A 570,451-nucleotide genomic window follows, 5' to 3' on the forward strand; every position below is an offset into this window, starting at 1 on the left:
ACAAACAAGCAGAGTCTATATACAAATCAAATAGTTACATTATACTTTAGATCCAGGCTTGTGTTTTATTGTAACTACACTGTGCAAATAGTGCATGGTAATGATTAGAACTATGGAATAAATTCTCTTTATTGTAGTACAATAAATTAAATATACATGATACATATATGCATGCTTTTTGCCTTACTGCAAGATTTTAAAAAAAGAAAAAGAAATTACAAACTCAATGATGTGTGCATCCAGTGCATGCTGTATCTGTTACACTGTAATGAACACTATATTGTTTTGATATTGGACATTTGGGTTATTTTACTGAAAATGTATTGGGATATCAAATGGCTCGTTTTACTGTTCATGAGTGTGAAGACGCGAAAGAAACTTCTGGTTTCTGTTTGTTCTGACTCACAGTGCTCTTGCCTAAAAGAAGGGAAAGACTGACATAAATTAAGGATGTGAAGTGTGAAGTCCACAAGTCCTGTAGGAGGGGTACATCAGCCCCAATGATCTTTGAAGTCCTGACTGTCTGTTCCAACCTCTTTTTGTCCAGCTTTATGCCGGATCCAAACCAGACTTAAATGAATGTGCAGAGACTCAAGGATTGTCATGATAAGCTTGATTGTTTGCCACCCTGGAAAATGTGTCATACACACATACATATATTTGATCTTATTGACCACTATCAAATTGAGAATCATTTATGCCTACATATGACAACGTCTTTTCAGTTTATTTACTGTGACACACAAAATACCACAGAAACCCCCCTCTCACTCCAATATGTCTTTCCATTCCTATTCTAATGGCTATTGGCTAACGGAAACCTACAAATAAATGTCATTACTTTTGTCATCAGTCAGCTGAATACAAGCCATTCCCAAAGATCCCCAATTCACTTTTTCTTGTTTTTTTTTGTGTTTCCGGTTTAACTTTAAATTTTATGATAACAAAATACAGTAAATGAGACAAAATGCTAAATTAGTTTGAAATTTTTTGACCAGAACAAAAAACAATGAAAGATACAAACTAGTAAAATATTTAAGTTCATGAATAATATGAGAGTAGCAAATGCTTGCAGATTTGTGTCTGTGTAACAGATTATATGTGTGATAGTATTAACTTTCTGTTTAAGGGATGTGTTAGGTTTTTATTTGAAACTGGGTGGCTGTTATGCCACCGCAGCTACCACATCCTGAACGCTCAATCTAGCATGTTTGTGTGTTAGTCTATGTTTGTGGTGCTCTAATTCAGCAGACCACTATTAGTGTTACTGTTTCCTCTGTTCTAAGAAAATTTGACTTGATGGAACACAATTTTTCAGCAGCTATGCAGCACTGAACAAATACCATAGGTCAGTCACTGTGGGTGATCACATACGAAAGAACAACTCATCAATAATCCAGTGATTTATAAGAATTCTTAAAGTTGCACTAATCAATATTTTTATAATAACAATAGAAAAATGACTATAATGTGAAAGGTGCTGCTTGTACATTAGTGGTGTTCTCCACTGCTCAATGGAGCATTTTAGTGCCTGTCAGCTCACTGTTTTGGTCTTATGGCCCATGACTTTACTGTTTTGGTTCAATCTCACCAGTCCAGTCTACTCTATTTCCAGCTGCATTAAGCAGCTGTTCAGCTAAACAGCTCTGATAAACCTACCTGTGTGTGTGCGTGTGTGTGTGTGTGTGTGTGCATGTGTGTATACATGTGTACATGTACATGAGTATGCACTGGAGAGGTGTTTTGTGGTTAAACCATCGGGAGGAAAGCGCAATCTCATACGGCTTCTGTTGGCGCCACGCATCAGCAAGGAAAGATATTTATTGTCATCTTCCTACCACTTCTACACACACACACACACACACCTAGGCTAGGTGTGAACGATGTACGACATGTAAAGCACTTGAAAATGGCAGTAACACAGCTCCAGGCAGAGCTGAAGAGGACTCATAGTCGTTTACAAACACTGCTAGTTACAAATAGAATAGATGTCAAAACTGACATAACATTAGAGATATTTGTCCTAATCTTATACTATGCTGATATACTGCTGTATAATTTGATGGCATAAATATGTATATATATGTATATATATACATATATGTGTGTTTGTGTGTATCACACATTAATTCTTATTTTTGATCAAAGCTTCAAGCTCTAAAATATAAATTAAAGCTGTAATTTATCTTTGCATTCATGCGTTCAACAGTCATACAAGTAACAATGGTGGGCCATTACTTTAGCCAAGGGGTGGGGAAAACCCATTGCACTGTGGTACAAGCGAATGTTGCATCGATCTCAAACACTCTCCACTCTCAGCTGCTCAAACTTCCCCCAGAGCTGTACTTTCTCTCTGGGCCCACGTGTAGTAAACAGTTTGTTACCCAACAGCACCACTTTTGTCACACATCATTCAGTTAACAGTTAGCAATGGAAAAACGTTGACTGGAAGCCCCTAAAGCCTCCACCTGGTCAGCCTGAAGCCCACCATGTCTCACTGTCACACTTACCACAATGAGGGGAGGGGGAACATGGCGGCCGCCAGAAGAGGTGAAAATTATTCAAATGAGTACATTACATATGAGTCACCCGTGGTCTAGAGAACAAGCTTAGAGTAGACTTTTGTTGAAAGCAAAGTTTGTGTTGCATCAGGGTAGCATTTTATTTCTTGGGTTTAACTATGTTTCACCATAATAACATTAAAAGGTTGACATTAAAAGAGAACAGCTTTGAGAATGTCACAGATTTGACCTACCAGCTGGTGAGACTATCATATAACATCTATTCTTATCAAATATGCCTTTAAATATCCAACATAAATCACTATACACTGTACATCATTTTTATGCACTGGGATGGACAAAATCACATAAACATCTTGCAAACTCTGTAAACTATGGCCTTTAACATTTAAATACAGTTGAATACACTCTCTCTGATAGTCTCAATACAAATTCTCAGTACAAATTCAACATTTTCAAGCTTTACAAAGAAAATGCTTCATATTTTTTATTTAATAAATATTTAATATTTAAGAGCTATGTAATGAGTTTACAGTATTTCACATGTGTGCTGCAGATATTTTGTCCACGCCTTTGTATTACTGTATGTTGATCAGTTTTTATGTAATGTTGGATAAAATATATAATTACACAATCAGAATTTCTTTCTGGAAATCTCACTTCTTTCCTGTAGAACAGGGTGTGGTGGACTGTGTTTATAATCACATGATATTATGAGACAAAGAAAGACTGATCTACTGAACCACTGGTTCTGAACCGTTTTGTGCAACCCCTCATCACACTTTAGGTTGCATATATCTGAACTGTGAGATTCACAGGTTGTTTCATTTGAGTCACTTCTGGAGTTGTGAAGAGGAATGACTATTGAGTATTTGCTCAATAGTTTGAGAGAAAAAAATTACAGAAAAGTCTAAAAAATTATCCATCCAATTAATCATCTTATGACCCCTCAGATTTATCTTGTGACCCCTTGGACAAGTCCTGACCCACTGTACTACAACTACAACACACAGTGCTCCTTTTTCTGTTAATATGACCATAACTAAAAGTCCTGACCCTGAATTTTTTGGACCCTCTCTCACTCAAGAATCTCCATCTTTCACTTTGCTGAGAGTGAAAGTGCTCATACGTTATCATGGTTAATCTCTGTGTTTTGTGGTCTTTCATAGAAACGAAAGATCAGATAAGGAGATGAGCAGACAGACAAGCTTCTAGATGCAGACATACAGAATGTAGCAATTTTCACAGTTAACACATTTAGATTGTACTCGACCCTGCAATTCACAATCACCAAAACTTAGCCATTATATTTTGACCATTTTTTATTGTTTTTCATTATCATTGTACAATGAAAGTAAGAAGTAATGTACATATTTACATTCAGACACACAAGTATCAAATAAACATCATATAATTAACAGCTTCACTAGCAGGAGGTAAGGAAATAAAACATTCAAAAGTCATTGATAGTCAAACTTCTAATTTTAGTTCAGGTGTTCTGTCTTTTTGTGTGCAGGTGGATATCATGTCAGCGGTGGTGTAAGCTGTGTTGGAGATGCCAGTTCTTTCCATCTAGGAAGGCCATGCTGGTCTTTGTCCACATCTTGCTGGGGTCAGAGCAGATTCTCTTGCCTTTCAGCGTGGTGAATCTATAAAAAACCACATAATAGAAAACATGCTCAGTAACATGTGGCATTATTTTTGAAGAGAAAACAGTTGATCAAAACTTTAAAATTCTGAAATAGCAATGATCGTAGATAATTCATTGTATCATGTGAATGTACTGCAGATTATGACTTACACCACTGCATGTAGATGGCATGGTGATTCATGTTGTACATAGTAACTCTTCAGCAGCTCTCGGTGGATTTGAGTGTTTGAGATTTTATGACAACAACTCGCTATCCCACCTATGAGTAAAAACACAAGACTCCATTAGTATCATCATCATCATTATCACAATCTAACATGAAATAATACATCACATCATATATGAAGTAAATGAACAAAATGCACATTTGTAAAAACTTTCACGTTGCTCTTACCTTGAGCCGAAGCTGTGGATGCCAAGATAGTTATAAGGAAAAGCGAGACAAAAGTGAGACCTGTCATTGTGTGTCTCTGGCTAAAACAAGTATGTGGTGTGTGTCTGAACTGCAAGCTCTTTTAAGGCCACCACTACCACACTCAACACATTCATTTATGCTATTTGCAAGTTGAGCATGCAGCACCCACAGATACGCACACGGCTGGAAAGTAGAGTACATACAGTATTTCCTCCCACCGCAGTTCCCCTCTGCTGTCATAGCCCCTCCACTCACTCATTACTGGTGGTCTGAGGGTGTCAATACTTTTTCCACTGAAGGAGCATGTGGTCTTTTAAAAAAAAATTTTTTTAAATTATATTCACAATTCAAATGACTATATGGAAAAGACTTGATATTGATCATTATGGTCAATGAAAATGATGATATCACTGAATTAAACACTTTGTCTGCTGCACTCAATCTAAAGGGATCAATTCTCATTTATTGGTGCTTTGCTTTCTAACATCAGTGTCTCAGCTATCTTTGTTATTATGTCATGATGCCATCATGTTGATGGCAAAACAGACAATAAAATTTGCTTTTCATAGTATAAACTGATCCGGTTCTTTGTTTTTTAACGCTTGGTACAAATAAAAATAGATCCACCGCTTACTTGTTGGACTCAGTAGAACCTTGATGAATCTTAAACAAGATTCACATGTAAAAGGGAAAATCTTTCATGTAGTTGCAAAGGTTAGGTTAATTCCTACAGTAGAAGAATATAATCAGTCTCGCTTTCTAACACTGAAGCTTACTACTGGTTTTTGAGGTGAGTGTTTCTGTGTGCTACTGGTGCTCATGTACTCATTTCTGCAACCACAGTGCATGAAGGGAGAGAAAATGTTTACCCCTAAAGTAGTATGACATTTTATACTACACACACAAACAAAGATGCACATAGAAACACACAGCACATAAACAGATATACCAAACTATGTTGCTCTGTTCCACGGAAACCCACATGGGTATGTGGTCACCTGTTCTTACATGCATGAAAAGAAAAGCATTGCAGTAGGTCTCTACTGCAATGCTTTTCAATGCTCTTTCAATGCTTCCTTCTGCTGAACGTTAAAGACAGCTGCTAGATGTTAGATAAGAGTTATTTTAACACACATGCTTAGGTGGTAAATACAGTTAATGCTAAACACAGCTAGGTCACAAAACCCACCACTGTAACTACCCCTGATTAAGAATTTCACCTACATGTATGTAACCCCCATATATGTTACAACAAATATGCTTATATAAAGTGTCAGGGTTGATATTGCATAAAGGTTTGTATAACAGATATAAAATGTACAAATAAATATGTAAGGAAAGAACTTCAAAGACATAATAATTTATTCACCCAAAGGAAATTTTTCTTTTGGAATTCACAGTTAGATAATTAACCTGACATGCCAGATGGTTTGTTACACAGAAACAGAAGTCATCCTTGGAAACAGTTTGGAAAACCATCTATCTATCATCGTATATCACTGTCTATCACTGTCTTACCTTGTGAGGTAGCTGGACTCGCAAGATCACGTGATCACAATATCACATGAGAATCCTCATAGGACACTGATTGGTCTGAACCACTAGTAGTTCAGACAAAAAAGTGCTTAACTTGAAGCCTGACAAGATGGATTCTAATGTGATAACATTTACCCATGTAACACAAGCATTTCCAAATTTACTGACATAGAGGATAAGTGCACCTGTTGTGACCTTGAGTGAGGGACAGCCATGCACTTGTTCTTTTGTTGCCCCTCTTCATCCGCATTTTGCAAAGACACAGAGAAGTTTATCTTTAATAAAACTGGGCATTCTACACGATTGTGACTAGGAATAATGTTACTACAATTTAATGTAATAATAAACTTTTGTGTTACATAATCAATCTTATACTTGTAATTCATAAAGTCCACATACATAAGGCAAAATTCTTTCCCTAACATAAATGTTTTTTCTGGTTGAATTTAATTTCCACATGGATACTTTAAGACTTATGACAAACAAGAAAAGTGCACATACATTAATGTATTATGAGGAATTATTTTCTGTGTCCCCTGATTAACTTTATATTGTCATCATTGTTATTATTGTTTACTTATTGTTTTTGGAAATTAGTTGTTCATGTTGTAAGGATCTACTAAGTGTTAAATATTACTTTATGTATCATTTTTTAAATTGATTTTTACATTTCTTTTACTTTTTATGTTTTCTTAGTGGTTCTCTTTAAACATCCATGTGATAGACAGATGGTTCATCCAATCACCTGCCAAGTATTTTTTGAAAGTGAAGGTGTCTTCTCAGATGGCTCCGTGTCACAAACCATCTTACATGTCAGGTTAGTTTCATGACTACAATGTGGGGAAAAACCTGAGAGACGTTATGTGTGACGTTATGTGTAACAAAAACTTTGCACCGTAGTAGTCACTTTTTATGAGACTGAAATGTGAACCATGTTTTCTGGTGGACTTTCTGCATTTCAGTTGGAAATATGAGATTGTAAAATGTTGTAAGTTTAGTAAAAATGGAGAATGACTGTACTTGTATTATGCAGGCTGTGTTGTGTGGGTGCCTGAGAGACACCTTGGAAAGCAGGAGGCCAGCTGACTACCACAACATGAGGGACTATCTCAGGAACTGGACTTGGACTCTTGGGATTGTTCTCTTGGTTTTCAGGTAAGCCTTAAAAACTGTAAGTGGTTCCAAAAATAAGCAGTTAACTAAGGTAAAAGCTTCTGATTTCACTTAACTGAATTAAAACAACAGAAAGCTAACAGTTACCCAGGTAGTGGTAGTAAGAGGTGGACAGTTTATTTACTTCTGCTTTGGTATTTGAAATTTAAATGAAGTGGATGCTGACCAAATGGAAAGTTTCATTTCATTTAAAGGATTATATGTGTTATTTTGAAAAAAATACTGAATCTGGGGTGACTGCAGCTACAGTTTTTGAGACTGCCTTCACTGTAAAAACTTTTGTCTTTTGTTTAAATGCCTATAAAAAAGACATATGTTCATGTTTTCCTGACAAATACTGTCTCCCATGGCAATGTGAATTATGACTCTTGTCTACCAGGAACAAAGGCAGAAGTAGTATGATGTCGTTACAGCAGACAAAGGAGGAGGGCAGGGTCAATGGATGGGTGCCTAAACCTAAACAAGCCTTTAACATAGCAGTGCCAGATCAGAAAACAGTCATTTTAATTATTGTTTGTAATGGACAAACAGAACTGTAAAATGTCCTGCATCTGATCAGGAAAGGCTCATATATGTGATTTTGGAAAGCAATGACTTAAAATATATTTTGTCGTTTGGATCAGAGTTGTTCACTTTAAGACGAGGGAAGAAGTCATGTGACCTTTGTTGTTATTTTCATGAAGTGGTAGTTTGTATTTCACCTACATCTTTATATAAGATGTCTTACAGTTTCAGTGGTATTCAACACAATACATCATGTGTACAAATACACGTGGCTGATGACTCAAAGCTGTTGAAATTTAAAATTAGACTATTTTACATCTTAACATAGAGCAGAAAGCAGATTATCACTCATGAGAACAAATTCTGGAGCAAAATTAGGTTGTACTCACAAAGTGAGAAAAGTAAACACAAAACTGAAACAAAATCAGGAATTCAGCTCTCTTGCAGCTGCCATGTCTCTTTAGTTATCTTACAGTCAGTAAGCACTGATGGAGCAGTTGTTATGCTTTTAAAATGACAATGTAAGTGGAACTTTTTTAGATGGGTCCATTATGTTTAATTGACTCTATCCTGTCTCTCTTTCATGACAGTCTTATTATGACTCAGGAATAATCTGATATAGCCCTTAGTTGTGCTGCAGAGTGCTGAGGTCTTATTGTATATTAGTATATTAGTCTATAACTTGGCAGCAAGTTGTGGCCCATAAAGATAGTGATATGAGAGAAGTCATCATGGCACAGTATCTGCCAGGATTGTTGAATTTCAAATATCCTCACACAATCACAATTATAGTCATGAAATAGTGAAGACAATAACTTAGTCTGTTAGATTAACATCCTAGATTGAAGACAAAACCTGTGAATGAGTTGACAAAAAAGGAGAACTTTCTTCTTTCAATCCAAAATTCGGAAAGTGTATACCATGTTTCGCAATTTTAATGAAGCCGATCACACTGTTCATGCTTCCTTCCTTATTTTGAGTAATCATTTCTGCTTTCCATCAACCAGGATGTCTTATTTAGAATCATGTCTGTGTTGTTCAAAATCAGCTGACACTGCTGGTCTACTGTATATACTGTATTTATACATTTTTATTCATTTTTACAGATTACTCAAGATGCAGCTTTTCATATTGTTAGAACATATAAATGTTAAGTCACTGATAATTTTAACATTGAACATCGTAGGTCTCTCTGTTACCAGGTGAACTATAACACCAGTCTGCATGTCTGTGACACCAATCTGTGCATGTCACATGAACATCACGCAGCAATTTTCCTTTATGATTATTATTATTATTATTAGTAGTGGTATTTTGTTATCAGCCGATCCTGCAAATCTGATCATTTGTCACAGTGGACAAATGATCTGGCAGGTTTCTGCAAAATTAAGCAAAAATACTGTTGTTTCTTTCTCAGAAGGTAATAGGACATGTATGTACATTTTTCAGAGAAATTCAGCTCTCGGGATCCTAAAACCATACCGACCTCAGAAGTTCTGCTTTTTTGAAGACCTATTTTTGAATTTATCACCAAAAGACATGAAATCAAAACACAGAAACAAACTCCCCAGGTTGTAAGCATTTTGGTTCCCCATTACTGTGAATTAACTCAGTTCTTTTGGACATGCAGTTAGTTTACAGAAAAATAGTCAACAGAAAAATATAATGGAAAACTTCATCACAACCTTATTACACATTTCACTGAAAACACTATGAAATGATCATCGGTGGTCCTGATCTGTCCAATTCTGTAGGCTACATACCATTATAGTCTTACACTTCTGCTTAACGCTTTCATTTGAGTCCAGTACAGAGGTGTGTGTAGGTTTAGATGAGTTCCAGTAATGAATTGCAATTCCTGCTGGTTATGAATAGAGGTGTTTAAAGGGTACAGATGACTCACTGCCCCCTTTAAGAGAAATAACTTTTAATAGTATAAAATACTGATATATAATATATAACATTCAAAATATATTATGAATATTTGAAGCAAAAAAAGTCAGACAAAAGCAAATTAATTTGTTAGATCTTTTTTTTTTTTTTTTTTTTAAATAATTCTTGTCTCGGGTCAATGAATAACTGATAACTTTGTTTTACTGGCAGAAACAAGCTGATTCTTTCTCTTTTAGGCAGTTATTTTGATGTATCAAACTTTCTAAATTGTCTGAATTGTAAAGGCCCCTCAAACAAGTTCCACAAGCACAACTAAAATGAAGGAGCAAGCCAGAACAAATGACCAAATTTGGGTGGAGGATGCTCGGAAATGTGTGGTTTGCGGTGAAAAGTCTGAGGATCTCCTTCCTTCCCCTTTCCTTTCCGCTGTTACTGACCATGCCCGTCAGCACCAGAGAAAAAGGAGTGATAGATGACACATTAAGAAGAGTGACAGGCACATGATGTTGCCTGTACATTATTGCTGAAATCAGCGGGATTTTTACCTAATTTCTTAACACATTCACCATTAGATGGAGATTGTGGTTAACTGGGTTAATAAAGAATCTGTCTATCTGTCTTGTTCTTCCAGTATATCTATCCATTTTCATTCTCTCTACTCTGTTCAGGGTCATTGTGGAATGTAGTATATCCCAGTATGCATTGTGTGAGAGGCTGGGTAACACGTACAGACAAATAGACACATTTACATGCACCTTCCCACTTACATGCAATTAAATGTCCAAATTCACCTAAACTTGCATGTTTTTGGTCTGTAGGAAGAAACCAACACCCAGAGGAAACCCACAAAAACATGGTACAAATACATATATGATAATATTATACCATATTATATCATTAATATGAATGTAAGAACATTAAACATAGGCTTCCAAGTGGTCTGTTGTAATCTACTACCTGTACAGTATATTAGTAGCTTACAGCAGGTTTGTTCCTTTATTATTTGTACATTTATGTATTCAGTTTCATTATCAGTTACCTGTTACTATCACTGATAAACCTTATAGGACAAGAAATTAAAGTGAGTCCTTAATAACACCATGTAACACATTTTTACTTGTTTTTGTTCCTGGATAGTAAGTGTTATTTCCTAATTGCTTATGCCTAAAAAGTATAGAAAATGGCTATTGTTCCCTTCAAACTTTGCTTTTGTGACCAGGACAGTGATATTTTGAAATTTATCTATTTCCAATGGGAAAACGGGTGAATTTGCACATTTTCATTGCACAAAAAAATAACATGAGTCACCAGATATGCTGATGGGAGACTATATTTTGGGCCCGATTCATTAAAGTGATTTATAGTATGATTGGAAATCTCAAAAAACTACTCACTTCTAAATCTTTTGTGGTCACTTTTAGTATAAACTTTAGCACAATTGCATGTTAATTTTGAATCATATGTGTTTTTTTCTGACTTTAATGACAATGTGCAAATTCACCAATTTTCCCACTGGAAATAGGTAAATTTCAAAATATCATTGTCCAGGTCACAAAAGCAAAGTTTGAAGGGAATGACAGCCATTTTCTATACTTTTTAGGCATAAGCAATTTGGAAATAACACAACAAAAATGTGCTACATAGTGTAGTGGATGCACTTAAGCCCTGTGTAAATCTCTTAGTCAGCTCTGTCAATGTCATGATGAAATCACAAAAAAGGAAATGGTGAACTACAGTGTCATCCAAGCACATCCGTGCCCCCACCCTGATAAACACACACACACTAAAGAGAGCCCTAGGAGATGATGCATCCTGTCAGTTTGCCCTGGTTCCTCTTTTTATGGTATAAAACCTGGAGGTCTGGTCAGAGGAGATCAGTTGTCTCCATCTGCCAGATCAAACGTTCAGCTTCTTCCAAGAACCTCTGGAACATCTCACGCAGTAATCATGCAGCTGTGCATCAGAAGACTGGCATGCCTGGCTCTCTTTGTGGGGGTTCTGGCAATGGCAACAACGGCTGGTAAGTCGCCTGTGAAAGATCCTGCACTATATTACACTGTTAGAAATTGTACAGTGTCATGTGCACTTAAAATGGTTGAATTCTGATGAAAATGTAGGCCAACTCTGTGTATTTATTCTGATTTTATGCTGCAAATGAAAGAGACAATGCTCATAATAGCAAATCCTTTTTTGTTTCCCTTTTAGCGGAAATAAAGGTAACCAAGTGCTGCACTGAGATCGGCGTGCAGACCATCACAGCTCCCATCATCGGCTATAGGATCCAGAGGAAGGCCCCGCCATGTGTCCGTGCTGTCATGTAAGAACCAACCTCCTTATTTTATTAAACAGAGAGTGATGATCAAAAATGTTATATAATTGAAAATGAAAGTTCTTTAATAAAGAATGAGTCCGAAATTGTGACTGAACTTTTCTTTTTTTTTTCCACCCAGATTTGAGACCACCGAGGGGGAAATCTGCAGCCACTGGAAACAGGAGTGGGTCTTTGACAAGATCAAGGAACTAGAGTGAGTAAGCGTTTGTCATCGCAGTCAATGTCTAGTATTGACTGTTGACATATCACATTAACACACATTTTGATGTATTACTCAGGAAAAGCACAAACAATTATTTTAACCTTCGTCTCTTTTGTGTGTTCTACAGGCAGGCACGCAAATCAAAGAAAAACACTACGCTTGCCCCTACAACCTCCAGCCAATAGAAAGCACTCCTCACCATCATGAAGATATACAGACAATGATCTTGAATTTATTTAAGATATTTAAAATGTTCTCCAATGTCATTCTGTAATATTTATTATTTATTAGTTGCTGTATTTATTTGTCTGTCATGTAATTTTCTTAAATTCTTAAAAATACACTTGTCCATGATTGGCAGTACAGAGTGATACAGCTGAGTATGTTCGGTTGTTTGCTATAAACAAAATAAATATTCTTGTTCTCTATCATCACTTCTTCTTGTTATTGTTTAAAATTGGGAATTAAAGGTAGCAGTGCTTACAAAATGACCATCAAGATCTCAGGATGTGTCTGACTAAGGTACAGATCTTACAGATCAATTCTGCCATCTAGTGGGGAGTTCAAGTTACTGCAGCAAGTGTGTCATTAAGGGAGTCACCTTGTTTGACGGGCTGCTGATCCGAAATAGCACAAAAGACGGCCTCCCTGTCAGTGATGTCATGCATCTGTATGAGCTAGAGGGGCAGGACGGCTCATAAAAAAATGTTTTTAGACACCTTTTAACACATGTGATGGCAGCATCCCCCGCTTTAAAAAAATAAACAAATAAATACAGCAGGTACACTCACGCCACTGTAAATATATACACCATGTGGAGCAACAGTCACTTACTCAATCACTCAGTTTGCACAAGTTGTAGGCCTACCATCATCCAGTGTTTGGAAAATACACCTTATACACCTTATAATTACGATTTTACTTGAGTCAGATCATTACATGTGCAAGAACAGATTGAAAATAGAGGTGCAACTAATGATTGTTTTCATTAATCTGCCAATTATTATGTCAATTAATCATTTTGTCAATAAAATGTCAGAAAATAGTGAAAAATACCATTACAATTTCCCAGAGTTGAAAGTGATGTCTTCAAATGTCTTTTTTTGTCCAACCAACAGTCCAAAACCCAAAAATATTCAGTTTACTATCATAAATAACAAAGAAAAACATGCCATCATCACATTTGAGAAGCTGAAACTAACAGAATTTTGACATATTTGCTTAAAAAATGACTGAAACAATTATTCTATTATCAAAATAGTTATAATATAATACTTATAGCAGATTAATTTTTTGTCAATCGATTAATCAATTAATTCTAATTGTTTCAGTTCTAGTTGAGAGCACTAATTACTCTCTAATCACGGCTGAATGCTAGCCTTGGCCGCATTACAAGTTGCATGAGACTTTTCAGTAAGACAGAGTTTTGTAGTTTGATTAAATAATTGTGGACAACAACGTAGGAGTACTTTGAAGCATGTTTATTTATTTCTGAGAATTGCTATTGGTTCATTAATATGGTTAAGCAGCAGATTCACAGTATGGAAGGAAACAGCACAGTCATAAAAACCTGATTTAACAAACAAACACTCACTAAAACATGGTGAAAAGGCTGAGCGCATAATCTACATTTGTCTCAAAACGGTTCTTTCCAGGTTCCCCTTAAGTCATGATAATATAGTATTAGGACTGACACCGCATACCTTTAAGCAATAAAAGTAAGTAGCAAGTAATAAATCCCCAATATCATTGGATGTCAGTCATTCCAATATGCAATTTGATTCAAACACTACAACTCCCTACATCCACGCTAATAGAAACTTTCCGTGCTGTTTGGGAAGATTTTGGTGGTATTGAGGAAGGTTTTGGTGGTATTAAGGAAGGTTTCGGTGGTACTGAGGACGGATCCACTCCCATCGTTAATGGAAGGGTTTCCATGTCTTTTCATCAGAGCTTCTCCTGCAGCTGTGTCAGTCTTGGACATCTTCTTCAGTTTTAAACTATAAAATAAATTTTTTTTACTCATGATGTCACAAAAACAAAACAAGATCCTGTTCACACACAAAGCTTGACCTTATTTTAAGGTCCATGTCTAAACTTAAACTAGAAGGTACTTCAAAGTGAGTGTCATACCTGAGTAATTCCAGAGTTTTCCTCACCCACTCATCCTTCCGAGTCGCACATATCTCCCTCTTCATGACTGTGTAGAAACTGCAATAGTGAGTCATATCATCAGACACACATAGAGAGTACGACATTGTGTATTAGTGTATAGCATAATTATTATTTTTTTGGATAATGGTGCCTATTTGGTACCTGAGTTTCAGCATGGATATTAAAAAAACAATGTTTTATTTTTTGTTAACACAATGCAGCCTTACAGGAACTTTAAATAAAAGTATAAAATTATATGATTTCAATCATGTGTCATCAAAAAATAAGTAAGCAAGCCTAAGAATGAGGTATTTTAGGTAATTAGGTAAGAATTAAGTATCCAGTGCCAGCTTGCGGGACTTGACACTTTTTAATACTTGGTGACATGGACACATTTAGGTCAGTATTCAAAATGTATTAAGGTTCAATACCCAGCCTTAGTTGTTGAAATGTGTGTTTGAATTTTGTCAATCTTTAAGAGTAGAAAGCTTGAGAACAAATCACTTATAAACATAATTTATGGTGATATGGAGCAGACCAAACAGCTGTATGTTTGACATTAGGAAATGCACATGGTTTTGACAACAAAATGTTATGGTTGACTAGTTTGAATTCCTTTTTTACGGTAAGAATTTCTGCAGGCACAACATTAGTACTGCTTTGCAGTGTCTTTTGAATATTTTGGACTAAACCCAATTAGTGCAAGTTTGGCTTCATCAGCCCCTTCCAAAAGGTTTCACATGACATGACTGTGATATTCAAATATTAAAGGACAGGCAGGTTGGCGTCGTGATGGCTTGGTAGGAGAGAGTCTTACATGATCGCCTCAATGCGGCAGTTTTCAGTGGCAGGTTGTTCTCTGTAGCCCTTTATGCGCTTGAAAGGCACTGGCATACTGGTGTATCTTGTACAACAAGCTCTGCTTGAACGGGAACCCACTGTACACAATCACAGTAGCACATAACACATTACCAATTGGTCAGTTCAGCTTTTTCTTCTTCTTCACATGTGTCATAGGTCAATACTCACCCATCCAAAGTGCTCTCATTTGCTGTCACCTTCACAGTTAATATTATTCTGAATGACAAGCAGGTAAATGTGATGAAATAAACTTACGGGCAGCTGGAGCTGGACTGAGCGGGCCCAGAATGAGGCAGAGGAGAACGGTTGTCACAGTGATCATACCCTTGGGAACCATGTTGACAATGAGAAGAACCAGACGAGAATTTACTGAATGCATAACCTCTGCGCATTTATACTTATTCCACCACTTGTGTTTTTTGTAACCTGTGGCTCCTAAATTGAGGACAGGAAGCCCACTATTGTGGCATCCTATTGTAGCAGCCAAAGTTGCAGACATTGCACTTTGCACTTTGATTACAAATTAAGTCTAACTGTGCTCTTATGCAACACTGAGATATAGTTGTGTGGGCTTGTGGGCCTATGAGAGTATCACTGTGGAACTGGTGCACTGATGCACAAGGTTCACATAATCTCCTAAGGCTATCATCTATATTTATGCTTTCTGGGTTAATAATCATGCTGTGAAGTTTTTTAATATACAGCACAGCAGATTTTAATCGTCACACATTCTTCTCTTCATTTGGATTTCTCCAAAGATACAGTATGTTACTGCATATTTATATCTCAGTGCATAAGCATGCATAATTACACTTAAATAGAATTTGTTACACAAAATATCGCCCTTACTTGCTTTATATATTTTCTAGTTTTGACAGGAATGACTGTAATGTCTATTGTCATAATTTGACATTTTAGCTTAAAGCTGTAGTCAGGGTGTTTTACATAACCAGCAATCTTGAGATTGTTTTCTGGTGAGAATTGATGGACTATGATAAGCTTGTCAAAACCCCCCTCCTCGTTACTATGACCTATTTAGATTGCAGAAAGCTGACAACTCCAAATCTAGCTCAGCTGACCCAGATACAGAAGGCACAACATCTTCAAGTTTTAAACGCTCTATAGTGTACAGTACGTCTCAAAAAATGACACGTTTAATATGTAAATTACTGGTTGTAAAAATCAACACCTTCTGCTCTGTGAAATACTGCGGAAGCTTTTGAATTCATGAATGAATTCATAAATGTTGTACAGTCATCATGGTGTTTCTGTTACGAGACTTACACTACATGTGTGATTTCATCTAGATATCTTGACAGGTGATACATAAACACTTAAACTAAACTGTGAAAAATTATTTTCTTTGTACGCTATTGAGAGTGATGCTCAACTGATCCCTGAAGGAGAAATCTATTTTTTGTTTGCCCTTATCTACAAAGAAATTAAGAGTGTGAAGGCCATCAACAGATTAAGGCCATTTTAGCTGATAGGGACTTGCTCAAGGACACTTCAGATGGACAGATGCTTGCTGTCATAGCGTGAGAGACAGTGCTGATAACTGAATCAGTCTCCAAAGCCTCACGACATGAACTGTAATTTCGTACTTGTAGTATTTTGTTGTTGTCCCCTAAAATGAAGGCATCTTTGAATAAACAAGGGCCCAACCTAATTAGACAGGAAATAAATGAGATTTTAAAAATTCTCGGCAATACCTTTGAACAGTTTGAGATTATGTTGTTGTGTATATAAAATTGATAATGTGGGAATAATTCTCATAAGGAAAACACAATCTGGTAGTTTTAGCATTTTTTCTGTGCTGATAGATTTGAACATTTATGTTGAGTCTACATTGATATTAATCTGATATAGTTAAAACATCTGTATTGTTTGTGTTTGTTACAGCCTATACTTCACCTTGTCTGCTCTAGTAAACCTAAATTAGTTTTGACTGTTCTGCGCTTTGTCATTTCCTGACAGTTTCAGCAATCATGATTCATTATGTTCTCATTATGACTTGCCCAACTTGTGCTCCTTTGAAGCCTCCACTGTCCTACCACTCTAAAGTCAGGCCCACACATCTCAATTTAGCACATCACACAAACTCATGCCTCATTTGATGCTGTCATGAGCAGAGGTTGTTACCTTCTCCACCATAGGGGGGCAGTGTTGGTATGGGCAAGTCCACTTATGGATGTCAAGCAAAAGAATAAAGGGACGTAAAGTGAATGTCTCACATCAACTTGAATATCTGTCATAACAATGACAGGGATTGATAATTATATGTAAAATGCAAATCAGGCTTCTTATTCCTCAAAATGATAGAACAAGAGCATGTTTTCAGCACTGTTATGCACCAAAGTAATTCAGCAACAGAGAAGCAGCAAATTTAACAGTACAAAAACATTTAGGAGTCACCTAAACTTAATCCCACACAACAAATACTCAAGCACAAATGTGAGAAACACAGTGTGGAACAATGTTCTCCCAAGATCAGGGACAGCTGTTAATATCCTGGCTTCACTTTCATCCTCTCTCTCTCTCTCTCTCTCTCTCTCTCTCTCTCTGGGTATTTGTGCATATGTGTGTGTGTGACCTATTGTGTCTACAGATAAAGGCAAAGGTAACATGATAAACTGGACAATCATTTGGTTTGACGCCTAATCCCTGCTAATCCTCCGTAAAACACAGACTCTTATCGTCGTCCTGTCTTCCTCAGTGAAAGACACACAAACACACAGAGACATGCACACCTTCCTGTGAGGTTACGGCTGTATACTTCAAATGATTACTTTCATTTTGATCAATTTACTGTTTGTTTTTGGTCACAGAATTGATCATTTTGGAGCTGAAGTAATTATTTTAATTATTGAAGTTACAGAATAATTCTGAAAATGAATTGGATAACAAATTAATAATCAGTTAATCCTTTGAGTCATTTCTAAAGCAATTATGCCTGAAATTTGCTGGTTCCAGCTTCTCAAATGTGAAAATTTGCTGCTTTTCTGTTTTATATTAGTGAAAATTGAATATCTTTGGTTTGTGTACTGTTTGGTGGACAGCTGCCTGTGCTATAACTGGGAATGAGGTTGATGATAGTAGTGTTGACTGAACCAAAACAAAATAGTTACAGGAAGTAACACGAAAACAATGAACGGAAAGACACTATAACTCTTCATAGAGCTGACGGAAACTGCAGAGTTTGTCACTATGAGCGACTGATTCTCACATTACACATAGTCACGTTAAGCTTTAACAGCTTGTGTCCATCATCAAAATAGTCAGTGATTGATCTCCTATTTACTGATTAATCCATTAATTGACCAATTGTTTCACCACTTCTTCACAAGAACCTTCTCTCATGGTTTGTTTCTCACAAATATGGAGAGTATTACTTGATTACATGATTAAAAGATGAAAATGTGTTCTAATAACATTTTCTTACTTTGCTGTTATACTTAGATTGCAAAATTGTGGCCAGTGTGTTTGCTGAAGGGTGGGTGTGAAACAGACTTTTTCATCTCCAGGGCCCCTCTCCTTCTTTTTGGACTCATGCTGGTGGATGGAGGGCAAGAAAAGAGGGAAGAGGAGGGGAGAGAAGGGAGGGTGAGGCTAAAGAGAGGGGGTCACCATTGAGTTGTCCACCCACACAAGGCCCTCTCTGGTCAGTTGCGTGGGTTGGGGCCAAAAGAAAGGCGAGGATGCATACACACACATGGACGCACACACAAAAAAAGAACAAAAACGACAGCTTTCTAACCCCAAATGTCAAATGTGGCAAAGGAGCCCTGGAATAAAAATGTTTTAAATTAGCAAGAAACTTCCTCAAAACTACAGAAAGGGGCATTGTCAGTATCCTTAAGAGCACTTCACAACAGAGGAGAGTCTCAGCAGCAAGGGAGGCAGCGGAGATGAAAAAGCTCTCAAAGCACTTGGCTGTGGCATCATTTTCAAAAAAATGCCTAGTTTATCATAATTAGCATTGTTCCAGACTGTCAAACCCGTGAGGCAAGGAAAACAATGCACTCTTCAATATTTTATTGAGGAGTTATGGTAAATTATTTGATGTATAATTATGTGAGCCCGGCAGATTCTGTCCTCACCGTCTCCTCCTACATCCCATCTGCCCTGTGTGTCCAGAGTGTGGGTGACTGAAGTAGCTGCGGGGGGGATGAGGAATTATTGTGGAAAATCATAAGAAAACTTGTGATATAACAGTGTGAGTTGCACTTCTGCTGTTCAAGCTGACACTATAACATCTACGGCCTCCAACAGAATGAGTTGTGGAAGACGAAAAGAGGGGAAAATATAGAATTAAAAGACCTTTGTGACACAAGGAAGCGCCCAGAGGTATTTTAGTCTGGCAGAGCAAACTCATGGCCGGGGAGACTCCGGAGGATACAGTGAGCCAGAAGAGGTGAGGAGAACAGAGGGGAAGAGCTGAGTGGTAGAAAGAGGAGTATTTTTAGGGTGGTCTGTTATCTGTGGAGACGAGGGCGTGCGGTATCACAGCCGGGTCACATCGCTGAGGGGGGAAACAGCACGGGCTCTCCATCGAGACAGTAGATAAGGAGGAATGGAACAATGAAATCTCTCTCTGTCTTTAAAAAGCACACACACACACACACACACACACACACTCGTATGTCTACAAAGGCACACATACACCCAGAAACTCAGTAACCACATCCACAGGAAGACACACTGCAGCTTCACTCTCACACATCCTCTCACAGATACCGAAAACCCCTCAGACATGTTAAAAGATCATGTCAGAATGGAGCCTCAGAGCTCCACAGGTGACCTGAGAGTGTGTTATTGCTCTGGTGACTGACAGACGAAACCAGCGTTATCGTACAATCTCTTCGCACAACTGTTTATCTCTCTCTCTCTCTCTCTCCTCCAGTGTAGCACTCCGAAGATGTAAATGCCAGCAGAACAGATGGATGGAGAGAACATCTCATCACTGACACCATGTTTATGTAATCACACACACACATACGCATGCAAACACACCACGCAAACACACTCCACATGCACGCACATACACGTACACACATATACGCTCTGAAGCAAGATGCTGATGGTGATTTCTTCACTCATCAAAGTGAGCACATGATGCGTGGCACACACACACACACACTTTTGGTGTTTTGGTGTTTTTGATGAGACCTTCTGTTCGCTTCTTCCTTTGTTTATACTGAACACAACACACACATAAACACAGAAGCACATCCACACGCATACACACACACACACACATGCATGTGTGCTTGAGTAATTCGCCAGACTAGCAGCTGTTATGGAGAGAACTGGGTACTAATGTAATGCTTCTGACATGCTAATGATGCTTTGTCGCCCTGTGTGGAGTTCAAGCGCATACACTCACACCGTACAGATTTAGAAAACCTGACTGTTATCTGTCATATAACCCAGAGAATATCAGTTCAGTAGTATGAATATTGAATGGTTTAAGCTCCCAGTACGATGTAAGCATTCTGTGTAGGACTGCGAGCCAAATGAAACCCTAACTCGCTCCAGGAATATCTTAGCGAGGCTTTGAGGGAAGATCCTTTTTCAACACCCAACACACCCCCCCCCCCCTCCCCAACCACACCACCACCACCCACCCACCCAATCAAATCCTCACTGGCAATGCGCTGCTCCTCATCTCTCTTCCCTGCTTCTTTTGTTCATCTCTCTCAGCCGCCCACACACCTACCGTCCCTCGGGCTTTTCTCTTTACACTCTCACACACATGCACGCATTTACATTTGGCTACTTCGTATGTATTTCATTTCATTTCTTCCTGTTCTTTCTGTTTCCTTCATCACTATTAGACACTTGGAGATACTTTATGTGTATGAATGCAGGTTAACATGTGCACATTTAGAGACAATAACATGCAGGGCCTATATTTAGTGCTTCACAATACAGATGTGTGGGCAGCAGCCATCTGGGGCCCCCAAATGGAACAAAAAGTAAGTGTGTGTGTGTGTAGATGTGTGTTCGTACGGCGAAGGCTGGGGGCCAAACTTAAAGTAGGTGTTCAAGGCCGGGGGCCCGTTGTGGAAACCCCCTCCAGAGATCTGGGAATCTCAGGGGAGAGTAGGAAAAACATCCCGACGGTCATCAATCAAAACTTCGGTGACACAAATGACCAGAAACAACGGGCCTCTCTCCATCCATGTCACTGTGTCACCTCCGCCCCACATCCATGTCCCACCCACCTGTGCCGCTGCCCCATAGGCTCTCGCCTTGCACCTCTCGATGTGATTGGCCCTCTGGTCCCCGAGCAAAATCGTGATCCCCTCTAGACTAATTGGGCTTTTGTGATTGCGCAGTCTGTCGTGGCGCTCGAGGAGAATGAAACGTGAAAACGGTATTATGGTGGATGGGGGAAGAGTGGCAGGTCGAAGCGAGGAGATCGTATTTGGCGTCTCAAAGCGCCAGATGCTCTTCCTGGGTCCATTATGATGCCTTACAGGGGATCGAGATGGTTTCGGCGTAGCAACTGCGAAGACACAAAGCGAGATGGAGACTGGCCCGAGAATCACACAAGCACATACATGCAAATGCAGACACACACTCACTTACACATGCAGTCTGCTGCTTAAAACACTCCTTGAAATCAGCTTCAAAACCGGCCAAACACACAGTCCAACAGCAGTTATAAAAAAGCTTACCTTTGTACATGTTACACAAAGAAGAAACAAAGTGGAGCACATCTCTGTTTCTGTTACAATACACAACAGATAGGGGGAAAAGACACTGGATCAATGTAAATGAAAGTATTACTTCTTCAAGCTGTGCCTCCACTGAGAGTGATTGTTCTCTAGAGTCTTTGAGTAAGGGAGAGTGTAGGAGGACAGGTCATGAGCCTGCTCTTTGTTTGCTCCACCATGCTTCTACACAAGGCCGTAGTCTTGTGCCGTTTTGTTTACAACTGCCGTATTATTAAAGGATGAATCTGCTCCTATTCCTTCATTATGTCCATAATGGGTTTACAGATAAAAATAATAAAAAAAAACTGTTGTTGACAGATGGTGGGGGAAGGATGATTGAAGCTCCTTATCCTCATCATGAAAGATCTCTGATCATTCATTGGATTTTTCCTCCCTCCCCCTACAGTCATCAACAGGTGGCGCTGTAGTCACACTCTTCAGTGTTGTGCTCCTCGAAAGAGACAAAGAGCCTCCAACAGCAGCAGTTGCTATGAAATCAACCAAATTCAGCCAGTCCAACCTTTCATCGGCCAGTTGTGACACATTCATGTTTTGAAATTCCTGTGACAGACTGTGTGTTTTTTTTTAGTTTTTTTTTTAAACGTGATACTGTGACGTTAATGAGCCCATGCCTGCTGGCATCCTTCGTGGTTATCACTGCTAAATGTCACTTCTGATTCGCAATACGGACTAATTAAATAAGTAACTGTAAACTGCATCCTCCAATATTTACTTTGGATCCGTGGATCCAAAATGATGCCCTATATGTGGTCCTACCTGGGGGTTTCAGGGGATGTTATTTATTTGTTTATCAATTTAAAGTCATTACAGCCAGTTAATATGCATAAAAGTGTGTTTCAATCCCTACAAATATGCCTAGAAAATTATAACCACTATTTGCAAAATCTATATCCACGTGGGTCTTCTTCACTTGGATTTTTAGATAGAGATAATACAAATATGACTGTAGAGATGTTATATTAACGCTGATATGGACCGCAATACTGTATGTCATTCGGCTCATGTCATTTGAATTACCATTAAGGGAAGTGTGAGAGACCGCCCCACTATCCGCTGCATCCAACTCGCTTTCACACTTGGGTTCATTCACACACACTTTTCCCACCGGGATGGAGCCGCTTCAGCCAGTACGCAGAGCCAGCGGGGAACACACACGCTTCCACACGGCACACATGGCTGCAAATGTATGGCGAACATCCTCCGCGTTCATCTGGATAATTACACTAGTTTCAAGTTCGAGGACAAGGATTTATCCACCCAATGAAGGTAAAGTGGGAATATAGATTGTGACTGCGCTGCATGTGACACGGTCTAATTTTCCGTTCCTGCACGCAGAGAAGCGCCTCTGCGTGTGCTCCGTGCGCGTCCGGAGATGGTGAAGAGCGGAGCGATTTTGCATGAAACTTCCAACAGTCAGAAAGTTGGAAGAATAGGAAAAAAAAATTGAAGTTATCATTTTTCCTGGTTTGTCGCAGAGTTGTTCTCCTAAGGAGTTCAGTTGCATGTTCTCTCTTTTCCATGGCTTTCACGAAAATCACTTGTTTCTTGTATATTTCTACATGATATGGCCACTGAAGCTCATATTGTTGTATACGGTTTACTGTATAAGACTTATCTTTTATTCATGAACAGTTAAACCTCTGAACTCACATGTTTGGGTTGTTTCTTTATGCACAAATAGGGTTTGACACCCTTAAATCTGTCCTAGAATTTGAACATTTCAAATAATCTAGACTAACACTAATTAGACTAACTAATCTGATGTAATGTAATAGAAATCCAATTAATATTAAAACTAATTACAGACTATAGCAAATACAGTGGGCTATACTTTCTACTAATTCTATATTTGTCCCAAGCTTAGTGATCATTTGTGATTTTGTGGAGTGATTCATGGATCCTAATGCAAAAATGTCTTAAATCTGCCTGCTAAATAATTTGATTTGTGTATTTTTACTGAAGCACTGTTGGCTGTTTGCCCTTAAACCACCTGCGTATGTGTGCATTTTAGTGACCCTGCTGGATACCAGGACAGTGCCAGGAGAGCTGAAATGGGCAGCCAGTCCCTCAGAGGGAGGGGTGAGTGGGAGCTTTTTTTTTTTTTTTCTTACAGATACACTGTTTACAACCTGTTCTCTCTTTGGAAAATACACTTTCTCACTCACACAGACACACACATACACGCTTGCACACACTTGATCTGGAAACAGTAAATAATCATCCCACAGATTTTGAAATGAGCTGTTGTTCACCAAGCCTAAGTGCTAATAGCCTATGAGATTGCTGGCGTTGTGTTTGGCACACGAAAAGGCATAAACCAGCTTGGTGGTGGGTGTCGTTTTTTAGGAATTTTTACTACCATGCAGTTGCCAGAATGAATCCTGGAAATGTGATATTACACCCTCCCATCTTTTTTCTACTTTTATCATGTTGTCATTGGTGTACATTGTGATCAGCCATCTATATGTTCCCCTTCTTTCTCTCTCACTCTCTGTTTTGCTCAGTGTCTCTTTCACCTCTTTGTTTTAAGAGTTATTGGTGAACTTGACTCTTATTTCTTCAGTCACCATGCTCTCATTCTCTCACATGCCACTTGATTGACAGGGTCCTGGTCTGCACGCACTGAGCTTTTGATTACAGCCACCCCCCACCTTCCACATCCCCAGCTATACACACACAACACCATCTCTGTATGGTTAGGGCAAGTGCAATGCTTTTTTTTTTCCTCTGACAGCTGTGATTTCTTTCTGCTGACAAAGACTCCAAAAGAGACTAGACAAGGAGTCATCATACCCCATGACGGCTTTTTTTTTTTACAGCTCTCTTCCTCAATACACACATACCCCACCATGACACACATAAAGACATACACAAACATACACAAAGACGGGACCATGTGTTCATGCACACACTCTCTTATATACTGTACATAAAGGAGCACAGTTATACACTAAAGAGCCAGACCGATGCTGTATTTTTTGGGGCCGATATCGATGTTGATATTGGTGAGTGATTAAATTCTATGATGATATGTCAGCCAATATTTAAGCATTAAACTGTATTGTGAAAGATAAGAGTAAAACGGCATGTTTTGAGGAATAATCCCCACTTAAAGTAGCAATTAAGGTAGCTGTGATAGCCCAATACGGGCTAATAAGATCAGCCCTGATGACATATTGATCAGGCTTCATTGCACACACAATCACATACAGATCCCCCCTCCAATACACACACACACACACACACACACACACATTCTGTCATTCTCTTACTCTCCCTCTCTTTTTCTCTCTTTCGACACGCCGCATTTAGTGTGTATACATCTCTCACTAGCAGGGAGAGGGCAGATTATTATTCAGTGACAATAAAAAGCCAATTTGGATTTGGGAGGCTCAGCGGTCATTTGAAGGGTCACAGTACAAGGCAAATAGTCTGCTCTATTGAGATGAATGGTGCAATGAAGGCTGAGCCTGCTTCACGAGTATTGAAATGTGTCTGTAAAAACCTTGGAGTCGCAAGAAATCTGAACCACTGTCCACTGAAGGATATTGATGCAAGAATGAATATTAGTCTCATGAAGTTTCAAATGACAGCAGTGAAATAGAGGATGTGCCCCAGCATCTGAACTGTGTGGGGGTTTATTTTTGTATTTCTGTATTTATGAGGGAAAAAGATGTCCTTAAGTGGATAGAAAAACAACATAAGTTCTCAGCAGTGAACTTTTTTTGCTGGCCAAGGCTTCTGAAAGAATTTCTGTGTAAAGTCTTCAGTTTACTGGAACTAAAGTCTAGACTTTTAGACTTTTGCTTTCTGTTCATGCAGTGAAAGTGAAAGATGAGAATCAACTGTCAGGGACTTTAACCTTGCTGTAGTCTGTCACAGTGAACATTTAGTCACCTTTGTTTTTCAAAATTACTTTATCATGTGAAACTGCCAGTGGGGACTGTACTGTAAACTCTTCGTTGGTGCATTCAAGAGCTTTTGGAAAACTCATCTCATCTTAAATTTGAAAGTCAGATGCAAAACAGGAGTCATTTAAATACAAGACTTTTTCATGTTCACATGTTCATTTTCACCACATCTTTGGGTGTATTGTTTGTTTCCCAGGTTTCTTTTTCTGACAACATAATTTAAAAGCATTACTACTTGGCAGCTGACTTCTTAAATTTTAGATGTCAGAGTTTGTTGGTTAAGGAATAGTTTTAAAAACCTGCTTTCAGCTGCTTTACCACATGAGAATTTCATCACTTGAAATATCTACAAGTTGATTTTCCTACTGTTGGCATGAACTGAAAAAGCAGGAATTCAATTGTTTATGGTACATATTGTAAAGTGGTGGCCTGTAATGTTAAGTATACACAGTTTAGGAGCTGAAAGATAAGTGTAAAAAGATAAGTGGATGCCCTTACAGGTGTGATAATACAAATGTGTCAATGTTCTTTTGCAGTGGGAAGAGGTGAGTATCATGGATGAGAAGAACATCCCCATCAGAACATACCAAGTGTGTAACGTCTTAGAACCCAATCAAAACAACTGGCTGAGAACTGACTGGATCCCTCGGTCTGGTGCTCAGCGGGTCTACGTTGAAGTCAAGTTCACCCTGAGAGACTGTAACAGCCTGCCAGGGGTCACTGGCACCTGCAAGGTATGAAGCTTGACAGGGAATAATAGTCTTTGTATGAGTTGGATTTCCCATATAGGCTTGAATTCTTTAACATGTTAACATTTATGCTAATCAGTTAGTGGACATGCTGTTGCTAATGGAGCTTTATTATATATTACTGCTGCTGTTTATTCAAGCACAAACCCCCCTTTGACTCATTATCATATTAAGAGGAAAGATGAGCGCTGATAATGATAAATAGGCGCTTCAGTCTCTCTTTTTTTCAAAATCCCTTTTGTCTTGCAGGAGACATTCAATCTGTACTACCACGAGTCAAACGAAGACAGAGAGAGCTACATCAAAGAGAGCAGCTTCATTAAGGTGGACACTGTGGCAGCAGACGAGAGTTTCACCCAGGTAACACTAAACAACTGAGTCAGACTTTGTGTTCTTTATCCTCGCTCCCCCACTCACTTTAATTTGCTCTTATCTGGAAAATAAAACCCCCGCGGCACTTAGCTGTAATTTTTTTATTTGTTTTAAGAGCACTTTTATCTTGGATGACCATTTCGCCATCCCAGGAATGTTGCCAAGGTGTTTTTTTCTTAGTCCTTACTAAAATTACTTCTGATTTTAGTGATGTAAGCATTAAAGCCTTTTTTTTACCTTTCCAATCAATGGAAGTCAATATGGATGAGAGCCAATTGCTGAAAATGTGAAGATCAGCTATGGTTCAGTTGCAACTCTTTAGGTTGAACAAGCAAATTGAGTTAATAAGGGCAGTGTTTACCGCACATTTCATTATTGTAACTCCATTCTCTGTCCATCCAGGTGGACGTCGGAGACCGCATCATGAAACTGAACACTGAGGTGCGTGACGTAAAGGTCACGACCCGGAAGGGCTTCTACCTGGCCTTTCAGGATGTTGGTGCCTGCATTGCTTTGGTTTCCGTCAGGGTTTTCTACAAAACCTGCCCGCTCACCATCCGTAACCTGGCAACCTTTCCCGACACAGTTACCGGGGCTGACACTTCATCGTTAGTGGAGGTTAGGGGGTCTTGTGTGAACCAATCAGAAGAGAGAGAGGAGCCTAAAATGTACTGCGGTGCTGATGGAGAGTGGTTGGTTCCTATTGGTGGATGTCTTTGTAACCCAGGATATGAAGAGAAGGCCGGTGCATGTAAAGGTAAGCGACACCAGGTGCAAAAGCGCTACTGTACCATTATTTGAGATTGTTTGGTTTTGTGATGGTCTGACTCATCCGTTTTGGAAGCTCTCCTCTCCCCTTGTGTTGCCATGTCTCTATGAATAACAATTATTAGCACTTGAGTTAACAAGCTACTCACTAATGATGGAAAACAGTGAAAGAGATTTGGTGTTTGTAGCAATTAACACCTGTGGATTGTTTTAATTGTATAAGATTATATTTAGAAATGTTACTATCTTAAAGGGACACTTTAATCAGTGCAGACTATGTTACACATTTTAATTCTTTACAGTAGCAGTAAAGATTACACTTTTAAATGTATTTATTGAATAGTCAAACCTATTTGAAGGATATCACTATTTGATGGCATATATGATTTTTTCAACAATAGCACAGACTCAGACATCTTAAAAGAACAGCTGGACATTTGAGGAAATATGCTCATACAAATTTTTTGCTGAGAATTAGATGAGAACATGATACAGCTCTCATATCTGTCTGTTGAATATGATCCTGGCTCATTAATTAACACGTTACATCTTATGGAGTCTCCGCTGGTTCCCTGTTAACCTCACAGTGAAAGGACTCTAGGAAGTAACAAATTAAACAGGCTCACTGATTCCACCTGTTTACAGTCTTTGTGCTAAGCTAAGCTACCAGCTGCTGGCTGTAGCTTCATATCTAGCAAACATCCAACTCTCTGCAGGAGAGAGAATAACTATATTTCCTAAAATGTCAAACTATTTTTTTAAATTCTAATCTTTACGGGCTCTAGGAGCTAACAATAACTTAATTTTGTTTAGGTTTTTGTATAAAAAGTAGCCCTCAAAAAGCTGACAGTAATCACAGTATATCACTGTGATTGTATATATCATCATGTTATGTATCCCCTAAATATTCAGTATCATTCATCTATTCCATTTATGTGTTATATTTCAATATCTCCAGGCTGTAAACAGCGTTTTAAGTCCTGCACTGATTCACTCTTTTTAGTATCAGTGGAAGTTCTCAGGTCTCAGTGTGAGGTGTGCTGACATAACAACAGCCATCTGGACAAAAATGTCTTTCTATCACTTACAAATCTGGTCTGAACTTTATGGTAACAAATATGCAAGCTGTTCACACCTCTCACCAACATACATGTGGCGTGGATGACGTGTAGCATTTGCAAGTAGTTGTTGTGATAGTGAAGACTACTAAATGTGCGTGTTTATGTGAAAAGGGGAAAGTGGGGTGAACGGGGGACAACAGACTTTGTGGAGACACTTTTACAACATGGCGTCACTCCCCCTATTCAGGCACATACACAACATGTTCGCACACGCACACACACACACACACACACACACACACACACAGAAACACACACACGCAGATGGACAGAGACCAATAGAGAGACAAGGGAGAGCGACTCACTGATCTGCTCCCTCAGTTTTATTTATGAAGCCTATCCCAGCAGGCTAATTGTATAACAAACAGACCCATAATTCAAAGAGAAAAGCAGAGACACTGAGAGAAAGAGAGGGACAGAGAGATGGACATAAAGGAGAGATGCAGTTGGTGCCAGTTGGCGATAAAGAGAGAAAAAGCTGGAGCAACCCGGTAGCAGAATCGTTACTGCATATGCCACATAACGGCAACGTCCCTGGTTCGATTCCAGCCAAGGACCCTTGTTGCATGTCATACCCATCTCTCTCTCCCTTTGTGTCCCGTCTGCCTCTTCACTGCCCAGTGTCCAATAAAAAAAGGCAAAAATGCCAAGAGGGAAAAAATCTTGACTTTTTTTCTTTGCAATAACATGAGCAGTAGCCAAATTTCTTTCTTTGTGACAAACGTACTCTAAAACCTTCACCCCACTCGCCCTCGTTTGTTCCCTCTGAAAAGAGGAGGAGGTTTGCGGGGTGGTCCCTGAAGCCTGAAAGATGTTCCTCCTCAGCTAGATTTAGGAGAGACCCTTGACTCTGTTGAACCTCCAGCAGATGTGAAGTGCCATCTATCTATCCGCTGCTCTCTTCTCTGTCTCCGTACTCACACTGCCTGTCAGGTTGTTGGCCGGGCTCAGCTGCCTCAGTGGAAATCCATCAAAGTCTGGATGAATACCGAATGCTGCAGAAAACTCTGACCCTGCAGTATTGGATAGACACTTTAATGCTTCTCCCATTTTAAGTTTGAAATTCACTGAGAGAAGAGGGGGGAGGGGTTAGAGCAGGATGGAACGAAAAGATAGATATATTTGAGAGGAGATTTAGATGATCTATCTCTCTTTCCTTTACTAAGGTCAATAGGTTTCTCGATCTTCTCGACTCACATGCCCTCACTCAGGTAGTATATGAAACAGACAGACAGAAGCTTAGCCAGACACACTTGCAATTACTGGATATGTTCAGGCTAGCTGTTTCCCTGTTTCCAGTCTTTATGCTAAGCTAAGCTAACCATCTCCTGGCTCCAGCTTCATATTCACTGTATAGAAGGAAGCCAGCAAGCATATTTTCCAAAACGTCAAACTATTCTTTTAATTTCATCCCAAATACCTCAGAATATAACTACCACTCAAACACAAGTACAGACTTTAATGGTCAAACACCAAAACTATGTAATAGAAACTAAAATAATAGAAATTGTTCATTCAGGCTTGTTTGTTGTGCAAAATTGTTTCACATTCTTGGATCTTACATTATATGTGCCACTGGTAGATCTCCTTAGTTAGATAGATTGTTGTTTACAGCAAATTGTGGCATGTTTTAATTGAAAGGTTTTTCATTTTTCTTAAAGCAACAACCACAGTTTGCTTCGGTGGAAGTATTTTTTCCATATGCCCTATGCAAGCTTATGTGTTGTTAATGCATTTTAGCACCCCAAAAACTCCTGTTGAACTGAACCGATTTGAACTGAAACAAGAGTAGACTTAGCTAAAGCGGCGAAATGTGAAAAGTTCATTTTCAGTGTTGACACAGAGTAATGAGGATGGAGGGGATGAGAGGAGAAGCTCTGGAGAGGAAGAAGGGATTAGATGTTGAATGGGGCGAGAGGGGGATTGAAAGAGGGCCACTGACAGCAAGGCATCAATACAGAGCTGCCCCTCCCCCGCTGGGGGTTCGTCATCGGGTGCAAAGGGGACGAGTAGAGAAACACAAGAGAGAGGGAACTCCCCCTCTTTTCTAAACCCCTGGTTAAGACCTAGGTCATGACTGAGCCTGATGAAGACGTCAAAAACTCTGACTGACAGCCACACACACACACACACACTCACACACATATAGAGAGTTTAGCTGCAGAGTGCAGGGTCATGACCGAGGTAGATGAAGACGTCAAAAGTTTGACAGCTGCGATCCGTCTGGGAGGATCGGAAACGAGGGAGGAGAGACAAGAGGCGAGTGGAGGAGAAACAACAGAGAGAATTTGAAATGTGAACGGCTGGAGAGGCAGAATGAAAGAGGAGCCTCCTGCTTTTTGTTTCACTGTCTCTCTCCGCTGGCCTCTTTTTTCTGTCGTCTGATTTCTGCTCAATTCTGCTCACTGCCTTGGGAGGGTTGGAATGTTTCTCTGTGTGCATGTGTGTGCCTTTGTGTCCAGAGAGATTTCATGGTTGTGCTTCTTTCCAACGCACCTGCAGTGTCTCGTCAACAGCAGAAAGCGTTTGGACGAGAGGGATGAAAAGAGAGGGAAAGAGAGGCAGAGGGAAATACAGGCGCGCTGAAAGAGAGATGACAGAAAGAAAGAGTGAGCGGATGATAGAAAGAGTGTGTAATCGCTGTATTCAGTGCCTCTAATTATTGCATCGCGTTTTTGGCCTCTGGACAGTGTTGGATTGCTGATTTAGTGTGTCTGTGCACGAGTGTATATGTGTGTGTACTGTATCTCTGATTTTCTGTCTAACAAAGCCCTCCCTCCCATACACTCACAGTTTGGAGGACTGCCCAGGAATGCCTAGAGAAGAGTGTGGTGGGGCAAACAGCGGAAGGAGAGTGTGTTTTGGTGTGCGTGTGTGTGCGTGTATTGCAGGTGACAAAGCAGGGAAAGACACTGGAATGGCACAAGTAATTGTCAGAAGCAAGCCAAACCCAGGTGGGGGGGGAATGGTTTGCATTCCGCCATCACAATTAAAGTGGGTGTGTGTTTTCAAGTGTGTGTGTGCTATTGTCTCCCTCTCCCAGGTTGTTCTTAATGTAGAGGTTTGCCAGCTCCACCAGTCCGTCTGTAGCTCTCTGGCATCGGAACAAGCTCGGCTCTCCCTCTCCCTGTCTCTCTGTCTTGCTCTCATTATCCCTCCTTTCTCTTCTCAAACTCTTCTCCCTGATCCACGGTCAGGGGTGGGTGGGGGTGCTGCTGATGGCGGGGGGCGATCTGTGTGTGACGGGGAGGAGGGCTGGAGGGGGGCTTATTGTTGTAGAGCCCCTTTCACATGCTAATGTTCGCACTGTTGGCTCTGGGCAGGCACACACACATACACATACACATTTCTCTTCAAACCACCAGTTTTGTGAGTATTTAAATTTAGACAAGTTAAAGCTGCGGCTTCTACTGAGTGCATTCCTAGGGTTTTAAATGCAAACTTAATCTGAAAAACTAGTGCCCACATGAGATATGACATGAATTTGATACTAAGCTCTGTAGAAATTTCAGTTTGCAGACATTCATTCAATGAAGACATACAGTAGGGAAGAGATAAGAATCATGTCTTATCTCCAGCATTCTGTGGGTTTTAATTAACAGGGCATGACCCCTGTGATTAATAGTGTCCCTCCTTCTCGAGTGACAGTCTATCAATCTGTCCATCCATCCGTCAATCTGTCCCTCCCTCCATCCATCACACAGACAGGTGTCAGACTAGAACGGTCAGGGGTACTTCCTCCATCTACACCCCTCTTCTGGGAAGGAACAAGGGATGATGACAGATAACATGGGGTCAAGGAGAATACACACACACGTGCACGCATACAGTGTGCCGATGAAGCTCTTAGTTGGATTTGCAATGAGCTGCATTTGCATTTTAGGTAGCAGAAGAATGCATATGCAAATGCCGACAGTGCTGATAGTAATCAAAGGGCACCTTCCCCTCCCCGTCTTCATCTCCACCTCCTCCTCGCTCCTTCTTTTTCTCTTCACCTATTTATCTCTCGCTCCTCTTCATTCTTTTTCTCTCGCTGTCTCTCCCAGTCAACCTTCTTCATCCTTTATACTTGTCACTCTCTCTCACTTGTCTCAAGCAGCCAAACAGCTGATTATAGTGTATGTACTCTGCTACTAACAGGCACACACACATATGAGGATCATTTCTCACCTTATCTTATCAGTGTGTCCTCCCAGTTAAGCAGGGAGCTGGTCGAGCTCAGGCTCTGCACGGCCCTTGGTGGCGTAGGGTTAATGTCGGGTTAATGACACCCTCATGAGCTCTTATTCCAGGTCAGCACTCACCCCCCTCCCAGCGCTTGAAACTAGTGCTAAAGACATAAAAGGCTACAGACAACAGAGAGAATAGGGACATGAGAGTGCGCTGAAGGAAGTTTATGGCTTCAAATAATTGTTCCTCTCTTTCTCTTCCTCCTCCATTCTGACCTCAGTGTTGGAGAAAAGGATAGATGATGGGGTGGGACAGAGACAAAGGTAGTGTGCAACCAACACCCCCCCCACCCACCCCCCCTACTACCAAGCAGAGTCTTGTTTAGCTCTATAATCGACCCTTAAATCCGCAGGTCAAATACCTTTCTCTGTCTTTCTCTGTTCAATTCCCTCTCTTTCATATCCGTGGCTTACTTACCTACTTTGATGATTAAAAACAAAGGAATGTGTACAACAGCAGGAGAATGATAATTTTATGTAGGATTTGATGATATCACCATCATGTGTCCACCACCATCATGTTGAGTCATCCACCAAATGAAGGCCACCCTTATCAGCTGTAAATGTGTTAATGAATTTACAGGTTTCGACTGCACAGCTGTAAGCCGGATGTCTTTATGTGCGGCCACATTTGAATTAGTATCAATATCAGGCTATAAATGCTGCTAGCTGGCTTCAAGGCTTTCTTGTTGTTTGACACTTGGAGGGGTATACGGAGATACAGCAAGAGTGAGAGAGTTATCAGAGACACAAAGACAGATAAGTAGAGGTCGAGGAGGAAGTGCACAGTGAGCAAATGAAGGAGGTTGTGAAAAATGTGAAAGGGAGGGCAAATGAGTGTGTGAAACAGCAAATCTATGGAGGCTCACGCAGATGGGGCAGGATGGTCGGTGTGAGTAGATTACAGAGAAGACTTCCTCCCTCTCATCTACTGGTGAGAGTGTCATAAAGCATACTGACACACTCGAACACACACACACACACACACACACATCATTCCCGCATTCCTATCCACTCCCACTGGGATGTCTTTATCTCCCTTGGAAATGTGAAAGGGTCGGAGAAAAAAAAGGAGAGAACCGGGAACGATGGTAGGATTGAGGAAGGAGAATGAATAGGATGTGATGATGAAAAAGAAGGTGTTGAAAAAATGATTGCGCTGGAAAGAAATGAAGGATTTTTCCATCTGAAATTAAAGATGGAAAAAATGGCTCTAACCAGCCACACTTTGCCATCTCTTTTGCTTCACCAGTGGATGTCAAGCAGTATAATTATGCACTCATTTATTGTATTGTTGCTCTGTCAGTGTATGAACTCCTTGGTATACAGAGAGAAGATTTTTCGCCCTCCACCCCCCTCCTTCTCTCTCCCTCTCTCTTTCTCTGTTTCTCCTCTTTCATATATTTAAATGTCAATTATATTTGTGTGGGCTGCCGGCACTGTGGAGTTTTGATGTATTCAGTTCTAGTGTTTCTGGTTTGTGCATGTGTGTGTGTGGGAGCTGATCAGTAATTGTTCTTTTAGGTGTTTCTTTCTTTGCTCATCAAAATCAAAGATAAAAGAAGTCAAAATGCGCCTCCCTCTTATGCTATATCCATTTCTCTCTCTAGATTTTTCTTTACAGTTGTTTACCTTTAGATTCAAATGCAGTCCAAAGACAAGATTTTACCATGTGTTGATTAACTTGTTGTCTGGGTTCTCTGAGCAGTCAATATGGAAGACAACAAAGACTGTATCAAGGGTCAGGGGTCTCTTGACCTGGAATCAATGTTGACTGCACTGCTTGCAGCTCACATCAGGGTGGTCTTTAATTCCTACAGGTGACTAATAACGTGGACAGATGATTTATTAAAGATAATCTGTAGGTACAAACAAGACATTTACATTTATCCCCAAAATGCATTGTATGTTTCCATCTTACAGTTGTGTTTAATTAATTTTCTTCCTCATAAACTATTTACAGAGAATATTGAATGTTTTGAAACCTGCAATGTGTACAAATATGTTTGCTAGCTAGCAGTCCTCCTCTTTGCCAGCTTTAGCTGCTGTCATGCTGTGTTTCTTTGTGTGGTATCAGCTCCACTGATGATCAGTTGAGTTAAATTAAATCGCCGGCACAAAAGCATTTTTGTGTCACCAGTGCATTTGTGCTACTAGAGCTCGACATACAAACAAAGCGGGGACTTGCTGATCAAAATCTAATCATCACTAGTGGTTAAAAACTCCACAGAGTACCTTTAAACAAATACTTTGTTCTGTTCAAGGCAATGTGTTTATTTTAAAAGTCATTTGTAGTGTCTTTTTATATAGTTAATGTCAATATGTTCAACATTTGTTGTTGCAAGTGTGCATGGCTAAGCATTGTTGTTAAAGTGAAATATTTAAATCTGTCCTTCTCTTTGTCTCTGTCTCTCTGCAGCCTGTGCTCCAGGTTTCTACAAGGCCAAGTCTTCAGATGCGGGATGTTTTAAGTGTCCTCCACATAGCCACTCACTCAGAGACGGGGCGACTGCCTGTGACTGCCACTCTGGGTACTTCCGCGCTGACACAGACCCTCCATCCATGGCTTGTACCCGTAAGAACACACACACACACACACACACACACATACACACACAGGGCAGGGACACATACTAGTAAGACAATACCTAAGTGAAAACACAGACAATATGTGTGTGCATTTCTTGCAAATAAAAGCAAATGGCACGCTCATTGTATCCTTACCTCTCTATCTCTACCAAACAGAGGGAGACAGAAACTTGTCTGAATGCCACCCCTGTTTCATGATCCCATTACTTATGACTAAGCCACCATCTACATCCTGTCTGACAGCGATAACTAAAGACATTGAGAAGTGAATAAATGTCCTCTCTCTCACTCTTGCTCTCTCACTCTCATTCTCTCTCTCTCTCTCTCTCTCTCTAAGTCTCTGAGTAAGTCCTGTGTGACAGACTTGGAGACCTCGGTCTGTGTGTCGTAAACTTAATTATGCCTATATACAGCACATGGTTTCCTTGGCCTGGGAAAAATGAAAACACACAAACGCTGTCTCTCAGACACACACAAAAAAGAAATACCACAGAAGAAAACATGAGCCCATCAAAAACATCTCTGAACAGTATGGTTTTCGGTTTGATGCCAGATGTCTACATTTCAACCAGTGCCAACAACTTGCAGCACCCCCCTTACTCCTCATCTACTTCCACTTCCTTTATGTGCCGTACAGAATGCAAACTTGGTTGGTTTTGTTCATGCTCAAGCTTCTCCCTGTCTCTTCCCCAGAGCCGCCATCAGCACCACAGCAGCTGATCTCAGTGGTGAATGAGACCTCTGTGGTCCTGGAGTGGAGCCCCCCTCGCCGGCTAGGAGGACGAACCGACACCAGCTACGGCCTGGAGTGTCTCATTTGTCCAACTGGGAGTCAAACAGGCAGCCACAGTCAAAATGGTGGTAAAGCCCCCCCCAGGAATCACAGTGTCTCCCAGGCTGAGGCTCAGCACAGTGGCCTGGGGATGCAGTCGGACCAGGGCATTGTGGGATCTGAGGTCCAGTCAGAGAGAGGTGTCTTTCAGAGAGATTACTCCAGACTCGGCTCAGGCTCCGTCTCCGGTTCTCAGCTCTGCCTGCCCTGCGGCTCAGATGTGCTCTTCTCTCCCAGCCAGACGGGCCTGAGGACCACTAGGGTGGTGGTGAGCGAGCTCAAGGCCCACACTCACTACACCTTCATCGTCCACGCACTCAATGGGGTCTCCCAGGCCAGCGGTACAGGGGCATCCCAGAGTGTGTCTGTCACCGTCACCACCAACCAAGCTGGTGAGAAGAAGAAGTGTCTGAGTGTGTTTGTTCGATTTTTGACTGTTGCAGTAACACAGAAACTGTGTATATACGCTGCACAGAAGTGGGTCAGCACAATACAAACTGCTGCTCACTGCATGTGGGCCCACAGGGAAGCGAGGCCCCGTGAGTAATGTTCAAAACTGTGGAAGCATGATATGAACAAGCTCTGTATGTAGCTACATTCTTGCATACTAAAGGAAGCATCCAAACAAATCAGTGCTGAAAGAAACAGCTATTGATAAAGTATTTTTGCATTCAAAAAATAATAAGGAAACTTATCTGAAGTACACCATTCAGTTAATATAAGTCTTACGTTTCTTTCTGATTTCTAATCTAGAGAGACTTGTAATTTAAAGGTGCAGTGTTTAGGATTTAGTGGCATCTAGAAGTGAGGTTGCAGATTGTAATCAACTGAATACTCCTCCCCCTCCCCCTCAGCTCCGAAACATGTAGGAGAACCTATGGTGGCTGCAAAACTTGTGAAAAACATGAAAGGTCCTCTCTAAAGCCTGTGTTTGGTTTGTCCAATGCGGGCTACTGTAGAAACAAGGTGGTGCAACATGGCAGCCTCCATGGAAGAGGACCCACTCTCCATGTAGATATAAAGGGCTCATTGTAAGTTAATGAAAACACAACAATTCTTAGTTTCAGGTGATTATACACTAATTAAAACATACTTGTGAATATTATATTCCATTTCTGCCAAGCCCGTTCTACTAGATGCCACTAAATTCTACACACTGCACCTTTAAAGAAATAGAACTGACAAGGTTTTTCATGTTTTAAATACATTTCATGAAAAAGAAATTAGATTTGAAAAGCAGTTCTGTATTAAATATTCTATAAATTAAGTTCTGCTATACATTTGAGACCATAATCATATAAAATATCTTGCAAAGCTACAATAAATTTTAATAGAAGAAAACTAATACTGTTGTTCAGTATTAGCAGAAATACAAGTTTCTCCACAACAACATCAATAATCTTTAACAATTTTTTAGCTATCTCTCAGCTGGAAACTCTTGCTCTTACTATCACTGTCATAGTTGCCATAGTTATTACTCTGTCCTCCCACACCTAACAACAGCTGAATTAATTATAGGGGTGTTCTCAAGAGGATGTCAGAAAGCATTCTGGGAAATGTAAATCACTGACTTAAATACAAATAGACAGAGTTGGTTAAGGGGAAATTAGATACATCAAAAAGTAAAATCCAACACTTACATACAATGAAATAACTGAACAGCACAAATGTACAGTATAGAAGTGTGGGGTTTTCCTTGTGTCAGTCCATGACCACGGAAGTGTGTAAAAAAAATCACCCACATTTTATGGCGTGTTTCATTTTAGTTGAAGGTGTCAGCTGGTGTGTGGCGTCCCTCACACATGCTCTCCATTAGTTTTCGGCTTGTGCTTTTTTTGCATGCTGTTACATCTTAACTGTCATTACTTTAAGTCCTTACAGTGGCATTTAGAAACGGCACACCTGCTCAGTTCCAGGTGCCCTCGGGGAAATAACTTAGCTGTGTGTGCACAGCATGAGAGTGTGTCTGGTATGTGTCAAGTCCAACCTGCACCACCATATGGCCCAATATCATATGAACAGCCACAAAATAGGACAACCAGCGAAAAAAAGGATAGAACATAGAGGGATGTAAGAGGAGAGAGAGAGGAGAATAAAGGTTGTCCCCCTGGATAGGAAGGAATGAGATTTAGGTCAGTTCTCAGGCGCACTGGGTCACTGGGATTGTTGACAAACTGGTACCATACATACCTTTTGAGCTGTGAGCAGAGCTGTGAAACTATTATTGATGTTATCATAGACTGTATGTTATTCTATGGAGTTACACCATTGTCATTTACATATCGTCTCTCTCCATCTCTCTCCCTCTTTCTCTCTCTCAGCTCCCTCTCCAGTGTCGTCCATCCAAGCCACCGATGTAACCAGGCATAGTTTGTCGTTGTCGTGGCAACAGCCAGATCGACCTAACGGGGTCATCCTGGAATACGAGGTCAAGTTCTATGAAAAGGTGAGCCGCCCACAGGTTAATGCAGCTCAGACAGCTGTCTGGAATGTCAATATGTTGGCACGCTTTTTGTATGTCACTGATGGTGGAGATGGATTTGCAGTCAGGCATTGAAAAGAGACCCCTCTTTTTGTCTGTTCTAATCAGGATCAGAGAGAGAGGTCCTACCGCATAATGAGGACTTTCTCTCGGAGTGTCGATGTCACGGGTCTCAACCCCCTTACTGTGTACGTGTTCCATGTGCGTGCTCGCACGGCTGCTGGATACGGAGAGTTCAGCACCCCGTTTGAATTCTCCACCAATTCAGGTATTCAAACTATAATACTCAGTCGTTTTGTGGGATGCATTTAAGTTTATTATCATGATGAAGATGTAACTTTCTGGCTGATGACTTGTGTGTCTCTCTCTGTTAGATCCCTTCCCTCTGATTGGAGAAGGAGTTAACTCAGCCTTCCTGCTGCTGTCTTTAAGCGGGGTTGGAATATTACTGCTGATATCTGCAGCTGTCTTCATCATTAGCCGCAGGTATACACACACACACACACACACACACACACACGCACACACACACACACACACACACACACACACACACACACACATCTACACAGGCAGTCACACCTATAGGCTTGTTAGGTTTGCTAGAAGTTTCCCATCAGTGCATCTCAGCACATCGTTGACGTCAATATGTTTGCTGCTACTGCCTTTGACCAAACTGCCACAATGCACACAGACAACACACACATTTCTCCTGCTATTGTGTGGCTAAATAATGTGTGTGTGTGTGTTACCTGAAGCTTTTAAAGGGGATTAGAGTGGAGACAGTGATAATCCCTTTGTCCCTGACTTGTCATTACTGTCTCTTCAGCAGCACAGCTTGTGTGTCAGCTTCCGCCTGCGCGCACACTCACACTCTCAAATACACATTCACACACACACGCACCTGCTCAGCCACAAAGGTGTTTTTGACAGTTTCTTTGTTTAATGGAAAACACCTTTTATCTTGCGTTACCTGAGGCATCGCCCCTCCTCCCTCTCTCCCTTAAATGCTTTCATCTGCTCGCTCTGTCTTTCCTGCAGCCCGTTGCTCTCTGTTCTCATTGTCATCGCTTTCCATTGCGGCAAATCCCAAAAAAACCCAATGAACGCTCAGCGCTACTGGAAGGAAAACACACAAAGTTAAAAACAATCTGACACGAATGCCCTTTTGTGAGTTCACTTAACTGTAAAAATCACAACAAAAAGATATGAGACATGAGAAGAAATGGTTACAGAAACACTCTGATAGACTTTTCCATGTATGTGTGTTAAATGTCCGTTCTTTCTCATGTCTAATCAGGAGGAGCAAGTACAGTAAAACAAAGCAGGACTCAGAAGAGGAGAAACATCTTAACCCAGGTAGACCAAACACACACACACACACACACACACGCGCACACACACACACACACACACTGTAACATAAAGAGATGGATGGATGCTCTTTTTCCTTCTCTTCTCACCAATCCACCTGCACACATCCTATAGACATTCTGCCAAATACATTTACATAACATATGCAGCAGTTATACAACTCATATTTCTCACCCTCCTCTGCATCCCTTCTTCTCCTCCCTCGTTTCCTCTCCTCTTCCACCTCTCCTCCATGGCAGGAGTTAAAATCTACGTGGACCCATTCACCTATGAAGATCCTGATCAGGCCATCCACGAGTTTGCCAAAGAGATTGATGTTAGCAGTATTCACATCGAGAGAGTTATTGGCATGGGTGAGCTTGGCAGTAGTGCTCCTCACATACACACATACACACACACACATGCTTACTTGGCGCTGACATTGCTGTTTGCTGTGTGTGTAGGAGAGTTTGGGGAGGTGTGCAGTGGTCGGCTGCATATGCAGGGAAAGAGGGAGATCTATGTGGCCATCAAGAGTCTGAAGGCAGGATACTCTGACAAACAGAGGAGGGACTTCCTGTCTGAGGCCTCCATCATGGGACAGTTTGATCATCCAAACATCATCAGGCTGGAAGGTGTTGTGACAAGATGTGAGTTGTTGACATAACCTGCGACCCGTTTGTAGCAGTAATAGTATTTGAGTTATAACCTAATATGCAGACTGAAAATTCAGCCTAATAATTCTAACTCTCTACCTGTTTAGGTAAGCCATTGATGATCATCACAGAATACATGGAAAATGGATCTCTGGATGCTTTTCTTCGGGTACATGCACTTTATTTTGATGTCTTGTTTGTTTCATACCAAATGTAAATGTACTTTTGAGCAACATTTTTCCAGTGTACTGAATTGTGGGAATCCATGTCTTTTTTCTTCTTAATTTCAATGTTTCAGAAACATGATGGCCAGTTCACAGTGATCCAGCTGGTTGGCATGCTGCGCGGCATTGCCTCAGGTATGAAGTACCTGTCAGATATGAACTACGTTCACCGAGACTTGGCAGCTCGAAACATCCTGGTCAACAGCAACCTGGTGTGTAAGGTGTCTGACTTTGGCCTGAGTCGGGTTCTGGAGGACGACCCAGAGGCTGCCTACACTACAAGGGTAAGACGCATACAGAAGTATACAAGACAGTCTGCTGTTATTGTTATAAACCTCCCGATGGGAAAAATGTATTATTTGTCATTTTAAATGGAACATTAACATGCTATTTATATGCTATCACATCTCCAGTTCACACATTTTTTGTTAAATCCTGCCATAGATCTCTGACTCATTACAACACATGTTTATGAATCTGACAAATACATAGACATCCATCAAGGAATAAAGCTTTAAGCAAAAATGTTTTTGGAAATGTAAAAAATAAAACATATCTGATAAATGAATGAATCCATCAATTAATTAAATAAATAAATTCAATTATTCACTGAAACAGTGTGACTTTAATTGCTGTTTTAGGAGGCCATTGGGACTTACCTTTCCCCTGGAGGGAAGATCCCCATCAGATGGACGGCTCCAGAGGCCATAGCCTACAGGAAGTTCACCACGGCCAGTGATGTGTGGGGTTACGGTATTGTCATGTGGGAGGTGGTTTCATATGGAGAGAGACCCTACTGGGACATGAACAACCAGGACGTGAGTAATATTTTTATCTTGTCACCTACACAGTCAAGAGAGTGAAGGAAAAGGAAAGGAAAATTCTGTTTTTTGTGTTTGTGTTTTTTTTTTACATCCTGGGTCTTATATTTTTGGCCAGCATTTCTTTTGGTAATGGAATATTTTACTCATCAGTTTCATTGATCTGATGAAGCAGCGACATTTGTATTATATTGTTAGACTAACAAGTTTCGGCTTGCAGCCATCTTCAGGGTCACGAGCAGGTTAATCTTATTTTATTTCAAATTTTAAGGCTTTACATGAGCCATCTTGCTCTCGAGGGCGTCCTTAAACCATATTATCTAAAACAGTTATTTAGAAGTGAAAACAACAGCGACTGCACCCATAATGTCCTTTATAATTATCCACTCCATTGGAAAACTGTATGTGCACACAGGTAGGGTACGATAAGTACTACAGGTCAAAGTTGAACCAGAAAGTAGCTCTCCAAGATCTGATGATTGTTTACAGTTTGAGTAATAACTTGAAAATTCACCCTCATTTTCAAATAAGTGTTTTATGGTCAAAAGTGGGGATTTGCTTAAAAGCCATCTGCGTGATTGCTTGTGTCAGATTAGATCTCAGCCTTTTGTTGTTGAGCAACATGAAATCATAAGTGAAAGAAAAGGATGGACAATAAATGGTAAAATCAGACTCAGGGGTTTTTTTAAAATCACAATTTACCTGTCAAGTTTCCTGCCATAACAACTGTTAATAGCACACTCTCTGAACTCACTGACAACCACCAACACAGACATCAATTACAATTTTCCTTAAACACAATTTGTGTGCTGTGACTTTCTGTTCAAGTCAAATTAAATTTATGCTTCTGTAGAGTCATGAATAACCCCATTTAAACAGAGGAATACATGAAACAGGCGCCACTTCTCAAGGATGTTTAAAGAAAAGACCTCTGGCGGAAAATAAACCAGTATGCACTTGCAAAGAGTTGTCCTCTGTGTGACATACTGCATTCTTCCAGTGTATTTGACCTCTGCATCATTTAAGAAATTACAAACTTTTCTTTTAAATCACCCACAGGAAGGGCAGCGCGCCAAGATTTTGTTCACCAGTCAAAGGACATTTTATTGAAGATAAATGCTGAGACATATCCTTCAGCCAAGTACATACATACTATGTGAATTTTAGGGGTGATTTAGTTGTTTTGAACAATTTCTGAGATCTGAGACAAAAATCCTATTTCAGAGCAAATTTGCAATCACTTTGGTATCACAGCTTGTTAAGTTTGAGTGGGTCAAAGAGCCAGTCTTGTATATGGAAATTTTCAAACATGATTGATTTCATCTGCAGCACTCTTGTAGTCTAAGAAAACTTTTATGATGAGCTATTCTCTAAAAACTCTATCGAGCTTATTTACTTTCTTTTGCAGAGCAAATTAGTACACGCTGAGAGATGCTCCTCTTATTTGAGCTTATTTGTTTTAGTGAAACACTTGGGTGTAGACTTCACTCACAACTGAATACAAGAAAAGCATCTTTAAACCCCATTTGTTAATGGAACTTCTTAGCTGTGACCCAATTACATACGACATACCGAGGCAGGCTTTGAGTAGGTATTCATATGTAAGAAAACTAAGTTTACTCAAAATGTCAGTATGTTTTTCAGTGTGCTGTTGCTTCACAATATAGTCCCACAATGCAATGCACACAGGAAATAGAGGAACTGCTAACAACTACAAAAATAGAATAAATTGCAGTTGATGGGGAGACAGTTTTGGAAAGATTTTGGAAAACAACAAAAAAAAGTAATAAATCTTTTGAAAAGATTTTGCTTTCTCCTTGTGAAGTTTAAATGAGACTGGCGTGTCAAAGTTGCAGTTTGATTGACGTCATTTGGCACAAGTCATTCATTGTTTCCTGTGCAAAACCATAACTTACAATGATCATGTATACTAACTCCAAACAGAGTATACCATGACAATTTGTATATAGTATACTATAAGTACATGGTACGATGTGGGACAAAACCTGCCATCTCAGCCAAACAGTAACTACAAGAGAAAGGATTGTTTGTGAGCCACGAAGATTTCTGTTTTCTCTTGCTTCATATTGTTTAAGTCTAGAATTAGTGAAACCCACAGACCCAGATTTTAAAAACTCTTACCATTGGATCCAGTCTTTTGAAAATATAAAACCTCCACTTCCCTCTTTCCTGTAGGTGATTAAAGCGATAGAGGAGGGCTACCGCCTGCCTGCTCCCATGGACTGTCCTGTGGTTCTGCATCAGCTCATGTTGGATTGCTGGGAGAGAGAGCGAGCAGACAGACCCACCTTCAGCCAGATACTCAACATGTTGGACAAGCTCATCCGTAACCCCGGGACTCTGCGCCGGACAGGAGGGGACAGGTATGCACTGTACCGGTAAATACAGACATAAGCCCTTATAGATATATACAGAGACATATAGATACAAATACATATTCACCTAATACAGCCAAACACCTACACCTACACTCTTTCACCCACATTGGTAGGAATGCATTCAAATATGATTTCACACTCATATTTCAGTACTTTGCCAAAACCAACCTGCTTTCTCTACCTCTCTGTGTGTTTACAGACCCACAGCCACTATGTTGGAGTCAGGAGTGGGTCCAGAGCTGTGTGTGTCAGTCGTACCGGAGGTGTGTGTGCCCGAGTGGTCTGTGTGTGAGTGGCTGCAGTCCATCGGGTTGGAGAGGTACAGAGATACTCTGGCAGCAGCAGGATACACCAGCCTTGACAGCTTACTGGCTCTCACACACCAGTAAGTGTAACCTTCATGCACAAATATATGCTTTTATTCGACAACCATTAAGTCAAAAGGGACGAAAATTCTCTAATGTAGTTACAGTCAGAACGAGGACCGCCTTAATTCAGATCAAAGTCTGACACAGCAAGGAAGAAATCTGACTTATTTTCACCTCATAATAACATGAATAGTGACTTTATTTTGTACAAAGGTAAAAGGGTACACGACAAACTGTGCATTTTGCATGATTGTGATCATTCAGTTTTGCAATAGTTCCTCAAGAGAACTCCATTCACACTGTTTTCCAAGTTTGAGGAGTGGAAAGTAATAAACTACACTTGCTGTGTTTATGGTAATGAAAGTATATGTCATTGAAATACAACAGTTACGACTCTTTTATGTAGTTTTAATAGCTTTTGGATAACAATGACCTTCTATGGCATAATGGCATAAACTATAACAGGCTTCGGCCACACACATGATACTTGTTAGTAGGAGAGATTTACTATTGTTTTAATGAGATCAATAATAGTAAAAGATCAAATCATACCAGCTTTATCCTTTTTTATTGGCTTTTTATTTGATTTATTTATGTATCTACAAAATAAATTGAATCCAGATGGAGGCGTGTTAAAATGAGAACACTGATTTCCAACATGGTTGCAACTTGTTGTGTGTTTTAAAGTATATCTTTGTCTCTGCACCCACAGGGAGATGGACAGACTTGGAATAATCACACCATCACACCAGGACATACTAATTGCTAGTGTGCAGCAAGAAATGTTGTCTCAAATGCAGCACATGCAACACACAATGGTTCCAGTCTGAGGCGGAGAATGGATACAAACCTGTTTTGAGAAGAATTTCATTTACCTCATCCATGCACTTTAGAGGGACTTTTCACCAGTGGAAATAAAAGGAGCGGAGTAAAATAAATAAGTATCAAGTGAGAAGAAGAGAGAGAAAGCAGCACTTTTGTGAACTTCCATACCGTGGAGTTTTCTAAAAACCGTGATCTGGACGTGGCCACAGATAGCATTAAGCTACTGAGAGCTTAGACTGAAGCCTCATCCTCTTATCTCGTTCGATTTTTCATGATTTTATTATCTGTTTCGTGAAGGCTGACATGTAAGGCTGTGCATAAGCAGAATGGCTTCCAACCTTTTTCTTTTCGCTGCTTTGGGCTTGACTTGAATAAAAATGTGTTTTCTGTTTGCTCGTATATCTGCGTGTATGTGTGTGCGTGTGTGTGTGTGTGTGTGAGTGTGTGTGTGTGGTGTGCATAGCGTGAATGCACACAACATGGAATCTCCCTTGTCAAGGCGTCAGCTACATCTTTGGCTATTCTGAATATGCAAAGTTGAATAGAGAGTGGGAGGAGCCGCACAGAATGTATCATTTCGAGCTCTTACTAGTTTCATACTAACAGACTGTATGATTTGTTTTTATTGTTATGTTTTTTATTTTTCATTGTATGAATTATTGTTTCTTTTGAATTAGACATTTAGATTAGAATGTTGTCCATCTCTGTCGATTGTATATGTCTTTCATTTGATGCTAAGAGTTAGCTTTGTGAAGCATTTTGTTTATTTATGGTCTTTTTTTATCTAGTTTGTACATTGTAAAATAGAAACACTGAGGAGAAATTGTAATGATTGCCATATTGCATTGCAATAAATGCCAAAACCCATCCATGTATGTAGGTTTTAATTGTGTTTGAATGGAAATTTTGCATTGTAATGTATTTAATGTATGGTATAGATAGCACTGTAGACAGGATATCAAATGAAGCCTCAAATGCTTTATGTTTATCATTTCTGAGTTTGGCAGAAGGATGTGTCCTCTATTAACGTTGAGATTTAGTCAGGAGGTGCCTGTAACAAGGAAAACAACTCCAGAAGATCACCCAGCTGAAATGCTGCTGGTGTAATCACACACACACTGCTGGCTTTGTGTGTGTGAAAGACACAGGGAGGCAGAGAGAGAGAAGAAAGAATAGGAGAGAAAACTGAGAAGAGAAAGAGCTTGAATTAAAAGGAGAGAAAATTAAAAGTGGGCTGTCACTATGAGCGTCTGTGTGGCATCATGTTTTTGGTTGACTAAATTGGGCTGAGTTTGCAGTGCAAACTTGTCGAATCAGCAAACATCTGTCTCCTACTACACTACCACACACACATACACACACACATATATATATATATATATTTACACACACATATACATGCACACACACCAGGGAGTTGATTGGCGGAAGCTTTTGATACATAAAGGAAGAGAAGATATGATCTGAATTCTGGCAAAAATGTCAATGTTTTTCCAGCCTAATGAGAGTGTCTGCACACACACACACACACACACACACACACACACACACACACACACACACACACACACACACACACACACACTCACACACACATACACATACCACCCCCTGCCTCACTCCCAATACATCCAAATCACACACAGCAAACAAAATGCTGATGGTGGTTAATGAGGCAGATGCCTCTGAGTAAGAGACAGAAAGAGGAAGAGGAACAGAGGAAAGAAGTCGGTTTGGCTGGGGGCAATGAAACAGGCAGCTTCTGCCAAATAATGAGACACTGACACCATATTTAGCAGGTAGCCTTTTGTGATGATGCATCACACACTGAACTCTACTTGAAAAGTGATAGAAAGGCATCTGTTCTTGTAGAAAATAACAATGTGTAGTTAAACTCAGCATCGACTGTAGCAGACTTAACCATGTGTTTTTTTATGAAATGACACACTGTATGAGTATTGTATTATATGAGGAGTGTTTTGCAAAGATATGTCATAGTCCTCTATGATTGATTCTGTAATGGCAGGGCGCTCCTTCTCTCTGATCTCTTCATTTTTACAATCCTCTAAACACTTGGAGACTTGTGTTATATGCCTCGACCTAGTGTCACAAATGGAAAAGCATTTGCATTTACTGCCATAGAGCGCAGTCTGTAGGTGTTCCAAATTGTGATAAAAGGGATCGATCAGAGGGATAAAAAGAACACAGTTTAGGCCTGAATCCACAATAACCGATGGTAGACTGAGCAGTAGTAATTTTAACCCCAAAAGACACTCTTGTTATATTGAGGAGGGCAGATCAAATTGAATCTTTCTGTCTCCGTGTCTCAGTGGGAGGCGATTGTGGGTTTTTGTCCCCAGATTAGGGTGGGTATAGAGCTGGCTAATCCTGCCTGCTCTTCCATGTGGGAGTGGCGGTGGGGTGTCTTTGCTGCGCGGCCAGCCGTAATCTAATGGGTGTGAGATTGGGTTTTACACACGGGCACGCTCACCCACACACAGCCGGAGACACACAACACAAAGTCTAAATTTGTTTCAGGATTAAAGGCATCACCTCAATGACTGACATAATGCCACAGGCATTCCCACGGTAACCCTGATGAGGTCGTCTCTAAGTGTGTACATGTGTGTCTGAGAATGTGTGCATAGTTGTATTTCTAGATGCTGCTAGAAGTACATGGAGAGAAGAAGCAGAGAGAGTACAGGAAAACAAGAAGAAATAAATCGTGTGTGCGCACACACACATATACACACATACCACTCAGTCCCACTAGAGAAGCAGCTGCCCAAATTGGCAGGCCATGTCCCTCTCATTATGCTGGCCAGTCACTCATGTCCTGGCTCTCTCTCCCCTGCTGCTGCTGCTGCTGGGCAGGTAGCATCTGACACACATTAGCCTGCTATTAATGACTTCTTCTGCAGCCATTACCACACACTTAGGGAGAAACATCCCCTGGGCGCCATTTTTTTGCAGTGACAAGCATTATATATCCAAAATCATCTTATTTTCTTCAAATCTCTGCAAACAAAGAAATGTGTTTGTAAAACAAGACTTTTCAAGGTTCAAGGTTTTTGGTGAAAGCTCTTCAGGGTTGTACTCCTGCAATTTAATTAATCTTGTATTTCTTTCCTCATCCTGATGGTACCTCAGTTAAGTTCAGGATATGAGATGCTCTCAGAGGTGACTCTTCAGGAATGTGGGGTGTGACCAGTGGACCTCCCACATCAGATTTATTGTTTACCCGTGATCCCAAAGGGAATACTACTGTGATTAACATTAATCCTACAAGTCTGTGTGCAAACAACACAAATACCGTCTCAGGATCTCCGACATCAACAGCAGGTGTTCCAAAACGTGGACTGCTCTCTACTCTACTCTGTCCTACCATGCTGAGTTATGACTGAGAGTAAACCTTTACTGTTTTGCTGCCCTGATGATGCTGATCAGTCCTTTGTGATATCCCCATGAAATCACCATAACTCCACAGGTGATAAATCTTCTTTCTTTCTCTTAAGTACTCTTTTTCTTGTTTCTATCATCAATTTGTTAGGATGGTAAAGCATACCTTTGAGTTGCTGGGTCTTATAACTGACGTTTGATTCTAAAAAAAACTTTGTATCTACTGAGGCATGCTGTTAAACCAATCTGGCCATGTGATTTTTTTTTTTTTTTTTTTTTGCTGTAAACCATAATGTAAGGCGTCATGACGCAGTGATCTGTCATAAAGTCTGTGCTGTGAATGTTTGTGACAGATGATATCCTTGGTTAAATTAGTCTCATTCAGAAGGCCTATTTGATGGGTAGTGAATGATTGTGGAAACGTGTGTATATGTATATATATATGTATGTATGTATGTATGTATGTATGTATGTATGTATGTATGTGTGTGTGTGTGTGTGTGTGTGTGTGTGTGTGTGTGTGTGTGTGTGTGTGTGTGTGTGTACATATACATACATACATACATACATACATACATACATATACATGTATATACATGTGTGTATGTGTGTGTATATAAATATATATAGGCCTATGGTTGATCATGATCTTTGAATGTTGAATATTAGTTGTGACACAATATATTATTCCCAATTATTCAGTCTAATTTAAATGTATCAATGTAATCACACTATCCCCTGCTAAACTTGCAGACTGAGCTGTGTGTGTGTGTGCTGGTCTCTTGCTATCTACCCTTACCCTCTGCCCCTCTTTTGTTATTATCCTATAGCCGGGACATAATATGTTGATGTACTTATGTGAATATTTTGTTTGATTATTGCTATCTCTGCATAATTAACACTGCTAAACGCCTACATGTTATTCATCTGAATATTAGGAGCTTCTAAAATTGATCTCTTAAGAGCCTGGCTGGTTTATAATAAATCTAGTGTAATTACACTTTCTGAGACATGGATGAATAGTAATACCTCTGATAATGAAAGTAAACTTGAAAACTATGTTTTGTACAGAGCTGATAGGGGTGCTTGAGGGGAGGAGTGGCTACATGTGTTTCTTCAATTTTGTCTTCAGAGCTTTTTATGCCAAAAGAGAACACTACGTACTTGAATATCTCTGTTAAAATAAGTTTACATGAAAACAAACAACTGACCACTGACTAGGAAATATTTACAAACCTCCAAATACTCCTTCAGAATCCACAAAGTGTATTTTGTCTACCATTAACTCTTTAGATCGTCCAAATGAAATGATTATTTTGGCTGACTTTAACAGAAATTGGCGAGATTGTTCATCTATCAATTATTGAAACCTATTTGGCAGTATAATTCTAACTCAACTGGTAAGTGAGTTGATTACAGGTCTAATTCCTTCTTAGATTGGATTCTTGTCATCCATCCTGATAGAATTATAAAATCAGGGGTATTATCTGACTGTTTCAGTGACCATTCCATTATTTTTTGTGTTTGGAAGATTAAAGTACCTCATCTTCCACCAAGATGCATCAAAGTACAGGTGGTAGGAACTTTTTATTCAAGACTTAACTGCCATAAATTGGGACAGGTTTCAGTTAACAATTTCGTTGAAAAAGCATGGAACATATTTTACACTGAGTTCATTTATGTTATAGACAAACATACACCCTGGACAACAATTAAGGTTAAAGGTAGACATTTACCTTGGATTAATGACAATTTTGTAAGTCTCTAAACAGGGGGATAAGGCCTGGGAAAAATAACAGTCAAGAAAGGATTCAGCTGAGTGGTATTCATATAAACATTTAAGGAATATATGTAAAACCAAAATAAGAAATGCTAAATCTAATTATTATAAATACTGTTTGGCTAATGATTTATGTAACCCTAAACAGTTTTGGAACAGAATCAACAGTATATCCAATAAATCCACTAAAAGCCCTACTACTCATACTAGAGTAGTAAGTGTTAATAATCCCTCTATAATTGCTAATGCCTTTGGCCAGCATTTCTCCTCTGTCTGCAGATCACAATTTTCTGATTTTCCCTACTCTGATATTTCATTAACTCTATATGTGGTAGCTCCTTCTCCTTTGGAAGAATCAGTCCAATTTATATTCAGCAGGTTATTTGTGATCTAAGTTCAGGCAGTGGTGCTGGTCCAGATGGTTTGGAGATTAAGTTCATTAAACTTGTCTCTCATGTTCTGGCATATCCTCTGCCTGATTAATTCAATTTATCTTTATCTACATGTGAAATTCCATTAATTTGGAAATGTGCCAGAAAACTGGTGATCCTCTCGATCTCAATAACTATAGACCTATTTACATTATTAACAGTATAGCAAAAGTGTTTGAAAAGTTATATTTTAATCATCTATCAGATCTAACTTCTCTACAACCACTGCTCTTTTAAAATTCATCAATGATGTATCCTCTTCATTGGACAACAACATGCTTACAGGTGCAATATTTATAGATCTTACTAAGGCTGTTTGATCATTATCTGCTGCTTGACAAACTTTGTGCTATTGGTCTTTCAACATTCTCTGCTTTGATTCAATTCATATCCTTACCACAGATGTCAGTGTGTCTCTTATCAGGGCAGTCAGTCAGATTTTATGATTATGGAAAAAGGTGTACCTCAAAATTAATCTCTAGGACTGTTGCTGTTCTCCATTTTTATTAATGATCTCCCACAAATCCGTTCTGATAGTCATATTCAATTATATGCAGATGATACTGTATATTACCTTCTGATTTTGATGCCACTCAAAAATGGTCTTCTTTTAACAAACTTCTACTGAATAAGAAGAAGTCTTATAGTATGTTGTTTGGCAGTAGACCCAATTCTTTGCATTTGACCAATAATTGGTGAATTCATTTCTTAAATGGGACACCACTTGAGAAAATGGAGGAATTTAAATATTTGGGTCTCTGGCTTGATTCTCAACTTTCTTTTAAGCCTCATATTAACTCAGTGATTAAGAGAAGAAATTGTAGCCTGAGATTTTTATATCATTCTATCAACTGTTTCACCCTACAGGTCAGAAAAAGAATTATTTCACAGTTGATATTACCAATACTAGATTATGCAGATAATCAGAATACCTTCAAATCTTCGTCCCCTCAATGTGGTTTATAATAGTTTCTGTAGATTTGTTTTGAGGTGTCCTTATAGAACCCATCACTGTTTTATGTATGAGTCGCTAAACTGGTTAACACCTAAATCCAGAAGACATTTTCACTAGTTACAATTTATTTTTAAATGCATTTTCTTAAACTACCCTTCTTACTTAAAACAAGTCTTAATTCCATATAGGTCATCGTATAGTTTAAGGAATACTGAGTATACTTTTTTATCCATTCCTAGAATTTTTAAAGAAATGGGGTGATGTGCCTTTAAATTTAAAGCTCCATCTGATTGGAACAACTTGCCAGTTCACTTAGATCTATTACCTTCTTTATTTCTTTAAGGCATCTCTTTTTACTTATCTTCAAACAACCTGCTCTTGCCTCTGATTAAATTTTAGATATGGAAATATTTTATCTCTAATGTGTACGTGCATGTAAATGTATGTATATAGCTTTGTATGGGTATGTGTACATTTACTGTATGTATTTTGGGGGAGATCAGTGGGAGTGGGAGTGGCTAGGCCTGGGAGATCTTTTGTCTGTGTATGTGTGAGTGTATTTGCTTTATGTACTGTATTTTCTGTATATTTATGTTAAGGACCCCCTTGAAAATGAGATGGTTCATCTCAAGGGGTTTATCTTTCTAATAAATGTATGAACCTTTCTCTGCTCCTCGCAGTCTAATTCAGTGTTTGACACTGTGTCTGTCCAGGTTTAGGGTTGAGTAAGTCCATAGAATAATTCCTCTCACAAATTCCCCCTCAAATGGCTCAATCAAATGAATTATAGCTCCTTTCAAATCATGCTGTGGTCACAGTGTCAGGAAAACAGAGGATTACAAAGGGTCAAGCATTCATTTTTTCAGTGCCATGAGAATTTGTTACTGCAGTGGAATCTCTTACTGTATTTCATGTCATAACAGAAATGAGTCGGAGAGGAACTCTTGTTATTTTACATAATTCTAGTTATTTGTCCTTACCAGACAGATATCAGGCACTGACATACATTATGAAGATTACAGCTAGAATTTGGTCTTCCGTCTTAAAAAAATTAAAGTGAGAATTCAAATTAGATTGTTTTCTTCACTAATTTGCCCTTGAGCTTTAAGTAAAAGTGGTTTAAAAAACTGCAGAGACTCGGATCCCTGTGCCAGCAAGTGTGTGCTGTCAAGGTGTCCTTGATCAAGACATTGAATGCCAAACTTCTAATTAATTGCCAGAAAGTTAACTTTTTGGTGAATGTGACAGTATGGAGTACAAATTACATATATAATAAAATAAGAACAAAATTAACTTAAAGCAGCAATAATCAATATTTTCATAATAATAATGTATCAAAGGACAATGCCTAATGTGAGAGACCTTGCTCAAAGTGAGGAACCCAGATAGAATTATCAGTGACTCTGCTGCTCCCCTTGGCTTTACACTTTATAGCGAGTTTCAGCTCATTCTTTAACTGTCTGGCTGCAACTTTATTGGTTCATTCTCACCACTGTTGTTTTCAGCCAGAGCAGGCAGTTATTTTCTGATAAAAAGCTCTAAAAACCCACTGCACACTACCTTCTCAGCAGCAAACAGACAAAGTTAGCAAATAGCTGATGAACATAGAGAAGCATTTAGAAGCTAAAGAGCCAGATATTTCTGTCAAGAGTTGAAAGTGACAAAAAGTAGAGCCAAAATAATTTATACATTCATCAGGTGGACAGAAACATGACTCCAAATAAATGATAATGTTGCTTTGTAACTGCTGGATGTGTAAATAAAAAACTGTTTGCGAATAAATTCACCATATTAACTTAAAAGGTGATTTTTTGACAGTGTTGTGTTTACAGCTAGTTTCCACTGCCCCCAAGTGATTTATTTTTAGCCACCTATGGGAAGTGGAACAAGCTATAAACGCACCATTGACATATTATCACCTTATAAAGTTATGAACGTGTTAGCAAGCACGTCATGTTCCTGGCAATGTAAATGTATTAACTCTCCTTTTAGCACTATTTTGATCTCCACCAACGTCTGAGGGAATTATCTGGCCCTGGCTGTAGAAAACGAGGTTGGTGAGAACTGTAAAACTGGACCAAAACAAGTCAAGCTGTGAGCTGTAAAACCAAAACAATGAGCTGAGGGGAACTGCAGTGTTAGGTGAGAATTGACTATGGGTTCAAAATACCTGAAATACCTTTCAGGTATTTTAGTAATAATAAGAAAATGATACTTGCAGCTTTAAAAATAGATTAATATTTTTAAGAGCACATTAGCAAGTATATTTTCCAATTTTTGCTATGCTTGCATTTTTCCACTTGAAAAAAAGTACTCATCTCCCAGACAGTTTTTATTAACATACTCTTTTTCCATGCCTTTCTATCCTCCCGTTAATTTGGGATCTTGGTGTTGATAACTCTAAAATAATATATAGAATATCAATAATATTTCCATTTTCATGCAATACATTTCCCTGCCAGTAATTTAAACAGAAATCTAAAACTGGACATGAAGATCACTTACATTTGTGGTCACTGATCTGTCAACATCTGCTCAATGGTTTGTTTAAACCAAATGATGTCGTCATACTTTTGTGATTGAAAGATAAGACAGACAACAGTCATGTAGCATCTGCTTTACCTGTAAAATCCACCACATATGTATCTACATACTGTATATACTTCAAAAAAATACATATTAAGCCAACAATAGACACAATTAGAGCAATGACTGACAAAAGCTCTAAAAGTGATAGCGTTGACTTAAAATGAGCATCAACCAACTCCGCTGTGACATAGACCAGTGAGAACAGACACAAAGGTTATGTGCAAGTACCAGCTAGAAGGAATTGTCTTACTGCACAGCTTCAATAATATTTGTTTTAAGATCAGGTGGATGAGATCATGATTCATAGATTGTCCATAAGCAGAGCAGAAGTGAAATGTGTTATTATCAGAGACATGATACCACACAGGCAGGCATATCATGACTGGTGTTTGGACTGAAATTCAATCCACTCTTGCTGTGTATGCATGCATGTGCTTCTGTATGTTTAGTGCATCCATCCGTGTCATCCACTTTAAATATTTAGGCAAACCTCCACAGCTCTGCAAGCCTCCATGTTTGATAAACCTCTACAAAAGTGCCAGGCAGCATTTATTTTCCATTCCACTACAAAGAATGTCAATTTAATGAAAGCCCCGAGAGCGAGAGACAGATTGGAAAGAGATGGGTAGAGGAAAAGACGGCAGCACACTGGCACGGAAAGTTTTGTCCTTCATCAGCCCTCCATCCCTCTATCCCTCCATCTCATTAAGGATGGATAGATGATCAATAGGAGAGAAGCAGTAGAAGGGGATTAGGATTAGAAATCGATGGCTTTGTTTTCTTCAGCCTGCCAAAGATAAACACTGCCTTAAGACACTCACAACGCAACACAGAGACTTTCACGGCTTCTCATCTGTGTGTGAGGGGGCATGACATCCTCTCTGTGTGGACGGACAGACATCTGTTTGCATCTTCTCACGCTGAGTTTAAAAGAGACGCTTCGATCCCTCCATGAGATTGGGAACGGGGGGGGATGGGCTCTGATCCAATTGACTAGTAATCTTCTATAGTGAGATGAAAACCAACACTGATATGTTGTAGACTGTTTGCTCAGTACTCTGTGCTGCCAGTTGTCTATGATTAAAACGCACATATTGAACTGTATGTGGGAGATGCAGGTTATGTGTCACAAATCAGAGATTGACTGCAGGTTCACATCAAGTCACTGTTTCCAGACTCTCTGAGAATAGCTGGAGATGACTGATGAAGAGGCAGTATCATAATCTGCTCACTGCAAAGAGAAGTGATGCTCCTAAAAACCTGAGTGGGCTGTAAGGAGTAAGGCAAGGCATTCTGGGTAGGTGAGGCTTCACCTCCCACACAGAGATTCAAAAACATACCCCCTGCTTTGATCTCTCTCTGCTCTCTGTCTCGCTCCTCTTCCCTCTCTCTTCTTTTCACACACACACACACACACACACACGCACACACACACACACACACACACACACACACACACACACACACACAACATTGCACACTCTCCCTGTTTGTTGAGGCTTTCGCCCCTTTTTCCTTTGAAAGAACAAAGGCATTTGTTATGTTTCCTGCAGATGAAAGCTTGGCATTGTGACGGCCCATTTCACCCCAGGTAGCCTACAGATGCCGCTGCTCCATCATTTCTCTTTAAGTTCATGAAATCTTTTTTAAAAAGAGAATTTTAGAGCTCTGTGACCATGGTCACTACTAGATATTTTACATTAAGCTTATGATAATCATGATTGTATTGTTCCTATTCAAAGTCACAGGTGTGCTGACGACTATCCCAGCATGCACTGGGCAGAAAGCAGGAGGAGGAACAGCAGAAGCAGACAGACAGAGAAAGACTTTCATATCTTCAATCCAGCTGACATGCATGACTTTGGACTGTGGGAGGTAACAAGATGAGCCTAAGTGGACTCCACCCAGAAACCATGCAGGGCACTGCAAGACTCGTATTTTCCATCAGTGCTTAAAGTCCCCCTCCACTCAAAAATGTGTTTTTCTTGTTACTTTAGTTTGATGTTTGAGCTTCACTGTGCAGAATGATGAATGTGCAGAGTTTGACAGTAGAAGGCTGTTTTCACATTCATCTGCTGAAGAAGGAAAATTTCTCTGTGTTCATTGAAAATCTGAGTTTAAGGGGTGTGCCTAATGAGCAGGATTTGTGACATCACAACTAGTTTGGAGCTAATTTGTGATGTGGAAACTTGAAGCCTCCAGTGCACAAACACTGAGAATGGACTTTTCAGAGAAGTAGGAGACAGCGTGTATCCAACAATATAACTTTTGATATTTGCATATACATATTTTCTGTAATTTTTAATGAGGGAGAAGGGGTAGATGTAATTTTAAGGATGTTGAACTTTTTTTTTTTTTTAACATATTAGACACAAATTATTATTAAAAGTGGAGTGTTTTATATACATCTTAAAACATGTCTGGAGGGGATCTTTAACAATTTATTTTAGGGGTACTCCAGAAATGTAGTATTGCATTCCATAAGACTGGCAGCTCAAAACTGAAGCATAGGCTGAGGTGAGTCGATCTTCAAAACCCTGGATCATACAATTCCCATAATGCAACTCAGTACTTAATTTCAAACTGAACACCCTCTGTCTATGATGCAGAGTCCATCCCAGGTATTTTCTCAGATATTAGAATACCTCACCAGAACCACAGAGGACATCATACAGCTGTTTTTACAGGCTGAGTAGAACTCTCCATGACGAGTAATGGGACCTTTATATGTAAAATCGGTGGATTGCTCCTTTTTAATCAGTTGCACCACTGGACTGGTGCAGTATACCCGTCTGACTAAAAGTCAATAATAAACCCTTTATTTAATCAGGTAAGTCACATTGAGGTTAGGGGGTGGTATATCTGTGTGTGTGTGTGTGTGTGTGTAGAGGTAGAAGGACAAAACATGGGGGAAAAAGCGAGGATAGGGACAATTTCATTCTAGGACAATTGGGCAGGTGGCTGCTGATCCTTGTCCATCACACATTCCATCATGAGCCGACATGGCTGACTTGTCACCCTGAGTGACATTCGTTACTCCATCTCACACATTTTGCCAGAGCACATGCACATGTGTACCTACCACACACAAACACACACACACATGTGCACTCACTGCAGTGTCTTCCTGTGCTTGTTTTCTCTCACTTGTACTTAATTCCACTATTTTTTTCTGTTCTCTCTCCCCTGTGTGTGTGTGTGTGTGTGTGTGTGTGTGTGTATACAGAAAAAGAAAGAATACGTGTTACTGCATATAGCCAACTAAGGTCCCAATAGGCTGATTTGTTTGAATCCATATTGATCTCCTGGTCTGTTTTATTCCAGTTTATTTTTAGCAGCAAAGCCTGCACAGAAAAACAATCACCAGTCCCAGTGAAGCAATAGATTTCACATCATTATGTTAGTGTGCATTAAAATACCAGTGTGATGTGGAGGGGTGTGTTATGCCTATGAAGACTTTTAATATGTGGTCCACCAGGAAACACTAGAAAATGAATTATGGTCAACAGGCAGCTCATATGCTTGCATACATCTTTGTTCAATTTAATTTTACAGTGCAACAAAGAGTCTTAAATTTTCTGGTAAACCAAAATACTGGATGAGATTCCAGTCAGGATGTGGCAGGACTGAGAAATGCCCTTTCTGAGACATTCTGGTGCCATCTAGTGGGCTAATTATGCAAATTACCTTTTACAACCGAGAACCTGAAAGATTTTTTTTTTCTTTGCTGCTCATTGGTGAACCAGAATGTTTTAGAAAAAAAATACTAAAATCCACCAAAGTATTTTTTTTTACACAATATAATCTTTATTTTCTTTTACACAGTGATCAGCTACAAACACTGTTGCTTACAAACAGGCAGGTTAACTTCAGCAGACTCAAATAATACGGTAATATGTTACAGCAGGGCTTATCGACACAGTCAAGAAGTCTAATTATGGTCTGTCCTGCTGTAACAAGTATCACTAGGTATGGAAGAAGAAAGGTACTGTCTGCAGCAACTGTAGATTTATTTTCCTATTAGCCTGCGATACACAGGTCCTGTATAGTAAGTTATTTCAATTTAATTCAATATATCTGGGACATTTAATTTCTCTCACACAGCCAACATGCTTTCAGCTGGTGGCAGACTTGCATGGTCAATAACAAATGGAAGTTACACCTTTGACAATGTGACAAATAAGCAGGACAAAAAAAAAAAAAAAAATTACGTCTCCCAATCACACATAGAGACATAAGGGCACACACAGTTTATCTACAATTTACAAAAGATAACTGAAGTCATTTTTCCTTCATTTCTTTGTTCTAAATCCTGAAAAAGTGTAAATGCATGGCTGCTAAATTTTTTTACTCTGCTTCAAAGATTTGGTATTTACTCACAATAAAATATACTGTATGTAAATGTATATTTTTTTTAAATGTTTTTTTTTTTTTTCAATGAAGTGACCGAAATATTCAAAACAGTTATGAAAATGAGTTAGTCAGTAAGGCATTTTGAACACAACCATTCACTGTCAGATTAAAGTTTCATAAGTGGACCACCACACGCCACAACAGAACACTGTGCATACACAGCACACAAAACAATAACTGTTGTGTGTTTTCAAACTATAATTGATGACAAAAATATTAAAAAATGTACAATTTTCAAAAGACCTCAGCCACATGTACATTGATAAGGTGCTAAAAATAAAATTATATACAGTCTCAACGTGCCCCTAGCAAAAAAAATAAATGTGTTACATGTATGTCCATATTGCATAGCCAGAGCTGGCACAGTGCAGCTGACTCATGAACACTAAAAACCCAGCATGGCTGCAACCATACGTGACTTTTTTTTTTTTTTGCTAAACAACCAAATTCATTCACAGCGCCATTCAGCTGATTGTACCATGTTTTAGTTTATTTTCAGCTTGAGGCCATTCAGATGTATGCTTTATGATTTTTTGTTTGCATAATATTTCTGTGCATGTATGTGCCTGTATGCATGTGTGTATTTTTTGTATATTTGAACACTCTTAAGTTAATTCCTCTGTGGGTGTTTTTCTGTTTCTATGTTACAGTTGGCAAAGCAAGCTTCCACATGCAGCTTGAGCGACCAGCATCAAACAGTATCATTAAATCTTCATAGTATCCTGGTGGCTTTAAAGAACCTCACAGCTTCTGTATGTGCAGACAGCCTCTGTCTCCACCCATCACTGCTGTCTCCACTGTGAGTTACTGAAAGAGAGAGAGCAGAGAGAGAAAAAAGGAGGGAGAGACATAGAGGATGAGTAGGATGAACACTAATATATACACTAATCTCTGCTTTGTAATTTAATGACAAATACACTTACTGTCTCACTCTCCCCAGAGCCCCTTCTGGACTCCGAGCCAGAGTGCAGAGGAGAGTACACCCAGCCCCGATCCTCCTGATTCTGCTGATACCAAATCCATCCAGGAGTTGGGAAAGATAACACATAGCCAGATCATTTCTAAAGACATTCTCAAGACATTGATTAGTTTAAAGCTGCACTGTGCAGTTTTGTATGGTGGGGGCTCCAAACAGCCGCCAAACAAATTTCTTAACACTTAAAGTGCTCACTGTTAGTCTGTGATTGCTTCCTCCTGGTTGGAGAAACATTTGCTTTTTGACTGTTATCACCTCCTCCATGTGAATCGATGTCTAGTTGTCTACAATTTAATTTAGAGAAAAAAGGCAAATCTACAGGGTCTCTGTTAGAAAGGATGATATGATATTCTGGCTAAGATAGGTGTAATTTCATTTTAAATTCCCTGAAAACAGAATTTCTCGATAAGTTTCTTACCATAAGCGAATGTATCTCAAAACAACACATAATTTTCTGCCAAAGATTTCTGTATTTGTGTTTTTGTCCTTTCTTTTCTAACTGGCTTGAAGTGGGTGGGACTCGGTTAGAAATAGGTGATGTCACATACTTCCATGCATCGATCAGAGTTAGCAAGATTTGAATCAAAATGAGTTTTTGACTCTTAATAAATATTTTCTCTTCCAAAATATTACTTCATTGTGGTGTATTGTCATGAATATTTACTTTTATAGACAAATACTTAGTATTTGAAATCGACATTTCAGGGGCTTTAAAAAAAATGCACCAAGTGCAGCTTTAATAAACAGATGATTTTCGAGATTTCATTCTAGCAAAGCATAGACACTAATGAGCTTCGTCAGCTCCTCGGTACTACCTGAGTGCTACCGGGCAGAAGCTTGTGACATTACTAAAAGCACAAAGCCAATACAAGCTACAGTTAACTAACTGCAAATCCAATATTCTCAAACATTTAAATTACTGTTTACTAGAAACATAAAGATGCATGCTCCATTTAAATGCACAAGATGGCCCTTCAGAAGCTGTAGTTTTCACTCCTGCCTTTTTCAGGCTTTAACACTAATCAGGTCACATTAAAAAGACGTGTCTTAATTACTTCTGAAGATCCATAAGCTGCTGTGTTTGTGACAGCCCCAACAGAACAGCTACCAGCAATGTGATGATACATGGAAACATCTCCTAGCATGACAAATGACTCTAACTACCTCGGTGGTGACTTACATTGTAACTTGAGCTAGAGTTTAGCTTACGACGGCCAAGAACTGGAGAGTACACCCAATATCTGCCATCTGCATACTGATGGATGGACACACACACACACACACACAACACACAAACAAATGCTTATGATGTGTACACAGGAAAATAAAGGGAATTGAATTAATCATCACAGAACGGAAGAGAGAGACGAGTGAAGATGTGAGACGATAGAAGCTGTTTTATAACAGAGGAGAGAAAGGAAGGAAAGTGGAAAACGAATGCAATAATGTCATAAAAAACACACACACACACACACAAAAGAGAGAATTATGGAGAGCTGTACATGACATTGATGGGGCACATGAATGCAGATTGACAGATATAAATACATCATGCTGTGCGGGAAAGAAAACCCCGGTGTTTTTGCTGATACATTCAAAAGCATGAACTACGACTGGTGGCAGCCTCGTGCTCCAGAAAAAAAGCGTTTCGGACAGTGAGAGCAACTCCCAGAAGTACGTGCACACTGCAACACACACCCTCACCCCTCACCATCATAACTCTACAACGCTGTCCTGACTGGGCCACTGCAGGAGACCCAGCAAATCAAAGACAAACAGAAGAAAGATGATTTTTACCCTCTGGAAGAGCACTATCGTGTTATGGTTTGTTTCACTGCTTTGAAAGTAGCTTATTATGACACTGAATGATAATGACAATAGGGACTTACAAAATAGATGTCGGAAACCTGCACCTCCCCTTCCAATGAGTTGTGGCTGCTGGACACAGAGAGCTGATTGCACGACGTACGCAGCGCCTGCTGGGGCACCTGAGGGCTTGGAGGGTGGGAGGAGGGAGGGGTCGAGGGGAGATGGTGAAAGGAGCTCTGGGTGGAGGACTGAGGGAAGGCGGGGCAGATGGGGGTAAATGCTGAAGCACTAGCGAGGGTGGTGGCGTTACGAGCTGACGAGGCTGTCGAAGTGGAAAGTGTGGATTTTGCGGATGAGTGAGAGATTGTAGAAGAAAGGGTGGAAGATTGAGCGGCTGTGGGAGAGGTGAGGGGTTTGGTGGAAGGACGGATGGATGAAGCAAGTGTGGAGGATGACTGGCAAGCTGACTGAGCTGTGGAGGAGGAAGATACAAAGGAAGGAGGAAGGGTGGAGGAGGAATGTGCTGAGGATTGACTAATAGAGGGACGGGAGGATGAAGAAATGACACGCGGCGGACGCTGAGGGGACAGGTGGCTGGGAGAGATCTTTTCTGTCATCTGTGTGAGCTCCGTGCTCTTTGGGATTTTACTGTATGAAGCAATACAAAGAACAGAGTCAAAATATTGTTACATAGACATTATACTAGTATGCTATCCCTGTATGTGTGTGTACCTGAGTTCCACCTCCACTGTTATGGTCTCCTGCTTTTTCTCATGAACCTCAACTACTTCTTTTTGAGACCTGGAAGTACACAGGACAATACAGGGTGTGGTATCAGTGGGGGAGAGTGGAGAGTGGATATTGACAGAATATTGTCAATATAGATTAGATATGTCATTAATTCACAGTTATTCTCACCTGGCCACATTTGGGGAGTGCATCTGTCTCCTGTAGCGTGGGTGCTCTGGTGTATCGAAGGGGGTGGTGGGTAGGGAGTTGTTAGAGGAGAGCGTGGTAGCGATAGATGCTGTGGTAGCATCTTCAAAGGAAGGAGGAGTGCAGGGTGGCTCTCTCCCTGATTGGCATCATTAACAAATATATATATAAAGAGATCATTAAGGCACGAGCAAGAGAGGTGAAAATACACTAAGAAAATAATTAACAGCTTAATTGCTTTAACAAAATCCTGTATGTTGCAATTAAATATATTCTTTTTATTTTTTATTATATTCTTAAAAAGTATGACGTTATGCATATCTATTCTTGATTGTTTAAAGTTTTACTGCCGCTTAGATTTTGTTGGCATCTGCTGCTGTTCTGCTATTTCTCCAAAGACATTAATAAAAGGTTCATTTTATCTCATTTAAACAGAAAATGGAATACTCAACTGAGAAAATTGAAGCTATTTATGTACCAAGGTCTGAAAGACATAATTTATCAAGAGAAAACCATTGACTCTTCTTTTTTTTTTTTTTTACAATTTTATTCAAGCATCATGTTGCATAGTATGGCTGCAACTAGCAATTATCAATCTGCTGATTATTTTCTTGATTAATCAATTAACCGTTTTGTCTACGAAATGTCAGAAAATAGAGAAAAATACCAGTTATAGGTTCTTCTTCTTTTGTCTTATCAGCCGTCCAAAATTCTAACAGATCAGATCAATTTTCTGTCGATCGACTAATTGTTGCAGCACTGTTGCATAGACATTTCTAAACACTTATATATACATTTATAAACACTGACGATGGCTAGTGCCAACTTCTTGCACTAATGGGTTCATGTGTTTGATATTAAACATCCCATTTTTACATGGAATTAAATAAGACAAAGCTTTAATGACCCCCGTGGGCAACATATTGTCATGGCTGTATATCACTGGGAAGTAATAAGAGTTTACAAGAAGACCTACCATTGTCCTCCAACATGGCAAAGCTGTGAGCTCCTCGTAGGTTCTCCAAGTTGTCCAGGTTTTCCTGCCTCTCGTCTGTCAGTGAGGGACGCTGCCCAGCTGAACCCGCTCCACCAGCACTGGACTTGGATGAGAGAGCTCCTCGCCCCCTCTTAGATGGAGACGATCGCAATGCTGTGAAAGTAGTTGATGGTTACTTGGACTTTCATTCCAAAAAGGAAGATATCCCAAAATTTTTGCAGAAGAAAATCTAGTATTCCCCTTATTGGAATTGTTATCATCAAATATAAAACACAATCAAAGTATATGTCTCATGCACATTTATAAACTCACAGCAGCTCTTCTTGAAGACAATGGTGCTACAGAATTTGTAAAACCTTTCAGCATAGAAACCAGGTCTGTGAACTGACACTGTGTCCTGTGAGAGTAGAGGTGGGCGTAGTTAAAGAAAAAGAGATTGAGGCATTTTTCATACACAGTGACAAATCCATGTTTTTGTGTGCATTACATACAATATATAGAAAAGAAATAAATCAAAAAGATCAAATTTGACATGATTTAGTAAGGTTTATTTGCTTGGATACAGACTGTCACATAATCGTTATGAAAGCTACTCACCCCATCATGGATGAGGGACTTCCAACTGTGCTCCAGTTTCTTTATCATTCTGTCAGACAAGGCAATTAAATAATTTAGTTCAACTTATTCAATGATTTACTGTGCTTACCTGGCAACTCAGGACTGAATCAGTGGCTAGAATCCTACTTACAATGTTGATGTGCATTTTAAGATCGGTGTATGTCCACACACCTGTCCTGACAATAGCTGTTATGCGTGTCCTCCATTTGTTCTTATATAGAGGACAGTGTGACATGTCTGGGATTATTTTTACTTCATGATTTCTTTCCATTATTTACAGTAATATTCCTAACAGCCACATTTTGTCTGGATTAATGTCAGTCTGAGCCTAATGCCTTCCTGACTTTGAAGCCAGGGAAAAATCCAATTTTTTTCCTGTCCTGAGGTGTCCGATGAAAGACAGACTGATATGACAAATGTAACATTAAACAGTGCACCTGATTGAAGGTAGTAGAGATTAAAGGTGATATGTCCAGCATTTATAACACCAATATTAATCATTATCAAATTCATTGTGATAACTTGATCAGGTCAATTGATAGAAAAGGAACGCTGCAGTACCTCCCAGAAAATATGACCTAATGGCACATTCTCTAAAATGCAACGCAGAGGCTGATAATACTCTTCCAGTTGGTTTTGAGTCATAAATGTTAGACAAATGCCTCAAAGTTAATGTTTTGAATTATCAGCATTACATGACACACATTTACAGCACCTTTAAATACTGGAGTTTTCGATCCCTACCTGTAGGACTGCAGAATGTCAATGATTCCAATGAACAGCAGGAGGCGCTCTCCTTTACTTCCCACAGCTGGAATACCACCCATACTGCAGACAGAGAAGAAGTTACATTGTGTGGATTCAATGAAGAAGGCTCTAGCTGCAGTCTTGCAGAGTCACCCTAACCCTACATGACACACCCTAGTTACTACACAACACACCGCCCTGATGTTGTCACTCGACATGTTACACGACACGCCCTTCCGACCCCTAACCATCTCCCTCCTCATGCCTAAACCTAACCAAGTGGGTGTGTCATGTAGTAAAGTTAGTGTGTCGTGTAGATACTGCTGCAGCTTCAACTGGATATGGTTGATTCAATGTAACGGTTAGGGCAACCATTATGAAATTGTGACTTACGTGTCATCATGATCCATAGTGTCCCTGCATGTGGAGCCTCCCTGTATAGACTCCATTGCGGTGGAATACAAGGCTCTCTGAGCTGCGGGCTTCTTTTCATCCCCACCGCCTGCAGGTGAGCCCTGGGACTGATGTTCTCTCTCAGCTTGTGTCTTGTTGTGGATCCCAAGCAGCAAACTGTAGTCCATGATCTTAAAACTCTCCAGCACCTGACATGAAACACACATATAATACAGGAAAATGTATGGAATATAGATTTTTTATCTAGTATCTTTTATCTATTCTTTCTTTCATCTTATCCCTCCTCTCTCTCTCACCAGACAGTCTCTTTGCAGGGTTTTGACCAGAGCGCTGTATGTGTCCTGGTCCAGAGTGAGGCCCTCGGGAATATCACTCAGAAAGTCCAGGTCTTTAAAAGTGGGTTTGGACTTCTCCCGCTCCTTCTTGGATGCTCGCCTCTTGTAAGTGGAGCCTTTCAAGTCAAACTTTAGGTGCATGCGTACAGAACGCGGTAAAATATTGTTCATCACAACAACTCGGATGTTTTTGCCCCCACACTGGACGCAGTAGAGGCCAAAGAACTTTGGCAGCAAAGTTCGAGGGTTCTGGTTCAAGTTCTGGAGAAGGGTAGATGCAGGTAGCAGATGCAGGGAAGGAAACAGGAAGGAGAGGGAGAAATAAAGGAGAAAATACATTTTATTATTGGCGATAAGGCATGTAGTCTATGTGTTTCAGCCTCAGTACCATGCACCTGTCAGACAGCGTGACATATCCATGGGTCTCAGCCCATACTTGTGTGTCTCTACTGTTTAGCCTGTTAAGGAGTACTTAGCCCAGGTCTCAGTCAGGTACAACCTCTCTGCTCTTATCTATTACAAAGCCACTGGTTGGCGTCACTGCTGACCGGGGCCAACACCGGGGGGTAGGATAAAGAGGATAAAGATGACTAGAAGCTGCTGCATTACTCTTAAGCATGCGCTCCTGCACACAAACACCCACCTCCACAAACCCAAATCTCTGAATACACAGACTATTACAAACCAAGTGGCTTTAGTTTCCCACTTCCTCTCAGGTACAGTATGGTAATTCAGAAGAAAATTAAACATTTGCTGCAGATAAAAATTAACCTTCTTAATTACTAATTTTCCACACTTGTTGGCTGTGTTTTAACTCTTTATACTCAATATTAATAGTGTGAAACTAGGGGGCTTTGGTTTGACTTACCATATAGTATCCAGGAAGCAGTTTCTGCAGAAACTCTGCCTCCTTATGCATGACAGTTTTGATGATGAACTCATCATCTCGGGTTACGTAGAATATGGAGCCACTAGCTCCCGGATTCGTCAGTTCAATCAGTGGCTCATTACATAGAGAATACTAGACAGGGACACAGAGGAACAAACATAGATCAAAATTTACACTGGGGTCTTGCTTTAAGTCTGACAATCTGATCCAAAAGCTCTGAAAATAGTGTTTTAACATACAACAGCCACATGAACAGAATTAATGTTTTTCAGCTTATTCTTCCTATGTTAAAGGAATAGTCTGAACTTCTGGCAAAGAAGGTAAATGTTTCATCCAAATTTGTACTTTGTAGTTCATCTGTTGATCTCACTGTTAATGCTGGATCCAAGCAAGGCATCGGATGAATTCATATACCCACTCAGATGGCATTGCTCATCCACAGCAAGTGCAAGTGTGTATACATTACTTTGTGCGTGTGGGTGAGAAGGATTACACATCTACTACTAGCAGTGTAAACTGTGCATTATGACATTTACACCTTTTAGTGTTAGTAACTCCAGTGATGATACTTTCGCCTACTTCATGCTGGTGTCCAACACCATGTGCACTAGCAGCATTTGAAACATAACTCATAACACATCATCTTATAAGCATCAGTCATATCTATCAATTTGAATGATGAATTGAGCTGTTAGATTTTGCTATGTTCCCATATGATGATGAGTGAGAGAAACGCACTTTTTGTGGTTTAATTTGTCTAATATTGTGATAAAAATCTCTATGGTTTAGTCAACATCCCAAAATACCACAAACAAACACAAGCTGACACAAACACAATCTACTCTCTGATTGTCTGCTACCACTACTTGGAGTTTAAAAAAGAAAGCTTTAGTCTGCTAATCTCCCTCTGGCACAGGCAGAATGTGAGCTTCAACGTGCTGTATGTCACTGCATGTCACTGCATGTGTGTGTGTGTGTGTGTGCACCCTCAGATGTGAACTTTGCAAAGGCATGTGCAACAGCGTGTGCATGGTTTTGTGTTTAATGTTCATCCTAACATCAGCAGGGGTCTGATGTGGCAGAGAGCATGTATTCTTTGATAACTCCCCTGATCATCAGTCAAAAGCTATCAGAGGGAACTTCACACAAATCTATATTTAGCCCATGTTAGGTATCCTACAGTGTGATTTATTACACTGCTATCAAATGAAAGCTAATAAGCAGGTGGAAGAAAAATAATAGATTTTTAAGATTTTTATTCTGAATAAATGTATAAAACTTTCCAAAAACCTGTTTTTGCTTTGTCATTGTGAAGTACTGTGTGTAGACTGAGGAGAAAAAAAAATCATTCCATTTTAAGATGAGTCTGAAACATCAACAAAATATAGAAAACTTGAACGGGTCTGAAAACCTTCCATATACACTGTAAATGGGTATTGCTGTTTGTAGAAACAATTATTATTGATGTTTTTTTTGTTACTTTGTCTTTTCTACATTTAATAGATCACACAGTGTTTTTTGATCCAGTATACATAGAAAATGTGATGCTTTTATTACTTTTATATACTTTCTATTACTAGATCTTTCTTTCTGCTGATCATAGGGAAGGAAATTGTAATGAAATATTATTACCTGTTGATAATAACTGTTTAAAATTTGCCTCAATTTGCCTTCTAGTACAACTGCATGTTTAATATTTCAGACTGACATTACTTGGCAGGTGTTGAACAGTTCCATATAATAAAAACAAACTAATATGTTTGCAGCAGTTAGTTAACCATTACATCTCCTGAAGCAAATAATGGACAGTTACGTTTACCTATGGAATTATGATTCTGTACATAAAGGCAAACATTTTAGTTTTAGCTGCACAAAACTCCAACACTCCATGCACCATGGCTCATTAGAGAAAATCATGTAAATATCTCACCAAGTAGTCATCTGGTCGGATCCCGAACAGCTCCCGGAAGTAACGAAAGGCCACAGGGGCGTAAGTTTTAAACCTGAAGTCTGGAAAGTGGTGGGCCGGAGTGAGGTTACTGCCCTCACTGTTTGGAGCAAGGCGGGACCAGCAGGAAGAAGAGGATGAAAATAATTGTTTTAGATACTTCCCACACACATATGCACATGCAGTACACATACACGTCCACTCATAGAAAAACCCACTTGGGAAAGAAGATGCTTTCGACCACATAGAAGTCCTGCATCAGCACATCTCTCTCGGGCTTGGAGCTGAGGTTACCAACAGTATACCCAATACCCAGCTGGATGGCTCCTTTTAAGGCAGAGGAGGTGGTCTGGAGGCGGTGGAGAAAAGAACAACAGGGTGAGGTGTGGGTGGAAAGTAGTTGATGAAATCGTCAGGCCAAGCAAATGTACAAACAGTACTTGAGATACACAGTATACACTGGCTTCACACAGTGAGAAAAGGAGGAAAGTGACAACAACCAGAGAGCAAGAGAGTATGAAGATAGCATAAAGAGAAAGAGAAATAGAGAAAAGTAGAAGTATGTGAAGAGGAAAAGCCAACCTTCTTGTATGTTGTCTCTCCTGAGGCATCTACTCTCCTGTGGCCAATCTTCTTCTCATGAGCTGCACCCGCTCCAAATGGGGACGGCATCTGTCAGGACAGAAAGAGGAAATGTAAATTTACTGTATATGTTATATACTGTAGATATGTACTGTACATTGTCCCATCAGAGGTCACATGAAACTGAACCATACAGCAAACCAAAACACAAACACGGAAAGTGAGAAGGATGAAATAAAAGGTAAGACAAGAAGAAAACAACTGAGACAGGTGAGACAGACAGGTGTATAGTGTATAGTATCCTCTCACCTCTGTTATCTGACCCCTCTTGGCTGGATCTGTAGACAGAGACAGACAGAGAAGGCACAGGAGAAACAGGTTAGGAGGCGTATACATTGGTACATTATTTAGTGTGATTTACTGATTAATGATTTAGCAAGGAATGCCAACTTTGCCATCAGACTCACAACGGGGTTGGGGATCATTACCTATACACTGTAGATTCAAGCCTTTATAGGGAGTTATTAAACATGTCTGACTGACTGTCTGACTGTCTAATTATCCCCAAAGCAGACTGAAACCACAGGTAACACAAACCAGTACCTTCAGTGGCAAATAAGATGCCTGAGTTGTTCTGCAGGTGCCCTGCTTTCTATTTCATCAGCCAAATGTTTCTGGTTGAAAGTTTCATATAGTTGATACAAAGAGGGTACATAGATTAGTTCTTTGCTATAAGTGCTACATGACTGGATACCAAACACAGGTGGTTTCCACTGTGCATGCAGAAATTCAAGCCGTAGTTAGGGCATTCATTATCTTAAGTAGTATTTTTATAGGTCTGCTGAGGAAGATCTTGATATTGAAAGCTCTTGAGAGGCTACTGAATGGGCTTTGTGGGAAGATTTTTTGTAACCTTGTGGTGAGATTATTTTGTCATTTTCATAATTTACTTAGTAGGACTATTCAACTGTGTTTATAATGAGTATTAGTAAATGTATTAGCTATAATGTACAGTCATCCAGATGGAATTTATCGCTCAAATCAGCAAAAAGCCTTTCTCTCTGCAAAGGGTATTGATATACCATCATCTGTATATATAACTTATCAACTTCATTCCACATAAATGATTGGTTAACTCACCAGAAGAAGAGTTCAGTGTCTACAGGTTACCGATTGTTTGATAATCCCGAAACAGAAAAGACATGCAGCAAAAATCCCCAGCTAAACCAAAATATGACATTAAGCAGTCAGTGTGCAGTCAGGGTTTTCTATTCCTGGATCAGTCAGATTTGTACCAAGAAGGTAAAAACTCTATTGGATTGACTTCCTCCCTAATCTGAGTGCTGTCATTGGCTGAGGTCTCCAGATCACATCGCCAACCAATCACACATAAGGATTAGGAAGAATCTTTCCAACCAACACAAAGGACGCAATTGGACTATGCTTGTATGTGTATGTGTAGAATAGAGGATGAAGGAGCAGTAAAGAAGGAAGTGAACGGGAAATGAGACAGTTCACAGTATTTCACAGTACTACAAACTACTCAGTTTGCATCATTATGCTAAAGTTTAGGTCGTATGAGGGTGAAAGAAGGAAGTGCTTACTGACAAAGTAGGGATAATGAATCTTTAAGCCATGTTAAAGCACACAGCATACTCTGTGGCAGATGTTTCTATCATTAAGGCATGACATAATACAACAATAGTTCATGTACAGTATAATATATACAATGACTTCTCAATGGTGGGTCAGCAGAGGCAAACAAAATCCAAGAATCATACAATTTGAATTGTCAAAAATTCAAACTAACATGCAACATATTTGATTTCAAATCCTGACAACAGTAAGGTAGTATTGTCTTCTGGAGCCAAGTACAAGTGTTCCTCTACTCACACTCTTTAATTGCTTTACAAGGGCAACTGCTACACTAAACATTTTAGTTTAGCGTGTTAGTATGCTAACATTTGCTCATTAGTACCAAACACAAAGTGCAGTTGAGGCAGATGGAGTCATTAGTTTTGCAAGTATTTGGTCATACACCAAAGTACTGGACAAATTAAAATTTTGACCTGATGATGACATTAGATCACTGAAAGTGAAGGCATGACCAAAGTTATTACATTTAACTCAGACATTAATGTCTGCACCAAACTTCATGGCAACCCATTCAGGGGTTATTGAGACATTTCAGTCAGCGGATCACCAAAGTCAGTAGGATTGATCCTCTGGGGACCATGAATGTCTGTACAAAATTTAATAGTGATCCATCCAATAGTTGTTGAGATATTTCAGTGTGAGAAGAGGTAGCCAGACAAACTGTGCATCAAGTACATCTAAATTCAACATGCAAATCTACCAACAAAAATGAGCAGCTTCTCATATTTTTTTGTTGTTGCTATTTCTTGTTTGTCCTTTCATGCAGTGACAGGATACACACACGACTGACCACACCTGTAACCTACAGATTAACACTGCATCAAAGCCTGTCAAGCAGAACAATGAGAAGGAGTATCCTGGAGCAGGCACATACACAAAGAGTCTCTGTGGGATTAGGGTCAGACCAGAATAATGTGCCACTGAGCTGCAAGCAACACACAGGACAAACTCACTGTAGCATTTTGTTTACTATGCAAAAAAACAAGCTACCAGTAAGATGGTTTGTTTAAAACATAGAAGTAACTGTGTCAGAGTTAAAACAATTGGGAAATGGACATTTGCTGTAAATGTAAGTGAAATAATTGTGACAATGTTAAGAGAAGTGTGCCTTAAGGCCTGTGTGTGTGTCATAGTAAAGAGGATTAGAGCTCTCCCTTATCAGCTGAGAAAATGGCGGTCTGTTTCTGTGACATTAATGTGACACTAAACACAGAAGTAGAGTTTGATGCTCTGAGGCTCTCCGCACACAAGTATAATCTGGTGGACTTCATGATAATCATGTGTACACAACATGCATATGTATGAACATGCAGATGCAAAGAAAATGTATTGCCCCTCTAAAACTGATTTGCAACATCTGCTTTGCTTCTGTAACATTAGCACATAAATATCATAAACCTGTCATGCATGTAATATTTGTAGCCATCACATCCACAGTGATTCTTGGAATTGATACCACCAGAGGATTAGTGTGTGGTTTACGTTATAATTCCATATCAGATTACATAAGGCACTCTTCAGATTTAGCAGGGAAGAGAAAGAGGGAGACAGAACTATGAAGACTGATAGAGGTTGAGGAGAGGAGCAAAAGGACACCTGACCATGATAAGTGTTTACTACAGTGGCTGATGAACAGCCCATATTGTGCAGGTGTCATACTGTACAAAAGGTACAGCTCCTGCTTATACTGTACATGCAAAAGACTGTGTGTGTGTGTGCCCCGCGAGCAAATAGCTGCACACAGGTTAGAAGTAATTATTTGGATGAACATCCCACAGCAGCTGTCTTTACCAGGTCTTTTGGGAATGTGTGTACGCATCCCTGATGTGCACCTTGTATTGGTGCCAGTCTGCAGTGAGACACTGACACTGTGGGTGGGCCATTTACAACAGAGCAGCAGTGACTTGAATCTTGACACTGTTATCTAACAAAGCTCAGTTCAACAGCTCAAATTCCTTTTAACTACGGCTTTTGAGTATCTGCCTTGGCGGAAAACAGCTATATTTTTTTCTGTAGTCTTTTTAGTTAAATTATATTTGCTACATTCACATATGACTGGATGAGCTGCTACTTATATCCAACTTCACATCCCCTGTGCACCTGCTGTCACAGGCAGCTCTGCGCGCCCAAGATGATGAGACTGTATAGCAATTTGTCACTGACCGACAAAAACATATATATTCTAACTGAAAGACATACGCACCGGTGTCCCCCAGGTCAAGCTGTAGACAGAGGCCGGCGGCCGCTTCTTCCCTCGGTATCCCGTCATCCCCGGTTTCCGCAGTCCTCCAGTCCATCTCCCGGACCGCACAGTCGTGTCCTTCCTCAGTGAGAACCAGATGCTGCGGTAGGCGCTTGGGTACAATATAGATATCCTGTCATTTCACCTCCTTCAATATTTACTGGTAAAATCACAGACTACACAACTCAACGAGCGCATATTTGTCGTTGTTGCCAAACGCAGCGAGCCAAGTCACGTTCAGAGCCAGCGGTGCTGATCATCTCTGCGTCATTTCACACGCAACGGCGGGTGAGCGTGCCGGTAGTTACACTATCATCCCACTACAGTAACCGTCGAACCGTTACAACATTATTTCAGGTAATTACAATCATGCACAGTCTACATCCATTATACCTGTAGGAGGGAGCAGTCATTTTCACACTTTCACACAAAGCTCATTTACATAAATACATTTGCAACAAGCCAAACCTGCTCTCCTTTTCTCAGCATTTAATGAGAGGAACCATCGGTATAGGAAGGAAGCCCATCGCCCCAAAAAAGAATTTTTTTTTAAAAGTTCTTGATGAAAATAAAAAAGGTCTTAATAAAAATAAAATAGGCTGTTCTTGGTAAGTCAAAAAATTGACTTTATATGAGTAAAATATTTCACTTGCAAAGTCTAAATTATGAGATACTACATTAGAATTATAGCCTAATGACAATTATATGTTGATATATTGACAATTATGGCCTAAGTGACAAAATAAGTCAAAAATGTTCATCTTTTTATTTTGACTGACATATATATTTGCTTAGTAAGTTATCATGAGTGTTATTGTTGTTCCATCTACCTTTTCTTTTCTTACCAGTAGGATAAAGTAATTTACAACCTACACATTTTATGGGTCCATGTTTTCCTGTTCAATTGGTAAACTTTCAATTAATTAAAGTCAATTACTTGCTAACATAACCTAGTCTTTTAGCAGTTCAGTTTAACATGAAAAAATGTGAAATTTGTCTGTCTATAGGTAAGCAAACAACCCTAACCCAGTATATGAATATAGTTTTAACAAATAAATAATTTATTTACATATAATTTGGTTTAAATGTACCAATTAAGGGAAGTACTATTTTCCCTACAATTACTACAGTACATAGTTCTTTAAGAAACTTCCTGAGAAACAGTTGGCAAATTATGAAATTACAGATCCACAAAATAAAGCTTCTACAAATGCTTTTAGATAATACAAGATGTAATGAGGTAGGTTTACTGATACCTGGAGTAATATTGAAACTTAATGTGTAATTTAGACTGTTAAGTGTTCCATTACATATTAAAAGGTAATAACTAAAGCATTTACTTACCAGCGCTAATTATAGTATGTATCACAATTTGTAAACATTCAAACTTGCATTTTAATTTTAAGATATCCAAACAAAAAGGCTATTGCAATAAACAATTTTCATAACATTGAAATAACCAAGCCATGATGTAAGCTGAGCTTTACTGTTGCTCAGATTCCATTATTTTTATAAGTATCTACAATGACAGATTAATGTCCAAGACAGCATTTATTTTCCAATGTCATCACATAAGTCATCAGGCCTACTTTTAAATACAATTGACATGTTAAATGCAAATACTATAAATCAGTAGTTTTACAGAAGTCTGTGAAATACTATGACTGAGAAAACTGACATTGACACATGAACAAACTTGTCACTTAACATTCAGAGAGGGCTGGCGTTTGTATCAGTCAAAGGAATGGCTGATTTGTGTTTACAATAAGATGTGAAGGCTCTTTACTTTGGATCACTAGTGAATATCCACTCATATGGTCTTAAAGGGTTTGGTGTGGGTGGGCTCTGGAGGTTAGTTGCACGCAGGGGTCATCAGGCCAGTCCTTCCCAATGTTGGGTTTACAGAAAGGCCGTCACTGGTCCAGATGCACACACACACACACCAATAACCTCAAGTCCATAGGAGAGTTCAGGAGTGGAACAAAGACATGGAGATAGTAGGATTACAGGTATGTGGGCAGGTCCTTCTCCACCACCTGCAAAGAGAAATAAATAGAAATTAAATTTTTATAAAGTATCCTTTTTAGATAGTTTTCTTTCATTCTGTATTAAACAAACTATGAAACATAATGCAACAAATTTCAGAATAAACTCAACAGATCAAAAAATGGCAATGTGGAAAATAGAAACAGCTTGATGGTTTCCATAATGAAAACAAGGATAAGCTTTTGGCAAGTTGGACCCAGGATGGATGCAGCTACCTGCTTACAAACTCAATGACATGTTACCAGTAAACTGTCCTAATATGGTGGTGTATTGGTATTCCTAATATTTTGCCCTCCTCATGTATGTTAATGGAGTGGACAAAATATTAGGAACACCATTCAATATAATGCACTCCAGTACACAACCACCACCAACAACGACCTTAATAATAAACATAAATTGAGAATTATCAACTTTCTGACGATGTCAACAAAAACTGAAAATGTATAAGCTTCATAAAAGTAGAATTAATGGCAGATACAAATGTATTCTTATTACACAAAAATATAAATGATCTGCAAAATAATCTAAACTAGGAACTGGGTAAGGTAGATATATAGTTTAAATGCAATAAATTATCCTTAAATATAAGCAAAACAAACCTCATTGTTTTGCACTCCAGAAATCAAAATAATGTTGAACATGTTTGTTTAAAAATAAACAGTCAGGTTATGAAGAGAGTGAAGTCCAACAAATTCATCAGTTCATATTGATGATTTTTTAAACTTTAAAAGGCCATATTAATGAAAAAAAAATTGTCCAAATGTGTTGGGTTTTTTTCCAAGTTGAGGCTTTTTCTTCCACTTGGAGCAATTTTAACCTTATATCAGTCTTTATATGACCCCAATATAAATTACTATAACGTTATATGGTGCAATATTTTTCCTAGTTATCTTGAGACATACAGATTTTACAGAAGAAAGTTATACATGCATATCATGGTCCAAGATAGGTGCTCACACTGATCCTCTTTTCCACAGCTACACTCTCCTGAAGCTTACTGAATGTAATATCTTTCACAATGCCTGTGTAATGTATAATGTTGTAGATATGCTCAACGACAGACTTTGTGACCTTATTCCGACTTACCTTCCCCCATACATATAAGACTAGAAAAAAAAGCATCCTATAAAAAGGGTAAGAAACATAAACTTAAATGTACAAGCTTTAATGTGGTTTGCAGAGGTCCACAGGTGTGGAATGAGCTCGAAAACACTATAAAAAAATGTCACTGTCTGTGTCTGTTTTCAAAAATTAGGTAGCAGTTGCTACTAAAATATGTTGAAGCTTGAAAGCTTGAATACTATCTGCTCAGTGTCTGGGCCCCTATTCTCAAGCTTCAGATGGCTAATCAGGGTGTCCAATTTCACATATCTCTTTATGTCTTATACGTTTATACTTGTATTTTAACTGATTTGTGAATAAACTGAAACTGAACGTTTTAAGTAAATAACTAGCAGGATACTATTGTATCTGCCAACATAATCTGAAAAGTGCTGCATTTCACAACAATGAGAAATATTCCCAAAAGCACAGTGAAAGCCACTTACGCTAGGATCATCTGTTGGGCCGTATCTCTTCACCACCTGTCCTTCTCTATTTATAAGGAACTGTTGAGGAATAAGATGTGAAAATATTGGCACATGTATTCTTCATGCAGTTGTGGCAATATAATTATTAAAAGGAAAACTGACTGACAATGCTTCTTAAAAAGGAATAGTGCCAATTATATTAGCAAATTACCTTTGTGAAGTTCCATTTGATGTTACTGTGAAGAGAGAGAGAGGGAAAAAAATTACAACACAATCTGTAGTATGATACTGATATAGTAGCATTTAGTACTTACACAACTTTAATTGTCCTTTTAACACAGGCTCACTGTTAACTGTTTTACACTGGTTCTATGTTGTGGAACGGCCTTCTGCTAATACAGACAGCTGTTAAAAATGTGTTGATGTGTTTTTAGATTACAGGATTTTATTGTTTGGTTTAGGATGTTGGAAAAAAAGTGTTTTCACTAGTGGTGTAACGGAACATAGTTGAGCCGTGATCTCTATGGATCGCCACCCAAAGTAAACAAACTGCTGTAAGTACAAGTCATGGACAACAGTGTGTCACTGGGATTTTGAAAAGCAACAACCAAATCAGCATCCAATGGGTCCAAAGTGACATCTGCAAGTATGTTTACATGCCGGTTCATGTGCTGCAGCTGAGCAGCTAATTAGCTATCAAGCTGCTAACTGACATTCATGGTGCACTTTTCCCAGGTGAATGTTTGTTTGGTGGTCGTTCATCAAGCTGAGCTGCAGAACAAGACGTGTGTTCATGTTTGTAAGTTATCATCAAGTTTTGATGACATGGCCTCAGGCTATTGTTTCATTCACTACCACATTTAAAGGAAGACGGTACCATGTTGCTAATTAATTAATTTAACAATTGAGTATTGAATATTTTATATGTTTTAAGATTTTTTTTAAACATTGGACATCTTGTATGTTGTTTTCATTTAACACCATGGGCAAAAGTTCCTTGTTTTAAGTGTTTTACAGAATAAATGGAAAGTAAAGTTACATTTTCCCCCCTACCCCCTCTTTTTTTTCTGCCTGATCCAAAAAATGATCCAATCTGTGACTCAAATTCATAATACGCTCCCAACCGTGTGTTCTGTGATCAGTTGCACCCCTAGTTTTCACTTTAACATGTTATCCCTTGGATTTTGTTTTTGCATCTGTAATCCATAAATAAATAAGATCATCAGTGACCATGATAGCATGGTCAATGCTGTGGGAAAAAAAAGATTGTTTTGAAACCACAGCCAAAGCAAAGTAGAAACAAAAAGGAAGAAAGTGAAGTGACAAACGAAGTAACAGAAACTAAACAGGATGTGTGTTACACACAATGCAACCTTCCCATTCCAGGATTCACCCAATTACATGTATGGTCAGAACAGCCTTGTACCCCATCAGGACAACACAATGTGAAAAATGTACCTTCATTCTTCCTGAATTCTAAACAAAAGAGGTATTTTAAATAGTTCTAAATAAGATAAAGTATAATAAAAACTTATTTATACTTAGCATCTTCTTGGCATTACAGTTTTGAAATGTAACCACCTGCTACTGCTTTCTGTTTTTTTCCCAAATCTGGTATCCTGTTTTTGTAGTTTTGGCCACCATTCCCATCAGTTATGGTTACATTTTAGTCACTAACTTTAATGCTGAGATATAAAAAGGACATGGCGACTCTCAGCTTCACAAGACTTGACAAAACATTCAAAGTCAGAATATACTAAAATGAAATTTGTAATTAAATTTTCTACAGAACATGCCACATAAGAAGTAGGACCTAATATATTCTATGAATTTCTAACCAATGATTGACTACTCAACTCAAAGGAAAAACACCTGACTGTTTCATTCATGTTCCACTCAGGGCTCTCACTCATTTTTTTGTGTACAATGTCATGAACTTTTTCGTTTAATTGGTGGGATAAATACACAATAACTTACTTTCCCAGAAGTCCCTTGCCTTTAGGCTGAGCCTTCATCCACTTCCACAGAGGGTGAGCATTGTCTCCATTCACCTCAATCTTACTGAAGAGGTCAAACTCTGCATTGTAACCCTTTGCAAACTCTTTAATCTCTGCGTCAGTCCCCGGCTCCTGGATCACACACAAAAAAAAATTCAAGTTAGAAAACTGGAAATATAGGTATTGCTACTTACCTGATAACTGGCACCACTGTAATTAACATACAAGTTGTGCTAAAGCTGAGAATATATAGTGTTTATATACTATGTGTTGCATGGGGTTATGTTACCAAAATCTTGGGAGTTATGAGTACAACAACTATCCAGGAATATATCTAAAATATGCCACAATCCAACTTGCATGCTTGTGTGCAAAAAATGAATTATTTTAACAATTGCCTTCCCTTTATTTAAAATTAAGAACAGTGAGATGGAGGGAAGGTTTAGAATGTACTTGTTGTACAGCAGTAATGGAAACAACACACTTGTGATACTGCACAAAAACAAACACAGCTGTTATCATCAGGTTATTTTAAGTTACCTGTCCTCCAAATTGGTTGCATGGGAAGCCCATGATGCGTAAACCTTTCTCAGCGTAGGAGGCGTGCATTCCCGCTAGCTGAGTGTAGTTTACCTTGGTCTTTCCTCATTTAGAGGCTACATTTACGATGATGCAGACATACCCTCTGGCAGAGAAAATCAGAATGAAACAGACATCAGACAGAAAAAAAAAAAAAAAAAATCTACAAAATACTTCTTCCAAATTTGTGTGTAATTTTAATTTGAGAGGATACATATATATTTACTTGTATTTCTCAAGAGACACCTCGTTGCCATCAATATCCTTGGCAGAGAACTCATAGATTGACTTGGCACTCTGCCAATCAGTCACCTGTGCACACTGCATAGAGGTAAAGAACAGAAATTGCAGGTGAATGTTTGATGGATTAAGATTGCTGAAGATAGAGGGCTAAGGTCCATGAAAACAAACCAAAGAGCAAAAGTATGCTCCACCCCAAAGAAAGAAAAAAAAAGATGAATCAGATAAACTGGGGGAAAAAACAAGGAAGTTAACCGTTGCTCTTACTACTCAGTGCACTTTGTCATGATTCATGCCCACACCCTAAACCCCACATGAAGGACAGGTTTAGGATGGAAAAAACACACAAAAAGTGATATGCAGCAGATTAAAAGTAATCAATTTAGTGGATCTGATAGTTCATGTTAAGCGAATGGTGACTTGCTGCACCTTACTTATTGGCTAAAAAAAAAAAAAGGAAATGAAAGGCTAATACATAATCTGTTTTAACATTACGTAACATAGCAGATTTTTAACGTGAGAGATAAAGTGTAAAATAAAAAAAAAATAATTTAATAAAAGTAAAAGGAAAATAATCAAAATTAAATAACAGACACATAAGAATCAGAAATATACAACCAAAACAAGGAAACAGATAGTAAAGATTGAAGAAGTTGTTTGTGAGGAAAGCATGTGTTGTTAACAGTAATTTAAAAAATTAAAAACCAAACATTAACATTAAAGCGCCAGTACAACTGTGTTAATTGTAGATTGGTTTTGTAGATTATTATCAGCAACTTTAGCGGGACCTTTATCCATTATACTAACGCTAACGTTACCGCACAGCCAGCTATCAACAGTCACATTGACGGAGCAGAAAAAGCCCAGAAATTTAACTTGAGTTTGCTCACTCTAACTTGAAGCCTGAAGCGTTATTAAAATACCACCGTAAAACGTTTGACGCCCATAATGGTGGCCATTATGCCTCAGTCTTTGGCGCATTTCAAGCTAACGTTATTTGAAAGAAGACGAGCTGCATCGACATCGGACCCATTTCTGCGTTGCACCTCATTTAAAAATAGAAATCTCAGAGCTGACCTACATGTTGTTCAGCGAGTAGACAGCAGTAGACAGATGAATGGTTTTAATGACAGCACACGTGAACAGGTAGAAATGTATAATCGTATTTTATGTACGTACCATGGCTCTCAGGTATCCTCTGCTCCCCACCAGTCCCAACAGCACTGCGCTTGGTCTCAAGAGCCACATGCTGGTCACGCTGACGTCACTTTCACGTGACCAGTAAGCCTCGCCCACTAGCGGGAAGCTCAGCACTGCTTACGTGCACCTGCAATCGCCTCTTTAATTATATCAATCACATTTTCCTTTCAAATCATTAACAGTGATTTGGTATTGAACAACCTGATACTCCTGGCGAAAACCCCCTTTTTTCCTGATTTTAGAAGGGACTTTGTGGACAATCATCTCAGTGCTTTGAGACTAAGAAAACATGCAAAGTCTCTCCTCACAGCTTATGAAGAACTGAAAATATATAATAGAGCAACTATGGAAGAGTGCAGGCTTATTATTATTATTTTTTTAAATAATTTGTTTTAAATATATATTTATTTTCTATTATTATATTATTGCACTCGTCCTCATTGGAAAAAAATCAGAATCTATGAATGCAAATGTTTGTATGTAAACGTCCATAAAGATAAATCAATAAACAAGACATTCCTTATTTCAATGAAAGATTCATTCTGGGTTTATGTGCACTGAGAGTTTCAAGTTTTCTATGAAGCAGATGAAGGTGAAAACAGCCTGTAGCATCAAACACACATACATGCGTCATTCTGCACAGTGAAGGTCAAACATCCAAGTGAAGTACAAATCTTAATTTATTCATTTTTAATTTATTTATTCATTTGTTATATATATTTTTTGAGCATAGCGGCAACTTGGCAACTTAAAGATCCCTTCCAGACATGTTTTAAGATGTATGTAAAATACACTACTTTGAATAATAATTTGTGTCTGATATGGTTTTTCCGGAAAAAAAAGTTATCTTATTAAAATTCTTAAAATGACATCTGTTCCTTCTCCTTCACTAAAACCTCCAGAATCTAGAAATATGCAAATATATTTGATCTCAAAAGTGCTGGACACAAGATGTCTCCTACTTCACTGTAAAGTCATTTCTCAGTGTTTGTGCACTGGAGGCATCAAGTTTCCACATCACACTGGTGTAAGTTTTTTATTGGACCAGAATTGACTTCCAAACTATTTGTGATGTCATAAATCCTATTTGCAGGCCCACCCCTTAAAACAAAGTTGAAAGCAGATGAATGTGAAAACAAACTCTGCGCATACATCATTATGCACAGTGAAGCTTAAACATTCAACATTCAACAAGAGGCAAACACATTTTTGAGTGGAGGGAGACTTTAAAACTTTGCTGTTTTCCATTTCAGAAATTTAAAAATTTCTTCTTATTTTTAATTAGACATTTCACAATATCCATTTGTCATTTCAATGTCAAATTTTCTTTTTTCTTTCCTTTTACTTTTAACGCTTAACTATGATGAAGTTCAGTTTATTAATACTTAAGTTACCTTTTTTCTTTTCCATTTGTTTTTTAACTTTAACTCGGTAAAATTATCCTCCATACTTGGGGGCTGCACAACAAGTTTTGAACACAACATTTATCAATTCTTGACATATCTTATAAAGTTGATTTGTCATATGTGTTTGTCGTTGCAAACTGTTTCACACTCAGCAGACACAGTTAGTAGTTTGGAATGTAAGTCCAGTAGTCGGCCTACCCTATAGTGAGTTACTTCATTAATTACTGTCACTCATAAGTATAACAGTTGCAGATCATAAGTCAGTCAAGTATGTCTGGCAGTCAAAACTAAAACAATCACATAACAGACCTATTGATCACTGATCATGCCTACTTCTCAGTACCATCATTAGTCACATGCTGGCTGTAGCATTGCAGTAACACTTTGATATGTTCAGTATGAGATTTTCCTGACATTTTTCCCTTTATTTATTAGCTGCCCTAGGAAATATAGTGAGAGAGACAGGGGGGGATGGCACTCAACAAAGGTCCCCAGCCTTCAGGTAAAATATCTGAACACAACAATTAACTGCTGCGTAAGTTATTATTAACACATTACCTTTTGTCCCCTTTAGCTTAGATTTTTCAGTGTTTGATATAGTGTATGTAAATTCCCATCTACTTTTTGTGAATGTAAACACAAATGCATTCAATTTCACTGTTTGCTAATTAAAAGAAAATGTGAAGTTAATGAAATAATTAGATTTCTATCACACTTTTCTTCTGCGGATCTGTAGAAACAACCACATAAGATGTGTAGACAAAAGACTATTTAAAATAAAATTATCATAACATTGAACACAGTATGTATTGAATGCAATCAAAAGGAGATTGAGCTGATGTACAGCATATCTATCTCATTAATTGCCTTACATCTGCTGATCTGCCTGAAGTAATTTCACTTTTTAAATCAAACATGGTAACTGGTCTTTGTATTCCTCAAAATAAAACAGCCAGCACCAAAAGTCTGAAACTATGACTAAGCATCAAAAGTGGAGAAAAGTAGTATTGATCCTAATAAAAGGCATATGACAGTGACAGACTTTCCTCTCTCTCATAGCAGCGTGAGGTTTGTGATCACACAGGGGAGCAACATGTGATATTACTTAAGGACATTTGACTTCTTGTCTAAACATGTTTGTGCAACTGGAAAGAGTCAGCTGCCATGGAAACATCGGAGAACAACAGAGGGCAGGTGTACACACCCATACATATTTAACGAAAGGCAAATGATGCACACTTATCTGCCCTGTACATTTGACTCCATGATAAATACTGGCACTCTCGATTCAAAGTGTGTAACAAAGAGGGGAGACAAACCAGGTTTAACTGATATTGAATGTTTTATTTTAAATAAACATTTACAAAAAGATAAGCATGTGATGAGAGTATCAGCTGCATCAGTAGTGTAAGGATATGTGAGAAATGCGTGCGTGAGAGTGTAGAATGCAGCAAAACTGTCAAACAAACCAGAACATGGAGATGTGGCGCCCACAGAGCAGGATGAATAAGCCTGGTAGAGGCCAGACAGCTGCCACCACTTCAGGCTAACACCCCTCAGCTGCAGACTCCTGAAGGACATCATACTGTAGGTGAAAATCCTGCAGACAGAGAGTGAGGGACATAACACTGTACTGAAGTGTTACATTTACACTGGCAATATTCTAACATTTGCTCACCTTTGTGGGTCAATACATTTCATCTTAACTTATACATACACTACTGTACATAAACACATTCAAATACAGTAAGCAGGGGTATTTTTTTAAAAGTATGTTTTAATATTTATTGTCTAAGTGAACATCTCATGGACCACTGGATATCTTCAGACTTCTGCAGCAGGTATATGCACATGCAAGACTGAGGACACCTGACTTTTATAAAGCAGCTTTTATAAAGCAACAAGCAGCACTTTTGTTATTGTATATTTATTGTAGCTTTTTGCATGCTCCAAATTATGCCACAACATCACTTTTGCTGTGGTGTCTGCATTAAGATTAAAAACTGGTACACGAACCTCAAAACCTAACTGCATTAAAGTGGCCAGCTCACTACCTGTAGTTTCATTGTTCTTCCAATAGAGGGCACTATCTAACAGTAGGAGAGATTGCTACATAGATATAGTAATGTTCATGTCTCCAGATTTATTTGAGAAAGAAGGATGAGACTGAGACTTCTAGATAGATGCATTTGGAATTCTGTGAAGACTGAAGGCAGTTTTATAGGATACCATGTCAGATATACAGTATACTGCACAAGATCATAGAATAGATTACAATCTAAAGTATGTATATTCTCAGTGATAAACTTAATGCATTGTGTATGGATCAGATTTACTAGGTTCTGTGTTATAGTTCAGTTTTTGTGTAGAGGTGATTTTTGTACCAAAGTTTGGCTTGCTCATGGCTGTGCAAAGTTACTCCAGTTTGAGAATTACAGGTGTGTGTAATATGAGATTTTGGACATGCTTTCCTCTTACATGGGTTTATTCATAACCAATTTTTTCTTTTCACCATATTAAAATTAGGCCAAGGACTTACTCTCACATCCTTGTTCTGGGGCAGTGCTTTGAAATAGACTTGGGTGCTCTGATGTCAGAATGGTGGCACAATTAAAGTCCCCATCAGCATCTTCCTTCTTTAATTGGATGAATTCCCTGTTGAAATGGATATTGGAGTGGGACATAACACACAAAGGAATCACTTAAAGGTGTAAACCAACAGGTTATCAGTTGAAGGGAAAGGAGAATGGTTCATTTATCGGTTGTAATCTTTACTTTTGCATTACTAGTATATTTTGTATTAAGGCATGTTGAAGTGTTAGTGTACCATTAAGCACAATCAATTGTTCAGAGGAGATAAATAAGAGAAGAAAAGTCACATGTAATTTCATGGAAACCTTAATTTCACCATTATAAACTAAATATTTAATATATTTATTTAATATAATTCCAGGTGTGAATGTGATCAGGGTGTTCCTGAAAAGTAAAAAAAAATAAATAAATAAAAAAAATATTTCCACACTGATTACAGCTAATGAAAGGTTGCATTTTTTTGGTATGACTCACATGACTTTGGTCAGTACAGTTTAAATGCCATAAGACCCCATCTTCACTGTGGTTTTTAAAAACTAAATGATTTGACCAAACTGACATGCCACACTGTTCTGCAATGTTTGGAATATGAGGGCAAATGACTTCCTGGGATAATTAAAGGGATGCTTCATGTGGACCTCTCCCTGTTAGTGGAGGCAGTGGGCCATTTGCCCTCTAACATACACATGCATACTGGCATGCACAGCATGTGTGTTTGGGTGATGTGGAGGTCATGTCTGCTGAGGAAGAGGCTTTTAATTAGGGTATGACAAAACACAGAATCCACCACAGGTTTGCACCCGAAACATCAAGTTCAAAGCCCCTAATTAAACACCTCACATATAGCCAATTAAAAATCAAAGCAAAGGGTTTCTAGACATCTGCACAATCAATGCAAGTGTGTATGTGTGTGGATGTATGTATGTGGGGAACAGTAGGGGGTAGACGCTGTAATTAGTTGCTGCTGTGCCTGCATTGTCAGAGTGTATGTGTATGAAATAATACAGTAGATTTTTGTGGGTCTTTTACTCCCAGCTGTACCAATAAGAAGAATTCTTTAATTACCTCACATGAACTATACAGAACAACTCTTAAATCTATGACATTACGTTGTGAAATTGAGAAAATGTATTGTGCAATGCATCATGTTTGACATAGGTATATCATCCTGATAACTATATAACAGACTAGATGTCACTTGAAAACTCAAAGAAGTAAATTTTATTTTTTTGTTTCTTTACTTTATCTCTGCTCTATGGTTATAATGTAATGACCTGCTCCCATCTGAAGCAGCTGTTATCGGTCAAATAATCAAAGATTATGTCATACAGGTTGCAGGCACATGGAGGGAAAAGACAGACGTTACTAAACAAAATAAGGACATGATGAAACTAAATAATTATTGCGCATTCTGCAGCATAATATCATTTTAAGATAAAAAAAAAGGGACAAAAAAACATCTCTATGTTAACAAAATAAGCAAACAACAAATACAAGCATGTGAAATTTAGGGTTGAGAGTATGCATATTTTCATTCCAATCAAACACAGCCGGTACAGAATATGGTTGCATACAGGACATGGTTTCCTCTGATCTACATATCTGAGAAATAGCTGCACATACATCATGCTGTAATGAATGTCGGGACCTTTTCCAAGCCGCACATTGCTGTTGTTGCCATTTTTTCATCAAAGTTACTAGGTCATACACCAGAGAGCCAGTTAACCCTGCCTAAATGATGAGAAAACGCATTTGTGAAAAAGCAGACCATAATGAATAGGAAGAGATGGAAAACACAGAAAAACAAACAAGTTTCATATTAAAAAAAACAAAAAACAACTGTTGCCTAGAAACAACCTCTGCTAAACCTGACTCCCCCAACCACCCCACCCCCCACGACACACACACACACACACACACACACACACACACACACACACACACACACACACACACACACACACACAAGCACACAGCTACGCGCACCATGGGAGATAAGATCAGATGCTTCAAGAAAAGTTAGGGTTATTTCTCACTGTTCCTAAGCAACAAGTTTTCTGTTTTCTTGCCTTCGCCATATCTCTTTCGACTCAAGATTAATAGTCAGAGACAGAAATTAAGTTTTAAGTTGACCACAAAACTTCACAGTTTCTCGGAAATGTGCTTTATATTTGAAGGCAGAGTTAAATTGACCACTGACCACTGGGAACTAAAGACTTTTGGGATGATTTTCTTTTCATTTCAGGATAACTATGCTTTGTGACATACTTTACATTCTGCTGATTATATTGCGGTAACACATCATTTGCACATAAATTGCAGCAATGGCAATAAAACATGAGAAGGAGTGCACATATGTTCGCTATCATGCAATGCCTTGGGAGGCATATGGTCTTGTAATTGCCATCCAGGTATGCATATTCCTCTCACATCAAGAAAGAACCAATCTAAACACTTACGTCACCATGCCACATCCTTGCATGTTTTCAATATGTAACAAAAGGAGTGTAATGAAAACAGATGGTAACCTATATTTGCATTGGCAGAGAATCTTTTACATTTAACCCTCATACTCTGAGGGGCTTGGTTGGCAAGGCAACAGATTCTGCAGTCTGTTTCCCATGACTGCTTCTCAATAGTCCAGATCAGCTCCTTATCCCTCCATCTTCCTTGAGAGAACACATGTAAGACCAGGCAGACATACCATGTGTTCAAACCTTCAATGTTATGCTGACAGGCAATTGGCAGTCAACTGACTGCATCCTACACCCATATCTCTCAAATCCATCCCCAAGATCAATTTAATACCTACAATTTTATCTGCCACGGCCTAACCTGCGTGTAACTGTTTGAGCCTTAAATAAATCAAATATTATATTTGAGCTTAGTCCGATTACAAATCTCAACTTGCCTTCAAAGTATTATGTTCCTATACTATATATTATTTCCAAATATGCTGTCTCTTAAACTCTAATTTGAAATCCAATTAAATGTGCAGTTACATATTGATTTAGTGATTTTGAATTTTTCAAATAAATTGAAGTAAGTAATTCTTTATAGGTTGAGAAACTCCCCATAATTCTGTCAGCTACGTAAACCATGTAAAAACCCTAGATTATCTAAAAAACAAAACAAAAAAAAAAACACAAAAAAATGCCACAAAGCTGAAAGCAGGACTGCTTTTCTCAGCACATAAAATATTTTGGTGATACAAGATTTTCAGCAGACAGGGACCGCAAATTCAACCCAAACTTTAGAAATGTTGTGGAAATCAGAATACATATTCAATGTACAGTATTTATTGCATTACACACAATGTATTTCTATCATGTGAATAGATAACAAATGCCAGATACAAACAGGGAGTGTTGAATAAGACCAATGCACACTTCAAGCATCTGGCAACAGGTGTTTTTTTTCCCCCATTGTGTATACTCTATTTACCCGCTACAGATATAGTTGTACACAACTAATTAACCAGCTTCTTTTTAAAATGACACACACTGAACTCCCAGTCAGGATGTAAATGGAAACAAAAATATGAAACCGTCAGGAGTCTTCTTGGGGTCATCGATAAACACGAGAGATTAAAAAGCTAAGAACCTTTCCACAGAATTAATTTGCTGTAATGGCAGATCTTTCTGTCAGAACCACAGTCTGTACAGAATTTCATAAATCTGTGCTAAATAGCAGAACGGCAATAGAAAAAGACACAACCCAGTGACAGCATGCTGGGATTTTGGAGTCAGCATCAGACAAAAAAATCTGTGGTCTGATGTAACAAGAACAAAACTCTTCTGCTGTAGGCTAATTGAAAGTGCTATGTCTAGAAGAAAGCAGGCACAGCTCATTAACCATTTAACATGATCCCTGCTGTGAAGCAATGAGGTGACAGCATCTTTCTAGGAAGGAGTTGGTGTTGAGTGGCAGGGACTGGAGCACTGGAATAAGAGATAAAAAATAAATGCAACTACCTATGAGAATCTGGGATTGGGATGACATTTTGTTGTCCAACAGGACTTGATCTTTATCCAACTCAACACAGAAATGGTTTCGGAACAAGTCTTTTTTAGTTCCTTAACAACAAACACTTTATAGACTTATATTATTTATATGTTTTAGATTCTTTAAGTCAGTGCATTTGCATTTTGTGTCCCTATGGTATGAAAATCACTAAGAATAGTCATGAAACCTGCTTGAGAGGTGTAATCCATCACAGTGAACATCAAGCATTAATGTGTTTCAAAGTGCCACTGTCACCATATGATAATGCAGCCTTGCTGTTTGATAGAAGTCTGCGCTGTTACTTCATGACCATAATGTAACTTTGACAAAGGTTAATGTGGACTAGATGTTCTTGATATTGTTATTCTAAAAATGATAATTCAGTGGTAATTGGTCCCTTAAGGAGCCCTCATCGTTTGCCCTGCTCACAACTGGCATTAACATTCGTCTTGGGTAATCTGATCACAAGTGGACAGCTCTAAGTAAAGGTGTGAATGCACCCAAGATGTACTGAGGACGCATTAAGATCCAATCGCTTAGACCTCATTCAGAGGTGGTCTGGGCTGCATATGGGCACATTCTTTTAACAGTGTGAGCACGTATGTGTCCTGGGCCACATTGAGGGACAGCCTACTCAACTGACGTCCGGCAGACTAGGCACAAGAAGGGCATTGCTGCCTCCTGGTCAGTGTGCCCTCCGCCCAAAGCTGTGTTCAACTTGTCTGATAACAGGATAAAAAATATACAATGCATTACTTTGCTTTTCTGTTTTTTGCGTGAATTTTAAAAAAAAAAACGGAAATCCACGTGTTTTTCCCGTTTTCGTCTTCTAATCAGCAATTGGAATACAGATTAAACGAAAACCAGAAAACAACTTGTTTTTCACTTGTCTGACTAATTTATTATTATTTATTTCAGAGGCTAAAAGTTGATTTCTGTTTCCCCTAGAGAGTTTCCTCTGTCCTGTCAAATGTATAACTACAGTATTTAGTTTTGCTGCTTAAATGTTCCACGATATTTGCTGCAGTGACATTACTGCGCTCATGGAAACATTTACAATAACTGAAAGCAGCCTCTCTAATCTTTAAAGTAAATCATTAAAGAAAACACTCATACATCAATACATCACGCAATGAAGAAATCACCTGGAAAGCTTGCGCTGCTCCACACAATGGAGCTCAGGATTTCTCGGAAGGACAGGTGCTTTACTTCAAAAAATTTCACTGTATGAAGCTGGACTGTGTGTGTGACCTTTTGGTTGTGTAGAACACAGAACATTAATTAACATTAGATCCTGACTGATCCTGTCAGTGTGTCGGGAGATTTAATGAATCAGTGAGAACGCTGCTGTCCCTCGTGTGTAGATGCGCATAGTGTCTCTCTTAAAGGACCAGTGTGTAAGATTTAGTGGCATCTAGCGGTGAAGTTGCAGATTGTAACCAACTGAATATCCCTACACTCGCCCTCCCCTTCCAAGTGTGTAGGAGAACCTAAATTCACCGCGAATCTCGCGAAAAACGCAAAAGGCCCTCTCTAGAGCCAGTGTATGGTTTTTCCATTCTGGGCTACTGTAGAAACATGGCGCTGCATATTAACGTTGCCAATTGTGTTGACTGCAATGTTTAATGTATGTTTTTAAATGTGGACTCCAGGAAGACTAGCTGTGCTTTAGGGCACAGCTAATGGGGATCCTAACAAATAAACAATAAACTGTAAGCAGGAGGAAACAGCTAGCTTGGTTCTCTCCAAAGTTAAAATATACATCTACCAGCGCTGCTAAAACTCATTATTTAACATGTCTTTTTTATCTATACACAAACCGAAACATAAAAATGACAAGTTGTGATTTTATTATGTGCCGTAATTATTTTTTGGTAACTAGCAGCCGGGGGAAGCACCAAGCCAGTGAATAGTTCTAGATGTGTGTACTGATAGCCACGGTGGTGAATGGAATTCTACAATGTGTTACCTGACGTGCATACTTTTAGTTAATCCTTTGTCGCTTGCTTCTTCTGTCTTCGTGTCATCTCATCTAACTCCCAGCAAGAAAGTGAATTTCTCAAAAATGTCAAACTATTCCTTAAAATATAACATAAGGTTATAATATGGAATTTAAGTGAAACTGCAGTATTGATTATGAGCAGCAGCAATAGGTTTTGTTTAAAGTGTTTTGGGGATAAGCATGACTAAAGGATGAAAAAAAAAAACATAAATGTGACAAGCTGATATGTATTTGCGAAAACTCAAAGAAATAATGATGTGATATTGGTCTATTTTGTTATCAGTTTATTTGCAAATATTTCTGAATAGATTATTTTTTTCACCATGGGGTATGTTGTGTATTATGTTGACAAAAATATTGAGTGATCTATTTTAACTTCAGGAAAGGACCATGACATGAGACTGAAGTATTCTGGAAGCACTCTACTTGTACTTGAGTGTCAGGTATGGCATTTCTAGAGGCCATTGTGAAGCAATTCACAATATTCATAGCCACATTTTAACTGAGACACCATTTTACAGGACAGTAATGTCAAAGTCATTCATGCATTTTTAATATTTTACCAAAGTGTTTTGCTTTCTGCATATTTTCTGTATTAACATAAAATGTTCTGCTTCAACTGAGTGTAAAAACTTTTTTGTGATACTGAGGAGTTTTTAGACAAGATTTCAAGCAGCCAACAACTGGATTGATATGAAACAAGACAAATGAGCTGGTTCTGATTCTCATTATTACCTCCGGCAAAGGTGAAGGCAGGCTTGACACAAATTTCGGATTGCAGCTGATTGGCACATCCGTCTAAAGGCTTCACTACTCACTTTCACAAAATGACACCAATGTGGTTGGAACAAGCTGCAGCAGAAGCTCTGCAACAGCTTATAGAAAATTGACTTCACGGTATAGAGGCTGTATATATGTCCTAAAAGTCAATGACTAGACTGAATATGGCAACGGTTTTGTAATCTAAAGAGATACAACATTACTGGTTCAAAAAGGGAAAGAGGACATGAGTCATGCAAGATAAACAATGGTGAAAGTGCCTCAGTTGGAAATGTACTTGTTAGGATTCATGTAATTTTAGACTATTAAGGCGCATGTTGTGCTGCTGGCTATCGCAGCACCACACGTTGGCTCTGGATGTGCTATCAAAAGGGGCATGAGTGTATCAGCAATATCACAAAGGGGAGAGTAAGAGACCTATATTCACCTGCTGCCTCACAGCAAGACTGACCTCTGCAGCTGCCTTTAAAAGAGATCTTTCTCTTCTTCTCTTCTTATTTTTTCTCTATTTGCTTCCCTTATTATTGTCCCTTGTCTTTTTACCTATTTCTCTCCATCTATCCTTTCCTCTGGCACCCTCACACTCTCCATACCCCTTCCCACTTTCTCTCTTTGTGGTCCACACCCTGCTGTGTTTCCTGTCTGTCCCTCAAGCAAATTAGTTGATTCGTCCCTGTAATGGTTCCTCCTCACCTGCACACAAAGCCGCATGCACAAGTGCAAAACACATGCACATCGACCAGCTTAATTAGCCTTTGTGCAAGGAACTGCCGCCACATCTCTGATTTGATTGATGTGTAACCAATGTGTGTGTGTTTCATCAGCTTTATATCACTCTCTTAGAATGTGATATAACACAATGATTTCCTAAAACTTGCGCAGTCTACAAGACATTTATCTATTGCAGAGCTTCTGTTTTTGTCTGTTTGCTTGAACAGAGCCTGCCGATACATGTGACAAAGCAGAAATATGATGAATGCTATAATTACAGAGGGATTCTAACTTTCCCTTTGATCTTGATATGGAGTGCCTCCCCTGCAAAGACTTAGCAGACACCGATGCATTAAGGTTGTGGGGGAAAAAGAAATCTCAGTAATCCACCTCTATTCATCCTCTTTGCAATTTGCAAGACCTTTTGAGTTATTCTACAGGAATTCACTTGGTAAATATCAAAAAGACCCATGGGGCCTTTTCAGCATATAACTGCCTGTGACTTTTTACAATTTTGTTGTTTAGAGGTCTTTGTTAGGTCTTTCTTATGTGGAAAAAAATTCTGGGAAGGTGTAAACAGTAAAAAGCAAGAAACAGTAACTGTATAAACACATATTGTAATTTTGCTATGTACAAAAAATATTTGCTGTAAATGAGCAGAATTGCACAGTGACTTACATTTGAATTTTACATCCTTCTTCTTTCTGTAACTGTCTGAAGTTGACATTTTATAAAAGACTAGTGTGGACTGATTGAGCTCTTTGACAGGTGGAGATGTCAGGTCTGAACAGATATGGTAGATGTAGAGAAAGGAAATGTGATCTTTCCCTCTTTTTCCCTCAGTTTCAGCTCAGTAGGCTGTATATGGGTATGACATTTCCTTGTTGCTTTAGCAACAGAGAAAAAAGGGTCTCCCACCCTTCCTGTCAGGGTTAAATATCCTTATATTTCCCTTTTTGTTTATGCTCTATATGTGTATGAAGGCATGTGTGAAAAACAGCATGTACTATATTTATATGTCAACATGTGTGTTTAATTAAGTATCTTTTTGTGATTAGTACTGAAGGAGCTATGTGGGTGGTTGTCACCAATTAAGTCCATCCTTTATTGGCTCATAATACTGATCATTTGCATAACAGTAAAAATGGCACAGTAACAGGTCCTTTGAATCTCACTCTTTAATTTCCAAGCTTTCTTAAAAGCTTTGAAATTGCACAAAAAATATCCTAATATATTTTTCATTCATCTTTAAGAACCTGTAGAAAGGTGCAGGTTTTTTAACTAATAACTGGTACTGACTGAGTTCAAACATAATCCGCAGTCACCCCATGGAAATCATAACAATGGCTTTCTGATCCAAGTTTGCTGGCACCTGAATCCAGGCTGATAAGTCTCCAACTGTAGTTTGTGGGAGTGTTAACAATATAAATAAGCACAGGCTCTGTGGTGCTAAGTGTGTCCTGTTATTGTCTCAGCACCTCAGGTCCTCCTCCATTTCAAACACCCTCATCACTCTAGGCAGCCATTGTGGGCACCTTTGGGTGGGCCAAGAAATTAAGACAACAGCAAGGACATTGAACTTTTATATGGAAGACTGTTAGCAGGATAGCATGGTCACTTTTTACCACAAGTGTGTAGGCTTGTTTTTAAGTCGCAAATAATGTCTCTGTGATGGTGATTCATGTACAGCTGCGAAAAAAATTTGAATGTGAATGAGTCAGTTCATATAACAAGCCAGCAAGCCAGAAATACAATCTAACAATCAAAACCAGACAGTTAGTTAGGATTTGTCAAGTAGATTTTTCTTCATATTATTGTTCTCCAAAGCCTTTCACCTCTGTTGACTCTTTAAGTGTATCTTATAATATGACAGGTGTCACATTTCTCACAGTTACATCACATACACTGTAAAATGCTTTTCCACATCTGACAAAACTGTAACTTTCGGCACAACGTCTCCCAATGGTAAGAGGTAATGATGTCCAACTCCAGCACTTGAAAAAGCTGGTGAAGAGTCAAAATGCTGGGCTTTTGCTTAATTAATTGATTGATTTAATGCAGAGAAGTACAAACATGATGTGATAAGAGTTATGTCTAAGTGGATGGCTGTAACTTTATTGGCAATCAGGACTGGTGTGACCGTTTGCTAAGCTACTATTCCTGTCAAGCTTTCCATTCTTGCATGGCGCAAATATGCAGTTTACAATGATTTCGTAGTAATTTTTGAAACAATAATGAGTCTGTGATTTCAAATAGAGGCAGACAAAAGCAGGCTGATGATTTGGCAACTGTCCATTTTGCCAGCTGAGAAGACACTGTCACTGACAGATTTTTTTTAAGCATAATTATTGGAGCAAACATTACATCCATTAATTGGTTGAAAACTCAGTTTCCTGTAGACATTTTAATGTTTCCATCTGACTAATTATATATGTGAGAATATGCATTTTTAGGCTGTATGTACAGTACATGAAGTGTTGCAAGTGGTAAAATTCTGAGGCTAAAGCTACAGGTAAGAAGTTGATGATTCTTGTACTGCAGTGTTAATATATATAATTTAATAGTATATGTGTGATTCATTCTAACTCTGTTTGCCTGCTTAGCTCACATATGCTACTTTTTATATTTAAAAACAGTATGTTTTCACTTCCAATGTCACAAGAGAAATTGCTTCTAGGATTAACACTAACCAGTGTGCTTGGTAAGTGTAACACTATGTTGGCTTTGGTTGCTAGATTGTCAACTTCCCCAAAACCAATAAAGAGCAGGACAGAGCTTTTAACTTTACCCTAAACCCCAGTTGCATCCAAAATCTGGCCTAAACACAGTGGGAAAATACTTAACACATCTACATAATTAAACAACCACAGAGGTTGATTGTACCTGCACTCCAGAACAACCCCTGGGAGCATAATATGCCGCTTTCCAAAATAGGAGCGTAATATGTCGCTTTCTAAAACCGTTACAAATCACTGTTAAAAAATAATGATGTTTTATGATATGACAACGCTGTGGTTAAGGTTAGGTTTAGGCACAAAAATCACTTGGTTAGGGTTAGGGAAAGATCATGGTTTGAGTTAAAATGATCAATGGAAATGTGGTTTCTACTTCCTAAAAGTTATGCAACCTTTGTCATCATGGCAACAGTGAACACCATGACAATCGTTACGGTTTTTAAAAAAATGTCCTGACTCATTGGAAAACATTACATTTGCAGTTGGAAATGGGAAGCAAATAGCAGTCTCCTGCAGCCAAGGCCACTTTTTGCCATCTAACTATCTAGTATGGATGTATTATACGAGTTGGATACCTGCGTTGTGCAGCCCACTGAATATGCACAGTGGTTCTTCCCCCAGCTGGCCCCACCTGCGAGTTCCTGCTCGGCCCATAGGCTTTACATTGTGATGATGTCACAGATTTTAAAATCGCTTTTCTCGGCTTAAGGAAAGTTTTACAAATAAAAAAACCTCCATGGATCAAAAATTCATAATAGAAAGAGTCATAAATAACATTATTTGATGTCCGAGGTGCCCTGTCAGCAGTTTTACAGACATCTCTTTTACAATGGTGGTCTATGGGCAAAATGCTTTTTGGGCCGCAGGGGGATTTTTTGCTGCAATACCGCAATTGACCACCGGGAAAATGGGCTGCAAGGCTGAGTGGCGGAGCCCTATCTAGCTCTTATAATACATCTATGCTATCTAGCCATCCACCCAACTCGCCTCCTCCTAATAAGGCAAATTGTCACCTTATACTTGACGTCATCTGAACTCTTTCATGGGCCATACTTACTATGGCCGCTAGATGGTGTGAACATAACTATAGGTCATTTTTACCTATACTGTCTATACTGCTAGTTGTGAACAGGCCATTTTTTTTAACATAACCTGTAACTCCACAAACTGTAGGCCTAATTAGTTATTGATGTGCTACTTATGGCTTTGTTTAGTAACACTTTAGATGCAGTTACTACTGCATGTAAGCAAGCAAGATAGCCGGAAATGTTCGCAGCTTACATTAGGGCAGATAGACACACTGTTTAATCTATTTCTTACACTTTTGCTCTCACTAAAGCCCCATGCACACAACATGTGGAGAAATGCAAAGTTTTTCATGCCTATTTACAGTCATAAAACACTTGCTGTTCACCATTAGCAAATGGTCAGTTAGCATTTCTCAACAACAGCATTCACAACCTCAGTAAATGTATCAGTTTTTTGTAATAAAAAAAATTGCCATACAGATGGATAGCCTACATGAATGATATTTTCTATTAACTAAATAAATAAAATTACTGCGACCAGCTTCAAATCTGACAAATAATGAACTTTTAAAACTCAGAACCCAAAGAGAAGCACAGCACTAATTATCTTTTATACAGCAACAAGAAAAATGATTCACCTCATTAGACTATCTTTTCAAAGATTTAGGGTCAGTGTTCTGTTTCTTTTTGTCTTCAGATCATATTCTGTATTTTTTCATTGAAGCCACTGTGAATGGTGTGTGCAGGTGATCACAACGTGTGTATATGAAAAAGTAACACATTGAAAATATGAGATGCTTGAAATTAGAACTCAGAATATGAATGACAGTCATCATAAGCAAACAGCATTGTGGTCATGACTCTTTTCTGTAACTACCAATTATATATTCTATGCGTTCTGTGTGAGAGCAGCCCTGCTGCCTTTTACCTTTCAACACTTCTGCACCATACAATAAATACCAGCAATCATCCACATTCACATGGTGAAGCAGGGCAATGAGTCATTCTCATGTTGCCCTTATAAAAGGCTGGTGAAAGCATTGTCTAAGATGTACAGAGTCAAGGGAGTCTATATAAAGGAGCCTTAAGGGTCCTTGTTTCATATTATTCTTTCTATTAGCCGAATACTTCACTCCTACCATTTCCTTCTTCTCCCCTTAGGCTTTGTGTTGACTCTGAGAAACCAATTCAAAGACAGCAGGATGTTTTTTTTCTGCTGCAGAGAGAGAATTAAAAATAGGCTATATGCATAAGAAAATATTTTCCCATGAAAAACAGTGGTGAGGAAACTGTACAATGTTGAAAATTAAATTAACTGTTTCTCTTTGTTACTTAAAAGACATTATATGACTCCACGGGTGAAAGAATAGAGTGGACATCGTTCAGTAGTTTCAAGAAATATTGACATCTGTTGATTGTGGAACTAATCAAGCGTCTCTTGTCCCTGATCCAATCAGCATCTGTCATGATTCATTCATCGATTTATTTGTATTGGTGATGAACCCAGGCTGTTCAGGCTGTTTATCTTCTTGTCAAAAATATACAGTGTACCATTTGGTCGTCCCTTTTTTTTTCTCTGTCTGTTTGAGAGACACTGTTCACTGCCAGCATATTGTGTAAGGATTCATCATTCTGCTGTTGTTGACAGATTTGACTGTCACACACTTGTCAAAATGCCAAGCAGTCACAAGGGATGGAAAAAACACACTCACTAACACACACACACAGATGCAAGGGGAGGAGATCCAAAGTAACCAAATAACTGGAGGATTTCATCTTGTCTGTAAAACAGAACTTCTTGATGGAAAGCAGCACAAATCAACTGAAAATCATTTGACATTTAAAATCTTATAGGATAACAAAGTAACACTGTAGTACTTTATTTAAAATAAACTTTTTCTGGCATAATAGATGGTTGATTAGTTGTAAGAACAACTCAAATTGCATCAGAACCACAAATGTAATAAATTGTTACAATGAGGCTTCTCAAATTGTTATGTTGATGTTACTGGTAATTTGATAGACTTATATGAATTTATTTTACTCTATCCTATGCATTTTGTTTTGTTTGTCAGAGACAGCACCAGCAACCTTATAATAAAGGGCACAACTCTTTTTTTCCCCTAGCACTACACACTATGACACAGGTTGTTTCAGACGTTAGCGCTGTTAGCCACAAGAGACATTCCACCTGGGTTGGAGGGGATGTTCCCATTTCCTCCAGGTGAGGTGAATAAGGGGAAGGCGGTGTATGAGGCCTGCTTTTCCTCAGTCTCCACATCATGAGCAGGGCCCCCACACTTCACATCAGTGGCTAATAGGTTATTCATGTCCCACTGGTCAGTTAAGTGCCGCTGCTCTGCACTGCACACTACCTGGGCTGGGCGGGCTCATATGGCGGTTACTGCAAACAATGCCATCCCAATCCACAGTGGCGGGCTGGTGTTGTTGCAGAAGCATAGTGCCCACTCTCTGGTTCCTCCCCATGTCACCCTGGTGAGTAAGCAGTTCAATTAGCACTGTTAGCACTGCTAGCCACTGCCATTTCAGCTTGACCATTTCTGCGTGATGGTTATGTGATGTCGGAGGTGAGGCGGTGTCAGATCCCCATCTCTGTCAGATCCCCTTCTCTGCCCAGGATGGTGGTATCCATCCCGACCTGGGCAGATCACCATAGTCGGACGGACGTAGTCGCACAGATCTGGCAACGGTTTGGACGACTGGTGGCTGACCTGTTCATGTGCAAAGAGAACACACAGTGTCGTTTCTGGTTCTCCCTGAGGACAACCGACACCCCCTTGTTAGAGGTGGACGTGTTAGCTCACCTGGTTTGGCCTGCCCAGCCTGCTGCATGGGGAACAACGGTCACAAAGATCACCTTTGTGACCTTTGTCCCCCAGCGGGTCTGAGGGTGCACTCCACCAGGGCCCTCATATCCTCTATGGTGCTTTTCAGGGGTGTCTCAGTGGAAGAGATCTGTTTGCCCCCTTCCTGGACTCCCACTTCAACCTTTGTGTAGTCATATCTCAGGGATATGACTGCAGGTTCAGTGTCTCATTCAGTGCTTGGTGCACTGTCTGGGGGAACCTCATCTGGAACAGACTAAGGTGTTTTTTGATAACTTCCAGCTCTTGCTGGCGTTTTTGCAGTCCAATGAAAGACCCTCAGGCAGGTGGTGCTCAACCACTGTGCTATCTGCTGCAGTTGTAGAGGAGAGTTTTGTGTGAGCAGTTTTAACTCTGCTGTGACTGAATGATGGTGATAAGAATTCTTATCAAGTGCACTCACTGTAAATGTGTTTGTGTTCATAAACTTTAACATGGGAGTGCTACTTTAGTGAAAGGGAAACAGTTTTTGCATGGCATGTGACTATGACTGTTTACTGTGCATGGTAAGGACTGTGGATGAGTGGAAAAAGGGAAACTATGTATGAAGTTGTGTAATTTGCATATTGGACCATGATTGGCTTCCAAACTAGTTGTGATGTCACAAATCATGCTTGTGGGTTCATGCCTTTAATTCAGATTGACGGTGAGCACAGACAAACTTTCCCTCCTCAACAGATGAATGTGAAAACAGACTCTGAACAAACTCTGCGCATACATCATTCTGCACAGTGCAGCTCAAACATCCAACTGAAAGAATAAGAAGAAAAACACATTTTTGAGTAGAGGGGCGCTTAAGCTTTTGCTGGAAGCAGTGCCTTGAGAGGATTTTAATGATTTTAAACAGAGATGCTTTTGTCCTCATTGCTGCATTGAGAACTGAGAACATCTGCTTAATGTGTTGACTGTGTTTGGAGTGTTCAAAGCGAGACATAAAATTAAAGAACTTACTCCTTTTCATGTTTTTGGTGTTTTTGTGCTTATTTCCTTCTTTTGTAGGCTACGTCTCCCAACTGTTTTACAGATGGTAAAGGTCCACTCTTCATTTTTACATACTCCATCTTGTACCATCTTCACCCCCTCTCCATCTGTCTCCTCTTTTTTCTGTTTGTCGTGTTTACTTGTTCTATGTACACTCATGGATTCTGGTCTGTTGGTCTGTATATGTGCTAATCCTCATACAAATTTACCAACGCAACTCTGTAGACCAATGCTGAGCCACACAGAATCTACTCCCTCTTTAGCTATGTGCACTCGATGTTTGTTTACCTCAGTGCCCAGTGACCCCGGTTGTCTCAGAGCCATAAAGAGGATATCAGTACAGCAGCAGAAAGAGCCTTGTGCCAACCAACACGCTGTTATCCAACAGTATGTAGTCTTTGCTCTGAGATAGTATCTTACAAACAGGTTTACAAGCAAGATCTCTCACATGTGCAGCACAAATAGTAGTGAAATTCATTTTATAGTTAAATAAACACATATAGCTAAAAAAGTTACATTTTTACATCGATATATGAGGACTTTTATATATAGTTGTCATCATCATCTATCATATTATATATATATTCTGTAAGTATGAGTCACAGTGCATAAACATACACTTAAAACAGCTCATACTTTAATCATAGTTCATTTCCTGTGAGCCGTGAAGTCTGGATATATTTAGTGTAAAGTAATATCCATCAGGATATTCTTCATTTCAACAAATGTGTTGAATATTGTAGCCCACCGCAGTAATGGGAAGTGCTTGGATTCATTCCAAACTCAATCTGATTCTCCTGTAGCAACATGATTCAACTCACTACCATCCTCTCATCTCAGCCTTCTTGTTCTAGTGGAGGCCATGACTCACAAAGAAGTCTTTTGACTTTATTATGGACTATTGTCTTATGTCGTACTGTTATATATAACATATTCCACATTGTAGATCACAATTACTGTTATTAATTAATAAAACATTACAGAGCATCCATCCAGTCGAGGAAAATCAGTGTTGTGGAATTTGGTTTTTAGAGGTATCAGCAACACAGATTCACTATTTAAACAAATTGATAATTTCTTAATATAAGAATTAGACAAGATTGGTGAAAGAATTTATAATAACTCAGCAGATTAAAGTTTGAGAAAAACAAGGCACTCCTATATTAACATGAACATGTACTTATTAGATACATACAGTACACAGCATACATCTATATAGATCACATTAAAGTATACTAAATATCTAAATATTATATTTTATTTTAAACAGATTCAAACTTGGAGGGAAACAGATAAAATCAACAATCAGAATCATTGACCCCAGTAAATCTTTTTAGTCTCTTTATCATTTTAGTAGAGTCAGTGTGAGTTGTTCTGGGTCAGATGTAAAGGATCCCCTCCAAACATGTTTTAAGACATATATACAAATATACATAAAATATACAAAAATAATTTGTCTGACATGTTTTTTTCCACCAAAAATGCACATGCACATATTTTTCCTTTCATCAGTCCATTCTCACTGTATGTGCACTGAAGGTTTTCAAGTTTAGCTTGATGTGAACTTGGACTTGGACTATGATTGGCCTCCAAACTAAAACACAAATCCAGCTCGTACACAAGTTAAAAAGATTTAAAGTGAGCACTAAGAAATATTGACCCTTCAGCAGATGACTGTGAAGACAACCAGTGTCAAACTCTGCACATACTTCATATTGAGTGGTGGGGAAAGGGACTTCAAATATGAAAAGTGTATTTATTCGGCTCATAAATATCTGGAATGGGAATGTTTTAAAATACCTGACAGGATCATAGTAATGTATTGGCAATAATCCCTATGGCATTTCATTTGACATTTACTTTAAGTTTTCAGTACTGTTTCTAGGAGAAGAATCCAACCACCAACATTGACTTTGCAAGTAATGAGTACTGAAATCAATAGGTTTCTTTGCTCCCATGATACTTCTGACATATACTGTACAAAAAAAGCTAAAATGAACAGGCCGAGCTGCTATTTTCATTTTGCCTGTAAGAACATCCAGTGGTGAATATATATATATATATATTGTGCCCTGTGTCCTGCTTATACCTTTATTCTAATATGACATAACCAAGAAAATAGCAGCTGACTTTATAGATCACACGGTGGATGAGGATGACAAGGATGGCGGGTACAGAAGTCATTCCAGGTGAGCATATTGAAATTTAAAAATACTGAATGGCAATGTCACTTAAATGCAGTCACAGTGCTGTTTATTGAGACAATGAGCATTTTTAGATGTAGGACAGATCAGGGATCACAGCAACACTGTCAACCACTGACGGAGTGTCTGTAAGTCAGATATAAAATAACAAAAATGTGAAGACAGGTTAAATTTAAATCTCTCACATGCTGGAAATGAGACATTACAAGACACGGTGACTACATTAAACAAATTTAGTTGGGTGGTTATTGACCATACCTGATAGCAGTACTTAATCTAATCTAATTTAATTATAAAAGAAGGAATCTCTGTATGTATGTGTGTCCTTCACATATCTTGACAACCATTTTTCTGATCGACTTCACACATGGCGGGTGTATTGTTGAGCACCCAAGGAAGTGCAGTGTCAAGTGTGAAGTTGTTTGGATGAGGGGTTCTCAAGAAATGTATAAAAAAAATACCACATAAACAATGTTGCTTCTGCTTTTTCTTCTGCCTGTGGAGTCAACAAATGGAAATGCGAACAGTGCCACTGCGCCATTGCAGCCTACATTGTGGTCCGAGGTGGGATTACATCCGTAGTAATAAGAACTACCATAGAGAATGGATTGAAAAATTTCAAAGGGTGAAGCTCTACTATTCCTATGTCTACTGATAGTCTGCATGAGAGGCATTTAAGGATTGGGCACTGTTCTCTCTAGGTATTGAGAGATCGTTAAGAACAGGCACGTCTTGAATGGGTACTGCACTAGTATTCATAATGTCAATATCAAGTACCTGGGTAAGGTAATTGATATTCTTCATTCTTAAAGAAGGAACACATCCACTTCTTCATGGTATGACAGAGGAGAAAAAAATACCTCACATCCTACATTTCAGTTGCCTGCATCATGGCTGACACTTTGACTCTTGACCCTTATTTATTTATGTGGTACAGAAACTTCAAACAGTAGGCTTAAAACCCCTTTACATGCTGTTTTTCTCTTTTGCTTCTTCTTAAGTAGCTTTAAAGAAGCTATGATCAATATTTTTTATAATTACAATGTATCAAATGACAATGTGTAATGTCAGCGGCGTGGCTCGTAGTGATGAACCTACAGAGAATTATCACCTGACTCTGCAGCTCCCCTTGATTTTATAGAGCTTTATAGCGAGTTTTGGCTCATTAAGTTTAGCTCTCTCACTGCTCTCATAATGTCCTTTTCTGTCGCAGCAGGCAGCTCTAAAAATCCAATATACACTACCTGCTCAGCACCAAACGGCAAACAGACAAAGTTAGCGATGAGCTGGTGAAGATATTGGAGAATTTAGCAGCTAGCGAGCCGGATATTTTCCTCAACAGTTGGTAGAGACCAAAAACAGAGCTAAAAGGAGAGTGAATGGTGGACTTACATTCACTAGGTGGACAAACACAAGAATCACCATATTCCACGTTATCTAACATATTATCTGTATCTGTATAGATAGTTCTGGTTCTTCATTGAAGCTTTTATGTTTACTGAAATATAATATGTTTACTTTTATGTTTACTGAAATATTCAAAAATGTTTTCTGTGGCTGCACCATTCCATCAAATGTCATCAAATCTTCTGGATGTCTTTAGCATAATTTGATACACATTTCCTATAAAAGTCAGCCTGACATACTTGGTAGCTTTAAAAACTTTGGCATTTCCACTGGAATTTAAAATAAAACTCTGTGGATTTATAAATAAAGTTGGGCTGCAAATCATTCGTTTGTACTGACTGACCTTCCGTCAAACTGCTGCTTATTGAGGTGTTAAAAACTAACTTAAGAAGATTTCTTATCTAGATCAGTGCCATCAGTATGCATAAAATACCACAGGTAAAGCAGCATAAAACCAGTTAATAAAACATTTGGCTGGTCGGAACTGTAGAGAAGAATGACACATTTGCAGCAGAAATAACCTCCATTTTTTCAATTATCAAACATGACAGGTGACTATTTGGATCAGCTGATGGTAAGCTGAAGTGACGTGCATGGTTATGTCCATATAGGTAGTTACTGTAGGTACTGCAGATAACCTACTGCAGAGACTTAATTGGAGCGAGTGAGCTGTGTTCGATCCTGTAGGTCGGGTTGAAGAGGGTGTGGGAAGAATCAGATAAATGTGGAATTTCAGTCAGAGGCCTCATTATAAACAGAAACACACTAGCCTTGGTCCAATTAAAACTGACACAGTCACATTACCATGCTTGCTTGAGTGTGTGAGTGTGTGTCTGCATACACACAATTTGTCGGTTTATTATGTTAATGTGTGCGAGAAATGATTTAGAGAATGGTACATGAAAAAATTCTGATGATATCATAAAAATGTATAATCATTATTAATATAATCAGAAACTGGAATCATCACATTTATACATTTACACTATTACAGAAGAAGGTGAGATTCATTCACTGTGAGGCACATATTTTTGCTTTCTATATATATATTGATGTGCAAACTATGAATAAATTATAAATAAATGATAATCTCTGGTTACTTCAATGTTGTTTTTTTCCTTGTTTTTTTCATTGGTTTGATTTTTTCTCAGTGAAAAGCCACCATAAAGAGAATTCATATTGTCAGTATTGTCAGCACACATGTATGGTAACACTATTGCCAGAACTTTGAGTGAGAATCCAAGGTTTTTTGTTCAATATCAAATGACATTGAAGTGAGGTAGCTTAATCATTTTACTCTTTAACTGTAGTACAGTACTGTGTGGGTAAAGCCTTCAGTCTTCACCTGTGGATGCAAAGCAGTTAGGTCTGGATTTAGCATATGACACATTTTAGTTCTTTTAACAAAACCAGATTAGGTACATTGATTTTTTTATTGATATTTGATATATTGATATTTCTGACACATTTTTTATAGTTATTTTAATGTTTTCATGGTTTAATAGTTTACATGTACATAGTAAATGTATGCATGCATACTTACCTGGGGATATTGTGAAGTTGTAATGATTATTTTTAAAAGATTCATTCCTGTGCCTTTTCTATCCACTCTGTAATGATTTGGGAATTAGTTTTCACATTCAGCTGGACAGTTTTTTCCTCCACTACCCCCTAATTTTGCAGGTTTGAAATGAAAATAATAGTGCCAACTGAGCCAGTTGAGGCTGTTGCGCCTCTGTAGACCTGAGTCTGATAAGTTGATTCTGAGATGAGATGTATTTTACTTCTGTGTAATAAGCATTGCAGTTTCACAGAGCTGCTGACTGAAGACTTTTAGTCTTGTTACAGTAACATTACGAGGTCAGTTTAAGGGCAAAATAAGCATTTCACCATGGAATTGGAAAATAGCTGACTGGTCAAATCTCTAAATGGATGGCTAGACCAGTGGATGAATCAAACCCCTGATGTACTTATCTAATGGTTCTTCACTAATATTTAATGGACTACACTCTATTTTCAGAAAAATGGCATGAATGTATCTTGTAAGTGTTGCATAAGTGTTTTGAACCTTTATTCGGTTCTTTCTAGAACCCCCTTTAGGCAGCAATTACAGCTAGAATTATTTTTGAGTATTTACTGGATATAAGACACTCAAACTCAATTACTGTAGGTTGGCTGTGGCATCAGTGTACGGCTATTTTCAGGTTTCTCTGATATTAATATATATTTTTGTCACTATTTTCTTAGGTTGTATAGCAAATAGAAAAGAACCATGAACAATGAATATACAGTATATATCATATACAACCAGGGCTTCTCACTAATAACATATTGATGTTAATTTATGTGAGCCATCCCTAATAAATGAAGAAAGAAAGAAAAAGAAATTAAGATGGTCTACTGCTCCTTATTATTTTGTGGTACGGTATCTTTTCAGTATTTTGAATATATGTTAGTTATATTTGTTGAACTAAGAAGCAAATGACCAGCTGGTAATCTTTCAACAAGGAATGATATTATTTATTTATATTATTATTATTGCCCTTCATGAATTAACAGCATCAGACTGTGGTTGTACTAGGTATCTTTGGTCAGATGTCTTGTCGCTGTACAGAAGATGGGGAAGACACTTTCAACCAAAGAAACATAAAATGGAAATAAATAAAAAGAGAGAACAATGCACATGTATTAATGATCCTATCATACATGCAAATAATGTATTTCTGCCTTTTCTTACATGACCTTTGGTATGTAATTATGTACAGAGTTAGTGAACATATAGATGTTGGGTAAAACAATACAAACAATAAATTATACAAATTTTAGTAATGTTCAGCAAGGTGTGGGGGTTGTCAGTGTGGAATATATCGTGAAGCAACAGTGTTTCCAGTCGGGTGTAACATGGTCTTGTAAAATGGCCTCATATTCTTTGGCCATTTTTGAAACCCTGCAGAATATTGACTGGTCCAAATGACTCCTACGAGATGGCTGCTCATACCATGACAGATCCACCTCCATGTTTAACACCTGGCAAAAGACATTGTGGGTTGAACACATTCTTTGGCTTTCTACAGACAGAAACTGGTCCAGATAGAAAACAAAGGCAATTCATCAGTCCATATTACTTTTACTTTGCTCAGGTTTTGTGTCCTTACACCACATTGTGCATTAACTTAACACAGAAATGAGCAGCAAGAATATTGTTTTTAAGAATGTGTCACAGACATGTTTCATATTTTTGGGTGTAATATCATGATTTTTTTTTTAGATATTACACATTATGTAATTTTTTTAGTTTTTGAGATCAGATCTGCAGGCATGGCATATTTGGGTTGCCTTATGTTATTTTGAAACCTCAAAAAAATAGTGACTGTCTACTTTATACACACACACACACACACACACACACACACATATAATATAATATGATATAATATAATATAATCTACCTACAGAGTCACAGGGAAATAGAAAGAGAGTTATAATAGAGCAGTAATAACATCTTAAAAAGTGAGTTTGCAGAAGGGGTTTGAATGCCGCATTTGATGTTGTTGTTGTCCTCAAATCAACAGGGAGACTGTTCCAGAGCTTGAGTCCAAAACTACAGAAGGCATCATCACCGCAGGTCTTTGTCTGAGTTTTGGGAACAGCAAGCAGCACAGAATCTGTGGATCTGAGGGGCTCTATGGGGCTCTATGGGGACATATCTGGCAGTAAATCAAAGTCAGTGGTGTGTCCATGCAAAGATTTACAGACAAACACAAGGATTCTGAAACTATCCAAAAACTCATTTGAAGCAAGTGCAGGGACTTCAGGACAGACATGATATGAGCTTATTTCTTTGTTCCAGTCTGTACAAGCTGTTATTGATTCAAAGCCTTGAAGAGCAATGCACTGCAGCATAGAAACGTTTTAAAACAGATGCACGGTAATGGTGATTCAACTTAATAGAACTCACTGCAGATTCCTTTGAGACTGATTTTTTGTCGTTTCTTTTTCATTGTTTGTTTATTCTATTTTGTCCACAGCTTGTGCAAACAAGACAAAAAGCTGTCTCTTTCATTATCATTGGTTAATGAGTTCAGATGGTGGATGTTAACACAACATATTGTCACTCTACATCATCATCAGTTTGCTACCAGGAAATCCAATTAAGGTGTCTGTGTGCACCATGTATTATAGGGAGAGATGCACTATCTGACAACAATACAGAGGATAATAGATCTCACGTGATGCCAGATGAAGCCACAGCGACGTTCTCTTAAAAAAAAAATCAATGAGGCGTTAGATAATTTGCGACACTTTGTGGGTGATAAAACAACCGCCACTGAATTAGTTTTGTTTTTCCCTGCGCGGGGTATAGTTTTATGGTAAAAATCATGGGAAGGTTACACAACCTCCTCATTGGCTCAGAAGTCAAGAGACCCCATCATATAAAGCGAGGGTGCCTCATCTAACAGCCTTTTCCCGCTGGCAAGCGTTTTGGATCACACTTTGACTTCAGCTGACTGGAAAATACCTTTTACGCACGGAGCGCTTGGAGAGGTCTCATACAAGCGCACGACGACGATCATTTTTTTCGACGGAAAAGAGTTTTACAGTCAACAGGTAGGTACATTTGTTAGATGTGCAACTCGACGGTAGTTAAAGTGATTTTGTTTATGTAAAAAAGTTATATTGACGCATCTTTGCTAATAACAAGGATTTTATTGAGCAATAAAAATTCCAATAAATGTGATTTCAAGGAGGAAAAAACGCAGATTGATGTGGTAAAAACGCCGAATTTGTTACGAGATGCACATCAAAGCGCTCGTGTATTATCGTTTAGAGGAGAATTAAAGGGTTTTTTTTTATCTCACTACGTTTGCACATTAAAGTTCCCTTTTGGAGAGGCTTAGTCACTGGTTCGATGTTTGAATTATGAAAGAATGTATGCTTCTTTGCAGCAACTTAAAGGTCTATACTTTTAATTCATTTTAGTTCTGATTGATTAGTTCTAGATGTGTTTTTCTTGTAAAAGGCACAAATTTAGTCAAAGGTTTCTGTCTTATGGGGAATAGTACTAAGTAAACCTAAAATATATACATAATTAGTCAGTTTTGTCTGTTATGGTTGCATGTGATGTCTCCTCTTCATGCATCACTTTTCTGTTAACAGAAATTGTGAGCTGAGGCATCTGAGTGGGCATGTGGCTACTGGAGAAGCTCCGTAGCTCTGTGGAGAGCAGTGGGACACAATCCCAGCCACAGACACAGGAGGCCATCCCTGTTTCTGTTTATGCCAATGTCCTCACTCCAGACAAAATCCCTGATTTCTTCATTCCCCCGAAACTTATTTGCTGCCCACCAGAAGAGTCTCTTACCCCAGAACCTCAGCACTGCTCCACCTTGCGACCCTCCTCCTCTGACCATGCCATCTGCAGCCAGAGCCCCAGAGCTCGGAGCAGCAAGAACCCCTGCAGCCCTCGCCTCTTTTCCCGCCTGGGAGGGGACACACGCAATCTCCAAAAGTCAGCAAACCGTCACATCATCCAAATAGAGAGTGCTGATGAGCCAAGTGTCGGATCTTCGGACAGGGCTGTTGCTGAAGTCAACACCAATGCAGACCCCCAGTCACAGACTGCAATGTCTCTACCGTATGTCCCCAAGGCCCAGACCTCCTATGGCTTTTCGACCCTAGTTGAGTCTCCCCATACTCGACGCAAGGAGAGCCTGTTCCACAGTGACCCCAGCAGCCCTCTTACCTCCCCTAACTCCCAGAGGCGCTCCCAAGGGGGAGCTCTCCTGGCCCCAGCTGACCCCAACCCCTACCGTTATTTCAGTGGTGGAGAGAGCGACACTTGCTCCTCAGCAGAGTCATCCCCCTTTAACTCCCCTCTCCTGTCCCGCTCTGCCTCTCTCCTGCGCTCCATCACCCAGGAGACACAAGCCAAGGCAAGGACTTCTGTTTCTATATGTCTCTCTCTCTCTCTCTCTACATATATATATATATATATATATATATATATACGGCTTGGCTGTTAGAAAGTTATTAATCAATGTGTGACTGTGACAAAAGTGTTTTCCTTGTTTGGTTAACCACAAGGCTTATTTCTGTATGTTCACCAGTTGCTTTTCCTCCCTCGCTCTAGGTATCTCGTGCCAAGCGTTCCCTGGCACGCCACAGTTCTCTCTCCACTGATGAATGCAGCTCAGCTGACAATAGCCCCAACATGCAGCGCCGCCGCATGCGCTGCCCTCCCTCTCCCGCCTTCCGTGGTTGTAAAAGCAGTGGCATGAAGGGTGCAGCGTCAGACCTCCTGCAGCGCGAGCACACCATCAATCTCCACAAGGGGGGGACACTGAGGCTGAGCACCCACTATGACCCAGAGGCAGCTCGGCTGAGGGTACGTGTGCTTGCAGCTGAGTCCCTTTATGAGAGGCAGACGGACCTTAAAAGCATCAACTGCTGCGTAGCGCTCTACCTAAATCCTGGCAAGCAGCAGAAACAGAGAAGCACCATCATCAAGAATAGCAGGAATCCCGTATTCAACGAGGACTTCTTTTTTGACGCACTACCTCAGGCACAAGTAAAGAGTCTGGCCATGAAGATAAAGGTAGTGAACAAAGGAACCAGTCTGAAGAGAGACGTGCTTCTAGGAGAGAGGGAGGTGCTGCTCAGTGAGCTGCTCGCAGGCCTCTAGGGAGCCCTTGTCAAGACTTTGGTGAAAACAAGCAGCTCCACATCTTGAGGGCCCTTTCTTCTTTCTCTTCCTATCCATCTCACTTCACAGATCTAATAAATACCGGACAGGTGAAAGCATGCTGATGACAAGGGAGTTGTATCTTGCACACTGTGTTATGTACATCAATAGGACAAAAAAAAAACAAGACAAAAAAAAAGACCTCTGTAGAATTAAAAGTCCCACTTCATAAAGTTGCCATTACTAGCTTTTCTCAGAGGTCAGTCCAGGTCACACAAATGGAAGCTGCCATTATTAACAAGCTTACCGGTGAATTAGCAATGTGAACAGTGGAACTGTGGTCCTTGTATGTGTATTTCTCTTTGAGTATTGAGTTAAAAAAGGTGTTGCCTTCTCTGATGAGCATTGTGCTGTGGCTCAATATCATATCAGCTGTGATGCAGTGAGTGATGATCTCGTTTAAGTGGGAGCTGTATTTTTTGTAATGATGCAGTAATATTACATGTGGGGTTCTTGCATGTTCCTGTGGTATTTGAAATTAACAATGGCTCTGTGTGCTTCACAGATTAGATTTTAATTGCTGGTGGATGTAATGTTCATATGACTGCTGTTATGTGACATGCTTTCGAACTTCTAAATAAAAACGCCAAACTCATACTGATTCTTTTTTTTTTTTTTTACCCTGCAGCTTTGTTTTAGTCATTTTGTCTTCTAATAATTCCTCAGGACAGGAAACGATTATAAAGCCTTCTTTGCTGCCCTAAGCTTTCCATTTTTCCAAACAAGTCTGAGGCTGGGTCCTGTGAGACAGGCACAGGCTGGGTGTCATTTGTGAGGCTCTTAATCCTGGTTCTCTGCATGCAATATTGTCTCTGTGTGCATTCAAACTCCCTCTTTAATTTTAAAAACACGTTTCCTGTTCGTGCTGCCCTCCAGTGAGTTTCAAATAGTTATTAAGGATAGCAGGAGGTGGAATTGCACTCCAGGAACAATTGTTGGCAAGCGTTCTCCTGCTCTAGATATAATTATCTGTACAGTGAGGTTATACCGTAGCTTGATTTATATGTTCCATACTTGGGTTGCTAAATGGAGATGCATGTGTGCTGAGGTAATAGGCTATGAGAAATACAAAACATACTCTACAGTAAACACTAATACATTTGTCAGGCACACGGGCATGGTCCCTCTGAGTAATAAAGAGCATTATGAAAGAGTAGATCTTATGCCTCCTCTACTGGTGAAATGACAGCATGACACTTCACCAAACCCCAAAACTATAATTAAAATTAAAGCATCAAAATGATTTTTGGCAACTTTTAATTGGCTGCTGACCTGCCCTGGGTGCCTCCTGCCCTCTGCTCTTATACAACAGAACAGGCAATTCTATGAACCTGAAAAGGAAAGAAAAATACATTAAATTTTAAAAAATGTAGGCACTCTGAGAACACTTTCAGACTTATACCCTGGAGTGATCTGCAGCCAGCTCCATTTACTTATAAAGCACTGCATTAAGTCATAACAAGCATCCATTTGGGACTCATTCATCTGTGGGCTTAAAGAAGATTAATTTCCAACAGACTTGAGAGCAAAGAGATAAAACTGGTCAAGAAAAATTAATCATTTTTGCTTCTATAGACTTGGTGAAGCTCAAATTATTGAAAAGTGTTTGTCTAATAATTTCTAAATTTAAGTACACCATAAAGCAAAACAGACTCAAATGCAGATAAAGGTGCAAAGGTTTATTTTATTTTATTTATTTATTTATGTATTTATTTTTTGCTTCCATTGATATTTAAAGGTCCTGCAAACTTATTTTTCTCAATCAGCGTCTTACAATTACCGATACCCAAAACAGAATAGTTTTGGTTACTTCATATGAGAGAATTCTGTCTGTGCTGTTTTCTCTGTACTCCTCTTATTGATTCGGAGTGGGCAGGGCTCAGTTTATGTGTTTTTGTCTATCTATCATTTACCCCTTCATCTGCACATACTCATAGTATTCACCAAACTGTATTAATAGTACTGTTTTTAATCTCGGAGTATGTACTTTGGTTTAGCCACCTTGTCATTCATTACCCTATTAATGTGACTGCAGAAGCCTTAACTACCTACTGATTCTGTTTGCAGTACATGATGGATGTTTGTCACAATGCAGGAGGCCTCAATGTGTCACATAAGCACATAAGTGAAATCCAAAACAATTGAGAAGACATAAACATTGAGACAGCTAAGACTGAGGTGACTGTCATTTCACTGCAGTGATTATTTTAGCTTTCCTTAGCATGTATAATTCAGACTGAAACTGATGATCTGAAATGATAGTTGGTAGGGTTTGTTGGTAGTTTTAAAAGTCAGACTTTATAATGCATTACAAATACAGACTTTTCTGGTAATTTGCAAATAAAGGCCATATTTAACTATGACCAAACATACAGTATAGCCCAAATGTCTGCTTTTATCATCAGGGGGGAAATATCATTTAAAAAACACCTTTGTTTTGCAGTTTTGGGACAATTAGACAAAGAAGAGGACTCCAGCATCTCATCTTCCCCTGCAACTATTTTTGTCTGTTTCCCCAGTTTGTCAAATAAAATAATAATTGATGTGTTCACTATAATTTTCAAAGGCTTTAATAGATACAATGTGATTTTAAAGGCCAATTTAAGGTAACAAAGCTCCACGTTCAGTAAATAGAACTGTTTTTTAATAAATACATATTTGTGTATTTATTTCTGATTAATCACACATTATTGTTGGACTGTATTCACATGCAGGAGCTTATTTATGTCTTCAGTGATGAGAATCAATTTACCTTTGAAATTGAGTTTTCTCTCAAAGGGTGTATTGGGTTTGTGAACCCACAGCTAGCAACCACTTTGTTCTCCACTGCGGACACAAACTGGCACCCTCTACCTAGCTGAGGCGGTGCGCCTTGTTGGTCTGAACAACTAAAACAAACGAACCCATCAGCTGTTAGGGCATTCAGCTCAAAAGCATCATGGGAAATGTTGTTCTTTGAAAAGTAAAAAGCGCCCATCTCCCGGGAATGGGAATTCCATCAAAACTACGCCACCCATAATGCCTCACTGAAATCGTAAACATAGACCTGTCAAACAACACAAACGCCATCTTGACGGCACCCTCAAAATGGCAGAAAGATGTAAGCTAGAAACCGAGTCCAAAGTAAGATTCCTGCTCTCTGCTATTTAAAACCAGACTCGCCAGTTTTACCATAAACGAGTGGTTATGGGGTTGGTGTCCAGCGCGGCAGCACACAGCCTGTAAAATGGATATAACGACGGCGGTTTTCAACGCGGCCAGAGATGGTAAGCTGAAACTTATCCAGAAGTTGCTGAGCAACAAAACTCCTGAGGAGCTGGAGGCTCTAGCCGAGGAGAAGACACAGGGAGGCACCCCTCTGTTGATAGCTTCTCGATACGGACATTTAGAGGTTGTAGATTACCTCCTTGAACATTGTAAAGCAAATGTTGAACTCGGAGGGTCTGTCAACTTTGACGGAGAGACCATCGAAGGGGCTCCGCCGCTGTGGGCGGCTTCGGCAGCCGGTCACCTCCCTGTGGTTAAAACGCTACTGAAACACGGTGCCTCAGTGAACAATGCAACACTAACTAACTCAACGCCGCTGCGAGCTGCCTGCTTCGACGGTCACCTGGAGATCGTCCGCTACCTGGTGGAGCACAGAGCTGACATGGAGGTGGCCAACAGACACGGCCACACCTGCCTCATGATCTCCTGTTACAAAGGCCACAAGGAGATAGCCAAGTTCCTCCTGGACCGTGGTGCCGATGTCAACCGCAAGAGTGTCAAAGGAAACACTGCTCTCCACGACTGTGCTGAGTCAGGTAGTCTGGACATCATGAAGATGCTGTTAAAGTGCAATGCTCGAATGGAGAGAGATGGATATGGCATGACCCCGCTTCTAGCTGCAAGTGTGACAGGGCACACCAACATTGTGGAATACCTTGCCCATCAGCCTCGCACCTCCAGAGAGGAACGCATCGATGCACTAGAACTCCTTGGGGCTACTTTTGTGGACAAAAAGCGGGATCTCCTGGGAGCGATGAGGTACTGGAGAAGGGCCATGGAGCTGAGGCAGCCAGGGGACAAAGCCGGTTCCCTGACTAAGCCTCCACCGGGGCCCCCTATCCCTGCCTATGGCTGTGCACAAGAGGTGAACACTGCAGAGGAACTGGAAGCTTTGATCACAGACCCTGATGAAATGAGGATGCAGGCTTTGTTGGTTCGCGAGCGCATCCTGGGACCATCCCACCCAGACACCTCCTATTACATCCGCTACAGGGGAGCTGTGTATGCAGACTCAGGCAATTTTGAACGATGCATCAGTCTGTGGAAATATGCTTTAGACATGCAGCAGAGCAATCTAGACCCTCTCAGTCCCATGACAGCCTCCAGCTTCTTGTCTTTTGCAGAGCTCTTCTCTTTTGTCCTTCAAGACCGGGCTAAAGGCACCCTGTCAACACGCATCACCTTCCACGATCTGATGACTGTGCTGGGGAAAAGCGTGAGGGAAGTAGAGCGAGCTGTGGCGCAGAAGGACAACCCCCCAGAAGCTCCTCAGTTCACCAAAGCCCTCTCCATCATCCTCCACCTCATCTTTCTCCTGGAGAAGCTGGAGTGCAACCCAGAGCAGGAGCATCAGAAGAAGCACACAGTATACCGCCTGCTAAAGCTTAATCCACGAGGCCGATGCGGCTTCACTCCTCTTCACATGGCTGTAGACAAGGAGACCACGTCTGTGGGCCGTTACCCCGTCGGCCGCTTCCCCTCCCAGGCGGTGGCATCGCTGCTCCTAGAGTGCGGCGCAGACGTCGATTCACGTGACTGTGAGAACAACACGCCACTCCACATCGCTGCTAGCAATGGTTGCCCAGAGATTATGGCACTACTTATGAAGGCCGGGGCTCACTTTGACGCTACAAATGCACAGAGGAAGACAGCCTACGAGCTGTTAGATGAGCAGAATAGCGGACACCCAGCCCTCTACCCGCTGAACTATGTCACCCTTCAGTGCCTGGCGGCGCGTGCAATTGAGAAGCACAGACTGCCCTACAGGGGACTCATCTCTGAGGAGATGGAGGCTTTCATTGAGCTGCACTGACTTCCACTACTGTTCCCTGATGAGGCACCCCTGCACTACTACTCTTCCTTTTGACCCCCCTTCCCTTACTCTGACCGGCCACCAACCTGTCTCCTTTTGACTTCTGCTTTAGTCCTGGCCCAACCATTGCCATCCCACCTTAATAATAAAAAGTAATGATACATTTAATTTGTACCGCACTTTTCATTCATAATGAAATTCAAAGTGCTACAGTATTAATAACATAGAACACACAACATAAAGAAAATAGTAATAAAAGTTAAGATGAAAAAGCCTGAATAGAAAGGAGAAGGGAAAGGTTTGGTTCTTGTGTCAGACCAACCCGTAGCAATAATCATCCAGCACCTGAGCTTAAATCTCTGGCTCAGATCTGGTCAGTTATCACTAAATTCTAATGTTACAGTAAGTGATGTAGACTTTTAAAATGACTATTGGTTTTTCTACTGCTATTTAAAGCAGGATGAAACTTCAACTTGACATAGGCTTTAATGCATTTTCCCCTTCACTGAAAAGGAGACTTACAATATGATGGTGCTTGTGTGTGTTTGGTGGTGGCTGGACTGTTTGAAAGATGGGTTTTTAGTATTACTGATAGAAAGCATCTGATCAAACTAGCCGGATAACATGCATGAAACTGAAGAGTGAGTTCACTTGTTGTTTAGCAAAATCATCCAGAAAAGATGTGTTTGAACAAACTCACCATCTTGCTTGCTGGCAAATTTTTGCCTGTTTCTACTTGTTCACATGTAACATCTGCTATTTTTCTTTGATATGGGAAGGTGTTGAAATTACTGTGCCAAAGTGTCAGCCAGGAGGCTGTTTTCTGTTACAGACTGTAAACTGGTGGCAAAATGAAAAGCAACTAACTTATCTTCCTAATTATAAGCAGAACTATTGACTTAAAGTGACAGCCTGCAGAGCCATCATTTGAAAGACTTTGAGACTGAGGCTGAGTCGTTTCCCTCTGGCAAAGTGAAAAGAGCAGACGAACACTCACCAGTCTGCACACAGACGTTTATAACCTATGCAGTTTGTGATATTCCAATCAGAGGCAAGGTTTTACAAGCAAAGATTCACTGCATAAACAGATTTGACATCTTCAATTTTAGATGCTCATTTTAACATGATAATTAGACTAAACTGGGGCTGCTTCATTGACAGTGAATCAGTATCTCCATCTGAATTTATGAGCTAAGAATGTTTTCTTAAAATTTTTGCCTATGTCCGAATGAACAGTTTCAAACTAGAACCTACAACGTGCCTACATCTCTACCCTCAGAAATGTCAACATCAACAAAGATATTCAATTTACTGTCAAAGAAGCAGTTTCAGAACTATGATGTTTGTGATGACAGAAACATCAGTCCAATTCTCTTGTTTGTAACCTTGGGAGAAGTCACAAATGAACTCCAAGATCATGTGTTAAATCTGTTTTTGAGTGAACTTTCCCTTTAACCTCAGATGCAGTTCACAGAAATGGAACAGATGGCTCTCCGGCCATTCCTGCATCTTAGTCTTATTTTTAATAGTCTCTCTTTTGTTTATCTTGTGTTATCATGAATGTTTTATTTGTCTGTCTGTGCTAAGCACCACCAAGTCGAATGCACACCGAGAGGCTCTAAATCCCAAATAGACAACTTACATTCAGGCTATGAACTGTCGCTGCCTTTCTCTTTCTCTACCGAATCGTTTAACTGATGATAACTCAAGAACAAAAGTGTGTTGGAGATATCTGAATAAAATTCAGTATCGCAACAGGATCTGTGTGATTGTGTGTGGGTGAACTCAATATTGGTTTTGTTTTTGATGTGCAAACTAGGCTTAAAAGTATCAGAAAAAAAGAAAATGTGTCTCTCTTTTTATGCTCTGATTTGTCACTAGTTCTTTCATTCTTTAATGCAGTTGCTTACAGTGGCGGCATTTGGATTAAGAGCCTCATTATACATATTTAGGTGGATTGAAATAGCTGCAGTAGTAGCACATAAAATCCCTACAACCACACCAACGCAGCCAAGTCCATAAAATTATCTTATTTCGAAAGTGCAATACACATGATTTAGGATGCATAAAAAGCGTTACATTGGTGGAATAATATTTTATAATAGTTGGTCTAGGGATTTATTAATTAGTGCCCACTTCATTCACCTCTTTATACCAAACATGGTCTTTCCACTCCTCTGCTCACATAAACTCAAGGACACTGAAATAAAGCATAACAGAAACTTGATCTTTCGGAGTCCTGCACTCTTAAAGTATAAATAGAGTGTAATTAACGTCACTGCTGCGGGGCAGTGGTAGAGACAGGGCTCTTACCCTGCTAATTTTAGGGTTCTTTTGCCCTAGCCTCAACTCTGAAAATGGGAATACTGTAATGCTATACAGTCAGGCAGGTCACAAGGTGACTGCTAGAGACAGTTTACAGACAACAGAGACGGCATTATTCCACCAGGAAACAGACACAATATAAACTCATTTATGTTAAAGGTGAAAATACTGGAACGTTAGGTTAACCTAAAATAATTAATGATATGCTGTTGTTACTGTTAAGGTAAACATGACAGGTGTCATGTTGACATGGTCAGGTGAGAAACACCAGCTGGTAAATGGGGGTCTAACATGCATCCAGTAATAAAACAACAATCTATTAATGATCTGACCTCTGACCTCTCTGTACAGGGTGCCAGGTGACATAGATAGTTAGACATAAACTAAAATGATGACATTGCAAACTGACTTATGTTAAGAGGTCAAAGGTAACTGTGCACTTCCAAGAAGTGCATCTCTTCACTTATAAAAAGAGTTTTTATCAAATCAAATCAAATCAACTTTATTTATATAGCACTTTACTCACAACACAGTTGATCCAAAGTGCTTCACAGCACACAGAGAGGAAGACAAAAACAAAACAACAGAAAAATAAATAAATAAATAAATAATAATACAAGTAAAGGCACATGGTCATACAGAGCCCATAGTGGCAACACAGACCTACAGAGACTTCAGGAGAAATATCTGAGCTGGATTAAGTGAGTAACAGTTAAAAGTTAATGAGTAGAAGTTTTTTTTTTTAGTTGACACTTGAAAATCTCAATAGTGGAGGAGAATCTCATAGTTTTGGGGCAGCAATGGAGAAAGCTCATGTCCCCATAACACTTTGTCCTGGATGTCGGGACAGTCAGAAGTCTTTGTCTGTCCCAACGTTTTATGGTGATTTTTAGTGGTGATTTTTACTTTTGGGATTGATAATATAAGAGGTTTACTATTGAAAAATACAGACCTACCTGATTCTGGATTTAGAGAGACATGAAGCTTTTGTATGAACGCTTCCACCCTGATGTAAATGCAGTAGCTCATACTAGCAGTTGCCCACTAGATGTCACTAGCAACAAAGAAAATCAATCAAGACTGGTCGCCTTTGTTCCTCTAAAACCATGTGATAGACTCAAAAATGGTAGCTGCCCATTACCATCAGAAGTGGTGGCAGTTGACTAATTTTCCTCTCTTTTTTTTCGACAGAAAGAGTGAGTTGCATAATTTTACAAAGCTACTGCGCAGGGTTTAATATGCATTTCTAATGTATGTGGATGAACAGTGATCCAGCTAGGGAGAGTTGCTGACGCCACTGCATATCTGTGTTTGCAGAGCGCTGTATGTATGGGGGTCAGCAAAGAGGTTAGAGTAAATCCTCCTTCATACAGTCCTGAAGCATCATGACAACCTTCAACACCTCAGAATTTGCCCTTGTGGTAGTTGGTTTTATGACCTAAATAAGAGCCAATCTTAAAAAAGAGAGAGGCCTGTTATAATCGATGTGGCATCTCTTAGGATTAAAAGCAAAATGGATCAGCTATAATTTTCATATTTTTTTCCCAATTTTATTTTTATTGATATTTTTAAGCAAAACTAGTGGGTTGACATGTCAATTTTCCCCAGTATTCCCTCGTATTTTACATATTTTTCATATTAGGTAAAGGTCAGATACTCCACAAATTTATTTCATTGTTGCAGTCCAGTCGTCCTTGGTTGAAGAGTTTTCCTGCAGTCATTTCCATGTGACTCTTGCTAGCAGCCAAAAGCATTTCAAAAATGTATGTACATCCTTTACCATATATTTATCTTGGATTTTGCCCAGGTATAATGTGACTTAAGAGCAAGTCCAAAGCATATTTTTTTTTTGTTTTTTTAAAAAAAACCATTTTCATCCACATTCCTGTAAAAAAAAAAAAAAAAAAGAGCTGCCTGAGATAAATATGCATTTGGGGAAAAACACTCAGTTTACCTGATTGATATGACAGATTTATATTAATGAGACTACCCTTATTGGTATAAATGAGGTGGTGGAAAAAAAAATCTTAGCATAAACTGAGCATTGTAACCTTCATGAAGGTAGGATTTATAACAGGTCTGCTTTATTAGACTGCATTAGTTTTAACAAGGTGTATCTAATAAACTGGCTACTGAGAGCTGGACTCCCATAGAACAAATGACAGAAAGGTTATAAACTCCTCTATAGATTTGCCCTCAACAAAAAGTATAGTGTTAACTTTTTATACATTCATTGTTTACCTCCTACAGAGTTATTAATATATTCCCATTATGTCCCACAGTGAGTTGTGTTTTCTCCACAATATTTTAGAATGTCCAGCTATAATTTAGTGAGGGAGTTCTGCTCTGTAGGAGCTGATATGGGGCCATGACTCTGTATTGCTGCCAACAGCTATAATTAGACACTGTATTATGGGAATCTACGAGGTTTCAAGGTGCTTATCTTCATTTTAGCCCCTGGGGACCACAGTGGAAAAATCAGCCACCAATACACAAGAGCAACCTACCTCAGCAGCCACTTCTTTTGCACCAGTCAGCGATCCAGTCAGAGCTGGAGGAGGTGAGGGAGATGTGGGAGTAGTAATGGGGGTAATAGGGGTGATGGGGGATACGGTTGCTATTGGAGATCTTGCCTGCATCACGTCATGTGTAGGGGGAGGGGGAGAGCTCCGGTGTGTGTGTGTGTGTGTGTGTGTGTGTATGTGAGAGAGAAAGAGAGAGAGAGAGAGAGGGGAGGGGGATTATAGGAGTGGGAGGGAAGGAGGAGGGCGTTAAGGAAGAAGGCAGGGAGTATCAATGACATCAACCAGCAGTATCTGAGGCCGTACGACCAGCAATGCTCTCCCGACAAAAAGGCTGAGGAGCAGCCGTGACCCGCTACGCTCCCGAGAGGTCGACAGGACGGTACGGTTTGGGGGAAACGCCGGCGATGTGTGCATGCATCCTCCTCCTCAAAGGCAGACCTTTCTGTGAGTGGAGCTCTGCTGCCACTGGATTACATTTATCCTTGCTGTTTCCGAGGAAGCTTCCAGCTGCAAATCCACCCACATGAATCTACCAGACAGTAAAGAAGACGGAGCACTTCCTACCAAGGTAACCAGCATCCTATACATTCATGTAGAGTTAGTGTTTGCAGCCGTTTGTACCCCACCCAGACGGCTTATTTGCACTTGTCGAATAGCCTTTCGGAAACTAATGAGGTAAGAGTGCATCCCAGCCGGGATGAAATTTCATCGTTTAGGTTTTCTGGTTGAAGTGGAGCTGGGAGTCTCCTTTGCGCCTTTCCCCCCTCTTGCATCCCAGCATCACTTGACTTGACTTTGTTCAAACGTTTGGGTGAAGAGCTGACCGCGGGGGTTTGTGCAGACCAGGCTGGTTGGCAACAGCACTGTGAGTGCGCGTCCCTCTTCACCCCCCCCCCTCCTTATTGTTGGCTGGGCAGCATGAGGGACCCGGGCAGACTGGCAGAGCCTTTGTTCCTCGGTCACTCTCATTTAAAGTGGCTTTTTGTCATGGCCCTTAAAGCACTCTCCAGGTATAACGAGCCCAATGTCTGATATTTTTGTCTCAAAAAAGAAAAGAAAAAATCAGGCAATAACATTGTTGAAGAAAAACCAAACCCTTATGATAAAAATAAATCCTATAGATTTGTTAAGAATATTTTAAAAGAGGATTCAGAGGAAGATCACAATGTTCCTTTCAAAGTCCTTTTGCCACTGTGCTGATATATTACAGTGATGGCAAAGCAAAGTAAAAATCCCATTAAGATAATGTCACTCTCAACACTTTTGAGGAGGCTATCACAGGCATATTATAAATCCATACCAGCTATTATACTGATATTACAATGATTTTTTGGTATGGAATGACACCAGGTGGCAAGGCGGATGGACTTATTTAGCAAGACTGTTTTCTAGACAATAGAGTGGCTGCTGCATCTGCTGCTCTCAAGCATTACTTAAAACAAGCCCATCTGCACATATAGGCAGTGTTTTGTGGTCCATAGACCTCTCATATGTCTATAATTATACGCAGTAGGATTTGCTGTTAATGTAGCCACTCACGCATACAGGCAGAGTGTAATTTAATGATACATCGATTCATCTTGACACATTTTCCGAGGGCTATTGCTTGTTTGGGATTTAATCATGTACACTCCAAATGCCTGTTTAGGTTTTCTGTATTTCCGCTGTGTGGCCTGTGTATACTGGAAAATCGCACTGTCGTGGCAAATCTGAGGGAAGTCTTCCTACTCACACACAGATGGGAAATTTTCCCTAGGGCACTGTGTGTTTGCTGGTTATTGTTCCAGACCATTTCCACATCCCTAATTATTTTAATCAGTCATTTTTACACATGAATTCACCTCTTTAGTAGATCCCCAATTTTTTTTTTCTTCTCTGGCTTATGATATTTCAGCTCCACTCCCTGCCAAACAGAAAAAAAAAACACATAAGCCACTCCACCTTAATGAAAGAGACAAGGATCTAGATATTTGCATTATTATGACAGGGATAAGTCATTATGTGGAAGCAGAATAATTAAACTTGCAAATGTTCTCAGTCTGTCTCTGTCGCTGGGAAGGAGATCAAATAATCTCCTCCAAAAGCCAAGAGATGCTCAGCCCCACAGGTATTCACCTAGGCGCTGTAAGGAGCAGTAGCTTATGAAATCAGTGATGTCATGTTCTCCCTCAAATAGCATTTCACAGGGTTCAACCATAGGCCTTAATGGTTTCCTGCTTCTTCCAAGCAGATACCACTGTAAGATCCATCCAGACTTGAATATGCCGGATGACGTGCGCTCCCACCGGAGCAGCTTTGGTTTCACGTCAAAGGCCTCATTGAAGTTTTATTCCCAGATTCGCACGGCAGCATCACCCGAACTGCTCCGCTCTCTACTTTCCTCCCTGGTCTTACATGTTCTGCCCATGCATGGGTTTTTATCAGAATCTCTGTGTATACACTCTCTGTTTACTTTGTTGCACCAGTCAGCTGGAAGGAAGGAGAACATCAAGGCACGCAACTTTGATGCTGGGAGCGTAGCCACCTGTATTACAAGCAGACAGAAACTTTGTTGTTGTCGAGGCATTGATATTAATTGACCTTTTCAAAGCCTTCCAAACAGTGAGCTTTTGTCTCCTCCGCTTCTCTTCTTGTTTATTCAGAGGCTGCTGGAAACAATGCACATTGCATGCAGAATGAACCACTTAGAGCTGCACAATATGGTGGAAATTGGTGTAACAACTTTAATAATAATAACTATATGTATATATATATATATATATATATATATATATATTATTGTATCTATATCTATCTATCTATCTATTTATTTATCTATATATATATATATATATATATATATATATATATATATATATATATATACGTGTGTGTGTGTGTAGAGAATTTAAAATTGAATGTTTCTGAGCAAATTTTCTTTAGAAATTTTACAAACTAGAAATTTTAGTTCTTGTTTAATATGTATGAAGATTTTTGTTGGGTATATCAGTGCAACACAGTACATCATATTCAGCAGCATTTTAGTCATTTTATGTGTGATTTTACATATTTTACCCATATCAAGATGCACATTGGTATGAAAACATAATGAAAACTTGATCATCACATCTAATGACAACAATTCCTCACATAACAATACCACAACACAAAACATCTAATATGCATTTTATTAGACAAACATTTGCACACATGTAACTTCAATGCCTAATTTAATTTTCATAGCAATACTTTCTGTTTGGAATAAATCATTTCGACAAACTTGCTCATAATGTGGTGCAATTCCATTGACAGTCAGTAAACAATAATGTTGAATTATCAGCTGAACCAGTTCCCATGTTTATTTAGTATGTTTGCCCATCTTTTAGCTTCATTTCAAGTTTTTTTTAACTATATTAAATTAAGATAACTAAATAGAATTAAATAGTTGTGCAGGGAGGTAATTTACATTCACGTAAACAAGTACTAGAAAGCAACGCAACTCCACTATTGTCTGGCTGTGCAAAGACCCACCTCAGTCTGTTGTTGATCACCTCTTTAGTGAGCCAGACTCATAATTATTCATTTTTAAACCAGAAGGTCATTTGCCATTATGTGTGTGTGTGTGTGTGTGTGTGTGTGTGTGTGTGTGTGTGTGTGTGTCTGTGTCTGTGTGTGTGTGTGTGCGCGCATACATGTGTCTCTGTTTCTGTGTGCCTGTGTGCATATGAGTGAAGGCTAAGAGATAGGTTGTGACTTGACTGATGCCCTTCTCCAGATGAATCAGAGATTCTGATGTGTCAGCGGGGATGAATAATGCACACTCCTCCACTACCTCTCTTCTCTTCCTCTCTTCCCCACCTCTTGTCTTCAGTCGTTCGTCTCTCTTTTCATCACAACTGCCACATCTGAAGACATCTTCACCTTCCTTTTCACCCCTCCCCCCTCTTCCTCTCCTCACTTATGCAAAAGAGGGCATTATTTTCCTGTCGCTGCTGCCTCCTTGTCCTCTGGTCAGCCTTCCTCTCTTCTTCAACATCTATCTCATCATTCTTGTCCTGAATGAGATTTTCCTGTCGTCTTTCTCAGTTGAAGTTTCAAGTCTCCTTTCATGCAATCTTCTGGACATTGCATGACTGGACACATGTTTTTTCGAGTATTTCATTCTGCTGACATTCGCACTGAAAATGGCTAAATGTGTTGATGTACAGGGGTCATTAGCCAATCATTGGTGGAGGAAGTGCAGCCATTGACTCGATTTGACAGTGACATCCCTGACTGACAGGAGTCATTAGGAGGGAAGGCCTGAGTGACAAGATGGCTGAAAAAGCAGAAGACAAACTGCCTAATCAGAACTTGGGGAAAGAGTAGGTACCGTCTACTTTGAAGTGTACAGTTAGCTGCCACTTAATGTTCAAACACCGGAATATTGTATGCACCCCGCTTCAAGCAGTTGACAAGTCCTCAAAAGTATTTTCACCTCTTGGAGTGGAAAACACCTCAGTGCGTGCTTAGAGGGTTGGATGAATTTATTTGGGCGAGGCGCCAAAATATTTTTGAGATTTGAAGCTATATGAATGCTAATGCAGACAGCAATCTGTGCCCATATAGAAAACCTTTTCTTACTCACTCTTATCAGTCTAGAGCCATTGAGATCACTGTGTTATACATTCTGTGGCAAAGTACAGCATATGATTAGGTTAGCTTAGCTTTCATAGTAAATATTGGACATCTTGACGGTTGTTTTCATTTAAGACCATGAGCAGAAGTTCCTTGCTTTAAGTGTTTTACAGAATAAATGAAAAGCAAAGTTATATTTGTCTCCCTTTTTTTTTTTTTTGTTTTTGCAGATCCGTAAAATGAGCCAAACTGTGACTCAAAAACATGATATGATCCCAACTGTGAGATTTGTGATCTGCTGAACCCCTAATAGTAATATAATAGTAATAATGTTGGTGATCACCTGACTTTTCCTTTAAAACCATCATCAGGTCAAAACTTTGGTTTATGACCAACCTGCAAAACATATGACATTCACTTCAGCTACAGGGTCAACTGTGTTTATTATCATGGCATCATACCTGCTAAACATCAGCATGTTTTATAGTCATTCTGCCTTTAACACTTGGCTCAAAACACTGCTATGCCTAAGTGCAGCCTCACAGAGCTATTAGTATAGCTGTAGACTCTTAAAATGTCTCAGTAATTCTACATTACAATACAATTACCAGTTTTGCATTTCCTTACATATAGACCAGATGCCTGTGTCATCTATCCAAACCAAGTGCTCCCTGTTGTAGTCAGTGCTACAGATCCAAGACAAGAAAAAAGGTTTTGGCATGCCTCCATAATGACAGTCAGTGAAAGAACATTTTCATTGCATTACTTTAAGACCTTTGCCATGCAGGATGGAAAAGGGACGACGTCCAGGAAACTTACAGCTCCATTCCATCATCACAACTATTCACAGATAGAAAACTTAAACGCTAGAAGATTGGACACCCTCTGGGGTGTGGGGTCATTCTGCAGTGTGTGATGTTTGTGTAGTTGCAGGTAGTGGTTCTAGTGGGGACTGGTTGACATGACTGTTTGAATATAGCCCCATCGTTTGTTTGTGGCATTTCATGATTACTCTGTCTCCACAGTGCTGAAGGATGCCAGGTTGGATGAAGTATTTGTTTGATGGTGGTGAGAGTAATGGCTAGTCATTGGTGGAAAGCATCCGTGCGCAAGTCTGTTACCGTTGACAAGCATTTCATCTCTCACTTACCGAGACACGCTCTCCATCTGATTTCAGCAATGAGAGGGAGGACAAATGCAGTTTTTCTACCCCATTACTCCGGTTTTCAATTCTATTCACAACTTTATCGTCCCTCAAGGAGAAATTCATTTGCCGTCACAAATCTCATCTCCATCAGGAAGTCATGCAATGGCTGGTTAGTGACAGAACTGTTAGGGCTGGCCGCCTGTGTAGCACGTAAATAGAATTTGTTCACCAGCATATGCAGCCTCAGAAATCAGAATCGGTAATGCTTTTAGCTATATTTTTTTGTGCTACTCGTGGAGCTTAACTAAACACCATAATAAAAAATGTGAAATGTATTTTAATGTTCTGTAGATGATTTCAGTGTTGTTGCAGAGCAGCGTTGCAGTTGTGAGATAATGAGCTCTCAGTGGACGACGTATCATGTGACCAAGCCAGTCAGGTGCTACCATGACAGCAAAAATACACAGGAGAGCGTTGGATTCTGGGCAAACACAACACTGTGTCTCCAGAAAATTAATAAGCATCTCCCAAAGGGATGGGAGATCTTTTACATAAACTAAGAATGAATAAAGGGTTGCTTCCAGATTGTAGCACACAAGTAGGTAAATATGGGACCACTGCTTGTAATTCTTTATTCTGTCAGCCCCGTGTGTATTGGTATTTCAAATGTTTGCGTACGTGCAAGGGAAAATATACATTTTAGAAACCAATAAAAGGATGAACCTATTTGAAGACCATCAACAGAGCATACATTAATGACATTCCCACTAGATAATTCTATACGATTGATCAGTCAATGTGAGGTTATTAAAGCAAAGCACTTCGCCTCTCAAGACTACTGTTATCACTCTCAAGACAAGCTTTTACCAACAAGCCCTCAGATCTGCTGTGCACAACCAGACTTTGTCTTGTGACTGATGTATAGGTTTTGCTAAACAGCTAAAACAGGGAGGGGAAAATGGCTGGTGTGTCTCATTAATGAAGCGCAACTGAAATATGATGATGGCCAGGATGATGACAATGACGTCCAGGAAGATGAAGGTGCTCTCTGTTGTCAGGGAGTCTTCGTCCTGCTCCGGGAGAAGCTCACTAATTGGCTACGGTGTGTGTCTTGGCTGGTGGTGTCTGTCCTTTGTGTGTGTGTGTGTGTGTGTGTGTGTGTGTGTGTGTGTGTGTGTGTGTGCGCGTGTGTGTGCATGTGCGCGCTCTGCTCGATAGACTTTTAATCATTAATTTTAGTGAGAAATGATGGTGAGCCTTTTGGGGATGACAGCCACACCTTAAGATAGATAGATAGATAGATAGATAGATAGATAGATAGATAGATAGATAGATAGATAGATGTGTGTATGTGAGATATATTATCACTGTACAAAATTTTGTTTTGCTTTAAAGAATAATGGGAAATAAGCTCCTCACACCTTTCTCATCCTTATATAAATGCAAACAGTTACAAAATTTAATCAGTGATAACTTATTCAAAATACATTTATTAAAGTGTTTTGGATTTATGTAAAAAAAAGCAACACTGTGGCTTACATTTGAATTACGAATTGGCCCAGTAATCGGATAATTAACACAATGCTTCTTCTCTCATATGTCAGAGCTGTTTAACAATTAGGAATGTACATGCAAGTGCATAACTACGTGGACATCAGTATGTATATACAGTTCTCTCTCCCACTAGGATAAGAGTCTGCGCCAGCCTTAGATATGCTAATTGGACAGTGAGTTGACAAGGAATCAACCATCAGCCTGCGTAATGAGCCGCTGCACAGAAGATCGGCTGCCTCTGAAGAGCAGGCAACAGAAAGAGACAGAGAGGTCTCTGAGAGAAATTACGGAATATGTTTGGGTGTTTGCAAGCTCTGTGTTTTCGTTTCAGCCGAGTGAACGTTGCGTAGGCGTCTCTGTGTGGTCATGCGTGCATCTTGTTCTTCAGCTGTTGTCAGGTGAAAGCCCTCACCTGTCAGGGGAAACGGTATCCGCAAAATGTCTGTTCATTTGGGGAAGAAAACAACAGCCATGTTTTAGCTCAATAACATCACATTTTTGGCATGACCCTAAAGGGTTTGAAAGAGGTTTATGAGCCTAAGGGGTTGAAAAATTGACTCAGCCCACGGCGGAGCAAGTAATCCATCAACTTATTTCAGAGCATGAAAATTGTCAAAATTTAAGCTACAAGGTGTTCACCAGACAGTGTGATACATTGCTCTCTTATTAAACCAAAATTGGGACATGTTAATGCAGATATATTGTCAGCACACTGACTCATAAATACTATAACGTTCTCACCTGTGTGAAAAAATATAAAGATTAACATTCGGTTGTCATTTGGCTCTGTCTTCAAAGCAATTTCTTAAAGATTTAAAACTATTTATAGCTTCATAATGCTTTTCCTATCCTATCCAGTCGTAAAAACAGTTCTTAAACCATATTTTACATTTCTATTAGTAGGAATAGAAATGCATTTATTTTTGTTAAAGTGAGCATCACAGGTGGTGGGTGAAAGTAACACCTCAGAAAACAGGTGGCACTACATTAGAGATTGATTAATGGACCATTAGTAGTTGAAATAAAGGTTAGGAAGGGAATAATGTACTGTAATTTCATGAAATGTTAACTAATATTACATTATCTTCTAATTAAGATATGGTTGTATTGAACTAATATGTGATATTGTAATTGACTGCTTATCTCATTTAAGTGTTAGATTTGCTGAAACTGATTCTTCATACTAGCAGCATCGAGACCAGAGCAGCTTCACTTAGCATACAAACACTTTAACAGTGTCCCCTCTGTTCTGATCCCCACTGATAATCTGCCCTATATGTACTTTTATGCCATTTGGTAATTTCCTGCTTAGCGGAAACCACTTCATCTGTTGCTGGGCTCATCTGAGGACTTTGCCTCCATTACGGGATGCCTCTTTCTAGCTGTGTTGGTCTGAGCCTCTTTAAGATGAGTGGGTGTACATTTGCCGCTCCATTGTTGGTACTGCAGCAGCTTTGCTACGTCCTAGACATGCAGAGATTGAGGTCATGCAGAGATCGAAAGGTGGAATCTTTAGTGCGTTATTTTAGCATGTTGCAGTTTGGGGAGGAGAAAGTTTCAGTCACGCTTCTCCCTCCTTTTGTTCCCCATCACGAATCCGTGTGTTGTCTTGGCTATGAAATGGAGTTGTGAACAAAAGTTGAAGCACATCCAGAATTTTTTCATGGGGAACAGCAATCTAACAGCTGAAACAGTTTGAAACAATAGCGATGCTGTGTGTTGTTTTATTGACGTGCTGATGTTGTGAGATATGAAAAGCTAATAACGTCTTTTCCTACTAGGAGTAGACAGACGCATTAAAGACCAAGGATGCTGCTGTAAATGTGGCTAACATGAAGGAAATTAAAGTGTAGAGTTGAAAAATTGGACACTTAAACATAAACAGGACTTGCTGCTTGTGTCTTTAAATCCATCTGTTCACATGACTTCTACCCACTTAGCTGCGGGTGATCAGTTAATTAGTTTTTGACCTCAAGCAAATCTCATGCTCCCTAGAAAGCCAGAGGATAGATAGATAGTTTTTTAAAATTTTGATTTTCTCATGATCCCAAGAAAGTTATCTAATGATCTGGACATAATTATTTAATGATAATAAGAAAAAAATCATGCTGGTTTTCTGAACTTCATATATTGAATGAGTATAAAAGGAAACCTTTAGCAAACACAAGATGATTATCTTTTGTGGGAGCCATTTTTTATTTCATTCTTCCACTGCAGACACATGGACTGTCAGGGAGATTTGACAGAGAACAATAAAATAATAAAATAACTGCATACATGCTCATCAAAAAGAGACAAAATGTGCAAATGTCTCTGTATTTTCAACAATATAGAGAAAAAAGGAAATATACTCTCCCTCTGGTATTCCAAACAAAGAATAATAAATAAAATATTATTATTTTGTGAACTTAGCAACAGGCCATTTCCTTACGATCACAAGATAACACACCTTGTTATTTCAAGTATGTTAGATAATTAGACCTTTAACTAACAATTATTTTCAATATTGATGAAGCTATTATTTTGGGGAAATTAATAATTTAGTTGGTAAAATAATAAATTAGCTCAGTGATTAATAATGTAATAATGAACAATGCAAATTAGCCCTGAATGATGACTTAAAATGACTTACTTTATTGTTGTCCAACCAACAATCAAATTATGCAATTTAAAGCGATAAAACAAAACAAACAAATAATCTAATTCTGTAATTGATTAAAAGATCATTTGAATAAATAATTGAATAATTGGCTATTTTCCATTTTCTGTTTACTTGAACAAGCGCTTGTTTCAGCACGATGCGTGATCATTAAAAATGAGAAAAACCTCACAGTTATATATGGGCTACCCTTCCATCAATACAGGTTTGGTGTGAGATTGCTGTTTCCATGAGTGTTATTTGTTTTCAGCTGTGTGATTTGAAATTCGTTCACAGCGCCACTGATGAAAATTGTTGCTGCTGGTTGGGAATGTCTCTTTTTGTCAATATTTCCCATGATAACCCTGTTTGGACATGTATGTACGGGGCATCCTAATTTCAGCATTCTGCAGGGTTAAGCAAGACTGAGGCGCCCAAATCTCCAGATTCATTTATATTCAGGGCAAAGTCTCGCAGTATTTGAGTGACAGGTGTGTTTTCTTGTTAGAGAGGAGCTTCAGATTTTTTTTATTTCCACTGCTAAAAATGTAACCAGGGCGGTGCAGCTCATGCCTGCAGTAAGCCGTGCTTCATCCTGTGCCTCTGATCCTCAATGTGTTTGTGTGTGTGTGTGCGCCTGTTCATGATCGTGTGTGTGTGTGGCTGCATATGTGTGTGTCTGTGGGCTGTGTGTTTAAGAGAGAAAGAGAAGGGAAGTGTGAGAGAGCGAGTGCCAATCTCCCCCATGATGCTTTGCCATCTGCCATGTTTATGCGTGTTTGCATGTGTTTGTGTGTTTGTGTGTTTTTGTGTGTGTACTTGTATTTATGAGTGTCGTTTGCCTACAGGGTCCAGGGTCATCGGAAACATGAGGTAATATTTGTCCCAGCCCCTCCCTGTATATGAGTAGTACATTGTTCCTACTCCAAACTTTTTAAAAAAAAAACTGGCACAGAAAGCCATGAATTAATTGAAGACAAGGTTATTCTTGTGCTGAAAAGTATAAATTTACACTATAAGATCACAATCAGTGTTAAAGAGGACAAATAAAAGTGGACGTAATTTTATTATTCAACCTTTAAAAGTTCTGTGGTGGAGGTGAGGTGGGTTTTTCCTCCCGTCACGATCACCTCAACATTTTCCGCTGGACTGTACCCTCCAAGCATCACGACACTCGTGCAAAGCCTGCACACAACACAGGATCCGAATTAAAGCTCTGAGAAATAAATAAAAAAAAAAGAACACAAGCTTCCTATCAGGTGTACTATCTCACAGCTAGCATGGTGCCACAGGAAGCAGATCTGGTCTTTCTATGAGCACTAGTAGCTCGTTGTCATGGAGACAGGCCTTCTGAGACCATCGCAACCCACTTGTGGTGAAATGCATCATGGGTAAGGGGAGGGGGAGGAGGGTGCAGGGTGGGGACGAGGTGAGAAAAACAAAACATGTCATCCTCCCCCAGCGGAGCAGGGGCAGGTTGGATGCCACCTAAACAATGTTATTTCATCAGCCTGATGGAGCACAATAACCGGTGTACATTTCACCACCTGAGCTATGGTGTCATTATCTGCTTCCAGCAATAAATAGCACATGCATCCCCATCAATCTATCTGTCTGGCTGACCATCTGTGTTGTCACGCTGAAAAGGTAATAAGACCACCCCCTGCTGTCTTCTCTCTTGTCTTTGCTGCAGATCCTGCTGGATGCTGAGCCAGATGATCAGGGAGAGGAGGTTGTTATAACTGTGAGGGGGCTTTAGAGTCCGTAGGTAGGCCTTAGTCATGAAAATATTCATGCTCACAATGCTCACACCTTTTCATTTTGATGCAAGCAAGAGCGCAAGGCCGTTCTCTATCTACACGTTTGGAGAGGAAGAGCGTTTTACGTGAGCATTAAATGTAAGATTTTATTGTTATCAATGCCATTATCGTTTCTGCTTATTGGTCTGATTCTTTATCGATTCCCTTATTGACCAGTTTTCTCTGTGGAAAAAAAAGTCGGCCTACACAGGTTTTCATTGTCAACGCAACTGAGTCTGAACATGCATGTGACTCAGGTGTATGTTTTCATTTAGGTTTTCTTAGTCAAAGAAAAAAATCTGCTAAGCCTGCCTGTGTGGCACTAATGTTATTATAACATAGGATATTTACCCTCAGTAACAGATGTGCTGCTCGGTTGGGAAGCAGCAGCACTTGCGTATGGAGTGTCAAAAACATGGCATTCCTGGAATTTAAGCCCATGTTGCGCAGAAAGATGTTTCAGTATATTCCTGATGTTTCCACCCTTACTTGAAATGATCATCTTACAGATATTACAACTAGCACTGTTGTCATCTTTCTTCGTGAAATGAAGCCCTGCTTTGGACCGCTCCTCCCTTCCCGCCATTGACTCCTTCTTGTTGCAAGTTTCTAGCAGCGTAGATGCATGAGTTTGACGTCATTGTTTTCCCTTTTGATAAAAGGAATTGATAAGCTTGCTGGATCAGTTCTCAACTGGAACCGGTTCTCTATTCCCATCCCTAGTTAGATGCTATTAACACAAGCACAGACTTGCCAAGGCTGGCCCAGTTGACTGCTGCGTCTGTGTATCTGTTTTGGCTCGCTCCCTCACATTCACAGCTGTAGGATGCTCTAAGCCCTTTTGTTTGAACTGTGTCAATGGACCAACAACAGCTGGAGCAGCCGGTGCAGGGCAGCTGGGGAGAGGAAGAGGATTTTGGATACAAGCAGGGGTTAGAGTGTGTATAGAAAGAGGGAGAGATGAATGATAGGGTGCCACGGTGGAGATGGCATCAAGGGAGGAGAGGTTAACAAGGGAGGCGAGGAGGAAAGCGGTGAGAATAGATGGGGAGGAGGGATGAAAGGCGATGGGAGAAGAGGAGATTTCAGGAATACGGCGTCTAATACAAGAGTAAGACGAGGGTAAGATTAAGGATTAGGTCGAGGGTGAGTGACTGTAGTGGAGGTAGAGCAGAGAGGGCTTTGTCAGCAGGTGAAAGACAACGGGGAGGGATGGATAAACTAAGAATGATAGATCGGGTTAGACTGAGGTCACAGAGATATAAAGGCCCCGGCAAATCCACCACACAGGACAGAGGAAGTAGACACTGCAACATCCGAGGAGTACCTAATGTGTCAGTGGCCGCGTGGCACCAAACAGAGCAGTATCCTTAGTTAGATTACCGGTGGCAAATTGAGTTTCCATAAGAGGAGAATTTACTTAACATGCTGCCAATGGTGCTTGAATGAGCTCTGATCTGATTTTTCTTATCGCATTGTTCAATTGAAAAGGGGACGCTGAAAGCTTTTCTATTCAACGTCTATTATGCAGCCTTAGATAAGACGAGGGCAGAGCACCGACAAAAAGAGCCTGTATCAGATAGACAGCCATGTTTTCAGATGAGCTATTTTTGGAGGAGGAACTGGCAGACAGTAATGTGTTTGAGCAGGTCATTAGCTCAATAAGTGGTTGGAGGAGTCTTTGAATATGTAACTCACCAGAAATGCCTCTTTCATTTAGTAAAGGCGGGTAAGGGTCGGCCATAATCTCTCTTACTCCATTTCTGCCTGTGTATCAGGGATGTCAGGGTGAAAGTGTATTTGTGCATATTTATGCGCTGATCACAATGCGCCCTGTCACCTGTGAATACATATTATGTCTCCCCTAGAGCATATATGTTATCCCGTACCGGTATTTGAAGGGAGATGCGTATGTGTGTGATATATGACAGGTTAACAAAGGCTCCTTTCTCATTTGGCCTCCCCACCTGCGTTCTGACACATCAGGGCGGAGGAGAGGGGGACGGGAGAGCTCGATAGGACTGAGGAGTTATTGACTCCCAGACAGGGAGCTTCTGCACAGCTTGTCTAAATCTCTGTAAGCAGACAGAGCTGAATTATGTTCAGACATCCAGATGCGTGAGACTGTGCGTGTTTATATCAGGAAAGAGAGCGAAATACTGACAGAGATCCCCCCCCCCCCCCCCCCCCAAGGCAGGGGATTAACAAGAGGGGGGACATCTATTAAAGCAGCAGTTTCTGATACATTTGCTGCTATTGAATTATGCCGCATTCCTACTGACCCCTCAATCCTCTTTGTTGAAGTGTTTTCCATTACTCTCGCTGTATTATTGCTTCAACACTTTTATGTGTCACCAGAACAGTAAAATACTGAACACTAAAAAGGAATTAGGCCACATCTTAAGTGAAATGAAATTATTAGGATGTCTGAGGAAAAAAACACTCTTAAAAATGTATCATTGCCGCTCATTTCACGGCTCACTAGAAAAGGAGACTTATTAATACAGAAGCAGTACGCCGAAAACTATTTCGGTCCGTTTCTTGTCTTAGTTGTTGAGCTCTATTGTTCTGGTATTAGTTCAGTCAGAGCTGGCCTGCTTGAGCTGTTAATCCCAGTCAGAAGTGCTCTGGCTAAATCAAAAGACCTAATCCTGCATTAGCTTGAATTTGTCTTTAATTTTCTTGAATGAGGATGTTTTCTCCACATCGGTATGAATTATTGTATGTTTTCCCTCTTCTCTCTCAGTGCACGGTGCCGCTCTGAAAGCAGAGTGATGAATCAGAGGTGGAAGAAATGTGCCTTTCATTCGTGTCAACTGACCTTCATGTTTTTTGTCTGCAGAGTGCCTACTCCTGTTGAGTGAAGCCCCATCCGTATCTCCGTCATCTCCAACCAACCTGCAGTTGGTACCATGGCTCTGCCCAGGACAGGTGGACCTAAGAGGCTGATCCATGGGCTCCGCCTTAGCCCCTCTCCCTTGTGTCTACTGCTGCCTTTGATTATCCTGCTAACTGATTTGAGCAGCGTGTGTGGAGCACTAGGTATGACGATCTACCTATCTATCTATCTATCTATCTATCTATCTATCTATCTATCTGTCATATCTCTCAGACATTGTGAAAAGAGCTGGGCAAAATTTGAGGAAAAAAAGTATTTATAGAACTGACGCAACTTTAATACAGAAACTGGAAAGTATAAAAGCCTAACTTGTGTAGGAGAATTTCTTAAGAATTGAAGTTCTCTGAAGAACACAGAGTGATGAATCTTTCTCTCTTTACACGTACATGCCAGCATAGAGAAGGGCACACAGCCGTTCTCTCGAACAATCAAACAGTCTCAGCATTTATACATTATGTCCTAGTAGGAATTTGACAGAGAAAGGATAATAAAGTAATAAAGTGATAAAGTAACAATGTCGTAAATAATAAAGCACATAGCCTAACCAATGAACACTGCTAAACTCTCGATGACCTCCTAACAAATTGGACACAGTCAATTCTACTACCAGGTCTCTCTAACAAGATTCATTGTACAGATGTCCTTCAGCAGTCCATAAAAGTTAAGACATACTTTGACACAATAAATCCCTTACACTTGTCTAAAGGGTTCCTTAAATGTGTTTTTTAAAAGTTTGATGGCATGAAGACAGATAAAGACAGATAAAGAAGCATGCAAGTTGATTCACAAGCTTTTGTGTTTTTACCTTTGCTATACAGGGTTTTTCAAATTTTCCAAGGACAGTTGTTATGTGCTTCTCTACATTTTTCTAAAATACAAATACACAAGCTAAGACTACCCTAAGGTTACCAAAAAACTCTCTCGTCACAAGCAACGTTTGCCCAAGTCTCAAACAACTTGGGCAATCACATGATCCTCTTCTTTCAGGTCGTCTTTAGAATCTCCTACCTTGCTCTCTGTCTCTTTCTGTCTGTGTCTCTTTCTCAGTTGAATGACAGCTGGTATATTATCAGGTGAAAATGCAATGCACAAAGGTGTGAATATATATGTGAAGGTGTATGTATTATGCATGCACATCCTTTTGTGCGTGTGAGTGTGTGTGTGTGTGTGTCAGGATTGAAACCAGGCCTGTCAGTACATCAGCTCTGGACTGTGGCGTTGTTAATGTGTTTTGATAAGCCAGGAGGTCCCATCAGCATGTTCCTCATCATCTCCTTGATTACAACATTTCCACAGATTTCCTGCCTCAGTGGTCCACACACATACACACATACTGTACACAGGCACACCGCCACACCACCACCCACACAAGCACATGCACAGACTCGGTCAGCTGTCACTGCTCTGAAAATATAACCAAATTTATTTTTTGAAAGCGGATGCAGGCAAAAGATGGAGATGGAGATAACACTGTTCGGAATTCAAAATGTATTTTTAATTTTTCATTTGTTTAACCAATTTCAGACCATGATACTCTGAGGAGACTGACGTCATATCTGAAATGTTTTTTATACTCAATGAAGAGGTAGAATTACACAACACCTGACTTTCAGTTGAAATGTTGTGTTACTGAACATCTCTGCCTTTGGACCACCTACAGTGTATCTCTGCAGAACAGATAGAGCTGTGAAAAAGCTTCCTCTCCTATGTCTTCCTAGCTTTCTCAATAAAAAAACAGACAAAAAAACAAAGAAACATTTAGGTTCAAATTGGTTTGTCCTGTTTTTCTTCTTTAAATTAGAGCAAAACATGATAAAATTGGAGAATTGCAAGATACATGGTTTACTGATTGATCCAATGGTGGTGCTATAACAAGGAACCTTATTCTTTGGATAATAACCCTCTGAATGTAATGCTTAAAATTCTCCTTGACTCAAGATTAATCCCTTGTTGTAATTTCTGCCATTAATAGTTTGCACCATTTAGATTTTTTTTTGAAAAACCTTCTTCACTGTTATCACAAGATAATTGTAATGTTTTTTGCACACAACATACTGTATGAACATCCTAGATTGCAGGTATGTTTCTATAAGTGTACATTGTTTGGCTATTGTGTACAGTTGACTGCAAAGTCACACGCAGAGAAACAGCATTTCTACATTTTTTGGGAGCAAAAGAACACTATAGGTCTACAGTTTATGTAAATATTCTCCATTATACTGTATTTGACTAATTCAACACTAAATTCTTAACGATTGAGCTTTACATCATGCCTTTATCACAGATTTTAGATATGTAGAACTTTGGCCTTGTACAGCAAATAAAGTTTACAGTGAAGATCCATCATTTCTATGATTAGTGCTTCACATTAGAGCAGTTTTTTGGTAAATAGATGTAAAGTGATTTTGGTGGCATTATAACAAACCACTTTGGTCTGAAATTGTGGGTCTAGATTTGTTTCCAGCAACTCCATGTCTCAGTGGATATTCAACACAAATCTTGTGCACCCTCTGAAAATGAATAAATTAATTTCAGCCTTGAGATTTTTTCCACCATTTTGAATTTTATGAAAAATATTTCTAACACTAGTAAGAGTACAAACACTAGCCAAATCATGCAAATGAGGTTAAGCATAATTCATTTAATTTCCAAGTTTTACATACATATATGTGAGATAAGCCGGAAAATAGTCATTGACAGTGCTACATACTATAGCTCCAACTTCAGCCTTATAGTAGTATTTTTTCATCCTGCAACCATATTTCATATACTCTAACTGCCTCCATCATCTTTGTATCACAGATTTTTTTATTACGCACATTTGGCTGTGAGATGAAAATAAATTTGACAGCAACGGCACACAAACAGGAAGGGATGCATTATTAAAAGTGACTTAAAGGCTTGTCACACCACAGCTGGTTGCACTTAATACCTTTGCCATAAGTCATGTTTCTTTAAAGAATTTCAGATGCAACATTTCACCAGTGGTTATACAAATTTCACCAAAATACCCGTTCCAAAATGACAAATTAAACCCTTTTTCTTATTTTTTTAAGTCATGCTGATTGTAGTCTGACCTGAAGGAAGAGTTCCAAATACGTTTTGTCACATCCGATGCTGAGTTCACTATTACACTGTTCCTGCTGGTCCCAGTTATATCTGAGCACAGCAGTAGTCAGTCAGTCAGTGAGATGATTACAGGTTACAAAGGTGTTTCATTAAAAACAGGCCAGTGGTAGAACAGTGGTACCTGCCTTGGCCCATGCAACAGAGTGAAACCTGCCATTAAAGAGACAGAGATCCTCATTAAGGCTTATTTATGGTAGCTCACTCGAAACTTTTGCTAACCGTCATTTGACAGAAATGAAGTATTTTTGACAGAAAAAAGTGTCGCTCAACACTTTCCTTTCATGTAGAATTTTGTTATGTCGCGGACAGCCATGACAGACGTTGCCATGGAGATTGTAGTTTTCACTGAACTTCCTTATTGATATTTTGGTCTGTAACTTTAGATAATTTGTAACATCCTCGTTTAACTAGTTTAGTTTAGCTAGCTCGTAACCTTTCGCCGAAGCATAAATTGAAAACATCCCGTAACTCTTTAATTTTTGTCGAGTGAAACTTATCAAAAGTGTCACGCAGCCTACCAGAAGGAAGCCTTTAGTGCTTCATTTTCCAGGCGGCTTTCTAGAGCCTTCCAATCATAACAAGTTTCTGTTCAGTGCAAATCCATCCAGAGCCAGCGCCGTGCAGGGCTTTTCCCTGGCTTTCAGAAGAGGCTTAAGTGGTAACATTGCCAGTGGGGTCGGTTTTGCACGAGGATTGGTGTTGAAGCGCATTTAAGAGAACACAGAAAATATTTTGGACTGAACATAAAGCCACTGAAACCCATGTTCAAGCCCTAAGAAGCATATGAAATTCATCCATAATCCCATAGCCAGGAGAAGACAGTTTTCAGCCATGACATTTTTTGGACTTTCAATAGTTAACATTTTTATATTTTTGGCAGTGGAAAAGGGTAATTTGTTCAAAACTCTGTGTGCCTTTCTAAGAGTTTAACAGGCAGGAAATATCCTGCTCTTGAGTTCTAAAATGGTGGGCATAATTTTTTTCTGATTGACTATACTGTGCCAACTCTAGCTTTTTGCTTCTTCCTGTTGAGGATTATGGCAAGCATAAAATGAAACCACTTTATTTCTGACATTCAGAGTGGGTTTTTTAGAGGCAAAACACAGTGCGGCAGGCACAGGAGTGCGCTCTTTTGACGTGGTATCATTTCACTTACTGTCAAGAAATTGAAGTGAAACTGCAAAGTGGTCTGTGTGTGGCTGTTATCCAGTAAAGTGAACAGAAGTGGGAAAATGTGCAAACAGGCTTTAGAATCTGTTAGTGATTATTTGATAGGCAGTTTTTTTTGTTCCTGTTCTGTCTTCAGAGCAGAAGTGAATCAACACAGCAGGACCTCACCCACCCAGACATAGGGGGAGTGGGAGGAGTGATCCAGGTTGCTATGGTAAGGGTCATCCTGACTTCACCCTGATGGATAGCAGTGATTCTGTAGCTGAGGAGGAGTTAAGCTGGCCACCATGGCAACAGGCTACAGACAGATAGCAAGGGGTGGGTGCATGAAGTTATTTGATTGATCTGACTCAGCCACTGTGAAAAATATAGGTTCAGTGCTGTTGGCTCAATATCGGACTTGGAAAATGCTGTTTTCCTACAGAGGCCAACTGCTGCACTCATATACCTCACATCAGAAGCATAATAGTCCAGATTGTTTGCTTCAAATCCCCTCCCCCCGGGGCAAAACTGGAAATTAGCACGACAAATGTTGGTATATTCATGAATTTGTTAACATCATCAGAATCTGCAAGTGCAAATCACCTATCGGTGTTAGAGTGTGCAGGCACAAAATGACACCTCTGATATTAATACATTTAAAGCAATTGTAAGCTGTAAATTTGCAGCCAACACTTCTCCTACCTGTGAAACACTCATGTGTCATGACAGCCTCTGCAGCATGCAGTACGAGGGTAGTCTGCCCTGAAGGAAGCAGAGAGAATATAAGAGAGAGAGAAAGACGGACAGAGAGAGAGAGAGATGTTCCTCTGAAGCCCAACCCCATCTTTTATTTATGACCCACAGGAAGTCCTTCAGCATGTCCTCTAGATGATACCCAGGAAGTAAGCACAACACGCAGCCAGCAAAACACAAGTCAGCCTGACCAGTCACTGACAGTGAAATGGGGTGTGGTCAGCAGGGGGTTGTTACTGGTTGTGGAGTCAGTTTGATGTCTTTTGGGTGTCAGTTTTCATGCATGTGTTTTCTTTTTTTTTTCTTTTCCCCCTTCCCTCTTTCTGTCTCTCAGCTCCTCCAAAATTCACCAAGATTCCCACAGACCAGATTGGAGTGTCAGGGGGTGTGGCATCATTTGTGTGCCAGGCCACTGGCAGTCCCAAGCCGGTAGTCTACTGGAACAAGAAGGGCAAGAAGGTCAACTCCCAGCGTATCGAGGTGGTTGTCACAGTGCACAATGGTCAAATTCTATGATAGCAGCATGATAGATACAAAAATGTATATCCAATTAATTCATTAAAGTATTAATATATGAATGTGTAAAAAGTAATTAGTATGTCTGGGTTATAATGTATGTTGTTAGATAGACAGCGCTTGCAATATTTAAACTGTCTAGATTAGATTTTAATATGCATTTTTAAATTCTGTTTGGTATTCAAGATATGCTACAACCTTGTTTCTTAAGGCAATAATTCAACATTTTGTGAAATACACTAATGCACTTTCTTAGATGAGAGAGTAAGAAGATTGATACCACTCCTAGACATGAGAGTGGTATCAATTTTCTCAGCTGACTCTTGTCAAAAAAGCAAACAAGGCTCTTTCTTTAAAATGTTCATTTGACAACAGCACCTCACTGTTGTGCATTTCAAGCATAGGTGGCAAGGTATAATTAAAGCATATAACGTAAGATTAAGATTGAGATTTCTTTATTATCATTTCTCAGTACTCACATATATTGAAATGGAATTGATCCTCTGCATATGACCCATCCTATACACACACAATAAGGGCAGCTGCAGTTCAGCGCCTGGAGACCAACTCCAATTCTTTTTGCCAGTGCTTTAGTCAGGGGCATTGACAGGAGTATGCAGTCACTGAAGATTAATAATTACAAAAGAATTTCACATCGTTTTTCAAAACTGACATAAGAAATGTAAAGCATTTAATAGATTACATTATATTTGATCAATTAATGTACATATCACTGTCCATAAGCTATTTGCTATCAGGCAGGCTATTCCAGAGAGCTGGATACTTACAGCTCATTCACATTAAAGGCCTGACTATATATCGACCTGGTAATGTAACCTAATACTTAAAGATACTGCATTTCAACCAGTGGACCCAGATTCAACCCCCATGTTGGTAAGTATCAACCCTGATGAAGTGTCTTTGCGCAAGACACTGAATCCCTCAAGGTACGCAACCTGTACCTGACCTCTGACCTCTCTGTGGAGGGGGGGCAAGTAAAGGCAATCAATTAAGTATTTAATTATCATCATATTATTACTGCAAAATCAAACTATGCTAAGGTATGGATGTGCAACATTTTTGCTGTTTTTTTTTTTACTGCTTGTACTATTCTAGTATTAATCTCTCTGTTTGCTCTGATGTCTTTTCCTGTGGTTCTGCGGCTGTTCAGACCATAGAGTTTGATGAAGGTGCAGGTGCTGTCTTGAGGATCCAACCACTCAGAGCACCCAGAGATGAGAACATTTACGAGTGTGTGGCACGCAACAGCGAAGGAGAGGTGTCCGTCACTGCAAAGCTAGCCATTATCAGAGGTGAGACACAAAAACACGCACACACACACCCTATCTCCATCCTTTTCCACTTGAGTGGTGCTTTCTTTTTACATGCACACACCTGACTTCAGCTGTAATGCCCCATTCCCTGGGCTGTCAGTTGTAGATGTGACAATGGAGCCCTGCCACACGCAGCCTCCACAGCAGGCTGCAGTGAACTGTTCTTTTTATAGTCCCTCTGAGTGCGACCAAGCGTGATCTGGCCATAGAGAGGGTTAGCTTGTGTGCTAGCTAGTGATGCTTCAGCATCCCAGCTTGCTGTAATCACTGTGCTTTTTCCATTCAGATGGTAATAATCTAATGTACACTGCTTCCTTGGAGGGAAACTTATCTAATGTGGTGCTCTAACATGCTATAAACTAAAGTTGCAGCGTGTGGCTGTGAGCCTGGGATCTGAGCATTGGCCATCCGCCCAGCACAGCAGTAAAGGACGAAGAAATAGAGGGATGGCTGCTCAGGCTGTTACTACATGAAGAAAAATCAGGGGATTAGGCCTCGGTTTGGCAGACAACCCATTTCTGCCAGGGGAAATTGAGGAAGTGAAGGAAAGAGGGAGGGGGAGGTCGAGGAGAGGTGAGACAGAGTTGATGGAGGGCGAGGTGATGAGGGGTGGGGTAAGTTGAGTAACACAACAGGATGGCGTGAAACAATAGAGATGAAATGGGATGTTGAAGGAGTGGTAGAGGGGGTGTAGAAAGTGCAGGAGATGGATGAGGATTGTAGAGTTGGCACGGCTGTGTGGTAAGCAGAAGGCTGGTAGCCCGGGGAATAGACTCCTGTCCATCTGTTACCCGGCCCATCATCTCTGCACACACAGCCCCAATCTAAAGCCCATTACCACATAAACTACACCTCAAGGGCGAGCCTCTCAGAGTGTGTGTGGCCGTGCATGCCTGTTCCTGTTTGTGTTAACTTTTCTCCTACTGAAATCTGTGTAGTGTGACATCCCCTCTGCAACAATAGAATAAGCTGTCTTTGATTCCTCCTAATCAGCTGATATACACTATGCAGCGGACAGAATACAGGACTGTGATGAATATCAACAATAGTTGACCCAAAGCACAAACCAGATTCAGAGCTGTTAATAGCCACAATAATCAAATTTTTCAAACACTAGATCAGAATGTAAAATCAAGTTGCAGACGGGTAGCAACAGAGGCACTGGATCCACAAGTATTTTTTCCCACTGTGTAGCAGTGTACTGAGGATATATACCATAAGGCTATATAAATTTGTCAAGTGTCTGAGATTTTGCCACATCATTTATACCATGGTAGCTATCCTTATAATATTTCTGGATGTATGAGGCCATTGCTGGCAATGCTGCAAATTAATGAGCTGGGCTGTGTTATTGCAATATATATTAATGTTTTAAATCAATGCAGAGAAGTACCGTGATTTACTGACTTTGCCAGATAATCATGTTTTTTCTATTGATTTGTTATGACGGATAGTTCTAAATACTACAATACTCATGAGCCTCAGTCACTCTTACCATGTAGACACGACATTGTTGGAATTCAGAACAATACACAGCGCCGTAGTTGCTGATTCCTCAAAAACTGACCTAATTGACTGATTGATTTAATAGATGTAAACTCCTAGATGTATTTTCAGGTTTCTACAAAGCACAAAAAAGTATTCTTGGTGATTGGATTGATTTCTTCTCTTGGTTCTCTATTTACATCAAGTCTTGTGCCTTGGACTTTTTTTTATCAAAGCCAAAACCAGATGTTTTCTAACCCAGCTGCTCATCATATGTACTGTTGATTCAACCAGGCCAGTTTCATGCCCATCCAAGCCTTGCCTAACACCTGACAATGTCTTTGCAGAAAGTGAATGGAGCTTTAAATACTTGAAAAGAATTTGTTTGTTCCACTGTTCAATGTCTAATGCTAGTTGTCATAGAGTAGCATCATAGGTGCTTAAGGAAAGGAGGGGAAGAGGAATCACCAAAGGAAATAGGATTCATCCTCTTGAATATCCAGAATTTCAAGGGAATTCGTTTAACAGCTGCTGAGATATTTCATTCTTGACCAAAGTGGTGGACTGATCAACTGACATTGCCATCCATAGAGCCTTGCCACTAGTGAGGCTAAAAAGTGACAAAAGAAGTTGTGTGAAGAATGAAAAAAGAGATTGAGAGAGTTCAAATTGTGCCTACTTTCTCTTTACCTCTATTGCTGCTTGCAGTGGGCATGACTGTGATTGTCCCCCAGTGCAGATGTCAGAGGTATGGCAAAGGGAGATATTTTTCAACCATCCAACAAGCACATCAGTTGAAGCATACTGACAACTTAATTTCCAGAACCCTAGACACTCGCTAAAGAATCTAGATGATCCACAATTCTGTTCCTGTGAAAATATAACTCAAAGCCCCTCACTATTTGACAATATGTTTCCAAAGCCATAAACCCCTGCAGTCTACTTAAGACTGTGTTATATATTGTAGAAGAGATCATGTCATTCAGGAATGCTGTTAAGTGCACAAAAATCTGCAAAAATTGTGTTTTGGTCAGTCTTTTGAAAACACGGTTCATCTGAGAAACCAGTCCACCAACCACTGAAGTAGAAAGAAGGCTTTCCATTACTGACCAAACCCCTCCACTTCCACTCAGTCTTTTCATCCCCTGATGTGTTCTATCTCATCATTTTGTATAATGGTTGACCAACACTAATAGCATCTGTGTATAGTGTGAGGGGCTTGTGGTTAGCCACAGGATATAGGCTACTGCTCTATAGGGTTGCTAATGGATGGAGATGTGATAGTTTATGAGATCTTTCTTTTCTGTGCCTTCACCATCATCGTCACACATTACCCTTCCTATTCCATTACCTATTCCTTTACCTCATTTCTCTTTTCCTCACTATATCTTTCTCTTCTTGACTCCAGCCTCCTCTGTGGCCCACAGCAATGTCCGTTTCTAATTTCTTCTCTTTTGTTTTATTAATTCTTTCATTTTCTCAGCCATCTATCCTGCCTTACCCTCATTGTCTATCCGAACTCTCTCTCTCTTCTCCTCCCTTTGCATTTTTACAGGCTCTCTACTGCTCCACCCCCCTCCAAACCTACTCCATGCCTTTCCACCCAAACTGCTCTTTCCTATGGACACTGCAGTTGTGTTGTTCCGCCTTCAGGAAATGCGAATATCTGCAGTTCTGCATGTTTGAAAACCTCTGGTGGGCGAGAGATTCTCATCATTGCAGCAGTGTATGTGTGTGTGCATGCTTATGTGTGCACGTGCATGCACGATTTTATGATTGTGCATGTGTGCAAATGCGTACACATGGATTTCTTTATTTATGAGTGTGTGTGTGCATGTCTGTGTGTGCGTATGACTGGTTTGTGAAGAGTAATCCTGATTATACTCACCTCCCAGTGTCCCATTTTAGGAGAAAGGGAGGTGAGGGATGGGGGAGGGAGGGGGTGAGAGAGAGAAAAGGGAGGAGAGATGTTCTGCCACAACGGCAAACACCCTTCATATGAATAACAGAGAGTCAGATCAGTGATTCCCCCCAGGCGTCTGCTGCATTGGCAGGCCGGCGGCTCAAGCAGCATTTTGGTCTGGAAACAACTGAGAGTATCAACTCAGCCTGCAAGAGGATTACACTCCTGGAGTGGAGAACCAGCTCTTTCATCACATATACCCACTCATCTTCAATGTTTTTATTTCCTCCTTCCTTTTTTTTTCTTTTTCTTACAGTCTGTTCTCCATGCATGCTTGCATTTAAGAGAGTGCCTCATGTGGTAGCATCATGTTGATGTTTGTGATTAGTCCGCAGCTTCTGGATCAGTGAGGAAAGCCAAAGCAGGGATCAGGATGGTGGGGACACATGTGGGTTTTTCGTGGGATTGATCTACAATGCTAAATCTGATTTTGCATTGTATTGTGATCTATTATCATGAAGGTCCATTAGCATTTAAAGTGCTCCCCTTCAGCCCTCCTGCAGCCTATAGGAGTCAAAGCATTACAGCCTCTGAGGACTGCTAGCGCGGGCAGATTAATCCTGAATCAGGCTCCCTGAGATCGGCTTTTATTCAGATTTCTTTCATGCACATGGCCATTCCCTACTGAAATGAACTGAAAGATGAATAGGCAACCTGTTTCTTAACCAGGACAAATGATGATTTTCTGTGGGGAAGCGAGTGCTTTTGTGTGTGTGAGTGTGTGTGTGGGAGAGAAACACAAAGAGAGAGAGAGGGAAAGAAAACCTGGATTCATGTTTGTTTGTTTGCATCATATGCATTATGTGTTTGACTCTGTGTGTGCGCGTGTGTGTGTTTTTCTGTGCTAGTATGTGTGTGCGCCCGCATGTATGAATTGCATATTTGCCCAGATCTGGTTGGCTACACTGCCTGGTTTTGGGCACCAGGCCTGATTGCCCTTCTGCAAACATAACCAGGCCAAAATGTACGCTCTCAACCTCTTGATACACACAAACACAAAGCTCCAGGGGAACAATGCTGGTCATTCCGTGCCAATGTTCCCCCAAACGCTGTTGACACACACTGTTGTTTATATACACACGGCACATTTTTCCATAGGCTGTCTTATCAATTTAACCAGGAGATGAAAAATAAGCAGGACTTTTGTGCAGCAGTGTTTGTGTTTGATAAATGATTCATTTGGTGAAAAGTGTGATCAAGGCCATGCCCGCAGTATCTATTTCAAGCAGTCGCTGACTCATCCAGGAGCCTGGCTGAATACCTGTAGCTCCCTATTCTCCTCCTCAGTGAACTGTACTTCAGCGTCCACTACAACTATCTGTCTGTTGGGTTATCTGTATCTGCAGGACAGAGTGTGCTGTGCTGTTGCTGCAGTCTATCTATCTATCTATCTATCTATCTATCTATCTATCTATCTAGCTATCCTTATCTCTTTCTTTCTTTCTTTCTACCTTATCTACCTTTTTCTCCTGCCTCTCTCTAATGATTCAACCCAAGGTCCACCTACACTCTATTTGCAGCATTGATAAAGACCTGACTGGAATACAGAGTCAGACCCCCTACAAACACACACACACACACAACAAACACACACGCATGCACATGCCCTGAGTCCGCTGCAGTGGTGTGCTCTAATTAACAGCCAGGGAGTCCATGTAGTGGTAGCCAGCGGGGTGATAAAAAGACCATCTGAACCCTCTCAGGAGAGGGGTGGGGTTGTGGGAGGGCAGGGGGAAGCAGATGTAGGCATAGCATATTCCTCGCCTCGGGGGAGCTGGCCTCCTGACCTGCCCATCGATCTCCCCCCTCTTCTTCCTGTCACTTTCTCCCTGTTTCGTCACTGGCCTCCATTCAGGTGAATCATTAGCATTGATCCGTCTGGGGATGTTGGAGGAGGGGACGCAGGTGGAGGCGGATGGTTAGGGTTGGCCCCTCCCTCATCTCGGCTTACGGGTTTCCTAGTCAACTGATGTCAGGAGGACAGTATGAGGCCTCATCGCCACCTGAGCTCGAAGCATAGCATTCAGACTAAACATCGTCACCAGGCTGTCTTCTGAGGTTTGATTCTGAGCTCCCCTCTTGTCTTTGGTGGCATTTCTCCTCTCCTTCCCCCTCTTAGCCATGCCATCAGCAGCAGCTTGACATTCCTATCTGATGGGGTCTCTTCAAAGCTGATGACTGTGGAAAGAGAAAAATGGAGTGATAGATCCTATCTCCACTCAGCCTCTCTTCCCCATCGCAGAGTGTGTGGAAACAGATGGTACACGTCTGTCATGTGGTTAGGTAGCAGGGGGCCCGGAGGAGGAGAGGAGCAGAGGAAAAACACACAGACAGTTGACGCGGCCACGGTCTGCGTCTCAGACTGTGTTTGGCCCCAGATTTGTCAGTGATGCCGGGCTCGAGCTAGCAAACTTTTAGCGCGTTTTGTTGTTCTTGACAATCAAGAAGCTCCCGTGGATTTGATTTATTAGCCAAGCAAATTGCCATCTCGGTAATTGCTTTGCTGCTGTAGGAAAGAGGAATATATAATTATAGTTCCAGGTATGGGGGAGGTGTCTGTGTGTGTGTGTGCGAGAGAGATAGAGTGGTTAAAAGGGTAAGGAGGGGAGGAAACAGGAGGGCTGATGGATGCTTGATTACGTGTCTGGCCATCTGGACTGTTGTCACAGAGATGCTTAATCCCATTCACCAGAGAAAGTGTTTATGTGTTAGTGTCTATGTGAAATAGAGAGCAACTGCCTTTCTGCGTGCACACCTTCATTTTCCTATGTGCCCGCATGTGTGTGTACATGTCACTGTACATTATTCCACACATCGCACAAATCAGCAAGGATGCAAATAAGAACATAGCTGTAGAAACAAATATGTACGCACACACGCACACACACACACGCGCAGACAACACACACACACTTATGCACTGCCCCCAACATAATCAGACATATCCAGACGCATGGAGACACATCCCAGATCGGCCTCTCTAATCGTTGGTACATTTTAACAATTACTGCTAACAAGTCCTTATTACCCCCAGTGCCCTGCCCCTCCTCTTGATCCCAGCTTCTAATTGCTGCTGCTGTTTCTGAGCAGCTCTCTGCATAGTTATTAGACAGGAATCATTACCAGCACATAACACAGAGCCACGCCATGGAAAACTCACAGTTCATTGCCACTGCCACTAAACACCTGTGTTTCTGGGCTAGGAATGTGCTATACTGTATGTCTGTGTGTGTGTGTCGGTACTTAAGTAACTCCTGCTGACTGGGCGGTATGTTTATACTCCTGTAGAAATGGCCTGTCACACACTCACTAAACCTAGCTGTGTTTCTACCCGCCTACTAGATCACATAATGACTAGCTAGCTGAAGGAACGAACACACGGCTTTGATGAGGAAGGATATAGTGGCTCCGCTGTCTTTGGTAGTATCTCCTCTTTCAAGGGCCTGCAGATGTTAAAGGGAACAGTGGCTCTCACATCACTGCGTGTGTGTTCAAGTCTTATGTCTTATGAAGGATTCATTGCATGATAGGGTCGACTCTGTTCACAAAGATAGATAAGTCATTTGTGTGAAGAAAAACTGCAAATCAAGTATTGAGTAAACACATTTGTTCATTATTGTCTCGATGGATTTGCTCCAAAATAGAGTATGATCCCCAACAAATCTCTCGATGTGTCTTTTTAGACACTTTATCACTTTCTCTTTTTAGTCACAAGGCCCTAGGGATGGCAATGATGATCTGCCGGTCAGCTGGTCCGTCGGTGATTCATCATTTTGGTCCAAACTGAATTTGAACTGAAGATTTTGTAGAGACATTCAAGTTTCCCAGATGATTTATCCTGGGACAGTTTCTAAAGTGCCACCATGAGGTTCACATTTGTGGTTTCATGTGATATGTCCTGACAGCTATTAGATAGATAGATAGATAGATAGATAGATAGATAGATAGATAGATAGATAGATAGATAGATAGATAGATAGATAGATAGAAAAGTTAGCATGCCAACATGCAAAACTAATATGTTGACCATGGTTAACATTATACGTACTACCATGAGCGCATCTTGTTTACTTTAAAAACGACCATTTTTGACTGCTTGCTATGAGTTTTGAGTTCTGCTGGCTTCTGTCGATTCTAAATATTCTTTCTCTGCTTGCTTCCAGAGGACCTGTTGCCATTTGGCTTCCCCAGTATAGACATGGGTCCCCAGCTGAAGGTGGTGGAGCGGACGAGGACGGCCACCATGCTGTGTGCTGCCAGCGGCATCCCCGACCCAGAGATCTCCTGGTTCAAAGACTTCCTGCCTGTTGACCCTAGCACCAGCCAGGGTCGCATCAAACAGCTCCGATCAGGTGAAATAGAGGAGGATTTTTTTTTTTTTTTTTTCTGATTATTCAATTTAACAATGAGTAAACAAACAGTGCATCTAAAGCTTAGCATCCCTATCAGGTAAAATCCCTGTTGCTCTAAATTAGGTTAGGATTATCTTGTTTTAATTATGATTGAGGGATTACATGCCCCTCTCGACATCCTTTGGGGATGTAAAACCTTTTCAAAGCCACTTTCATAAAAGCATAAATGCGTCGTCCTGAAGAAAAAAAATACTGTTTTTCTTAACATTTGGGAGGAAAGATTATGAAAAGATGACTTTAAAAGCACAAATCTATTTCCATTGTGGAACATGAATGTCAAAATATATGACAGCATGTAATTAAATAAGCCAGGTCTCATATACACTTAATTTCAAGTGTGTTTGAAATGTCCACACACAATTATAATACTTTGAAGTAAATACTAAACAAAATAATTCTTCTTGAAGGACTTTAAAATCAATACATATGGAGACAGGTGTATGTTCACATTAGGTATTTAACTGATGCCCCTCTTATCTGTTGGCCCTCCCAACCTGAAATTGTGTGAAGTCAGGGCAGTGTCTTAAAATCCAAATGTAAAATCACCTTGAAGGAGACAGTTAGATGAGACAGGGAAGTGTTTTTGCAGCTAGAGAGAGCGGAAAGTGTGACTGTACAGACAGACAGACAGATCGAGGGATAAATACAGAGAAATCACATCTTGCGCTTAAGACAGTTTGTTCAGCTTTGTTTATGCTCTTCTGTAAAGATGATACAGTGTCTCCTGGAGTAGGCAGACACATATTTTCTCAGCCATTCTCACTCAGCTGTCTTCGGGGGAATGAAAGTGATGGTGAGGCGAAACCATTTTGCTGTTGCTTCATCCATATTCTCTGTGCTCCTCCGTCCTGCCAGCTCTGATATCTCCCTGCTGTCAGCCAATATCCTTCACTGATCACTACTGCCCTTTGTCAACCTTGTGTCTGTGTCTCCATTTGCAGAGTTTGCCATTACACTGTTTAAACTAATTTAAGAGTCTCACACAGTCAGACTTGAAGATCTTGAAGAGCTGACCATTATCTGAAACCCATCTGCCTTGCTATGCCTGTCAAGCTTTCCATTTTTGCACAGCGTTTATGCAGTTTACAATAATTACTGACATATTTACCACTACACTCCTTGTAATTTTGGAAAATCATCATTTCTGGCTGGTGGAATTACAACTGTCGCAGATTTTAACAGCTATAGATAGCTATCTAATTAACTCTAACTCTGTGACTTGGTCAAAAACATTTTGACTCATTTTAAAACGAGAACCATATGAAAGAGTCTCAAACGCAATTGATGGCTACAGTAAATATGTAACAACATGATAAAAGACGGTAGCTAAAGCTGCATTTCTGGGGTAAAACATCTGATGATCCATCAGCGTTGTTTTTGATCGCAGGGTACAGCTAGTTAGCCCTTTTATTATAATGCAGTATAATAAGGAAAAATATATAAAATGTAACAATATTAACAAAAGGGCTTAGTTTATGTGCTCATAATTCTGCTTTTATAAGGGAAAAGGCTTTAGGATGAGGATTAACTGATAAGTTTGGCTAACGGAAATTGCTATAAGGAGTTTGGTTGGAGTTCAGCTCATGTATTAACTTACCCAGATAGAGAACAAAGCAGGAAAGAGCTGCTAACGTGACCTGGGCTCTGACACAGTAACATTCAGGACTGGCTCATAGAATACTAGTGGCTATTCCAGTTTGAATGGAGCTTTTTTATAATGTAACGTGCCTTGAAAATAACACTACGTTAGCCTGACTGGAGATATTAAGATATGTTAGCTGGACATTCTAATGTTTACAATTTACATTAGAGCAGCAGACAAATGTTTAATCCATTCCTTACACTTTTGCGCTTGTGTTTTTGATTTTGGAAAGGGGATTAAAAAGTACATTACCCTTCAAACTCTTTAAGAAAGAGACAGAAAAAGCTCCCTCCTTTTCTGTGCAGAGACCAGTTTTAGCCCCTAGTGTAATTTCCATTTCCTGAACTTCCCTCAAACCTCTCCATGCATCTCTCTCCATGAAACAGTTTTTTTTTTTTTCTCATTCATTGCAGCAATTTGAGTAGTAGGCATATTTACATTGGTATACATTTTAGTGAATATTTACTATATAGTTGTAAATTATTTAATAATCTATCGTCATATGTTTCATTAAGTCTGCTTTTATAGTTATCCTTTCCTTTATTGGGTGTCACACAGACATGATGCTGATTCACCGCTACAGTATGCCAGGTCACACATCGCATCAATGAAACAGTAGCAAGACAAATGGCTCAGTAAGATTCACAGGGTTTAATAGGATTTCAAATCACCAAAAGCATCACAGAGCAGAACAACAAAATGCACTGTATAATGAACCAAACACTGCAGTGAAATGACTTGGAGGAAATCAATTACACCTGATCTAGGCACAAAATAGCACCGAGATGTGTTATGGATGAAACACTCTTTTAAGAACTGTTTAATGGGGGCACCTTCCAAGCAATGCCTCTGATTTTGTGGACGGCTACCAGCTCTGGTTGGGTGGCAGCCAGGAATTTGTTTTGGGGCACAAACATAGTTTTCTCTCGCTCTTTCTTTTTCTTTACTCTGTGGAGTCTTGGAAATATTTTTATGGCTCATATGGGTCAGGATGAAAAATGATATTTTGAATGACTGCACTCAAATCCCACAAAAAGATGGCTTTTAGCCATTTCACAGCTCATAAGTATCCATCATCTGTGGTATCTTCCCACTGCAGGTAACTGTCCAAACATTGGCAGTTGACAGTCATGAACTCAATGTGTGAAGACCTACATAACACCTGCACATACACACCACATCCGTTTCCTGTGGGTAGAAACATATGGTGCCATATAGAGTTGAACTTTTTCTGACATCTTTATACCTCAACCATGGCATCCATCTTTTTTTCCATGCCATCTGCCGCACTGGTTTAGATGTGCGTGAGGAGAACCATGACATGCTATCTGTCAACCTGTGACATTTGGGACTGAGATCTGGAGAGTTTACCTAAGCACTTAACAGCCTTCATAGACCTACGTTCTAACAGATGGCATACAATATGGACCCTGAGGTTGACTGCTGGGTAATGAATGGACCTGTCTTGGCTAAGAATTGTGATCAAAGGTTGTGGTTACGGTAATGGTCACAGTTAGGCCACTTTTATTTAAAGCCAAAAGGAAATGTACAAAAACATGAAGTTAAAGCTTAACTTAAGTAATCAGTGTTACACCTGAGATATTTTGATTGATATTTGATAGCTTTCCCTGTACATGTGTCCTAGAAAACTAGTTATGACAGCATTTGTCACTTTACAGTCCCTGTTTTTTGTGAGGGCAGTTTCTCACATTCACGCTGACCCAAATGTTGCCCATGTGTCCTTAAATACCTCTAGCACAGAGATTATATTTTCAATCCCATTTGTTTGTTTGTCTGTCTGTTTGCTTGGATGATATTTGATATGATCTGATCTGAAGTGATTTGTTTTTGGATCCCAGAAAAGATCCAAATTCTCTTGAAATTTTGAGATAGACAAATCTTTTTTCATCTCCTTTTTTCATTCTCACTGAGAATGTGGAATTTATATTTATTTATATTTGCATATTTGTTCACATTCTTCGTTAGTTTTCATGTCAGTTTTGATGAACATTGAATAAATTGTGAAACAGATCAGTCTGCAAAGAATCAATAAAGGGCCACAACTAAGGATTATTTTCAGTATCGATTAATCTGCCCATTATATTTTCTCAATTGATCGATTAATAGTTGGGTCAGAAAACTGTGAAAAATGCTCATCACAATTTCTCACAGCACAAGGTGACGTTTTCAAATTACTGATTTTGTCCAACCAGCAGTCCAAAACTCAAATATATTTAATTTACCTTCTTAGGTGACTATGAAAACCAGCAAATACTCACATTTGAAATATCAGAATTGAATTTTTGTCATTTTTACTAAAACAAACTCTAAACTTGCTTCTTAATGTTTTTGTGTTGACATCCCAGGAAAATTACAAATCCATGGTTATTTTGTAACTAGTGAACAAATGAAACTGTTTCACCTTCAGAACTTCACAACAGTCTATTTTTAAAAAATATTTTTTAAGTAATGTGTTGCATTAAAAATAGCAACTGTCTATCTTGATTGTTGGTAACATCCAGCCTCAGTTAAAAGTTAATGTTTCACCTTGTGGGAGATTGGACTCCAGGTGATCTGTTTGACCTAGATGTTCTGTGAGAGCTACCAGGCAGTATCTGTTGTCATCTGATCGGCTCAGCCTCAGCCCAGCAGACATAATACACCATCCGCGATTTCACAGCAGCTCAATTTACTGAAGTCACATCTCATTCTGGGTCTGTCAGCAGCAGCTTCTAGACTCACTAACAAACTGCTCTCTTTCTCCTTCCTCTTCTCTCTTATCTTTCACTTTCCCTTCTTTTTGCAGCTTTTTTCCTGCTTTCCCACACTGACTTTCATTATGTTTTCCCATTGCTTGCCATCTCTCTACCATGTGTAATATGTGTGTGTTGACCTTTATATAAGCGTATATACCAAATGCCTTTTTTCCATGTATGGTAACGTTTTGCATAAAAGAAAGATTTCAATTGGCAAATTCAAATTTGTGCTGATGGTTAGCCATATGAGCTGCTTCCAGCTGTCAGATGAGTTCTTGTATGCAGAGCTCCACCTGTCCAGCTTCATCTCTCCTCCGCTCCGTCTTTCTCCCACTTCTCCTCCTGCCTCTACCTTTTTTCTGAAGAAGAGAAGCTCAGCTTGTGGAGCAGATAATTTATTCCTGTTTATCTCCCAACTCTGCCCTGTACTGCGGGGGAAATGAGAGATGGAAAAATAGAGAGAACGAGGAGGGCATGAGTTGTTTTCCTTTCATGTAACTGCAGAAGAAAACAGAAGCAAATGGGTGACAACTTCAGCTAGCAGGGCCTCAGCTCACTAAACACACTCGCACACACGAAAAACATATTTGCACCCTAGCTGAGTGTAATAAGTCAAACTTTGCCTCCTCTGAGCTTCCAAACATGTTGTTTAAACTTTTGCATATATTGATCAGCTGTGGGTGTAATTCAGAGAATCACACAAACTCTCAGTCTGTCTCTGTGGACTCGTTTATTGCTCATCTGATCAGGTTTCTACGATTTAATAAGTGAAAGCTTTTTCCCATTAGGATACCACACCATATTTATGTGTATGCAGTGGTGGAAAGTAACTAGTAAGTACATTAACTCAAGAATTAGGTTTAATTTTGACATATTTTTTCCTTGATTATTTCCATTTCATGCTACTTTATTGTCCTACTCTACTGAATACCACTACAGTACATTTCAAAGAGAAATATTTGTAACACTTTAAGTTAACAAGACCAACATTTAATCAATGGTTTATAACCCTGTTATGTAGTTATAAGCAAATACAAGGACATTATAAGTGTTTATTAATGTACAGTATTTGTCATCAATTATAGCTTCTCATATAAAGATATATTTTATATTATTACACCTGTCTTTTTTACTATATTGACATTTATTATCTGTTTAAACACCAGCATCCGCTTATTGTTACCCACCGGAGGAGTTACAGTTGTTGACAAATGCATGAATAAACACCTGCTTACTATTACATTATAGTGTGTTATAAACCATTTATTTAAAGTTTATATACTGCTCATAAATACTAAATAGGTGTAAGTATTATTGAAATATGCTAGTTTTTATTCTGTTACCACAAAGTAAGATTTTATATATAAATCATATGATAATTTTATTTTAAAAAAATGATGCATTGTCATAGATCAAAGTACCCATTAGTGTATGATGTAGAATGTGAAATTTAATTCTTGAGACTTTTGAGACAGTAGTTTGAGGAAAAGTAAATCTTAATTCAAGGTCCTCCTCTTTTTTTTCTTCTTTTTTTTCTGTTTCCTAAGGCTTCAGCCATCAAACTGACCTTGACTTAGGGGCTTTCTTTCTGTCAAAGTACTATATATACTATCAAGGGTCATTCGAACCCCTAAAAATCTCACTTTTCTCTAGTGCCATCTAGCCTATCTAGCAGATACATATATATATATATATATATACAGAATATATACAAGCCAGCTGCCTTTTATCAATCACAATGAAGATGTGATATAAAACATGGTGCTTTGTATCAGATTTAAACTAGCTCTGTGTATGCGTGTATGGCTTTCTTTCTACATGTCAGTGGTTCTCTTCCTCATCGTGTGTGTGTGTGTGTGTTGTGCAATTTGAGTTTGTTATGTGTCTTTTTCGTCTCTGTGCAATGCAGCAGAGTGTAATCCATGGTTTTGTGCTTCTTCCTCAGGCTTCATGTCAAAGTCAGTTTCGGATGAGATGAATGTGACAGAGCAGGCTGAAAGAAAAAAAAAACACTGCTGGTAATTCAAAAGCCTGTTAGCAAAAAAAAAAAAAAAATAACAGTGAGAATAGCACTCTTTGAAACAAAGGAAACAAAAGAATACCTGGCAAACGCTGCATATATTTATAGCACGTTTAGGGAGACACTGTTTATCACAGTGAGATGAGGGTAGGAGGATAAAAATTGAGGAAGTAAAAGAAACAAGTCGACGAGATGAAGAGCATCGTCAGGTTGTTGCTGTGTAAAGCTGTGTAGCTGCTGCCAGTTAACTGCCAAGATAGAAACAGGCTTTCTTCATGGCAGCATTGAGCCTGCAGTAGGAAAGGAATCACTAGTTGTATAAAGGTATACAACAAAAAGCCCTTTAAGTGTCATCTGAGTCTATAAAAAGTCATTTTGAGACTTCCAAACTTTATGAATTTTCTGAATTTTGAACATGTTCCCTTTTCTATTCACTTTTTTTAGGAGGAGGGGAGAGGAGGGGAAAAAGTGGAGCGTGTAAAGAAAAAATACACGGTTCTTCTTAAAAGATACAACTAGTAGTATACGAGAGTACGGTCCATTCAGAGGGTGTTTCACAAAAATAACAACAAAGCTGACTTTATTGGATGCTGAAGCAATAGAGGAGAGGATACCCCGGGGTCAAAACATAACAAAGAGAAAAAGACCAACAGACAAAGATGCAGGATGAAAAGAAAGAGGATGCAAAGGAAGCCAGACAGCAGCAGAAACATTTTCTACAAACTCAACTTTTTTATTCTTTTCTCTCTCTCTCTCTTTCTTTCTCTCTCTGCATCTCGTCTTCTCTTTCAGGAGCATTACAGATTGAGAACAGCGAGGAAACAGACCAAGGGAAGTATGAGTGTGTGGCCACCAACTCTCAAGGCGTGCGCTACTCCTCCCCTGCCAACCTATACGTGCGAGGTAGGACGTGAACACAGAACACACGTGAACACGTGCACACACACACACACGCACATACAAACACGCAGAAATCACCACTCTTAAGGTGCTGTTGGTATTAAAAAAAAAGAAGTTATTTCTTTTCCATTACTGTGCTCTTAAACAAGTATTACTAACCCATCCATTGTCTACAGTATATGTTGACCTTGTTGTTTGGTATTTTTCACAACCACCCTTAACAAATCTACCTTAAACCTCGGTGCGAGCTCCTATAATCAAATTGAACAAAGAGTCAGGAGCACACCTTGGTTTAACTGCATGGAAACATCACTGATCTGTTTACTAAAATGGTTTCTGTACTAGAGGCAGATTAAGAGGAGTCCAAAAATGTTGCACAAAAAAAAGAAGATTTGAATGAAATTGGAAGTTAAACAATCAGGATTACAATTCTTCTTCAATGTGTTTACATTAATGGCATCATTGTGCACCCACATGATCCCTGTTTAACTGATTTTAGCCTCTGGACTGTGGGTGTCACTGGCTTATGGATGAAAGACCACGACCAATGTTCAGATTTATAACTTCTAGTTTCTATGTGAAGTGGGATATCGGAGAAAAGTGTGTGCAATGTGTGGGTGTTGGTGTGAGTGTTGCAGGGGTGTGTGTGTGTGTGTGTGTGTGCGTGTGCGTGTGTGCGTGTGTGTGTGTGTGTGTGTGTGTGTGTGGTGGGGTGAGTGGCTTTGCGCTGGCCGTTTTTATTCTCTCTGTGTTTCCCCGTTCTCTCTCTCCCCCCTCACGTCATTGTGTTCTGCATCAACCCCCTTCCATCCCTCAGAGCTTCGAGAAGGTTGGTGTGCTCTTTCTTTTCTTTTGTTACTCCTTTGTTTCAGAAAGCTTCACTTATTGAAACAGAGAGAAACAAAAAAGAAAAAAAAAACAACCCTTTAAAGGACACCAGACTAGATTTGTGAAATGATTTAAAGCTGTCTCCAAAATGAAGAGAGTAGATTTCTCTAAAGCTGCTACGATGAAGTGGCCTGCCTACGCAGCAGAGTGCATTGACTGCATTGTGAGGCCTTGTGTGCAGAACCCTTGGTATTGCCTTCACTCCCCGATCAATGTTTTCTGCATGGTATGATCTTGTTGTCATGGAGACCCAAGAATTGGAAGATTAAAAAGAGGCGATGTTTGCATGGAAGGAGCGAGAGAGAGAAAGAGAAAGGAGCACCGCTTGCATGTCTGTTGACTGACACAAGAGCATGGCACAGTGTGTGTTCACGCCTATTGATATGCTCGAATTGTGATATTATTGAACTTGTTATCTTGTCGTGTCGTAATACTTTTTTTTTTTTTCCCCTTGCTTTTGTTTCATCAATTTTGTGTCCCAGCTCTCATGTCACCACATCTGCTCCAATTCTGCACTTGTTGCATCGAGTGGAAACCTTGCACTCCCAGTCACGCTTGTACATGCCATTCTGTTATGAAGTCGTATGGGCCGTGCAGGTTTGTAGGCGAAGCATCAGTGATTTGGCCGGATTCATGACATAAACTCAAGATGGCAAGAAAATAATCACATCGATATCAAGTACATTTACAAGTACTGAACAAATGTGAGTTACTTGTACTTAACTTGATTATAATATTTATACTCCAGAACAATTTAGAGGGAAATATTGTGCTTTTCACTTCACTGCATTTATTTGACATCAATAGTTCATCAATCAAAATTTTACAGAAACAGCACCTGATCTTCTTATAAAATATGGCTCATTGTCAAAAACAGTATATAAAATACTTAATTAGCTCCGATTTAACAGTAATATAATACTGGCCCAAATATAAAACACCCCCCCCTTTCAAACACCTGTTTTTGTAAAATTATTTTTTGAAGATATAGTGCACTCTTACACTTGTCCTGTTGGGAAAGTTTCCCTGAAATACTTCTTATCCAAGCAGAAGAGAGTCCTCATCGTTGACTTTTTTGTCATCTGGCAGAATGTACATCACATGTGTGTGGCTTGTCTATCAGTCACACACTCACACTATCTCCTGTCAGGCTGTTGGAAGTGTTGGAAAGTATTTTCACTTTTCAAATGTAATTTTTAGAATAACATACCATCTTATATTCGGACCAATACAGTATTCATCAATATAATATATGATGATATAACACTCACATGGGCACATTTTGCTAATAATACTTAAAGTCTGTGTAAAGCAATAATAAATATGTGTTTGTCACACCACAGAAAAATGTGTAATTAATCACTCAGCCAAAGTCTCCAAGTATATATACTTAGGTTTCAAAATTGTGGAAAAATAAGCAGTATTCTGCTCTGAAGCTCTGGGGGCATGTCCACTGAAGGAGACCCAACTGAACAGCCTCTGAGCGAACAACGCTCATACCAAGCTTCTGTATAAAAATAAACAATTTAAAATAGGCCTTGTTTGTAGTTGTAAGGCAAGTAACATGGATGATATTTTAAGAATGGCCACTGTTTAATTCGGCACATATTTTGTAGGTAAATGTGGACTTGTTTCAGTAAAAATGTAACTTAAATGACTAGTTAACAGGCGAACCATCACCAATCATCGTTATATTAAATCGTCCTTTTTTTCAATGGAGTTCGGTGCATTTAAAGTTAGTCACTTCTCTGCTGAAAAGTCCTTGGAAAGTCATTGTGGCTTCACCCTTGGAGCAATTGCCTCTCACGCCGTGCTTTTCAGTGAAGTGCTGCCCAGCAAATGAGCTCCCTCTGGTCGGGGACCTCCCAGCCGCACAGCTGGTGTTGAACTTGAAGCGGCAGGCGGCTCCACACGTTAACAGAGGTTTCTGCTTGGTTCAAAATAACTCACTCAGCGCTAACATTGACCAAAAATGGCCCCATTCACCAGTAACAGCGGTTCATCCGAAGTGAATCCCAGTTGTCTCAGATGAAAGTTTGTGAAACTACCCGGTGTAAAAATTGTAACTATGAGTACATGCACTCTAGTGTTTATAGATTCCATCATTTCAGGCCTGCCCTAACATTTATAACGTGTTTAAAAAGAAATCTCTGATTTTCCTTCACACAGACTTTAAGTACTTTTACTTAAGCAGCATTTTCAGTGCAGGAGTATTTTTACATTTCTATTTTTACTTAAAGAAGGGAACTGAATGTTTTTTCCACTGCACATCTCCAAGATTCATACTAACACTAAACTTATATAACTATGTAATATATTTACAGGTATAACAATATGCCTACTTTACTGTAATATAGTCTGTGCCATGTCTCACTTTTCCCCGCTGTTGCTATCTCCACCAAACACCCTGATATACCTTTATTGACTGACATTTGAAATTAATCATATCCATTCACATTTTTAGATATCGAGGGGGATATTAATGATTCCCTCTTATTACAGTGGTTAATGAAAGCCATGTCCTTGAGACAGACGGGATGGTTCTGCGTAAATGTCAGCTCGGTGACAGTCCTGAACGGGTATATAGCAGTGCTGAGATACAGGCAGTAATCCTTATGGCTGTGCCAAGGTCTCCCCAGCCTGTAGCCTCCAGACTCCCTGCAGAGAACAGGACTAATGATAGCTCCGCTAATAAAGACTGAAGCCCTTGGCTCTCACAAACTGTATAGAAAATGGAGGGGAATCAAGCGGCCCGACTCGATTAACTTTAAGCTAGAGGCTCTGTGAGCGTGTGAAGGATTATCCCTTGTTATGAGCTCACTTTATTGTAAAGTACTCTATCCTATGTCTCGACGGTGGATTCTTCAGTATTTTGTCTCTGCTCCTTATGACAGATTTAAAAAAATATATATATAAATACTCATTCTCATGTTTCAGATTACTTAATGATCATCTTGAGTCTTCACCATCACCCTGTTGTTACTCATGTTACCAAACTAATCCATGCACTTAATTAATTGTCTTTTGTTTAGTTTGTTTTTAAGTATTGATAGGTGTAAAATAACTGAATGAGTGATAGTGTTGTGTCATGCTGCATTGCACCTGCTGCGTTTGTCCTGTGCATGGAGCTGTCATGGATGCAGTCTGTCTGTCTCTCTGTCTCCAGCATGCTCAGATGAGGAGATGCCTGCCTAATCATGTCTGTTTCTAACAGATCTACCTGTTTTTTGTCTCTTTGTCTCTTTCTTGTCTTCAACTTCTGTATCCAATTCTGGGTATCTTTCGGCTCTTGTTTTTTTTTCTTACAAGTATTCCAAATGCTTTATCTGTCATTCATGAATTGATAGTGACATCACGGCAAGGTTTTTTTTTTGTTTTTTTTTTAATTTGTTGAAATCGAAATGCAAAAAATGTTAACTTTTATCCAATTGTCTCTAGATTCTTTGAGTAGAGGGGATGTGGCCCATGAAGATTCCAAGTAATTATGTTACTCATTAAAGAGTGGATGTTATGCAGCCAATTTACCAGTATTTATTTATTTATTTTATTTTATTTTTTATTTAATATATTATATATATTAGAACTCATTTAAGGAACACAACCTATTTTCACTAAATCCTACTATTGTTTTGCAACTGTAGATTTTTACAGTAACTTATTTTATTTGATCTATTTTCATTTTCTGTCTTTTTCAGTCTTCTACTTTTAGAACCTTTGTTGCTTTACACAGTCATGTTTTGTATGACACATGTGAGCTTCCTAGTTTAGTTTAGTTTTCAGACAATGTTTCTGCTCTCTGTCTGCCTTCCCTTTCATTCTCTCCTTTCATCCAGAGATGTTTGTCCGTTTGCTCTCTCTGTCTCTTTCTGTTTCCTGTGTTGTGACCCTGGGGTATCCTCTTCTTCTTCTTCTCCTCTGCTCCGTCAACATCCGATCTCTACTCGTCTTTTTTATTTATTTATTTTTATTTCTTACTTTTGAAGCACCGACTTTCTGAATGGGCCTGACTCTGGTATAGTCGTGTTTTTAAATAGATCCATGTGTTTTCTTCTTCCTCGCTCCTCTTTTCTTCCCCCTTTTCCTTCCTTCCCCCCAAAACCCTCTTCTAATCCTCTCTTTATCTCCACTCCCCTTCCTTTTCCCCTCCTTTCCCTTCCCCCTTTTTTTCTCTTCTTCTTCTGCATTCTGTCTGCACCCTGATGTGTAGGAGCGACAGACACATGTACATAAGTTTATTAACTTATAAACATGCACATACTACCTCACATATCTCTCTTTTGCTCGCACTCGTTCTTTCCCGTTCTGCCTCTTTCATGCTGTCTTGGTGTTCTTTACTTAATGTGTCCAATGATCACTCTGTAATTGCCACAACACCTTATTAGAACCCTTTACCCTTTCCTGTCCACATTTCCAATTCATTTGACTACACACACTGTATCAGTTATGAATCCTATGTATTGTACAGTACCTTGTTGTACAATGTGGCTGTCCTTTGCTACATTGCCTGTCATTGTCTGGAAGAGAAGCAGAGCTGCCTCTCTCTCTCTCGTTCTCTCGCTCTGTCTTTTCTCTCTCTGTCTTTCTTACTCTATCCCTCTATCTGTCTCTCCGGTGTCTTGCTTCTCTCTGTCTCCCTCTCAGTCTTCAGTTCTTCGTTCTCTTCTTTGTGTTTTTCCACCATTTTATCCCTCTTGAGTCGCCCAGGCATGCAAGTGACCTATGAGTTCAGTCTCTCGATGCATCTCTCCCTAATATATAGCCAACCAAGCCCCGGCAGATGCAGTATTGGATATAACTTGCCACTTAACTTGTTCTTCTCATGGGGACACAAATAGCAGGCAGGGCCTATTGATCGGCCCCTGTGATGCATACTCTCTCTAAAACGAGCCCATCTACTGCAAAAGCACCTGAAGGCACAGAAATCTCAATGAAGTAAAGTTTCTCACTAAAGTTTCTGCTAAAGTTTACTGTTATCAGTCATTGCTTAGAGCAAAAGGGAAATATAATTATAGTACATCTACAATCAAAAGCTTGCATCAAAAAGTCTTATTTTCCTGCTTAAATGGATGATAACCAATAAAAAAAGAAGAGAAACTGACTATAGGTGTCATGTCCTGGTTGAAATGATACTCAAGAGTTTGTCACTATATTATTTTGAGTAGGCAGCTCACTCTGATTGGTTGAGCTCAACACAAGATTTGTGTCTTTCTGTTGGAATCATCAGTACCATAAAGTAATTGGGACTAAACTTGAAATATCCCTCTGTAATTTTCTGTAAAAACCCTGAAGTTCATTCTCCCCCTTCCTGTTACCTCTCCTCTCCTCTCTCTTTTTTCTTTCTTTTTCTCTTTCTTGTCCTCGCTTTCTCTCTCAATCTCTACCTTGCTTTTTTCTGCCTCGCTCTTTCTCTCTGATTCTCTCTCCCTTACCCCACCCCCACCCCCTCCTTCTCTCTCTCTCCGCCTTTCTTCTCCTCACTCCCCTCCCCACTTTTTCTCCTCTCCCCACCTTCCCCTCAACCCCCACCCCTGTCCTTTCTACCCCAACTCTCCTCCTTTCCCAGTGCGCCGTGTGCCCCCTCGTTTCTCCATCTCCCCCTCCAACCACGAGATCATGCCGGGAGGGAGCGTCAACATCACCTGCGTGGCAGTGGGTTCGCCCATGCCTTACGTCAAGTGGATGCTGGGCAATGAGGACCTGACCCCTGAGGATGAAATGCCGATTGGCCGGAACGTGCTGGAGCTCAATGGTGTCAGGGAGTCTGCAAACTACACCTGTGTGGCTATGAGTAGCCTTGGTATCATCGAAGCCACCGCTCAGGTCTTAGTCAAGAGTAAGGGACACTGTGATACAGACATCATCTGATAAGATCCAGATGTTTAATCATTTTAAGCTTAGAGAAAGAAAAGGGGTTCAGTAGTTGTTTCATTGCAAGATAGATTGAGTCTGATTAGATTTCCTCTGCACTTCCAAATGTGTGCATGTCAGGAAAATTGGAGACTCTGAAGGATGCTGTTGTTACTTTTGGGTTCTGTCGAGCAAATCTGCAAAAAATTTACATAATAAGCATGATTCAGGCAACCCTCATTACTGTGATTTTATCGCAGATGCACGGCAGTGTGGAATATATTTTTTTCTTGTAATTTGATTTGGACAGAAACGTAAATCAGATAAGATTAGATTCAGCTTTTTTGTCATTGCATCAGTAAGTACCAGTACAAAAAAAATGCAGTTTATCATCTAACCAGTGCAAACACTAGCAAAAGTACATATACAGAATATAAAGATAAACAAATGTACAGAATCAACAATGGGGTAGTGATAGTACTGTAGGAGGGGATGTAATAGATATAAAATAAACAAAAAAATACACATTACAGTACAAATCAATGCAGCTATAGTATGTCATTGTGTAATTGCCATTGTAAACACAAGATGTACATTATGGACAGAGACCAGTAAGTATTATATAGTAAATATTACAATTTTTTCTTCTCTCTTATCTCAAGCTTTGCCAAAGCCTCCCGGCACACCCGTCGTCACAGAGACCACAGCTACCAGTGTGACCATCACCTGGGACTCCGGCAACCCCGACCCTGTCTCCTACTACATCATTCAGTACCGAGCCAAAGGCCCGGACAGCAAGTACGAGACAGTGGACAGCATCACTACCACCCGCTACAGCATCGGGGGACTGTACCCCAACACAGAGTATGAAATCAGAGTGTCGGCCTTCAACAGCATCGGCCAGGGCCCTCCCTCAATGCGTGTGGAGGCTCGTACTGGAGAGCAGGCACCAGCCAGCCCACCCCGAAACGTCCAGGCCCACATAATTTCTCAGAACACGGTGATGGTCCGCTGGGAGGAACCGGAGGAACCCAATGGGCAGGTGGGATGGCTGAAACAGCTATTTTTGATCAGTTGTCAGTAGTAGAAATAGTAAACTGACATTTTACATTTCTTTTATCTGTTTGTATTCTTGTCTTACTTTTAGCAGAATGTTCTAAATAGGCTGATGAACAGCAAATCACTGATACTCATTAGCCAAAGCTATAAAAACTTATTGCCATCTCGCAAATTAACCTGTGTCTTATCTTGTGTTTTATGTTTCACTGCTGCCCAACCAGTTGCTCTTAGAGGACAAATAAAGGCTTTGATTGATTAAAAATAAAATTCTAGCCTTTAAAATTTTAATTGCTGTGCTGTAATGTTAAACAGTCATAAACATATAATAAAACAGGAATAAGTAGATTTGACCACCAAGACAGAGAGGCTATAATCCCAACGTTTTAAATTACTTTTACCCCCGCTGACTACGAACTGACAACATTTCAAAATTGCACAAAGACCCCATGAGGTTAAAACATTAAAGCCCTAATAAAATTCACCATTGGGAGCTTTATTCCAATGTGCAGGTTCATGTCCTTTACAGGGACTGTCTCTTGCCAGAGATTTCCCTCCTGTAACTCCCTTGCTACTTTCCCACTCTCTAAAGAAAAAAAAGTAATTGGACTGTCCGCTCTAAGTTAAGAGCACTCCCTCTGGAGGCCCATTTCCTTTTCTAGCCTACCTAACTGTACAGTATGTTCATAAAAGTACAAGACTGAATCGAGCACATATGGGGATTATAGATATTAAAGAGTAATAACAGGATAGGTGGTAGAGGTTGGGGGTAAGGGCGGTGGCAGTGGCGTAGAGGTAGGATTACATTCTCTCTCGGATGCCCCAAAACAAATCCCATGGCAGGACGTATAGTGATTATATCTTAAGCGCTATGATCTGAGGACATCCACGGCTTGTGTTTGAGATGGTTTTGTCAGCCTTAAAGTGAGGGCAGTGTTTGTTTATCAGGGTCAAATGCACAACAGCCTCAGAGACGTGATGACATCACCTTGTGACAGTGACCTGTAACAAACAGTGAACCCACTAACCCACAGGACCTAGACTAAAATAAATCAATAATGATGACCTTAGCTGTGATCAATTCTACTTGGTTATGTGTTGAAAGAAGGTATTATGGATTACCATGCATGCAGGACCGTGGGATTAGGCGAAAGACCACTTAATACAGCCGGGTCACTGATGACCTTAAAGCTTTATCTGTCTCTCTCTGCTCCTCTGTTATAGGTGAAGGGCTATCGTGTATACTACACCATGGACCCGTCCCGGCCCATGAATGAGTGGCAGATCCATAACGTTCAGGACAGCGTGATCACCACCATTCAGAACCTGGTGACCTCAGAGACCTACACCATCCAGGTCCTAGCCTTCACCTCCGTAGGGGACGGACCCTTCTCGGACCCCGTCCATGTCAAAGTCATGCCAGGAGGTCAGTGTTGTGTTTGAATGTGTGACTGTGAAAGTGAGAAGGTAGAAGTACATGTAAGTGAGTGAATATATATATCTTGCTTGCTGATGCACCGTTAACAGCTAAGTAACGGTCTTGATTTATTCATGTGTGGGTGAGTAGTGTTTTTTTTCAGATGTGCATGTGCAACACAGCACAAATGAGTAATTATTGGTGTGTGTGCATGTATACAAACTGCTAAGTAGCTTATTCAGGTGACTTATGTCTGACTTAAGTCTGTGAAGCAATCCTCTGTGAAATGCTTTTGCAAATATGCTTGACCTGTTAGAAAATATGAGTTCTTCAAAATGAATGAATTCTACCTGCTGGGACAGAACTGTGGAGACTTATGAAAAGGAAACAGGGATTAACAGCCGAAAATGCCCCTTGTACCTCAGTGCTACTCATGCCGCTGTGACAGCTGCTGTGAAGTTGCAGGTTTTATTTGATGGGAGTTAGAAAAGAGATTATTACTCAACAATCTGTGATGGTATTACTGGTTTTAATTCCTATGTAGGCTGAGCTACTGTTACGCCATAAGATGTCCCTAAAAAGTCTGCCATTCTCCAGCACCTCAAAGAATGAGATTATGTAAATATACAAAAATACAGATAATACAAGGGTTTGGGGGAATTATGTTTTAGAAGGTGCACATTATGACATCAAGAATCAGTGAGATTCCTTCCTCTCTGACTTTAAAGGCATCTGAAAACTTGATTTAAAACCATAATTTTTTCTTTATGACATTTAATATTTGTGACTAAATAAGCAACAATCACCGCTTAAGTTAGAAAAAAAAATCCTATGGTTAGAAATAAATCCTCATTTATAAGTTCATAAGTAATAGTAGTTGAGAAAACAATCTTAGATCCATTTAGTAGCTGTTCTGCAGCTTTCAGTCACATCACATGATCTTCATCAGCAGGTGGAGTTTGCCCAGTAGTCATGGGATTGTAAATGTTCTAATTTAAATTTTTACTGAGCGTTTATGTTGGAGTGAAAGCTCCATCTGCTGATCATGATCATGTGATATGATCAAAAGCTCCAGAAAAGCCATTTAATTGACCTTGTGGTTAAGTAGCTGCTTTGTCAACTGCTATTTCCAAAGTCAAGAATGAATTGTAAACCTTAAAATTATATTAAAAAATAAAACAAAACTCTGCTTTATCGAGACTGAGTGACCAAAACAACCAACTGTCACCAGATTCTGATTTCCATTAATACATTTCTATATTCTGATTGGTGCATAAAAATAACTGACATCACCTACACGTGTTTAAGCATAATTATCAGTAGATATTTGTGCAACCCTGTAATAGAGGCAATGAGTTATTTTATCTTGCATGCTCGTGCATAGATAACACAGCTAAGTGGTGGTCTTCATTTATTCATGTATACGTGAGTAATGGTTGTTTTTCAGATGTGTGCGGACAACAGAGCACAAACGAATAATTATTTGTGTGTGTGTGTCTGTCTTTTTTTCTAGTACAGCCCTGTTCTCTTCAAATCATTCACAAGGGCACAGAAAAAACACAAATACAGCATCTTCTCGTGTGAAATAACCACTGTTGTTCTAACATTGGCAGCTAATAGTTTGCTCATATAGTAGAAAAGTTGATTAAGAAATTAGGTTTTCAGGACTTTTGAAACATAAATGTACAAGCCTGTAGAAGATTATAGATATATTTGAGTTATTGATAAGATTCAGTTCTGACTGGTTTTGTTTGATTCTGTCCCCTTCAGTCCCAGGCCAACCAGGGAAGTTTAAAGTGGGTAGAGTGACAGACACCAGTATTGAGCTGACCTGGGAGCCTGCTTACACCAAGGAGGGCATTGTCAACTATGAGCTCCTCTACAAGCCTGTCAAATATGGCAGTTTGGTAAGACCTCTTACACTCTTTTATGAATCTGTCTGCTGCGTGGATTTCTTAACAAGACAGAGGGATAAGAGGACAGAAAAAAGATTAGCCCTAGCATCCAGCACCACTTTTCCTTCTGGTGATAGTCTCATCTCTCTCTTTCTCCAGCTCTCCTTTAATGTATTCTTTTTCACTCTCTCATTCTGTTCTCTGCTTCTCTCTCGTAGGAGAAGCTGACCTTCGGGCCGAGGAATTCTTACACAGTGGAGGGTCTGAAAGCGAACACCGAGTACTCTTTCTCCCTGGCTGCCATCTCAAACAAAGGCATCGGTGCTTTCACCAATGAGCTGGTGCAGAGGACATCACAAGCCAGTACGTCTCAATTTGAATGGGTTCACATACTGTACCTGCAGTCACACATACACACAAATCCCACAAACTTCAGTTGTATTATGTTTCAGTCTTGTACACAAATCTCATGCAAACATTTTGTCCTACACACACACACACACACACACACACACACACACACACACACACACACACACACACACACACACACACATACACACACACACATACACGCACACACACAGAGCTCGCAGTACATTGTCCTCAGCCTCTGACCTGGTAAAACCTGGGAACCATCTTTGCATCTCTCCACCTATCTCGTTTATCAACCCATCTGTCCAAACCCCCGTCCCATTCATCCATCTATGTTTGACCGTGCCTGTCTTCCCTTGTTCAGCCTCTTGCTTTCTTACACAGCCAAAACATCATGACAGATGGAGATGGAGCACCGATTAATGTTTCACTCTTCCTTTTCCTCACCCTACCTTTCACTTTTTCCACTCTATCAGTGTCTAATGTCTTTGAAAGGGCGAAACTGTCTGCCACTTATTGGCTAGCAGCCAGTGGTGAGGAGCATTAAAGGATTGTGGGTGGCCTGCTATGTTGACAGGTAAGTGCCGGCTAGTCTGTATTTTATCCACGCTAAACTTGGATTCTCTCTCTTGTCTCCTTTTCTCTCTTTTCCTGCATGATCTCTGATAGCTGATAAGAGTCACATAAATTCCACTTTTTTTCTTTTTCTCTGACATATCAAGAAATTTTATATCTGATCTCAAGAATAAAAATAAGAAAATGCAGAGATAACAGAGAAAATGGTGCAAGGAAAAGAATTAATAGGGTAGCCGTGGTTGAGAAAAGAGTTCTGCAGTTCACGGGCGCTGTATCACATCAGTGGTAAGTTTTTGTCAATTATTTACAATAACTCAACAAACACAAGAATGCATCATGTGTTCTCACAATCAGATCGTTTTTTAGAGCTGGGTACAAAATGTGCTAAATTCTTTCAGCTGGTCTCCTTTCACTCTTTACCTTCATAAAAGAAAGGTAGACCAAGGTGGTACACCGGAGGAGGTGGCAAGGGGGTGCAGGAAAGGGAAGGTGCCAGATAAGCAGACTATTTCATGCAGCAGAATTCATTTCCCAGGGAGGTTATGTGCGCTTTGTTATCGCCAAGCTTTGGTGCACATCTAGATTGTCCCCCGAGGCCAACAGAACAGTTGGCTGTACGGCTGAGTGGATAGATACTTGAACCTGTCAGCTATGACTATTACACTCCCATACATACACACATGCTATACACTTGCAAGCTCACACACAAACCCGGACTCCTCAGCCATGCTCGCCATTGTGTTTGTTACTTAAGGAACATCATATAGGGTGAGTGATACCTACTGTTATGTTTAGAAATCTGTGGGGATGAAGGTGTGTGATTTCTGGTCTGTGTTTGCTTTCTATACACGTTTCTTACAGTAAATACCCCAGCCTAACTAGGACTACTTCTGATTCTATGCTTGTCTACAATTCATCATTCTAGTCTGACTTTCAATATCCGTCTGAGTGCCTTTCTCTCCCGGGCTACCTGTTTTTTCTTTTCTTTTTTTTTTACCAGCCTCCTTAATCCTTTCAGTGCTGTGTGAGTCTGTTTTAGTTTGTTTTTTCTTTCCTCTGTGAAGCCCAAGACCTTCCCCTAGTCAGCAGTGGAACGTCTCAGACCGCTCTATTATCCCGAGGACTCAAGGATTATGCCACCGTGGGGGCTAGTGTTGTGAAATGTATATATTTGTGTTTGCTCCTGTGCAGTGAGCTGTGCATCACTGCTTTAGAAAGAAAGACTTTATCTGTTTTTCATTCATAAATATGGATCCTTTTGTGCCACTAGCTATGGCCAAAGGATAAAATATAATCATTGGGTATCGGATGCACATTCTCCCCGGACATAATTAAGTTGTCCATTCAGGGTCGATACTCTTGTCTCTGGTTTATTTCATTAAGTTTTAAGCCTAACATTATGCTTTTACATTATGTGGTGGCTCCCCCCTTTTTGCCTCAGTCATGTTAGTCCTGGTGTTATGTCTTTCGGTTCAGTTTACCTCAGTTTCTTATTGTTTCCTTTTTTATCCTTATCTCCTATCCTTTTGCTGGTATTTTTCCCCTCTCTTGCTTTTCAACCCCATTCTCTCGGGTCCTTCCTAAACGTTTTGCCAATTACCCTCCTTGCCCCTTATCCAATCAGAGCCCTCAGCTGCTCCCGAGGGTGTGTCCTGCGAGAGTGCCAGCTCCACCTCGCTGAGAGTAAGTTGGAGGCCGCCTCCAATGGAGGGCCAGAATGGCGAGTTGGCAGGTTATGAGCTGAGATACCAGAGAGTTTCTGGGGCAGGAGGTGGAGGTCAGGGCCAGGAGGTCAAGGGGCTTCCTATCCCAGCCCGGCAGGGGCAGACAGTGGTAGAGGGGCTGGAGAAATGGAGCTGGTACAACATCACCATGGCAGCCTCCACTGCAAAGGGGATTGGACCCAACAGCCCAGCTGTGCTTTGCAGAACTGATGAGGATGGTAAGAGTGAGTGCCGTAGATCAGACCTAAACAGTATTGATTGTTCAGTTGATTATTTACTGGCTAGACAGTTGGTTACTTAATTAAATGTGCATTTGTGTATATGTGTGTGTGCTCAGTGCCTGGTGCAGCCCCTCGTCAGGTGGACGTCCAGCCGCTCAACTCCTCAGCACTGCGAGTCACCTGGCGCTCTGTGTTGCCAAGGTTACGGCAGGGCCAGATCCGTGGCTACCAGGTGCATTTCAGCCGTGCAGAGAGTGGCGAATCGCGAAACCTTCCACGGATCAAAGACCTCTTATTGGATGAGTCTCAGGTGACATCATAACTGAATAATTAAATGAATAAATGATGGTCATTTTTTATCGTTAAACACCCTCCTCGCCTTTCTCCTTTGGTCCTTACTCCTGGTAACTCATTCCTTGCCTCATCTGTCTCGGCTGCCTGCGGGGTGTGTCTCATCTGTGGGATAAGATGGAGGAGGATGACTCGACACAATATGTGAGTGCACACTACACATCCTCTTCTCATTATAAATGAACTCACTATTAATACATACAGAACAATGCACCCAATACATTATATGGAGACAGTTATGAAATCCTCATTAAGTTTGACCACCAGAGATTTAATTAGCCTCTCTTATGTAACAAGTTATATTTTTCTAGAATTTCTCACTGATGCACAACTGTAAAAAAAAAAAAAAAAAAAGAAAATGAAGAGATCTGTGTATTGTCTCAAATGAAAAGGAATGAGTGAGCTGTATTTGATGGTGCTGTTATGTGTTTTCTCCCAAAGGAGCTGATTTTGGGAGGTCTGAAAGCAGAGACTTTGTATTCTGTCTCAGTGGCAGCATACACCACCAAAGGGGATGGAGCGCACAGCAAAGCCAAGCTGGTGCAGACCCCAGGGATCGGTAAGCATATGCCAAGTGTACAGTTCAGTGTACTGGATTTAGTAACAAACATACTCAGGAATTGATCTTACAGTAAGTTGCACCAAGAAACCAGCAGTAAATAACAGCCATATCAATTTGAATTCTTCTACAAGATTTACATGACATGCGTTTTTATACATATATATATTAAAATTGATTTTCTGCTGCCTACACTGTTGTTTGCAGTGCCGGGGCCCCCCTCCCTTTGGGTTCGTCCAGGATTGGGTCCATCCGTGGTGGTGCGGTGGGCTCCTCCGCTGGAGTGCTCTGAGTCAGACTCTGATAGCCGGGGGCCTCCAGTGGCAATCCAGGGCTACCGCCTACAGTTTGGCCTGAAGAATACCTCTTTAGACACCACAGTGGATTTCACGAATCGGGAGAAGAACTTCACTGTCAGAAACCTCTCCCCAGGCTCCTCCTACGTCTTTGTCCTCTCAGCAAAGAGCCGAGCAGGCTATGGAGATTTAGTGCAGCAGGAAATAACAGTTCCCATGTTTCCACCCTTGGGATACCCCAAAATATCTGACTTTGTTAATGCCACTTGCTGCTCCCTCCAGTTCTCCTGGCTGCCCCTTGCCCCAGAGGAGTGCAACGGCGTCATCACAGAGTACACCATAGCTTACAAAGAGGCCGCAGGCCCCAAACCCTCCGCTGTCCCTGGCCCCTCTGTCTTACCAGCCCCTCCTGCTCCCCCACGCCTGGTCACAGTACCAGCAAGTGAGTCCAGCTACACCATCCTGGGCCTTAATCACAGCACAGCGTACGAAGTGCAACTCAGAGCCCACAACAAGGCAGGGCCAGGCCCCTTCAGCCCACTTCTGGTGTGCCAAACCCTGGCCTTTGAAACAGGTAGGGCAGGGGAACCCCCTTCACCTTCTAAGCACTGGTTCAGCTTCACATCTCTGCTCCCCTTACAGTGGATTTCACTCCAAAACACTAAAGTAAATGAAGTCTGGGCCAGTTCTTGTAGGTCGGCCCCCCACCTGTGCACCTCAGAGAGGCTAAGAACTGCAAAGTCCAGGGGAGCACAGCTACTCCCCCCAATCTCCTCCACTCACTCACTTACCTTCATCACCTACCCTTCACCACCAGTGGAAGCAGGCTGAATGTTAATGGATGCTTGCCTCAAGAGCACTGCTTATCACAAACCCTCAGGTAAAAGTCAATACAGGGCTTGGATATACAGTATGTAATACAGGAGGTAAGTGTCCAGTCTGAATTAAAGTGAAAACTGGCGCCTGGTGCTGTATCTACAGGTAAGCTTTTTTTATCTGATAAACCTCCACTGCCACCTTTTCCGAAGCCTTTGCTGACATGCTGAATTCTGAGCCTAACAAACACAACCGTACACTGAGAATGTGGCATGTCACATTCCTGCAGCCTGTCTGTCTTTTGTACTTACTACTCTTGCCATCCACTCTCCTCATCACCTGCCCATCCTCCTAACCATCATGTATTCTTCTCCCAGTAACAGATCCCCCAATAACAGATCTGACATGGCCTCCTTTTTTCCAGGTTTCCAGTGGGAAAGCAGAGGAGTTGGTGATTTGAATACAATGCTTCATTACCGGTGACTCTCTTTCTTTTTGTTGTTTGCTTCCCAGATGTGCCGAGGAATTTTTCAGTCAATCTGGCCACTAAGACCAGTGTTCTTATGACGTGGGAGTTTCCAGAGAGCAGCAACCCCTATCGCTTTACTGTACGTTCATCACCTGGTGCATGTACTATACATGTGTGGTGTCCTTATTTGACATTAAACATAACCTTAAGTTTCTGTATTTTTAGTGTGCATGGCCCCAACCTGAATTATACTGCCAACTGTCGAAGTGTTAACCTTTTACCATCCTCAGTTTCAAAAACCTTAAAAATGTGATGTCTCCCTACATTCAAAGTGGGGCAGAGTGGAAGTCCATCAGTGTAATAAACCCATGAAACCCAAATGCGAAAAGAGCACTCCAGTGATTTAGAATTGCACGTCCATAAAGTTGGGGGACTCACAAGAGAAAAATTTTAAAAAGAATTTTCAAAATCCAAGCAGCACAGGCCAAGATATCTATCTTGCTCTTTAGTCCCTAGTGTGGGTCAAGCTCCAAAAGTCCTGGGTCCTACATTTCCTAAAATGCAACCAATAGAATAATTTCATTTGACCATCCCTGCATGGTAAATGCCCACATCTTTAAAACTCCATGGCCCAGTTTGTAAAGCAAACTTTCTGTTTTAAATCTTTGGTCTTCAAGCTCAAGTCCTGTGTCTCTGGAGCTTTCCTAAGTCTGAAAAAATATCATTAAACATCAGGGTTATTTTTTAGACACATGACGAGTAAACTGTCCTTCATGTGTAAAATCGGTGTAGTGCTCCATTAATTCCCAAGGTCTAACAAAAAAAGAATATGTCGATTTGTCTAAATTTAGGCAGAACTTCCACAAAAGGGATGTTGGTGTTAAAAGGTTAAAGTGGAGTTGTATATCATCAGCATACAGTATATTAATAAGCTAATATTCTAACCTCACTAACCCTCCCCCACCCTTCAGGTGGAGTATAACCGCCAGAAGATGGAGGTGGATGCTCGACTGAGGAAGGCGGTCATCCCAAACCTTCAGCCTGACACCAGCTACGACTTCAAGATCACTGCTCCTGAGGGCAACATGGGAGGCCTTCGCCATCGCATCACTGCCAAGACCTCCCCACCAATCACCATCCGCCGCCCCGAGATTGACCACAGCCGTGACACGGAGACTACAGTCACCATAATCCTGCCATCGCTTGAGACTCGCACTCCTGTCAAGTAAGATTTAAAGAGGGAATTGTACAGAGATGTTTTTGAAAGTTCCTTTCACAGTAAGTGGGACTTGCTGTACTCAGGTCAGATGATTGCCATCTCTTAAGGTGTGTGGCATGACGATAATAATAACTGACTGACAAGATGTGTAAGATTCAGTTTTTAGTGCAATAAGTTGTCAAAGAAACACATGAAAGTAGTTCCAGTGGTTTCTGCTATTGCATGAGTGCAGATGGAGTTATATTGTTTGCCCTCTTTTGCTCTCACAGAAATGTTTATGTTGTGGTGGTTCCACTGAGGAGAGCCCGTGGCGTCATCAAACACCTCAAGAGCCCAGATGAAATGGACCTAGAAGAGGTGAGAACCACAACAATGACAGCACTCACTGATGTCTGTGCCTGGAAGGAGGAAAGGACCTGTAAACACTCATACACAATCCCATCACTTAGAACTCCTGGCAACACTTACCCCTTTAATCCAATATCAGTGTTTAAACATTAGTCATTGCTATTGAAATGTCTCATTTTTTTCTTTCTCTCATTTCTCTGTCTCTCAGCTGTTGAAAGACATCAGTCAAAGGCAGAGGGATTCTCGGCAGCAGAAGCAGGTGGACCTGCGCCGGGCTTACATCACAGCCCGTTTCACACCTGCCACCCTACCGGCCTTCTTCACCCTGGGGGACCAGCTGGACTACGGAGGCTTTGAGAATCGAGCTCTAGAGCCGGGGCAGGAGTATGTCTTCTTCATTCTGGCTGAGCTCAACTCCACAACCGGGGTACGAAAGCTGGCGTGTCACATCTCTTTTCTTTCCGTGTTTATAACCGCTCTCTCGTTCCCCCGCTCCCCGTGTCTCTCTCCTTCAGGCTGTCACTATACATTGTAATCAATATAGCCTTGCTGCTCAAACAATAAAATTCATGTCAGTCAAAGTGTTGTAAGCAAAAGGCAATAACCTTCACGCACTTCCATCACCACCGCTAATAAAGAGTGAGTGTACCTACTGTGGCAGTAGAAGAGATATTGCCCTGTTGTGCACTACCGGTATATGTGTGTATTTGAATGGAAATAGACAAATAAATATACAACTTGAATTAGGATAGATTTTACTTTTATATTAGATTTTTTTTTATTAGGGCCCATGGGATGCTCTTCAGAAGTCCTTCAGAACTAATAAAAATACATTTTATTCAATTATGATAACATTTTTGACACAAGCAAACTTAGTTACATACTGTATATCTTGTCTAAAACAGATCAAATATAATTTCATACACATGTATACACATAAAACCAGTCATGTGAATGAGCTTGGTCACAATTACAGGAGAGCCTGTTCAGTCTAATACAATTCTGTGCAGTGAATGCTGCCTTAGAAAGATACTGTATTTTATTGAGATTTATTGAGATGTTGGATTCCACTCTTAAAAGTCATTTTTGGGGGCCATGCAGTAGTCTGTGGAATTGTTGTATTGAATTGCAATTTAGCGTCAGGTGTTCATTTTATTTTGTTCACTGTGACAAAAAAATAATGAAAAATACAGAGAAACACACACTTTTTGATAATCTTCTTCTCTTGTCATACTACTAAAACTGTTAGGGTCTCTAAAATAGACACTCAAAAACAATGTCTTGTGCTCTTTTTCCTGACTTTTCCCTTGATGTTTGTTTACAGAAGATGTATGTGGCCAGCCCTTACACAGACCCAGTGATTGCCCCAGATTCAGACCCACAGCCCCTCGACGCAGGTGATGGTCTGATCTGGGTGGTGGGACCAGTCCTGGCGGTGGTCTTCATCATCTGTATCGTCATTGCTATCCTTCTTTACAAAAAGTGAGTGGGACAGATGAGCTCCATGACAGTTAGTTAGTCAGATGACGCAAATGGCAAAACTTGATTATGATGATTTGATTATGAATGATAAGGCTGGCATTATCCTATATTTTTCTTTTTTAGGGGGGGACTATTTTCAGCAGTGGATTAATATAAATTTGGTACTATAGTAAGTATTTACAGTAGCATGAAGGTGGATGTGGGATTGACTCATAGTTATAGTTCATCTGTACTGCGTACCATGCCCATGTTCATGGTAACGCAACATTGCAGCTCATTGATGTGGGTTTTTTATGTTTTTTGGAGGAGCTCTATGGCATAGAAGAATAAACAATAAATGGGGCTTTTGCTAATCAGACAATAGTTTTTAATTCTGTAGGATAAATTAATTGTTGGTTATGGTCTTGTGGAATTTGTCGACAATAAGAAAAATATAGAATGTTGCCAGCTTTATCCTTCAAGGCCACATGAAGTTTCTGTCTATCAAACTTACATTAACAGCTGCTGCATCTGATATTTCTCGGAGCAGGATTGTTTAATGTTCTGCTGTCGTCCCACAAATACTCAACTTTCAGTCTGATATTCATCAAATTTGTTCCAATTTAGAAGTTTGTTCTCCCCTCAGACAGCTATCAAACAGTCCAACCCTGCTGTAGGCCTGTGATATCTGCTGCAAACCATCAACCTTTTGAATACTAATGCAAAATATTGATTTTCCTCTCTAACAATCTGTCTATTTCCTTCCTTTTCTTCCTTTAATTATTCCTTCCGTTGCTCTTGTTTCACTGGAAGCAGCAAACCTGACAGGTAAGATTAAGCCAATGTCAAGCTCTTTGTTCATTTTAACCCACAGCAATTACACGATACCAAATGCTGTGTAGAAAACTCGTACAAAGCCGTAAAACGCCATATCTATTAATGCACTATTTACTCGAATTAAGTAGCTATGCTAATCATGTGTCAGTACTGAGTCTGGTTTTCTCTCCCTGGATGTTTGCATGTGCTAATTGCTCTTTTGACTCACTGGTGTCTGAGCAGCAAGCGCAAGGACTCTGAACCCGGAACTAAGAGCCTTTTGAGTAATGCAGAGATGATGGCCCATCACCCAACAGACCCTGTGGAGATGAGACGCATCAACTTCCAGACTCCCGGTACGAAGCGTGTACCCACACTGGCACCCAAACACACACTTTGTGATAAAGCATACTTCTGATTGCTCATCATTTGATAATGAAATATTCATGCGACTAATTTTAACCTTGGTAAGATTATGCAGACAAGATTGTGAAAGTACTCCTTCGCATCACAACCACCAACCAGCATGTACCTGGCAGCTTCCAGTCGTTTCTGAGATCAAAATGGCCATTGCCCAGGTAGTACATTCAGTGCTTAGTCACGGCTGAGTCATACCGGTGTGACAAAATCTAATCATCTCTGCTCGCCCACATTCCACATGCCAGGCTCCAGATAGGACATCAGAACAGACAGAAATGACAGGAATCTGTCTCATCAGTCTTGAATGTCACTGAGTTGGGTTTAATGGTCAAAGGGATTCATCAGAAGATGAGTTGCGGGTTAACTGTGATCATTTGTGAAGAAATTGACTCTGCTCTTGCCAGCATAACCATCTAAAACCCCACTGTGAAGTAACTACATGGATTTTGCCGCTCCTCACCCCCTACTGAGAGAGTTCTAACAACACAGCTGCTTTGGTCACGGCGCCAGGCTGACGATGCTTCCCTTTCACTTCTTCCGTTCAATTAAAAGCAGCCAAAAAACGGGAGGCTTAGAGGAATTTAATCAGTGTTCTTACTCTATTTTCATGGTAGCGATTTATAGAAGCCTCACAAGGTCTTTGTTGAAAAGGTAGCAAGATGTGTCACTGTGGGGAAAGGTTTAGTCTTTACCTGCCAGATATATAAAGTCAAATTATTCCGTTTTTTTTATCCATAGATGCAGGTCTTAAGCCTTTTTTTTTTTTACACATTCCTGGGAAGCAGAGTAAAACCCACAGACTAAAGCACGCCAGCTCTTCCCTTCTATCATAACACTTTTTACTCTCATGTGGCAGCAACCTTGAAGCTCCCTCCTCACCCACCAACCCTCCCCTGAGATTTGTGCTTTTTAGATGCTGTAGAAAGATGAAATTTGTTTCCAACAAAACGGGCTGATGCTATCTGGGGTCATTTTGGTCGTGACAGGAGTGTTTTGTCGTGATTACCTGTAGGTACTGCAGTGCTGGAGCCGTAGAAGAAAATAACTGACTATATGAGCTTGTATTTTATAGCTGTACTGAGATTCTATGGCGGCAGAAGTGCTCTTCATGGTGCATTGACACGCATTACAATTCAAGAAACATCAAGAATGCACTCTGGCTGTGATTGTGTTCATTTTAACAGTGTTACTTGGATTTATTGTTGTAGATTTTTGCCTTCTGAGTGGAGCATGGGTCGCTGTTCTTCCTCCAGCTGTGAAATGAAATGACTGTAGGAGGCATAGGTTGCTTCCTTTGTGTGTGTGTTTGTGTATGTGTATGCGCAACCATCCTAATTAGTGTTCTGTCTGTGTTTGTTTTCTCTGAGTCGTTGCTCCTCTGATCACAGATAAAGCAATTTATCAAAGAAAAACAATTTACAAACAAACAAGACTCGCCTCACTTTGTCCTCTCACATGGATCAAAATTGATTTTCTGCCTCAGCGTGTTCCTTAATGATATGTGATGTTCTCTGATTGTATAATTAGCTTCACATGTTTACATATGAGTGATGGTGACCTGCCGTAATTTAGGTTATTCCGCTGTAGTCTGCGTCACCTCTGACCCTTTGCTGTTACGCAGGAATGATGAGCCATCCTCCCATCCCTATCAGTGAGCTGGCTGAACACATAGAGCTGCTGAAAGCAAATGACAACCTGAGACTCTCACAGGAGTACGAGGTGAGAAATACATTATTATTCCATATCAATAAATAGATGACACCTTTATTGTCAGTAGATGTTAAGCCTGTTAAGCCTTTGCTTCATAAATCAAATGTTATTTAACATTTCTATCTCTGTGTGCACGATATGTTCATGATTTATTCAGTACTGCTATTTATTGCTGTATAACTTGTCTACATTGCAAAGCACTCAAGCTTTCCATTATCCTCAAATGCATAAGTAAATATGCTGCCACACTCTGTTAATGTGTGTGTTTTTATGCTTTTCCCCAGTCCATCGACCCGAGTCAGCAGTTTACCTGGGAGCATTCCAACCTGGAGGTCAACAAGCCCAAAAACCGCTACGCTAACGTCATAGCATACGACCACACCAGAGTCATCCTGGCTCCCATAGAAGGTGAGGGCTCGCTGGTGAAGTAGCAGCACAGAGTGAAGTTAAAGAAGATGTTTGGAGATTCTAATGGGAGAGTCTGAGTGTATTTGTGTTCAGGGGGTGAACACAAAGGGAGGTGGGGAAGAGAGAGAGAGAGAGAGAGAGAGGTGGGGGGGTAGAGCTGCATGATGGATGAAATCTGAAATTGCAAACAGTGCTCAGGACCGGCTGTGTGCAGTGGCATGAGACTGACAAACAGCACGGGTGCATTCAAGTGCAGCCAGCACTCCCCCAGAACAAGAAGGGGAGAATGGATTTGATCTGGAGCTCATGAATTTACACTGACAGAGTCTTGTTTGTTTGTTGTCGTCCGCTAGTCACCCAGCAGCCGTCAATTCAAGGCTGCGGCTGCAAGAGACAAACAGTTCGTTAGGCAGTTTGATGTCATACGTGTCATACAGGTTAATTCATTATGTCACTTGTGCAGACTGCACTTTAGCATGATCCTCACAAGTGTCCTCGTTTGCAGGTATCCTGGGGAGCGACTACATCAATGCCAACTATATCGATGGCTACAGGAAGCAGAATGCCTACATTGCTACCCAGGGGCCACTAGCAGAGACGTTCGGGGATTTCTGGAGGATGGTGTGGGAGCAGCGGGCAGCCTCCGTCGTCATGATGACGCGCCTGGAGGAGAAGTCGCGGGTAAGAAACCAGGCCCTCACCCTCTGACCCATGTCCACAATTTTCATTATCTGCTGGTCAAGGCACCAGAGAATTGTTACATAATGTACCAGTATATGTCCCAGTTAACCTGCAGTGTATATGGGCTGTTTAGATAGAAAACAATGATGACGACTTTCTCTCCACCATGCAGATAAAATGCGACCAGTATTGGCCGAGTCGAGGCACAGACACATATGGGACGATCCAGGTCACCCTGCTGGACACGATGGAGCTGGCTACTTTCTGTGTTCGCACCTTCTCCCTGCATAGGGTAAATTCTCACACTCTTTTTTTTTCTCTCACTTCAAGCCTCCTCTTCCTCCTGTATCTGCCTTAAACTCACCACTCTGCCCTTTTTTTCTATTAAACGTACCCACTGGAAACTGCTTTGATCTCTTGCGTTTAAAGTTCGAAACCAGGAGCAACTGGAGTAATCATGAATTTCTGCTGTCTGTGAATGAGCGCGCATGCGGACACGTGTGGAGGAGAATAGATTAGTCTGGGCTTCACGGAGCACTCAAACCAGGCCAGCCTCCGTGTGTCAGGCGCTGAGATTTGATCACTGTTGGAGGCAGAGCAGTTTCTCATAGCACAGGGCTAATCTAGGGCTGTCAGACTAGCATTTCTCTGTGGCCTACTTACAAACACAAAAACTAGGCCAACTATAGCTTCCAAGTGTATCACCGCTTCTCGAAATTTTTGTTGATGTGCTGTGAAACATCAAGTTAGGAGATATTTCATATAGTAGAAAATAATACACATGCAATATTCAGTGTTGCCATTATTATTCCTCTTTTCTGAGTATATAAAAGAAAATATGAAAATATAAAAATATTTGTTTTGTTTTTGTGATCTTGAATGATTCTTTTAATATAAACAGTATGTAGGAAATCAGTTTTTGGTTAAATAAATCCTTTAAACCTTCTTGGACAAATTGTGTTGTATGAAGGAAGTTAGTCATAACTTATTTGGCTGGTAGTAATAAGGATGGAGTACCTACTTGATAGTTTTTACGTTATAACATTGAAACTTATACATGTACAGACAATTATGACTTCAGCGCTTGTAAAGCCAATTTCTGCTTGTCTCTTATGTCAGGGTGGCAGCAGTGAACGGCGAGAGGTGCGTCAGTTCCAGTTCACAGCCTGGCCAGATCATGGTGTGCCAGAGTACCCAACCCCCTTCCTCAACTTCCTCCGCAGAGTCAAAGCCTGCAACCCTCCTGATGCCGGACCTATCATCGCTCACTGCAGGTACACAGGAAAACTCAAAAACATCAAAAATCTTACACTTCCTGTGGTTACCTATTCACCTACATTATCCTCTTCTTCTATCAGTGCCGGTGTTGGCCGCACCGGATGCTTTATTGTCATCGATGCCATGCTGGAGCGTATTCGACATGAGCGCACCGTGGACATCTACGGTCATGTGACACTGATGCGCTCGCAGAGGAACTACATGGTGCAGACGGAGGACCAGTACAGCTTCATCCACGAGGCCCTGCTGGAGGCCGTGGCCTGCGGGAACACTGAGGTGGCGGCCAGGAGTCTCTACTCCTACATGCAGAAGCTCTCCAAGGTGGAGAGTGGGGAGCACGTCACTGGCATGGAGCTGGAGTTTAAGGTAGCGTAGATGCCAGGGGGAACTTCATTTGGGTGAACAGGGTTATATGGTTGACAAATATGCATGCTGGTGTACAAAAATACATCCTGAGGTTTTGTCTGAAAAGTAGAGAAGTTTTTGGCTTGTGGCTCCTTAAAATGAAGCCATGTCTACTTAAGATCTTCATTTCCCCTTCTAAAATAGTTTAACTTGAATGATTTTTAGAGGCCAAAAATTAAAAAAATAAAATGAATTAAAACAGATTTTTCCCCTTTTTCATTATTTTTCTTTTTTACCACCCTGTTTCTATCTATTCTGCAACCCACAAGTTGGAAACCAGTGGAATAAAATACAGTATTATTGTACCAACCAGATAAATCAGCCTGCATTATCCTGCACTCCAGCATATAAAATCAGTTTTGATTTGTGAGATAATATAGCTAAAAGTCTCATGCACATTTTCTCTCTCCATCCAGCGACTGGCTAACACCAAAGCTCACACGTCCCGGTTTGTCACAGCCAACCTGCCTTGCAACAAATTCAAGAATCGCTTGGTCAACATCATGCCCTATGAAACCACACGCGTCTGTCTCCAGCCAATCAGAGGCCTGGAGGGATCTGACTACATAAACGCCAGTTACATAGATGGATACAGGTATGTTTTCCTCAAGAAAACGCTAATACGACCTGACCCCCTCGTCCTCTTATGATCGCTTGATGAGTGACTGGATCGGATAGGTTTTCACCACAGTGCTTCCGCCTGTCACGTCTTGTCAGATCTGTCGTTACTGTATACATGTTCCCACTATTTGTCTCGCTGCACGGCATTCGCCTCGGTCCCGCTGAAGTGACGGACGCTGAAGTGCTTCTGATGATTCAGGCATTCAGAGTGGTTGTACACACATGTTTTGACTGTTCCTCTTCTTGCCTGAAGCCTGACCCGCTTTTCAGTCTGATGCCTGACAGAGAGAGAAGAAGAAAATGAAGGGAGGAGATGGTTTCATACTGTGTGTTTGTGTGTGTGTGTTTAGGCAGCAGAGAGGCTACATTGCCACCCAGGGTCCACTGGCTGAGACCACGGAGGACTTCTGGAGGATGCTGTGGGAACACAACTCCACTATTGTGGTCATGCTCACTAAACTGAGAGAAATGGGACGGGTGTGAACACATTTTGTATACACGCATACACAAAACGCTACAAACAACAGCTCTTGTAACATTTCATCCCTCTACACAATTTCATCGATATGTTTTTCTGTGCTGCTCTCTCAGGAGAAGTGTCACCAGTACTGGCCCGCTGAGCGCTCAGCCAGGTATCAATACTTTGTGGTGGACCCAATGGCCGAGTACAACATGCCCCAGTACATCCTGCGGGAGTTCAAAGTTACGGATGCCAGGGTGGGTTCAGGCGTCTGTGTGTTTAAAGACATGTTCTCTTGTATTGTCTTGCTGTATTCAGACAGCAGTGTAACATCAGACTCCTTGACTTTTCTGCTCTATTCCCAATCCATCAGCACTGTTAAAAGGCAGTGGCGCAAAGCATGTCCTATCGACCTGTAGTGTGTGTTAGTTAGTGTGTGTTTTTCATGTCAGTGTGTGCACAACAGGTTAGTGCTATCGACAAGCCGCCCTAGATTACTTATTCAACCACACTGTCTCCAGATTACCTTGATAGTGTGTGTGTGTGTGTGTGTGTGTGTCTGACTGTGTGTGTACGTCCACTGGTGCACATATGTGCCAGTCATAGATAACTCCGGTTAAGCCTGTCAGGCGCAGACGCCACATTGACAGATGTTCTATTGATCTCCATTAAAGGGGAGTCAGAAAGGCTGAGCAGAAGAGAAAAGATGTAATTGCCTACTGAGTGGCTGACAATAGCAGACGTACTGACGTTACAGCTAGGAGTTAACTACAGCCACTGATCCAGGGTCAGATAACAGTAATCATTAGAAGTAAAAAAAAAAAAAAAAAAAATAGAATATTGCCTGGCAGAGTCTCACTCCTCAGACAATACAGCAAGAAGAGTCTCTTTTAATAGTCTTTTTGGAATAATTACCTCACATAAACAATAACTGCCGAACACATTTTGAAGGATAAACATCTTGATATGTGTTGAAAAGGAAACAAATACATTTCAAATGAACTCAGCTTGCAGGTTTTCAGAGGATATTTATGTGGCAGTGTTCTCATCATTTCCTCACTCCTTCAGGATGGCCAATCACGGACGGTTCGTCAGTTCCAGTTCACTGATTGGCCAGAGCAAGGCGTGCCCAAATCTGGGGAGGGCTTCATCGATTTCATCGGCCAAGTGCACAAAACCAAGGAGCAGTTTGGCCAGGATGGACCAATCAGCGTTCACTGCAGGTAAGCAGTTCATACCTGTTAACTAAAAATGACTTTTAATTGAACTCTTGTTTTCATATTTACTGCAGCAGGCTGGTCAGAATGTAGTTTATTGCTGTCGGAGATCTGACACTTTGTAAACCATTGTTAAAAGTTTATCTTTATGTCCATAGTGCTGGCGTGGGGCGGACAGGTGTCTTCATCACTCTGAGTATTGTGCTGGAGAGGATGCGTTACGAAGGGGCGGTGGACATCTTCCAGACTGTCAAGATGCTGCGCACGCAGAGACCAGCCATGGTGCAGACTGAGGTACATCAATATTTTTATCAATATTATTTTTACTGTTGACATTTTTTTATTTGATTTCCTTTAAGTGGGCATGTCTATAAAACCTTAACCCGTGTTACACTCTGATTTTCTTCTTAAACTGATGTAGAAAGTAGACCTCTTGTAGTAACAAACAAAATATTATTGGCCAATATTGGTGACAAAATATCTATCAATAACCCATAATGCATCATCCCTAATACACAACAAGAAGGAGGCATAAAAGGAAGCAACTAAAACTTCCAAAGCATGTAGTTTTAGGAATTGTCAGAGAAAGTTTTCAAGAAAGATTTCGGATTGTTAGACTGTAATTTTGTTCATCCATGTTTACTTTTATGTATTTGGCCATGCATATGGGGCTAAAATCATCTTATTACACACTGTGTGCATTTAAACACCCAACCCACTACATTTTCACAAATGTTGAGTCAAAACAACAAATAAAAAACATGTTTTGTGAGTGTTAAAGTCCATAAATATAAACTGACCTTTGCAAATATTAAATTGCAAATTTGCAAACCTGAAAACATTTGAAAATACTGCTTTATTTTCAAATACAAAACTCAGCATTTCTAACATAAAGCAAGGGTTTTAGTTAAGTGTTTGTTGCAATAACTTTGATTATCTGCTATGAAATGAGACTGCATAGACTCCAGCTGGATCAATATGTTCACGTCTGTTTGTAACAAGAGTTCATTTTTGTAACTATGTCTTTGGCCTGTGTGTCTCTCACCCAGGATGAGTACCAGTTCTGCTACCAGGCTGCTCTCGAGTACCTGGGTAGCTTCGACCACTATGCAACGTAAGTGAAGAGACATCCCATCCATCCATTTCTCTGGCTTGGAGGTCCACAAACAAACCAACAAGTGAAACAAGAGAAAGATAGCCTGAAATAACGTGTGAACATTGAACCTGTTTCCAAGAACGTGATTCAAAGACGAATTCTACACCAACAAGGACAAAAAAACAAAAACAGCGACAAGAATTCTGTGTCTAACAGCACCCACACTCGTCAGGAGTTCCCCCCCGAAGAGCTGGTGGGTGTACGCAGACTATCCATGTGTAATCCATATACTTACCTCAGTGTTCCAGTGTGAAGGACGTATAATACATGTGTGTTGTGGTCAGCTATCTCCAATATGAACCAGTGAATTACAAACGGCTTCTGAACAGGAATTATGATACTATATGTGTATAAAATACAAAAAGAAAAAAAAAACTAAAACACAAAGAGCCTGGATATCTGCTGCACCCTAAATGGGCTTTTTATCCTCAACTTTGTATCTATTGGTTTGGTGTACTAAGGGGTTACAAAGTGCAAAAGTGAACATTTCTATGTGTCCATGAGTCTATTTCAAAGGTGTCTACTGCTGCCACAGGTAGCTCTGATTATAGTTTATTGACGACTAGGCTATGCCTCAGCAGAAACCTACAGCTCGGACTCAACACCACTGAGGACTGTTGGAGAAGCGTGTGGAAGCTCATTTACCCGACGCACAGTGCCAAGAGAAAACCAAGCAGCGTGAACATGAACTTGTGGCCTATGAGGAGAGATGGCTCCCTCTGTCATCCAGCATAACATGAGTACCGAAATCAGACTAGAGGCTAGACTCTTAACACGCAGGCCAAGGATCAGTTCACACTCCCAAATCGTGTCCGCACTGAGTAACAGCTGGCCTCAGAACAGTGATTAGAGCCCATCGTATCCTCAACTGGGCTGAGATTTGTAGTCCAGTGCATTCTTCATTTCAACAAAGCTTGCTTGCTATTTGCTGTAGTCCTTGTTCACCCTCCAGCTCAGCTCCTCTTGATGTCAGTCCCATTGTGTCGGTTCAGCGGTGGCTTATTGAAAGAGATGCTAAAGAAAGAATTGAGCTACAATCCATTTCTATCTCTCAAATTTAAAACCGCTCTCTTCAGACATGGACATGATTAATCTGTTTATATTATGTCTTTGCCTTATGCTGACTTATTTCTTATGTTTCAACATGCTGCTTGAAAGCTCATGTGTTGTGTGCTAAACTTTTATTGTCATACAGTATCTTAAACTGAGGATGAAAGTTGTCCCTGATCATCTTCTTCCTCTGAAGCTTACCTACTTGAATTGCACCACTTTGCAGTTAAATCACTCGAGATAATAAGTCTTTCAGCAGTCCTCTCCCCTCACCCAACTGTCCCACCTCCTAGTAAACTGCATTCAAATTCTCTCTTCCTAAATCACTCTGTACAGAACATCCCAACTTAACCGATTGATGTTTCCCCTCTCCCGACGACTCCAGTCCAAACTGCACAAGCCCTCGATATCGATATATATCTTTCTTGATTTGACATATAATCATAATTGGTCCCACGTGGTGATTGAAGAGCACAGCGATGTTACAGCGTGTCAGACATCTCGACGAGATCTCACCGATTTTGTACATACAGTCTTATCATTGGAGTCCTATACAGTACAGTTACATACGTCTGAGCACAAGATATAACGTGGGATTGGATGTGATGTAGTTCTTATTGTCGCAAGAAAAGCCTTATTGTTATCGTTCACTTTGTCATATTTATTTCATATGATTTTTAAAATATATTTATTATTCTATTTTGTTACTTTTTACTTTTCTTTTTATTTATTTATTTGGAATATCTAGCAACTATAACCAATAAGATGTTTACTTGTTTCTTTGGCGAGCCAATGTTAAAGTATGATATTGTCACTGTTTGTTTTTTTAATTTTTAATGGTCAGTTTTGGTGCTTTTTTTATTTGCTTTGTAATTATAAAGTATGCCCTCTGTGTAGGGTACTATTTGATACTGATTACTGATGTCCAACTAGTTAGCTAGAGATGTATTAGCGGCAGACCTAGTTTAAGTTTACAGTGATGCCCTCCCTCCTATTCAACCTCCATAGCAACAGCAGTGGTGTGTGATCATAGCAACAGAGGTATGATCCACCCCCGCCATGATAGGTTCAAGGGCATCAGAGAAATTAGATGTATAGAGCAGTCTTGTTGGCGAAAACCTCTTACAAGCTGTTGATATTTAGTTTGCTATAGCACATGGTAGCAAGTGTATTTTTGAAAGAGAGTGGGCAAGAATTGCCCAGCTACACACTTTACTCACCCTCAAAGGTTATTGTTTAAATCTGAAATTATTCTGATATGAAATTTATGTGTGGTCCAGAAGTCTTGACAACGTGTGACATATATGAAAATATGTTATTCCTTCGATTTCTAATGATTATTGTGTCAAGAGAAATATTAAAGACACACACATGAAACATACTATGAAATGTGTTGAGGGCCAGCTCTGATGACGCCATTCCCCTCACTTATGTACCTGTTCTTTCCTTTCAAACCATGGATGTAGATATTGTATCTTGACTTTGTATTAAAAGCAGGATGATTGGATATACAGCACAATGAGCTGCTTGGTTCCTGTGGGTTTTTGTCCTTTTGCGTTATTCACTCCTCGTCCACTAGGTGGGACCAAAGTAACTGAATTGCACTCTTGTCGCCATACCTGGCTTTTACTAAAATGCACTGCATGCAAAATAACACCTAAAAATTGTTTTTGGAAGTTTGATTGAACTTACTTTTCTGAAAACATAGGGTAAGGGTTAGGGTTGTTTCATCTGGTTTGGAGCTACAGTGTTTTGTTATATTCAGTTCTGCTGGCTAACTGCATTAATGCTACACTGTAGCCTGAACACAGGACAGAAGCACATGACACATACAAGATGCATCATTATTAATATAATTCTTGACCTAAAAATAAAAACAATTGTAACTCAAGGTCCACTTATTGGAAAGTAAGTGAGTACATTTACTCCAATACTGTACTTAAAGTCTCCCTCCACTCAAAAATGTGTTTTGCTTATTGTTACTTGACTTGGATGTTTGACCTTTACTGTGCAGAGTTTGACACCAGAAGGCTGTTTCCACATTCATCTGCCAAAGGGGCAAAGTTTCATCTTAAATTTGAGTTTAAGACGTGTACCTGCGAGCATGGTTTGTGACATTACAACTTGTTTGGAACCAATCATGGTCCAGTATCCAACTTAGGTGAAACATGAAGCCTCCAGTGGATACACACTGACAATAGACTTGTGAAGTGAAGCAGTAGACATCTTGTGTCCAGTAGTAAAACATTTGAAACTTAAAATATTTGCATATTCAAAGAATATAAACTATTCAATATATATTAATTACTCAACTATTTTTATGTCTTAAAACATGTCTGGAGGGGATCCTAAAGTACAATTTCGAGGTACTTGTACTTTTTCTGAGTATTTTCATTTGATGCTACTTTATACCTCTATTTTGCTACATTTCAGAGGGAAGTATAATTTTTACTCCACTGCATTTATTTAACAACAAGAGTCACTTTACTTTTCATATTATGATTTTACATGCAAAATAGACAGCAGTTAGAATGATCAGTTAAAAGTATCACTTACATGTTAAGGCATCAGTGATAACATTAAAAACATAAAAGTGCCAGGGTGAATAATAAGCACTTTTACCTCTGATAGATGTACATTTCGTTGCCAAAACTTCTGTAGTATTATTTAAGTAAAACTGACTGAGGAACTTTAACTCGTAATAGAAAATGTACTGTATATTGTGTGGTATTGTTACTTTCACTTAAGTAAATGACCTGAATACTTCTTCCACCACTGCTTACAGCTTTTTCTAGGAACTTTTTTACTCAATGTAGTTGAAAGCTTCAGAAAAAGCTAATAAGTGGACTTTGTGTTAAGAACACTTTGTCCTCATATGAACAGTATTTTCTGTTTCTCTATCCTGTCTTTGCATCAGTGATATTCTTTAGAGAACTACACTCGTGATTTGGAGATGAAGACATCAGGAATGTTGCTCCCTTGCATCAGTGATAGTGTGTGTTTTCAGTACAGTGGTGAACACACCCATGCACAAGGCCTGGGGAAAGGTGATATAATCAGCTGTAATTCACTAATAATGAAACTCACACATCTTATCTCAGCGTAGCTCTACACTTGTTTTGACTTTTTAGTATCACATGCAAGATGCAGCCGAGTCTCTTATATGTGTAAAGTTCATATAGAGCAACACAATCCCCATTGTTTCCAGCTTTGATCTGTCTGCTGATAGGAACATGTTCTTCTGTTCTACAGTAACTACATGTTCCTTATCGCTAAGAACTGATTGTGACTGTCTATCCCTCGAACCTACCACTTCCTGGAAATCTCTCACACAGCCAATGTTTCATTTTTACAACATACTCTGCTTTCAAGTAATACGAGAAAAAAGAAAGGGAAGAAAAACAAGATATGAGGAACGTATTGTTCTGTCCGTCACAGGACAATTCATGCATGCTGCCATGACTCTAATGAACAAAAATCCTTGTTTAGATTTGTTGGGGCAGGCCCGGTAACTTTACACCTTGAACAGTCGTTTGTTATGAAATTAGCTGCTACTACTGCACCTATAGAAAGAAAGAAGATTTAATAGTGGTAGCTGTTTTCCCTCAGTAAAGTAATAGCCTCAAGATGTGACAATTCAGACCACACACAATGACAAGTCACAAAGGTGAATCTGACCCTGAACTGCTATTGCTCCAAACAAACACTCACTAAGCACAGTAGATCATGTTTATTTGAAAAATGCTGACATCAGTGTGGATATGCTACACAGTAGGTGCATCATATGAAGATGAATTGATCTATATTCATTTTTTTAAACAGCAACATAGGAGAATTGACAACAATTATGCCAAGTATTGAAATTATGAGCAGTCAAAAGTGTAAGGTTACAAGTTTACATCTTACAAACTCTTACAAACTGCTGACACTGAGCATCAAGTGTGAGAACCTTAAAAAAGGGAACCGAGAATTTTCTCACTTATCTTCTCTGATGTCTCTCATACACAAGCCTCAAACACACATTATGAATATAAAGTGATCAAATGTGAATAATAATAATAAGTTTTTAAACAGCACTGGTGCCTTTAAATGTAGATTATAAATAGCCTTATTATAGAAATGTTTATACATATTGTTCTGAATTGTTGAACTTCATAGCTAAAATTTCTGCTTTTCACTTAGATTGCAAATGTACTGTAAATCATATTTCAAACACAACGTATACTAGTGCCACACACCTGGCACGATATTTGAATTAAAACTATTATTATCGTGGAACGTACCAACATTCAAATTACTACTATTACTTATTCTCCAACAGACAACATTAATTATTCACACGTTCCTACATAAATTTATCAAATTAGAATAGATGAACAAAGGTTACCGCAGCGGTCAGAGCTGCATATGAGGTAGAGGTGAAGGAAAGGTGAGGGTGAGAGGAGACGAGCCAACAGCTGGAATGACACGGTGCACTCATGTGATCGCCTGTGGTTTGGCAGGAAGGACGACTAGACAAAAAAAAAACAACAAAAAACCGTGCCAACCAGAGAGGCTTTCATACTTCAAAACGAAAGCAATCTCTGAATAATCTCTGGTATTACGGAGCTTTTTTACTGTGTAATACTAGTCAACATATGCATGCAGTGACTGGACATTTGCAAGTGAACCATGGTTAATAGTAAATACAGTCAAATATCATATAAACTGGCCTTTTATTGGATTCAAAGAACAAAATTATGAGATTAGGTATTACTGACTTCTAATATATATTTCCTGTTGGCCTTTTTCACGGCAGACATTTTGACTTGTCAAAGCAGAAAAAGCACAGATGTAACTGATAATAATTAATGACAGTTGCATTCCATGCATGTGAGCCAGATTCAAGGTCCTACAACTGTGCCTGCTCACTCACTGACATGGCTCACTGGAATAAATAGAATGCAGCCATCACTCATTTTATAATTTACATCTGTGCGTCTTCTGCTTCTACAAGCCAAAATGTCTGCTGTGAAGAAGTGTGACGATGAGCCAGCACACACAATACCAGGATCCCGAGACCATAGCAGCGAAATGGAATTCGGTCATCATTAATTCAATTATTAACACCTGTGCTTTTCCTACTGTGACACATCAAAATCTGTTAAAAAGGCTTTTTGCTGTACTGTAGAATACAGTTTTACATATCTCTAAGACAACCTGATCAAGAGAAAATAACAATAGCTTGTGTCCAACCACCAAATCCAACAGTATTTGCTGAAATATCTGCTGCATTTTTCTATTGTATCACTACATGTACACCGCTGTGCACATACATGTGCAGTAAGTGTAAAAATGAAGCCAACCTATTTATCAGCAAAGCTATAAGTAACACTGCTTTCACTGATTGATGTGCCAAGGGTTCTTGGTTCAAGTGATGTCATGCATGAATATACTGCATTTTATGAATTTTTTAATGTCTTAAGCAAAAGAAATACTACATTTGTGATGTAATGTTTGTGGATTTTTGGAACTAGGTTCATTTTATGTCTGCTGTTTTTTTTTTTACTTAGGTAATGACATTGAAAGATTTGTGTATTTTTAAAAGTTGTCATGTCATGTATCTGTGCGGCAGGCCATCAGTCATTATCCGATGTCTATCTGTGCAGGCTTGGCAGGTTGCAAGGCAGGAGACATACTGTGACTGTCATAGCCCAAACACATGACTGCTGTCACTGCATACCTGTGGGACACTGTATGTGTGTGTGCATGAGCGTGTGCGTGTCAAAGGGTCAGGGTATGTATTGCCACCCATAGCAACTGTTGCCATGAGGATACGAAGCTGTGCTGTGGCCTATGGCTTTTACACCTGCCTTCACTGATTGGTTTAGTTTGAGTTAACACCCCCGCCTCTCATAGCCTATTGGCTGATTTAACAAGCCAGTCCTATAAGGAGGTAGTCCTCACCTTTGTTTCTTACCAGCCTCCTACTTCAGAGTTTTTCACTGGAAAGAAAACCAAAGAATCACGCACAAGCTGTTTCAATGAGTTTCCAAACTTGAGAGAACTAAAGAGAGTGTCTTGCACTCCATATATGTAGGTGTGTGCATGTGTTTAAGCTGGAAGTGTTTGTTTTCCATGATGAGTCTGAAGAACAGGAGATTCTCACTGGACAGCTCTGTGTGAGTACTTTTCTGTGTTTCCTCCTTCAGGATCCTTTGTCATATTTAGTTGAGATTAGACAGATATCAGTCTCACAAACTAGTGTAAACGAGTCATCTTAGCATCAGGTGTGCAGTATATTGTTGTTATGTCACCAGTGTTTGTGGCTGGTGGTTTACAAAAGTGAAACCGTCCTCCAGAGATCTGATGCTGTTGCCCAGAGACTGCAGACTAACCACAGGTCTAACAGGCTGACAGGTAGCCCAAACAAAAGGAGAGAGTCAATACAGTCGATATTCAGAGAGGTTTCTCAAGGACTCTGGAGCTAGTTAACATCTGCTTTCACATAAAGGAACTATTCAAACTGATAGATATTCGATTTCATGCACAAACAAATAGCAGTAGCATATTCACTCCTTTTTTACTTATTTACTCTTCAGTCAACAGTGCTGCTGACAGATAAAAAGATTGCCTTGTTGATGCTTTATGTAACAAATCCTGTGCGTCTGTGAATGGTCTACATTCATCTCTGTGAGAAATAAGATTTCACCCGATGAGAACAATGAAAATGAAGATAATGAAGTGTTTACCATCAGCAACCAGGAGATGTTTTGATCCACTCTCTGAACATTGAAATCTTGTTCCCACCGGGGAGAAAGTACATTAAGTATTTGTAAGATTTCTTTACTTAATATTGTTCTATTTCTGTCCCACCTGTGTGTGTTTTTTAAAAGCGGACTCATTAGTGTTGATCAGTCTGACATTTATCTCCTGCTCTCTCGGGACTCTCTCCTGCAGTCTGGAAGGAGCTGGAGTCCTCAGCACTCGCAGAAGCAGCAACATCAAGTTCAGTAAGAAATCTAATCTTGATGATGCCCGACTGGAGATCCAGGAGCTAAATCAAAGCATCAACACTAACATGTCCCTCAGGTAGACTCTGCTTTCAACAATTGAAAATTTAAACTCGTGCCCAGGCGTAGTCCTGATCAAATCCTTATCTTTGTTAGCATTTGACCTCTTTTTGTGTCTCCAGGGAGCAGACCATAGCAGAGGAAAACCTCGACCGAACAGATGGGCTCATTACAAGTAATGTAAGTCTGATTTGCATCATCCTGCTCCCTACTGTTCCCTGTGACATACAGCACATATTTTATCACATTTTCTTAGCTTTGCAGCACAGGTACAATCACAATCTTTTAATTCAGATGGCAAACACCAAACTTGCTTCTTGTGTATTCAAAAAAATCCAAGATACTATATGTCACACAGTTGTGTATCAAATCAAATAAACGTTTACATATTTTTGTCCCACAGAGCTTCCTGAAGTACAATAAAACTTTCCACAAACTGTTTCAAGAGATTCCTGAAGGGGAGAACCTGACACATAGTGAGTTGAGCTGAGTTTGAGAGTGTGTTACTTATTCGTTGATATTGATTATGGAGATCACGTCACACTGTGTCCTTTTTACCGTTTGCCACTAATGTTTTTGCTGGCCTCTGCTGTCTGATTAAGTGCTGCCTGCTACTTTGTTTGCCAAACGGTCCGCAGTGAATAAGGAGCTGAAACACTTTAGTAAATGATTCAGCAGGCATGCCACTGTTGTCTAGGTGACACTGAAGGGCTTTTTTTCTATAATACTTGCCACTTGTTACACTGTGTGTGTGTGTGTGTGTGTGTGCGTCTCCATTGTAGCTTTCACCTGTGCCTTGCAGAAGGAGGTGCTGTATCACGGAAAACTCTTTGTTTCAGAGAACTATGCATGTTTCTACTCATCTGTGCTGCTCAAAGACACCAAGGTAACACTGTCAGTTGCACTACACTGAAGCTTAATCTGCACTGGGGAAATAATTTAACACTGAAATGTCGCAACAGCAGTGTCACTTTGAATATTACAATCACAATTCAGGCTATTTAAATATGTTTTAAATTTCAGGTAACATTGATAAAACAGCTTTTTGCACTCACATGCCCCAAACGTTGTTAAGGTGTAGTCAATGTTAACATTACCTATCATGGGAATAAAAAAAATAGCACAAGCTTGTTCTTTACCTTAGTCATGTGTGTTTCAGGTCATATTGAAAAATATTGGACCACTTGCAATATGACTGTAATATGACTATAATGTGACTGTAATGTCCTCTTTAAAGCTGTGACAGTAACAAAAGTATTTTCTCAAAAACTGTAGGTGTTGATCCCCGTGTCCAGCGTCCAGGATGTGAAGAAACAAAACTCGGCCTTGTCCATGTTGTCAATACAAACTGTTGATGGAGAGAAGGTCAGACTACACACTTTCAAAATATATTTTAGTGCGTTAAACTTTTACCAAACACTCAATTTGTTGTCCTTTATTGTCTTTGTTCTGTAATTTTGCTTCCCTTTGTAGAGCACTTTTTGTCATATGTTGTACAAACCATAAAGCCCTCTGAGACAAATTTTATGATTTGACAGCTATGACAGGTAATACAGTATAATCATGCAATTAAAGGATTGCTGGATTGCGAAAAAAAAGTAAAATCTCATCATTGTCAAGTTCTCAAAAAAAGCTTTGATCATCTCACCGAATTAGCTATTTTTAAACGTATTTATGAATATCTGCATAATGCGGCTCCTGAGGTGCAAAGTGACATACTGAAACCTCTCAAGGGTTTGTGTCTCCGTAACATGACATATATCTATTGGGAATAGTAATCATAAAACCTCCTTTCAACAGATGTTTTTCTCTGTTGTTGAACTCCTTACCCACCGAACTCAAAATAGATCCTTATTGGCATCATTTTAAGCTCAGACTGAAATAGTTTTTAAAGAGGGATCAAATATGAATGATAATGTGCATTTATGATATTTTTCTTGTGTTACTATTGCTCTGTGTTGCTTTGTATATGTATTATTATAAGTAGTAGTCATAGAAATAGTAGAAGTAGTAAAGTATTTATAAGTTAAGAAATCAGTTAATAATAACAACCATTAATTCAGCCAAATCAATAACAGGAAAGAAGTGAAACTGACAACTGCCAAGATTTCAAATTAACTTCCTTGAAAACTGTTTCTTTTGTTCCAAGGATTAACCTTTTCTCCTTCTTCTTTCCTCCTTTTTCTCTCTCAGTACTCGTTTGTGTCTTTGAGGAACCGAGAGATGTGTTACAAAGTCCTCGAAAGTCTCCGCTCACACACACAGGTACAGCGTAGGTGCTCTGCTAATCTGTGAGCATGTGCAGTACAGACATCATTTCTTAAAGAATTTTTCAGTCATGTCCCTCTCTTACACAGGAGGAGAGTGCCAACAGCAGCCCTCGTGCCTCTTCTGGAGAGAATGAAGCTGATCACGATGTGGTAGGTTTGCTGTTCATCATCCTCAAACAAAGCAGGAATTGCAGCGTTCTTGTTATAGATGAGTGAACATGACGTGTATAATGCAATGAATGATGACAAAGAATTGAACCTTCAGCATCCCTGTCCTTGTGTAATCTACAGCTCTCCAGTTATTCCAGTTTGGAGGACAGTGGAGATCGAAATCCGAGCAGACAGAACAGCATTGAGCTTGACAACAATTTTCCACAGCTGTCCAGCGAAGGTGAGAGAAATTCCATAAAAACAGCATAAGAAAAGAAACATAGAAAAGTGCAATACTGAGATCTTTCTTGCTGAACTGAAATATCTTAGCAGTACCACCAAATGTAACAAAAACTGAATATATTTGCGTCTTTTCAGCTCCCACAAGATGCGATTCCACTCGTCTAAGCAGCTCTACAGATGAAGACAACAGTGGTATGTGTAAGGGCTCGCAATAAACAGACACGTACGCTTAATATCTACTTGAGTTAACCATAACACACAGGGGGAAGTGTCATTATAAAATAAAGGGCTTTTTCTCTCAATCAGGTGTATCATGGATTTGGGGGATACTTGAGGGGGTTGCACCGTTCTTCTCTCTCCAAGGAACGAGCAATCTCAGTGTCCTCTTCCACATCTACGTGATACTGTGAGTATTTCTCACAGCGAATGCTCCATCGGCAGTGGTTTGATGTAACTAAGTACATTTACTCAAGTACAATTTTGAGGTACTCAATGTAATATAAAGTCTCATTTTAAATGTAAAATTAACTACCGGGAATGCATCAGTAATAATAATGCAGTACTACCATATAAAGACTTGCAGGGGTCATTTTGGTGCAGAATGAGTAGTGTTACATTTGATACTTTAAGTATATTTAGCTGATACAACCTCTGTACTTTTATTTAAATAAGATTTTGGATTCAGGATTTCCTGTTTTTAGATTGTGGTATTGCTAATTAAGAATCTGAAAGCTTCTTCCACCACTATCTGTCTCTCTGCTGCTTGACACACAGCATTTTACCAATACTGTTTTGGAAATATGTTAACATAAAAAAGGTTCCAATAAGACCTTATAGGAATTTAGACGCATGTTAAAACAGACCATGAGGACTTTTTGGGAGTAATAATAGGCTGTAAAAACTGCTTTGTGGAGATTTTTTTGCACATCTCATGTAGGACATTTTGGTATGTTGACTTTCTGGATTGGCTTGGAGGAAAGGAAAATGATCTAATCCTCAAGATGTGCTTGAACTCGGTTATATAAATGTTATCACAATGTTCACTCAGGCTTCATGTTGATATAATTTACTGATATGTTATTGTTAGCACTGTACGGTATGTACCTACCCATTTTAGAGTGATTCTGAAACTTAATTCTTTCTAAACAATGCACTTTCACCTTGTGAGTGACAGTGTCAGATTATATGTATGATTGCATTAAGGACAATACTGTGTGTTTGTAGAATGGTGTTGCTCCTGTTGGTGTCTGGGTACATTGGGCTGAAGATCATCGCACTGGAGGAGCAGCTGAACTCTTTGGGAGCCCTGACTGAGATGTCCTTACAGCACAGAGAGTGAGTACACACATACACATAGAAAAAGAAAGCCTGTCAAGAGGAAAAACTATCAAGGCATAGAAGGAAGTCAATTGGGGACAGGCAGGAGAAAGGGTGAGATGGCTCAAACCGGTTTTGTAGACTTTTAAAACCATTACTTGCAGATGAGATAAGACATGAACAGAGTAGTTCTACTGGTTCACGACAGCAATGTGGACAAAAGATAACTGATCACATTCCACCAAAGTCACACCCACCAGGAAGTTTGATTATAATAATTCTGCATGTTCATGATTATGCTGGGCACCCATTTTTACAACAGTGCCACTTCTGTTCCAATTGCTCCAATTGTTATAGGTTAAACTACCCTGTAGTATATAAGTAGTTAACAGGTTCACAATTTCTCAAGTCTGTCTTAAAACAACAGTCAGGTGCCCTTATGAACACTGAAATAGGTTTTTGTCTCTGTAAACATCCCTCCTGTTCATACTGGACATAAACAGATCTCTTCCTTATATGCTTTCAATGTAAGTGAACTGTATAAGTTAGTCAAACCAAACCAAACCAAACAAACTTCCAGAGTATAAACTCCCTCTTTGTGTTTCCCTGGACAGTGTTTACCTGTTGAGCTGTGATGGAAATATAATAACAAAAAGGGGGAATTAGGCACTGAAACAACTAACTTTGAAAGATATCTACTTGATTTGACTCATTTGGATGGCTGAAGCTTCATATTAGCTCCAGATAAACTTTTAAATACATTTTTGCACAGAAGGAGGACTGTGGATTTTGTCCCTCATCACTTACATTGAAAGCATATAAGGAAAAGATCTGTTTATGTCCAGTATGAACAGGAGGAATGATTACAGCAAGAAAAAAACTATTTCATTGTTCATTTTGGCTCCGGGCTGAGAAATTGTGAACCTATCCTTTAACTCCACCTCAAATAACAATCTGACCTTGAGTCAGTCTACCTAATGAGTACTTTTACTTTTGACACTATAAGCACATTTTGTTGATATTACTTTTACTAAATATACTGCAATTTTGAATGCAGGACTTTTACTTGTATATTTTATAATTGTAACATTGCTTTTGGATCTGAGTACTTCCTCCACCACTGTGTTTAACTCATATTGTTTTTTCCTCTTTTGTAGTTATCAAGAAACGTAGCCGGTGGCGGAGACTGCGACAAACAAATCCTTCCAGGAACTCATGCAGTGTGCCTCTCAATTAAGATCCTGCTGCACTCTGATCCCCAGATCTAGACAGTCTCTCAAAAAGCATCTTAGCACTGAGACTCCATTTGACATATAGTGCAGTACATCTTTCAAGGAAAATTCCTATCCCCTCACAGTATAAATTATACTCCCGTGTTAGTGCCATGTTCTACAGGATGCAGGTCAGCAATAAGATGCTTTTGGGATGTTTGAACCTGGCCACACGTGGTGAACTACATGGATGACTGACTTTGTTGGCAGAGAGGCGCAAGGACAATATTTCTGTAAGTAGTCCACTAATTCTCTGCTGACAGATCAAAAACTGAAGGAAGGCTCCCCTGCACTGAGCCATATGGAGGCAGCCTGCTGGAGTCATGTGCATTTCCTGGCCAGTGAACAGCTGAGCTCAGCTAGCAGAGGTTGCTGGGAGTCTTGCGGCCATCGTTTTGTTGGATCAGACACAACCCGCAACAATGAAACACACTGGAGTCAATCTCAGCAAGAAGATAAAGGAAGCACTTTGTTATTTCCTGATTTTGAATAATTTGTGTGTTATGAATTTGAGAGTCCAAACTGTGGAAATGAACTGCTGGGATCTAGTAACGAGACTGTTAGTGACAGTAGTCAGCCAGCAGAGGGCAGTCACTCCCATTAAACTCCACTGATGAGGCACCAAGGCAGGACTTGGTTCACTTGCACTTCAATAAATTCAGGCACTAAACCTTCTTCAAAATACAAATAGTACTTAAATAAATATTGGGGAATTTGTTACATTCAGGATTCATTTTAAAAATTTGAACAAAGGATTTCCATAACTTTAAACCAATTTTCATGAAATGTCATCTGTGAATTCTGTGTACTGTATACCTAAAAAGCATGTATTATACAGTGTGTGGCATCAAAATACTTGACATGATACTTTACTGATCGTGTCTGTTCTACCACTGCATGGATTTAAAAAAATTACTGTAGGTCATGTTTAAAACTGATCTTCATCAATTCATTAAAATATCTGACACTATTTTCCGAGACTGTTCTGAAACCTTTTTTGTCTTGTATTATTTTTCTTTTTTTGGAAAATGACGTTTCCAAATTCCATGACTTCTCCAGGTTTTCCATGCCTGTATGAACCCTGAATATTAACTGCTTTGATTCCAGCCAATCTTGGAGGAGAGACTTTAAAGGATCTTTCATGTTATTATCATCCAAAACCCAATCTTAGAGACTCATGTTTCAACCAGATGCTAACTGTTTAATTTATGTACATAAAAACATATGTTTTTGTATCACTGACTACCAGATCTTGTGCACAATCTTATTAACTTATGCACCTTACAAAAATACAATGATTGTTTAAAAATCAATATTATCAGTTTCTTGTTTTTGTACATAAGTGATCTTTTATTATTTTGTTGTCCATAAAAAGGTCAAGATTCAGTCCCATGTATTAATTTCATTACATCATATTCTCAGTTCAAAAAAAGCAACATAAAATTACAAATCATAATACAAAGAATAGAATAGGTAAGTACAGTAACCATATAAACAGCCCACTAATATTGTGTAGCCCCCCACCCACCCACCCACTCAACACTGCCCCGCTCAAACTCTAGCACAAAACTCATAACAATACATCAGTTAGTATCAGCAATAAAAAAATTCAAATATACGTCCCGTTTTTTTTTTTGTTTTTTTTAAAAGCGCTTCAATGTTCCAATGCCATGACTTCAGCTTTACCCTCACATAGAATACATAATAGAGATAACGTCCCACCCCATCACTTGCTCTGCAAAACACAATAGACATGCATACAGTTTTCAATGTTCAATCCCCCCACCCCCATCGATAAACATTCAGGGCCAGAGGATACAATATACCATAGTGGTGCATCAATAAAACAGCAAGTTTACGCCCCGTTTCTTTAACCAAACCCCATGAGAGGTGGATCCAGTGGTTTCCCTGATAACACGACCTGTCCAGGAAAAAAAAAAACTGAGGCCTTCATCTGTTTTCAGAGAGAGGCGATAATTCTCTCTAATTCTTTTGACAGCTCAGATCCCTGGTTCAAGATGGTAACAAATTTCCATTATTTAAATATCCGAGACACAAAGCACAGGATGAGAATGGAGAGATTCCCTGTTTGAAACGATGACAGGAAGCGAGTGGTGTCGGGTAACATTCCCACCGCTTACTAAGACCCACTTGTACTCCCAAAAATGGAGTAATCAGACCAGTGCTAGTTCAGTACATGTTCCCTTTAACAAAACGCAGCTACTATCACTGAACCTGATGGGTCTCCTGTGCAGCAGACACTTTGTGTAGATCTGAATGAACTGGACGAGATCGCAAGGTGATGTGGTGCTAGCCTGCAACCATAAAACCAGTTTGTGTACTTTTTCCTAGGTCTACACACAGTTCCTCTTAGTACTGTTTCAGAACGGGATGCTAATATCCTTAATGCTGGCCTGTTGAAGACAGTCAATAATAATGAAGACACACAAACTTACATTTTATACCCTTATTACACTTTGGATGCTTTGTACAATAGTGCTGAACTTAAGACCTGCTTTTGTCATGCTTGATCTGATATATATAAATGTGTAAATATACTGTGTTCTACAGTACATGTGTTATGTGTGTATGTATGTGTATGTTGTGTTTCAAAGTGTGTGTGTGTGTGTGTATGTGTGTGATGATGTGCAAAAGGTGTGTGTGGTGGAACCTGCACCACACCAACAGTGAGAGGCTCAAATATGGCTTGTGTCAGACATAAAGCGTGCTGCCACCCATAAGAGAGCTCCCGTACATTAGGGCCACAGAGGTTAAACAGAGCTAGTAGGCATGATGTCCCGTCCTGGCACCCCGTCTAGATCACATTGTTAGTCATGGTTCTGAAACAAATGATCCATGGCCCTACACTACGACTAACACATTCTGACTAATTACATCGAGACATTTAAAAAAAAAAAAAAAAAAAAATGTGCTGAGGGTGAATATGAACAGGAGGCTGTCTAACCTGGGTGATGAGTGCTACTGGAACAAGACTTGGAAAACAAACTGTGCTACAAGACTAGAAGTTTATCAGCATTACAGAGAAAAGATTCTGATGAAGCACGATTATTCTGAACAAAATGGACATAATCCTCATCTGTTTGGTGAAACTGAGCCGCTCCCTTTTCTTTAAAAGACTCCAAATCCAACGAAAGCATCAAGCTCCCCATGGGTCTGTTCACCAGAAGAGACTACAACATATTCACAGATCTCAAACTGCACTTCACACTTAATCTGACTTATTCCTGCTGTTACCAGGCAAGTACAAGTCCAACCCTTTAACATTAAACAACAGCAAATACTTAAGAACTACCGCCTTCTGCTTAGAACCAAACAATCTGACATGAAAACGACTCAACAATCCTGCACTTCTGCAATTGATTAATGCCTAAAAATATCCACATAAACAGAGATATCCTCAGTGTGGCTCCCAAGAACCTGTTTCCATTTCAGCCACACTAAATGTTCCAGCCATCTCTGTTGGACTGAGTGGGGAAAAAAAACAATACAAGGAAATCAAAGTCATTCCTCGTAAGTTGCTGCTGCAATTCTGTGAACAGTAAAAAGGCAAAAAGTTACAGCACAGCCAGGGGGGGAAAAAAGTGGAAGCTGGCCATCCTGTGATCTTTTCAGATTCAAAAATGAGGGAAAGTGGGAGACACCCAACAGCCATATGAGCTACAACAGTATTCCAGACTAGTCTTCGCATATCCACTTTAACTGACACCAAAGGAAAGGAAATGGACCTCCAAACCACACAGAGGGTAGTTTAGTGTTAGCTGGACAACAACTTGGGAAATCCCCTGGCAGTCAGATGGATGTCCATTAACAGGTAAACAGGTAGTGGAGGGGGAGGGGGGGGGATCACAAGTTTGACCAGTGTTTGTCCACTGAAGAGAGTTGGTCAAACCGTGGAGGTATTCTTCATACATACACACGCAAAAAAAAACAAAAAAAACAAACAAAAAACCATCAATATTGATAAGTCTCTATAAGCCTCCTTAGTTTGCAGCTGTCCAAGTCATCAGGATGTCCTTCATTTCTTTCAGCACTGCCTCGCTCATACACTCACTCACTCACACACACACAAACAAACATGTGCACACGTTATTAAGGTGTCACAGGTCCATGGAGATATGAATATACACTCACCACTTTCATCCATAACCGCACACATTCATCAACAAGTCACACTTAGACATGACACCTGTGTGCCTTTTTTTTTTTGTTTGTTTGTTTTTTTTTTTTACACAAAGCACATTCTTGTTACTTTTTAATACACACGTACACACAAACCGCATCAGTGAAGTCGTTTCATGTCGGTTCTTGGTTGTAGCGTTTCACCACACTCCACCGTACAGATGGATATAGATAATGATATATTAAAAACTGTTCTCAGCTTTAAAACAGGACATTATTTGAAAAGTAACGTAAAAGGTGTGCTGTTCCAAAGACACACAGATGTGACATGTGACCTTTTTAGGTCTAGTTCTCACTCACACTTCACAAACATGCCAACACCCTCTTTCTCACACACACACATGCACACACGCGATCTCATTTGTACAAACACAGAGAGGCCGTTGTTTGTTTCTCAGGCATGCTGTGCAGCCAGGTCCTGGTTGATGAAGCGCCGTAGCCTCTCCAGGTACTGACTGTAAAGCTCAATATCGTTGTGACCAGCTCCCTCCACCCAGAGGGGCTCCACAGCCTTGGGACAGCGTTCGAACAGGGCGAGGCCATGAGAGAAGTCGATCACCTCGTCCTCTGTACCGTGGATGATCAGCACCGGAGACGGGATCTTTGACACCTTCTCTATGCTGGGAAACAAATGATGGAAGCAATTAGTGAACCAGGAAAGATTTGATAAAATTCAGTTCTCTCATTGGCTGCAGCTCTGGTTGTTACACAGCTGGCCAGTAAACACACAAGCAGATGTCAGGATTGAGCTATCGATCAGTATTGACCAATAATGACAAAATAATGACCATGTGTATTTTAATTACCATGTCTGAGATACATTCAAGTGATATTCCACCAAACATCTGTCTGTGAGTATCAAACACTGTAGGCTTGATAGGCAGCTGTAAACGATTTGTGGTTTCCTCAACTGGGAGACCATTTATAGATAAAAGAACCAGATGTGAAAGAATGTTTAAGCCAATCCAGTGAATTAAAAACCTGACGATTCAAGTTGCGTCATCACATTGCAGCAAAGATCCTGTAAACTGCTGTACTGTCGTAAAGTAGTCCTGCTCATTGATTTCCAATGTTGCTCACGGTGGTCTAACATAGCCTTTTTTTTTTAACCCTTTGAATCCATATGGTGTTTTTGCAGGTTTCTAACTTTGTGCATTTATAGACTTACAGCATAGTCACTAAATGTGTCATTCAAACAAGTCATATTTTGTTTTGGGGTTTTTTCTCAGGCTATTTACAGCTGCCATCACTTTGCATGTGAGTCCAAGTATACATGCTCTAGGGGACTTTTAATGGGGGACATTCTGAGCCTTGGTAATGTCAAAAAAATGTATCAATAATGCCAAAACAACAACACACCAATTTCATATCACTCATGTTTATCTGATTGTAATTATTCTATATCAGCCAGCAAGACATGAATACATTTTGTGACATAATTCTGATTGATATCATGTATTATTGTATTATTGATATCAATATGATGTTCTTGGAAAATAAGTCTTTTTTTGTTTACATTATGGCCAATCTGTTCCATGGAGTTACATGCTGGATTTGTTTCTCAACACTTCAGTTTACACCCACGCATGGATGCATCAGTAACAAGATAAACTGGGTTACTTAACTGGAGAAAATGTCATAAATTTGATGATCATGAATCTTTTTTATACGATTTCATTTCTTGCTTATCCTTAACAGATCACTGTCATCTTTTTAAAGAGTCGGTTCCTCTGATTTTTACAGTCTGTATGATGTTTGTGCAGTAAAGGTATAATAAATATTTCATATTAAAACGTTGACTTTGAGCGGAACATCACTTAAAACTTACAAAAAGTTCCATGTCTCAAGGAGAAAACTTACTTAGGGAAGGCATCAAAGCAGTATGTTTTCTTGGTGTCCGGGAAAGCCACTCTCATGCCAGAAGTGAGAGGAGAGTGCAGGACCACAGCAGCGCACTCAAACCGTGATGCCAAGTCCACTGTGGGGACTGTGCCGATGCTCTGTCCGTAAAGGATGATATTCTCGGGGCTGATGCCGTACCTGAGACACACACACACACACACACACATCAAGATTTTTAAAAAATGAACAGGAACCGCTTTAATTATGCAAGTGTGTGAAGTGCAAAAGGAACTTCACTTATGGCAGCATATGAGTGTGTAAATTTCCATATCCTGATTAACATGGTTCAGTTAGCTTGCCAGTCTATCACAAAGGAACAACTGCCCATGTTTCATAGTTAGTAATGCACACAGTTTGAAAGAGAAAGTGATAAGCAAATAGAGTATGATGGGCTAATATGATGATTGCCAAGAAATATCAAGTCAATAATAAATATTGTCAGCCATATTAATATATATTTTTGAAAGCAATACAGTAAATTACCCTTCCTATTTACTTTTCCAATTTTCCACTTTCAATACAGAATTAGCAACAGTGAGAGTTAACTAATCATTTTTGTTTTCAACCAGCAAACTCATAACATAATTGTTATGAATTTGCTGGTTGAAAACAAAAATGATTAGTTTAGAGTATTATGAGTATAAAAAGTGTAACTGGAAATCCACATAGAAAGCAAGACATGAGTAGCAAATAAGCGCGTTCTGTCTGTTCGATCCACACCGACTCCAATCTGCGTTTGGACGTCTCTGCCCACAGAGGCAGCTGTCTGTGAACAGCAGCTCTTGAGGAGCTGAGAGGACAGCAGCCAGACAAACTCTCTTCTCCAGGCTGAATAACAGCAGAAATTTATGGAACCATAATAGTTTTCATGTTGGCTCTACAAGAAAAAAAAAAATTGACAGTGTTTATATTTATTGATTCAATGATTTTATCTGCCTGTAGTGAAACAGGCAAGGTTATAGGCAGACTTGATCAATCAATCTGAATCACACATTCAGTGTGGATTGATACATTTGATAAAATGGAAGCGTATCTGTTCCGTGAGACATGCAAGTCACGGACTTCAAAAACGCTTCTAAAAACGCTTTCTATGTGGATTGGCCGTAAGACTAACAACAGGCTCATTAACTATACTGGCAGCAGACAAACAAGAGGAATAGTTCTCAGAATTTTAGATGGTACAGCTTCAGGGAGAGCACAGCATGTGACAGCCAATCAACAGCCTGTTTGATAAAGAGCCATTGTTTAGCTTTGATTTGACTGGCTAATGGTCAGAGAGAGTACTGTCGTCAGCAGGGATGTTTGTATAACACTGAGTCAACCAAATGTTATTTTCATAAAAAAAGTTATTGGCCAGTGATGTAAGTGACTCTTTCTGATTTAATATCTACCAAAGACACTTTTACTGGCATTTGGTGCTTGTTGGCTGTTAAATTCAGATCCTGCGTGGATGGGAATGGACAGTTTGTGCCTGCTTACCGAGAGCGCAAGGCATGCCAAGCAGCATCAATGTCAGCGTAAAGGTTCTTCTCAGACGGCTTGCCAGTGCTAACACCGTAGCCTGAGTAATCGTAAGAGAAGATGTTGCAGTTGATGCGTGTCCCTAAGCCGATGTAGAAGCTGCTCATCTGGCCCAGGTCTACTGCATTACCATGGGAAAACAACACTGTGAACCTGAGAGACAAAGGAGGAAGGAGGAAGAAAGAAGAAGGAAGTTAGGCTGCAGGCTGACGCTAAGCAGAGACACTGCTGAACTGGGAAGCCCCATGTGGATGGAAAAACATGAGATATAATTGTATGACTGAGAAAAATATGTTCGCTTCATAAATTTGCTTTGAAAAGTGTTGTAAACAAACTACTTCCCATTTGAAGAACAAGAACACAGACATACAAGGATGTGATCTATGTGTACAGGCACATGGATCACATGTGTACAGGCACATGGATCACACCCTGCGTCAAGGTGCTCAGTGGGTGGCGTGTGACTCACCTGGCATTGGGGGCACAGCGAATGTACATGCATCCAACCCTGTTCCCTCGGTTAGACCTTGTCAGGAAAACATCAGTCACATCCAGCTCTCTCTGCGAATACTGGAACTCTGCTCTCTCTGTGAGATGCAGCTTCCACCTGCCCTCGCTTACACTGCTGCTGCCACTGCTGCCGCCGCCGCCGCCGCCACCTCCTCCTCCACCACCGCCGCCACCGCCGCCTCCACCACCACCACCACCTCCGCCTCCGCCTCCTCTGTCACCTCCACTACCAGCACCCAGCCGGGAACGCAGTCCTGGAGCTCCAAGAGAAGGCAGGGCAGCCCCTGAGCCGGACCCAGATGCAGCTCCAGCTCCAGAACCTGGATCTGGGTCAGGGAGAAGGGCATAGGTGGGCTCTGGAGGGAGGAAAGCCAGTTTGGCTGCAATGCGGCTAGGGCAAGGGGGGCAGCAGAACAGGCAGCATAGCTCTCGTATGGACAGACCGTTCATCTTCTGGTAGAAAAAAACAAAACAAAAACAGATGGTATAATTAGATGGCAGAAAAACAGAATAAGAACAGCATGCAAGAAGCAAAGACTTTCATCTCACCTCTACAGTGCTTCCCTGGCTTGTTGGGCGACATTTCACAACCTCTTGACTTTGTACTGAAATTCTTTGAGAAATTTACAGTCTAGCACAAAGGTAAGAGGTTGTGATATGTAGCACAACAAGCTATCAAAGCCCTGTAAACAGAACCACGTTCCTACGCATGTGCAGTGGCATCTGCCATACAAGGAGACTCTCCTAAGACTGAAAATTTGATTGCTGTTATTATTCATTGGAAACGTTTTCAAACAAACTACCGTAACCGTAGCCTTCGTGGCGAGGCAATATATCACCCAGTGCAATGGCGTGGCTCATAATTTTTGGACAACAACAGAGGAATACGATATATCAGACTTTGGATACACACACAAATAGGATCAGTTTGTTGTTTGTTTGGCTCTGCACATGAGATTTGTTGACAATAAGAAAAATGTAGAAAAACAACAGCCTTATCCTTTAAGCTTCAGGGAAAACAAGCAGTGGTACTACATCACACAGCAAAGGCCACATATTTAATGAATGAGGCAGATGTTTAAACTGTCATCTTGTACCTGCATTGACAACAAGATGAGTCGCTACAAGCTTTGCGGGTTCAGCTCAGCAGGTGACTGATAGATTGATTCCATCTGAGATTTGCTTCGCAGTAATTAATCAGAGGAGTATGTTGTAAAGTCAGGAGTTTTTACAAGTTTGGAAAAGTAGAGATAAACAGCAATTTCCTGGGGGAAATCCTTCACAGATGTCCTGCTATGAATGTACCTGGATTCTGAAGTCCTTGGGTCCTCAAATGAACTGGCACACAATGGTGCCAAGGTCCTCTGGTCTAGTCACTGAGCCAGTTGGATCTTGATAAAGAAGAAATGTGATTTTAATGTGAACACACATTAAAATGACAGCATGAGGCAACATACTGTAAATGGCAACATACGGTCACAGAGGCATGAGCACCTGTTGGTCTGTTCTTTTAGTTCGGCTCTTTCTAAAACTGCTATGTACTGACATGAAGTGACAAATAATGAATATAAAAAAAGGGACCCAAGCTACCATTCAGTAAAAGTGGTATTTGGAGCTGTGCAAAATTACACTGACACTGGCAAAAAGATCAACAGAAACCTGACATCACAGTTATGAGGAAGAGATAATTTGATTCAAAGATAACACAACACGGTTTGATTTCAAGGGTTTGAAACATTATTTGTAATTGTCATAATTTTACAGCTCTTGTAACCAACATACATGTAATAAGACAAAAAGTTATATAGATTTAGACATATACAAAGGTTGCTAAAATATCACTCCTTTAATAAAGTGATAAAGATGCACTGACGTGATCAGAGACATTAGTGACTAATTCAATTAAAACACCCCCTCAGCACAGACAGCGACAGGAGAGACTGACATGCTAACAAGGCTTCATGGTTATCAACGATGCTAACCTCTACGTTAGCCAGTGTCGTTAAATAGCAGTTTTTACACATAGTATACCGAGTCAAAGAGATAAGCAACATATCACTTCTGTAAGTGAACACCAGTCGCTGTGCAGGTTGATCCCAGCAAACAGTATAAATATCATCACTTATCGTTAGCAAAGCAACCAGCTATCGGCTCGCTAGCTCGCTAGCCTCAAAGCTAGCTACTTACCGATTCACAGTATGTTGGCAGACAGGCTGGTGTGCCCCTATATGTACACAGAAGCAGCACAAGACTTCGAAAATCTTCTTTGTGTCTTGACATGGATGGTTTTCCTCAACTGTACTGACAGCTGTTGGTGGCTAGCAAGCTGAAATTTATGGCTACCAGATTTTTTTTCTACTACTGTCCGATTAAATCCGGAAGTGACGTAAGAACGTAGTCCTCTCTCAAAACTTTATTGCATTGTGCCAGGCTGTAATTTATGATCATCATTACATTTATATGATTACAAAGATAGTGGGGTTGTTTATCTATACACAGTTATAAACTGAGTTAAACAATTTAAGTGTTTGTGCCTCATAGGTTTTTTACTCCCTTGATGAAGTTCAGCCTCACAGGGATTTTTGTAACCATAAATAATAGTATCAGTAGCTAAAATAGGATTTTCTGGTAAATGTTTAATATATAAATTAATTTGCTTAGATTGGATTCATCCATGGACAGTACACATTATATTAACGTAGATCTCATAATCTTCTTGCACATCTGTGATTTTAGATCTAATTTGGCCAGTTACACTAATGCAACTTGCACTATTATTATGAATATTATTATTATTATTATTAATTGCACACTGCAGCTCTTCTCACTTAGAATATATTTTAAATATGTTTTATTATAAATTTCTTTTTCATATTATTAATTTTGTGTATATTTTCTCTGTTATGCACCACAACACCGAGGCAAATTCCTTGCATGTGCAAACCTACTTGGCAATAAACCTAATTCTTATTCTGTCATAAAAGAGTACACAAACAACACACTTGTCCAAATATTCACAACAGCAAGATTTAAAAAGAAAGAAAAAGAAAAGAAAAAAGGACAGATTCAATCCAACCTGGGACGTGGACACCCAAAGATAGAAGATAAATTAAACAAAACAACGAAGGGTTACACGTTTTATAATCATTTTGAGCATGTTTTTCAATAGGGCTAAATTCTATGTAAGATATAACTCTATAATATATCACAGGCCAAACTAAAGTAGCAATACAGCAATAAAAATAGTCCTTCTCAGAAAGATTATACTATTTGATTATTAATATTGATATATTACTATTATTACTGTGAAAACGACATTTTAATATAGCTGGTCCATTAGCCGGTTCATTTTTCAACTACTTTGTATACTGTTGAGTATAGGCTACTATACAATATGTGTCATAATTTTTAAACTGCTCATATGTTTAGTATGTAAAACCATATATGACTTTAACTGCGATATAGTGGAGTCAAAGGTAAGAACGTATAATATGTCCCTCTGAGATCTAGTGAAGTATGAAGTATTGCATAAAGTGGACATACACAAGTAAGGTGCATTTACTTCAAAACTGTACTGTATATGAGTGCAGTATATGAGTAAATGCATTTACTTCACACTAGCCTACTGTCCACAATGTTTTCATATTTAAACATGACACAAATGAGTAGGCTATATTTGCAAAGTATTTTAAAGTGACTCAATATTTTCAATATAACAAAGACAATATATAATAATTTTCCCAAATTAGGCCCATTCATTTATTTTTACTCTTCCTTATGTTCTGTTTTGAGACAATGAGATATTTTCTTAAGGCTATACTGTTTCATTAATAAAGTCTGATTAATCTTTTACAATATTTGTTACCATTAAATGCATCACTCTCCTATGTAGAATTATGGTTTTGTCTCTTTGATTTGGCTGCTTCATTTTTTGAAGTTTTACAAAAATGTCTTTCAGGACCCTGATTTACAATTTTACTGATCATTAAACATGTGATGACTTGACACACGTGTGTGTGTGTGTGTGTGTGTGTGTGTGTGAGAGAGAGAGAGAGAGAGAGAGAGAGAGAGAGAGAGAGAGAGAGAGAGAGAGAGAGAGGTCCTCCATTCATCATTGATCCACTGCAGGACTGTGTTTCAGGGGGTGTGAATTATGGGCCCCTGTTGTCACCGTGCCTGCTCTGCGTTAGACATTTCACCTCGCCACTGTAAATTTAAAAAAGGGGAATTACATTTTGCTGACTACTGATTTCAAAAGCGTAGCTTGACCAAGTGCAGACAACTGGCCGGTCCCCCTCACAGAAGACTTAATACAGTCCGACCGCAACTGCAGGATTTGGGATTTTGCAAGAGTCTGAACAAGGCTGCCGGGAAAGAAAACGTATTGTGGATCACAGAAAAATCCTAATAGCTTGCTGTTTGCACATTTAGACCACGGACTCTTTCTCTCAAGGGTGAAAAAAAACGCTTTGTAGTTGACTGGGCGTTTTGGACGCGCTCGGTATAAACGGTGATGCTACGGCGACGCGCAGGAGCCGTAGAGGCAAGAGACAGGTGAGGTGCGGCTGAGGAGCTGCTGTTATTTAAGAGAGGCGTTGGATACCGAGAGCCGTGGTATCCATCACCCTTTTCTCCACAGAGAGGAAGAAGAGCGGCCGCAGAGGGCGAGTTGGCACCTGCCACAGCCTCCCCTACCTGGCCATCTGGTGCGGTGAGTGTGCCAAATGGTGGGATTGAGAGATGGATATGTGTGAGGGAGACGGGGCGTGGATGGGATGAACAGGTATATACAGCATGTGCGTAATTTTATTAGCTGCTGCCACCAAACGCGATGCTGCATTATTACTCCTACGGGTGAGCCAATAGATGTCTGTTCTGGCATCGTCTGGACCTTTGTGGACATGAGCTGCTCTTTGTGTCTGCTGCAAGTTTTGTGTGTGTGTGTGTGTGTGTGTATTCATATCTTTGTTGCATATCGCTGCATATCATTGTTCCTTCACATGTTGCATATGATCTCTAGTTCTTTCAGGTAGGTTTGGTTTGAAGTGATGTCTCAGCAAAAAGAGCTGACAATACTTAGACATTATAACACTGCATTGCAAGGACGAGCACGAAGCTTGATTGAAATTCTTATTTAGATCACGACCCGGATCATAGGTCGTGATCTAAATGAGACTTATTGCTCAGAAATGTGATATGTAATCGTTCCCCTGAGTAAATTAATGACGTTTTCTTAATGTTTGCTTAAGGTTTCCTGTTAACCAGACTAAAGGTCAGATGTGATGATTTGGAAGCCATAAAGCCAATTGATTATGTCATTACTTCCTCGCAGCAGAGTGACAGGAGAGGCATGATACTCTTAAGTGCACAGAAAAAAAAATTCTTGTATGTAAAAATCTAAAAGTCCTGATAAAGAAAATTAATAGATATTTGATTAGTGATTTAGACATATCCATGACTTAACATTTTACTTAATATATTTGCTGCCAATAAAGATTCAGAAAATGGGTGAATGCTCAAGTGAATACTCCAAAATATATGATTTCTCTAGTGTCTGGTACACGTACAATAACTTGCCATCTCAATTTTCCCATAACCACACTGCACAGCCACAATCTCCACGGCCCAAGTTAAATGCTCACTCACTGCTGCCCCAGCTATTACTGAAGTGATTTAGTAGTTATATGTAATTTATTGTTTACAGCTTCATCCTTCACGCTAAAAGCCATCAAGTTCCACAGAAGGACGATAACAGCTCACAGCTGCTGCTGTTTATGTTTGTGTTTCTGTGTGAGTGGAAAGGCAGAAAGAGAAGAGACAAAAAAATAATAATAAGAGAAACAGAAACACAGACAGACAGATTGGTTGATAGCAATCTGCCACATAGGCTACAAACTGGATATAGGCAGAGCATGTAAAAGACAGGAAAAGAAATGATAGCAGAGAGCGCAGAGTGAATGAGCGTTGAGGGAGAGGGGCTGCAGACAGAGCGGGTGTGAATGGTCTCCCTGTTATCCCCGCTGCCCACACAGACAGCCATACAGCAGCCGTGTGAGCAGGTGCTAACCCCAGCACACAGCAACCGCAGGGAACAACAGGTGCAGCCACTGTTTCCTTCAGTCTTCCTTTGGAAGGCAGTCTAACACCCGCCCAGCCCAAACATACAGCAATATCAAGGCCTCCTATCACCAAAACACTCACAGCCCATGCCAGGTAATAAGTAGCAAGCAAGGGGAACCAAATGGATAGTTCAATCTACAGCCACCAATATAGCATGCTAAGGCCAGGCTTGAGTAATTCAATTATAAAATTAATTATGCCACAAACAAAGTTTGAACCACTTGAATCTGGCTGCAGGTAAAAGCAATCTAAGAGAGCCTCGGGGTGAGACAACTGCCCACAGGGACATTTAATGAGCTCTATTGATCACATAGGACCCTATTCAATCACACATGCTAAGCCGCAAACAAGGCATCTCAAGCACGGAGAAAAAAATTAGATTGGATTGCAGCATAATACAGCTACCCACAAAGAGACTAAATCAGCAGCAGATTAGTGTGTCGGGGTTGCTAAGGAGCACATTCCTTGAAATGTGTAGAATGACAGTCTGAGATCGTCTGTTTGCGTCTTTCTGTGTGTTAAATAGAGTGAGATGAAACAGACAGAAGATGTTGGAAGGAGAGAGATGTTACCTAACTGCTTCTCTGTTCCTACCGCCAAGAGAATACGTCAAGCAATCGGCGACAAATTGCCTCTCTTTACCTCTGGTACACAGAGAGGAACATTGACTGACTCAAACACTCACACTGGTTTTAACACTGCTGTGCTCTAAGGTACCATTCAATCTGTAGTTTCTTATTTCCACTTCAGACTAATTGTTTTCTTTTTACCAAACCTGGGCTGATTTTAAGCCCAGAACACATGCCAAGCTACCAAAACATTCTTTTTTAAAATAACAGTATGCTTCTTTTCATTTTTGTCACTCACTTCATCCTACACTCACTGCAGATTTCCTTTTTTTCACACAGTCTGGAGATATTTCCCACCCACAGCTGTGCTTATGAAGGATTGTCAGTGTACACTCTTATGTTTAGATGAACTTAAAGTAACTTTCAAAACTTGCTTTATCAACTCCCATCTGTCCTAAATGTAACCACCCTCTCAGCTTTACAAAGCAGACCGGATTATTCACTAATCTGATCATAAAATAAAGCAAAGCTGTGCATATGTATCCACAGATTGGAAGTAAGAAATGCTTATTTTCCTCAAAAGCAGCCAGATACAGTTTCTTTTAGGTTCCGGCTTCACACAGAGCGCAGTATTTATCTGGTGGCAGGGTTTGGTGGGATTCTTTAAAACACAATCAACACTTGAAAAGGGTGTTGAAGTCTGTAGACCTCAGGGCAGTAAGATCCGAAGGACCTAGCTTGGGCGGGCATCTGCTGGGCGACCTGTTCTAGTGGGGTCCTCAGTGTGAACCTCAGGGAGTCATTCTGCAGGATTAAAAGGGCAGAGGGTCAGGAGTCACGCAGGCATACTTTCTTTACTTGTCAGAAACTAGCTGTTATCCTCAGACAGGTATTTAAATTAAACTCCCTTATGCAAAATATTTTCTGGGATGATGTAAGAGGCTTTCAGATAAATCCTCCAGATGTTTGAAGAGGGAAAGGAGCAAGTTAATGGGTACCACACAAGCACAGGAGCTTTACATATATGGCAAACTTTGCTGTAAATCGTCCATGGTGCAATAAACTTCACACTGTGCATGATAAATTATGTTCAAGTGTACAAGTTGGTAGGACCATGTGGATGTGGTTACTGCATCGGCCACATATACTGTGTAAAAATGCCCTGCAGTTGTTTTCAATGTAGAAATCCCTCATACACTTTACAGTGACCATGTATCCTCACTTTTATGACTACCTGTCTTCACTGATTACCCCCCTGAGGTGCAGCCTCTTTTTTATGCATCCCTGTGCACATTATGTGGTCTCTGCACATGCTATAACGCGCTAACATGTGTGTTAAGTTTTCAGTGTATTATTCTGTCCTCTCTATCATCTTAACAACTCCCCCAATGCTCCCAATCATAATGGTCAGGTAGATAATAGCACATGTATGATCTGTTCAAGGGTGCAAGTTTAGGAGGCACCTATGCATATTTTCATGTGTGTGTTGTAGTGTACTGTATCTGTGTGTCTCTCAAAATGAACCATCTCTTTGCATGCAGCTGCTCATCCCGTTTAACTGCCTGGCAATTTGGTTGTGAGTGATATCACACCTGTTTCAACTTAGAAAGATAGAGGTAGTCTAATCTCTTACCTTCTGTGATCTCATTTACATCCCAAAATTGCAAAGTGTGAAAATGACAATCCACTTCACACTTCCACTGAAGCACTCACACGTACGCACATCTACAGGCCCACACGAACAAAATAAGCAAATAAGCAAGTAACCTTTTCTCAAATGCCACTGCCAAGGCACTTGACTTTTTACATCTTTGCACAAAATGAATGGAGGCATATATATATATTTCTTGGAAGCTTCGTCTATCTTCTCATATTTTGCTGCTTTTGTTGTCCAACAAATTCAGCGAGCACCTAAGCCAAAGGCAGGCTTTAGTTATGGCAGCTTAGCCAGAGGGATTTGGAAGACTTTTTTATTAGGAGATAAAGGCACATCCGAGTCTTTTGTCTCCCAGCTACTCAAGATGGTTTTGTAGCCTGATGAAGCTTTGTTGTGGCTAATCTTTCTCTCTCCTTCATCCTGTCCTCTCCCACACCCATCCCTTCTTCACACAAATACAACTTTTCTCTTTTAATTATGGCTTTTCATCTGGGGCCCAGTCACAACTGAGGGGAGAGGAGCAAAGCATAGCAGAAACACAATTATACCTGCGAGGAGGAGAGAAGGCTCCCAGGGGAGGCGTCGTCTCCGTGTATAGGTGTGTACGCTATAGGTGTAGTTTCTACGTGCGCAGGCATCCGTGTGTGTGTTCACATGTCAATCCACAAGCAGGTTCTGTGGCATTTTGATATCTGTTGTGTATGGACCACCTATTGTGAGCTGTGATCCTCTTAGCGGGCTTCTGCCAAAAGAGCTATATTTACCCTTACGGGTGATCACAGCACACAAAGAACAACATGTCGAGAATATGAGCTACCTCTCAGCCTGCGCCTCCTTTTACACTGGCATATGAGAAGCCACTAACAGAGTATGAGATATGTGGTAATGGCTGCCACGTTGAGACATTAGCACAGCCTATTTAGCATAGTCTTTGTTGAAGTAGAAAAAAAGAAAGGCAACGAGATGTTGGGCTGTGGTCAGTGAATCATATAAGACAAACAATATAAAAGAATAACTGATATTTTTGGTTGGGATCTCAATTTATTTTCCAATTTTAAAGCAAAAAGATGATTTCTCTTTGTGCTGAAAATCACAAAGGGTATAGCCTAAGACGTGGTTAAGCAAAAGAAATGATGTTTGTTCCCTAGAGACAGATGTCATGGACTACCTTGTACAGTACAAAGTGCACCATTAACACTGTGTGCGTGTGACAAAACAGAATAATAACAGCATGAAAACAAGTCCAAGTCGTTTTCAATTCAATTCATTCGACGCTGTTGTGTTATTAGGCTGCATCTTCATTGCCGTTGTACGTGGCTGGTGTGTGTTTGTGTGTGTGTGTGTGTGTGTGTGTGTGTATTCCACTCTGTGCTCATAGTGTGTGTTTGAGTGTGTGCACTGCATACTTATGTGCTCGCCTCTAGCTCAGAGCTGTGCAGTGAATGTATATGTGCTTACTGCAGTCAAACTCTGGTTAGTAACGTTTGCCCTTGCTGCAGCTTTGTACAGCGCTGTAAATGTACGTGCGTGTGTGTACGTGTGTGTGTGTGTGTGTGTGTGTGTGTGTGTGTGTGTGTGTGAGTGAGTGTGTGTGCGCATGTGTGTGTGTGTTATGTTTTCATGTGTGTTTCTCTCAGTGCAGAACCAGATGTATACACATTACCTGTTTTCACAGCTCAGATTTAGCTATTTGTGAGTGTTTGATTGCTTTGTCCCTACATTTATGAGCTGTGTGTTTATCACACATGTCCATTATCCATAAATTGATAACTCACTGCATCCAAAGACCACTGTGTGTCTGTCACTAGCAGCAATTTGGCTTTAGGCAAAAGGCCTGATTGGAGAAGAAGTCTAAGGGGAGATGGAGCTCTCTCTGGCTAGACTCCAGCTCTGTCCATCCTATTTTAATTACCTATGGCATCCACCCAGGGGAATATCTCTCTCCCTTTCTGCCTTGTATCTTCTCTCCTCTCTTTCCCTTCATATCTCCTCTCTCTCTCTCTCTCTCTCTCTCTCTTTCTGCTACCATCTTTTCTTTTCATCCCCCTCTTTCATTGCTCTTTTGCTATCAGTAGTTCTCTCATCTTTCTCTCTTCTTTTTTTTTTCCATTCATTCACGCACACACATAACCTAATAGCACATAGCTGCGTCAAAGGCGTATGCAGAGGTAACCTTTGCATTAGCATATAAATGACCCTGTAGATTGAATAGTATTTTAGGATATTTAACAGCAAAAGACAGATTCCCTTAACTCTGATTAGACCTGCTCTGAGGAGACAGGCAGCCACTTGAGGGAATATCGCCTCCACCTCGATAAGATAAAGACTTGACACAGTGATTCCACAGCTGAAGAGAGCGTGATTGTGTGTGTGTGTGTGTGTATGTGTGTGTGTGTGTGTTTGTGTGTGTGTGTGCACAGGCTCTCTTTTGTGTTTGTATATGAGTACATGTGAACAGGTTTGTGAATCTGAATAAATATCCATGTGTTCTTTTCTCTTCACTCCAACCTGTTCTACTGGTGTTGCCACCTGTTATGGGAGATATTTAATACCACAAATAATTATTCCCACAACAGCCATTTTGAACTTGCAGCAAATTCTGGCACCCCAGCTGGCAATACAGCTAATTCAGAAAATTGTAGTCAGAAAATTGTTGACTTGACCGATATTAACTGAACTAATCTTAAAAGTACTATGTATTAAATGAACAGGGTAGTTTGTAAGCCACCAGCAAATACTGATATAGCCTAGTGTCCCAACTATAACCCTCTTTAGATCCATGTGTTTGTCATACATTTTTGCAATTGAGTGGCCAACAGCCCAACTGAATGGTGAAACCATGTGACTGTGTGTTAATATGCTGTTCCTCTAAGGTTGTTAATTACTGGTTTCCAAAAGTTCTGACTTTATTGAAGTGAATGAAAAATTCCCAACTTCTATCTTGAATAAAAAGTCAGAATATTTTTTTTAATTACGTTTTAGTCTCAATTACTAATTGTGTTTTTTGTGTGCTTTTTTGTGTGTTGGGGTTATTTGTTTTGAGTTTTTTCACTTATTTTCTGATCTCTTGTTTTATTCATCAATGTGATTTAAAATTGTTGTTAGGTTAGTTGTAGCAACCACGTTATGGAAGCTAATGGGCAATAAAAATAAAGAATAAAGCAGCAATCCCAAATCCAAGCTTCCAAGCATCCCTATGAGTGACGTCAGAGATGTTTATTTTATGGAATCAGTGGAAAATAAGTGTGGAATCGGTGAAATGTGCGAAAATATTTTCAGCTATTTTGTGTAAAGTCCATCTTGACACATAAAAAGCTATAGCTGGATTGTACTGTTTTCGTCCCACAACCAGAGAGTGAAGTCTGGTATCCGCTAAGTAATCATACAATAAAGTCATAAAGAGTCATACAATACTTGTCTGAACTTTTACCACCATATTAGTTAAGATGGAATCACAAAAAATACTTTGCCGTGATCAGAAAGAACATTCCGGTTTCTCTCACAGTTACATTTTCCTGAATGTCCTTTCCATTTTCAATGAACACACGTTTTAAGTCTGTTAATGAAGCTATATTGCTTGTAGGGTGGATTACTGGAGTGTGAAGGTGACCCACTTCTCCCAGTTTAGCCCATGTGTGTGTTTCTACCCTCAGGCCACCTCGGTTTATTCAGGGCTTTAACCTGCATACTGTCCTCAAGGAGAAAAGAATCCTTCACACGCTCTCCTCATTTGTAAGACGCCTTGTCTTACAAATGAGGAGAGCGTGTGAAGGATTCTTTTTCAGCAGAGTGTTCATGTTGATAAATAACGTATATTTTAAATCTGACTCTAACTTTCTTGATCCATCTGAGTTTGTGTATGTTATTGTACATCAACTGGTCATAATAATCCCAGAGAGAGGAGGCCTCAGAACTTGTTCCTACCTTTGTTTGGTACGAGTGAAGCTTGTCCCAAATTGGGTTATTTTAACATGTTGTTATTTTTGTCCAAAATGAAGTTTGTGGTGTCACAGCTCACCTTGTGTCCATTCATGTTGTGCTCTTTAATGATTCAAAATGCTTTGACAGAAACACAGAACAAGAACAATGCAGCTAGCTCATTAAGGCTAATAGATTCAGCTGGAAATCCAATGAAAAAACAACATTTTCTAAGGGAATGTGGGCTAAATGCATTGTTTCCTGACTATTTTCCATTTTTGATCATTGATTTCAAATGAGCCATCTTGCCAATGTGTGGATAATGTGAAGATAAAATGCTTCCAACTCCCCCATCCCCCTCCTTGCTGAGAGAGTGGGTACCCCCACCTCCTTATATCTATGTACATACACACTCATATCAATGTACATGTATTTGGGTTACTACTTAAGTATATGCATCAGTGTATGTGTGTGTGCAGGCGTGTATGCTCGTACATATGTATGCATGTATGTGTTACAGGGCGAACCCACCTCCCCTTGCTTTTACATCTACTGCAACAGAACATCTCTGCCTTGCTTTGCTATTGGTTGCTACGGTAACAAAGGCACAGAGTGGAGTGGCTGCAGCAGCTAAACAGAGAGCGAGAGACGAAGGGAAAGACATAGAGAGAGAGAGAGAGAGAGAGGGGGAAAGATTTTGCCTGTATACCTAATCACAACCACAGATTCAACGCAACGCATCAGAAAACACAGTTCAGTGACAAATGAAATGTCAGCACCAACGGAGAGATGTGTTTAGACTTCACTCCTCCAGGTTCTGTCACACACACACACATCAGAGGTTTAATTAATGGTGGTAGTAGTGTAGTTGGGCGCAGCACAGGTCATGGCTCGAACGTCTTAACAACAGTGCTTGCAGCATCAGTGGGTAGGTGCCTTAAGAGGGAGTGCTGAGGCCTTTTGTATTTATGCCTCAGTATTTTCCTGTCAGTTAATGCTCCTTGGTATGTAAAGGAATGGTGCTCTTTATACTGTCTCTGTTTAGCAGGATGAAAGTATATTGATCTTGTTCAGCAGCTTTAATAGTTGAGATGCCTTGTGCAAATATGAGCATCCCCACTATACACTAAAGGCCAGGTATTAACTAGACAATCATTAAATATATATCATTCACATATTGTTGACACATCGCATTAGAAGTGAGGGCCTTATAGAAATTCCCAGCATGCTGCTTATCTCCTGTCATTCCGGTCAGATCAGTTATTGTAGGTAAACGAGCGCACACTGGAGAGAAAGACTTTATGAAATGGAGCTGAGTCCCAGCCGATGAGGACAAAACATATGGACAAACTGATACGAGGTGAAAGCAGGTGATTATGCTTCTTCAGGTGACCTGCTGATTGGTTAATGATGTGAGTGTTAGCAGGTGATTCGCTAATGGGTTGCCTGATGAGGCTAGATTACACTGTGTGGCTGTCGCCGTCATTACATGCATCCCATGATAACCGTGTCAGTGTCACACCATTTAATCCTATCACACCAACATGATCTGACACAAATAACATATCACCTTTTCTTCTTTCCACTTGAACGGCTCGCTTCCCTTGATTTTCAGATACTTATGCTGTCACCAGCGGTCTGTTTTTATAGCTTGATGAGCTGGAAGTCTATAGGGAGCAATATCTCTCTTCCTCTTTTTTTTTTGGCTTTTTCTCAGACCATCTCTGCCTTTTACCCTTCATCTCTCTCTTCTGTCTTCTCAGTGCATCATGGAAAAATTGGAACAGAATCAGAAAGCACTGCCCCAAAACCGTTTTTGTAGCCCTGAGCATTAAAAATACTGCCTTTGTCATGACGCTAGCCAGCAACTCTCTCTCTAGTATGCTGGTCTTGGCCCAGATCTGATGGTTTATCTTGTGGATCAATAACCTTGATCAATACACACTCTAATGAGGAGGCTTTATCAATGATTGGCCGCAGGGTTTTAGTATGTTGCATGTGCAGCCGCTGCTAGAAAGTGTGTGTGTGTGTGTGTAAGAGAGAGGAAGAGAGGGTGAGGAAGGAAACAGGGATGCCCAGCGTTAATGTGACAAAGCTAGTCCATAACATATGATGCCTAATCTCACTGGAACACACGCTTCATTTAATTCCATCTTAATTCCGACCCTCCATCCTTTCAATCCATTCAAGGCAACAGAATTTAATTTTGGGTTTAAGCATCAAATTTGGATCCCCCTCATGAAATAGCTGTAATGAAATGATGCTGACCCTAAACCACACTCTAGCCCAGGAAATCCCAATGGAGAGTCAGATGAAACACCCCACGCTCCCCCCCAGGCCTCCTCCAATGCATGAGGAGAAAGCTTAGAAAGCATTCTCGCATCAATTTGTTCTGACATGCAAACTGTGTAGCTCACCCACAGGCATAATGAGTAAATACATAGAAAAACTTCTATATTCAAACGTGTGTTTGATGGTGTGGTTGTCACAAATTATATCTGGTAGTAACTTATGTGCTGCAGTGTTATTCCACCGTCTAATGACATGATGTTGACCCTAAACCACACTCAGTCAGTTCTAGTCCAGGGAATCCCAACAGAGAGTCAGATGAAACACCCCCCCCCAACCCCCACCCCACACCTCCTCAGACCTCCTCCAATGCATGAGGAAAAGGCTTAGAGATGTCAAACCTGCAATCTCTGGGATAGAATTTTATTTGAAGAGGCCCCCAGAGTATAGTCAGCAGCCCACATCGCCTCACTGATGTCTTCAAACAGCTTGTCACTCAAACCCGTGCACAGTCTGAAGTGTTGGCAACACAGGTGAATGTACTTATGTATAAGAGAGTGTGTGTGTGTGTTTCATCTGAGTACATCTGTGTGTGTTTGTGTATGTGTGTGTGTATGTGTGTATGTGTGTGTGTGTGTGTGTGTGTGTGCGCTTCAAATAGCAGTTGTCATCATCACCTTAGCAACTAACACCTCACTACCTGGTGTTCTATCTCTGAAAACAGTCGTAGGGTTTTTATCTGGGAACAGACAAGCTGAGAGATAGAAAGGAGGAGAAATGAAGGGAGGGAGGGAGACGGAGGATGAAAGGAAATAAGAATTGAGGGGGGTTGAGGGGGGGAAACATGGAACATGGCATTCAGGTTGATTTGAAGAGAACAGCATTCACATCTTTTCTTCCATTTCTCACCTTTTCATTTGTGTTTCATCGAACTTAACAGTTTGAAAGATTTTAACAGCGCTCGCAGCAACCAGAGACAAAGGCCCAAGTACTCCGCCCTTTTTTGGCTCTCCCCATTTGTCTCATCTCTTCCCTTTCAAAGCATTCTCATATCAAAGACGGTTCATTCTGACACACAAGCTGTGTAGCTCACCCACAGGCATATTGAGTAAATGCATAGAAACGCTTCTATATTCAAACATGTGTTTGATGGTGCGGCTGTCACAATTTATGTGGTAGTAACTTCTGTGCAGCAGTGTTATGGTTTTATTGGTGGCTGATGTAGAGCAACGGGGGTTTCTTTTTGACTGTTTGACCCCTTTACGTGTGTACATGTACGTCCTAGCATGGCTGCAGGGATGGCGATGGTTTGGTTTATGACAAAATACTTGCAAAAGTGATGACTTTCCCATCATCCTCAGCTGTACTTTGTGCTTAGACATTATACCTGCTTAACATCAGCATGTTAGCAGATTTCTTTAATCAACTTCTTTCAAGCACTCTTTCTCATTGCATGTGTACTTGGCCTCACAGAGCCACTAGAGTAGCTGTGTTCATTTAGTCTTGTTGTGTATGTGTGTTTGTGTGTGCAGATGTATCCTAAACAGTATTGTGGCCTCTTAACTTTTTAAAGTCCAAAATCAGTGCCTCCCCTTTTCCTTTCCCATGATTTAAAGTGCTCTTGACATTTTAACCTTTAAAAGACATTGTCCAGCTTACCCCAGTCTTCCTTTTTATCTGTTCTTTTTCTGCTCTGATATATAAAGACCAGATCCTCTTTCGTGGCTAATTACCTATAATATAGCCACCATATGTCCCTATAGAAACACAATTAGTGAAAGGAACATTACCACCTAAAGTGGCTTTGTAAACCTGTGAATGTTTTGTCTCTTGGTGTGTTTTATGGCTGTGAGAGTCCCTTTCAGTTCAGACTGTTTGACAATGGAGTGACATTTCTGACAATAGATCCCCATTATGCCGCTAAGCAGACAATAGAAACACATTAGCTCCCTGCTGAAGCCAGGTTGGTGGCAGCATTCACCCTAGTGCACTTCTGACCCTGTTCTCACACACACATACACACACATTTGCAGACCTGTTGGTCAATTCCTGAGAATCTGTCAAAATGTCAACACACACACACACTTACACAAACATATATAGTACACAACAATGAAATTTTTCTCTCTTCTCTCTCTTTGTTAACAGTGCATGTGTTCTGCTGCCATGGCGACCATGGCTCCTCCTCTCACATTTCTTCTCCTGCTGCTTCAACTGGCTGATGGCTCATTCCCAGAGGAACCCAGTCCACTCAGCTACGTCCCCGTAGAGGGTATGTGTGTGTGTGTGTGTGTGTGTGTGTGTGTGTATGTGTGTGTGTGTGTGTGTGTGTGTGTGTGTGTGTGTGTGTGTGTGTGTGTGTGTGTGTGTGTGTGTGTGTGTGTGTGTGTGTATGTGCAGCATTGATGAATGGCTCCACGAAGGATGTGGAAATCAGTGGTCAAGGGTCAGAGCCTTGGTGTGGAGCTGCTTCAGAGCTACACAGATAAATAAAGAGACTTCACCCCGTCTCTCTATGGCAGCATAGCAGAAAGAAAAATGATCGTAAAGAAAGAAAGAGGGAAAGAGATGGAGAGAGAGAAAAAAGGAGAGAGACAGAAAGATAGAAAAACAATTGTCATAGATGTTGAGAGACATGGGAAGATGAAAAAGTATAAGACAATTGGGTTGGATGGGGCGATACAGATGACAAGAGAGGGGGCTGAGGGTGGAAGAGAGAAGAGGAGGGGATAGGTGGAGATGCATCATTCCGTCCTCTCTCCCTCCCCTGCAGTCAAGGACAATGAGACGTTTTCCCAATCTGTCTCCTGATGATGAGGGCTCCCCGTGGAGACTGTTGTTCTCCTCTTTGAAACTTTCTCACAGTCTCTTACTGTCACTTCCTTTCTGCACCTCATATGTTCTCTCTCATTTATCTGAAATGTAGGGAGGAGATGCCTTTTTCCGCACTAAAATAACAACAATGATCACAGACAGTTTTTCTCATTATAGAGCTGCATACATCAACAGCAGTGGAAGCACTAAGAGGATAAAACCATTTCTGTGTGCTGTACCTGCTAACAAATTTGTCTCCCGTCCATTATCTTTGTTTTCTGAAATAAAAGCATCAGGAATGAGTGAAGACACTATAAAAGTGAAGGTTAGGAAAGATGCTTTATGGCCTGCCTGAGTTCTCTGGATAAATATAGATGGGAAAAGTACTTTCTCTGTCCTCAACTGTCAAAGCCTCCTTGAGCAAGGCACTTCATTTCTTGCTTGTTTTAGTCAACATTTCACTCTCTCTCTCTCTCTCTGCGCCTGTTCGTGTGTGTGTGTGTGTGTGTGTGTGTGTGTGTGTGTGTGTGTGTGTGTGTGTGTGTGTTCATGTCAGTGGTGAGGAGGTATCCAGTGTTCTTGGGCAGAGCTCATCGTTCAGCTCAGAGACAGGAGCTGCACATCCAGACAGTCCTCCAAGTCAACCGCACACTCTACATAGGAGCCAGGTAACCAACGGCAACCGCCTCCAACTGTGTGTTACTGACGTGTTCACATTAATATCCTTTTGCTTTCATTTGATGCCACAGCTTCCATCTGCTGTCACTCTGTGGAGGACATTTGCAGTTTGTTCTAGTGAGGATGTATTAAATCTTGCTGTTAAATGTGAAGGGAAATCTGTTTCATATTAGTCGTATACATGATACAAAATAAGTGCTGCCTTACAAAAGTGGTAGGCAAATAAGCTAAAATATTTAGGTTTTCACTTTCAGAGTTTATATCAAAACATTTACATCATCTTTAATACATCTGCTGTATAAAACAATGTAAATACAAGGCTCATGTAAACCCCCAATAAAAATAAACTAGTAACATCTAATACTGCCCCCCCATGAGGAGAGAGGCAAGCAAACCCAGACGACTGTGCCTCGCCCTGCTGTGGGCAGTTTGAACAGCACATGGTGCTGAAATGAAGTCTAATAAACTTACCAAATGACTACCACAAATAAATAATATATTTCGCCTCATTTAAATGAAAAAATGTAACCTTTAAATTCACACAGTTTTAATTTGATGGCTTTGACCAGAACAGATTTGTGTCACAAAAACACAAACAGGTGGCAGTCTAACAGAAGTGGTGTGCCGATAACAATTTTTTCTCTAAGGCAACAACAATAACATTCAACCATTAATGAAGCAAGCGACTGTTTATCGTGTGTGGATAACCTACCAATTACATCTCTGGTCTCATAGTGCAACACAGAACATACATTCACATATATGTGTCATTTTTATGCCAAATGATTATTTTTCATTTTCACCAATTAACATGAGCACCCATTGAACAATGAAAAAGAAACCTGCCTTACACGTTGTTTATGTTGTTATTACATGGGACTGATTTTGTATGTGTTTGTGTGTTTTGTAGAGATGACTTGTACAGAGTGGAGCTGGATAACATGGCAGGTGATGAGATGTTCTACAGCAAGGTAGGACTCATCTTATTGCACACTTACAAAACCAAACACATAGTAATGATTGATAATGTACATGTACACACATAATACACATTTGGTCAGTTCTGACTGTGGTTCGTCCCTTTGACAGAAACGGACATGGGAATCCAACAAAAACGACATCCGAGTGTGCCGGATGAAGGGCAAACATGAGGTATTGTGTTTGTACACAACACACTGAGATCCACTCTTACATGCATCAACACCGTCTACACTATCACACGCATGGACAGACGCAACAGCTGCTAGAGAAACCTTATTTCCCCTTGGGTGCGCCTGCATGCTGTTTTTACACAAATTTGATCTTGTTGATGATACGGAATCAGCACATCACATAATCGTGCAAGCTCAGTGAAACATTACCCTCGCCAAAAGATGTCCATGGAGCTTGAAAGTCATCTTCTTGCACACCTGCATTGTGCCAATTTTCCTCATATATCTCATTCATAGCCCCTGGGAAAGACAAAAAAGTGGAACAACGATGCATGTATATAAAGTGATAGTTGACAGTGTTCTGAGATATGAGGGGAATGTGATCAAATATAGAAAAGACAAAGATTTGATGGGATGGTAGCCTGGTTGACAGGCTGTAACTTAAAATATAAGTTTATTGTATAAATGTAGCTGTGCCAGCGGCAAAATCCAATCTGGGCAGAACTTGTGGAAAAATAAAAAGAAGCAACGGGAAACATTATAGAGCAAACTGAGCAGAGAGAGTGACACAGCCTCAGGGAGGAAACAGTAATTGAAATCAGTTGAGGAAGGGAGGTATAGGTAGGGATGTGTGTAGGCGGAGGAGAACTGGGGAAGAAACACGTAACCAGGATAGGGGGGGACAACAAAAGGAAAAAAGATGTGTTCCCTCCAAGAACACTGATGAAAGAGGAAAAGATGTCAGAACAAAAAAAGGAATTAAAGCTTTGATAAAAGAGGAACAAAGACAGGACGTAGGGAATATGGAGCAATGATGAGAGAGTGAGAGGAAGAAGACAGGTGAACTGTGTTAGTAAAAGCCTGCTAACTCAGAAGAAGAGATCAAATTATGAATCTCAGGGTAACAGGCACTATTGATGCTGCTGTGAATCATCTGACATACAGTAGTACAGTTATTAGATGAGTTCTGATGCTGTACAGACCCACCGCATCTGTAAATAAGTGTGAAACATCAACCAACTGAGGTTACAGTACAACAGTACAAGAATAGACCTTTTTCATAGTTTGAAGTGTCATAACAGGAAAAGCACAGGTGGAACTAATAAGGATGAGCCTGTCCCAGTTATGTGTGCCAGACAGAAACTGGAAACTGAAAATGACCTGAAACACCTGAATGGAATGCAACATTTATTAAAGTTATTAAAGACATAGTTTGGCATTTTGGAAAATATAGTATTTACTTTCTTGGCGAGAGTTAGATGAGAAGATTGATACCACTCTCACATTTGTATGGTAAATATGTAACGACAGCCTGTAGTTGTTAGCTTAGCTTAGCACAAAGTCTGGAATCAAGGGGAAACCGCTAGCCTGGCTCTGTCCAAAGGTACAGTAACAACATCTGCATGCCAGCATTTCTAAACCTTACTAATTAACATGTTGCACCTGTTTAATCTGTACAGAAAATGAAGTGTAAAAACATCATTTCACAGTTTTACAGACGTTATACAGATGTTTTATGTGCCAGACTATTTCTTGGCTGGGAGCATTGACTTCCTTGAGTCTCTGCTAGTTGCCTGTGTCTCTGCTAGTTATCTGCTGTATAATGAAACAAACAAGATTTAATGTGTTAATTAGAGACTTTTAGAGGTGTGGGTAGGCAGATTTTGTGCTCACAGATATGAGAGAGGTATTAATCATCTCATCTAACTCTCTGCAAGAAAGCGAATAAGTGTATTTTCCAAAAATGTCAAACTAATCTTCTAACAAGTCAAACCATCGATAGTAATCACTATTACAATGTCACAATAAGAACATTATTCATCAATATATTATCAGAAAGAAAAATCCACAAACATTTTTTCCTTACTGATTATAATTTGAACTAACATTTTGCCAGAATCAATGCTAACACTAATTAGCCCCTGCAGTTCAAACATTGGAATACTATTAGTTGATTAGCACGATTCAATACCAAGTATGAGCACTGTTTTATTTGGCAAACAATAAAATGATGTGCAAATCAAAATTATACAAAGTACTTAGATGTCTCACTAATTTTGTCACACCTACAGTAAGCTAGTAACACTTGGCAAGCATCACTGAACATCAGCAAGAATCAACATTTGACAAACTGATCACCTGACTGACAGGAATTTAACTTCTGATGAACAAATCTTGAGCCATGTTTAAATCAAATTATTATACAGGTTTATTCCAGTCTAATCTTTCATTTTGTGCCACTGCATGCACGTCATGTCATCTGACAACGCTGTAAAATATTGTCACAATCACAACAAGACTGAAGGGCTAACCTGTGTCATCAAGTCTCAGATTCCCTGATAGCAGCTTTAAATTTCAGCTCAATCAGCACCCTCCACTTTGAAGATAGCTATAAAGTCCCCATCCTATTGTTCAACCAGATGGAGCGTGGTGGAGGGTGTTATTTCCTCTAAGGATTGTTTTAAGCTACATTCCTCATACTTCACACTGGCAGTCTTTTTGCTCTGACTGGTAGTTTTGAGATTAGCTTTGGTTCAAAACTCGTTTTTTTTATGTTGCTTCGTACCTTGTGATTTTCTCCTCCTCTCTTAATTGTTTACTTTTGTGTTTTTTTCTACAGGGAGAGTGCCGTAATTTCATCAAGGTTCTTCTCAGCCAGCATGGTGGCCTGTTTGTCTGTGGAACAAACGCCTTCAACCCACTGTGTGCCAATTACACTGTTAGTACCCATCTATCTGTCAGCTGGTCGTTCTGTGTGTATCTGCCAGTTTTCTTATCTATATATGTTCTTCCTGTTGCAGAGAGACACTCTAGAAATGGTGGGAGAGCCTGTCAGTGGGATGGCACGCTGCCCATATGATCCACGGCATGCCAATGTGGCTTTATTTGCAGGTAGCATCTCGAGTTTGCACACTAAAGCTGAAAAATTCAGAGTTTCTAGCAGACATCAAACTTAGTTTTCAGCTCCAGACATTGGCAAGTCTGTGCCCTTGTGTTTACCTTTACAAATGATTTATAGTCAGACCTGTAAGCTGCATTGCTTGTTTAGTTTTAATCTTCTTGACCTTGTGCTATCTCTGCATCTGTATCTTCCCCTTCTTCTTCTTCTTAATCTCCTCCTCTCTCGCTCTCAGATGGAAGTCTCTTTACCGGTACTGTGACAGACTTCCTGGCCATCGATGCGGTGATCTATCGTAGCCTTAGCGACAGCCCTGCCCTCCGCACAGTCAAACACGACTCCAAATGGTTCAGAGGTACTTTTAGAAACAGACCCTCGAGAGCCAGACACCATCAATAGACAATCAGGAAGCAAATAACAGAAACCATCACCATTATCTTCAATAGTTTACGAAAAGAAAATTAAGGTTGTTTTTTTCATGAGGTACTCATAGTTGAATAAGATGGTTTTCAGGGACTAAATGTAAGTTTTATTCTGGGAAAACCAGACATGATTAGACCCACATGTAATAGATTTACTAAAAGTGGAACGCGCCCAGACAGAGTGATGTATTGAGGTTAGTTGGACTCTACAGATTCAGGGTTTTAACAAGCCTTCGATTTAACAGTCGAGCCTGTTCTCCGTGGAGGAAAAACAAGCCCGAACAGCAGGTCAAAGCCAGAACAGAGCTGGATGAATAAATAATAAATAATGTGTATCCTCTTGTCCATGATGATAAATTAAACAGGACATGAATATTCAATGAGCGAGTCGGTGGACAGCAGCAGTCCATGTTGATGTGACTGTTATTACAGCGCCATGTCAGGGGCTGCGGAGCGTTACGTTTGGCCCCAGGCGCAGCGTTGCTGCTGTTCTGTAGTGTCATTGTGTGAATGTGTGTGTTTGTCTAACAGTGTTTTTCTCATATTATTTTCCAGAGCCCTACTTTGTGAGCGCCATGGAGTGGGGGCCTCATATTTATTTCTTCTTCAGAGAGATGGCCATGGAGTTTCATCATCTAGAGAAGGTTTTTTTCTTTTCTTTCTTTCATTCTTTTTGCTTCTTTTACTATACTATTTTTCTCTTTTATTATACTTTGCTCCTGTTATTCCAGGTGATGGTGTCCCGTGTGGCTCGTGTGTGTAAAGCAGACCTGGGTGGCTCTCAGCGCGTCCTTGAGAAACAGTGGACCACATTTCTGAAGGCTCGGCTCAACTGCTCCGTCCCTGGAGACTCACATTTCTATTTCAACCTCTTACACGCCACAAGCAACATCATCCACATGCAAGGACGAGACGTCATCCTGGGTCTCTTCTCCACACCGCCAAACAGGTTCAAAGACGTACACAATGTGCACACAAACAAGCTCAAACATATTTTTTTCCCCCCATCACTTTTTTTTCTTTCCTCTGTCTCTGGTAGCATCCCTGGCTCTGCGGTGTGTGTGTTTGACATGCAGCAGCTCGCTCATGTCTTCGAGGGCCGGTTTAAAGAGCAGAAATCCCCAGAGTCTATTTGGACTCCAGTCCCGGATGAAGCAGTGCCTAAACCGAGGTATTGTTATGCAAAGTGTATGTGAGCAGAACTTTGGCAGAATACTGCAGTGCTGCTGCCCTGAGCATCTGTCTCACATATACTGTACTCTACTTACTCCCTCGATATAAGCTCCAGCTGTCAATCACAAAGCAACTTCACTCCCATTCAGCAAATATTCTAATGCAGCATACAGCAGCCAAAAAAAGAACTCCTCTGGCTCTTTTCTTCTTCCTCTCTCTGGAATCCTATCTCTCCTTCTCATATCTATCCTCTATGCTTCCTTATTCTATCTATTCATCATGCCGTGTTTTCTCATTCTCTGTTTCTTCCTCGGCTTCTGTCTATAGACCAGGAGGATGTGCAGTCCAGGGATCCAGATTTAGCTCCTCTACCACGCTACCGGATGAGGTGCTGAACTTTGTGAAGACCCACCCGCTAATGGACGAGACAGTTCCACTACTGGGGCACAGACCCTGGGTGGTCAAAACTATGGGACGGTACGCAGATTTACATCTTGCATCAGCGTATAGGTCAGATAGGAAATATATTTTATTGATCTACTTTGAGTAAATGTGGTTTCATGTTCCATCTGTCTATGTAGGTACCAGTTGACATCCATGGTGGTGGACACAGAAGCTGGTCCTCATAAGAACCGCACAGTATTGTTCCTCGGCTCGACCCGAGGGACCATCCTCAAGTTCCTTATGGTTCCCAATGGAGATTCTGCCTCCCACAGCAGTGTGTTCCTGGAAGAGGTGGAGGGGTTCAACCCAGAGAAGTAAGAAGGATAAAAGCGATTTTTGTCCTTATCTCTAATAGATTATAACTCCTGGTCTTTGTCTTTCCTTATGCTTCCTTATTTTAAATAGTTAACATTTAAGTGCAGCTTATAAGCATATTCAGTTCTTTATTTGACCTTATGAATTATAGGTATACAGTTTTTGTATGATTAAAGAGCCTGACTTAATGATTAAGAAAAGTAGTGTTAGTGTTAGTTTTTAGTTTTTTTATTTGACTTCAGAAAGATCAGAGAAAACCACATTCCTATTTCCATCTATAGATCATCTGTTGAAATTGTTGATAGTTTTAGATTTCTTGGCATACACATCTCAGACACCCTCACATGGTCTCTCAACATCAATTGCATCAACCACAGAAAGCACAGCAGAGACTGTACTTCCTGAGGCATCTAAAGTGGTTTGGTATGAGCACCAAAACTCTTTTGAACTTTTATTGCTGTACAGTTGAGAGTGTCCTGACAGGCTGTGTCATAGTTTGGTTTGGCAGGCTTACTGCTTAGGACTGCAGACTGCTACAAAGACAGCAGAACTACCACAACTTAATAACATTTACACCACCAAAAGGAAAGCCCAAAACGTCATCATGGACACCAGCCACCTCGCCCATGTTCTGTTCTCGCTCCCTAAAAAATGTTACCAGAGCATCAAATCACACACCACCCTTCTCAGTAAGAGCTTCTTTCCACAGGAAGTCAGTTTCTGACACACCCATATGCACCTCACACTATTATTATCATCTACTGTACATTGTGTTTATAATGTATACATATGAATGTACTGTGTATTTAGTCTATGTAGGTCTGTAGTGGGTTTTTTTTGTTTGTTTGTTTTTTTTTGCTGTTTTGAGAATGATGTGTCCTTTGTGTTAAGACACAGAGAGCCAGAGCACAAGTATCTTGTTGTATTTTTATATACATGATGCTAAAGATGAACTTGAACTAGAACTTTCTGAATAATATATTGATGATTTAATGTGACCAAACCTTTCAGGGCACCAGAAAACACTATTAACTTAGATATAAGTATTGTCTTGTGTTAGTAGTCCATGTATTGCAGTAACCCTGACAACCAGTTTGGGATTCATGATTCCAATTCTGTGTTATGAGCCATTTGCTTTACATTTGGATCATTGATCGTGCCTTTAAATTTGCTGTTGGGAGTGTGTGCTTCATCTGCCAGACTGTGCTGTAGTGTCTATTGATACAAAGATTTCTTTAAGCAGATCAAGAGGGTGAAATCATTGTTTGTTTGTTATTTCTTTCTTTTTGTTGTTGTTGCTGAAAAAAGTTGAATGGCAAAAAGCTTAAACTTGACAATGATTTTGAGTTGTTTTTTTTCCATTGTCCATCCACTGACATTTAACTTAAAAATACTGATATTATTTATTCTTACTGCACAGCTCTGGCTCTGAACAGTGTCCATTGTGACTATTTGTATGATGGTTAAGGGCACAGGGCTGTCTGTCTTGAAGCACCAACACATTAGGCCTTTGACCCTGTCACAGATTTATTTGACGCCATCCCCCCGCTGGCTCCTTACCCTCTCTGTCTCACTGACTCCAGGTGTGGAGAGGATTCTCCTCAGGCTCGTCAGCTCTTGTCCTTGTCGTTGGACCGGGTCAGCCACACTTTGCTGCTGGCTTTCTCTTCCTGTCTGGTCCGCGTTCCCACATCTCGCTGCCACCTTCACTCCCGCTGCATGAAGTAAGTTTGTCTATGAGAGCATTTCTCTTTCCCTTATTGCTTCTTTGGCTGATAATTAGGTCACTTTAAATGTAGTAGTGGCTATTAGCCAGGGCACAACTTACTGGCAAACTTTTGGTTTGTCTCGCTTCCAACAGAATATCTTGCAATTCTGCTGTTGTGTCAATCAGCAGATAGATGGCAGTTGTGTTTGTTGAACTGCAGCTAGCTTATTTGCTTTAATATTTATTTTGGGAGTATTTGTTTTCCTGGGAAACTGACACAGACCTCACAATCATTTTGATCTGAGTTTATATTAAAAGAGATGATTCATCATGAATACCAAGAAGGCATTTGTTTATTACTGCACATATAGTGAAGATCTATTGAACCTGATTCCCAGCCATTTATCAGACTTGGATATGGGAAACTGCAACGACTCGATTAAAGTATGTATGACTGCTGTGTACCAATTTAAATGCCAGATGAGTATTTTAGAATTATATTAAAAGCACATTAATCTCCTTTCTGACCTATTAATCAATAGGGACACATTCTGCATTATAGGTAATAATGGCCCACTATACCTTACAAGGCACCTTGTGTAGCCAGGCAGCTAGACAGCAAGCTTCCCATGGAGAATTACAGTTATGAGGTCAATACTCAGCATTTCTTAACTTTTTTTTAAATTTTCATTGCTATGTGTGTGTGTGTGTGTGTGTGTGTGTGTGTGTGTGTGTGTGTGTGTGTGTGTGTGTGTGTGTGTGTGTGTGTCTGTGTGTGTCTGTGTGTGTCTGTGTGTGTGTACATGCAGGAGCTGTCTCGCCTCCAGGGACCCATACTGTGGCTGGACCAGAGGCAGCACCTGCTCCTTCCTGAGACCAGGCACACGGTAAGGAGAACGCACATACACACCAGCATGTGAACAGTTCACCTGCCAGTAAACTTAATTATGTAAGCATCCACCCTGTTGACGTATCCTGGCAGGAATGTTATAAAATGCAATTCTGCTTCATTTGTACTTAAACAGTGCACAATTGTGCCAATGATCAGACTCTGCTGAGGTTCCTGCAGCACAGGTTTCTCTCTCCATCTGTTGTTTGTAGCCATTTCAATTAGAAAGTAATGCTATAAAATAATTGCCTGCTTTTTTGTTCAGATCATTAAATAATCCCCATGAATATGTAAATGGTAATATTATGTTTATTTTATTGGTATATTTATTTCATTGTATTTATTTTAATTTTGTAAACTAATTAAGCCAATTTTGACATTTGGGTGTTCTGTATGATTTATGCTATTAACTGAAGGTTTTTACTAAATACTAACAATTAGAATAATTTCAAATTCTTATTTATAATTGTGTATCGCTATTAACAACAGAAGTCACATAACATACTTGAATTGGTGTCAAAGTTAAATATTGTACCGAGTATTACAATTTGTACTACCAGCTCCTGTCACCACCTGTATTGACTGACCTCTGACCTCTGACCTCCCTGAGGACAGGCACGGAAAAAAAAAAAATCAATGATGACATCAATAGTGTATCCCATTACACTGGATGACACACGAATATGCGCCATATCAATTCAATCGATTCCTTTCAGCAAATGTGCCCATTCATGTTCAATTTTCTATGCAAAAGTGAGCATGTTCATTTTTAAAAAAAACTTTATTTTTACATTGATCACTTATTTTCAGTCACACACAGTGTCATTTTTTTCCCCTAATTGTTATGTTAGACTGCAGATATTCATCCTTTACACACACCTACAGTATGAGAGATCTCATGACTGTATATAGTGAATTTGCGGCATTCTCACATGTCTCTATGGAAGAAATATGTGAAATATATATCATGTGTGATCTCTCTGTGCCTGCAGGCTCCCTTTTCAACAAGATGTGGAATATGGAAACACCACCTCCCATCTAGGAGACTGTGATGGTAGGTTGCAGCACTATGACATGGATGCTGTTGGCTGTGTGCTATGGACTGAGGGCAGTCTCCGCCTAGTGGCTCAATCCCTCATTACACCGATCTACTTGTCACTGAACATTGTGTTCTGAATAAAAACAGTAATACTATAAAGTGAGAGTATATTGATGACAATTTTTTTTAAATAATTTAGCATATTTTAATTATCTGAGGTGTAATGGGATTTCCTCACCAGCTCAGCAAGATCCATTCAACCTTGATATTAGCAACTGAGTGTTTTGGTATCTTTGTCAGAGCTGAATCAGGTGGGAGTAGAACTGAGATTTTTGTTTCAACCACACTTCCGACTGGTCAAAACGCTCCCAGTGTGAGACAGTTTAATTAGGGAGGATGTGAAAGAGGTGTAACTGCTGGAAGGCAATACAAGACTGCAGGTTGTAAAATGCAAAAAAATCCTCCTGCTTATGAGGCTTTGTTCTTTCAAAGCTGAAAATCTCTGAGGGGAGTGACCGAGGGTAGCCAGCAAGCAAGCTGGAAATAGCTCAGCATAAAATACTGATGTCACTTCTGTTGAAAGGCTCAGATGTCGCTACAGCGGCGCCCGAGAGGGCCTCTTTGAACCTTGCTCTGAAATTCTCAAACTCGGTGGAAACCAGAAAATGTCATCTCCATTTCAGGAAACTTTTTTTTTTTTTAAGTGTTTTTCCTGTTTTAGACCAGTTTCACAGTCGTTTGGTTAAATCTACATTTTCAAAAGACAACAGAAAAAAAGTGCACAGCTGGTTCCAAGTTCTCATCACACTCATTTGTTTTAAACTGATATATAGGCTTCTAGTTTTGATCCATCTCTCAGAAACTAATAGGACTAGAAGTTAGTGGTGCCAGGCTGCAGACCTGACAGACTCTAATCTGAGCACTGAAAGCACAGGAGAGGCCGAGCCAGAGACAGGCATGTGCTGCTGTGTCTGCAGATGGGAGTGATTAAAGCTGGGTGGAAACACTGAGGTAATGGTATGCTGCATGGAGAGACTCTCTGACCGGGCTGCAAAATGGAAAGTGTGAGGAGAGGAGAGGAGAGGAGAGGAAAAGAGAGGAGAGGAGAGGAGAAAAGGGGAGTCAGCTGCTGCGGTCTAAGCTGTGCTGATGACAAGTGCAGGCCTCTCTGAACCTGGAGCCTGTAGAGCCTCAAGGCCAGACTGGAGAGAAGCTCCTTTTAAACATAATCATAGCAGAAAACAATTTTATAATGCTGAATGTTATAATCACCAATTATCAGTGTTATTGTAGCTATTGATTTATTATGATACATTATGTGTTGTGAGGGGAGAAGCACTAAATAGAAGCAGCAGAATAGCACCATATGTAATGATAATAATTTTAAACTGCAACCCCTGTGGACAGACATTGAGAGATGATGTCCACTGTACTTTTCTACTAAATGTCATCTTCGTAATTGTATCTCTTAATCTTCAGGAATTCTGCAGCAGAGTCTGCTGATTGAACCGGAGAGTCTGGTCTCCCTCAACCTGCTGGTGGCGTCTGCAGTCTCGGCATTCACCATCGGGGCAGCGCTCTCTGGCCTTGCGGTCTGCTGGATCATGGCCCACAAGCCCGCCAACCGCCGGCATGGCAACACCCCCCAGTCCTCTATCCAGCGGCGTGAAAGGGGCCTGCTGAGTAACGGTGGCGGGATGGGAGGCTCGGTGCTCAGCGTGACACGGCAGGGAGGTGGAGAGCGCCCCTGTTCTCAGGGTGGGGAGACCCTGTTTGTCATGCCCAATGGCTGGGTGAAGTCAGGAGAGCTCGACCCCGGTTTCCTACCCACCCCGGAGCACACACCCCAGCAGAAACGCAGAGGCCTACGACTGTCAGACTCCAACTCCGGGGGATGGGACACAAGCCAGACCTACCTGGGGGGAGGCTCTGTGGGTCTGGGTTCACCCTGTCGTATGCCCCCCTCCGTCTACCTGACCACCAGACTGTTTCCACAGGGGGGAGGTGGGAGACACAGTGGCGAATGCCGGGGGAGTGACACACCACGCCAGCACTATGTCTGCTTGAGCAAGCAAGAAAAAGGAGGGAAGGGGACACCCAAAGTCCCACTCAGGAAATCTGCAGGAGAGTATGTATACCCCATGACCCCCCAGGACTCGCCTGAGCGTCGGAGGGTGGTCTCAGCTCCCAGCGCGCCCATGGAATATGGTGAGCCACTGCCTTTGCGCTGGCCAGCCCCGGAAGGATACATCCTCAGCAGCCATGGCATGGTCCCCGTCCCCCTGCCACCACCCTCCATGCCCGCTCCCAGTGGTCAGGCGTACGTGTCCCAGCAACACACCCCCGGGCTGACCAGGGCTCTGCTGAGAGGGGCCCTGGAGCGAGGGGAGCTGGGCGAGCTGGTGGATCTGAGCCAGCTGATGAGTAAGAAGAACTGCAGTGACAGGACTCAGACTGGCCAGTGACTGTTGAGGAAATGAAGGGGACGGGTGTCTTTCCATGTCCAGAGCTCTCTGTTTTATTTGCATAGATCTCTCTTCCCTCTTTCTTCCTTTCTCTGTCCATTCCCTCTCCTTAAGTCTTTATTTCATTGTCATTCAACCCCTCTGATCTTCTCTGTCTCTCAGGCAACCCCCACCCCCCACCCCACCCCCCACACCCCCTCACCCTATGGTGAGTCTCTCATTATGATTGGCTGCTGGGTCTGCCACTCATATCCTGGCTCACACTAATTGGTCAGATGGACTGAGGTTGTTGCTGTGTCTGCATTGCAGAGTTGCCTCTCTCTCCTGCTACTCCGCGACAGCAGGAAGAGGGAGGAGAGGGGATGGAGAGGAAAGAAAGAAAGAGAGGAAGCAGAACGGGGGAGCAGAGAGGATGTGGACAGAGACAAAGATGGACATGGCACTTAGAGGCTGCCTTCCCTGTGCAGATTAACTGAGGCTGCAGAGCCAGTCAAACACTACTATAGGAGCGGGATGCTTTTTTCCCTCATGGATAACATTAACAAGACTGCCACTCATCTGTTTTCCACTATATTACCTGTTGGTCTGATTGCCAACTAGGTACTTGAAGGGAAACTGCAAATTCTTAACATCATAAATGGAGACCTTCTTGAATATCTGAAGCTGCAGGTGACCCATCAAACAAAAACTAAAGTCATTCTGACTGTAAAGAGAAATCTAATGGAGGAGGTGACACCAAATCCTTCTCTGTTTCTTTTTCTCTCTCTTCCTCCTTGCTGCACACACACAGTAGACGCATACATGTAATTGTACAGGTGACAATGGGTATTTAGTATTCCCCCTGAATGGGAAGCACGACGTGCGTGCCAAATGCCTCTAACCTGTCTCATAGGGATATGGGACCATAACTCACATCTTTGGAGAGCAGAGTGCAGGACTGAAATGTCAGCACTATTTCTCCCAAGCTGCATGCTCTCTGCAGTGACGTTGCCGGCATCTCAGCCGTCCATCGCTTCTACTCCTGTGCCTCCATCGCTTCATCCCTTCCACTCCATGTACTCTTTAATGACCAATAATTCCACAAGGACATCTGGAGAGATTGCACCAGAACACTGGACTGACAGAAAAATCAGAGCAGGACAGGAAGACAGAAAGAAAGAGAGGTGCTTTAGGGAATATTAAGTACATGCACTGCAATATATGAACACCTTGTCCTTCACTGTTACCTTTTTCCACATGCACAGACACGTTCATTAATGCTGCATTATAGAACACAGTCCGGTTTTATTGGGTAAAATTCCCCTTAAGCCCACAGTGGGTCAAGGTCCCACAGACGTGATACAGAACAAAGTGACAGTTACAGTGGTGATGATTGAAACCTCTGGCTTAACTCGAAGCCAATAGGGGTAATGGAAATGTTCCCAGCAGGCAAATGGTACAATATATTCAGCCCATCAAAGTGTCTAGTGCCATGAAATGGTCGGCATTTAGATCAACACAACATGGCTCGAGTGTGTTAGCGAGATGGAAGTCATAAAAAGAGACAAGATAAAGAAGACAGACGCAAAAAGCAAGTAAAACTTGATGAAATGAGGTGTGTCAATGACACCTGCGGAAATTAATAAGAGTACGATTTGTTATAACTGACCAGATGACTTGATTTTCTCTCTCAGTCTCAGTCAGTAGTCGACAAATGAATGCTGGTTTGTGCTGACCCTGTAGTGAGCAGCAATATATGGTTTATCTGTACATAGTAAACTTTAATTTAGATAAATCTCCAAAAAAATGACCGGCATCAGCTTGCAAACAAACAAAAAAAACATATATCATGTCATTATAACTATTAATGTATGAAAATCTGTTTTCACATATGTTTCATATCAACCTGCTCCAAGATTGAAATGACCAAGACACAAGTACCAAGTATGCCAGTGTCTTTTTTTTTTTTACATCTGTGTGCCAAAATCTACTTGTGAATGTTTTACCAATGCCTGATTACTGAAGCAAAAAAAACTGAAAGAAACTTGTTTTAAAGTGCCATAAAGACCATTTCAGTCAGCAGTCCACCTATCTCATGTACTGTGGTGTTGACGAACTCAGTATCACTTATTGCAGTATACTTGTGATATGTATGCCTTTGACCTTACATGCTGAATGTCCTATTTTCGCGTTTAGATGTCGGCTTATACTGTTGAAATCATTTTATCAGCTCCCTCCTTCTGTACAGATTCTACTGACTTTACCAGCAGTGTTTGAGGGTCTGCTTATCAACTACTGTGACACATCATGCCATATGCTGTAAATATATAAGAATGAATACAGACACTTTGTCATGTTCTTTATGATTATACTGTAATGTATTCACATGATACCATGACATGAACTGTGTTTATTCCAGAGTAGTTGATATGTAATAATAATGATTTATAAGTAGTTCATAAGCAAACCTTCAATTGGACTGAAATGCTGTGAGGGAACACTGTGTATCTCATTTTGTGTCATATCTGACTTTGCATCTTGTTTTAAAGCCTAGTGATTGTCTGTCTGTCCGCCTGTCATTACCAACCAACTGCCATACTGGAGGATCTTGAAAATACTTGTCAGCATCCTGAGTGAACGAATGTACTCATTCTTTTTGTTTGTGGTCATTATACTGTGCAGTAATAAGGAAAAGCACAAGAATTTTTATTTTATTTTTGCATTTTGAAAAGGAGCTGTACCATTTGTGAATAGTGTAAATAATCATCCTGAAGGTATAGTGTATCAGTTTGATTTTTTTTTTTTTTTTTTTGGAGGGGGGGATCATTCATGCTCTCCTGAGACAGGACTGTGTTTGAAGTGTGAGGTTTTTTTTTTTTCCTTTTGTTCGGTGACGATGCTGTGAATAAGATGTATGTACAGTATTTACGTGACTTTGGCTGAATGCTGAGTTCAGCGGTTTCCTGTTAGAGTAGAAGTTGCAGGCCTGATCTCAGCCACAACTGAGCCTTCTCATTTGACTGATGCCTGCTCAGTTTTTGCAGTTGCTAAGATACTGCTGTTATAATAACCATCGATCTTTGGAGTACTGCTATTAAATGGCATTATATAATTGACTGCTAATGTTGTCGTGTGCTACTGAATGCACTCATTGAAATAAATGCACATCATTATGCATATGCCCACTCATACACACACAAATACACATATTTACAAGTGCAACTCTATTGCTTCACAGCAATCCCAGTTATGAGTATATCATTAGTTCAGTTTATTTTCCTTAAATGAGACTTATTTGTCATTATATTAGCAGAGGAAAGAGGAAGCAGAAATTCTTTCAAGCTGTTACTTTCCACACCACAAGAGGGAGCTGGACACTGGCCTTCATTCATCTAGCCTTTATGCAGCATTTACAAGCCATGAACTCCCATGGGTGCCTGTGAATTGACTGGACATCGTCTGTCTTTGCAGCCCTGAGCTAGACACAGACTGTTGTTTTTTGTTGAGGGATCTGGTGCAGAGATGAGAATACCATTTGTTCTGTCTCTGCTTTGATATAATGCTTTGAACATCACACAGACAGCAATAAGGTCAACGAAAGGTTGAGTGCGTTAGATAACAGGTATTTATATCTCAAAATACACACACAAGCACGTACGCGTGTGTATTCATGTACATAGGCAAAACATCTTTAAAAAAGATTAAGACTTTTACAGAGCAACTTGATGACTTCCACAAGGCAGATGTAAGTAATAAAGTTAAGTTCTGTTCTGACACTGATTAACAATGTCAGCCCATAACAAGACATAATAATAATAATACTTTCAAAATAAACACAATACCTATATTAACAAATTAACAATACAGACAAGCAATTTGGGAGCTGAAAAGTTCATTTTTACATTATCATTATACATAGCCTGCATTTCATAAGCATCATAAAAAAAGAGTTTTATAAAAAAAGTAAAAATCAGCAATCAGTAAGCTACCTACTTATAGTATGCTGCTAATTTAAAGGGGCACTCCAGCATTTTTTTATTGTACCACCATAAAGTTGGGGGACCCACAAGAGACACAGAAAAAAGAAAAATCAAAGTAGCAGATATTCTGACTTTTAGTCCCTAGAATGTTTCAGTCTCCAAAACGCTGGATCCTAAATGTCCCATAATACAACACAACAGCATCTTTCAAGGCAATTTCCATTTCTCCTGAATGCCTTCTTGTTTCAAACCGGACACCTCGTCTGTGTAACATTTTCAAACTTCAAACTTTGGGAAGCTGACTGCAGACACACAGTAAACTGACGAATAAACTAAATGCATGTCCAAAAATTGATGGAGTGCTCCTTTAAAAATATCAATCATTTTTATTTTGAGTCTACAAATAGCTCTCTAGCGTGACAGGGGTAATTCCTCTACTCCTGCAACTGATTTGTGAATAAAACCGTTTCAATAAAAAATAATAGCTGATGGAATCAAAACAGCAGTTTGTGGTAGCAATCCATTCAGATGCAAGTAAATATACGTGTTCAGGTATAGCTGTTAGAGGTCCTTTCATCCAGTCTGCAGGCGGGATCTTAAAGTAGTTCACAAGAAAGGCAACATGGATGGGTGTGAAGCAGACAATGAACACAATCATGTTTGCTGTTACTATGGCAACGACGCTTTTCGTTTCTGCTAACTTTTCATCCACCTTTAACAGAATACAGATGATCTGACTGGAACAGAACACAATGGTCACCAGTGGACCGAAGAAGCCCAGCAATAAAAGAACGACAAGAAATGATTCCTCAAGTGGTTCATTTTTACATCTTTCATAGCACGTCCAGAGTTTGTCACAGGTGATCGTGTCTGGTAATGAAAAATATGTTATCACCAGAAGTCCCCAAATGAGCAAACACACAACAAAAGCTATCTGTTTCTTCCTCCTCCACGATCTGGCCTGCAGTGGGAACCTTATAATCAGGTAGCGCTGGACACTGATGGCTGTCGTGGTCAGGATGCTGGCATACATGTTGATGAAATGAATAAACATGAGGAAAGAACACAATTCATTTCTCTCCAGGCAGTAGAAAGAATCATAGATCCTAAAGGGAAGGAAGAGGATGAGGGTAAAATCAGCTATATTGAGGTTCAACATGTAGATGTGGTTGTCTGTCCAGGAGGCCCGTTTGGCAATGAAGGCACGTAGAGCAGCAGCATTGACAAGGAAACCCACGAGAAACACAGAACTGTAAGCCACGCCCTCAAGGGTGTTCACTTCACAAGTATAGTTGATGGTGGTGTTGCACCTTTCTATCTGTAAAAAGTCGATATATGTCAAAATAAAAAATGATTAGTATGTTAGTAAAGGGAAAGGCCTAAATACTGATATATAACTCTACTAAAAAGTCCAAAAAACAGACAGGTTCCACATATTGTTAACAATTATTCAATAAAGCTAAGGATCTCAATTAGATTAAACAATAGGTTCACATTTTTCAGGTCTGTCTTAAAATGATTCTCACATTCCTTTATGTAGATTGAAACTGTTACTTGCCGTAATCATTCCTACTGTGTGGTCTGGCTGTGAACAAATCCCTCCCTAAAGGATAGGTTCACAATTTTCCAATCTGTCTATCTTAAAACAATAGTCAGGGGCCCATATGAACATTGAATTGGGTTTTGCTCGCTGTAATCACTCCTCCTGTTCATACTGACCATTAGAATTTCCCCTTCAAATGCACTTACAGTGTAAATGATGGGGGACAAAATCCACAACCTCATTTTGAGCAAAAATGTATTTAAAAGTTTATCTGAAGATAATATGAAGCTTCAGCCGTCTGAGTTAGCCAACTAAAGTGGATGTCTTCCACAGTTAACTTTAGTCTTTAGTAAAAATGTTCCTCTCTCGAAGGACAGTGTTTTCCTGTTCAGCTGCAGTGGAAGAATAGTAACAAAACGAAGGAATTTGGCACTAAAAAGACAGTAACTTTGAAAGATATTGACTGATTTAAATCATTTGGATGAATCATATTATCCTCAAATAAACTTCTAAAATGCATTTTTGCATGGAAGGAGGACTGTGGATTTTATCCCCATCACTTACATTGAAAGTGTATTTTGAAGGGATCTCTTAATGTCTAGTATAAACAGGACTACAGCGAGAAAAACATGGGTCAAGGTTAATTTTAGCACCTGATTATTGTTTTAGAACAGACTTGAAAAATTGTGAACATATTACACCTTTAATGTGATTCCAATATAAGAGATGGGGAACAAGGGGAGGGGGGTTGTCTATTCACAGTCAGTATGGACAAGAGTAATAATTACAGCAACCAAAAACTGTTTCAATCTACATATGGGCATGTGAGCGTTGTTTGAAGACAGACTTGACAAACTGTGAACCCATCCTTTAATTCATATGTCAGGTTCAAAGGTTCACTGTAGTTCTGTGAATTTATTACCACATGCAATACGATACTTCATCAGAATGTTATCATAGCAGAACTTAGTGCCTACTCATACAAGATAATTGCTTCCGTTTACTGAAACAAAAGTTATTTATTAAGAGCTAAAGAGCTGGATGACTGATACTTTAGTGTCTTGTGTTAATGTCTATACCAGGAAACTCCCTTTTCAACTCAATATTTCCAATTACGCAATACAAGTCTCTCAATCTCAAAGTTTCTTTATTGTCCCCAAGGGTGTAATTTGGTAACATATTGGTTAAAAACAACACTGAAAACAGAAACAGTCAAAGTGTAACAAGTCTCATGTCTTGATAAAACACATCCCTGCATGCTGCAGTTAAAATCAGTGGAACACAGAAATACTCAAATCAACTTTGTATTGCCACTCAAAAGATAACCATTGAAAACCAAGACTTACCAAACTCATTGTACCCGTGTGAATAAGCCTTTTCAAAGTGGTCTGAAAGCTGCTGCACCAGAATATGTAGATGGAGGTTGTGTGACCTTTTCCTGTTCCTCTCAACAAATGTTTAGGTATTTGTGGCTACATGAGGCCACGTAGGTCTGCAGAGGTTGTAGTCTACAGTTGCAGTTTCACAGAAATGTCAATCTGTTTCCCCTCTACATGTGGGAAAATTATAGATATAGATGTATGAGAAATGAATGCAGAAGTTTGTGAACGGCGTTGGTGGTTTTAAAGTAGCCTACTTGGCAAAATAGCAGATGCAGTGTGATATAATGAATACAGTAACATGCATACAGTGCTGCTTGACAGTTTGTGAACCCTTTTGAATTTCTGCATAAATATGACCTAAAACATGATCAGATCAGATCAGAAGTCCTAAAACGAAATAAAGGGAACCCAATTAAACAAATGAGACAAAAAAATAAACTTTTAAAATTATCCAATCTCGCATATTTTTGTGAGGCAAAAGTATGTTAACCCTTGCTTCCAGTGACTGGTGTGACCCCCTTTTGCAGCAATAACTTCAACCAAACGAATTTTAGCCCAATCCTCCTTACAGAACAGTCTCAACTCAGGGATGTTGGTGGGTTTCTTTGCATGAACTGTCCACTTCAAGTCCTTCCCTAGCATTTCTATAGGATTAAGGTCAGGACTTTGACTCAGCCACTCCAAAACATTATCTTTCTTCTGTTCTGACCATTCTTTGGTACAACAACCAAAGAATGTGTGTTTGTGTGTTTAGGGTTGTTGTCTTACTACATGACCCACTTTTTTGTTGAGCTTCTGTTCACAGATGGATACCATGACATTTTCCTGTAGAATTTGCTGGTACAACTCAGAGCTCATTGCTCCATCAATGATTGCAAGCTGTCCTGGTCCAGAGGCAGCAAAGCAGCCCAAACCATGATACTACCTCCACCATGATGGGTTAAGGTTCTTATGCTGGAATGCAGTGTTTGCTCATCACCAAACATAACGCTTCTCATTCAAGCCAAAAAGTTTGATTTTGGTGTCATCTGTCCACAGAACATTTTTCCAAACGCCTTCTGGTTTATCCACGTGGTCTTTAGCGAACCATAACCAGAAGCAATGTTCTTTTTGGAGAGAAGTGGCTTTTCTCCGTGTAACACTGCACACCATTGATGTTCAATGTTCTCCTGATGGTGGACTCATGAACATTGACTGTAGCCACTGCAAGAGAGGCCTTTAGTTTCCTAGATGTTACCCTGGGGTACCTTGTGACCTCCTGGACTATTACACGCCTACTCTTGGTGTGATTTTTGTTTTTCGACAACTCCTGGGGAGGGAAACAATGATGTTGGATGTCTTCAATTTGTACACAATCTGCCTGACAGTCAACTGTTGGAGTCCAAACTCTTTAAAAATGGTTCTGTAACCCTTTCCAGCTTGGTGAGCATCAACAACTCTTCTTCTAAGGTCCTCAGAAATATCCTTTGTTTGAGCCATGACACACTTCCTGTGTTCAAACCTGTGTTGTGAAACTCAGACTTTGATAGTGAAGACCCAGATTTCTCTTCTTTAAATAAGGCAGGGCCTCCCTGACTCACACTTGATTGTCATCCTGATTGAAACACCTGACTCTAATTTCCCTTTCAAATAAATTGATAATCCTAGAGGTTCACATACTTTTGCCACGCACAAATATGTAACATTGGATCATTTTCCTCAATAAATAAATAAACAAGTGTCAGGTTTTTGTCTCATTTTTTTAACTGATGTCTCTTTACCTAATTTCAGGACTTGAATGGACGTCTTATCATGTTTTAGGTCACATTTATGCAGAAATAGAGCAAATTCTAAAGGGTTCACAAACTTTAAAGCAGCACTGTATAACATCTTTGCAAATGATCTTTATACACTTATCTCCTCACATCTTGTTTCTTGTTTGCCATTTTTGATTAGTGCTGTTGTATGTACATGTCATAAGACAAAAATCTGCCTTCCAAAGTGACAATTTCCAGCAACGCGGCTCAGGAGGAGCTCTGAGATGGAGGTGAAAGCAGGAGGTCAAGAGCTGGACTGACAAAGCCAGGCTGGAAAAGGAAATTACAAAATAAATTTTGTCCTTGTACAAGAGGTGCAATTTAGAGCGCAACCTCTCTACTCTTCAACAGCTGGATTGTAAAGAGAAATGAGTAGGTGTTTTGTTCTGTTGGCTGAAAAGAGGAGACAACAAATTTCAGCAAAACCAACATGATTCCAGAAATTAGATGTGACCACCAACCTTGAAGGGTTATTGTGTGGAAAATGTGTGTCAGTGTGTCAGCCCCGATTGACAGACCATTTGTCTCTCTGTCTCACATATTATTTTCCATTTTCATACATCAATTGACAAGCAAATTAAGCCAGTAATTTCTCCTGAGCTCGTCAGTGACTGACAGTCAAAATAAAACAGCCACAGGCCCCTGGCTTAAACCTCTGTTTATGAAAGAACCTTTCTAAATATGTTCCTGGATTCAATAAATCCACAGATAATTGGAAGAAACTGAAACATCATCAAGACATCTGCAGGCCTTTCGGTACCTTCATCTGCATCTGCTCCACATTCGGGAGTTATTTTGTCAACATGTCCTCATCAAATGGTTTCCATCCAATCAGACAGACGGGGGGGAAGCTTGGACACAGGCCGGTCTCTGGCTTCCTCACACAAGCCAGACGCTGCACAATGATGGCCCGTTTAATGGGCATTTAATTAGAAACGGGGCCACACAGCACAGAATCTGTGTGTGTTTTTGTTTAACTGACATGCTCTGTGTGTGTGTGTGTGCGCATGTTGGTGTGTTTTGCTTTGTTTTTGCTTACAGTAACTACAGTAACTATGTGCTTGTTTGTCTTCTGGTGTCTGAATCACTTGTTTGTGGCAGAGGGCGTGTATTCACCACGGTGATTCATGACACAAAGCATGGACACTGATTGTGGATGTTGCCAATGTCAGGATGAGTCCATTCTAGGGCAGCTAACGATTGTTTTCATTATCAATAATCTGTTAATTATTTTCTCAATTAATCAATTAACTGTTTGGCCTATAAAATGTCAGAAAATAGTGAAAAATGTCAATCACTGTTTCCCAAAGCCCAAAGACCAACCTAAACCTGCAACCTAAAATGTCTTGTTTGGTTCTGACCAACAGACCATTCCTTAAAGATATTCAGTTTACTGTCACAGAAGACTAAAGAAACCAGAAAATATTCACATTTAGGAAGCTGGAACCAGAGAATCTGGGCATTTTTTCTACAAAAATGACACAAAACGATTAATCGATGATCAAAATAGTTGGTGATTCCTTTTCTGATTTTTGACTAATTGATTGGTCAACTAATCCTTGCAGCTGTAGTCCATTCTAATATTTTGTTAGTGTTAAATAGGCTACTGCACAGTTAATGAGTTTTTGTCATCCAACATTGAAATGAGTCATGAGCAAAACAAGTTGCTGTTGGAATAGAGTACAAAAATGATAATGATGAATTTTTTTTTTTTGATGTAATTTTCAACTGTAATCATTAACCTTGACCAGCTTTTATGAATCATGTTCTCTAATATAATCTTTTATAAAGTGTGGATTCACCGTGCTCATAATTGAGTACTAAATTACAGGCAATGAGGGGCAAAGGAGACACAGGCAAAACATGGGCCTTCAGCTCGGGTAGATGAGGTCATCGTTAAAAAAGAAAAAGCGAGAAAAAAAACAAACTAAAGTTGTTGTGAAAGTGAAAAGAACATTTAAATAGTATTACTGATTCTGGCTCCTGGCAACATTGCTAACAATGGTTGTCTCTGTACCATGGCCTTATATGTTTGGGACAGAGGGACAGCTTTGTTGGAGAGAGAATAAACAGATTGAAAGAGATTGAAGGACTGGTTTGGTCAGGACAAAGAAATACATTAAATGTTTACAGCTTTTCTTTGGTACATCACTGATAATGGTTAAAACCAGAACAAATGTGTCTAATTACAATAACATAAAGCATCAATTACTGTCCAAAGGGTTTCCAGGACTCCAACTACACCAGTCTATTGTTTTCAAGTAACGTTCACTCAAGAAGTCACTCAGATCTACTGAGCAAAGTGCAGAGATAAGAATAATATCAGCCACAGTTTTCAGAAGACGAGGACATCGGCATCATAATGCAGGCCTGGTAGTTCATTTAGCAAGAGAAGGAAAAGATTGGTGGAAAGAAACCAAGAGTGAACAACTGAGGGCCTTCAAATTCCTTTCCTTTTTCAAAAAAAAAAAAGGAATGGAAATCTGAAAACCTGATCTGGAAAAAAGTCTTGGACAAGTTAAACGGAACAGTTGAGAATACATGACACAAAAACAGATGACAGAGCAGAAGGATTTGGTGTATGAAGTTTGCCTTTTTTACTTGTTGTTTTACACAGTTAAAACTATTTTTAGTGGATACAGTTTGGTCTCAGGAAAGTTTTGGCGTGCCCGTTCAAGCAAGAAGTAAGCTGCTCCATTAGTCTGCAGCCAGAGGGGCAAACTGTCATCCTATTAGAGACTAAAGGTTAGGTACAAGCCGGGTATGAGCATCAGCAACTATTGTGGAAGTTGCCTGGTTCTGGAGGTGCAACAGCTTCTTAATTAAGTAAAATACATGCAATTAATGCAGTGTATTTACCGGTTAGTGTCACATCTTGCACTACAATGGCCGTGAAAATGAAAATTCAGATTTCTACAATAGAAGCCCTGAAAAGCACAGGAAATGTTAGATTAGATCCTGTTTATTAGCAATTACAGCTTGTATTTCTGCAGTTATTGCATTTCTTAGCTGATGTTCTGATTTTATTAAAAGCTGCTTTATGCTTCAAAGATGTTATTTTCCCCGAACGAAGGCAGAAATCTAATATTGCACAGGATATGAGCGGGTTCAATATTTCGGATGCAGTCTGTTGTTATCATTAATTTGTTTTAAATCCCTTTAGGCTTATCCTGTTTTCACAGAGATATTTCCCAGATCTACCCGGATCTGGTATATCATTGTGGATATATTTGTTTGCTAGGCCATCTAAATTCTCTCGACTCACGTCTGCCTGTCTGTTGGTTTGCCCCCTGCCTGTCTCTCTAGCTGCTTGGCTTCCTTGCTTTCCTGCCCCTCTGCATTCATTTGTGTCTGTCTGGTGCTGTTTCAAAGTGCCCTTTACACGTCAGGTGAGTGGATGGGGGACTGTGTGGGGGGGGGAGTGCCATCGCTCTAACTAGGTCAGTGAAGACACACCCCTCTCTCCCCTCCCTGTGCCCCTGATACCCCCCCCACCCCCCCACCCTCTCCTTCCTTTCTCTCCTTTTTCCTCTGCTCCCTGCTGTGACGCAATGCAGACTTTCTGCATAGTTCTTCTATTTCTCTCTTATTATCTCCTAAATCTGAAAAACACAACACCTACCACAGTCTGCCACTCCACTGATGACAGTGATGCATCCTCCAGATCAGCATCCAGCAAACACGCATCAGCTGCACAAAGACGACTTGCGCTTTTGTGGATGCCAGTCAAGTTAGATGAATCAGCTGCCATACGGATCCGTTAATCAGCCAAAGTTTCAATGATTTGGTCCAACTTCTTGTTGTGATGATGGATTACATAATTCTCTGGCGCTGCATAACGTTTGTGGGGGTTGTCAATCTGTGATCAGGCACTTGCATATTTGAAAGGGCAGCCAAGTGCAGACATCGGAAAGTGTGTCACTGATACTGTGAATTTGCATTGGGAACATACACTGGAAACTCCAGTGGTTTGCCAGTGTGTGTGTGTGTATGTGTGTGTGTGTGTGCGTACGTGTGTGTCAGAAATGAGAGAAAATAATGATTGCATTTATCTGCAGTCAAAAAAAACTTGTGACTTGTCATGTGTTTTTGCAGTCTTTTGATAATAGGGACTGAAAATCATGAAATATGCACACTAAAGAGCAAACTCCAGGTATTACATAAGCCCAGCATGTTATATCACAATCCCAACACTAGATGTCTCTGTTTCTGCTGCCTGCACTGCCATGAGTCATCTCTGGGGAGGTTATATATAAACTGAATTACCAAATCTCACCCATGACTGATCTTCTAATGTTTATCTTGATAAACATCTATCCGAGGTGAGATATGTGGGTATACTGTGTATTGTGTGTGTTGAACAGGTGGTCTTTGAGAGCAAAAGTCTGGGTGGTGAATATGATGAAGCTCTTCAGATCATAAACCAGACAAGAGCTACAAAACAAAAGACGCACACAAGATGAGTGATTTTTCTGTGAGTTTTAGTTGATGAATCATGAACTGATCATCACAAAAGAATCATTCTTCCCTGATTAGATAATGTGGGGCTGTTACAGGATTAAACAAATATACAAGCTCGGATCCTGGAAGAAAATGAAAGGGATCTGACGGATCGGAGGGTATATGGGAGGATAAAAGAAAATGGGAGGATAAAAGAGCAGCGAGATAAGGAGTGTATGGGTGTAGAGTAGTGCCCTGCGGATGGCACAGAGAGGCAACAACAACAGATGTAGGTCATCAGGCCAAACACGGAGGAAACAAGACGATGTAAGGAGGAAGTGAGAATAGTCACTGTTGAGGAAAATGTGCAGAATACCAGAATAAACGTTTTCCTCCTCACTGTGCTTGTGGGTCTTACTTAGATAGAGAGATCACAGTGTTGTTGATGTACATGTGTGATCTCATATGCATGTGGCGCGTATGTCTGCGTGTGCATGTGTGTGCATTCACACTCAGTTGGGTGTAAGTGGGTCAGGTTCACATGGCAAAGCACGTTGATTCACACTGGAGATAAACACAACCCAGTTGCCGTGGCAACCTCTTTTTACTCTTACCACATCTTTGCATGGCACGCATTTGTATTTGCGTCAGATTTTCTGTGTTAATGTACACACACAGACAAAAGCACCACAGTTTTTCCAAACATTTATTTCAAAATGGGAGGTTATCACTCACGATTATAAGCAGATAAACACTTTAATCGATCATGGGCATCTTTTGTTTTGATAATATGTTACCTAAATTAGGTTCAATACTATGAGTGTGTCAACACCACTAAGTCCTCCCTCTATTCAAGCGTTTATGGGTGTGGACGCTGAACCTGCTTAGTGAGGAACAAAGGAAGAGAGACGTGTAAGGGTGGGGAAAGGGAAAGGCAGACAGTGAATGACAGAGCGAGAGATATGCTGCTGACTGTGTTTGTCAAGACAAGTCTGGACATATTGGTCAAATAAAACATAAGTGTAACTCAGTGTGTGTGCATCTGCATGTCTCTTACATGCTCAAACAACCGTGTCAGAGCATTTAAATGAAGACTTTCAGTCTGAATTCAGGAAGGATAGATCCTGTTAAGAAGACGGATGCTAGGCTATGTGTTGTGGAGGTTTAGGGAAGTTGGCCTCTGATCAGAGGGTTTGAGTCACATGACGCTAATAAATTTTTACCAGGTAAATAGAGAAGAGACAATCTTCCTCTGTTTGGCACTCTCACCACAACAAGGCACTAAATGTTCAGGTGCATTAACAGTAAAATGTGAGGCGTCAGTGCCAGTAATTGTGTTTGTAAGGCAAGGTTAACAGGTAATATCAGACACATTATAATTAATTTGGGATAGTCTGTAAACATTTTCACTCAGTCAGAGTCCATGCAGTTAATATGGATCTGTTTATTCAGTCAAACTTGAACTTAAAGCCCCTGAAAACTTTCAAATCTTAAATATTTCTATTCAACATGACATATGTATGACTAATTATGCTAATTATATGTTTCAAACATATTTAAAAAACCTTTAGGTATTATTTAGGAAGGATTTAGCAATCCAGAACTCAGATAGATATTGATATTGATAAATTCTGATGAGTGCAAAACCAACTGAGCCCCGCCCACATCAAACTGGTGAAAAGAACACAAGAGAAAAAAAGAAATACAGAAATTTCTCATGTAAAATAACCAAAACAGTGTAGTTCATGAAGGACCCCATCACTTGAAGTAAGAAGCTGATTGAGAAAATAAGTTTTAAGGGTTTTTCATGTGGGGGTCTCAGGTTAAAAAAATATATGAAAAAGATTTTTATTAATATAGTATGATATTAAAATGATTTGCACTAGTCAGGTTTTAACTCTCAAATATCTCTTCCTCTAAAGGCCAAATGCAGGTTTTGCTTGAATGTGTGTGTTCAGTGCAGGCAGGTGTTGATAATATTGGACATTCATATGTTTGACAAATGGCTCAAGAACTGCTGCTGGTGACATAACAATAGTTCATTTTCAGCTGTGTAATTGAGTGTAAGGCAGGCCAAGGGCACTGCAAAATAAATGTTTGTGCTCCTCCCGTGATGCATGTGTGCTGGGGGAGTGTACAGTATGTTCCCAGTGAGATAATCTGTACCTAATGACCAATGATTGAACTCATACCCCTTCTATATTACACAGCCGGCCTATCAAAGTCTAAAGTCGTACAGTGTATGAAAAGTGAAGCTGATAAGGAGAAACTGAGTGCAAAAAAGAAACAGATGTGCCAGAGTGTAGAGTAGTAAGAGGAGCTGAAGAGATAAAACAAGAGGGGAATGAGAAATATGGAAGATGGACATGGGACAGAATGTAAAGTGGAGTTGAGTGGAGGATCATGACAGGAAGGTAACGGTGTTTGTACTCTATCTGACACACTGACCTAGTGACGCAGCAAAGCTCACAGCTCCAGATTACAGAGCCATGGCTGCAGGGAGGGGGAGGGAGGGATTATTGGTGCCTCCAGAGAGGAGAAAATAGGGAGATTAACTGAACGAGGGAGTGAGGGATTACAGCTCTGTGGATGGCGGGACCCTGAAATAATCTCCGCAAACTGAGTCCATGTGTATGTGCATGTGTGTGTGTGTGTTAGCATGTCCCTGCATGTTTTTGTGAGGGTGGAAATAAAGTACAAATCAGGAAATAAAGAACATGAAGTGGTTATCTAAAATAGATTCATGCATGCGAACGGTTTACAGTGTGCCGTGTGAGAAGTTAGACTGGAATGTGAGGAGCTGATGCTGCTAAAGCAGAGAGATTGGCCATGGGGCCCCACTGAAACCATGTGCAGCCAATCAGTTACAGTTGGTCCCTCATTCCTACAAAGATTCTTTGATGTGAGTGAGGCCTTTAAATTCAACCCTGGGGAGTCACAAGGCTGCACTGGCTTTGATCTGAGTCAGGAGAAACCTTATGCCATTCCCAACAACAAGACCTTCTGCACAACAACAAAATGCCTGCTTGCCTGCTAGTCAGCGACAAGCACGGATTCATGGGTGGGTGGGAAAATATGAAAATCAGCTTTCCAGTGCACTAAACACAAATGTACTGTATCGGGTTCTCTGCCTTTAAATTTGATTAACTGATGTCTGTGTGGCCTTGACCATGTCTGTACAAGGTAACAGCAACAAGTTACATCTTATCTTCTATCTGAGTTGCATTTGCTCCATCAGAGAAAGGTTATAAAAAGTGAAGATGCTATTTTGCTGTGTGTTTTATCTCAGACAGCCTAAAATAATCCTGGCATGTATGAACTGGAAAGATAACATAAAGTACAATGCTGCTCTGCAGAGAGATCCTTTCTGTCCATCACTGGCTCCGCAGGGATGCCACTTTCAATGCCTCTGTTGCTTTGGTAACGTTTTGTCTGTGCTTGAGAAGGCAAAACGGACATGGGGTTGCTTCATCATCTTATGTGCATGCTCCAGGTCTGCTTGTTGTCAGACCATCTATGATGTAAATATCCGTTTATTTATGTATTGTTTCTGCCAGCCTCCCCCATCTGCTCCCTCATCCTGTTATGCTGCTGCTGGCAACCTTCCAAAATCCTTTAGCTTCTCCAGCTCAAAGCTCTTTTTTCCCTCCTTGCCTCTTCTTTCACCTCTTTTTTTTTTATCGTCGGGCAACAAAATGTCTGCTATGTACGAGCCATGCTGAAACCCTCCTCCCACTCCCTCGCTCTCGCCTTCCTCTGCTGTCTAAGCGAGCCGCTCAGCGGTTACGTAAGAGCTAAGGTCAAAGTGTCACTGCCGTTGTCAAGGGAGACATAGAACAGAGGGGCTTTAGAGGAGATGTACATGGGGCGAGACAAAGGGAAAAACAGCAGACGCAAACGGTTGAGAGGAAAAACTGTGCAGAGAAAGCTTAAATTTCTTTTTTTATTCTACTTATTTTTATTTAGTATCATACTTTTTTTTTATCTATCTATCTATCCATCTTAAAAAGTCAGGATTTGAGTGAAAACATTAAGCACTTTCAAGCACTGTATATTCATCTGGACTAAGAAAAAGGAGACAAGGAAGTGTACAAACAAACAGATAACAAGTTACGTATGAAAAACAAGGACGAGGCAGAAGGAAAGGGTTTGGAGGGAGAAAAACAAAAGAATGCGAGTGCCTGTGCCTGAGCGCGTGCGTGTGAATGTGTGCGTGAGCGAAACAGAAAAAGAATCTGTGACTGTAGGTGCTCTGTGCTCGGCTGCTCCACTAACCTAGTTCGAGTAATCTCTGCCTTCATGCTTTTTCATAACACTGCTGCCAGAACATTGCATCATAAGGCCACCCGCTACAGCCCCCCCCCCTCCCCTTTACCACCACCACCACACCCCTTCGCACTCACCCACCTCCTCATCAGCACCCACAGTCACACACTGTCCCAAGTACACATTTACATCAGAATCATTTTTATTCATAGATTCAAGGAAGATGATTTACTTGGCTGATGGGAGATGATTCATAGGAGCAGAAAATAACACATTTGGTACATTTGTGGATGACATACAGTACTGCCATACAATTAAGTTTAATAACTAGGGTGGTAGATGTTACAATATTCCTGTAATATTTAAGTATAATATGTTCCTGCATGTCCAGAACAGAAAAGTGAACACGAAACAGGAACCAGACTGCTGTGAATCAAACTTTGCGAGGTCACCGGGTGTAATCTCTGGAGCTGCTCCACAGAGAATAAACTGAAAGATTGTGAGCAATCATTGGGAAAGCAGCCAGGCACATTTTGTAGCGTAGCCTTCCTATCGCATAGGAACACTGCTGAGGAACAAAGGTCATTTGTGTACAATAAAGCTCAAATTAATATTTTACAGGTCCACAAAATGAGTCTCTCAGTCATGGCAGCAACTCTTGGTTTTAAATCTGTTGCACATTCACATTTTAAAATCAAAATGTTCTCATTTCTTGCTGTTTGTGATCTTATATAACACATGGACTATTGCAGGTGGTAGATAAATATACAGTCTCAATGGAAAAATGGTGTCCAGTTAATGTTTTGAATGTTGAGGGAGGGGTGTGTTGCTTTCTACCACAGCTGCAACTAACAATTATGTTCTTTATTGTTTAATCTACCAATTACATTCTCAATTAATCGCTAAATCTTTTGTTCCATAAAATGTTGGAAAATAGTGACAAATCCTTTCTCAATCCAATTTCTCAATTCCGAGGTTGATATGTTTACTTCCTGTTTAGTCTGACCAACAGTAACAGTATTATTGAAGACTACAAAAAACAGCACTGGAGAGGCTGGAATCAGGGAATTTTGGATATTTTTGCTTAGAAAAAGCTGATTAATATATTATCAAACTAAGTGATTAATCGACTAATAGTTTCAGCTCTAGATTCTGCTACTGTTTAAAATTCCTGTGAGACAGTGAGACTTTTATGCTTTCAATTTTGGAAGTTCTTCAGGCCAAATGTTACATAAACCAGGTCAACTCAATATTCAGTAAACAAGGTGTCAGCTCTCTGGTAAACAAAGAACCTGTTTGATCTTGTTGCTTGTTTTTAATTTTAACAACACCTTATACTGGCACGAATCTTCGTGACATAGATTTCCTTGATGCATTGTGGTGTGAATTATATAAAATCAAGGAAGTGGGGGAAACAGCATACCTTAATGACTGTTTGAAAATAGAAATGGTTGTGGCTTTAATTACCTTCCCATCACCTCCTGACAGTAATAATCTTTACTTCATTACATCACTGAGTAACAACTGGGCTTCTCTACAATCAAGTCATTTTGCCCAGCCACCTTAAACTCGCTCCCGTCTGCGCGCCCCCGCGGGTGCTGAGAGAGGAGCTGTCGGCAGTGAGATCATGTGAGAGTCCACGCTTAGAGAAAGTAGGTTAGCAGGGTAGACTGAGAGGAAAGCAGGCGGAGAGTCACAGCGCGGAGTCTAAGCACCGCTGGACCACCGTGGGACTATTCTGTCAAAAAAAAGTTCTGCCAAAATCTTTTCGCCAGTGCGCCGAGACGGTTACGATGCAATCCAAAGCGACTTTCTCCACTCTTTTATTTTGCTCGGACTTGACCGAGCGTTAAAGGAGTTTCGGGTAGTTTTCTTCTCTGTTTTTTTTTTCCTGGTCGTGCTTTACGAGAGCTGTCTGCAGCCGGGACGAAGTTAATATTTACAGAGCCAGTGCACTCTGGATCCAGCGCTTTATTCTCCTTATCCTGGCAGCTACAGTAACCACATGTAGTCGAGTTTTCGTCGTCCAGCCCAGAAAAACAAAACATCAAAAATGAGAGGTAAGTCGATTTTTATGTCACAGTGAATCTGCGCGTGTTTAGTTGAACTTGGTAAAGATCGCAGTGTGTTTTTATCTGGGCTGGAATGGCCACATGTGTGCGCAAAAGGAACTCTTGAGTGCGCCTGTTTTCCTCCCAGTGCGCATTAATCCCTCATGACTGGATTATAGCTGCACAGAGCCCCGAGGAGGCACTGAAGTTCAGTGTGCAGTGATGAAGAGCTGTAGGCGTGTTGTTCAATCATGAGAATTAACCCAACTGGATTAATTCTGTTATTTACCCAGGATGAATGTCAGTGAAAGACTTCACTTGAACACATGCGTAATTTTGCTTTATTATTAATGGCCGTGACAAATCTGCCTTTAATTGAAGAAATGTAAAGTCGTATCTCACCTGGGGGTCCTTCTGTAAATTTGCCTGGGGATCCATGTTAGAGTTATGCAATAAGTAGAGGGAGGGGCATGAGAGGGGGTTGTTGTTAACCAAAACTAGAATTATGTAATCAAGATGTTATTCGATCTTATCAGATGAATTAAACACTTAAATAGTGAACGATTTACACCCATTCACTTAAAAGAATAATGAATTTAGCTGTTTTGTTCTGATATTCAGTGGTACACATTTATCTGATTAAAATCATTTGATGTTTTTTTTTTTTAAATCTAAATCATCCCTGAAGATGTTTGCAAACTTTTTGTTAGTGCCGATGAATTTGTAGGATGAATCTGAGCATCGTTGGTGCCGTTGAGATGTTGTTGTGATGTGATGGCTGTGCCAGCATGGCTGACTGTGTGAGTGTACAGAGGGAGAAAGGGGCCTGGCTGTTCCACTGACCTAGTTATGTCACCCAGCATTATACAGCATTGACAGTGGAGGGAGGGGGAGCGGCTCTGGGAAGCGCCGTGCCGCCGGACGTGCAGCGCCATGTGCGGTTACAGGCGAGCAGTGACTGTCGTCCTTCAACGTGTCGCTTCCTGACACAGGCTGAGCTTGAACTTGGGCAGTGGGGCAGCAGATACCTGTTATTTAACAAAAGAAGGGTGTTTTATACAGCCTGTGCAAAACACAGTTTGATATTTTTATCCATATCCAAAAGAAAAACATTAAAATAGACCCTAAATCATTTATTTCTTATACTGGAAAGACATTTTTGCTGTGCATGTATTACATCCACAACCTACTGTAAACTCTTAAAACTGAAACTCATCTTTATGCAGCAATTTTTGGATGCAAACAACAGATAACAATTTCAATCAGCCTTGTGTTAATGTTTATCAATCTGTGCACTTGTGTTGCATTTCTGAGTTCTTGCTCTGAGAGAGGACAGCTGCAGTGAGTTTTGTTTTTCTGGCCGAGGAGGAAAGAGATTAATTTTTGCACTGAAGGAGGGGAGAAGGGGGGGGCGGAGGGGGGCCCCTAGTGGAGGGAGGTTCCCTCTCTGGCAGGATATCCAAATGTAAACAAACCGCAGCCCTTTCTTAGCTCACTGCACCGAAAATGTAGGTTAGTCACTCAGCCGGCCGTTTCCTCACTAGAAAAGCATGTCAGCATTTTTATCCCGGTTTGAACATGCATTTATAATCCTTTTAGTCCAAATTGTCGAGTCATTTCAACATCTTTGGCATGCTGACAGACATTTTGAGGCTTGGTGTGTTGTCTGGACCTCTGACACTTTGTCTGGTTACCGCATTACGGAGTGCACTTCCACATAATGTTTGTATTTATGCACATAGACACAATGAAAGATCATAAGACTCGTGTCTCACACTGACACCCAGCAGGAGAGGCCTATGAAATTCTTAGTTCTTTTTTAAATCCCCCCCTTTGTGGGCCTCAGCTAGGCCTCCTCTGGTATTTGCATCTTTTAAAATAGAGCTCATTGATTTGAATGCTCAACCTGCTAGACAGCCAGATTATATACTGCATATATGCATTTTTTATGTGTTGAGTAAAGTTAACAGCATTGTACTGTTTAAACCAGTATCATCTGTAGAGAATATAGAATTAAAAAATTTTGTTAGAGCTGTACAACAGGGTATGAGGTTGAGTGCAACAAGGCATCAAGTGCAATGAGGAAGACATCTGCCTTCATAAATTCAACTAGGAGGTGTGAGGACAAACAGGGTGTTGTTTCATATCTAACAATAAAGCTTCTCTCTTAGGGTTCATCTCTGCAGGCCTTGAGGCTTAGCAAACCCTTATTTTACTGAAACAAAATCATTTGCGAAATATTCCCATACTGGCTATACCGCTAACGTGATTTCAAAAACGGGAAGAGGCAGCAAGGATAACCACAGTGGGCTCTTGTGATACAAGCCTGTGCTGCACTCTCAGCCTACAGTGAGGCATGACACAACAAGTGCTTCAGCATTGCTAAAATGTATAGAACTGAAGCACAAGGCCCCTCCACCCCCAACCTACTAATGAGTGTATCCTCTCATGTCTGTCAGGTGATAAAATAATTAAAAGAACACCAGCCCCCACAGAGCCCCCTGTCACTCTGTTGCTCAGGGGCATTTAACAGTCTGCATGTTATTGTGATTTGCATAACAAGCTAAAAACAACCTGTACTTGCATTAAATCAAGTTGTAAGATCGCAAAATGTAGAAGTGATCGGTGTGCGAAGCATGCGTGTGACCGTGCATGTATGACAGTGAACATGTGGAAGGTCAAAATTCATCCTTTCACTCCTTTGTTACGCTAGCGACACACTGACATACTGACTGTTTGACACACTGGCCGGGGGGCTCGTGTTGGAGAATTATCGGCTGTTTGTTCCACATTAGATACCAAGAAGTATAAAGCACAAAGTCAATGATTTTCTCCGCCCATCCCTTCTACCTACCCCACCCTTACAGAATTAGCCTTTTGTGGAGATAACAAGGTTACACATTTAGCTGGCTGATAAACACAGTGGGGCCTGCATGTTTGTAGTGGAACTGTTGAAGTGTCTGTTCGTTTTGTGAAAAAGGCTTGGGTGTGTCGCAAAAAGTAGCTGCTCAAACATACTGGCCATTAGTCAAACACCATTCTTTGTTTGCCGTGAGCACAATTTCACCTCAGTTAATGCAATTTACTCTTAAGATTTTGTAACTTAGGTTAATATGCAAGTGGGTGAGAAATGCAACCTGTATGCATAATGTTGGTAAAAAGCAGGATTTGTATTTATGTGCTTGCAATGCCAACTCTCAGATCCCTAAGACTAGTGTTTCGGTCTAGGTCAATGGTGATAGTCAGGGTTTAAGGTAAATGTTGCTTCCGTGTCTCCATCAACATTGTTAGACAGGTGAGCGTGTCTCTATTGGAATTATTTAAGAAATCCCTGTCAAGTTACTTTTTTTAACTGCAATTTTTCATTTACCAGCTCATTGACAAGACAATGCCATTAAAATAAGGGATGTTTTTTTTTTTTTCAGATAAATCTTTTACTGTCTCTGGGTTGTGCCTGTATATCTGTAGAAAGCTGGAGAAGAGGAGTAAGAAAACATGCATGTGTGGTTGTAGCAACAAGGGTGGGTGGCTGGGCATCTGTGTAATTCTGGCTCTCAGCACCGGACGAGAATAGAACGGGTTGAAGCAGAAGTTCAATGTCAAAGACCGAGGAGAGGGGTGGGAGCTGAATAGCTGACATTCATACTCTGTCTGCTTTGAATGGACTGTAGCCAGGTACAGTATGGCCCACCGCAGCCAGATCCAATGTGGTTTCTCAATAATAAAACAGCAGAGTGTTTGTTGGATTATTACATAGAAATTGGTCCACACATATAAAGACGGGAAATCAGTGAGGATGTGTGTTGGATCTGAACTGGTAATTGCAGTTTTTCTAGGCTTATTATCGTTGCCTCTCTTGGTTAATTTTACTGTTATGTAACATGGCCAATTTTCTGATGCAAGCAACGAGCCTTCAGGGAGATGTTTTCTGTCTGAGCATTGTTCAACTCCACCTTAAAACTGGTCTGCGGAGAGCCGGGATCGCGCTTTCCTCCCTCCTCCCTCTCCCCCTGCAGTGGGAAAGTGTGTCAGTAGGACAGAATGTCCACATGGGCTGACAGGCTACAGCGCCCGAGTGACGGATGACTCAGCCAATACCAAACAGGCTGAGAGCGCCGCTCAACCAGTGGGAACGAGAATGTCTGAGGAGGGCGGGGTGTCAGTGTTGCTAGAGTGAGCCTCACTGAATGAGTGTTGTGAGGAATGCTCACAGACGAGAGTTATATAATCGTGAGATGAGGGAGGGGTGGAGGGGAACCTGAGAGAAAGAGAGGAAGGGAGGGAGAGGAGGGAGATATTTTTCCATTGCATGCCTGCAGCTGCCCTGATCAGTTGGAGTATTTTAGTCAACAGTTTTAGAGCCGAGGCAGACGACGGTTTCATTAAAGGGGAAAAGAACTGGAAAGTTTTTTTTTCCAGTACGTATAAGAGCACAGCAATCCCCACCTCAATCACACACACTTAAGTGCTTTTCCTTACATTTTCCTCATAAATGGTACAAATAATGATTTTGTAAATCAGTCTAATGATTTTTTAAATCAATCTAAGATTGTACAGACAGCCAGTCTGAGCACAACAACTATCTTATGATATAGTTGTTGTTGTTGTTTTCTCCTCAGTCAAGAAAGAAGGAGTCTTTGTGAGTGTCATGTGATTCCCTATCTGCTTGTGTACTCTGTTCCCTCATGGGGGCCACATGCAGGGTGCAGAAAAACACTGTTCACAGCAAGTTATCTTCTCTCGTACTGTATGTATAAACTGTGGGACAGTTTGTTTTTGGGGATGTAACCTCCCCTCGCAACCTCCAAGAAGATGCTTCATTGTTACATCTTCTAGCTCACTTGCTGAACTCATTACAAGATATGTTTTTCTCTTGGATTAATTCGCTCTGGTGCAAAGTACAGGATTTGTTTCAAACATTGATCTGTCTAGGTTTCTTCAGTCAGTTAATCATTTGCCTAATAACAGTAATAAAACATTATTTACACAGTGCTTTGCAATTCATCATGTGTTTTATGAAGCAGCATTAAACATAGCAAAGTTCAGAGGTTATAAAACATCATAAAAGAGACAGGAAAGGAGGATAAAAACACACCCACTGATAAGAAGAAATAAGAGAAAAAGCTTTTGGTAAAGGAATGTAGGTGAATGTAAGTCCTGATTTTTGCTAGCAAAGACATGATCACCCCTGCTAATGATGCATGTTTTATTAAAGCTGGAAGGCCTAACCTGAGGATCTCAGACTGCACTCAGACTCAAAAGAGACTCGCATAAATAGTAACTAGGTGTCTAAAACTTTAAAGCTTAAACTATTGTCAGTAAAATCTTAAATTCAGATCTGAAACTCCCAGTGAAGGGAGGAAAGGTTAGGTGCAATATAATAACTCAATAAAACACAATTTGTTAAAAGCCTCACGGCTGTATTTTGTATCAGCTGGAAGTGGCAGATTGCCCTCTAATAGAGCTCCAAGTACACAGAGTAACAGCAGTCTAACTGTGACAAGATAAAAGCATGGACGACCTTTTCAAGGTCCGTGGAAGATACAAAGGACCTAATTTTGGCAAAGACCGCAGAAAAACATGATAGCACAACATAAATGAGAAGAAAAGAGGAATTAAAAGAGAGCCAAAAATCATGACTGAAATATGACTTGGCTTATATTATTGTGGTAGAGAACACCACTATACAAGCCAGACATACTGCCAAGATTTAATTGCAATGAGAAGATAGAACTTTAGAGGCCAAAATAAAAGAAAGAGGTTCTTTATTATCCAGCACTTAAAATCTGAGAGCGACACAGTGGAATTTGTCTGTGTTGTCTGGTTAAAGTAGGATGAACTGTGAAGCCGAGTGTTATCAGCATATCAATGGAAATATATATTGATTTTATGAACAACATGCCCTGAGGATGCAAAAAATAGAGTGTTAAGGGATGCAAACCTTACCCCCAGGGAATGACAGAGGGGATGCGTTAAAGTCAAAGTCCCAACGTAATGGAAAAAAATATTAACTAGTGCAGTAGGAGCTAAACTTAAGTCAAAAGTCCCCAATGCCAACCTAAATATAAATAAAAATAACATGATCGACTGTGTCAAAAGGAGGGCTCAGATCAAGGAGGATTAAAAGTAGTGGATCATTATATATTTTGATAAAACAGACCGACTTGAGTCTCTCAAAAATCAATCTTTTACAAAGTCTTGGATAAATCTTGGATTAAAACTGCTGCATATAACATATTGTAAAGCAGGGACTGTATGCTAAAATGGGCTCCAGTGTTTGTTATGTCTGAGTAAATGTGTCATCTTACTTAATGATATGTTGTTTTATATATAAACTGGTTTTGGCAACAATCCACAGTATGACTCAGTAGTGTAAAACAAGCCAAATATATACATATATATATATATATATATATATGTATATATTTAGTGAAGTGATGCAATAATATATATATATATATATATATATTATTGCATCACTTCACTAAATAGAGTATTGCTTTCTCTGTATTTTTTTGAGGGTTTTTTTTGAGGGTGTTGCAGTACATGAGGTAGGAGCTTTCTGACCTCTCTCATCACTGTTGTTTTTGGTCCTGCAGCTCAAATCGAGGTCATCCCCTGTAAGATCTGTGGGGACAAGTCCTCGGGAATCCACTATGGAGTCATCACCTGCGAAGGCTGCAAGGTAAGGAAGAAATGCAGAGTAAACCAGGCCACCAAACCAATCTTTAACCATCATGTTTCATCCTAAATGTACGTGTTATTTACAGTATTTGTATGTGTGTGTCCGTCTAGGGTTTTTTCCGTCGCAGCCAGCAGAACAATGCCATGTACTCTTGTTCCCGCCAGAGGAACTGCCTGATCGACCGAACTAACCGTAACCGCTGCCAGCACTGCCGCCTGCAGAAGTGTCTGGCTTTGGGCATGAGCAGAGATGGTAAACACAACCGAGAACACACTGTCCCTTCACATACTTCCTATAACCATCACAATCTGTGGTCTACTTAAAATTTACAACGGACTTTCATTTACACATAGGAAGTTTAGCAGATGTGTTTCTCCAGTTCAGTCTCAATGTGTGTGTGTTCCTTTAATTTAAAGCTGATACTGGGAGAATTTGAAGCCCTCAGAGTTAATGTTTCACATCAGCTGTCGTAAGAGCCACTTGTACCCTCTTCTCTAGGCTACAGAGAGAAAACAAATACAGTACATAGACTGAAGGGGTCATGAACCGTCATCAGGCAAACTGGATATAGGGACTAGAACATACAGTCCTTGTGGATAAGGTGGCAGAAGGAATCTATGTGAGCCAAAAATATCTTACAATTAGACTGAGGTAACAGCTTCAGAAAACAGATGTGACATTGAAGTTTAGTCACATTAAATTTTAGGTTTCTCTCTTTTAAGTAAGAAATATAAACAAAATATTTAATTTATTGTTATCAAGGTAAATGTGATATATCATAATATACATTTAGCATGAATGAATGCAGCTATTCCCTAAGTATTTACTTGTAAGATATATCGTAAATATTGTCTGTGTGTCCACTATAATGAAATTTATTTTTTCTTCACAGCGGTGAAGTTCGGCCGTATGTCCAAGAAGCAGCGTGACAGCCTGTACGCTGAGGTGCAAAAGCACCAGAAGTCCCAGGAGTGTGTGACCTCTGGGGGCGGGGGCTCCACTACTCTGTCTTTACCCAGGGAGGATGGTGTCTGCAGCGGTAGTGGCGAGGATGGTGAAGAGGGCCTGAGCCGGTCCTACAGCAGCGGGGGCTCCAGCTCCACCCTCAGCGACCTCGATGACATTGCAGCGCTGCCCGACCTGTTTGACCTGCCACTGACCCCCGAGGAGGCCAGCGAGTACTGCAGCCTGGAGCTGCTTGGCGGTGGGGCGAGCACCGGAAACACCTCCAACTCATCGTCCTCTTCTTCCTCTTCCTCATCCTTGTCCAATCAGAATTCGCCGCAGCAGACTATTCTGGATGGGGCAGACAGCAATGGAATCCAGCTCCTGCATACACACTCTCACACACATCCGCTGCTGGGACACACACATGCATTGCTGGACCATCTACCTGATGACTGCTCAATAACAGACCTCGGTGAGTATTGACAATGTATATATAATTTATGCTTTTATTTACGCATTACTTAAACAAACAGAGTGTCCTAGAATACCTTCTGTAGTGGTCTGGGTGTTTCATACATTACCCTCTCTTACGGTTATTTATAAGGTTCCCTGTTTTGTATATTGTCACATTTCAGCCTCTATGTTTACTGACATACTCCTGTTTTCAGGAAGTGTTGAGTTTCAATACCAGTAGTTCAACATCAAGATAAAATAGATTAAAGCAAAATAGATCACAATTAATACATCAATGACTGAGAACAGTATTTCTGGTTAAAAGATCAAAAGGCAACAAATTGGTGAATATGGCATGAAAATTTTGTACTATTGGATGCTATAGAAACCTAGTAGAGGTAGTATTAATTTAAAATTAGTTAAATAAATCAAAACAAAGATTCTACCAAGGTAAGCACGAGGACACATAAACAGGTTAGCAAAAGAATGGTACATACAGCTAAACAGAACAAGGACAAGATTAAACAGGCAAAACAAGCAGTATGAAAAAATCATCTCTGCAAAAACAGGGAGCTGATGTGGCCATATTTATATGGAGATTTTTTTCTCCAGAGACCTTGAGGCAGGATAGATTTGTATTTTATTTTACATCATTATGGTTGCTGGCAACAATAAACTGCAAGAAGGCTGTGAAAGAAGGCTCAGGGGACTTTTTAAAGGAAGTAATGAGTAAACATTGTGACTGGTGCATATTAAAAATGCAGGGGAGGCTAACAACTGGAAATCTAAGACAAGTAGATGAGCTATTAAGTAGATGAGCTCAGTCTTGTCAGGGGCGTCAGTGACAAACGTTAATAGCAGAGTGGTGCAAAGCATCTAGTAATTCAAGGTCACACTGCCATGATCTGTAAACAATACCACCATTACACTCTGCTACACCCCCCTCTGTATCTTCAAAGCCTGAATATGCAACCAACATAAATAACCTTAGTGAGGCGTCGCTGATCTATGTGTTTATATGCTTTTTTTTCACAGAGCACATCACTCAGAGTATTGTTAAATCTCACTTGGAGACGTGTCAGTACAGCGCTGAAGACATGAAGAGATTCACCTGGGTACAATACACACCCGAGGAAACACGCGCTTTTCAGAACAAGGTACATAATGCACATGTTAACTCCCATAGGTGTCAACTCTTCTGTCATCACACACAGAATAACAGCTCAGTATCAGCCTAAACTGGGCTGTCTGCTAAGAAAAAGCTAATTTAATTACCTAATGTTGCTGATACTTTTAGTAAGCAGGTGGAGGTTAAAGGACCAGTGTGTAGGATTTAGTGTCATCTAGCAGTGAGGTTGCAGATTCCAAACAAATGAATACTCCTCACCCTCTCCTTCCAAGTGTGTAGGAGAATCTACGGTGGCCACGAAACTCACAAAAAATGTGAAAGGCCCTCTCTAGAGTCAGTGTTTGGTTTGTCCATTCTGGGCTACTGTAGAAACATGGCAGGCTCTGTGGAAGGGGACCCGCTCCCCATGTAGATATAAAGGGCTCATTCTAAGCTAACGAAAACCCAACGGTTCTTATTTTAATGGGATTATACACTAATTAAAAATAATTATGACTATTATATACCATTTCTGCCAACTCCATTCTGCCAGATGCCACTAAATTCTATACATTGCACCTTTAAATTCCTGTTTAAATTCCATTCTTTCCTGTTTCCTGTAAAGAATGCTGGATTGATTGATGTCAATGGACTTGTGATTCTTACATCTCTTTTTTGTGTCTTATCAGTCAGCTGAGTGGATGTGGCAGCAGTGTGCACACCACATTACCAATGCCATCCAGTATGTGGTGGAGTTTGCCAAACGCATTGCTGGCTTTATGGACCTATGCCAGAATGATCAGATTATATTGCTGAAAGCAGGTCAGTGTCTTAAAAATGTTCAAATCTTGAGTACTTTCAATTAATAAAGTTCATTCTTCCAAAGTAAACAAGAGTGTAAAACTTGCTAACTTAGTTCCTTCTTGTTTTTTTGTCTCCAACCTTCTACCTCTGCCCTTTTACCATCTGTTTATTTGTTTGAATAAACAACACATACCTGGTTTGAACACTGGGGAAAAAAACATCATTTTGGAAACAAAATTTGCAATTACTTTCTTTATCTGTTCAACACATATATAAATATATATCTGTGACAACGCATATATTTGACAATGTGTTTACCTTCTGTAAATGTTTTGAACGTTAAAAAAAATCTTTGTGGATATCAATTGTTATCCTGTTGGTTTTTAAACGGTTCAAAAATGTCATATATGCTGTGCACCAATCTGGGTCAAAATTATTTAAATTTTGTTGTGTGTTTGTGTATGTTGGAGCATCTTGGACCTTCTCTGTCCCTCCCTCATCCTTCCTCCCCTTCCACCATCTCTCCATCTCTCCATATCTTTGCTTCTATCTATGGCAACCATTTCAGGCTGTCTGGAGGTCCTGCTGATACGTATGTGCCGAGCTTTTAACGTCAACAACAGCACCATTTTCTTCAATGGAAAATTTGCCTCAGCTCAGTTCTTCAAAGCACTTGGTGAGGATCAGATGGGAATGTGGTTGTGTAAGCTCTAAAACATTCAGATAATTGACAGGGCCACACATCAAAGCTTCTTATGTTTCTTGCGCTTTATGCCTTTTTCACACAAACTGTGCAATAATTACCATTGAGAAAATTGCGATGGCTACCACTTTTCTCAATCCATTATTGACAGCTTGGAGATACTTCTGCATTGACTAATTCGTTATTTTAACCGACCTGACTGTGGTAATCATTCTCAAGATGACTCTATAATGCAAGTCATTTAAGTTGAGGTCTTGTTAGCAGCCGTTCTATTCTGCCTTGAAGCTGGAGTGCGGGACTTTTGTCTCCCCCCTCGGCAGTGAGAGTGATTTAAAAAACATGTGCTTAGGCTCCGCCATAGCCTACTCCGTCATTGCTGTAAAGCGCTGAATAAATTGTTTTGAGCGTCACACAATCTCTGCAAAATGACTCACATCACTATCAGAATTTGATCCGTTCAGTCCGATAACATTTGGAAAGTCTAGATGAGCCACATGATTAAATTATTTTGTACCCCGTCAAGTTAGCAGAGAGCTAACCAGAAGTTAGCTAGCTCAGCCGGTGGAAGTCTGCATTCATGCATTCATCCAGCCAGCATGGCTGACACCAGAAATCAAATCAAATTCTTCACAACGTTATGTCCCACCTGTCTATCCTGTTTCACTCAGGAATACGTCAAGATGTTGAAGTTAGATAATCTCAAAATGCCGTTTCATCAGGACTTTAAAAACTCTGGTACTGCAGGTTTAACTGACTCTGAGGAGAAGTAGTTAAAAGTTTCCAGCTGCAAGTTGCCCTCCAGTTTCTGAAGCATTGTCCTGCCTCTTCAGTACCAAGAGCTATGTAACAATGCACCCTAATGAACAAAGTGAAAACAAAAGTCATTAAACACAGCAGCATGATAAACTAATTCTAGGAATAATTTAGCTGAGCTGTCTCATTTTAAATGATGGGTTAAGTCAGTCAATGCAGCAGTATCTCTCTCTGAGCTGTTCTGAGTTGATCTAAAAACACTGAAACCTGTGACTTCTGTGAGGTCAGGCAGACTAAAAAAGGCATTAAGAAAAAAAATGATATTATTTGATTATAGAATTTTCACACTAAGCAGAGCCAGAATTAAGGCTGACATCAGTGTCTCCCTGGGTCAGACATCTAATTAAGCAAGGCTGTTAAAATCTTCAAGCAATATTTTTTGACAAGTTATTAAATGATTTTCTGTGTTTATGCAGGTTGTGATGACCTGGTCAGCGCAGTGTTTGACCTGGGTAAAGGGCTGTGCCGTCTACAGCTGTCTGATGAAGAGATGGCTCTGTTCAGCGCAGCCGTTCTGCTATCCCCTGGTGATTATTTTTTTTCCTCTTTCTAATTTTCACACACACACACACGCACACATAAATAAATTCAAGCATGTTAAAGAAGAAGTGCTCATCATACTGCCAAACTACCATGTAAAGTAGTCTAACCACTGCAGTTCTGTATATTGTAAAGAACATACAAACACATTTACAACATAGACATTTGACACATTATATTTTTGATCTTAGATATTTCACACATGTAGTTTCTCAATTTATTATTACTGATTATTTAGCTAATTAGTAAAAAGGTTGCATTATAAAACTGGTCAGTTTACCGCATATGTCTACATATCAGCTACATTCCCATTTTTCAGTTTTAAAGTGGCAGGACATGACATCATCTCTTATAGTGAGATACTGTTAGATTTGAGAGAGGGAATAAGATATTGTCCCACATAGAAATGAAAATAAGTAATAATGCACTGACGCTCATTTTTTTTCGGTATATTATGAGTGTACAGCAACAGCCTTAGTTGGTTTGGTATGACCTGTAGCTTAAGGTGGCTAATGTTAGCTAACTAAATATTGTGGAAACATTACTAAGTCAGTTCGCTGACTTTATGACTCTTCTCCGCTTGTGCTACTATTAGCTTAGCATTTTACCTAAATGCTAAGGCCATTGGCCAGTGGACATTGTTCAGCAAAAGTTATATAATTTCCCTTTAAATAATGCTTAATATTGTATTTCCTGTAGATCGACCCTGGCTGACAGAAGGCCAGAAGGTTCAGAAGCTCCAGGAGAAAGTCTACCTGGCTCTGCAGCACAGTCTACATAAGAGCGGTGCTTCTGATGAGAAACTAGACAAGGTAAGGAAAGCAGCTATGATTGCCTCTTAAACACATACAAATGCATACATTTACATACAGAAATTTACCTTTGTATACCTTCTGTCCCCACAGATGGTGTCCAAGCTTCCTATAATGAAGTCAATCTGTAACCTCCACATTGACAAACTGGAGTTTTTCCGTTTGGTCCACCCAGAGACCGCCTACAGTTTCCCTCCACTCTACCGGGAAGTTTTTGGCAGCGAGATGTCTCTGCCCGACTCCACCGACAGCTAGACGGACAGATAAACAGACAGAGAGATGGAGAGAGTGTATTAAGAGGAAGGGAAGCAAAAGGAGAGACAGAGAAGGATAGAGATGTTGAAGCTCAACAACCAGCAGTTAAAGAGACAATCCAGGACTTTAAATACTCCGTCTCCCATGATTCCAAAGTAGTCCTCCACTTTCCCAGCAGGCAAAGCACCTTACACTACAGACCACACATGCTCATGGTCCTCTGCATATTGTAGCATTAATAACAAGCGGACGGGCATCGTAATAATAACACAGCAGCCCACCTAGCATGAGACAGCGCTAAGCTCTAACACCTGTCTAACATGTGATCCTGTGTGGATCACCCAGCCAGTTATGAATGTACCTCATCGATAAGCACCAGTGCACAAGCCAGAATCCAACAACAGTGAATGTACAACCCTGCTCTCTTGGACAGAGTTTTACACATAGTATTAGAATGAAGTTGTGTTGATCAGCAGGTCTCAATATTAATAGAGTTCTCAGTCAATATTGTATATCTCTCAATTGATGCATCTCAGTATGGTACGCATGCGTATTCATACATACAATATACGTGTACTGACCATCACTTAGGGACCAAGATCATGAGTCATTTTTTTTGACATAAACAGAAACACACAGATATAATATGACTCATGGCTTCAGCTGACCTCCTTTAATCAGCTGAGAACCAGTCTCACACGCATTTAGACAGTGTTCGGTGCTGCCTTATGAAGGCTCTTGTAATGCAATGAGAAACCTCAGTCCCACACACCCCTTTCCTTGTAAATGCCACTTAGAGACAGGACAAGATGAAATTATCTTTAATTTATATACACATTTATAAACAAATATTTTAAATAAGAATGTAAATAGATGACTATATAAGTATATGGAGAGAGAGAGTTAGAATGTGTGAGTTCAGTTCAGAGCGAAAGGGAGAGAAAAGTGGATAGTAAGATGTTGAGGGGGGGAGACAAAAAGGCGGATACGTCGGGAAAGCTGATATTTGGACTCAATCTTTTTCTGGACTATTTTCCTCTCTTGACAGTACTCTCAGGTTTCCATGGCAACAAACCCCTCTTGCCCTGACGGCAAACCCAGCGGGGTTTCGGGGTTGCGGTCATCATGCAAGCGATGGGGTGGACACTTGTTGCATATGCGACACAGCAGGGGAGGCAGTGTACCCAAACGAAGGTGAAAAAATGATTGCCTTTGTCTTGCATTTAAGCTGAGAGCTTTGATTCTGCGCTGTTGCTGACCCCATCCTCCCTGCCTAAAGAGACATGAGGACAAACAGGACACTAAGGAACAGAGAAAGCAAGGCAAAAGATGACTTCATGAACTGTATAATAAAAAGGGGATACACAGCGTCTCCCCACCTGTTTCTAACCAGCAGTCAGTACAGTAGGTGTAGTATATTTGTCAATCACTCATATTGTTTCAGTTGGTTAAAAGCCCTGACAACGATGGTCCATCATATGTATCATAAACCCTCCTTGCTGGTTGGAGCAGCTGTATTATTTTGTACATTTGCTGTTCCTCTTCCTTTAGTCCCAAACCCAACACTTGTTCGAATACCAAGCACTTATACTTTCCTCTTTTTCACTGGACACTAGTCAAAGGCCAGACAGAGCTATCAGCTGCCCCCCTGAGTAGGGCCTCAATGCCAGTAAGACTTAAAAGTTTTCAATTTGTTCTTATTATTTTTGTTTTTTATTCCACATCTGTCACACAAGGTCACTCATACCTGTTTACATTTTTAAATGTACATAAAAAAACACACTTTCTAAAGGGTGCTTAAGCATTGAGATGATAATGTCTTACATGGGGTGCTGTGAAGTTCTCCAGCAGAGTGTGAGGACCTGCTGCCTGCCACTCAGGGAGCTAGCTGTGATCTCTTGTCCCTTTATTACCAGTGTCGTCTTTTGGCCTTGTACTCCTCACACCTTTGCACCTAAGATGAGACCCATAACCATACAGTAATCACTGTGGACGTAAGTTATATTTTTGTGAATGTTACTCACAAAGTGTCAAAGCCCTTCCCGTTTGTCCTAATATTGTAACATTAAATTTACGAGACATAGGAATTTAAAAAAAAAGAAATCAGTTAAAGTTTAAGATGAATTTCATTATTGGGATTTAATGTTTCTTTTGCTGTGATTTTCATTTATTTGTCAGTCTTTTATCCACTTTTTTCTTTACATGTCTCCACTTTTGTCTTGTAAAGTCAGTAATCTATTTTTTTTTTTAATTGAAGAAAGATTAAGACAAGTACAAACAAAAAGAATAGTTTGTCTCCCTTCTCTTTTCCTGTATGACAAAATGTACAAGAGGTATATTACTAGTCCAAGAGTAACTGAGTCACACAGCTTGATATATATTGTTGTCCAATGGGATACATTATATGTGGTTTTAAGAATGTAATAAATGGTTTCTTTTTCTTTTGAAATGTTTCATTGTGTCTTATTTAACTTGAATTTGACTTTCATATTGATATGTAATGAATAATGTGTCTGCATATTGTTGACTAGTCAGAGTCTTAAAGGATAGGTTCACAATTTCCATGTCTGTTTTAAAACAACAGTCAGGTGAAAGAGATTTTCTTCGCTGTAATCATTCCTCCTGTTCATGCTGGCTATTAAAAGATCCCCTTCAAATGTGCTTTCAATTTAAGTGATAGAGGACAAAATCCACAAATCTGAGTCATTCTTTGATGCAAAAACACATTTAAAAGTTGATCTGAAGCTTATATGAGGCTCCAGCAGTCTGAGTTACTCATATCAATTGGATATCTGACACATTTCTTTTTAGCATAAAATTCTCTTTGTGTTTCCTCTGATAGTGTTTCCTTGTTGAGCTGTGGTGGAAGTATAGTAACAAAAAGAGGAACTTCATATTAGCTTCAGATAAACTTTTAAATACATTTTTACACAGAAGGAGGCTTGTGGATTTAATCGCCCATCACTTACATTGTAAGGGCATTACGAAGGAATCTTCTAATGGTCAGTATGAACAGGAGGAATGATTATGGCGAGAAAAACCTTTATTCAGTGTCTCTAAAATCACTGATCTGATATCAATTTAATGTTGATCAAAGACAAGCATTCATGTTCCGTGCATACTTTATTCCTTTTTGCATTAACTTTCAGCTGCAAAAGTAATTTACAGTCATTTAATAGATTAGTCAATTGACAGAAAATAAACAATTTCGATCAAGGAATCATTAATCAGTCATTTATCAATCAAAAACTCCAACCATTCTCCGGTTGCAGTGTCTCAAGTATGAGGATTTGCCTCTTTTCTCCATTTTGTATCATAAACCCCAGTCAAAAAGTCCCATAGGAGAGATCTGTTTTTTTCTATTGGATAAAATAAAATCCCTCAGACTTTTTATCCCCTTTATAAGAAAAAATGTTTGGTTCATGCAGGAAATTCACAGTCTTATTGGAAATCTGTTTTTTTTTTCCTATTGGATCTTACATGTTAAACATCTTAGAAGATTTTTATTCATTTTTTCAAGAAATGCCAATAGGACTCTTATTCCTTATTTAAAATCTTACTTTAATCAAATCCACCCTTGGGTGATCAGGATTAAAGATTTGAACGGACTATAAGTGTCTCCTTCATCTTTGATCGGATTAATTTAATATGTTTGGGCTTTGGACTGGTTGGGTCGAACAAAATAAGACATTTAAAGTTGAGCGAGAAAGTTTGTCTTTACCTCGGATAGTGTATAGTTTATATAGGCTAATGTTATGGGGTTAATGGATGTCTTTCTCTGCGTAAGTCAAAGTCAGCAATTTATTCATTGTGTCTGCAGAGAGAGTTTGCAGAGAAAGGATGTTTGGATGCATGATTTGTGTGTGTGTGCGTGTGTGTGTGTGCGCGCGCCTTGACCCACTTTATCCACCAGGATGGAGCCTCCCACATGAAACTGGTGCCAGGAAATTGTGGTTGCCTAGCAAGTTCCACATCCACGGTGCAAAGTTTGTAGACGTGTTGGTCGGCTGGTGTTTGTGCTAACCACAAACTCACAGCAACTAATTTTAAACACATATTTTTCGAGGTCCAGGTGGCAACAGAGACGGTGCAAGATGTCCGTCGCTGGATTTAAGAAGCAATTTTACAAAGCAAGTCAGGTAAACGCGCGACTTTTTTTTAAAAAAAAAAAAATACATTAGCCGATAGCTTGGCTAGCTAGCTGAAGTTAACACTATCGTTACGTGACGGATAACGACAAAACACATTTCCTGGATAAACACCGTATGAAACGCGTAAACTTGTTGAAAAGTACGACAAGTTGTTAAACTTTTGGTAACTGTCAATTGTGTTGTCGTTTACAGGTAACGTCGACGGTAACCCTTGACGTTAAATTAGCCTTTAACGCTAACGTTAATCCAGAGTTCACAAGCTGATAACATTAAACATGGCTGTTTACGGTTTGCATCCACAATAGTTTTTTGCCCTCACGTTATTTATTTAAGCACTTGCATTACCTGAATTAAGTTAGCTTAGTCAGTAGGTTACATATCGTGAGTTTGCAGTGCAGTTTGCAAGTGTTTATCCAACTAGCCTCCGTAGCTTGTATTCCTTAATATTCAATACATTTCGGTGACGCTAAAGTACAATATTAACGCCAAACCTGCAGATATTTCTGTTGCTGCTGACTCACACAAGTCAAATATCTAAATGTTGAGTTTCTGGTTTGATTGAGTTGGTGTACAGTATGTGATGATTGGTGTGTGGTTTCGTTGTGTATTGTTTTTATATTAAACAGAGCAGCAGTTAATGGTAGTGGCCACCAGTGTGCTGACGTGAAGTTGGATATTGGTCATCTCTAGCGTGGTGGATTTCACAATGTTTTCAAAACACTTGTCACAAATTGGCTAATATTTTGTGGTGACACCACAGTTTCAATCAGACAACACATGTTTGGCAATTCAGACGAATGTCGCAATCTTATCAGCCATGATTCTCTATGATGTTTTGAACTGAGCTGACCTATGAGGATCTTAATTTAGCTAGATATATGACATATAGTTTGTCATTGTCTTGTGTACTTGCATACATAAAAAACAAAACAAAATGCTGTTCCTCCCAGCCCACATAGCAGTGCAACAACAACAGAAAGGATAAAGATATATATGTATATAAAAATCCCCTTTAAAAAATGGTAAAACATATAATCCCAAGAGAAAAAACCCAAAACAAATGAACAGTTAGCATTACAGTGCATTTAGAGAGAAAGTGCATATTTCAGTTCAATGTTGACAGCTGGTGCATGTCAACAAGTGATGGCACTGATGGTGGTGTTATATAATCAGCTCAAATATTTAAGTAAATGGAAATTACCTAATGCCATGTCAGTCAAATGTCTGACTGCCATGTTGTTCACAGACATTCGCAGTAATCATAGTGCATGACCATCACAACTCTGCATTGGTTACTTTTGAAACTCTTGGATTTATTGAACCATGTCTTTCTTGTGCTTCCAAATTACTAGTAGCACATATCCCTCTCCGGAGAAAGATTTAACTGTTGGCTCTTGAGGTCGTTAGAAGTTAAACCCGCCACCACAAACATGAAGCTCAAAAATGTGGCTTGCAAAACTGGTGGCCTATGTTTTGATGACACCTGCTTTGCAGCAGGTCTTTGCTTTGGCCCAACAACATGTAACATGGCAGTGACAGGTCCTAGCTCAGTGGGTGTGTACCGCATTGTGGGTAATGGAATCCTAGTTATGTGAATACTCTGCCCAAACCAGTTTCCAGTTCAGAAATCCAGTAAGAATAGATTTGACATTGTTTTATGTTCTATATAAACCTTTGCAAAACTTAAGCTGCGCTAAAACAACAGTGCAGTGGGTCTGACCATTTCCATCTTCAAAAGGCTTCAACAAGTGTTGCATCTTGGCATTCAAGTTGTGAAAAGAAAGACACCAGGGTTCAGGAGGATAATCTGTCATTTAATTAGTTGCTTAACAAGGTCCACGTCATACGCTATAAAAATACTTGTTACAATTAATGATTGAACAGAATAATTGAAGTCTGCCAAGTTGTTAATCACACTTTTATAGCTGACACTATGCATATTAGGTTTATCACTGTGCACCTGCTGTTTTGTTTTTGTCAAAACCATGTTGTATATCTAATTTTATTCAATTCTCAATAAAATTAAACCCAGATGTTCTTCTTCTGGTCTTCTACAAAGGTGAGACCCTAATCTCAACCATCACAACAACTTCTTACCAAATCTGAATCCCATACCAAATCTGTTTATTAATCTGTTTTTTAAACTAATTCTCTATTTTACTCATTTAGATTTAGCGTTCAACAATTTTAAGTAACAAAAGCTAAAAAATAACATACAGCTAAATGTTATATTACAACTAAAACTCAAGTTCTTCCAGATAGATTACAAGTCCTAGTCTGACAGTGATGGGCAGGTTAATTAGTCATGGTGGACAAAAACTTGTGCTAGCAATTATGAAACCAGATGGGGTGCTGAATGTGTGCCTGTGTGTGGATTTCACACATCTAGATGGCACAACTTCATATCTGGTTCCGAGAGATTCATTAATTGCAATTAAAATGCTGTACACTGACTTCATAATTAGGGAATGTGTGGAGCTGAATTATATCCCATGAACCAACAGTTGGCAGTCTGTCCTTATAACATTTTCAGAGCAACTGAGGGCTCCACACAGAAGAACTTTTCCAAGCCTGTGTATTATATAAACTAGAGAGATTGGTTGACCCATCTGGTCATAGAGTCTTATGTGCAGTGTGTGATGCTGACAGCTGCACCGAGTTTAAGCAAATGAGAGCGCGCACAATGAGTGTCTGTTCGGCCTGCCTGCCAACTGGACAGGATTTCAGCGCTTGTTGCTCTGGATGAGAAATGAAGAATGTATGGGCCATGTGTGAGTGAGTGAGAGCAAGATGAAGTTAGCATGTGTGTTTAGTAAAAGTATCCATGGATGTGGTTGTAGTTAAGAAAACTGTAATGTGTGTGCTGACCTGATGGAAACGGGGGGAAAAAATTTGTATGGAACAAAGGCTCTCAGTAGAAAGTAAAGTCCTGTTTGCAGCACTCATTCCCTCACACAGACTTGAGGAGGTTCTTCCACTGATGGAAAACATGGACATGTATTAGAATAATAGAACTGTGTTTGCCTGGCCTGCAAAAAATGGTGGAAGATGTTATACATCCAGTAAAGTTTGGAAACAGACAACATGGTGGTTTTGAAATTCTGCATCAAGCCCCTTTGACAAACAGGTTCCTGCCCTGCTGAAGTGTTTTTGAGCAGTCCTCTGATCCCCCTATCAGCTCTAGCAGTTCTGTTCTTTTGTTCACCTCCCCCTGGAGGTGCATAACTGGAAAAGTGAAGAGGGTTGATAAAATATTCACAAATAATATCAATAAACATTTTCACAATATACAAAAAGCTATAAGTCTCCTTCCATGAGTTACCTTTGAATATGCTGAGTTCATTGCTCTGTTTGCTCTGTGTTCACAGCTGGTGAGTGAGAAGGTTGGAGGTGCTGAGGGAACCAAACTCGATGAAGACTTCAAGGACCTTGAGCGGGTACCTCACAAATTTTAAGATAATACCAATAGTTCATGTGTAGAGTAACGCAGTGTTCATATATTGTGCTGGGAAATTCTGTCCCCCAAGTTTTTTTCACTCACATGATCATTCTCAAAGGCATACAAGCTGTCTCTCTCTTAACTTGTGCCACCAGAGAGCAGATATCACCAGCAAAGCAGTGGTGGAAATCATCAACAAAACATCAGAGTACCTCCAGCCCAACCCAGCGACGAGAGCTAAGCTGACTATGCTCAACACAGTGTCCAAAATCCGTGGGCAGGTGAACAGTCCAGGCTACCCCCAGCCTGAGGGCCTCCTAGGGGAGTGCATGACTAAGTACGGACGGGACATGGGCGAGGACACTAACTTTGGTAAGAACAATGGACCTATGATTTTCTCAGACTGTGTACCTACTTGCATTTTTTTATTAAGCTGTTTTTAAACAGAGATCCCACAATACTGCTTTAAAGTACACCCCTCATTATGCTCGCTCTGCTCTTTTACACTGAACCAAACAGAGCAGGCATAATGCTTGCCCCAGTGTGTGATTTTTTAGATAACTTGACATGTAACTTAACAGCGTCAGTGTGTAGTGTGACGTATAACATACCCGTCGGGCAGCAGCGTTGCTTTCTAAACAATAATGGTGGGTGAACTGAGTGTTGAGATGCTTTTGCTAGCCGTGCACATTTATACCACTCTTCAAACACAAGTAGCGTTGCTGTGAATGGTAAACAACATCGGGTCACACACATAACACATCATCAAAACGTTACACCCCTGTCCCACCATGCCAGCTCTCTCTTCTACACAGAGGTCTTCTTCCTGTCGACTCGGCTCTGTGACTACCTCTGCTGCCGGCTTAACGGCGGAACAACAATGCCCCCCCATTGCATGTTTGTATGTTTTATACAGAACAGCGTAGCAGAATAACAGCACAACATTCCCACTTCAAACAGGCTATATAAAAGGGGCTATAAGTTCATCTTCATTATACAACAATGATTATGATTAAATGCTTTACTATGTCCAACACTCCCTAATGTTGTTATTTTGTGTTTGTGTCTGTGGACTGTAGGAGGGGCTCTAACAGACATAGGAGAGTCAATGAAGAGGATGGCCGAGGTCAAGGACTCTCTGGATATTGATGTGAAGCAGAACTTTATTGACCCACTGCAGGCAGTTGCTGACAAGGATATCAAAGACATTCAGGTAGGTCAGCTGCAATAGTATGATGAAAAAGTATTTGAAGTCTAGAGACAAAAAAAACTGAATAAAATGCAAATGTATGAATTAGACCAGCAGCAAATGACTATAGATAAGTGAAAATACTTTGATTTTCATCTTTCTAATCTCAACACTTTCATACTTCAGCACCACCTGAAGAAGCTGGAGGGCCGCCGTCTGGACTACGATTATAAAAAGAAACGTCAGGGTAAAATCCAAGATGAAGAGATCCGACAGGCCCTGGAGAAGTTCCACGAGTCCAAAGAGCTGTCCGAGAGCTCCATGCACAACCTCCTGGAAACAGATGTGAGTATCCAGTAGACTAAACTTGATTCAGTTTGATTGAGGAACTTCTGCCAAAATTATGTAAACATAAAAGTTGCATCTACAGTAGTGCTAGTGAGGCTGTCCTTCACTACAAAGTGAAAAAAAAAACAGACGGCAGCATACATATTGAACAATATTTTCAAAGAGACAAACCATACTGTTATTTCAGATTATCTTTGATTTCTCAGAATCCATCATTTCTGACTTCACTGCAAGCGAACAAATTCATGCAAATATCTTGGAGCAAACATTTGATGTTTTTTTTTAGAGGTTTAGAGGTAATGTCACCATTTTCAAAGTGTCGAATTGGACTTAAAATGTGTTATGTCTGATAAAATCATCTAAAATTGGCACAGACCAACTATTTATCCATTGAATTAAAATGTGCTCTATTGGGATAGGTATCGTTATCGGAATATGAGATGGCATACATCTGGATACGAGATTTTGGTCATATCACCCAGCCCTAGTTTATATTGCAAAAAGCAAACTGAAGATAAAGGTAAAAACACTGACACTAGATAAACAACATCATAGCAGTATGTGTATCTATAGTTTGGCTGGTATCTCTGACTACATGCTTTGCAAGTATATTCTGCTCTCAGCTTCTCAGCCAACAAGCCAAATGTCTGTGTCTTTAAGGACAGTATGTGACAGGTGATATGCTTTGTGTTTTTGTTTTCTTTTCCCACAGTGACTTGCTACATTATGAGCTTGTCAGACCTGTTTTGTTTAGTATATACTGTTCTCATAGCTGTCATAATGAGGTGTTTCTGGGCTTTTTGAGTGAAGCTATTACAATGAACAATGGTGTCGTAATGTTGAACAAATGGGGAATGATGAGAGACAGCACCATTAAGGAATGCAAACAGTCTGCTTGTAAAACGGCCCAATGCTGTTTCTGTGTTTTGTCTCATTCTAAAATAATTTTTTTTTGTGTGTAGGTGGAGCAGGTGAGTCAGTTGTCTTCTTTTGTGGAGTCTCTGCTGCAGTACCACAGACAGGCCTCGCAGATCCTGGAGGAGCTTTCTGACAAACTGAGAGAAAGGTCAGCAACGTGACTATTTGTGGAGCTTGGCATGCCTTTTGTATGTTGAGGCTGTGTCCTCTGGCTCATGACACAGGATGATTCAGCAGTACCATCTTTTACCCAGCTATTTATAAATAGTGAATGTAAAGTATCAGCTGATTCTGAGAATATATCACTTATTTTTAGTGAATACATATTAAGATCATTACCTGTGGTTTAGTAAACAGATCATTTTGATATAATTTGTTTTTCCTACATTAGAGAGATAAAATGTCAGTTTTATTTCAGAATATCATAACATAGATTTTCCTTGTGTTATGACAATTAGTTGTAGTAATCGTATGAAAGCACACAAGAAATTGATTTAATGTTTCTTTAACCTGCCCATATCTATATTGGTGCCTCCCTTACTTGTGAGTGCAGACAGGTGATGTTTTTTGTTCTGATTTCATGCAGGGTGAATGACGCTCAGTCCCAACCAAAGCGAGAATACACACCCAAACCCAGACCATCCTTTGACTTTGGAGACACACAGCACTCCAACGGGGCATACTCACCAGCTGCTTCAAGCCCTCCAGCTTACTCTGCTGGTAAACTTACTTTGTAAATTCTGTGATACTTGTGTGAATGAGCTTGAACGTCTGTGCGTGTTTACATGTGAAAGACCTACTCCAAAGAAGGCATGTGTACAAGTGAATCTCATTCTTACGACTGACGTGTCTTTCCTTCTGCGACATTAACCAGCCCCAGCACATTATCCAGGTCCATCCTTCCAAAGAACCTCGATCAGGAGCAGATCGCGTGAGTGAGACAGATGAAGACGTGTCACTTACACAGAACTAGACCAACTCACTGATTGCCCCCTCTCTCGATTTGTTGTACATTTGTGAGGCAGAGAGGTGTCTGCATGTATTGCAAGTATTTCACTAACATTGTTGGATGGTGTCGTTGGGTCCACTGTGTCCAGTCTGTCAGGCTCCCAGAACAAGACGGGGCTTGTCAGAGTGTGAATATTACTCTGTCTGACCAAGGCTGCAGAGACATAGAATCATCAGCAAACCACGCTCTATATTTGTTTTGACTGACTGTGTTATTTTAATCAAGTCTTGCTAGCAAAATGTTTTGCTGTCACAGTCAGAGAGAAGTCAATGTTTTGCTGAATCGTATGCATCTACAGCCTTTTTACTGACTGACTGAAACTTCTGAACCTCAAGAAAAATAACTACATCACACATGGTTTATTTCACAGATTTAGTCAGGGGTTGAATTGAAATTCTTAACCATCCCCCAGAGTCCTACCTTTTCCTAATCTCACTCCCTCTTCAATCAAACACAAGAGAAGGTAAATGAGAAAAGTCTTGGGTTTAAACTCATGGTTATTATGGAAGGAATAAAATATGTATGCTATGTAACATGGCGGTACATTGATCTTGAGCTTCAGAAGGATTCTCTCTCACCACACTGTTGACTAAACCTTTCTTGTTTTAATAACTTTTATGGCCTTTTCCAGAGTGCTGTAGTCCTACTGGAAAACATACTGGTGACAAACTGCCTTTAATAACCATTTTAAAGGAGAATGTACTAATCTTGTTAAAGGGAAATTGCAAATATTATTTTCACAAAATGACTATTTGTTCTTTCTCCCTCCTTGCATCTCTCTACTGTGTCTTTTTTTCTGCAGGTGAGCCATGCTGTAAAGCCCTGTATGACTTTGAGCCAGAGAATGATGGTGAGCTGGGCTTCCACGAGGGTGACATCATCACCTTGGTCAATCGAATCGATGAGAACTGGTTTGAGGGATCACTTCATGGCAAGTCGGGATACTTCCCCAACAACTACGTTGAAGTGGTTGTGCCACTGTCACACTGAAAACAACAAGAGGCAAAGAGGGGATCAGCAGGATGGAGAGGATGAAAAGGGGCAGGACAGAGGATTATCAGCCCTCAATAATCAAAATATATCTCTTCTTTATTGTAATTAAAAGGTTAACATCTCAAGACAGGGACATAATTTTTTGTATCACAGAGCTATTTGAGTAAAGAGGACAAGGTTGTTTTTTTAAAATTCTGTCAAGATTTAATGGATTTTAAAGAGAAAGGACAAAGAGATGTTTAGTCAGAAAAATCATGGCGTAATATTTGGGTGCATTTACCATAGTCTGGGTCTTTATATCATTCTCTATGCACCTGTGCACTTTGTACACTACACCTCCATTACCAGGACTGATGTAGAAAGAATGACATGTGTAATGACATCCAATCTGATCCACAAACACTAAGAAGTGCACTACTTTCTTATATTCATAACCTTTTTTTATATTCACAATATATTAACACATGATAACACATCCTTTCTATGTATTGTTCATATTGGTACTACAAACATGCATGCATACACATGCATTCTTCTAAGCACTGTGTTTCTACACTCCCAGTTGTCACCCAGTTGCCTTCAGGCTCTAGTACTGTTGTAATCATGGACTCGTTGGAGTCAACATGGAGGAGTGGCTGCTATTTGTTGCTGCTCGAGACTATCCTCCACTGCCATCTGGTGGTACTGGAGATCATCCGTAGTTGTTGGTTTAAATGACACTGTCGTGTACATTCTGTTATCGCTTACCAAATCTATGTTGGGTGGCTTGTCTTAAGTTATAGTTTCAATTTTTTTCAATTACATACATATATATACAGTACCAGACAAAAGTTTGGACACACTCTCTCATTCAAGGGATTGGGAAGGTGTGTCCAAACTTTTGATTGGTGCTGTATATATAAGCTGCAAAACTAACTGGAGCCAGTCAGCAGGTTACATTGAGTGACAGCTGCATTTAACTGTTCTTTCATTCACACATCAGTGTTGTTAAGTTGTCAATTATTTAATTTGCCTACAGCTTTTACAGTGTTTATTACTGCACTCCAGACTCTTGTCTCCATATAACTGATGCCAAAGAAAGGTTTGATAAATTCCTACATTGCATGAGGCTGCAGTTTGTCATTAAATGGCAACAATTCATGCAGCTTCCTACTCACAACCATGTAACATGATCTACCCCCACCACAAATATTTTACAGCATAACACCAAAGCCATAAGCACACATGCTTCAGCTCCTCTATTTTCTCAGGCTCTATTGATACTGCTGGCAGTGTCACAATGTTTTGTGGGCTTTTACCCAACTGTTTTTCAGTGAATTTTCAGTCTGTGATTTGTTTTCCTCCATAGTGCCGGGTAAGCTTGGCTTTAGTATTTTAACCTGTAATTAGGAGCATGGAAATTAATCTGATGTGTATTGGGTGTTTTTGTACCTGCCTCGGTTTTCAGGCTGAAACTGTGCACCAGACCTGACAGAAAACGCTATCCCACAACTATTGTGTACAGAATTTACTAATAATGAGGAAGGTCTGTACACAATGGCTGGTTTCAGTTTCAATTAAGCCTATTACAAGCAGACTATGAACTGTGAGGGTTTGCGCTGTTCACTTAAAATGCCAACTTTCTCCTCTTGTCATGATCCCCTTGTTAGACCGCCTCCCCGCCCCACTCAACTCTCCCATCTCTATTTAAACTGGGAGCGGAACAGACAGGTCTTTTCAGCAAGGAAGGGCGCACAGCAGTGGATTATGCCCTCCCCCACTAGTCTTTATTCACCACCTGCCCCAGTACCCCTACCCCCTTTCTCATTATCTGCCCCATCCCAATCCCATGGTGCCTCTGGAGCTCAGTCTCCTGCGCCATCCCTTGAATAATCTCCTCATTGTTATCATAGTATGTGCCTTTTTAATGTTATGTTTGCATGTCTCCTATGCTATTCATTTTATGTATAGGGCCAGGGGGTTCGGCTGTGTGGAGTAATAACTGCGTGGTTCAGGTGTGGGTTTACATGCCTCATTACACTAAATCAAAAGCCCAGAGTTAGAGAGGGGGGAGGAAGGTCGGGGGCTCAGGTTGAGCTATTATACAGCTTGTATAATATTGATGATGAATAATGTCGTGGAAAAAAGGGCAAAGATCAATTTTTGTGTGCTGCTAGTGTCACAGCTGAAATAGTTGTCTGAATTCTGCGGTTGACATTTATAGCAACACTAAATTCTGTGATGGCTGGTATTGCATAGATACCCTTAAGAGTGGCAACTTTGCAATATTGATGAAGTATTATCGGACCATAAAGCTTTATTTTATTATGTATACTCAATGTAATTTTCTGTGTTTAAAATGTAACTTCTTTGCATGTATCTTTATTGTAGCCTCTGTCTTATGCAATGCCTCATTTTTGTAACTGTGACTGTGGGGAGACTAAAAGTGGGATTATCCTGGATTATCTTTAGGATATATGGATTACCTCTTTACTAAGTGTAATCTTCTGTGTATTGTATATTTTTGTTACTGTAGGGGGAATGGATGCTCATTGTTCATTCGCTTCTTCAAATAAATATTAAATAATTTGACTCACAGTGTGTCTCTCATGGGGAATGACTTCTCAGCCTCTAGTGGTTTTAAATTGAAACAATTTAGTGGTAAAGTGTGTACAGAGGTGCAGAAGATATAATAGAGCCATAGGATTCTCTCTTTTTCCATCAGACTTACTGTAGCCTTCCTGAATCTTACTTAATTTCGTCTCTTGACATTTGCACAATTGCTCATTTTGCTCAATAAACATCTATATACCTTGGACATTTATCCCCCAGCCCTCCGATTTTTAATCTGCCCAACCACCCATCTGCATGACCCCCCAGACACAGCAGGATACACCAGCCAGCTGTTGGATTATTGCCACAGCACTATCTCATAGGGGAAGGCGTGTCACTCCCCGAATTACTAGGCGCCCCTTTGTCCTCGGTCGATGCCCAGCCAGCGACACTCATGGCTGCTGCACCCGTCAGGCAGCGCTCTGGGCCGGGGGGACCCCGAGCGCAGCTCCCGCCCTGCTATTACGAAGGCTACCTAGAGACGCGAGGACCGAAAGAAAAGGTAGGCTCGCCAGGTGCAGATGAAGTGCCATGTTGTTAGAATGAATGCTTTGGATAGTGTTGGGTCAGTATGCCGGCTGATCTCCCATTCCCAGAGAGCTGTCAACTTCCTCATTGTGTTAGAATGGGCGAGGCGAGACTGTAGGCTGGCGCTGCTGAGGGATTTTTCACATGGTGGATCTCAGATTTGTTATGCCCCTCAGTCTGGTTTTGCAAGAATATGACAGGAAAAGCATGCAACAATTTATGAACGAGTCGCGACGTATGAATGGTGGAGACCCTGCTGTCCTAACGTTACATGTCATTTAAATCACATGAACGATTTGTAGCTGTGTCCCTTATCTTAATAACTAGACATTTATGCCACATATAATATGTTTGCCAAACATTTTCACCACCCATCTTTTATATTTCAGAGAAATACTGATCGCTGACTTAGACATATCGACATATTTGATAGCCTGATCCTTGAAGTGCATTTTCCATATCTCAAATACAAAGTTAAACAAACTGAAATTGACAATATTGCCAAAGCATCCTTTTGCATGTTTTTACTTATATGTAACCTGATCAGAAAGGAGGGGAATCCCCTCCCCCAGGGCACCCTCTCCCATTAGGCTTATTTTATTGAAGTACAGACATGTAATCTGAGCCTGGCTCAGGTGCAGGGTATTGCAGTGATCCATGGTCACAGATTGACAGCATCTGCGGCTCACCCACTATCCATCTCTTGGGACAGGAAATGAGATAAAAAGGGAAAATATCCATTACACAGATGTGGAAAAGCAACACCGCTGTTGTCACAGCAGTGTATCTATTTTCTCATATGTATAGTTTTTTTGTTTCTGTGTGTGACAGGCATCCAAGCGTCTATGGACCTGTCTGTGTGGGAATGCTTTGTATTTTTTCAATAATGCCAAGGACACTCACGTAAGTTTCAGATCGTTTACGTCCTATTTTAGATGCATTGTTCTGTGTTGACACAGAAACACGAGAATTTGTGTGTGTGTGTGTGTCTGTGTGTGTTCCAGTATGTGGAAAAGTTGGACCTCAGTGGGTTTGTGTCCCTGAAGGATGACTGTAGCCGGGACAGAAACCTGGAGGCAGCCAGACTCATTCTGCGCATGAAGGATGGAGAGACCAAACTAACAGTAACGCCACTCAAAATGCACACGCATACATTAAATTTAACACTCTTTTTGCAAGGAGTTCAAGTGTGATCTTTTTTTCCAGGCACCCAACTTGGAATCAAGGGAGCTGTGGAAGGGTTTCCTCTACTCTGTCATAGATGTAAACATCCATCTTTTACACACCTACTATATTCCTGTACCAGCCTGTCTGTAATATGTTGTCTCATAACAAATTCTCTCTGTCCAATCATAGCTGAATGTACCATCTTGTCTCACGTTGCTGCCGGGTCAGCTACAGATGCTGAAAGAGGTGGTGGACAAAGAAAGGTCCAGGCGGAGAACTCGCACTCCCACACGAGCTCCTCCTTCACCTCTTTCCGTTCCTTTAGTTGGAGAAATCCCACCGTGAGTTCTCTGTGTTGAGAAGATGTGCCATAACTATACCATTTGGCATTTGACATTAATAATATCTGTGTGTCTGTGTGTGTGTGGCATGCAGGTGTTTTCGACCGGTGTCCCGAACAGAGGCTGAAGTCCTTTTAGAGAGACACCCAGACTGTGGCAACATGCTGCTCCGTCCAGGTAGAGATGGATGCTCACTGGCTGTCACCACCCGACAGGACCTCAACGGGTAAACACCTGCTGAACATCAGGACACCACAGCTGCAAAATATCACAGCCAGACACCACGGTTAATGTAAACATCACATGCTTCCTGTTCATATCTTTTTCATATCTTTGCTCCAGATCAGTTTTCAGACATTACCGTGTGACTCAGAGGGACCAAGGTGGTTATGTCATTGATGTAGAAAATCCAGTAAGTGTGTAATATACTTCCAGATAAACTTTTCATGTTTAACATTTCATAAGATGGAATCATTAAGTTCATTAAGTGTATAAATTATTTATACACAGCAACTGACTAATTCATGCAGTAGATTCACAGATCGTAATGCTATTTCATGATTGTGTTTTTTTATGGGGGAAAAAGCATTAAATATTAGAAAAAAGATAGAATAATATATAATAACAGATTTGTTAAATGGGAAGTCAAATATTTGATTCCGCAAATCTCACAACAGCTCTCTGTCTTGTCTGTTGTCAGATAACGCCGTTTCTCAAGTTTCACCTTGTCAGAAACAAATATAGCTGTCTTCGTACACTGATGTATTTTTTGAAGAGTTTTAGAGACAACATTAACTGAAAAAGAAATGCAGAACATTAAAATTACATGTGAGTAATGCTTTGCAATGAGACCAATCATCAGTGTCTCTGGCTATGTATAAACACCATTAAAGGATAAGGCTAGTAATTGTCTATATTTTTTTTATTGACAACAAATCTCATGTGCAGAGCCAAACCAACAATGAATTGATCCTATTTACTAGTATTGTGTGTGTATCCAAAGCCACACTGCACTAAAGAATGAGCCACACTGCTGCATTGCTTAAATGTTCCTTTACCTAAAACAGTTTGGGCACGGTAGTTTTTTCTGGAAATGGCTCCAAAGACTATTAACAGTGACAATGGTATCAGTCTCCGGAGAGTAGTTCTGTGTACCTAACCATCTGGCGCCTCAGGTTATAAAACTCCTCCTTTTATCTTATGAATGTCTAAGGACTGAAATGTTGTATCTCCAATAAAGTTTATTGCAAATAACAGGACAATGTGCAGGAATTCTCTCTTCTAGCACCTGGTACTACATATCATAATCTCTTGACTTTTTACTACATAGTAAATAACTTAAGTACAAAGTCAAGAGGTTATGATATGTAGGACCACAAGCTAGCAAAGGATCAATTCTAGGATCAGTTCATTGTTGGCTTGGCTCTTCTGTTGACAATAAGAAAAATATAGAAAATCACCAGCCTTATCCATTAACAAACCAACAACTTTGAGGCATTTAATACAATAGGTTTCTGTTTGCCACTGCAGATTCCCTGTGCTACACTTCATGAGGTCATCGATGCCCTGGTTGAGAAGACAGCAGGAACTCTGCAACCTTTCCTACTGGAGGAGCCTTATGAAGAGAATATCAGTGCGGCACTTTTGCAGCTCAAAAAATTCTGTCTCGAGTCTTAAGAGTAATTTAATTTAATTTTTGTAATTTTGTGTCATCAGCATATGTTTCTGCCAATGATGAAAATGGAGAGAGGATTCTCCACACTGCCCCTTCCAGCCCCCTGCCAAAGGCTCCTGCACTGCCCCCAAAACAAGGTTAGCCTCTTTCACGTAAAAGCAACTGTGGACAGACACAGACAGGCAGCAACAATGATCACTGCTTTTATTCTGGTGCAGATCGTTGGTGCAGTAGCCCCCTGTCCAGATCCCCCGCCCCAGACCGCCGTATCCTGACCTCACCAGTGCCGGCCTCGCCCACCAACCCAATGAGACGTCTCATTCTCTCCCCATCGCCTCTCGCACAGAGTGAGTGTCAACTTCCCCTGCCGTAGTCATTGCTGATTTATTCACAGTTCTGTTTCAACCCTCAGTTTCTTCTGTCCTTCCACAGCACTCAATGAGGAACTCAAAATGAAGCTGGAGAAGAGACGAGCCAGTCAGGAGTGAAGGATCAACCTCCTGTCGCAGCTCAGCCAATCTTCAGTGCCAAACCCCTTCTCACCGCAGCTATGTATTCATCCTGTGCCTTCTAGGTGGAACACAAGGGACTACAAATTACCGCCACCTTCTCATAGGGAGCTTCAGGATGTTCCGACTTTCATTAGTTTTGGTCTTGATGTGTATGTCCTTAAGAGCAAGACTGGTTGGTAAACACTGGATTAGATTCATATAACCTCACATGCTGCCTGCCTGCCTTGGTTGGGTAACAATCCACTAGTGCTTTGCAATATGACTGGCAGCTGAAAACCTGTCGAAGAAGCACCGACACATACCAGACCACCTACTGAGCCTGATGTTTTCCTTTCTGAGCCCGTGTCTGTGTGCCGCTGGTGTTACTGCTGCAACACCAGAGACCGAGAGCAAACAAACCACTGATTGCCAAGATCAACACCAGAGCGTCAAACTGTGACCTGACACCTGAACTGAAACTTGATCTACTCCAAAAGTAAATTAAGCCAAGCACAGTCAGGTTTCAGCTCAGACAATATCCTCATTCACCTCTTTACGTGTGACATGACGGAAAAATCATCTGAATACAGACCACAAACTGAAAATTGCACAATCTCCACCTGCTGCTCTGAGTGCTATTAGTGTTTGATAAGCAACCATTAATGTAATGTTGATTTAATGACACTGCTGTGACTCAGTTTAAATCATTACTGTGCTGTCAGTGCTTATTTTCAAGTGTTTCCTTATTCTCTGCTACTGTGTATGTGCTACTGTATGGTGCTATGGCTCACCAGTGGTCAGACCTGCCTAAAAACCCCAGGTGATGTCTGTTCCTCTTCAAGAAAATCAATCTACTGTATTTATATGCAAGGGTGCCCTCTAGTGGAATGGATGTCAACTAAATGGGATTGAGCATATTTGATGTGAAACTTTATCAGCACAGTCTGAGTATTAACACGCGAACAAAACACTTGAGATAAACCAAACCTTTACTGCTGCAGACTGAACCTGGCCTTGACTTTTGGCTGTATCACACCCTCTGCCCTACCTCTTCCTTTGATGACAAAAGTATTACAGATCTGACAGTGATTAAACAATGATAAGTATTTATTCTCATGGGCAACTAATTTATTTGAAGTGTCTGAGTACTAGTGGCAAGCTGTGATCAACTGACTTAAAGTGTCTTCTTACAATGAACGGTTCTTTGTATGTTTGTACAATAAGTGTTGTGACTACTTGATCACTATCAAAGAATAGTGTTTGTTAGATATTGAGGGCATTAAATTGTTTTGCATGGATGTCATTTGTCCTTGTGGTGAACTGATTGCCCATGCTTTCTCAAACGTCCTTCCCCATCCCCAAGTGACAGTCTCTTAGGTGCAAGTCATTGATTGAAACCTTGATTTCCTGTAACAGGAGAATGAGGAAATTAGATAATGTTGGAATAAATCAATATTATGAGTAGAATAAAAGAAGTGTGCAAAAGTTTACAAAAGTCCAAGCTATTCTTTTACAACCCAGCATAGAAGGAGCACTTTTTTTAGTTTTTGAATTCACTTTAGGGCATCTTCCATGATCTTACAGGATGAAGGAAATATTTACATTGGAAATCATCAGATTTACTCTCCTTTAAATTAAAATAATTTAAATAGAACAGTTATGCTCATTTAGTGATGAAACTGATTTTTAGGGGCCTTCCCTCAACAACTTTGTGGTTGATTTCAGATCTTAAAGCAGCAACAATTAGTTGACTAGTCTATTGACAGAAATTAATCTCCAAATGATCAATTAATCATTTTGAGTCATTTTTTTAAGAAAAAAAAAATACAAAAATTATCCTGTTCAAACTTCTTAAATGTGACTAGTATGGTTTCTTTAGTCTTCTATGAACATAAAGTGAATATCTTTGGGTTGTGGGCTGTTGCTCAGGACAAAACCAGACATTTATGGTTGCACCTTGGCCTTTGGGAAACAGCGATTGACATTTTTCACCATTTAATGACATTTTATAGACCAAACAACTAATCGATTAATTGAGAAAATAATCGATAGATTAATGAATAATGAAAATAATAGTTAGTTGCAGCCCATGTTGATTTAATTTTATGTTAAAAGTGTATGAGGTAATTTCTGTTGTATTTGATAAGATGTTTCACATATTTGTATGTATACATGTATGCTCTGTGCAGCTTGAGACGGCTTGTTGCAAATATACACTAGGTGAGTATTTTCAGTGGAGCGGATGGTGAGCCGCTTCTGGGACACCTCTGAAGCGCACTGCTGGGAGTCTGGTGGGATCATGAGCATTGACTAGTCCTTAAAAAAACTGCTTTTGTGGACAAAAAAACTGCTTTTGTGGACAAAATAATAGAAACACTCTTGGATTGCACATGTTGCAGCAGGTGGTTATATTGTAGGCTATCCACCACATATAACTGCTTTTTTCAGTTTAAAATATAATTTTCATATAGGCCTACCTCTGGTTATTACAACAGATTAAAAAATTCAAACGTCTACTCCAGTCATAAGACCTCATGCAGGACAGAAAACACCCACTATACACCATTAGGTAACTTAAGCCCATCAGTGTCTCACTGCTGTGCAAAAAAACCCTTATTTTTGGCATTCGAAAAATGGCCCAGTTTCCATTAAATAAGTAAATAAATAAATGTAATTTTTACTGCACTTTTCATTTGCAGATTCCATATTTTTCCCAAAATTTTTGATGACAGATTTGTAAAATATGATGCCCTTAAACATACAAACATAATAGCAAACTAAAATAAGATTGTAAGTGTTTAAATGCCCATGTTTTATTTTTCAGTGGAACTTTTTTCAGTGCTTATACTTGTTTCATTGCCAATACAACTTTTACCAATACAAGTGTTTCAGTGTCAATGTTTCCTTTTTCAGTTCAGTTTTTTTTCAATGCCAAAATTTATTTTCAATGCCAAATTTTTCACATTTTTGTTTACTTATTTATTCTTTTATTTATTCCTCTTCATATTTCCACATTTATTTTCTTATTCTTTTACAGATTTATTCTTTTTTACTGCATTCTCAAATGAAGAGACGGAGCTCAAAAAAACAAATGTGATCAATCTGTTCTGTTGGTCTTGTACGTGTGCACTGGGCAAAGGCTTCTCTTTTCCACCTGCACATTTTAAGGACTAGTCAATGCTCATGATCCCACCAGACTCCCAGCAGTGTCCCAGCAGCGGCTCACCATCCGCTCCACTGAAAATACTCACCTAGTGTATATTTGCAACAAGCCGTGTCAAGCTGCACAGAGCATACATGGATGTATAATAAATATGTGAAACATCTTATCAGAGCTGCATTCTCTGACATGCTGCAGCTCATCAGTAAAACACAGCACAGGTCTCTTGTGAAGAAGCAAGCACACACCCAATCAGCCGGTTGTGGTAATACTTGTGGATAAAAACACAAGAAACAGCAGATACTAGCAGATACAGTAACTGTTACAACAAGGCAATTAAAAGAGAAACAAGTTCAGCTATGTGCTACTCTGTGAGTGGAAATAGTCACACTTCGGTTAGTTTGTGGTTAGGATGAGACAAATCGACATGTTTCCTGTCACTGCTTATGCAACAGAATAGGTCAGAGAGCTCCTCTCTCATCTCCACCACGCACTCTGTAGGGGAGACCAGGGAGAGTTGTAAGACTTTTTGCGATTTTCCCAATAAATCAAAAACCATTGGAACTGGAACAGTCCATTTGTTATATTATAAACTGCAATGTGTCAACTACTGAAACAATGTATTTAAGTGGTTTTATGAAATATGTACAGGTTGCAAAATTGATTTACATACAGTCACTCCACTGTTACAACTGTGGTTGGATGGTTGTAACAAGGCGTTACAACCGTCCTGGTGATACCAGCCATGTTTTCACCTCATGTGAACTAGCTTGACTGCTAGTTTGATACATGTAAGCCATTTCTATTTTTAGCTTACAAAACAGTGATTCTAATAATACTTGTTTTGATACCTAGACATTTGATCACGGGACAGTATCCAAAAAATACATCTGATAGAAAAGTTAAATTTTTACCTCACTTTTGCTGGTTACTTTTTCTGGGAGTTTCAAATGTGGCTCCTTTTTTGTAAGCAAGAAGACAATCTAACTGAGCATGTGTAGAGTAAGTATAATCACTGTAGCTTGTTCCTGACTGGAAGAATTCAAGGTGTTACAACCGTCCCATGTTACAACTGTCTCCCCTAAATCTCTCATTGTGTGCTTATAATACATTCATGAGAGCAGATCATGGATGTATTATAAAAGCTCTTATTATGAATCCATGGAGCACATCTACATGGGCAGGAAGTCAGACACAGGAATGGTATAGAGCATCCAGTCTATTTTCAAAATAAAACACCTGTGCAGCCTGCCGATCGTATATCAATAAAAAACACGAGTAAAACAGACAAATAAAGAAATCATTTAACTACGTAGCCTACTTAACCAGGGTGGAAACACAAAAATCAATGAGCAAGAAGAGTTCAGTTGCGCTGCTATATTAATTACGGTAGCCTAAAATGCGTTGTTAAGCTTTGACTCCAGGCTGCCGTAATTACCGCAGTAGCAGTACAAATGAATTTAAAAGGCGGCTGGCTTGAACACGGTTTTGGAAACAGCGACTCACTTGACCGCGGTCAAAGCGCTCAGCTTCTGAAACGCTCTGATGGGGACGCCGTGCGTAGGAGGACTGAACAAAACCGCGTCGCAGCCGTTCCCAGCATCATAAAGGCGTAAAAAAAAAGTTGCAGCCGTCATTATACGTTCAGCCTTCAAGGAAAACGTAGGCTAGCGCGAAATCAGTTTGACATCTCACCCACGCGTTTGCAAACTAATCGTGCGGGTTTGATTTTTTTTTACACTTTTCATGTGTATATTAATATTATGAGTTAGTCCGACTACCCACCTGTTTGTGAATGAGGAGTTAGTTGTTTATAAATAACGTTTAAACAGGCGTTTGGACTATTTTTAAATGGAAGCTTCAGCGGTCTTGGGCGTGTCAGTGCGCAGGTAAGTGATTACCGTTGATAGCGATGTTTGTTGTCGGTAAACCTGCTTGAGCTAATGATTGACTGCCTTTTAAGCGGTTTTGGCTTAATTCGATTGCTCAAAATCACTTTAAATAACAAAATATACTCATAATAAATTAAAACAATGCACAAGCCTACTCTTAAATTGGTCTGAGCTGCATCTGTAACTCAAAAAACTGATTTCAGACGGACGCACTCTTGCAGGTCCGCTTTACTCTTGCTTGGGAGACATTTAACGCTTCAATGTGAATGCTAAGGTGGAGTGTGTGTGTATGTTTGTGCGCAAGTGGCTGTTGAGTGAAGCCGTCTTCGGCCCCAGGGCCAAATATGTGAAACATCTTATCAGAGCTGCATTCTCTGACATGCCGCAGCTCATCAGTAAAACACAGCACACATCTCTTGTGAAAGAAGCAGGCACACACCCAATCAGCAGGTTGTAGTAATACTAGTGGACAAAAACACAAGAAACAGCAGCTGTTACCTTTATAACAAGGTCATTAAAGGAGAAGCCAGTCCAGGCAATGTGTTCAGTTGGCTAACACCAAGGTTAGTTTGTGGTTAGGATGAGTCAAACATACATGTTTCCTGTCAGTGTGTTGAAACTGCACATGCAAGTGTGGTTTTAAGAGCTCCTCTCTCATCTTCACTAGACGTTGGCACTCTCTGTGAATCTCTCATTGTGTGCTTGTGTTTGGTGCTGCAGGAGAGCTGAGGTTGACATCCCTGCACCCTGCTGAATGCCTTTCATGGCCCTGCATTACCATCACTATGGCACTGACAGAATTACTGCCGTGCTGACTTTAGCTCACTCTGCCCTTTCTGGCCATTCTGCTACTTTTATGCTTTGTTTTTAAGCACTTCTTTAATGTTTCTCTTCACATCTCATCTCTTCCTTTGTTTGGTGTTTTGCCATACATATTTAAAGCTTTTGGTCCGTCAGGTCTCACGTCTGGTGAATTGATTGTGATATCCATACAACCTTGTCTCTTTCAGCCCTCCTTGGCTTTGTTTCCCCGGTCTGTGCCATCCATCTCACCATGGACAGCCTGCTGAGTGGGGCCAGTAAAGGGGCCAGTGCCCTTCAGTCAGTACAGACCTCATCGCGTCATAGATCCCACTCCCTGCCTTTACCCCTGTATGACTGAATGTTATGGAAACAATAAAGCTTAAATTCCTCTTAGCCTCAAACAAAGGAGCCATGCATCCGCTGCTGTTCCTCAGTGTCTTTTGGCTGCTGCCCCTGGCCTTGACGCTGGAAGAAGACTCACCATTGGACTCGGTCCCCCGCAGATCTGTGCTCTATCATAGTGAGTGTTGCTAGGTGTCTTTTGTAACTCTAGCTTGCAGTTTAACAACTGATTGTGGCTCTTATGTTTGAGTTTGGACAGACTCATTGCGAAACAGGGTTTAATCACTGATGATTACTGAATTAATCATGTATATACTGTCTCTAGGGGACAATGCTTACCTGTTTCATGAGGAGGGTGTGTTCAACTACTCCACCATGCTGCTCAGAGAAGACCTGGGTCTGCTTGTGCTGGGTGCCAGGGAGGCAGTGTATGCTCTGGACCTCAACAATATCTCCAAGAAAGTTGCTTCGGTAATAACACTGTTGTTAACAATGCAGTTAATTCTGACCGTGCCTTGGAGCAGTGCTAATGGACTTTCTTATCAAGGTTTTCTTGGCCCAGGGTCAAGAAATTTTAAATAACGCATCATTCCAGGTTCCCAGCCCTGTGTGATAAAACACTCCCTATGACTAATCAGACCCTTGTCTGTGTGTTAATAACACTATTAAGGTACTAGCTGACTGACAGCTTCACAAAAAGACAGTTTGGTCACTCTACTATCTAACAGTCACTCAGCATAAAAAACATCCAGCTTTATTGAAAGTTTTTAATTTTTTAAGTTTTTGACTGATGTGCCTCCACTTAAGTTACACGTGTGCAGTTTTTCCATTACATGGTACTGGCTTGACTCAACTCTCTCGCGTTGCATTTCTGGATTTTGTTTTCCATCACAGATCGTACCCCCTCAATGTAGGACGGGGTTTGCAGGGATGACCGTCTCTGATTGGTCAAACACACAGAGCGCAGCTGCTTCAACTTGCGTACTGCTTCATTCATACAACAAAGAAGTACTCTTATATCGATTTAGGACCAGTTTAGGACAAGGGGAGGACATTTCTCTTCTTTGCCTGAAACCTCAACAGAGGTGATACCAAAAAAGTAGGTACCAGATACCACCAGGTACTATCCACAACCTTTGCCTGATGGAAAACCAAAAAAGATGAGTCCAGTTGAGCCGGTACCATGTAACGGCTTTATAGGACAAAGATATTTTTACCTGCTTCTCTACACTCCAATCCTCCTAACAACAGCTTTGTTGTGCTAATGAAGGGTGTAAAAGGTGTTGCATTTATCTATTTCTATAACTGAAAAAGTGTGTAACTAAAAATGTTTTCACTCGTTTAGGTAAAATGGGAAGTGACACAAAAACAAAAAGAGGAGTGTGAAAACAAAGGGAAAGATCCTGAGGTGAGTCAATTTAAATATTAATAAATTGATTGCATACCTAGCAGATGTAGTCATCACTTTTTTAAAATCCATTTACAGACAGAGTGCAAAAACTATATCAGAATCCTGCATAAGAAGATCGATGACAAGATGTATGTGTGTGGAACCAATGCTTTTGATCCAGAGTGTGACATCATGGTGAGAGAAATTCAGAGTCAGAGCGCTCACTCTGTTAATATTCCATGCTGTATAAATTGATCAAAATCATAAAAAAAACTCTAGGATTAAACAATGTGTTTGTGCAGTCATACAAAGATGGAAAGCTGACTCTTGAGAAGAAAAAAGAGGATGGGAAAGGAAAGTGTCCATTTGATCCTTTCCAGAGATACGCCTCCATCATGGTTGGTGAGTAACAATTGCACAACAGTATAAGACAATGGGGAAGAAGTTTAACACAGCCAAATGTTTACGTCTATATCTCTGTGCTCGCTGTTTTGCCAGATAACAGCCTGTACTCAGCCACTTCAATGAACTTCCTGGGCTCTGAACCTGTCCTGATGCGCAGCTTTCCTGAATCCTTACGCACTGAGTTCAAAATCTCCTGGCTTTATGGTAAGATGAGAGAAGATGCTACACTCATGCAATGTTTGTGTCATCTTGATGATAGTAGCAGAGTCAAAGGTAATGTTTTTCCTTCTTTCTATGCCAGAGCCCAACTTTGTTTCCATGGTTCAGATGCCGGAGAGTAAGAATAGTGATCAGGGAGATGATGACAAGATTTACCTGTTCTTCAGTGAGGTAGCTGTGGAGTGTGACTGTTACAACAAACTGGTGGTGTCCCGCGTGGCCCGTGTCTGCGAGGTGAAAACAGTTTATCATCCTGGCACTTTTTCGCAGCTCTACTACGCGACAATAACATATAAATAGCACTTCCTCAGTTGCACTTATTCCACCCTTTCCGCTGCTTGATTGTGCATCCCGTTTGTCTCCATGTTTTTCCACTTGTATGTGCGACATTATGATGTCTTTACATTCTCACAGGGAGATCTTGGAGGTCAGAGGACCTTACAGAAGAAGTGGACATCCTTCCTGAAGGCCAGGATGGACTGTCCAGTGCTGGAGTCCCAGCTGCCATACATTATCCAGGACACGTACCGCTGGTGTGACCCCCAGCAGCCCTGGAAGGACTGTTTGTTCTTTGCCATCTTCACGCCACAGTCGTACGTTTCATTTAAAAAACATGTTTGTGTCTGTGTTAGAAGGGGAATGCTTTCTTTCTCTTTAATGGTCTTTGTTACATCACTTAGCTCATAATTTCGTTGTGTGTGTATTTGTGTTTCAGGGAAACATCAGACCTGTCTGCAGTGTGTGTGTACCGCATGTCTGACATCAGCAGAGTGTTTGCGGAGGGCAATTACAAGACCCCAGTCACTGTAGAAACCTCTTTTGTTAAGTGGGTGATGTATAGCGGAGTTGTCCCTGTCCCTCGGCCCGGAGCTGTGAGTTTGCCCACTATTTAGCTTGTGTGTGCATGTATTAGGAACAAAAGGAAATCTCAAAAGGCAACTTTTTTACGAGTGGCCCAGCAGGAAGCTGATTCCTTTTGTACTCTAATCCCGTTGTTCTCCCTTTTCTCTTTCCTTCCCCTCTTCTCTTGCCAGTGTATAGACAATGCAGCTCGTGAAAAGGGCGTAACCCGGTCTCTGGAGCTCCCAGACCCAACCCTTCAATTTATCAAAGATAGGCCCCTCATGGACCAGGTCATCCAGCCAATAGGAGTGAAGCCTCTACTGGTGCGAAGGGGAGCTACATTTACACGCATCATAGTCAACCAAGTGCGGGCCACAGATGGCGCGAAGTACCACGTGATGTTCATAGGCACAGGTGGTGTACCAGCCTAGGACACTTGGCTAGGGAATGTCATTGTTGCTGCTTTTTTTAACTTCACAACATATGTATCAGAATCTAATCTAATCTGCTCAGTTTCTTTCTTTTTATACAAAAAGAGGAAGGCACCATTCTGAAAGCTGTGAACTACGATGGAGAAATGTTCATTATAGAGGAAGTAGAACTCTTCAAGACCCCAGGGCCGATCAAGATTCTGAAATTTTCCAACGTCACGGTAATTCAAAGCTTTCTTGTAGCCAAATTTATGGCTTTAAATGACTGTCTTACATATTACAGTATCACTGTTTCGTACATATTACAGTATCACTGTCATGGCTGTGTGTTTGTGTGTGATGGATCCAATATGTACAGGGTCAGCTCTATGCAGGCTCAGACTACGGAGTAGTACAGATACCACTAGCCACCTGTGGGAGATCCGTATCCTGTATGGACTGTGTTCTAGCCAGGGACCCATACTGTGGCTGGGACAAAGTTGCTGGAAAATGTACTGCCCTTAATAATACACAAAGGTAGGCAGCTGTCCCAACATGTGGAGCAAGTTATGTTGACTGTCGGACAAATCCAAACCAAATTTAAATGATTGTGTCTTCTGATTTAGTGAACTAATCCAAAGTGTGAAAGATGGAAATGCCACTCTCTGCCCAAGAGCTGGTGAGTTAATCCTTGTCCTAACCTTGTCATCAGTACATATTTTTTGTGACTAAATAAAAGCTGAACCACTAACCCTTACTGGGTAAACTTAAAAGAAAGAAAAGTACCATAATTGAGGTCAATTGTAGGCTGTCAAAAATGAAATTGCACATGTGAAGGATCTCTGTTTTGCTTTCAGACCCTATGAAGCCTATGAATCAGTCCATCTGGCCAGGCGGTAACCTGAAGCTCCGTTGCCCTTCACCTTCCAACTTGGCAAAGATCAGCTGGGAGCAGGATAACCGTCCTCTGCCCCCTTCAACTCGCCTTCAGTTTCTACGAGACGGACTGCTCATCCTCAACGCCTCAGACCCAGACAGCGGTCGGTATCGCTGCCTGTCTGTGGAGCACTCCAGAGTTGGCAAGTACACAACCACTGTTGCTGAGTACTGGGTCAGCATAGCCCCAGGTTCTGGCAGGGATGGTCAGATATCTGTCCCCCAGCCTAGGAGGGAAGGCCCCTCTGTGGTTGGACTCCAGGCTGTAATCGGGCTGCTAGTGGTTTCTCTTGTTGCCCTTTTGGTCTGGAACTTTTACAAAGGCCACATACGTCTGCCCTGGAACTGCAGAAACAAGAATAGAGAGCAATCCCAGCAGTCCCATGAGCAGGAGGGTCTCAACTCCAATGTGATCTTCCAACGTGCACTGGTAGAGGACAAGCCACTGGTGTCTGGAACACACAACAGCAACCGTAATAACAACCACACCATTGGAGAGGTGGGATTCAGCGCCGCAGAGGGGGAGAATGCCCCAAAAGTTACCCTACCGTCTGTGCAGTGTATTGATGATGAGTCAGAAATTTGAATGTGACCAGTGCATGATCATTCTCACGATGAGAATGTCCCAAACCATTTGTTTCCAGGCAGAGCTACTGGATTTATCAGTTCAACTGAGAGTTAAGATCTCAACTTATGGGGCATTTACAGTAAGTTTGAGTATAAAAACATTCCGAGAGGTTGAAGTTTGCTTTGAGAGACTATAAATTGTTGAGACTGACTTCACCAAAAGATCCTATAATTAATTTCTTTTTTTCCAAGTATGATGAGACTCTTGAATTCCTGCTTTACATTTTTGTCTTTTTTATTACAATGAATTTGAAAATGTGTTTTCAATGAAAGAATGTTTGCTACTAAATTTAGATTTATATTTTATAAAGATTGGTAGGATTTTGACAGGGAATGTACAATGAAATTGAGCCATTTCATTTCTAACCACTATCAGCAAAGGGTTTAGTTCTCTTGTATTAAAAGTTTTCTACCAGGTCCTTGTGTTGTTCCAGTGTATCTACATACAGACACCAGGGTTTACTAGCTTACAGCAAGAATAGACTTGCCAGGAATGTGAACAGATGTGGATTTTACCTGCTGTTATGAATCATCATTGTAGATGATGAAACCTCTTTCTGAAGTCACCCTATGTTTTTATACATGTTATCTGTGTGGCTCTAGGGATGGCAGTCTGGGTTTGTCCACCGCTTTGGTCCAGACTGAATATCTTGATAACTATTGGTTGGATTACTGTGAAATTTGTACACACATTGGTGGTCCTCAGGTTATGAATTGTAACAACTTAGAACTCCTGACATTTCATTTGGTGCCATCATGTGGTCAAAATGTTCGATTTATGACCAAATACCTGCAAAACACGACATTCCCATCAGCCTCAGCTGTACTTTGTGTTTTAGTGCTAATTATCAAATGTTTGCTAACACGCTAAACCAACGCAGTGAACATAGTAAACATTCATTTCTGTACTTCTACTTTCTTGTTAATATATTGTGTGCCCAAGACAGAAAACAAACTTCAGCAGAGAGTACAAAGGAGGAAAAAAATCTTTAATGTGTAATTTTCAGACTACATTACAAATTACTTTTTCAGACAACAGTACAGAGTGATTTGTAGCTTCAACAAACTGCTTTTTGGTGTAAGAGCAGCAACAACAATACAACAAAGCACATTGACTGTACAGCCTCAATAATATACAGTCTATGTTAAAAACCCAGTGACTGGTGTCTTGGTCCATCTTGGTTGGTTTGGGGCCTCTTATCTCCTGTAGCGGTACCTCTTGAAGTGGAACCACAGCTGGAAGATCCCATTGGCGAACTGGCAGCGGAAGCCATGTCGGTGCGAGTACTCCCACTCTCTGTTTACGATCTTGAAGGCAATGTCCTCGTACGGAGGGCCCGCGTGGAACCTCAAAATGCCAAAGTCCTTGTTGTCAGGACTGGGCTCCAGGAAGTACTGCGGGGTGGAGCGCTTGTCGATCAGATCTGGGTAGAAGATGTTGAATTTGTAACCCTGGACGATCTTGGGTGGAGGGTTGTCGAAGTCATAATGGGTCTGGTTGTATTTGTTCCACTCGAAGCCTGTGTGGACCCTGTTGAAGAAGCGGGGTTTCCTGGGGCGGTATTTGTCTGCCCACAGGTACATCTTCCCTGTGACGGGAATCTCCACGCTGAACTGGGCCTCGTCGTTGCCCATGCCCTCTTTGGCGCGACGTACGAAGGCGTCCTCTGCACTCTCACTGGCATCGCCTGACAGACAGACAGAGAAGATGTCTTAGAGGCAACACATCTGCATCACATTAATAAAAATCAACATTTTGTACAATTAAGATTGGTTTCCTTAACATTTTTACTGCTGTAAACTCACTTAAACCCTCAGAGAAGACTGTTTTTTTCCCATTTCCCGCTCTAACACGGTACCAAGATTTAGTTTCTGCATGTGGGTTTTCTGACCCAGAATGCACCAGATAATTGAATTCTACACACTCAGGTTTACAAGCTCTTTTTGCATGTGTGTGTGTGTGTGTGTGTGCATGGTCTCATACCTGTGACCTGTAGCTGTCTGCGGGCCAACTGCAGCCTGTGTGTGTCCTCTTCCGGGGTGATTGTGTGTGCGTCCAGTGGCAGCTCAGAGGACGTGAGCAGCGAGGGGCTGTAGCGGCCCGAGTCGTACTCCGCCTGGCTCTGCTGGATCAGATCCTCCTCCGTCAACACGGCCTCCACCACCTCACCCTTGTCGTCTTCCTCCTTCTTGTCACCCTCATCTCCTCCATCCTCGTCTCTGTTTGCGTTTCCTGCTGTAGATGTGGATGGGCCTGCCTCCTCCTCGTCCTCCTCCCCCTCCTCTTCGCTTCTTTTGTTTTTTGCGGAGGAGGAAGATGATTGGCCGGGGTCTTCTCCTGCCCTTTCCCTACTGTTGTAAAAATATTTGGGGTTAATTTCTGTAAGTGAGGATTCAGTGCATCCACAAGTTTTGTTTTTTTTTTAGCTTTATGAACACATTTTCAAAAATGAAACAGAAGTGAGAATTAAGAGTTTGAAACTCATGTCATGCTCTCTATAAATATGATGCACAGTAACTGACTGAGCCAATAGTTTTCAGTTTCAATGAGGATGTGTTCAGTGCAGTTATTTTTATGCAACTTACATGTCTTCGTCACTCCGCGGCTCCTCTTTGATAATGGGGAACAAAGGCTCACTTTCCACTCCTTGTTCCTGTTTCAGTTTGAACAGCTTCTGACGCAGAACATCCTGGTGTCGCTCTCTCAACCTAGGACACAAAGTCATGTTTTTGTTTACACATCAGTTTTCACTGGCTGCCCATGTAGCTTTTTCTGATGTATTTTGCATCAGCATTCAAATCAGGCATTTTGTTACTAAAACAACAGAAGCCAGTGGGCGTTCTCACGTTCGTACCTCGCTCTTGCCATATAGACTCTGACTTGCTGCAGCAGACTCTCCCAGTAACCGATGTCAAGATTGGATCCTCCAGCCCGAATCTTCCCCTCGATGTTCAGGTGCAGCGCCTGTAACTGGCTGTACGTCTTTCCTTTGAACACTGTCTGGACGTCAGTACTCACAGCTGTGTTGATGCCCTCACGACGATCACCTGAGGATTCAAAAAGATAACGTCACACACACACAAAAAAAATGTGATTGAGAACAAAAGGAGGACAGATGAAATGATTTGTCAGATGAGCATAGGTGCAGATGTAGTAGCAACAGCAGGGGGTAAAGAAGCAAAGTATCTAACTATGATGATAGAAAATGAGGAAGTTGTGTACCTGGTCCTTTCCCAGAAGCCTCCAGTTTTCTCAGTTTGCCGATCTCGTCCTCAGTTATAGTGGTCATGTCTCTCCAGAAGTCCACATTCTTGCCTTGCTCCAACTCCATATAGACCTACCAGTACAACAACAAACATAAAGTTGTACCATCTACAGAGGCACTTCATCACAAGAATAATAGGTGTAAAGCAACTGTTAACATGTGTCCTCGTTCCTGTGAAGGATCAGTCAACAGTTGAACATGTCTCATTAGTTTAAAATGAGAGATGTATGATAATTCAGCATACTTTTTTTATGTTTTTAAAGTTATAATCTCAAAGATTTTCATAAAAAAAAATGCCTGTCATGTCACTATCTATCACCAAATGAGGTAACACAATAGTGATTGCGTTTATGGCCCACTGATGAAAACCCTTGCATTTGCAGTATTATGATTATTATAAACCAGGTGTTGGTGATGATTCTCCTGCCATGCATTCAAATCAGTGGAGCAGACGCAACAGACTTGCTCTTCATTTGCTTGTGTGTGAAGCGGCTTATTTTTTAAAAGCTTACTCTTATTGGCTTTTTACTTGCGAAGCTTTGTTGCACGTACAGTAACTGTCTCTCCTCTGCTACGCTGTGTGTGTAGCACACACACACACACGGAGAGCTGAGCCCTGCCCGTCAGTGCTCCTCAGAGCAGAGGAGAGGAGACAAACACGGCCATAAATGAAAGCAAAACGCAGTAGAGACTCTCACACTGAGCTGAAATGAAACAAGTGCACCTAAATTAGGTAAATGACAAAACAGTCTCTGTTGCATTTCACTGTCATTTATGGTCATGTTATGTCCTCTCCACTCAACTCGTGTTTCAGTGAAGGCTCCTTGTGTGTGTGCGTGTGCTGCACACACAACAGAGCAAAAGATAGTGAACCAGGTGAAGAACTCGAGTTAACACCAACTACACTTGTTACGTTACTGTAAGTGCAATAAAAGCTTAGCGAGTAAAAGCCATCAAGAGTAATTTATCAAAAGAACAACACATCTGCATTTACCACTTATCACCTTATGGTACCGCCAAGGAGAACGAAACGGAGATCTTCAAGATTATTACTTTAATGCATAGAACTGTATTGTGGCACAATGTTTATATTGAAATATGTGCAGTTCTCATATCTAGATGAATAAGTTATGTTGTGCCAAGTCAAATAGATCTGATTCAACATTAATCTGCTGCAAGCAGCATGTAGACTTCACCAATTTTCTCTGGGATTGCCTGATTTCTCTAAAAACAAAAACTTATCCAATCAGAATAATTAAATAATGCTATAATCACATAAAAAAATTCTAAACATAGCAGCTTTAACTTGTATAATGAATTATGACTAGAGCTGCAAGGATTAATTTCAACTAGACCACAGACTCATATCACACTGAGGTGATTACCAATCTCACATGCAATTTCAGCAGGTCACATGACTAGTACCTGATTCAATACTGATCACAATCTATATGATGTTCATTTCCACATGACAGGTTTTATGCAAGTTCATATATATTTACTGGATATTAATAAGAGTTTAAAAGATGTATGCTTGGTATTCGGGTTGCAACTAAAGTTTATTTTTATTTTCGATTAACCTGGCAGTTATCTTCTCGATTAATCATTTGCTCAATAAAACATCAGGTAATGGTAAAAATCCCATCAGGACATCCTGGAATCCAAAGTAATGTCTTATTTGTCCTTATTTTATATAAACCAACAGTCCAAAACCCCCAAATTATATTACTAAATTATATAGTAACAAATTCTCACATTTGAAAAATTCACTGACGTGACAAAGAAAGGACCAACAGACATGAGTAACTTATTAAACAACCACATCTCACCTATAAAAAGGAATCTGCATAGCGCTGCAGTCATACAACTTTTATACTTGAATATAATGTAGCTACGCACCTTTATGTCCTCCAACAGGTCATCCATGTCAGTGACTGTTAGCCCGTTGAGGAAGGTGTAAGGTTCATGCATCTCAACAGCAAGATCGTCATCCTCTGCACTGATGTACTTCGCCAAAAGGTCAATGGGCTTGGCACGACCATCACGGATTCTAATCTTAGATCTGAGAACACACAAGGTAGTGAGACAATGCGTATATATGCATTAGGGAGGATTGTAGAAGCCTGGAATTATAGCGCAAATTAAACTACTTGTGACATAAAACTTCTACTAGAGATGCACCAATTGCAATTTTTGTGGTCGATTCCGTTTTTTTTTAAAGTCTGACCTGTTGATTCAGATTTTCTTTCTTCATAAGAATTTAATAAGAAAGAAAGATTTTTCTTAGTCTGTGCTGCAGCCACTGTGTGCGCAACATGCATTTTGTGTGTTTTGTTGCTGCTGCGGCTGTCATGCTGTGTGTGAGACGTGCATTTTATGTGTTTGTGGCTGAGACATGAAACTGATTGGGGCTGGTCACTGGTCATGACCAATCAACTAAAAACTGATCTGTGGCATCTCTAGATTCTACCGCAGTGGAAATACTTGATATGCACTAACCGTAGTTTGGCCTGATGCAGGTGGAAGTTGTCTTCCTGTTCAGCCCAGGTCTTGAAATGCTCTGCCTCTTTTTCTCTCTGCAGCATCTCCAGCTCCGTCTCTCTCATGGCCTTCTCTCGCTCGCGCTCCAGACGCAGCTGTTTCACCTACATAAACACAGTTAGTACGATTAGGTATGACGCTTACAGTGTCTCAAGTGTCCCTCGGTACTTTTTGGTATCTAAAAGTACTGAAAGCTGGCATAAAATATTTGCTTACATCACTTATTTTCTTAACAGACAGATGATGTAAATCATAATTTTCCCTCTATTTGACTTTGTATTAAAGCCAAGTTCTTGCTTTGCTTTAAACAGTATTTAACATAAAAAGTTTGGGTTCTTTTGAAAAAGGAAAAAAAAGGGTTTTGTAAAAATAAGGTATTGAAAAAGTAACATTTTGATATCAGTCCCAATAGCTAGTCTTCACTGTGGTAATAAACAGTAACAGATTTTTTTAGATTTATACCAAAAGCAGCACAGACAATGGTGGGGCTGAGTCTCTTAATTCTGCCACAAAAATAAAACACAAACTAGTTGGCTTAGTCTTCTAGACCCACACAAACTATCCCACATCTCATACCTTCTGCAGCTCTCTGCGGTTCTCCTCCTGAATACGTTTGTTCCTTTCTTTAAGCTCTTTTTCTCCGAGATGGCCGATGCCTTTCTTGTCCAATGCCTGAGAACACATAAAACCAAGAATAATGGATAAGATACAATACTTCAAAACCAATTGATGACAAGCAACTACCCAAAACTTCTTGGCCTGGAACTCACCTTCTGCCATTTGAATGTGCCCAACAAGTTGTTGTCACCGAAGGGGTTGTCTGCATTGGTGTATCCCATGTACTCCTCACTCCAGCCCATCTTCTCTCTCCTTTTCTTCTCCTTTGCCTCCTTCTTTGCCAATCTCCTGGCCCTCTTCTCTTCCGGTGTCTCCAGAGCTTTCAGCATTTCATTCTGTTTTTTCTTGGCCTCCTTCTCTTTGACTACCCGGACCTCCCGATCAGACCCCGAGCTCTCAGAAGAGTCCGGTGAACTGGAGCGTTGCCTCCCTCTGTTTCTGTCAGCCCTTTCTCTGCTTCTCTCTCTCCTCCCTCGCTCCCTCTCTTCGCTCCTCTTCCTTCGCTCTCGGCTTTTGTCTCTCTCTCCTTTTCTCTCCCTGTCTCTGCTGCTGCTCTTCCACCTCTCTCTATCTCTGTCCCGCTCCCTCCTCTGTCCGTCCCTGTCTCTGATTGGACTCCCTCTGTCGGGACTTCTCCGTCTCCTCCTCTCTCTTTCAGTGCTTCCGTCATGGGAGTCTGAGGCGGACGGGGACCTTCCCTTTCTCCTCTCTCGAGATGCTCCTCTCCGGTTCTCCATTTCCTTCCTTCCCCTCCTCATTTTAGGATCATCTGAATCAGAGCTGAGACAGAAAAAGCGATTAAGCACCTTTTTTGCTCCTGGATGGGCAACCATGGTTTGGAAATTGAAGGATACATTTGTTCTCTACTATTCAGCGACAACAACAGCAGGTTCAAATAGAGAACAAGGAAAGAGTTGGCTTTTGATTAGATTGATTTTGATTTAAGTTAACACACTATCTGTAAACCCTGGGAAAAAAGTTAAGAAAAAAGATAAAAATCCATACTCTCCAGCCTCTTTAAAAAAATCTGATGCATTGGAAACTCCTTGACCACAGGCAACAGACTTAATATCCATTAGAAAGTCTTAGTGTTTACATACTCAGGTGTGACACTGGATCCTTTCCTGCAGTGGAAGTTGCTATAAGACTATGATCACCAAAAATAGGTAACTGGTTTGGGTAAAAAGTGCAGAGCAAACGGATTCCTAAACAGGAACGTCCTCACCACTATGTTCTCTCTTGTTTTATTATATACTCTAATTGGAACTAGAGCTCAAAGAAGCCGAATTTCACTTTAATGTCGCCATCTGCTGTGTTGCTGTGCATGTGACAGTAAAATCTTTTGAATCTTGAAATGTACAATGCCTTTCTCCTCACTCACATTACTGACCAACAGTCTGGCTCCCACATGAACACCTGTTCAATAGGCTGTTAATGATAGATTTTAATAGTTTTAATAACTGCTATACAATAAAATAATAATACCTAATAATAATAATACAGTGAAATTAGAATACGAATCATATTTATTGGCCAAGTATGTTTACACATACAAGGAATTTGACTCTGGTTTAGTGGCTCCCAGTGTACTTACACACAACACAATACTCTTCAGAAACATAAACAAGGAATGACTATATACAGGTGAACAGTTTCCAGAAGTGCTGAGATAAATATTAAATGGTAAAATGAAAAAGTGACGTGTTACTTTATATAGTAGGTGGTTATGTACAGTATATACAGCCTATTCAAATATACAGTAATGAGTGAAATGTATTGAGCATTTTGTATTTTAAACTAAGTAAATATGCAGAATTTGTGCGGTGGGTATTGTAGTGATCCGGGGTTATTGCACAGTTAACTGTTTATAATAAAGTCAGTTTAGTTTCATTTCATTGCATGATGGTAGGGGGGATAATAGAGTGCTTGTGTTGTGGAGATGTGTTTATTGCATGTTAATTCACACAAAGTAAAGAGGAACACAGCGGCTTATAGAGAAGGGGCTCAGGGTTGTTTTAGTTGTCAGATAATCGCAAGACGAAGTTAAATCAGTAGAGTCGTGATTTAACCATCATCACCATTACAGCAAGTCGTGTTTTGTTAACTTGTTAACTTCACCGGACAGCAGCGACAGTTACCTGGATGATCGTCCCCGCTGTGGTGCTCGCCTCCGGTCGCTGTCGGAGCCGACGCTGGAGTCCGCGCTGCTGGACCGTCCGCGGCCCCGAGCGACTCGTTTCGTGCCCGCGGACCGACTGCGCTCATTCCTGTCCTCCGGGGACCGAGACCTGCTCATTCTGGACCGGTTCCGCCGATCCCGGCTACGACTTCTGGACCGACGTCGTGATTTCAGGCCCATCACGAAGTTTTTCTGTTGTCGCGGGGTCCTGATGGTTCTCTGTCGCGTAAATAAGCTGTAACAGAGAACCTTGTTTCCAGCGCAAAAATCTACCGATGGATGTTGAATAATGTACCGAAATCTAATTGAAAATTGTTATATGACTGCTGAAATGTAAAGATATTAAGAAAATTCATTTTTATTATGTACATGGACTTATTATTTTATTTTATTTTTTATTTATGTATCTATTTTTATTGTCAATGTAGCGTTGTTAATTTGAATCTGCTTCTGTAATAATAATAATAATAATAATAATAATAATAATAATAATAATAATAATAATAATAACTTAATTTATATAGCATCTTTGTAAAACAGAGCTTACAAAGTGCTTTGAGAGACAAAACAAAAGCAGGATACTCAGAGAGCAATAAAACAAACAGAACGCCAAACAGTAAGGCAAAAAAAACAAACAAAAACAAGACAAGATTAAGATAAAGTTAAGACAAGAAGATAACGTAGAGCAAAGGAAAAAAAGACGGTAAAAAATTAAGTCTATAAAAATGGTTTAAGAAGTGATTTAAAAGAAGTCACTGATGAATCCATAATCAATATTTCTACAAGAAATTGTACGTATATCGTATTACAGTAAAAATAATAAAAGTCTATCAATGGATTTTAAAAAACATTCCATAAAACAAATACACGTCACTGTAACAAGTCAACATCAAAAGCAATTGTCTTTGTCAAGTTCATAATTAAGTTGTCTAGTTTCAAAGTTAAGTACTCAGGCAGAACAAAGCCAGCCTAAAGGGACTTCCCACAACATTGGCGCATATCATAAACGACACAGTATACGATGGAAAAATAAAGTACGAAATAAATAACCTTTATTTAACGGCGCAGTTTTTAACAGCGCGCTGAACGTTTAAAGTCAAATTAACACCCCGGAGATGTGTTGTTGTGTTCAAATAATGTGATATTGAAAATAGGTCAGAGCAGCTTTTTTAGAAACACAAACAACATTCGCGTTTCAGTGACGTCACGAAACTGGCAAATGTAGTTCTCTGAATCACTCTTCAATAAAAAAGCTCAAGACATAATCGTCACAACTCAACCAATGTCCCCGAGTTACATCAGATTATATATAACCAAGAAATTTTGTGCCGCGTTGTGTGGTATTTTGGTTGCTTTCAGTCGGAAAAGTAATGTTTACAAATGACAATTGGACTACAAATCCCAGACTGCACAGGGCGCAGCTGGCTGTTTTGAGGGGGAGAAGGAGACTCCTTTTCAGCAACACTCTTCTCTACCTTGTCTGCTGTTTGGGGCGATATCAAGTACATTTTCTGACTCGGAGCGTTAGAGCTCCGGTTTGTTCGCATTTCAGATCGATAGTTGTGTTTTTAAATTTCGTGTCTGAGCAGCAGGGAGGTAGAAACTTTTATAAGATCGGCTTCAGCTGAGCGCTAAAGGTAGAGCTTGTTAGTTAGCTTATATTAGCCTGCAGCTACCAGTAGATTTACGGCTTATATCCGCGGCTGTCCTGCCAGGTAGACAGGCTAAAGCTGGAGGCGCTGGCCGGCCACAATGCTTTGGTTAGTTTATCACATTCCCAGTATTGACATTGGTAAATAACTCAGCACATTTGGGAACAAATCAGCGCAACCTTTGTTTGGTTTGAGCGCAGCCTGGTTGATTTGGCCTGTTTCATTGTCTCCGATCATCGAAAAAAACACACACAAGTTGTTTTTCAGTGTCGGCAGGTTGTTGGGTTAACTCAGCCGTGTTATCAGCTGTCGATATGGCACAACACGACTCCTCTCATGTAGCCAGTTCACAGAAAGCACTCATGTTGGAGATGAAGAGCCTTCAGGAGGAACCTGTCGAGGGATTCAAAATAACACTGGTGGACGAGGCAGATCTGTACAACTGGGAAGTGGCCATTTTCGGACCCCCCAACACTCATTATGAAGGGGGGTATTTTAAGGTAAGAGAAGAATATGATGCAACCGTATTGTCTACCAAGGTGGGAAACTGTCATCTGGGAGCTCATGAAAACAACAAACGCACACAACACATAATAACAGCACTGACAGTATGAATCCTCTAAACTATAAAATACAACACATACATTTATAAAACACCTTATAGGACAGGTTCATAGTTTTTCAAGTCTGTCCTAAAACAATAGTCAGGTGCCCAAATGAACATTTTTCATGCTGTAATCATTCCTCCTGTTCATACTGGCCATTAGAACATCTCTTTATAATGCACTCACAATGTAAGTGGTGCTGCTTTTGTGCTAAAATGTATACAAGTTTAAAGTTTGAAGCTCCAGCCATCCAAATTAGTCAAATCAAGTAAATGTTAGTCTTTTTAGTGCCAAAGTCAATAGTGAAACCCTGTTTGAGGAAACAAAAAAGGGGAATTTGATGCTAAAAATATTGGAAATCTGGCAGATATCCACTAAATATGACTAACTCAGACTGCTGAAGTCTCATAAGCTTCAGAACTTTTAAATGTATTTTTGCACAAAATGACTGTGGACACACTGTGGATTTTGGCCCCAATCACTCACATTGAAAGCACATTTGAGGGGGATCTTTTAATAATCCGTATGAACAGGAGGAGGAAAACCTCTGTCAGTGTTCATATGGGCATCTGACTGTTGTTTTTAAGACAGATTTGAACCAATCCTTTGAGAAAGAAAAGGGGAAAAAGAGTCTTGAGCAAGGGAGAAATTACTTCTTCCAAATGACTCCTGTAAACACTTAACTAATGTTTAGCCTGTCAAACCTGGAAAACAGGGGATGTGAATGTTGCTCCAGGATACACAGAGTCTGCCTCCTCATCCTGTGTTCCCATACAGCCCCCCGCAGACTCAGTGGCCACAATTTACAACCTTTGCCAGCTTGAACCTGTATTTACTCTCTACTGTTACCATACCATGCAGCAATATGAGAGATGTATATACAGCTTAAAACATTTTGGGGCTTGAAACATTTCTCATACTTCTTTAAAAAAAAACATTCACAGAAAAATAAAGTTTCCTTTTTAAGGGCATTACTTACACAGCCACACATTATGAAATCCATAACAATCAAACCTGTCAGCAAAAATATGTCAGATGTTTTAGTAATACAGTGTACAGCTACATGTAAAGACCTGTTTTGTGTCCTAGGCTCGGATCAAGTTCCCTATAGACTACCCGTACTCCCCACCTGCCTTCCGGTTCCTCACCAAGATGTGGCACCCAAACATCTATGAGGTGACGTATCACTCAGTTTACAACACTAAATCTAACTCCTTGTCATGCTTGTGTGGACTCCTGTTACTCAGTATCATTTAAATAGCCATATTGCAGTGGTCACATGATGAAATAGCTGTTTCTATCTGTTTTAGAATGGAGATGTGTGCATTTCTATATTGCACCCTCCAGTGGACGACCCGCAGAGTGGAGAGCTGCCTTCAGAGAGATGGAATCCCACCCAGAATGTCCGGTAAGTATAATCTCTCATTATCTCTACTCATACGCCCCTCCTTCTGGTTACCTCCCTTTTTTGTCCTCTGTCAAGCACTTCACTGCTTCACCTGGCTCATACTGTTATCACATGACTTGTGTTTTCAGTGGAGTCTTTTCACAAATTCCCAGAAAGTAACATTTATCTGGGTTTTCAGCACCACATGTGTAATATGAGCCATTTTTCAGCCATTGTTGTCAATAGACATCTCACATTCTACACTTGCACAATGTGTAAGCATTACAGCTGAGTGTAAATCGCAAACTATTTCAATTATGTCTTTGAAACAATAGTGTTTCATTGTGTATTTGTGTTAGGGTGTCATTTTTCTAAAATAATTCATTAAGCAGTGAAAGGCCTCTATCAGAACCCACATAATACTCAGTCACAAACTAAATGACTTCAGTGTTTTCAGATAATGGGATAAAACATTTACAGTGTGTGGAACAATAAGATTAAGTTTAGGGCTGTAACTAATGCTACTCTATTCAGCCCTAATGTTATTCTATTCATTATCAATTAGTCTGATAAGTTCTCAGTTAATTGATTTATCTTTTGGTCTATAAAGTGTCAGAAAATGGTGATTGGGCTATTTCCCAGAGCCCAAGGTGACCATCAACTTACCACCTACATTTAATAAAATAATTAATAACACTGCTGAAAATATGTCACTTTTATCAAGATTACTTTTTTGAGCAGTATTTAATAGACATTAAGAAAAACTGTGACTCAAGGCACTTTCACATTGTCTCTGTCACAGACATTAGTATTTACACAGCAACATTAAATATCTGTAAATTACAGTCTATGAGAACATAAGTGTTAAGATATATTTCCTGTTAGTCAGTTATTATTCAAATAGATAATTCATGTGTTTAATGCTATTTGAAGTAGCTTTCTTAGAGTAATTATTTGTAAATGTGCAATAGGTATCACACTGTGACTCCCCTTTGTGTCCTCAGGACCATTTTGCTGAGTGTGATCTCGCTGCTGAACGAACCCAACACCTTCTCTCCTGCCAACGTGGACGCCTCCGTCATGTACCGTAAATGGAGGGACAGCAAGGGCAAAGACCGGGAATACGTAGAGATCATCAGGTAAAACAGTCACACAGTATCAGCAAACCTGACCAGTCATTTCTACAAATGTACATTCAATTTGTAGATGAAGCTCAGTTTATCAGTGTTGCTTTAAGCCCTCAGGCTGAAATGTGAACTCACTGTGTATATTCTTAAATATCTCCTCTAGGAAACAAGTGTTGGCCACCAAGGCGGAGGCCGAGCGTGACGGCGTGAAGGTGCCCACCACGCTAGCCGAATACTGTGTCCGCACGCGCGCCCCACCTCCCGACGAAGGCTCCGACCTCTTCTATGACTATTACTACGACGATGACGACGTGGAGGACGGGGATGGTGACTGCTGCTACGATGAAGACGACTCAGGCAACGAGGAGTCATGACATGCTTTTTTTTTTTTTTTTTTTTCAACCGCACGCCCAATCTAGCTGACATATGCTAAACCCCCTTTTTCTGCCCGGGTTGTCAGAAATTCTAGGTCTACAACCTGAGAAAGATTTGACGCCTCCCACTTTTAAACCAATGAAAAGAGCTGTTTTTTCTTTAGCTTCTGAACTCTTCGGAGGCTGACATTGATGCACCGTTGTGGAAGGGTCCGACCTGGTAAGATTTGCACCAGCACAAAAGTCACCAGTTCAAATAATTTTGCAAACCTTTTTCTCCATCATCACCTAAAACCTTACTTTGAGAGAATAACTTCAAATATCGCTTAATCGTATTAAGATGTTCAGTCCCCTGTACAGTATAAGATATTGTGGGGTTAATACCACTTTCAACAATAGCAACATTTGCACTGGTGCAAACACTTACAAACTTTTCTCAGCCTCTTTCTTGCATATCTTTACTTCCCTAATTATAACTGGGTTTTGCTCACCAGTAGTTGGTCTCAGTGACCGACAGAAGATGGAGGACTTCAAGCAGCCTGTTAGTGTCGAACAGTGTAGCTGCAAACAGCGATACATTGAATCGGACATTCCCGAGTCTCACTGTCTGTCTTGCTTCAGTAGGACCGGACCTGAGATGTCACGGGACAGTGTTTTCAACATTCTTGTGCATGCCAGAACATCTTGGAAGCTTTTTGTCTCTTTTACTGGTGGACTATTTACCCGCATCATGATCTGTTTTCAGCTGGGTGATAACAAAAACTTGCGACGATAGAGATCCCAGAGAACTCTATGTGGAGGACCGGCTGACCAGCCGGGTCAGTGGGTCAAATCCTCATGTGGACATTTTTGGCAACATGAAATTGATCTTTGCTGTGTTTCTTCTGGTTACTGTTTGATGTGTTTCTCTGTCATTTTGAGTGTGAGGTTATGTTATTTGAATTAGCTCAGATAAAGAGTTGTGTAGGATGTTTTTCAGAGGGGGGGCAGAATGAATTACTGATCAGAATGGTATTTCTCCTCAGGTTGGCTCTCTGAGAGACCTGATGGAGCCAAAGACTAAAGCAGCGTAAAAAGAAAGCCCAAAACATTTTATGAATGTTTGTTATATTCTCGTCTTTGTTTTCTGTTTGCTCTCTTGCTAGCTTTGTTATTTTAGCCTCTTTCTTTGGTTAGACATTATGCCTGCAATCTTTGCTTGAGAATGATTTTATGTAATGAGATTATTAGGTTTGATTGGCAAAAAAAAAAAGTAGAAAATTTTCTGTCAAAAGATGTTGAAGTATCAGTAAGGATTATTACAGTTTTTCAGCCCTGGAAGTGAAAAAGAACAAGGCCGCCATGTTTTACTTTTACTGTTGTTTGTGTTAGTGGAGAGTGGACGGGTTTTGATATATTTTTTAGAGTGTATGGGTGTCCTCTGTGTGTATTTTGCATCAGCAATACTGATTGTTTAATTTACTCAAATTGGACTTCACACTGAATTTCTCAGGATAATGAAAAAACAATTAAGGCAAGCAATTATTTTCTTCTCCTAGGTGGTCTTCAGAGTTGGTTTACAGCCTCAACAGGAACCATAAACTGATATGCACATGTAGCTGTATGGATGATCACCTTGTTGTTTTATTCACCTGTGTTTACTTTTTATTTTCGGCTATTTAAAACTGAAAAATAAAGATTTATTGGAAAAAAATATGCACTGTACAGTGCTTGGAACAATTTTACTTTATATGCTATAACATGTTATTACAAGTTATACTATTAATATTCACTTTTACACATTGTACAGTTTTGAGGCACATCTTAAAAATTATTTTAAAATATACATTTTTGATTGTATAATTTATAAAACTGTAAGTCTAAGTTTTAAAGACATCCCTCATAGATCTTCAAGAGTTTATTCTATTTTTAATGGATGACTCGCCCACACAAACTACATTTTATAGCATTACAATACACCTTTTTTCACATATATTTTTCTTTCTCTTAGACAGATGGAGGGCTTCATGTGTGATTAGGCTTTGTCTGTGTTGCATATTTATATATAGTTATGGGCCTGTGCAGACGTGGAAGAAGTATTCAGATCCTTAAGTAAAAGTATCAATACAGCAATGTAAAAATACTCCACTACAAGTAAAAGTCCTGCATGAAAAATACTACTCAAGTAAAAGTACAGAAATATTAGCAGCAAAATGTACTTAAAGTATTTGTTGTGCAATAACTGATATATGACATTAGATTATTAATACTGAAGCATCAGTGTTAGAGCAGCATGTTAATGTTGTAGCTGTTGGAGCTACTTTATATACAATTAGCTTGTTTAGTCCAGTGGTTCCCAACCCAGGGGTCGGGCCCCTCCAAAGGGTCATCAGATAAATCTGAGGAGTCATGAGATGATTAATGGGAGATGAAAGAAGAAAAAACAAAGTTCTGATACATAAATCTGTTTTCAGTTTTTGGATTTTTCTCTAATCTTTTTTGGTGAAATATTGGATCATTTGATCATTTATTGAAATGAATTCACTATTTAATGGAGCTGTTAACAACTCATAGACATCTGAAATGTGACCCTGACTACACACTGCTTTTTGTAAGATGTCAAAAGCCAAAAAGGTTGGAAACCACTGGTTTCATCTTTAACAATGTGTTGTATTTTAAAAGCTTGTTATATTATCCATTATGTCCAATCTTCATCCGAAAAAAAACTAAAGCTGTCAAATAAAGGTAGTGGAGTAGAAAGTAGAAAGTAGCATAAAATGGAAATACTCAAGTAAAGTACAAGTACCTCAAAATTGCTCTAAAGTACTTGAGTACTTGAGTAAATGTATTTAGTTACTTTCCACCACTGGGCCAGTCATGTTATTGGTTGGTTTTATCTATTTAATGTAGAAATCTAATTAAAAACGGAGTTGACGATTATTTCATGGTGGTAGAGACTGTGCTGCATTCAGGCCACACGGGAATATCTGGAATCCACCCACAAATATAAACAGTCTTCTGGTTTGACGCCCAGAAGAATGCCTTGACATGTTTCTGTACATTTTGATTGTTTTTATGCCTCATCTAAATGTTATCCACTGTAATCACTGGCAAGTTTACCTATCATTTGTAGGTCTACATGCGTTTATGTGAAAGGGGAAAACTAGGAGTTTCTTATTCCAAGCAAAGAGCGGTTGGGGAGAGACAAAAATACAACATATTAATTTTCCCATTTTTTATGAATGCAGCATATGCCGTCCCTCAGGGATGACGTCAGTCGCACAACAGTTAACAAGCTGCTCGGTTGATTCTTGAATCGCCACTTCGCAGCATTTACAACAAAAACAATAAGGACACGACACCAACAACAGCCATGTCTGTGAATTATGCCGCCGGGCTTTCGCCGTACGAAGACAAAGGAGTCTGTGGACTTCCTGAGGTAAAATTTAGCTAGTAGCTTATAGCTTTGCTAGTTAGCTCTTTAAAAAAATGAGCTAGCAGATTAGCTGAGTGTCTGCCTGGCTCATGTTTGTGATGAATGAACTGTTTTAGATTTTAGAAGTAAAAATTGCAATATCCACATTCAAAGGCACTTCATTAAATAACAGTTTGAGATGATGATACTCAAGTATAAAGTCCTCATCGAGCAGAAATGGTTCTAAAACACAGTTGCTCATAATCTTTATATAAGTTAATGTGTTAGCAATATTTTAGTGTTGTCCTACTGCCTTTATAACAGAGATAATTTAAACTCCAGCAATGAGTCACATTTTATGAGCGTTATATATATGTTACATATACTGCATATTAAGAATCAGACTTTATTCACCAATGAGTGCAAGGGATTTGTTTTGGTGCAGGTGTTAGAAGTAAAATTAAGAAAAACGACAACAGTTTCCTAGTTAAATAGGATTATATACAGTACATGAAAGACAGAGATTACAAAAAACGTAGTACAGCAATTCTAAATTGCTCTAACAGCATAACTCTAACAGTTTATGAGAATATACAAAAACAATATTTACAAATAAGTTTAGGGGGAGTAAGTTTTTGTATGATGGATCATATGTGGGTAATGCTGACAGATCGGTCCAGTGCAATGAGCGGTTAAGATAATACACAAAGTTTTCATAGTGTCCAACAGTATTTGAGTACTATATGATAAATATGCAAAGCATAGGGAATGGAGGAGATCATCGTCAGTCTGTGTGGTGGGGTGCAAGTGGCAGGTAACACTACAGGGGGCTGTGAGAGGGGTCTTTGAGGGTTACAGCCTGAGGAAAAAAGCTGTGGAGGTAGTGTGCAGTCTTTAGTCAAAAGCTAAACGCACCACTACATCAAAATTGTACATTGCTTAATAAATTAAAAAAAGAGTGAAGTTGCACCTCGGTTGGTACGTGAAACTCTGTTAAAGCTCTGTACTTAATGGAGTTTCCTGTTCTATTCCCAAAACAGTTACATGTTTTAAAACAAGCTGTTCTTAATCATGTTTGTAATATAAACAAACAGTTGAAACCAAATTTCCTTGAAACACATGTGTTGTACATGCACCATTCTGTTGTTCAGATTCAGTCTCCTCATGCATATAGATGTATTTTGTTTGTAATTAGGCATTAAAGCTTACAGTAGCTGGTTTTAGTAGCATCATTTGACAAAATGAAAGATGAAAATGACTTAACATCTAACTTATGTGAGGTGCAAAACCTAGGAAAGTGACTTAACTTTAACTTAACCATCGTCATATTTTAATATACCAGTATCAACGGGTGTTTCTTGTACCTGCTGTTATTCTGTGGCAGGTATTTGATGGTCCTGAGGAGCTGAAGGCGAAGGTAGAGACCCTCGCTCAGTTGATAAAAGAATCTCAGTACTTGGTCGTCCACTCTGGAGCAGGAATCAGCACCTCAGCAGGCATCCCTGATTTCAGGTGAGTCACAGAGTCACAGAGACATTCTCTCTCATATACTGTAAATAAAAGCAGAGTGGTATCTGATTTATCAGGACTACACATACTGGAAGAAATAAGCAATATATGTATCATAGCTGATGAGAAACTAACACTCACACAAGTACAACAACAAAAAACAAACAATATCTGTGAACATGAACAGCTGTCATCCTGCAGTTCTTGTTACTTCATATCTTTGTGTCTCTCTGCTGCTTCACAAAGCATGAGCGTTTAGCTAATGAGTTTCTGAATTTGCAGTTATTGGATTGTATCCCATTCATGAAAGGCCACATTACAGGCTGCGCAAGAAACTGAGGACACATGTCCATTTCTTATTGTGACTTAAGTTTTGAACTTAAGGGCTGTTTAAAAGTGAGCTTAATCAACATTGTTCCAGCTGTGCCTGTAAATCTACAGTATCAGTAGTTTATGCCAAACTAGAAAACCTCACTACACATCTGTATTGCTTTTGATGGGGCTTTAAACAAAAAAGCATATTTCAGTGAAAGTATTCAATCAATAACTAATGTACTCTGTTTTTAAAAGGTTCTTTATTTACTTACTAGAGGAATTTTAATAGACGAATGATTCTGGAAACCTGAAGAAGCCTTTTAGGTGAAGTTTATTTGAATTCATATGTGATAAATAAGCCTTTTATGTGCATTTACCTTTTGCATTTTAAATGTCAAAACTCTTATGTGCAAATTAATGTGCAGTATGTTCACTTTGATAATATTTCTCTTAGGATCTTTTCATTGTTTTCAGTTACTCATTTGATTATTTGCAAATAAATGTATTCGGAGATGCAGCTTATTTATACAGTATAAATTCTTCATTTTGTGTGTAAATATAAAATCTCAAAAGTTGATTTGACTGTCTCGGTGGAGGTGAATCATCAGAGCAGTTTGATATAGGACAATTTCCTCAGTGTCTCTGACAGGTCAAGTGCAGAGAAGTTTAGATTCTGGCAGCCGTTCTGCACACAGAGTTACTACTGTAAATACTGAAGGGAGGAAAATCAGGAGGAACAAACAGTTGATCAGAAATTGGATGGAAGGAGAGAAAGAAATGACTCTAACTGCATAGTGCCATTTTAGATTTTTGACAGCCTTGGAAAGATGGATTATGATAATGTAAATATGTAAATAACATAACAGAGATCTTTTTCTGCTGTTTAGAATTTAAAAAGGTTTCTGACTGCCTCTCTGTATATATCTTGCCTTGGTGTGCCACATTAGCTGCTAAATAAATCAAATGATGTTAATTACATGATATGTGTGACAATAAGAAAGTTTGAACAAAAAATCCTTAATGCTTCACAGCTCTTTCTGTCAGTTTCTGAATAAGATATGCTTATTATTCTAGTGGCACATTCATTGTGAGGCACTCTAGTTACAAGTATCAGCGCAATACGATTTTCTTCCATTTTTCTTTCACATTTTCAGAAATCAATCGTCATATTTGATTCTAAGAGCTCATAATTATGTATTATAACAATAAGAGCCAGAACAGTTGCTTTCTCCAAAAACACAGCAGCCGGAGCTGAAGTCAGAGGGGTTATTAGACAGATGATGATGATTCCAGTGATGAATTTCAATTCATTTAACTACATCTGCTTTGAAATTTATACATTTTTAAGGATATCAGAATGCTATGGCAATGCAAATGAATGTGTTAGCCAAAGGATTAGATCTCTGACAGATTTACTTTGGATAAATACCACCATCATGTCACTACACATTCATACAGAGAGAGAAATAATTACGCAGTTGGCAAGTACTACAAGTTTCTCTTGTAGTACCACTGTATGAGCAGATGATGGTGGTACATGCTCATTACATGTCAGATCAGCTCTGGGTTGAATAACAAGACACACACACTGAAATAAATTCCAGCTTGTTTGTTTTCTTCCGTTATAGTGCAGGGATTTTCTTTATTACCCAGCAAAAGCAAATAACTGAACTGGGACACAAAAACTTAAAATGTTGTTACTCAGCAAGACTTTACATGACGTCATGCTGGTGTGAATGGAAGATGTTTGCCTGTGTGAATTTATACATGCTTGGAGATGTTAGCTGCGGAACTGGACTAATTAATATTTGATTAGTCTGCCTGTCAGTCATGTAGAGCTGACCTTGGATGGCAATATCATTAAAGCCAAGGCTCCTATTTCCCCATCAGGCCAACTAACACAAATTATATTCCCACTGCTGCCACACACACATGCTCCAGCTGATGGTAAGAAATTCAGTCCCTCTGGTTAATATTATTGAAGACACCAAAACATGTGAATCTACCAGCTCTACAGATCCTTTCTGGCTTTCATATCCTGCACCATCTTTCTCATGATGATAAGTGTGTAATAAGTGATGTACACGGCTCCGTGTTTTAAACTGGTCTGAGCAGGTCATTTTGGAGATGAGAGATAAAACTGAGAAAAACAAACCTACCACTGAAGCTTCCCATTGAATGTGTGCAGACATACTGCGTGTCAGTGTGGTTCACCAGTTGCACGAAGGCAGAGCAGCAAGCTCTTCAGGGAGTAGTAAAGACCACTGGGAAAATCATCGGGGCCCAGTTACCAGACATCACCATCATCTACACCTCCTACTGCCTACGCCAATCTCACAGCATCATCAGAGGCCAATCACATCCAGCCCATCACTTGTTTGATCTCCTGCCCTCAGGAAGAACATATAGGTCTATCAGAACAAGGACTACCAGAATGATGAGCAGTGTTTTGTCAGTGGTTTTTGTTGTTGTTCTTGTTGTCGTTGGTTTTCCATATTTTCAGGAGGCTAAACTAGCAGCACCTGACAGCATGTTGTCAAATTGTTACAGAACTTTTGCAGAAATCCTCCCATCAGATTGATTAGACTCAACGAGTGGCATCATGAATGCAAGCCCACGCACCAGTTGTACACTTGTATTGCTTCCAGTCCACCCGCTGCATTATAATCAGTCCCATCCTGATGCCTGCTGTCAAGTGTGTTCATCACCATATTCTCTTTCAGGGGTCCAAAGGGTGTGTGGACGTTGGAACAAAAGGGCGAATCACCTCACTTTGACACCACATTTGAAGATGCCCGACCCAGCTTGACACACTTGGCCCTTCTGGGACTGCAAAGGGCAGGGTACCTCAAGTATCTCATTAGCCAGAATGTTGATGGCCTGCATGTCCGATCTGGATTTCCCAGGTAACTTTTCCCTGCTTGCTGTCCTGTAGCATGATGCACACATCAATCATTTTATACACTCAGGGGCGAATTCACAAAAGGATTGTGTAGCTTTTGCAGCCACTAAACCTGCACAAACATGACAAAAAGATTTAATTTTGTTTAAGTCACAAAGCACCCGCAAAGGGTGAAATGCACCCCTAACTGAGCTGCCAAGCAAATAGCGTCTTGGTGCTCTTTTGCTATTTGCACATATTTAAATTAGGTAATATGCATACATTTTGCAAAAAAAATGGCCCCTTTCTATGCAAATTAGCCTCATTATAAAAACAGTCCAATTCACAAGGACCAGCGCTAATTGCCACACACAGTTAGTGGAATTATAAGCATCCTCAGAGAGTTGGTGGTAACTGAAGCGCATTTATAAGGGGTGCCATGCCCAGGCTTTCCAGTGATCATGTCACTTTTAAATTCCTTGCCTGAAGTTTTGAGGGATGCCTCGTTATACAGGAACAAGGGCAATCTGCACTCAGCTGCAAAACTTTATGGCCGTGTTTGCGTTGTAATATCATTAGCATAATGTCTTTTGTGAATCAGTTGCAAGTGATGCGCAATTCATCGTGCTATCAGAGGCTGCAGTGCATCCTTTGTGAATTTGCCCCTCAGTATGTAACACAAATCATGGTTGTTAGTAGGCAAGGAGCTGGATATTATCCTTCAGATAATAACTTTTTTATGTGGCACCTTTCAAAACAAAGTTACAAAGTGCAAAATGTGTACGTAAACAAATGATAGTTGTTGGATTTCGCTTTTTTTCTATCATTCTTTATTACAAATATAAACTTCTCAAATACAGCCGTACATGTTGGAACCCAAATCCGAGCCAAAATATGCGAGTGGAAAAGGTGAATAGCCTGTGCAACAACCTTAGCAACAACCTTAGCAACAACCTTAACAACAACCTTAGCAACAACCTTAGCAACGAAGACTACAAAACGGAAGGCCATTTGTGAGTATGTGCAAGCGATCTGGCATCAGTTCGATGGGGAAATAGAGGTTAACTTTGCAAACAAAGCAAAGCAAACAAAGCATCACCTCTCACCACTCCCTATGACAGCTGGCTTTTCTCTCTGCCTTTGACTGTAGCCATTTCAGTACAGCACTTTGCCTTGCGACGTTGTACGATCTAGTCCTAAGTCCAACATTAACTCTCCCTTTAGCGTCACTTTCGTTTCCACCCTCTCCTGAGAAAAAAAATCTGCCTTTTTAGTTGGTAAATGCTCCACTATATTCACCAGCTAGTCGCTAACTTTGCCTGTCAGCCATTTGATGGAAACTAGGTAGATGAGCAGTGAGAGTGAAACAAAACAGTAAAGCTGTGCGCTGTAAAACCAAAACAAGGAGCTGAAAGATGCTAAAATGCTCCATATAGTTGAGGGGATCTGCAGAGTCGGAAAAAATCTTCTTTGGGTTGATCACTACAAGTAACACCTTTCACATTACACACAATCATTTTATCCATTGTTAATATTAAAATATGTATTAGTGACAGCTTTAAGGATGTATCATCCTGTCATATACAGCATATTACCCCATTTTCACAAAATGATCCAAGTATAGGCAACAATGTTCTCCATAAACAAATACATATTGCATTTCAGGAATATTGCTGCGTCATGTAAAGTGATTTTATTTGAGTTAGTTGAAGCAGAGTGAGTGAAAAGGAGATTAATGAATAAGTGGACACGTTGTACTTTTCTTCTACTTTTAAAGTTTTCTGCCTCTTGTGTATATTTAAGTGCCTTCATTTCTAATATTTTTTAAACACAGACAGGCTTATACGGTATTGTGAGTTATGTGAGATAATATTTTTTCATGGTAAATTGTTATATGTTGGGTTGTGACTAATTGTTTTAAATATGAAGCTGCTGCTTTGTGATAACAGCACTAGAAGAATGCTCAAATAGTTTCCAATAATGCTCAGTGTAATGGAAAATGTTTGGTCTCACTCTGGATTATCCAATCATATTGGACTAACCCAAGGCCAGGAATCTAATTTTTTTCCTCATTACATACAGTACATCCAGACTTTCTGCTTATTGGAAGACTTGCTTTCCTTGGAAGCCATTTCCTTGCTCTGCTCCTATCCTCCACAAGTTTTTTTTAAAATCAGGCCAGACTGCCAAGTGTTAGTTCTCTGAGGAAATCATTGAGACAGCAAATGAACTGGTAAAGTAAACTGGTTAGCACTAATCTGTTCACGTGCCAGATGGAATGCAGAAGTGAAAACAAGTGCTCAGAATATTTATCAGAGTTAGTCAAAGGACGGAGAAAAGTCGTGATCATTTTAACTTCAGAGACAATGATCTAAGTGAATATCATCTTTGTGATCTTTCTGCCTCTGTGGACTTCTTCCGTCTCACCCCTAACAGGGATATGTTATCAGAGCTTCATGGAAACATGTTTGTGGAGGAGTGTGAGAAGTGTGGCAGGTATGTATGCACACACACACACACACACACACACACACACACACACACACACACACACACACACACACACACACACACACACACACACACACACACACACACACACACACACACACACACACGCGCGTATCCCTAAACAAACACACTTAAAAGGACAGGTTTACAATTTTTGGGGGTTTTTTTTCGAAAAACTCCATTTTTTGGGTTTCACAAGCAAGTACATGTCTTTCAACATTGCAGTCTTTTTATTTCCAAGTCCCTCTTTTTGTTACTATACTTCCACTGCAGCTCAACAGGGAAACACAAAGAGAGAATTTGATGCTAAAAAGACTGTAAATGTGGCACATATCCACTTGATATGACTAGCACATTTGAAGGGGATCTTTTAACAGCCACAAGAGGAATCATTACAGTGAGAAAAATCTCTTTCTGTGTTCATTTGGGAACCTGGCTGTTGTTTTTTAGGCAGACTTGGAAAAATTCTAAACCTTTAACACTCAGATCTTTACAGTCTTAGATAATTCTCATCTTAACAAGCTACGGTCTTTCACTGACTTTCCCTTTGGGGCCATTTTATTAGGTGTGTGTGTGACTGGTAATATAAACAGCAAATTATGCAGCTGCAGCACAAAACATAAAGCTCACAGTCAGGGTTCAGTTGCTGTTCACTTCACACCAGAATGTACAGTATCTATCTACACTTCACTTTTTGATGATTGTTCGTGCCAGATGTGGTTTTTCTAGCATCTCAGAAACAGACACCCTCTTAGGATTTTCACACAATGCAGCTTCTACAGTTCACGTATTAAGCATTAAAAATATGCAATCAGTTGGACTTCATCAGTAAGTGAGGCCAGAAGAGAAATTGTTGTATGTTAAAGTTCACAGGAAGGCCACACACTTACTCCAAACCCATGTATTGCATATACACACACACACCCACCTGGGCTGGCAGGCTCTATGGTGGCAGGTGTGGTCAAGCATCTTTTTTTCATTGAAGCTGTTTTATAATAGCGCTGCACCTACATGATGTGCGTATAATTGCACCTGTTCAAAGTTCACAGGAAGGCTATAAGTGCAAAGATGTGCAGAAGGGCATCTCTGAACAAACATTTGTTGAACTTTGAAGCAGAAGACCATACTGGCTTCCATCCTTGTAGTCTAAGAGCAAGATGATGAAGCTATAATAGACATGCGATGACTGAAACACTAGAAAATGTTACCAAGTCCATCAGAGTGAGTGATTTCTTTTGCAACAGTCTTAGTCAGAAATTGGGTGAAACAGTACAAATCCATGATCCACCATACCTTGTGTCAAAGGTAAAAGCTGCTGGTAATTGTATGGGGAGTGTTTTCTTTGCACACCAGGGATCCTATTTTGTCGCTGACCAGCTGCACCACAGTCTATCCTTTTTTCAAATTGAAATTTCCAGCAGGATAAAGCACCCTTTCACGGAGCACTCATTATCTCAAAATGTTTCCAGGAACATGACAGTGACTTCATTTTACTCAAGTCACCTGCGCAGTATCCAAACCTCATCCTAGTTGATTTCCTCTGGGATGAAGTAAAAATTGAGGCTTGATGAACAAATGCACAATATGTGTAAACAACTCTGCAGCAGCTGTATGATGCTGTCAAGTAGGTTTGCATGAAAATCCCTAAAGAGCTCTTCCAGAAACTTATTGAATCCTCAAGGAATATCTCAAGGAAGTCCAAGTAGTCCAGTTTATTCCAGAAAAAAAGAAGGCTACTGAGTTTATGTTGTCATGTTTTTAGTATCAATTTATGTGTATAAATGGCCCTTTGTCGGGTTCATTTTCTGCTATATTGTACTGCACTCCAGTTGGACAGAGAAATAAATGGAGGATTTGTGGTTTTTCCAGGCAGTATGTCAGGGAAAAGGTGATCGGTGTGATGGGGCTGAAACCCACAGGACGTTACTGTGATGTGGTCCGCTCCAGAGGACTCAGAGCCTGCAGGTAACGCATGCCTGGACATTTTGGATGAACCTGTAGCGTACAATCAGCTATTTATCAGTGTGTTCTTTACCACAACAGAGGGAAGTTGATCAGCACTATACTGGACTGGGAAGATGCTCTTCCAGACAGAGACCTGAACAAAGCAGACGATGCAAGCAGGTGACAAAAGTGCAGTAATGTGTGCTCCATTGTTTCCTTTTTGTTATACTTTGAAACAATTGTCTGTTTTGTGGTTGGTTTAACATCTCTCCTGTCACATACATACAGTACATACTTGATTTCTTCTGATATCCCCGTCTCAACTCGGGTCCTGTGAAATAATATGTCAGGTTTATTTGCTTTGCATTCTGTATGCGAGCTGACATGCAAATAACCCCTTCATTTAAAATCTTTTTAGGGTTTATGTATGTGTGAGTCTGCTTTAATACTTCCATTTAGCCTCCGTGTGTCTACATTTCCATTCAATCTTTCAGCCACAAAAAGCTTTTATTGCGCCTCAGCAGGATGAATTTGATTGATTGTGTTTCACTTTGATGTACCGTCATTGACCTATAATAGATGTGTAATTACCATTTTATATCACAAAGAAAAGGTCTGGAGCTCTTCGTTGCAACCAAAATCTGACAAATGATTGAGTGCTAATTAGAACTGTATTATACTTCACACAAGGGGTTAATGTAGGTTTTGATTTATAGTTCATTGTTGGATTTCAACCCATTCACAGCACTTCACTAGACGGGTGTATTGTACATGATCAGACTGTATTCTGCTTATATTTCCCTGCATCAAATGTGTTTTTATTCTTTCATTTACGTCATGGTGGCTGTATGCACGTAAGGTGCGAGTATATTTCAACAGAAGAGCTTGCCGGGCATCTCACACGTCCTCACGCACACCTCGGATTAGTTGGAAGGGGCTGCGTCCAATAATTTCTATAACTTTCCAAAACTGACAATCGCACATTCACCATCACTTCACGCAGTTGTAGGGTGGATGCGTGAAGGTGAAAAAGTAGCCAGGGTTTGAATATTTGTCTCATTCTTACAACTATTTACAAAACAAACAAGTTCAATGCTATGAACGTCTTCCAGAAGAGACGTTTTGAAAGTGTGTGTGTGTTATCCTCATATAAAACTATTAATTATCGTGTCTCTCTAAGACAGACACTGTGTATTTGAGTGTTGTTCAAAAGCAACATAGCACAACCAAGGCATTGTAACACAGCTATAAGCACTTAGTCATATGAACTAGCCCTTTTGGAGCATACCCCGGCCTTCAAAGAACTGGATTTGCATTCAGGTAATTTTATTTCTCCTAGACTAGTTACTGAATGGGAGACTACTGCTGTACAATCGCTCTGTTTACACTTTTTCATTCACTGTGACAGACAATCACGGTGAGAAGAAGCTTTGCAGTAGAGATGGCTTTGCTGGTGCTGTGATACTGTAAAGCAGCATATAACTATAACTATATAACTATAACTCTTGGGAGATTAGCCTTGAGCTAAATGAGATCCAAATAAATAAATAGAATTAAAAAGAGCTTTTCTTCAGCTTGCTTAATGTTGTTGTCACTGCCAACAATCTCCGCTGGAATCAAAACTTGTAGGACTAGTTAGATGACAAAAAACGGCAAAATAATAATAATAAAGAACGAAGCTTCGCAGCTCCCACACAACTATAAATCTCCCTTAAAGAAAAGCAGGTAAATAATAAGAATGTCACAAGCAGTTGCATCTCTTTCGTTTCGTTTACGCCTGACCTCTTTCTCAACTGTTGGCATTCAGACGAGCAGACCTGGCGCTGACGCTCGGCACCTCCATGCAGATCAAACCCAGTGGAGACCTTCCACTACTCACCAAGCGCAAAGGTGGCAAAGTGGTCATTGTCAACCTGCAGCCCACCAAGCACGTACGTGTCATTCCTGCACCACCAACAGACACATATACTTTATAAATGTACTATGTCGGCTCTTGGAAACATAGAGTGTCACTTTAAATGTCGTGCGCAAATCAAAAGCAAAATTATGGTTAGAAAAATGCTGGTCATGTGCACTGTCTGGCGTTTTCACATTCTTCATTTCACGGCTTTAATTTTCCATCTTGTAGGACAAGCATGCACACCTGCGTATCAGTGGTTATGTGGACGAGGTCATGAAACAGGTGATGGAGCTGCTGGGATTGGACATCCCAAAGTGGGATGGGCCGACCGTCTGCGAGAGCTCCACAGCCACCTCTGAGTCCTCCACTGATGTCAAACCGCTATGTGCAGTCACTGCAAAGGAAAAGGTGAAAAAGGGCCTCATAAAGGAAGAGAGGAAAAGAGAAGCAACGCAGCTAACAGAGAACGGGAGTGTTAAGGAGGAGACGGTTTCAGTAAAAAGGGAGAGAGCAGACTCTCCGGTGGGGATAAATGAAGAGAAATAGCCTAAAGTATTTTCCTCACAACACAAACTCATCCAGAAACAAACCTTACACCTGAGGGTTGTCGGTTTGATGGATATCACAGAGGAGGAGGGAGGTTCTTGCCTTCTTATGCCCTCCGGAGCAAAGACTCTTCTAGTACTCTAGTGGTTTTGTTAATCCAAGATTTCTCAGTCTGCCCTCACAGCCACGATGAGAAGCGACGTGAAATTAACTGATAGAAGATTCCTCAGCTGAAGCCTCACACAGTGACCTCCTTATAAGTCAAAAGAGATGGTGCTACATCAGTTGGATGTTTGAAAATGTTTCTTTTAGTCTGTGATCAAAGCAGAGTGCGATATAAATGTTCCTCCTGCTATTATGGGATCTTTATGAGTCAGATCACCTGGAGCTTCAAACCAGATCCTTGACAGAAAGGACAACAAGATGAGATCTGGAGCACAAAGTTATAAATGAAGCTTTAAATAAGATGTGTAAGGTTGCTGCACCTTATTAATTGCTTTATTTTTAACCGAGTGCTCCAGATCTCGCTTGTAAAGACACCTTTGTTCAGTGTTTTACGCCAAAGGACGTCTGATCTTATTAAGTCTGATTGACATGAGTAGTTACATGCGACTGTGGGAGGTTTTAGTTCAGTGTTACATTGTAAAAAACAATAATGAGGAGCACAGTTTTTGTTTTATCCCCAACATCTTCTGTTGTAAGTCTTCTTTTAAGCGATCAAACTACTTCTCTTTCTTGTACAGGAGTTGTACTTCTCTTACTCTTCCTCTCGTGAGATGTGTAATTCCGCCTGTTTTGTATATAAACGCAGCACCTGCTGCTGATTGGCTGTAAATGGACCATAATCACACTGTGTGTTTCTAGGAGAATGTTTTTATCTCAGGAAAAGCATTGCCGGGGGAAAAAAAAGCTTTACTGTTTTTTTTTAATACATTTTTTGGAAATAAACACAATCAGTTCCTGGTACGACCTCCTGTGTGTATGTTGTGTTCTGACTAGTTGTGAACCAACTGAAATGGAGAAAACATGTTTGTTCATCTAAGATAATATGATTCTGTGTTTGAGGTCAACATCTTTACGCTAATGTAGTTTAAATTTTCTTTATGCGCTGCGTTATGACTGAACATGATAATCGAACCTACTGTCTTCTTAGCACCAGGTTTAATCCTGCACCTTAGTTGCCTTGAGTTTTCCCTTTTTTCTGGTTTAAAGAGAGGAAATTCATATCAGACGCTCTGACTGTATAGTGGGCCACAGGTGTTTATTATAAGTAGATGATTACTGTCTTGAACATGTTGCCTTGTGTCTGATGTTGAATAAGCTTCACTCCATTAAGAAACTTTGTCAATCCAGACATAAGCAACAGGTGCAACTAAAACACACTCAGATTCAAACTGCCTGCGCTGTGAATGGGTCATTACACAGCCCTCATTACCGCTCCACCTCTCCATCTATATATTAACTTTGTCTCAATTGTCTCTGCACGATAGTGCTAATGAGCTTAATGTTCTCACTCTGTCCTCGCAATCTACCTCTGTTTTTTGTTCTTGTGGTGTCGTAGCTTGGCTTGGGTGATATGACAGTATATAACCACTTTTCTGTACCATTTGTACTGTGGCAGCTATTTCTTAGGCCACTGGTTCCCAACCTATTTGGGTTTGTGACCACTAAAAATGAATCAGTTTCCCTCCACCCATTCATCACGGCTTATTGACACAAGTTGTGAGCAGTTCAACCAAAAAGGGATTTTTTCTTTCTCAGATAGTTTTCTTTGAAGGGTTTTTACAGAAGTAAATTAAAGAAAGTAACCAGTGTTTTAGTAGAATAAAGCAAAAAAGTTAATTTTGTTTTCTTCTCCCTTCAATCTGAACCCAGATTTATTAGATTTATGGGGAGTCTAGACCTCCACTGTCTTAGGCCATTATGGACAATACTGTAAATCAGTGATATAATCAATATAAATCAATGAGCTTTATGGTGTCATTTTTGTGTCAATGTGATGACACACCTTTATTTATCAGGTCCTGTATTCATTGGATTCGCCTAAAAAGACATTCTGATGCGGTTATTTTATTATTTATTTTTGATTTATTGTTTATTCAAGTTTCTCCATTGATTTTCCAGAACATTTACTATATCACCATGTACAGTTGTATGCAAAAGTTCAGCCACCCCTTGACAAATAACATGTTTGGTGATTATCAGTCTCTCTATGATATGGAAAAAACACAATATTATCAGCAAACATTAATGCAAAGTTACTGTTTATGTTATAAATTGAGCAAAAATAAAAACATCATTGTGATATGTGCAAAGGTTTGGACACCCTAACACCTCCTCTGGCAGATGTAGCCAGCTAAAAGTCTTTCAATTCTTGTATTTGGGATTTTTTTCCCCATTTTTTTTTCTTGCAACAGGCTCCTACTTCTGCAAAACAGTGCGATACATGCATCTGCATATATCTATATCTATATCTATATCTATATCTATCTATCTATCTATCTATCTATATATATATATATATATATATATATATATATATAAAATGTGTCAGATGTGTCCATCTGATCAGTTCAAAAATATGAAATTGATACTTTTTGTCCCTGTAAGTATACTGTATATTCAGATTATAGACAGTGAGGAGGCATCAAACTGAAGAACAGCATCAAATGGTCACTGAATGAAGACTCACGCAGGTTCACAGGCTCCGTTATTTAAAAATGGCACCAGACTGACTCTTCCCACAGCTGCTCATCCACCCAAACTCAGCAAGAAGGACAGCGGTCAGGGAGGAGGCTGAAACACAGCATCAGAGCTGTGATGGCAGATCTCTCTGGAAGGACAACAGTTCACAAGTCCGTGTCACACTGCAGCATAGCCGTAGGGAGCCTGTCTGTCACAGCAGTAGAAGACTGTATCAAAGATTTGGTGTTCTGATGAAGCCAGACTCAAACTCTTCAGTTGTAATTGAAAGTGCTACGTCTGGAAGGAAGCAGCTGCAGCTTATTAACCATTTAATACGCTCGTGGCTGTAAAGCGCCGGGGTGGCAGCTTCGAGTTTCACAGACACTCACTGGGACGATTTTATGGAAAGAGAGAGCGATGACCGAAGCCAACGAGGTCAGAACAACCTGTTGCAGAGAATCAAAAGACTTTATTTTTATATGTTGGTTTATAATGCATCATCGCTGTCACCTCAAAGCATATATATATCAGTCAGTGAGCAAAAGAACAAGAGTGTGGAGTCCTTGAATCTTATTAAAGAAATATGTGGAATGGCATGAAGATTGCTGTTTGAAATCCGTTTACAGATGCTCCCCATTCAACACACAGGAGGCTGAGCAAGTCTTAGAGGAAGAATGCTGAAGTTGGACTCACTGTCAAAGACGTGGTGCTGCAGATGTGATGAAGATGGAGAGTGGAAAGAGGAAGAGACTGCAAAAAAAAAACAACATTACAGATGATTTGATGGGAGCGATTCTTCAAGTGGAATCCACTCCAAAAATATCTTTAAACCTGAAAACACTTTTCATTTTGGATAGTTTCAGATAGTTTTGTCATCAAAGCTCCTGATGACTTCTGCAATTCTGCAACATCTGATGAATTCTGCAGTGACTCATCTGTCTGGATTCGCAATTATCTTCAAAGAGAACGAGCGGCTTTAAAGCGAAGCCTTTGTTCGCTCTCGACTTCACTGAACTTCTGTGTATTTTAAAAAAGTGTCGTTCTGTCCCTTCTGATGAGTGCAATAAAGCTGAAAACCAGGGCTCCATGTCCAACTTCACAAGATATTAGATAAATTTCTGTTAGATGGAGGCAGCATCAGATTCATAGATTAATAATCCATAAATCTGGATGAACTTTGAAATCAAAAAGAGTGTATAAAGTTCATAAAGTCACTAAGAGCCATAAGATACAATTGTTATTCATAGATTTTAGTGAAGCTCAGCTCTTAAAATGAAAAGTTCTAGTTTCAGCAAGGTTTGAGTGAAAGAATTTATATGATTAGCTGTAATTTACTTGTAAATGGAAAGTAAAATACACCTAAAAGACTCTAAATTGAGCTTTTAGTGCTAAGTGGAGCAGATTGTGTCGCATGCCTGTGAATTTTAGCCCATATTTATACTTAATTATGATTTCTTACAATTAGCAGCAGTAGGTTAAGGCTGGATGGACATTTCATTTTAATGACACCATCAATCATTTCAAAAATTACCTCACAGAAATATCCGATGTTTTTTGCTCTTCTTCAAAGAGGAACATGTTATGCTCTTTTAAGACACTGCATTTTAATTATGATACGACTGAGTTGTGTGTAAGACGAGCTCTGAAACAGCACTAACTACTGCATTCAGATTCACCTCCATGACTCTTGATGGAGATTATTCTCCCGAGACAAGCATGTTTTTGTTCTTCCTGTCTGCGCTACAGCACATTGTGCACTACTGTAAGGTGTGAATGCTCAAAACATTTACCTTCAATTACTGTCAATGCTTGTTTTTGTCTGACACGTAACGGTAATATCATAGGTGACCAGGGACTAAAAGTATTAATCATTGTAAAAATGGTGAACTGAGGAGAAAGACGGATTTAGATTGTTAAAGTGTAACCAGATGATTTTACAGAGTTTTAATATTGATTGATTATTATTGAAAAGTTACTTCTGAGCATAAAATGTCATTCTTGACCTTGAAGTAACAGCAATTTGAAAAAATCTTAACTCATGGCCGACTTACTAGCTTTTTCTGAAGCTTTCTGCTCATGGTCTTCACCCCAAAGATCAACTGCATCTCACGTTCAATCTTAACTCAAGGTCCACTTGCTACCTTATTCTGGAGTTTTCGGGCGTGTCTCTCAGTCTTTATCGTAAAGGCTGTAAGATCCAGATCTCAAGATTGGTCTTAATTCAAGATCCTCTGACCAGTTTTATCTGGAGCATCCTGCAGTGTTCATGATGAAGACCATGCGACATGGTTGAAAGCTCACAAGTCTTTCCTCTAAAGGTTACCTTTGCATCTCACAGTTATCATCCTGAAGAGATGCGATTAAAACCTCAATTGTCAACCAAGATCCAGCTAGTAGCTTATTCTGGAGCTTTCAAACGCATCTCATGGTCTTCATCACAAAGAGATACTTTTGTTAGCTCAACTGCATCTCGCTGCATCTTAACTTCAGGTCCACTTACGAGCTTTTTGCAGAGCTTTCAATTATGTCTCCTGCTTGTCATGCTGAATGCCACAAGATGTTGAACCAGATCTCACAGTCAATCTTAACTCAAGGTCCACTTACTATCTTATTCTGGAACTTTCAATCGTGTCTCAGTCTTAATTATAAAGGCTGTAAGATCCAGATCTTGAGGTCAGTCAAGACCAAGATTCAAGATCCTCTTACCAGCTTTTTCTGGAGCATCCTGCAATGTTCATGATGAAGACCTTGAAATGTGGTTGAAAGCTCAAGTCCATCTCTCAGTCTATCCTTCTCTGAAGCTTTCCACCTCGTTTCGTGCTGTTCATCATGAAGAGATGCGGATAAAAACTCAGTTGCATCTTACAGTTTATCTTAACTCAAGATCCACGCACTAGCTTTTTCTGGAGCTTTCAAATGCATCTCATGGTCTTCATCACAAAGCTCAACTTCATTTCACAGTCAGTCTTAAGGTCCACTCACTATCTTATTCTGGAGCTGTCAATTGTGTCTCTCGGTCCTTATCTTAAAGGCTGTGAGATCTGGATCTTGAGGTCAGTCTTAATTCAATAGCCCCTTACCAGCTTTTTCTGGAGCTACCCTGCAGTGTTCATGATGAGGATCATGTGATGTGGTTGAAAGCTCAACCCCATCTCACAGCCTAGCTTTTTTTCCCCCACCATATCTCACGCTCCTCATCACGAAGAGTGGCGGTTAAAAACTCAGTCGCATCTTACATCTCATTAGCTTCTTCTGGAGCTTTCAACTACATCGTACAATCTTCAGAGGATGGTGAGATGGAAATCTCCGATTGAAAGCTCAACTCCATCTAATGGTCATTCTTAAGGTCCACTTCCTATCTTTTTCTGGAGCTTTCAACATAAGATGCTCCAGATGGTGAAGACCATGAGATGCAGTTGAAAGGTTAAAAAAAGCTAATAAGGGATCCTTGAGTTCAGATTATTTGGTCAAACTGTTTACTGATTACATCTTGTAACACATTAACATGTAATGACTCATTTGTCACACACACTGCCTCCTTGTCTTTCTGTCTTTGCTGTTTGAGTGTTTCTTTTCCAAACTGGCAGCATTTTAACAAATGAACTGACTTTGAGACTCTATTTGAGCTTGTGTACAGTATATTAATTCCTTTCCTCTCTTTTGGAAATCACGTGCAGTCAAAGTCCAAGGACTCCCATTTGTGTGGCCAGCGCAAAGACAGTACAGTACAGTTTATAAAATCCTTGCACATAGAAACAGCTACACTGTTGTATTGTAAAACAGATGTTTCTTCAGTGGAAGCTGAAAGATTTATCATGTCTTAGCTGACATATCACCTCCAGGAGTGACTGACTTCTTTACACCTTTATGTGTATTATTTATGCTCATGTTCAATGATCTCCCCTGGGGAAATTCTCAGGTCAGTCAACATCTTGAATTTGTAATTGCTTTATAATTACAATCCATCCTGGCTGGATGTATAGAGATGACACTCACAGTTGAATGTCCTTCATTGGTTTTCATCTGGGTTTCAAAGTGAAATTGCTGCCTCTACTTGAAGATGAGTTGCTGGGTGCATATTTTATTTTGCAACGCTTTTACCTGTCAGATGTTGCTTGTTTTCTGTGATCGGGCTCTGAAATAGAAAGGGCCATCTTGGTGTGAGTGGATGTACCGTCGCTGCTCTGTGCGTTGTTTCAAGGTTGATGAGAAAACTGTCTAAGGGAAGACATCAGACATTAAATTAGACAGAACAATAACGGATGTCGGCAGCAGAAGACCTTCTTGATAACACAGTAAAGCAAAGTGTTGGGCTGTAATCTTAAGTAAGAACGACAGGAACTGGCCTGGACTTTTGGGACAAATGTTCTGAAATCACATTTTTGATTGTTTTCTATTCACGGCTGGAAGATGCAGGTTCCCTTGGTGAGCCGCTGGCGTTTTAACGACAGTCTCCCACTCAGACACTGGCTGAATAACTCCGTGATTCTGTTTGGAGAAGTTATTACTAGTAGAGTGGCACACAATAGAGAGACTGAGGTGGAGTGTGTCTCTGTGTGGTATTTACATGTCAGGCCCTACTCTGTGGGCAGCTGCAGATCATTATCCATGTTCAGATTTTAAAGGTTGCAAAAGGGCAAAAACGTGGAGTAGCTTTAGTGTGGCTGACTCATTTCATGGTTTTGTGACTGTTCACGAGTCGGGGAAGCGACTGCAGAGGAGATTAAAGTTCCCAAGACATCATCAAACTCCTTTGTCCTCATTTTATTTAATGTCACAGCACATACTTGTATTCACAGAACGATTTACAGCGCTACAGCAAGGCAGACACAGAGAGACATGAAAATGGCTGACAGTTCCATGCTAGCACCAAACACTGCCCACACCTAATGACAAATATCCTGGAGTTAAATTTTGAAGAGTGAAGTGTGTGAGATTCTAGTACCCTGGCTGCATTATTAGCAACAATAACACAAATAAATATTCAACACATCAATCCTAATTAAAATGTAATATTCTTACAGTGTTTGCCTGTGTGGGCATTTGCAATGCAAAGTACAAAAATCACTTTACAGGTTGGACTATTCAAACATCACAATGTATTTTGTTTGATTGTGTGGGAGAAAAAGCCCAGTCCAGAGTGAGACTCTGAGCCGACTGATAGGAGGGTTTGATGAAGTTGAGGAATGTGTGCATAATAACACTAAAACAGAGCTGCTCAGGTTCGTTTGCAGCAGGTGAGTGTATAGTTTTTCTATCCTTATTGGGACCGTTTCTGGTATAAACACTGACCTTACTGGGACCAGTGGTCCTCATGGGGACCAAAGCCCAATCCTAATGCGGCAAAACATCATTTCTGTGGTCATGGTTAAGGTTAGGGGTAAGGTGTGAATTGATGTTAGGTTAAGGTCAAGGTTAGGGTTAGGCTGTACAAAATGGATCAATGAGTTATTGAGTCAATGCAAGGTCCTAACAAGGATAGCTGTGCAAATTTGTGTGTGTGTGTGTATGTGTGTGTCTGGTTTGATGGATGACATTGATTTTGGGGGGATGACAGTCTAATCAGACAGGAACATGGCACCAAAGAAAATATGGCACACAAGGTCATAAAGGAGCATTCCCCATAGTATTAACAGAATAAATCACATGTTGATGTCTTTGTGTATCATGACCAAGCTGTGTGGTGCCTCCTCCACTCTCCTCCCTCTCAGAGCAAGAGTGAGAACGTTTTGGACAGAGTGAGACACTCTGACCAGAAGTTCCTTCAGTCCAGCTCTGTACTCCTGGCGGATCAGGCAGTAGAGCACCGGGTTGAGACAGCTGTTTGCATGAGCTAGACACACAGTCAGGGGGAAGGCGTAGGCCTGGGCATTGTAGAAGGCTTTACTGAAGGGCACCAAGTCAAATTTGATCAATACCCCCCACAGGGTCAGGGCCTGGTTGGGCAGCCAGCAGATGAAAAAGGACAGGACTACAATGGTGACAGAGCGGGTGACTTTGGAGCGGCGGCGGTGGCGGCTCCTCTCATACTCTGACCTCTCTGTGACACCCCCACTGACCATGCTGCTTACAACACGCCGGCTCAGGATGAACCTCAGGAGGAGGAGGTAGCAAACACTGATGACAATCAAAGGCACCACAAATCCCAGGAGGACTTTCTGTGTTTGATAGAGTCCGAGCAGGACTTGGGGATCCCAGTGGCCCGAATCAGAGTCAGAGAACCGCACGAGGCACAGCTCATCATCTGCAGACACCTGTAAACACAAAAACAACTGCATTAAAAATCATGTATCATAAGAAAAGCAAATCTGGAAGGGCAGTTCAGTTTTCGTTTTGAATTTAACAAACCTGGACTGTGGTGGAGTAGAAAGCATGAGGCAAAGTAGCCACCAGTGACACCACCCAAATGGCTAAACTGGCCCACTTGGTGCGAGCAGTGGCGATCCTAGGGCTGCCTGTCTTCAGAGAGGTGACCAGGGAGTGGTAGCGGGTCACACTCATGGCAGTGAGAAAAAAGACACTGGCGTACATGTTCAGGGTGGTGACAAAGCTAACAATTTTACACATGACCCAGCCAAAGGGCCAGCGGAAGTCCAGCACCGTGTCCACAGCCCAAAAGGGCAAGGTGAGGACAAACTGGAGGTCTGTCAGTGCCAGGCTCATCACGAAGCAGTCAATGGAAGAGTGCTGGTGGCCCCGACGGCGGGAATGAAGCAGGAAGAGTGCCAGGAGGTTACCCACAAGCCCCAGAACACACACCACCAGGTAGACCAGAGCGATGAGAACTCGCACCTGTCACACAACACAAACACATGAATAACATTTTCATTTACTGTGACTTGCTAAATATACACACACAATTAATCAAAGTAAAACATGCATAAAAGAACACCTACAAGCATTTCAGTATGTCAAGGTAGTTCATGCAAAAGGACTTAAACATCTATGGTGGTTTAAATAGACCTACTGCCAGATTTGCACCGTCTCCATGTAGATCCATAGAGGACTCCTTAGAGAGGATGTGAAGCCAGCAGTTCAGGGAAAGGTTAAAAGCAGCCAGGTTGGACGCTGCTCCTGTGGGGTTGACCAGTTTGGAGATCTCGCGTTCATCTTCCTCTCCTCCGCACACACTGACAGCGGTCAGAGATCCGGAGGTGCTGCTGTTGCTCTGCATGATTCTGCAGGAGGAAAAGGCGACTTACTTCTAAAACAAGTTCGGCAGCTTCACCTCCTCTTTTAGGTTAACTTCCAAATTGCGGGTGCGTAAACGTGGATGCAAAAATCCCCATCGTCCTCGTGCTGTATTTAATGTACAAAGTGTCAGCGGGAGATCAGAGTTGCATAATGTAGACAAGTAATAATTTCTAAACTTAAACGCGCCACTGCTCGCATTTTATTGTTTTTCCAAGGTGGGAAAAATAAAGTATCAAATACAAGCGCTGATTAATCCTTGACAGCCAACTTTGGAGCGTTCAGCAGAAGTCTGACATGATGCAGCCGCCTCTTCTGTCAGTGATGCTGACAGCATCCAGAGTCTGGAGGCTTTTATACTCGCTGAGGCTCTCCTCCACCGCTTGGTGGCGCACTGCCTGGTGCGCACATGGAGGCTTAAATATACAGTGTTACTGTATACGTTTTAGGTGGGAATGATGCTTCACTAATTCATTAAAAGCAGAAAAAAGACACTAGCTCTCTGTTTCCATAATAATCTGATGTTTCCAAGAGCACTGAAAGGGTTTTTCCTCTGCGCAATACCTTATTTATGGCTGAACAAACAGGGAGGACTGTGTTATGTTGTAAGGTGGTAAAGAGTAGTTTAGAAGCCTTATACACTGCAAATATTCAGTGTAATCTGAGCTGCCTTGGCTCTTAGGTGAATGGAGAGTAGTTTTTTCTTTTAAATGACTCCCAAACATACATGTTTCAGACAATTTTGGTGATGCAGACCATCGCTTACCATCCTAGTACTGTAGTCACTCACTATGACAGTATTTGTATGCTGTATGAAAATTCATTGTTCTTTTTCTTCTCTTTGATGGAGCCAGTTAATCACACTTTCTGATGTTACATCTAAATATCACCTTTAATACTCCTGCAAATGATGTGAAGGTAAACCCCTACAGGATGGTATTTTCAGAAAGGTTTCCTGAGCCTACAAGGGTTTGTTAATGCACATCTGAAATGATGCACATCAGAGGAATGATAAATTAGATTTCAAACAGCTTTCAGACTTTGTGAGGGAGCCAGCGAGAGTGAGAGAGAGATGTATATTTTTGATTTGCATTTCTCATAGGTCACTGTTGGTGTTCACACAATGCATCGCTGTGTTCAGCCATGTGTGCATGTCAGAGAAAAGAGATGACTACCAGAGAGGCGTTTTCTCAAGTCACCTCAACGGGCAAAAACTGGAATTGCTGAGACAGCCTGTAACTTACAACAGACAACAATTTGCACAAATCTTTCACCTGCACTTTTGAATTGCAGATTTTTTTTTTTCCAACAGAATGTCCCTTAGATTAGCCCACAGCAACACCTCACCAGTCTTCTCGAAGCGACACTAAATAAGTTAATTTCTTCTCTAAAATTCATCAAGGTCCAGTCAAGACAGTTGAAGCCAGTTTATTCTCATTTCTGTGTTTTTTTTCTGTCTAGTTTCATAAACAGTCAGGAACAAATTCAAATTAAAAAAACAACAGTAATTTGCTGACAGTTTCCCTTCTTTTGTAGTGTTTAACCAATATTGAGTTGGCTGCAAATACAGATATAGTTATAGTCTGACCCTGAAGCTTGCTGTGAAGCCACTCATTTGCATTCTTTAGGAGCTTTTCAAGACACTTAAAGATGTCCTCTCTTATTTTCATCATTCTGTCTTCATATTTCAATGCACTACTGACCCTGAGTGTTTCTTTTCCTTTATTTCTCCTATTCTCCAGATGGAAGTAAAATATGTGAGTGTGAGTTAAAGGACACACACATGCTGAATTTGTCTGTGTGAAACGTATTTGTGTCACGATAATTGAATTTGAGATTATTATGAATGAGAGTGGCCTGGAGTGAACTGATAATAGCTTTTGCGTTTCATTGTAGTCCTTCCTAATCAGACAGTCCGAATCACTTAACCGTGAGCTCCATAAGCCTTACAGTTAGTTATTACATACAGTTCCATCAGGCTGCCCAAGGACATTCAATGTGCTCTTTATTTGTCATTCTTTGGTGGAGAGAGCCTTTCTCAGACAGTGATTTGAATTCACACTCTGAATGGTTCCCTCCGCATTGCTGTAATGCATAAAATATCACAGTGGTGGAAGGCGGAGGGCGAATAAGATCCAATCAGTAACTGTGTCCTTGATTCAGAGAAGTGACACATGGGGTTGAACACATTATTCTTTTTATAAAGCTCTTCTTATAAGCAATGATGAGAGTGGGCAAACAAATTTGTGAGAGACGTTAGTTCTGGAGAGGCGGAAAAAATAAATTAATATCTCAAATATACTCTACAGTAGGTTCTGTCTAGAAATGTAGTATATTCAAGTTTGTACATTGGTGTTACCATTTTCAAAGATGTGTGTTTTTTGTTTCACACAATGGGTATCCAATTTTTAGAAAAATGCCCCAAAAGTTACACAATTAAGCAAAAACATCATCAGTTTTAATATAATCATGAAGGCAGCAAGATGTGTCACCTCAACTTGTGATTTCTGCTTTTTGTCCCAAAAGTTCATGAAACCACAAATCGACAAACGAAGCTTGAAAGAAATCTCTTGTGGCCCGTTTCTGCTCAGATAGCAGCGCCTCTCCTCAACTCTGACGTGATTGATATTCTGGTTGAATGTCTACCTACATCTATAACTCTCTATCACACCACTGCAGCACACTGTAGCTTAAAGCAGCCTGATCAATAATTCATGTCATGAGACCCTGTGGGGATAATGTACCAACATTATTTGGATCAGGTTTGCTGAAATTATTCTGTTTTTCAATTGTAAAAGTTTGTTAACCTCCTACGTTCTTATAGCAGCTTGAACAGACAGTGTTAAATGTAAATGACACATATTCTAAATGCAGGGATGTTGGCAGGAGGACATAAGTACAGAAACCCAAAGTATTCAACTGAAATACTTTTTCTATACATTGTTCTTTCCCATTTACTTGAATGAGAAAGTGTGTCCAAACTTTGACTGGTACTGTAGCTGCTAGCATAACTGTAGACTTGTTTGCCTGTCAAATTTAATCCAAAAATGATCAGAATCATCCTTTAAAAACCCCAAAATGTGTAATACTGTAATTGTGGAGTAAGATCAGTGTCCTCTATGACAGATAAAGCTGCAACCTTTGTACTGTTGTTCAGTAAAATCTAACCGACTACAGCATGACAAGAGCATCTTAAATGACTGTCCTGAGCTGAGATCACCTTATTACAATGAGCAGAGGCTGCTTGAATATCGGCGGCTCAAAAATGAATCCACCTCAATGTTGCCCTCATTCTTTTGGCTGGCAAGACATTGAGCTAATAAAATATAGTACACTACAAGTACTGTAGAGAATATGAGCCGATGTTGACTCTCTTGCTTTGTGTTTTGACATACAAATTTTCTCTGAGATTTACAGCAGAGATCCTGAGAATAGGATCCCGTAGATAAGCTTTCTAGTGATGTATTATGAACGGGGACAGAGATGAAGATGAAAACAGTGGATGTTATTCTTCAGTACAGAATTGGGGGACAGCACATTATGTGAAGCTCTGTACCAGCGAACTAGAGACAAGAATAACCCGTGTTGCTGTTTTAATAGATACACTCCCTGTAACAGAGGACAGTTTCAGTCATTATCCTTCAAATGCATTCAATGACAATTGGTTTTGCAGCATTTTCCTTTGAACCCGCTAGAAAAAGGCACTTCACAAAAGCCAGTAATAACTGTATATGTTCATAAATATTATAACAACAAAGACCTTTGCTGCAAAATTGAGACATGATATCCACTTTTTCAACTGTTCAAGTCCACTTGACCATATTGACCATATTGACCAAGTCATTTTTTGTGTTTCATATTTTGCTTCATTATTTTTAGGATGCAAATTTTTTCCAAATACGACACATGGACTCATGAAAGAAAAACTTCAGGTGCTTCCAAAAATCACCGGCGAAAATGTTTTTATTGTGTTGTGCTTTGTCACCATCACTCTGAACTTTTACAAAATGCATCATAAATCATTCTTGATAAGGATTTTCAACACATACATTTAAAGTAAATAATAAAATACAGCAGTGACTATACATGTGTACTGTTTTACAGATCATACCGCGTACAACATTACAATACATGATCTGCCAGGTCCCTGAGGCTCAGTTTTTCCAAAGCAGCATGAAAAATTACGTCTGTGTGGATGACCTCCTCACCGACCTCCGTCTGAGTGAGTGAATGTCAGTTAGAAAAATCTTTTCACTAGCTGTTTGTGTGGTGGAGCGGATACACTCCTCAACACCTCATTCGGTCTCTGCAGTGAGAAACAGACGCTGAAAAAAGCAAAGTGCTCATTTGGATGCTGCACTTGCAAGCAAGCCTGCACTCTGTGGTGTGTCTTTGCTCCTGGGGCTATGAGGAGATCAGTGATCGTCCCGGTGCCTGGGATCCTGGTGGTGGGAGTGTGGGAAATCTGCAGTGGGGAGATCTGTCTGGGCCCAGAGCTTCTCCGTCAGGCTGCACAGGGCCTCAAAGCCCCTGGAGACAGAGAAGACAGGAAGAAGAGGAGGAGGAGGGACGTCTTGCGCTTCATCCATTGACTGCAGGGAGCGGGACGGCACTGAGGGGCAGTGATGTGGAGGAGAGGCATCAGTGTATGTTTGTGAGAGAGAGTAAGTGTGTGTGAGTGTGTGTGTGTGTGTGTGTGTGCGTGCATCTACGAACCTTTGGTCTTTGTGTACTCTCCCTGGCTGAGTTGACTGTAAGGGTCTGGCTGAAGAGATGAGGAAATGAGCAGAGAAAAGGAGAGGAGCAGAACCTGGACATAAACACAGACAGCAGGACAAAAACAAGCCAAGAGCAGAAAACAGAGGGCAGAAAGCCAGATGGGAAATGACCGAGATTACAGGGGAAAAGAAGAAAGGGAGTTATTAGGCACAGCCAATTGACAACAAAAGATGAGAGCAGGTGCTTTCAAACGTTCGACTCAATTCAAATCTCAGAGATAAACACAGCAGTAGTCAACAGAGGAACGCGGGCAACCGTTTTTAATGATGTGGTTTCGCACCGTAGTGTCTATTACTGCATATGTCATTCAGTTGTTGCAAATTATGTTGTGTTTGCAAATGCATGAAATGTTGTGTTGTGTTCTCACCAGGATGCAGGTCCCTCTTTGTGTTGTTTTGCTGTAGCTGTTAGGAAGGAGAGCTTGTAGCTGGCTCAGCTGCTCCAACAGAGTGCTGCAATGCAAATATGGACAGGAAGATGAAAGAGACTGTAAAGTTTTCTCAAGAGAGGCCACAGGTTCCTTGAAACACAGGCATTCATTCTCAGCGTATGTAGTATTCTCGTACGTGGCCTCTTCCCACGTTTTGTGTCAGCTCACTGCAGCACTCTGCTTGCGTCAGGAACAAAGCCGCTTAATGAGATGACAGGATGACAGGCTTTGTATTCTGGTAATTTTATACTCAGCCTCCTCAGCCCTGATTTTGTAACAAAATCAGATTTTTGAAACAAAGAAAGTTTTCTTAACCAAGTTGGCAGCAACTCAAGAGGGAGGGGCCAGGGGACAAAATCGATATGGATCAATGAAACACTGACAGACGTAACCCAACGCACAACAAAAGGCACAAAAGAGAGAGTGAGATATGACTCATGCAAACAGTTTAGCCACATAAAAACAAATCCAAGTGTGAGATGAAACTGTAACTTGAGGCACCACTTTAAAGGGTATCTGCTTGGTTTTATTTCCTGTGTTTTAGAAGATGCCTACAGTGGAGTCCATACCAGGAAACTGAAGATTAAACAAGTGAAGTTAAATTTCTGGTAACATTCAATGACTCCAGCCTCCCAAATGTGATGAATTGATTATTTCTAAACCTTTAAAAAATATTCAGTAGATTAATCGATAATGGGAATAAATATCAGTTGCAGCCTCATCTAAGGACTCACTTGTTGGTCTCCTCCAATTGGTGGATCTTTCTCTGCAGCTGGAGGTTGTGAGCACTACATGCAGACATCCTGAAGACAGAGACAGCATGAAAGAGGGTAAATAATGACAGAATGGGGGAAAAATAGTATCAAATAGTACTGTGTTATGATGATGTATTGTTCTCCCCTCTGTTTCTCTCTTTCCCAATAACCCGTCCTCTGAGTGTTATCTCGACCCTATTCTGTCATCCGGTGACTCCACCCCATGCCCTCTTTCTTCTTCTGCTGTCTCCCTTGTTTCTGCCGTGAGTCACCTTCTATTATGGCCCCTCCAACTGAGCTCAGCGATGACTGATAATGATATCCTGTTGATACGCTCGGCTGGCAGCCGGCTTAATTACCAACAAACGCTGACTCTGCCCAGAGGGAGTGACAGTCTCACCTGCATCATGAAACTTTTTTTACCCACAGGCAACACAGCTCAAGCTTGAATGAGATGTCGATGGCGCACTATTAAATATTGAAAAATCTCATTTGATAATTATAGATTTAAGAACTACGGGTGTACGTAGGTAGGATTTTGAACTCCCACTGTAAGCACAACATTAATTTTACATTAATTTTTGACAGTACAGCGACACACACTCTTCCTAGCTTCAAAATACAATTAAAATTCATCTTTATTGATTCACAGAGGCAGATTTTACCATTAGGCAAGGTAGGCACCTGCCTGGGGCCGCCAACTAAAAGGGCCATAAACAGCTACAGATTTATTATGATGATAAGATATGAAAAATATTGAATTATGTTATTATTCTAACTCATCGTTCCATGAAATAACTTACAAATGGCTCCCAAAGCACTTAAAAAATATGCAACTGTACACTTCCACTTCTACTTCAGAGGAAAACATTGTGTAGTTTATTTACCTGACAGATAAATGTTACTGGTTATGCTGCAGATTCAGATTCTACTCACAAAATATAACAAATAAAATATGATGCATTATTATTGATTAAACAATCATTATATAAGAGCATTATATAAGAGTTAAAATAGAGTTGAACAGACATTAAGTACATAGTGCTGATAATGTCTCTCTTTCAATCCTCACTTTTAAGTCAGAATTTGAATGCCGGACATTTACAGTATTTTTACTGTGCAGTATTAATAGTTTTACTTAAGAAAAAAGTTTTTAGTACTTCTTCTACCACTGCCAATGCCAACATTTCCAGTTAGAGAAAGGGTACAAATAAAGCAAGACAGTGTTTGCCTGGGGGTCCCAAATCACTAAATCTGCCCCTGTTGATTCAGGTGGAAAATATTATGCTTTCTTGGGTTATAGATTACCGCACACCATCTTTGGACCCCCTGCTCTCTCCTCTCCCTTTGTTCTTCTCTCTATACCTCTGATTTCAGATTCAGCTGTGGTCCACAGCACCTCTGCACATCCTCAGACGACTCCTCTATACTCAGACGAATCAACAATGGCAAGTTTTATAAAAGGCCATTGGTGCAAAGAGAACCATCTGAAATTCAACATCAGTGAGATCAAACTATCCTTCACATCGGGGTACTTATGAATAAAAAAACTTGTAGGTCTGACAAAACAGAGGAATTTAGGGGAACTGCTGCACCGTCCTCTTGGAGGAGGCTCAAGTCTTTCATTGTATGAATCAAACTGTACAAGCTCCAGCTCTCTGTATTGTTTGCGGAGGAGTGATGGGGCGGAAGAGCCAACGTGGGGGAGGCAGGCAGGATTAGCAAATTTGGTGACAAAGGCTGGCTGCACTGTAAGACTGATTCTGTACAGCCTGGAGATAGAAGAGAGGAGGAGGAGGAGGACTAAACTGAGCTCCATCTTGGCAAAGCCCCCTGCCCCTCTATTGTGAGATGCTGCATCTACACAGCATCTTCAGTGTCCGTTTTATCCCCCCAAGCTGCAACACAGAGCGGTTTAGTTGCTACTGGCTATCTCACTACAGTATGTTTTCTGTCTGACTGACCACAGATCAGACAGAGCAGCTGGACTGTTAATGTAAAATATTCTAATTGTTCTGGTAAACCTTCACATCCTAATCCTTTTTATGTGGCAATGCTTACCTATTTTTCTCATATGTAGCAGTATAATACGTATTTAACCCGGCCCTTGACTGAAACATCGTCTTTATGTTAGTCTGTATGTTTGTGAGGTCACAGTCTACAATATGTTCTGTTCATGATAAAGATAATTACAGTGTGCATTGAGCACCTCCCTCTGGAGTTTTAGGTGATGTGGACAGTAATGCTAAAATCCAAATCTATTCTGTTATATACACAACACTTTTATTCTGTAAGCAGATAAGAAAGTATCTGATTTTTACTAAGCGTGTGTACACTACATGCATGATTATTTGTACATAGGGAGTGTACGGCACATTAACTGTTAATTTAATTATTGTTTATGTGGCTAAAATGGCCATGTTTGTGCTATAATTCACATTTTTTCAGCTGTATATTTCTACTTTATATGTTCTCGACTGAAAATGTTTGTTTCCCCCCCATTAACTCTCAGTATGATGGAATCTGAATGAACAACACTATTGGAGAAATAGATAAAAACATGCAAGGTCCTGGTGTTTTGATGTTGGCAACATCAGTGCAAAGCGTCTGTTCTGACACTGAATCCCCCAGATATTGTTGTCCAGCTCTGTGAAGCCTTTTTCTCTTACAAAAAGTTTTGAGTTTCTGTGAGAGTGTCTTTGTTTGGACAGCCTTGACAGCTACCGCCGTCCTCACCATGCTCTGCTCTTTATCTTTTTATTACAAATAAAGTTGATTATGACAAAGCAAACTCGTTATAAATGACTGCAGATAAAAGTTTAATTTTCTAGGCCAAGGCATGCAGAGATAATGTCATGCTGAGTGAAGACACTGAGTGCAGCTCCTACCTTCCCTCCAGACTATCAACATATTCCCTCTTCTTTTTCCGACTTTCTTGAGCCGAGTGCTTGTTGCGGATTTTCCGCCGGATCTTCTTCAGAACCCTCTCTTCAGACTTGTCAGGGAGATGAAACACATGGGAGGATAGGGACAAAAAGAATGTGGAAGAAAAGGGTAAGTGAGAGGAAACTGGGTTGGGGAGGGAAGGCATCTGGCAGAGGTTGTGTGACTGGGGATACAGATTTAGATTTAGATGTATTCATGAGTGTGTGTGTGTGTGTGTGTAGAGGCTTCTGTCCTACATATGTGTAAGTGTGTGTCTTGTTCATGTACCTTGGATAGGGGAAGTTTGGTGGACAAGTTTACACCTTCTTTAGCCAGAAGTTTCTTCTCATCCTCATCAAGTACAAGCTCCTGCAGGGAATGCTGGGGGACTCGCTGCGCCTGTGAACCAGATGGACAGAATATTCCAGTTTGTGTAATTTTTTGAGCATCTAAAAGTAGCTCTAAGAGTAGGACAGGTCACCACAAGGTCTCTGATCTCCAGGAAAATGATGCAGAGAGGGCATTGGACTGTACAATTAGCTCAAATTGTATTTATTCAGAAAACTAAGACTGAGTTGTTTTTATTTAATATCCCCATTGGTTAGAAAGCTTGACACAATTTCAGTCTTTCACTGACATATTCAACTTTTCTCTCTCCTTACTTTCTGTCCCAGGTTGGACAGCAGCAGGTCTTTCACTGTGACAGTCTGACTGGACGACAGCGGGGAGCTTTGGTTCATAGTGAGGTAGTGCGCAATTCCCAACTGCTCTTGGGGGTCACTATACTCCAGGCCTGTGCATTGAACAAGTAAAACCAGTCAAACAGCAGGCAATGATTCACAAAATTGCCAGCATGTGCCATTCAAAGAAAATACAAAATGTTTAGGCTCCTGCCCGTGTTTTCAATTGACCTCTGTGACAGCGGCGCCCCACTGTCTTTAACAAAACGTTCCACGAATGTGTGTCACTCTGTCTCCGTGTTGGATAGCTTTCTGTTGTTGCAGATTTGGTTTAAACTGTCAATTTGACAATATTTTCAGCAATGAGGGGTCAAGAATGAGGCAGTGTGAAAAAGGGACCATTATTCAAAAAAAGTGAAAAGACAATTTCCTCACGTGATAAACAACAATTGCAAAACCTTTCATCCTTTGCAAAGGGTCAGAAATTGGAAAACCAATGTGTTTGCTCTTTGAAAGGCCCCTTGATGCTAAGAGCTTCAGTCAATAGCTTTCATTATTCTGCAACAGAAGGTACAAATGGATAAATCTCATACCAAAGGCTTTATTTTGTAACTTGGCTGTCCCCTGCCCTGGTTCACCTAATTCTTCTAGTTTTGTGCATCATAACATGACATTTCTCCTTGCTGTTAAAACAGCAGATGGCTGCATAAAATCAGCTGCGACTACTCTGCAGCTGCAACTTTCACAGATGTTTATTGCTAGTACAGAATGCCAGACTTTTATAGTACATCATAACTTTCCATTTTAAATCTACTCTCACCGAGATCAATGGAAACATCAGATGTCATTTCATTTGCGAGCTTGCCAGGTGGTTGCTCCAGAGGTGGAGGCTGAGGGAGTGACTGTGTGTCAAAGGCTGGAAAAGGCTTGCAGGAGGGTGGGTGAGGGCTTTTTGTGGGATCTGTCAGGGGGTCCTCGTGGATGCCGCTGTCAGTGGTGCAGGGTGACCACAGGGGGGACGCCGGGGCTGAGGAGGAGTCGCTCCCACCGAGCAGGGCGTCCAGGAAGTCATCAGCACCACTCCGCTCAGGGCTCAAGGTCTGAGGAGGAGGGTATGTGTACGTCATGAAAACATCACTGCTGGATTGACTGACTTAATCAGATCATCATATGTCCCCACACGAGCACAGGCAAGAACATAAACACACTGGCTATTCAATTCCTTGAGCTCATCTGACCATGACTTATTGTCTCATTCATGGTTACAGCTTGCAGCCATAAAGGAGAACATGATGAAACTGTAAGTGAGCTCCTATATTTCCTAAACTTCAGCTCAGTAACACATGACCCTTATTCAGAATACAGATCACACTCAGCAGTCAGATTTTCATGAGCTTCATTGAATTTGTGGTTGTGATTATGCTGTCCCCCGAGAGACTCTATTCAGGAGTGAACTATGCAGAATGACCACCATACTCACATCATGAATGGTGATAGTCCACGGTTGGTTGCTGTGGCAACTAGTGGTTTCATCTGTGTTCCTGAGCAGAAGGTCAATGAGGTCCATCCCACCATGCACCTGTAATGAAGAACTACTCTGCCTGATGTGTTCAAAATCTAGGTGTTTTTCCAGCCTGTGTGCTTGTTTTTAAAGAAAATGAAAAATATCTTCAGTTTGGTGTAGCAAACTCAGTCCTACGCTTGCCTTTTACAAAGACTGAAGCCTCGTTATATCAATACACATCAACTTTTTCCCTCTTTAAAGACACAGTTGTTGTTTTTCTTTAAGGTAGCACCCAGGGATCCGATTCCAAACGTCTTACCTTATCAGTAGTCAGCGTCATAATTCCAACTTTAAAACAGCAGCTGATGAAATGTCCGTGAAACTATGAGGCAGGAGTAAAAACACACAACCAGATCAATATGTTTGTCTGTGGCTTGGACGTGTAGGAGGAACGTCTGAGTCTGTTTCAAGGGACAAAGTTGAGATGCCATATGACAGAAGTGCATTCCCCAACCCAGCTGATCGCCGTCCAATCCGATGTTGAGCAGACAGCTGAGAGAGCCAATAGGCACAAAAGGAAGGCTGACTGACAGATGAATTAGTCAAAGTTGCTCTCAGGTAGCTTAGAGTGACCTTTGATGTCATTGTGATAAGCCAGGATTGATTCCCTTTGTGGTTTCACATTCATTTTTTGTTGAACAGGGTTGATTTAGATGTCATTTTTATTGCTTTCAAGGTGGACAGAGTCGCATTTTAACTTCATCTGTCAATGTCAGAAGAAAGCTCAAGTTTATTTGAAGTGACTTTTGCCTGATCCGTCATTCAGGATGATACAAATAAAAATTTGCTGTCCCTTTCTCAACTTCATTTATGCTTGAAATCAAACCGATTACATATAATTCACAATTATTATGATTATCAATAAGTGAACGTCCATTTTTCTTTATACTTCACTCAGTCCCCTATTGCTGTGGTTCACAACCTAAGGACCTGGACCCCCACAAAGGGTCTTGAGATGGTAAACAGGGGAAAAAAAACATATTTGTGCTACACAAAATTATGTTTATTTTAAGCCATGCTGGCGGGGCAGCCTGTCGATCGGTTAGTCTGTCAGTCGGTCGGTTGGTCTACCACTTAGGTCCAGCCTGAAATGTCTTAGCAACTATTAGATGGATTGCCAGGTTTGATACAGAGATTCCTGGTACCCAGAGGATGAAGTGTTTCCTCACCAATAGGTTGACATTTTTGATCATCATCTGGTCAAAATTTTTATCTGCTCAAAATAATGGTTTATGACTAAATACCTGCAAAATTAATGACATTTCCATCAGTCTCAGCTGTACTTTGTGTTTTGGGCTGAGATGGCGAACTCAACATGTTAGCTTTGTGTCATTGTGAACATGTTAGCATACTGACATTAGCATTTAGCTCAAAGCACAGTTGTGCCAAAGGACAACCTGAGTCTCTAGTGTGGCTGTAGACTTAGTTTCAGATTTTCCTCTAATCTTTAATGTTTTTCTAGTCAGTTATTGGTTATAGTTGGTTATAGTGAGTCTACCAAAGTTTTTCAAAACTCACTCACTCTAAATTCAACTCTGATTTTATCAAAATCGGTCAGCATGTACTATTTTGTTTCGCCTTTGAGCAGTTGCTAAAGTTATCATCATTTCTTATCTTTACTGCCATAATAAGGAGCATCTGATTCGTGCTATTTCTAAGCATACACACCATAAAGTAAAGAATTATGTAACATGTTCTCAGAGCAATAACATAACAGGAACATGCACACTTGCAAAGACATATTATCACAGTGTAGAAGAGAATTATACAACTCCTCAGTTCAGACAAGTAGAATCAACTGTATGTCTACTAATTTCCAGAATGAATATCAGTACTATCCTTCCATCACTGCCTCTACTTCAAAGCATTGTTACACCACAGAGAGACTGAGCCTCATACATCTGATCGCTCAAATAATTGAAAGCCATTTTCTTTTCTCTTCAGATGATTGCTTTTGACATTTTTACCTTGATTAGACAGTTCAAAGCAGACAAAGAAGTTGTATATTTTCTTTTGATTGATTTTTTTCAAGGAAGTTTTTCTTACCTTTACTAAACTGTTCCAAAGTTTTAAAGTGGGGAGAGACAGAAAGAAATTGAAACAACTTATGCCACAAATGTCCCTGACCAGATTCAACCTGGTGTACAGCTAACACCACACAGAGAAAGTCATTTTATGACTCCAGAATGGAGCGCTTACCCATTTCTTTCTCATCTTTTCTGATATTGTGTCACATTGTGTGAATAAATCAAACTCTTTGAAGCGGTTTTTGATTTCAACAGTTTGTGGAGCTGCACACATACATTTTACAGCTCATGTGGAATTTCAGAGGGTCTTTACAGAATGACTATACAATTTAGGAGTTTGTAAAGTTCAGAAATCCGAGGTTATTTATTATATGTCAGGAAAACGTTCATGTTTATTAAAATGTTTGAGTCATCGTTTCACTGATTAATTCAGGGCCAGCTTTCATGGATTCATTGCTATTTTATGAAATAAAAATGATTCATACTGTATGAACCCTTTCTGATAACTATCCTCTCGTCTGTTGAGTACTTGCTTCTTAAGTGTATTTGTTGTATTAAGATCTACTCCTCTGGAGCCCAGTATTATCAGTACTGTAATAAGCCTAATTGCTCTGCTATCTTTATTGTTGTTCTATCTTAAGATTAGAGAGTTTCAAAGTACATGCAGATATTATGTAAAACCAGGACATTTTATACACATCTCTGAATACCAAGAATAGGCTGCGGCTCAGCATAGATAACTGCAGTGTTATTACATATGATATCATACCGGAATGCAATATCATTTTATGTTTGGGATGAAGGCGAGGGACTTTCCTGCAAGTAATCTACAAAATAACATGAAATTTACCATGAAATCATAGTCAAGCAGCTGAATTCCCCTTATATGATGTTATTACACATGGATATATATGTATGAGTGTGACTCAAATCCAACTAAAAAGGTCTCACAGTTCATATAGTCTCATTTCTTGGACCAGGAGGTATGAAATTAAAAACGCGCATGTTGAAAATAACAGGTTTAGATATCCCCAGAACAGTGAAAAGATTACAGCCACTGAGATGAACCCAGATATACTCCCCCCCACCCCCCAGATCCATAAGATAGTTGAGTAGCAGAGAGCGTGCTTTAAGCACACAGCTTTATCACTCCAACAGCTGTGAAATGCATGTTGGATGGCTCTTATCTGGACATCATTGATATCTCTGATGTGCACAAAATGACTTTATACCTGCACAAATAAGATAAATGAAAGCAATTCTGTGCTGAAGTGAAGTGAGGTTGGTTGTCCAGGTTTGGAACACTTCTTAACCAGTAAAACCCCTAAATCCAGCTTGAGGAGGGGAAAAATACAGACATGCCAGAGCAGTATGGAAGCAGCAGAGCACCTGTTTTTAGCTCATAAATGTGAGATAAAGGCCTCTCTGTCCAAAAGTTTCTTCGTGACCTCATAGCTACAAGTGTCATGTAGCAGCTAGACTGGCATGGAATGAAAGTAAACAAGTTTTTGGTCAGCTCTCACATTTCCTTAAAGAGCTTGACTGGTCGTGACCCTTTTACCCTATTTTGAGTTTAAATTCAGGTCAGTTTCTGCAGTGTTCCCCCAGTGTTGCAAAATGAATCATCTGTATCACTTACAAATATGTTATAAATTGATGTCTAATGTGTGATACGCTATAGTAGCATTTATTTGACCATTTAATCCAATAGTTTGATTTTTTTGACAAATTAAATCTAATCTTCTCTTCTTCCTCTGTGAAAATTAGGACAAAATTAAGACATTTCTTAACCCTCTTGTAATGACTGAAAGATTCCCCCTTTTTGGTATTTATAAAAGCTTGTTTTCACTTGAGGCAGCAGTGTGACAGTCAACATCCCACAGGGGAAATTTCAAGGAGCCACCATATTTACAGAAAATGCTATTTGGTAATTTCACACCATAAAAAAGTCATTATATTTGATGTTAAGTAATCTGTGCTCATCTCTTTGAGTGACTGCAGACACCTGAAAACTGACTTCATCTGTATCAAGAATCTGTGTTTTAGTGGGTCCACTAAGCTGATGGAAATGTGACACATGCACAGTGATATTGCCGTGAAATGAAAAAAAAAAATCGCTATCTGTTGAAATGACCACTGAAATGATTGGTTTCTTGCTTTCAGCAGAAATTTTAATATCTCGCCTCCCTTGAGTTCACAAAGTTTTAGATGTGAATAAACTTGAAAGCTGAGCGTTGGCAGCAAAAAAGACAGAACCACTTCCTAACAAGGCATACTCCATGAAGCCGTTATAAATTATAACTAATGGCTTTCTAGTTAAAAATGTATCACTTCTTTCAGATTAGTTGTAACCCATAAATAATGAGAGATTTTGGGTTGCCAGGTTATGAAACATCCATTTGGTCGGTGGATATCCTCCTCCACTGTTGTCTTTTAATCTAGCGCTTTAATCTATCAGGACAACAAACCACTTTCCTTCTGAGAAAGAGCTGAGGAGCATCTGGACAAAAATCAATTTATTATCAACTTATTGATATTCTCAACTGCAGACTGTAAGTCATTCCATTCATGTCACCTGAGGACCAATAAAGTAATGTCTCTTGCATTAATAAAGGGTTCTTCCACTATCATATAAGGCAACCATCTGCTCTCATGAGGGCCCATTATATGTTATATGTGCATTGGTATATGTACATTATATGTGCCTGTTATTGTACATCCGTGAAGAATGTGTTTTTCAGTACAGAACTTGATTTCTCCTTTGTGGTCCACTGGAGTAATGGGGGAATATCCTATTAGTTGTCACATACACATGTGTGCATGTTCATACGAACACATAATACAGCCTGAATATCATCTTCTTTTACTCTCTTTTCTACTCATTCAATCCTCATTTTCAACCCTCATTTCTGATTCTTTCCATCTCCTGAGAAGTTTTGTCCTGCTCTGCCCTCAGCTGGTTGAAGACTGCTATGACACCATGAAGGAGGACAGTTTCTGCTTTATCCAAAGAGCACTGATAAAACTATCTGAAAGCGCAAGGAGGGATCTGCTTATCTTTTATATGAAAGGCAAGGCAGGGTAAATGACATCTGGTGAAATGTCATTAATATAAAAACAGACGTGGGCAGGATGTCAATTTTACATTTTTTTTAACCTTTTCATAAGACCTGAGGTTTCAAGACACCTGTGTTAAGTTGCATACTGGACCACAATTGTCTCAAAACTAGTTGTGATGTCACAAATCATGGTCGCAAGTACATGCCTTAAACAATTTTTTCAATGAGCACAGAGAAACTTTCACTTACAGTAACTGAATATGAAAACAGCTCTCTAGTGTCAAACTCTGCTCATTCATCATTCTGCATAGTGAAACTCAAATATTCAACTGAAGTAACAGTAGACTGTAGGTATAATTGTATGTAATTAGACTCTGGCTTGTGTAACATTATGATAATCATTAAAAAAAGACTAACCAACACACAGTGGTGGAAAGTAACAAAGTACATTTACTCAAGTACTGCACTTAAGTACAATTTTGAAGTACTTGTACTTTACTTTAGTATTTCCATTTTATGCTACTTTATACTTCCACTCCACTACATTTACTTGACAGCTTTAGTTACTTTTCAGATGAATATTTGACACAGTGGATAATATAACAAGCTTTTAAAATACAACACATTGTTAAATATGAAACCAGTGGTTTCCAACCTTTTTGGCTTTTGACGTCTTGCAACAAGCAGTGTGTAGTTGGGGTCACATTTCAGATGTCTATGAGTTGTTAACAGCCACTACTTTTACTTTAATATTTTAAGTACATTTTGTTTCTAATACTTATGCACTTTTACTTAAGTAGGATTTTTAATGCAAGACTTTTACTTGTAATGCAGTATTTTGACATTACTGTAAATGGTATCTTTACTTAAGTTAAGGATCTGACTACTACTTCCAGCTCGGCCAACACATGGCACATGGAACACATGTTGTTTTCCATCTTGCTCTCAATGTTGTATGTTCATGGAAATCTGATACACCGGACAGAGGCTGCAGCAGCTGCAGCGCCCCCTGCTGCTGCAGCCTCTTTCCTGCACTGTCACACTGCAGCCGCAGCCGCAGCAGCAGCAGCAGCGTCTCTCCTGTCACCAACGGGACTGCCTGTCCTCAGAGGCAGTGTTTACGGCAATAATCCGACACATACGAAGACCGACGACCAACAGGCAAAATGGTGAGTCGACACTGGGGTTACATGAGCTGATAATTATCTATTCATTTATTTGTGTCATATAACATGCGGGGCTGTCAGCCGCTCCACTAAATAACCTTTATGTGCGCTTATAACGGTGTAACAAGCCGCGATGGAGCCTGTCATGTGTGTGTCAAGTAGATGCCGATGCTTGGCGGTGTTATGTGAGCAGATAATGGCTCTACATGTGGTCTGTTGTAACATACGCAGCAGCCAGCTGATGAGGCAGGGCTGTGGCCTGAACTGCTCGGCCTGCTCTGCCTCACTGTGACGTTCATAGCAAAGCTTTTAATATCAAAAGCTGCTGTAGCATTACTGCAGAAACTGATATACACGCTCCTGACGATATAAATGTGCTGAATCACCTTGTTATTTAACCGTAGATTATGAGAAGGTTTTTAAAGATTGCGTCATAACCATACTCTATTTCATATATCAGGCCACCAAAAATATATATAGGCCTATCACAATACGTCATCGACAGAGACTGCAGTGCATATTATCAAAAATGACTCATAATCAACTATTATCACACAATAGAGGCTTTGCTATGTCTCAGTGAATGGCTGACAGCCGAAAATGGTATTCTTGTATTAATTTGTAAGCTGAATACATTTAACATGTTATTAATGTGTTAAATGATAGTGGATCCTTCATTTTTCCCCATATTACTATGTAAAATCATAAAACTAAAGTCCACATAAGCCTACAGTGATTATTTCTATATTCTCCTAACACACGTCATCCCAAAAATGCTTTAATCATCTCTTAAATCATGCTTACACTCTCTCATTACTGAATTTATTTTCTTCTTTGATTTGCCCTCTGAAATATGCCTTAAGCTAATAACCCCTTAAACATTTTATAACATTTACTGCATGTCTTTGATCTGTTAGTTAAGATCAAATTCATTTGTTTTGTATATTCCATGCATATTTCACCTTAATCTCAATTTTAAGACCATTTTAAGGTATAAAATGAGGACATTCTGTCCCCACGTGGTTGTGAAACAGTATGGTTCGGCCCATTCAGCTGCGCCATGTGCGTGGTGACACAGTAATTCCTTATCTGTTGCTTGGTTTGACACCAGAAAGTAAAGTCGTTCTGCAGTGCCCACAGTCCTCCTGTTCAGGCTGCTGGATTCAGTTTCAAACATGACTTTCTTTTTATAACTCTACTTGGAACAGCTGCAGAGACCTGGTAGTGGCCAAAAATAAATGCATGGATATCATGAATAAAATGAACCTCTGCTAGAAGTAAATGCCTGAATGTAACCCCACGCCTTATCCTCAAACCCCCCAACCCCTAGGTGAACTTCACTGTGGATCAGATCCGTGCCATCATGGACAAGAAGTCCAACATCAGGAACATGTCCGTGATTGCCCACGTGGATCATGGGAAGTCAACTCTGACTGACTCACTGGTGTCCAAGGCAGGGATCATTGCTTCTGCCCGAGCCGGAGAGACTCGCTTCACAGACACACGCAAAGACGAGCAGGAGCGATGCATCACCATTAAATCAACGTATGTTGTTCAGAGAAGTGGGTTTAGATAACAGTTTTGTGTCCAAGTGCATCACATTAAAGATCTCAACTTCTAAAAAATTGGTTTGAAATTTTAAATAAGTCTTTATGAAGTTCAAGTTCAGAAAAAAATAATCCGTTGGTATCATTTATTAAGAGTTTATCACTAAAAACTCAGCTGCTTTATCAGGACTGAAACAGAAATATGTGACATCATAACGGAGCCCCACCCACTTCAAAAAAGTGAGAAAAGCACATAGAAAAAAGAAATACAGAAATCTCTTAATTAAAATCATCTCGGCAGAAAATAGTTTGTGCATGCAGGACTTGTGACTCATAATGAAACAAAGGGCCTTTACTGCTGAGTACTGCTTATCTAAACTTACTGGAAAGAAGAAAAAAAAACAGTAATTAATTATAAATGTCTGTGGTTCACTTCAATTTATGCCATCATCTCAAACCATGAGACGAGACCCTGGCCAGTTTCACATGAGAATACTATGAAGTCACAGTATCTTATTTCATTCAGCATGTGTCTACAGTAAATCACAAAAAGAAGCAACATGTGCCAGAAACATACATTATGTTCCAGAGCAAATGTCCCTCCACAGTGTCTGGACTACATGAGAAACTGAGCCTTTACATAGCCGCCATTAATACTTTCTAGAATATTATTTGTTGTGCAGTTTTGCTTGTCTACTAATTAGGTACATACCAGAGTACACAATATCACATACTTATTAGTAGAATTATGTTTCTAATTTATTCAGTAAAGCAATCGCAACTATAAGTTTGTAAAAGCAGAATGCGTGTTTGTCCTGCTCTTTTAATGCCCATATTTAGAAATGTAAGTAAGTAAGTTACAGTTTAATTCCAGTAAGGAAGCATCACTTCTATACTCACTGAAATCCTCCCAGTCAAGCCAGTTTGTAGCATTTGAACTGAGCCTGTGAGCTCAAGACTGATGTGAGATGTGATGAACTTAGACATTCATCCAGTTGGACTCATTTAATTCAGCTTTTATTAATCCAACCTTTCCATTTATTTTTAAGATGTAGTGGTATTGATATCCCTCTTTGTTATTCAGGGCCATCTCAATGTATTACGAGCTTGGAGAGAACGACTTGGCGTTTATCAAGCAGTGTAAGGATGGAAACGGCTTCCTCATCAACCTGATCGATTCTCCGGGTCACGTTGACTTCTCCTCTGAGGTCACCGCTGCCCTCAGGGTAACTGACGGAGCGCTGGTTGTGGTGGACTGTGTCTCAGGTAATTACATAACGTTTGAAACCCTCTACCTCTTACACACACACTCTTGTTTTTAATCAGGCTTACTTGTTTGTTTCCTCTTGCAGGTGTGTGTGTGCAGACTGAGACTGTACTGCGTCAGGCCATCGCCGAACGCATCAAGCCGGTTCTAATGATGAACAAGATGGACCGTGCCCTGCTCGAACTGCAGCTGAAGCCAGACGAGCTCTTCCAGACCTTCCAGCGTATTGTGGAGAACGTCAACGTCATTATCTCTACCTACGGAGAGGATGAGGGGGGACCCATGGGCAACATCATGGTAAGGCAGACGCTCAAAACACTGCAGACACACACTTATTCACTGACATGACCTGAAAATGTTACAACATATTTATGATTTAAAAGAATACTTGACTTTTTGTCTTCAGATTGACCCTGTTATCGGTACAGTTGGGTTTGGCTCTGGTCTGCACGGCTGGGCTTTCACCTTGAAGCAGTTTGCAGAGATGTATGTGGCTAAGTTCACTAAAGGACACGCTCAGCTGGCACCTGCAGAGAGGTGTAAGAAAGTGGAGGACATGATGAAGAAACTGTGGGGAGACAGGTAAACATGCACGCATGTCCAGAGAGACAGAGAACTAAAATTAAAAGGTATTTGCACAAGAAATGTTCATAATTTTAGCAGGTATGTATTGTGCCAATAACAAAACAGGATAATGAGCTCAATCTGATATTTGAATGTAATACGATAATTTATTTGCATCTCACAGATATTTCGATCCAAAAACCGGCAAGTTCAGTAAGACTGCTACAGGTCCTGATGGCCAGAAACTTCCTCGTACCTTCTGCCAGCTCGTTTTGGACCCTGTCTTTAAGGTAAATGGAAATACAGTGTTTTAAATAATTTATTTGTAAACTTAACAAGGTGGTAATTTATCTGATGAATACTGTGAATTCACATATGCCACTGTATGTTAAAAAATACAGTAATTTAAAGCCCCTATGTGTAGGATTTTAAAGGACAGGTTCACATTTTTTCAAGTCTGTCTTAAAATAATAGTCAGGTGCCCAAATGAACAATGATACGTATTTCTTGCTGTAATCATTCCTCCTGTTCATACTGGCCATTAACAGATCTCTTCAGAGTGCACTTTCAATGTAAGTAATGGGGGCCAAAGAGACAGCCCTCCTTCTGTGCAAAAGTGTATTTAAAAGTTTATCCAAAGCTTCAGAGTCAAATCAAGTGAATATCTTTCAAAGTTACTGAAGTCTTTTTAGCACCAAATTCCCTCTTTTTATTATCTTCCCACTGCAGCTCACTGAAACACTGTTTGGGGGAACACAAATAGGGAATTTTATACTAAAAAGACTGTAACTGTGGAAGAACTGTAACTCTAGTGGCTGAAGCCTCATATTATCTTCAGAAAAACTTTTAAATACATTTGTGCTCAAAACAAGGAGTGTGGATTCTGTCCACCATCACTTGCATTGTAAGTGTATTTGTAGGGGATCATCTAATGGTCAGAATGAACAGGAGAAATTATTAGACAAAGTAAAACCTGTTTCAATGTTCATAGACTTGAAAAATTGTGAACCTATCAGTTAAAGTTTCTGACTGCCTCCTAGTGGTAGCATCAAAAAAGATGCTGTGGAGGAGAGCAATTGGATACAACTCAGGAACACTAAGATGAATGGGCTGAAAGAAACACATAGATTGCACCAGTTCTATTCAATTCTAATTTATTTGCAAACAAAAACATATGCTTGAACTTATCAGAATGGTTTCAAAGGTCACATGAAAATTGTACACATAAGTACTTTTTAAAAAATTAACCTCCCTCTTTGGTTCTTCTCTTAGGTGTTTGATGCCATCATGAATTTCAAAAAGGACGACACAGCCAAACTAATTGAGAAGCTCGATGTCAAACTGGATGCTGAGGACAAGGAAAAGGAGGGGAAACCCCTGCTCAAGGCTGTGATGCGTCGCTGGCTGCCTGCCGGAGAGGCCCTGCTCCAGATGATCACCATCCACCTGCCCTCCCCAGTCACTGCACAGAAATACCGCTGTGAGCTGCTCTATGAAGGGCCAGGAGATGATGAGGCTGCCATGGGTCAGTAGAAAACTCTCACAGCATCACACATTTGCCCTCAGAAGAGGACATTGCTCAACAAGGAACATTTTGATGAATGTTTTCGGATGTCATAAAATAATCTCGCTATGTGTAGACTGTATTTTTGCTTCACAAGATTCATAGCTTACTGTCTCTTCACAGGTATTAAGAACTGCGATGCCAAGGCTCCTCTGATGATGTATATTTCCAAGATGGTACCAACAACAGATAAGGGTCGTTTCTACGCATTTGGCCGTGTGTTCTCTGGCTGTGTGTCCACCGGCCTGAAGGTACGCATCATGGGGCCAAACTTCACCCCTGGCAAGAAAGAAGACCTCTACATCAAACCCATCCAGAGGTGAGTGTGTTCACAGAGGCCTGAGATGGTTTACTGCTGAGAAGTTGTAACTTTATGCTTCTCTTCTCACCCTTTTGTTTTCATGTATTTGTTGGCAACTTTTCATCACCATGTCCTTCTCTTCCTCCATCCAGGACCATTTTGATGATGGGCCGATATGTGGAGCCTATTGAGGATGTCCCATGTGGCAACATCGTGGGTCTTGTTGGAGTAGACCAGTTCCTGGTTAAGACAGGGACCATCACCACCTTTGAACAAGTAGCGTATTGCTTTTTTTCTCCTGAAGCATTGTATGGACATAAACTGTAGTTCAAATACTGGCACGCCACATAGTAGATCATAAGTTATTTATATTGAGTTATTGCTTTCTGTTGGCAAATTTGTCCTTGTAAAAACACAAAAAGTCTTTCAGCTTAGTGACTCTGGCTCTGTCTGCAGGCCCACAACATGAGGGTGATGAAGTTCAGTGTGAGCCCTGTCGTCAGAGTTGCTGTGGAAGCCAAGAACCCAGCTGACCTGCCCAAGCTCGTGGAGGGCCTGAAGCGCCTGGCCAAGTCTGACCCCATGGTGCAGTGCATCATTGAGGAGTCTGGGGAGCACATTATTGCTGGAGCAGGAGAGCTGCACCTGGAGATCTGCCTGAAAGACCTGGAGGAGGACCACGCCTGCATTCCACTGAAGGTGAGAAGGCAAAAACAGAGTAACAGAGATCTTTCGATGTAGTGACATAAGACAGTAAAGGTAGAAAGTAAGGCCCAATTTGAAAATAAACAGAATTATCCTCTCAGATAGACAGATAACCCTTAGATCACCTCTCTAACTGTGGGGTGATTAAAGTTTAAAATAAAATTAAACTGATAAAACACAGAATCCACCTTTGATCCTCACATTGTTAGATCACCACTTGTGGTCTCAATTCTGACCTCCTCTCTTTCTTTCCAGAAATCAGACCCAGTCGTGTCATACAGAGAGACAGTGTCAGAAGAATCAGACCAGATGTGTCTGTCCAAGTCCCCCAACAAGCACAATCGTCTCTTCATGAAGTCCCGTCCGTTCCCTGACGGTCTGGCTGAAGATATCGAGAAGGGAGATGTCTCTGCTCGGCAGGAGCTCAAGACTCGTGCACGTTACCTTGCAGACAAGTATGAGTGGGAGGTGACAGAAGCCAGGAAGATCTGGTGCTTTGGTCCAGACGGAACCGGGCCCAACCTGATGATAGACATGACAAAGGGAGTTCAGTACCTCAATGAGATTAAGGACAGCGTGGTGGCTGGTTTCCAGTGGGCGACTAAAGAGGTGGGCGGCAGGAAACTTTAAATGCAATTACATTTATAAAGTACATTTCTTGGTAATCAGGTGTGATAATCTTCTGATTTTTGTACAATCCTGTCCTCTTTCTGCAGGGTGCGCTGTGTGAGGAGAACATGCGCGCAATTCGCTTTGAAATTCATGACGTGACACTGCACGCAGACGCCATCCACCGCGGTGGAGGACAGATTATTCCCACAGCTCGTAGGGTCCTGTACGCCTGCCAGCTCACTGCTCAGCCACGACTCATGGAGCCTGTATATCTGGTGGAGATACAGGTATGGAAGCATATTGTCTACAAAATAAATCATTTTTTGTGGGTGTAGTATTTCAGCACAGAGAAATGTGACTTGTAAAGATCTTTTAGCCTACATCTTCAAGGACAAACTACGATGGGAAAAAGAAAATCCCAGAAATTAAATTAGAAATTTACAATTTTTTCTAGATTTACATAACTCTGGGTTTTTAAATTTGTTTTTTATGACTAGACCATCAGGATTATGTATATGTTAAAACATATCTGCTTGTCTGACTTCGGTGCCTCTTCTCCACTCAGTGCCCGGAGCAGGTGGTTGGCGGGATCTATGGTGTGTTGAACAGGAAACGAGGTCACGTGTTTGAGGAATCCCAAGTGATGGGAACTCCCATGTTCGTCGTGAAGGCCTTTCTGCCTGTCAACGAATCCTTTGGTGAGTGTGTGATTTAGTCTGTACTGTACAGTGTCTTTTGAAAATTGATCCCTCACTACTATAGTTCCAAAATAAATATACTACGGTTTGTTTAAAATTTCAACTGCTTGACTAACATTTTTTCCAAAGCAACAAAAAAGTTAAGAGGTCAGCCTATGGATCACAAAGGGCGAGAAATTGGTTTCCTTTTTTGGTAGACAATGATATTCCACCATTTAAAACAGCACTAATTATGTTGGGGCTTTTTTTTTCATTCAGGGTTCACCGCTGACCTTCGCAGCAATACTGGAGGCCAGGCCTTCCCTCAGTGTGTGTTTGACCACTGGCAAATTCTCCAGGGAGACCCCAGCGACCCCACCAGCAAACCCTCCCAGATTGTCGCTGATATTAGGAAACGCAAAGGTCTGAAGGAGGGTATTCCTGCCCTCGACAACTACTTGGACAAACTGTAAACACTGACCCTGGATTAAATACCAAATCAATCTCTAAACCCTACCCCGTGGGCACTTTAAAATCTTTGCACAGGCTTAAAGGTACAGTACATTGCACAAATTGTTTGACTTTAAGTCAGGAGCTGAAATAAAGCTTAAACTTCCATTGTAGGCTAATGGAAGCAACAATGCTTAATTTTTCATTTCACAGCTACAGTACACCAAGTGCCTAGGGCAAGGGTTTTGGGGAACAATTGGAGTAAAGCAGTTGTATTATCAATTCTTTGTTTCTTCTATTCCTCCACATCATCCCCCTTTTCCTCCATTCATTTGCCAGGATGGGCCTGTACAGTGCACTGTGATTCTGCTGCAATAATGCATATTTAAATGGATCATGGCTAGATAAAATCATGGAAATCACTATAAAGTGTTACAGAAGTCAAACTCTCTGGTTTGAACCTTTGTTCAGTGGATGTAATAAATAAAAACATTCAACCCATAACGATGTGATGTGATTTTTTTTTGTTTCTCAAGTTCTGACTGAAGGCAACAATTACTCCTTTACAACCAAATCCTGACAAATTGAAGGTGGGTTCTTTTTTAAAAAAAAAAAAAAAAAACAAGCACCAAAATACTTTTTCTTCACTCTTTAATCAATAGTTATTTCAAGTTACATATATAATGTTAATAAATGCCACTTTAATATACAACCCTTTAACTTCCGCACTAAGAAGGAAAGCTTTTTTCCGCCCGCACTTTTTAAAACAAAGGTAAAAAGAAACATCCGAAGAGTTAGTGTGCATCCATAGAACAACCAAAAGAACATACGCAAGGCCAAGAAGTGCAATGTTTCTTGGGTATAGGCAACTACCAAGCAAGGACACAAGATATCACAGATTGTACTGTATTTAGAAACCCCAAAATTGCTTACCATAATCATATCATTAAGACTAATATGAAGTTTGGTTCAAATTTGCCAAGAGTTCATAAAGCCTGTGAGATCCGAGAGTTTATGGAAATTACAGCTGAAGTGGAATCGAGGGAAATGCTGGTCTGTACTGAACAGTTAGGAGGATCTTCTCTTGGCAAATCTGATAAACTGTACATTCATACAGTTGCGACTCTCCTTTGCAGTAATGCTGTTGAGTACAGAAAGGGGAATCGTACAGCTTAAGTAGAATTCAGTGTCAAGCTTTTATGTTGTCAATCCACAGCAGAGACATCAATACTGTGAATTATCTGAGAAGCTCCTCCCTCGCTCTCTCCTTTCCTAGTGGAGTCAGTTACAGTCATGTCTGTTTCAGAGGCTGGCATCACTACAACACAAAGGGATAAAGGAAGCTGCTGAGAAAGAGAGGCCGCATCTCAAATGACAAGCTACGCCCTCATGTAGTGACCTACATCGCCTCATGGCTATTTTTCTTCCAATGTGGCCAACAGTAGTGCACTATATGGAGGGAACAGTATGATGTCTGACAGATTAGCCCCAAGTGCGGCTGCTGAGGTGTAGCCCCGCGCTGGTGTCAGGCTGTCACATTTGTTGGAAGATCATTGCGATGTTGGAGGTGACTATGTGTAGAAGATGACCTCGGGAATCTGTCCGTCCTCTACTGAAGTGCCGTTGTTGTTACCTGCTGCGTAGCAGAAGGTGAAACAGGTCTTTGTGCCGGTGGATGATGACTCATGCGTTACCTTTCGCATTCCCTTAGTCCCATAATGAGAGTCTGGACCCTGCAAGACATACAGAGGAGAGGTTTAATACCACTGATGGACAGATTAGATATTCTGACTTTTCTTTAAAAAAAAAAAAGAAAGGTGGAGAGGGGAGCTGAAAAGATTTGTCAATTTTTATAATATTTTTTATATAAGAATGCTTTTATATGGTTCTAGCTTCTCACATGTGAAAATTTACTAGTTATCTTGGTCTTCTATGATAGTAAATTGAATATATTTTGGTTTCCAACCATTGGTTAGACCAAAAGAAACTATTTGAAGATATCACTATGGGCGCTGCAAAATGGTGATGGAAATTTTTCACTAGTTGGTAGTTGCAGCCCAAGAAGAAACACATAATTTTTCTTAATGGACATGCACTGCTAAACAGTGTAGTGCTGCATGTGTGGCTGGTATTACTTCCAATGCATCACAGACCTTAAGTGTAGCACAGGCAGTGTAGTTGACGTTGGGTAGTATCTCCACTGGTTCTTTGAACATGACTCTGAAGGTGTTGGCTGACCCGTCACAGCTGAAGCCTGTATCATTCTGGCCCAGCACAGTGTTACTGTCTGTGTGAATAATCTGCATGAAGAGAGGGCAGATACAGATATCAAAAATACATCACACAACATTCACTGAAACCAGAAACAAAATGTCTGAAGTCTGGGAACAAGGTGATATTGAGAGGGACTCGGGACCATACCTGAATGTTGACTTGGTAGTCTGTGGGTCCGTGTATTGAGCCATACAGGCCAAACCCGACCACAAATATCCTTCTGTTTACAGAGAACCTGTGAAGAAGAATAGAGCAGAAACATATCAATCTGGAAGAGGAAGTGAGAGTGAACTGTGAAAAGCTGGATAAAACAGTATGCACACACAGTATGTTGTGTTGTGTAATTTTACTATTCCCTTTCAAACCTTGCTCAATATCTCACTATGGGAAGTAAGGCTGCAACTAATGATTATTTTCATTATCTATACAATGTCAGAAAAATGCCTGTTATCATTTCTTAAAGCTCATGGTGACTTCTTCAAATGTCTCGTTTTGTCTGATCAACAGTCCAAAATCCAAAGGTATTCAGTTTACTGTCATGTCATGTCATGTCATGTCATGTCATCACACAAAAGCTTCAAATTCTAACATTAGAGAAGTTGCAACAGAATTTTTGGCATTTTTGCTTAAAAAATGACTAAGACGATTATTTAATTAGCAAAATAGTTGCTGATTAATCTTCTGCCACTCAACTAATTGATTAATTGACTAATTGTTGCAGCTTTAATGGGAAGCGCCTTCTGGCATGACCATTACATTACATGGGCCAGCTCATCCCACCTTTATAAGCGCCTGTGGCGTCCCACACAGCATTCTCACTTTCTTCCCCTTGAAAATCATTCGAACCCCTTAAGCTGTTCTGATGTCCGGATTTTCATTCATCTGCTCTCCGTAGCGAGAAAGATTTATTTGGGGTAGGTTCAGGTGGGTATTGCGTTGTCATGGACTTCTACCTGATTCTAACCACTTACGGAACAAGCTAGTACATCAAGATGAGATGTGTGTCCATTACTGCTGCTAGCCGTCAAGGTTTTCAGCTAGCTTTAGCAACCACCTCATCCTCTAAGGGGAATGCTGGTGGCAACAAGGTTAAGGATGTCAAGTCCCTCCCTTGCTTAGCCGCATGTAGATTAACCATTTCGGTGAAGGACCCCCATCCCCTCTGCATAGCATGTATAGGAGTTAAGCATGCCCAGGCATCCCTCATGGACTCCTAATCCTGTGAGCACTGCTGCACCATGCCGGTAAAGATTTTGAAGGGTCACTTGTGGGTGTCAGTGGCCTCAAAAGCTGACCCTTGCCTTTCTGACAACGTGACAAAGCCCAGAGATAAGCCGGCTACGCCTAGCACTTGCTGGGGGGATATGCTGGAGGACCCCAATGCGGAATTTCCACCTATGTTCAGCCAGCTCCTTGACTCAGAGGACGAGCTTTGTGGCAGAGAGGAGGACGAGGATGATATTAACCTGGATCTCCTCAGCGACAAGAATAAGGAGGTTGATGAAAATGCCATTCTTCCCCCTGCTCAGGCGTTGCAGCCCAGCAGCTCCGTCAGTGGGGATGCATAGCCTTCCCCTGCCCCCTGTGAAGTTGACCTGCAAAAGGTCTATAAGTGGGTGAGGACAAGGTGGGCTATTGACTGGCTTGCATTGTTAGATGACAAGGCGGAGGAGAGGGATTTATATGACAGAAAAATCCTGCCTTCCTTAAGGTCTCCTCCAAGCAGCTCATGCCAACTGCTCAGACTGGCAGTTTCCTCTTCGCCCCAAGAGAAGGAGGGGACAAGAACCACACCAGTATCCCAGTCAGCGCTGATGGAGAAGCACAAGTTCCCCCAGTGCTCCCCAGTTCATTTACCCCCCCCTCCCCACCCTACGGGGCCAGTTCAGAGGGAAGAGGTCACACAAAGCACTTAACATGTTTTTTCATTAAAAAAACCCACTGTCGCAGCCAGGCATAAAGCTGAGGGTGTAGTATGTAATTCAAAAAAGAGACTGTCGCCACAAGGGAGTGCAACTGCTCCAGTTTTGAGCTTCACGCCCCCGGGTCTCCTAGCTGTCAAAGTGGAAAAATGGTCCGCATACACAGTTCACCCCTGGGTGTTTACAACCATTGCCAGGGGTTACAGGTTTCAGTTTGTATTGAAACCACCAAGTTTCAATGGTGTGGTGTTTTCGGAGGCCACAGGGGAAGCCACAAAGGCTGTGGAGAGCAAAATTTCTTCTCTCTTAAGCCAAAGGGCAATCCGCATTGTGCCAGAGGAGGAAATTAATCTGGGCTTCTACTCCTGATATTTCCTCATTCCAAAGAAGGGAGGTTTGTTACGTCCAATTTGGTACGTAACAAACATTCTCCGCAAATACAAATTCAGAATGCTAACGCACAAAGTTCTGTTCCGCCTGATTTGACCAGACGATTGGTTCACATCAACAGATCTGCAGATCTTATTTTCACATGAGCATATATCCGATGCACAGGAAATTTCTCAGGTTCACTTTCCATGGCGTAGCCTACGAATATCAGACTCCACCATTCATGCTGTCGCTCGCCCTGAGGGTCTTCAGCAACTGTGTAGAGGAGTCTGCATCCTATGCAAGCTGGTCTCAGAGTGTTAGCATATTTGGACGATTTTCTCCTCTGCACCCCCATCAGGGAGGAAGCCAAGAAAGACACTCATGTGCTGTTAAGCAGCCTCTCCGGCTTGGGCTTCAGTGTCAATCACGCAAGGAGCATCCCACTCAGAATATAGACTATTTGGGCCTCAAAATTAATTCCAGTGTTTCCCCTAGAATTTTTTTCAGGCCTGGTGGTACACACCGAAAAAACTCTATAGAGACGAATCACTCACATCGCATCAAGAGTTTCCCAGGCAACGACACAGAGGTCGACTCACATTTCAGAACAATGCCACACAGAGGCTCCCAAACGCAAATAATTATTGATTTCCAAATGAATGGATATTTGGCCTTATTTTTGGCATTAAAGAAAAGATTTTTTTTGCCTCCGCCTGACAGAGCTGATGGCCTCAGTAATTTCTGTTGTTCCTCAGGAGCTATTAAGGATGCGGGATTTCCAATGCTGGGTGTCCTCCTTACATCTGAACGTACGACATCATCTCAGTTGAATGGTGGGGGTTTCCTTGGAATGTCTCCTGGCTCTCCATCATTGGAGAGACCCAGGGGTGTTCACCACCAGGGTCCCCTTGGGAACAGTAGTTATGAGGAAAACAGTTACAATGCATGCTTCATTGACAGGGTGGGGAGCTCTATTCGAGGGGAGGTATGTGAATGGGACCTGGCACCCGAGGCTCCATTATGCTCATATAAATTACCTGGAGTTAATGGCAGTTTTCCTGCCTCTCAAACTTTTTTGCCACTCCTGAGGAGTTGTCATGTTTTGGTGAGGACAGACAATACCACAGTGGTGGCTTATATGAACCAGCAGGGGGGGCACATGCTCCATAACATTACACAGACTGGCCCAGAGTCTGATTATGTGGAACAGCAAGCACCTACTGTCATTACGCACAGAGCACGTCACCAGTGTATTGAGCAGTGGGGTGGATTTGCTCTCCCTGATGTGCTTCACCTGGTGTGGGTGAGATTCGGCCAAGCGTCTGTAGATCTCTTTGTATTGTGTGAAAATGCACAGTGTCTTCTGTTGTTTTCGTTGAGAAACAGGGACACGCCGCTAGGAGTAGATGCACTGACTCATCCATGGCCCAACATGCTGCTGTACGCTTTCCCCCAGTAAGGCTCACTGCTCCGATGGTATGATGGTAAGTGGCGCGTATTTGAGAGATTGTGTGAGGCTAGATCCATCATTTTGTTGCAGAGTTCTGTTCCGGGTGTATCAGGCTTCCTGCAGGATTTACTGGACAATGGTTAAGCTTTTTCCACCATTAAGGTTTATTTGGCTGCAATTTCAGCCTGCCATGTGGGTTTTGGGAATGCGCCGATTGGAGAGCATTCTCTGATGAGGTTTATGAAAGGAGCCCGCTGACTGCAGCCTGCGTGTAAACCTTTGGTGCCTTCATGGGACTTGCCAACTGTTTTGGAGGCACTCTCTCACAGTTGCCTTTCAAGCCCTTGGAGTGTGCTGACTTTAAGTTGCTCTCTCTCAAAACTATCCTGTTGCTGGCTCTGACGTCAGTCAAACAGATAAGTGAATAACATGCATTCAGTCCCGTAAGAGCCTTATGCATCTATTTGGACAGGACTAAGGGATTTAGGAAGAGTAACCAGCTTTTTGTATCTTGGGCCCTTTCTCATAGAGGAAAGGCTCTGACTCACCAGCACCTGTCACACTGGGTGATAGAGGCTATAATTCTGGCATAGGAGAGTCATGGACTGGAGCCCCCAAACCCTGTGGCCTCATTCCACCAGGGGTATGGCCACTTGATGGGCCCTGTTCAGGGACGTTTCTGTGAGTGACATCTGTGCAGCTGCTAGTTGGGCATCCCCACACACATTTATTCAGTTTTACCGCCTGGACATGATGGCACCTTCACTAGTGCACTCAGTCCTGAGTGTCGGTTCATGTTAACTGTATGCTAGCCCATGGGGAGGGCTTGTGGTGTCAACTTGTCTGGGTCAAGGTGTTATGGGCTTCAGAGCATACAATTCGGGAGTGGGCCACATCTCCCATAGTGAGATACCGAGCGAGGTTTGAAAGAGAACTTTTGGATACCAGTGAAACCCTGGCTCTCTCAAAACTGAGTGTGGTATCTCACAACACTGCCCGGCTTGCATGTGCAGGGCACGTCTAGGAAACACTTGAGAACACCATCTGGGAGGCCATGGGCACTTATAAACGGGGGACGAGCTGGCCCATGCAACTCAAGATGATTGGTCTGTCTTTCGACAGACATAGTGGTACTGGATTGATTAATGATTGGTCATGCCAGAAGGCGCTTTCCATAGTGAGATACCTCACTCAGTCTTCAGAGAACCAGGGTAACCTTGGTAACAAAAAAAATTCTCCTCAGTTCTTTCACAGCTGACATTTTCACTTGTCAAAGCAGGAAAAGCACTGGTGTACCTAAATCACTGATAATGGGTCAGTCCCAAGATACCAGCATGCACAATACTGAGGCTCTGGTGGAACTGGTAAATGGAACAGGACCATCGTTAAAGTTATTAGTTACTCCTGTGCTTGCCTTCAGAAAAGGTCTATTAATGACTTCAGTGCTCGTCCATACTTTTTGACAGTCTTGTCAACAAGACTATGACCAGTAAATATTCTACTCTGTAACAACAGCAGGTTCTGGAAATTCTGATCAAAACGTCTCTGGTTTTAACATCATACAGAATAATTTGGGTATGGTTTACACATATATTGTTTTTAATTGCCAGGTCTTGACTGAATACATTGAAAATTTGTCATTATTTGTCATGTTCAAATTTGAGTACACTAAAAAGTGTTTTATTTTCTCATTCTAAGGTTAAACTGTGGAAGTAGACTTATTTTCACTGATTAAACTGTAATTATCTAACTAGACTAAATACTTGATTACATTTAATTAATTTGCCATGATATTTCAATAAGTGATAAATGTATTTTTGTACAAAGACTAGGAGTGTAATTAAATCCTCCTCTCTACTTCTCACTCACCGTATACGGTCACTTGTCCCGCTGTAGCCCCAGCGGCTCTCCACCTGTCCGAAACGCGTGATGCTGCACTCCTTCCCGCGGAGGCAGCAGCGAGGCCGGTCAATAAAATCTACACGCGGCTTTGGGTTTACTGTGAAGTGGAGGAAGAGACTCACCACCTCTCTGTCGGTCAGAATACTGGACTGGGCTGGACCTGAAGGGACAAAGACAAAGAACCCGGGACCCAGATCAGAGTCTGAGAGAAAAGAATTGAAAAAGAGAGAATCAGAGTTTTACTGTGTTTCTATTCACCTGCAGCAAACTCCTCGATGGTCATGAGAGGGAAGCGGATGAGTGTGAGGGCCTTGCCCAGGACTTTGCGTTTGTTCTCTGGAGTGGGCTGCAGCTGCTGCCTGTGAGCCTCTGCCTCTGCCCAACGCACTGCAGCTCCAAATAAGCGCACCTCCCTCACACCTAGAGTATCCCTCTCCAATACTGCCACCAGTGTATCTAAAGGAGCGAGGGAGAGGAAATCAAGGATCAGTTCAGGCAATCGTTCTGAAATACAACACGTGGCAATAATGACAACATTCAGGGTGAGCAAGGCAACCTCACCCAAATCTATGTCTGTAAAGCCTTCAGCAGCAAGAGCGTCTCCAGTGTTCTTATCAATGTTTTCTAGACAGAGGCTGGCAAGCTGAGGTTCATCAAACAACCGTGCCTGAAACAAAAAAAAAAAAAACAGTGCATTACTACATATGCAGACACCTGAGTTACAAATTCATAAAACTGACAGCTGAACTGCAGAAAAGCACCTTTTCCAATAACCTGTGTTGTTTTGAAATTTAAATTCTGTCACGTACATCATCACACCTGATTTTGACAGTTTTGGCACAACCATCACATCTGGGGTGGAGTCATGTAAACATGCAAAAAAGGGAAATTTTCATCTACTATGGCAGGGAAAGCAAATATTTTTAGCCTCTGTGTTGTTACTCTTATGTTGTAAAAGTTGCTGCTGTTTTCTCACTTTAAGTAGAGATAAAGAATTCAGAGTAGTTTATAACAATTTTTCCCGACTGCAGTGCAGACCTCAAACTCCTTAGCCATTCTTTCCACAATGAGTGAATTGTACTATGTGGAGCTGTTCTGTGTGTATTTGTTATATGTTACTGGATATGTAAATGTGTCTGTGCACTGATGTTGATGAAACTGTGCTGTCATACATTGTACCAATAACATATTCCACCAGCATAGCTGTGGTCATTAAAGTGAATTGAGGAACGGACACTTCCCTGTAAAAGTATTTATGGTAAAATACAGCATGTCTAGCCAACAAATTAAGGCCAGACATGCTGATTTTTACAAGAACTATCCAACAGTCATAATTCAGGTGAAGCTGACCTGTGTAAGCAGCATGAAAGCGTTGTCCGCTCTCAGGTTCTTCTTGAGGAACTCCACACAGTGAGCCTCCAGTGCTGGCACTGCATACTTCTTAGCTGTATAGAGTGTGGTCATCACTGTCTCAGGCCCGATTTGGACTTCATCGGAGTACAGAAACCTGCAGAGGGTCCACAAGTAATACAAGATATTACAACTTTATTGTGGCACATCATGTATAGATTTGAGTCCTCGATTGTCATAATTACTTGACAGATGCATTGAAATGAGATTTATATCTGAGCTCGATTTTAGCTGCACATTCTTGCTATTTCCCCAGTACTCATGTGAAATGCAACATTTACACGCCCACTTTCAGGACATGCACACCATCGGTTCAAATGACTCTCTCTCTCCGTCTCCTGTCACACTGGTCCTTACTTCAGCAGCGCCAGAAAAGCAGCTGGCTCCACATCAGGAAGCTCTATTTCCGTTGAGGTCGTCGCCATCCCACCGTTGAACATCGCATCAAACACTGCGCTCCCCACAGCGAGAACAAACCTGACAATGTGAGCAGCAGCAACAACAAAGACAGGGTTAACTCGTTTTGCTCTGCAGATTCAGAGCTATATTTATGGGTGTCCATACGGCGGTTAATCATCTTACCTGTGTGCAGGTATCCTCTGAACCCCCATTCCTTTGCCCACTAAAAAATGAACGTCACTGAGCACCTCATTGTTGAAGAGGAAAGCAAATCTCTCTTTCACGGTGCTCTTCGTTGCCTGCCAGTTGTACACCGGCTCTCGGTACACCAGCACAGACGCAGCTGCCGGAGTGGCGGTCGGTGCTGCCGCCTGGGACGCATTTGACGCTGCGGTGTTTGCCATGTTGGACGCCGGGGTGGCCATGGCTCCGGCTGCCGCAGCACCTGCCGCAGCGGGCTGCTGCAGGGAGTTCTGCGCAGTCGGCGGAGCTCCGGTCGAAACACCGTTGCTGTCTCCTCCGCCAGGCCCCAGCTGCGGGTTGGGACGCCTAGCCGCTCCCTGAGCTCCCCCGACCGAACCGACCGCTCCGCCGTTGGATGCTGGCATCGAGAAAACGCTGTTGCTGGGTTGGCTGTTTCCCAGAGGACCCGGACCGGAGAAATTAAGGCAAGGAGGCCTGCCGCTGTTGTCTCCAGCAGCCATCTTGAACCTAGCGTAGGCGTAAACAACACACTTCATCGGTTTGTGTATTTCTAGTAGTATCGACAGTCATAGCGGCTCTTTGATGTCCTCTGGTGTTTTTTATCGGCACTACAAGCAGCTCTCTTAGGATGTGGAGAGCAACTTTCCCTCGTTCATGTAGTATTTAAAGGATATCTTTTATTTATTTATTTCAAGGCTGGCGATTTTCCATGTTTGTTATTGTCAGCAAGTGGTGGAAGAAGTATTCAGATCCCTTAGTTAAGTAAAAGTACCAATGCAGCAATGTAAAAATACTCCATTACAAGTAAAAGTCATGCATGAAAAAACCCACTTAAGTAAAAATACATATATTAGCAGCAAAATGCACTTAAAGTATTAAAGTGAAAGTACTAATTTCGTCCCTCTGACTGATATATTATTATATATGACATCATTATATCATTAATACTGAAGCATCAGTACTGAATCATTTGAACATTTATTGAAATTAAATCATGTGAAAGTTTAGAGGGAAAAATCACTATTTGGTGGAGCTGTTAACAACTCATAGACATCTGAAATGTGACCCTGATGACACACTGCTTATTGTTAGATGTCAAAAGCCAAAAAGGTTGGAAACCACTGGTTTCATCTTTAACAATGTGTTGTATTTTAAAAGCTTGTTATATTATCCATTGTGCCGAATCTGACAAGTAACTAAAGTTGTCACATAAATGTAGTGGAGTAGAAAGTACAATATATATTTTTTAAATGTAGTGGAGTGGAAGTATAAAGTAGCATAAAATGGAAATACTCAAGTAAAGTACAAGTACCTCAAATTTGTACTTAAGTATTTGAGTAACAGCATCTAGTTACTTTCCTCCATTGTTGTCAACAAATCGTCATTGCCATAGATTATCCTTGAATGTACGGCAAATGCACTCCTAGACATCTGTTTATGATTTATCATAACTAAAATGCAGATTTTTGAGGGTACCAGCTGATCAGCTAGTGAAGAAAGTAAGTAAATTTGTTTATTTCACCACTGTTACAAATTTATATCAGTGTGAAAAACATGTAGCCTACAAAATAATTCGAAAAAAATCACTTGAAAAACACAATAGGCATTTAAGTCCAGATAGTGTTTAGTGCCCATATCCCCCCAGAGCCATGTTTGTGCTTTTTTACTATCTCAAGTCAAAATGTCTGCAGTGAAAGGAACCTATTCTGTCTTCATCTGCCTCAACCATTGTTTGTGTTTCATCTCAACATTCCGCTTTGCAGCCAAAGACTCTCCGTATAATTCTTTGGAATTGAGTTTCCTTTGGTTTATGATTCTACATCATATCTCCACTCTTTTTTGTCATCCTCTGACAGACTCAGCACTTATGGGATTCATATTTCCCAGCTCCCATCCCTCAGGAGAGCCCAGCTTTTTTTCTCCATATCACATGTCTTTCTTTCTTTTTGTCAGTTTGACACCAAAATATGCTCTTATTTCCCACATACCTACTGACACATTGCCTGTTGTGGGACATGTTCATCATGAATATTGGTTATTGGGAGGCTCACAATTGTGTCAATGTGAATTTGTATGTATTACAGTGACAGATATGAATACAATGGATAGATCAGTTATGCTCCATAGACATTAATTAATTATTTCAGTGGTTCCCAACCTTTACGACTTGCGACCCCTTAAAATAAAACAACATCTGACCCCCTAATCACAGTTTGTGGTCTTAGTCTGGACATATTATTGTGAGCAGTTCAACCAAACAGCGATGTCTCCATCACATATTGTTTCATTTTAAGTATTTTTACAGGCATGAACAGGTATACATATTGAGCATTTCATAAGGAAGAATCCTTTTCTCTTTCTTATTTTCAATGAATCATCTGATGATGAGATTTCACTCCCAGTAGGGAGCCACTGAAGTAGCCTATGATTTACACAGCACACTATGGATGGCAGCTTCATTAGCCTATATTTTGCCCAGAGACCTAAATATCAATCAGTATTCATATGGAATACTACCTGGCGCCAGGTGGTATAGATGAAATACATTTTTTTCTTTCTTTTTTGTAAACTGTAGGCAATTTAGGATAATGCGCCATGTGAGCACTATGTAAACTAAAATAATGAGGCTGTTTGACACAAAACCCTTTTACAAGAAATGGCCAATAATGCAGGAGCCGGTTAATGTTTCAATTTCTCAAAGTAAAAGTCATCAAATTACCAAAAAAGAAAAACACAGGGAACCTTTTTAGGGGCCCTGGACAGGTGCCCACCTTACCTGGTTGTCAGCCTAATCAAGTCTTGCATATAAACTAATCTTAAAGAAAAAAAATATAAAATGCTTTGTAACTGGAAACGATGAATGAAATTCCTCGTCGTCATATTGTTCATTGAGTGCATTACAGCGGCCAGGACGATATTAATCAGCCCCATCCCGTCTCCCTCTCCTCCGTTCACCTCTCCTCCTGCTACTCATCAACCGTGACGTCAGGGCGGCGCGGCGCGGCGCGGCGGGTGCTGCTGCTGCTGCTGCTGAAACAAGATGGCTGTGCGCGCAGGAGGAGCAGCGGAGGAGAGCTGAGGCAATGCAGAGGAGGAAGAAAAGGGGGGGCGAGGAATTCACTCCTGTGTGTGTGTGTTGTCCTGCCAAAAGAGCAACAGCTCCGGAGAGCGAGAGACGAGCGCTTTTGAGATAATGCTGATGTGTTTCCGTTACCGTTAAAGGTAACGGTGTGAGTTTTTTTTTTTAGTAACCAAGAGACAAACGGACCAAACAAATCACGGAGCATCCAGGCGGGCGCTCAGTAGAGGACAGCCGGGGACGCTCACACCGCTATCAGAGATGTCCCTGCTATGTGTGGGAGGTAAGAGAGGAAATTAATGAAAGCCTTTTGTGTTTGATATTACTAGAAGTATCACTTGCTCACGGTTTAACCGCAGCAGTTGTCTGACAGACCCTGCGGGCTATCAGCTCCGTAGAAAACTCCGTAGCCCGAGCAGCGGAGGGTTTGTGCTGAATAGTCATTAAATCACACCGCGGCTCCGCTCGATTTAACGGACACATAACACGTTTTTACACGAGGATACTTTTTTTTAACAACACTGTGGCTTTATGACATGTTTGTTTAATTAATGTTTGACCCAAAATAAAGATGTCATGTATGTTGTTTTTTTTTAACGTGACAGCAAAAAAAAGAAGATAACAGGGAAGGTTGTAGGCTAGCCCTGTCGTGACCGTTGGTACCAGCAAACAGTCACAGGCGGTGGAGTTTCTATAAATGTGTACATGGAGGACAACCGCTGTTTCCTCCCTTAGCTGGTACTGTTGCGGCTGCTGTATGTATGTGTGTGTGTGTGAATGTGTGTGTATGTGTACGTGTGTGTGTGTCTCATCCACTCTGTTCATTCATGCGTGGGCAGCCAGATGAGGTGGACGACGAGGAAAAGCCCCTGCCGCTGCCGCACAGCCGCCGCCTCCGCTTTGCCGCTCTGCTGTAGTCGTGAGGGAATACTCGTAGCCGGCTGGAGGTGCGCGTCACTCCTCAACGTTTTCCCTGAAGCGATGCGTCACCTCCTTTTACCCGACTCCCTGAAAAACACCTGATGCTGACACTGTTGCCTCTCAGTGCGATGAATAAGCATCTGCTGTTATTACTCATAAAGCAGCATCACTTCCAGCTTCACATCCAGGGCGCAGTAATCAGATGATTATGACCCAAGGACCCCACTAATATTGATTTTGTGGTCCTCAAGCGTTTATTTTTAGGCTAAATATTTTGAGCCTTTCTTGGACAGACACTTTCTCAAACATATGAGACAGTGATATGGAGAAGCTGGAACAAGGGAATTTTGGTGTTTCTGCTTAAAAATTGGCTTATATTATTTCATCGATTAACAAAAATGCTGCAGAATCATTTCAAATTCAATCTGCTCTAAATCTGATCAGTCACTTATGACTGTGGTGTGTCTGTACTCTGGACATTTGTCGGAGATGGAATAACGGCAATATGCGGACAAAAGGAAAGTTAAGGGGGTTTCAAAGTCACCTTTTATACGTCAGGCCCATTATCGATGCTACCCCACCTCATCCCGTCCCGCCAGGTCCACCCACTGACTGTCCCTGCTCTGAGTCAGTCCCAAGTGTCATTAAGACCCAGAGTGTTATTCATTCATAAACAGTGGCTGCGGCTGTCAGTGTCGTAGACTACGAGACTTGGCAGAGAGCCTCCTTTCTGTTCCTGTTACATCATTCATGCTTACCTGACTGGAGCTATTTCTGGCCTCCACAGTGCTTGTGCCTCATGAATAGGCTGCATTTCTTTAGAGCATCTGCCGACAAAGCAGAATTCAGACACAGATGCAGATTAACTCTGAAGAACTTGGCTTCTTTTCCTGGAGATATCCAACGTACTTTCGAATCCAGTTTTCTCCTCGTCTTGATTTGGACATTAAATCAGGGAGCGTAATGTCTCTGTCAGCAGTTGCAAAGACTACAGCAGATCTGCGTGTATATATGGTCCTTAGGAATAAGGCAGTGTCTCTCTGAATCATGTCAGCCCTCATTTTGTCATCGGCTCATGGCTAAACTCAGCGCACCCGCCTCCTATTTTACATTCCCTGACAGTTCAAGTTGAAGGGTTTGCTTGATTCCCAGTTGAGTCGGTTTTCTTGGCAATCCGCTCACTTCCCATAAGTCAGTGTCTGCTGTGTCAGAGGTACTTCCTGAGTGAAGTCTCTGCTCAAAAACATGGGGTTGCAGAAAATATACGATTGGGTTTGATTGTGCTCTGCATCCTCTGATTAATAAAAAAAAACCCACACACACAATTTGATTTGTTAGATCCTTTAAGTCATTTAATGGTGATATATAGCTATAGCGTTGACCTCGTTTTTCTGAATCCAGGCTACTCAGCCATAACCTACATTTCAGCCAATTGATCCAAAGTTACAGCCCTTCACAGGCACGTTGTTTATGTTTCATAAGCTCTTACATGTACAGTATGTGTTGCAGGTCATCTTGTCTGCTCAGATACATGCAATTGTGACAAAATATTGTTTGTGGGCGCTTGTGGACATTTCTCACCGTAGCTCACCCTGTCAGAGAGATTTATGATTGTGTGCTATTATTAAGCTTCAGCTTTCCACCGACGAAAATCCAATTCCTTTTTCATTGATCCTCCTCATGTACTGATATATTTCCACGGCTGTTTCGGTCTTGACACTAAAATACAGCAAGAACCAGGCGTTAATGTGGTCTGTCTAAACAATGTAAAGGACTGCTGAAAACATACTGTAGCTTGGTTTCATTCTTGTCTTCCCGACATTATATTGAGCTATTTCATTTTCTGTTCACATTTAGGCTACAGCAGGGGAAAGGCTTTCAGCTACAGCTGTTTTGAAAACTTGACATCAAAATGATGTCGAGCCGATACCAGAGCAGAATTTTAAGTAAAGATGCAAACACACACACACATGTAAGCACCTACCTACACATTAGTAGGTGTTGAGTTAAAGTTTCTGAGGTATGAATGGAAGAGGAGATTAATATTTTTTATCATTACTGCAGGTGCATGTGAGTGAGTCACTGCAGCTGAGTGTGTGTGAGTGTGTGTGTGAGTGAGTGAGTGTGTGTGAGTGTGAGACTGTGCCTGCTGATGTAACAGAATGGCACTTAAGCTGCAGCTTTAGTTTGTGTGTGTTGCATGAAAGAAAGATGAAGTCAAGGAATGAGAAATAGAAACAAAAAAAGTGTCTTGCTGACTCAGGGCAATTTTACTTTTCATTTTGTGGTGGTTACTATGGCGATTGGTTGTGGCATGGATGGTCAGTGAGAGTATTATTATGAGATAAGTGAATTGGCGTTCACATCACGTTTTCCAAGAGGTGATAAAGGTACAGGTTTGGTTATATAACACATTTAGATGGCCTTTGCATTTTATTAATACATATAATTTTTTTTATGTTTGTGTGCATGATGTGTATACACCTGCAGTGTGGTGTGGGGATGTTGTCTAGCATGTTCGTGCGCGGTGGAGAGCAGCGGGTAGTAGAGTATTAAAAATGTATGTGTGAGTTACGTCAAAGCCGGTAGAAAAGGTGCTGCAGCGAGAGAGCCTGGTTTTAACTGCACACTGAAAAATCCACCAACACATCGTGTTTGATGAAGGTGGAAATTTTTCGTTTAAATGCGTGTAGAAAAAAAAGACTTTTCCAGAGTTAACAGATATGTTTTGACTCTCAAATTTCGATGTGTGCAATAAAAAAAAAGGATAATTAAATGTTTTTATACTTGCCATTATACCACATCTACATCTGCTACAACTATAGTTCCTTTTAATAAAACTATTTTGGTAATAAAAAGATATTAAAATAAAATATTTTGTTCATCTGTTTAATCTGTGGTATTTGCATGTGGGTATACTGTATTTTGTGTTTCTGCCCTTGTATCCCACACTGATGAAGCACAGCGGGACAGCTGCCCATGTTTTTTCAGTGCTATGTTTTGCCACCATAATTGGTGCCAACATGTCTGGACCTTATGGCAAAGAAGGTAGAGCACTTAGCCCAAATCTGCATCGTTGCAATTTTCAGTTCCTTGAGTCGACAGACATGTAGCGTGTAAATATGTACTGTATACCTTCTGGCAGTCAGCTGTGATTGGAAAATGTGTCTAAAATGTATAGGCTAATAATAATAACTCTACATAGTATTGAATCCCCACGAGTTTCATGTATTTCATTAAGATTAACAGATTGGGTTTTAATGTATCACGAGCATCCTCTCATAGCCGGTTCTCTCTGTGTAAAAGCCAGAACAGAGGACGCAGGAACATTCAGAAGTGAAAACAGATGGCGTTCCTGTGTGTGACTTTGTCCCTCTCTGTGTTTCCACAGTGAAGAAAGCCAAGCTGGATGGACCCCAAGGTAAGACCTGGGATCCTGAAAATAGAAAGAGGTAGATCAAACAGAGGGAGAGACTCGCTGTTATGTGTTATAAATCTTTAAGCACAAGCTGGTTGCAGACTGTGGACACATTACTGGCTGAAGCCATCAGTGGAAATTAAAGGGATGAGTAGTCAGTTACTATGTAGAATATAACATATTGTTATTTTCTAATGCAGGTGTTTCCTAATGTTTTCATCCTTCTTTCCTTAACAGAGAAGTTCAACACTTATGTGACTCTTAAGGTACAAAATGTGAAGAGCACAACCATCGCTGTCAGGGGCAACTTGCCCAGCTGGGAGCAAGACTTCATGTTGTGAGTCCTTCATCATCTTCTGACAAAACTCTCTCTTCTTCTCTTGCTGTAACTCCCTCTCCCTTGCTATTTCGCCTGCTCCTCTGTTCTCTCTTTTCATCCCCTCATCTCACTCTCCACTTCAGCTGCTTGAGTGCTTTTGTGTTTGTTTTTGTTTTTTATCTCTTGCTTCCTATCAACCTTTCTCCATCCCTTCCTTTTCACTCCTCCATCCCAAGTGCCCTTTATCCCTGTATTGTTTCACATAGCTCTTCCTCTCCGCATCTGCACGTCCGCCTCCAACAACTGCCTCATCCTCTTTTTCATCTCCTCTCCCTCAGCACTTCTGCCCCTCTCAGCCTCGTTCTCAACCTTGGCTCTTACCCAACCCCTCTTCCCTCTCCTCTGTCGCTTCCTCTAAACACTGCTCCTTGATCTTCATCTGCTCAACCCCCCCTCCTCCTCCTCATTCTCTCCCCATTTCAACCTCATATTACACCCCATATTCCCTCTTCCCTCTCTCTCCTCCTATTGCAGCTCTCAAGGCGTCATTAGCAGCCTTTTAAATTAGTTTGTTTGAGCTCGTGTTTCGATAAATATTGAAATGATAGCTTGCTTCAATCACAAGAACGTTATACAACACTGAGTACTTGGCATGCAGAGCGATCCAGCATGTGTATTGACAGTGTGGCAGCATAAGGGTGATAAATGGTGAGAATCATTTAGCATGTGGGATGCAGCAGGCGGGATGGCTGCAGAGTCCTGTGCATTAGTATGATGTTCGGAGGCGTTGAGCATTGTACTGGGGTTGCATCAGTGAAGCTGTGTTATGTAATGTTTGGGCTGCAGAGAGAGCCTCATCCCCTCCTTCAAACTGCCTTTAAATGACTGTGCCCCCTCAGTCACGGCAATGAATCAAACAGGCACTTTTCTTAAAAGGAGTCACCACTGAGACGGGAAATCCAGTCCTCCTATTTCTTAATTAAAGTTCCCACTTTCTCCCTCCAGGCATGCGATACAATCGCCTCCTCCACTGCCTTCATCACAATCTTCTCCTCCCTCCCCTCATTCATCCTCCTCACTCTCTTTCTCTTTCTGTCCTGCCTCCTGCTGTCTTGTAAATGCTTTATGTTAAATTCTCTTAGGCTTTCTCCCACAGAGACGTGTCTTATATTTGTCACAGTGAAGCCCACAAGTAATTACTGTGCAGCTTGTGTGTGTGTTTAGCCTTTATCTTAAAAGTCTTTATTAGTAAGTCAGTTGCTTTTTTTCTTGATTTTGAAGTTTCCTATCTCTCTTTTCCTGTCTGTCTAGTGAAATTAACCGCTTAGACCTGGGTCTGACAGTAGAGGTGTGGAACAAAGGGTTAATCTGGGACACCATGGTGGGCACCGTGTGGATTCCCCTCCATAACATCCGACAGTCAAATGAGGTTTGCCACTAACCACCACCACCACCTCTTGAGAAATACTGCAGTTGAACAGTCTGTACTCTGTGGTACTTAGGGGACTTGCAGTTGTTGCTGGATGAGCCTGTTTTTGTCATGCTCATCTGTCTGTCCTGCAGTTGTTTGCGTGTCAGCTGCATTTGTTCTCTCTGCATGTCAGCTTCATTTCTTCTTTCTGTATGTAGGAGGGTCCGGGCGAGTGGCTCACACTGGACTCCCAGGTCATCATGGCTGATAATGAGATCTGTGGCACCAAAGATCCCACACTCCACCTGGTGCTGCTCGACACGCGCTTTGAGCTGCCTCTCGGTGAGAGCATAGGTCCATCATTTTTACAAGAAAAATCAATATTCACATCACAATCAGAAACCGCCAATAGGTAGAAGAAAATGAGAAACTATAGGAAATCATCAACCCTCCAGGGAAGGAAAATGTGACTTGAATAAATGATGTTTGTATGTTTTCACAGCAAACAATGATATATGAACACCAGTAATCTTTGACTGATTAATTAACCCAACCCACTTTTCAGTGATATGTTTGCAAGGCAGGGAGAGGAGTGTTTGTGTCCTTTCTTTCTCAGTGATCAAGCTGTGTTCCTCTTAACATTGATTAGGTGTCATTTTCATACTGTTTCCCCTTCCTCCAGTCGATACTGTACACCTGACTCCTCAGTTTGTGGAGCTGGCCTATTTATAGAGGTTTGGCTTTAGGGCTCTTAGTGAATTTTCAATGTCACTGTGTTCTGGTCAGGCCAAAGTATCTGGAGTTCACTCTGTCAGATTTGGGTCAAATAATACTCTCAAATGGTTTCATTTATGTTAGTTTGTTGTCACAAGGGTGGAGTTTATAACAGGACAAAGCTATGTTTAAGCAGAAAGTTTCAGGGGTAAATATTTTAAGAATTAAGTGTAAATGACACAGGTGGAGCTGCATCAGAGTTGTTTTTGTCGCCTGAGCTTGTCTGGCTTGTTGTTTTCAGATATCCCTGAGGATGAGGCACGATACTGGGCCAAAAAACTAGAGCAACTCAACGCCATGAGGGACCAAGATGTAAGCTGTCACCCTGTTTGATTTAATGCCCCAGCGTATCCTTACATTTTAGGAACATGCCAACATGATTAATTGGGAGAATAACTATGTTATACCATGATTTTTTATTTGTCTTCCTCTAGTACTCATACCAAGAGGAACAGGAACGTCCCCTTCGTGTACCTGGAACCCAGTGTTGTAAGTGACCGATCGCTGTTTGTACAAACCAGTCATTTGTTTGTGCTGAACAAGAGAATTATCCATTTAGCTGCTGAGATGTAATTAGATTGCTTTAGCTCAGCGTGTGCATTATGTGTGTAACCACACATGGGTTGTTTTGTGTTAGAGGGGAAAGGGCCTGGATCACTGCACTGTAAGGGATCGATAGTGGTATCATCAGATGTCCGGAGGCAAACTCCTCCAGGATGCTGCTGTGTTTCGACTATCGGCCCAGTCTGCTGAGCCAGCTGTCTGGGGCAGGTGGAAAGACTTGGAGGCTCAGCACTCCCTCTATGCTTTCTTTCCATGCACCAGTTCCATCTGGGAACTTTGAGGCGTTAATGGCATGAATGCATGTTTATGTTTGGATGCCAGTCTAATTCATAATCGATTCTAAAACCCTCCTATTTCATTGCAGGTAATTGGAGCCTATGGGGAGACCAACAAAGTAAGTGCACAGTACATGTTGTAGATACAGTGCAGTCTGACAGTATTTGGAGAGTTTTTCTTTTGCAGTCAAGCAGATTGGATTTGAAATGAAACTATGAGTATGAGAGAGAGCTTACTTGCAGCTTTAATTTGAGGGCGTTTACATATATATTGAGTGAACAGTGAAGAAATTCTAGCCCTTTCATTGTCCTTCTGCGCTGTTCATAATTTGAAGGAAATATGTGCAATTCTAATCTCACTCACCATACCATAGAGATAGTTTTGGTTTTATGTGCCCATTTTTCTCAAAGTATTTTTAGGGATTTTTATGCCTTTTTTTAAGGACAATAGAGAAATGACAGGAAATGAGGAAGAGAGAGATGCAACAAAGGTCCCCAGCTCAACTCCAGTCAGGTTGTTGTGGATCATGGTTGGCTTCTTAACCCCTAAGCCACAGGGACGGCTTCTTTTGCCCACGTTTTGAGATAACATGTTTTAGATCTCTTCAGCTACCTCAGTACAATGAAGTTGAATGGAAGTTTGTTTAAGGGGGTCACAGCATTGAGAAATGACTTTTAGAAAATTTAACAGCAACATAATAATATAATGAACAGACTTCACTGTCAACAGTTTTCAAGGGAACTGTTTCTTTGGGAGAAAGTGGTTCCAATGAGGACTCTGGAGTAATTTGGATAATCCAGTATTCAATATAGCTATAAAAATACTTGTGGACTGTACTGTATGTACTGCACATAGATACTGATAGTACATGCATACATTCATTGGATATATGTAAATATGCAAAAAGGTCCCATATGTCCATCTTTCTATCTCATTTGCTCATCTATTTCTTTCCCCCGTCTAAATATATAAAATTTTCTCTCTTGCTGTGATTAGCAGATGGTCTTATATAAGTCTGTCAGACTCACCCACATTGCTGCAGCAATTCATCTCATCTCTGTTCACTCAGAGGAAATAGGAAAGAGCAGGGGGGTAATGATAGATGCAGAGCCGGTGAAGTGAGTGAGAGAGAGGGACATGTGGGGACACGGTTGAAGTGAGAAACAAAGTTCGATGCCTTTAATTAGTGTTTACACGCCCAGACAGATGAAGATGAAGGTGTAAGTGATGCAGCGGCCACCATCGTCAGAGTGCGAGAGAAGATGATGGATAATGATGAATGATTAATAGAAGCTGGTTTCACTTTTGACTGATTCAGCACTGTTAAAGTCTCTCATCACTTCCCTGTGGGATGTTAATCTCTTATGTATGGACAGCACAGAAAAATAAAGCCTCTCCTTAGCAGGAGTGGATTTATGCTCAGTTACGATGGAAATGAGAACCAAGCCACTGATGATCTTCATTGTGTGTTTCATGTATGGATGTACTCTGAATGACCTATATGGGTCTGAAAGCAGTAGCACGCTGCCAACTCATTTATATTATCTATAATTACCATATTACTAAAAGATTGGTTCAGTACTGATGAGTGCTCCTTATCTCTGTGCTACGAGATATGGTCGATTGGAATCATCACTTTCATGTTCTCTTCTCTTTTATTTCCTAAAAATCCCAAACGTTCCCCTGTCTTTTATTGCTGTACTCTCAGTTGATGGACATAACAAGAATGTGCGCATGTCCCTCTGTGTAGATGAGGACCCAGACAGCGCCGTGGATGACAGGGACAGCGACTATCGCAGTGAAACCAGTAACAGCATCCCCCCTCCATACTACAGCACATCCCAGCCCAACGCCTCTGTCCACCAGTATCCCATCAGCCACCAGCACCGCAACTCCAGAAGCTTCTCTTACCCACGCTCGACCAACAGCCACGACCTCGACTACAACCATCAGAGGACTGTCAGGTGTGTGCTTGCGTTAGTATTATTAGAGCTGTAAGTAATTATTATGCTCATTAGCGATTTATCTGTATATACCTGTTTATATATCTATAAATGTTCAGAAATTTGTCGAACAAAAATTGATGATTATTTCAGTTATTTTTTATGTTGATGGACTAATCCCTTGATCATCTAACACTGTATGTAAGAGTGGTGATGACTTGAAGTGAAACAGAATTAGTTTAAGGAAGAAGTTAAAGACAGAATTTTTGCTGGCGTTTATGCTGAGGTTTAGCTCATCCATTATTGAATGAATATATTTTGCCATGCAGTATGTGCATATGCGAGCCTTCAACAGATCGTGCTGACCAAATGCTATTTATCTTTCAAAGTTGTTTACAATACTGTTACATTTCTCAGTGTTAATTGACATATTTCGCATAGACTGGGAATGTAACCACGCAGCCCTCTACCTCTTGCTTTATGAATTATTCAACTTGCAATCTAATGTTCAATACTGCACATAAGATTAGCTGCTTGTGTGAGTGTATTGGACAGGGCAACCTCTCCACCAGCCCGCCCATTCTTCTTCATCTCCTCCTTTCTTTCCTGTCTTCACTATCTCCCTCTCCCCCATCCATTCTCCTTCCTTTCTGTGCCTCTATTCTGTTTTTAATAGCCCCATTCATCAAGGAGTATAAATACTTTTTCCCTGTTTGTTGCATTTCTGGATGCTTGTTCTTTTTCTTTTGTCAGCTTTCTGGAGCCCGCTCACCTTTCTGTTCTGCTCTATTTCTCGCTGCTTGTCTGGTATTCTTGTATCCCCAGTGCTTTTCATCGATTAGCCATCAGCAGCACGCTAAGACATGTAGAAAAGGTTTTTAGTAAGGCTGTCAAGTAGAGTACAACGTGCACAGGCCATACTCTAAGTGCTCTGTGAGCATTTTTGAGATTATGGTCCACAAAGGGAGGGTAAACTATTTATTTTACACATGTGTACTTGTTTATTAGTGTATAGGTAAAAATAACCTTAATGAAAGTGTCTCTATCTTCATTACAAAACTGTATCCCTCTTTAGTGCTTTTATAATCAGTCTCTTCTCTTCTCTTCTGCTTTTTAGTCCCACAGGGAGCTATGCATCATCTGCAGAGTTGAGTCGATGCAGTAGTCAGCTGAGTGAGGAGGACTATGGTGGTGAGTACGGAGAGAGGGACCCTTATGATGAAAACGACTCCTACCACTCTTGCCACTCATCGGTTAGCTACAGTAAGGGCTCTCCCGACTGGGACCCTGATGAGACTCAGGGGGCGTACAGCGATGAGGGCGGCTACAGCAAAGACGGAGGTGAGGAGGCAGCCCTGTACGAGGAGGATGATGGAGGACTGTATGAGGGAGAAGAGGAGGGCCTCTATGAGGATGACGAGATGATGTACGACGATGAAGATTTGTACAATCTGGATGGTACACTCAGTGAAGACATGGAGCCTCCATTCACTCCCACCCCGACATCAACTGCCCCTCCAACTCTTGATGTTCCCAGCTCCAGACCTCCACTAGAGAAACAGTCCTCCTTACACCAACAGCAGCCCCCCACTCAACCCTCTAGCCAAACGTCCAACCAGGCTCATCCTCCTGGCATGGCCCCTGCAGCACAGCCTCCCTCTGGTCAACAAACAGTCCAACCACCTAAGCAGCCCCAGCCCCAAACACAGCCTCCGCCACAGGCTGCCCCGTCTGCCACTTCCTTCTTCTCAATGGCCAAACCTCTAACAGCTGCAGTCACAGGCTTGGCTTCTACTTTCCTGTCTTCTGTTCCCACCGGCCAGCCTGCCCAGTCTCACCCCCCAGCCTCAGCTACATCTCAACAACACCATTCTGCTGCAGCCAACGCTGTCCCACCATCCCACCCAGCCACCATGGCTGCCTCAGCCTCCCAGCCCCCCTCCACTGCCATGGGCCCTTCCTCCCAACAGACCCCATCGTCTGCACAGCCTCAGTCCCTATCAAATGGTCCTGCCACCACACAGTCAGCTGCCCCTCAGGACCAGGCCCTCCAGCTGGAAGAAGAGCCTTGGCTAGAGGAGGAAAACATGTTGGAGAAGGAGCCCAGGACACCCCCTGCCCAGCCAGAAGAAAAGTTCCCCATGGAGGAGGAGGAGGAACACATTGAAGAGAGCAGACCGCCGACGCCAATAGAGGAAATAGAGATGCCTCCTGAGAGGTAGGAGTGAAGGTTGAAAGGGAATCAGATCAATAAACTAAATCAGCAACAAAAATAGACTAGAAGAGAAACATGTCCACCACAAATCTAAGAAATGTGTCAGCTTTTTATTTGTGCCAAAAATGTTTTTTATTTTAGTCCTGCAGTCAAAGAGGAGCCCAAAGAGCCAGTGGATCCAGCAGTCAGGGCCAAAGAGAACTGGCTAAGACTCTACAACAAGGTCTTGGAACAGCTTCGGGAGGTAAGTGCACAAGTATATCCAAGTATGGTTTAAACCCCACCCTTGGTCCAAATTCCAGTCCAGTTCTCCACAATAATCCAGTCCAAGTCCCAGAGTTGAAGGACTGCTTCAGCTCCATCCTCAATGCCATAACTGCAATTTAAAAAGATATATGTAAGTTCAAGAGACTCTAAAACTGTCTACCAAGTCTTTGAAATATGTATGTGTTGTGCATTATTTATGTGCAAAGACAGGGTACATACAGTATCTTCCTGAGTTCTATTTTGATAGTGTTTTAAGCTACACCAGAAAGCAGTAATGTGTTTCATATTCTATAATTGATACCTTGTGGTTATCCTAAAATGAAAATACCAATGGCTTGACAGACAGCAAGCTTTTTATTTTATTTTGGTGCAACACCACATGACTGTATGACTGCCTGACCTATATGGGGCTAGAACAGTGACAGTTAAATTTTGGCATCAAAAATAAATTTGGCATTGAAAACAATAACTGAACTGAAAAAGGAAACATTGGCATCGAAACACTTATATTGGAAAAAGTTGTATTGGCACTGAAAAAAGTTACACTGAAATACAAAACACAGGCATTAAAAAATGACAATCTTACAATCTTATTATCTTATTTTATTTTTATGTTTTTTGCATTATGATGTGTTTTTCAATGTCAATCTTCAGATTTCCTCTTCAGACATCATAATGCAAACAAGACTAGGTCAAAACCTAGTATATGGCTGGACCGTTTATGTCAATGTGCGAAATTGTGGCCAATTTGTTACAGGGATATTCAGTGTTAGTGTCTATAAACATTTGGGTAAAAAAAAAGGTTATAAATGCAGTTGCAAGAACATTGCTTTCCACTCATATCTTGGGATGTTTGATTTGAAAGAGAACTTTTAAAAATTTTAATTATAACTATTTTAAATATCTGTTAACTCGCCCTGCTTTCATCTGTTTCTATCTGTGGTCTGTAAACATATGCTCTCATCCATATGTTTATATAGGATTAGCAGGCTGGGCTAATAGTCCGTCAGCGGTGTGACTTTATATCCACGCTGACGTCTTTCAGAACACATAAACACCATAAACACACCTGTCACCTGCCCAGCACAGTGCTGTTAAACCGGAGAGATGGCGGTTACACCTTAATTTTATACAGTCTATTGGCTACACACAGCATGGTAAGGCTATGCTAACAATGCTAGCCATGCTAACTAGCTGCTAGCTGCCATGCAGGCTGATAAAATGGATCCATCGCATCTCTTTGTAGCTGCAGGTTGGGGGTCCTGTCAGTGTCGGAGCCTCCATGTGAGACGATTCGGTCGGTAAATGTGTATTTTTAAAACTTATGTCCGATCAGGGGCTCCGCTGTAAACGCTCCCTGTGTACGTAATTGAAACTGTTTGCGCCGATTCATTCTGAAAGAGCAATGACCAGTGGAGAAACTCAAACACTTGGCCAGCTGACCAATGGTATAACTCCATCACTCAGTCAGTCAGTGACTCAGTGTGTCAGTGACAACAGACATTCAGGGTTATAGAGCTGGTACGAGGCCAGTCCAGCCAAAAATATGAAAATTAAATAAGATAATAAGATTGTAATTTTTTTAATGCCCGTGTTTTATTTTTCAGTGAAACTTTTTTCAGTGCTAATACTTATTTCAGTGCCAATACAACTTTTTCCAATACAAGCATTTCAATGCCAATGTTTCCTTTTTCAGTTCCGGTTTTGTTTTCAATGCCAAATGTTATTTACGATGCCAAAATTTAACTGTCACTGTTCCAGCCCCATACACTTACTGCTTGATTTAATTGTGCACATTTAGTTTTGCTTGATCAGTTTTCACTTGCATATTTTATCCACATATTATGTTGCTATTCATTGCCTTTGAATTCAGTTGTGCAGAAAATTAATCACTTGCTTCATTGTTTATGTTGATGTATGTCACGTTGCCTTTTTTTTGTACATGTACACTTGGCTTCCCTTCCTTTGTCCTTTTTTTTGTTTGTTTGTTTGTGCCGACCCGCTTTGTTTTCTTTCCAGTTTCATGTCATTGCCATAGTGACACTCACATGCACTTTGCTCGGCCATCATTGGAGCATGCTGACAGGTAGGTACAAACTGATTGGTTGCTCGAGAGAAAGAAGGAAATGTTGGCCAATGATAATACACGCAACAGATATCTTGTAAACAGGCACCGTCACACCACTCATTCATCTTCACAACAATTTGATCTTTTCTATATCTTTAAGGAGCTGTCATCCATTCTGATTATAAGCCACACTGTTTCTGATCCTCCAAATACATATTTGGATTCACAAACCTTTTTATGCATAGTTGCATAACAGTTTTTGTGTTTTTAGTGACATCAATAATAACATTTATTGAATAATATTTTTTTTCTCAGATAACTCTCAGTCCAGTGATGTATCCTTATCATATACAGAATTAAGACTAGAGAAGACTGCAGGGTCAAACATTAAATTGTTTGTTTTCTCATCTGACATCCATTTTTCTCTCTATTAGGCTCGGGGAGAGAACTCCAATTCACTGTGGTTTGGTAAAGGAGGGTGAGTGGCCACTGTCTGTTGCTCAACAAATTAAATTTCTCTTACATGAAACACAATAAATTACACAGTGTATTAGTGAAGCTATAATCAGCGAAAACTCTTGAATTTAAACGCAATTAAAATATCTCAGATCATCATGGAAACCACCAGTGCTGCTTCAGATTGAAAATGCCCTTCTTTAGTCCGGGAATCCTCCATCCTATTTATTCTGATCCACAGGCTCATTCAGCTTATGGCATTTGGCCAGTGAGTATTGAGCGGCGGTGGGCTGCCCTGACTTAGCTGGCAGGTCATTTATAGATGAGGCAGACCTGAGAGTAGAACTGAGGCTGCATACTGAAGAAGTGCTAAGTTAGCCAAATAGAAACCTAGCAATTATACCCAGGTGTATGGAGTGTCATTCCTACTATTTGAGACGAGGCAGCCTGTGTAATTAAACTCTCAAGTAAAGTCCTTGAGAACAGGTGGAGTGGCAATAGAAACAATGATTGAGGGAATTACACTTACCTCTTAGTAACATAACATTAACTCAAAGTAAGAATTTTTTTATCACATCTTTTTATTGAAGTGTATGAATCTTTAGAAATCCAAACGTTAAAGATAATCTTTCTGCAGTATGCAACACTATTCCACTTAGTCGTGCATTATGTTTATTTTTTGCACCGTTAATCTTAGCTGTCAGTACTGAAAATGTGATCATCTTACACTTCTCTCCAAAATTTCTGTATGCTTGTACATTTCCAGAACATGTGTACATATATGCTAATATTTGAATTACATTTAATACACTGACCAACTGTACATATTGATGAACATATATTTGAATATATAATGGTTGTTACTTTTTGTATTCAGGATGGGAGGTGCACTCTACAGTATTGACAGCATGCCGGACCTTCGCAAGAGAAAAGCCATTCCTCTTGTCAGAGATCTGGTGAGATATATATGAACACACACACACACACACACACACACACACACAGTATAGATCAATCATGCCATAGAATCATTTTAGTTGCAGTCTTTATTTTACTCTGAATCTCACTCTATTTCAGAACAAATATTTATATGCCTCCCACTTATGCTTTATACTTTATACTCTGAAAACAACTAAACATAACTTTCCTTACTTCCCAGTATACCCTATATCTATAAGCCACAGAGAATATACACAGAAAGGCTACCCATGTTGATTTCTGTCACCCCTTCCCCCTGACTGTGTCACATGCCTCACTTGTTGTCACTTGATAAATTAAATGCTGGAATATCTGTGGTGTTAATGTAATTACAGTAATCAATCAATATAGTAACATTGTTTCTTCTAGAGGTTAGGGAATACTATGTCAGCTGCATAGGCGCATGCACATACACATACACAATGTATCCTAAAGGCTTGTACACCTCATTGTCAGAAATTCCTAAAATATGATATCTGTTTCTTTTTCCTTTTCCCCTTCTTCTCTGTTTCATCACTGCTTTGCCACATCAGGCGATGGTAAGTGCCTGTCTATCCCTGACAGGTATTGAATATTAATTTGAAGGTCACACTCTTACTCACATTAAAAAATGAAACTTTCATCTTTGCCCTCTTGTTTTCAGTCTCTAGTGCAGAACTCTCGAAAAGCTGGGATCACCTCGGCCATGGCTTCCACCACTCTGGGCAATGAGGAGCTGGTGGGTTTCTTCATCTCAGTTTGTTTCACAGTTCTGTTTAGGATTCTCCAACATCTACTCAGTATCTATGACACTTTTCTTATACAATACACATTCTTTTCTCTGTGTCTTTTGCAGAAGAGTCATGTTTATAAAAAGACCCTGCAGGCTCTGATCTACCCCATCTCTTCCACTACCCCACACAACTTTGAAGTGTGGACAGCCACCACCCCCACCTACTGCTACGAATGTGAGGGGCTGCTGTGGGGTATCGCCCGGCAAGGCATGCGCTGCTCTGAGTGCGGTGTCAAATGCCACGAAAAGTGCCAGGATCTGCTGAATGCCGACTGTCTGCAGAGTAAGCATCAATGTTTTGATACCTGGATGCTCATGTGCAGCATGTTTTTTTACATGCACACATATACAAAAACGCACACTATTAAATATATGCATCTATTTTTACTAAGGTATACATACACCTAGACCTCCACACAAACCCAATCCTATTTTAGCTCCTCCTCTGTATCCTTCTGCCCGATTGACATCCCATTATTCTTGTCCTCTATCCACTCTCACATTCTCCTCCCTCTTCCTTTCCAATTTATCTCATGAGTAATGTGCTGTCATACCCCTGCCTCTCTCCTCTCTCACTTCTACCCATAGCCTTTGCATCCTTACTACTTTGTCTAATTCAGCTCCACAAGGGGTGGCTTATCCAATTCCCATACTGATTTTGGAGTCAATCTATGTAATGCATAATTCATCTGTCTCCTGTCTCCAAAGTGTCTGGTAAGATCTTGGTGCCAAAAACATCTGTTGGTCTTTTATACTAAGACTATCTACTTTTTCCTGACCAGATCAGTGGTTAAGTGGATACAGTTTCCGCCATAATATTGGGAGGTTTGGTGTTTGATCCCTGGCCAAGAAATGTCAAAGACGTTCAAAATTGATCTGGTGCTATCTAAACTTGGCACTCAGTTTTAAAGAGATGTATTGCAGGGAAACAGGAGATAAGCTGTTGGACCTATGAGCCATATTGCCTTGAATATATTGCACACTATTAACTATTCTTCCTACTGTACATCCCCCTCATCACCCATCTGTCTCATCAGGGGCTGCGGAGAAGAGCTCCAAGCATGGGGCAGAGGACCGAACCCAGAACATCATCATGGTCCTGAAGGACCGCATGAAGATCCGAGAGAGGAACAAACCAGAGATCTTTGAGCAAATCCAGGAAGTGTTCGGCCTTGACAAAGCAACACATGCTACGCACATGAAACAGATCAAGCAGAGCGTGCTTGACGGGACCTCCAAGTGGTCAGCAAAGATCAGCATCACTGGTGAGACACACTAAGACAGTTTTCCAAATAAATGTATCTTATCAAACAGCTGGAAGGGTCATTGTTTTAATGCCTTTCTTTTTCTTATCCTTAGTGGTCTGTGCCCAGGGCCTGCAGGCTAAAGACAAAACAGGATCCAGCGACCCGTATGTCACTGTCCAAGTGGGTAAGACCAAGAAGAGGACCAAGACCATCTACGGCAACCTCAACCCAGTCTGGGAAGAGAACTTCCACTTGTGAGTAACAGTATGAGGCTTGTCTATAACCTTTTCAAATGTATTTAGGGTTATATGCTAAAATTGATTTAAGGCAACCAAGCTTTCTAAACCTTGTGCCAACATTTAATTTGCTTTTCTAGAAGAAAATTTTTGTGTCACCAGACATCAAGATATGTTGTCAACCACAACAACTACTGCTCCACAGTTGTTGACTTTTTTTTTGCTTGCTAACAATTTCTGTCTGTGCCCCATCCAGCGAATGCCACAACTCGTCTGACCGCATCAAGGTTCGCGTGTGGGATGAGGATGACGACATCAAGTCTCGTGTGAAACAGAGGTTCAAACGTGAGAGCGATGATTTCCTGGGTCAAACCATCATTGAAGTCCGCACTCTGAGCGGGGAGATGGACGTTTGGTACAACCTAGGTGAGTTCTCCAGATAAGAGGAAAGGCAATGGAGAATTAGAGACGGATGAGAGGAGCAGCGAGTCACACAGAGATAACAGAACAAGAAACAGATAACTGAAGTCCTTGTCTGTTGTAGATAGAGCGTATTTCAGCCAACTAAGGAGGCATGTATATCTTACTTTCATCTGACAGACAAGCGAACAGATAAGTCTGCTGTGTCAGGAGCCATCCGGATGCACATAAGTGTGGAGATCAAAGGAGAGGAGACGGTGGCTCCTTACCATGTCCAGTACACCTGTCTACATGAGGTCAGTCTTGTTTGGACATCTGGTGGAAATCTTTGTAACCTCATTCTTATTATTTACACCTGAAATAACTGGAAATAAAACATTAAAGATGCAAGAGCAACTTACTGTTCTGAGTTAATTAGTTCTAGTCAATTTAATTCAGGGTTTCACATTTACACAATCAATCACCTTGTTAATTTTCTGTTTCTGTCTGTATCCTCTGAGAAAATTTCCTTCCTATTATAAAAAAAGAAGCAAATTTTAGTTGCCATCATTAGTAATCGACTGTAATTATTGAACCATTCTACACCGACGTACAGTACAGATACAAGGCTCCTGGATGCAGGACATAATTACATGGACACCATGTCTCGTATGAGTCTCTTAACATGTCCTACAGTATAGACAACTTCACAATTTCAAACATAGATATTCTAAATTGGGTCCCAGTTTATTCCTGTTGCAGTTGTGGGGTTATGAGATTATAAGGTCATATAACTAAAAGCTTCTGTCTGTCTAAACATCAATGCTTATAATAGTAGTTCCAAAGATTAGTTCATATCAGCCCAAAACGTATCTGTGCTGTAAATACTAATGTTAACTAAAGATGTAGACTGACATACACGTATATGTCCTCTTCCTCTACTTTCAGCACCTGTTCCAATACACCACTGAGGAGCAGAATGGCGGCGTAGTAAAGATCCCTGATGCCAAAGGGGACGATGCCTGGAAGGTGTATTTTGAGGAGACCGCTCAGGAGATAGTCGATGAGTTCGCCATGCGATACGGAGTCGAGTCCATCTACCAGGCCATGACGTCAGTACTACAAAGATTGTTCTGAATGTCGAACTTTTAGAAATTAAATAAGGCAGATCAAATCAAATTAAATGTATTGTTTCTTTATTTGTCAATATAAAGGTTTAAGAGCTAGTAAATGTACTGAATGCTCTGTTTGCCATTTCCATCCAACAGCCACTTCGCCTGCTTGTCATCTAAGTACATGTGCCCAGGAGTGCCAGCCGTGATGAGCACCCTGCTCGCCAACATCAACGCTTACTACGCCCACACCACGCAGTCCTCCAACAATGTTTCTGCCTCGGACAGATTTGCTGCATCAAACTTTGGCGTAAGTCCCTAAAAAAAATACAGTAATATTTTGTCCCTTCTCCATTGATGTAACTATATTCTAGAAAAGCCGTTATCTTCTATCTCTTGAGAAGATCATAGTACTCTTAAAAACTGTGTTTGCTCTGGGGCTGTAGATGAAAGTCAGTGTAATGTGGCCCAGCCCACCCCTCCAAACATCCAATCAGCTGGCCTTTGTCAGATCCAGTTTTGGGTTTGTATAGTCAAATGGTAGCAAATAATCTGTTAGCTGTGAAGTATTTCTAAGTGGTTTGTTCTGTTTTTGTGTCTTTCTCTTGTTTAGAAGGAGAGGTTCGTCAAACTACTGGATCAGCTTCACAATTCCCTGAGGATCGACCTGTCCATGTACCGGGTACTGACTGCTTCTCTCTATTACAACACCTGCTGAACAACTAGATTCTGAATTACATGCCGATACACGTCTCACAAGTGCTGTTTATTAACAGTCTCTTGCTGGCCACGTTTGTTTGTGCCACTTCTGTGTGATCACATATGGAAACGCTTGCTCTCTGTTTTGGGACGAAGATGAAAATGATGCTGTCATCTTGCAGTGCTCACTGCTAATATTTACTTTCATGGCCTTAATACCTTAAGCAAAGAAAGCATTTAGAAACATTTTTTGTGCATTTTTTCTAATCGTCTCAATGTGTTTGTGAATGTGCTTTCAGAATAATTTCCCTGCCAGCAGTCCTGAAAGACTCCAAGACCTCAAGTCTACTGTCGACCTGCTGACAAGCATCACATTCTTCAGGATGAAGGTAAGAATGGGTGAAAGAAACTGACCTCCTTTTTTTCTTTTCTTTTCTTTTCTTTTCTTTTCTTTTCTTTTCTTTTCTTTTCTTTTCTTTTCTTTTCTTTTAACCAAACTTCAAAACAAACATGGTTCAAATTTCCAGCACTTTCTGGAAAGTAGCCTGAGGCCCAAACTGAGAGTCAGCTTAACATTATCCTATCCAAACTAAAGCTATTATCATGAAACTCTGTGTGTGTGTGTGTGTGTGTGTGTGTGTGTGTGTGTGTGTGTGTGTGTGTGTGTGTGCCTATATGTGTGTCTGTGTATGTAAGGGTGTTATATATGTTGGTGCAGTTTATGCAGTTCAGTGAGTTTATGGTTAAATTCCCTCTGAGATAAACCTAGGTATAACAGAGTTTTGTTGGAAAAACCTCATTAGGTTCCTCATTACTCCAGTTCAAAAGAGTCATTATACCAAATCTTCCAACTGCTGGAGACAGTGTGGGTTCTCCGAGGCAAATCATTATCATATATTCTGGTCTTGCCCATTATTAATTCCTCTCTGGCAGGAGATTCATAAAGTTCTGCAAAAAGCACCCTAACCTCCAGGTGGACATTCTATTTAAACTAGAGACCCTGTATTTGGGCACCATGCCATCAGAAGATGTTACCTCTTATGTCAGATATCTATTTCAGATTCTAAGTGCAGCTGGCAGGGAAGCCATTACTAGAAAGCAGCTAAAACCAGAAATACCTACAGTGGATGATTGGATTGACATTATTGATGACATCTTCAGGATGGAAAAAATGACTTTTTCTATTATTTGAAAAGATGGGAAGGTTGGATACATTACACCTGTATGACTATCATTTGTTTAATATGAATTTTTTTGTCGTTTTATTTTTTCTTACCCTTTTTTGTGATTTGAGTATCATGAAGATACACCACAACATTCTGGTTGTATTTATTTAAGTTTAGTTTTCTATTTTGCATTTAATTTTCTATTTTTACACCTGTATTTTTATTTTCATTATTGGTCCCTATTTGCTTCTGTTTTATCTATTTTAACTCAGTCTTATTACCTTCTGTTACATCTGTGTTTTACAGAAGTCTTGGATAGATAAAGTCCTATGAGAATGATTACATTGTTTTTATGCGCCTTGATATAAGCCAATTAAAACAGAATTTCAAAAAAAAAAGAGAGAGAGATCATTCCTGCTGAGAATGTGTGTGTCTGACAGCATTTTGAGTTATTTTGAACCATTCGTTGTGTAACATTTGTGTTCAGGTCCAGGAGCTTCAGAGTCCCCCCAGGGCGAGCCAGGTGGTGAAGGACTGTGTAAAAGCCTGTCTCAACTCCACCTATGAGTACATTTTCAACAACTGCCACGACCTCTACAACAGGGAATACCAAACAGACCCTGTAAGACCGCATGTGTGTGTGTGTGTATGTGTAAAGCAAACAAACTGTATTTGTGTGTTTGCAGATGTTCCCATTGCAGTTTTCATGTTCTTTAGTGTAGCTCTTGTGCTGTCAGTACACTACTACTAAGAAATACTAAAAAAAAAAAGGCACTTTTATCCTTTAACGTTGTAAGTTTAATCTCCAAGCTTGGCAGAAGCACATTTCTGGACCATTTAAAAACTATTTCAGCTGAAGAATACAGCTGTTGTCATTTTTATTAATATAAAGGAGTGAAACCATCACCCACTTTTGTCTCCAGTCAAAGGCAGTCCCTCCAGATGAGCAGGGTCCCAGCATCAAAAACCTGGACTTCTGGTCAAAGCTCATCACGCTCATCGTTTCCATCATAGAGGAAGACAAAAACTCCTACACTCCTTGCCTTAATCAGTGAGTCTCTGCTCATACTGTACCAACGTTCTCTGTTTTTGTTGATGTTTATCATGCAGAGACAGCAGCAGAAATTTCAAGGCATTATCAGTCAACAGCTGTGTGTGAATTATATAAAGAAAAAATGCAAAGTGGTAGAATATGAGAGTGTCATAGCATTATTTACAGTATCTAAGTTGCCATATCAACAACACTATTTTTCTGTGTTATATTGCTGTATTTGTTCTCATAATGTGAACTGACAGTAAACATTTAGCCTGTGTGTATAGATGGTGTGTTTGGCACTTAAAATGGTTAATTTATACTTCACTGTTAATTCAAATGGACTCACTGGCTTTCTTCTTAGTGTAGGTGTTTTAGAAATACAGAGGAAATACTAATGGAATTACATAAAAATAAGTCTGGGTTATTTTATTAAATAATACAGCACCATTACTGCATGCATAGCTGGTTTTAGGTCTGAGCACTGTGCTGCCTCTCACAGGTTTCCCCAGGAACTGAACGTGGGCAAGATCAGCGCTGAGGTCATGTGGAATATGTTTGCACAAGATATGAAATACGCCATGGAAGGTCAGTTTCTGTGTTAGAGGGGTGGAGATGATGCCTGGAAAAGGGGACACGTGACTTTAGTTTGTGTTGGGGAATGTATGTTCAAAGAAATGTTGAGAGAATACATGACAGAGAGCGCAGTAGTGCTGATGAAGTGGGACTTTTCTTTCTTTCTCTTTGATATTCAGAGCATGAGAAAAACCGCCTGTGTAAAAGCGCAGATTATATGAACTTGCACTTCAAGGTGAAGTGGCTCTATAACGAGTACTGCAAGGAGCTGCCCACTTTCCAGAAGCATGTACCTGAATATCCTGCGTGAGTATTTTCTACAAAGCATCCAAACGTTTCCTCCTACATTTATCACTGCGAGACAGAGACTCATGTTACTGCTGCTCATTTTCTCCTCTGCAGCTGGTTCGAGCCATTTGTCATCATGTGGTTGGACGAAAATGAGGAAGTATCCAGAGATTTTCTACATGGAGCCCTGGAAAGGGACAAAAAAGACGGGGTAACTGTTTTAATTTGCACCCTTCACATGTAAAATGGTACCCACCCGGCATATTAACAGGTGCTAGAGAATTCACAGCTTGTTGCTCACATCCCTGCAAGTGCTGTAAAACACCAACCAACTAACTGTTACATACAAAACTACACCCAAAAACACCTAGTTTTTAAAAACCGTTGATTTTTATATTCAATATAATCACATACGAACTGATTCTTATTCTACAAACAGTGTTTGAATTTTTTTTCATGTTGCTAAACGTGAAAGCAAATTGTACAGACAAAAGTGGAGAAAAGAACTGCACAAAGGCGGATGAGATAATCATGTAAGACTAAAGTTTCACTAAAATTCAACAATCAAATTCTGTTGAGACAGCAATAAAATACAAAAGCTAAGATTTGACCTCCTACCTGCAGCACTTGCCCCCCCATCCAAAAACATGTATTCATGCATTTCTCATGCAAATTCAGGAAGTTCACATCAGCTCTCCTGACTCAGCATATTCCAGACCGAGAAGAGCAGGTTGAAGGCCTCAAGGCAATCAATACCGACTCAATACCAAAGGCAAATGAAAAAAAGCTTCACTGCAGAGAAGAGCAGATGCTACAGCACAACTCAATGTACGCACATACACACACACACACACACACACACACACACCACGCACCGATTCACACTCTCAGCCTCGCTCACGCCTACATCTCCACACGGTAAGAAGGTCGATACTAAGCAGCTGAAGATTCTCCCAGCTCATATGTTAGGAATCCTTTGGGTCCAATTAATGTCAGCCAAGGCAGTTTCTTCTTACCTGCGTCAGCGAAACGGCGGTCCCCAGGCCCAGTCACATACCATAACACTATTCACTTCTGGGATAATGGCCGGACTGCTAATGAGGGTTCTGCTCCCCATCATAACCCTCTGATCATCTCCATCGCTCCGATCCAAACGTTTTCAGAGGAATCGCTTCACAAATCTTCTTAATGCAGATATGTAGAATATGAACAATGTGAGAAACGCCTGTACAGAGGTCAGTTTTATTGTCCATGATCTGTTACAGTACTGTGAACTTCTCCCATGTGTGGCCCCTTAATGGGAATCAAACACCACCTTGAGTGTTTTTATGTGCCGCACCATCAGCACCAAGAAACAGTCTTATCCTCTCTCATATTTTTCTCTCCGCTCCTCTTGTTTCTTCTCGTTCTCCAGTTCCAGGTCACATCAGAGCACGCTTTGTTCTCCTGCTCAGTGGTGGACGTGTTCTCTCAGCTCAATCAGAGCTTTGAAATCATCCGCAAACTGGAGTGTCCAGACCCTCAGATTGTCGGCAACTACATGAAGAGATTCGCCAAGGTGACTTTCACGTTCAAATTCTTGCAGAGAATGTCTTTACGTTAGCAGTGACTTTTATGTAACATACAGTATTAATGTGTGATTTCTTTCTGTATTTGTGCACTCATTCCTTTCTTTTGTTTCTCTCTCTTAGACCATCGGTAATGTCCTGCTGTCCTACGCTGACATCATAGCAAAGGACTTTCCAAATCATGTCAAGAAGGAGAAAGTGGTAGGTGGCTTACACAAATGTTTTAATAGAAGACAGACACAGAGGAAAAGTTTGGTGCAACAAGGTATCAGGTGGAAATTTGTGTCAGGGGGATAAAGAGTGGTGATAATTTAATTTGAGCTCCATCAAGAATCAGTTTTGAGATGTATGCATTGTGGTGTACTATATGTGGTCAGGTTAATTAAATTAATTCAGCACAATAGACCACACTTTAGCGTAATAGCCGTGCCCAGGTTGCAATGTTTCAGAGTAAATTAGGGCTGTGTAATTAGCTGAATGTGGTGTCGGCTCGGGGGAAAGTGGGCTGCACTCCCAGAGAGACCAGGAGCCCCGGAGGAGCAGTAATTACTGAAAAGTTGAGCTTCTCCTGCCCTGCATCACTAAGAGTGTTTTCGCCAAAGAAGCAATAAAAAAAAGTTAGGAGGACGAACCTTGATTGATTACAATAAAAAGCTAGGAGCAGACAGAGAGAGAGTGAAAGAGAGAGAAGTGTGTAATGATTTTTCTGTCTCTCCTCAGCCATGTATCATCATCAATAACATCCAGCAGCTGAGAGTCCAGTTGGAGAAGATGTTCGAGGCCATGGGAGGCAAAGACGTAAGTTTCCATACATGCAGCTTTTGTTGTGATTGTGCCAATTTGACATCCATGTATTCATCCTATTTATCTTCTTCCAGCTCAATGTGGAGGCTAGTGACTTTCTGAAGGAGCTGCAGAACAAACTCAACAACGTCATGGACGACCTCAGCCACATCTTTGCCGTCAGGTGGGTGTGTCTGTTTGATTCCTGCCTGGAACAAAGAGATTCTGCGACCAGCCTCTTTAGCTGATGTCAAGGTCTGTTGTTGTGTTGTTAGCTTCCAGCCCCAGATTGAGGACAATGTGAGGCAGATGGGGGACATACTTGCCCAGGTCAAGGGTCAGACTGTACCGGCCAATGGCAGCGTGGTTCAGGAGGCGGACAACGTCCTTCAGCCCATCATGGACTTCCTGGACAGCAAGTGAGTCGGGCTGGATATCAAATATCAATACTTTTTGAGCACCGACCAAATGTGTCTGCAGCATCCAGTTCCAGTATCAAAAACTGGCAAGCATTAATAGTTGGCATTCAGTGTTTGTTCACATTCTTATTTCCCAGCTTTAATCAGATTTTCCTTGATGTTAATCAGAAAATCTGAAAAATCTGTAGAGTTTAGACTTTGTTTAGAGAAAGTTCTTGTACGGATGCTTTTCCTCAAATAACTGTAGTTTGGCATATTTTGCTAAATGAAAAAGGGGGTTTATTAAAACACATAAAGATTTTTTTTCAATTGGTGCTGAAATTCAAGTTAATTTTTTTAAAATAATACCCAACGCCCACAAATACTGTTCGTATTTAATGGTCATAACAGTCAGTTTGTCAGTTGAGAGATTGTGTGTTTTTGTATTTCAGCCTGTCGCTGTTTGCTAAGATCTGCGAGAAGACAGTTCTGAAGAGAGTGCTGAAGGAGCTGTGGAAACTGGTGATGAACACAATGGAGAAAACAATCGTTCTTCCTACGCTCACTGACCAGACGGTATGTAATAAACAATGACATACTCACTTTATTTCCACTTCTTGCCAAACACTCTTTTTCTGAATTTCAATTCCTTTCAATACAGTGTCCCATTGTGATTATACATTGACCATCTATCTCGACATGACCTAATTCTCTCTCCCTTCCTTCTTTAGGTTATTGTAAGTATGTGAGTGTGCAAGCATGTGTGTGTGTGTATGTGTGAGTGTGTGTCTCTCTTTAAGCATGAAGAAACATCACTAACAGTCCACACTTCACAGAACAGAGGGAGCCTCAACACCACCTTCTGTAGCCTTTGTCACAGTTGTATTCCTCCTCTCTTTGTGTGGATATCTAAGCTAACCTTACATACTACACTACCTGTCCAAAGCATTTAAACGTTCTTTCTCTCCCTCTTTGAAAATTACTCCCAAAATTGAATCGTTCACCCAGTTTCAATTGCGATCTACATTATGAGAGTAGCTACTTGTTTCCCCTTCACTCTTGAGGCTCATTTCTTGTTTCTCCTACTGAACTGTCTTCACCAAACCTCCAGAACTCACCTCTCACTCTGCAAATCTTCCTCACCTGCACATCTCTCAAACACCCCTCTTTCTTGACTCTACTGTACTCACCTGTCTGTCCGTCTCTGCTTGACAGGGCACCCAGATGATCTTCAATGCTGCTAAGGATTTAGGCCAGCTTTCCAAGCTCAAGGTGATAAAACGGAAGGAAGCAAAATTCCTAACAATGAAATGTTACTATAATGAATAATTCAACAGTTGTAGTGGTATAAACTGAGGGCTTTGTTTGTCTGTTCTACAGGAACACATGGGCCGAGAGGAGGCCAAAGCTCTGACTCCTAAACAGTGTGCAGTAATAGAGCTGGCACTGGACACTATTAAGGTATGATAATGATCGGTAGACACATTACTGCTCTTGATTCTTATGTTTTTTTTGTTATATTTTGATTTGGTTACCACTAAAAATACTTAACTAACAGGAACAGGAAATTTCCCTGGAGCGCTCACTAATAGAGATAGATTTATACTCTGGTTTTAGGTTCAGATTCACTTTGTGTAGCTGACAACAGTATGTTACTTAGGCAAATACAGTGAATCTATGGGCTCAAAATCATTCAAAATGGAATGCTCTTCTCTGTTGCACAACCTACAATATTCATCTTACCTCTGTTATTGGTAAAATATGTTATTTGTTATTTTTAGTGTCAAATTTCTGATGAACTGACATAATACTTTGTACACTGCACACTACTGAAAATACCTGTTTGGTGTTTGAGTTACCAAACCAGCTTCAAATCATCCTGGTTTTGCTTCAAAGGTCCAACGCTGACAAGGTTGTTGCACACCACAAGGCAGTTTCGTCACACCCAAGTTTTTCCACTTAGAGCTCACAGTGTCTTCTCACTGTCTATCTGTTTGACACATACTTATCTAAAATGCATGTGTCATGTTGTACCTGTTATGCAGCAATACTTCCATGCCGGTGGTGTGGGCCTGAAGAAAACATTCTTGGAAAAGAGTCCAGACCTGCAGTCTCTGCGCTACGCCTTGTCTCTGTACACACAGGCCACAGACAAACTCATCAGGAAGTTTGTCCTCTCACAGAACGCTCAGGGTACAACTTCAAACACACACACACACACACACACACACACACACACACACACACACACACACACACACACACACACACACTGTCACACAGCAGGTTCAAACAATTTCACACAAAAATGCATTCAGTTACTCTCAAAGAGCTCTGCTGCCTTTTCTTACTATTACTATAGTTTATGGAATTAAATGGGATTATGGGATTAAATAGAATAATTTGCCTACAGTGTTGAGAGAAAATGTTTCATTTCACTTTAATTAGTTACAGAAAAAAAGGCTTTTTGCATTTGCTGGTTTTAGTTATATACAGAATAAATGTCCACAGAAGGATTTTAGATCAGCAGAAAATGAAAGAAGGACACTGTAGTCATCCAGGTATTGAAACCACTTCATTCATATGCAGATATTATTACTTCCCACATACACACACCCCACCTTGCCTCTTAACCATTTTGTGTGTTGTGCTTTCTACATGCTGTCCTAACGAACATCTTTTTTGTTATTCTGCTGTCGTCCTCTGTCTCCTCTCAGTCCATGGAGGGAAAGGGATCAGGTACTCAGCAAATGAAGACACACCACCGGAGAAACGTACGTGTCAGCAGTGTTATGTAAAAGTTGCATGTCCCACAGCAGCTCAGACATCTGTGTGATCAAACTGCCAAGAGACAAACGATAACTCGAGACAGTTAGCAGCCCATGGCACAGCCTCAACTCTCCCTCTGCCTCTTCTTCTTTCTCTTCCTTTTTACTTTCCTGTTCAAGCTTCTTTTAATTATTTAACTAAGAAAAAGTATGACTCATGCATAGTAATATTTGTGGAGGATGAAGTTTGTATTGTATTTAGAGTGAGCACAGAAAGATAATGTCCAAAACAGCAGACCAGGTGTGAGCTTGAATGTAAGCACCGCAGTGACTTTGAGCACTTCTCTAGAAACTTGCGGTTTGGATTCTTTCAATTTCATCTCCTTTTTCTTTTTCCTTCTTTCAAAAGCTGCTTTACTCAGCCAAGTCCTGCTCATCTGATTATAACAGAGAACATGTGTGTGTGTGTGCGTGTGCACGCGTGTGTGTGTAGTTTCAGCATGTTTAAATTTAGTTCACAATGTGCTGATGCATCCCAATTCTTCAAGTCATAAATCTCAGTTGTGCTACATTGCGGACTGTGAAACACACCACTTACGGCCATCTCAGGTTTCAATCAACCACTTACTGAGTGTGTCTTTACAGCATCTGGAGTGGATGCAGTTGGAGAGGTGGTCATGCACGTGGACATCTTACCCCAACCTAACGGAGAACATAAGATCAGTGTCAAAGGTAAAAAAAACAGTGCACCCCTGTCCTATTTTAAAAAAAAACCAATATCTGCATTCTTCTTCTATGTTCTGTTCTTTTCCTCTCTCACCTTCCTTCTTTGTCTTACTTAACTCACTTTCTTCCTCCAGTGGTGGCTGCTAATGACCTGAAATGGAAGGCGCAGGGTTTCCGGCCCTTCGTGGAAGTCTACATCATCGGTCCTCACCTCAGTGACAAGAAGAGGAAATTTGCAACTAAGTCCAAGAACAACACCTGGTCACCTAAGTTCAATGAGAGCTTCCAGTAGTGAGTATCTCTCTTTGTAGTTCAGACATCTTTGTACCAGGAGATCCAGAGCTGAGAAGGTTAACTGTGCACTGATATTGATATGAACCCACTTAAAACACCCTTAACGAGGCATGTAACGTTTGCTGTCTTATTTCAGCTCCCTGGGTACCGAGGTTGGTCCAGAGAGCTACGAGCTGCAGGTGTGTGTGAAGGACTACTGCTTCGCCAGGGAGGACCGCACCGTTGGCATGGGTGTGCTGCAGGTGAAGGACATAGCCAACAAAAACAGCGTCACCTGCTGGATGCCGCTGGGCAGGCGTGTCCACATGGACGAGACGGGCTTGACGGTGCTGCGCATCCTCTCACAGCGCAACAACGACGATGTGGCGAAAGAGTTCGTCAAGCTCAAGTCGGACCAGCGCTCAGCAGAGGAAGGACGCAGCTGAAGGAGCAAGGAAGAGGAGCGCATATGTGCACAAAAACACCAGACGTACCTGATAGACATAGTATTATGCACACATATAGTTCTCCCACCTTCATAGATAAGACAACCATGTGCAATACACAAGCACACACATGAAAATGCTCTATTGTACATATATCTGCATACATTATGCAACATTTACATTGCAACGTTATCAATGCAAACATGGAGGAATATGTTTATACAAAAAAAAATCATATTTAATTTTGAATATTTCGACAGCTGCCCTACTCAGACCTCTCGGTTTCGGGTTAGCCACACATTAGCGAGCACTTGTCAATCCCTCACTCAGCCTTTCCTATAACACATCACACCTTTTATATGCTGTACATTTAGATGTGAAATAATGCAACGCAGACAAACAAAACCATGTGAATAGTTTGAGAACGACCACTTTGCACTTTTGCTTCTCTGTGTCTTCAGGAGAGCAGTCCTCGCCCAGCTACGCTCTGTCCGTCTGTCCGCTTGCCTGCCTGACTGTGTGTCGTTCTTCCAGTCTGTCGTCCCCCCCTCCAATCCCCTCCTCGCCCTCGTTTGCTCTGCGTAGTCTTTCCATGGTGTGATGTGTCGTGTAAGTTTGAGTTCAGGCACAGATCTAAGATCAGCTTCCTAATGCCCAAAAACCCAAATAGAGAAAAACCACAACACTGACCTTAGATCAGTGTCCAGGGGCAACGTCACTGCTAGTCTGTCCTGTAATGTACTAACGTCCTGCATGTTGACCCCCCAGGAACACTGTGATTCACTTTCCTGTAACCATGGCAACTGTTCCCTTCCTCCCATCAGAGATGGGTGCCTCCAATATTTTACCTGTGTGAGCATGGTGCATATAACCCCGGTACAATAAGGTTTTATAATTACGATCTGACTCACCTTCCTCATCATGAAGAAAAACACGCCAACAGTGGAAGAAAAAACGCTGAGTCTGATATGCGATGTGTCGGAAGAGGCAGAAGTCGCGGCCACTTTTTCTCACTTCACATCACGACAACGGAGCAATACCCCAGCATCTAACACATCCACACCCCTAGAGTGCACATTAACTCCAAAAAGGGCTACGGGATCAGTGGACTGGGACGTCAGTTTACGCACTAACACATACTGCCCATGCTTCTTGTTTCCCCCACGTGCCCCAACCAACCACCCACCCTCCTACCTGCTCTGCCATAAAAATAAAAAAAAAACACGGCCACACTGCAGACACGCTAGGATTCAGAAAGTCTTTCATGAGTGACACTGTGGAGGAACTTTGAACAAATCCACGTGAAGTCCAGAGGACACACGACGATGCTCAGCGGAACACTCGTCCTCCTGAACGCCCGCACACGTATCCAAACTCATCTCTTAAAGGCAATAGTGGTTTGTTTGTATGTTCACTGAACCTCGTGGATTTTATGAAGAACAAACCCTCTGTGAACACTGCTGTGTCTTTTTGTTATTGTGTGCCTGCATGTGTGTGAAGGTGTGTGTGTGTGTGTGTGTGTGAGTGTGTGTGTGAGCTGCAAAATGGGCTATGAGATTGTGAGCAATATATTGTATCTACACACCCAAAATGTATGCGCTGTCAATATAACTACAGGAGAACCAACCGCAATATCCAGATCCAAGGAATGGGAGACTTATGATTCTTTTTGGGGGTATTTTTTGTATATCGCTGAGATATTTTCTTTACGGACTCATAAAAATGCCCGTTCCTGTTGGAAGTGTGCACGCTTTTTCTCTGAAGCACCAGACATATTTTATGGATAAGAGAGAGGGAATGTGTTTTGTCCTTAAATTACTATTTGCCTTTAGTAGGACCAAATTTGCACGAAGCAGAGCTCATGTTTGTTTGTTTGTTTTTTCAAAGAAAGAAGCCATCAGAGTCACCACCAAGAATTTTATGGTGTTCAAGTATTAGTTTCAGTCTTGTCACGTGTGTTGATGAACCCTTTTACCTTTCACTGCAAAAAGGTGAGCAAACACTCACGATCGTAGTCCAGCTTGTCTTGTGGTCTCTTTGTGAAACTTAATGATGTCAGTGACAGCGAGTAAAAACGCTGCAGGAGCTTTTCCTGTTGCTGTGTGGAGACATCACTGCTGGCCTGTCACGTGTTGTCTTTTAATGATTACTGTTGAATTCTTACCAAATACAAATCCTCTGAATGTTATTTATCCTCCAGCAGAGCCTTCTGTCTGCCATCAAAGGGATAGTTCAATCCAGAGCCGCCTCATGCCTTTTCGATTTAGGCCTCCAAATTTCACTCAACACATACAAACATTGAATAATGCGTTAAATTTTTGGGTGAACTAGCCCTTTTAAAAAGGAGCTTGCCGTGCAGTTACATTGTTTTAATATGTTGTCGTCTAAGCAATCCCAGGTTACAGCCGAAAAAGCAACAAAAAAAAAAAGAAAAAAGAATTGATCGTCCGGTTCGGGGGCTTGTTGGTTGCCTGCTTCATGTGCGTACACACACACGCACTGACGACACCTACACACACATACATACACACACACACACACACACACACACACACACACACACATCTACACACCAATCTATGCTCAAGCACAAAGGGGCACATGTAAGATGACACACATGCATGCATGCACGCCGACACAACTCTTGTGGAGACCAATGATGCCCACCCTGTGAATAGAATCAACTACAATTGCATGATGGGAAACTTTATTGTGCCAGCACGTGTCTCTTTGATGTTTTATTTTCTCCGTTTTTAATTTCCAAACCTGTGTAATGATAAATCATCAATGTGTTTTTGTTTTTGTTTTTTTTCTTTTCCAAAAGGCTTGTGAATATGTCATCTGTAACCAATATGAATGTAGTGTGAACACAGAATTCGCATGAGAGAATTATTTTCTACTGAGGATGTTTCTAATTTGTTTCTTATCATTATTGATCGTTCTTTAATGAGGATGAAGTGGAACTGGAATGCAGCCCGATTGTGATCTGCTTCCTATTAAAAGGACATTTGTGTCACAATCTAACCTTTTGCTTTATTTTTCCTTCTTGTACTTGAGAATCATGTTATTGCAGCTTGATTTGTGAGTGGGAAATATGTTTTCATTTAGTTATTGTATCCAAAAAACATAAATTATCCAATTTAAGAATGTTTAATTGGAGTTTTTATGCAACAAGTTAAGAACAATTTCAATCTTCACCTCTGGAAAAAAAAAAGCCAGACTCAGACAGTGTTTTTTAACAGATGCTGCAGATGGGGACAGCAGGGTGTTATTGACACAAACCTTCAGCTGGAACAACCGGCTTCCACTTCAGTGAGCACTCAGTCTGTTCTCAGCGTGGCCTCTGACCTCCCTGTGGAGGAGGGAGGGAGATATCACACATCACCACTTTACACAAGTTGAAACAGATGCTTTAGCTCCTTCTCATTAGTGGAGAAAAGGAGAGGCTAATTTTTTTTTTAGTTTTGGCAAATCTAGAGCAAATGTCTGCAGGAATTTTGAACTCATAAATTAGTGTGAAAAAGTATTTTTCTTATTCTGGCTGAAATGTTTAAACTTCCTGTAGATCAAAGAAGAGTGTAACCCTGGTGAACAGTTTGTGCTTGTCACGCTACTTTTCGTGATTGGTTAATTTGTCAGTTATTTTCCTCAATTAATCAATTCATTATTTGGTCTATAAAACATCTGAAAATGTATTAATATTCATCCAACAACAGTCCAAAACCTCAAAATGTTTAATTTACTATGATGTAAGATGAGGAAAAGCAGCAAATCCTCACATTATTGAAGCTGGAAGTTTCCATTATTTTGAATTTTCACTTGAAAAAAATGACTAAATGAGTAATCAATTAAAATAGTTGCCAATTCATTTAGTCTAATCAATTAATCATATCAGCTCTAGTTCAGTTTATTAAAGGTCAGAAAAGTTTTTAAAAATGCCACTCATGATTTAAATATTAAATTTGCAATGAGATAAAACAGAGAAAACCCTGCACAAAGACCCAGCAAAGCTTTCAGAATCTTGAACGCTGACGTTCTTGCCTGATAAATGACTGTTATTAAAATTGATTCATTTTCTGTCAATCAACTGACCAAAGATCGATGAATCTTTTCAGCATTACTTCTAATCGTAGACTGTACACATACTCAGCCTGTGCTTCTGACAATATAATGCATTTCATTGCCTACTCAAATCCATTTAAATGTTAGATTTAGGCCAAACTGACTGTAGAAATAAAACTCTTCTGGACTTGGATGTAAACATGTAAGAACTTCAGGATGCCTTCATCTGCTGCTGCTGCTGCTGCTGCTGCTGCGTCTATGCTGCCATCCTGTGGCAAAAATGCAGCCGCTGCACATTTCCACTCTGCACTGGGCAGAAATAAAGACACAAGACTCAAAAGATCATTTTACAGTAAAAAAATGAAACCAAAAACAAGACTTTATTAAAGAAGCATAAAAAATAAAACTCTTGATACATTTCTCATAACCGTCAAGTCAGCTCAAATTATATGATTATACAATTCTCCCGGCTCACGGTTAAAAGGTCCATAAACTTTCAAATAAAATATATTTCAATTTTAAAATTTCTTCAATAATTTTCTCATTTTGTTATAAATTGCCTATATGTAGTACACAGGAAATAAGGAAAATAAAAAAATGGAAAATAAAAATAAATTTGAAGTAATAAAAAGGGTCACATTATTGTCTGGGATATTTAGGTAAGCAAATAAATTGTAAAAAATAAAATGTGTAAAAAGTCTTTTTTTTTTTATCTTAAAAATTATTAGCTAATGCCAGGTGGCTTGAAGACATGCAGATGGTTAACTTACAAATAATGATACATGTTCTTTAGAAACTACACTTATCTTCAATTAAGTCATTTTGCTTGTGAAAACAAGATCCCAATGATTGTATTCAGGATATTTACACACAGGTCAGGCCTGAAACCTAGTTTGCTGACGTTTACATTTTGGTTCTGCATACAAAGAGAATTAAAGCAAAAATAGGAGAGCGGAGGCTTGAGGGGTGTCTGTCACCCCTTATTGGCATGGCTCTCTTCGCATCCCCCCCTCTAATCACAAAAAAGGTCAGAGGTCACTGGCTAGCATGCCTCAGGAAACCCTGTTTTCAAACCTTTAGGAAGGAAATGGGGGAGGGGAATACGTTTGGCTAAAAGAAATTAAAAAAAAAAAATCAGCAGTCTATCTGAAAAAACTTGTACCTTTTTAACAATTAAACTACTGTACATGAACCCTAACATTCTCTCATTGGCCAGAAGCATCCTGGTGCAACGCCAGGATTTACATTAGACCCATCTGGCAAAGAAAAAATGACACATTTTATTTCCTCAACACGTCGACTTGGACAGTTTTAAGAAGGGCTACAGTTTTAAGGTTGGCCTCAACAGACTCACACAAACAGTCATGACCGATCTGTCCGTTCAGACACATTCGCCGCCCTGCATCTGTTCCGAGTGAACACGGGAAGAGACGAAAAGCGACGTTTGACATCGGAGCCCAACGAGGGGATGGGTTGCCGGTTTGGACGCAGCGAGGAGAATGAGATCAGGGTTGTCAGGTCTACAGTGCACTGAAGAGTCTGAGAACTAAACGGCCTCCAACTAGGGCTGGGCAATATACAGATACATCAATATCGTGAAATGAGACCGTATATCGTCTTAGATTTTGGATATCGTAATATGGCATTGTTGCAAGTGTCGTCTATTCCTGTTCTATTATTTGCATTTACTCACTTAGTCATTATATCCACATTACTGATGATTATCAAAAATCTTTTGTGAAAGCACCAACAGTCATCCCTACAATACTGTCTCAATATCGATATTGAGGTATTTGATCAAAAATATATGCATTTGATTTTGTCCATATCACCCAGCCCTACTACCAACCAGCTTTTGTTCATCACCGTGTTTCAGTAGAGAGTTGCACCAAAGCACCATGAGTTAGTCTTCACAAAGACTACCGGTTCGGCTCCTGGTTTAGAGTTTTCCTACACGTATGGACACATGAATCAGTGCACTGCTGCGCTCAACCAGGACAGCGGCTTATTAGTTAAGATTCCTCTGTGGAGCGACTGCCCTTCGTCACCTCAAGTAGCTAACGAACAGTCAGACAGCAAATAAGTTCAACATTATACTGACTGGAGCACCAAAGCACAGCAGCAACTGCACATTTTTTTTTTTTTTATCTGTGTGGCTTTGCCAATTATTTACTCAAGCAAGAGTTACCCTTTTTTCCTTAATATTAAAAACCCACAACCCTTCCTGACGTCCACACTGCAGCGTCCTACACTACACTAAGAGTATGCGATTTGAGGACCAGGTGATGACAGACCAATTAGAGAGAGAGAGAGAGAAAAAAAATCATTAACAACAAGAAGCAAAACATTCTGCAGCTGCTGGGATTTGAACACAAAGCGTGTCTGGAAGCCCTGGATGACCTAGCTACTAGCTGCCATAAAGGACAAGTTAATTCTTCTTCTACTGTGTGAGCCTGAAAACGTGATCATGTCTGTGCAGTCAGAGGAAGCCCTTAAGAATTAGGTGTGTCGCTTTAATTCAGTTGTCATGGCTTGTCTCATTCTATGAGCTGATTCCCAGTATGTTCAGAAGGGCCGCTAACGGCAACCGTGTACCATCACGTCGACATCGCCCAAATCACACATACAGTATTAACACTATAAAGGAGGCAGTTACTGCAAACTCACTGGATCAAAAAACAAAAACACAAAACACAAAACAGGATGCGACCGCCTCATCAGGAGTTACTGAGTAATGCTATGAAACACAGGACAAATCTCAAACAACTATCCATATAGTGCACTACATTTGGCCAGGAGTACGGCGCTATACGGGTACGACAGTGTGTCATTTGAGAGAGTGCCATACAGCTTTGCTGTGAGAGTGGGGTGGAAGACCAAAACTTAACAAAACAGTAAGAGCTGTTTCTTTTTTTTTTTCCTTTTTTTTTTTTTTAGAGGGGAGTTTTACAGTGCATGAAAAAAACAAACGGTTTAATCGAGCCCCTTATTATTGTTTCATGTGGGAGGAGACGTCTCTCCCTAACCAAGACCCCTTATTGGACAAAACATTCACGTGTGACATCAGAAAAGCCCTATCTCATCCTAGAGTTCAAAATATGTCTGTTAGCCACACACTTGACAGTCAAGAGTCAAAAAAAAAAAAAAAAAAAACTAGTAGAAAACACTAAATAAGCCGATCTAGATGTAACAGACAGAGGATGTGAAGGGGAGAGAATGTCCTGGTGTGGATGGATCGGAGCGACGCTTTCCTATAAGACTGTGAGGGAAGTTGAAGGAGAGGGGCGGTGGGACAGAAACCTTCTCATGGTGATGACACACAATGATGCCAATGTGAAGAATAGCATGAGTGGGCGCAACCACCCAGAAACACACACATGCAAACACACACACGAGAGAGAGAGAGAGAGAGAAAGAGAGAGAGAGAGATGTAAAGGGATTGTCAGGCAGCCCAAACGTACAGAAAACTGACCTCAGTCACATTCCTTCAGTATCATTAATGGTACGTTTCTACGTTGTTGTTTTTTTGTTTTTTTTAAAAAAAGGATCATTAATGTGAATCAATGCGGGAACCACATTTGAAATGTGGGGCAGACTCATCCAAATCCATGTTATTGAATTTGATCATGTTTGCTTCTATTAACAGCATTCATTTGGCATTACTGATGGCTAATTTCTATTATGTGGCAATGAGAAACTGGAATTCATCCTCAAGAGGTCTCTTGGGTGTATTGTTCTGCTAGGTGCCTGACTACATGCCGACCTTTAAAAAAGTTCCAAGCGTACGGAAAAATAGCGACCCCCCCGCCGCTTAATGTCACAAACAGCATGAGTGAGAGCAGAGGAGAGAGAGAAAGCAAGGGATTGTTGGAACAGTTTTGCGTCCTGTCGAGAACGTTAAAATAAGGAGTAGAAAAGTGCAGGCCTCGTTGACAGCTTCATCGAAAAATATCTGTTAAGTACAAAAGTGTCAAAAGGAAAGGCTGTGAGAGAGAAAGCAGGCAGAGATCTGAATAAGCCAGAATGAAGAAAATGTCGAGACAGACCGACGGCCGGCAGCCCGAAGCGACGTCGAGCTGAGCGGGCTGCTCCGGGTCAAAATGAAGGCCTGAAGAGAGATAAGACACTAGTTTCCTTCCATAAGTTCACCGCCGAGAGACTGTCTGAGCCCCAACTGTCTGCAGACCAGTTTCAATTAACTTCACTCTGAAAATAAGTCATTGTCATTATTATTATTGTTATTATTAATCTTGACAGTTATCAGCAATAAATCAACATCCGTATAGTATCATCATCTCTATTAATGCATTTATTATGGTCCATCGTGTGTGTGAAGGTTATTAGTGTGAATCCTTCCATCGCCGCCGCTGCCGCCACAGCTGGTGCCCCACTCCAGTCTTCTTCCTGCCCCCCCACCCTTCAATATGTCCCCCCTCCCCCTCCCCCTGCCATTAGGAGAAGATGCGGATGCACTGTGTGGTGGGGGTGTGGCAGACGGGGCACTCTGGCTCAGCTGACTGGCAGATTTGCCCAGCGCACTCCATGCAGAACAGGTTGTGGCCACAAGGCACCAGGGCTGCTGTCACCTCACTCTCGAAACACACAAAGCAGTCCCTGTTGACCCCGGGGCTAACGCCAACCAGGCCCACGACCCCGGGGCCGGAGCCGCCTTTCAGCCGGCTCAGCATCCCAGAGCTGAGGCCCACTCCGCTGCTGCCTCCCTCGGAGTCAGTGGGCGAGCCGCCAGGCAGGGAGGAGGCCGAGCAGGAGGAGTACCCGGTTGATGAGCCGCCGGAGCTGGAGCTGGACGCTCCGGAGAAGGAGCCGCCTCCTGCACTGCCAGACTGTAGCCAGGAGAGAGTGCTGAGGGGGTCGCTCTGGGCACGACGGGCTAACGGATGATCCAGGGGGCCCACACCCGTGTCCTGAGGCAGAGTTGGAGACAATCGTGGAGTGATGGCGCCACCACTGAGGCCGCTGCTGTTGCGACGTAGAGGCTGCTGCTGCTGGGAGGAGCCGGCCGTCTTATTGCCTGCTCCTCCGTTAACAAAAGGTGCCCAGATGTTGGAAGCACTGAACTCAAAGCCCAGTTCATCTGAGGAGGGCAGCCCTGGGGTGGAGTCGCCCCCGAAAGTGAAACCTCCTCCAGCACTGCTGGAGCCTGTGCTAAAAGGGCTGGTGGGGCTGCCTCCCTCGTTGGTCTTGCGGGTGTTGCTGAAGCTGTCTGAGCTCATCCCGCCGTTGTGCGAGTGATAGGCGACTGAGGAAGACACCTTCCGGCCGGAGGAGTGGTGCATGGACATGGGAATAGGAGGAGGTGGGGAGGGTGGAGGAGGAGGGGGCGCAGAATGATGGTTGGCAGCCCTGGACCACAGAGATGCCCCCAGCCCTCCGCTCAGGGCGCCTAAGCCTTCTAGACTGACGTCAGTGCCGTTAGTGTGGAAGTCGTTGTCTCCCTGCAGGTCTACAAAGGTTCCAGTTCGCAGGGTGATGTGGGTCTCGATCTCCTCTCTTGCTCGGTCCACGTTCTCGGGCATGCCGGTCACCTCAAACACCGGGTCCTTCTCTCGACTGGGTGTCACAATGTAGGTGTGAGTCTGCTGCTGGATGCGCTTGATAGTTGCTCCCTTTGGTCCAACAACCAAACCAACTACTCTGTAGGGAACCCTCACCTGGATCGACAACAAGAGAAATATTTTAACATCTGAAAAAACTGAACTGTAGTTTTATGAGACATTAATAAAACTAACGTTGAGAAAAACAGCATGATGACTGAGCTACAGAAGCTTAAGTACCTGTATGGTGGTCTGTCCGGGTAGGTGTGGTGGTCCAGGGAGAGAGCCTCCTCCTCCAGGTCCTCCAGCTTTGCACCGGGACGCCCGGATCATAGAGAAATGCTCCGCCGCAGAGACTATTTCACGTTTGGCCATCTCCACGTCCTCCCTACGTCCAGTCACAATGAATACTGGTTCCTCGCCTCTCACTGGAGTCTTTATATAGGTGTTTGTCTTGGCACGCAAGGCCTTGATCTTACAACCTGGAAGACGTACAAGCACACAAACATCACTTAAGATATTCAACAAAGTGCCAAAAAACTATACACACACCTAAAGATTTCCAAACACATTTACTTAAAAAACAAACACAGATCGGTGTGATTATGTCACGGACACAAACAGGAAGTGTTTTAACTGCTTTAAAGATGTACTGATTTGATGTATATAATTTTGATGTTGGTTTGGTTATTTATTTTTTGTGCAGGATGCTTTGTGCGTACTCGGGGAGGCATGCCATCTTAAACATGGCTTCTCATTGTGATCCATTGCTGTCACCCACCTGTGTTCACTCATCAATCAGGATTGGGTTACACCCGCTGCCAAGTTTATAAAATGTTAGCTTGATGTTTGTTCATCCTTTTGTACCCTGATGAAGACCTTTATGGTCGAAACTGGTCGGTTTTTTATTGCAAGTAGCCATGATTGAATAAAGGCTTTTTATCTCAATCCCAGTGTTTTTTGTTCCTGCTCCACACATGAGTGCCTGAAGTTTGTTTTTCCCTTCCATGCTTTAAAGATGTGAGGAAAACTGAATCAACACCTCTTTAAAACTGCTTCAACGACTGAGCATTACTAACCTTCATGACGAAGGGATTTATCGCAAGGATGTTGCATTATTAGACTGTATCAGTTTTAGCTGGGCAGACCAAATAAACTGGCAACTCAGTGTTTATATAATTAAAGTGTGTTTTGATTTGTTTACACATATGAAAAAGATACAAATTGATATACACAGAAACAACAAAAAGATGTAATGAGGTGCAAAAAACCCTTAAGGGGCTTGATCAGGGCGCTCTGATGCATTACACAATTAAAAAAAAGTAAAAAAAACATTATAAGGATGGAAAAGGTGATTGTTATATAAACAAACAGAAAACAGTTCCTATACATTTCTGAATATGCAGTTTATCACTGCTAATAAATCAGCATGCTCATGTCCAGTGTGCGCAGCTGTGTTGAATCCTCAAAAACAAAAATATACACTTCTTTTTAAATATGGTGACTGACCATCTTAAAATAACATATCAGAAAAAAAACAAAGGGAGGATAAACGAGGAGCCTGTCTGCTTAAATATACTTGTCAGTGGCTGATGCACTGCTCATGTTGTCAACTCATGATGCTCCAGCAGCATCGACCGAGCGGCGCTGTGTCTTTAAATATGGACGCTTCATTCCCGGCGACCAATAGGACGCGCGGAGTGTGATGTCATCCTGAGAAGCAGAAAGCATGGCTTTTTCAAACAAAGAGAACAATGCCGTATAACGCTGCCGCGGCCGCGACCACCGGAGCAAACCCACAACACGAGTCGGTGCAAAGCGTTTAGTGTTAAAATGATAGAAAATTGGGGGAAATAAAAATGACACGTGTAACGCGGAGCGGCTACATCCGCGAGCATCTGCAGACAGACAGGCAGAGCTGGGTGCAGGGCGTATCACCGCCCAGTCCCGTGTTTGTGCGCCTGCTGCCCCGTTTCAAGCCTTAAAAATCTCCTCCGCACAGCCGATAATCCTCCACTGTTATCACATATATAACTTAAGATTGTGAGTACGGTGTTTAAAGTGGCCGTTCTGCATCTGTGACACACAAAATCTGCATATTTCGGTTCATTTCCTTTGTTTGGTGCAGGCTGCTAGACATGTCCAGACTCCCGACAATCTGCCGCTTTGTCTGACCCTCTCCCACCCCTCCCCCTCCCTCCTACTTCAACCAACACACTTTCAGTCTAAATACTGTTTTTAAAAAAAATAGATCAAGATGATGAAAATAAAGCAGGTGTGTTATTTTCAGGGAGAAGCCGCATTATGCTGGCATTAAAAAAAGATCCAAACACTGAGGAGCAGGGCACCAAGCAGCAGGCTGTGAAAGTTCAGCAGCCAGCCACCCAAACAAAGAACAACCAGGCGGCATGCTGCCTGTGTAAGCTGGCCAAAAAAACATAAACACACAAATAAATCCTCACACACACACACACACGCACTCCAGCTCTTACCTTGTCTCCCAACTATCTCCGCCACATGTTCAGAGCTGGGGACAGGCACACACTCCGTCATGTTGACGCTTCTTTTCCTGCTGCAGAGGACGGAGCTTTGTTCCCCGTGGAGCATGGGGTGCGAGCCGGCCATGTGGTACCCGCCCGAGCCGTAGTACTCCGGGGATGGAGAGCAAGACGTCGGCGAGTCCCTGGACCCGCTGGGATGCTCCAGCATCTGTAGATCCACGTAGCCGCCTCCACTCACACCGTTACAACCCTCGGAGCCCGGAGCCGGGGTCCCGTCCAGAGGGTCCGCCACACAGTCCGCCTTCTCCAGGGCCATGAGTGACAGCTGGTCCAGGGCGAAGCGGAGCGCCTCTTGGTGGTCCTCTTCCCGGGACTCCTGGTCCGTTTCTCGGGGCAGACCGACCCCGCTGTGCTGGCTGCTGATCACCACGTCGTGGTCCATAATCTCGGGGTGGAATAAAGGGCTCGGCATAGTCTCTCCGTGGATCTCACATCAGATCACGGATGCCTGTTTGCTGGGAGTGAGGCTCACCCTCTTCTGAAAGGGAAAAAAATGAGTTAATACACCAAATTCAGATAGTTGTTTATGATTAAAAGAGTGGAGATGAGCAGCGATCACTCATAAACAATATCTTGCATGAACAGTGTCGGTTTGGGCGCTTTGCTTTGTCTGTTGTTGCTTCTTGTCTGACATCTGAAACCATCCGACAGGCTGCTTGTTTTGTCGGGATAAAGCTGCTTCTAAACGCCGGTCAAACACAGCATCTCCCTCCACACATAAGAAACACATTAGCGGCACTAACTTCAGTCACTCTTGTACGTGCTGGTTGAATTAGGAAAATCTGCCGGCTTTGGAAAAAAGTGGGATATACGCTGTTGTTAGCTTCAGCGAGCTAACAGGCGGCTCTCAGTCACGTTGTCGACCCCTTTGTTTGGGAGCAGCGCGGCTAGCTGCTAGCTCCGCTCCGACACTGGAGCCGGTGCTCGTTCTCAAAGCCGGCCGTGTTGATTTTTAAAATTAAACAAGCACTGAAACCACACGAACTTACTTTATGTTGCCTTTGTGTCGACGAGGTCCTCTCTCTTCGCTTGCCGCCCAGCTCTTGAGGGGGAAAAGATGAGGAGGTGGACGAGGAGGAGGAGGAGGAGGAGGAGGCAGCGCTAGTAGGAGCTAGTGAGCTAACTAGCAGGCTAAGTGGGGGGCGGAGGAGAAAAACGTTTAAAAAAGCGAAAAGAGGACACTGTTGTTTTTTTTTTTTCCTGTTTCTGGAGAGTCAACGCATGTTCCTGGGAGTGTCACTGGGTCTTCATTCTGCGCACCGTCAGGAGACCGCAGCTGAAATCCAAGACGAGCAGTTCCCTTTTTAGTTAAAAAACACACAGTGGCTGTTCTCGGCTCTGTGCTGCTGCCTGACCCCGCTCGGTCCGCCGCCTTTGTCTCGCCGAGCTCACGCCGCTCCGTCTCCCGCACACGGCACTGACGTCACCCGCGACACAACAATGGGTTCAAAGGCCACATGCAGCAAAAGGGGTGGAGGGGTGGGGGGGTGGGAGGGGGAGAGCGGCCACCGCTGCTGTCACTGCCATTGTGTCTGTCAGTCTGCAGGGCGAAGCTTTATTTCACCTTTATGTCTTATTGCGTCCTGATATGAGTGTCAATGCAATGATACATGTGTTAAAAAATAAATAAATAAAAATAAATGTGATCATAGTTATGGAGCACAAAAAATGACATAAGCATAAATGTAGACATACAGAAATAAAATAAATACATAAATGTAGAAATGCATAAATAAATTAATCAATAAATGCAGAGATACAGGAATAAATAAATGGCAGAAATGCATAAATAAATATATGAATAAATGTAGAAACCTGCCTAAATAAAAGATTCTTTATGGAAATGTAGAAAATAAATCCCAAGATATTGATTTAATTGTCCCTTTTCATCATTTATTTATGTTTTCAATTATTTATTTCTGCATTTATTTATTTTTTTGTTGTCATTTTTTGTGCTCCATACATGGCAGGGTGTGTTCATCATGGCTACCAATGAGACGTTCGGGATGCTCCAACTGAACTACTGATGCACACGCGGGCTGTGTGTCTGCATTTATTTGTTTGCTTGGTTAACAATGAAAAGATAAGCTGGAGGGCAATAGGTATATTCTTTTTTTTTTTTTTTTTTTTTTTTTTAAAAAGCATGTAAATACTTTAATTAAAAATAATCAAGGCACCACCAAGAAATCATTTGGAGGAGGGTCACATTTTTTCAAGTTTAATAGGGGAGATGCCCCCCTTAAGAACATTATTAATTTACTGAAAAGACACAAAGTGTTTGAATGTGATTCCAGTGTGTACAGTATCATTATGCATAAGCCAACACAGTCTGTGGGCTAATATGTTGATAGAGTATTAAATGTAGTTCTTATAGCAAATACAAAACAAAACAAAAAGCTGGAGGGGTATCTTACCCCACTATCTGGGGTTAAGATGAGTAATTTTAATGTTAGGTATCTACAGACTTTGTAATTAACAAAGCGCATATTATCTCATCAAGAGCATTTGCTTTTATACCCATATGTACATTGAAAGGACAGTAGGGTTGTTATTTTTCGATTAATTGATTAGTTGTTTGCTCTATAAAATGTCAGAAAATGGTGAAACATGTCGATCACAGCATCCTGAAGCCCAAGATAACATCCTCAAATGTCTTGTTTAGTTCCGACCATCAGTCTACAACCCAAAGATATTCAGTTTACTGTCATAGAAACCAGGAAATATTCACATTTGAGAAACTGGAATCAAATATTTTGGACATTTTTTTCTTTAAAAATGACTATAAACAATTCATCGATTATCAAAATAGTTGGCGATTTATCTAATAGTTGACAACTACTTGATTAATCGTTGCAGCTCTAAAGGACAGGCTTTAAATTCAGAACATATGCCCACTTGATTTAACAAAATGACTGCTGAAGCCTCATAGTAGTTTCGGCTGAACAAAGACGAGTATTCTGTGTGTTTTCAGACAGACTTGAAAATATATGAATGTTTGCCTTCCACAGCCTCCTAAATCTAAGAACATACAAAGAAACTCTACACACACCAGTGAAAAAAGAGCTGCATTTATTTGACAAATAATGAGTCTTGTAATGAGGTACAGTACATCAGGTTGTGAGGTACATCAGCGTTGTATTTGTTTTTATATTTTCTGAGGGTTTACATCTTTTCTGTTACTGTCTTCAGTCAAATGTAGTTGGCAAAACAATACTGACAATTCTTTTGTCAATAAAAAAATAACATGACCTAAACTTCACAACCATGTAAACTCAGGTTTTTGTAAGAAATAACACTACTTTGAACTGTTAAACCTTTGATCAAACCTTTGTTTGATTATTCACAGACACAAGAGTACTGTGTGCATGTAAACATACTGCAACCTTTTCTATGCTTCTGGGCATAAAACACTACCTACAGTGCCAGAGAGGGATATAAAAGAGGAAACATGTTCTCTTCGAACAGTAGGAAAAACAAAAAAAAACTTTTCAACATTAGCTGACATTACAACAGACACACACATTTACATACATAATTTCTCATTCACATACATCAGGTTTTTAAACTTGAGCTTCAACAACATACAACACTGCATTGTATAGAGCACCATACACAACTGCCATATATTAGTAGAGGTAAAAAATGAACTGAAAACTGAAACTGAAAGCACCTTTTCAGGATTAAACCGTCATATGTTAAAAAAAACAACAAAAAAATCAAGAAACAGTCTTTGTTTAGGTTTTCAAAATCTGTAGAATGTCCGCATTTAAGGTCTATTTCAGATAAAAGTGTGAAAAAATCCTCATGAAGCCGATTTAAAATGAGTCTTCTGTATGAAAGGAGTTAACTAACAATATTGATGTCAAACGAGCCTGTGGGAGACAAGAGGAGACATGTTATATATGAATCGACAAATAGAGACGGAGTCAGCAGTACTGGAATCATCGCTGCATTTTTGTGTACCTTGGCTATAATTCCTCCTTGTCCACCTGCTCAACCTTCTCCTCTACTTTGTTGGCTGCTGCGTCTGCAGCGGTGTCTTCTATATGAGCCAACATATCGGCCATAAGGGCTTCCTCGAGCCGCCTCCTCACATTCTGCACCAGGTCCTCCTGCTTCCTGCAAGACACACACAAGGAAAAAAAGTTTAGAGCTCAGGAGTTGAAAAAGAGTCGGAATAACATCTTCATAGAGAGAAATGGGTTGAACATCACATGTATAACTATAACATGTAGGGCTGTAGTCTGCTGGTCGACTGGTCGATTAGTTGGTCGATAAGCTCTCGTCCGACTAAATTCTCATTGGTCGAACAATCTCCGTGTTATTTTCATAAGGAGAAAAGTGCTACATCAACAGCTTTCCAGGAGTAATCCATTATTTCCTGCAGCGGGAGGGACAGACTAACAAATTACCTGTGAAAACAGGGGTGTAATCACAACTTTGAACTCACCCAACTTAATGGAGACCGCTGGGTTTAACTGTACTCAAAGTTTACTGAACATACTGAACGTTTACTGAATCTGTGTTTCTCCATAATGACACAACGAGAACCCCCGCCAGGCCAAAAAAATATTTTTTAACATTTGATTTCCGAATGAATATCCATTCATTCGGAAATCGATAGCGTTTGGGTTTCTCTGTGCAGCGCTGTTCCGGTACGTGAGTCAACCTCTGTCGTTGCCTGGGAAACCACTGGTAGTGTGGCTCCATTAAGGAGTATGGTTGCGTAGCGAGTGGGAAAGAGCGAGGGGCAGAGAGGTGACGGTGGATGTGAGCGGGGCAGAGGAAAAGGTTAGTAGTAAGTTGTCAGTCTGGCAGTAAATTTACAGCACAGACTACAGTGTGTCAGTTAATAAATGCTAAAAAGTCATGTCTGTTGCTTCCCCAAATGCTGGAAAAGTAAAGCGGGTTAGCTCCAAAGTTAGCAACAATGGGTTAGCCTAACCTGAAGACACAAAACAGAGAAATACAGAACAGAGAAATGTGTGGCTGCCGAGTTTACTGTACACTCTGTCCCGTTACATACCGCCCGCCCGCCCCCGCGCGCGACTAATCGATTAGTTGAAGATTATGTGCGATTTTAGTTGACCATGATTTTCTTTGGTTGACTACAGCCCTAATAACATGTTCAGCTTACTTTACTTAGTTGTTACAAATCATATATAATTTGAAAAGCACCATGTAGTACAATTTAAGCCTGTGCAGTTTGACCCCAGTGACAGTGTCTCTGCTCTTTTATCTTACTGAGCTCAACATGTTCATAGTAGCGACACAGGACGTCAGTTCAGTGGGGTTTATATGATGTGTCAGAATCTGCCACGACTCTGTTTAGTCAAACTATACAGACAATGGATGGTTAGCTAAAATTGTTAAATATAGAGCTGCAATGATTAGTCGATCGATCAACAGAAAAGTAATCATCAACTATTTTGATAATCATTGAAGTTGTTTTTCAAGCAAAAATCCTCAATTTGATGAAGAATTGATGAAGAGTTTCTTTTCCTTGTCTTACATTATAGTACATTAAATATTTGGGGAGTTTGGACTGCTGCCCAGAAAAACACAAGACATGTAAAGACTTCACCTTGAGCTCTAGACATTTTTTTCACTGTCATTTTTCAGTGTTTTCTGATGTTTTAACTCAATTCATTAATTTAGAAAGTTATCAGATTAATCAATAATGAAAATAACTGTTAGTTGCAGCTCTAATACGGTATAAGATGTTGTGAGCAGTAACACACACTGAACATCAGTTTGGTGTCTGACTTAAAGGAACCTCGATCCTCCGAAACAACAGTGGATAAATAATCATTCAAAACATTTTATGAGTGAATGCATTTGTTTAGTGTCCCTATAAAAACAGTACAGTTCACTGCTGGATCATAAAGTCATTTAAACAATGTAACTGCAATTGATGATGTATTAGAAACCACAGCAAATCACCGCAACACAATTTATAAAGTAAGTTTGGTGTCATTTGTATCACTAGTGCAGTGCCTGTTGAACATGTGCCTGTTCAGAACAGGCCAATTACTTTGCTGCTTCAATGTATAGAAAAATGAATACAGTTGATGTGAGGTGTGAATGAGTTTATACACCAACATGAAAGAAACTAACATCAATTATACACAGATGATATGAACAATAAGTACTCTAATAGTAAATACATGTTCTTTTCTCATTTCAAGGAAAATAAAGGCTGCATTTAAAAATAAAGTAATGTGCATCCTAAAATAAAGTGGATCGATCATTTTGGGTTCTTAGATCGTTCCTGTTTTCTGTGCCTTCAGTTTGGATTTGAGTGAGAATGTTTACTCAAAAGATTTGTGCTTTGTCTGTAGTGGCATTTCACAATCGCCACAGTCTCAGAGCATATGAGACAAACTGGTTTTGAACTGCCCGTGTAAGTATTTCCTCCATTTTATGTGCGTCCATAACTTTGTATTAGTCTCTGAGCGCTTCCTGTGGAGTCACTCGTTGCTGATCTCCTAAACATGCTGCTAACGCTACGCTTTCTGTCTAGACACGGGGTCAGAGTGTCCGTTCTTGATTAAAAGCTCTGTTTTCGCTGTCTACTTTTCTCTTTTTGGAGCCCTTATCTCTGACTCGTGTCAGGTCTCAGACATGCAGGAATCATTCAGCGGAGTCCTGAAGCTCCGCCCTGCCCCTGCCCAGAGTGTAGCAGCTCATTGAGCACTGGTTTATTCAAAGTTTATTAATATTAAACGTATCGCGTATCCAAATTGCACCAAATTCGACACTGCGCTCCTTTTGCTCCCCAGCCATACTCCTGCCAAGTGTAGAGTCGATCTGATGAACAGTTCAAGAGATACGTGAAGGACATACAGACATACAGACAGATTCCTTTAGTAGACAGATGTAGCCGAGACTGCAACTGAAATATCAGCGGAAAGAGACTGAAACTGATGTTTACTTTAAAAGCGCCCTGGAAATAATTGTGTTGACAAATGCTACACAGTAATGGAAAAGAGTAGGAAGTCATCAGATGTAGAAAACAGGGACTCTTCACTCTACTCCAACTAAAACACATACAGTAGAAGCAGTGAAAACACATATACAAACTCCAAACAGATACTCAAGTTGACACATTTCAAGCTTTTTACTCTCTCAGGCAGCAGACACCTGTACACTCGATGTCCGTCTATACCAGCAACAACATTTTCAGTAGTTCAGTAACTTTAACATGATTACTTAAAAAGTATGTGCCATGTTGAACTGCACTTTTACAATGCTATGGCTTCACATTTGACACCTTTCATTTCTTAGGAAGCATTAGTTAAAATCTCAGATAAAGCACCATATAATCAGCAAAACATGACTTAAAAAAGCTAAAGGCAAAAGATTTATACTATTGTTCATTCATGGCACTGTACTGTACGTGCTGTACGGCGAAGAAACTGTGAAGACAGTTGTGCATGTCTGAACGTCTCACCTGATATCATCATCCGTCACCACAAAGGCTTTGCAGAGAGGCTGTGCTGTGTTGAGCCAGACTCCGGGATTTTTCTCCACTGCAGCTGTAAGCTGTCCGGTGACAGGTGCTGGGCTGGTGTGCAGGGCGCTGGCGATGGCGGAGAGCAGTGTTTTGTCTGAACATGCAGGCCCAACACCTAAGGAGGGGAAAAACAAGGGAGGCACAGGTCAAGCTCGTAGAAAATCCTCACTTTTAAAATCATAAATGGCTGTTACATTTACGTTACGCTCACCCTGTAAGCCTTTGGGAAGATCCATGGTTTTCACCAGCTCCTCTGCAATATCAAATGCACTTAACCCGCTCAGCTTCCTCTCCCAGAACAGCTGCAGCAAAAAACAAAGAAGATGATCTTAAATAAGTTTTGAACACATTTTTCCCTAAACTGACTATGTGCATCATCATCTTATTTATAGGATATTGAACTAGGATTGAATAAAGCCTTCAGCACAAAAATTACAACAACTTGCAGGTACAGTAATTTCCTTTGACCTTCTTGCCTCAGTATAGTATTAACAATAAACTGTTTCCTATAACGCTAAAAGACATTAAAAGAGTTTAAAGAAAAAGTTTTAAAATATGAAATGTGCATTGTGGAAAATCCCCTCCCACCCTAATCTTCCTCTACCTGCCTCACTGCTTCCTGGATGGGCGGAGCCTCAGAATATATACAGGCCAGCTCACCTGTGGCAAACTTTTGAGAACAAAGAAGATGGCTGGCCTCATGTGGATTCCTCATCCCTCCAATAGTTTGTTCCGTGTATATGATATGTAAGTGTCCTTTGGTTTAAAATGCATTTATAGCAGCTTTAACAGGTTATGATTTATTTGCTGATTAGGTTTCAGTAGTGGTAAAGTTATTTCTTCATTTTCAGGTTTCTAGGTAGTAACTTTGAAGTTAAACCTGCAGTGCAGAACTTTTACATATAAATGAACGTCCGTTACATTGAAGCCCATGCAAACGAGTTCACACAATAGTGATTAAGCCTATCACTGCCAGATAAATCCCTCTGTAATTCACAGAATATGGAGTTTTTAAATCTCATGTCAGGGGAGACATTCCCGTGCTGGCCATTTGGCCGGAATCGTGCGGCTCTTCTAGACTTTCCAAACGTCATCGGACTGAACGGATCAAATTCTGACAGTGAAACGAGTCATTTCGTGGGGGTTGCTGAAAGAATTTATCCACCGTTTTACGGCTGCAACATTAGGATATGGCCAGTGGTGTACTGGCCGTCAGGCATACTGGGACAAATACCAGTGGACCATCAACACATCCGTTTTTACCGGCCCTCTGTGAGCCTGTCATTCGGGGTGCACATGAAAGCTGCATGCTTGTGTCAATCACAGCGGAGCGCCCCCCCTTCACTCTCACTGCCAGAAGGGGGAGACGCATTCCATCTTTAAATTACCTTTGCTGGATTAATATTATTGAAATTAGGAATTATGATGTCTAGATTAATATTCTGTTATCAGATAAACCAGTTGCAGCTATTCTATAATAAAAGATTGGACTGGAACTCCTGCCTTTGCTCATCTGTCCTCACAGACAAGCCATTGAGTTGGTGATATTCCTGGAACCAGACTATCCTTAAGAGACACCAGTATTCCTTCAGGCTAAATATTCTTCATGCATGCTCTCTGCCCTGACTCACCTGTTTTGGTTGGTCCACGGCCTTCTGCGGATCTGCCTTCACCTTGTTGTTGGGGTGATTCGTTACCTTGGTCACTGGCTGCTTGAAGATGGATGCCGTCTGTCGAACTGGTAGTGTTGTGTTTAAGTCAGGCTTGGCCTTTACAAAGGAGACAACAGCATCATTGTCTACTGCACCAAAATAAGAAACTTTTTAGAAAATTAAATTTGTGAGAAATATTTGTACAAGTCGATACTGTTGTGCGACTCCTTTATTGTTAGTGTTGTCAGTACCAAAAAATGTACTGTTGAATCACTTAATTAATTCTATGGAAGGTGAAAGGACCAGGTAAACATAATGAACTGGAATGATTCTTGTGAGCCATGAATAATTTAAGAGAACAGTCTCACACTGAGCCGAACAGCAGAGATAAAAAGCTGTAATTATGTCACATTTCCAAGGCAATGAATATTCCTCAGAGTACAATCAACAGTCAATCATTAAGGAATATCTAGGTGAGAGGTTTACCAGTGAGGAAGACATCAGGAGGCCTCTGGCAACTCTGAAGTAGCTACAGATCTCCATGATACTAGATGTGTCCGAAATCACCTCCTATTGCTACATATTGATACTTTGTCATTTTGAGTATTTGAATTCTACGAAGAGTTTATGCATCTGCTGACCTCAAAATTCCCAAACTAGGAAATGTAGTCTTCATAACATAAACTAATTTGCTAAAAAATACAGCAATGCTTCCTGACTGTCAGTGCAAAATGTGATTACACAATGTATGACAACTCCTAAATGGCAGAAACCTCAATTTACTACTTTCTGGAGTAAACTATTAAGTCTTTATTATGAAGGGAATAGTGAAAGAGTAGTCAACGTGATTCACCAGGTTCAACTTTGTAGCAGAGAGGCAAAGAAGACCGTAAAAAAAAAAACCTCACATGACATCTCAGCTACTTCTTGCCACTTTTTGTTATGTGGGTGACATAAAGTGACCTATTTGGCCTAACTTATAATACTAAACAATACTGTTAATGTATCCTGAAGTGGGTATGTCAGAGTCCAGAACTCAGTACATCCAAATTTGTTGCTGCTTGACAGAATTTGAGCAGGTTTGTAAAGATAACTATGTGAAAAATGATACAGACCTATCAACATACACAGACCTGAGGCTGTAATTACTGCCTTACGTGTCTCTATGACATATTGACCTGAAGGGGGTAAATATTTATGCAAGCAGGAACTGTAGCTCTGTTACTCAGTGTCCAAAAAAAGCATTCATTCATTCATTCATTGTAGTCAAACAATAAAAAGATGAGGGTAGAGGTAACAGGTAGCATAGTGCTTTTTATAGACACTGTAAACTGACTTTATACTGCCCACAATCACTGGAATAACACATCGACAACGCCTCTTTAAAATGAATTTTTCCCTTCAAGTAGCACTCAACATTCACCAGCCTCATAAAGACCAGAACCGAGCTCAGTCTCACCCTGATTTGATGGTTGATGTCATGGGGATGCTTGTGCCTGCTGCGCTGCACTTTGGTCAGGAGCAACCGTCCAGGCCGAGAGTGGCTGGCATTCACATCTGTGTGAAGATTGCTGCCCAAGCCACGGACTATCTGAGGCTTGTTGAGGAAGCGCTTAACAGGTACACTAGAGAGCGAGAGAGAGGGGGAAAAAAAGGACATTATCACCACAAGATTGACCACTCCAATACCAAATGGATTCACATGGATCACATATAACTAGACCTCTTTTTGGGGGAGTCCTGAGGTCACATAACTGCATATAATCTTGAAACAAAGGATCAAAAGGTGTAGCTTGACTTGTCCCGCCCTGACAGGTGTAATGACAGGGAGTCAGGAGGTGTCAATCCAGCACCTGTACACGCCCACACTGTCTTTAAACAACAGGTCCAATCTACTAAATGATGTGTGAGCACCTGAGTGGATGATCCCTGTGAGCAGGAGGAGCTTTCAGGTAGATTTGTTCACTGATACAGCTTCCTGATTGCAACCCAACAGACCGGCTGTCTGTCACAGCTCGTCATTGTCCTCACAGTGAAACTCTCAGGGACCCACAATTAGATAAATCAGCTGTGAGCTACACGAGAAGAAGCATGCAGAGTTTTAACGAGATAACTGTGTTGTAGCTGTTTGTTTTTACACCAGTGTGTCTCAGCTCTGGTTTGACTGTGAAGGGCCCGACGCACCGCAAGTCAAGCGTGTGTAAACAATGAAACTTAGCTAGCTAATCAAGCTAGCAGCGATGGGACCCGTCAGTGTATCAGCGTGCCAATTAAGTGGTGCTCAAAGTTGTTATTTTCCAGTTTACGTGACAAACTCAAAACTCTCTATAGTCTACGTTCAACTAAACTTACTGTGCCTGCTGCTAGAAAGTCAACATTAGCGTAGAGCTGCTCATTTGCTGATGTCCTAACTGCAAAACGCGTGTATTCATGCGTGCGTTTCCTGCAGGGAAACTTTCATTTTAACAACTGCTTCGACTGTAAGATTATTGAGTCCCACCTTTTCCTTTCCATGGTCCACGGTGTCTTGGTTGGTTTAGCTTTAAGTCTGGCTTATAACATGTGTAAAAAGCCAGCGAGCTGTCTATTATTGAGCTCATGAATTTCCACCGTGTCTGGTTTGTTATCGATCCCCGAGAGGTCCCCCGTCAGGACCTTTACAACCGTAGATCACTCCGCCAGCCTCGCAGCGTCATGAGCGCCGTAATCCATCCGCTGTACACTCATGCGAACTAGTGCGAGCGTGATGCGCCAGTCCAGATCTACACAGGGGTCCGCAGTGAAGACAGCGTGTTAGCGGAGCAGCTTCAGTCAAATATACATTTACTCAAGTGCTACATTTAAGTACAATGTTCAGGTACTTTTTAACCTTACTTGAGTATTTCCATTTTGTGTAATTGTACTTCGCAACATTTTAAAGGAAAACATTCTACTTTTCACTCCACTAACATCAACATGACATCAACAATTGCAACAGGACTAGATATATCATTAAATGTTGCTTATAGGTTCATTTATCATAACCTATAACACCCTCAAAGTGCCATTCTACATGAGTGATTGTGATAATTGAAGCCCCTTCCCCTCCTTCCTTTACCCTCACTGTGCAGAGTTTGACACTAGAAGGCTGTTTTCACACTCATCTGCTGAATGTGGAAAGTGTCTCTGTTCTCACCTTAAATGTAAGTTTAGGAGGTCTACCTACAAGCACGATTTGTGACATCATAACTAGTTTGGAGCCAGTTGCTGTCCAGTACCCAACAAGTTTCATATGGGAATTTGAAGCCTCTTGTGCACATACACTGGCTTTTTAGTGAAGTGAGACATCTGGTATCCAGGAGTTAAACTTTTGAAACAAACAATATTTGCATATTCATAGATTCTGGATTTTTCAATGAGAGAAAAGGTGTAGATGTAACTAAGAATATTTCTGATATTCACAGTATATACATGTAGTATAATTTTGACTTCAGGATAGGGGTCAGTGTAAAGTACTTTAAATTGCTTTTTGGTTGAAAGGTTATATACAAATAAACTTGCCTTGACACTGTTGCATTGCTACTTTTACTAATTAATAACTCCAAGTTAACCTTTAGTTGCAGTTGGAAAGGTATGATGAGACTTCAGTACAAAAACATCTTTTGTGCAGAAACACAATACAAAAAAAGTAAACCTACCATTTAAAATGAAATCAAAGGACTGGAAACTGCCATCACTCCCAAACTGGTTGACTGGACTGGTGTTGAAACTCAGTGTGTTATGTTTTTAAGAATTTGTTAATATCAGTATTGTCGGTCAACACAGGAATAAAACAGCTTATAATTTTTAATGATGATATGTTGGGGCCTTTAGGGACATGCAAACAAATCAGTAGCACAATTTTAATTTTAATTTTTTATTTTTTAAACTATGACTTAAGTGAGCTGATCCAGTGTTAAGTGAAAACAAACGGTAGCCAAACTCTGATGTTGCTGCATACAGGATGAACACACACTTCAGTTCAACTTGACCCAATCTTGAGAGCAGGAAGACAAAACAATTGAAATTGAAATAATTACACATGACCACAGTATAGGATAAATCTCATACTTTACTTCTCTTCAAAACAATTACAGGATGACATTAAGGACAGATTTATCCACTTGTGAATCAAGTTTGATTCACAGCACACAGGAGACTGATGATTAAAATAAATACCTGACCTCAAACTAAGCAGGAAATGAAAACAAAAGTCCATCCTTTGTTCTCACATTCCTTCCCTTCACGTTGTCACTGGTTGAGGACATATGAAATGCCAAACCGCAGTGCACTTCAGAGGATGTTGATGGTGAACAGTTCAATAATGTCGACTGAGCTGCAGGATGAAGATGACGGGCTCCGGCGGCCTGGCATGCAGTTGGACCACAGTGCAAAGTACCGGCTGCAGTAGTTCTGGTTTATTATTTCAGTGTTTGTTCAAAAATAATCCAACACCGCCCTGACGGGAGGAAACAAAAAGTCATCACATTGTGCAACAGTGGAGGAAAACATAGATAAGATTGTAAAGTTAACTTTAAGAGACATGAGTGACTCAGTTGTAACGGAATATTTGTTCATTTCTTATTTTAACTGTAGACCTTTGATAAGCACTATCAAAAGTTAAACCCCAAATAAAAACACTTCTCAGAAGCCCAAAACTGATTTGTGACTTAAAAAGTCTCATGTTAAATAACTGCAGAGTGGTTCAAGGCTTTTCAGGCATTTCTGTCTTATGAGAAGCTCATACATATAGCTTTAAAATACACCACTGTCCTGGATTCTGGTCTCCTGACGCCTCTAAACTGCCTGGTTTATTGTCTCTGAATCTCACTCTGTTTATCCTTTCATGTCCAGTCAGTTTTCCTCCTCGCTGCACATTAAGTGTTACCATCACGCTTCACTAAAAGAACGGTATTATCCAGGTGATGTTGTGCACCTTTTTTGCCAGAACTGGTGCGTGGCATTCAAATAAAAGCATTTAATTTTTGTGTCAGACCAAATGATCTTAACATTTTCACACTGATGGTGAATGATGAGATTCTAGAAATGTTCAGTGTTATTCTGTTACACAGATCAGTGTTTACACACCTAACCTGAATAAGGCAAAATGACCAGTTTGTAATGTTTTATCAGAGGATATCTTACAGTTTCCATACAGTGAGTACACTCAAATGTGATAGAGACACAGGGTGTCACACTACAAGACAATTTACACATGGATGATACATGCTTTGGGAATTTTACATTTCATTTCATTACAGTGATGCGCGTCATAACTGTGGAGGTGGTTACTCTGGTAAATGTCCTGCTTGGGAAATTAGTAATATTCACACATCTTTTCTTCATTACAATTGCATTTTACACAGAAGTAGCAACACAAAGAGAAGAGCATACACAAGGTTATCACTTTCTTTGACTCTCAGCAAAACATCTAATGAAGAACTATATAATCAGAATAAATGACCTTGGCCACGTTGATGGAAATAAAGGAATATGTCACCTAATGCAACAACGTGGCTGTTTTATGTGTTTTCAATTATTTTTGGACAACAGTGGATTTCTATGGGATGGAGGCATTAGCTAGTGTATCAGGCTGTGGCTACACAGACAATACTTGTTACTGTTGAGGGATAAATAGCTCCACCCGCTGATACCTGTTGTCGCCATTTGAGCAGAAGAAATATACACATATGCACAATTAACTGCAAAATAAGTTTTGAAAACCCGTTGTGTAGAAAATCTATGTAAGAATGCTGCTCTTCATTCATGTTCTCATTTTAGTACTCGCCTCCAGTGCTGCCACCATAGTTGGCAGGAAAAAAATGATACCTATGTCCAACAATCCTGTTGTATGATAACAAACAACATGGATTTTTTTTATGTCTTCTGTTTAATTAGTTAAATTCACCGACTTACACACCCAGCAATGCTGCAGACTGCATGTCTGAAAAAAACAAAACAAAACTGTAGGCTCGTGTGTAGTTTTCTATGTCATGTTCAACCCTGTGAATTTGCCATGTTGACTTCAGTCAGGTTGTACAAACATGTCAAGGTGAGTAAAGTGAGGCACGATAACCATGTTTGTGTATAAAAGTTTGCTTTTAATGCACGATTCATATATATATATATATATATATATATATATATACACACACACACACACACACATACACACACACACACTCAGTTCCGAGTACACTGTAGATTGATATAAACATATAGATAACTAGACTATTTTTGAATTAAGACAAGTGGGAAACACAAAGGAGTTTTATCAGTTTTAAAAAGCCTCTTAAAGTCAACATAAATGTAAAAGCTGGAGCAGAGTAGCACCACATTTTAGTTCTGTTCAGTTGTGCTACATCTTTCTGGCTTTAAAAGATCCAGTAGGTGCAGAATTACTGATGCTGAGGTATTGGTATCCCAAAGAAAGCTGTGATGACGCTATAATTATCAAGTGTCATTCTCTGTATTAATCATGTGCTAGAGCAAAAACACACAGTCACACCTCCTCCACTTTTATTTCTGTAGTTATCTCTTTGCCACTCCTTGGACTCACCTGACTGCCATTATTCGTCCTTCTTGAATTTGCCGCTGATGTAGGGAACGTAATCCAAAACCAATCGCCAGTCTGTGAAGTGGACCAGAGCTACACCTCCGACTGTGCCCCAGACAGCCATGGTTGGGACCCTGAGAAGTAGAACACGTTCAAGATTTACCAGGTTTTCTTCCATTTAAAGCGGAAGAAAGAAAAACACAAACCTTGAAACTAGTCAGGGTCAAGCTAATAAGGTTTTTTGTTTGATACAGTTTCAGTTGTTTAGTCTGTGGCTGAAAATGATTCTCATTGGTATTATAAATATTATACACTTAAGCAACAAACATTAAGCCCCTATTGAGTAGCACAAAAGAAAGGTGATCAATCTGTTGAGTAATAACTAACAAAAATGAGCAGTAGTTGATTTACTAATCTATTGTGTAAAAATGATTGCTTTTATTCAATTTCTTATCTATCAACCTGTCTGACTAAGTACACATTTAAAACACATTAATATGACATACCTGACTCTTGTTGTCTAAATGGGTGCATTAATTTATGTGTGTAAATGCGACAAAGTTTATCTATCATGTTTGTTGTGTGTCTGTACGTTTGTGTGTGGGGTATGAAAACAATCCACCCTTTGGGACAATAAAGACTATCTAAATGATTAATAGAGTAATCTAATTATTTATTTGTCAAAATTGTTAAAAAATCGACAGTTCCAATCCCACAACTAAGATCAGTCACCTTTATTGATTAGGCTAAATATGTCCTCCACAAACTGGGTGATAGAAGGTATAAAAATCACACTTTAGCTGCGGTAACGGGAGAAAAGACATCGCAAAACAGTTGTCATAGAATACGTTAAAGAAAATCATATTTTTACTCAAAAAATGACATTTTAGTCATGTTTTGACCCGAGTTTAGCTGTTAGGTAAAGGCAGCATGTCCCCACAGCAATGACCTCAGTTAAGCTAAAAGCTAACGTTAGCTAAAGACACATCAAGGTTTTGAATATCAAAGTATTGACTTCTTTCTGTTTTTTTCCCACTTCTACAATACGAAAAAACGTCTTACCATGACTTGACAATGGCCACATACTTCTGGCCGATCACTTTACTTATCATTTTGGCTGATTTGTGTCCTCTTGACGCCGGACGAGCCGCTTTTTAAGCTGAGAAGAACTTCCGATTCTCGCTTGCTGCCTAGTGCGCATGTGCAAGGAGTACTTCCGCTTTCACCAGCGTCCTAAAAACAATAAAAGCATAGAGCTGCATTCCTGAAGAGCATTATTACTGCCTTTTTCTTTTCAGTATTTTAGTTTACGCAGGGCTTACATTGTGCATATTCCTAAATAAATGCGTTTTTAATCAAATTACCAAAAATTAATGGCACACCTGGAGACAGGTAGACTTTGTCTCTGAAGCTCTGGCAACACATATGAACATCTAATGAAGCTGCTGAGTGTAAATTACCGCGCACACTTTACCTGATGGGCTACAGTACAGCTCATTTCTGCCCCCTAGCGTTTTATTCGAGCTATAGTGAGCTGAGATGTTAATCACAGTGGGGGTCACAGAGCTGGGCAGGGAGCAGCAAACACATAACTGCATCTAATGGGATCACAAGTATAAATACATGTGTGGGACAGTGAGACACTTTTATTTTCCGTTGTCGACTTATATTATGTTAGAAGTGTTTGGCAGAAACTGGTTGCCTAACAACAAGCAGCTGTTGTATTTTCTTTGAATTTTGAACATTACTTTGTATCATTTATGTGATTATACATGGATTTGCCAAACCAGTTTGTATCTTGTCACCAAATGCTCTTACTGGTATTGCAGTGTTGGTTTCAGCCAGATTAGCCACAGTTATGTAGGTACATTTGTGCTAACGCTGCACAGATGTCTGTGTTGTGGTGGATGCCTGGAAAATGTAAAGTAACCGCATGTTTTCTTGTGGGTTTTTCACTCATAAAAAGCTCAACTATTAAAACATGACTCATAAGCAAAAGCTCTTGAAAAAGCCATATTGTTGGTTTGTCTATGAAATCATCTCCACCTGCTTGGTCTTTCCAGTTGTTCAGGGGCAAATTACAGCTGGATAACCTATATTTCACAAAAATACAGGTATATTGAGTTGTTTCTCTTCCATCAATCTGCATTGCAGAAAAGAAAATGTAATAATGTGTTTTACCTTTTTCACATTTGAGTTAAAAAAAAAGACAGATAAAGGTGAATTTTGTTATTAAAAATGGCACATTTATTGCTACATTACTGTTATATACACAACAGTTCTCAATATCTACTTTATATATAAAAAATAGGAAACTGGAGGCACTTTGAGGACATAGCCTACATAGATATTGTCCCCAAACATGAGTGAAGACAGTGAGATCTGTAGCACATCGTTTGTTATGGAGGAAAGAAAGCATCTGCTGACAAAGAAAATCCGGTGCATGTTTTCATACTTGGATACTGTAGACATATCTTTCATGTAAAGAAATAAAAGTCTTTAGTAGTGATTTTCTATATCACACCAAGACCACGTTTTTTTTTGCCGAAAGATAACTGACAAAGAAAATAATGTTTGGGGCTTGTCCATGGGGCAAGGTAAACCAAATACTGTTACTTATCAGCTGATAAGGACATATCATACAGCTGTACATACATATCAATGCACATGCCAGTCAAGGACAAAAATATATTTAAAAAAAAAAAAATCAGTAAATAAAAAAAAGTTTTAAGTAGTTTTCAGTGTCAAAGTTGTAGACCAGGTTATTAGTCAGCTTACATGTAATAACACACTGAAGCAGTCAATGAGTGTAATTCTTCATCCAGATGTTTTGAGACACTGTCAGATGTTACTGAAGTATATATTTGTTTATACGTCTGTATTATAAAAAGGTACAACCTATAAATCCTCAAATGCAACATCATCCACCATGTAGCAGAGAAGTATTCAGGCACTGGTGAGTAACCATTATCAAAACTCCCAAAGTCAGGAAAATGACTAAGGCCACCCTTTTTGATTCATTTTATGCTTTATATCATAATGAAACTGAATTATGTTGCGGATTGTGCAGACCGCCCCTTCTGCCCCGACCTCAAACTAATCAATAAGCTCATCAGAGAGCAGGTATTGGGGAGAAGAGAGGGGGGTGCACCGAAGAAAGAATATTGTTTCATTATAAGAAAAACTGAAGCAAACACCAGAACAATCCAATTACAACTGGCCTGACAAGTTTGTGTTGAAACAGGTATTGTTTTTTTTGTTTTTCTTTTGTTTTGTTTTTTTTTTTTAAAAAAAGGGCAATATCACAACATGTGATGTTACAGCCAGGCAGTTTGTCATTTCTAACATTTCCAAGCACCTGGCACAACAGAAAACACCTCACTTTGTTCCTGGAATCTAAATTGAGAGTTGTCTTACATTTAAACAATGTAAACGAAAAAAGAAAGAGCATTCCAAATGGAAAAAAAAAACTAACTCATACAACTATCTTACAAGGTAAAAAATAAAATAAAAAACAATGACAAATCAATTCTACAAAAGGAAGATCCTTACAACAGGCTTTGCAATTGTTCAAAAGGGAAAAAAATAAACAAAACACCAAATTCTGAACAACCAAAACAAGTCAGTCAAAGGCAATTGAGTAGCATTAACACTCATGATCCTTCTCAATACTCCGTCTTCTAGCAAAATGTATTTTACCACAATGACGTTAAGTAAGCTCACCGTGCTGTAACAGTGTCTTGAGGTTTGACGGGGGCAGGCTGATGTGACACTGGCTCTATCTGAGTCAGAGTGTTTGTATTGAACATGTAACTGAGGCTGAGAGCGACTGACTTTGACGTCTGTGTACTCGAGTCCAACGACAGCCTCGCAGAGGGATGGTCGGGGTGTCCGTGTGCAGATTTGATTCAACATCATTGTGGATCCTGCATTTGTAATGAGTGCTCGTAATTGTGTCAGTGGTGGGTCTCCCTCCGGCAGTCTTTTCCATTCCACTTGCATGGCAGTGACAATAACAGATGTACAGGACTTATAGAGACAAGACTCAGGGATCCACAGTTAAAAAGAAAAAGAAAACTGACTGTGTTACCTTTTCATCCAAAGTAAGAAAATTATAAAATACACCCAGAATTAACAGCATATCAAAAAGAGGAGTCAGCTCTCTGATTGCCCGGTCAGTCTTTCAAATGCTGCTCGCATGGCTGGATGTCATTCAGTCATCACTAGAGAGGATAATAATGACGGCCATTTTTTATCTTACCAAACACTATGCATTAGGCCTGTTTCAGACACGTGTCGATCAAACCTGGGTGTCTTTCTTTACCTGTGAAGAATGTAAGACCTCCTTTTCAGATGGGAATGCCAAATCATTATCCAATAATACAAATCCTAACTTTGCTCACATGAGCAATTGATCCGCAAGTTTTATTTGATCCAAACAAAGTTTTGCTCCCAACGTGTAAAGCAACTTTTTAAAAAATGTCTTACAAAAACATGATCATAAGAACGTCCTTATGTCCAATTGCAGCTGTCTCCAAACCAGCGTCCTCGGTTCAAAGTGATGCCATGTAAAGATTCAGAAATCTTTTGTATCAGTGTGCTTGTTACTCTTGTATTCATCGTCAGGAATGTGGCCACCTCCTTTGTCAGTAATGAGGTGTGTGCTTTCCAAAAGTTGATTAACACACACTGAGATGCATGACAATGATAGATTAAGGCCACGTGTTCTAAGGGCTGTACAATAAAACAGGAACTGAAAGAGAAAGCAGAAAAATAAATTAATACCTCTACACAATGACTTCTACACAAACTTAGCCTATAATAACATATTAAAACAAGCTATTTTGTCCAAAGTTAACTTGCAAACATCACAAATTCTACTGAGGACTGACCTGAGAATTACATATGGCTCACAGGGTTGTGTCCATCACCTCCTAGACCCGGGTGACCCCCACTCAGGTGCATCTGGGGGTCCACACCCGACACTTTCTCCTCCTCTCTTCTCTTGAGGCAGGCAGCCTTTGGGTTCAAATTACGCTCTTTGAAAAAATAACATATATATAGATTTAAAAAAAACAATGTCAAGAGTTTTCTCATCATGTTTGCTTAAAGAAATCTTTAAAGACATGAAAGCAGAGTTCTGAACATACAAAAAGGTCAATAATGCACAGGGGGTATAAGAGAAAAAGGGAAGAGCAGGATAGGAAAGTGAATAGTAGGATGGGAATTGCAGGTGTATGGCAGAAAAGCAGGGATATCCTTCCTCAAATATTCTCCCTTTCTCCTCCTTTTTCAATTAGTACAGCAAATAGCAAAGAGAAAGAAAAAGTTGATGTTACACAGTTGGTGACAACAAACCTTAAGAAGAGATTTTCTTAAGAGTTCTGGTGGCTGTTTGCAGCTATGATAAGAGATGGTTGGTTGTCTCTGTGGCCTTGCTGTATTTGACTGACCTACCTCGCACCTGCTTCTCCAGGCCCAGTATGACCTGGACAGCCTGCTGCAAGATGACAAGCTTGGTCTGGGCCTTGTCGCTCTGCAGATGAACCTGAACCATCCTGCCCAGCTCTCTGAAGGCTTCGTTTATGTCGCGCACACGCACCCTCTCCCTAGCGTTGTTAGCTAGGCGGCGCTCACGCTCCCTCTGCTCCTTCTCCTCAGCAGTTAGGTTCTCATCAGTCACCGTGACAACGCTGCAGCCAGGAGGAGAAGGGGGGAGGGGTTGGAGGGGCTGGTTAACAAACCCAAAATCACAACCCTCGCTGAACCTACGCTGACGTTTCATTAAAGATGCAGTCATACTGGCTTTATTTATATTTTTCCTCCTAACGATTCTTGTGCTGTTACTGGCACATATTTTATAGTATAATGCCAACTTAAAGCTCTTAACCCAGAACAAGATCAGTGGAATTGCTGAAGGAAGATCCCAGTGGAGTGGGGCTGTGTTGCAGGAGAGAGCGCGGACAGGCGGATATGTCTTTCTTCAATCTATAGTATGTAGATAATGAATAGGAAGCCTTTGTAAGAACAAATTCTGGCAGACACTTCAATCAATCAAACTTGAAATGTTGTGAGCTGATCAAACTCAACGCGGATTTCAAGCTAAGACTGAATCAAGATACAACCTGCGCAACCAGGTCTTATTAATCTGTCCTCAAGTCTAACCAACCCTTTTTTTTTTTTTTTGGTCGTTGGGGTCCAGGATGGAAGTCGAGGGGATATGGTGACTGTCCAGCAGAATGAGAGAAGTTATGAGGAGGGAGAGAGAAAGGGAGAGAGGAAGCGACACCCTCTGCCGAGTACAGCACATAGAAAAGGCCACAGAGGTAAAGCCAAGGGCAGAGACTGAGGGCGTCATGTTAAATACATCAGCAGTAGGAGATGTATTTATCTGAATATGACGAAGAGTAGGTCACTGTTGGCATCTGTAAAAAGGAAAATGAAAAGAGGACGGGGGAGTGAATGGAAAAATGGAAATGTGTGCCTTGAAAACAGGGCGGGAAAAGTAATGGGTTAAGGACATGCAGCAGACACTGCAACAAAGCTGAAGCCAGGTTAATACAACAGACAGCCTGCTCAGAGAGAGAAGCTGAAAGAAAAATCAAAAAGGTAATTTCAAGTCTATGAAGCTCAAATAACTTAAAATGACTCCGCAGTTAAAGAAAAGCAAAATGAGGCAATAGCGGAGAAAGCAAATGAATACACAAAAAGACGTGTTAATCCAGTCAAAGGGTGAGGAGGAGAGACATGTAAGCACTTTCACAGTGGAAACAGAGAGCCAATTGTAGGACAAGGCAACACATGCTGCATCAGAACAAATTGCAGTCCAGTATGTGTTACCAGAGGACGAAAACCTTATAAGATGAACTGGAGAATGGGCATGTCTTAAAAAAAAACAGCCACACAGCTTCATTTCCTTATCCCTTGTCCTCACTTTTCTAGAGTGGACTTCAAAATGTAAAATGCTTAAATTAACTGGCATTAAGCAGGGATAATTTGCTAAACAGCATAACTGGAGTAACAAGATTATTCTTCACATCTAAAAGGATTTAGCGAATCAATATGAATAACAGGACACGTCAGGATCTGAGGAAGTGAAGCCATGTGGGAGTTTTATTTTGTAAAGAGGACCTTTCCCTCCGTTTCCTTCCTCCCTGGACACCCACTGACCTCGAACTTGCTGCTCCAGGTTGAGTATAACGTTAACGGCCTGTTGCAGTACGTTCAATTTGGTCTGCGGTTTCTCATAGCTCAGATGGAGCTGACACATGCGGCCCAGCTCCTTAAAAGCCTCGTTGATGTCCCGCACACGGAGCCGTTCGCGGGCGTTGTTTGCCAACCTCCGCACTTTCTCCCGCCCAGCCTTCATCTCCACTGGCAGATCTTCATCGTCATCCTTATCATCCAGACTAGTGAAGAGCCAATGGCAGATGAGGAGGGATGAAACAACAGTATGTGTACAGTTCACTTTGATTTACATATGTCCCAATTATGGTAAAATACTATAAATTTTCCTAATAACGTCAACACCTCATTAAACTTCAGAGTAACTGAATGACATGAATATCTAGCAAATTGTCTCTTTTTGACCACATAGTACAAGGAACAATGGAGCCCCTTTGAACATTAATGTTAGCGTTTGCCCCACATCTGAAGAACAATGAAAATGCAGTAAATGAAACTGATAAAGGATTAAAAAGTAACAGCTTCATTTGAGATGCAGTTTCTGAACTACAGCACAGCCCTCAAGCCAAAACTCAACTAAGTGTCTGAGGTTGAAATGTAGATTAAGTTAAGCTCCTAAAAAGGGAAAAGTATCTTCCCATTTCTTGTTGATTTTGTTAAAACTTCAAACTTTAATTCATCTCATAAACAAGATTTCCTCCCAACCTACTGTACTCTCACTTACAAGATTAGGGCATAGTTGGTTCATTACCTTGTTATATCTGTAAGGATGTCAGCGTTATAAAAGACACTTTTTTGAAGCTGACATCCTTATAAGTTTTATAAAAAGAACCTTTTTGCTAAATAATGACTTGTCTTCAGAGTGGATTCTACTGCATTAAACATCAAAATGAATCATCTTTAATCCTCCATCTCCACTTTTAAGAAATAATGCTACACTCCAACTATTGAGGTATCCAATTTATCAGCTAATTAATCTTTTAACAATTAATTTGAGGTCCATTTTAGACATTTGAATAATGCAAGCACTGGGATTTAACTTTGCCAGTGAACTTGAATGAAGCTTTTCTAATATGCAAGTATAAGTTACTATGTGAGAGATAATGAGATATACTGTATGTGTAAGCTGAGTGTCTAAAAACATCTACTTGTGCTTTTCAAACACATGATAAGAAGTGAGGCTCAGCTGGGGAACGATCTGTATTTCCATCTGCTGGTTCAGTTTAAATCTTGGCATGTAAATAAAATTAACTTAAATTGAAATAACTTATGTTACTTATGCTTCCAATACAGCTCAAGTTGGTCTCTCTGTGACCTATAGTAATGTGACCGCTATGTTTGGGGTTTTTTGTTCAATAAAGCCAATGGCATTTCTTCTCAGACAATAAAGGTGTGTGTCTCAAATGAAAAGTTCTTACTCAGCGTAATGTGATGATATGTGGAAGCTATTACAAGAAAAAGTTTGTAACTGGTAAGTCTCTTCTTCCATGTCAGAAATAACATATTATAGTTATGAGTGCACAACAGCATTTTTGAGGTGTATAACCATCAAGCAAAAGACAGCATTAATGAGGTAACTTGACTGTGTGTGTATAGTTTGATCAGTGCCCATGAAAAATAAATGAATAATAACGACATCTAGACAGGTTTAAAAATAATTTCCTGACAATATTCAAACCACTGCTGGATTACATTACTAACTGAATAAAAGATATGTTAAACAAATGGTTTTAGACACCTTGATCGAAGGTGGGCATTCGTGTCTTTGTTCTCATCCTCTGACTTGTCAGTAATAGAGCAGTTTTCGTCCTCTTCCTTGTCCTCTCGTTTGATATCACCGCCACTGGAACGATTTAGGCTGCCAGGCAGGCCTGCACAGGGGATTCAAAAACAAAAAAGGTACTGAGCACTGATATTAAATTAGACAAGAAAGGAGCCAAAAAATATTACTTGATGGTCTCTTTCTGACACGAGAAATAAATAGAGGAGTAAGGACAGAAAATCTCACTGGTAAAACCTTCAGGCTGAGAGCCTGGTTGGACAGATGTGGAGCCATGGTGACCATGCAAAAGTCCTCCACTAGAGGGCAGACCAACAGAGTCCTCATGGTGACTGGACAGCTTAAAGACAACAATTTAACAGAGTTTCAATTATCTTGTTAAATGTTTGTAATGTTGTATCAAGATATAGAAGTAACTTAATTTGGTGGATATTTTTTCAATGTTACTATTCATAAATCTCACCAGTCCAGGCAGACGACTGGCGAGCCCAAGTGCTGCACTGCTGAAGGCCGGAGGTAACCCTAAACCAGACGAGAGCAGACTGTGCATTTCAGCCAGTCCTGGCCCTCCTTGCCCGCTGGCGTGACGCTGAAGAACATTGATGGCTTCGTCCAGACGATCCTCCAGTTTATTAGACTGCAGAGGTGGAGGAACAACAACAGTGTGAAAGGAGAAGATGAGGAAAGAGCGATTGTAACTGACATAATTTACTTATACAATATGCCTGAGAAATCTTTGAGCATCTCTCACACAAAAAGAAGTAACTCATGTTGATTGACTCACCATGGATTGAATTCCACCTTGAAAGTTAGGTGAAGGTGTGGCCTGGCCAGAGGACCGAGTCCACTGGGATGCAGAGCCTGGAAAATACGGAGACCACATGGTTTATTCAGATACATTTGCCCTCATTTACTGTGTCAGTAAAGATTATATTACATAAATGTATCTAAAGTAATGCCCCACACTCAGCAGTGGATTTTTGTTGATACGCATTTATCCAAATGGACTTGCCCCCCAGTTCACAGGGAGACCTGAGTGCTGGGTCAGTTGGAGAGATGGTCAGCCTCTCCAACTAGATGGTTCATGTCGTACTCACCAACACTACAGTGTAGATGACTAATGCAACTAGGCCTTGAGCTTGGGCCTTCCAGATGAGTAATGGTCCTCCTTCACTGTCTCATAAAGTAGTATTTTGTAACTAATTTTGGTCAAATGTTATATATAATATATGCTCAATCAAAGACTGCCCATGTTTTGCTGTTTTATGGCAACCATTATTGTTTCTAAACATTATGCTCTTATTATGTGTTAACCATTAGGACCATGAAACACACAATGAAAATGTGTTTTTGATTGTACATTTTTAAAATGTGATGGGGATATGAAATAAATGTTAAACATGTAGATACTGTAGCTATAAAATACAAAATTTGTATCCCTTACTTTGGCAAAAGTAAGAATCAAATGCATATTGTCAAAGTAAGGTATTTCCTTATTTCACATTTTTCATTATCATCCTTTTTTCCTGTCATCTTGTGCCAGCAGTAGTATTTGATGTAGTAAGCGTGTGATGAGCTCACTCACGGACTATATGTAGAGACAAATAGGGAAGTGACCCCACCTTTTTTTTTGTCTTTTTTACTGTATTTTCCCTTCCTCTCTCATAAGCTATATTTGGATAGTGTGTGTGTCTGAAATATCACGTGAAGGTTGTGAATGGGGTACTCATACCCTGACTTACAATTACAAATAGGACTGCAACTAATGATTATATTCATTATTGATTAATCTGTCAATTATTTTCTTGATTAACTGATTAGTTGTTTGGTCCATAAAATGTCAGAAAATGGTGAAAAACGTAGATCACTGTTTCCTAAAGCCCCAGGTGACATCTTCAAATGTCTACTTTTGTCCTGACCAACAGTCCATAACCAAAAGATATTCAGTTTACTGTCATAGAAGACAAAAGAAAGAAAAATGACTCAAAATGATTATTTGATCAAAATAATAGCCGATTAATTTAATAGTTGGCAACTAATCAATTGACTAATTGTTGCAGCTCTATTTACAGATTATCATTTTCTGTGCTATTATCCCCAAAAACTTTGTACTGATTGCAGCAATACGGAGAGATATTTCTTACAGCAAAATTATTGCTAAATTAGATTACCTAAATACCAAGGTCGTCTTGCATGCCAAACCTTTCTCTACACTATGCTGGTAAAGTGCCAGCACAAGAAAGAGGTCAGGCTGAACTCACTGACACGGGTGGGGGGGAAAAAAAAAAAAAAAAATCAGGGTTATTTCAATTTCTTGAACCACTCAGATTTAGCAGGAATGGTCCTAAACTATGATAATCAATGGTGCTCTTATTTAATGCTGTGGAAACATTTTGCATGTAGCTGATTACCTGCCTTACACACAATTTTTGTCTAAGTTTTCTATAACTTCCATGCGGCTTGTTAGCTAACTTAAATTGGTAATTGACAGTATTCCAGACCCAGTCCGGCTGAATGCATGACAAATTCAATACAAGACAGTTGAACAGACTGTGATAGAAATGACACAAGCGACAGTAAAAATTTCTAAATACACAACAATCAAGAATCAATCAAGAAATATTTTACTTCCACTTTTGTCCCAATAGATGGCACTACATTGTCCCTATGAACCAGGTCAGATTGAAAACAATACATTTTTTTCAAGATTTTTATCGTCCCCTTACACAACAGGAAATGACCAATGTTGAACAAACAAAACAGCTAACTGACCTTGAGGCCTCTGGAAAAAATGACTAGAGTGTTTCACTCACCTGATACAGCCTGAGGAGAACCAGAGGGAGTAGATGGGGACGGAGAGTAGCCGTTACTGTTTGGATCTGAAGGATAGATCTGTACACAGAGGTTTCTGTTTTCAATTTGATGAAAGGCAACCTATGTCCTTACATTTATTACACTACAGAATCTTTGTAATATAAAACATTTACAGTCTTGTGTGAGAGAATTTTAAGAATAAATTGCTTTTAACTATACATTTTAGCTTAACTTACAGATGCCAGGGCTTTGCCGATCTCATCACCTGAACTTCCAGGTACTGCTCCCCGATTAGCTTGATGAGGGGGAGAGAAAAAGCATTTCAGTCAAAAACTGCGCTCTGTGACAATTCTGCTATGTGAAGGTATTGCAAGAGCACTTTTCACAAAGAAAAGTGCACATTTCAAAAGGGTTTACCCATAATGGTGTCAGTGCCAGCAATAGGGGGTGTGTGGCTAGGGACTCCGAAGCTGCTGGAGCCAGAGTGGAAACCAGCAGGATGAGCCCCGTTCACCTCGCTGCCATGCAGTGGGTAACTTTGAGGAGACAGGGGCAGTGGCTGCCGTTTCTTGGAAGCAAAGACACCCAACAATTTAAATGCACAACCAGATAGACGCCCTCAAAGATTGGTCAAAGAGTGTCAAAGATCTCATAGGGAGAAAAATGTGAAGGCAGAGCTCACCAGTCTGTCTTGCGGGTTGATGGCAGTGAAGGGACCATGCTGGCTCAGATGGGGGGTGTTGCCTGGCATGGCAGAATAACCAGGCTGAACCATCGACCCGGCAGAGCCCCACGGATCGGAGGGCGGGTGGAGGCCTTCTGTCAGGGGGCATCCAGCGTAGGAGGGGGAAGCAAGAAGGGTGAGGGATAACCAGCCACAGGAGATGAAAAGACAATGAAGGCCACATATGAGACATGTCACATTACTGTGATGACTTCATTCAACCGTGATGCACCATTCAGCACCAAAGCACCACAGGGTGTTCACTGGCATACGGCTACAGCACCTAGATTCATCCCGACTTCCAGAAGGATATTATGGGGAACTAATTTCAAAACCATACTGGCAGTAAAAGAACATTACAGGGCATTATTTTCAATGTAGGCGTGTGATACATTGAGCCATAAGCAAACATTTCCAGTGTCTTCCTCAGACTGAAACAACTCAACACAATGAACAAATGGAAGTTTTGAGGCCAACTCTCGTTTCGACTGACCTTGCATGTAGAATGGTGGTGGGTAGACGTTTCCTGCCTTAGAAGCTGGGTAGCCAGCATTGTCCCTGTTAAAATCCTCTCCTGAGGCTGATGCATAAACCTATACAGAAAAAAATGAAACTTTTCAGCTCAGTGCTTGAAAACTTCACTAAAACAGACAAATCATTATGTAATTGTAAAGTAGGTAAAAAATGTACCTAACTTGTTGCATGAATGACACGTAGTATCTATATATTTTCTTTTTACTCATAAGAAAGTTCCCCGTGCTAAGCTAGGCTGGTGACCACAAATCAATTTTTCTTTCAAAATACTTCCTGGAACTTACTAAGTTTTCATTGTTGAGTAACCTCAAAAAATAAGTGAACTACATTCAATGCGTGATCAAACACAGATCTTAAAGTATGTGTTCCTTCCTAAGAAAGCATCTATTTTTACTATCTGGTTTTACTACTTAATTCAATCAACTGTTTGTTGCAACATTTCTGCAAACTGGAGCACTGAGCATTATGTATTGAATGTGCAGAGTCAGTCATTTTACTAGGCTTTGCCTACCATCTCAGAAAGGCTTTTACATATTATCCTGTTAAACAGAAACATGCTGAGAATGGTTTACAGATACATAGCTCACACTCTTTAAACACAGTGAAATGTGACCACAGAATGGGAGATGCAGTTGGATATTGTGCACGTTATAATGGTCATAAAGGAACCAATTCTCTGAGCTGCCACATCCTTCTCAATCAAGACTATTCTAGAAGAAAATCAAGTATCAAACTGTGCCTGAAAAGCTCAAATCCAAATGGACTTAAGTTTTCTTCTGTAATTTGATTAAACTGAGAGAAAAAGGAGAGGAAAAAGAGGGGAGAGGAGAAGAGGGAACGGAGAGATGCACTCCTAATTACTGAACCATCTGCCGAATCCTGGATGGCAGCCAACTCCACTGGCAGCTGGGATAGAGGGATGGGGGAGGGAGAGAGAAAGGGGAGGGCTGTTGTTCGTGGTGGCGGGGGGAGGAGAGGAAGGCGGCGGGAGGGGATATGGGGTTAGAGAGGAGGAGGAGGGGGGGGAGAAAGGAAGAAACAGAGAAGAGGAGGAAATAGGGTGCCCAGAGAGCGAGAGTGGGAGGGAAAAAATGAGGTGGAGTAAGAACCATCAAACCCCAGTATGAATTCCCTTCAGTGATCTAACGAGAATACTTGGCAGAGATGAAGAAATGTGGCCATAAAGTAAAGGGCCGGCAAATACAACACACTATAAATACATGCTGCAAATGAGACTGGATGAATGAGTGGCTTCCCCCCCCCCCCCCCCCCTTTTTTTTTTTTTTTTTTTTTAACATCGGTGGTGCAGATACACAGCTGTAGGAGCTGGATGTCCTGTATTGCAGCTATTCCACTGCTTTGCAAGCCAAGGAGAGGCTTGAGATACCAAATGGAATGTGAAAAGGGGCGTAATCTGAAAACATGGGCTCCCATGGACCGACTGCAAAGGCTGAGATATAGTTCATGGCTGCAGCATTTCTGGATGTGAGTACTCACGGAGGAGGGCAGACCGGGGGGCACCTTCCTGATCTTTTTTGGCTGTGATTCTGATGGGAGGGAAACAGAAGGTCACAGAAAGAGTGAAATAGATTAAAAACACACTGGTCTTAACTTTTTCCTAACTATACAATCATCAATAAAGGAATTCATTTATGCACCCCCCTTCCTTCTGAAGCAATCTATCCATCTGTCTCATGACTACTCATTAATGCCTGATCAAAAGGTATTCTAATTTGATGTTTTTCAGTGACTTCCCAAATTGAGATCTCACAGTGATTTCACTTTCTCTAACTAAGCAGAAGTGAGATACTTTTACAAACCTCAGCAGGAGAAGTGATAATACACACTGACTTAAATATACATCAGAAAAAAAAAAGTCAGTGACAACAGATTATCTTATGCATTAAGTACTGTCCTTGAAACAGTCCCTTAAAATCTTACCAATGGGGTCCTGGGAGGGTCGCCTGCGAGTGTTGCTCCCCTCATAGGAGGAATAAAACTGGGAGTTGGACTTCAGGCCAGACGGGGAAAGGGCGTTGGGACTGGGCATGGGTATGTCACTGGGCATAAAGCCCGGCTATAGATGGTGTGAAAGAAAATACAAGCTAAGTAATGCAAAAGGATGCAATTAAGGAGGTAAATTCAAAGTGAGACTGGTAAAAGAAAATCTATGGAGGGACATAATTTCTCAAAAACAGCATGAGGAGAGAAGGGTTTATGCCTTTCTAGGTGATTTACCTGTGCTGCAAATGAGGAGTACGGTCCTCGCTCAGCCTTCCCTGTTAGGAGAAAAGAATATAAAATCAGGCCATGATCGTGAAAATTGGGCTTTAATGTCAATATAAAATCACAATCTGGCCATACCCCTCTCTCCATTTGGGTGCCTCCCATCTGTTGTGTGAGTATATATGATGTGTGGTATTTATGGCTCTGGACAGCAAAAACAACAACAAATTGGCCCATTCTAAATGGTTCAGGGGCAATTGTGCCCAACCTCTCTCCCCTCCCCTGACAGTTAAACAGAGGGGAGCTTTAGGCCACCGTAATCCCGAGGGAGAGCCTTGTTTGTGCATGGGTGCCCTTTACACCTCCCCCCTCCCCCTCACCCTCCCCCTCCCACTCCCACACTGAACACACAAACTGCAACACACAAACAAACCCCTCCTCCACAACGTCCCTGATTACCCTGCTCCCTTCATCCATCGCTACATAAGCATGAATATGGTTTGCCCTAAAGTGGTGCATTAGTGTATAACCTGCTCTCTCTAACAAACAATCAATTCATTGTTTTGGTTCAGTCATGCCATCCTTTTATTAAACTTGTGTATTTCAACAACCATTTTCTCCATTTAAGTGAGCATTACAGGGTCAAAATTCTCCTGACTCTCTGTTTTCAAATGAAGACTATGTGACAGTTATTATGTCAATGCTTCAACAGATAAGTTATAAGTATATATAAGTTATAATTTAAACTCTCTTACCAACAATCCCTGATCCAAATGTGGGGGCAGAGGCAATGCCCTCTTGCTCACTGTAAATACCTTCTTCTCCATAACCCTGGAGGGAAGACATCAGAGGCTTTAGTGACAAAAATAATTATCTAAAACCCAAGGTCAATTCCACTTTTTTACACAAAAGCAACTATACAAGAAAAAAAAAAAACAGTGATGTGTGTTCATGTGAATGAATCAACACAGGTTATGCTACCCGGTGTGTAGCTCCCTCCGCAACAATAATCTTAATAATATTGTATTATGTGTGATGCATTTTTATCTTTCAGAGTGAGTTTAGCGAGTAGATCATCTGTAAAATGTTTCCTCATGTGTGTGATGCAACTTGATTTTTAGTAAACTACTACAATCTGAGCCTGGTCTTGAAACTGCGGGTGTGGGACCAGGCCATATGTGAGCGGTGAAAACTTAATATGACCTATAGACTGCTGTATAAATGGTGTTTAACACTTCATCATTCCATCTCATATATTAGATATGTTGTGAAAGGGGTATAAATTACACAATCACCCAAACCTAGGCAGTGTTTCAGTGAGGTACGAAAGCCAAATAGCATGACATCTACATGTCCAGCTTCAATGTAATAAGTGAAGATGAGCCGTACCCTTCCCTGGCTGAAAGATGGACTGTTCTGTTCTCCTGGCCCCCAGGAACCAGACCCACTCCTCTCATCTATACCTGGAAGACAAAGAAGTAGGTTAGGCCTATTAACCACCAAATTACAGACAGACTTTGAACAGGGATTCAAGTCTTTGCTTTGCGAAACTAAGTCTAACTTCTGAGAATGATGAAGTTGATCTGCTTTGATACAGGTTGTTCAGGCAGCTGAAAGTAACCTCCATTGAAGAGCTTCACTTCACAGCTCACACAGACAGCATAGTGACAGCGCTGTCACATAGCGTGGATATGAGCTGTAGGAAGTTTGAATAATTAACACCCAGTATGAGGCTCCCAGAATCATCCTCGACATTCTTCATTCTCCCACTCTGCTCCTTTACATTTTCCCATGGCAACAGTCATTCATAGCCCATCTATTTTCACACATTTGGCCTACACCTTTGCCTTAACACAGACGCAAAGTCTCAATCTTACATAGCTGACACATGTTATCCCTGGCCGGAGCACTCCAGCTTTCAGAGAGGTGAACGTGTTTGAAAGGAGTGATTTTAAAGATTGGTGAAGCAGAAATTCCTGCCCGTCCCCTTTCTCTCAATCTCCTCTAGTACTGCAACACAGCATCTCTGGGGGAAAGCTGAAGCTTAATTGCGTACTGATTTGCATAATTGTGCATATTAATGAAGCTAAGCTCAATGAATATTCATATTTTTGTTTTGTTGTCTAATTAAAAAGCGGAGAGGAGAGAAGGGAGGGGGGTAGAGGCGGGCTAGAATCATGACAGGATCAGCAGTAGAACAGAATGATGGGTCCACAGCGCTGAGAGCTGCTAGATTGCCGTGACAACTGTGATCTATACACACGACACCAGCGGAATAAGAGATGAAGGAGACAATGTCTTGTCCCCTCTCTATGGCTGACTGTCACTCTCCACGTCAATCAAAGACAATAAAGGAAAAGCATGAACCATTCGTTTGCGTTGTAGGTCGTCAGAACCAAAGCTCGAGACAAGAAAAATGTTCCAATTCAGTGTTGTTGGGATGCGGATTACAAGTAGCTCTTTAGACAAAGAAAATTGACCGGAGAGAAAAAGCTCATTATAAACTGTAATCTATTATATACTCATCTATTAAAAGGACCACTGTGTAAGATTTAGGGGGATCTATTGGTAGAAGTGGAATATAATATTCATAAGTATATTTTAATTAGTGTATAATCACCTGAAAATAAGAACTGCTGTGTTTTCGTTGCATTAGAATGAGCCCTTTATATTACATAGGGAGTGGGTCCACATCCACAGAGGCCGCCATGTTGCACCGCCATGTTTCTACAGTGGCCCAGAACAGACAAACCAAACAGTGGCTCTAGAGAAGACCTTTTGCATTTTTCGTGAGTTTCGCTGCCACCATAGATTCTCCTACACGCTTGAAAGGGAGGTGTGAGCACGAGGGGTATTCAGTTGGCTGCAATCTGCAACCTCACCGGTAAATGCCACTTAATCCAACACACTAGTCCATTAAGTACTAAATTGAAATAAATGAGTTGCAGTGTCAGATAGAATTTAAGCTCATAGAAAAGAGAACTTTTATTTTTGGGGCAATTGTAATAAAGTGGCCACATTTCATTATTGTTACCATGTAATCAGAAGCATGTAGCATATCAGAACTGTCTGAAAAAAAAATACTCAAAGCTAATTAGCGAGACATGAACATGTGGTATTTTTCTTTTTTCTCCTCTTTAGGACGACTGAAGATTGTAAGGCAGCAGAAAAAGAAGTGTGAAATGTCACCATCTATTCCACAACAGAAGGGTATATAAAAACTAGCTCTGTAAACCTTCTTGTATAAGAATACCTTTCTCCAGGCTGGTGATGTGGGGTTAACAGGTGTTATTCATGAAATAAGTGGGTGTTGTGAAGGAAATAATGAGAGGATTCATGTAAATTCAAACCAGGAAGAATAATTTTATGGAACAAATGTTTAAGCTACATGGGAAAGATGGACAAATGACAGACTAACAGGCATTAAAGAATAATGTAAATTAATCTAAATTAACCCACATATTTTTTCTAATTAACTGATTGGATGATAAGCAGATGAAGGAAAAAACTGAAAAGACTCTCTTCAATTTATTGGAAATTTCTGCTGTTTTCAGAACTGTTGCTAGGAATCCTGACAACACTAATTAAGTCCAATTAAAGATTACATAAAAGTATCTTTCTGGCCCCTCAGTGTATTTTATGAATGTACAGTAAGTATTTGGTTTGCCACTGTTGGAGCATGTGATAACAGCACAGTTTTGTAAGCGTGGTTGAGGTGATTTCCAGGTTAAAACACGTTTAGGCATCTATTAAAGCTAGGAAGTTGACAGGTTTGAGTTTTTAGATGTCTAGCGTTTTGCTGACTCTATTTCAACATTTCAAGTTCGACTGGATCTCTTGGATATATTTTTTTTTTGCAAAAGCCAAACAAAAGCTATCAGAACACATAATACTTTACATATACTACACTACAGTGTTATAATGCCAGTTCACACATAAGATGCCACCACAGTGATGGGAGCTGCTGACAGGTACATATGCTCCAATTTCTGTGGGACATCTTTGAAACCACTTAACTATATCACAAGGTTTGGTATCTTTAAGACAGCTTTGGTGACTTCCACAAAACAAACAACTGTTGGAGAGGCATTAGCTGCTGCTCAGGTGCATTCAGTGAATGGAGGAGAGGACACTTTCAGTTGAATAGATAGTAGCCAGAAACAGGTAACTGATTGTTAAGTATCCACCCCATATGTCAAAATGACATGTTTTATTTATCCAGGTTGCTCTGTATATTTCAACAACATGCTTCACTTGAAAAAAAATATACTTGCCTGATTTTTTCCTCTAAAAATTGCAACATGTAACACCTTCTATACGTTCCTATGCTAGAGACTCATCTGTGTGATCCTTCAGGAAGTAGTCTCTAGGCACCAGATTCATATACTGTAAGTTTCCATAGCTCTCCTTGGCTATACATTCGATGTTCAGGTGACTGCCTCTATAATTTCCTTGTGCTTATGAGAGCTTGTTGCATATAGTTATGTACTGGAAATAGAAATAGTTTGATGATCAGGCAGCAGAGATTTAATGCTAGTCTTCGTGGCCTTGATAGCTTCATCAGTGTATTTTAAGCTTTCATTTCAGGTGGTTGGGTAAAAATATACCAACAATCTCCGATGCTGCAACTATGGAAAAACACTGCTTACAAAGAATCTTAAAACAGATCACAGAATGGGACCCTTTTTTTTCAGTATGAGCACATGTTTGTCAGAACTGTGATTGGATTTCCTCTTTCTTACTATCTCCAGCAGGGTCTCCTTGATTGTGACTAATTTCTTCTTTCACCTCTTCAGTCTCTTTCACACATTGCACACACACACACACACACATATATATTTGTCTTTTTAATATGTGCCTCTGACCTGGTTTGATAAAACATATCACACTGCTGAGTCAAATGCAGCAGATCTAGTTTTCAGGTCAGAATGACATTTCGATCAAAATCACACTTTCAAACACAATTAATCCTGTTGTTTCAAATGACAAAATTACATATAATTCTGTGTTATTTCTACGAAAGATTTTCATTAAGGTCGTGAGAAGTGCTAAAACCATGAGATAAACATGAGTAGTTCACTACTCAGACAGCCTAACAGGATGGAAAAAGAGAAATGGAGAAAAGGGTGAGTAACATCAGACAAATTCTCTACCCCAATGCACTTCTCCCAGCATGCAACGCCCCTTTAAGCATGGCTAGTCTATAATTACACAGGAAGAGATACTGGAAACAGACAGCCAGCCTGAGTCATAGGCTTCATGGACAAAACTCCAGCACATACATTGACCAAACTTGCAGACATGTCTTCGTTTTTACAGGAACACTGCCCCCGGCACCTATAACTGAGTGTGTCGTTCTGTCTACACACCTTCTTCCTTCCCTTGGCAAAGTGAGTCACACAGACACAAAGCATGATGTCAGATCAAATCTCAAGAGTGAACACTGTTAATGAAATACTGAACAATGTACAATAACACAGACTTGGCTGTTTTAACCTGTGAGTCACCGGAGACTTCTCAAACACAACGCAGTGTGGTCTAACCCACTAACATATACAGTTCATCTTACATTTGCACGTCTTTGTTCTGACACCGTGTGAAATTATATACACTTTTATGTGCCAGAAAATCCAAATATAAACAGCACATTCACTTGTGACTTTTACATCCTTAAGTCTCTGTTTCATTTACACATCTGTGTTTGAAAAATGGAACATTTCATGCAAATTTGGATCACCTCCCCTTCTGCATTTCAGCTCATACCAATGTTTAAAAATACATTTCAGGATTCTCGGTTTCCAGTGACCAAAAAATGAAAGTGCACTGGAAATTACTTTAACCGACTAGTCAAAGGGATCTGACAAATTTACCAAGCACATGAGACCAGAGCAGAGATATAATCCTCACTGAAGGCTCTAAGAGGGAGGCTCCCCGTAGCCACACATGTTAAACCTCCACATACCCAAAACCTTAACCATACTGGGAAAAAAAGGCATCGTACTGACTCTATGAAGAAAACACGTGGCAGCTGCTCCACAGAGAGTAGAAATATAGTTTGACTAAGTCACATTCTTTGATACTAATATGATAGCACAGTGTTGAATAAAGAGATAAACTACCAACTTAACTACAAATAGACAGACATGAATGGTACACTAAGGCGCAGTTTGCCTCTGAAATCTTTCTTTGATGCTGCCTGTATCCAACAGTACTGCTCTGACCTTTCTTTCTGAAATAGTCTTGTTTTCTTTCTGAAAGCGAAATGAGAAGATCCGTACACAAAAAGACATGTTAAATTATTATTATTATTTGTTGTTTAGTGTGGGTTACATGCTTTTAGGCCTGCAACTAACGATTCTTTTCATTATCAATCTGTCGATTATGTTCTTGATTAATCGATTAATTGTTTGGTCTGTGAAAATGTCGAAAAATGTTGATCACTGTTTCCCAAAGACTAAGATGACGTCCCCAGATGACTTGTTTTGTCTCAACCAACAGCCCACAACACAAAAAAATTTATCTCAAACAATTAATTGATTATTAAGATAGTTGGTGATTAATTTAATAGTCGACAACAAATCGATTAATTGCCTAATCGTTATTGCTCTACATGCTTTAACTATTTCATGATGAACAAAAGTGTATCCATCTTCCCAGCACTTCGGTGCAGCGTCTCTGCTTACAACACCAGTTTGAAGATACAGTTCACAGGCACAGGTTTTAGTAGGGGTCTCTCTACAAGCACAACTGTACCATAACCTAACTGTGTGACGCCGAGACTCCAGGAAGTCATTGCGCCTGGCTGTTGTTCACTAAGAAATAGTGGTTTTTGTAGTTTTTACATTTCTGATTGTTTACAGATTAAAATAGTGAGATAAAACTTGTTATTTAGAGAATTTTAGAGGTGTTGGTTGGTGTGTTTTTTAAACTTTGAGAGAGCTAGACTAGCCATTTCAGCTGCCTTTAGTCCTTATGATAAGCTAAGCTGATCGTCTACTGGCTCTTGCTTCATAGTTAATGCAGACATCAGTGGCATCGAGCTTCTCATTTAAATCCAGGGTGCAAAATTAACTTTTTTGTCCAACCCCCAAATGGCTAGTGAATATTTAAATTTTACCACTCACTCAATAGATTACCATTGTTTTTTTTGGCTGGTGAGTGAAGCAAATCTACTTGCCACTTGCATATTTAACCAGCATTTGCCTGGTGGCTGGTGCTAATTTTGTGCGCCATTTAAATCTCAAAAACAACTCAAATAAGTGTATTTCTCAAAATGTTGATCTATTCCTTTAAGGTGATACTACACCCAAAATATTAAAGAGTATCATACACTAACCCTCTGATTTCCACTGAGGTAAACTTGAAATCCTGTCAGTTATAATGGATTCTGATGATAAGAGAAGGAAAAGGAGAAAAAAAAATCCTATGTCCAACGAAACTTCTCATACCACTCCTGTATCATATTTCATTTCTCCACTGTGCATCTATATGCTCGGTTACAAGATGCAGGAGTGCTGTTCTAAGGACGATGTGAACTTTTTTTTCCTGCTGTGAAAACAGTCACTGCAGGGATCCAAATGACGTGAATTCAAGCTGACCACAGTGTTTGTTCTCTGTGTAGAAGCTACATGCAACATTTTTACCACCAACTTTCAACTCTACAGAGGTAGAGTATGTGATATTCAAAGGACAGATTTTGGGTGGAGCGTAATTTTTAAGTCTAGGGACAATGCCACGAGCAGCCGTTGGATTGATAACATCTATGTGTGTCTTTTATAAGCATGCATCTCACCGTCACAAAAGCAAATGTAAGTGGCCCTCAAGTGAATAGAAGAAATAGAGCCCCCTATACCCCGCCCAGTCACCGCTTGCTTTGTCTTTCATCTTAGCTTCAATATCCTGTTTCATTTCTATTGCCAGCCGAAAGACCTACTGCACTTCTAGAGATACGAGGGTGACAGAGGAGGGTTCATGTAGGGCAAGTGGATCTGCCACAGTAGAAACAGAGCTGAAGTTTACCACTTCTTACACATGACAGCAATACAGAAGAAGCGCCCAGAAATGCCAAAGAGAAAGTCTCCCTGAGGCTGTCTGTTTATAGTAAGCTGCATGCGTGTCTTAAAACTGACTATGAGGGTTGGGCTGGTAAAGTTGATGACGAGGATGGATAATGGCTCTAGGTGAAAATGAGTTATGCGGAGAGGAAAAGTAGGGTGCGAGATTGCAGGACGAGGGAATACACTTTTTCACAGAGTAAGCAAGGAAGATTAATTGGGCTGTTCCCATCAACCCCCACCCTCTGCCTTTGTGCTCAGTGATTGAATGGCAACAGCTGAGAAGGTGAGGGAAGGGACACCTGCAAAGCATGGATGAGGAAGTGTAGAGGGGATGACGCTTGATCTGCATAACATAAAATAACCTGGAAATCTTTCCTGAGGATCCATATGTAATCTGGGATCTGGAAAGCAATTCATGAGAGTGGGGAACAATTTCCTTTTCTATTACTATTCAAAACACCACTAGTAGTAGTGTGACTGCAAGACACCCGTCACTACTATGTTTTACTGTCAGGACACATACCGCGGAGCATTACAAAGCAATAAAAGCCAGTTCAACAGTAGGTTCAAGTGAGAGAAAGAAGGTAAACCCTTTATTTCATCGTAATGGTGTTTTATTGGTGTTTCATTTTTAAAAAGAGAATCCAGTCCACAAGAATAAAGCTATTTTTTTTTTTTAATCACAAGGGCATTCCAGGCAGAAAAAGAAACTCAAAGAAATTAAGAAATAATAAAAGACAGAAGAAAAGAAAAGAAATTGCTACATGACAGTCACTAAAGCCAAAGGGACCATGGAAACGGCAATAAAAAAGGTTTATTTTTGTCTTACCTGAAAACTGACTGCTGGCAAGAGTAGTCGGCCGATTCTTGCCGTTTGAAACTGGAGGCTCAAACATCTGAAATGAAAGGAATTAACTGTAAACAAACCACTGCAAGTCAATGTAAGACACTGAAATGATGATTAGGGGATAATTCAAACTATCCTATTCTATACCCTACACTGTTAAGCCAAGAGCTACAATGAACATAAAGCAATCCAGGCATTCCAGCTTTTACTTAGTACTGAAATTAAAGTGGCACAACAATAGTCTTGTTAAAAGAAAAAGTGTATGAAGTACGCGCTACAATCCTTCAAACCCTGACCAACTGACCAGTCCCTGGATGCCATCATATTCATTCAAAATTTCAACCTATTTGACAACTTCATTCAATATTTCTTATGAAAGTTAAAATGTTGGATGGATGCAAACTCGACAAAATCAAGCAATCTTCAGAAAAATCTTACCGCGCTAAAATCCAGCAAGTCGCTGAGCTCCTTGTCTGTTCCCACTGCAGCCATTCTCTGCTGCTGTTCACTTGGCCCTTTCAGTCTCAGCAAGTGGCTACAGGCAGAGGTAAGGAGAACATGAGTATATTTTACCCATTTGTAAGATTGATTTGTAAGACTATTCTGACCAGCAAAAGCACAAAATAGAACTATATATATTTATTCACAAAATCAAATATCACTGTTTTTCAATACCACAATTCCAATAATGTGCCAATATTTTGGATATGATCATGGGTGATTTCTGAAATATCTAATCAAAACCAAGATAGGGTCATACGCTATCTAAGAAAAAAAAAAATCATGACTTGCATGATGATTATGACAACCAAACAGGTTATTGTTTATTTCACTAAGCTGGTGCAGCCCAGTAAAGGTACATGCAATGCCATCACTGAACAGTTATGCAGCCTTTAAAAAGGAAAATGATCTTATTAATTTAAAAAGTTGTTTCCATTGTTTTGTTCATCATTCCTGTTGGTTATGACCACATTTTAGTCACCTGCTTAACTGGTGAGATAAAGATCAAACAAGACCACCACACATTACTTTGCAACAAAATCGACATGTGACCAACAACCACACAAGCAATCACAAACAAGTCCAGTTTAACACGTAATCTAAACCACTAAACATTTCATCCAAGTCACTTTCACTTCAAATTAAAATGAAAGCCAGCATTAAGATTATTGCCAAAACTACCGACATTTAACACCTACTGTATGTTGCAGAACTGATTCATGATTCAAACTTCAACTACTGTGTTTAGACAGGCAGGTACAAAATACATTACAAGTGCCTTACTTTTCACTTTCAAATAAGAAGTTTAGATAATATACTTCAACTGGATACTTGTTAAAATTTAAGTGCTCATGTATTTGCCTCTTCTTGCCTCTCTTGTACCATTATCACAACAATACAGCTGGTAAGTAAAATGTTGTAATAATCAATGGGGATGATTGCCAAAAATTATGAAAATAATAAATAATTAAAATTCTCTTTCAGACCAAGAAATATTATGATAAACACAATCCATGACATTATCTAGACTTGCATCAAAATGTCAATATAATATTGACATCTGCCAGCTCTACACAATAGATGATCTTTCAAGTAGATGATGATTCAAAATCAATAATCTTGCTCAACATGGCTGTGAGAAAAGATAATAAAACGACGTGATGGGGAGGCCAACATACATAACCTACCAAACCACTCAGTCAACTTTTCCTAGAGTGTTATGCAGGCCCAGGTCTTCTTTCTAGTCTGAATAACTGATGGCTACCTCATAGGAGAGAATTACTATTCAAGAAGCACATCCTTGCCTGAGACCATCAGTTTATTGACTAAGTAATGAAAACTCCAGCCATTTCTAAGAGTTTCCCCGGTAGCCCACATCCAATATGGGTGACCATGGTTCAGCCACAGGCCACACTGCACTCGCTGTTAAAGTGCAGACACACTGGGTCTGTTGACGGATGTAAAGTCGATGGATCCCCTTCATTTTCTATGGAGAGCAGGAGATCTGGCCGCGCGGTGCATGATAGATACGGCACGGCGAGCTGACGGACCAATTGCCATATCTGAATTTGCATAATCACGACTCGACCTCAACTTTATGCAAATGAGTCAGTCCAGTGCAATGCACCCAGCTCATGAAACTCAGATCAAACTAGGCAGTGCCGATCAAATATGAATCAAGATGCTGTTACTGTATTGCCCATTTCTCGCCTCAAATGTTTCCAGAAACATATTAGCTGCAATATGAGAAAGTTTGTGACCCAGCTGCCATGTTGAAAACGGACGAGCCAAAAACCAAGCACCGCCCAACTCTCAGTACGTCAACCACCACGTCATCCACATGCCAAGTGTGGGTGATTTGGTCCGGTGCGTCCACATGCGTCCTTGCCGGCGCCTGTGTATCTGCACCATTAGTCAGCTCCTGAGCTCAGGCTGCTTCCTCTACCTCAAAAAGCAACCTGTCCTAACAGCTCTTCTAAACTGAAACTTGCAGAGTAATACAATAGCACTGTGGCTGCACCGTACAATTATTTTCATTATCAATTAATCTGCTGATTATTTTTTCAATAAACAATTTCTAGTCCATTCAATGTAAAAAAAAAAAATAGTGAAAAAAGTTATTTACAATTTCTCTAAGCCCACAGTTTGCAATTTCCTTGACTAACAGGCAAAAACCAAAAGATATTCAGTTTACTGTCATATACGTATGACATAGAAAAGCAGCAAATCTTCAGCAAATCCTCACATTTGAGAGGCTGAAACCTGAGAATATTTGGCATTCTTGTTTGAAAAATCACTGAAACAATTAACAGATTTTCAGAATCGTTGCCCATTAATTTCCTTCCGATCAACTAATCAATTTATCACTGTAGCTCTAACTAGCACTACAGTAAATACCAGCTGAGGGAAATCATAATTTATAATTTTGTTTGATGTCAGTCAGAGGTGTTGATTAAAGCAAGCAAGCAAATATACAATCAAGTGTCTTGTAGGTTGTGTTTGTGACATCAGGGTGCAAAACGGCTAGTGAATGTTCAAATTTTGCCACTCAATACATTACCATTATTTTGTGGCTGGTGAGTGAAGTAAATCTACCTGCCACTTGCACATTTTACCAGACTGGTCCTGCTAATTTTGTGGCCTGGGTGGCATCTACTAAAGTTGATACATACTGCTGGTAGGTATTCAACTTGATATGAATATTATGAGTAGCCATTCTCTGAATTGCTGGTGCTAAGCTAGCATAATTATATAATGTAAAAAAAAAAAAGAAAGAAACAATGGAAAACTACGCTGGCAAAGGAAAACAGTGTGTGCATAGCAGCAACGCTCACAGAAGGTCAATAGCACAACAATCCAGACCTAAAAAAAAAAAAAAGATCATCCACCTTTGACAGTCTCAACAAAAGCTGATTATTATGAGCTACTCCAAATGTTTCTGTTATTTTGTCCATTGCTTGGTTTTGTTGTAAGCAGTTAGTTCAGTAAGGACAGGAAATGCATCCAATACCAAAATAACAAAAACTAAAACAAGCACCTCAGGCTATGACTGAAATTCACTTGAAGTCTAAAATAACACAGTAGAAACCACCAGGTAAAACAAATTAGTTTCAGTTACTGTCAGACTATTCTTGGCAATTACAAAAGTATTATCCATCACATTATGTTAATTATTTTACCGGTGATACCCCATATTGCATGTACTATCATTACGTTTTTGATAGTCAAGTAAAATCATGACAAAGAAACAAATAATACTTCACAAAACGATTTTTAAAAAAGGCAAAGGAAGCAACCACTTAGCTCAAAAACAATCCAAACAGTGATACAACGGGTAATAATGACACAAATAGAGTTAAGTAATGTGTTATTACCTAGAACAAGCCTAAATATTTTGACCCTAGCTAATCTAGCGATTTCTGTCCCTCATTGAGCTGAGGTCAAAATGGGGGATTAAGTGTTTAGCCCCTCCTAACAAATGGAAGTTGCATACGCTTGTCTTGAGCACCCCCACATTTGGCCTGCCCATATGGAGAAAAGTTTAAAGGAAGGCATAGCCATACAACATCTCACACCCTTCTTAAAATGAGTCTGTCTGTTATCAGCAGTCCGTGTTTTCATGGCTCATGTGAAAGGTTAAAATCCTGCGGGACGTTTAAAAGGACCAAAAAAAAAACAAAAAAAAAAACCTGTTGCCTGCCCCCTTACGTCGAGACACCCCACTGATGAACACAAAGACTCGGGTCCACCAAAGTTTCAGCTGAGTGGTCAAAACATGACGAATACAGGAATACAAGTCGATTTTTGTTTTACATAGCTGGCTACAGACGAGTTTATATAGTGCAGGATGGAGAAATAAAAAAGGCTTTAGCTGCATTCTTGATGCTTGTTAGTGTTGTTGTGGTGGTGGGTTGTTGAAAAATGTAGAGGAGGAGGGGGGTAGAAAATAATACCCCCAAGAAATACTTTTAACCAGAAAGAAAACTGCATAATTTTATGGTTTAATTATACTTATGGTTAAAGTGAACATGCTACGTTAGGAAAACTGTAAAATGTGGAGAACAGGTGGAAGACGTTGCAAATTTAGCCGTAACCGTTAATATTCTAAAACCAAACATCAACGTCTGTCTGTGTTAACGTTTTTTTTAGCTAACGTTAACGCACTTGTTTCTTGAAAAAACCTACGTACTAGTACTACAGACAGCAGTATCCTGAGGGGGAGCTAAGTCAGTCTGGTAATATGCTAATGTGCTGTAACGTTAGAGCCCATTGAAGTGAACAAAGAAGTCTTTTCCACCACACATGAGCTCCAAATACTCCGTAATAACACCGCAAGCTCGCTCGGGCCGAAGGGACGAAAATCCAAGACCCCGCTTTTCCCGGCGGTGGCACTCAATACAACTTGAACGATGCGCTTAAAAACTTGACTATTACTCCGCTTACAACGTGACAGACAACTTCTCTTTAACATGCACAAGCTTGTTATGAGTGTGTATTTATCCAAACATTTACCTGGATTGAATATTGTAGCATCAAACACAGAGAAATGAACGGCTGGAGTAGAGAGAAAAACAAAGTTAGGTATAGGATCCTTCCCCCCGTGGTCCGGTCTGTGGGCTTGATGAAGATGAGGAAAGACAATATGAACCTCTCCAGCGCCCGCCTCGTCTCGCTGCTGTCTTCGTCACGAAACCGAAAATACGTCTCTAACACGAACCATAACTCTTGTCTTACTCCGTTGCCCTAACGTTGTTGAAATTGCAACAATTTCATTTTCCAAGTAGACATTTTAACAGCCTCCACATTGTCGGTTCCAATGAAGTATTACTCCGCCGCGCACAGCCTACGGGTGGACATGGACGCTGAAACATCAGCGGTGTCCAATTTCAACTAAAACGAAGAAACCGAACGAAGCGGGTTTCGACGGCTTCTGTGCTGATGCGAGGGTTTTCTTAAATACCGCAAAATGTCACTGCTTCGTGTCTGCAAACGGGAAACAAAATGATCGGAGTGCCAAATCGCGGGGATCTATGTCGAGTAGCGGATGAGGACAGCGGAAAGCCCAACAGACTAGCCCAGTTGAAGATGGAATGATAATATCGGAGGGAGGACCAATTGGATAGGACGAACATTTGATTGACAAGTGGAACGTCCACATATGTTTCAACATCAACCTTTAGGGCAGCCTCATTTTGCCCATGGGTTACCCGCATTATAATTCTGTCCTCAAACAGTGCCTGGGCAACAAAAAATGTTATGTGTGTGTCAATAAGAGATTTGAGTTCACTTGGCTCACTTATGCCAAACACGGATAAGATTGAAAAAAAAAAAGTTTATCTTAGAAAAGATTGTAATTGGGCATGTTTCTTAAATTCATGGCCAAAGACACCAGATTATGGGGTGACCTTGCTATTAAAACATTCTTAAGAATAATATAGTATTATAGTGACTATATTGCCTTATATGTATGATAATATTAGTCATGTTGCATTATTAAATATAAGTGCATATTTGCAAAGGCTTTATTGTCAAATATTTTTAGTTTCAGTCTAGTGATATGGGTGAAAAAACATCTGTAGTTAGAAAATACTCTGGCATGTTGAGTGCAAAATATGTACGTCAATGCATTTCTGTGGAAGAGAGAAAGAATGTGGCAGAAAAAAATTAGTTATACAGCAACTTCCTTTAAACACTTTTTTTTGCCCAGCAACATCCAAACTTGAACCATACGACTCTGAGTTTATAGCATGAGACAGCACCTAACTCAACAAAAATGGCCAGCCTGCTGTTTTTCATGAGCTGTACCTTGGTGGTTATGTAAACAAGGCTGCAGTTAATGTCTGCGATGGTTTTGAGACTTTCTAGAGAAAACCTCAACTGGTGTGAGGGGAAACAACCTAAATAACATCTGTGCTGCCCTTTACGAGAAAACTCAGCCATCCACTTTGTGGTTCATGGGGACATGCACACACACATGCTCAGCATGCATTGCACACATGCACTCAAGCACACACCTGTATGCCATTAAAAGCAGGACTAAATACCGGTTATCATGTTATCCTTTTAGATCCAAATAAGTGTACAAAAACTGTCTCAGAATATTTTCCTAACACACAGACAGACAATGCATGCTTATAATTACATTGTTAAAGACAGATGCAGTAAATGAAAAGAGGCTGTAAGGGTAAAATACTCACCAGCACAACTCAGCTCTAGATATATTTGCAGCAGGGTTTGGTAGTGTTCAGTCAGTGTGAGGAGATCAACCTCATTATGACAAAACTTGTCTCATGTCACAGATTCACTGTGAAGCTCCTACAGTACACCTGGGGAAAGACGGAGCATGTTTTTGCCATGGAAGTGATCATATCGCTGCTTTGCATGAAACATCAAACAATGTTTGGTTTGTTGCCTTTTAAAAAGTAGGACGAACGACATAGAGGCAAAACATCATGGTTGTACGGTGAGGTGCAAGACACACAAAAAAGCTATATTTAGAGTGGAACTCCATTTTCCTAACCCCAAAGTGTGTACCCTCCTCTCCACCCACACTTTCCTGGGCTCCCTCTTCTTCTAGAATTGTAAATGGGTTACCCCCATGCAGCCACCCACGCATCAGGTACAGTATAAAAAACCTGGGGCATCCTGTTATGACTTCTGGTTTCCTGTTTCCTGTGAAAAATACAGCCCCCTCACTCTCACACAATCATTCACACACACAAAACACACTCATGTACTCTGCTGTTTGTATATATTAGTGTGTACTTATGATCATGGCCCCAGTATTTCGGAATGTAGCCAATATAAATGTCATACTGCCACTTGGATTCAATTAATGATATAGTGGCATGTTTTTTAGTCCTTTTTAGAAGAGGGCTGGGTTTATTCTCGTGGTCAGTGTTCAGAGCTGTGAAATATAGCTGCAGCAATGTGTGTCATTAGGCTGCAAGATGACAAGAGCAGCTGTTTTCCTCTGTTCTTCACAACATTTAATTTGTTTTTATTTCATGTATACATATTCACATGTCACATGCCAGAGAGGAAGATGTACAAGTGTCAAGGGACCAGTGAAACAGCAATAACAGCGGTGTGTGCTCGTGTGTGAACTGTTAGGCCCCTGTTTGCCAAAAAAATATGAAAATAACACTGTTTGTGACACACAACATGCTGCCACTGCACCAACCCCCGCCAAGATACCTGAGCATCCCTCTCCACAGGGGTCAGTCACATCACTCTTAATGAGCAGAAATCGTTGTACCTTCCTGTGGTGCTCTAGCCTGCCGTGCCGAATGCTCAGTGATGGTGTACACAGTTAATTGTCTTGGCACAAACTCATAGCCCCATTTTTCCCCCTCTTTTGTGTGGAGGCTTCTGTTGATGCTGGAACAGAATTTCGACACACTTGTGTAGTGCATTTTCTATATGTGTGTTTTGGATGGGTGCCAATTGTCACCTTGTTTATATTTGATGCAAGTCTAAAAGCAGCAGTGTTAAGTATTTTTTTATAAAAATCTTTTTGTTTCTGTTTGATCAAAAGGGGTTTCTACATTTTATGGACTCCCTCACTCACTTCTTCTCCTTGTTTTTGAAGAGAAAAAGCACAATAGCATCCTGTTCTTTTCCCTAATTTTTAGCTCATCATCCCCTCCCCCTTTCTTGCAGATTGGAATTCATTAGCAATCAAAGAGCCACTGACAAACGCCCAATCTTAATTACCCCCTCATTTGCATATTTGCATATTAATGACTGCAGACTTTGCTGTTTTTCTGCTGCAGTAGTTCCCCTCCCATCAACATTGAGAGACTCAGACTTAGCCACCACACATGCTGCAACACTATGTGTCTTTCACACAGCTCACGGCCTACTACTTTCAGCCTGAAGTTGACAGACATTTGAGGGAAGACATTTCATTATCACTCCAGACAAGAGCCAAACAGATGAAGCACTATGTCTGTCATTTAAGTGGGGGACGAATGTATGTAAGCAGTGCTGAAGTTCACTGCCCTCCTTTCGCTTCCTTTCAGTATTATGCATTTGATAACTTGGTGGCAACAACATATACACAGTACACCATACAGTCTATGTACTGTATATTTTGATATTTCTGTTCAGGAACAGAAGTGTTTGTATCAAAGTGTTTGGTGCTATTAAACCTAATATGCCTCCCCCTTCTGGTGAAATGGGCATAAATGAAAACATCATGTTCTCATGTTACAATACATACCATTTATTAACAATTATAACGCTTTATATAATTATAAAGAAAACGCTTTAGATGATTTTACCATAAGAAAATCATCCAGATCTTTAAAACGTTACTGAAAGGAGGAAGTACACAAATAGAACAGAACAGAAGAGTGAAATGCCCCTGATGCTGCCACAACACAGGATGCACTTCAATGGCAAATCCATGGCCTGTTGTTTGCATTATAACGTATACAAAGACATCACCATTTGTTTCAACTGAGACCACTCAGTGAGTAATGATGCAGCTTCCACAAGAGATAAAAGCAGTCTTGTTACAGCAAGTACTGTCCAGGGCTGAATTTCTCACAGGCAGCCTCTGCCCAAGTGTAGCTAATCTGTAGCTGGTACCAGTACAAGCTGAGGATGCTGCTTTAAATAACCAAGAAACAACCTCAAGATACAAAGTGAGCAGAGAGTGCATTGCAGGTTGTTACGTTATTTTTCAAAATTTGTAGAAATCATGTCAACAATTTAAAAAAAAACCTAAAGTCAGTCATCTCTTGCTAACACAGACGCACATGACCCATCCTGCTCAGTAAAAATAAACACTTCCTTACAATTCACAGTGTGTTTGCATAACAGATATAAAACCAAATGTATATACACACGGGTGACAAATTAAAGGAAAAACCAGTACAGGCCTGAATGCTTGACTCCTACAGTGAGGGGATCCGGTGGCTCTGTTATGCTGTGGGGGGCATTTTGCTGGCATGGTTTGGGTCCACTTGTCCCCTTTTTGAAGAATGGTGTTCCTCAGCCTTGGCATTGATTCTACAAGTCTCTGAAACTCTTCTGGAGGGATGAACACCAAACATATTCCCTCATTTGGTGTTTTGATGATAGTGATGGAGAGCACTGTCTAACACATCAGTCCAAAATCTCCCATAGGTGTTCAACTGAATTGAGATCTGATGAGTGTGAAGGCCATAACATATGATTCACATCATTTTCATACTCATCAAACCATTCAGTGACCTCTCGTGCCCTGTGAATTGGGGCACTGTCATGCTGGAAGAGACCACTCCCATCAAGATAGAAATGTTTCATCATAGGATAAAGGTGATGACTCAGAACAGCATTGTATTGATTTGCAGTGACCCTTCCCTCTAAGGGGACAAATGGACTTAAACCATACCAGCAAAATGCCCCCCCCCCCCCCCAGCATAACAGAGTCACCACATCCCCGTCATTGTGGGGGTCAAGCATTCATGCCTGTACTGGTTTTTCCTTTAATTTTCACCTGTCTGTATGAATCTGTCTGTACTTGTACAGATGCTTAACTGTAATTGTAATATCTAGGATTGACACATTTGTGCTGTAAGTCTCAGACCACTTCTGAAAAATTCAGACTAGAAAACTGACCAATGTTCTCACACATTTGGAGGAATTATGTTGTTATTGATTTAAGATGAAATATTATAAATAACAGAGATCCTGTAGACTGACTTTTCAGTGCAAACTATAGATACAGCATCTTTCCTAGCACTTGATCTGACGTACTTGTCAGCAGAGTTGGTTTGATAGATGGAGCCTTTGACACCTCACCTAAGGGAGGATGTGGGAAACAAGGAGTGTATTTTCAGGCGTGTGGTTTTAGGTAGCAGCTTCTCCATGTTTTTATATGCACATATAAGTGTTCTTAGATTGTGTGTTCGGTCTGCGGTGTGTGTAGGAGTGCGAGGTCGGTACAGCCCCATGGTTTTACAAAGCCAGCCAGCAAAGTCTACCTCTTCCGCCTCAGACCGCTTGATAAATGTATGGTTCTGCAACAAAACTAAAACAATTAAGTGCAAATAAGATAGAGGAAGACTGGAAACTGAGCAGAGCAGAGTGAGAGATCAAATTACCAATCCTTTTTTCATTTTATAACTCATTACACTACTGTGTCCCAGCTGTTAAATTTTCTTTACAAAAAACAAAAACACCACATTTCCCTTCACCAAACACTAGTATTGTTTCTTTGCGTGCAGGATGGCATGTAGAGTGGCACTAACAGATGTTGTCAATTTAAACATCCACACTGATGACGTGCATAAAGTGGACTCTTTGGATAAAAAATGGTGGCTATTTCACGGACATCTCTAATGTGTATCATGCATCTAATGTTTTACTGTAGGCTGAAAGCTGCATTTGAACTTAAAGTATCATCTTCATGTTTTGGATAAAGACAGGCAGTCCTCTTCCTACTGTAACTCCATAATTATAGACAATACTAAAGAACACACTATGTTCCTAATTCAGGCTTATTGATCAAACACCTAACTTTAAGTTAAGTGTGGCAGCTGTATCATGAAGGAAAAGAAATATAATAAAACTTAATCAGACTCTGATCAGTATGTATGGGCAAATTATTGGACAATATTGACAGACTCAGATTCGAGTTGAGGCCAAAAACACATGATCAGGACATCCCTGCTAACGTGTATATAACATTGCTCACTTCTTATCGAATCTGATTTTTCTCATTTACGCAAAGCAGGTACGGGTTTCATTGTAGTGCACCAGTTTCTGAACCTATTACTGTAAGAACAGAGACCCAGAGAGAAGTTAAACAATCACCATCAGCATTTTCAAGTACGCCCCATCTGCTGGACTGTGGAAATAAAACAAGAGAGAGGAATCATCCATGGAGTTTGTCATGACGCACTGCCTGAATGTTTTTGATTAGACTATGTGTGGTGTGGGAATTGTTATGTTGTTTATTGTTATTGTATGTAAAAATTACAGCTAAGCAATGTTGTCAGGCAAAAGTGTTGTCTCACCACTTTGTCACAAAGTGAGAGGAAATCAGAGGTAAATACCCTATGTGGTTCACTCTGCGGCCGAGACAGTGCTGTAGTGAGTATAGTGAGGGGGGTGGGGGGTGGGGGGTTGCTCAGCCTCTCTATCGCTCTGAAGTGAAATTGGTTTGTGGAAACAGGAAGTTTCCTTTTTAATAGTCTGAATTCAGACAGAACACAGCTCATAGATGACATTTTATAGAGGGCTTTAATTTTGAGATTCAACATCATACTGTCCTGATATTGTCTGAGTGACACTCCCAGGTGGTCTGCTATCATTCTGAAGTGAAATTGGTCTGTGGAAACAGGAAGTTTCTCAATGACAGTCTGAGGTGGTGCACTGTCATTTTCAAGTCAGACTGGTGTTTGGAAATGTTTTCTTTATTATTAAGTTTGACTAATTATTCACACAATTGAAATGACAGCCTCGATTTTCAGCTGGCAGGCGGTAGTTAATATTGTTCATTTTATTTATTATTCAATATTTATTCATTTTGTTTTAGTTATTTATGATTTTTTTAATCTATTTGTTTGTTTGTTTATTCATTCATTCATTATTGACTGACTGTGACTGACTAACTGAAATCTCTTTCACCTGAACGTCTCTTTTGTTTAGAAATCAGTTGTTACACGCTCTTACCGTAATGTCTAGTATATAAACGTACTCCAAAACTACGTGGGGGCTAGTTTGACCGTGTTTCTCGAAGTGGAGGCTGGCCTATCTGCAGTACTAGCATCGTGGTCCCAGCAATAAAATAATGAAATAAATGGATTAAAACCTAATCTGCTGGACTATCTACAATGTACCGGCAAACTAAATGTCGTCGTCGATTGCGCGTCTACGTCGCTTTGTACGACGTACAACGGCGTCGCTTTTCCTCCCATCCATACGATGTTAGACCAAGTCCAGTTCAAAACCCAATATACTTAAACTTGTCAAATCTGAGCTAGATTATTATTATTAAGATTTGACAAGTCTAAGTGTAGTGTTTTCCGATCTGGATCTGGTCTAATGTGGTCTGGATGGAGAAGCTGTGAAATTGCCCCTTTTTCTGTCTTCATAAGCAAAACAAAGGTATCACCAATCTGAAATTGGGTTTAAACAGTGTAAAGGCTTTTGCTACGATGTCTTAACACTTTTTTTTTTACAAGTGTAAGTGTTGAAAAAACGGAGAATCAGGCGCTAAATATCATTATGTTTCCCTTAACCCCGAATCGAGAGCTGACTTCAGCCTCGTCTGATAGCAAGTTTTGTACTTTACAAACACTTCCACTGCCGTCGTCCACCAACTTTTATTAATTACAAACACCAGCCTAACGGGGCTGTAGTCACGGTTGGTTCATCCTTGCTCCTTCATTGAGCTAGCAGGTGTGTTGGTCCCAGTACGAGCTGCAGAGATGGGTGCAGGGCCCCAGCAGCAGCAGCACACCCTGATTGTGGAGCCAATCTCGCGATATTGCAGTGCAGCGGTAATTTATGACATGTAAACGGGGTTATGTAATGACACTATTAGACATCACTGTTTTCCGATTAGGTTATTAAAAATCACTGTAAATACAACGATACTGTTTGTTTCTGAAGATTTTATTTTTTTTACATTTATAATTGGGTGCTGTGGTAAAAGTTTGGAGACCTACACATGGATGGACCTGTTTTTTTTTTGTTAGGCCTCTAATGACACCCCACCCACCCATCCACCTCCCTGCATGGTGTAATGCACACTGTCTCATCCAAGCCATCCATTAGATACAGAGCACAGGAATAATAGTTGCTGCTTCCAGGTTTTCTCTGTCCATCAGTTATTTCATAAAACTCCACTTTATTTAGGAATATGCACTATGAGAGCACAACATAAACCACAATAATAAAGGCATTATGACTAGATTATGACACAGGACCCCTCTATACAACAGGATCGCTATAGACTGTAATGCAGGACACACCTTAGTTGATATTTCAATGGGGCAAATTCCCCAACAAATGTGGAATTAATCAAATTACCAAAACCAATCAACATGCAGTGAATTAGGACTTTAGGACTGAAGCCCCATGGAAGTTGCCAGCTTGCTCTGCTGGTAATCCAGCGGTGGAAGAAGCAGGTGCAAAGCTATCAGTTCTGATCACTCTGAAAGAATAGTGCCCTGTTTCCCTGGTCTATAATTAAACTTTCTGGATTTTTGGTGTTCCCTTTTTGACTGGTCACCATCTTTCATTCCACTAGTGACTGCATAGAGATGAATTCAAATGACATGTTTGGATTTCAAGTTTTGGCTTGTTTTGCCTTAGTTAAAATTTGCCTTAACCTTAAAAATGCTGGAGTATTGTCATTAACCACAAGATTATATGGGTTACCAAAATTATTGTATTTTGTACTTAGTAACTGACATAATCTTTAAGTATCTTACATTTAAACATAAAGCCTTACCATCCAGGTAAGAATCCAATCCAATCCAAGAAAAAATAAAATGTCATATGTGTAAACACTGAACAAAATGTGTATATTTGACTGTCTTTTAATTACAAACATACAATCCTATCTAAAAGCAAGTCTGATTTTTAGCTCTTTATGTATAAAACACTATTTTAGAGATGACATAAATGTAAATATAGCTTATTCTGTACTACTTAGTTTTGGAAAGACCAGAGAAGCTGAGTAGCTCTCTCTCATAAACAACATGAATGTCTCACCAACACACTGGAAAACACAGAAATACTGCATATTCATTTTGATGGCTTTTGTCTGTGATCACCATAGACTGTTGGTGATCACGCAACTCTTGCTGTGTGATTTCTGTTTCAGCAGATGGCGCTCTTGCTCATTTCTTTACAGCCTCCAGTTGTATCTGACTGGGTTGCAGGAATTTCCTTTGGATAGCAACAGCTTTAAAACACAAAGAGAATCAGAGACAGAAGAAACAGAGAAAATATATGTTAAATTAATGTATGAGAGTGTAAAGAGACTATAAAGCAATGCATGAGAAAAGAAATCCCTGACTCTAACAATTAGGCTACAGCTCTAGGCTTGAGGCCCATTTAGGCCACATAGATTCATTGTCCCAGTTTCAAGGGATTCCTGTCTAATGCTTTCCTGGAAGACTAGTGGTGATATTTATTTCTGTTAATCATTACACACACACACACACACACACACACACACACACACACACACACACACACACACACACACACACACACACACACACACACACACAGTGACATACCCTCTGATAGGTTTGGCTTGGCTGATAAGGTCAGGAAGTTTGTTGTTTCTGGTGTCTGGCAGCCACATGCTAACGACAGCGGCCATGATGCTGATTGTACCAAAGATGATGTACGGGAGAGCTGTGCTGTAAACTCCTGTAAACAGAATAATATCAATAAAATCAAAACAAACAACACATCAAGACACTAAAACAAATGTGAAGCTAAACTAAAATTGAATAGAACTTTTGGACTTGTCAAACAAATTAACATTATTAATCACTGGCATTACAACAGAGCCATAATTCATGTTATTAGAGCCACCTGTGCTTTTCCTGCTATATGAGTCAAAATGTCAGCTGTGAAAAAGCCTTATTAGTGTGATTTATTTGGATGCTCTGGTGCCAGCAAGAATTAGGTTAACAAGATTTATTCAGAGAACAAGATGATGTGTAAAGTGCAGGGAAAACTTTTGATAGGGAAGAAAAGAAAACTAAGGCTCATAAAGCAAACATCAGACAAATGCAAACATAAAAGAACAAAAGATGTACAAAAGAAACCCATCTTTGAGTTTCCTAAAAATGATAGGAGCACTTTATGTCTTTTGTGTGTAAAAAAAATGTGTCACTAGTTTCCCCAGTAGAATAAAAATGCAGTTTTGCAAATTTTTCAACTATGTTTAGTTTAACTATGAACCCAACTTTGTGGTGCCTTAAATGTTGTAGGCAAAATCCTAAAATCAATTCTGAAATTCACAAACAGCAGAAGATTACATCAGTGGTTCCCAACCTTTTTCCTGAAGTGACCCCTATTCAATCATTGAGTAAACTGACAACCCCTGATGAAGTGACATATGAATATTTCATATTATATTCAATGCATAACAATATAAACTCAGAACTACTGATAAAGTGTACAATTAACCCAAGTAGTGAATGCAGTAGCTGTAGGAAGGATGAATTTTGAGAAGATTATTTCCTGTGGATATTGCAGTGCATTAGAGAAGAGTTTACCTTAAATTTTTAGGAATTTATCCAATTTTCCGTCTGTATTATACATTTTTTTTAAGTGTTTTACTGTCATACATATTTAATAGGTTTCTTTCTGACAAATTCAGTGTTTTCTAACTTTTCTAATGCAGGATGAGGCTATTTATCAGAGAGTGAAGGCTCTGTGAATATAGCTTGTGTTCATATTTTCACCGTTATCCTCATGAGATTTTTTAAATAACAATCTAAACTTTAAAAATAACAATTACATTCATTTTTTCTTTCACATGAATTAATGAAATGCTGAGATATAGTGTAAATTTGTTTCCAAAAAGTTTTCTTACACCCCTTAAAATCAAGAAGGCCTTCTGACCCCCCATGTTGGGGATCAGTAGTCTACATAATCACATAATGTATATTGATATTACATATTTATATATATTTAAGTTCATGACTGCAAAAAAATACATCTTAAGGGAAAGTTAAGTTTTTCAACAACAACACTTTTATTTTTCTATTGTTATGATTTGGGATTCATTTTTTATTTATGTCAAGTATATTCACTGGAGTGTGTTTAAAACTGTTAATGCTATTTTGGTTACAACAGTGCAGACAAATACAACAACAGAAACAGAAAGAACCAAAAACACACTTGCCTATGTAGATCACATAGGGGCAAATGATGGTGCTTATGCGTTTAGCTGTGGAGGTGATCCCTAAACCCATGTTCCTGACCACAGTGAGGATCAGCTCAGTGAAAAGCACATAGATGAAACAGTAAGCACCAGACACACCCATTTTCCCACCAAGGCTAACACCTTGAGCACGACATGCATGTCTGGAAAAAACAAACAAACAAAACAAACAAACAAACGTGTTTAACAATTTTACAAATCTCGTCCTTTCAGGGATTCCTGATTCAGTCTGTACTATACAGACTGAATACAGACCTTCGGGAACCAGCTTTATGATTAGAAGCGTGATGCCGCAGAACATCAGTGTGGAGAAGAGGAGAGTTGGTCGTGGCGCTCGATTAACCAGCAGCCAAGTGGCAACGTACACCACAATGTCAATGGCTGCAGAAATGAAGCAGTTCAGGTAAGCATTTCCATTCAGGTCACTGGTGTTGAGAGAGAGAGACCATAGAACACCATGGCGACAGACATCCTGCAGAAACACAAAGTCGAGACTGGATGAAGATGGACGGGACTGCACACTCAAATTAACTTAAATCAATGGTCAAAAATCAAAAGGACTGTGTCTTATGTAATTAATGCAAATTAAGTAATTACTTAACCACATTAAATAATTACAAAATTAATTAAAAGGGGTCTGATATCCAAGAGTTTTTTTTATTTGTCCAAATTAACTGTATGTTTATAAGTTACATAACATAAGGGAATTATTTTGGTACATGCATCCATATTTAGGAAAGTTACAAATAGATTAGAAGAGAGAGATTCTACATTACCATATGAAGAAACCTAGAACTGTAATGTTCCTCATGTTCGGGGTGCGCATCAGGTCCACATAAGTATATGTCTGCTCATCTTCACCTTCATTTTGCTGAATCAGACATAAGAGAAGAAACAGAACAGTAAGATAGAGTTTACCACCAGATTACAGCTACAGTTTGGGGCAAATATACTTTATACTGGAGCAAATCAGCTCAGTAAAAATGGAATAAGTACCATTAGTTCCAAGCACTCATCAGACCTAAACAGGACCTCAGGGGCAGGGACTCTGTTCCTTTTGGCAGCGTGGCGTATGACGAGCTCAGCCTCCTCCACCCAACCTTTCTGCAAAAGCCAATGTGGAGACTCAGGAATCAGCTTGAACAGAAGGAGAGACAGATGTTCAGTTACACCACAAACATTACAAAATCAGTAAAGGTTGATCTTAGACAGTCATTTAAAAAAAAAATTAAAAAAAATTAAAAGCCTCAAGTGGAAGTATTTGCTCTCTGGGAACGCATGTACATGTATCATGTGAACTTCATGGAGAAGACAGTGTTAAAAATGAGAACCATAACCTGAACTTTGATTCATGTGTTTCCTAAAAGTGGTGAAGTTGTTTTGTTCTGAGTAATTCTGGGCTCCAAATGATGTAAAGCAACCTGATAAAATTTTCAAAAAGCATTTAGTTACGGATTATATTGTCCTGTCACTCATAAATGAGGTGAAGGTGAAGTGAGGATGATTGCATTTTATTGAATGTGACTAGTGGCTTGACAATTCCAGGTTTTTACATCCTGGATCTGACATTTGAATTGAATACAGAGGTGGTGTGGACAGGTTTGTCCTTTGTGTGTGCTCTGGTCGGTCAGTGTTCCCAGTAAGATAGCGCTCGTTTCATTCACTTATGTTGAAAGGCAACACCCTGCACTCCTTATTTGGAAGGTCCTGGCTCCAAACAGAAAAGATGGCACCCAATGGTTGATGCCACACTTCACTACATCTGTCTTTATATACACTTACCAACCACTTTATTAGGAACACCATAGTAATGTGTAGGGCCTCCATTTGCTCTCAGAACAACCTCAGGTCTTTGTCAGCTGGACGTCCTCCCTGGGTGTTCAAGCAATGCCGAAATAGCCTATGTCATTACCATCATCAATGGGCCTTTTTAGCTATTCTGCTATGGTTTATAGTGTATGCATCTTTATACATCTTATCTGTCTAGATCAAAAACTTATGTAGATAGAGAGTTGACTGTACCTCGTCAAGGCTCTGGTGGATTAGTTGGGAGGTGGGCCATGATCTGGGTGGAACCTGATTCTTGATGCCTTTATGAATGAACAGGTCGAGGACTGTTCTCTATATACTCTCACTTTGAAATCTAATTTGTGGGTAAAATTTGACATTCATGGTTTTTTTTGCTCCATCCAATTGTGTGAGTGAACTGGACTATTATCTGATGTAAATGTCAATAAGATGTTGGTATTACTTAGTCTATAAATTAATCCCTTAAGGAGCCATTCAAACATTTAGCTTGTTTTTCAGAAACCTATTCACTACTTGTGGTGTTTGGTTAGCTGTTAAAGTGCAGCTCTTCATTCCCTGATTTTATGGTCTCTACTTTATATAAGAAACGGTTTGTTTGACATGTGGCACAAATGTCTAAGGACAGAGGGTTTGATATGTTGAACATCTTGTAAAGACCCTTGAGGCAAATTTGTGATTTAATGATAATGAGAATTGACTTGACTATTTGTCACATCTTCCTCCTGAATTATACAACTGCTCTTTAGACTTTATGGTATCAGTTGTGAGAAACTACTTCTGAGTTTCAGTGCAACAGATGCAGATTTTAAAACACATTTGGTATAGTCCATTGTGATCTCACTTTAAAACACTTTATTCCACTATAGCTCAACCTGAAAAAGCAGCTAAAATTGAATTACTGATCCAGTTTTAGAGTACATGTGTTATATGTACTTTATATTTCATATTTCTACTTTTATTATAACTCTTACTTGTCTTCTTATTTGTCTCTTTTTGGCCTATCTTGAAGCTGTGGATTATTTTGATTTATTTTTCCATGTAAACTTTTATCATTGTTATTATCATCATTATTATTAACATGACTTACCGGTCTGAGAGGTGACCACTGATGAAGGATCCAAACAGAACTCCAACAAAGAGCAATGAAGTGGAAAAAAAGAACCTTCCACGCATTGTCACACACCAGATCCCACTGCGATTGCAGGACAGAAGAAAATCATTCAGGTTATTGCAGAGAAATCTGTCATTAAGGCGAAATCTATTTCATTCTAATCTAAAAAAGTGAAACAGGGAAAGTTTCAGCCTGGACCCTGAGTTCCGGTCTGCATGGGAGACAGAAAGCCACAACATAAAGATTTTGAAGTTCAAAGAATATTACTCGTCAAATTTATAACATTTGACTCCATTTCTCAAGTGAGCTGACAACACTTAGGGCTTTGAAACAATGTATGAACAAAGGCTTCAGTTCAATTATTGTTTTATTCACATTGTGCATGGAGTATAAATACTGCACCTGGAGTATAAATACTGCACCTCAGACACAATGGTCGCGGTGTATCTCTCAGTGCTGAACACCCATCCATCCAGACTTTTCTCTGTGTCATTGCTCAGTCCTGCAGTCCAGTTTCCAGTGTCCAGTTTGTATCGAGAACAGCTGTCAGGTCAGATGCAGCTGCTCCGCTCGTGAAAGGGAGCCTCCACATCCATGTCATTACGCGTGGAGTTGATCGATACCTTGCAGCGGTGCTCGGGTGTCCCTGAAACGAACACCACGAGCACTCCCATGTACCCGCACGGAATCGCACTCAAACTCAACAACTAATAATAATAATAGAATTTGAAAAAGTCCGTAGTCGCCCAGAAAAGATGTGATTTCATCGAAGTCTTTCATTTTTATTTGGAAGAGACGCTCCGCGGTGCGTTTGGATTTTTTATAACTGAACTAATATCAGGACCCAAGTTTTTTATTTCTCTAATGTTTTCACATCATAAACTACGAACGACAGCATTAAAACACGAGTCTTGCAGGTAAAACATGAGACTCATGTGACTGTTATATCAGTATGGTGTGGCTGCTCTGCAGGTGCGCTTTATTTAACTACAGTAACTGGGCGGAGATAAGCCTCCTGAATTGCGCACCCAAAACGCTGTCAAAACTTTCATTTGCAATTTCAGTCGCAGCCGTCATGATCATGGACCGGAAAAGACGCAGAAAAAAGGTGCATTGATGCATGTAGTTAAAGAACCCCAAATAACCATCACTCTGACAAAACACACAATGCAGAGTGAAACATGAGACATCCGCTGTCACAAACCGGTCCGCACGGCCATGACAAGGAAGGGAGACGCACACAACAAAGCCAATTGACAACCAATGTATTAAAAAAAAGGAAATAACCTCAGAGAGAGACCTAACCTAACAATGGCATGTGTAGTCAGTGGGATCAGTAGTGCAGGTGAGTGCATGAGTGGAACAGTGTGTGGCTGTAGTGTTGTATGGTGCAAAAAAGCAAGTCAAATGTCAACCCAAAAACCAAAAGGTGGAGAGCACACCACAACTGCCCTCCAGGAGGGTTTTTGAAGGAGCACTGGCACACAGAACCCCAGGTGTTGCCAGTGTTGCTGATGATACTGCCACACCCACCTCCAGTGCCTGCAAAAACAACACAGATAGCAGCCACACAAAAATCAAGCCACAGGCAGACTGGGCAGAGAGGGTCGTAACACATACAAATTGACCTCTGGCCTTCAGCAAGTCAGTAAGTGGTGCCATAACAGTCGAAAAATTCTTACAGAAACAGCGGTATTACCCCACTATCTCAAGAAATCTCATGAGCTCCTTAGTGGCAGGCTGCGGAAACTGCTTAACTGCCAATACCTTGGCTCACACAGGGGCCAGACACCCATGTCCGACCACCCGACCCAGGTACGTCACAGTTGCACAAGCAAGTTCACACTTTGCAAGATTCACTGTGAGAGTCACCTCTGTTAACCGGTCAAACAGTGCTCTAACCCGCTGCATGTGAGAAGACCAAGAATCACTGTAGACCACTAAATCATCTAAATAAACAGCACAGCTGGCCAGCCCAGCGACCACACCATTCATCAGATGTTGAAAGGTGGCCGGTGCACTCCTTAATCCAAATGGCATCACCTTATATGAATACAGCCCAGATGGAGTAATAAAAGCTGCCACTTCCTGTGCTCTTTTTAACAAAGGCATCTGCCAGTAACCCTTCAGCAGATCAAATTTGCTGACATACTTGGCAGCCCCAACCTGGTCTACACAATCCTCCATACGAGGCAATGGAAAAGAATCTGGCTTTGTGACCTTGTTGACCTTTCTGAAATCTGAACAAAACCTTGGTGTCTTGTCACTTTTAGGCATGAAAAACATGGAGAGGCCCAGCTTTATGAAGAAGGCACTGCAATATCATTGTCAACCATATACTTGACCTCAGCATCTAGGTATCTAGCTTCTCAGGAGAAACTCTATAAAAATGCTGACGGATAGGCTGCACATCACCCACATCAATATCATGCTCGGCCCAATCAGTGCCGGAGGGCACAGCACCAAACAAACCTGGATAGTTCAAAATCTTTTCAAATTCCATAGCCTGTGTTTCTGTCAAATGGCCAAGCAACCCTTTCAAATTCTTAAGGGCCTCTGAATTTTTCAACCCCTCATCACGCTCAGGAGCAGCATCATCCATACATTCACCTGAAACCGCTCCCACTGCACCAGTCACCAGGGCAGGACTCACTGGCATTGCCCCCTGCTGGTCAGCACTGGACACACTAGAGGAGGGAGCATAACAGGGTTTAAGCAGATTGACATGGAACAGTTTTACAGGCTTCCTACAACCAGGAGTTGAAATCAAAGAATTTTGGTCTGAAATATGTTTAACCACTGAATAAGGACCTGAAAACTTTGCCTGAAAGGGCGAACTCACCAACGGACAGAGAGCCAAAACTTGATCACCAGTACTAAACTCACGCACCTCAGCGCGGTGATCACATCTCCGTTTCATTTTTGTTTGTGACACAGCCAATGTTTGTTTTGGCAACTCACCTGCAGCATATAGCCGATGCCTAAACCCATTCACATAGTCAGTTAGGTTGGTAGGTGGATCTGAGTCCTTCTACCCATCCGTCAACACAGCCAGAGGACCCTGGACAGTATGGCCAAACACTAAATCATTTGGGCTAAACATTACCTTGCTGCATTACCTCCCGTGCAGCTAAAAGCAACCATGGCAGCCCCTCTTCCCAGTCTCTATTAAGCTATGTGCAATATGCATGCAAAAGAGACTTGAGCGTCTGATGAACACGCTCTAAAGCACCTTGACTCTGTTTATGATAAGCTGACGACTGGTTATGCCTGATCCCTAGGAGTTTCGACACTTGGTCCCTGGTCACTCTGGATGACTGGGGATACCAATCACAGATATGAACTGTGTTAGGGCTTTAACCACAGACCTTGCAGTTATTTCGTGCAAAGGATAAGCTGCCAAGTACCTGGTGCTTTGACACATGACAGTCAGCGAATACTGGCAACCAGACCTCGCACAGGGCAGCGGCCCCACACAATCGATTATTAAGTACTCAAATGGCTGACTCATAAGTGGAATCGGCTGCAACGGAGCCGGTTTAATGACCTGATTTGGCTTACCAGTTGGCTCACACGTACTACAGGTCTTAATGTGAAGAGAAACATGCTTTTTAAGTCGTGTTTTCCGGACACCTAAATGCCCTGACTCATCGTGAGCAAGTCTCAACACATGGCTATGAAACTTAGATGGAACGACCACTTGAAAAATTGGATCCCAACAAAATCCTCACCATGGGCACCCACTTCCTCACCAAAATACCATCTTGAAGAAAGTAGCCACTGGCCACATTTTTCACCTGACCGGCTGACAGCACAGACCTGAACTGCTCCTCCAATGATGGATAAGCTCTCTGTTCACTCCACAGCTCACTGTTAGACACAGACAAAGGGACATCAGGTAAACATGGCAGGACAGTCTCAAACTCCCCATGTTCCCCCTTAGACCCAGCCCGTGTAACCACGCATGCAGGGAAAACCTCAGAAAAGCGCTTTGCACTTCCATCAGGCTGTTCTGAGCCTGAAGGACAGAGGGTGACTACTGGAGGTGGTGACACACTAGCCCAAACACGACTGCCAGCCAAGTCATTGCCCAAAATTATATCAATCCCTTCCACTGGCAACGCTGGTCTCACACCCATAGACACATCACACTGCACCAACTCACACTCTAGGTTCATCCTATGCATAGGGACAGGCAACACATTCAACACCATTCCTCACATAAGGATTCTATCACTAATGTCAGTCTTCTCAGAAAATGGCAAAACAGACTCACATACATAGGAGTTAACAGCACCCGTATTTCTCAAAATCTTAACAGGCACCTTCATGTCACTACCAACTTGTGTCACAAATCCTTTGATAAAAGGCAGGGGGCTGTCAGTCACACTAGATTCCATATGCCCACCTTAACACACACCAACATCCCCAGGACCAGCAACACTTGCAGCCAGTGCAGCAGCTCCTCCAACATGCTGCTTCTGAGCCCTGAGCAATGGGGAGTCTGACTTCCAATGGCCTGCCTCACAGCAGTAATTGTACACATTCTCGCCTTTCTCAGGTGCTGCTCGGGACCCCTTACCTGACTAACAGGCGACTTACCACCACCCTCTTTGCGTGCCACAGGTTTACGCCCAGGCTCCTTGGTGCGGCTTTTATGAATGAGTGCATACTCATCTTCTAATCTTGCAGCCTCAGTAACAGTTGTAACCTCATTCAGATATGTAGCAACCCGACTAGGCAAAGAGTTTTTAAACTGCTCCAAGATGACCAACTCACACAACCTTTCAAAATTGTTAATATCTGAAGCCATACACCAACGATTGAAATGATTAGTCAGCTCCCTCGCAAACTCATATGCGACTGATCAACCCTTTTTTCCCCACGTCCTAAAAGGCTGGCGATATACCTCTGGGACCAACTTATATGCCTTCAGTACAGAAGCCTTAACTGATTTATAAGTTAGATTACCACTATTTAAAGATGCATACGCCTCCTGTGCTTTTCCTGACAACATGCATTGCAGCAGCAAAGTCTGCTCAGAGTCTGACCAGCTCCTTGCCTCCGCAATCCGCTCATACAGAGAAAAGAACACATCAGGATCCCTCTCATTGAACTTAGGCAAGAGACAAAGATTACGCACATCAGGAGACCTCGACGGTGAAGATGAACTTTCTTCCCCTCGCAGAACATCCTCAGAAAGCTTACCATCTTTGACTAACTCCAACTTAACAGTATGCAACTCTAACTTTGCCTGCTCTGTCTCACAACGCAACCACTCAATAGCCACTTGCTTATCCATCTCAATCCTTTGCCTTTCTAGTTCCAAATGTTTCTCTTTCATGAGACAACTGTAATAAAAGCAATTCCTTCTGCTGCTACCTGATGGACCTGCTAATGCCTGAGCTGCCTGTGACTGACCAGATCCCTCTTGCTTAGCAACCAGCACCCGTTTCTCAACCAAATGCAGTTTAACCATATCCTTTATATTCTCTTTATACTGTCTATCACCAAGACCACTTGGATCCATTTCATACTCTTCTGTAATTTTCAAAAGCTGATCTTTAGTGCAACGATCCAACAACTCCTCACCTGGGGCAGCAACAAAATCCTCTATACCTGCCATAATAGACTAGGTCTATAAGCCCGCAGAACAAAAAACACAACTGAACCAACAGACAGTGTTGCCAAGGTCATCTAGTGCACAAAGAGACAACAGCAATGTCCCCAAACCAATGTGGAAGTCCTCCTCTATCTAGACTGCCTATCCCAAACTTATCTCACTGCCTTTAGTCTTCATGCAGATTAGCAGTGGGCTATTTAAACACTCAACCCAGTAGCCCAATTAAGTCCCCAGCAAGCTGGTTACTAACCTAACAGCTCTGGATGTGTCCCTGAGACAATTGCTCTGACCGCACACCACTCAAAAATAACAGACTAAAAAAAACAAAACCAACAAGCCCAAAAGGACCACGTTGCTATGCCTACACAGGGGAAACTCTACAAAAGCCAAACTTACCACACTAGGTCACACCTGCCCACTCATGTCAACACATAAGTAACTCCAGGACCAAACTCCCCTGACTGAAACAACAACCAAACCAAACAACCAACCTACCACGCCATGATACTACTATGTCCACCTCCAGTACCTGCAAAAACAACACAGATAGCAGCCACACAAAATCAAGCCACAGGCAGACCGGGCAGAGAGGGTCATAACATCCGCAGACAGAAAAAGATCACAGAGCAGGGGGAGTTAACAGATAGGTGTTTAGAATAGTTATAATTACAATTAAAGTAAGTTCTTTCAAATCAAACATCCCAAGATATGAGTGGAAAGTATTGTTCTTGCAACTGCATTTATAACTTTTTTTTTTTTTACTCAAACGTAGCTTAACATGTCATGTGATATCTTACTTCAGCACACTGTAATAAATCTGAGTTCAAACAGAGACCAGAATTTATGTGGGATAAATATCAGAGACCTCAGAATAACCGACACCAGACCACAAAAGTATCAGGCAAAATGACAATCTTTATTAAGTTAACACCAATAAGAAAAGGGTCTTTGGAGTTTCACTTGATAGGATATTTATGCCACTTGAGGGGGAGTCAGGGCTGGCCACACTATAAAAATACACACCACCATCCAGAGATGCAACACACATCAGGGATAAGAGCACATCACAACAAACTTCAGGAAATGCCTGACAGCCCACCACACTGCACACAGTGGAGTCACACGCCTACTTTAAGAAAGAGGGTGAGGCCAATACAAAACCTCCCCCCGCCCGGGACCCAACTCATCCCCACCCAGCTTCTCTCCTGTCCCCACGGTAATAAAATACAAATAGAAAATACACGATACATACAAGTTAAAACATATACTAAACTTCCGTGGTCGACGAGACCCTCCCCCCCGGGGTCTGCGCTTGTGGCACCGTCCAACTCCCCGGGGAACCACCATGGCTCCATCGGACGGCGCAGCAGGTGAACAGGCAGGGAACGGCGGCGTGCCGGAGGCGGCAGCGAGGTTGAGGAGCAGCGGCGGCTTGCGCTCCTAAAGCCCCAGCCCTAACTAACTAAAGGAGGCAGCAGACCTACGCTCCCAACACAGGAACTCACTAACCCCCTATCGTACCTGGATTCGTCGCCAGCAGCCCTAAACAGCTGCGAAAGACACCCTCCCGCTCCCGGAATGAACGCAGCCACATCGCACAGGAGCTCGCTCCCCAGACCTACACACACGAATGCCCGGCTCTTCCCTTCCCCTTTTCCAGAGTCCAGCAGCTGCGCAATCAGTCACACATGACACTCATTAGTTCATCGCTTGTCAGTCCAATCAAGGTATCTTCACCAATTCACATCACAACACTTTACCAACAAATATTACTGGGACCACTACAGAAAATTGCAGATGAACATTTAATATCCAGGAATTCACATTATAGACACTAACACTGACTATCCCTGTAACTAACTGGCTACAATTTCACACATTGCCCATAATGCCATATACTCTACTAGGTTTTGACCTCGTCTTGTTTCACCCTGTATGATGAACTGCAGAAACCAAGCTTGCAAACCGGTTTGTTCCTAAAGCTCAACTGATCAACTTCATGTCTGCACCGCCTGCACACAATGAAGAGTTAAACTGTTGTCAGTGAATGCTGTTGAAAACAGTGAGGAGTTTCAGGAAGGACATGTCAGGTCACATGTTTGACACCACTTTCCTGAGAAGGTTTCATGGATACGTTTTAGGACTTAGTACACAGTAAAAAAGGTCTTGTCTGAGGTCAGCAATGTGAAGTGACAGAGAATAAATAAATAAATAAATCAGCTCTCTGCTTGTATTTCTGCAGGAGACTACTTCATTTGGCAGTGTTCCTTGTGTGCTTTCTTATTTAGAGCAAATAACCTGCACAATGCACTGTGGGCATTTTGAAAGTTGAGAGTGTTGAATATCTTTTGTTTGCCTAGCTCGACTTCTGCTGAGTCATTACTCTGCAGGCCACTGTAGTTTTACTGTAGCCTATAGGCTATAATGTTATATCATTATGCATTTAAATAGCCTAAGACAGGGCACTTGTCACAAGGCAATGACAATAAATTGGTCATCAAAAGCGTCCATGGAGTACAGAGTCTTCAGTGTGTGTGCGTGTACGTGTAATGTATATTACTCACATCATGGAGACATAAACTGGTAAAACAAGGAAATGAAAGAAAACCTTCAGTGATGGAAACCAGTTTGTGTGTGCGTGTGTGACTTGCACAGGAACAGCTCTCACCAGTGAGCTTCTTTCTTGTCTACTTCAGGCTTCAGTTTTGCTATAACAGCAGTTTTGTTTGCAAGTTAAAACAGGCAGAGCAGTGAATAACTTCTGCGTGAGAACGTAAGAACTGAACAGACAGGGACAAATCAGCGAGTGAGAATAAATGAACTAAAAGGTAAACAGAAGCACCCAACCCACTACAGTAGTTGTGTGTACAACTACCACAAGATGGTGCAACGATACAGAAAATGGCCAGTGTTAGGCTGGTATAAAAGGTAACGCTTCTGTCTTAATATAAATGTTTTTCCCAGGAATGAGGTCAGGTATGAAAGTGTTAGGGAAATAGAATTCACAGAAGTATCATCACTTTGTTCTACATGTAATAAAATGAAAGATAATACATGTAATAAAAGATAAAAAATATTAAGTAAATCCAGAAGCATTGATTAAAATATGCCAAAGTATATGTCAATATCACAATACAAAAATAGTAAATTCAAAATACTACTTAAGTAAAAGTACAGTCAAAGTATTCACATTTTTTAAAGTCTTTCCTAAAACAACAGTCAGGAGCCCAAAAGAACATTGACACAGGTTTTTCTTGCTATAATGATCCGTCCTTTTCATACTGACCATTAAGAGATCCAAAACCCACAGTCCTCCTTCAGTTAAAAATATATTTAAAAGTTTATTTGAAGCAAATATAAAATCAGATCAACGTTTTTCAAATTTATTGTCTTTTTAGTGCCAAATTCCCTCTTTTTGTTACTGTACTTCCACTGCAGCTGAACAGGAAAACACTGTCTGTTGAGATACAAAGAGGAAATTCTTTACTAAAAAGACTAACTGTGGAAGATATCCACTTAATTTGACTAACTCGGATGGCTGAAGCCTCCTATTATCTTCAGATAAACTTTAAAATACATCTTTGCTAAAAACGAGGGCTGTGGATCACTTGCATTGTAAGTGTGTTTGGAGGAGATCCTCTAATGGTCAATATGAACAGGAGGAGTGATTACAACAAGAAAAATAGGTTTCAATGTTCATCTGGGCCCCTGACTTGAAAAATTGTGAATCTATCCTTTAAAGTAGGCTATCAAAAGTAAAAGTACTCAGGCAGAAAAATATCACCTGTGACTGATACATTACATATTACATGAGATAAGATAATCTTTATTGATTCCAGGGGATAAAAAATCAGGTGTTGCAGCAGCAGCAGAATCAGAATACAATACATTATTAGCTTGTTAATACTGATGCATCAATGCACAGAATTTTACTGTCGCAGCTTGTCAAGATTGAGCTAATTTCAATTCTTAATTCACAGTTAGGTGCAGTGCAATGGTTCCCAAACTAAAGATTGAGCCGCCTCCAAGCAGTCATAGGATAAATCTGAGGGGTTGTGATATAATTAATGGGGTAAATAAAAGCTCAGTTTGGTGGAACTTCTAACAACTCTTCATCAGAAATGAAAAAGAGTCCCAACTAGATGCTAGGTCACAAGTCAAAAAGATTGGGAACCACTGGTTTAGTCTAAAAATGCATATAAACTTTTTTTTGGTCTTTTTTTTCATTTTTAAAATAATCTTAATCTGTTAAGTAACCAGTAACAATAGATGTCAGTTAATATAAAATACATTAAACACTCCATAAAATGGAAATACTCAAGTAAAGTACAAGTACCACAAAACTGTACCTAAGTGCAGTACTGGAGTAAATATACTCTGTTACATTCCACTGGATAAAAGTGTATTTTATTTACACAACAGATAAAACAATGTGACATGAAAAGTTAAGAATGTAATTTCTTAAATGCATCTTAAACAAGTCAAGTAACATCACTCCACCGCCCACTTCATCAGCAGTGACCCCTCTCTTCCTCATCGCCACACCTTGCTATTCTTCGGCCAGTGCTGTAACCATGGCAACGCCTCTCCGGCCAGTGAACGGCGATGCCCTCTGACCCCCAGAGAGGCGACCTTTGGCCTGAGGGTCATCAAACGGGGTCAGGGGGTCAGCTCTTGCTAGAAGACGGTAAAAGCACTTCACTGATTGGCTATCATTTGCCCTTTCCGTACCCTCATCTGTGTAATTGGCGTATTGACCAACTGGCCCTTTGCACATTGTTAGCAGCACCTTATCCAGTTTACATTGGATGAAGTGTAGTGTAGAGGTTGCTCTACGTGATATTTATGTACCTCATAATCTATTTTAAAGGTGTGTTTGTACGAATTTGCACCATTTTGCCTCCACCTCTGATGTTTTCTGGAGCGTACGAGGAGGTGAGTCAACTGATGAGGCACGTTTGAGATTCTCTTGATTGTTTTGGCACTTTAAAGCCTCAGTTTTCCATGTAAGCTGCAGGGTAATGACGGGGAAATGCCTCCATCCATGAAGAGCAGTTTAGCCACATCCCAACCCTCTTCTTCTCTCCCTCCTGATGATCTATGCCTCACAGGCCCATCACTTGTCAATATCTCTAAATTAATTTTGAGAGACTGCGTGGCAGCGGAAACACTGGGTGGGGGCAGGGCTCTCAGAGCAGAGCAGGTAGGTAGAGGGAGGCATGGGGGAGTGTGTGTGGGGGGTGTAGTAGTGGCACACAGGAGACAAGGACATAAGAAGGAGAGAGCCAGGCGGAGGAGGAGAAACGAGAGGAAAATGAGGAAATGGAAGCAGGATGAAGGATGAAGGAGAGTGCGGGGGAGAGAAAGACTGGACAAAGAGGCTGTGTTTTACTCATTTACCATTCTTATACACGGCTTCCCTCAAATATCAAAAGACGGTCTGAAAGCCCTCCATTTGTCCAAAATGAGGCCTGTCACCAGCAGTATCCGTTTGGATAATGGCTGTTTGACAGCTGAGCGCCACAGCGAGGAGAATCCATCACTCTCCTCCATCAGATCTCCGGGCCTCTTCAAAGACGGAAGTGAGGCACAGCGGTGATCTGTGACAGGAAAAGTGTTTTTATTTTGATATAAACATACCGTCACCTGCCTGAATCTTCACTCCAGTTTTGGACGCTTTCACCCCCACCTGCTGTAGTAAAAGACTTCCAATACAGGAGTTGACTATAAAAATGATGGGTTGTTCAATAACCATCCTCTCCTCTAGTACCCTGACATCCGTCCTTTGGGCTCTGTGGTATTTTCAAAGACCGTATGACCCTTCACCTCTCACCCCTCAACTCTGATCCCATCCCGCACGGTCCCGATTACACTGGGGAGCGACAAACCTTGTAACATCATGACCTCTTTCCTGGTGAAAAGACTGCCACACACGACGTCATCTTTCTGTGTCAACTGATTTCTTTAGCTCCGTAGTGCTAGTTGTGCTTTTAAATAACTTTCTCTCAGAATTCATTTTTCAGACGCTAATAACTGCTGTTCTTGTCTGTGAGGAGGCCTCGGGGATTGGATGGTTAATAGCCATGTTTGTCATCATCTCATTACTTTCACTACATCTTATATCAGGTTGCTCTTTAATGCTCTCCCAAACAAAGAACACACACACTGATGACACGTTTGTCTTTTTGCAGCCTTGTTTTAACAAAAAAAGAAACGAAGCTTTCTTTCTTTTCTGCTTGCGTTTGCATTCAAATTTGTCACCTACTTCTCACAGACTTATTGCTGAACATTTTAAAAGACCTGAGGGTGAGTATCGAGTGAGGCTTGCTTCAGTGAATATTTCAGCCTGGAGGAATTCTTTGAAGTAATGGTCTGCTAAGTAACTTCACTGCATTGAGCTCAATAGTTTCTCCACTACTACTTACAGAAATGATTTTTCTTTTGCAACCGTAGTCGGAAAAATGGCTCTACCACACTTTTTTGAAATTGAGAAATATTTCCAACATTTAGAAAAATGCACAGGTGTGTGTGTTTATGTGTGTGTGTGTGCTCCGGCAGGATTTCCAGATTTTCCAGCTCTCCTGCAATCTAATGGGTTATTTGTCATCCGCAGAGTAAAGGATTTTTAAAAGTCAAGCCCGGACCAACACCCTCCCTATCCTTTCTCTCACCCTCCCTCTCTTTCCCACTACCCCCCTGACACTCGCAATGGGAGATCGATAGGTTATTGATCAACTCTCTCTATCGCCAACCCACCAGACTAATCACCTTAACACCAGCCCAACTCTCTCTCTCTCTCCCTCTCTTTCCCCTTCTTCCCTGTTGCTTTCTGTTTTCATCCTTCGCTCTGTTGCTCTGTGTCACACTCATTCGCGGAGTAAATGGCGCATTTGGAGCTCGAGCCATGTCTGACGAGTGTTTCCCCCCCTCTGTAGTAAACACAAACACGCAGAACCTTTAAATTATCCCAATATTAATTGTGCATCCTTGTGTCTCCTTTTTCAGCTGCCAATAATTGCCAAGTAGAATCTATGCAGCTGTGCGTTAGATAAAACAAGAAAATCTACCATTGGCAAGTGCTCTTCATCTATCTCTCATTTCTCTCACTCCTCCTCTGCCCGCTCCCTGCCTCCATCTCTCCCTGTCTGTCTTTGTTCGAGGGCAAAATCGATGGAGTGTATGAAACCGGCATATTTCTCTGCCTCCTGCTGTAGGAGACCTGGGGGAACCAGGCCTGAGAGGAGCAGACATGGCGGGTGTAGATTACAGTAAATCTGTGTATTTCTATTTGTCTTTCGAATGGGGTTATAGTCTTTAAATACAGAAGGGGCACTCGGTAAAGGCATTTGAAGCTTTTGCAACAAAAATCTCATGGACAGTTCATAGAAGCCAAGCTGACAGAAGTGTGTTTTTGAGTGGTTTATCCCAGGAGGTTGGACAGCAATACAACATCCTATATCCCACATGATTTCCTATATCTATCCTTAGACCCTCGATTCAGATAAGGAAAAACTCACCTAAAAAAACCCCTTCAATGGGGGAAAAATAGAGGAAACCTCAGGAGGAGCAACAGAGGAAGGATCCCTCATCCAGGATGGACAGACATGCAATTGATGTTGTGTGTAAAGAATAGACCAGAAAGCAAAATTACAGAAATACAGCACAGAAAACAGGATGACAGCTAAGTAAAATGGGTCATATTTAATAGAATATTGCTGAGGGTAATGCAGAAGCCATCAAGGTAGGTTAATTTATGAGGTGCAAAACCAAATTTGCCCAATCTGTATGACAATCTATCCTTAGACCCTCTGTTTGGATAAGTGAAAACTAAACATTCACACTAAAATCCCCCATTTTCTATTAAACTAATCATCAGAAAGGCATTTAAAGTAACAGTTCATTAGTAATTTCCCAAATGTCATCTTGAATTTCACAGTTGAACAATGCAACAGTTCAACAACACTATTAGGAAACTCTTTTGTTGCTGGTAAATTCCTTCTTTTTGTTGAGGAACAACAAAGTCCAGAGAGGTCAGGAGTGTTTTTGGAGCCGTTTTTCGACCCGGTTCGAGCGAATGATGTCCAATGGATCCCTTTTGGGTACAGGCAGCATGAGGTTTCAGCTGACTAATAATCTGTTGCTTTGCCTCTGTATGTCGAAGATAAGAGTTTTCCCCTTATAAGCCTCCAACTGCACTGAGTAGTGTGATGAAAAACAGATAATCCCTGGAGGAGAATCAAGGTGACCTGTGACCTTTGGATATAAAATGGATGAAGATGATGTTGCTCTCAATATGTCGTTTTGATCAAATGTGTGAGATGACAAATGTGGAGAACTATTCTGGGAATTTTGGTCCATTGATTCCTTGTATATCCATGTCCGTTTTTTAAAGCATGAGAGGATTTTTGCTGAAGATAAACAGATATTTCCGTTTGTCGCTTTTAAAACGTGCAAAACATCCTCTAGCCTTTACTTACAGACATACACAGCGTACTCAACTGCAGAAACAATATGGCTGTGCAATACTTAGACAAACAACACACACACACACACACACACACACACACACACACACACACACACACACACACACACACACACACCCCACAGGAGAATTGATTGACTATTCTGTCTCAATACATCTCTCCTTCTGTTACTTAGCAACCGGTGCCTGAGAGGATACGGATGCTGGAGAAGTTGTACTCCTGTGCATTTTCAGTTGATAAAGAGATATGATTAATGAAAATGTCATCATTACTGTGTGGTGAAATGCTGGAAAAATGACTCAGAAATAAAGGAGGAAACATGGTGTTCGGATCTTGTTTTGATTTGTGTGTCTGTCAGCCCTGATTTTTTACATTCTCTACTGAACAGACTGATCAGCTGTAGGGGAGAATTATAGTCAATAATAAGAATATCCTTATTTAATATTTCAGAAATGTGCCATTTGAGCTGCTAGATCAAGTTGTTGGGTTGTTATATGATTTTTTTCAGTTGTTAACCTCACTGCAACGTGTAAAAACAAACTGCTTTTGTGGTGACAAAGAAAGCAAAATTTTACATTCACAGTATATCAAAGTGTGAATGATGTATGTGTGTTTTTATTCTTTCATAATCACAGACACTGCTGAGTAAAAATAATACTGTATTTGTCTTTCTCTACACATATTCTGGCAAATTACTTTTTTTGCTCCAAAATACTGGTGTTAGATTTTAATAAGGAAGAAAAAGGTTGATAGACTGATGAAAGTAGTTTTGACTCTGTAGATTGTATTGTTCCTCCACAAAATGATGCACTAAATACATTAAACTACTGCAATAGAAGCAGTGTGTAATCCTCACAACCAAAAAGTAAATGTTCAATACAAAACACAGATGCTGCTTCATAAATCTATAATATCTTATCTATCCGGTCGTATACAAAACACTGAAGATTAAGTTTGTAATGATGCTCTGACTGCAGTAAAAGACTTTCAGTAGGCTAAAATGCATCGAAACACAACCTGCCTCATGCTGTAAGGAAGCAGGACTTCACTGTAACGCTGAACAATATTTCACATACACATGAAAATAATCTCACATTGACTGACAGCAGTGTATCCAATTTTTAGGACGTGTTTTAATAAAATGTATAAGAAATGGAAATTGTTCTCCTTTAGTATAAGTCAAACTCTGCAGAGGAAAAATGCCTGATTTTAAAAAATGATCCAACTGACAGAAGGTAAAAATTAAGCTTTTTTAACTAATTATTTTATTGTTTCACTCAAAGTCCAGAAATGTTAATTAGCAAGAAGTTTCAAAGAAAGAAAAAAAAAAGTTTTTTTGTCTTCCCCAGTAAGACCTGAGTGGAGATGTTTTGCTTTCCAGTCTGCAGGTATATAATGTTTTTGGATTTCAGTATTCAACACACTTATTTAGCTGTGACTCCAGGAAAAGAAAAGCCAGCATGTTATTGAAATGTTTTTCTTTTTCTTTTTTTTTTTTAAGCGTCAATATGTTTTGTTAGCTTGACAGCAGGTAAGATGAGTTTTGTGGGTTAAACCACCACTTTTCTTTATGATGCCAGCCACTGTATTGACACATAAATAAGCTACAGTGTAATGATGCAGGCAGAGCACTTTCAGAACATTTTGATGAAAAGGACCAAGACATCTTGAATGTTTTTGCTTCTGAATGAGATTGTCCTTTACTCATACGTATGTATATTCAATAGTTTAGTTTTATCAATACTCATCAGTCTTTCTCCATGACAGGCCTGTAAGATCAACATATGAACTTTGCAGCTATAAATTATGGAAAATACTAAAGAAACCATAAACATTTTTGAACGATGGAAACAAGGATGATGCACATAAATTCAAATTCCAATCAAAATAAATAAATAGATAAATAAATAAGAGTCTGTGCACTGTTTATGTGTAACATTTAAAAAGCTCCGAGCATCATCCATTAAACAATATTAGGATATATACACACACACGCATGTTTTCAATAAATCCAAGCACTAATATGATGCAGTAAAACAGTTGAATGCGTATTTTAAGTGTCTCATGTTGGCCCAGAAACACTGAGCCTGATCTCACTCATAAATATTGCAATTTTAGTACCAAATTTTAGCACCAGAATTACTCGATTACGTGTGTTTTAATTAACAGATTTTGACCACGACTCAAACAATACAGAAGAGCATCTCTTTAGTTTTTTAAATAAAAGAAATGAGGTGAATGATTTATTCGGTTTGTCAAAATCGAAATAACGTCCTTCCTGTGAAGCACGTCGATGTCAGAAGTTAAATTACAGGCCAGCACGGAGATCATTATTAACCTTATTGAAAGGAGGATGAACCATAAGTTTTCAACACATAAAATAAAACAACCCGGTTGACATTTATTATTTTTTCCCAACATATTTCTGGTGTAAGTCATTCATGTGCTACAGGTCAAAGCCCATAAACGATCTCACACAAATGCCTCTGTGTTGGAAACAGCGTCGAGTGAGATTGAAGTGATCGATGATCGATACATCGAATGTTTAGATCAATTTCTGAACTTAAGAGAAAACAGCTTAAGCATGGAGCTTTATGATATCCAGAAATAACAGTTGGCACGGATGGTTTAATTTATGAGCTGTCATTTAAAATAAAAATATTTTTGACCCACTGAGCGCTTCAAAAAATAAATCTGCGATTAAAATCTGACACATAAAACTAAAAGTTCAGCAGCTGCAGCTCTGAAGGCCTGTAGCTCAGTGTGTGTGTGTGTGTGTGTGTGTGTGTGTGTGTGTGTGTGTGTGTGTGTGTGTGTGTGTGTTATGTTCCTAAAATGTAAGAGGGTTTTAATAGCAGCCTCCTACTTGAAAACTTTAATTTCTATTTAATTTTAATGATTTAAACGACACAATTAAAAAAAATGTATATTTAAGAGCATTTTGCAGCATAGCTCAATATCCAATAGCAATCAGTTAATTTATTTACATCATAAATTAATTAAATCAAAGTTGTAAAACATTGTATTTAAAAAAAGGTATATTTAATTTCATTTGAAGCATTGGCTGACTATTATTGAACTCATCCTCTGATGGGAAATAAACAGACTGAACACGAATCAAAATAACTGTAAATATCTTTCTTTTCGATTTGTCAGTTCTGCTGCAAACTAAATCACTAAGAAAATCCATTAAAAATCCATTAAAATTAAAAATTTGAAAGATAAACAGACTATTGACACAACAGCAATAAAGCTCCCCTACGGATCCCCCTGGGGTCAGCTGAGAAAAAAAACCCAACAAAGATCCATGTGTAAATCTGTACTCTCGTGTGTGCACGGTTTAATATTTAAAAAAAATATATATTTGGCCTATATTTTAACCAAAGATGTTTTCATATGTGTATTTTATAATTATGTAACATACATCTGTTGCACATACAGTAGGCCTATGTGTTAAATAGATGTTGCTTTTATGTGTCGCATATAGGTTATATATGGAACTATTCAAAATAATTAAAAACTTAATTTTTGATCCGAGGGAACCGTGAGCACAGATTCCTAAACCGAGAGTGCAGATTTACACATGGGTCTTTGTTTGTTTTTCTCAGCTGACCCCGGGGGGCCTCCGTACCTCGAGCTGTCCGAGTGTCCATTTATTTCTGTTATTGAAGAGACTGACGAGACAGATAACACACTGAAGCTCTGCATGTCTGCAAAATAAATAGAAACAAGTGTATCTTTACACACAATTGAATAAAATGAACATGGGGCACATAATTATTAATATGTGATAACATTGTTGAAAAACTTTTCACTTTACCTCATTACACCACTACATTTTTATATAAATTATTGTTTTAACATAAAATCACAAGTGATCCAACCGATCAAGTCAAGAATATGTGTTCATTCAATTATTTAGTGTTAAAGATGCTTTCTGTCGTTATGAATTCCCTTTGATTTAAATCAGGCCACCTCTCCGTCCATTAAGGCTGCAGACAGACAAGTGTGACAGGTGAAAATATAATCTCATAATAAACGTAAAACACATTAAAAACACAATAATATTTTGTTTATAGACGCTCATTCTCAGCTGATAAAATCCCAAACTTCATCTCTGGACTTAGTGAACTTCACACAAACCAAACAAACGCGCTGCAGCGTTGGGATCCTAACTTTGTGACCTCCTTCACCCTCCTCCCAACCCCCCCTAACCGGCCTGCGCCACGTCATTAATCTCTGTCAATCAATACTTCGATCAAGTTTATCACTAAGCGCATAAATGCAAAACCATACAGTCCGTGGGAAAACAAAGTTTATCTGCAAGGAACTCCTGTGTCCGGAAACAGATAGTGACTGTATATTTTACACATATTCCAGCCAGGACATCATCTGTCTGTCTCTGACACTCGTACAAAGGTAAACGCGAAATACGCACGTGCACACGCCAGCGCACAAACGTCAGAGGCACTGTAGTAACTATTTACAGCTTCTCAAAAGTAAATAAAAACTGCAGGGTCAGTTAAAAGTCTGAGATATGTGTGACAGTGTGACATTGTTTTTTTTTCACTAGCCGCGATTTCATCCCAATGAGGAAGACTATTTAGAAAACTCTGCTCGTGCCCGCCCCACATTTTAAATACAAGGAGGCGCGCTCCCATCTCTCTGACACGCGGCTCAGCCTGCTCTTAGTGGAAGCGCTGTTGGACCAGAGATGAGATATAGCCCGGGAGAGCTGCCATCCACGTGAATGCATAAAGCGCCACGACGCCGCGGAGACGCTCGGTTCTGTACCTGCGCTGGAACATCAGAACTTATCCACAACACTCTGGATTGATCGGAGAATCTTAATCAATGGATTGGCGTTCAAATGGTTTGGTAATTTCATCGCTCCAGGAGGGCTAGGGGATTATAGAAAGCGCGAGTCCCTGGGTGAGAGACAGGAGTGAGAGTGAGAGACAGGGGGAGAGGGTGGGGAGGGTGGGACAGGGGAACATATATCCTTTCAGATATGGAGCTCACCATGGAGAACCTTCACAGCGTCTCCTCGCACTCCCAGGCGGGGGACCTCATGAGCTCTCCTCACGGGCGGCCGTCACCGTCCCCCAGCTCCACTCCCCGGAATCTGGTCTCGCATGCTCCAGGCGCGCGGTCAGCCATGGTCTCCGGCATGGCCTCGATCCTGGAGGGCTCCGGTGGGGACTACCGGACAGACCCGTCCGCGCTGTCCGGACACCTGCACCAGTCTATCAGCATGTGTGAGACCGGGATGAGCCTTAGCAACACGTACACCACCCTGACCCCCCTGCAGCATCTACCTACGATATCCACAGTCTCGGATAAGTTTCACCACCCGCACTCTCACCACCATGCTGCCGCCCACCAACGACTCTCCGCAGGGAACGTCAGCGGCAGCTTCACGCTGATGCGGGACGACCACCGGGGACTCGCCTCCATGGGCAATCTGTACAGTCACTACCCCAAAGAGATGTCCGTGTCCGGCATGGGCCACGGCTCGCTCTCCCCGCTGTCCAGCGGGCTGGGCTCTTTGCACAACTCCCAGCAGCCGCTCTCATCTTACGGTCCAAGTGCGCACCTCTCCGCCGACGCTAAGATGCTCTCTCCGGTGTCGGGGTTTGAGTCCCACGCCTCCATGCTTTCCCGAAGTGATCAAGAGCACCTGGCCAGGAGTTTAGGGGGTCATGGTCATGGCATGATCTCCAACCTCAACGGCATGCACCACCACCCACACAGTCACCTCCACTCCCAGGCGAACGGCGCGGTGATGCTGGGGGATCGGGAGAGGCACGGCCACGGAGGCGGCCAGGGAGTAGCAGGGTCAGGCGTCCAGGCGGAGGAGATCAACACAAAGGAAGTGGCTCAGAGGATAACGGCCGAATTAAAGCGGTACTCCATCCCGCAGGCCATATTCGCCCAGAGGATCTTGAGCCGGTCGCAAGGAACCCTCTCAGACCTGCTACGGAACCCCAAACCCTGGAGTAAGCTCAAGTCAGGCCGGGAGACTTTCAGGAGGATGTGGAAGTGGCTGCAAGAGCCCGAGTTTCAGCGGATGTCTGCTCTGCGGCTGGCCGGTAAGATACCATCCTTTAAGTGTTATTATTTCACATGAAACTGATTAACTTTAAGAGACAGCTCGGTCATCTTCCACCGTTATGATCCAAAATTATAAACAGACACAAACAAACTTCCACAGGCCTAAAAATTTCAGCACCACGGACAGTTCAAGCTGCCAAAACAAAGCGCGCAGAGGCACAGCGGCTTCATCACTGAAATTAACTGTTTCCTCCTAAAACCTGAAACAAATATAGATTGTTTATATAGAGAAACAAGTCTAATTGTGCTTAATGTAGAGCTCTAGTAAGCAAAGGTATTCACGGTTGCTTTGGGCATGTACATTTACGTTTACGCGGGCTGTTGTAGACTACATTTGCAGGTCTATATTTTTGATCGGCACATAGCAAATCGTCATTGATTCACAATAAACCTCGAAACAGTTGCCCTCCCCCCCGACGCTTTTTCTTTTTCCTCTCTGTCCGACTATAAACACACGGTGGTGCAGGTGGTGGTGCTGGTGGCTTCTGGGCCAACTAGTTGCGCGGGAGAAGCGGGGTGACCCCAGGCTGACTGATCAATACGCCAGTTCCCACTCTCCCTTTTAAATGTGGCACACGGATCAATACTCGTATCGGAGCTGAAAGACGCAATAACCGCACTCTCGTCTCTCCGGCTTTTCATTTAGTGCTCTGTAGTAAAAGCTCTAAATTTAGAACATAGACAGGTATGATCGCTCAAACTCATTACTGGTGTGAGCTTTTTACGCAGGACTTCCTCTGCGCCTTCAGTGGAGCCAGATGAGCTTGAATGTGATCATGAGTTCATTTGATTATAAAACTTCTTAAAATTACAAATTAAAAAAATAAATAAAACATAGATTATACATCTTGTAGCTCTTCATCCAACCCAGCCTACATATGAGCCCCCAGATCTAATTCAAGGCAGCCTTAAGAACTGTTCTGATGAAATATTGATTGCAACTGGGATGGGGAGCAGGGACCAGTATACACAAGATGATATAGAGAATATGGCCTTTTTCATGCTGTAAAAACCTGTAATTATGTACTACTGTTGGATTCAATATACTCAGAAGAATAGATCTCAAAAAGTGCAGCCGCTGTGTAAAATACATCACAGTTATACACCTGATATCCTTCTTTCCAGATGAATATTGCAACATTAGATTCTGCAGAATCAAGTGCCTACAAAAAGTATTGAATCAGACAATAGATAGATAGATAGATAGATAGATAGATAGATAGATAGATAGATAGATAGATGGGGATTAGTAGCTGAGGCTTTGAGTGTCATTAATAGTGTAGTTCTGTCCTTTCAGTGTTTGCCTGGCTTTGCACATAGAGAATCAATAAGGCCGTTTCCCCTTCCCAACCCCCTTCTCTCCCACTCCCTGGTGCTCTCTCTCTCTCTCTATTTTTCTTTCTTTCACTCTCTCTCTTTCCCTCTCTGCAGCATATGACAATAATATCACTAATCTTTCACTGGTTAACCTGGCAACAAGCAGGCAGGTTGTTTGGCAGAACAAAACAAAGCAAAACAAACAAAACAAAACCCTGATTGGAGGACGAAGGGAGAGGGCGAATGAGAGCTGATGTTTCATAAACTTAAACAATGCACACAGCCATTTTCCCATCCTCCAGATCCCATCTTTTAATGCCCATCAAAGTTGCTCGTCCCATGAAAGATTAATATCGGTCTGCTGTTTCTCATATTTTCTGAAGAATCCAAATGGACAAAAATTGGGATGTACAAAACTTCAGTCGGCCCAGATTTAGTGCAAAAGTGAGAAAAGCAAAACTGACATGTGGAAAAAGAGCTGGGGGAGCCAGGAGATGCCATTGATTGAGCGAGGGCAGGCAGGTTTGGCTTTGTGTGAACAGCCAGATAGAGGCAGGGTAGTGAAAGGATCAATACCAACCTTAATAATTGATAAGTATAAGGGAGATGGAGGGGAGCGGGAAGAAAGAGAGAGTGCAGAGAGTGGTGGTGTTAGCGCTTGTAACAGCATCTTCTAGGTAAGCAACATCAAATATGTGGTTAACAGTTGAGGACCACACACACCAACTCACTGCCTAAACACACAGCAAAGGTTGTGTAAGTGGTTTTTGAAGAATCCTGTTTACACCCCCAAAACATCCTGTGAAATGTCAATAGCACAGATCTGACACCAACAAGGATGGTGTAGACTTACCAGAGCTGAAAACTCACATCAGAACCTATTCATGAAGGCTGGAAGAAGAGCATCTCTGACATGTGTAATTTGTAACAAAGGGGGGATGCGATATTTCAAGAGGAATCAGGGCAGGATGGCTGATACTGTATCACAAAACATCAAAAGATCAGAGCTTAAGGAGCTTCTTACAGTAGACAAAGAGCACCAGAGCATCCAGTTGCCTATAATGAGTGCTTTCTGCTCATGTCAGCGAATCCTCAAAGCAATCCAAGGTTGTGATGTCATTTGATTTTAAAGGTTGCTATGCTTTATGGGGTTTGTAATGCGTCTTTATGGAGGCATGCGAGCACATTTCACCAAGTGTGTGTGTGCATGCGTGTGTGTGTGTCTGTGTGAGTGCTTCCACATGCACATGTGTGTGTGACTGGGTTATAGAGTGTGTCTGCACTATACATTGTTCAGGCTTATCTGACTCGCTCTGAATCGGTATTGATTTCCTCTCCTCTGCTCTCTTCGGCTCTCTCATTCTCTCTCTCCCTCTCTCCCTCCCTCCCTCCCTTCCTCCCTGCCTGCCTTCCTCCCCCCTTCTTTCTCTTCTGGCTCTGTACCAGCATCAGCAAAGCGGGTCCTTTTGCCTTCCGCTCTTGTTTCATCCCTGCTCTCTGGTCATGTCTTTCTGTAACAGACAGAAGTAATTTTGCAATTTAGCCAATATGCAGGCAGGAGCACTGATGTGTTTGAATGAGAGTGAATGTGTTGGATGGACAGGTTTTATATGACCTCATAGAAATGCCAAATATTTGAAATGACCTTTCATGACTTACACCTGATCAAATTATTAATTTCGGGCATTTATGGCCACCCAACTCTCCCCAACACTCTAATCAATCTCATCATTTTAACTCAACCAAACAACAGAAATAATGTGATTTGTGTACAGTGTGCATGGCTGGCTTCATTTAAAATTTGATATCTGTAATATTGCTAGTTAGTAGAAATATATTCACTTTCCTGTTGAAGTATAAACTGTCTTAAGGTCTAAAGTTGTTGATTTGATGTATCTCTAAATTCAAGCTCTTTATTTGGAGTCCAGCCTTACTTTGTTTTGGTAAACCTTCTTCAATTGCCTGATGGTTCTGAAGGGACAGTTCCTGTGAGGTGATTTACTTGTAAAGACCAATAAAAAATTTAAAGAGTCGATTTGTCTCATTAGACATAACTTGTTCCAACATGAGACTCTCTTTTGCTCTGTATGTGTGTGTGTGTGTGTGTGTGTGTGTGTGTAAGTAATTGCTTGGAGCTATATTTTAGACCAGCCTAATTTTTTAGCGAGACCCTGTATAGTTCAAGTCACATCATTTCCCAATTAGCCATATTTTATTTATTAAAATAACCGTCAGACATCGTTTAAATACAATTAATCCTCAAACTGGGAATGTTTTTATCCAGATTCTTTTTTTTTCCAAAAAAGTAAATTTCAATATATTTTAGTTTAGCTTTTGATGATAGTCAACAGCTTCTAAAATTATAGTTAATTTTTAAAAACTGCGTGGTAATCTATATATATACCGCTGTTGTCAGAGGTGTGTTATAGGCCGCATGTTGTTTAATAATCCTTCTTCTGCTTCTCATCAAATCAGATATGTTCCGTGATAAAAAAATAAAACAACAGCATTTGCTACAAAAACGATGCATGAAAACGATTATAAATACGTTGTTCGAGGCATTAATACGTTTTTCAAAACTAAAAACGCTGAGTAGGCTTTTTAAATTCCTGTAATGACATCTACATTTTAACTAAAGCAACGATCATTGATGTTATATTCTATTACGCTGCTGCTTTCTATTAAATGTTTTTAGGCGTTTCGATAAATATGTAAAGACTCATTTTTAGTTCCCTTTTGGTTTAAGAAGTAAATCTAATTGCTTTCAGTTTTATATTATATTATTATAGATAGAAGCTCTCTGGAGAGAAATTTAATCTTGAGTTGTATTGAAGTAATAAATAAAGTACGTTATTTTCTTTGGAAGAAAAAGGAGAGGCATATATAAAAAAAACCCATTTAAAAGTACAAGCCAAGCAGACGGTTTATAGACTGCAAGCCGATATCTGATAGGCTGTAAAGCTGCCGATCACTTGTCTCAACAAGACAACACAGGCTTTACACTGACACATAAACGAAAGCTTTCAAATAATCCAATCCTAATCAATTGAGAGTATTTTAAGGATGCAGGGACGGTTTGGTTTGGTGTCACCGCTGCTGTGTGTTAGTAGCTGGGGAGAGAGCTATTCGGGCGTTTTACTTCCCAGCAATGAATAGGCCTATAATATGATCAATATAATCAATAACCGTACATCTGAGAGGTGTGACAGAGAGTGATTGACGCAAAACTGTTTCTCGCCTGCAGTAGTCCGTCCAGGGCGGGAGAGGGCCCGTCTCACCGCACACAAAGCCCGATCTCATCCGTCCGTCCAGGCGCCGGCTAGCAGCAGCACGGTGCGGTTAGTTCACCGTCTGCCCCTCATGCCCCCCCCCATCTCCCCCTTCCCTCCCTCCTTCCCCTCACACACACACACACACACACACACACACACACACACACACACACACACACACACACACACACACACACACACATACTTTCTCTCTCTCTCTCTCTCTCTCTCTCTCTCTCACACACACACAAACACACACACACACAGACACACACACACTTTTGAAACTGATTTTTTTAATGATAAATTATCAAATTGATTTTTATTGTTTGATAGTTTCCTGCAGCTACAAACTAATTGATTTTTTTTTTTGTTTATATTGGTGGTTCTTTAGAGTCACATCATCACCACATCACAGGATATAGATAGACGGCCTTTTAAGTGTGACTCACATCCACTTATTGGTTTTCATCTCACTGTGGTACCTCCAGCTGCCATCTGAAAGAGTCACATTTCCTCTTGCACATTCCACAATTCAAAAACACAACAGGCAAAGTATCTTCAGACAAAATCTTGTTGTTATTTAGAGTCTGGAGTCAGTGTTACTCAGCTATAACACAGCTATAATCAACTGGTTTTATTAATGATTGACTGTCAGTGATAAAGGAGGGGATTTAAAGACCCCCTCCTCTCAAAAAAGTTGTTTATTGTTATTTAACTCAGATGTTTGACCTTCATTGCACAGAATTTGACACTTTATCTGCTGAAGGAGGAAGGTTTTCCTGTGCTCACCTTAAATATGTACTTACCAGCATAATTTGTGACATGATAACTAGTTTGGAAGCCAGTAATGGTCCAATATGCAACTTGCAGGAGTTTGATGCGGAAACTTGAAGCCTCCAGAACACAAACACTGAGAATGGACTTTACAGTGAAGGAGGAGATTTTATTTATTTATAGCACCTCAGAACAAAGTTACTTGGTGCTTTACAGTAAAAAAAAAGAAGTAAAAAGTAAATAAAATCCAAAACATGAAAAACAAGATAAAATAATCCAGAAAAGCTACACAAGTCACCATCAGTTATGAGAAAGCCAGAAGATAAAAATGAGTTTTAAGTAGAGATTTAAAAGAAGATACTGAGTTTGAGTTTTGGGGCACGGACAGCAGACAGAGATTGAGGAACCATTAATAACACCCTGCTCAAGCATCATCAGGCTCATATGTGGTGATATCTCGTGTCTAGCAGTTAAAATTTGGAAATGAAAAATATTAGCATACTCATTTTGGATTTCTTAAGGAGAGAGAAGGAGCAGGTGTAATTTTAAGAATATCAAACACACACATTATTATTCAAAGTTTTATTAGAACATGTCTGCAGAGGATCTTTAAAGAAATTTGGCACTTCTGGATATGAATGTTCATCCAACCCAGTGATTTTTGTCTCCTAGCTTGCTCTTAGCAGTACATCCCTATCAGGAAATCACATGTAATATAACACAAAAGTCATCCCCCATCCACCCATTGCCCTTCTCATCTTCATCTATATATGTGCACAGTCACTTACAGGGGAAGTAGAAACAACAGCCACTTAGGTGATGAAGCAGAAATGCTCTTAAATGATGCACGAGTGCAATTTAGAGCCAGGGAGTTAAACATTGGATCAGCCAGAGGTTGAGATTAAGCGAAGTAGCAGTTGTCATCGTTGACACCAGGACATATGAAAGAGACGACACGAGCAAGTGCCACTTGAGACTGCTCAGTGTCACCGCTTGTCTCTTCAGAAAAGCCCATTTGGTAATGAGGCAACTAAAGATAGCCTACAATGGTTTGGTTCTCGTCTCAAGAGAGGCCCGTTTAATGAGAAGCTCCATCTTTTCCTTCCCTGTGGTCCTATTCATTGCTGTGGAGGGGAATGTTCAGGGGCACAGAGGATTCTCATTTGAAATGGACCTATTGATTATCTGAAATATGTATTGACCAGGCTTGGGCCTTGTGCTAACCCCTTGCTCTCACTTGATGGCGGCTGTGTTGTTCCCACTTCAGGCCTCGGAGCTGCAGAGCTGCATTTGAGCTGATGGAGTAGAACCAGAGTGGTGTTGGCATTGTAAAATGGCCGGTAGCACAAGTTGTTCGAAAACAGGCATTACATATTAAATTATCACTATATTAGCACTAGCATTCAGTCATTACATTAGGGAGTATTGAGTTTGGTTTGAGACAGCACTTAGAGAGCCGCAAGGAGATTCTGGCATGGCTGGGCCTGAACCAATTGAATAAACGTTCCATGAAATGGTTCTGAAGTGCGGATCAATCAATATGGGGGCTATCAATCTGAGGGCAAATTAAAACAATTGAGAAAAACAACAAGAGGAAAACAGTTGAGGAAGTCTTAGAAGGGATGGAGTGATGTGTCTGTGGAGATGCTCTAATAGGGACAAAAGAGAGCATCACTGTTTACATGCATTTTGCTGAGGAAAAATATCTTGTAATTATGCTTTGCTTGCAGTAACAACGCATGAACAATGGCAATGCAAACACATGCACGCTCACACACAGGCATGCATGTGCACATTCATATTGATCCCCCCCCCAGTCAAATCTGTTTACTGCTGTTGTCTAAACCTGCTGTAAAGTCATCAATCATTTGCATACACCACCTCCACACTGCAGCCAGCCTTTCTCCCCCCTTTCGTCCTCTCATCCTTCCCCTTTTGCCTCCCTCCCACAGGCACAGTCCTATGGGATTGGCTAAATATCAGTCCTCACTTTGTTTCTGTCTTTCTTTCACGCACGCCATATAGCTTGCGCACGCGCGCCCTCTTTCTCAAAAATAAAAATCAGTGACATGTTATGAGAGACATTCCTTTGTCCTCCTCCAGAGCTCTCAGACTGGATGGCTACCACTCTTTTTTTACGCCACATCTCCTTTGTTCCTCCACAGATAAACAATTTCTTCTCCATCTGTCTGTCACAAAGCGCGCTCCCGAGCCATACTCCCCAGCGCGAGCCGGTGCACGCGCTAACTCCACACACACACACACACACACACACACACACACACACACACACACACACACACACACACACACACACACACGCATAGCCTACACACACACACACACACACACACACACACACACACACACACACACACACACACACGCATAGCCTACACACACACACACACACACACACACACCTCGGTCTCGCGGATCGATGGGGATCGATCGGGTGGGGAAGGGAGCCCTGATTACTGGACCACGTGTTCGGGAGAAAACCGCGGAAAATCGATCATTGCAGCTTTTTAGGGCAGCAGAACAGAACAGACTCCCTCCAGTCTCCACAGCTACAGCCGAGCCTACTGACGGTGCATCCAGGCACGGCAGACCGCTTCTTTGTCAGCATTTCACATCACGCTCCTCCAGTTTCAACAAGACGCACACAGACCCACAATCAAAACCATTTTACCCCACTTGCCCGCGTTTTCCTTAAGATCATTTTGTCAGTAGACACAGAAAATAACATGAAGCAAATTGTTCACAAAGAGAAATAACAGTTAAAGTCATCCTCTCATATTTAGCCACTGTGGCCCATTGACTAATTAGACTCCTTAATGTTTGTTTATTGTCATATTTTACAGCAGCTGTGAGCAGAGACCTTTAAAAACGAACCTTTGTGGAGCATTCAAGGACAGATCCAAGTGTTGGTAGCAATGTGCTAAAAGGCAGATTACTGCATATAAATTATGTAATGAATATAAACAAATATACATGCTGGTAGTAAAAAATATAATCTGAAAAACAGTTGTTTCTTCTATTTAAAGAAATGCTGTTTAGCAGTTTACTCTTATTCTCAGATTGTTTTTGAACACACCAACAGGAAGAGTTTTCAAACTGGTTCCTGTTTGCAGCTGCTGTAGGCGCCCACATGATGGTAATTTAACTTTGACACGAAAATAGTCTAAAGGCAACTAAATGTTGACTGCTAAGCAGGTTTCATAGCTCCTCAAGTTGATTTTAATGCTATAGTAAAATGAATGGTAAACAAACACTACCTGGAAGGTAAGAAATCAATCAGAAAATGTTATATTATGCTTTGGAAAATAGATGATGTTGAATATGTATTAGTGAAAGGCTGGGAACTTGCAAAAGCACCCTAATGTTCATAAAAGGATCTCCAGGGTGTTTCAGCACTCTGCTTTGGGAAGCAATGCGTTAGGTGAGATCGTGACCGGATGTCTCAGTTTTGACTTTTATCGTCTGTCATGAAATGAAAGGAGACGTTTTAATTTGGCCTCTTTCACTCTGCAGTGTCGACTCGCTGACTTATTGCTTTTCTTTTTGCCTTTCCACTTCCCCTTTGTAGCCTGCACACCCATCATGTTACATGTTGTGTGTGTGTTATTTTCATCTTTACATTCAACACAATCATGATACACATTCAGCTGAACTGACAATAAACTGAACACAATATTACAACTCAACATCCATGCATGCACACAAACACCTGCCACTGGTCCATTTTTTAACCCTTTGCTTTCACACTCTGACTTTAACCATTTTAACCTTCGTCTTTCATTCATTTTCATTCTTGATTTCTTTGATATTTCCCTTTTTGTCATTATTAGGTGTCATCATGTTTATTTTGTAGCCATATAATTCTGTATTTAGTACATTTACAAAACCACTGAATATTTTAATGGGAATAAAACTCATCTCTCTTCTTCTGCCCTTTCTCCTCCTCCTCTCTCCAGCATGTAAACGTAAGGAGGAGGACCGAGGACGAGAGCGCAACCAGGTGCCAAAGAAGCAGCGACTGGTCTTCACCGACCTGCAGCGTCGGACCTTGGTAGCCATCTTCAGAGAGAACCGCCGCCCCTCCAAAGAGATGCAGATCACCATCTCCCAGCAGCTGGGCCTGGAGCTTTCCACCGTATCCAACTTCTTCATGAACTCACGCCGCCGCTGTACGGACCGCTGGGACACAGAGGAGCACAGTCACGGGGTGCACGGACACGGCCATGTGCACACTCCTCACGGAAACAGCAACAACAACAACAACGCCTCTCCAATCCACCCCGGTACCTCCTCTGCGACCACTTTCTCTAAGGCCTGATGCTGGCAGGACGGATGGTTGAACAGATGTGTGGAGGATGGAAGTGGGGGTGTGTTTTTCACTAAAGGAGTGAGCTTTAACTCCAATCCTGCAGAGCTACAGTGTGTGTAGCTGTTTGCTTCAGACCATTCATCTGATTCATCTGCTCAACATGCTGATAACTTGTGCAGATGAATCAGATCTTTTCAACGCTCCTTGTGTTTTTCTTTTAATCTGAATGTTACTCTTAGGGACTAAGTTACATCTCAAATTGTGGCTTCAAACCAAAGATCCAGTAGCTTTAAGAGAGTTGCCCTCAAACAACCACACGTGGCTCTTAGTAAATCCGCTAAAAACCAAAGAAAATCACTTTACACTAAACCACACTGTGCTGAATAGAGTAGACGGATCTATTATGAAGGTTAAGACCTTGAAAAGGGAGGTTTTTACTCCAGGAACTGTGCAGGTTTGCCTGTTGTCAGGGTGTAAACACACCAAAGAATCACACATGACAGGGAACTGATAGCTTTAAGACAGGAAAACCTTGAACAGCCACAGGTTACTCTTCAGAAATCAGCCAGAAATTAGACAACTGGGACGTGATCAACCACATCACCTCCTCCTTTCCCCTCATTTCAGACACCGAGGCTGATTGAGAGGTGCGTATGTGTGTCAAGTGTCTGTTAAAACGCTCTCGGCAGGTCCTTTGACCTGCTAACCACATTACCACCTTACAGTTCCGCATCACTGCATGCGTGTGCATGTGTGTAAACGTTCACATGCTGCTGCTGCTGCGTGTGCTCCAGGAGTTTGATTCCTCTGCAGTGATTTGGCCCGTTCCACGTCAGAGCAACAGTGCCACCTGCTGTCCATTTAAACCACATCTGAACATGTTCTGAGGATGTCGATGTCCTGTGTAGTTACAGCTCATATCTCCAGCAGGCCTACAACGAAACTGTAGATTTCTATTTGGATGCAGATACCAAATACTCTATATAAGCATAAGTGTAGCCCCGCAAACACCAAACACACTGAGACAACATGATAGCCACACACCCTTTGATACACATTTGAATGTTCGTTTCTTAAGACTTCTTGTTGTAATGGCTACACGGCCGCTTGAGAGGTTATTTTCAGGTTACATGAGGAGAACAATCATAAAGGGACGGCACCCCCCCCCCACCCCCCCCCCCCCAACGTTAAGAGTGTCGTCCCCGGAGTGTAGGGAGCGAGGGAGCGAGGGAGGGAGGTCTGCTCTGTTCTAGTGGCCAAACGCAGGAGGTCAAATGTCACAATATAGGATCCTGAGTGCCAATGATGTTTGCCTCTTTATGATAATCAGTGAACAGGTGCAGCTCGCTCCGTCGCAACACTCCCCCCCCCCCCCGCTGTGTCTGGCCTGTGTCATAACAACCTTCAAACTGCGAGCACTATGGGCACGTTGCCTATTCCATACCTCAGATTTAAAAAAAAACAACATGACTTTATTGATGTGATCCACATGAAACACGATGAAAGTGTAAATAATCTTTGATTTCATCTCTCTTTCCCTCTATCTTATCTATCCTCTATTTATCTACTCTCTTGCTACTCCCCCCGTTGTGTCTTTCTTTCTCTTTTCCCTCCTTAATATTGATGCGGGTAATAATAGTACCATAGACACATGGTTTCTCTCTCATGACTATTGTGCTATGTTGTGCTGATATGTAAAGAAGCACCTTGTCGACAAAATGTAAAAACTTAAAGATGAAAAAAAAAACAGAAAGAAGAATCAACATGTCATAGACTGATCCTATGCACAGACAAGGAAGGGTTACCATGAGTGACTAACTGTGCATTTATGTGAATACCTGTGTGATGGAATAGATGGACCTCTTCCTTGATCTCTGGACTTTGATCCCTTTGAACTTGGACTGTCGCTGCATTCCTCTGCTGATGGTGTTTTTTGGTTACCACGAGAGCCGCCTCATTTCCTTTGTGTCTTTCTTATATTTTATTTATTTATTTATTTGTGGGCAAAGCCACTTGTTGTGTAGCATCTTCTAGCGGGAGATAATCATACTAGAGAGGAGACGCAGACAGGAGGAAGAAGGGTGCAGCAGGAGCATCAGAGGCCCATCATCAGACTGGAAGGAAAAAAAAAATCTAAGTGACATTCCTCTGTTAATTTGGGTTGTGGTCGTGCACTATAACAGATTCCCTTTTGGAGGTGTTATTTAAGACTTCCTCTAGAGTCCAGAGGGGAAAAACTGTAGGTTTTCAGTGCAGATGTTTGTGCAGATACGCTCAAACCCAAAGCAGAGAGTTAGCGGTGGAAACAGTTGTGCGTGTGGCTACCTCACAGAATAGAGTGGACTGTGACACAGCCATCAATACCAAAGATACTTTAAGCCTGCCGTGTCCACACTGGACCTGGGACGTGCACATACACACACAGTCTTGCACATATGCGTACACATACACACACACACCGTTTCTGAGACGTGCACACACACATTTCCACAGAGCAGTCGTGCTGCATGGCAAACACACAGAGGTGTTTGTTATGTGGGAAGAGTTGAGTGCCTTTTTCCTTCAACCAGGGGTTGGACTGCTCTGAACACATATACACACACACACACACACACACACACACACACACACACACAGCGTTTAAAGTGAAGGGGGGCACACAAGGGGGAGCAACACTGGAGGGGTCCTCATGATGTTAAAAAGCCACTTTTGTTGTAATTCAAGTAGCACTTTTTTCACACAATTGGTTGCAAAAGATTGTTTACCAACACAATTTTGTTTTTTTTTTAAATATATTTTTTAAATTACTGTGAGATTACATCATCTCGCCATGATACACACATTCACACACACTCCTGCCAGAGATATTTTTGTGTAATTTGTAATCCGAGTGTATGTGTGTGTGTGTATCTGACTGTTTACAATGCCCTCTGATATCCCCCTCTCTCATTGGCTGGCATCCAAACTTAACCTGTGCAACAACCAACCAATGACCAATCAGTACAAAATTGATTTCCTCTCCCAAAGACATGATGGCCGCCGGTGACCCCGCCCGTCCAAACCCTCTTCGCTGGTCCCTCCGTCCAGGGTAGCATCACACCTAGGCAGGCATGTGTAGACAATTCATCTTGATATACCTCAAATCTTTATTGTAAAGGTTATGTAGTGAAACAATAATGACCATGTTTAGCAATGAGAGTGACATTAAAGTCACAGCAAAATGATTGTTCTGTTTTCTTTTTATTTCTTTAAGGAGCGTGTGAAGTATTTAAGCCGTCTTATGGTTTGACATTTGAGTTGTTTTGATTTCTTTGTGTGTTTGCACGTTGTCCTTTTTATGCTTAAGAGAAAGACTAAGAACGTCTCTGAAATGAAGAGGGCATAGGGAATAAATAAATTGGCATTAAAGGACATAATATATGATTAAGTAAGAGAGGAGAGGAAGACATCACTGACAAAGGATTATAAAAACAAAGCAAAGTGTGGAAATTGAGAAAATCAAGGTCAAAATGACACATCAAGGACACTCTGCGTTCTGTTTTGCATCTTTTTTTTGGGCTTATTTTGTGTTTGAAGATTGTCTCCTATGTGTGTTAAAGTGATTCCCATATTAAAAAAAGAGAACCAACCAAAGCACCTCTGTCATTAGGGGTGGGATGAGCGATTCTTTTATGCATGGATACTATATAAGTGTATATAAACTGCAGGATGAACTGTACCTCTACAGGTGGAGGAGAGGGGGAGAAACAGGGAAAAAAACAAAACTGGGTTTTGGTTTCTAAGTAATCTTTACATTCTTTTTTAGCTCTGTCTTTTATGTGATGTGTATTTGTATAAAATATGTGTATTTGTATGTGTATCAGCTTCATCACTGTGTCTCCCTTCTGATCTCTATCAGTTGTAACCCCATCCCTTTGTGTGGAAATAGTCTCCACACTGTATTTATCCTTTGTTTCATCACACAGGTGCGAGTGTGAGTTTGTGTGGTGCGTACGTGTGAGTTTCTTTGTTATGTTCCTGTATTTCAGCTCATCCGTATTTAATCTCGTGCTAACTTCGATCGGCCTGGGTGTTTGTCTGCTTTAGGAGCTGGCTGAAGCCTAAACAAACAGACAGCCAGGCAGCTGACGTACGGTTTCTTCCAGTGCATCAAAATAGCGTCATTTGCTTTTCCTTCAGACAGACCTCAGAGCTCTGGAAGCCCCAGTGTCAATGTTCTCTCCCTCTTCCCTTACCAATCAATCAATCAGAACCAAGTGTCTTTGTGATGGTAGAAGACAATCAATTTCAAATAGAGCAGAGACAAAAAAAAGAGAAGAAGGAGGGAGAGAGAAAAAGAGCGATGGAGGAGGAGGGCAGTGAAACTGACTGGACAGGAGAGATGAGAGGGAGAGAGGAAGGATGGCTCTCAGAGAAATGTGTGAAATGTGTGTGTATGTGTGTGTGTGTGTGTGTGTGTGTGTGTGGTCACCTTTAACCTCTGGAGAGTGACCTTTACGGTGGGGGCCAAGGCACCCAGGACCCCACTCCCCTGGTGGGGAGGATGGATCTGACTTGTTAAGTGGACACCTAATCGAAGATGTTGATCAAATGCCTGCAGACATGCACATACAAACACGTACGCACACACACACACACACATATATATATATATATATATATATATATATATATATATGTGTGTGTGTAACACACACACAGTGACACACACACACACACACACACACACACACACACACACACACACAGACACACACACAGCCATCGCCCACAGAGCTGTTCTTCTGATCTTCATCTCATGTAAGTCTGTCAGTCACGTTTGTCTGCCTTCACCCCATAAAGTAATAACTGGAACAAATAATACACCAAGTGATAAACCAGTATGGTTAAATTGTGTGTTTTGACTAAAACGAATAAAGAAACAAGCAATTGGCTAACTGGTCTTTTATTTCCTGTGTGATGGTTTCTTACTGTGGTGCTCTGTTGCCATCTTGTGGCATAAAATTAAACTGTGCTTTCTCAGTCTGAGCCTGTTCATAATTTCTCACTATGAGTGATGGAGTCCAGCATCAATGCATAGTTAACTGTCAGAGTCAGAAGTTAGTGATTTTACATTTTTAGATTCCTGTCTGTGCTGTTTTCTCTGTGCTCTTCTAGGTGGTTTGAAGTATGTGGAGCCTAGTTGGAAAAAGGGTTTTCAGGATTTAGCAATATTTTAATATAACCTGGTGAGAGTTGTGGGGTTGTTTGCTTATGTTGCCAGGTCACTGTCAATCAAATCTAATCAAAAAACACCCACACAACCTGATGAAGTAGGTTAACTGAATTTTTGAGTATAAAACCCTTATACTCAACCCTTAGGTGCAATATATGACATTCAGCCACACCAAATGTCACACTAGAGCAACAGCATCTCAGACCAAATCAAATGTGTGTGCTGATTACTCAATAAAGTCTGATAAAAAAGGAAAAGCAGCATGTGAACATACAGCTCATGAAACTCAGATCAAATTGTCAAACTAGGCAGTGCTGATCAAATACCGATCAATATTCTGTTACTGCATTGCATTTTTCAGAAACATATTTTAGTTTACTGTTTAGCTGTAATATGAGAAACTTTGTGATCCATCCAAGCTCGGATAACACACACAGAGGGAGTGTGACTTCATTCTCTGCTCAGGACGCCATTACTTCACTATATCTTTACATAGTAAATACTTGTTTGCTGACATCTAGCAGGGCTGAATGTTGTATATTGTACCTCTAAAGTCCCCCTCCACTAAAAAATGTGTTTGCAGAATGATAAGTTTGACACTAGAAGGTTGTTTTTACATTTATCTGCTGAGGAGGAAGAGTTTCTCTGTGCTCACTGAAAAGCTGAGTCTAAGTTGTGTACCTACAAGCATAATTTGTGTCATCATAACTAGCTTGGAGCCAGTCGTGGTCCAGTATACAACTTACACAAGTGTGATGAGGAAACTTGAAGCCTTCAGTGCACATATATTGAGAACAGACTTTTCAGTGAAGTAGGAGACATGCTGTGTCCAGTAGTTAAACTTTTTAAATGAAAAATATTTGCATATTCATAGAATATGGATTTTTCAATGAGTGAGAAGGAATAGATTTTTAACAAGGTAATTGATTTCTTTGGGGGGGGGGAAACTGTATCGGACAAATTTTATTTTTCCAAGCAGAGGATTTTTATATATCTTAAAACATGACTGGAGGGGATCTTTAATAAATAGGATGTTTCTGAACTTTGGACCTTTTAAATTTGGTTGTTGCTAATTTAGTCATAACTTTATAATTTCATTGAAAAAAACAAACTTTTAATTTTATTTCCCAATATCTATTACAAAGCCTTCTTCACAAAGCCAGCAACACAATTCAGTTGGAGAAATACTACATCTAATCCTTCATGAATTATTTTTGTCAACTTAAAAACAATCAAATTCAAATACACTGAGTCTAAATTGACTGTAAAACAGAAAGAAACATTTATTTATTCAACACTTTTGCTCTCCACGCTTATCAACATCTGTTTCTGACCTAACAAATGGGAGCAAATTCCTGCAGGCAGCCTCAAACTCTTGTGGGAAGCCTTTTCTAGAAGAGTGGAGGCTGTTATAGCATCTTATTACACCTGTAATTTTGAATGACATGTTTAACAATCACGTCGGCCATGTAGTGTAGCTTTCATGTGTGCGGCTGTTTAAACATCAGGCGACTCAAGCAGACAATGAAAAGAGACACAGGACACTTTTGACAGAGTCACATCATGCTTTTATGACGAAAAGGAGTTCATTTACAAGACAGACAGTATATAAAACATACATTGAAATAAAAAAAGAACTCATACGTGTTTTATAGACAAATACATTATTGTCTTATCCTTTCTGTTTGAGACCAAGCAGCCATGGGACTGAGCAAAACGTGGGTGATCCCTGGAGAAAAGAAGCAGCAGTTAAGTCCTCTGTTACTATACCTACAATATTTACAGTTCAACAGTCATTTTCCTCTGTCAGACATGGCAAGGAGGTCTACAGATTTGATGACATGATATGGCTAATAGATCTAATATGTACAGTTTCTGTTCTTCACATCCAAGGATCCACACATCACGGTGCAAAATATGAATGTTATAATTCAGGTACAGCCAGAGAGGATGAGAGTCCAGATTTGGTAATTACTGTATAACAGTCTCTTTTATGAGCCAGTAATATGCTTTAATGATCGATCATTTCACACCATTCGATCCAACAAGCTGAATAGCTTGTCTTTATATTAGCTCTGCATTTAGTTGGAGCCCTCAGCACCCATTCCTAGGTTTCAGAAGTCAGCAACGGCCGTGTCAAAGAGGAACAAATATGCATTAGCGCAAAAACTAGGACTATTCTATGAAATGTGTTCTGAAACGTTTAACGAGGTCGGTGCCAGGTTGATAGAGAGAGAAGCAGAAAGCGAGAGAAAGAAAGAAAGGGGAGAAAGAGAGAGAAGCGGGGAGAGGGAAAGAGGAGAGAATACCCCAGCCAAATGTTGGAGATAAACTTGATAATTTTTCAATATTATTAGAGTATCAGAGGGCTCCAACAAATACAGACCTATAACACAGCTTCCTCCGTAGAGTAAGAGAGGTGAGAGAGCGTTACATCGTCTTTGACCTGGGCAAAAACAAAAGTCAAAATCTGGCACCATCTCGTTTCTTAAAAGAGAAAAAAAGGAAACATTTTAAAAGCTAATGTGGAAACCTAGGAATGAGTGCCAACCAGGTCTAAGAGCTCTGTACGCCTCCTCCTACTCCAGAGGGATTCTGGGAGTGACAAGGTTCAAGATAGATCAATGAAAGTATGTCATTAATAATCATATCCCCATACAGCATTGATCAGTCCCACCATCCTGCTTGGAATATCAATCGCTTTATCTACAGCTTACACATCTGAGCAGATCTGTGTATGTGGATAGATGCGTGTAAAAGTACAATCATCCCAAGTAAACAAGTGATTCTTTGTAGGATATTCGTGAACGCAGGTGCAGGTGATTATTTGCCCCTGGCTTTAATTGGTACCAGATTCAAAACATTTTAATGGTCTCACTTGCTCTAACTCCGAGTACAGCTTGACTTTACAGCAATTTGTTTCAACCAGTCCCATGGCCAGCGACAATGGCACCCATAGCTCTCCATACAAGTGTAGGTGAGAGTTTGGCAAGACCGATCACTGTATACAAAAGGCATGCATAGATTAAACCTGCTATGACCACAAGAAAGAAAGTTGTTTTTCTCAAGAGAGAAGCCGACCGCTTGCCGATCAGCTCTCAGTCATATACAGAAAAAGAATGATACTGTGAGTTATTATTGTTTGTTATGTTAGCGGTGTGACAGGTGGGGCATCAGAAAGTGTTGTCTAATCTACAAACTGAGTCCCAGCAAACCAGGTCACAACTGTTGCTTTTGATCAGATGGAGACCTCTCCTGATAACTACACTTCACTCTCAGGTGGCTGAGAGGAAACAATGTCCCAGACACCCAGAGCAGAGAGGAGGTCACGCTATGGCCATAAGAAAATCAGTGAAGCACTGACTTATGAAGCTAACAGTCAATTTGCTCTCTTTAGTGTTTTGCTGTATGACACTCAGCTATTGTTTATTATTTTCCCCATACATACAATACTGTATAAGCATCAGCATGTGTTGCTGATGCTCACAGTCACCATCAGGGGGCAGTATTGCCATAGAAAGGGGGGCACTTGGAATTGTTTGGTCAAGGTTAAGATGAAGCAGTTTTATGTCCACTGTGCCAAAAGCAATCCTTCAGCAATGCTCTATTACATGTCCATTTATACCTAAATATCATTTGTATGAATATCTCTTTGTCCAATTAGAGAAAACCATCATATGTAATATATTTCTGCCTGACAGATGTGTAAAAAATCTAAAAAAAACACAACAAAGTCAGCCTCCAGTGTTTGTAAAGCGCCCTGTTCTCCCCGTTCTGAGAGGTCTGTTATGGAAATGGGATTAATAAACCAAGTAATCACCAAATCAGCCAAGCTCTCTTCTTCATCATTCCATTACTGCTCCTCTCAGCTGTGATAATTCAACTCAAGTCTAATCCAATCAAAACAGCTGTTGTAGGATCTGGAGTGGGAGATAGGGAGACCATTGCTGTATTTAAGCCCAGTCTTAAAGGTGACACTAAAATCTTCCTTTCTCAGCCAAAATAGTGAAAGAAGCGCTAAGAGTATTGAGAGAAAAACCTTCTTTCACTGAGAAGTAGAACATAAACAATGTTACAAACCAAAAAATGAATAATTCAGGCTTAGCTGATAATGACGCCATGATTATTGGTGTCTGGGGTTTGTCTTATTTTGGTCTGGGTCTTTGAAGAGTTCCCCGGTGGAAGGTATCCTGATAGTGAGTTTGGTGCTGCTGCTGTAAGTGGGCCGTCAAGACTACGGTACACCAACCCCAGGCAAGGACGAACCAGAGGAGGGAGCAGGGGGATCACTCAGCCTACTTTCTCAAGAATCACAGCAGAGGAGATGAATTGAGCTTGGCTCCACTGGTATCCACAAACACTAAGAGTCTGTCAACCAGACTGAGGCAACGGCTTGGCTTTAAAGCTGTGTGTACTGGCACCTTTTTTCGAGGAGAGCTGCTGAAGAATTGTTTGGCAAAGTGTCAGTTATATCAATTAAAATGTTTAACTTGCTCCAAAAACCTTTGATAATGGACCTCTGAGAGGCAAATGAGCTAGAGGGGACAGATTTATTTCAAAGAGTATTTAGCTCGAAGCAAAAATAAATTTCTCCAGGTTTAAAGGACTTGTGGGGCTTGAATAGATGATAGAAGCACTGATTTTCAACCCTGACCGACATGGAAATGTCCAATGAATGAGATGCTTCCTTGTGAAAATGACTCAGTGTACCACAGTAGGCAGAAAGTGAGTGTAGGCTTGTAGTCATGGTATTACAACAACCCAACCCCCCCTTTCTACATTTGTAAGTAAAAGTGTGACAAGATATCAGCCAAGGAAATACATACAGTCCATGTGTTTTCATATCCAGAGAAAGATCCCAGAGCGGCGCTGTGCAGAGCGGGAAAGTTGGTTTTTCAGGAATGGGGCAGGGTGCGAGATGGGAACCAATGTTTTTTAGGGAACCTGGGTCACCCCTTTCATCTTTTGTCTTCACCGATCCGATCACTGCTCCGTGTCCGATGGCATCACGAGGAGCAACAAATCATAACACGACGACACTGACTCACCAATCACACGGAACACGTGTCTACTACCACACAACCATATTCCAGCCTAATACTGTGAACAGGGACAAGGGTTGGAAATGTTAAGAAAACAGGGGAAAAGAAGGGGGAGCAGGACGGGAAAGAGCGGGAGAAGGAGAAGAAGATAAAATGAAACACACCCTCATCTACGCTTACATTTGTGATTGATGTTTACACAATAACACCATCGACAATCACTACAGACATTCTCACTGTCTTCTAAACCTAGTTTCCATTGAGAAATACCGGGGAATGGAAACACAAAAGGGTCAGCTCAGGGAGAGGAAACGTCCGTGAAGGCAATGTCCTGTTCTCTACCACATGAGAGCCAAAATGGTCGCCGACACCATTAAAGGCAGTTTTAAAAACCAGGCCAATTTGTTCATCTATTCTCATTTGGCTTCATGAATCTTTAAGAGCTGCTCAGTTATTCATCCTGACACAGAAGCCGTGGTTTCATCATCCCTCACAAGGGATAAAAAAAGGAGTTTGCAGGATTATTTTGCAAATGTTTTGAGAATCTGAGATATTCTTTTTACCTGGGGCAAATTATTTCCAAACCATATCACCACCATTAAACAGTGTTTTAGTTGTGCTTTGTACCAGAGTTTCCCAACTTTTGTATGTATTCTTTAGCTCTAAATGCTAATATCAGATTATGCTAACGTAATTGACATAATGTTTTATAGGCTGTGTCTGAAATCACTCCCTATGTACTATATAGTGCACTACATCTACCCTCCGTCCATTTATTTGAGTGTCTGAATACTGAGTGTGTAAATGTATGCACTATGTAGTGCCCTCAAAATTTCCACAATGCAATGAAAAAAGTAAGTGTCCACGGCATGTACACTACTTTCTGCTAACAATTGCACAATCGCCATCCTCCACATTTTGATGATGACATGACGACAAAAAAAAGATTAGTTAGTGTCCGAAATCTTGATTTGCTGCTCGCTACTGAGTTAACTATTTAGTGCCAATTATATTGGGAGTAGTGAACAAGTGAATAAGGGAGTGATTTCGGACACAGCAGTAAAGTAAATTGTGTTATTTTTTGTCAAATGTAATTCACAATTGTTAAACATCTGGCTGAGGTGTGAGTATGTCAACCATATTTCATTACTTCTTTAATCTTAACAGGTCACATTAGCAAGCTAATGTTAGCTGTGTCAGCTACACGTAACAGCCACGTAACAGTTACACCTGGCAGTTAATGGATTAAGTTATTTAGTATCTCTATGGAAGAACTAGTTTGTGTGGTACATCCTGCTTTAATTTAGTGATACAAATCTTCAGTTAGTAAACACTAAAGGACCAGTGTGTAAGATTTGGTGGCATCTAGTGGTGAGGTTGCAGGTTGCAACCAACTGAATACCCCTTCCATCAACCCCTCCCTTTTAAGCGTGTAGGAGAATCTATGGTGGCCGTGAAACTCGCAAAAAATGCGCAAGACCCTCTCTAGAGCCAGTGTTTGATTTGTCCATTCTGGGCTACTGTAGGAACATGGTGGTGCAACATAGTGGGCTCTGTGGAAGAGGACCCGCTACCTATGTAGATATAAAAGGGTCATTCTAAGATAATGAAATTACTACGATAACGATTATTAGTCTCAGGTGATTATACACAATGAAAACATACATATGAATATTATATTCCATTTCTGCCAATAGATCCCCCTAAATCTTACACACTCGTCCTTTACGTTGTCACTGGGCTAAGTTTGAATTTAAGAACAGCTGGTACAACTCGCCCCAGAAGACGTAAAACAATCCAGTATGTAACAAAAAAGTCAAATTTAGATAAAAGTCATCATCTCATGTCTACGATTACCTTATGACACCACTACTGCTTTAGATTTTGGCTCATTTCTTGAACAAGATATTGCTCTGCATTTTTGCTTTTAGTTGGCATGCACACTGAGTTGCGCACAACAAGCAGACACACTCTCTAGTGTTTGGGAACTTTGTTAGGTGTTGAGAACAGAACAGTCCAACACGGAGGACGGGGAGCTTTAAAACGGTAAACAGCCAAAAGGTCACTGAGAACAACAACCGAGGAAATTAAAATGAAGGACAAACAAGAAGCAACAGAACACTTCAACGAAAATTTTTTGTTATTTTTTTTGTGTTGTTTTTAAAACCACAGTACTACTCTCCACTATACGATGCACATGGCGTGGGTAGGGTTAACACGACTTCATTTACATTTGAATCCTCGGTCTCCAGCCAGGGACCCCTCCCAAAGGAGGACCCAGTGGGGGTGTATAGGGGATGGGGGTGAGGAGGGGGGATGCACTGGGCTAGGGGGGCAGAGACATTTGCACACTGACCGTCTCAGAGACAGAGAAAGAGCAGTCAGTATCACACTTTGTGATCGCTGTTGTGAATCAATTGGTATGCTTACTTGGGTGTAATTGTGATTGTTGTTCCTCTCAGTCCAAATCAATCTGATGTGGTTTTCTCCTGTGTGTGTGCGTGTGTGTGTGTGTGAATGTGTGTGTGTTATGGAGTGCAACTATATGCAAGCCCAGCGACAGCAGATGGTCTTGTGATCATCACAACAGCTTGTAAGATGGCAGTGGTAATAATTATTATTATATAACTGAATCATGCACACACTACTGTATAAAAAAACAGTGTTACCAAAAGACAACCTACACTTAGCCTACTATGGCTTTGTTTCTTCACTCAGTTCTCTCTCGGAGAATGAATCTTGGCTTTATGGCTATACACACAGTATTGCTGGAATGTTATCTTGTCACAGAGTTAGTGTGAATGTGTAATCACACTCACTCTGTTGGCTAGTCATTTCACTTTTCCTGAGAAAAGGTGCTATTCATGTGTTGCTGTATGTGCTTTCCACAAATGCTCATTGCCTTCTGCTAGGATGTGTATATGTTTATGTGGAGACCTCTACAGTGTTACCGTGTGTCCTCTGTCTGCCTCTGAGTAGGTCCCAACTCTTCCCGGCTGCTCCCCCCTGGCAGCGCTGGGAAGGTCAGGCATCCACTAACGCAGCAGAGGGCGGGGACAGGGGGCTGGAGGCTGGTGGGTCGTCCCTCTCCTGTTGATGAAAGGCCATGAATGGGAGCTTGTGATGGAGAGGAAGAAGACGCCACATTGACTTCTTTCTTCCTCTCCCTCCCGTTTCATTCAGCAACCCTCCTGTAGCCCAGTCCTACATCCGCCGCTCTCTCTTGTGTTAGTCGCTATGGTTTCCGTGGCAACCCGTGTCCAGTGGGCTTGACTTCCTAACCAAACCCTCCGGTCCACGGGCTGCCACGGCAGCTCTCGGCCAGTGTGCTCGTCCCAAACTCACACAGCTAACGTTGTCGCAAAATCACACAAAGAAGAAAAGGCCAAATCATGTCTCTTTTTCAGAATGATCCAAATCCATCTCTTCTTATTAGATGTTGTTATAATATCATATTCTACATCCATTAGGTTTTTGTTTATTAAGCCTTGACCCTATAGAGCCTCTTCACCATTTAGCTGTGGTCAGAATAGATACATCTGACCCTTAGAAAACATATTCAAACTGTCTTTCAAAACCATTTGTTTTATTCAGTGGTATGAATTTACAACTTAACTCTCTACAAGCATGATCCTTAACAAGGCAGGCTTTAGAAGAGCATAGCTACAAATTCTATAAATGAATGGGAGTGAGGTCTTGCTGTATTACATTTCTTTTAAATTCCTGTACTGCACAGAGACAGTACAGGAATTTAAATGAAAAAGGAAATCATTTTCAATTTCTCATTAATATAACCAAGAGACAGGACTGCCCATATTCCACAGCTCAGTAATCATGCTAATTTACAACTTAACACCTATAATTCTTCACTCTATTATTTGTATCAGGCATGAATGACAAGTAGATCTTTCAAATCTATCAGAATTGTTTTTCCTTACAGTATACATGTTTTTAACCACATGCTGAATAAAACCACTGAGAGGCAGAAAGATCAGGGTCATTTTGTTTTCATTCACAGATCAAACCAAATCGAGACATGGCTCCAGTTTTGATGTGGTCATTCAATTTTGAATAGAGCCATGAACAGCAACTATTATTGCTCTTTCAAACTTCTTTGCGAGTCAGTGGCTGTGTGTGTTTGCGTGTGTCAAACACGTTTTTGGGACGTGTTCATGCCTCCCCCGAGGGACCCCTGGCTGCGTTGTTTCATATCATCTTCATGTTGAACTTCCTGGTCCCTCCCGAGGCGCCTCCAGTGGCGGGCTCGGACTTCCGGAAAGAGTACTCCACTGTGAAGTTGTTCTTGCGTTGGCCGCGTCCTCGGCTCCACACGAACAACAGCAGGAAACAGAAGAGGACCACCCCCAGGAAGGTGATGCAACCCATCGCTGTGGAGACCAAGATGGTGGTCAGGTCCAAGGTGAACTTGAGGAAAACACGCGTGCTGTTCAGATTTGTGTCGTTGAAGAACTCGCCGCTGTACAGCGAGCGGTTGAGAAAGAAGGCTGAGGCAGCGTCTAGCGGCTGGCCACGGACTGTGAGCGTAGCGAAGTAGGTGTCATTGCCTCCGGCGTTACTGGCAATGCAGATGTATGTTCCGCTGTCAGTAAGCTGGGCGTAGCGGATCTCCAGGGTGCCACTAGGGAGAACAGTAATGCGCCCTGAACTCTTAGCAGTGATCCGTCTGCGCTGTGGGGAAATCCAGACAATAGCAGGTGCAGGTTCTCCTTCAGCACGACAGAGGAAACTCACTGGCTGGCCCTCACGAGCGATCACCTGCGGTAAGATGGAGGAAAGGAGTGTGTGGACTAATAAATGCAGGAGTCAGAAAACATAGCAGAACATATACACAACCCAATCTGGCAATATTTCAGAATATTTTTGTGCTTGTGGAAGCGATTAGCATAAACAATGAGTATTTACTTATTATTTGCTAAGTATTGAACCTAAATGTAATCATCTTCATTACCTGCTGGAGCTTACGGTTGCGTATCTTAGGTTTCTGGCATGTAAAGTGATCGAAGAGTGCAGAATCGGTGAAGGTGCTCAGGCTGACCCCTTGCACCTCCACCGGCCCCGCACACACCGGCACTCTGCCGTCAAAGTTGAGGGTCTTGCGTCTTTGCAGGATCCACAACAGACGGCAGTCACACATCAGGGGGTTTCCATCCACTCTGAGGGTCTCCAGACTGTTGACAGAGTGGAAGGAGCCCTCTTCCAAAGTCTGCAGGTCGTTGGAGGAGAAGTTGAGGACCCGGATCTGTCGGAGGCCTCCAAGGGCATGGGGCTCCACTGTCATCAACCCTGTGCTTACCATGATGAGCTCCTTCAGCCTCAGCAGGTCTCTGAAGGCCCAGGGCTCGAGTGTGGTGATGGGATTGTAGGAGAGGTTGAGGTGTGTGAGGTGCACCATGTTCTTGAAGGAAGCAGAGGGGACAGAGGTGATGTTGGTGTTGGTGATGGAGAGCCAGTGGAGATCCAGGCCCTGGAAACTAAGAGGGGAGATGTACTCCAGGTATGGCCAGTGATCGATATCCAGACCCCGCAGGTTGGAGAGCTTGCGGAAGTTCTGATCCTCCAGGGCGGAGATGCTGAGGTGACGGAGACGAAGGGTGACCAGGCTGCGGAGATAGGACAGCGTCTGGCCAGAAATGGATGTCAGGTTGCAGCGCTCTATTGTGAGATCTTCCAGCCCCAGCAACCCTGAGAATGCCTGGGAATCAGGAAGACAGAGGACTCTTTAATTTTACACAGACAAAAATGCATAAAGGTTATTTGATCTTAATATAAACAAACAGAAGAAAGAGGTGAAAGATGAAAGAAAAGAAGAGAGAAGTTATTGGGGAACTGTGTACTGATGCCAAAAACAAAAAGGGAATATACATTTATCAAATTCTTAATTCGTATCATCTTAAGTATCATAAGAGCATTTATATAATTATTGGACAATTATTAATTATGACAATATTGGACAACATGACAATATATAGGACAATATTTTGATTCTGTTAAGTAATTTTATGATATATACATTTTAATAGAAGAACATATTTTTCCACATATAATCTACAGTCTCTCAGGACTTTAAATAATAAGAAATCTGTGTTTAATGATATTATTATAGCATTATTACCTCAGTAGACATTAATGCCAAGTAGTGCAAAATATATACCACAGAAAATATTTCATTAATATGATGTGAGGGTGATTTCCAAGAAAGACTTTTAAAAATAAATCAGTAACTTTTCTTTCATTAATTAGTGAGGCAGTCATGATGCTAATAAGATGCTGGAGAACTTACCTTGTGGGATATATAAACTAGGTCGTTATCTCCCACCTCCAGACGTTTCAGACTCTTTAGATCCTGGAAGGTGTAGTCCAGTAAAATCACCATCTTGTTCTCACTCAGGTCCAGGCTGGTCAGATTGCCCAGCTTGGCGAAGGCCCCCATGGGCACTAACTTCAGCTGGTTCCCTCTCAACTTAAGCACTTTAAGACTCTGGAGGGTGGCAAAGGCATTGGGCTCTAATGTTGCGATGAGGTTCTCACTGAGGTCCACTTCTTCCAACCGTGGGTACGGTGCCAGGTCACCTGCTTGCACCCAGCGGAGGCGGTTCTTGCTTAGGTCTAGGAGTTGTGTCTCTGTGGGAATGCCCTCTGGGATGTTGGTGAGCCGCCTCCGCTGGCACGACACTGACCTCAGCTGAGCCGAGCACTCGCACCGTGGCGGGCAGGCTTGGCTACTTCCAGGCAGTGTCAAAGTTACAATGGCGACCAGAGAAGCAGCCAGGACCCACCGCCACATCCTCGGCCATGGCACTAAGGCACGCCCACCAGGACCAGGAGAGCCAGTCATGGCCCTGCTCCTCTGACTCCTCGCCTGTCACAGGCAGGGTCACTGCACCATACACCTGCAGGATGAGATAGAGGGAAGACAGGGAGAGGAGAAAAAATATTAGTAGTTTGAATTAAGACATGGTACTCTTGAGAGAGAGAGAAAGAGGTTGTGAAAAAGAAAGATGGAGCCTATCATGTATCATCTGCAGGCTCATAAAAATTATATCTACCCTGCTGTAAATTATCTATGCGTCCTGTGGTTTAAGTCATATAGCACTGAAAGCTGGAAAGATTTGAGACATATCATGACACAGCTTTAAAGTACAACTGACGAGATCCCATCAGGAACATGGATCCGTTTAAGATATTTAAGATAATTTGTCTTTTCACTAATTCATCTATAGTCTCAGTTGGAGAACTGGGACACAGGGTGCCATGTGAGAGAGCCTCTTGCTACAGCTGAATTCATGCATGTTGCATCTCCCCTGCTCTCCTTGCAGCACAGAGACTCTCTGCTCCATTTTGACAAACACAATGAATTTATTATCACAGCTCCTCAACAATCACGTTAGACTTGGAAGTCTCGCATGCCATGCCATGGCGAAATAGATGTTTGAATCACTGTGTACTTAAGTCATATTATGTGTTTGATCAGGTATGTGTCAATGCATGTATGCGTGGGATGTGGCATTTTGCTGGGTATGAATTAAAAATCATTTTAGTCCTCCTTGTACAGAGATGAGATGAATCACTCCTGCTTTAACATTTCTTCAGGCAACCTGTCATCTCTCCCACACACTGTTTTCAACTCGGAGACAGTCAAAGAGCACCTGGCATTAGAGATCTGGAACACAACTCAGTGTCCAACCAGCCAGCAGGAAGTGATAGGACTGCTTGAGGAAAATGCTGCTAAACGAGGGAGTGTGGAAAGAGGAAAGTTTGCTTTCTCAGTAAAAAAAAAAACGCTCAGCAGAAACCCCAGATGATAAACTCTTTACTGTTTGCTTGGTTGTTTGTTTTTCGGATGAAGCGGAAATAGAAGAGAATATATCATCATCACCAGGGAGTATCATGTTAAAATGCACTCTGATATTGGCAGTGGAGGGAGGCAGAGCCAAACAGATTAATAATATATGAGCTGGTTTGTGCTTAATGGGCAGCGTTCAGAGGGCGAGTCACTGAGTAAAAAAAAAGCCAAAAGTCACCAGTGTCTCTTTGCTGCGGGCCTCGCCTCAGTCTCTTTGTAGCAAGTTGGATTTAGAAAACAGCCTCTTGAATGCCTAATCATATCTGACTGTTTCAGTGCGTCGGCATCAATGGGATCAAACAGGATGAAATGAGATTTAAGCTAAATTTAAATGATGGCAGACATAAATTCTTTGCACACACACACACATTCTCACTCACAATCACATACAAAAACTGCAGTAAACCCCCCCCCAGAGATTGTGTCTCATCTCCTATGCCTCAGGGTGGATAAGTCCCACAATTTTAGACAGGCTTGGAAAACACTGTTTACAGATCCTGTATCTGAAGGATCTGGTTGAAATCTGGCACAATTTTTTCTTCTTGCTGTGAGACAAAATGCAGGCACAGCGAGGCGGCTGTGCAGACTGCCGCACAAACTGACCCAGTTCTCAGCAACGACTCAGCCTCGCACTGTCAACCAGCAGCAACTCACCATGACCACAACAACAGAGCAGCAAACCTCAACGTCTCTGTGGAATAGAGCCCAGGAGAGGAACAGAGAGATCTGAAAAACAAACACGCGTATACAGATGTTCTGAAATAACGAGCTATTTATATGACGTAATCAAACAAAATTAGTGTCTGTGTCCCTGTACTCCCTGGCTGATTTTTTTGATGGTGGCGTGATGATATTTCCTTCCTTCCTTGCACCTTTTTCTCCACCAAATGTTTCAAATTTTTATATTCTGAGTGTATGTAGAGTCTCTGTGTGTCAGTGCACATCTGCCTGGCTCTTAGGCAGTGTGATGGATGCAACCTGTCTCCAACACCCCCCACCCCCCACCCCATGAGAGTCATCCTACGGGTCGGTGGCAGAGTCGCAGCATGAATCAGTGAGCTGACATCGTTGAGGCAGATAAGGTCCTCACTGCTTGACTCAAGGACAGGCGGGGATCCTTAAAAAACACACACACACACACACACGCACACACACCTCATCAAACACATGGACCCAGAGGAGTCTACACATCATCCAGTGAACAGGCGGATAAATACACACCTTTTCTCTCACTCCCCTGCCAAATACTGAGGATAGTTTTTCTACTATTGTTGCAGCAGGTGGTTTTTATCGCCACCGGGTCCTGTCCTCTCCTGTGGATCTGATTGCTTCCATATTCTGCTTCAAAATTAAAGACCACAGGGTCAGTCTTACAGCTTGTTCCGGCACCTGGACAGCCGACATAAGGCAGTGGTGAATCTTGCAGCCATCCAGACAGCGAGGAAGGCAGATTCTGCCACAGGCCAGCTGTCCAGGGAGGAAAAAGGAGAATAATGGGAGGAAAATCAGCCCAGAAGCTAAAAATAACTAACTTTCACATAGCTGACCTAATGGACAGATGTTGGGGAACAACATCCCTGACCAATCACATGTACATGATCAGCCTGCGGAGGCGTGACACTGATGACCACGGCCAGATGTCTAAAAACTAAGGTTGTTTCACCTGATTTATACAGTCTGGTTAGTCTGATTAAAGATGCCATGTTCCCAAGAAAAGATACCAGTGGAGAAAAAATAAGGTTGTGGTCATTGTCTGGTGTGTATTTGTGTGTTTGTGTGATAGTGTGTCTGACTGTAAATAGGTCATCCATGTTGACTGGTAGCCTTTATAAGCCTTTATATTTGGCCAGCAGAGCGTGGATCTCCTCAACCCTATCCTGCCTTCTTAAGCTTTGTCTGGCTTTTACTCTCTCTCTCTCTCCCTCTATCTCACTCTCACACACACGCACATACACACACACACACTCACACACTCAATGAAAACCTCTCAGAGAGACACAATTTAGCATCAGTGGTGTCGGAGCAGTCAAGCAGTCAGCAGGTTATTAGAGAAAGCTTTTACATTTTATTGTTGCAAACAAACCGGGGTGCAAACTTGACATGTTCCTACTTTTCAGAGGAAAGCTGACAGTTTGTACTTTCCATTGCTAAGTAGCTATGAGTCCAATATTAAATCTGTGCTTAGTCACTCCATTTTAAGTCCAAGTCAAGTGTGGAATACAGCTTAGCTGCTCTGTGGTGCGGCTGCACTGACGGGGGGAGAGATGGAGAATGTGAACAGTCGGGAGGGAAGATGAGTGTGGTAAATTTGTTCAAAGTAGAGATTTATGATTTCACTAAAGTCTGGAAATTCTCAGTGTGGCCATATTCATTTACAGGAAATATCCACTAATCCAAGTCAACATAAAAGTTTAGTTTGTCTGATTTGTCAGATCAAATTGCTCCTCATCGATGTTCAAGACTCAAAAGGATTCACAATGCCCACATTGTAATCTAGTAAAAATCAAAAACAAAACAACGCCCGAACTTAATGTTAACAAAGGAAAACCACCATCACAACATAATTAGGAGAAAAAAAAATGCCCTGGGAAGAGGCTCACAGAGAAGGTTCTCCACAGTGACAAGGCGTACAACGCCTTGAGTGGGAACAGAAAGATAAAGTATGATGGAAAGAATAAATAGAACATGAACACTGAGTCAGCATTCAGAAAGTTTGGGTTGCTTTTCTTGACACTGACGACTGTCTGACCATAAACCACAGTGTTCACAAAAGAGAACAGAACTCTTTTTCAAGCTGATATCAGTTCAGTGGGCTGCAGTGTGTGATGTAAAGGACACTGCAGTTGTTTAGAGTTTGCAAAGAGTGATGATACTCACGACGGTGCTCGGTGTCATTCTATCTTACAGTAGCTGCATCGTCTTCCTCTAAGAACTCTGAGTCACTGAGGCAGCAAGTGAGCTGACTGAGACTGACATGCTGCCTGGTTTGACCTTTGGCTGATTGGAGCCAAAAACACAAACCTTTGACTTGACTGGTACAGTGGTGTTTCGTTGGACAGCTGACTGCAATATACATGACTTAAACATTAATTTAACAAAGTAAACAAGATGTTTAGTCTCATATGAAGCCTTCAAAAGATACATTCTGACTTTGGGGTGAGATAATTCAACTTGTTTTCAGTGCAGTTTAGTCTGTTTCAGGAATTTTATAGAAACAAGCATCAGTATTTTTATTTGCCATGCTAGCATTATGGCGGATGGTACTGTCTGTATGTTAGTCATTCCGGTGGTCCACCACTTTGGTTCACACTAAAATATTTCAACAACTATTGGATGAATTGGCATGATATTTGGGACAGACATTCATGGTTCCCAGAGGCTGTATTGTCTGATCCCCTGACTTTTCTTCTAGCATCAATGTGAAATTAAGATTTGTGGTTTTAAGTAAAATGTCTTGACAACTACTGAATGGATTGTCATGGAATATGGTGCATCTTCCCCTCAGGGTAATGCAAGACTGACCAATGGCATAAAAAAAGGGAGGGTCGAAAGCTTTAAAGGCTTTATACAAATGAGGGCCAAATTTGCCAGGAAATGATGCAGTGAAACTGACAAAGTGGTTTGGTGGTGGACCAGGAAGCTATAGGAAGATAACCAAATTCCATTTATACGACCCTTCCCTACTGAATTACAAGGACAACTACAAAAGAAATGCAGCTTGGCACAAAGTAGCGCAAACTGTTGGAGAAAGTGGTGGGTAGTTTATTTACACAGTGCTTGCTAAGAGATGCTAACAGGCTAAAAACGTAAAGTAACTGTGACATAAATATCTCCACATCCTTGTGTCGATACACCCGTAGCGACAAGTGAGAAGTGGCAGAGTCGATGTTGAGCATTTTGTTCGCTTCCAATGGGTCTTCACCTTTAGTCTTCTTAAATAAAACAGATTGCTGAACAATTATCCACACAATTATACTTTTACATTTCAATGAAGTTTTTGTAGTTGGCAGAAATAATAGTTTTAGGACTCAAACCACGACTAATTAGTATGATTGAGATTTTTCTGCAGTAAGTAGTTCTGTGCACAAATGCGCACAAGGTCACACACTCGCTGTATGCATGTACACCCAGTAAATGGGTTACTGAGCTGAGGATGCGGTAACATATCCACACTGTCAGTTTCAATCCTCTCTTTGGCTCCTGACGATATGAGTCTGCAGTACAGCAAGAGGCTTGCAGCGCACACACATACACACACACACATATATACACACACCCCTAAACAAACACACACTTCATCATCCTTTGGGGAAGCATCACCCCTCTGCTGATGACTGTCACCTCGTACAGGGGATGATGTTTCATGAGAGTCTTTCTGACTCACTCGGCATCTTACTGTACTTTTTCCCCTCTAACCGGGTGATCCCCAAAATACTTCACAGATCTCAGATGATTTCTCAGAGCCGGTATATGTTTGCATCATTCCTGAGAAGCACAGCAAAGTGAAACAAAAATACTGAGAGTTTAGTTAGCAAAAATTGTCACGAACTAAGAAAGTCAAACCCCAGCCTCAGTTCTCTAACTGTATCAAAGTCAGCCAAAATCACATTAAAACTGAACATCAGCGAGGGAAACACAGTGCATCAAGAACAATGCCTGACAGTCACAGAGGAACAACAACACAACAAACAAAGCTAAAGCTAGCTAAGACAAAACCCCAGAAGACATGAAATGAAAAAAAAAATCTATGTGCTGCTTGTTCATTAAGAGAGAGAGATTCTCTTGCTGCCCTCAAATGACATCTTCAACAAACACCACACCCAGAAAACACTTTACTTTCATTGTGCTTAAAATAATTTTAATGTTAGAATAACTTTTAGTTGAATAATGCTCCAACACACACACACACACACACATGCATTCATCATAAATGTCCCTGCATTCAGACAAGAGCTGTCTGGGTTGGTGTGTGGGCAGGAGGTAGACAACTCTAAGTGGATTAGAAGGGAGATGAGCCCAAAAGGTCGATTCATGCATGTGCGTGTGTGTGTGTGTGTGTGTCATGTTCTCACTTTGAACTTCACCAACACTGAGACCTCAGTGAGGGGTGCCAGGCACAGCAGGGAGTCTGACTAGCAAATCCCATGACACTGATAGCTTTAGTCTGTATCAGTTTCACTCAGTTCACCAGCAGTTACTCAAAGTGATTAGTCACGAGCTCCTATTCCATAAAACATAGTACTGATCTGGTAAATCAATCAGTCAACCATTCAATCATTCAATCTATCTATCTATCTATGAAAATAACATGTTGTGTTTGTATGTTTCTGTTTTCATTGCAGTAAAGTATTTGAAACATTCAGTTCATTCACAGACGGTCATGACTTGAATATTAACATGAACACTGTATAAGTAGTGTGTTCTGAGTGGAGCATCCTGTACTGTACATACTGTATAAACACACCACACAGGGTGGAAGATTGAAGCTGTATTGTACTGGTGGGTGTGGGTGATGCATAGATTATCTCGCAATTTAAATATCCCCGAGCACTATAAAATAAAGATCATTCAGAACAGCTCAAACAGGCCTAAATAATCTCTTTCATACACACACACACACACACACACACGTACATTATGAGCTCCACCTTTTTCGCTTTCTTCAAAGGAAAAAATCATCAGACCAAATAATAAATCAATCAGTGCAAGACTGACAACATTTGATCTACAAAGGATCAAATTCATTTCTGTTACCCTGTAAAGTGACAGTTCACCTTAATCTTAATATTATGTACAGTCTGTGTCTTCTGCTTTTACTATGCATGTAGATGTACAGCTAGTAAAACACACTTCTAATAAAGGTAGCAGGTTGCCATTGAGGTTTTTACTGGAAGCAATGGTGAAACTGTGAAAATGGTATTGGACAACAAATAATGGTGATGGTGAAACTGGATTCACAAAAGTATAAACTAGCAGTCAAATTAGTTACATTTTTTCATAACAGGAAGAAATAAAGCATCATTTGTAAAAATCAACATTAGGTCCTCATAGCACTGCACACTTACTCAAGTAAACATACACATAGAGCTCACAAGACTAAAAGTAAAGAGTAAAATACTTAACATCCCAACAGGTTGTGGGGACAGATCAGACAAAATGGTGGATGTGACGATGTCAGTTAAGCTGCAGCAGCTATAGAGTTGTGAAGTGAAAGGGGCCGCTGTTTCCAGAAGAGTTTTTCCCCACTCTGTATTCCCATTTAAAAATTTTCTTTAAACAACATTGTCAATATTACTTAGAAACTCAGGACTCTCCTGGATGATGTAATGATCCTATAGGTTTATACTACGACTACTAGCTTCAATTATTTCAGCTTCATTTCTGAGAAATAATGTTTTGTCTGTGATTTTGGCATGGTGGATTGCTAAGAGTACTACAATACACATGAGCCCCGGCCACTGTTGCTGTGGTGAAGAAGCCATGGGCGCGAATCAGAGCGTAATGAATTCAAAATTCTTTGTCGCTAAAGTTGTAAACATCAGCCAGAGTTGCTGAATGAATTCAAAAGTGACCCAGAAATTAACAGTAAACTGATTCACTTTCTTTTCTTGATATTGTTATCCTGAACATCTGCCCGCCATTAAAGGTGAATTTTAAAGTCGGTGATTGGCTCTTTTTGCTGAAATGCACCTTGGGAATCGTAGTAAACTTCTACCCCTAAATTTATATGTACACAGTCTTGTACCTTTGACTTTTTACCGAAGAACCAGATATTTTCTAACACAGTTGTTCATCTTTTCGTACTGATGATTTAACGGGGAGAGTTTTGTGCCAATCCATGCTGTAGAAGAGCTCAAACTGTGAGTTATGTTCACTATTGGAAAAAAGAATGGTATCCTTTCTTCCAGAATGTTCTCTATGGGAAAAAAGAATGGGATCTTTACTTCTGGAACCAGGGCAAGTCAGGGTTGCTACTAGCAACAGAATGTTCAATTGAAACCAACAGACAGCTGCTGCTGCAGGTAAATAACACCTTACATGTGCGCTGAGAAATATATTAAATTAGCTGGCGATAGATTATAAAATCCATAGCTGCAAAGTCAACACTTGTGTCTGGAAGACAACAAACTTCCCCAGAGCAGAGAATCGATTATGAGACACAGGATTTAACTTTCTCATTGGTTTCAAATATGTCTGTACAGTAGAGTAGTGCTACTCTTGTTTTTCAGTCAATGTCTGGTTTATAAGTGGATTTCAAGATCTAGCTCTTCTAGATGGTAGATGTTGCATCAAGTGTGTCACTGAGAACATGCATATTGAGAAAGATGCAATATTTTCACTTCACTTCTTTGATGTCTTGTGTTACTTTGTTCCTTGCTTGATTGCGCTCCCACTCAATACTGGCTTTGTTATTTTCCTCTCTGTTATAATGAGCACCAGTGCTGTGCAGTCCAGATCATGAAATCCATGACAAACATCAATGAAATGTGTGTGTGTGTGTGTGTGTGTGTGTGTGTGTGTGTGAGTGTGTGAGTGAGAGAGAGTGTGTGGGCATGTTTCAGTCCTCTGAAGTGATTGTATCTGTACATCAACTTTTTTCTGCTGTAATTATTTTTTCTGTGCTCACTGCAAACGAGACCAGCAAGAAAAACTCTTTTGAATGCTTCGTTAAACCATCCACCTGTCGAAAAAAAGGAGCATCTATTCTTTTATGGTCAATCCTATCTACTCATTCATATTTCTGTAATAACTGGTGATTTTAAAAAACATAAATTAGCCGAAAGTATTTTAAAAAGATTTTCAGAGCTTTCATAGTATCAGTTATTTAACGTTTATGTGAAATCATCTTTGCACCTCAAATAGATTGAAGTGGAATCCTACATATACACACAGTCTCTTTCCGTCTCTCTTCCCCATTCTGTCTTTGTTTCGTCTTTCTCTTTTGAGGTGTAATCTGACAGCTGCAGAGAGTCCCTGTGTTTGACAACCCTGATAAATATACACTGTGGGACAGTGGGATTAAAGGTGCAGAGTGTAGAATTTAGTGGCAGAAATGTTTTAATTAGTGTATAATCCCATGAAAATAAGAATCACTGTGTTTTTGTTACGTTAGATTGAGCCTTTTATATCTACATAGGGAGCGGGTCCTCTTCCATGGAGCCCGCCATGTTTCTACAGTAGTCCGAAATGGACAAACCAAACACTGGCTGTAGAGAGGACCTTTCGTGTCTTTCGTGAGTTTCGCGGCCACCGTAGGCTCTCCTACACGCTTGGAAGGGGAGGGGGAGGGAAGGGCTATTCAGTTGGTTGCAATCTGCAAACTAGATGCCACTAAATCTTACACACTGGTAGTTTAAAGGGAAAAACAACAAAAAACACAACACTGCAGCATCCAGCGAATCACTTCAAATACTGTTTGTTCTCTTCAAAAGTAGAACAAACATCTATGAATTTATCTATGACTTTGTTTCGTCCCATCTGTTGCCTCTTTATGACAATCTCACATTAAAGACCCTTAAAGGGGACATAACTTTTAGCTTTTAGTGATTTTCTGTCATCTGTCTGTTATAATGTTGGATGTCTATGTTGAACATAGTAAAAGTTCCAAAACTTGAGATGAACGTCTGTAAAATATTGCATAAAAACACTCCATTTGCTGTTACCTTGCTCATTCATGCATGGCCACAAATGGGCATCCGTGCTGTAGCCTTTGTTGCTAATATAAATATAGACCTGGAAATGTGCATGATACGTGCCCTTTAAGGGAAAAACACACACTGACATGAATTGACCAAGAGATTATTAGAGTATAAAAGTACACTAATTTAAACCAATCAACTGTTATTTATCCAGTGATCCGTTGGTACACACGTCATACACAAATGAGCATATGCAACATGCATGAAGAAACATGCATATACAATGGCACTACTCCTCAAATGTGTAAATCTACTAAATTAACTATTAATTTCCTTCTCATCCCTTAAATCTAAGTACTCATGTCTGTTTTTCCTCACATGATACATGTCTTTTTGTTGGAAAATGTGATTTAAATGATTGTCCTAACATTCTAATATACTAACATAAAACATGAGAAAATATTGTCATCATCCTCTTGTTTATGTTATTGCAAACCCCTTGGGATGAACATTCAAGCCAACAGTATATTCTCACTGGCTGAAACCAAAAAAATATTTAATATTTACAGTGGACACTGGGTCTGAAGGGGTTAATGGTTACTCTTACTGGTGATCTAAACTCATCAAGAATGTAATATTTTAAATCCAAAGAGCATTTTCAGTCAGTACTCACAGTGAACATGGATCCTTTAGTTTTACTCAAAGGCCTGGCACATTTAATTAGCTGTAGCTATTCTGATGATTCTCACACCCTGCAGTGTTTTGACCTGTTTTTCTCTGGCTCAAACCTGAGCACATGGCTACACATACTGAAAGCACGCACACACACATATGCAGACAGGCAGGCAGGCAGGCAGGCGGATATATATAGTGTAGTAAACAAACAACAGAGGGCAGCCCAGGAACACAGCTTATTAGATAGGTAACCTTGCCTGCAACCATATGGTCTCTTCTCAGGTGTTATGTCTTTAGGTTTTCAGTTGAGTCTCTCACTGCAAATCTCACTCACTATTTCTACCATGTGATGTCACAATTTTCTCTCAGCTCTTAAGAAAGTCATGTGATCTAAAGGTTCAGGGGTCAGGTGTTATCATAAATCTGCAGCACAGTATTCATTTCGGCTTGGTTGGCAGACATTAGTGGCATGCCAAGGCTAAAAGGGGAGCAGATTGGTTTACATCCCATCAAAAGTCACCCACACATTATCACTAAACTTAGGTCTGTTTCAACTCATATACTCACATATTCACTTATGTCACAGGCAGCTCTGACTCACACGTACACACTCACAGCTTACAAACACATACACCTTAGACAAGCTTTCTAAACGGGCTGCCAAATCCTCAAGAGCAAAGAATCAGAATCACAAAAACTTTATTGTCCATCGCAAGGCGATAGAAATTTGTCTTTGATGTGGTTCACAAGTAAGTTAAGTACAAGAATGTTTCCCTAACAGAGACTTTCCTCACCCACACATTGTAACCTAATTCATCTGCATTCAGCAGGGATAGCAGTGTCACTACAAGTGTGGTCCTGTTATCCAGAATGAGTATTCGCCTCATTAGCGAGCAGGTTGGAGCTGCTACAGAGCCCATTTCTTCATGCTGAAAGATGTACAAAATCACCTTTTTCTTCTCAGTTCAGCTCTGAGCAGAATCACTGTGATGTGTTGAAATGGTATGTGTGCCGGTCTGTGTGATACGGTACAACATGCGCACCATAATATTTTCGGGAATGATGAAGAGCTCGTTCTGCGGATCAGAGGTTTGGCCACACGCCAGCTGGTAGGCAGATAGAAGACTTACAAGTCATTAAGTCTGGTACGTGCACGACTGAAGCTACACAAAGCTGCGCAAATTGTGCCTGTGTGTGCACGCGCATAAGCCTGTGTTTACATGGCTTTTTATAAATGTTTTGTGGGAAAGCATTTAGTGTGCCAATTGTTTATCCTGGGGTGTAATTAACTAGCAAGTGCAGAGATTATCACACTATTAGCAAGAGAAAGAGTTAATAATAGCAGGGAGATAAAATCAAAGAACTTTATTTAATCAAACTTGACCTGTCTCAGGGAGAAAAAAGAAACTTTCACACGTGCAGACACCAATCATTTTGAGTGACACAAAGTATGACAAGTGACTGAACAGCCTTGAATTAGTGTTGCCCTTTGGGGATCTGTGGCCTTATTACCGGCATGGATTGAAATGACTCATTAATTATCTCACACATGCTCCCAAAAAGCTTGGTCACCACAATGAGCTTTATATGACCGTATTTCCTCATGCTTGTAAAATACACATAGAATATCTTCTTCTTACATGTCAGTGTGGTATTTTGTGGGTAGATGAGGTTTGTTATTGTTGCATAAGAGGACAAACCTCTCCTTCATGCAAACAGGAGGTCGCTGTCATCACTGTTCTGATTACTGGGCTCAAGACGGGATATGAAGGCAGTTCATTTCTGGTGTCATTTCCTTTCTAAAGGCTAATGAGTTTCCAGATAACAAAATGGTGGGGCAATCCCAAGGGTTGGTCATTGGGAAGTTAAATCACGTCTTCTTCTCAGTGGCAAACTGAGCAGCCACAGATTGTGATGATAGCTGAGCGATTTCTGCGAAGAAAAACATTTCCCTGGAGACGTCTCACCTGAAAGGCAACAGCCCCTGTTTCACCCTGTACAGCTCAGCGTTTGTGTGTGTGTATGCGTGCATGTTTGTGAGTATGTATGAGGTGTGGGAGTGTGTTTTCATATCCCTTTGGTATAGGAAGAAAAGAAATTAATTCAATTCTTCAGCTCGTTAGATAGGTGAAAGCCAAACGGGGAATTTAAAACCAAGACAGCCCGCGCCTCCTCGATATACCACCATGAATAAGAAGGAAGAAGTGTGATGAAAAGAAATTGAAGGGGAAGATTGAAATAGATAAATGTAGAGCTGCATAATATGACCACAATGTGAGGGATGGATAGATTTGAGTATCAGGGGAGGGATGATGGACATGGAGGACAGGAAAGAAGTGAGCGTGATGGATGAAACAGGAGGAAAAGAGCAGGAGGGGGGGCCCCTTTGTTTCACTCTGTCACTAATGATGGAGGAAGGTCAAAGCTATTCCACAGTTGAGAGAATCTAATGATGCAAATTAGGCTTGATGCTCAGTCAGATGCCACAGGAGAGGCCGAGCAATCCTGATGTTTCTCGATAACACACAGCGGCATTGTCTGATGCCTACAGCAAAACTCAAGACCCCAGCTGAGCCAAAATTTTGTATTTTCAATCCTCTGTTTATAGCACAGGGTGTCAAAACCTAAAATGGGCTCAGTGGCATTTTACAGAGTGAAAAGGCCACATCTGTCCACAGAAGAAAGGAGGAAAACTTGTGTGATTTGCACAGCTGATCGCAGCCTGGTTGATTGGTACGTGGTGCAAATATATAACTGGCTTTGTGGCAAGTAAACAGCGAGAAAAGAAATGAGTTGGAGGGAGAAAGAAGGGGGAGGGGAGGCGTGTGACAGCTTTCCTTCCCTGGTCTTTGAAGAGCGGCATGGAGCCGGATTCACATGGGGAGAATTTACGATGAATATGTACATAGCTTTGACCTGAATGCATAAAATGATTGCAAATGTATACTTAGACTGTACAGGAGTCTCTCTATTTAAAAAATGCATCTTGCCTAAAAATGCATAAATGCAAAATGTGGAAAATGCAAGTAGTTGACATTAAATTAGCCCCCTAGAAGATAAAAACGACCTTTCGCTCTCAGTTGAGCTGTTGTAAATAAACACTACATCCAAGGAGGATATTCATGTACACTGGAAATGTGCAGTATAGGTACAAGGAAGGGGAAAGCATTGCATATGCATACATGGCAGGGATGTAGATGGCAGAGTAATAGCACTGCTCCATGGATAATAGTGACCCTGTTAGCCTGACAGCTTATTGGCTGCCTGTTTCTCTGATTCCGCCAGCAGAACCAATAGGAGCTGTCGCTACCGTTTCAGATGTGGGGATGAAGGGGCAGAAAAAGGGGGGAGAGGAAGACAGAGAAATAGAGGTGAAGGCAGAAAAAACGGATGACGTGGGGAGGGGAGAGAAATGGAGAGTGACAAGGATGGAGATGTGGAAGAAAAGAAAGCAGGGGATGTGGAGGAGAGAGCTGAATCCTTTGTACTGAGGAAACAAAGACGACAATCCCTGAGCACTGATAATACCGTTCAGCCTGTGGTTGTACAACACCAACAGAGTATGTGTGTGTGTACGTGATGTGCAGCTTTGTGTGTGTGTGTGTAGTAAAAATATGGTGCTTCACAGAACATTAGGTGATGATCACACTTCCTGGATCCTCTTCTCACCAGAGATCCTAGAGGAGGATATACCATGCAGACTCCTCCCCCGCCCCCCGCTTTCTCTCTCTCACACACACAAACACAGGTATGTATACACACATATGACTGTGAAGGCTTTGTAAACACTGCAGAGCAAGGTGGTGAAAAGAAACAGATCGCTAAGAGGAGGAGGTGGTGGAGGAGGAGGAGGAGGAAGAGAGGGATCACAAGGGAGGAAGTTTCTGGAAAGGTCATAAAGGCAGCTGAACAAATAAGGGATGTTGGAGGAGTGAGGAGAAGGTAAACTGATGAAAAAACACAAGTAGGTAAGAAGAGGCGAATAAAACGGAGGATGAGCCAGAGGTAGGAAGAGCTCTGTGCGATAAACGGGTTGCTGAGTTTGAAAGAGTTCAGGGTTGGTTTGTTGACTGACAGCTGGTGATGTTATCAAAACCATCTGGACTTACAGCACTGACAGCTCCTATAGCCAGTCCATGTCTGCTCCTACATGCAAGGACTCACATACAGACACAGACACACACACACACACACACACACACACACATGCACACACACAGACACTGACATTGACGGTAAATTCCAGTTTCATACAATCTGGGTCTTTTTTTTCTAGCTTTGGCTATCACTCCTACCTTTTGTAACGATGTACTAATACAAGTGAATTGCTGAGATCTGAGATCTGGTGACATCGCTACAAACAAGTCCAATGGGGCAAGAAACAATCGTACCAGTTTTGAACAAAGCCAAAGGTTAGCCAAGCTTTTGGGAGGAGAAAACAAAGCTGAAAAGTAAAAATTTTACCCAAATTTTCCATTGTAAACAGTAATCAGTTTTTGTTGTTTGGGAAAGACAAATGTGAGAACTGACAAAAATCTTGCCACAAGTTCCTTTACTAGATACTCTGGAGCTTTTGATCGTATCACATGACCCTTCCTAGGCAGTAGATGTTCAGATTTCTATTTTTCTAATTTCTCATCCATATTGGCTTAAAAATTGAGATTGAAATTTGTTCTTGATCTTGGAAACAAGATATGAAAGGCTACAAGGTCAGTAATAAACTGGAAGATTGTGTGATATGACCATAAGCTTCAGAACAGTTACTAATGCACCTTGTGGTGAGATTGCATTGTCAATTACTTTTTACTTTTTACTACAATTTTTCAAGAATGAACTTTCAGTCTTAAATGCAAAAATATTTATGTGCTGCAGAGTAAAAATCTTTTTGTTGAGAATGTGTTGGATGGTGAATGTTTGCCCTCATCCCTGAAGTAGCTTTTTGTTTGTATGTGTTTTATCAGTAATGAACTGAAGTGAGGTGACGCCGCTGGAGACAAATTGAACTCACCACGGCTCAGGTGAGGCCTGCATCTGATGGCACTTATTATATGTTGCAGGCTGGAGGTAGCTAGAATAGCCTTGAGGCTTGCTGTGTATTTCTACAGACGCAAAATAAAATCTGCTACTGCCCGTGCTGTGACTTCCCTTTAGATAAATGGTTGGCTTGCTCACAACCTGTCCTCATTGTAGCTATGCTGCCGTTTATCCAGATATTTTAATTAAATATATTATTAAAGGTAATAGAAATACTGGCCAAAACTGTAAAAATAAAACCCAAATGGCAATAAATGAATTTTCCTCTAAAGAACACACTATCATAGGAGGTGATGTAGCTGGAACCCTGATCACGTTACTGATAACTGATGGTGACATTTATCCTCTGGTACATCCTCTGCTCTAAAGGAATTGGCTATGGCTGCAGGAATGTCATTATCCAGCGCAAAAACTGGATAAGAGAAACCCTTTGCTACTGATTCATCGAATGATTTTTCTCCTAAAAAGAAGCTATAAAGTGAACGATGGCAGACGAGCTTCCCTGAGAGAATATTAGAGCAGTAAGGGTCCTTGAGCTCCTAAAGGAAGCTGTGGGGCTCTGGCACTGAAGACACACAGCGATGATGGGAGTTCTCCCCAGGGAGCATCCGGTTAAAATTCAAGGACTCTCTCCATCTCTTATTTTCGCTCCCTCTAATGCTCATCCTGCTCTCTCTCTCCCTCTTAGCGAGGTCACGGCTGAAAAGTTTCAATGATGCCCCAGGAGGAGGCCTGGGAATAATCATCCAAGTGTGCATCTACATCTATATGTGTGTATCCGAGCGCATGATTGACCTTATGTGCACATTGTGCTTGTGTGTCTGTGTTTTCGTCCATGTGAAGATCATGTATGTACGTGTACGTGGTTGGTTGACCGCCCAGTGGCCTCTGTTGCATCCTCACAGGGTTATCAGATCCCTGCCGGTTGGTAACTGCACCATTTTGCATCCCAAACAGGCTGTCTGATGTAAAGCAATAAGCATTTTAGCCTCTCCTCTGTGATTTCCTCTTCGTAAAGTGTCATAAAAGACAAACTGAGAGCCTGTGGAACTCATTTCAGGGCATTCAATAACTGTCATTCAACATCTAAAACACCAAACATCGAATGCGAGTCAAACAGAGTGAGATGGCAAGAGCTCCGTAATGAGATCAATGGCTGTCTTTGAGGGAGAAAGCTGGGGAAATAAACTGTCTGTTGCATGTTATGCCATCAAAGCTATTCAACAGAAATCTGCAAAACAGCATCCATAATCACCACTTACATACTGACAAACAACCTCAGGGATTGGTACTGGAACCTATCAACAAACAGACAGACAAGAAAAGACAGCAGATGATGCATGGATGAATGCAAACACAACCCAACCATAGATACAAAGAAACAAGCAGACAAAGAACAAGGCTGACTTTATCCACCACCAATCCCATCCTATCTGCTTAGTATGCAGTCCTTTCCCAAGGACAGAGAAGACAGAGAAGAATCTGCTCTATCTCCATGTGATAGCGAGTGAACTAGTGGGAGAAATGAGAGAGCATGAACAGACGGAGAAGAAAGAGTGAGTGCTGCAGGAAAGGCGCTGACAGCCCGCCGCTCGAAAATAGCCTGAATTGTGCGGCTCCAAAGTAATTCCCTTTTTCTCCCTGATCCTAATTTCAACCACAGTGGCTGAATTATTCATTCTAGACCAATGACATGCTGGGAAGGGGACAAAGAGTCATTGCTCTATTTTGATTCACATAATAAATTCATGACTCAATGTTTAAAAGGAAGGAGAAATGAGAGGGAGGGAAGGGGGAGACAGTTGAGGGCTCAGGTCAGGTTGTGAGTGCTAGAAAGTATACAGCAGGAAGGAGCAGAGGGAGGGAAACAGGAGATCGAGGAATGAAGACACTTAAAGGGAGAAGGATGTAGAGGGTTCGGAGATAAATATGTTGAAGTAGCTTCTCCGTCACACACATGACGGCGCAGCTGACACAGCATATTAACCCAGGATCAGCAGAAAGTGGAGGTGACTGGCCGCGAAAGGAGAAGAAAAGTGAATGAAATGCTAAATTTTATGAACACTTTGAAGAGAACAAGGTACTCAGCACTCTACAGAAGGAAGAAAGGAAGTGAAGAAACTTGCCTCATGTGTTTGTACGGTGGCCCTGAGAGCTCAATACATGCAACTTAAGAAAACACATGCAAATAGACAAAACACAAGCAAATTGAGAAAACATCTTCATCAATTTGATGACACATGCACAGCATTTTAGGAAACACGCTGCAACAACGGAAATGTTTCCAGAGGACACTTAAAAGTGATGGACATGTCTAGACATGTGATCACAACATTAAAATAAACCAAAAAACACTTAAACAACAACACCACTGACAGATAGCCAACTTCAATAACGTAATGAGTCACAAATTGTGGCAACAATAGGCATGTCCAGACATGTTCATCACTTTTAAGTGTCCCCTGGAAACACTTCTGTTGTGTGTCTGTATTTGCAGTAAATGCATTGTACATGTTGTTCTTGCTGTTTTCTTAATTTGCTTGTGTTTTGTCTATTTGCATGTGTTTTCTTAAGTTGCAGTGTATTGAGCACTCAGGGCCACCGTACTTTTGTCCTCTCTAAACAGATGACAGTTACTTAAACAAGCTGCTGAAACACACTGAGTCAAGCGACAAATGGCACTACACAGTCTGTCATGTAAGAGCATGAGCTAATGAACAACTTCTGTCTGTTCGTCCTCACTCACTCTCTTTATGTCTGTTTATGCACAAACGCAGCTGCTGCCCTCCTTGACGTCTCTGTTTTACCTTTCAAGCGAAACAGGAAGTTCTCTGTGGATGCAGCGCCTCTTCTTTAAAATTTGATTTCAAATGCGAAAAAATACCCCGACTGCCTGGCTAAAGGGCAACAAGTCTCTGACCAATTTAAAACTGGTGCTGAACCAGAGGCCAACACGCAATGGAGCACATGATTCAAGACAGTTTTGTTGTATAAACAAGAAGAGAAGCCAAGCAGAGAATGATTCCATTTTAAAGAGGCGGCTAACCTTTAGTGCTACAAGAACCTTAACAGATACTGTATACATTCAACCGCTGACTCAACTATTGGCTTCTTTATTGTACGTCACACATATAAAGGACAAAGCGACACATATGTGCTGGCATCCTCAAGTGACTTCCACATGCCTCCAGTCCTACAGGGAGGGTGATGCACATGTGTGCCGGCATGAATGTGTGTGTGTTTCTGTATGTGCACACCAATGGTGAACAGTCCCTAGGCTTCTGCAAGCCTGTTTGTGTAGCAGTGAGGCAGAAATAATGTCTGAATCTGTGCTCCCTCAGAGCGAAATGTATGTGTGTGTGTGTGTGTGTGTGCAGAATAGGGGGTCAGTGCTGAAGGACATTACAGAAAATCTGTCGGTCTACATTCACCCAAACATAATACTCCCAAAGCAGCGTGGAGGATGTTTAATGTAAAGAAATTGCAAGACCAGAAAGAAAACTTACACTGAAAATCTTCTGTCAACGCAAAGTAGACACAGTTTCACATTGTTGTATTTTAGGTATTTCAACTAGAACAACAAGCATTTCTTTACTGACCCTTTCTCTCAGTCTTTCATTAGGGCATCACATTTTAATTTGTGCGGGGAGCAGTGAGCAGTGTTCAAGAAATGATACTTGAATCATTAAAATCCAATTTGCAGGACCGGGGCACAACACTCCATCATGGCTATCAGCTGAGCCCACCTCTTGACATCACAGGAAAACGTGGTTTGTATTGTGCCTGAACAAACTGAGGGAGCAGAGGAGAAATCAATAGCAATACAGCATTCATTAACAGAGTCCTTACGGATCAGAAAGCCGTTCATCTACTGAGAATCACACATGAAAGAGTGAAACCGAGCGACGAAGAGAAAGAGAAGAGAGAGGGAGAGACGAAAAGTGAAGCGTACAAGTGAGACTGATTGACCTTATGTGTGTAAAGAGCATGCTCAACACACACACTCACACTTCGATAGTGCTCTTGCTTAGGAGTCATGCGGTTAGAGTTAATGAATAACGCCCCCCCTGCCCCAAAGGTCTGTTCTACAGATGGCATTAGATGGTAACACACACACATGAACACGCACACACTACAGGACATCAGGAGTCAGGACAGTCACAAATGGCAATTCTGAGACTACGGTATATTCACATTTCAAATTACAGAAGTTCATCACATAAATCTGAACCACAGCAGCATCAAAATAACTGAAAGAGTCTTCTGTCACGCACACACACACAGAAGACAAGGAAAGAGAGAAGAGGAGAAGTTGAGTAAAGAAAGTAGAGCTCCTGCATCGTGTGTGTGGTCATTAATTGAGTTGCATTATTAAAACAGTAAGGTGATACTATTTAACCTGCTTTAACATTCAATTAACAATTGCAGATATGGGCAAGAGTGCACTTTCACTCACACACACACACACACACACACACACACACACACACGTATAGGGTAATCTCATTGACCTGCATTAACATCTGCAGAGGGACGGGAAGCATAGGTGAGCAGAGCCACAAACCTCATGACCCGCATCAACATTTAATGGAGTCTGAGAAACATGAGACCTTAATTCAAGCAGAGCAGGTAATGAGAGGTCTTCCACATACACACACACACTCACTCAAACACACACGCACACAGTCGGTGGACTCTCACTGCAACAGGTGACGAAAGGAAGAGATCATTAGCACACTCTCACCTTTTCTGTTGGTGTTTTTCATGCAGCAGACACTACTACCTATTAAGGCAAAGGCCAATCAAAGCAAAAGGCACTCTCTCAAGCTCAAGAAAAGCTACAAATTTAGGTCACATTTTCCAACAGGAAGTAAGATTTTTTCAGGTTTTAGTAGTCTCATTTGCATAATAAACACAGAAGCCACAGAGTTTTTGACCACATCAGACAATGTGTATGAGACCGAAACCAGTCACAGCATCAACCAGGACAAAGTCAAAGTCATTGACCAGAGGTCAATGGATGACTGGAGAAGAAGCAAGGAGGCAATTCACTTCCAATGTGATGAAGACAGTGAGATGCAATTGAAAACTTAACTAAGTGTCACTTTTAAACTTCCTTCAAATGTAGAAATTGGCAACAGAGCTTCGCTTCTGGACTTACACATGAAACAGTCCAAATCACAAAGTCGCATGTTGCATCCATTTCAGTTAATCTACGTTCACTTCTAACAAATACTGCACAGATTTCCCATTCTTCACATGCTTACTCATGTAAACTCTACCTTCATTTTCCTTCAACAGCTGATGATTATCATAATCTAATAAACCATAATAATTCCAAAAATCAAATTGAAATAAAAATGTTCTTTAATTCCTAAGTGAAAATGTACTTTGCAACACAAAAAGGGCTCTAGCTAGTAAATGAACTTCCATGCTCACAGAAATCTTCCTTTAAAGGTACCTTGATGTGGTCATATGGTTGTGAAGGCAGAGCAGGAAAATCCCACTTTGTAATAAGGAAAGAAATTGTTGCTTTACCTTGTGTAGCCAGACGTTGCATGACACTGTCATGTCATTACCTTTCAAGTTGATATATTGAACTTGTTAGTAAACAGTTGCTTATTTTCTCATCCAGCTTCTATGGAGCAACATTATCATTCACTGGGAGTTGTGTTTCTGCCCACCTGTTGAATGTAATCCAATATTCACTCTCTTTTAGCTCTGTTTTTGATCTCTAGCAACTCCTGAGGGAAATATCTAGCTCTAAATGCTCCACAATGTTCACCACCTAGTCACTAACTGTGTCTGTTAGCTGTTTGTTGCTGAGCAGGTAGTGTGCAGTGGATTTTTTTAGCTGAAAACAGCTACATGCTGCAGCCAAAAACTATGCTATGAGAACAGTGAGAGTGAACTAAACAGTGAAGTTGCAGCTGGACAGTAAACAATGAGCTGAAACTGGATATAAAGCTCCAAAAAGCTGAGGGGAGCTGCAGAGTTGGTGATAATTCTCTGTAGATTCATCATTATGAGCGACGCCCCTCACAGTACACACTGTCATTTGATATATTGTCATTATAAAAAAAAAATACTGATTATAGCTGCTTTAAGCTCATGGAGGTCTGGGGAAATTCACCAAAAAATACACCGAATTGTCAAAGCACCAGTAAACTACTATGAGACAGAGGTCTGCACAATACGTCCTTAGTGTTCCAAAAACAGCATGCATCTCACATTGTCAATTTATTTTATGAGTAAAACTGTCAGTAGGAGTCATTACTTTAATACCAGTGAAACTACATTTACTGATTGGACAGAGAATCCTAGTCTTGCTAGCATAACAGTGCAGTGCCTGTTCAAGGCTTAGCTTGAAGGTCAATAAACTGCACAGATGTGTCCATTGTAAGAACAAAACAATGTATTCTTCATTGTAGACACTAAGCCAGTATATTTGCATGACCTTTTTACTCTGTTTTGTGAAAGCAGTCTGATAATAATGGCTGTTGGCAGAGTGTAACATTAACAGCAGTTATGTGATGTTGTGGTAAAAGGCTCTTTGCCTCCAATGGTTTATTTTTCTGCTTTCTGTGGTTGAAAGAGAAATCTTGTTAAGAAGGCTCAAAGTGAGGTGTCAAAGAGGTAAGAAGCTGCCTTCTGAATGAGACAGAGCCAAAGTATGTATCCAACTCTCTCCACTGTAAACTGCTTTTGACACAGACACCCCATGAGCTGTGAACCATGAGACCTTTTTCAATCAATCTATATCTGGCTGAGCAGTCATTCTGACCACAGTGGTGTTGAAATATTTAACAAGAACTGGGATGGACAAACCTTCAAGGACTGTATCTCTCGTCAGGTAAGATTTTTGTAATTTAAAAGAAATATTTAATCATCAGTAAACTCAATATGAGCATTTAGAAATTGAACTCTAGAAATGGTTGTGTCTGACTGAATAATGAAGCAAAGCTAAATACTTATTCATTATGAGTGTTAGGTGAGAGATATCAGGTGACCTTAAAGGGGACTTATTATACTCATTTCCAGCTCTATATTTTTGTTCTGGGACTCCACTAAAGTAGCTTTGCATGATTCAGAGTTCGAAAAACTCCTTATTTATGTTATACTGGCCCTTTATGCAGGCCCTCAGTACAGCCTCTGTCTTTTAACAGGCAGTCTTAGCTCCTGTCTCTTTAAGGCCCCCTTACCGATGAGCCCACTCTGTTCTGATTGGCCAGCTTTCCAGAAGCCTGCTTTATCACAGTCGTGTTGAGTTACTGCTGACACAAACTCAACATTTCCTGCTTTACTGCTTCATATAAAAGCTTTTAGAGCAAAATAAACATTTTCCTCAACAAATTAGCAGAGTTTTGTTAGTGGCTCTAAAAACCAGTCAAAACAATAACATGGAGATATTTGGAGCTCTTTGTTCAGCAGATCAGTTAGAAGTAATGCAGGGAGGAATCATACAAGCAGAAACAGCCACAGTGATGATGATGTTTGATGAGGATCTGCAGACGACCAGCACACCTCCAACAGGAAAAGTAGTTATTTTATTTTGACTAACTGATCTACTGAACCTATGTTTACCTCATTATCTGACACCTTGGCCACATTTAATATGAACATCTGACATTGTAACAATAGACTGAAAATAAGGAAAAGAATAATAGGTCACCTTTAAAACTTTCCTATCAGATGCAAGCGGCTAAGGAGGAAAGAAAGAGAGGAAGGAAGTGAAGGAGGCAGACAGACAAACAGACAGACAGAAACTGAATGATCAACAGAATCTAAAGGCCCACGGTCACATCTGAGAAAAGGCAGACAGGAAAGTAAATTAAAGTACATAAAATGGAACGTGAAAGGGCAGAATGAGGAAAACAGGGAAAGTGTGAGAGAGAATAATTTATTGTGAGGGAAGGGAAAGAAAAAGAGAGAAACAGCAAGGGGAAGAGAAGGAGGGGAAGATGGTCAGGAGGTTGCAATAGCACGGTGAAGGAGGCTGAGACTGCAGAGGAGTTGTACTTCTAACCTGCTACTTATTTCATGGCATCAAATACAGGCTTGCTTGTTCGTTATTGACTGGGATCATGCCCTTTATTTTACCCCATACACGTGCGACAACACCAGCGGCCAGCACCTTAAAAGCTTAATAACCTCTGTGAACACACACATACACACTCACACACTCATGCTGTTGGGCTGAGTGATACTAGAAGCAAGACCATTAAATTCAGTTTTTGTGAGTGACCTCTGATGCAACCACAAGGCTGTGTACTGTAATTCCACAGTTTAATAAAGACTGGTGTTTTATTGTGTGTGTGTGTGTGTGTGTGTGTGTGTGTGTGTGTGTGTGTGTGTGTGTGTGCGCGCGCGTGTGTGCGTGTGTAAGAAGCTGTGGGCGTTGCATGTGTGTGTCTTTGCCCTTGTCTGTTCACCATCACCATCCAGCAATCTAGTAGCAGCTAGATCCTTGGTGCATTTCTCAAGGTCAACCATCATCCTCTTCTTCACACACACACACACACACACACACACACACACACACACACACATCACACACACACACACACACACACACACACAAACACACACACACACTGAGATCAAAAGCTCCTTCAACACGCCCACATCCCCTCGGTCACCTTCCCAATCAAATCCTCTCACTACGCAGCCCATCATAGCTCCTTTTCTCCTTCCACACACCTCTTCCAGCAGAAACATCACGCTCCAATCTTTCTCCCTGAAGCCTTAACCTTCTGTGTCTCATGAACTCTTCACTCCACAGAGGGTTTTAAGCCTCAAAGGGAATTTTGGTGTCATAAAACCAGGGTCTTATTTTTATAGCTCTGGCCATCATTCCTACTGGTTATGATAACACCGGGATGGGGGGGCGGGAGTGAAATTTACTGTATGGTGAGGTTAGGGTGGGGGCTGGTCTGTTGATCAGTCTGATTGCATGAGGATAAAAGCTGTTCGCAGCTGCCCAGAAGCTGCTGAGAATCCTTGATGACATGCCGAATTTCCTCAGTCTCCTTAGAAAGTACAGCCACTGTTGTGCTTTCTTGACCAGCTGGGTGATGTTACATGTCCAGGTGAGGTCATCACCGATGTGGTCACCCAGGTATTTAAAGCTGCTGACCCTCTCCACCAGATTCATGGATTGTCAACGATTGATGAGGTCTCCTCTCCCTCCTTATGTCCACTATCATCTCCTTGGTCTTGTCTGTGTTGAGAGAGAGGTTGTCGTTGTCACACCATGTCACCAGACTCGCCACCTCTCTCCTGTATGCCATTTCGTCACCCCCAGTGATCAGACCAATGACTGTGGTGTTGCAAGCAAATTTCAGGATGGTGTTGCCCTTGTGTGAGACGGCGGAGTTGTAGGTGAATAGTGTGTAGAGCATGGGGCTGAGGACACATCCTTGTGGGGTGCCAGTGTTCATCATCACATTGTTTGAAGTTAGATTTCCAATTATGACAGACTGCAGTCTGCCAGTGAGGAAATCTAACAGCCAGTCACGGAGTGTGGGGTTCAGGCCAAGGTTGTACAGTTTATTTGTGAGTTTGTTGGGGAAGACTGTATTAAAGACTGATCTGCAATCGATGAAGAGCATTCTGATTTAAGCATCTTTGTTTTCCAGGTGGGAGAGGGCTGTTTGCAGAGCTGAAGAGATAGTGTTCTCAGTGAATCCGTTGGGGTGGTACACATATTGCAGGGGGTCCAGTGACTCAGGTGTATTACTTTGGATGTGGGCCAGAACCACTCTCTCAAAGCACTTCAATATGATTGAAGTGAGTGCAACTGGCCTGTAGTCATTCAGACAAGTGACTAGGCTCCTTTTGGTGACTAGGATGATGGTGGTGGTTTTAAAGTACGTCGGGACTGTGGCTTGTGCAAGGGACAGGTTAAAGATGGTGGTAAAGACATCAGCCAGTTCTATCGTACATGTCTTTCGCTGTCAAAATGCGAAGAACTGTTTTGAGATTAGGCACCAGCTCCAAACTGGCCCTCAAACTGCCTGGGTCAAAAAGGGGTATGTGTTGAACTGTTGGAGGTCTCGAAGCAGGAATAGAATTTAGTAAGCTGTTCAGACAGGGAGCTGGTGGTGTTGGTTATTTCCACGGTGGTGTCATTACAGTCTGTGATCTGTTGTAGACCTTGCAACATGCACCTGGCATCAGCAGTAGAGTAGTAGTTTTCCAGCTTCTGTTTGGATTGCTGTTTTGCCTCTCTGTTTTCCGCAGTCTGGAATTCGCTGTTTTGTATTGCACCTCCCTGTCTGATCTAAATGCAAGAGAGCGAGCATGCAGCATATGTCGTACTTGACTGTTCAACCAGGGCTTCTGGTTTGGATATTTTCTTACCTGTATGGTGGGTACTATAGTGTCAATGCAGGTACTGATGTAACCAGTAACAAATTCAGCATACTCCTCTATGTTTATAGAAGAATCCTCTTGTGTGATGCTGCATAATGCTCTCAGTATCTGGGATGTTGTTGCATACATGATCGAGCGTATTCTTGTCTCTTGTGGAGATATTCACATGCTGGTAATATTTTGGTAGCACAGCCTGTAGATTGCCGTAGTTGAAGTTTCCCGCGACGATAAAAACAGCAGGGTATGCGGTTTCCTGATGACATCATGAAGTAAAGTCAGATGGTTCTGTGTAACAAACCATCTGGCACATCAGCTTAGTGGCTTGGTGTGGAGTGAACAATGTAGTCCAGGTCCAGAGGTATAAGACCAGTGAATACTGTGTCGTGCTGCAGCCTAGTGATGTCCAACAGTGCCTGCTTGTCATAAGCCAGCAGTGTGTGACATTTATGGAGGGTACTAAAAACTAAATAAATAAAAATACAAACAAAAACTTGGCATTCAAGAGTGCAGCCTGCAAAGATGTCTGCCACAGGGGGCACCATCTTTTAAGAATCACAAGCAGATGATCATAGAGAACTCACAGGTCAGCCAAACTTATTTGGAGGCAAAAATCAATGGCAAACTGTCTATTGCAATCATCCATCACAGTTTATAGACTGACTTCCTGGTTCAACTTTGATCTAATGGAGCCAACATCCCATAATTCATGTCCACTGTATCAGCATTTATGTGAATTTTGAATGTTTATTTAAACCAGCATTAACTGATTTTTGGCCACTTGCAACAAGCTGTAAAAACAACATTTACATCATCTTTATTATCTTGTTGTGGTGAATGTTGTCTATTGACATAATCCAGCAGACACTGAGAACCATTACCACTTATTTAAAGTCATGTTTCTGTCCACCTGATGAATATAAGACCATTATTCGCTCTCCTTTTAGCTCTGTTTTGGACTCCACCAACCCCTGAGAAAACAATCTGACTCTTAAAACTGCTAAATGCTCCACTATGTTCATTAGCTGGTCCCTAACTTTGTCTGCCTGAACAGATACTGGCATCTGAAAACAAGTTTGATGAAAGCAGTGAGTCAACCAAAACACTATATTAGCGGCTGCAAAACCAGAACAATGAAGCAAGCTGAAAGGCATTAAAATGCTCAGTAGAGGTGTGGGGAAGTGCAGATTCAGGTGATAATTCTCTATGGGATTTTCACAACAAGCAACACCTTTATCATTACACGTAATCATTTGATCCATTGTTGATGTAAAAATATTGATTGGAGCAGCTTTAAATATATGTCCATGTTCATCAAATGTTGTGTATCTCAGGCTCTACGAGGATTGTTTATGAACTCAGGGACAGGTCTTCAGAGTTCAATGTTATCATGAAAATAAGACCTAACTTGTGATAAACTTTGAGAAGATGCAGCAGAAGGTTTTTCATAAGTAAATAAAACACCCTCTGCCTCCAGTGGAAATGAGTGTCTCTGCCGCTGTCTGTCTCTTTCTTCACCTTCTCTCCCCAGGGGTGGCTGCAAACTATCACTTTGCTGCTGTGTCCACTCACAGGAAAAAGACATCAGCAATCAGCACCTGTCAACACCGAGGCCAAACATTTTCACCCACATTCTTCTATTTTTTCCACCTCCTTTCAAACTCTTTCTGTCTGCCCATCTGACTCTTCACCTTCTTCCATTATCGCCACTATCTTCTTTTACTTAATTATGTCTTGCTATTTCCATCTTCCTCTCTCTGTTCATCTGTCTTCTTCCTCTTACGCTTCTACTCTATGATCCTACAGTGGCTTATTTCCAGTCTCAGACTCCATCCTTGTGTTTTTTTACACTATTTTACAGCCTTGGCAGCAGAGAGGACAGTGATGCTATGCTTCAGGTAGCTGTCACACAGCTCTGCTAAAAGGGTTGTACGGGTGGTGGGAGTGTGTGCCTGTTTTTATGTTTCTGTAGGAGTTGAACTGTTGCGGTGAAGAGGCTGTAGGGTGGGATGATTACAAATGAGGCTTAAGGAGAGTAGATAGGGAAAAAGCAACAGAGAAGGACAAGAAGACATGGGAGAAGAGTGGGGGGGTTCAGCTCTCTGGCAGATCTCTCCTCTTCCAGACGCCAACAGCAAGTTTGCCCATATGCTGGGAGCAATCTGCCTGCCAGCTCTGTCTGGGTGAGGTTTTTTTAGTTGTTTTGTTTTGACTTAGTTTTGACTGCGAACAGCGATAAAGTTAGAAGCCCAAACAAGTTAATGAGAAGCAGGAAATAATGAGCTGATTGCACGATTAGGGGCACAATTCCTCCTCAATGCACTGAAAATCTGCCACAGTTATTTCATATTTACTTATCTGCTCTGCATCTAGAAAGCAGAGCAGCGTGGCTGCTCTGTCCAGGCTTCGCCGAGGTCACTTTTTGCTCAGGTTCGGGCAACCATTAGAAAATCGCCATGAAATCACCGCCCACCCTTCACTGTGATTGTTGGAAAGGCAGACAGGGAACTAGCGGGTCATGCTGTCTGGAGAGGCAGAGTCAGGTAAAGGTAATTGCTTAGCAAGAGAATGAAACCGCAGATAGGATCAGGAGGAAAGGGAGAGAAGTGACAGCCTGTAATTGGAAACAGAAAGACGGAAGATGGTGGAGAAAGAGAAAGAGGGAGAGGTGGTTTGATGGAGAGAAAGAGCACACTACACCTCATGCAAACCTGCTGTCTTGAGGCATATGCACTCTGCCACAACGTGACACAACACATGGCCACACATGTCATGTTACCACACATGGCATCCTGCAGTGTAGGGTGCATGGGTAAGCAGAGCTATACATGTCTCAGAGCAGAGCACACAAACAAGTCCTGCCTTCAGCTTCTCTCAGCGGCCAAGTTATCTTTTCATATATTTTTTTTTATTGTGCATAATTTATGAGCAAATAACTCATGTAAAAAGTTGATGTAATGAGCAACGTTACAGCCACAAAAACAAAGGTGATGTGATTGTTTAATTTGTCCGGCTGCGTGAAACATGACAACATTCCACCAGTGGAGGTTTACTTACATGCATCACTCTGACAGCTTACGAAACCCATTATGAAATGCCTCCAGTGGTGTACAATAATGTTATAACAAGATGTAGATGGTAAGACAGCATAACCAGGCAGACACACACATACACACACACACATAATCTTTCATCCTCGTCCTCCTTCTTTTGCTGCAAATATCTGAGGGCAAGTAGGGAGACTTGTCAGGGTGGGTAGTCGTCAACCCTGAAGATCTGCAAACACACACTGTTGCGTTTCTTGTGATTCAATGCTCCTTTGGTAAAAACGCAGAAACAATTGAGGATAAAATGTTCATGCTTCTGTGTGTGTGTGTGTGTGTGTGTGTGTGTGTGTGTGTGTAGTATAAACATACCCAGGACTGAACTGTGGTCCCTGATGCCTCCTCATCTGTCCAGCTGTGTGCGTATGTGAATGTATTTTCCTTCCTCCGTCTCTCTTGGTCCACAACTTGCCGACACTGCTCCACACGTGCCGCCCCTGCGCTCCTCAGGTCTCCTTCAGTCTCTTTCTGTCTCACACTCAGACCCTGGCATCAGCAGCTGTACCAAACCTGCCACTCACCCCCCTCTTCCACCTCTCCTCCCTCCCCCCCTTCGGCAGGCTCGTGTGTACACACCTCCTTTCACTCCTGGTTGGTTATTGTCCCCAAAAAATGATCCAGGCATTCACAGGAGGGGAGGGGGAGGGGGGGGGAGGGGGCTCGAGTGAGATTTTCCTCTCCTTGAGACAGTGCTCCTCAGCAGGTCAGGGCTCCCTCCATCTCCCCCGGCGTGGAGCTGGGATTATGAGAGAGGAGAGGGAGGATGGGGAAGGAGCGTGCTGTTGCTGTAGCTGTTGCCTCTGCCTCCTTCAGTATGAGCACCTCTCTCTCGCTTAGCATGCTTTTCATCTCTTTCTCTCTCTCTCTCTCCCTCACTCTTTATCTCTCACTACCCACCCACAATCCCTCCCTCCCTTTTCTCAGTCACTGCCTATCTGCCGCTGCTCCGGCTGTTTGGATTCACAATTCACTGTGCTGCCGGGTTTACGGCTTAGGGAGTCTCTCCAAACATCCAGTCAGGAAGAAAAACGAAGAGATCTGAGAACAGGGATTAGGGAACGGAAAAACAGGAGAGAAGGAGATAATTGAATTTTAAGACAGGAAGAGATGACAATTAATAATAATAATTCAAAATTAGGCCATGAATATTTACAAAAGATAATACACAAAGAAATGTTTAGATTTGAGTGTAATAAAATGGGAATAAATAATAAAATAGAATTTAACAAATGAAATTAAAAGAGACATTACATTTGAGTCACAGAGCTAAGAAATAGATTCTCTACAAGGTTATTTCCTGACGTTCTTTGTAGCAGCACAAAAAAAAAAAAAAAAAGTTAAACCCCTTTCCTAAATTGCAACAGATACGATGAATGCCCCTGCTAGTCATGAAACGGTATTAAAAATGTAATTATCATTTATATCTGTCCATATTAACATTACTCTCCATTTCATACACAAAAAAGCTGTTTATGTTTATATTTTATCGTGTCATACCTGGCTACCTAGAAATCAAGTCGCAATGGGTGAAAAATCGTACAGCGGATGGAAATTCTTTATGTCAGGATTGTTAGACGAGTCTTTGAGGATTCTGGAAATACCTTCAGAACAATGCTATGCAGTTTTAAACATTAAACCCTCTTAGTTTTTCAAAGATTGTTGGGGATTTAGATTTCAGAAAAAAACTGATCATTAACTGTGTGACTCAAATGTAATGATAACACACAAGAGACACAAACTGGGGCTAAAAGAGACAGAATGAAAAAAAACTCTGTCTCTGTGTTTTGTTTTGGGGTTTTTTTGGAGAAAATAAAGAGCTAAATTGGATCTTGTAAATTGTCTTCTGCATCATCCCAAATGGCACCAAACTGTTCCTTATATAGTGTGTGAGTATAAAATCAAAAGGGGGATTTAGGTTCCAAAAATTACTCTTTGGGAATGTCATTCTTCCAGTGGGTTTATTCTGTTTAATCACCTCCCCCATTTCGCCAGAGGCATGCAGAGAGAGGGAGTGAAAGAGAGAGAGAGAGAAAATAGACATTTTTATTGTTCGGCCCTGTTTCCTTGTCAGGGTGAATCAGATCACAGGGAACTGAGAGTCAAACACACACACACACACAGAAACACACACACACACAGAAACACACTCTTCTAGCCTGACTGACTGCCCCTGAGGTCAGTTAACAGCTCATCGCAAGAAAGGAGAAGTCTGGCCTGCGACCCACGAGGTCAGGGGTTCAGCATGTCATGAATCCTGGTGGAGGTCAGGTCCAGCAAACACCTAACACTCCAACCTCTGAACCAATCTGACCCTCCCACCCAGACACACACATAAACATAACATATCACATGTATTTTCCAATGCTAAAGTCTTAATGCAGCTCTCATATTCTCACATTAAAGACACTCCATCCAAAATTGACCTTTTGAATAAAAGACATTGTAGGGAGAGAAGTTGGAGCAGATAGTTGAGCATAGAAAGCACAAGACTTAGACACCAGTGACTGGTCTGTCTGCCCTGCGTCCCACTTGTTGTTGGGTTTTGGCTAACAACATGGTTTTGGTTAAAAGATGAGTTCACTTTTTTTTTTCCTTCACCTCAAACAATGCTGACATGGCCATATGTGCATTGAAAGGTTCATTGGTTGCTATAATTGTTCCTGCTCTACATACTGGCTGCAAAGGGTTATGCAAAGAAATCTCTTCCGAAAAGAATTTCATTGTAAGTGATGGAGGACAAAATCCACAGTCCTCGTTCAGTGTAAAAATGTACTGTGAAGTTCATCTGAAGCTCACATGAGGCTTCAGCTGTCCAGTTTAGAAAACAGACTATATAAAGATGGATGTAGCAACGTGTGACATCACCCACTGGCTTTCCCAGAGCCGGGGAGTGCAGCAGGTGAGCGAACTGTCAATCATGCCTGTCAATCAGTGCCCACATGGCAGACATCAAAGCCTTGTATAAGTCTTCAAATCTTATTAACGGAGCAATAATTTCCAAAATGACCATCACACTTATTAGAGGACCCAAATTTAGTAATTGGGACCATAATGACTCACCAAAAAAAAAGACTTATTTCTAGAGAGAAGAGTTGATGCATTTTGAATTGGGGTCTACTGGAGGCTTGGATTTTTTAGAGCCAGCATCTAGCAGCCGTAAGTAGCATTAAGGTACTTCTGTATTGGCTTCAGCCTCAAGCTGTGATAGTTGATGCTTGGTTTAGGCAAATGAAATGGTTATCTTCCACAGTTCCAGTCTTTTTAGCATGGCATTGTCTTGCTGAGCCACAGTGGCGAGATACTAACAGAAAGTGGAAATTGATACTAGAAAGACATTTGGAATTATAGGGAAAGAGATGATAAAGATGATGATAAGAGATGATAAGATAAATTATGATTAAGGTATGATTAGGGTTAGGAAGATAAAACACTTTGCTTGTCTAATATGGATGTAATCTCTAGGTATACTGGGTTGAAAGATCATGCTTCAGCTGCATGATCAGAAGAGAAAAAGGGGGCTTGCTGTTAATAAATAAAAATGAATTGTCTGTATGTAGATGCATGGATGCTGAAAGGTTTGATACCGCAACAGGAGGAAATAAGAGGTTTAGGTATGTTATTTATCTTACCACTAAGATGAGCCTCACTGCATTACACTGAGAAACAAGACAAAGGTGCACAAAATCTGTCTATTGTCCTGTTAATTAGAAGTGGTTTATCTACAGGTAAATCTACTGCAGCAGCGACTGTCACGACCAAGTCAGATTAAGGTCTCCCTAATCTGATGACAGCCAGTGAAACCATTGTGCTTTGATTGAGTGGTGCATATCTAGCAGACTTGCTTGTGGCTCCTTCTGTTCAAGACATGGAGAGGGTCCAGAGTTTTTGGCTGCAGTACTACAGTATTTTAAGAAATGAGGTGGTGCAAAAGTTTTTATGTGCTTCTAAACTAATAAATGGAAGACAACCTGTAACATAATTTGCTGCAACATTTGGTATCCAGGCCATTTTTTTATTGCTTCAGACATTATTGATGGTATGCCATCTGAGTGCAGCACCAGAGGAGCAGGTGGTGTTTTTCCACTGCCGTGTACTTTATGAACAACCTTTACAAAAGGTTAAACAGAGTATCAAAGAACAAATAAATAAATAAATGACTAAACTGCTCTGGTAAACCACATGTATGAATTTAAAAATAATACTTTACATTACTTTAAATTGTCTTTTATGTGTTACATATTGAAGATGAAGTGTTTATTCCCATTCCCCTTCTACTTCAAGGTCATGAAATAATTTCCATCACTCAGCTCCACTGACGATTCTGGCATTTTGTTTAATTTCTCTACCTTGATACCCATGGCAAAGATATCCTTGTGGGTGTACAATGACTGCATGCACAAGATGTCTTCACAGTGGGTGCAGAGCATGAAGATTAAACCGGCGTGGGTCACACACAGCAGCCAAGTGACAGTCTTCTTTCTCAAAGCTCCACTTTTGGGAGGGCTTTCATTTGCACTGACATTTAGGACAGAATAGGATGACATTTGAGTTGTGACTGTATGTGGGATGTGGGTCACACATAAATATATCAGATGGCTTGGATGGAATATTGCCTGAACTAACTGGTACAAATCATACGCATTAAGGAGATCCGACTATGAATATATACAGCCAAATACAGGAAAACGTATGTGATAAATGGGGAATTTTTCATTATCTTTAAACCCTACAGGGTTTTCATTTAGTTATGGGAATGATTCATGCTCACACTTACCTTTCCTTGTCACCTTATGCTTAAGTACCTCAAGATATGCAAATTAATTCCATAATAAGAGCAAGTTCTCAGCGATGAAACAGGAAATTTGATTTAAACATGCATACATCATTTTTTTTTCTTCGCTTTAGCCTACGCGCTTTCTCTCAGCGGCTGTGTCATGAAACTAATCACAGCCATGTTCATTACTGTTTTGTTTGGCAACTTCTCTGCATTTCAGCGCATTCAAAAGGGAGACAGTCAAGAGCCAAGTGGAATTACATCTCTGACCGTGGTCGCACTCACAAAAATACCTCATGCTTCTCATATGACCTCAGCTATTTCCCATCAAGTAACTCTATACTGAAGATGTCACAGTCTGAAACTCCAAAACATAAAGCTGTTATAAACTGAGCTGTCGTACGTTCAGCCAATACATTTACGCAAGTAGCAAATGAAATCTGTCTAATCACGAGGAAACTGTTCATATTTTACTGGTATTTACTGTAATAAGTTGGCAGAATTTTTTCTAACTTTCAAAGTAACATAAAACATAGTCTGTTACACTGACTATGAGAGCTGAAAAATGATAAATGTATGCAATATGTTGATGTAATTCTCCTGAAGGGTACCTAAAATAAAGTCAGATAAAATAAGGTCTTAATTTAGATTTGTGTTTATTGGTGCTTGATTGAGAAAGGTTTCTTTCTTTGTGGCCCAGACAGAAACACTTCTGCGTCTGACAATAATAAACTGACTGCCCTGTGGCTCAGTCCGTGGTCTCAGATAGAGCAGCTTATTCACAGCTCTCTCTACCTGAGCTGCCCATGACATGTCAGGTAATAAGTTTGTTTTCAGTGCAGCCCCAAACAAAATGGATAAAAAAAAAGAAAGAACTTCTTATCCTCTCCTGTTTGCTCTCTCCATCTTTTTCTTTCTCCTCCTCTCGCTACGTGGCTCAGAGAAAAGATCACTGATGACACATTCATTAGTGGTGATATTAGGGAAGAGAGAAATAGCAGTTAGTTGTGATGCTAACTATATTGGCAATGAAACATGGTTATCTCTTTTGCTCTGTGTGTGTGTGTGCGTGTGCGTGTGCATGTGTGCGTGCGTGTGCGTGTGCGTGTGTGTGAGCGTGTGTGTGTAAGTGAGAGTCTTATCAGTGGAAACAGACCCGGACGTGAGCGGGGTGGTGAGCAGGAGCAGGATGTGGCGGGAGCAATGGAGGGGTGGGGTGGAAAAGCAACGGTGAAATTGAAGGATAAGAAAAGAAATAGGAGACTGGAAGCAGGCAGAGATGGAGAGATGGATGATAGACACATGGAGGATATCAAAAAGATAATGTGTTGTGAACGAGGAGAGTGCAAAAGATAAAGGACAAAAATAAAAAAGGAGGAGAGTGGAAGAGAAATGGGACATGATCTGGGTGGAAAGTGGGAACAGAGGGAGGGATTGAGAAGAGGAGGAGACCAGAAGTTGGTTGGGGGAGAAGATGAGGTGATAAGGAGGACTGGACAGGTGAGGGTAAACAGATATCAGAAATGAGGTTTTTGATGGACTGATCTCCTGTGCAGGTGCCTCAAGGGTGGAGCAGATGCTACTAGTCTCTCATTTTTGCCTCCTGTCCAGAGTATTGCCATGTTGCTTTAGATTGGCCTGTTGGCTGTAATGTATAGTACAATGTCTTCATGTCTTATGAAAATGGGTATACGACGATGATGGCTGCCTGGAATCATCAGGAAAGATTAAGGAAATGGAGCATCACAATGTCTCCACAGCATGTACAACGCATCCCTTCATTAACCACGCTTATGCTTATTGTGACAGGAAGTGTCTCTCTGATGCAGTATTTCTCCTTCATCATCATCTGTGACATAATTTGCTCATCACACAGCGCAGTTTGTATATGTATATGTATTCCTGCTACCTCATTTCCCACAAAATAGAAACTGGAAATGTTGCAGTTCTGTACCAGTCGAACAGGTTCATGATTTGTGTTTGTACATGATGTAAAAACAGCCTGAAGCCAGAAACATGCTTCTGTTTCTGCCAGTCAGAAAACATTTGAGAGCATTGTGCGCTGAGAATTGTTTTGATCCAACAACCAGAGTGAAAAAAAAAAGCCTTTCTATCTTGTTCAGGTGCTGAGTCCAAAAGACTGTAACTGTGATTTATATCTCCCAGTCGACTCGCAACATCTTCTTCTGCTCCCAATTAAATGTTCTCTCTATTACATGAAAAATAGCCTGAAGTTTTGAGAACAAATTGGCTTGTCATCCAACGGATCAGGTGTGTCGGGAAGAAATAAACAGAAATAGGTGTTGTTACGATATACTGGATAAGTGCACACGAGCCTGACTCAAAATAATAGTAATGCAGCCCAGATTAGTTGAGAGTCTGCCAACATGCTTGCATGTAGCACTGTCAAGCGCCATATATTCAAACAATGCAGACAATTTATTTTTCTACTACTACAATTTGTTAAAGGGTAAGTCTGGTTATTTTCTGTATTTTTCTTTTTGTCAACAAATCTCAGGTGCAGAGTCAAACCAACAGTGATGTTGAGGTTGTGCTACATATCACAACCTTTTGACTCCGTGCTTGGATACTTTGGTTTTGGACACACGCACAATACTTGTGAGTAGGATGAGTTCATTGTTGTTTTGGCTCTGCACATCAGATTTGTTGACTATTTTTTGAATAAGAAAAATACAGAAAATCGCCAGATATATCCTTTAGAATATCTGAAACGTGTTTGGTCCTTTTTCTTTTTCAGATTTTATGCATGAAAAATGATGTATGTATGAAAGGTGCCATACAAATAAATGTTATTATTACAGTGGTGTGTTCCCGTTGCTTCTATGATGCATACCATGTGATCACACATCCCTGGTTTTATACTGGTGTGGGACCCTTGTTGCATTGTTGTTGTCATTCACCTTGTTCTCTCCTCATGTTTCCAGTCTATCTCAAAAAAGGCAAAAGTGGCTTTAGAAAGTTTATCATTATTATTACAGAATATTAAAAAGAAATACAGACGTAGAAAGTCTTCAACTCTGAAAAAAAAACAATAAATCAAGTTCCATGTTCACTGTACCTACTATCAATCAAGCAATCAGCATTTGTTTAACACACAGAACTAAAGCTGTTTACAACATGCAGTTCTCTGCAAGCAAATATGATCTATGGTTACCTAAAAACCTGTTCCCAGTATCCTAGTGTATAAATGTTGTTGTATCTTTGCATAAGCACGTTTCAGCCTTTCACACACTGGCTTACAGCTTCACCACAGGCAGGATTGTGGATTCACATGTGACTGCTGTAGGTGTTTCTCTTACCTCCACAGCAACAGCTCTGTCATACCAACCAGCAGCCACGAGCAATAAAAACACTTAGAACTGGATGTAAATCGTTAGCGTTGCACCGACACAAAACGTGTTTTTCTCAGTGATACCATCAGCGAGAAAGTGGCATCATCAGCGTTTTGCCCTACAAACACTCCGCAGCTATGCGATGCCCTTAAGGCACGACAAACACACATTGCCTGGCTCAGAAGTCACAGCAGGCAGCGCGTGTGTGAAGTCCAACAGAAAGTCACAACAAAAGCTTGGACATAAAAAGGGAGGTGAAGGCTGGAGAGATGAAAAGGAGTGTCAAAAATGTTTTAAAAGTGAGTGGGACACAACTGAGAGGGACCGAAATACGGCATATTTAAGAGGAGATTTATAGAAATATAGAAGAAGGAGATTAAGAATAATCATATCTAGAGGGGAAAGACAGATAGAGTCTGCGCCTGATAGAGATAGCTGCAGATAGAAAAATGATAGAGATGGAGGGAGAGATTGTGTGTTTGTGTGTGTGTGTGTGCCTGCATTTGTGTGTAAAAAATGGAAACAACCCTGCGAGGTGGGGAGAGATGGAGTGAGTGCGAATTAAGAGATATGGAGATATGACAGGAGAGGCCTGCGAAAATCAATACAGCTATGACTGGAGAGAGATAATGTGGATTGAGGGAGAACTCGGGCAGGGGAGGAGAGAGAACGGTGACAATAAAGCTGAAAGAAGGGCAAAGGAGGCAGAGGTAAGGAGCGAGTGATAAGGAGAAAGAGAGAGTGAAAGAGGGTGTGATGAATATAAGCAAGAGAGAGCAAGATGATGTGAGAGGAGCTGTTGTTTGTCCTCAGGCTGCTCTCTTCAAGGAAGGACAAGGATGTGGGGGTGGTTAGCAACATTTACTGACACAAACTGGGAGCGTGCGTGTTCATTTTTCACAGCAACCAGCCACCAATAACATTATATAAGAATGATCAAAACAGAAGAAACCATGGCAACTGTAATCCAACAGCCACTAGCTTCACATAGACAGAGCACACAATATCAGGTGTGACAGTAGCAATTACAGATGCTAAATGTCTTTTCACCTATCAAAAAAGAAAAAAAAAAATCCACACCTGATATTATTTTTTACCACAAGGAGAGAAGAGCTCACAGCCTAACAGGGAAGAGATGTTTTTGTTATCGTGCCACCGCAGACCAGAGGGCTCTCGGTCAGAAAATTCCTGACGGGAGCCCCAGACAGTGATGGGGCATAGCTTCTGGGAGATGAGCGTATTTCAGGCCTAAAACAGGGGCATGATAGACAGAAGATCAGGGCATCTGGGTCACAGTACCAAATGACCCTCGCTTCCAAAAAACTCAGGCACAAGCCTCCAACGGCTGTTTAGGATCCCCAGCTTAGGAGAGGATGAGGGGGGATAAATGAGGTAGCTCCAGAGAATGCCGGTTCACTAGCTACAGCTTAAAAGCTCATTTACATCTGTTTCACAATCACACAGGGCTAAACTGGGCCTTGGATGGCCTAAATACCAGTAACCACACCTGTCTTTATTCTTCGACCCACAGACCACCAGACTCTCAGGCCATCGTGTCTGACCACTGATTGTTTGCTTGGAGGAGAGTCTGAGAATTCATAGCAGGTTACTGTATGTCTGAAGCTACTGATGGAGCTCTACTTTGTCTGAAAGCAACAGGCTGTACGAGCCACATGTCTGCATAATGAAGTTATGATTTTACAATTTACTATAAATGCACCATATTAAAATGTTTACATGCTTGATTATAGATCATTTGCATTTTTGTCTTTTTACATGTCTGTAGTTTCCACCTGTTTTATGGAACTATGATGCTTGATGTGGATTCTGGTGTCAGTAAAGTCCTGTTTAATTAGTACCTGTTCTTATTACTAAAGACAACACTATTTACAAGTGTCCTCCATCACTGAAAGATATAAGGACTAATCACTTTTTAATGGCCACCTAGAGGCAACATTTATATCACCTTTTGAGTTGATATAATAAATCTGTTAGCATTACACATCCAGCCATCACAGTGTGACAGTGAGTCAGCATGCACAACACCGGGACCCTGAAACTGAAGCAGCTAAACGGAATTCAACCATCAATAATTTGATTATTTACATCTGTGCTTTTCCTACTGACATGTCAAAATCTATGCTATATTGCTGTACAGCAATAAGCTGAGCTTCATGTTGTATTTTACAACATCAGCTCATAGTGCTTTGCATTAAGATAAAACCGCAGTGCAAAATAAAACAAAACTAGATGAAATGATGACAATAATATCAAATGCCATTAAAAATATATTGTGTGACTGTGAAGTAGATAAAACACGCAGCATCGCTCAGAAAAGAAGAGGCTACTGAGTCATCCTGGTTTATGGAGATGTTTACTAAACTATTTAACAAAATAGGATTTTAGTTATTATGATGAATAACCTTAAAATCTCACAATCCTGGTCTTTGAGGCCCATACACACCCCTAGTACACCCACACACAGGTGCTTTCAGTCATTTTGTCTGATTAGACCTCCACTCAAGAGAGTACAGACTGCTTTTGATTGACATCTGCCTCACTTCAGTTTTGTTGAACTTGCTACAGCGTGACAATTTACACCTTTATCGTTATTCTTAGAGATTGGTGACATCAAGTAACTCCCAGCGTCGCTCCAGCAGCAGAGGTCTAATCAGCCAGAGTTATTAAACACCTGGTGTGCAGGAGCTTTAATGCTGCATCACTGTGAAGTGGTTCAGCTTTCTGAATTTGAATTTGGTTGTAACACCCCCGTTTTTTCGTTCTCACAATTTTCTTGTGTAAATATCATCTGAAATCACCAACAGTCAACCAAAATTATTGCCACATTACATAATTATAGCAGTACTGAGGTATCTGATGATATTTCTTTTTGTCAGTGTTGCCCTGCCCTTCTTGTCAACTAGAAAGAGGATGAACGAGTGAATGCATTAATGAATGAACACAAGAGTCCAGGAGATTTAAAAGCTCAGAGAAGGAAAGAAAAGCTTGACTGCTTCTTGATTTCATTGTCGACTCTAATGGTCAGGAGTCCTGTGGGGACCCGAGGGCCCTCGCACTAAAATAAGGAAATATCAGCTTGAAAATGGAGTCAGCTCGCAGACCCAGTGAGGCCTTTTATGTGATAATTAAAACTTAACTATCAAATCTGAAAATCACTTGAGGCCAGTGCAGAGAGGAGAGCAGGAGAGTGCTGTCAGATGTGTGCTTAGATTTCATCAGCTGGACACACGTGGAGCCAAAGGAGAGTTAATCTAGTGTCCGTCTCAACTTTCACATCTCAATTCTCCAGCTTGTGATACCTCATTGACACCAAACAATTGCTGTCATGGTGTGTGGATTGCATCACCTGCTGATATAATATCATTATCAGAAATGTGGCGGAAATTAACAGAAGGCAGAAGGCATCCATGTGTTTCCATTCAGAGTCAATAACAGGGTATCTGGCATAGTTGCTCATGCAATATCCCATAACAAAGTCAAACTGGAGCATACGGGTTACTGTATTGGCAAAATTCTGGATGTCTATCCAAGCATTTAATTGCCGTATGTTGTCTTTCTGTGCTTGGATTGGGATTGCAATAAAAATAATGGTGCTGAGGATGTGTCACAGCCATGGACTGTATATAAAGATGGACATAGTGGGGTGTGATGTCACCCACTGGTTTGCATTAGAGCCGGTTTGAATCCCAGTGTTGCTGCTTATGCATTCTTTTCAGTAACTTAGTATTTCTGGAGAAAAGTTGACGCTTTTTGAATGGGAGTCAGTTGGAGCCAGTGGCTGTGATAGGTGCTGCTTGGTCACAGCACTTGATCACATTTTCTTTGTTAAATCTCAGTGTTTTATTGAGGTATAATTCGTTAATATGAGTAGTTTACCATGAATTCACAGACACATCATCATCCATTTATCCCGTGCAGGGTCACGGGGGCTGGAGTCTGTCCCAGCTCACACAGGGTGAGAGGCAGGACACACCCTGAACAGGTTCCCAGTCTGTACCTGTGACATGTAAACAGACCACCATTCACATTCACACCTATAGGCACTTTATCATATGTTCAAATAAACCTCATGATTTTAAAATGGAGATTATATTATGGAAGATGGAAATTATGTTTATTTGTACAAAAAACAATACATGACAATATAAGAAAACGCCTCAATAATGAGCTGCCAAATAATTGAAACAAATTAGTTTATCAGTGAATTTTAACTAGTCTGATGTTACTTGACTCTATTGTCAGCCGTCCATGTTTTCTACTCATTTCACAATAGGTTTGATTGTGCTTGTGGGTTCTCAGGTGTGCTTTGTATCTATTGTGTGTCTGGTGTCGAACTGTATTTATGAATATGATCATACTGTGAAGACAATGGAGCGATTGTTGAACAGTCGCTCTCTCCCCGCTGTTATAAGAGCCGTTCTCATATTTCATGATACCAACTTCACTGGATGAAAAGCTGCCAGCACATAAATATAATCTTTGCTTTTCTTCACACGCTTTAAACTTCATTTTTCTATTCATAAAAAGACACACATGATGCACAATCGTTTATGCACATTTTCATCTTCATTGCTTTCCTTTTCCTGTCCCTCATAATGTCTCCAATAGATGGGAGCGGAGCCTGGAGATGAGTCCTCGTACACACTGGCTGGAGATGAAATGAAAGAAAGATGAGTCAATTAAAGGGAAGCAACAAGAATAATGTCTTTTGACGTGTGGAATGAAGTGTGAGGATCACATATTGTCACTGCAGACACAGAAACACAAAAATATAATTATGGACGTGCATCTCTGCAGTGTGTTACATACTCTGAGGCTTGTGTGTTTCTGTGTGTGTGTGTGTGTGCGTCTGATGATCTTTGAAAATGGTTTGTGACATGTGGAAAGCCAGAGGACACAACACTGAATCACATTGGTTGCTCCTCATATTAGATTCTCTTGTTTTCCTTTTTCACATGGACAAGACACATCTCATACCTGAGGCGGCTCTCACCTTCCTGTTGTTGTGGGGTTTCATTTTCTCACAGCATCGATCTGATTTGAACCACAGAAGTGTGTGGAAGGAGGAAGCGAGAGAAGGAGAGAGAGAGAAAAAGAGAGAGAGAGAGAGAGTGGGAGAGTTGTTGATTTTCTTTGAGTCTGAGAGTGTTGAAGCATTATCTGCTTTTTAGAGAGTGTTGTTGTTCAGAAGCAGCCGGCTGGAGAGCCCTGCCTGCTGTACCTAATCGGAACCAAGAGTGTGACGCCCTGATTAAAAACCCAATGAAAGAATGCACACACACACACACACACACACACACACACACACACACACACACACACACACACACACACACACACACACACACACACATCATCCTGTTTCCATCAATTCAGAGGACATTACATTGACTTACATTAATTTCATGGAGACTTATCGTAACCTTAACCATAACCACTACTCTCCAACCCACTTCCTAACCTTAATATAACCCTAAACTAACCTTAACTTTACACCAAGTCTTCACCCTAAAATTAATGATTTTTGTTAAGGGGACTTGCTTTTTGTCCCCACAACATGAGGAATAACTGGACAACACACGCACCCACGCGCGCACACACACACACACACCATTCATGGCACATCTTTCTCAAATTCCAAACCTTTTCTAGGTTCATTCACACACTTTGATGAAAGCACATTATTTTGGAGTTGCACAGAAAAGGCTTTGCTGTACCACAACAAAATTAAAGTGTAATCAGAAGTGCATGTGTGTGTGTGCTGCTAGATTAAAAAAAAAGAATTTTATGCTCTAGGAACCATTTTGAAAGTATGTAGAATGAAGAATTAGGTACAATCTACCGTTGTGAAAGGTGACACAGAGACATGTTGCTGGTTTGTATCCCATGTTTGAGTGGCAAAAAAAATCTTTGTGGCTCAGATGGACAAGAAATAATGGCGAACAAAACACTTTTACAGTTTCCTACAGTTTCCTATAATTTCCTAGAAAAGAACTCATCAGTGTTGTTTCCAGAAGCAGCAGGCAGCTGTTTTCAGTGAGAGCGTTATGATAAAGCTCTGTAGGCTACTCGCCCACCACCTGATGGCAAGCAGAAAAAGTTAGCAACAAGCTGGTGTGGAAAGTGGAGCATTTAGCAGCTAAAGGGCCAGATTTTTTTTTTCTCAGGAGTTGGTGGAGACAGCTAAAACAGTGAAAATTGGACTTGCTAATGTTGCTCTGTGTCCGCTGAGTGTGTAAATAGGCTGTTTGCTAACACAGCAGGATATGGCTAGCATACTCCTGGCTGTGTCTGAAATCACTCCCTATTTACTACATAGTGCACATTTACCTTCCACTATTTTATTTGAGTGTCCAAATTCTGAATTCTAAACCTGTCCATGGCATGTACACTACTTTCAATCCCACTATGCAATGTGTTGTATTTACATGCAAACATGACTGTTGTGCAACTCTGCAGCTGTAAGTGATCATGCAAAATGATGATGACTGGTGAGTATCTAAGTTATATTGTTTTTTTGGTCCAGCACCTGTTTGAAGTTTATGGGATGTGCACGTCTACTACACTTTTGTATGACTAGAGAGTATCTGAAATCTCTATTTGCTGCTCACTTTTTTTAATAACGGAAAATAACATTTAATATGTAGAAACAAAATCAATATACAGTTTGTGCTGGCAAATCTTATGTGTAGACAGATTTGCTGCTCACTATTGAGTATCTATTATACTGTGAGTGGTAAATAAGGGATTTAGGACACATCCCAAGTCTCTCTATAACATGTTGCTGTGTTTACAGTTTGTTGTCCCGTCCCCAAGTGACCAAAAAGAATCATCACCCCCAACTAAAGTGAAATATGCGTCTCATATGTGTCTTTATGTGTCTGTAGTGGTTTCCAGGAAACTTCTTGGGAAATTAATAAGAAATTATGGACCCATAAATGTCGCAGTTGATGTTCTCAAAAATAAAACTTGGTGGCTGACAGACAGTGACTAAGGCTGTATTGGGCAGTTGTGACGATGAAGCAGATGTTGCTTCCAAGCTCAGTATAATTTTCCTGGATGAATAAAGGTTTAACAAATGCCAACCACAGACTGTATCTATGATGGCAACACACACACACACACACACACACACACACACACACACACACACACACACACACACACACACACACACACACAATGGCTGTGGATGTAAGTACATCTAGTAGCCTGTTAGCGAAGGACTAGGCAGTTATTAATCTTTCACCTTCATCACTCTGGTACCTCTCTCTCTGTTTCAGTATATCCCTCCTTCCCCACGCTAACCTTTCATTCTCTGCCCTCCTCCCAGTTTTGCGGCTCTCAACCCTGTGGTCATGAGTGCTGAGTGGTTATGTATGCATAAAAAGAGAAGGGGGAGGAGAGGAAGAATTTTAATTAATTTCCCTGTCTATATCTCCCTGCATCCACCTGCTCTATAGTCCTAGCAGGCAGAATGTAACCTGGAGTCAAGCCCAAGCCTCCATGACTGGAGAATTGCAATTATTTCTTCAATGCCCTTATCACACCTCATAACCACATCCATCCACCCAAACGCTCTTTTTTAAAGCATTCATCCAGAAATGGAGGGCTGAGTATAGATACTCTTTTTCATCAAACCTTCAGCTTAAAACTTCCACAAGTACATATTTCCACAGCTCAGCATTATCCAATGTCCCGACATCCTCCTCTTAGCCACCCAACAACCAAACAACAAGATATGTTGTTTGTCCATGCCCTCTAGAACGAGACATTTAAGAGTTTTCTGATCTGAAATCATTGTTGACACCCACAGTGATAGGATTACATAGTTTGTCTGTGCCTTCCAAAATCATTACAAAACACACATACACACACACATTGAAAAATAAATCTGTTTTATGACCTGACAATACTATGGTTAAGGTTTGGTTTGGGCAGAAACAAAAGCTGGTTAGA

The 570,451-nt window shown here is 40.7% G+C and overlaps 30 protein-coding genes and 3 long non-coding RNA genes across 58 annotated transcripts; 15 read left to right on the forward strand and 18 right to left on the reverse strand.

Moving 5' to 3' along the window:
• Nucleotides 1-13,713: 13,713 nt before the first annotated feature.
• LOC121908670 (C-C motif chemokine 20-like) lies at nt 13,714-23,087 on the reverse strand. Its single transcript, XM_042428884.1, has 5 exons — nt 23,004-23,087; nt 15,499-15,568; nt 15,200-15,320; nt 14,362-14,439; nt 13,714-14,228 (listed from the first exon to the last, which is right to left on the reverse strand). Exons 1-5 carry the CDS (start codon nt 23,070-23,072, stop codon nt 14,039-14,041), a joined length of 528 nt encoding a protein of 175 aa, XP_042284818.1. The 5' UTR covers nt 23,073-23,087; the 3' UTR covers nt 13,714-14,038.
• On the forward strand, nt 22,445-46,689 carry LOC121908669 (ephrin type-A receptor 4-A-like). Its single transcript, XM_042428883.1, has 19 exons — nt 22,445-23,252; nt 23,998-24,065; nt 26,434-26,631; nt 26,896-27,006; nt 27,421-27,775; nt 35,556-35,711; nt 36,419-36,949; nt 38,879-39,003; nt 39,148-39,307; nt 39,414-39,525; nt 40,340-40,398; nt 40,653-40,766; nt 40,857-41,042; nt 41,156-41,217; nt 41,347-41,556; nt 41,914-42,090; nt 44,290-44,477; nt 44,692-44,877; nt 45,573-46,689. The coding sequence occupies exons 1-19, from the start codon at nt 23,096-23,098 to the stop codon at nt 45,688-45,690; spliced, it is 3,273 nt and encodes a 1,090-aa protein (XP_042284817.1). The 5' UTR covers nt 22,445-23,095; the 3' UTR covers nt 45,691-46,689.
• An 11,965-nt stretch (nt 46,690-58,654) lies between these two features.
• Nucleotides 58,655-73,927, reverse strand: LOC121909493 (phosphatidylinositol 4-phosphate 5-kinase type-1 gamma-like). Of its 4 annotated transcripts, none has more exons than XM_042430056.1 (19): nt 73,870-73,927; nt 73,363-73,513; nt 69,813-69,841; nt 69,504-69,593; nt 69,140-69,270; nt 68,904-69,021; nt 66,953-67,105; nt 66,046-66,345; nt 65,729-65,937; nt 65,333-65,416; nt 64,568-64,616; nt 64,283-64,367; nt 63,950-64,123; nt 62,956-63,112; nt 62,770-62,838; nt 62,118-62,685; nt 61,409-61,483; nt 60,176-60,256; nt 58,655-60,059 (listed from the first exon to the last, which is right to left on the reverse strand). In XM_042430056.1, the coding sequence occupies exons 1-19, from the start codon at nt 73,888-73,890 to the stop codon at nt 60,057-60,059; spliced, it is 2,547 nt and encodes an 848-aa protein (XP_042285990.1). In that variant the 5' UTR covers nt 73,891-73,927; the 3' UTR covers nt 58,655-60,056. The 4 variants fall into 4 exon arrangements, with proteins under 4 accessions (XP_042285990.1, XP_042285989.1, XP_042285993.1 ...); XM_042430055.1 differs by having other exon boundaries at nt 60,176-60,259; XM_042430059.1 differs by lacking the exon at nt 61,409-61,483.
• A 1,006-nt stretch (nt 73,928-74,933) lies between these two features.
• On the reverse strand, nt 74,934-81,082 carry LOC121909319 (phospholipid hydroperoxide glutathione peroxidase-like). The gene is made up of 7 exons (XM_042429822.1): nt 80,975-81,082; nt 79,782-79,876; nt 79,517-79,661; nt 78,957-79,108; nt 77,191-77,215; nt 76,998-77,057; nt 74,934-75,437 (listed from the first exon to the last, which is right to left on the reverse strand). The coding sequence occupies exons 1-7, from the start codon at nt 81,041-81,043 to the stop codon at nt 75,405-75,407; spliced, it is 579 nt and encodes a 192-aa protein (XP_042285756.1). The 5' UTR covers nt 81,044-81,082; the 3' UTR covers nt 74,934-75,404.
• Nucleotides 81,083-83,791: 2,709 nt separating this feature from the next.
• Nucleotides 83,792-90,301, reverse strand: LOC121909320. The gene is made up of 3 exons (XR_006099407.1): nt 90,144-90,301; nt 84,941-85,056; nt 83,792-84,001 (listed from the first exon to the last, which is right to left on the reverse strand). It is a non-coding gene; the product is annotated as an uncharacterized LOC121909320 (long non-coding RNA).
• A 17,493-nt stretch (nt 90,302-107,794) lies between these two features.
• On the forward strand, nt 107,795-111,074 carry LOC121908935 (C2 calcium-dependent domain-containing protein 4C-like). Its single transcript, XM_042429269.1, has 3 exons — nt 107,795-108,339; nt 108,889-109,664; nt 109,862-111,074. Exons 2-3 carry the CDS (start codon nt 108,918-108,920, stop codon nt 110,411-110,413), a joined length of 1,299 nt encoding a protein of 432 aa, XP_042285203.1. The 5' UTR covers nt 107,795-108,339; nt 108,889-108,917; the 3' UTR covers nt 110,414-111,074.
• Nucleotides 111,075-113,505: 2,431 nt separating this feature from the next.
• On the forward strand, nt 113,506-115,721 carry fem1a (fem-1 homolog a). Its single transcript, XM_042428592.1, has one exon. The coding sequence runs from the start codon at nt 113,700-113,702 to the stop codon at nt 115,551-115,553; it is 1,854 nt and encodes a 617-aa protein (XP_042284526.1). The 5' UTR covers nt 113,506-113,699; the 3' UTR covers nt 115,554-115,721.
• Nucleotides 115,722-120,670: 4,949 nt separating this feature from the next.
• On the forward strand, nt 120,671-188,361 carry LOC121908437 (receptor-type tyrosine-protein phosphatase S-like). Of its 7 annotated transcripts, none has more exons than XM_042428448.1 (36): nt 120,671-120,971; nt 134,980-135,179; nt 140,405-140,553; nt 141,758-141,899; nt 149,532-149,720; nt 156,991-157,101; nt 162,194-162,208; nt 163,550-163,819; nt 164,496-164,875; nt 166,114-166,315; nt 168,077-168,213; nt 168,420-168,564; nt 170,777-171,094; nt 171,214-171,407; nt 171,566-171,592; nt 171,890-172,007; nt 172,215-172,877; nt 173,633-173,727; nt 174,560-174,813; nt 175,077-175,164; nt 175,364-175,582; nt 176,480-176,637; nt 177,433-177,444; nt 177,676-177,788; nt 179,474-179,571; nt 179,847-179,970; nt 180,476-180,651; nt 180,824-180,943; nt 181,771-181,925; nt 182,010-182,295; nt 182,751-182,929; nt 183,306-183,432; nt 183,547-183,672; nt 184,484-184,638; nt 184,791-184,926; nt 185,682-188,361. In XM_042428448.1, the coding sequence occupies exons 2-36, from the start codon at nt 135,050-135,052 to the stop codon at nt 185,748-185,750; spliced, it is 5,880 nt and encodes a 1,959-aa protein (XP_042284382.1). In that variant the 5' UTR covers nt 120,671-120,971; nt 134,980-135,049; the 3' UTR covers nt 185,751-188,361. The 7 variants fall into 7 exon arrangements, with proteins under 7 accessions (XP_042284382.1, XP_042284383.1, XP_042284384.1 ...); XM_042428449.1 differs by having other exon boundaries at nt 140,405-140,550; XM_042428450.1 differs by lacking the exon at nt 162,194-162,208.
• Nucleotides 188,362-192,761: 4,400 nt separating this feature from the next.
• LOC121909016 (GRAM domain-containing protein 2B-like) lies at nt 192,762-200,656 on the forward strand. Its single transcript, XM_042429374.1, has 13 exons — nt 192,762-192,999; nt 193,778-193,909; nt 194,013-194,070; nt 194,294-194,366; nt 194,673-194,776; nt 195,166-195,255; nt 196,084-196,155; nt 196,248-196,310; nt 196,452-196,551; nt 196,689-196,745; nt 196,860-196,959; nt 197,778-197,888; nt 199,028-200,656. The coding sequence occupies exons 1-13, from the start codon at nt 192,926-192,928 to the stop codon at nt 199,041-199,043; spliced, it is 1,050 nt and encodes a 349-aa protein (XP_042285308.1). The 5' UTR covers nt 192,762-192,925; the 3' UTR covers nt 199,044-200,656.
• Nucleotides 200,657-203,369: 2,713 nt separating this feature from the next.
• Nucleotides 203,370-209,667, reverse strand: LOC121909017 (alpha/beta hydrolase domain-containing protein 17A-like). Its single transcript, XM_042429375.1, has 6 exons — nt 209,462-209,667; nt 208,580-208,665; nt 207,234-207,727; nt 206,723-206,917; nt 205,202-205,381; nt 203,370-203,961 (listed from the first exon to the last, which is right to left on the reverse strand). The coding sequence occupies exons 3-6, from the start codon at nt 207,722-207,724 to the stop codon at nt 203,736-203,738; spliced, it is 1,092 nt and encodes a 363-aa protein (XP_042285309.1). The 5' UTR covers nt 207,725-207,727; nt 208,580-208,665; nt 209,462-209,667; the 3' UTR covers nt 203,370-203,735.
• Nucleotides 209,668-212,041: 2,374 nt separating this feature from the next.
• Nucleotides 212,042-238,001, forward strand: LOC121909483 (semaphorin-6B-like). Its single transcript, XM_042430034.1, has 17 exons — nt 212,042-212,057; nt 223,976-224,099; nt 225,198-225,309; nt 226,230-226,290; nt 226,409-226,471; nt 229,091-229,189; nt 229,272-229,362; nt 229,605-229,724; nt 230,347-230,435; nt 230,523-230,740; nt 230,831-230,962; nt 231,292-231,441; nt 231,546-231,722; nt 233,307-233,447; nt 234,241-234,318; nt 235,313-235,374; nt 236,839-238,001. Exons 2-17 carry the CDS (start codon nt 223,979-223,981, stop codon nt 237,822-237,824), a joined length of 2,700 nt encoding a protein of 899 aa, XP_042285968.1. The 5' UTR covers nt 212,042-212,057; nt 223,976-223,978; the 3' UTR covers nt 237,825-238,001.
• Nucleotides 238,002-241,419: 3,418 nt separating this feature from the next.
• Nucleotides 241,420-244,681, reverse strand: gpr35b (G-protein coupled receptor 35 b). Its single transcript, XM_042428193.1, has 2 exons — nt 244,673-244,681; nt 241,420-243,101 (listed from the first exon to the last, which is right to left on the reverse strand). The coding sequence occupies exons 1-2, from the start codon at nt 244,679-244,681 to the stop codon at nt 242,181-242,183; spliced, it is 930 nt and encodes a 309-aa protein (XP_042284127.1). The 3' UTR covers nt 241,420-242,180.
• A 10,761-nt stretch (nt 244,682-255,442) lies between these two features.
• LOC121908587 (nuclear receptor ROR-beta-like) lies at nt 255,443-272,648 on the forward strand. Its single transcript, XM_042428741.1, has 10 exons — nt 255,443-257,270; nt 263,861-263,946; nt 264,057-264,198; nt 264,839-265,366; nt 266,383-266,504; nt 267,145-267,277; nt 267,828-267,935; nt 269,192-269,302; nt 270,015-270,127; nt 270,221-272,648. Exons 1-10 carry the CDS (start codon nt 257,264-257,266, stop codon nt 270,380-270,382), a joined length of 1,512 nt encoding a protein of 503 aa, XP_042284675.1. The 5' UTR covers nt 255,443-257,263; the 3' UTR covers nt 270,383-272,648.
• On the reverse strand, nt 257,277-269,179 carry LOC121908588. 2 transcript variants are annotated; one of them, XR_006099269.1, is made up of 3 exons: nt 268,609-269,179; nt 263,829-263,939; nt 257,277-258,289 (listed from the first exon to the last, which is right to left on the reverse strand). It is a non-coding gene; the product is annotated as an uncharacterized LOC121908588 (long non-coding RNA). The 2 variants fall into 2 exon arrangements; XR_006099270.1 differs by lacking the exon at nt 268,609-269,179 and adding an exon at nt 264,030-264,114.
• A 1,645-nt stretch (nt 272,649-274,293) lies between the features above and the next one.
• Nucleotides 274,294-285,000, forward strand: LOC121908561 (endophilin-A2-like). 2 transcript variants are annotated; one of them, XM_042428682.1, is made up of 9 exons: nt 274,294-274,521; nt 277,902-277,970; nt 278,128-278,344; nt 279,052-279,185; nt 279,348-279,506; nt 280,472-280,575; nt 281,014-281,147; nt 281,302-281,358; nt 282,239-285,000. In XM_042428682.1, the coding sequence occupies exons 1-9, from the start codon at nt 274,477-274,479 to the stop codon at nt 282,424-282,426; spliced, it is 1,107 nt and encodes a 368-aa protein (XP_042284616.1). In that variant the 5' UTR covers nt 274,294-274,476; the 3' UTR covers nt 282,427-285,000. The 2 variants fall into 2 exon arrangements, with proteins under 2 accessions (XP_042284616.1, XP_042284617.1); XM_042428683.1 differs by lacking the exon at nt 281,302-281,358 and having other exon boundaries at nt 274,298-274,521.
• Nucleotides 285,001-285,085: 85 nt separating this feature from the next.
• On the forward strand, nt 285,086-290,677 carry stap2a (signal transducing adaptor family member 2a). The gene is made up of 11 exons (XM_042428685.1): nt 285,086-285,523; nt 286,381-286,452; nt 286,554-286,673; nt 286,756-286,812; nt 286,906-287,057; nt 287,152-287,283; nt 287,400-287,469; nt 288,588-288,690; nt 288,774-288,869; nt 288,951-289,079; nt 289,165-290,677. The coding sequence occupies exons 1-11, from the start codon at nt 285,416-285,418 to the stop codon at nt 289,218-289,220; spliced, it is 1,095 nt and encodes a 364-aa protein (XP_042284619.1). The 5' UTR covers nt 285,086-285,415; the 3' UTR covers nt 289,221-290,677.
• A 3,132-nt stretch (nt 290,678-293,809) lies between these two features.
• sema4e (semaphorin 4e) lies at nt 293,810-301,077 on the forward strand. The gene is made up of 15 exons (XM_042429288.1): nt 293,810-294,272; nt 295,286-295,599; nt 295,747-295,892; nt 296,767-296,829; nt 296,908-297,006; nt 297,114-297,213; nt 297,310-297,420; nt 297,518-297,669; nt 297,850-298,028; nt 298,151-298,307; nt 298,470-298,692; nt 298,815-298,930; nt 299,068-299,225; nt 299,315-299,367; nt 299,546-301,077. The coding sequence occupies exons 2-15, from the start codon at nt 295,443-295,445 to the stop codon at nt 300,208-300,210; spliced, it is 2,379 nt and encodes a 792-aa protein (XP_042285222.1). The 5' UTR covers nt 293,810-294,272; nt 295,286-295,442; the 3' UTR covers nt 300,211-301,077.
• A 275-nt stretch (nt 301,078-301,352) lies between these two features.
• On the reverse strand, nt 301,353-309,085 carry cactin. Its single transcript, XM_042429287.1, has 10 exons — nt 308,815-309,085; nt 306,829-307,456; nt 306,635-306,730; nt 306,017-306,162; nt 305,417-305,579; nt 303,475-303,589; nt 303,107-303,299; nt 302,838-302,960; nt 302,236-302,603; nt 301,353-301,939 (listed from the first exon to the last, which is right to left on the reverse strand). Exons 1-10 carry the CDS (start codon nt 309,033-309,035, stop codon nt 301,449-301,451), a joined length of 2,544 nt encoding a protein of 847 aa, XP_042285221.1. The 5' UTR covers nt 309,036-309,085; the 3' UTR covers nt 301,353-301,448.
• Nucleotides 309,086-310,068: 983 nt separating this feature from the next.
• On the forward strand, nt 310,069-315,695 carry cdc34b (cell division cycle 34 homolog (S. cerevisiae) b). Its single transcript, XM_042429854.1, has 5 exons — nt 310,069-311,007; nt 312,202-312,288; nt 312,423-312,520; nt 313,504-313,638; nt 313,790-315,695. The coding sequence occupies exons 1-5, from the start codon at nt 310,822-310,824 to the stop codon at nt 313,998-314,000; spliced, it is 717 nt and encodes a 238-aa protein (XP_042285788.1). The 5' UTR covers nt 310,069-310,821; the 3' UTR covers nt 314,001-315,695.
• Nucleotides 315,696-317,245: 1,550 nt separating this feature from the next.
• On the forward strand, nt 317,246-329,969 carry sirt6 (sirtuin 6). The gene is made up of 8 exons (XM_042429040.1): nt 317,246-317,418; nt 318,779-318,906; nt 321,942-322,124; nt 324,536-324,595; nt 326,480-326,575; nt 326,654-326,734; nt 328,362-328,485; nt 328,683-329,969. The coding sequence occupies exons 1-8, from the start codon at nt 317,353-317,355 to the stop codon at nt 328,998-329,000; spliced, it is 1,056 nt and encodes a 351-aa protein (XP_042284974.1). The 5' UTR covers nt 317,246-317,352; the 3' UTR covers nt 329,001-329,969.
• Nucleotides 329,970-336,606: 6,637 nt separating this feature from the next.
• Nucleotides 336,607-339,188, reverse strand: LOC121908766 (relaxin-3 receptor 1-like). The gene is made up of 3 exons (XM_042429038.1): nt 338,653-339,188; nt 338,034-338,477; nt 336,607-337,939 (listed from the first exon to the last, which is right to left on the reverse strand). Exons 1-3 carry the CDS (start codon nt 338,857-338,859, stop codon nt 337,328-337,330), a joined length of 1,263 nt encoding a protein of 420 aa, XP_042284972.1. The 5' UTR covers nt 338,860-339,188; the 3' UTR covers nt 336,607-337,327.
• Nucleotides 339,189-342,836: 3,648 nt separating this feature from the next.
• On the reverse strand, nt 342,837-355,783 carry LOC121908768 (cyclic AMP-responsive element-binding protein 3-like protein 3-A). The gene is made up of 11 exons (XM_042429039.1): nt 355,751-355,783; nt 350,269-350,331; nt 349,926-350,024; nt 349,266-349,545; nt 348,428-348,558; nt 348,054-348,164; nt 347,729-347,835; nt 344,820-344,888; nt 344,023-344,107; nt 343,593-343,686; nt 342,837-343,488 (listed from the first exon to the last, which is right to left on the reverse strand). Exons 2-11 carry the CDS (start codon nt 350,287-350,289, stop codon nt 343,292-343,294), a joined length of 1,194 nt encoding a protein of 397 aa, XP_042284973.1. The 5' UTR covers nt 350,290-350,331; nt 355,751-355,783; the 3' UTR covers nt 342,837-343,291.
• Nucleotides 355,784-356,119: 336 nt separating this feature from the next.
• LOC121908547 (elongation factor 2) lies at nt 356,120-364,452 on the forward strand. Its single transcript, XM_042428659.1, has 14 exons — nt 356,120-356,264; nt 357,592-357,806; nt 358,893-359,074; nt 359,161-359,372; nt 359,482-359,657; nt 359,824-359,929; nt 360,912-361,164; nt 361,327-361,522; nt 361,657-361,780; nt 361,961-362,203; nt 362,465-362,818; nt 362,926-363,108; nt 363,387-363,519; nt 363,778-364,452. The coding sequence occupies exons 1-14, from the start codon at nt 356,262-356,264 to the stop codon at nt 363,969-363,971; spliced, it is 2,574 nt and encodes an 857-aa protein (XP_042284593.1). The 5' UTR covers nt 356,120-356,261; the 3' UTR covers nt 363,972-364,452.
• A 130-nt stretch (nt 364,453-364,582) lies between these two features.
• On the reverse strand, nt 364,583-374,449 carry LOC121908548 (BTB/POZ domain-containing protein 2). The gene is made up of 9 exons (XM_042428660.1): nt 373,861-374,449; nt 373,636-373,755; nt 373,219-373,375; nt 372,430-372,535; nt 372,127-372,324; nt 371,836-372,028; nt 366,370-366,457; nt 366,102-366,248; nt 364,583-365,681 (listed from the first exon to the last, which is right to left on the reverse strand). The coding sequence occupies exons 1-9, from the start codon at nt 374,415-374,417 to the stop codon at nt 365,520-365,522; spliced, it is 1,728 nt and encodes a 575-aa protein (XP_042284594.1). The 5' UTR covers nt 374,418-374,449; the 3' UTR covers nt 364,583-365,519.
• Nucleotides 374,450-376,865: 2,416 nt separating this feature from the next.
• On the forward strand, nt 376,866-410,084 carry LOC121908502 (protein unc-13 homolog A-like). Of its 3 annotated transcripts, XM_042428567.1 has the most exons (43): nt 376,866-377,243; nt 381,273-381,302; nt 381,537-381,636; nt 382,930-383,047; nt 383,248-383,371; nt 384,045-384,115; nt 384,238-384,292; nt 384,732-384,761; nt 386,394-386,607; nt 387,704-388,804; nt 388,943-389,045; nt 391,571-391,614; nt 392,470-392,548; nt 393,104-393,109; nt 393,214-393,288; nt 393,406-393,625; nt 394,380-394,607; nt 394,702-394,843; nt 395,082-395,251; nt 395,426-395,541; nt 396,173-396,336; nt 396,493-396,646; nt 396,950-397,018; nt 397,335-397,424; nt 398,689-398,823; nt 399,125-399,252; nt 399,737-399,822; nt 399,990-400,116; nt 400,213-400,309; nt 401,513-401,656; nt 401,790-401,867; nt 402,387-402,464; nt 402,545-402,633; nt 402,725-402,868; nt 403,300-403,423; nt 403,579-403,584; nt 404,063-404,119; nt 404,228-404,308; nt 404,893-405,040; nt 405,565-405,621; nt 406,261-406,347; nt 406,476-406,632; nt 406,772-410,084. In XM_042428567.1, exons 1-43 carry the CDS (start codon nt 377,222-377,224, stop codon nt 407,058-407,060), a joined length of 5,637 nt encoding a protein of 1,878 aa, XP_042284501.1. In that variant the 5' UTR covers nt 376,866-377,221; the 3' UTR covers nt 407,061-410,084. The 3 variants fall into 3 exon arrangements, with proteins under 3 accessions (XP_042284501.1, XP_042284502.1, XP_042284503.1); XM_042428568.1 differs by lacking the exon at nt 403,579-403,584; XM_042428569.1 differs by lacking the exons at nt 376,866-377,243; nt 381,273-381,302; nt 381,537-381,636; ... (8 more) ...; nt 393,104-393,109; nt 403,579-403,584 and adding an exon at nt 391,107-391,154.
• Nucleotides 410,085-414,546: 4,462 nt separating this feature from the next.
• Nucleotides 414,547-420,680, reverse strand: LOC121908781 (RNA-binding protein MEX3B). Of its 2 annotated transcripts, none has more exons than XM_042429057.1 (4): nt 420,228-420,680; nt 419,170-419,716; nt 416,918-417,159; nt 414,547-416,794 (listed from the first exon to the last, which is right to left on the reverse strand). In XM_042429057.1, the coding sequence occupies exons 2-4, from the start codon at nt 419,648-419,650 to the stop codon at nt 415,574-415,576; spliced, it is 1,944 nt and encodes a 647-aa protein (XP_042284991.1). In that variant the 5' UTR covers nt 419,651-419,716; nt 420,228-420,680; the 3' UTR covers nt 414,547-415,573. The 2 variants fall into 2 exon arrangements, with proteins under 2 accessions (XP_042284991.1, XP_042284992.1); XM_042429058.1 differs by lacking the exon at nt 420,228-420,680 and adding an exon at nt 419,982-420,168.
• A 1,610-nt stretch (nt 420,681-422,290) lies between these two features.
• mbd3a (methyl-CpG binding domain protein 3a) lies at nt 422,291-431,136 on the reverse strand. The gene is made up of 7 exons (XM_042427707.1): nt 430,907-431,136; nt 429,866-430,031; nt 428,386-428,523; nt 426,966-427,056; nt 426,692-426,869; nt 423,202-423,357; nt 422,291-423,110 (listed from the first exon to the last, which is right to left on the reverse strand). Exons 1-6 carry the CDS (start codon nt 430,918-430,920, stop codon nt 423,207-423,209), a joined length of 738 nt encoding a protein of 245 aa, XP_042283641.1. The 5' UTR covers nt 430,921-431,136; the 3' UTR covers nt 422,291-423,110; nt 423,202-423,206.
• Nucleotides 431,137-432,478: 1,342 nt separating this feature from the next.
• On the reverse strand, nt 432,479-436,180 carry LOC121908033 (cytochrome b-c1 complex subunit 10). Its single transcript, XM_042427708.1, has 3 exons — nt 436,043-436,180; nt 434,984-435,114; nt 432,479-432,883 (listed from the first exon to the last, which is right to left on the reverse strand). Exons 1-2 carry the CDS (start codon nt 436,090-436,092, stop codon nt 434,994-434,996), a joined length of 171 nt encoding a protein of 56 aa, XP_042283642.1. The 5' UTR covers nt 436,093-436,180; the 3' UTR covers nt 432,479-432,883; nt 434,984-434,993.
• A 1,024-nt stretch (nt 436,181-437,204) lies between these two features.
• Nucleotides 437,205-464,758, reverse strand: tcf3a (transcription factor 3a). 6 transcript variants are annotated; one of them, XM_042427701.1, is made up of 21 exons: nt 464,297-464,750; nt 464,161-464,202; nt 459,586-459,682; nt 459,130-459,196; nt 451,633-451,706; nt 450,999-451,074; nt 450,256-450,296; nt 449,959-450,094; nt 449,515-449,564; nt 447,977-448,076; nt 447,442-447,578; nt 447,177-447,327; nt 446,996-447,054; nt 446,759-446,837; nt 444,730-444,806; nt 444,409-444,582; nt 444,174-444,285; nt 443,904-444,036; nt 442,151-442,389; nt 439,873-440,019; nt 437,205-439,733 (listed from the first exon to the last, which is right to left on the reverse strand). In XM_042427701.1, the coding sequence occupies exons 3-20, from the start codon at nt 459,637-459,639 to the stop codon at nt 439,880-439,882; spliced, it is 1,899 nt and encodes a 632-aa protein (XP_042283635.1). In that variant the 5' UTR covers nt 459,640-459,682; nt 464,161-464,202; nt 464,297-464,750; the 3' UTR covers nt 437,205-439,733; nt 439,873-439,879. The 6 variants fall into 6 exon arrangements, with proteins under 6 accessions (XP_042283635.1, XP_042283636.1, XP_042283638.1 ...); XM_042427702.1 differs by lacking the exon at nt 442,151-442,389 and adding an exon at nt 440,438-440,673 and having other exon boundaries at nt 464,161-464,758; XM_042427704.1 differs by lacking the exon at nt 459,586-459,682 and having other exon boundaries at nt 464,297-464,754.
• Nucleotides 464,759-473,226: 8,468 nt separating this feature from the next.
• LOC121908969 (solute carrier family 22 member 4-like) lies at nt 473,227-476,693 on the reverse strand. Of its 2 annotated transcripts, XM_042429303.1 has the most exons (5): nt 476,558-476,693; nt 476,338-476,432; nt 475,817-476,033; nt 473,898-474,033; nt 473,227-473,557 (listed from the first exon to the last, which is right to left on the reverse strand). In XM_042429303.1, the coding sequence occupies exons 2-5, from the start codon at nt 476,338-476,340 to the stop codon at nt 473,473-473,475; spliced, it is 441 nt and encodes a 146-aa protein (XP_042285237.1). In that variant the 5' UTR covers nt 476,341-476,432; nt 476,558-476,693; the 3' UTR covers nt 473,227-473,472. The 2 variants fall into 2 exon arrangements, 1 of the variants encoding a protein (XP_042285237.1); XR_006099338.1 differs by lacking the exons at nt 473,227-473,557; nt 473,898-474,033 and adding an exon at nt 475,349-475,704.
• A 304-nt stretch (nt 476,694-476,997) lies between these two features.
• On the reverse strand, nt 476,998-484,755 carry LOC121909477. The gene is made up of 3 exons (XR_006099458.1): nt 478,904-484,755; nt 478,458-478,562; nt 476,998-477,433 (listed from the first exon to the last, which is right to left on the reverse strand). It is a non-coding gene; the product is annotated as an uncharacterized LOC121909477 (long non-coding RNA).
• Nucleotides 484,756-497,601: 12,846 nt separating this feature from the next.
• On the forward strand, nt 497,602-509,530 carry onecut3b (one cut homeobox 3b). Its single transcript, XM_042427589.1, has 2 exons — nt 497,602-498,682; nt 508,048-509,530. The coding sequence occupies exons 1-2, from the start codon at nt 497,602-497,604 to the stop codon at nt 508,407-508,409; spliced, it is 1,443 nt and encodes a 480-aa protein (XP_042283523.1). The 3' UTR covers nt 508,410-509,530.
• A 12,696-nt stretch (nt 509,531-522,226) lies between these two features.
• LOC121909174 (leucine-rich repeat and immunoglobulin-like domain-containing nogo receptor-interacting protein 3) lies at nt 522,227-555,167 on the reverse strand. Of its 6 annotated transcripts, XM_042429613.1 has the most exons (6): nt 527,743-528,232; nt 527,546-527,638; nt 527,176-527,247; nt 524,959-525,568; nt 523,627-524,370; nt 522,227-523,433 (listed from the first exon to the last, which is right to left on the reverse strand). In XM_042429613.1, the coding sequence occupies exons 4-6, from the start codon at nt 525,511-525,513 to the stop codon at nt 522,864-522,866; spliced, it is 1,869 nt and encodes a 622-aa protein (XP_042285547.1). In that variant the 5' UTR covers nt 525,514-525,568; nt 527,176-527,247; nt 527,546-527,638; nt 527,743-528,232; the 3' UTR covers nt 522,227-522,863. The 6 variants fall into 6 exon arrangements, with proteins under 6 accessions (XP_042285547.1, XP_042285549.1, XP_042285551.1 ...); XM_042429615.1 differs by lacking the exons at nt 527,176-527,247; nt 527,546-527,638; nt 527,743-528,232 and adding an exon at nt 554,657-555,167; XM_042429617.1 differs by lacking the exons at nt 527,176-527,247; nt 527,546-527,638; nt 527,743-528,232 and adding an exon at nt 546,408-546,426.
• Nucleotides 555,168-570,451: the final 15,284 nt, after the last annotated feature.

Source organism: Thunnus maccoyii, chromosome 12 (assembly GCF_910596095.1).
Source record: "Thunnus maccoyii chromosome 12, fThuMac1.1, whole genome shotgun sequence".
NCBI classification, from domain to species: Eukaryota; Metazoa; Chordata; class Actinopteri; order Scombriformes; family Scombridae; genus Thunnus; species Thunnus maccoyii.

What these genes read in the sequence shown, in the direction of transcription:
- LOC121908587 (XM_042428741.1), top strand. An exon ending in CTGCTCAATAACAGACCTCG is followed by an intron (nt 265,367 to 266,382) that starts GTGAGTATTGAC and finishes TTTTTTTCACAG; the next exon opens with AGCACATCACTCAGAGTATT. An exon ending in CACGCGCTTTTCAGAACAAG is followed by an intron (nt 266,505 to 267,144) that starts GTACATAATGCA and finishes GTGTCTTATCAG; the next exon opens with TCAGCTGAGTGGATGTGGCA.
- stap2a (XM_042428685.1), top strand. Translation starts at nt 285,416, where the DNA reads ATGGCTGCTGCACCCGTCAGGCAGCGCTCTGGGCCGGGGGGACCCCGA. An exon ending in TCATTGATGTAGAAAATCCA is followed by an intron (nt 287,470 to 288,587) that starts GTAAGTGTGTAA and finishes TTGCCACTGCAG; the next exon opens with ATTCCCTGTGCTACACTTCA. An exon ending in CCCATCGCCTCTCGCACAGA is followed by an intron (nt 289,080 to 289,164) that starts GTGAGTGTCAAC and finishes GTCCTTCCACAG; the next exon opens with CACTCAATGAGGAACTCAAA.
- LOC121908766 (XM_042429038.1), bottom strand. Translation starts at nt 338,859, where the DNA reads ATGCAGAGCAACAGCAGCACCTCCGGATCTCTGACCGCTGTCAGTGTG. An exon ending in GAGACGGTGCAAATCTGGCA is followed by an intron (nt 338,478 to 338,652) that starts GTAGGTCTATTT and finishes GTTGTGTGACAG; the next exon opens with GTGCGAGTTCTCATCGCTCT. An exon ending in TCTACTCCACCACAGTCCAG is followed by an intron (nt 337,940 to 338,033) that starts GTTTGTTAAATT and finishes TTGTGTTTACAG; the next exon opens with GTGTCTGCAGATGATGAGCT.
- sirt6 (XM_042429040.1), top strand. Translation starts at nt 317,353, where the DNA reads ATGTCTGTGAATTATGCCGCCGGGCTTTCGCCGTACGAAGACAAAGGA. An exon ending in GCAGGCATCCCTGATTTCAG is followed by an intron (nt 318,907 to 321,941) that starts GTGAGTCACAGA and finishes ATTCTCTTTCAG; the next exon opens with GGGTCCAAAGGGTGTGTGGA. An exon ending in AGAGGACTCAGAGCCTGCAG is followed by an intron (nt 326,576 to 326,653) that starts GTAACGCATGCC and finishes TTACCACAACAG; the next exon opens with AGGGAAGTTGATCAGCACTA.
- LOC121908502 (XM_042428567.1), top strand. Translation starts at nt 377,222, where the DNA reads ATGTCCCTGCTATGTGTGGGAG. An exon ending in CTCTGGGCAATGAGGAGCTG is followed by an intron (nt 393,289 to 393,405) that starts GTGGGTTTCTTC and finishes TGTCTTTTGCAG; the next exon opens with AAGAGTCATGTTTATAAAAA. An exon ending in AAAGGGACAAAAAAGACGGG is followed by an intron (nt 400,310 to 401,512) that starts GTAACTGTTTTA and finishes CTCGTTCTCCAG; the next exon opens with TTCCAGGTCACATCAGAGCA.
- LOC121908561 (XM_042428682.1), top strand. Translation starts at nt 274,477, where the DNA reads ATGTCCGTCGCTGGATTTAAGAAGCAATTTTACAAAGCAAGTCAG. An exon ending in ACTTCAAGGACCTTGAGCGG is followed by an intron (nt 277,971 to 278,127) that starts GTACCTCACAAA and finishes TTGTGCCACCAG; the next exon opens with AGAGCAGATATCACCAGCAA. An exon ending in CCCTCCAGCTTACTCTGCTG is followed by an intron (nt 281,148 to 281,301) that starts GTAAACTTACTT and finishes GACATTAACCAG; the next exon opens with CCCCAGCACATTATCCAGGT.
- LOC121908781 (XM_042429057.1), bottom strand. Translation starts at nt 419,650, where the DNA reads ATGCCGAGCCCTTTATTCCACCCCGAGATTATGGACCACGACGTGGTG. An exon ending in GGAGATAGTTGGGAGACAAG is followed by an intron (nt 417,160 to 419,169) that starts GTAAGAGCTGGA and finishes TACGTCTTCCAG; the next exon opens with GTTGTAAGATCAAGGCCTTG. An exon ending in CCGGACAGACCACCATACAG is followed by an intron (nt 416,795 to 416,917) that starts GTACTTAAGCTT and finishes TTGTCGATCCAG; the next exon opens with GTGAGGGTTCCCTACAGAGT.
- cactin (XM_042429287.1), bottom strand. Translation starts at nt 309,035, where the DNA reads ATGGGCCTGAAATCACGACGTCGGTCCAGAAGTCGTAGCCGGGATCGG. An exon ending in GCACATTCAAATGGCAGAAG is followed by an intron (nt 306,731 to 306,828) that starts GTGAGTTCCAGG and finishes ATGTGTTCTCAG; the next exon opens with GCATTGGACAAGAAAGGCAT. An exon ending in GTCTATATGGCAAGAGCGAG is followed by an intron (nt 302,961 to 303,106) that starts GTACGAACGTGA and finishes TTTGTGTCCTAG; the next exon opens with GTTGAGAGAGCGACACCAGG.
- tcf3a (XM_042427701.1), bottom strand. Translation starts at nt 459,639, where the DNA reads ATGGCTGCAGTGGGAACAGACAAGGAGCTCAGCGACTTGCTGGATTTT. An exon ending in ATTTGGATCAGGGATTGTTG is followed by an intron (nt 450,297 to 450,998) that starts GTAAGAGAGTTT and finishes TTCTCCTAACAG; the next exon opens with GGAAGGCTGAGCGAGGACCG. An exon ending in ACTCCTCATTTGCAGCACAG is followed by an intron (nt 450,095 to 450,255) that starts GTAAATCACCTA and finishes CACCATCTATAG; the next exon opens with CCGGGCTTTATGCCCAGTGA.
- LOC121908547 (XM_042428659.1), top strand. An exon ending in TACATCAAACCCATCCAGAG is followed by an intron (nt 361,523 to 361,656) that starts GTGAGTGTGTTC and finishes TCCTCCATCCAG; the next exon opens with GACCATTTTGATGATGGGCC. An exon ending in CCATCACCACCTTTGAACAA is followed by an intron (nt 361,781 to 361,960) that starts GTAGCGTATTGC and finishes CTCTGTCTGCAG; the next exon opens with GCCCACAACATGAGGGTGAT.
- LOC121908669 (XM_042428883.1), top strand. Translation starts at nt 23,096, where the DNA reads ATGGAGCCGCTTCAGCCAGTACGCAGAGCCAGCGGGGAACACACACGC. An exon ending in TCCATCCATGGCTTGTACCC is followed by an intron (nt 35,712 to 36,418) that starts GTAAGAACACAC and finishes TCTCTTCCCCAG; the next exon opens with AGCCGCCATCAGCACCACAG. An exon ending in TGAATTCTCCACCAATTCAG is followed by an intron (nt 39,308 to 39,413) that starts GTATTCAAACTA and finishes TCTCTCTGTTAG; the next exon opens with ATCCCTTCCCTCTGATTGGA.
- LOC121908969 (XM_042429303.1), bottom strand. An exon ending in CATAAAGCTGGTTCCCGAAG is followed by an intron (nt 474,034 to 475,816) that starts GTCTGTATTCAG and finishes TTCTGTTTACAG; the next exon opens with GAGTTTACAGCACAGCTCTC. An exon ending in CAAGCCAAACCTATCAGAGG is followed by an intron (nt 473,558 to 473,897) that starts GTATGTCACTGT and finishes TGTGTTTTAAAG; the next exon opens with CTGTTGCTATCCAAAGGAAA.
- LOC121909483 (XM_042430034.1), top strand. Translation starts at nt 223,979, where the DNA reads ATGTGTTCTGCTGCCATGGCGACCATGGCTCCTCCTCTCACATTTCTT. An exon ending in ATGAGATGTTCTACAGCAAG is followed by an intron (nt 226,291 to 226,408) that starts GTAGGACTCATC and finishes TCCCTTTGACAG; the next exon opens with AAACGGACATGGGAATCCAA. An exon ending in GTGGTCAAAACTATGGGACG is followed by an intron (nt 231,442 to 231,545) that starts GTACGCAGATTT and finishes CTGTCTATGTAG; the next exon opens with GTACCAGTTGACATCCATGG.
- LOC121909493 (XM_042430055.1), bottom strand. Translation starts at nt 73,890, where the DNA reads ATGCTGAGAAAAGGAGAGCAG. An exon ending in GACATTCTGCAGTCCTACAG is followed by an intron (nt 64,617 to 65,332) that starts GTAGGGATCGAA and finishes CTTGTCTGACAG; the next exon opens with AATGATAAAGAAACTGGAGC. An exon ending in AGTCCCTCATCCATGATGGG is followed by an intron (nt 64,368 to 64,567) that starts GTGAGTAGCTTT and finishes CTACTCTCACAG; the next exon opens with GACACAGTGTCAGTTCACAG.
- LOC121908548 (XM_042428660.1), bottom strand. Translation starts at nt 374,417, where the DNA reads ATGAAGTGTGTTGTTTACGCCTACGCTAGGTTCAAGATGGCTGCTGGA. An exon ending in CAGAGGATACCTGCACACAG is followed by an intron (nt 373,756 to 373,860) that starts GTAAGATGATTA and finishes TCACATTGTCAG; the next exon opens with GTTTGTTCTCGCTGTGGGGA. An exon ending in GGGACAAGTGACCGTATACG is followed by an intron (nt 366,458 to 371,835) that starts GTGAGTGAGAAG and finishes TCTTCTTCACAG; the next exon opens with GTTCTCTGTAAACAGAAGGA.
- LOC121908033 (XM_042427708.1), bottom strand. Translation starts at nt 436,092, where the DNA reads ATGATAAGTAAAGTGATCGGCCAGAAGTATGTGGCCATTGTCAAGTCA. An exon ending in GTGGCCATTGTCAAGTCATG is followed by an intron (nt 435,115 to 436,042) that starts GTAAGACGTTTT and finishes TCTACTTCTCAG; the next exon opens with GGTCCCAACCATGGCTGTCT.
- LOC121908437 (XM_042428448.1), top strand. Translation starts at nt 135,050, where the DNA reads ATGGCTCTGCCCAGGACAGGTGGACCTAAGAGGCTGATCCATGGGCTC. An exon ending in AGCTCAACTCCACAACCGGG is followed by an intron (nt 175,583 to 176,479) that starts GTACGAAAGCTG and finishes GTTTGTTTACAG; the next exon opens with AAGATGTATGTGGCCAGCCC. An exon ending in AACTGAGAGAAATGGGACGG is followed by an intron (nt 183,433 to 183,546) that starts GTGTGAACACAT and finishes CTGCTCTCTCAG; the next exon opens with GAGAAGTGTCACCAGTACTG.
- cdc34b (XM_042429854.1), top strand. Translation starts at nt 310,822, where the DNA reads ATGGCACAACACGACTCCTCTCATGTAGCCAGTTCACAGAAAGCACTC. An exon ending in GGCACCCAAACATCTATGAG is followed by an intron (nt 312,289 to 312,422) that starts GTGACGTATCAC and finishes TATCTGTTTTAG; the next exon opens with AATGGAGATGTGTGCATTTC. An exon ending in AATCCCACCCAGAATGTCCG is followed by an intron (nt 312,521 to 313,503) that starts GTAAGTATAATC and finishes TTGTGTCCTCAG; the next exon opens with GACCATTTTGCTGAGTGTGA.
- LOC121908768 (XM_042429039.1), bottom strand. Translation starts at nt 350,289, where the DNA reads ATGACGCTGACTACTGATAAG. An exon ending in TGACGCTGACTACTGATAAG is followed by an intron (nt 350,025 to 350,268) that starts GTAAGACGTTTG and finishes TCTTCATTACAG; the next exon opens with GTGCATGGTGGGATGGACCT. An exon ending in TGATGTTTCCATTGATCTCG is followed by an intron (nt 348,559 to 349,265) that starts GTGAGAGTAGAT and finishes TTCAATGCACAG; the next exon opens with GCCTGGAGTATAGTGACCCC.
- LOC121909174 (XM_042429615.1), bottom strand. Translation starts at nt 525,513, where the DNA reads ATGACTGGCTCTCCTGGTCCTGGTGGGCGTGCCTTAGTGCCATGGCCG. An exon ending in TAGTTTATATATCCCACAAG is followed by an intron (nt 524,371 to 524,958) that starts GTAAGTTCTCCA and finishes CCTGATTCCCAG; the next exon opens with GCATTCTCAGGGTTGCTGGG. An exon ending in GCAACCGTAAGCTCCAGCAG is followed by an intron (nt 523,434 to 523,626) that starts GTAATGAAGATG and finishes ATCTTACCGCAG; the next exon opens with GTGATCGCTCGTGAGGGCCA.
- mbd3a (XM_042427707.1), bottom strand. An exon ending in TCTTCCCAAAGGCTTACAGG is followed by an intron (nt 426,870 to 426,965) that starts GTGAGCGTAACG and finishes TCCCCTCCTTAG; the next exon opens with GTGTTGGGCCTGCATGTTCA. An exon ending in GTGACGGATGATGATATCAG is followed by an intron (nt 423,358 to 426,691) that starts GTGAGACGTTCA and finishes TGTGTCTTGCAG; the next exon opens with GAAGCAGGAGGACCTGGTGC.
- onecut3b (XM_042427589.1), top strand. Translation starts at nt 497,602, where the DNA reads ATGGAGCTCACCATGGAGAACCTTCACAGCGTCTCCTCGCACTCCCAG. An exon ending in GTCTGCTCTGCGGCTGGCCG is followed by an intron (nt 498,683 to 508,047) that starts GTAAGATACCAT and finishes TCCTCTCTCCAG; the next exon opens with CATGTAAACGTAAGGAGGAG.
- LOC121909017 (XM_042429375.1), bottom strand. Translation starts at nt 207,724, where the DNA reads ATGAACGGTCTGTCCATACGAGAGCTATGCTGCCTGTTCTGCTGCCCC. An exon ending in TGGCATGCCTTGCGCTCTCG is followed by an intron (nt 205,382 to 206,722) that starts GTAAGCAGGCAC and finishes TGTGTGTCTCAG; the next exon opens with GTACGGCATCAGCCCCGAGA. An exon ending in TGCTTTGATGCCTTCCCTAA is followed by an intron (nt 203,962 to 205,201) that starts GTAAGTTTTCTC and finishes TTTGTTTCCCAG; the next exon opens with CATAGAGAAGGTGTCAAAGA.
- fem1a (XM_042428592.1), top strand. Translation starts at nt 113,700, where the DNA reads ATGGATATAACGACGGCGGTTTTCAACGCGGCCAGAGATGGTAAGCTG.
- LOC121909016 (XM_042429374.1), top strand. Translation starts at nt 192,926, where the DNA reads ATGTGTTTAAGCTGGAAGTGTTTGTTTTCCATGATGAGTCTGAAGAAC. An exon ending in AACACTAACATGTCCCTCAG is followed by an intron (nt 193,910 to 194,012) that starts GTAGACTCTGCT and finishes TTGTGTCTCCAG; the next exon opens with GGAGCAGACCATAGCAGAGG. An exon ending in TGCTGCTCAAAGACACCAAG is followed by an intron (nt 194,777 to 195,165) that starts GTAACACTGTCA and finishes CAAAAACTGTAG; the next exon opens with GTGTTGATCCCCGTGTCCAG.
- LOC121908935 (XM_042429269.1), top strand. Translation starts at nt 108,918, where the DNA reads ATGTGGCTACTGGAGAAGCTCCGTAGCTCTGTGGAGAGCAGTGGGACA. An exon ending in CCCAGGAGACACAAGCCAAG is followed by an intron (nt 109,665 to 109,861) that starts GCAAGGACTTCT and finishes CCCTCGCTCTAG; the next exon opens with GTATCTCGTGCCAAGCGTTC.
- LOC121908670 (XM_042428884.1), bottom strand. Translation starts at nt 23,072, where the DNA reads ATGAACCCAAGTGTGAAAGCGAGTTGGATGCAGCGGATAGTGGGGCGG. An exon ending in CAGTCCAGCTCCAGCTGCCC is followed by an intron (nt 15,321 to 15,498) that starts GTAAGTTTATTT and finishes GATTGTGTACAG; the next exon opens with TGGGTTCCCGTTCAAGCAGA. An exon ending in AAAACTCTGGAATTACTCAG is followed by an intron (nt 14,229 to 14,361) that starts GTATGACACTCA and finishes TTTATTTTATAG; the next exon opens with TTTAAAACTGAAGAAGATGT.
- sema4e (XM_042429288.1), top strand. Translation starts at nt 295,443, where the DNA reads ATGGAAACAATAAAGCTTAAATTCCTCTTAGCCTCAAACAAAGGAGCC. An exon ending in ATCCAGAGTGTGACATCATG is followed by an intron (nt 297,007 to 297,113) that starts GTGAGAGAAATT and finishes GTGTTTGTGCAG; the next exon opens with TCATACAAAGATGGAAAGCT. An exon ending in GCCATCTTCACGCCACAGTC is followed by an intron (nt 298,029 to 298,150) that starts GTACGTTTCATT and finishes TTTGTGTTTCAG; the next exon opens with GGAAACATCAGACCTGTCTG.